At 52.4% G+C, this 564,238-nt stretch overlaps 11 protein-coding genes across 18 annotated transcripts; 6 read left to right on the top strand and 5 right to left on the bottom strand.

Moving 5' to 3' along the window:
* The first annotated feature begins 16,551 nt into the window (after positions 1-16,551).
* COL13A1 (collagen type XIII alpha 1 chain) lies at positions 16,552-68,895 on the top strand. 2 transcript variants are annotated; one of them, XM_067299733.1, is made up of 38 exons: positions 16,552-16,581; positions 16,765-16,791; positions 18,158-18,208; positions 21,065-21,100; positions 22,029-22,055; positions 22,467-22,493; positions 23,362-23,388; positions 23,493-23,519; positions 23,713-23,739; positions 26,816-26,881; positions 29,789-29,896; positions 30,137-30,178; positions 30,772-30,798; positions 31,519-31,554; positions 39,756-39,788; positions 40,567-40,593; positions 41,239-41,301; positions 43,488-43,541; positions 44,261-44,347; positions 45,042-45,095; positions 45,414-45,458; positions 46,092-46,160; positions 46,443-46,466; positions 47,131-47,184; positions 47,593-47,637; positions 47,997-48,149; positions 48,980-49,078; positions 49,728-49,781; positions 50,545-50,586; positions 51,097-51,123; positions 53,003-53,083; positions 55,544-55,579; positions 57,977-58,030; positions 58,312-58,365; positions 59,112-59,147; positions 62,716-62,802; positions 67,816-67,854; positions 68,601-68,895. In XM_067299733.1, the coding sequence occupies exons 3-38, from the start codon at positions 18,179-18,181 to the stop codon at positions 68,601-68,603; spliced, it is 1,800 nt and encodes a 599-aa protein (XP_067155834.1). In that variant the 5' UTR covers positions 16,552-16,581; positions 16,765-16,791; positions 18,158-18,178; the 3' UTR covers positions 68,604-68,895. The 2 variants fall into 2 exon arrangements, with proteins under 2 accessions (XP_067155834.1, XP_067155835.1); XM_067299734.1 differs by lacking the exons at positions 41,239-41,301; positions 55,544-55,579.
* A 16,619-nt stretch (positions 68,896-85,514) lies between these two features.
* On the top strand, positions 85,515-114,214 carry MACROH2A2 (macroH2A.2 histone). Of its 2 annotated transcripts, none has more exons than XM_067299731.1 (9): positions 85,515-85,617; positions 92,880-93,112; positions 101,598-101,704; positions 103,996-104,193; positions 105,800-105,910; positions 106,976-107,075; positions 108,304-108,393; positions 110,118-110,292; positions 113,497-114,214. In XM_067299731.1, the coding sequence occupies exons 2-9, from the start codon at positions 92,941-92,943 to the stop codon at positions 113,660-113,662; spliced, it is 1,119 nt and encodes a 372-aa protein (XP_067155832.1). In that variant the 5' UTR covers positions 85,515-85,617; positions 92,880-92,940; the 3' UTR covers positions 113,663-114,214. The 2 variants fall into 2 exon arrangements, with proteins under 2 accessions (XP_067155832.1, XP_067155833.1); XM_067299732.1 differs by lacking the exon at positions 85,515-85,617 and adding an exon at positions 86,605-86,622.
* A 223-nt stretch (positions 114,215-114,437) lies between these two features.
* On the bottom strand, positions 114,438-122,376 carry AIFM2 (apoptosis inducing factor mitochondria associated 2). Of its 3 annotated transcripts, none has more exons than XM_067299729.1 (9): positions 122,307-122,376; positions 121,268-121,479; positions 119,972-120,087; positions 118,210-118,329; positions 117,730-117,822; positions 117,307-117,415; positions 116,958-117,110; positions 116,041-116,241; positions 114,438-115,072 (listed from the first exon to the last, which is right to left on the bottom strand). In XM_067299729.1, the coding sequence occupies exons 2-9, from the start codon at positions 121,440-121,442 to the stop codon at positions 114,918-114,920; spliced, it is 1,122 nt and encodes a 373-aa protein (XP_067155830.1). In that variant the 5' UTR covers positions 121,443-121,479; positions 122,307-122,376; the 3' UTR covers positions 114,438-114,917. The 3 variants fall into 3 exon arrangements, with proteins under 3 accessions (XP_067155830.1, XP_067155829.1, XP_013797843.1); XM_067299728.1 differs by lacking the exon at positions 122,307-122,376 and adding an exon at positions 122,075-122,131; XM_013942389.2 differs by lacking the exon at positions 122,307-122,376 and adding an exon at positions 121,573-121,738.
* Positions 122,377-135,582: 13,206 nt separating this feature from the next.
* On the bottom strand, positions 135,583-150,635 carry CHST3 (carbohydrate sulfotransferase 3). Of its 2 annotated transcripts, none has more exons than XM_067299726.1 (3): positions 150,552-150,635; positions 140,739-141,022; positions 135,583-140,189 (listed from the first exon to the last, which is right to left on the bottom strand). In XM_067299726.1, exons 2-3 carry the CDS (start codon positions 140,906-140,908, stop codon positions 138,941-138,943), a joined length of 1,419 nt encoding a protein of 472 aa, XP_067155827.1. In that variant the 5' UTR covers positions 140,909-141,022; positions 150,552-150,635; the 3' UTR covers positions 135,583-138,940. The 2 variants fall into 2 exon arrangements, with proteins under 2 accessions (XP_067155827.1, XP_067155828.1); XM_067299727.1 differs by lacking the exon at positions 150,552-150,635 and adding an exon at positions 141,665-141,802.
* A 20,299-nt stretch (positions 150,636-170,934) lies between these two features.
* Positions 170,935-196,330, top strand: LOC106485380 (prosaposin). Of its 3 annotated transcripts, XM_067299725.1 has the most exons (16): positions 170,935-171,036; positions 181,810-181,943; positions 183,103-183,177; positions 183,860-183,985; positions 184,479-184,673; positions 185,607-185,750; positions 186,259-186,315; positions 187,465-187,473; positions 188,562-188,636; positions 189,112-189,225; positions 190,149-190,244; positions 190,462-190,645; positions 190,795-190,946; positions 192,500-192,580; positions 193,168-193,275; positions 193,863-196,330. In XM_067299725.1, exons 1-16 carry the CDS (start codon positions 170,994-170,996, stop codon positions 193,896-193,898), a joined length of 1,629 nt encoding a protein of 542 aa, XP_067155826.1. In that variant the 5' UTR covers positions 170,935-170,993; the 3' UTR covers positions 193,899-196,330. The 3 variants fall into 3 exon arrangements, with proteins under 3 accessions (XP_067155826.1, XP_067155825.1, XP_067155824.1); XM_067299723.1 differs by lacking the exons at positions 187,465-187,473; positions 188,562-188,636 and having other exon boundaries at positions 170,936-171,036; XM_067299724.1 differs by lacking the exons at positions 187,465-187,473; positions 188,562-188,636; positions 193,168-193,275; positions 193,863-196,330 and adding an exon at positions 193,070-193,161.
* A 920-nt stretch (positions 196,331-197,250) lies between these two features.
* LOC136992437 (prosaposin-like) lies at positions 197,251-206,830 on the top strand. The gene is made up of 13 exons (XM_067299588.1): positions 197,251-197,311; positions 203,135-203,268; positions 204,004-204,078; positions 204,167-204,292; positions 204,368-204,688; positions 204,858-204,911; positions 205,275-205,394; positions 205,680-205,757; positions 205,866-206,049; positions 206,129-206,292; positions 206,393-206,473; positions 206,563-206,682; positions 206,795-206,830. Exons 1-13 carry the CDS (start codon positions 197,251-197,253, stop codon positions 206,828-206,830), a joined length of 1,554 nt encoding a protein of 517 aa, XP_067155689.1.
* A 1,287-nt stretch (positions 206,831-208,117) lies between these two features.
* On the bottom strand, positions 208,118-432,767 carry CDH23 (cadherin related 23). The gene is made up of 68 exons (XM_067299722.1): positions 432,701-432,767; positions 424,693-424,770; positions 389,045-389,187; positions 386,063-386,110; positions 385,725-385,817; positions 345,709-345,903; positions 342,602-342,730; positions 333,991-334,069; positions 318,488-318,600; positions 316,249-316,437; positions 304,329-304,478; positions 303,076-303,234; positions 285,768-285,832; positions 284,983-285,220; positions 284,191-284,296; positions 283,075-283,202; positions 278,183-278,255; positions 277,238-277,354; positions 276,131-276,243; positions 273,496-273,603; positions 271,397-271,586; positions 270,389-270,534; positions 269,840-270,059; positions 268,346-268,498; positions 267,037-267,150; positions 265,666-265,814; positions 255,850-255,910; positions 255,147-255,295; positions 253,988-254,123; positions 253,448-253,836; positions 253,258-253,359; positions 252,381-252,383; positions 251,462-251,611; positions 250,375-250,503; positions 250,139-250,267; positions 248,346-248,573; positions 232,234-232,455; positions 232,032-232,151; positions 229,269-229,449; positions 227,220-227,353; positions 226,376-226,585; positions 225,957-226,064; positions 224,892-224,994; positions 224,045-224,170; positions 223,731-223,934; positions 222,614-223,072; positions 221,498-221,614; positions 220,654-220,878; positions 220,052-220,221; positions 219,695-219,832; positions 219,281-219,400; positions 218,538-218,715; positions 217,477-217,688; positions 216,156-216,350; positions 215,797-215,907; positions 215,507-215,636; positions 214,969-215,232; positions 214,551-214,712; positions 213,788-214,044; positions 212,908-213,005; positions 212,654-212,774; positions 212,179-212,258; positions 211,770-211,810; positions 211,428-211,488; positions 211,135-211,264; positions 210,651-210,773; positions 210,330-210,443; positions 208,118-209,255 (listed from the first exon to the last, which is right to left on the bottom strand). The coding sequence occupies exons 1-68, from the start codon at positions 432,765-432,767 to the stop codon at positions 208,932-208,934; spliced, it is 10,077 nt and encodes a 3,358-aa protein (XP_067155823.1). The 3' UTR covers positions 208,118-208,931.
* Positions 234,161-243,377, top strand: VSIR (V-set immunoregulatory receptor). The gene is made up of 7 exons (XM_067299720.1): positions 234,161-234,289; positions 238,555-239,010; positions 239,634-239,681; positions 240,070-240,177; positions 240,736-240,763; positions 241,074-241,261; positions 241,594-243,377. Exons 1-7 carry the CDS (start codon positions 234,214-234,216, stop codon positions 241,629-241,631), a joined length of 942 nt encoding a protein of 313 aa, XP_067155821.1. The 5' UTR covers positions 234,161-234,213; the 3' UTR covers positions 241,632-243,377.
* Positions 259,678-262,653, top strand: C7H10orf105 (chromosome 7 C10orf105 homolog). The gene is made up of 2 exons (XM_013943718.2): positions 259,678-259,700; positions 262,163-262,653. The coding sequence occupies exon 2, from the start codon at positions 262,168-262,170 to the stop codon at positions 262,582-262,584; it is 417 nt and encodes a 138-aa protein (XP_013799172.2). The 5' UTR covers positions 259,678-259,700; positions 262,163-262,167; the 3' UTR covers positions 262,585-262,653.
* A 24,231-nt stretch (positions 432,768-456,998) lies between the features above and the next one.
* Positions 456,999-470,319, bottom strand: SLC29A3 (solute carrier family 29 member 3). The gene is made up of 5 exons (XM_067299495.1): positions 470,025-470,319; positions 464,702-464,784; positions 462,656-462,882; positions 461,038-461,200; positions 456,999-460,092 (listed from the first exon to the last, which is right to left on the bottom strand). The coding sequence occupies exons 1-5, from the start codon at positions 470,271-470,273 to the stop codon at positions 459,420-459,422; spliced, it is 1,395 nt and encodes a 464-aa protein (XP_067155596.1). The 5' UTR covers positions 470,274-470,319; the 3' UTR covers positions 456,999-459,419.
* A 9,113-nt stretch (positions 470,320-479,432) lies between these two features.
* Positions 479,433-502,810, bottom strand: UNC5B (unc-5 netrin receptor B). Its single transcript, XM_067299587.1, has 17 exons — positions 502,801-502,810; positions 500,976-501,197; positions 495,871-496,014; positions 493,466-493,569; positions 491,872-492,052; positions 491,057-491,224; positions 490,550-490,714; positions 488,995-489,027; positions 487,329-487,523; positions 485,507-485,899; positions 484,879-484,966; positions 484,224-484,395; positions 483,717-483,950; positions 481,794-481,943; positions 481,166-481,330; positions 480,426-480,604; positions 479,433-479,884 (listed from the first exon to the last, which is right to left on the bottom strand). Exons 1-17 carry the CDS (start codon positions 502,808-502,810, stop codon positions 479,719-479,721), a joined length of 2,769 nt encoding a protein of 922 aa, XP_067155688.1. The 3' UTR covers positions 479,433-479,718.
* Between the last annotated feature and the right edge of the window lie 61,428 nt (positions 502,811-564,238).

Genomic DNA, 564,238 nt, shown 5'->3' with positions numbered 1-564,238 from the left:
CGGCTCGAGGAGTTGCTCTGGCTCGGCCCGAGGTTGGGACTGAAACGGAGTTTGTGGAGGCATATTCAAGCGATTTCACAGGTCGCTCTTTGCAGCCGGGCGTGCACAACTCGTGCCGGCAAAAGCGCCGCCTTGGCGGAGCTACGTGTTGCATCCCAAATGCTGTATCCCAGGGTGTCCTCTGCAGCCCTGGGCCTTCAGCACCGCGCGGTGTCACAGGCTCGGGTGCATGGGTCCGGGTGGCCGGGCAGTGCGCGGGTCCGGGTGGCCGGGCAGTGCGTGCCGCCAGGGACGCATGGCCAGGGCTGCTGCTGCACGCTTGCTGGCTTGCACACGGATGTTCGGTGGGTGCGTTCAGGCCCTTGCGTGCCTGCGCTTGCAACACGCGCGGTGCACGTGGGCGTCAATCGGAGCCCTGGCGCGGCACGGCCGGAGCATCGGGGCCGGGGGCGGCCGGCGGGAGCAGCGCGCCGCTACCCTGCGGCTCCGGCTCGGGCTTGCTGAGCCGGCATCGCCGGGAAGAGGCTTTTCCCCTGCGCGGGCTGCATGGAGGGGGAGCCCGAAACACCGGGACAGGGAGAGGTAGTGGCTTAAACAGGAAAGGTTGCATTGCTGGCACGGGCAGACGGCTCATCTGCTAAACACATCCCGCCCGCCCGCCCGGGCCTCCGCCGCCCCCCCCGCTTGCGCACATTCAATCCCCGCTTTGATGGACGGCCAAGGAAATACGTCTTCCACATCCTAAACTTGTTAGCACCAGTTAATCATCTTAACCTTCCCCCCCCCGCCCCGGCCCCGCAAAACGCCTTTCCCATCGCTGGCAGGCGTTAAAGACGCAGCGGCGCTTTTCGGGCCGGCCTCGGAGGGGAGCGGGCGGCGATTAATTACTAAGCTTCTCGGCTGTCTTTGGGGCAGCGCATCAGAAGGCGTTTCTCGCGCCGAAACTCCTGCAGCGGGGAGGGCAGCCCTGAGACCAGCAAACCCAGGAGACGGGGGGCACCAGCGTGCGCCGCTGCTTCGCTCCGGTTGCAGCCCCCCGCGGGGTCCCGCGCGTTCCTGCAGGCAGGCAGGTGGCTGGTCGGCAGCGCGCTTTGCACCTGCCCGCGTGGGCAGAAGGGTCACGCCGACGCCTCGCGTCCATCCCCGAGGACGTCTGGCCTGTGTGTTTTATTTTCCTTTCGAAGCAAGGATGGAGATGATATCAGCCTCGCTGGAATCTGGGCTTCGCGCGAGGGGCTTGTTGAGAGGGACTTGCCACCGCTTGGGGCGGCACGCGGGAGACCACCCGGCAGCGCCGCCGGCGCTTGGGGAGCGGGAGGACACGCGTCCCCGAGGCCGGGCCCCGCGGCTGCTCCGTGCTTTCCCTCCTCCCCCGCGGCCGTCCCTAACGGGACAACAGCGCTGGAGCAGCTTCGCTCCCTGGGAGCGACACGCTGGCCGTGGCGCCTTCCCTGCCGCTTCGCCCCCTCCCGCTTGCTCGCTCTTTCCTAGAGCCGCTCAGGAAATGAAAAACGCACCAAAGGGTTATTTGTCCCAGTGTTTTCCACGGATACGCGGGAGAAAATTGCCTTTTGCACGCCTCCCCCCAAAGCCTCTCTGAGCAAACTCAAGGAGGGAGCGTTTTGGCTGGTGGGAGATGCTGGGGAAAGCGTAGAGATCAGCGGGGACCCCAGCGTGTCGCGGGATGGGGAGCTGGAGGGGCGACCAGCTCCCCGAGGCTGCCCTGGCCCCACGCAGCCCCTGGCACCTTTGCTTTCTCACTGGGAGGCCTCGGGGCTCCGGAGCGTTTGCTCGCTGCCCGCCCCATTCCTTCGGTTGGAGAGGTTTCTCTCTAAAAATAATGCCCTTTCCCTCGCTTTGTGCCCTCGGGGCCTTTCCTTTCAGCTGGGAGGAAGAGCTGCAGAGTAACTACCTTCTAAATTTAGTTGGTTTTCCTCCAAGTTGTTTTTTCTCTGCTCCAGGAAAAAAATGTATGTTTCTTTTCCATCCTTATTGCTCTCTTTTTTTTTTTTCCTTGAGATCACCGAGGGATCTCTCGCTACCTTTAAAAATAGCAGTCTTTATGAAACATATGCAATAAGAAAACCTTTTGGCCTCAAACAAGGTTGAGGTCCTGGCAAGCATACCCAGCCTCCAGGCTATGGCAGGATGACAGTCCTAAAGCCTGCCGTAGAGTTTATCCAACCTTTTCATGGAGTCAAGTTTGCCAGGGTGAGAAGGCGATGGGAGAATACAGGTTCAAGGCAGAGTCCGCAGCTTCTGGGGGCAAAACTCAATGCTTGCGCCTTTCCAGTCCTATCGCTCTCTCTGACGTGCACTGTGTAAAGCGTCTGGTTTGGGCACTGGAGATGTTAGGGAGGGGATTTGCTTTCCAGGTGAGGAAAGCCGTGAACCCTTTCATCCCGCTTAGTTACCATGGGTTGTCCTCGTAAAAGCGTCTGCTACTCCAGCCTGGCTCCCTTGGGGCAGGGTCTCACGCAAGGGCGGCCAAGCTAAGCAAACCACCCCGAAGTTTGAGACGGGCTAACGAAGCCAGCTTTGGATGAATGAATTAATACCATCCTCTTCCTTTGTAATGAAACACGCTGTGCAAACCCTCCGATGCTAAGAAACTCCAACGCCTTCTTGCTTTGGAAAAGAATGGTTTCAGGCCTGCTCTTCTCCACATGTGCTCTTTGGAAACAAGGCAGCCCATCAGGAAAGAGCCTGAAGGAAGAATTTATGGTTGCTCTAATTAGTCAGTTTGTTCCATCCTCGAAGAAGAGGATAACGAGCAACCGGGATGCATCGTTGGCCTCTGGAGGGCCAGAGCTGTGGCTAGGCTTGTGTCCAACTGCTGATAGGGTAATTAGTGGTAACTGGGAGCTATCAATCATCTTGGGTGGAAAAACGTCTTGGTTAAAGGAAAGACCCTCCCAAACGCTTTCATAACTCAAAAGGGTGTGAGACAGGGACTGGAAGACAGCATTGGCAGTCCGTGAGGTATTTGAGGAAGGAGTCTATTAAAAGATAAATTGTACACAATGGTCTTTTGTTCCTCCTGAGTTAGGTGATAGAATATGCTGTTATAAAAGTTGTGAAGTATTTTGGGAGTAAGAAAAGAGCAGAGAAAAGAAAAAAGTAAGCAGATGAAAGAGAGGGAAGAAGTAATGAGAGTTAGGAAAGAAAGTAACGTTTAGTGCCCTAAGTATTAAAATCAACTGGCAATTTCAAAAATGACATAGGAGAACAAAATGAATCTATGCAATTTGGCAAGTGAGTAGAATGTATCGTCTGCATTTTAAGTGGGTGATCAGAGAATTTACTTAAATAATTATTAGCTGGAGTAAACTTCAACTTTCTGCTGTTCCCAGATAACCACATTATGAGAGAGATTGTAATTTTCAGCAGGAAGTAAAAGTGCATTGGATTTTATTTTTGCTTTACCCAGCCGTGATTTATTTTGGCCAGTTCTTCCCTGTGGTTCCTTCCTAATTCTGGAGCTCTTTGGGGAATTCGACTTGTGCAGGGCCTGGCCGAGAGCTGAGGAAGCATTCAGCTCCTCAGCGGAGGCATTTCAGACAACTTCTGAGTAACCGGTTGCAGTTTCCAAATGGTGTTTGGAACTTCAGAGTTTTCAGACGTTATCTTCCATACTCCTGGGGTGGCAGAGGATGTGTTAGAGGATGTGGAGTGTGGGCTGACGAGGGACTATCAAGGAGGTGCAGTCCCAAGAGTAGGGTTTTATTGGAGTGATGGCTCTTTTGCACCAGCATGCATGTCCTCAGAGTTGTGAGGTGTTTGTGGAGATGTCCAGGTCTTTTGAGGTGGGCTTCAAAAAAGCAAAAAGCTGGGGAAGGGGAACACTGCTGAAGGCACAAGCCAAAACTATCCTAATGCAGAGGGGGTATAGTAAGGGGTCAACTAAAGAAAATCATGAGCTCATTAATGAGCTGAAATTCAAGATATAAGAAAAGCAAAAGCTGAAAGGATATAAAATAGACAGGTGTACAGGAAGAAATCTGAAAGTCTAGGGTGGAGCTGGGCTATCAGGGGACACAGGGACACTAAGAAAACATTGTAGAAGTACATTAGAGTGAGAAGGAGACCTTCTTGCCACTCAGGGGAGCAGGAGAGCTGGTAACACCAAGCCTTGGGGAAGGCAGCCTCTTAGAGAAGTGCTGCAAGAAATCTTGGAGGGGGCTCCTGGAGGACAAGGGCAAATGACCCTGCAGAAGATAAGGGCAAGGCAGAGGTAACGGCAGGGAAAAACTCAGTTTCCTTTTGTGATTGAGACCCTGTAGTGAAGGTAAATAGATACCACGTCTTCTGGCTTTAACAAGGCTTCTGCCGTTGACTCATGTGGCAACCTAATAAGCAGGTGAGAGAAAAGTGCTGGGCAAGATTACTACAAGAGGAGTGCAAAACTGATAGGAAAGACGGCTTCTAAAAGGCAGTTTTCTGTGACTGGGGAAGAGTGGATCAAGTTGATGTCTAAGGCAGAACAGATTATTTGGTATTTTTACTGGTGGCATGCATAGTAGAGAAACACATACATTCAGGCTCAGAGAGGAAAACCAGAACCCAGAGCAAGTGTGGTTAATAGGAGAAAAAAAATCCAGAATGCCATCTAATAAGGAGAAATGCAGAGCAGTACAAGGTAGAAGAAATAACTGCCTGCAGGTACACTCGATGGTCCACTTCTGGAGAAACACAGTGCGTCTGGGACACAATGTGTAAGGTGAATTGACTCAACAAGACCAGCAGCGTAACACTTTTGGCTGCATTGGTAGTTCCCCTTTTGCTCCCCATGGAAAGGCCTGTAAAGGCCCATGGGTAGCCTGTAAAAAAGATAACAAATATAGTCTTACAAATAAGGGCAAGGGTATTCCTGGGACTAGACCTTTGGGGAAGAGTGTGGGGTCTCCATCCCCGGAGGAAAAGAACAGGTTAGAGAAATATTTGCCCAAACGGGCTAGATAGCGATTTTTTTTCTCTTGTTGCTTTGAAGATGTTGCCTCCTAGATTTCATGTCCCCCTCATTTCCCCGGGAATCCTTTCATCTCTGTTTGGTTTGCTCAGGGGAGGTAGGAGGGGAAGAGAAAGGGGACGGTCAAGAACAGTGGTTTTCGGCTTTGTGGTTTGCACATGTCCGAGGGTGCCAGCTCTTTGGCAGAAGGTGACTGAGCAAAGCGAGCCTGTAGTCATCCGGTTCCAATTTACTATCCAGGGGTCCACACCGCTACTGGAAACCCCCAAGGGGGCCTAAAACCCACTAAGCGCTAAAATCCACTGGGCTGGCTGACCCCTCGGGGCCCTTCCCAGACCTGTTTTCTCTGCTTTCTGTGATGCTAAGGGCTTCAGTGTGACTGGGACAAATGCGATGGTTCAGCATTTGGAAAGAACTTGATGACCCATGGAAAAGCCGGCTCCTAACGAGCATTGTTCTGCCGTGTATCAGCCGCCCAGTGGTTCCTCCTAAGAGCCATGCCGGGAGGTGCCGTGTTAATCCGGGGTGCCACAATGCAGCGCACTTCAGCCAAACACCATGTGGGCCATCTGGTCTTGGCCCTTTCAAGCCCTTTGTTTTCATAAGGGCTCTCCCAGATATTTGTCATAATATTTCTATTTGTCTATTGTTGAACCTCCTCTTCAACCACTTTAATCTGCCTAATGGTCTCGCTGCGGTTATGTGAATGGCCCAGATTTTCTTCACTGGGGCTCTTCTGGGTCTGGAAGCTCAAGCCGGTTTCTGTCGTCCTTCTAGACATTTCTTGAAACAAGCGAATGCTCAGAGGCACGTTTTGTGTCCGTGGCTTAACTCCGCTATCGGGGCTTTTATTTTATTTCTTGTGACTGCTGCTTAATGGTCTTAATTTCTCCATGACTGCTTTAACTGGTCTAGTTTCCACAAGGCTCCTCCTCGCTGTTCCCTTTGGAAATGACTTCCCATTGACTTCTCCTCTCTCTGCTCCTTCTGGGTGTTGTTTCAGGCCTCTCCCTCCTCTGGGGCTGCTGCTGCCAGTACGCAGGGATGATCAGAGTGCCTGGGCAGTGACTTTTATCCTCAACAGCTGCTGATATTAACTGCTGAGTCTCAGTGATGTCATGGGCTTGATTTCGGAGGCGAGCTCGAGTGACCGGTGTAACCTGGTGCCTCGGCTTAGCATTAGTCGCATTTTTTGGCAGTGAAATCTTGATAGCCTCTTTGCTGTCCAACATTTCTGTGATCCTTTGAAGGACCTCTTGCCATGCTGAGGATGTAGCCAAAAGAGTGCTGGTTTTGGGGTGGATGGGCCTGACCTCTGCCATGGGCTAGGTCTGCCTGGAGAGTGTTTCAGACCTGGATTATCTGCTGATGCAGACACCACCTGAAGCAAAATTTCTGGAGGGTGTACTCTAGGTGATGACTTCTTTCACGACTTTTTCTTCTTACTGTGAAGATTTCTGTTGCCTTTAATTTTCCCTACAACTTTTCACTAAGAACATTGAATTGTGGCAGGTATTTTCCAATGCCCCCTGGCAGGCACATGGCATTTTTCAGTTTCCATTGCCAGCTCTCAGGGTTAATGCTCCCTCCGTTTCCCCCTGTTTTGTTTCTCCCCCGACGGAGGCAGGGAAGGTGTCTCTGAAAGGATACGAGTAGTTGGACCACAGATCTGTAGCATGGCCTGACTTTAAGACAGGCCAAACCCACCATCTGGGCTCAACATGCCCAAATCACTCGGGATCATTTCAAATCCCGCTCTGGGTCTGTCTGCTTCGAAATGGGGGTAGTGCCAATCTAAACCTCTGCAGGGCCATAAGTGGGGGGCTCCCGCCACCCTGGGTAAGGTCATGCTTGGGCTGCTGACATTTTAATCAGCATTTCATAGCTAATTGCCTTGCCACAGCTATCTTGTTATCAATTAACATAGTCCTGAATGTCAGGAAGTAACTGTACCTCTCTAACTTGCTAAGGCTGCCTTCTGGGTCTGTGAAATGGCTGGATTTCCTCGCAGGGATGGATTACATGCTTACATCTCTCCTCCTGCTGCAGCGTGTAGTGAGGATGACCCAAGGAAGCAACAAAGACATCTTTACGTCCCCTCTCCACCCTCCTCGTCTCATGTATGCCACAGAGAAAACAGAAAAAAAAAATAAAATCCCTTGTTTGCAATCTCTTGCAACAACATTTGAGAGCCTTTTAAAAACGGCCACTTTTCCAGAGGTCGGGAAATGCCCTTAAATGGATGGGATCGTTTCAATGATCCCATCAGTGCGGAGAGCAGTTGTGCATCTGAAGCTAGGGGATATCTCTGCTGTCAGCAGGAGGTCTCAGGTCAAAGGGACCCACTTTAATAATGTCAAGCTTTTCAGATTTGGTATCCTGGGACATGGGGCTTTCCAGATTAGAAAAATATGACCCACTTACAAAACTAAGTATTCCCTCTTCTGGGCCCAAAAGGGCTACAGCTTGGAGGGTGGCCTTTTATCTCTGCGTGGGTGAGGGAAATGGAGTCATTGTAGTTTTATTTTAAATAGAGTCACTGTCTGAATGCGCCATCGGAGAGGATGAGTGAGCAGTGGGCTCTCCGACACGGCTGTGCAGTTCATCGCGTGCATCTTGCCTCTCTTTGTGCGATAAGATGGGCAAATCCAGCCCATGGAGCAAGGCTGATAGTTTCTCTGGCTGGGCTGCCAGAAAGAGCTTCTTTAAGGAAAGCTTCTTTCTGCATAAGAACCAGAGCAGCTGAGAAGGGACAGTGCAGATGGTGGTAGTTTACAGATGCCGTTTGTTTGGCGGGACCCCGGATACCCCCACAAGAATTCTTGGCTTTCTTAATGCTCATTTCCAAAGGTGCTCCAGAGGTCTCCTCTTTGCAGGAGATGGCTGCTTCCTCCCACTCCTCCACTCCCGACACATTTGCTCCATCCCTTCCTCTGTCCCCCGCTGCTCGACGAGTTCCGCAGCTGGATAAACAGCGATAGCAATCGCTTAGGGCACTCCAGCCTCTTTCAGTAGGAGGGAGCCGGCAAGGAGAGATGCTTCCTGAGCAGCCCGGTGCCGGGGCCAGGCATCAGCCTGCCTATGAGCACAAGCATCACCTCTGTCTCGGGTGAAGCAGGGCTGGGCTCAGAGCACGAAGGACACGGAGAGGTTAACGGCAAATGTATGTTCCTCAGTCTGCAGATGTGGCGCCTGAGGAATTTGGTGATTCAGGAGCTCTGGGTCTGTTGGCTGGTTGGGCTTTGGGGAATTGCTCGCCACAGCTTTCGTCCCTGCTCCATCGACCCTTTGCCCCATCTTTGCTGGCCCTTTATGGAAAGGGGATCTAGATCATCTCCTAAAAAGCACGGCTTCCATCTCACCCCCTAAAAAGACAACTGTAAAAACGGGAGATGGGGAACCTCTATAGGTGTGATTTGCACTTGTGGCTGTCAAGGTTTTTGTTTTGAACATGTACTGAGTTGTTTGTGGAGCTCTTTAGGGTCTGCCACCAGCTAGACCTGGCCCATCCTGGGGCAATTGGGTCTTTTTCTATGCTGCTGCCCCAGTTCCCCCTGGGAATGCTGGGGGAACCTACAGCAGCGTTACTGGGCCTCTGCCGCAGTTCACCTTGGTTTCTCAGAGGGTGTTTTCCAGGCCCCACGCAACCCGATTGCCTTGCAAGAACGCCGCCGTGCACCAGCGTGGCCAATCTGCGAAGAGCCGCAGAGCTTCGTCCAGATGGACAACCTGTTAAGAGACTCTTGCTTTGAACTTGTAGGTCGTGCCCTTCTCAGGAAGCGCTGCGAGGAGAGGCGCCGTCTGTTCCCTCGGTTTATGGGGCTGTCCGTGTCTCTTGCGGACGGGAATGGCTTTCCCAGACCCTTGCCCTGAGGCAGTAGACGGATGGGGGCAAGCTTGATGCACCGCGGACAGCCCGGTGCACTTCTCATCTAGCTGTAAGGGGCCACTGAGCTAACAGAACTGGCTGTGATGAGACCTTCACCGTACTGAAGGTTTTTCTTACTAATTTTTAGCTGGAAAGCCACACAGCGTCCCCAGTGAAGTCCTCACTGTCAGTACAGTAAGTGCCTCTCTGGGGGGCCCTGGCCAAAGCTGCCTGGGAGAGTCTGGTTCAACCTGCTTGCTGGTGGCCAGAGCGGATGAGAGGGAGATGCAAGGATCCCCTCCCTCCCGCGCTGCCTCTTTTCTCTAATGTGCGTTAAATTACTCGTTGTTATATTGAAGACTGAGCCTCTTTAGAAGCTCTGCTCAGCCTTCTCGTTAATCACCGTGACAGAACATGAAAAATCCACTTTGCTGAAGCATTATTTCACTTTGTAAAATCCCCAGAGCTTTGCAGCAGCTCATCCAGCGGCACCTCCTCCCGTCCCGCTGTCCTCGGGGACGTTTTCCTTCCTCCTTCTCCAGCCTGCGTGAGGTGACGTTTTTATTAAAAGTGACTCTGTCTGAGGACTTAGCTCTCCCCCAGGTCATACTAACAGCCCCGGCATTTGAAGCCCAGTCCCCAGACGGTCCCTACTGGGAGAGTTATTGCAGCCAAGATTGTGTCCCTGCAAGAACGTGCAGCTCCCTAATGTCTGTGTTTACATAGGACCGTGCAGCCCCCCCCCTTGCCTAACCATTAATTTTATAGGGGGCATATAACAAAGATGAGCCTCCGATACGGCTCCTGCCTTTGATCTGCTTGTGGTGCACAGCCTGATGGCCCCAGAGCTGCAGGCATCGCTGGATTTACTCAGTTCCTCTGGACGTGCTTTAGCTTCTGCGGCAGACACGGGCTTGTTTTGTTTCAGTGGTATCGCAATGCCATTCCAAGCTGCGCTGCTGTCTGGTCACATTTGGTGTGGAAAGGCAGGGATAGCTCAGGATTTGCTCGCCTTTAAATTTTTCTTTCAGCATTAGCTAAACGGTTTGGTTCGTGCGAGCCGTGAGCAACCCTGATACCTTGCAGACAGGTGGTGGATTATTAAGGGAAGTGCTGAGTGGGTCTGTAGCATTGCTAACGGGTGTTAAGTCAACGTATTGGAGAGCTCTAAGCATTGACCTTGTGACTGGGCACTCGTTTGGAAACAAAATCTCGCCAAAAACGGTTCTCTCGCAAAACCTCATTGTCATCCAAGCCAGACTGAAAAAATTATTTTCCCTCCTAAACTGGCATAAATTAGGATTCCTGAATCTGAGTATCTGTGTCTGACCTTGCCCTCTGGAATGAACTCTCTGAGCAGAAGCCCTTTTTGTGTTTTTTACCTTGGCACGCTGTCCAGGGGAGCAATCTCAGTGCCAATGCCGGTGATAGGGGGTTGTCCCACTGATTGCCCAGTTCCCACCAAACGCGTCTCGTAGATCTGGGTGGAGCTGTGTGTTTGAACTGCTGAGTCTCCCGGGGGTGAACGTTGACCTTGGCTCCATTGGTCACCATCAGGGTGCTCATCTTCTCCTTTTTTTCTGGATTTTACTTGAAAGGTACCCCTTTTTGAGCAACCATGTCGAAAATTGAGCAGAAGGGCAAGAATGGCATTTGATGGTGCAATTTTAGATCATCAAAGCTTGACGACCAAGCCATTTGCCTTAGCCCCTGTTACAAAGGAGTCATGCTGAGTGAGAGATTTCCAACGTGGAAAATCTTTGTTCATCCAGAGTCTCCAGTTTCTTTTATGGACTTTTGGCCAGGGATGTTTCTGAGGATGACGACATGTTCTCCAGGTGCTCACCTTGGTGTCTGCCTCCTGTGCGAAGAGGAGGTTGCTGCCTGTTATCTGTCAGCTTGCCTGTTATACTGCTTAGTGTTACTTCTTGGCACTTGCTATGAAAATAGTAATGAAAAGTGTCTAGAAAGTATGGAAAATGTAGAAACTCTTGACAGTTGTATTGTGTGTCTCACTTCTCCCACAGAGAGGAAACCACAAAATAGTGAGTCCAGGGGTTTCTTTCCACACACAGTATCTGTCAGGATTTTGAGGAAATTTTGGGGAACCGATGAAAGAAATGTGTTATTTAAGCCATGATATATACTGTACAGCATTTCTGTACAAAGAAGATGCAGTTCTCCGCACTGGCAACTTCCAGAAGATTTTCTAAAATAAAAAACCAAAAGGCTTTAAGGGAATCTCTTCCAAGAAGGCAAACTGGCAGAAGCAAAAGGAAAAATCAGCACATTCTAATGAGAAAAGGCACATAACGTATTTAATAGCTGCAATTTCCTCATTAACCTTTCCGTGCCTTTGCATTCCCTCCACGAGAGCGCTGATGCTCACGACAAATGCGTCGTTATTTCAGCAGTTAAGGGGCTCTCGCCTCCCCGAGTTCAGTCGACACTTTCTGGATCCTGGGGGTGGTGGGATGCGAGGTGGGGGGGTTACGCAGATGATGAGTCCCCCGTGCTCGGGGTGTCTTGCATGCAGGGATGTGACCCTGTGGGGTCTCCTGCAGGCGATCATGCTCTTCCTTCGCCTCCGGCTTTGCTTTCTGGGGGTGGTAGTATCCAGCTTTGCCTGCCCTGACGTGCTACGCTGCCGTCCTCCGGGAGGAAGGCTAAAAAGCACTGGGGAAGCTATTTTGGCTAAACAAGCTTGTGTTAGACTGTGTGTGAGGGGGAGGAGGGCAGAAATGGGGTCTGGAGGGATGTGGGAGCAGCAGACGAGGTTTTTTTGTCTCTTTTTCTCTCTTCCCTGCCTGAGTTATGGTTTTTGAGGTCAGCGGGTGCATTAGGTGAAACAGTCCCGTCCCCCAGGAGCCAAGGGGGAACTATTGCCTTTAACGTGCTCACACAGTGCAGCATCTGTCTCTGATTAGGTGGGTGGTTTTCTCCCACAAGTGTCTCTGTCCCAAACCGAGCAGCGCCTGCTGCCTCTACCCTATGGGTATCCCTCATCCCCATCCCATCCAGACTGACTGTTAGGTGGAAATGCCTTGGGATTCCCAGTTTGAGGGGTAAATGACAGGCTGCTTCCCTGACCCTCTGCCAGACTTTGTGGGACATCTTACTTCCCAGTGACCAAAATCCCTTTCTCCCAGTCTGGTGGTGTCTCCCATCGGGATCTCTGCTCTACAGAGACGCAACGTACAATGAGCATTTTCCGGAGATTTTCCCACCTCAGATGGGTAGGTTATGCCCCATGCAGTTAGCCTTTATAAGTAAAAATAGCCTTACTGAACATGATACGGCAGTTCTTTCTTGAATGTGGTCTTGCTCCTATCTGCCGGATGGCAAGGCAAGGGGCTGGCTTTCCGTATGGCTTCTGTGTGCTGAGAGAGAGCAAATCCCTGTCAAAAGTGTTTCGGGAGGAAAGGCGAAGGGCCAACCTGGGGCACCCCGGGCAGGTGCTCTGGGGGGGCATTTGCTGCCGTCTCGGATTTTAATGAACGCATTGAAGGTGCGGCATGTCCCAGCAGGGTCAGGGTGCTGCTCAGGAAGGCACAAAATTCACTACGAGAGGGTGTTGCTGGCAACTGGTACATGCTTTTAGGCTCTGAGCAGAAGGGACCTCTCCTAGAAGCAGCCCCACCTTCAAGAGCAATGGGGCCATCATGAGTAGCTTTGTGTAAGGGTCGAGACCGTGTCCAGATAAGCTGGAAGTCCCCCCTACACGTATGTGCCCCGAGCGTTTCCCATTTGCCTCAGCAGTCCCTCTGATTCTATTCGGATTCAATTCCTCTCCACTGAACAAGTGCACCGAGCGCAACGGCGGTACTTGGGGGGTGAATGGGAGCGAGAGCAAGGTCAGCCCGAAAAGATGGTACAGCGTGTGCGTGTAGCCCTTCTCGTTAGGATTCCCTGCATTCAAAACACTAACGATGGTTTATTTTTCTTCTTTCTTGCAGGCCCACCTGTAAGTACTAAAGCTCCACGGTGTTTCCAAACTCTGGTCCTGCTGTCGCAGATGTTGAGGGGCACGAGCTAGCAAAGCCTCCCACCCGCGGCAGCCGGTGTCGTAGCTGCCTTTGGGGCCCCCGTGCCCCGGGATCTCCCAAACAGCAAGTACTGCGGGTGCCCAGGACAGGAGTCTGGGGTGGGCTTGCTCTAGGCCGTGCTGCAGCTCCCTGGGGAGAGGCGGAGGGAGCCACGCGCTGCGTGGGAGAAAAGGAAAGCGGGGCTGCAAACGCGTGGTGCGAGCGGAGCCGCGGGGCTCGCTCCCTGCCACGCAGCCAGGCTTGCTGAGCTGTTGCGCCCTCACGTCTAGCGGTGCAGTTAGCCGTTTCAGAGAAAAACTGCCTCGGCAGCTTCCGTTTCAAACGCCAGCTAATGCAAAACCTCAGCGCAGACGATTCAGGCTTCAGGAAAATACCGAGGTCATTGCGGAAGTTTTCTTGCAGCTGCTCAGAGACCCGCCGTGAATCAGGAAAGGCAATGCGAGGAACGAGGCAATGCGTCGGTATCTCTCAGGATTATAAAGAAACGCTGCGTTGTCTCGAGCACGGTCCTTCCAGAGGAAACGGTTTATATTTGCGTTCAGTAGAGTAACTGTGCTGGCTTTCTGTGCAGGAACATGAGAAGTTAAACATACGGTAGTCATCTTTTGTCTGTTCACGCAAAAATGTCTTAAACAGTTTGCAGATGACGTTCTGAGGAGCGCTAGTTGCTACACAACCTATTTTTCCCTTTCATCAAGTTTAAAGGCTGCAGAAGGAGCTCGCGCAGACGTACGAGCACGGCCCAGCCTAACGGCAACAATCTTCCGAAAAGTTGCCCCTTCCAGCCCAAAGGGTTGGAAAGCGTTTACGGCACCAAGTCCTGATCCATGCAAACCTTCGGCGATAGTCTGTCTGTCAGGCCTGGCCCGTGAAGCGGATGTATTTCAAAATCCGCTCTGGCTTTGGGTAGCGGCGCTGGCATTCGTACGACGGCCGCGAGAAAGGAGGGAGCGAGGAAGAGGAACAGCTCCGTGCAAACGTCTCTGCGCGTCTTTGCGGGGCGAGGAAGACGCACGCCCGGGCTTCCCGTGCAGCAGGAGGGGTTGGAAACTTAATATTGTAACGAAAGATTGAAGTCTGGCAGAAAAGAGCGGGACCACCAGAGAAGTGCTGACAATATACGCTACCGCAACCCGGCTCGCCGCGACCCCCGGACCTGCCTCCGCGCGCGGGCTTTGAGGACGGGGCGTGAGGAATGCGACAGCCAATTGAAATAACAGGAGGAAATTGGGCAGACTGGATGTCGTTAAGCGAAGTGGAATTTGTCTCGAGCTAGCAGCACCCCGGTCTCGTTAAGGACCTGTGGGGTTTCCGAGCGACTGTCAAGTGATACCGGCTCAGTCATCACGAGCAAAAGTTCACCGCCAAAGAGTTGAGCAAAGTCCTTGCTGTCGCCGTAGGAAAGGTGTTTTCCCACATATTTCTTTTGATTAAAACCGGGTGAAAGCTCAAGTCTGTGAACAACAGACTCAGGTTCCTGCCCGGCTGCTTGTCGTACGTGTACGTCCTTCCAGCGAGCACCACCAAAGCGCTGACGGCTCCACGTCTCCGTCCCCGTTGTCCCTCGCAGCTTGCAGATGCGCAGGGCCGGGCTGCAGGACCCAGGTCCCGCTGTCCCACCGTTGTCCTTGATGTCGGTCGAGGCTTTGGTGAAGACAAGGGCAACCTGTGGCCACGTAAGAAGTTTGGCGTGTTTGGGATGAAAAGGGGCGAAGGAAGGAAGGAAGCGATGAAATCATGCAATAGGCCTGAGGTTCCCAAACTCTTTCGCTGTCTGGACCACATCCTAAGGAGAAGATCCTCTTGCAGACGTTTCCCCCCCCCCCCATTTCTGAACATGCAGCATTTCTGTGGCAACTGCAGTAATTCCATACGTAAAAAATCAATATTTAGCAGATGGATACTTGGGAAGAAAGTCAGAGCCCCACAATTAGCTCGTTCTCCATGGACTTCCCGATACCTACAGAGCCAGTGCAGAGAGCCATGGGATAGACCCGTGCCCAAAGGACAGAAAACTCCACAAGCAGGAGATTAGGAAACCGAAGCAATCAGCGCTGATGGTCAAGGAGCTGTGCAGCGATGTCTAACCACTCCGTTTCCTAATTGCTTACATGTGATTGCTTCTCTTTATGCAGCCTTCCCTTCAGATTTTTAAGCTAACTCCCACTTTTTCTGTGTATTCTGTTTCAGGGCCCTACGGGAAGACCAGGGCTCCCGGTAAATACTTCACTTTTTCTGTTTCGCTCCCCCTCGCGCTCCGTCTGGCAGTAGTTTAATGAACAGGCCTCCAGGGCACGTAAGCCGGGAGAAGGTAGCGGTCTCTCGTAGTGGAAGAATAACATATCGCAAGCAAGGCACGGCTTGTGGTGGGACGGGGACCCCAGGAGCTTTGTAGGACAAAGTTTAGCGGCGATATAATCCTCGCGGACCCTCCTGCGTTTGGGAAGCACGCTGCTTTTGAGGAGGACTTTTCCGGCGGGAAGGTCTGGCCGAGGCAGCGCGGAGCGTGCTGCGTTCTCGAAATCGAAGAGCCTTGCCCCAAAAGGACGAGTCCTCCTTATCGCGAGCCGACGTTGCGCGGCGTCAGGCAGAAGCCCTGGCCGCGTGGTTTTGCTCCGGAGGAGGCTGTGAGACGCGAGGACGTGTCTGTGCCGTGGTGCGGGGACACCCCGGGGCTGAAGGCATCGTCCGCGGCTGGCCACGGCCACCAGTGGGGCGACCCGTTGCCTCCCAAAGGCGCGAAGGTTTCGGGACAAGTCGTCCAGCGCCCCCAGGACACGCAGTTTGCTAAGCGAAAGAAACCCAAGGCTCCGATGAGCGTCTCGGCTGACGCGCGGGCCCTGCCCTGCCGAGAGGAGGGGGGCCTTCTGGCGGTTGCCTTTTTTTTAAAGTTGCACAGCTAGATTTAACTGTAAGGGGCGGAGGATGGGACTGCAGGCAAACGACTGAGGGAATCTTGTGCTGCTGCGCTTGCGAGGCTCTGTGCAGCGTCGCCCGGCCCCAGGGCGTCCGCCGAGCTGCCGCTGGGATCCTTCACACCCTGATGACGCGCTGGGAAGCATCTCCGAGGGGTAGAGGACACCGAGCGCAGCTGCTCGTATGTCTTCTCCCAGACGTGCTTTTTCCTGTGTCAGCCTCTTTTCCCACATTCTTCTCTTGCTTCTGGACAGCACCATATTTTCAAGTCGAAGAGGATCCTGTTTTAAAGTGATAACTCTATGAATAAATAGCTAACACCCAGATGACTTTGCGAAGAAAGAGAAAAATGCCACGGTTGGCTACTACAGGAAGCCGCTTCCCAGGACCTGGATTTTACAAAGCGTTGGAAATCGGGATTAGGTTTAGTTAGGCTGAAAGCTCTTGCCCTTCTTTCCCTGCCTAAATCGTGGTGCATCACTTCTGCCATGAGATGTGTTGGTTCCTCACGCGCTTGAGCGAACTGGTGGCTTGCACACCTCATGCACATGCGTGAAGCACCTGCAGACGTACTTTTACCTCCTCTCTCATGCTTTTTCCCGTCTCTCAAAATACCTGGGTGTGCTGGGGGGGGGGCGGGGGGCCGGCGTGCACAGCTACGTCGGTGGCGCGGTTGATTCGCGTTTATTTTGCAACCTTGCGCTCGGCCAGTTTCCAATTGCATCTGCTTTTGCATTGCTTGCCAGGGGGACAAAGGCGCCGTGGGGATCCCTGGCCGGCCGGTAAGCCGAAAGCTCCTGCGTGCATCTCGTCTGCCCCGTCGGCCTGGCACGGACAGCCCTCGGGGCTGACCCTTTCGGGGGCTTTCCCGGGGCTACCGCTGACGCCCGTGTTTGTGTCTCTCTCTCTCTCTCTCCCCCCCTGCACCCTCTTGCATGCGGCTTCGACGGGCGCCGCGGGCCCAGGGACTGAAAGGGCAACCTGGAGAGAAGGTGAGTCGGCTCCGCGGCCGCGTCCCGCCGCTGCGTTCCTTGTTGGGACGATTCGGCAGCGGCGTGGGAGCCGGCGGGCACGCTCGTAGCCGAGCAGCCCCTGGGGATGCGCCGGCTCCCCGGGAGCTGCAAGGTCCCCGGCCGGCCGCAAAGCGCGGGAGGAGGGAGGTAGCAGCGAGGCACTGCCTCCTCATCAGAGCCAGCCCAAACCCCGTCTGAATTTGGGGAAGAGGCGCGCACGAGCCAGGCTCTTGCCCCGCTCCAGCGGGACGTGGCCTGCCAGCCGTTCCCAGCGCCCGTCTCCACCCTGGAGCCCGTCGCATCCGTTCTCCTCCTCCTCCTCCTCCTCCTCCTCCAGCGGGACGCCTCCCTCGCGGGCTCCCGGGTTATGTGGGAAGGAGCGAGCTCCGTCCCTGCTCCCGCAGCCGGTCCTTGCTCGCTCTCTCTTTTCGGCTGCCTGTTAACGATTTAAGAGCTGGTTAATGCAGTTCACGCTTCGATAGAGAAACGGCCGTGGGCAAATGGTGCTTCTCAGGTGTCTGGATGGCATCAGGTCCATGCTGCTTTAAGCATCTGACCCAAACCGTCTAACTTCTGAACGTGAGACATCGTTAATCGTGCCTTGTCTTCACGGCAGACCCAGTTTCTTCCAGAAACCACATTTGAGTAACCCGTTTATTTTCTGGATTTTTTTTCCCCTCTTATACTGCACAATACGTCAAGCTGCTTCCACATGGAGTTATTTAATTTAGCCCTAAACTCTTGCTTTCCTGTCTGGTCATTAAATCTCGTCTGGCCTATTCACGGAATTGCTAGCTTTGCAGTAGGAAAACGCAGGCAGCCTGTGTAATCCCTTCCCATCTTTTCCCTACCCTGTAATAGGTACTATGGTCTCCAGTCTATATTCAGACTTGTGCTGTGCAGCCAGGGATTTAGTATCTCCTACAAAAGATGCCCTCGTAACCGGCTGCTGGAGACCTCAGGCTCTCCGTCCTTTTGCATCTCCTTTTTCACCAAGTATTTTGCCAGCTTCATAAAGAACATATGTGCACGATGGGTATAAAGAAGTCAGCAAAATGCAGGTGCACCTGGGGAGGGCTGTGAAAGGTGTTTAGAAAGTCTGCGGACAGGCCCAGGGAGCGAAGGTAACTAGTAGCGAGGGAAATTTTGGGGGAGCAAATGCAGAAAAACAAGACGGGGGACGCCAGAGCGGCGGCTGCCCCTGTGAGCCCGCAGGGTCTCGTACGCTAGGCAGAGCCCTGAGCACCCCCCGTTTCACCCTAGTCCCTGCAGGAAGGTGGGTTTGTTGGGATTTTCCCTCTCCTCCTTTTCTCACCCCTTTTCCACCTCTTCTCTCTCTCCGCAGGGCGCGCCGGGAGAAGCAGGCATGTCCATCATCGGGCCCCGCGGTCCACCCGTAAGTGGCTTTTTGCTCTATTTTTGCCTGATGCAGGGTGTGGGCAAGTTAGAGGGAAGGACTTAGGAGGGGCAGCAAGACACAGTATCAGCTGGAGAGAGACAAGCCCTGTACGATGCGGTTCCCCTGCTGAGCCAGGCTCGGTTTTATACCGCTATTATACACTATATATAATGAAATTACAGCTCATGCTGTAGGGAAGGCTCCCCTTGCAAGGAGACCGTATTTCTGTATTTAACAGGAAGAGGCACATTTCCTCCTGGCAGCAGGGCTGCTACTGGTTTGGGGGAGAATACGCCCTTTGCATGGCAAAGCTGTGCCTGGCTGATCCCAGCCTTAGGTCTCACTGGCAGCGGACAAAACTGCTGATTTTGCAGAGGGAGACGCACGGAGATGGGTGATTCGGAGTTGTTCGGAGGCCCTGATTTCTGGTCTGTACCCAAAATCCTGGAAGAAGCTCAACGGCGCGGTTACCGCTGCGCTGAAGGTCCCCCAGTTGGCTGGGGAGCGGAGGGGAGGCCGGGCGGGATTTAGACCCCCTTCCTGCGAGGGGGTCGCTGCAAGGTGCAAGGAGCCGGCCGGACAGAGCTTTTTGCAAGCGCAGGGCCAGGAAGAAAAGGCCAACGCAATGTTTGGGGCTGGAGCACTGACATGCCCCAAAGCCCGGATCGGATCAGCCGCCGAGCCTCCCCTTTTGTGCAAGCGCAGGCGTCTTCCCGCTCCACCCTGCGCCGCCTGTGCCTGTGCCGTCCATTTCCATGAGAAAAGAGCCCGAGGTTCAGTTCTCTCCCTCCCGCTGGGAACTTCCGATTTCGATTAGCCTGCGAAGAGCCCCATCCTTGACCTGCGGAGAGGATGGCACGCCGGCAACTTTTGTTTCCCGGCGGAGGTCAAGTGGGGGAGACCCAGGCGGCTCGAGCGGTTGGCTGCATCTGGCTTTCCAATTGGCTTTCCCGAAGCGCCGTGATGAGCGCTGCTAACGAGAAACAGCTTTGCCCGTTCCCAAGGCCCACCTGCCCGGAGCCCTGTGAACGGCAGGACCGAAAACGAGGGAGCAGGCGGGTCTCCTCAAGCGCCCGATGCCCGGCAGACGGTCCCCCGCCACGGGGCAAAGGCAAGGCGAGGAGGAGGAGGAGGGTCGGGGGGTCCCTTCCTGCCTGCGCCGGGCCAGGACCCTGCTCCGGGCTTGGCGAGTGGGAGGGCGAATGCCCCGGCCCCGCTGCCGTTCCTCGCGAGCCGGGGCTCTCAGCCCGGGACAACTTTTTAACGTCCCCTTCGGCGCTGCTGCTTTGCCTCGTTGGCTCTGCTGCTGTTGGAGAAGGGACGCAACGCGCCGCGTCCGTGAAATGGCAGAAACCCGAGCTGGCGAAAGGCGCTCAAAACGGATTTTTCCCTACCGCGGTCGAAGCCCCGAGATGGCACGGCTCCCCACTCCCACCCCCGAAGCCTCCCCTGAAGACGATCCCGTCTCCCGGGGAGCTGGTGATGGGTCAAAAGGATTGCCGAGCACCAGAGATAAACACGGAAACCCCGGCTTAGGGGCCGCTCGGAAAGACGTGGGATGACAAATAGTTTCCAGACTTTCGTTTGGAGGTTAAGTTTTCACTCTCCGAGCTGCTTAACTTCTGGCCAGAGAGGGACAGTGTGCCGATAGTGGCAGAAACAGACGGTCTCCATGATTTGGCAGCTCCCGGGATTGCATACTTCCTACGATCAACATTTTAAAAAGAAGACAAGGAAAAACAGCCACCCAACAAAAACAGTCTCTTGGAACCGTCCGCTGCTGAACTGTTGTTTTGGCCTGATACCGTGCAAACCGCTCTGCCGTCCTCCGAGGAGAGAGAGGCTGCAGTCTGTCGTCTGCGCAGGAAGCCAAACTGCACCGCTTCCAGGTTTTCTCCTTAATTCTTTTTTTAGCGCTTCTTGTCTGGGGAGGCGTCCAACAGGGACCCAAAATTAATGAATTGCGGCCTAGGATCTTCTTGATTCTCGCCTTTTTGGAAACCAGCCGTGGACAGATCCTTTAATTTACAGCCTATCTTCCCTCCTGGTCACGGGCCAGGAGGACCAGGTGGTTTTGTATGTGTCTTGCAAAGCAACGCTGACCAAGTTCAACTCAGCAAAACTTAAGCAAAAACAGTGCAAATGTGATTAGGTCCCGCTAGCATTGTATATAAAAACACAGTCACGATATGCTGAAGTACCTTGGAAGGCACTTTCTTCCCCAAAACAAAGCACGGAGAAGCATGGGAACGTGCAAGGAAGAGCCAGGCTTTTTGGCATGGCAGCACGGCTTTTAGGGAAGGCAAGATGCCGCGGCGCTCGCCCTCGCCGAGCGCGGTACGGGATTCACCTCGTCCCGCTGCGCGGGTTCGCTTCCAGATCTGCCGAAACCTGCTCCACCTCGTTTCCTGACCTGGCTCGCGCGTTTTTCGTGAAATTAGGATTTAAAAAAACCCCTCAAGTAATGAGGGCGTCTAGGGTGTCCGTGACCTGGGATGTGGCGAACTGAAAAGCCAACAGCCAGGACGCTTTTCTTGTAGGGTTTTTAAGTGGCAGCAAGAATGGCCATAAAATGAGCTCAGACGCTGGAATATCCTCCAAAAGCCTAGCATAGGGGCCAGGGACACCCATTTAATCAACGCAGGGGCTCGGTCCAAGCTGGAGCGGCTCCAGCCTCCTCCTGGCCGGCGCGGATGGGAGCGGGACCAGAGCTCTCCCAGCCTCCCCGCGTCGCCTCCTCCAGCTCTCCGGGGAGCCGCGGAGAAAGGGGCAGGGGTTGGAGGAAAGGCCATGGAGAGAACCTAGCATCCGCCAAAATCCTCTAAACCGCTGTCTCTGTTCCCCTCTTCCCAGGGACAGCCTGGAACAAGAGGTTTTCCTGGATTCCCGGTAAGTGTAGCTGTTAATTTATGGGGTACGTGTGTGCAGTATTACTAGTGAGCGTCATCAGGGCTAGCTGTCTGATCGTGTCTGTCTGAAACCGAGGGCCTGATCTGGTATCACTGCAAAGAGTAGTTTTTCCTTCGCTTGTTGCTTTTTTTTTTTTTTTTTTCCCCTTTTTAATGATACTTGGGGGAAAGGAAAAAACCCAGCTCTGAAAGGAAATTGATTTAAAAAAAACAAGTGTTAAAATAACATGGCCGAAGCCAGATCTGTTCGGTAGAAGAAAATCACTGTGAGAAAATACCCTAAAGCAAAGAACATAACCACCAGGTGGGTGAAGGTCTAACCTTAACTGAACCTTAATGCGATCCTGCAACAGCAGCAGGTGCCCGGGGTCCGAGCAGGGACCGGAGCAGTGCGGTGCTCCGAGGGACCACGCTAGGCTCAGCGCCCTGGGGGCTGCCAAAGGGAAAAATGCAAAAAGCACGGGGGGAATTTTTTTCCTCCGCCGCTGTAAGCTACAGATGGGCGAGGGAATGGAAAACAACCCAGAAAAGGATAAAGCACATTGCATTTCAGTCCCGCCGTTGCTGGCAATGCTGCCTGGAGCGCCGAGGCTGTTCCAAAACTCAGGCGGTTGCTATTTATTCCCGCGCATTTATTCGGGCCGCTCGGAAGCCGTGGGCCGTGCGGCCCCGCGCCAGCCCGTCCCGCTCCCGCGGCGCTGGGGAAGCCGGTGGGAGAGCCGAGGTCTCACGAAACCTGGGGCGCTTTCCCGGGGGCTTGCAGGAGGCTGCCGGAGAGGCAGTGCCGCGTTGCGCTGGCGGCCGCTGGCGGCCCTCGGCACGGCCCCTCTGCAACCTCCCCGCGATGCCCAGCGAAAGCTTTTCCCACCGTTTCCCCCTTTTTCTTTTTTTTTTCCCCCCCCTTGCAGGGCCCGATCGGCTTGGACGGCAAACCGGTAAGCGAAGGGCTTCTCCCTCCCCGGGCTTTCTGCTCCGCCGGAGCCTGCCTCCTGCTCGGTCCCATGCGCCCGGCTGCCGGAGGAGGTGGCTCCAGGAGGGTTATTCGGCGACGGCTGCGCACGCGAACGGCTCAAAGGACGAGCGGGAGGCTGGCCGGCAGGAGACCACCGCGGCCGCCAAGCCTCCGTCCCGGGCAGCCCGTAGCCCCATCCGAAGTGCCCCCTGCGGTCTCTCCCTCCTCTGCCCCCGTTTTGCACCTAGCGGCAGCGGGGCAGGAGAGGACCCTGCCGACCCGCACGCTGCCCAGAGCCTCCCAAGCCCCGCGCTGCGCTGCCCCACCGCCCCCGGCCCCTGCTCGCCCCCCGCTGCAAAAGCCGCGGCTGAGGCTTGTCTTCTTTCCTTTGCAGGGTCATCCTGGACAGAAGGGGGAGATGGTAAAAAAAAAAAAATATATATATATAAATATATATAAATGTTTTTCTGCAGCAACACGCCTGGGGTTGGGTTGCGACGGCGTTGCCTCCCAGCTGCAAGCGAGCTGGTGGGCAGCCCGCGCCCCGGCGGCGTGCCTCGCTCCGTAACTTCGGAATAGCCGGGCTGTTACGGGAGGCGCGCCTGTAATTTTTGCATTACGGCTATCAGAATTATGGTGTCGCGGCGGCGACCGCCTAGTTACGCATGGGATGTGTTTTCCTTGCAGTTTGCAATTAAGTTCTTTAAATATACTTTGGGAGCTGACGTTTTTCGTGGCTGGCCTCATAGCAGAAGTAAAAGTTGATGGAAAGTTTTCTGAAAGCCCATCTGGCAGCTTGCAACTTATCTAACTAAAAAAAGCATGCCTTTCGTATTGAATATCTTTCTTTCTCCTCTTGAAGCCTTGTTTCATTCGTGCACGGCACCGAAATGGCTTCACGGAGAAAGATAAGCTTGGGCTCGGTGGGCGCCACAGCGCGGCCCCGTTGCTCTGACGTCACTGGTGACCAAATCCCCGAGCGCGGGGATGCCACGCTGGCAGCTCGGTAGTCGCCCTCGTTCGCTGCACGGCTGGCCGTTTTCTCTGCTGGCCCTGGTTTTGGCGCCCCGAGCGCCGCGGTGGTCAGCACGTGCCGAGCCCCCTCGGCGCCGGCGGCACCGGATGCCCCCGGTTGTGCCGGCGCTGGCTGCACGCGGCTCGAGCCCAGCGCCTCCGCGCTTTGGGGACTTTGCTCCACAAGCGGCTGGAAACGCTGCGTTTCCACCCGCTCCTCGTGTCGCTGTGAACGGGAGCCCTTCTCGCGCTCACGACGATGTGTTTCTTTCAAGGGCGCAGCAGGTCCCAGGGGACAACCCGTAAGTACCGTCCCTCTCGCCGTTGCGCCTCCCCGCGCTCCCTTTTGCCTTGCGTGCGCTGAACTCTTTCCGTTACTGAGCGCTTATTTTTTTTCCTTTTACAGGGACCCCCCGGACAAAAAGGAGAAAAGGTAATTTTTTAAGGGGAGATGAGTTGCAAATGAAATGCAAAAAGCGAGCGGGGAGCGGACTCCCTGGCCCGGCTTTGTAGAGTCCGCCTGTAACTTGGGCTGCGAGTTAGGCTGTGTTATCTGCCTCGGTGTCTGTTTTGCTGCTCTCCGCACGGAGTTCAAACTCTTTCCCTTTCATCCCCGCCTTCCGCAGGGCCAGTGTGCAGAGTACCCGCACAGGGTAAGTCGCTAGCGCTGGGACCGCCTGCCCTACGCCTGCCTGCGCGCTAATCCTCCTCCGTCCGAGTGGCTTGTTGGTGGAGATACAGATGATTTCACTAACAAGATGAGTCACCCGGGCCCTGAGAGCAGCGCTCGGCTGGCGGATGCGTTTCGCAGAAAAGCGGTAGATTACGGTTTTCCAGGAGTTTCTGTCGTTTCTTCCCGGAGAGGCCCCATACCGGAGCGGGGGGGTTTGCCTGGTGGGGAGAAGGGCTGTGTCCTCTCCCCCAACCCGAGCAAGCCCCAGGGCGCCTGGAGGAGCGGAGGTCTCCCGCTCAGGGTCCCTGCGCCTCTACCCCTCTTCCGCGGGTCCGTGCCCCGGCCGGGTGGCTGGGAGCAGCGGGAAACCGTGTCCTCTTTGCTCCCTTTTGCTTTTCCCCCGTGCCGGCCCCCCCGTGCACTGCGGCCCGGGGAGCAGGGGGAGAAGAGCGTGGGATTGCAGGGGGACAACGGCACCGGCTCTAAAAGCGGCCGGAGCGCTGGAAATCCGCTGGAAATGCATTGGAAGGACATCACATGAAGCGGCTGGGATTTGCAGCCGGGGTGCACGGGGAGACAGGCTTAAGGGCTTTCTGTTTATTTTTGCCGAGCCTCGGGACTTAGCTGGGCTGGGCGCTGGCGGCCGGCTGGGGCAGCAGAGCCCGGCGGCGGGGAGGGAGCGTGGCTGCGGGCGGGCATGGCCGGGGCGCGTGCCAGCGCCGGGACAATAATAGCAGGTCAGCTGGGTTTATTTAGGCGAGGCGGGCTCACCGCATTGTCACGTCGAGAAGAAGCCGAGGACAATGTTGGCCGAGGCGGCGTCCCGGGCTCCCGTTACAGCCCCCGGCTCCCCGCTGTCCTCGGCGCTCAAGGTGAAACGCGGGGGCAGGAGGCTAGGCGCAGCTCGTGCACGACCCGGGCTGGCGCCGGGGGGCAGCGGGACGCCGGTCGGGTGGGCTGGGGCTGCAGGCACGAGCCGCTCCGAGGCAGCCATGGGCTCGCCCCAAACCCCAAGATACCATTTCGGTTTTGTTTGGTCTTTGCTTTCCCGGGAAAGAAACGTCAGGGTAGGATGTGTGCCTTGCCTCGCGCTGTCGTTTCCCCCGTGTCGCGCCGGGGACGGGGCTGGCCTCCGGGAGGAGGGGGGCCGGCCGCGCTCCCTCCGCTCCCGGTAATGCCGTGTGTCTTCCCTGTCCCCCAGGAATACCTAAGCACCACCCTCGCGGCCCTGCGCTCTAATCAGATCCTTACGCTGAAGGTTGGTGGGGGACGGCCCGACCGGGGCCAGTTCGGATGCAAAGGCACGAGGACGCAGACCCAATATTGCACGCTCCTCTCAGGAGAGGTCCTGCCACTGGGGATGGAGGGGACAGGCAGGAGCCGGGCGGAAGAGGCTTCAGAGACATTTCTCCCCTAAACGCTCCTTCTGCTTGCACCTCACGTTGTTGCTGGATCTTGCCTCTCCTCGGTGTTTTGGGGAAGGCTGAGCCTGGTGGCTCTTAATGCTTCCTTCTTTTTTCTTCCTCCTCTTTCTTTCCAGCATCCCCCCCTCTGCTTCCCTGTGAGCTCCCCCAGCATTGCAGATGCTTCTGCACCAAATTTCCCAGGCATTTAGCAAAGTCTGCTGCGCGCGGCAGAGCCCTCGCAGGTTAACAGCCTTGCGTGTGCTGCCTCCAAAATCCCTCTCCCCGCGTCGCACACGCACCCTCCCTTTTGCTCTCTGTCCTCAGGCTCTCTCCTTGCAAAAAATAGCTTTTGGGAAAGAGCAGGGCTTCCTTCAGGGAAAATCAGCCCGGCTGCTCTTCCAGCACTGCCTTTATTGCCATAGCTCGTGGCTGGGTCAGGGGGTCCGCACACAGCCGCCGGATCGCAGAGCGGCGGTGCTGCAATATTGGGTCGCCCCTTCCCTTTGCAACAGGACGGGCTCCTCGCTCTCGCCGCACACGCAGGGACGGACGCTGAAGGGGCCTCGCACGCGGGTGCGCGCGCGCGCTGCCGGGTTGCACGCGGCCGCTGTCGCGGGAGACCTGCGGGCACGCCTCGCGGTTCCGGGGCCGCAGCTCTTGCCGGGAAACGCCGCGCACGGGAGCACTTCCGTGCGCCTCTGCCCAGAAGGCCTCTTCCTCTTCTCCCCTGCACCCGTGTAAAGCAAGAGCAGCCTCAGTGGGAAACTGATAGGAGCAGGGAAGCGGATCAGGCCAAGGGAGCATTCCTGGGTCCGGGGCCGGCGCTGTGGTGCCAGGCCGACAGCAGCACGCATGCAAGTGGAAATCGGATACGGCAGGAGGATGAACAAATGCTCCCGAGCTTTAGTACATCTGCTTTCTGCGTGCCCAGGTCAGCTGGGTGCCCTAAGGGAGGATTCCTGGCTATAAGGGGCCAGAGCCCGGCGTTACTGTTAAACACAAAGCGCAGGCTCCCATGGGAGCATCCCGCGCAGGGGCACCAAGACCTAGTCCTTCCCCTCGGCCGCGACGGCTGTGTCTGCCCTGCAAAACAAACCGAGCCGGGGACCGTCTGCTGGCCCCGTCGCTGGTGCTTCTCTCCGCACCCTGCGGGAGGGTGATGCCCGGAGATGCACTGTATTTCTTGCAAGGGAAAGGGTAAAGAAATAGGAAACTGCTCTAGGAAAAGTAGGGGAAAATGACGGTTTTGACAGTCGCCCCAAATCTGACGATGAGAAATTAAGGGAAACGGTCCCAGCGGGGAGATGCCTTGCAGTACGTGCTGCCTGCAGGGAGCAGAGGGCCAAAAGCCCCCCGAGGAGGTTTGTTTCTGAGCAGAGGCGGCGGCTGTGCGCGGCGGCAAGGCAGGGCCCGGGCCGGGCCGGGCCGGGCGAGCGGCGGGAGCTCGGAGGTCTGCCCGCAGGTACCCGCGCCGAGCGCCCTCCGCGCCCCCCTCGCGGCTCTCGCGCCTCCGGGGCGGGGGGTGGGGGGGTCATTTTCACCGCAATCTCTCTGTTCCCCTCTTTTCTTTCTCTCCCCTGGCTGCTCTCTGCCTCTTGATGTCCTAACGGCCTCCTTTGCCCTGTGACCTTCCGGTTTGGTCTTCTTCAGCTGTTGCCTCTCCTCAATTCAGTGCGGCTGGCTCCACCTCCGGTCATAAAGCGACGCACTTTCCAGGTAGACCTCTCCTCCGCATTGCCTGTTTGTGCGCCTGCTCCGATGCTTGTGATTAATCAGCTTGCTACCTCTCCTCCTTCCCCGACGGAGGGGTTTCCAAAAGCCTCTGGCAGAGCTGAGGGGTTTTCTTTGAACTGGAGGAAATCTTTGATGTGGTGAATAGAAATGCAGTTCTTTAAACCAAAAGAAACGGGCCACGAAACTGCTCTCAGGACCACAGGCAGGCAGTGACTCCTACCTTAAGGAGTCAGTTCCTGTGTATTCAATCCCAAGACGAGGTTAGGAACCTCTTGCTGAGACGCGGCTAATGTCTGTGAAAAGTAGCTGAGACGAATGAGTAGGCACACGCTTCTGAGGGCTAGTACAGTTGGAGGCACTTGGGAAAATGTGTTTAAATAAACTCTTATAATGGATTCATTAAATTGCATTAGATCTTTGTGTAAACACATTTATTTGCGTTTACAAGGGCCATAACTCATGCTTAGTTTAATTTACTTTGGAAACAAATTCATAACTTGGATTATGAACGTGCGGCTAGCGAATGAGCATGTCCATAGTCAGGGTTCCTGGGGCCTTTAGCGAGCCCGCTCCGAGCTCCCTCATTTCATCAGTTGAAATCAGCTTGCCCGTGCGTGGACGAACCCCTGTAATTACCCCACAGCTGTGTCCCGGGCACCCTCGGGTAAGAGCTGGGCTATGTCCCGCTGCAAGCCTGCACGGATGCTAAAAGGGGTTGTACTCCGCAATACAGGCCTCTGCTGCAAGGTGCCTGCTCCATGCCTGGGACCATGTAAAATTCCCGATCCGATCGCTGGACCCGGAGCTCTCAATTCAGTTTCTATCGATGCCGTGTTTACGCCGCACGAAGCCCCGCAGCTTGCACCGGTTGCCCTTCAAAGCGCCAGCCTGGAGAGCCAGGCCAAGGCCTGACCCCTTGGGAAGGCTTTGAAAGCTGACGTTCGTATCCAGGATGAAGTGGGAAACTTGAATAGCTGCCCTGCGTCCTGTCGTCAGCCAGGGCTGCAAATCCCCTCCATCCGCAGAGGCTAACTTCACCTGAGGGCGTTTGCGGTAAAAGCACGTGACGCCTTTTGCCACTGCCATATTCGTTCCCTGCGCGGGAGAAAGTGCCATCCATCCCGACAGGTTGGCCAGCGCTGAACGACTCCAGGAGCCTGACATATGAGTACTAAAAAAAAGAGAAAAGCGAGGCTGCAAAATAAACGTCAGCACTAGCGCCTCGGAGAGCAGAGCGCTGCCGCTACCCGGCACGCTGGCAAGGGCGCTTCGCCCAAGGGCTCAGGAGGCGCGCGGGCCGCGCCGAGACCTGCGCTAGGAGGCAGAAAGAGCACCGCATGGCCGAGGAACGATCTGGGCGACTAGCTGGTGTCTAACGGACCTGAAAAGGAGCTCTAGTTAACGGCTAAAAATATAGAGTGACCCCTGATGAATATGCCGCCTGACCCCCGGCTTACTGCATCCGCTTGCAGCCCAGTTCAGTCTGAGGGGGGTCTTTCTCTGCCGACTGCGTTAACGACGTGGCGGTGACGCTTTGCGTGCTCGGGGATCTGCGCGGACGGGCTCTCGCTGAACCCGAGCGTCGCGGCCCGATGCAGCAAAGCAAAGGCAGCGCTCGCGGGGGTTGGGGTGAGCTCCTTCCAACCCCTCCACGCAGGGAACGGGCAGGCAGGCAGGGCAGGAGCTCCGCGTATTACCGAGCTTTCCGTGAGGCTTGCCCACATGCTGGAAGTTTTCCTTTAAACAGAGCTCACCGCAAAGGGATGAAATTTGCAGCTTATTATTATTATTTTCATCACTCATTCTAAATAAAGCAAAACTCCCCATATCTGCGTGTCTTACTGAGGCCGGCCAAGATCAACGACACACGTGTTAGGAACACGCGCAGGGGACAGATTTCGTGCAGCGGACACCCAACCGTTTCTCCTGCGGACCCGCTGGTTTGTTTCTGAGAAGCCACCAGGCTCGACTCCTAGCCTCCCGCGAACCCGCGGAGAGGAGCTTTCCAAATTTAACCCGGGCTGCTGGTGCTAGGAGGCCACGATGTCGTATCCGGGGAGAGGAAGGGGAAGGGAGCGGCGCGAGACCAGCCGCTTCGCACGGGTGCCGCGGCGCCTCGGGCGCCCGCTGCCTTCACCGGCTACAGATCAGCCGTCTGGTATTTAGCCGGGGCGCTTCCAACCCGCCGTCTCCTCGGCGCCGCGTGGTCGCGAGCCTTGGTCCTTGGGGCCAGACCGCATTGCTGAGGCATGAGGAGCCGCCGCCGCCGCCGAGCGGCTACCGAGGGGCCCGGGGAGGAACCGGCTGAAACGGCTTCGCTCCGAGGGCTCGGAGCGGCAGGTGGCTTCGCACGCGCTGGCTCGCCAGATCTCACAGCAACAGGCTCTCTCCGCTCCGCGCAGGCCTGTTTTGGGCGAGCTCCAGAAATGCCGTGACGATCGTGTTATTTTTTTCTTTCGTTTTTTTTTTTTTTTTGTGGCGTTTCTGCTTTTGGTCCTTGGCAAAATCAAGGGAGCGTTGTCCAACAGACGGAGCGTAGGGGGGGGAAAAGAAAACCAGGCTGAGGTGAGACGCCGTGGCTGTGCCGGGAAGCGCCAGCACGGTCACGGGAGGCTTCGCTCCCCCCCCCGCCCCGTGGCCGTCGAGCGCTTGGGAAGCACCAGGAAGCCCGTGAGGTGTTGGTGTCTGTCACGTAACTCGCCTCCGCGAAGCGCCCGGCGCTGGCTCCCGCCGCCCGGCCGCCCTCGCACGCGCGCGCTCTGCCTCGCTCTTGGAAACCTCTCCCGGCGCTCGCGCGCGACTCGCTTCTGCCTCCTCTGCTTGGGCCGGGCTGACCTGCCTGGGGCGCGCTCTGCCTGCGGATAACCCCCTTGTTTCGACCGCCCGCAGGGTGAGCAAGGACAGGCGGGGATACAAGGCCCTCCGGGGCCCCCCGGCCCACCGGGACCGGCTGGACCCGAGGGAGCCGCAGGACATCCGGGCCCGGCGGGGCCGCCCGTAAGTCCGACCAAAGAGAGCGCGCGGGAGTGCGACGCCGGCCGGGCCCCTTCCCTCCCAGCCGCCGCCGCCGCCACCGCCGCTGTGGGGAGGAAGCGGAAACCTGCCCCGGGAACGAAAGGCACCCCCGCCACCCCTGGGAAGTCCTGCCCGCGCCCGGCGGGACGTCCCCTCGGGCGGCGGGGGACGGGGCGAAGCTGCCTTAACGGGCCGCTCCTCTCTCTTTCTCTCTCGCAACAGGGCAGAGCGGGCGAACCTGGGAAGCCCGGCAGGGACGGAAAGGTGGGTACCGGCAACCGGCTCCGCTCCGGGCGGGAACGTGGCACGCCACCCCCCCCCCTCCCCCGGGACAGCCGCCGTCTCCCGGGGGTTTCAGTGCCCGTCTCAGGCCTGCTAGCAGCACCGCGTATACGGATACGCATAGCCGCTACGCTTCACGCTACGCCTGGCTAGTTCTTACTTAAAAACGCGAGCGGTTTGTCCGTTGGGTATATTTAGCTTGTCAGAGAAAGCTGCAACCCCCTGATTTACTCCAGAGCTGCACAGCGGGCTGGGAACAAGTTTCCCGAGAAAAAAGGGAGCAACAGAAAAGGCTCTGGAGCACAGTGCACGAGGCAAAGCAGCTCTTTGGTCTGCAGCTTCGCTGAGACGAGGCCCGGCGGGCTGCAGCGGTACGGGCCCGAGTTTATTTAGGAGCACGGGTTAAAATAATATTTATCCACGGGAGGAGCAGACTGCGGGTGCGTGAGCTCACCAGCGCAAATCCTCCCTGCCCAGTGGCATTTCAGACCAAAGCAAGTCAACATGTCCCGCCACCCCGCAGGTCACGCGGTGTTTTCTACATCTGCCAACTCCGGCATCTGTTTTATCTGCAGGGCTCGCCTGGGCCTCCTGGACCAAAGGTGAGACATCTGGCCTCCTGCGGGGGGGGAAGGCGAGGCTAAGCGGAGAGGTGGAAGCTCTGACGGATGAAACGTGACGGACCTGCCGGAGAAACGCGTACATTTGGAGGGGTGGAGGAAGGCGGGCTGGGGGGGGGGGAGGAGGTCACCTCGCCAAACACCTGACAAGGACGTCTAGCGCAGCCTGCGTGCTGACTCGGGGGGTTTGCCGGGGCGATGCGATGCGGCTGAGCCGCATCCCGACGGAGCACGGCGTGCCTCGCCAGCCCCTCTTGCAAAACGCCCTGCCGCACACACAGCTTCATTGGCTTCCCCCGCTCTCAAAGCATTTACCAGCGCTTCAGGAACCCGTTTTGCAATACTAATGTTAACGCCGCCGCAGTTTCCCATTTATTCACATGCCAAAAAGCCCCGGGGGGGGGTGGGGGGGGGTGGGTTGTCGCTGGTGCTGTTGCTCCTTGGCTGCAGCCGCCCACCGCCGTTTGTTGTCGCTTGCGGTGTTTAGCTGGGGCGAGGAGAGGAGCCGGCGTGAGCTACCTAGCGGCTGGGGTTCAGTCCACCGCAGGTCGCAGCCACCCGCGGGCTGAGTCTCTCCGAGCAAAAGGTTTCTTTTCCCCCTTGGGGCGCCCTCTTATCCTGGCATCTCCCCCCGGGGAAAGGGCAGATATTTGGCCTTCTCAGGCCGAGCCTCATTTTCACGTGCCTTTTTGCCCTTTGCAGGGAGACCCTGGCGTTCAGGGATACCCCGGCAGGAAGGTAAGGAGGGGAGCTCTAATGCTGTCGGATGAATTCGGGTGCGCTGGTGCCTTGCAGGACGATGGGCGCGGAGCTGCGGGCTCCTCCAGAGAGGGCCGAGCCCCCGGACGTGCATTGCCATCCGGAATAAAGCAGGAAACAGCTGGCCTGCGACAGGCTCAGCGCCAGGAGCTGGTGTTACCCCAGGGCTGTGGCAGCAGCTAATTCACGGTGGGGCCGAGCCAAGGCAGGGAGCGCAATGGGGTGGCAGAAGGAGGGACAGGGAAGGACGCAGAGGGAGATCAAAGCGGGAAGGAGGAGATGCTGCTAAGGAGATGTCAGAGAAGGGGGAGGCGCGCGTTCCCAGCAGGCGGGAGTCCTGCGTCCCGTGTTATCTCCACGTTGCTTTATGGGCGCTCTGCGGGAAAAGTGGCAGGACCTGAGAGCTTTTTAATTAGTTCTGTATAAACTGAGAAGCTTTTGTGATGTCAGGAAGCAGAAATTATAGCCCCCGTGGACAACAGCCCACTCCCGCAGACAGACGCAATTTATTGCCCCTTCCTCCAGCAAACGGTCGGTTTTCCTGTTGGGAGCCCATCCGGATCCGTGCACGCCGGGAGGGTGGCTCTCAGCGTGCAGGAGCGCCGAGGGGTCCCTGCGAGGGCCTCTTCTGGGGGCTCTTCTTACGTGAGACAACTTGTGCGGCTGATGTACCCGCCAAGCCAAGGGTCTGCACTGTTCTCGGAGGAGTGAGCCCGAGGCTGTGACCTTTCTCTGGGAAAGGTGGAGGAGATGGAGGAAAGAAGGGGAGGGAATCCTCCCTGCTGAGGGGGTCAGGAGAGGGAAAAGAGCTGAGCAAAGAGCCGAGCAAAGACATTAGCTCCGATATAATCGAGGCTTGTGGGACCTTTGATCCATGTGTTTCGCACTGTGGCTATCTTGCTTGATGCCGAGTGGTGCTGCTCTCCTTGCGAGGCGTGCAGGGTAGGCTGGTGCGTGGGGACAGCCCTCTCATGTCCTTGCCGACCTTGCAGGTATCCCGCTTTTCTTGCTGCTCCCTGTGTTTGCTTCTTCTTCCTCTGTTTCCGTTCTTCTCTTCCTCAGGGTGAGGCGGGCGAGTCGGGCCTGCCTGGTGCACATGGCCTCCCCGGAGCTGCCGGCCCCAAGGTAACCCTCAAAGCCGGAGTCAGTGTGGCCATCTCCCATGGGCAAATAAGTGGCACGCAGCCCTGCAGCCCCGCTACGGGGACACGGAGGGTTGGGGCCAGAGGCAGCTTCTCCAGACCCGGTATCAGCCACGTGAACAGAAAGATTTGCTCCTGTGTAAGGGGCCAGAGTTAAGGCTAGGAGACCGCGGATACTCTGGTCCACGGAGCGGTTTGATGGTTGGCTAGTCTACACTCCAAAACACGTAGGAAGCGTTAGCAACCTCCAGCATCCGCTCTGGCAATATAAACCGCCCTGCGTGCCCAGGAAGGGGCAGGTTACGGCCAGCGTCCAGGCTGTTTCCGTGTTGTCAAGAGCCGTCCTCTCCAGAGGCTGGGGGCTGCATTCATTGCACGCTCCCTCCTGCAATTGCTTTCTCTTTGCCCCTTGCTGTTAAGGTTGTTCTGCTCTTCTGGATTTCTCTTTATGTTCACTGTTCCTCTCTGTGTTTCCTCTCTCTCTGTTTTTCCCTGGGCAGGGTGAAAAAGGGGAGCCAGGCATGAAGGTAGGCATGATAAATACGGCTTTCTACCACGGTAGATCATCTGGGAGATACCGCTCTTTAGACTGATAGGTTGTAAGAGGAAGCTGGGTCTGAGGCAGCGCCGTGGGGTATTTAATGGAGTACACATCTGTGCTCTGATTAACCACAAACAGACCCTCCAAACTCGGGCAATAAAAGCAGCCTTTATCCGTTCGGGGGAATTTGATTCTTACCAAAGGCATTTCTCTGACTATGAAGCTTGCTAATGATTTGTAACATCTCTCCATTTGATGGGATGGATTGGGGTTTCCTCATAAAATCTGGTTAGCTGACGCATCAAATCCACTCAAACTCTGCAACTCAGGCTGAGGTTTGGCACCAGGCTCTTCTGTCTCTGTTTCTGGATCCTTTTTACAGGCTCATATGGTTTATGCCCAGATGTTATCTATTTGGTTGAAATTTACTGTACCCATATACTTAAAATATATTACTCAATGTAGACTGTGCTTAAAACATTACAACATTGGCAAGCGTTCATGATAGTCAGAGCATATTGTGTCATGCTGTACATTTTAAACATCATGAGAAAAGACTGGTTCTGTAATATTTTGAGAGGCATTAACAGTGACATATGTATTGCAAGTATTTAGTATGTGGCATGCATCTTATTTATTGTGCAGCATATACACTCTGTATTTTTTCCATCTGGGTGGATTACTATTTGAAGGGAGAAAAGGCTCCTTCAGAACTTAACAGGGATGGGTTACACCAAGTTTAAAGAAATGTTCTTGGGGGATGTAGGCTCTGGGTTAATAGCTGAATATCATGCAATTGACTTCCTACAAGAAAACAGTATTCCCTCAGAAATAGTACAGTGCATGCAAAGTCCAAATATTCCCCCGTGTTCATCTTCATGTCAGGGTAACTCCATTAAGTACAAAGGACTCGCTTCTGGTTTGTGCCAGTGTGAATAAAAGCAGAATTGCACCCAGAACCAATACGTTTGGGGAGCTACAAATTTACTGCTGTCTTAAGAGCTGGATACTCTCCCATTAAGCTGAACTGGAAAAATGAAGTTGGAATATGGACCTAGGTGAGTGAAAAGGCTGGAAGAAGCTTTGTTCCACCCCTGCTTATATTCCCATGTTTCGTGGCAAGCAGACATCTGCTCTGGTTGCACCCATGTACAAGGACTAATCGGACCTTGATTCATCTTCTGGAATTAAAACTGAAATTCCCACTTCGCAATCAAGATGAAAACAAACACTCTGCAAGAGATAATGGATCTGAGAAAGCCTCCCAAGCCTTCTAATCTCCTTAGCCAGCTCCAGCTGAGCTGTTCACATCCCTGTGTTTTGTGGAGATCCTAGAGGTTCTTCACAGACTCCACTTCCCATTTTCTGGGTGACTCTAGGAGGCTAACAGAAGCAGACACGGGGGAAGGGACTGGCATCTGCTATTGCAAGGCTGCCTGCGCTGAGCAGAGAGAACAAGGTAGTCCCTTCCTCTTGCAGCAAGTCTGCCTGCTCTTTGCACTGGGGCTATGGCAAAGGGGAAGTCTGCAAGCCTTCCGGTGATGTCTCGGGGTCATTTCTCCACGTGCTCATCCACAGACGTGAGCCTTCTCTGTTCTGTGTTAGAGAGCAGTGACTCAGTGTGACCCTGGAGACATGCTCAAGCCACCATTCGTCCCATTTCGTAAAAATTGGAGGTGAATCCTGCCACGCTTTTTGTGATAATAATCCAAGCTCCAAAGGACCACCACCTCCGGCCCCAAAGCAGCCTATTTCTCTGTACACAGACTTTCATTTGTTACTGTCAGCGTCACTGTTCTCTCTGCTGCCTTTCTTCTCTGCTCGGAGGAATTGAAATGAAAGTGCAGAGATATCCCTGAATCAGCAGCCAGTTGTCGGCTGGTAGCAGCTCCTGAACATTCACGTGGTTCAAGAGTTTGCTGTCCTTGGAGACTGCTTATTTCTAGCTGTCTTCCTTATTAGGATGGTCATTTGAGACTCCAGAAGGCTTTTAATGTTTTCACCTTTGGATCCGGTTATATGGGTTAGATTCTTCCCCCTCTTTATTTTGAGAAGCCCAGGTCAAATACTACAGCTGAATCACAGTTTGGCTGTTGTGATGGATTTTGCTTAGCATAGCACTGCTTTTGCTGGCAGCGAAGAGCATTTCAGCTCCTGCCTTGCTGAAGAGGCTTACTGGTGTCACACAAACCCTTTGTTCGTCTGACAGCCTCCTCCTCCTCCTCCTCTCCTCTCTCAGCCCAGTGACGGATACAGCACGTGGCAGAGCCCCTCTTGGCCCCTGTGGCCACCATTATACTTGGTCATATTGGCCTACACCTGTGTTTCATGAAAGTCATTAGACAACTTGTAAGCATCATCAGGTGGGTCTTTCACATCAGTATTTCACTCCCTGCCCCCCAAGACTAGCTATCACATTCAGTTGACCTGACATTTGCTTGCCTTTTTTTTTTTTTTTTCTGATGTCCTTAGGACATCTCCCTGGCTTTTCCTAGTGCTCAGAGGAAAGAGCAATACAGAAACTGGCCACAAACTTGCTCAGTAACCTCCTCATGGTCTCTCTTTCACAGCAAGGAGAAAAAAGGAGAGGGTCTCTGTTTTAATTGGCAGCCTGTAACTAGTCCTCACTGCTGCTAATGAGCTGATCAGCATGTGGCACCCTCTGCTGTGATTGGCACTGAGTGGATATAAAGCTGCTCACCCAAAGTGGGTGTTTTTGCTGTGAGCTGGAGGGAAGTGATGCTGTCCACCTCTTCTAGGGCTTCTGGGGCTAACACAGAGGTATTTCCCAAAGCAGTATGAAGCTCATGTTAGCTGGGAGGTGCTGCTGGCCACCTTTCTGGAGCTTAATGGGGACCTGAGCTGGGAGGTTTGCCTCTCATGCCTGCTTTTGGTGGAACTTCCTAACTCCTGGTCTGGCTGCACCATTCCAGTGCTGTCTTTGGCTAGTTGCTGCTGCCTGGCTATGACACCTGGTGTGATATTTCCTAAGCCCAAAGGGCACAGGGGGATCCTTAAGTAATTAGCATGGTGGGTACTTACTGTATCATGGCAGCTTTCAGATGTTTAGAGGTCCAAAGATGTTCTGGAGTGTTGTTCTTCCTGCTTACCCTCTGGCTTTGGCTCTGGGATTTCTTTCTGCTCTGGTAACTGTGCAGTAGCAGCCTTGCTACTCCTGCCCCCTAATTAGCTTGAACGCCTATGTGACCCTACTGGTGTCCATGGGGTCTGTGCCAGTGAGCTGAGGCCAGCACTGGAAGAGGAAGGGAAGCATGGTTGCTCTGGAACTTGCTTGACTTCAGTGAGAATTGCTCCTTCTTGCCAAGGTTTTTCAGGGCTGAAAAATTAAATAGGTCTTCAGGCAGGTCCTTCCAAACAAGTCTCTGGGATGGGGAATTATTCAGACAGAGCTGCTCTATGGAGCCAGACTCCCGCAGCATTGTGGGTGCCTCACAGCAGAAGGCATCAGTTTTACCTTCTTGGTCTGTTTTAAGAATAAAAACAGTGCCGTTGGGAAGGATGAAGGGAGACAGAGTGGTCCTTGCTTCTCTAGCTAAAAATATTCATAATTGTTAACTTTATTTTATTTTTTTTTGTGTCTGAAAGCACCACACACTGCATAGGGTGGGAGGCAGCTGCTCTGCCTAGGCCATATAGATTATAGCATTGGTCAGTATTTTACAAAATATAGTCAATAATCCAAATTGCAGCATGTCCTTTCCTGGAGCACATGTATTCCTGTTATGCATGCCTTCCAAGCAAAGACTAAACACGCAACTTGGAATAACAATGCTAAGCAGACTGGCCAAAGATAGCCTGGATTTTTTTTGTTGCTGGAAATGAAAAATATGGTAACAATACTCCACAAGGCAGGCCTTGGATTTTGCATTTTTCCAAAGATGTTTGTTCATCCTACAGTCCCTGGAGGCTGAGCAGCGCTGACCCCTATATCTTAGGGAATACTGTAGCACAGGATGTGGTTGCGGGGGGTAAAAACTGTTTTTCTGTTCCAGCTCCATTGCTTGTCTATTTTATGATCTCTCCTCTTTGCCAGCCTTTTCCCTGACTGGAACTTGTCGTCTTTGTAAAATTTGTTGAGCTCGGTGGCTAAAATGCACCATGTAGTTGCTATGTGTTGTTATTACAATGAACTTGTCAGAAAAGAGGCCTTTTCAATTCATCTTCTAAATATTGGATGTGATCCTGACACCCAGCTCAGTGTCGCTGTAAACTTGTGCACTTCTGCTTGGTCAGATGAACCAGCACGGTCCCATGAAGGATGTTTCTTGCTGTTAGGTCTAGAACATCCTGAATGTGTCCTGGTCTTTGCAGAGCTGCAACTTTGCAATTCCCTGGATTTTTAGATCTACCATGGAGTTTTCCACCACAGTTGAGCACCCACCTCCTGCAAAGGAAGATGAACTTTGCTCGGGTACTTGCTGCAGCTCTCCAACAGGGCCTGTCCTGCTGTAGGGGACAGACTCAAAATGTACCACTGATGGCGAACAGCCGAGGTTAGGGGGGGATCTGTGCTGCAAAAATGAGGTTGAAGCAGGGTCGTGCCCCATCTCACCCAGGAGGCTTTCTTAACCCTTGTGCCTTTGGCCCTCCGCACAGAGCCCTGGGAGGACTCACGTCATATCTGTTGCTTTTCTGTGTTTCTCGCTGCACTTCCAGGGGGAGAGAGGCATGCCAGGGCTGCCGGGAAGACATGGCACTAAGGTACCTTGCAAGCAGCAGAGTGACGTTTGTCTGCCTGATCTCACCCATACCACTCAACTCCCCCGATGCACAAGCATCACCTGGATTTATGTGTGTGTTTGTTCGTCAGTGACTCTCCTCAGCTGAATATTCTTTCTGCTTCTAAAATGCAAAATGTAGGGCCTAGTTTATCATGGAGATGGTGGGCAGAGAACTATTTATTTGCTAGTGCAAATGGCATGCCTCATCTGATGCTGCCTTGCGACATTGGGCTCTAATGCTTTATGCTAGTGAGAGCAGCCGATCACCAACGTTTCTAGGGAATTGGCATTTTGGCATTTTGTGAATTTGTGAATTGAGACTGCTGCGAACTTCAGCGCGATGTGTGTGAGAGTCCGTTGCAATCAGTAGGGTTATGCGAGTGTGAACCTGGACTAACGCGACAATGAGTCAGGGTCAGTGCGCGTGAGCCAACTCACATGCGTGTGCATTGCAGTTTTAGAATGAATACTAGAAAATAACATCGTCTGCATTCACTGCCATTTTAAAGCCAAAGAGTGAGGAACAGGGATCCCAGATGTACTGTGAAAGCCTAACCCAAGCCACCTTCTGCACATAATTCCTTTCATGACTCTAGCCCATATTCACTAAAATCTACTGACCTCTGAAATGTTCTGGAATGCTTTTTTCCCCTTTTATTGCATAGAATCCTTGATCTGCATCTTCTGTCCTTGTGTTTTTTAGCTTTGTCCCTGATTTCTGTTTCAGAAAGCTGAGAGGTATGATCCTGCTGCTCTCTAGCTCCCCACTCCTCCTTGTTTGAACTTTTCCAAGCTCTTTTCACTTTGAACTTGGCTCCCACTCCTCTCTGCCTCATGTGCTACAACCCAACCCCTCTCATTTCCCACCTTCTAACACTATTTCACCTCTTCCTCCCCTCTCCTTAGACCCTTGTTACCCCTCACATTTGCTTTTGTAACTGGACCCCTTCATCAGGACCTAACTAATACTAACACAGGGCGTACAGAGATTTCAGAGCAAAGGGTTGATGCCGAAGATCTGCTTTTTGCACCATTGCTATTGAGGGAAATGTGGCTGTCCCCACAGGAGCACCTGTCTCCTGGGGTCTCTAAGCACTCGTCTTGGATTGCAGGGGCAGGCTGGATTCCTTGGTCTCGTGGCGGTGGCTTGCTCTGCTGTGCAGAATTGGCTGCACCCGAATTGCACTGCTTGGAAGTTGTTGTTTTGTTTTGTGTGGGTTTTTTTTCCCCCCTTCTCCTGTGGCGGCTGGCTTCAGAGCTCTCCTGAAAACACTTGACTGCAAGATTTGTCTTCTGTGATTAAAAACAGAATGAGAGAAGTAGCAAGACCAAGGCCCTGGGGTTATGAGCTGGCATTCCTCGGGATGCTTGAACCAATGTGTCTGGGATCAAGCGCTCTCCTGGGTTTTTGGTCCTCAGTCTGCGTCCTTGCATTCTTCTGTTATTTGGTGCTGTTCCGTTTGTTGGGCTTGGCTTCACTGTAAGTGGCAGGACTAAATCTGGGGGGTGGAAATCTGGTTTTCCTGCCTGGGTTGAGCTTTCTGGAAAGCAGAGCCACTGCTGCAGGCGAACAACCTGCACAGGAAAGGAGGATGCGTGCTGTGTGGTGTTACAACGCTTCTTCTGAGTTTTGAACGGGAAAAAGATGCGCGTTTTACCTTTATAGCTCCGCCGGGCTGATAGTGTCTGGTAAAGCACGTGCCTGTGTCCGCTGCCTTTCCAACCGGGTGTTCTTGTCTTTCCCCTCTCTGCTAGGGCGCTCCCGGGACGGCGACTGCGGGGATGAAGGTCAGTTCTCCTCCTCCGCGGTGCCTTCAGCAGGGCGCGTTTCGGCGCGGGGAGGAAGGCGAGGGAGAGCACGGGGCGTGGGAAAGCGGTCAGACAGCTCCCACTAAAGGGCGGTATCAGGACTGCCGTTGCTTTTGGCAGAGGAGCCAGACCCCGTCTCCCTCCGCACCCCGCTGAGCAGAGCTCTGCCCTCGCCATGCTCCGTGGCAAGGGAGCGGAAGGGCAGCTGGATGGCCACTGAGGGGGCCGGAGATGCCCGATAAGATGGGCAACGACAGCAAAACCTGTTCTGATCCATCCCCTCTGGCTGCCAGGGGAAAGGACCGAAAGAAGAGTTAACTTCAGGGCTGGTGGGGAGGGTTTCCCTCCTTGGCACCACTGTCGTTGCACACTGACACGGCCCCTTACGTAGCTCTGCTCCTGTGCAAACCCAGCTGGGAGCAAGCAAATCCCTTAAAGCCAGCAGATGGGCCTTATCCTGTTATGCTCCCTGTTACCTGGTAAATCATCTCTTGAAACACTGCAAGGTGGTTACTTGGAGATTCATAAAAGCCTCTTGTTTGCGGCTTGCTGGGTTATTTTACAGCAGCCTAGGAGCTGGCTAATGAAGAAAAACAAGCTCCATGTGCAAGACCTACTATGTGCTTAAAGCATTCTCATGCCCTTATTTACAAGCCCAAGGCTTCCATAGAGGAAGGCTTTCCTCCTCTTTGATAGCTCTAGGAGGTTACCTACTTTCTTTTCCTGCTCTCATTTTTTCCCATCTTTTCCTCACCAGGGCGAGCCGGGGACTCCAGGAGAAAAGGTACTCTTGGCAAGCATTGGTGCTCTGAGTCTGCACTTCTGTTCCATTGGTGATCCTTTCCTCCCCGAGCGGCCGAGGGAGCCGAGGAATGGCCCTGTACTTCCCAGCACCTAAATCCGGGCCCTAACAAGTGCTGCAAGTACAAGGAAAATGGCCAATAGCGTTCAGAGATGCCAAGTGAGAGAAGGGCAATGCTGCAGAGTCCCTCGTTCCTTGTCTTGCTCTGGTATCTGTGCTAGCAGCAATACCCTCCAAAAGCCTTCCTCCTTTTCTCCCTGCAACACAAAATACGCACAAAACACTTGGCAGTATGTTCCCTCTCCCCCTTCCCTTGACCCCCTCTGCCTCCAAGTACTTCTGTGTCCACCGGAGTCCCATGTTACAGCAGGGACTGGGTGGGAGGTTGTTCTTCCATCATGCACCACATGGACTGTCCTGTGGTCGCCCCTGTCTCAGCATAGCGTGACCTGGTTTGAGTTCCTGTGGCAGGCACAGTACAAAAATACCCCGTCACTCTCCAGCGCTGGGCAGCCGGCTTGGTTTCTGGACAGCTGGCTCCTCTTGTCTGAGACTTTTTGGGTTATGTTACAGCATACCACAGCCATGTAACAGACGTCTTCTCTATCTCTTTTCTTCCTGACCAAGGGAGAGCCTGGAGTCCCAGGGAGGATGGGCCCCCCAGGTTTGCCAGGGAAAAGGGGGCAGCGGGTAGGACACTGCGTGTTTGGGCTTGGTTTCCTGGCACTGCTGTGCTGTGTTCCCTGAGAGCGGGAGCCCGCTTTGCGTTGCGTTGCATTGCGTTGCCATGCTTGCAGGGGATTATGTGTCCTTTTCTGGCTCTTGCCCTGTTGGAGTGTGTTTGTGTGCTCCCGCTTGCTGGAGATGGGTGGGCTGACAGCACACAGGGCACGGTGAGATGTTTGAACGAAGCGCTCAACGTAGTCTTGTCCTGGGGATGCCCGAGGACAGTTCTGTATCTTTTGACTCCAGATATAACACTCAAAACAGGGATCCAGTATTCTGACCTCCTTCCTCAAGAAAGCTGCTGCTTTCCACCATCAATCAGGCAGCACAGGATGTTTTCAGTAGTTTCTGCTGTTTCTCCACCCTAGGCCTGTGTAACCCTTACAGGCATTTGTACTGAACTAGTCCTTGGATGAAGAGCAGGTATACCAAAAGCAGAGCAGGGCCAAGTGCAGAATTCAGAGGCCTGGGACAGGATTAGAGATGATCAGGTTCAGATATCCTCACAAAAACTCTGAAGGCTAAACTTTGATTTTGAACACAAGGTCCTGCAAACTTTTTCCTTCTTTCCAGGGAGAGAGGTATTGGTTTTATGGTAGCAACGTGCATGCTCTGACAGGGGAGGAAAGTTGGGGGCAGGGGGGCCTTAGAGGTGGCTGGAGGCCAAATTGCCTCGGAAGAAGGGATCACTGCACTTCAGAATGGTCTAAAACAAAGATTGTTGCTTGTTGATTAACTTCCATGGAGCGACCAGTGCATGTCTGTTCTTAGAGCATCGATGCAAGTCCCCTGCATGTCAGACGCGTTCCTGTGAGCTCTGAGGTTGGTGTGCTCTTGAGAAACGAGAACAGCCCCATGCAGGCTGCATCGTGGCCCCAAGAGGAACTCCCTTTGCTAGCCATGCTGAGCTGGTGTGCTGTTGTTGGGGAGTGTAGGTACCTGCCGGGGGTGAGAAGTTTTGAACTGCTCTTTGCAGTTGGTACAAATTGTTAGTCTTGGGGACATGCGGATTGCAGGTAAGAGCGCACCTTTTCTCCAGTGGTGTGTTACTGCATTTGAAACATCTCTTCATGGTGACAAAGAAGCCTCTGGTATCACCTTCTACCCTGGCAAAATGCAGACTCAAAAGGGGGCCCTGCAGCTGGAAACCATGGGTTTAGCAGTTGTATGGAATGGGCTGAACAGAGCTTAATTTCCCAGAGGGGTCACTAAGTGAGCCCCAGCATTCAAGGAATGATCCAAATGTCACGGTGAACTAGGCAAAGTCACTTCACCAGGTGAACACTGGGTGCTGGATGCCCTGCACTGTTCCTTCCCCTGTGACCTTCTCCATACTCCAGCGTGCCTTGTGCAGCTTAGCTTGCAGGCCTTGCTCTCCAGGCATCGTACCAGGGATCTTGCGCCATCATCTGCAGTTGTCATTTTCCTTGCTCCTGTTTTTACTGCTTTTCATCACCGCTGTGTGTCACAGAGCTTGGCTGCTAACTGAGACACTGCGTATTGGGTTTTTTTTTTGGGGGGGGGGGGGGGAGGGAGGGAGCGGGGTTTGAGCATGATGAGCCTGGCATTTGGAGTTAGGTAACAGGAGCAGGAAACACCCTTTGATAGGTGTGGGAATGGTGGTTGTGAGACCTTTGCCAAAGCAATGCCATCATTCAGCATACTGAGCAGCTGTGAGAACTGGGGCTCAAGCAAGGGACCATTTTTGTGGAAAGAGCTGAACTCCATCATAATGTGGAGCAAGTCCTGCACTCCAAATAAAATAATCCACCCTGGGCAACAGTCTTCTCTCTGGATATGTGGAGGCAGGAGAGCTCATGACCAAGGGTTGGCAGAAGAAAAGGATTTAGCAGATCAGGGTGGTGAGGAAGATGCAATGGGGGGATTCTGGATCCCTTTCCCACCCAGCTTCTTTTGGAAAGAAATGGAAGTGATGTGTAGAGATATCCAAAGTGACAGAAAACATTGTCCTGCCTGTGCAGGTACTGCATGCAGGTGCCCATTTTGAAACCCTTGACTACTGCTAAAACTAAACTCCTCAGGGGGAGGGAAAGAAGTCTGAAAACAGGAGCAACTCTCTTCCTTTGGCTGCTCTTCCAGGACAGAGCCTGCAGAGTCAGCCCCTGACTGTGTCTGTGTTTTGCCAACAGGGTGAGAAGGGCCGAGCTGGCGACTCTGGGCTGCCTGGGCTCCCAGGCCCGAAGGTTTGTATCCTTCTCTGGTGTGCAGGCCACTCTTATCCCGTGTCCTTCTCTCCTATGCTAGCTGGGTGCAGCCCTGCAGCCGGGATGCAGGTGCACCTGCCAGCGCCCCCATGGATGGAGACATTCCCCATGCATTTATAGCTCGCTACCAGAGGGTACAGCAGCATGTTCTGCAGAGCTCGGCTGAACGCCGGTATGGGAAACCGCACGCAGAGATACGATGGGGGCCACGCAAAGTATGCCTTTTGTGAGGAGTCATGTGCCCTTGGACCTGCCTTCATGCAGTGAGAGAGGCTATGGCCCTGGGAATGTGACCAGGGAACGGCGTTCAGTAGTCCCACTTTGAAAGCACAGCCTCAGCTGTAATGTGGTATTTCAACCTCCTTCCTGCTCCGAGACCCACGTGTGAGGAGGCGAAAGGCTTTTCAGGAGCTGCACTGCTGGGCTCTGCAGCCAAATGATCAGTGATAGCTGTATGAACCCCAGGCAGGGCTGCTAGGTGGAGCCGCCGGACACAACTGTATTGGCCTGGCTCCTGGACACGCGGCTGGTGGCCCCTGAACAGAGATGTTTCTGGGCTATTAAGAGGCCAGTTGGTGGGAGGGGGGACTGATAAGCCTTGTTTTGGGCCCTGCTCTGTCTCTGTAAGCCAAGAGTTGGAGAAATTACAGAGATGGAGAGACTGAACTGATGCACGGTTTGTTCTTCCTTGCAAACAGGGAGAGAAGGGCGATACTGAGAATGCCTTGGAGGGAGGAAAAGGGGAACCTGGCCTGCCAGGCTTGCCTGGGCCCCCCGGACCAAAGGTGAGTGTTTTCCTTCTGGTGGGTTGTGAAGGACTGCGCCTGGCACAGGGTGTGTAGGGGCAAAGCTTGCATTCATCTGCACCTGTCTCTAAATACCTGCTGAAGGGATGTCTGGTACTGCATGGTGCTTTAGTTTGTTGTTTGAGATGCTGAAGGTGAGGAAATTTATGAACTGCACTTCTGGGAGGAAAATACGCTCCTTGGGTTCAAATAAGTCCCCTCTAGGCTCTGTGAGAAAACCATTCTCAGAATTAATGATGGCCTCTAGTCCCCTTGCAATACCTGAGGCTGGGTGGACACAGGGAGGCAGGACTCTGAAAGCTTTGGAGAGCTTCCTCTCCCCTTCTTCTACTTCCTCAAGAAGGAATAGCCCCAAAATCCTGCTCCTTGGCAAAGGACACCAAGAACACAAATCTGAGGTCCCATCTCAGATGTGCTCAGGGAAGAACCCCGTTTGGGCTGCACACTTACAATCAGATGCTTTCCTTCATGTTGAGTAAGCCCTCAGTGCTGGATAGCAGAGGACACCAGGTGTGAAGTCACACCAGGAGATTCCGGTTGCCCAAGGAGACAGGGGCACAGCAGGGACACTTGGGCTGGTGCAGTTCTTCCTTCTGGAAATACGGAGCCAGCACTGGAATTGCATCCTCTTTGTGTGATGATACAAACCCACCCCTTTCTCTCTTTCTCTCAGGGAGAAGCTGGTGATGTTGGCCTGCCTGGCACTGCAGGATCGCGGGGGGAAAAGGTACAGAGGGCTTCCACCCAACGCCGCGGGGGTCCTATCTCGTGGTTCAGTAGCTGCAAAATTGTTCCCACAGAAAACTTAGCTGAAATGGAGCATTTTAAAACTGAATAGTTTAGGATGCAAGCAGCAGGTGAAAAGCAGAAGGTTAAGCAGAGAAAGGGACTGGTTTTGAAGACTGGCTGTCCTTAGTAGCTGTACCTATGTTACTAAAAAGATGGAGGAACCAACCTAGCCACAGGCTGTTTCGGAGGAACAGCTCCTGAGGTTTAAGCTTGTGAAGTAATAGGCATTGCTAACAGCATGTTCTTACTCTTACAGGGGGAACCTGGTGCACCTGGAGAGCGGGGACCCATGGGCCCACGGGTAGGTGCCCCTTCACAAAGGCTTGAAGAGTCTTGGCCCTTCAAAGGGGATCCAAGGATAGTGGGACCACAATGATGGTCTTGTAGATTGGGCTTGAGCTGTCTTGGCAGATGTTTTCACCATCTTTAAAGTGTTTATAGCTGGATTGGGCAATGCCCAAGTTTGAGACAGGCTGCTTCTGCACTCCATAACCTCATCAGAAGGTGCTGTCTGTAGCTAGGTCTGCAGTGCAGCCACCTCAGGTGACTTCATAGGAGGAGGTTGGTTTGGACACTCCAGTCTGAATTCAGACCTTTGGCATATCAGTAAAGGGCAGCAGGCAGGTGTTTGGTTTGTGCCCAAATCCGGCAGTCAGCCGAGTTCCTGGATTCTGGCCTCGACTTCAGCATGTACTCACCAGACCTGCCGACTCTGAGTCATGGCATGGCGATGTGGGCTCTTTGGGCTACGTTTCCCTAGTGCTTCCTTTATAATACGTGTTTTGAAGAGTTTCGGTCAATGAATGAAAAATGGGAAACACGTGGAACTGGCGCCTCTCTCCAATGCCCCTTTTCTTTGGTAAATCACAGCTCTCGGATTACCCCATGGGAAGGGCAATCCCTCAACCCTGACTGGAGATTTGATATTTTACAGGGCCCCAAAGGAGAGCCTGGGAAGGATGAAATAATGGACTATGATGGCAACATCAGTGAAGCTCTGCAGGTGAGAAACTGCCCTCCTGCCCCATGCAGTGACTGCTGGGTGCTTTACCATTTCCCAGGGGATGCAGGAAACCTGGAGTGATGTAGTTCTGCTTCCTTGGCAATAACAGCAATGAAAAGTACTTGACTGTTCTACAGTTGTTCATTTTGTAGACTCCTTGTTCATTTTGACCAGTGTTATATTAATGGAAAACAAATACAATTACCATTTCTGGGGAAAAGCTTAGTTTTCAGATGGTTGTTTCATTTTTTTTCTTGATAATTTTTTTTTAACTCTTTTTAGGAAATACGAACTTTGGCCTTGATGGTAAGTCCTTAGCTGTGTGCTTTGTGTTTTGAACAAGTAGCCAGGTGTTCATCCTAGGCAGATGGCCTGACAATTTTGGTGCTACTAAAGCATTTGCCTTTTGCTGTTGTGAGCTAGTGCTGGGGCAATGCTGACAGCTGAAGGAATAACTCATCTTGCTTTCTGATCTTGGCATTTTAATAATAATCAGGCCCTTATATTACCTCTTAAAGCAGAGAAATTGTGCAGTTCAGACAGCAGGGAAGAGCAAGAGGGGGTGACCAAAGTGAAGAAAGAGGAGGCCTTGTATGCTTTGCAAAAAAGCTCATATTGGCAACCCTTGGTGGACACTTGCTGGGAAGGGAGGTGAGGGCACATTTTCACCATCGATAAGTATAAGCTTGACGTAACAGTCCTGTACAAAATAGATGAAGAGAAAGTGTATGGCAAAGTAGTTACCTGGAGACAAAAAAAGGGGAGCAGTGACCCTGCTTTTCATTTCTAAGAACAGTATGACACTTTGCTGGAAAAAAAAAGCTGGATCTCTAAAATGCAGGATGATGGGTCAGGACAAGGTGGTTATAAGCAGCACTGTTTGGTAGGCCGCACTGCTGTTTAGGTGAAAAAGAAAAGAAAATAATAGATGTCGTGGTCACATTCTGAAAATTAATTTTTCTTTTTTTAGGGACCCCCAGGACTCCCAGGTGTGGCTGGGCCTCCAGGGCCACCAGGACAGAAGGTATTTGCTCAGCCTAGCACTTGAATATACAAGGGGGAAGTAGGAGCAGTCCAGGCAGAGTCTGTGCACACACACAGAATTTCTCTACTCGCCTTCCCCTTTAAGAAGCTGCATATGGGAATTAATCTCGGTGCAGGATTGTGTTAGTTGGGGGTTATAACATAGACTCTAGCGCTGAGGCCCTGACTGCCCATCTGGATGAATAAGGCTGGTGAAGTTCTTATGAACTCACAACATGCACTGTTTCACCAGTGTTTTGCACGCTTGCTTTCTGAGACTATAAATTATGGAAGTCAGAGTCCTTGCTGACTATTTCTGTAATGCCCATCCCTCATCATCCCAACACCAAGCAGAGGCAGCCAGAACAGTTGCTTTCAAAGTGTCAAAATAATGATTTTTGTGCTTCAGGGTGAAATTGGTTTGCCGGGTCCTCCAGGCCATGATGGAGAGAAGGTAAGACAAGGTGTCTCTGTGGATTATTCTTTCCTTCTGTGATCTCGTCTGGAGTAAAGATATCTCTCTCTCTCTCTCTCTCTCTCTCTCTTTTTTTTTTTAAACTGACATTGTACAGTTGCTTTTCCCATAAGGGGAAAAAAATACTTTTGCTCTGCAAAAATGAGTATTAAAGGTTTAGCAAAGTCCTAACCTGTAAGGAGCAGCTCGGACAGCAGGACAAACCTACTGTCCTGCCCATGACTCCTCAAATGACATTACTGGGCAGTGAAGAAGGCTCTGGGCTAGGGAGTAACTGCAGGACTAACCTTATTCTTGCCTGTAAAAGCCTCACTTTCTGTCTTGTGGATCTCTCTTAGGGACCACGAGGCAAACCAGGAGAAATGGGCCCCCCTGGCCCTCACGGGCTGCCAGGAAAGGACGGACTGCCAGGAATGAAGGGAGAACCAGGACACATTGGTGCCTCAGGAGAAAAGGGGGAGAGAGGAGAGCCGGGACAAGCTGGCTTACCGGTGAGTAAATCAGAGTGCTCGGAGCAGTGCTCTGAGTATGTCCAGGGCGTGGGCAAGGTGCTTCGGAGCCCCTCCGAGGTGACTGCTGATGTGTATAATGTGTGCCAGTGTAGATGCGAGGTCTCGGGTCCCTGGCAGTTGAGCGTTGCCCCATCTTGCTGGGGTGACATTAGGAGTTCGTATCCCCAGCTGCCTGCCCTGCTCTCTGCTGGGCCCTGGGCCACTTCCCCAGCTGCCTCAGCTCCCTGCCTGGCCTTTTATTTAAAGGGAAGCAGCAGTGTAAGCGAGCAGGCCAGGCTGTGAGCAGGGTGCCCGAGATACAGGCACGCATGCCCTCCTGGGACGGCAACTGCACGTGGTAACTGCTTAAATCCCTGCCACTAACTGGGGCAGAGTGCCTGGTCTGCCAGCTTCAGCCTGTCACAGCTTCTGTATTGCCATGTATAGCACGAGCCGAGAGCGTTTCATGGAATGAATTTCTGCCTATCTCTGCACAGTTACTAGGATAAAACTCTGCTGTCACCATAGCTAGCTATCAGGGAGCGATTTCTGGCATGGACTCCAGCAAACTGCATAACCAGTTAGCAGTGGAATAGCAGTGGAATTAGAAGCAGGAAAGCAGTGCCCTTGCCTCCACTCTGGGGAATGGCACATCCCCAACGGCTGTCCAGGTGTTAGCATGTGCGACCATTTGGGCTCAAGAAGAGCGAAGCCCTGCATTTCCCTGGGTGTCAGAAGGCTGTTTGAACTTGTCCCAGCTCTGTTAGTGTCGTCTCTTACATCTGCCTGGTACAGTCCTGCAAGAAACACAAATCTCTCTTGATCCATAGGGTCTTGATGGCCCAACTGGAGAGAAAGGAGAACGAGGTGACCAAGGGATGCCAGGACCATCAGGATTGCCAGGTTCCACTGGACTTCCAGGACTGACAGTAAGAGTGAAAAAGACAGAATGAACTTTCACACCAGGCAAAGAGAAAACAGTGTAGGGCAAACACAAGGGGACATTTCCCAAAGTACTGAGTGTCTCAGGAGCCTCAGATCTCTATCCAGGAGTGCCTTAGTCAGGTGCTTAGGTGTCACTGAATATCTGTCAGCTCAGGTCTCCTGCAGCAGGCAAGGGTTCCTTCTGCAAGCTGCATGCAGCACGCAAGCTGGGCATCTGCTCCTGTTGCTCTGTGGAGGAGCTGGGCTCCTGCAGCGCCTGCATGGCTAAGCCAGCTGAGATGCCTAGTGCTCGCAGTGTCACGCTACCGCTTGCCATGTTCCCTCTGCTGAAGGCTGTAGCACAGCAGAGACAGGCCAGGCTACTGCTGGGGAGAGGCAGGCAGAGGTGGATGGCCCTTCCCTTACACAGCCACAAGACACCACTCCCAGAAGCCTGACTCTTTGTCAGGTGCCTCATCTCGAAGTAGAGGTGCAGGAGGGACACATTCAAGCTATGTTTGCAAAACACATGCTGGGTTGCCACTCCTCCTTTGGGGAATCGCTGCTCCACAACATATGGGTGGCTCACAGATGGGTCCTGATGGAGGGAGACTCTAGAGCACAGCTGGTGGTGACAAGGTCTGTTGTGTGCAGGGAGAAAAGGGAGAACGTGGGGAGCGTGGAGACAAAGGAAATCCAGGAGAATCGGTAGGTCACCTTTTGCATTTTCTTTCTGCAATCTCAGCAGCCAGAGGGGGAAGATTTGGCAGCAGTGCCACCTCCCACCCTTTTATGATACACATCCTGCACTGAGTACAGCGACAGAGTTGCCAACCATCTTTAGCTCCTGATGCCCTCATTTTTCCATTACACAAGAGTAATCTAGCTCATGGTGATCGATAAATGAATGCCTAGAGAAGAACAGAAGAACGTGGACAGCATAACAAATATTCCCCTGGGCATTTGTGGTGGAGGGATTTCCTGAACCATGCTTGCCTGGATCTAAATATACAGTAACTTTCAGTGGGTTTTACTTTCATGACTTTGTCCACTCTCTCCTCAAACTCTTAATTTTTATAACATCCTGCAGCAAGGAGTTGCACAGGTTAACAGTACACTCTCTTTTTGTGTGAAGCCACCCCCTTTCATATATTTTGAAACTACTGCCTGCTAGCTGTTGACCTTGTGCTTCCTTGTAGAAACAGCTATAGTAGTGGAAGTGGACCTTTTTCTGAACAAATTTCACTGCTTTCCCTACTCTCAAATCTCTGCAACTGCCACATAACCCTCCCTAGAGTCCTCCTGGTGCTTCTCAGCTACTCTGTCCTGGATTGCTGCCACCTGCTAATGCAGTTGAGGTTTCCAAGTGTGGCAGAACTCAACTCTACCCTGTGCCCTGCCTCCCCACTGAAAAGCTCACCTGCTGAGAGCGGCATGTTATGACAGTGACTTCTCTTACATTGCTTTTTAGATATCAGGCCCCCCTGGACCCCAAGGCCCACCAGGACCTCCAGTAAGTTTTGAGTGACTCATCTGAGGAGCAAGGCACTGGGATACAGTGGGAAGTGGCTGGGGAGGGTGCTAGCTGGAGGTAACCACTGGAAACCCTGTGGGGTTCAAGCAGGAATATGCTTGGTACCAGATTTCAAAACTGCCCCTCAGGGTAGGTCAGAGCTATGATGGGCTGCAGAGGTAAAGAGAGAAGGCTGTGTTAGCGTCTGAGATGAAAGAGAAGACTGTAGAGAGACGTGATAGATGGGATTAAAGGGATCAACTGCATAAATGGTCATAATAGCAATTCTGGCTCATTGCCAGGTTGTTCTTGGCGAGGGCTTTCTCATTACCAGGCTAGAACAGTACATGAAGTGCCCTTACGCAAATAAAAAGGCCTTTGGGCTAAGCATTTGTGCCCTCCGTGTGTCAGAAAATGAAAGCCCTGCATTGCACAGTGAACGGGGATACCTGGATTTTAAAGCAGACCCTTAAACATTACTTAATATCTTATTTCTCATCCCAAATACAGGGTCTTCAGGGCCTTCCAGGACCGAAGGTAAGGCTGTAAAACACTGAATAGTGATACTTTACTAGAGTTGTCCCAAATGCAACAGTTCCTTTCAACAACAACTTTCTAGCTCTCGAATGTTATTTTCTTTCCATATTGGTAAGAAGACAAAACCTTCTGAATACTTTCTTGAGAAGGAAATGGATTCGCAGCACTCATTTTAGGACCAAGAAAAGTGGTCATTCTCTCCTGTTTTTACCCAGAGACCTGGGAAACCACTGCCCCTTGGAAATCTTCCCATTGAAGTAGACTGCTTTGTTTGAAGGACAAAGATCTGTACAATGGGAGGGAAAGCCTGTCATACAATCCTTAAAAAAAAAAAAAAGAGCTCTGTCTTAAAACTGGCCAAATTTTTAAACCCTGTAAATGCTACTGCAAAACTGTTCACGAACTTCACCATTGCTGGTGACTAGAAGCTTTCTAATCTCCACCTACATGTGTTGCTTAGCCTGCACCACTGGTTTGTCTGCAGTAAAGAAGTACATCTAGATGAAAACAAAATTGAGTAGAAATTTTCAATAAGATCTGCATTTTTTTCCTCTTACATTCTCAGCAAAGATTGGAAAGCATTTGTGCAATGAGAAACATGGTAGTTCTTCTGGCTAGGCTTGGCATTTAGCTGCCAGCACTACCTAGGTGCTAAAGGGGATGAGATATTTATCTTGATGGATCTTTTCTCTAGGTGCTGATTACAGATACAATTATATGACTTGCTTGTCTGTAACTAACTAGCCTCTGGTGTCTGGGAAACTTGTGAAAGATGCGGTTGTCTTTGGGGCACATGCCAGATAAAGCAGGTGAAAGCCTCACATGGCTCAGACAGGATTATGGACAGAAGTACTGCACCAATTCCTCCTTGAATGGAGGATCTGTGTAGGCTTGCCTAACAGGTGCAATTAGACATCCAGAGTGTGGAAGGTTTTGTTCCATCCCTGTAACTTGCAATAAAAGTTTTTGTGATCATGAGGAAGAGAATTTTCTATCCTTTACACACATATTAGAAGTAGTTAAGACTCTTCTAGATACGTGCCCAAGCCAAATACAATACTGTAGGGTAGAATGGGCAGTGGCACATAGTTGTATAGAAACAAATTGGAGTGCTGGTAGTGTGTGCCAGCAATGTTGTGTTTTATACCTCTGCAAGAGTATAGCAACCAGACTTTTTGTTTCTGTGCAAATTTTGTACTTCTGAAATTTCCTCTGTTTAAAATGCAACAAAGATGATGTATTTGTAAATGCTTTGTGAACTGGAGTGGGGGAAAAAAACTTTGAAAACATTTTGGCTTTATTAGAATGGAATATTTTGTTTATATTGCCCTATAGTTTATACTATAGAATTAAAAAATATATATACAATTGGAAAAAGGGAAGATGAAATTATTTTTTCCCCAGATTTTAAAATGGATGGCTTTGCTCTGAAAGAAGTCTCTTTCTTTCCAGAAAAGATTTCAGTGTGACTTTTCTTTAAAACTTTTAGACATTTGTCATTCACTTCCAATGAATCCCCTTTGCAAAACCAACCCATCAGATAATTTCCAGTGACTTTACCACATATATTTAACTGATGTTCCCTGCATTAGCAGGGAGAACAATACAGCAGGCAGCTCAGTTCCCCTCGACCATCCTTAATCGTGCTCTGGGCCTGAGTCTCCCCTTATTGGCACTGATGCAAAACTGGTGCTCACAGGCGGGCTGTTTGCCTAGTTCAGGTTTTCTTCAGTTTGGGCTGAGAATCGGGCTGAAGCATTGCTCTTCCTTTGCTCCCTCTTGTCTTCTCTGCGCTGCGTCAGCGCGCTCAGAATGGAGGAATGTTTGTTATATAAGTGGTGTTATGGTGAGTTTATTTTCTGCTCCATCCTTCCTTTAGGGGGAAGCGGGGATTGATGGATTGAAAGGAGAGAAGGGTGTCCAGGGTGAAAAAGGAGACAGAGGGCCACTGGGATTACCCGTAAGTATCCAGGAAGCAAGCGGCGCTTTGCAAGCCAAACTTGCATCAGTTGTAAAAAGATCCCTCAATAAGAGGCATGCACAGGGATTTGATAGGCAAAGGGAAAGTCAAGAGAAAGAGATGGTCTATAAATAACCGTGCCTTTGCTTCTCAAACTGATAAAGTCTCAACTTCTGTACAGAACCGTCATCTTTTAGGGCTGTGAAATAGATCAGTGGTCATCTCAGTTCTTCCTGCTTCCGGCAGGCTTGGAAAAAGCAAACGGAGGCTTTCCTGTGGGCTCTCTGCAACTGCTCTTCTGGCCTTGCCCGTTGCCCTGACGTGCAAAGATGTGCGAAAGGGAAAAGGACACATCTTCCCGGCAGTTTGTCCCTGGTCCAGGCTTTGTACCAAGGCTTGGGGTGGTTCTGAATGTATGTAGCCTTTGCTATTCAACACTTTCCATTGCAGAAGTGACAGGAAGAAGTATGCAGTAGAAGCAGCCTGCCGTGTTCCCTACTGTATGCACATTCAGTGACGTTGACCTGGAGTCAGTGCATCTGCTCAGCTTAGCAAGGAAGAATTTTGGTAGAGTTAGCATGAAGTTATGGGAGCTTTAGATGCAAACATGAAGACTTTGCAAATAAAAGGTACCCAGCTTATATCTGCTAAAAGCCCCCATACCCAGGGTCTGAGACTCAGCTGGCAAATGGTAATGAGTGATTGGTAACTTAGTCCTGTTCAGTCGCTCTGCCAGCCCTCAAGTTTTCTCTCTCCATAGAAAGCACTGATGGCAAAGCACCCTCTCTCCTTTTGCTGAACACACTGCCTGGAGACAAGCACTGCAAAGAGCTCATCTTGTGCACTGTGTGCCCTTGTCGTTGCTGTTGGCCTTCGTTTGATCACCCAGATCCCTTGTCCCTGGTTTTGGCTGAAATGTGCATGTCTTTGTTTATAACAGTGTTTTCTTTTTTCAGTTGTGTTTATAGCAGTTATATACCAGGGCCCGGACATGTTTCATCTAACTCTAGGCACTCAGCTGAGCTGTTTCTATCTGGCAGAAAATGCAAATTAAAAGTTTTCCATGTAAACAGCTATTCCTTGAAGTCTCTGTGTTATGAGGACAGGCTAAGGAGGTCCTTGTGACCATCTGAGCAAAAGATGCCCTGGGAATTACCCAGACAAGCTCATCAGTGTGCAGGGAGTGCCCTGGCTGGTTCTCCGGCAGCGGTGGTTGCCATCAGAAGATGGGGTCTTGTGCCTGTGTTCCTGCAGTTGGTCTCTTGACCCCCACAGTCCAGATATTACAAAGTAATTTGGCTTTTCACAGCACAGTTCCTGAGCTGTGGAGGGGAGAAAGCTTGCTCAGAAGCATCCTCACGAAAGTATTGCTGGTTGGATCAACAAAGTCAGTGGGCCAACTAAGAACCACAGTTAGGGAGCTGTTAGTAAAATCATAGAGACACGGAGAACCTAAAATCTGCCTTTGGAGCTACCAGCTCTCTTGATTAGCTCTTCAGTGCCTGATCCAACAGGCTTTGTCTGTCAAACTGTAAATGCAGTTGGAATACTTCAGTACCTGTTTGGTGCTTCTTGTTATGAAGACAGACTTTGTCAAATCCGAGAGCTGAGTCCGCTGACTTTTCATGTGTGACTTGACACCGAGCCAGAATTTCAGCGGCTTTCGGCACTGATTGCCCGCAGTAGCCTTGAGCTTTTCTGCGTACGTGCCAGACAAGCTAAGGAACTGCCGTATTCAAGCGGAGGACAACTCAGTGTATTTACATCCTACCTAAGCTCCCTCTACTGGTCGCTGCCAGAGACGAGATGCTGGGCTAGCTGGACCTTGCTCAGAACCATCCTTAAGTTTTATGGATGTGGAAGTTCAGAGCGAGAGTTGAGCAGGCAGAAAGCTAACCATTTAATCGGCTGTAACCCCGCACCGGTGATGCTGAAGGATGAGCTGCCTGTTTTGTAACCCTCCAAAACTGGGCTCTCGCCTCCTCCTTTGGCTAGGAGATGTAGAGGGGAGAAAGTCTGCAGCTGACTAAGTGTGCCCTCAGGACCTCAGTTTCTTGGTAGGAAGCTGAAGAATTGAGGATGGCCCTTCACCACGAAGGCAATGCAGGCTGCAGCTCCGCTGTCACGTTGCCCCTTTCCTCACCCAACACCCGGCAGAGTGGCTTCTTCCTCGGGGCGGTTCTTGGTGGCACAGAAAAAGAGGGAAATTTGCATTTGCTAGGAGATGTGAAAGTTGCAGGTCAATATTCTGTGTATTCAGTGTTTCTGTGTTTTTGTCAGTTTGCTTGAAAGTATCACCACCTGTCCTGGAGATCTTGGTTGTTGTTTATTGCAAGCATATGTTTGTCTCAAGTCACTGCTTCACTCACCTCTCCCCTCCCCTCTCCTTCCCCCCTCACCCTCCTCCCCGTTCCTCCTTGTCTTTTTTTGTTTTTTGTTAACCCTGCCCCATCTGTTCAGGGTGCTTCAGGTTTAGACGGCAGGCCTGGACCACCGGTGAGTCCCATTTCTCCGTTACCCTATGGTCCTCCTCCCCAGTTCTGTGCTTTGTCTTGTCTTTCCCACCACAGTCTTGTTTACACCAGGAATATCCTTCTCGTCTCCAAAGCAGGCTCGTGGGGGGTGGGGTTTAAACTTGGAGAGGGCGAGAGGGGATAAGTCACACGCTTGTCATTTTTGGTAGTGTGAGTCTGTGTGATCCTGGGATCACAGCCTATTTGTTCCGCTCCGTTATCTCCATAACAAGATGAATGAAACTTCTGCATGATGCCATGATGCCCTGTTCTGCTCCCCTCTTTATTGCGAGCAGGCTCCGTCCTTGCTTGCAGCTGTTTTGCAATGGCAGCTTTTCAGATTCGTCTTGGGCATAATAATGCCTGTGTGTTTTGTCCTGTGAGCAAAAAGCTTTGCTGTGCATCATTTTCACACCCGGCTCTTGGGGCTGCGTTGCAGTGGGCTGCAGGTATGCTTGCAGGTGCCCCTGTGGCCTGGGAGGCATCTCTCCTCGAGAAGGAGCTGCATCCAAAATACGTTCTGCAAGCAGGACTAGGCATTCGTGTTGGCAGCAGAACGCCGCACAACTGCAGCAGCTCTGTACCTGCTCTCTTCAGTCCCACACACCTGGGTGGGTTTTCCAGTTGACTGCATACATTTGGGAGGCAGTGACGTCTAAGAGCTGAGCAGGAAGAAGCAAGCTTCCTACCTCTTGTTGCTAACTCAGCATGAGATGACAGGGAAATAAACTCCTTGCCACTAAGCTTGCCAGTTTGTCAGATCTGGAATGAGACTAGTAACACCAACCTGGTTCTACAAAGCTTTCTGCTCTTCTTGGGCTAAAGCTGTTAAATACAGGCCAAACACTTTTAACGCATCTTAGGAAATCATGTATTGCCCATGTAGAGTCTAACTGGTCACTTAAAAACAAACAAACAAAAAAAACCAAAAAACCAAACAACCCCCCCCCCCCAAAACACCACCACAACACCCAAAACCAGATTTCCCCTTCTCAGTAGAACTGGAAATAATTCAACTGCTCTGTAGCTTCTGAACAGATTCTAAACCGAATCTGAATGACAGCCAATCTGCTCCTTTGCTTTGGGAAGTTGTAGATTTATTTTTAGAAATGTACAAGCGAGATCTTGGTATATTGCATGGTCTTAAATGATCTGAAAATGATGCAAGTGTGCAGGCAATTAAAATTTCCATGACTTAAATTCTTGTGCATGAATCGAAGGAGAGCAGGGTTTTTCTCCCTTGCTCTGATGCATCAAAACTGTGTGTCCTCATGAACTACTTCTCCACCTATGTTCTGCAGATCTCTGCTTCGAAAAGTTCTCCCGATCCATAAGTCATTCCACTCAACTCAAAAGGGTTATGCTTGTGACCAAGGATTGCAGGCTAACAGTGCAAACTCGAGACCCTTTTCTTTAATGACAGAAATAAGGAACAGAAGGCAGTACTTGATCTAGGTTGCTGAATGTGAACAGGGAGAATGTGAGGCACCATCTAACGCACGGTGCTCCAGTTCAGGTTTCACAGGTGTCTATACAGGGTTGAATCTGCCTGAATCTGGCCTTGATGCTATGCGACCCTTTTCTGAGCCAGGAGGCCTATAGACTATTGTCTGTATTAAAGATGAGCTTTATCTGGGTTCACTTTTCAAAGCCAAAGCAAGTCTCAGCACTGCTAGGATGTTTGGTATGCTAGAAGGAGATGGCCCTTGTATCAAAGGGTGAGCAAAAAGACTGTTTTTTCATGTTAGCTTGGCTGAGAGCCTGGTGGAGTAGCATAAATGGCAAAAAGGGAACAGGACTTGGGAATGAATGATACCCTTCTTGATTTGCATCTGTGTATGTATGCATCTGTATTCATCTTTGCAGCATGGTGTCTTTCAACCCGCATGGCTGGCTGCCTACCACCAAGTAATGCAAATTCTTTCATTTTTGCTCAACTCAACTGACTCGAGGAGGGAGGGAGGGGAAGGAAACAAAGAAACAGAAAACTGCTTATCATATATCTAAATGGCCTTTATTCTGCTACAGCTTTCAGCTTTGTCTGTGATATAAACTGGAGAGAAAAAAATTCATACATGGGGTACTGGTAGAAATGCCAGCTGTGCCAATTGTCAAGGGATAGCTTCAAAATTAAAAATAAGGCTCTGTAAAATGGTGCTGGTGTGATCCAGTGCAGCCGTTCCCGCATTCCTCCAGTTGCATGTAGCAGCTTCTTCAAACCCATCACCAACCCTGAAAGCTGTAGTGGTACTAGACACCTTCTGCCATTGGACTGTCCTTCCCAGCTGTGCTTTTTCCTAAGGAGCTGCACTGTCTCATGGGCTTTAAGGAGGCCCCAGAATAAAAATGGCCTGATGTGTTTTTCTTCATACAATTGCAGGGTACTCCAGGACCAATTGGGGTTTCGGGACCAGCAGGACCAAAAGGGGAAAGGGTGAGTTAGCTTAAAAACTAACTGTACCTGCTCTGCAACTTCTTTGAAGGTAACACAGCCCCTTAGGGTACAGAAGCTCTAGGTCTTTCCAGGAGCTGGAATTTCTCCCTTCTTATGCATATAAGACCCTCAGCTGGGCCTCTGATTTTTAAGTATCTTGTTCTTGGGCTTTGAAAGGGATGTCTTTACATTTCTTCTACAATATTGCAGTAGCCATTGCTGTGCTGTCTGCCATACTGTATAGGATTGCAACTTTTTCTACTGTTTTTTCTCCATTTCAGGGCAGTAAAGGAGATCCTGGAGTTGTAGGACCAATGGGGCCAGCAGGGCTTCCTGTAAGTATGGGAGCACTTGGGATTTCTGTCACCTACAGTGCCTCCCTCCTTCCTGTGTTTGACAGCTTAAGGTGCTGCTGTAATACGGCATCTGCACTTGCAACTAGGTTAGGTAGTTCATACAACCAAAGTTATGAGCTTCAGTTTCCCAGAGGAGCAAAAGGAAGAGCTGAGTAATTTCAGAGCAGTGATTCAGAATGAGATGGATGAAGCTGACGTGAAACTGTTAATTCACCTTGGTCCTCACACTACCAAAAGAAGCTCTGTGGGGCTCACGGGATATTTATTTTAATCCAAAGTGCTGCTGCTGAGCACATCTGCTCCATTTACATTTCCACAGCTGCCTGCCTGCCCTCCAAATTGCTGAGAAGGCCCTGTCTTGTCGTCAGAGTGACACAAATTGCCTTTGGTTTGGGATTATTTTTGCAAAATGGGGCCATGGTCTTGGAACCTGAGCTTCAAGTGATCTTGGAGCTGCTTCATCATTAATAATGAAAGAAGGTTGCTGGTTCTTTCAGAGACTGTTTCTGCCTGAAGAAACCTTGCAGTAGTAATAATGGTGTTACAGCCTGGACGGTCTAATGGAGATAAGGAGATCTGCAGGGAAAGTTGTTTTTTGTTACCCTAAAGCAATTGATATAGATGGAAAAAATGGGCAAACTCTTGAGCAAATTTTTCTTTTTGACTGGGCATACAATAAGATCTATATGTTTTAAAATATTTCTTTTCTTACTGACGTGTTTCAGGGTTTACAAGGTCTACCTGGTGACAAAGGAATCCGGGTAAGTTACCAGGCAAACTCCTTGTATTTGATTATTAATGTCTTCACATAGCGGTAGAATGGTTGATTTCTGAGCAACCTGAAGATAGCTAACATGTAATTCTGTCTGCTAAACCTTCATATAAGTAACTTTACAAACTCGTAATTTATAAGGTGATACCTGCAGTTTATATCATCATCTAGGACATCATGGTACGCCTATCTGAAAGATACAGAGGGATTTGCTAGTGTGTTCATTGTTGCCGCAGCTCCGTTCTCACTGAAGCATGGGACTTACGGGGAAAATAGAATTAGGCCAACATGGCATGCTTTAGGAAATCCTGCTTACCCACTTACTGATGTGTGTAAGGATTCCCATGAGAATTGATTGAGGTGGAGGCAGCAGATCTTGTTACATTACTCTTAAATCCCCCCTAAAGTCTGAAAAAGAATGTTGGCCTCTAGCAAATGATCTTCCAGAGAATTTGGAAGATGGAAATTTGGACAAGATAAATTAAATTCATATACCTTAAAGAATCAGACATGGAGTCTCCTCAGGCTTTGCCCTGGATGGATGTGATTGATGAAGAGCTGGGTCCTGCATGGACAATCGATGACGTGAATGGCTGTGTTTGTCATCTGTGTTATAAAAAGATAAACATGACCAAAGCATGTATTTAAGCACCTTGCTTTTTCATCAGGCTTTCAACAACCTACAAGGAATTTCTTGTTTGTTAAAGCTCTGAATCTTTTTGATAACAACAGTTGAGACATATAGTTGAATATAATTTATATTTGCAAATATAAATGGCTTCTTCAGATTATAGTTGCTAAGACTATAATTGTATAAATATATGTCAAGCAGTTCAATATAGTGTACATGTATGTGCATGTACTCATATCACATACGCATGTATACTTTCTCTTCATAAGACTCTGGTATCACCTAAATTTATCTGAAAATATAAAGTTTTATGGTGCATGTGCACATGCAGTGATTTCACGATATGAATTTATTTGTTTTTTTATACATAGTGAATGTTCTCTGTCCTTATCACCTGCAATGTATTTCTGATCTTACTCTGCACAGATGGGCAGTTTTGAAAAGCAGTAGCCAATCGGCATCTTAAACTAGGGGAGAAAGGTCCAAATTTCATGGTAGTTCCAAAGTTCTCCCCTTTTTTAATCATTCCATTTCTGGCTTTGCTTCTTAACTTCCTCTTTGTTTCATTAAGATGCATTTTGCTTTGTTTTCTTTGTATGGCTTCTAAATAGAAAATAACCTTAACAGAATTTCTTGACTTTTTCAGTTGGTTTTTAAACTGGGTACTTTATTTAGAAGAAGGGTCTCTCGCTGGCTGCAGGTGGGCCAATGGGATTTCCCTGAGCGCTCTCATAAAAGCAAATGAAAACTGGGAGAAACAGCACCTCCTGGGAGAGGAGGAGTTGGAAGCAGGAGAGGGAGTTTCGTTAGCCCCTCGAAGCACGCATGCATCTTGCCTCATTGCAACCAGTACCTTGAAACGAAAAAGTGTGAGAAACCTGAGACTGCAATGGCCTCTTTTCCCACTGAATCTTTGTGCGAGGGCTTCCCCTCGCCCCTGCTCCTCCTCACAGGCTGCGAATAGGCCCCTTATTCTTACAGGAGTTTAAATAAATAATGCAGTTGTGGTGAGGCTCCTTTCAAAACTTTTTAAAGACAGCAGCAGGCTGCATGGCACTTCAGCATTCAGGTTTCCACTCTCTAGCACGCTGAAAATGAGGAGCCACTTCATTAAGCTCCCGACCGGTTTGCCAAAATCCTCTGCAGAGCCTCGTAGGCGCCCTAGGCAGAGCGGTGCTTTCGCCGTCCCGTACGCCCTCCCGCTCGGTGGGGGAACGGCGGCAGAGCAGCGCTGAGGCATGGGACCGTGGGAGCAGGCAGCCTTTTGGGCAACCCAGCTGAAAAAGTGTGAACGCTGAACGTGTGCTATCAAGCTGATGTCTTCACTCTTGTTTTAATATCTGTATTATTTTTTTTCTTGTGTCTCTGTGTGTCTTCCTTGCTCCTACAGGTCCACCTTTGTCCCCTTTATCCCTTCCTCCTCTTCTGCCTTTCTTCCCGGTTCCTTCCTCCTCCCTGCAGAGCAACCCACGCCGCCTTTTCCTGGATTATCCTTTCTGCTCCAGTGCTTGGTTCTGGGTGACTTCTCCTCATTGCCTCTCCTCTCCCATCCATTTCTCTTGCCAGCTTTGAGTTTAACATATTTTTTAAAGAGAAGAAACAGCAACCTGTGCTGCCTGAATCTATTCCTTAATTCCTTTAACCCTCCCCACAAGGACCCTAAATTCAATTCCTTGCACAGCAGCCCCTTTCCCTGTTTTACGCTCAGCAGCTTTAAGTTCCCCCGTGTTACGCAGCAAGCTTTGGGGTAGATGCAAGGCAGACACCCAACCGCAGCCCGCCCTGGCCCCGGCGGGCTGTTCTGCGTAGGCTGCATCGCCCCTCGGAGAGCGGGGGCGGCGGGAGGCCGGGGCGCTCCCTGCGGTAGCTCACCTCCGCCAGATGAGAGAGGGCCGGAGGCGAGTTGCTGGCCCGCGGCTGTGCCGTGGAGGACTAGCCCCCCATCGAAGGGGTCCTTCCGGGGAGCGCTGCTCGGAGCTGCCCGGAGTTACTGACGGCACGGCGCGGGCTGCCAGGGCTGTGAGCGCTTGCTTCGTCCGCTGGCCCTTTCCTACTTGGCGAGGCTGATGCACCCCAGGGCACCAGCCGGCAAGCACGCTTGTCTGAGCTAAAGCTGTGCTGCTCTGGCAGGTGGAAGCAGTTTTACACCCGGAAGAGCACAGCTTTTAAGGAAAACCTAGGAACCCCCAGCGGCAAAGACTTCCATGAAACGAGCAGTGTTATATTAAGCAGTTCAAGGGAAGGTTTTTAAAAACATTGCTGTGAATTCCTTTAGGAAAGATGATCCAGAGTAGTAAGAAAGAAAGGAAAGAAGCGAAATGGACGCAGGGAGCCCAGGCCAGCAGTGCCTTGGTGCTGCAGCAGGAGGCCTGGCTGGGGTCACCATCGCACCCCGGAGCTCCTGCGGCAGAGGAGGCAGGGACCCTCCCGAGCAGCCCCTCGGAGGGCGAGATGAGGTGTCGCTGCTGTCCGGAGCAGGGTTCCCCCTCATTTGAGCCTGGGGTGAACTGTTCTCAGCAGGTGCCTATCTCTGCCCACTGGGAGCTTATGGGGAGCTCAGAGAAGTAGTCCCCTGACAAGGGTGCTACCGCAGGAGTCGCCGCGTTAAGAACGCTGCTCCGTTGGCTGACCGTAGCCCCTCCATAAAGCTCAGAGGCGCTCGCAATCCCTTTGATGCGCAGGCCTTAGAGTCTATCAGCGCGAGACCTTAGCAAGGGCTAGTGTTTATACAGCTAAGTAAAGAAGGTCAGTAGCTCCATACATTGTTTTCTTTTAAGAGCATCTTGAATGAATGAAGATTTTTCTCCTTTTAAGATGTTTCCTAAATGTTTATCATTTTTTTTAAACTATCGCTGACGTGTTTGAAATGGATGATCCTAAAGCTTTTGTATGTTCTTTTTTTCTTGGACTAAACTATTATTTACAGGGGGAGAGGGGCAAGAAAGGCTCTAGAGGGTCTAAAGGGGATAAGGGAGACCAAGGAGCGCCTGGATTAGATGCACCCTGTCCGTTGGTATGTTCTGTTTTATCTAATATATTGCTTTAAGATTTGTTGATGGGGAAGAAAGAAGGAAATCATAACATAAATAATGGTCTCGCAAAAGTATAACACTTGGATAAGGCCCAGGCTGGTTCCCACTGCCGTCTGCGGCAAAGCTGCTTTCTGCAGTGGCAAACCACCGCTCCTTTGAGCAACCGGGCTGAGTGACCATGGTTATATTCCTTCCTCTTCAGAAGCTCACAAAGGTTTGGGGCACATGGCCGAGTGCCATGTGCCGGGAGCCCAGGGCTTTCTCCTTTGCGGATGGAGCCCTGGTTCTCCCTTGCTGCTACTTATGGCTCTTCTCTGGAAATGTTTAGTGTCATCATGTCTACATAATGCGGCGAAACCTGAATGCTGTTTTTGTTGCCTTGGACATAATGGCCAGCTGATGCGATCACCTGAGAGTGACACAGGGCACTCGAGCCACGGTACCCAGAAGGAAAACAAATCTCAGTTATTTAAAATGGGATATATTTCTGTCAAAATGTATTTTTTCTATAAATCTAGACAGATGAATAAACATGTTTATGAGCATGTAAACATTTTTGTCTAAACTCATAAGTGGCAGTGAGCATGCTGCAAAAAATCTGTAGTATGGCCATAAATCCCAGGAGCACTTGTACACCATGCATCCAGAAATTTAACTGCTGGGTTTCCTTGTGAGGATAGGGACAGCAGGTGATTTCAAAAGTGAGGAATCATCATTCCTATCCTCCCAGGTTTAACTCAGCTGGCAAAGGATCTCCTGGCTTGTAGATTACAGAAAAACAGGAAGGAAACTGCTACTGCTGGTTCTGCAGAGAAACCAAAACTGAAAACAGTGGCCGTCTGTATTCTGGGTATGCAGCCAGAGTGCCCGGTGACAGTCCCAGGACACGACCGAGCCTCTCCTCCCGTGACAGGGAAGTGGCTGGCATTAACTGAAATAACGATAGTGGTTGATTTCATAAACAGGGCCTCCGAGGCTTTAAAGGCGAGAAGGGTGAGCCGGGGTTACCTGGGCTGGACGGGCTGGATGCCCCATGCCCATTGGTATGGCGTACCTTCCCTTTCCTGCATGCTTCGGTTTGCTTTGGTCTTGGTGCCTCCCAATAGCTGCATGCCCTGCAAACATCTGGCCGTTCCTTCCTTACCTGCCTCCATCCTACTTTCCTCCTACTGCTTTTGTCAGAGGACGGTCCCTACCCGCATGCGGTGATTCACAGCCGCTCTCAGCATTGCTTTGGGGTGTGCAGAAAAACTTGCCTTCACCTTTATTTAGAGCTTTATTTAGACTAATGCGTGAACACCTGCCTCTGCAGTGCCTTGGCTTTCCAGCAGTGGGCTAAAATGCTTATGCTCTTCCTTCGCTCTATTTTCAAGTGCTTGTATGTGGCTAGCACAGTCTGGCACCTCTCTGTATTACCTCAGTCACCCGGTACCTTCTAAAGGAAACCGAGTAAAAGGACAGTTATACTGCTGGTGAACCCATGAGAAATGTTTCTTTGGACACTTCAGTCCCTCCATTCCCACTAGATAATTCCTATTTGTGGCTCTCCCCAGAAAGCAAAACAGTATTGAAAAAACTTGAATCTGGAATTGACTGTTTTCTGATATCTATCTTATTCAGGTTAGTGTCCCATCTAACCCAACCATGGCAGGACAAAGGTAGTCAGGAACAAATTGCCTCAGCTGATTTCTAAGTACCACATCACCAGTTTATTCATTACGCTGAAATATTCTGCAGAGATGCAGCATACGGTTGAGGCCCTCGCTGCCTGCAGCTGGCTTGACAGCTTCAGAATGCATTGGAACTTGTGCTGTCCTGCCCTCCCGAGCCCCATTTGACATTTGGCATGCCTAGGTCATTCCAGTCTTTATGCTCACTTAGATGTGTTTGATGCCATCTGCAAAGGATGTGATTTCAGCTGGTTCACTCAACTAGCTGTAAAAATATGTCCCAAGGAAAAAAACAATATTTCATCTGGAAGGGCTTGTTTGTTTGTTTCCTCAGGAAATTAGCCCTGAAATTGCCATTAGAAGTCTTCGTTATTTGACGGCCGTGACAAGCTAACGTTAGCGTTCCTTCCAGCATTCTCTCCTATATGTGCTTTCATTTTCTCTTGGGGATCAGTGACTGCCCATCCTGCAATGGTGACTGCTTGCAAAGTCGCTGTTGCTGCTCTGTAAATTCTGGGTAACATAAAGACACTCTCCTCCCGTTCCCACAGGTGAAATCATACTTGCCCAGCACAGTGTAAGAAGGAAAAGAACCACTGAGCCATGCATTTCACCTCCCATGAATAACAGTCAGGTTTCTATGGAACAGTTTTTGGCTATACAAATCACCTAATTTTACAGGTGCAAGGATTCTACCAGTGCCCCATATAAGCTGCCTATCTTTTTTTGGCCCTACTGTCTATTAGGATTTATTCTGCATGGCCACATTAGAATGCAAACCTATTTTCATACCTATTTTTGTTAAGGGAAGCTTGCCAGAAAATGTGGTGAAATAGAGATGCCCTTTTATATATATAGTGTTCTGGCATGCAAGCTAGCTCAGGAACTTGAATAAGCCTGGTTTTTGATCCAACTAGGTTAAAAGCTTAGCATCCCACTGACACATCCGTGTGCATAACTTATACGGAGTCCATGAACTAATGCTTTGTAAATCTGAGATATGTGGGTTGATACGTGGACTGACATAGTCGGTACTAACAAGCATGTCGCATTTCCGTTCGCTGCAAACTAGCCTGCAACAAACACTTCCCTGTGACCCTGGTCTTCCTTTGATCCCTGAACCATAACTCTCTGGCCCCCTGTTCCTTCGTACACCTAACTTTCCATTTCTTCCTGCGACGCACTACACCAGTCATTCCTACCACCACCGGTGTACCAATGGGAATGCCACAATTTACCCAGCAGTTAACCCATAACTGTGTTTCCGCACAGTGGAAGGTGAGGGGGGGGTCCTGGGAGGAAATATCACAAGGAGACCATACCCCAAGAAATGCTTTCAGAAAAGCAATATGGTTATAGTATCACGGCAATATTCGGTTCATCGGTCCCTTGAAAGTGTATCTCATGTAAATAGTTTCTCTCAATATACTGCGATGCCTTTGCTTCTCTGTTTTCTTTTTCCTTTCCCCTTCTCAAGTGAGATGATATGCTCTGCAGATTTCTCATGCAGTACTTGGGGAAGTAAGAACTGAGTCACTTGACCGAAGCAGCGGGTCTGCATCACGCTTTGTATAATTTCACTACCTGCAGTTGGGTTCCCTTGGGGAACAGCAACAGCCCAGCAGACACTTTTTAAAGCAGAAGGAAATCTGTTCTCCAGTATCAAAGTCCTTTGTCTGCATTTTAGTCATTGAAAGGAATAGGCACAATAATTTCTTCATCAGATTCTCTGTGCAGCCTTTTGGGTGGCAGTGACTCAGGGTTTTGCCAAAGCCTCTGAGAGCACCAAACCAAATGTCTCCAATCCTCACCATGGACACAAAACAGACTGCTTTGTTTTCAGCATGAATCACAGAATAGCACAGGCCTAGAGGGCCAGAATTACTTCCATCTGTGCCATCTTGTTGGGTTAGAAATGCCACGGGTGCTGTTAAGCACTGATATTAAGCACCAATACACTGGGGAGGGACTGACATCGAAAAGGCAGCAGACCCTGCTGCGGACGGGTGGCAAGCTAGAGCAGGACAGACACATGCCAACTACACGTCCAGCCACGGACTGCGGTTTACCAGGTCCTGACAAGGTCTGTGACATGTATGTGTCCCACGTGCCTGTGGCTGATCCCGGCTCCTTGCTGCCTTCCCGGTTTCTTGGGGAGCAGCAGCAGTGACTCGCCTCTGCGCTCCTCGGCCGACAAGGCGGGGGCGAGCACCTGCCCTGCCTTGCCTGGCCGAGTCCAAGCGGGTGCTGAGCGGGAACCCTGTGGACTGTAGTAAAAGGAACAGAGGAGCCCTGTCCTAGACTCTTGCATAACACGCGCTTTTCTAGTAAATGCCCATTTGACTGTGTTTTTCCCCTGCTATGGAAGAACACAACATCCCAGGGAAGCAATGCAGACATGACTCATGCCCTGGGAGATTTGACAGAGGGGATTTCTTAAGGGACACGTCTGTTCAGAAGTAAGGATGGCAATACAGCCGTGACGGCATAAGCAACACACCTGCCTTGAAATTCAGTTAGTCCAACTTGCATTTATTCCATCTTTAGGTAGGTAATTAACTGAGGTACCTAAGTGAGAATCATCATCTGCCTAAGCTGCTTCTGTAACCAGCAGAAGGGCAATTGGGCTCTTACGTAGCCTGAGTCACTGCATGGAGGTTTCTGCTGTTGTCAGTAACTACGGGAGGCCTAAGACCATCTCCTTAACTTAGATGCCTTGGAGAGCTGAGATAAATTCATTTTTTAATGATAAAGCGCAGGGCACTTTAGCACACAGGGCAGAAAGGAAATGCATGTTGTTTTTCAGACCCTCCTCAGGTCCCAAGGGCAGTGCTGCACCTGGGATTTGCTTGGCCGTCTTATGCCAGGCACGGCAGTTCGCCTCAGTGTTATGATTTGGAGTCAAGCATGACAGCATAAACCAGCCATCTCACGCCTCCCACTGCCAGCTTCCTGCAATATTTTTCTGGCTGAATGGGAGCTCTTATGCTCCCCCCTCTCCTTAAGGGAAGCCCGGCTGAGCACCTTCCTCAGAGCGGAAGGAGAACAGGATGTGCATAAACCTTTGGGCCGCGTGTGCTCCTCGCCTAGCCTACAGAAAAAAAAAACACCTCTTCAGCCCCAGCCTTTGATTCAAGCTGGACTAGTTACTTCAGCCAGAAGTTTGGGTCACTCCAAATGGGGGAGGAATATATCCCACACTGTTCCTCCCGCCCTGATTCAGATGGTTTGTTGCAACTGCAAGAGCTAACCCATTCCTTCTTTCCTGAGTCTCTGCACTAGTTCCCGTGTCCTAAAGTGCTGTTTCACCCATCTCTTTTGTAGGGAGAAGATGGCCTGCCGGTTCAAGGCTGCTGGAATAAGGTAAACTAACCCTGGAAATGTTGTGACTATGCTGAATTGGCTACAGGTCTGGCTGATGTTTTTCTATGAGTCTGGCTAAGAGCAAAATAGGTGTGGAGGCGTGCGGAAGTTTTCCAAGACCATACCTCTGAAAAGCAGCTAGCAAAACTCCATCTTGTTTGTACACTGCTGCTTAGTTTTATGGGCTAAAAAAGGGCAGAATAGTATTTGTGGCCTTTGAGCTTTCTGGCCTTGTGCATGAAAAATCTAACAAAAGTTAGATTTTTCACTGAATAGCACCGAGTCAGCTCTATCGCCAGAAGGCAGGGAGCTGGCATACCCCAGGTAGTCCGGGTACCCCAGGCTGCTCGTGGGAGCAAGGCAGAGACACCTGAAAGTATAAGTAGCTTTCAGGAGAGCTGAAATACAGCTTTCAGTACATCGCTTTCAGTGGAGCTGCTCAGCTGTGGCTGGATGCTCCTGACCTCCAAGCTCTCCACCTTTATTACCTGCAAAGTCCACAAGCCATAGTGGTAAGAAGGAAGGGGAGGTGAAGAGGCAGCCCAGATTGTCCCAGGAAAGCAAAAGGGTCATCTGCTGGGGTCCAGCACCATTTCTTTTCCTGTTGGAGACCCTGGAGCCAGCTCCCCTAACGCTGTCCTGCTGCCTTTCCACCCCATGAAAGGGTCCTTCCCCCGTGCTGAGTTGTCACTAACAAATTGTTAGTGAATTGCCACTAACACCCGTTTATGGTTTTTTTTTTGCAGTGATGGTTCTAACCCTGGACTGGCCTGTGTGTGTTACTGTACATAGAATATTTATTTTTATACAGTGTTCTTCTCTGAAATGCCAGAAGTTATGCATTTTTACAAATTATCAAAAGGCTGCATATTTTTTGTACAGAAAATGCTAACTCCCCCTTCCTCCTCATTTGTCAGTTCTCTGTACAATTCTATGTCTACATTATGCTTGTTTTGTCATGGAGTACAGCTGTAACATTTACATGATATTTGTGCACACATGATGAATATTGGACCTTAATAAATTATTGCATTAAAAGTGCCCAGAGGAACTGTCCTGTATACATTAAAGGTCATTTTTGTTTTTCAAGCTGGAATCATTCAAGAATATTTCAAAATATTATGCATTTTTATTAAACTGACCCATTAACAATTTTTGATGACTAAAGGTGTTGCTGGAGAAACTCACAATAGCCACTTTAAAAAAAAAATAGAGGTTCCATGATTAATAATTATCAAACAAGATCGGATTCAGATAGCCAAGTGCAACCTCCCAGCAGTTCCTCTAGAGGCTGCTCCTTGGCTGTGCAGGAAAGGCAACATCATTCCCGGAGAGCCGTGGGCTTAGCAAGCACACAAAGAGAATTTCTTAATCTCTTGACGCTGGCTAACGGTACCTCCCGTTATCAGTTATTTGGCTGGAATAACCCTCACGACAACTAGCCCAGGTCAGCAAGGAATTCAAACGTCTTTCTAAGCTCTACGCCTGCAAGTAGCTTCGTTAAAGCCTCGTTTAAAATTAAGCATATGGCAGAGTACCTGGATGAAATCCTGATGAATGCTTATTAGATAAACCAGTCCACGGGGCTCTTTTAATGCTAACCAAAGGTGCATGTAAATCTGCAAAGTGCATCATTGTAATTCGCATGTGTAGATCTTAATTACCCTCCTTGGCCTACCTTTGTTAATGTCTCAAGCCTAAATTACCTGTCAAGAAAAATTATATTAGCAGATAGATTGATGGGACTGTCACAATATATTTTTCTTAGAAAATTAACAGAAGAGCGGAAGTCTTTAAAAGACCAAAATCTGTTCCCTAAAGCATGCCCACTTTCCTTGCTTCTTCACTATGAATTTGCAGGGAGAAACACAAGCAGTAATTCATTAATTATCCTGATCCACTGAAATCATGTTCTTTGCATGAATGTTGCCCCTGTAAGAGGAGTTCAGCACCCTCTCTGGCAATGTGGGAGTCCCAGACCACGTTCCCACAGCTTTCCCTGGCTACCGCTGCGCCAGCTGAAGCAGGCATCACCTTGACCGTTTCTCATCACCTTCGATACTCAGCTATGCAACCCTCATCCTCAACTGCTCACCTGTTAACAAACTTTCTACTAGTTCATTTAGCCCGCTGACTCCATAAAGCCTTTTAGCACCATCAGAATAAGGCAACGGAGTAAAATACGTGTCAAATATTGCACGCAGATGAAAAGGCCCATAGGGATGGTCCAAGGAATTGAGCCCAGCCCCTGACTATTGCAAGCCATTTGTCACCTCACCCTTCCAGAAATTATTGAAATTCATCTAAAAAACAGTGCCGTTTCTACCGCCCTGTGACCCTTGGTCCCCGCTCCCAGAGGCTGTTCCTGAGCCGGATTGCTCTCAGTTAGGAAACTGCTTCTAACTTTCAACCTAAATTAATTCATGAGCACTTTACAACCATCTCTTCCTATGCCAACATTGTCCTTTGGATTAAACGTTTCCATTCATGATGTTTTTCATGAGATGCCTGGGGTACTGTAGCTGAAATGGCACAGTAAGAAAATTAACTGCAGAGCGGTGAGGCACTCTTGTTTGTTTTTTTCAATAATATCTATCTCATTAATATAAGATCCAGCTCCCTGTTACAAGGCTTTGCAGCTGTGAAGCTTAGCAAGTAGCAACAGCACTTATTTAAGCATGAATACCACACAGTTCTTGTGTTTTAAATAATTACCTGTTAAACACAAAACAGTCACTAAAAACTCCACCAGCTATACTGGTGGCAACATTGTTTTTGGAAGGTTATAATAGTAATGGCAGGGAATTTCTGCTCTGGTCTGGTAGCACTTTGCATGCAAGATAGGTTGTTTGAATGCCCCAGCCCCTTCTAAAAATGCTGGCTATTTGTAATCCTCAAAACCTGGTGGATCTATAGAAGAAAGCACCGTTGCCTCTTGTTCCCTTTGGTGTTGATGGCGTATTTTTGCTTTGTAGCTGTTATTTGTGATTGCACTGCATGGAATTGTCTTTGCTTGGATTTGCCTTCATCTAAATGCAAACAAAGCATACATCTGTTATGCTGTCCTAACACCGCGACTGAAAGTTAAAGGAGTCTCAAGATGATTCTGAATCTGTTTATTATTTCTTGGGCTGTTTTTCAACTGATAAATTTGTGAGAGAGAAGGCTTTTGTCTGAGGCACAGGGGACCTTGAAATGCAATTGCCAGAACTCTTGAAAGGACCTGACTTGTGTCAGCAAAACAAGCAGGGAGGAGAGCAACTGCGAGCAAAATAGGCTTGATTTTCTTTACTTCCAGCTTTGTCCCAACATAATTCCACTGTTATCAGTAGAGGCGTTCCTGATTTACACCAGTGCAAACGGCAAGAGACTTTGGTGCCATGACTTCCAATAGGACTCAGCTACTTTCCATCAGCAGTGTGCAGGTACACACACACACACACAGGGTCAGCAAATTCATCCTTATTACCTTGTTCTTCTTTATCTCAGATCATTCTGCTCACCGTGTTGGTTTGGCTTCAGAGCAGCTGTTGGACTCTAAAGAGCTTACTGGGGGCATCAGAATTTGTGACCTTCAGAGGCTTGTTTAATGTTTCCTTTTGGGTTCCCTTAAAAAGGCGAACTTAATTCAACAAAAAGGATCTTAAATCTCTTTTTCTGGAGGCTGATTTTTCAGAGGAGAGTCTACTGACTTGAAAATTAGTCTTGTTTCTGCTTTCAGTTGAAAAATAGCAACCCCTCTCACACCTGGGCAAAAGGGATTGCTAGACCTCAGCCGTGAAGGACACTCAGCTCTTAGACCAAATTCTCCAGGGCACTGAGGTAGATAATTTACCCTGATTTCTCCAGGAATCAGGCTTTTAATTTGGAGTGGCACACCTAAACGCCTTTGTGAGCCCAGCCTTTGGCACTATCCGCTGATGGGCAGCGCCTAACACCTGTAGGTATTTTGACAATCCCACAACGCCTCTCTACAGACTTTGTGTCTGCTGGGCATTGGGTCATGAGCGTCTCACACAGCTGACTGCTGAGAAACTGCAGCACCTCAGGTGGGATGCACAAAGAGAGGTAAGGAACCCAAGGCTGGTTGTAGCAGTTTCGGGAAAAGGAATACAGAAGATGAAAGACAACTGATTGAAAGCTCGGGGGGAAAAAAAGTACATGTAAGATAACCACTCGCCCACCGTAAAGGCAGCAGAATGGTGACAAATGTTCCCTGCGGTTGCTGCGGACCACAGCCTGGTGATTTGACTGCAGTAGATGTTCAGTCCAGGCTGTATCAATCTGATGGGCTGTGGGCGCAATCAATACGATTGCTGTGGGAACAGCAGTCTCGTCAGCCGCTATGGTTAAATCGGAGGTTGTGAATCAGAGTGGAATTTGACTGATTAGCTGACTGCTCCTCCCGAACGTAAGTGCCTTGCATTTCAAGAAAAACCCCTGTTGCTGAAGCTGGGTGGGTGCCACCCTGAAATTGGGCAGCTGAGTTTCGGGGTCTATCCCTACCAAACCTGTAACTGGGGTGTTGTCGTTGTTGATTACTGCTACTTTTGACTGGCCATTTTCATGTGGTACCATTTGTCTGCCACTTCAAGGGTCAAACTCCTTGGCTGATAGCCAAAAAGTGAGATAAGTGTGAGGGTGGAGAAGCTTGGGAAATGACAGCAGAATGAAAGGAGAAGAAGGACCTTGCTGAAGATTTGCTGGAGATGCTTTGCAAGTTCCCTCCCTGGAGCGTGGGAAGAGCTCTTCAACCGCGCGCCCCAGGAGTCTGTGCCCAGGTGATGCCTGGTGGGGCTGTAGGAGCTCAGCACACCAACGGCTTTTGCTTTGCTTTCTGCCTTCTCCCAGAGGCCAGGGGCAGAGTTTGAAAATGACACCATTTATATTTTCTTTCTTTGGTCATTTTCACTTCATTCTATTATTGTGGTCAGACTCTTCCGATGAAGAATTAGGCTCATTTTCCAGCAGCCGCTGTATAAATGAGTGCAGGACATCATAGACAATATTTCTGTGGGGGAATCCTTTGATCCAAGAAAGAAATTCTTCTTGAACAATTATCTTTAGAAAAATCAATCAGACCCTGCGTGTTCAGTTTAGAGTGCTGCTCTGAGAGGACAGGACAAAATCTTTTACTACCGTTTCTGGTTACCAGATGGCAGACTTCCATCTATACCTTTGATGATTCCATCTTTAACCCTTTCATCATTAACTTTCTTCTCCTGGTAAGTTATAAACGAATTTTTGTTGTTGTTGTTGTTTTTTTTGGTTTTTTTTGCAAAAAAGGGAAAAGTATACTGAATTTTAAAGTCGTAATCTATCTTGTGAGAGAGAGAGAAAACAAGGAGTATGGAGAAAATCTGGTTTCACTGAACAATTCTTCTAGCTTCCTGTACTTCTGCTTTGGTGTCCATCATGCAAACTGTATGTATTTTGTCTGGAGCCCTCCAGAACTATTCTGCTGTCCTATTAAGGCCCTTTTTTGTGGGCACCTTTCAACAGACATACCTCCAGATGGAAAATAAGGATCACGAGGGTTAAATTCCACTGCTACATGTTTTAATACATCCACTGAAAGGAAATAAAGATTTGGTAAGGTGCTGAGGGATGCAGAGGACATATTCCAGCTATCTGAGGGTCAGAACATACAACTCAAGATACTTCGTAGCAACTGCCACACAAATCTGACATCTCTGATTCAGTTCCCATTGCTGAAGATTAAATTCTATTCATATGTACTTTATAGTGTCTTTCCACATGAGTGTTTGCGATACATAAAAAATCTGCTAAAACTAATTATTAAGTACAAATATTACAAATATAACATTTCTACTTCATTGAGTGCATTGGGAATCCCGTTTGCCAAAGCACTAAAACACATCTAACACTGAGCGTGTGATTCCCATTGGCCTTAATGATACTATTTGCATACTCAAGCACTTTGGTGAATCAGGGCCATTGTTATTACAGTTAATGAATGGTATTATCTAAATCATTAGGCAGAACTAAATGATAAGCAACTCATGTTATGGTTCAGAGAGAAAGAGCTGATTTCAAGTTCAAAGTGATGTCTTTTAAATCTGAACAAGTCCCGGAAATGCAATAACTTTCATTCAAATACCCTTTGTCAATTCAGCTGGAATAATCCTGACCTGCTGATAAGGAGACCTGTACCCAGCACCCATCTCTCTTCACCATTGCTCTTCACCATTTCAGAGAAAGCCTACTTTTAAAATAATTCAAGGAGCAAAAAGAGCAGGGGGAAAAAAAGTTCTACTTTCAGTTTCCTCTAAAGAATGCATCCTGGAGTTTTTTGTTTTTTTGTTTTTTAAATCTAAAAGACTTATTCAATAAATACAGGAGCAGGGGAAGAAATTGTTTCAGTTAGGAACTAGGCTGATGAAAAGGTTAATTTATTTTATTTGTAATTCTTATGCTTATTTTTACTTTTTTGTGGGGGATGAGGGGAGAACCTGACCAGAACTGCAGGCGGTAGGTGTGCTTTTTTTCTTCTTTTTTTAATGAACTATATATATAGTTTGATAATGTTCCTTCTACTTTTCTTTTATTAATAATATTTTGGGGGCAATTTGTTTGCTCTTTTCTGTTTTCTTGTGTTTTCTTTTAGGAATATTTTTTTCTGGGCTTTTGGAATAAGTTTAAAAAAGCTCCTCACCCAAAATGTCCTAAGGACATTCCTATTGTCTTTTTCTCCCTAGTTCAATATTAAACCGGTGCTTTCCATGGACAAACCAGTTCTTCAGTGGGGATAAAAATATCCACACAGGCCACCCTTAGGGACCAGGTACCAGTGACCTCTCCCAGACAAAGCGGTCTCTCCAAAACTCTGCACGTACATTTACAAAACTCCAAAGGGCTATGTTGGGGACCAGCGGATTACAAATGGTCTCTTCCACTCTGAGGTGGTCTGTCAAAAAGCGATTAGTCTGGCAAGAGTCACTGCGTTCGCTTCAGCAGCATTCTACAGCCCGAAAGCTCAGACTTCTTAGAAGGCTCTGAACTAGCAATTGAAAAGAAACACATTTTCTTGAAAACAGCAAGCTCTTGGTAGTTACCTACTAAAGTATTGTTGTCTCTTGCTGTTGTTTTCCCTCATCCAAATCCAGCAATGCACTTACATGCAAGCTTGCCTTTAGGCATTTCGATAGCACCATTGCTTCACGCTGAGCACGCGTGCAAATGCTTTGCAGGATGAGGGCGTCTGCTCTTTTTCTATTTCTTTGTTTTTCTCCTTGCCCTGTTTACTTCCCTATTGCTTCCAGCTGTTTTCGTCTCGGACAAAATGGCTACTTTCTTTTCTGCATTTTCAGGAAATTTTTATTGGTCACATTTTGATCGTGTTTTTCCTCTCTCTTTTCTTTATCTATCCTTCCTGCTGTACATTTTGATCTGATGAACACATCAAGACAAAACATGAATTAGGATTGTAGATGTTTGTTAATAATTTTTGGAGCTGATTGTAAAGCTTCTAGTGTTTAAGTTGCTACACAGCAAGACCAGTTTAGCTTTATAGCTAGTTTATGATTTTGTTTGCTTGTTGAAGTTATTAAATAATTAAAGAAATTTGTTCTTTGTTAAACAGACTCAGAATCTGTCAAAACATTGTAGTTTGTTTTTTTTTTTTTAAGAAAAAACAATCTTTGCTGCAAAACATTACTTTGTTTAACTGTTGTTACACGAAGAGTTTAGAAGGTCAGACATATTAGTGGTAGGTATGAGAGGAGAGATCGTAGAACTTGTGGAGTGGATCTTGGATTCACGCTTTTTATTGCACACTGTGTTTGTCAACCCAGTGTCCCTGGCTGGGGTGTGCTGGGAGTGTGGAATTCCATTTTGTGATAATTCCGTTGTTTTCTCATAGTAACGTTTCAAAATATTACTTCAGTACATCTCTTCTCCTGCAAAGATTCGCTCTTACTCTGATGTTGCACGCAACCAGCAGAGCCACAAACCAAGCGGTTTCACCCTTTTGGTGAGACTTCAAAGGAAACGTGTTATCTCCTTAAAATTCAGAGCCCTTTCTGCTGCAGTTTTCTGCTGCTGGCCGATCTTGCGTAGGGGAAAGGGTTTGTTTCTGTGAGCCCAGGCCCAGACCAGAAGACAATGATGACCGTGCCGATGCCATACAATATTGGGTGAGATTCTGTGCTGTGTGTCTGAGCACCCACAGATTGGCCCTACGGTCTGTGGATGCTTTTGGGCCCTGTCAGTGTAATAACGCTAGAAACCTTCGCAACAGGTAAGCAGACGGGTTAAGTCAATGAAAAGGCGAACTAGACGTCTGACAGCAACACTGTGTAGACCACCATGAGCGCTGCCTCCTCCCTAGCCATTCATTGCCTTCTCCGTGCCATTCCCTTTCCTGGGCCAAGGCAGATGTGAGGTTACATGTTACTAACAGCTAACTGTGCAGTCACAGAATGACCTAGCTGAGAACCGACCTAACTTAAAAAACAGTCCCTCAGAACAGCAGAGCACAGTGGAGGGATGGGTGTGGGGGTGCAAAAAACCAGCTCCAAGTGGGAGGGAGCAAAAGGGGGAGCTCACACCGCCACTCCCAAAGAAACGCACGCGGAGCAATGGTCTGCGACCGCGATGAAAGGCAGAGATCCCCACGCAAGCTTGGAGAAGAGAGGCGGAGCAGAAGCCACAAACTAGGCACAGCAGCGGGAGTCCTGAGGGACCTAATTTAGCCTGCTTCTCAGCCGCAGTACGGACTTACTATCCATCAGTCTTTCCGCTTGCCTAACCAAACGGGATTAGTCTATTATACCTTCTTATCCCTCACCATTTTAAATTTAAAGATAGGATAAATTAAGGCAGCACATTCTCCCCCCCCCACCCCCACCAAAAATAAAAGGGATTTGGCATCCCTTTGATGTTGGGTGGAGTGGCTTGACTCCACAAAATTCTCATAGACTTTAATAATACAAAATTGACTCCAGATGTTGAGCAGCATAATAATGGGAGGGGAGGTTTCGAACTAGAGGCACGGGGAAAGCACCCGGACATCATGGGCTCTTCAGCGGCCATATACAACTCACAGTGACCGAGTTACGGCTATATCCACATCAGCAAATAGTGCAGTAGAATGGGAGTAGGTCTGAAGAGGAAAACGGGTTCTGCTGAGGAACTATCGTGTTTTATGAAGTTTCGTTTTTGACCGCTCTAGTTTGGCCTAGCGGCCTGGCTGCCATGAGTGGTTCAAACGCACTAGGTGTGCTCCTGGAGCTCTTCGTCTGGTCCAGTTTCATCTGAAGGGAGCTTCCTCTCGAGTGGGTCTACCTGGCATAAGGCAGTGCAGTGCGGAGGTACTGCTCTCGATGACATGCCTCGCAAGGGGCAGCACGAGAGGTTCGCTACTGCTCTTTCTCCATCCAGGTGAATTAGGTCTACCCAGAAGGCTGCAATGTGTCAGACAGATCTCTTAGTCTTTAGAGTCCAGTAGAAAACGATCTCCCTGATGTCCTTTTCCCATACGTGGACTGTTTGTGCCATTGGCACTGCCCGTTTCTCATTTTTATATAATTCGGACACCAAATTCTTTGACATGGGAACACTTTCTGTCAAAGATCTGCTCATCTGCCAACATCAGTCAAACATTAATGAACTAATCACTGCAGGAGAATGACTTCTGAAGCAATTTGTTGCTACATATCTGGTTTCTGTGAACCTTACAAGAGAGATTTTACTTTTTTTCTTCTTCTTTGGTGGCATAGAATGTACAATATTTAATATACCTGTACTAAAGTGTTGAGTTGTGGGTAAATGTTGATGGGGCATTGTTTCTGCATATCTCGTATAAATATTGATTGACTGATACATTTAAATCTGTATACACATTTTACATTTGTTACATTGAACTTTTCAGCCTGTATGTTAAATATTTCAATGTTGTTACCTGGCATTCACTAATGTAAATGCTCTAATATACTTTTGTATTAGCAGTAATTATTATTATCATTGTGCTGATTCTTAGGCGTTATTTCAACTCCTTTTGACCTAGTTCAACTACTTGGAATTTTTTGGCCTTCAAAAAAATTCTGCACTAAATTGCTGGATCTAAGAGAACAAAAGATTGTTCTTCTCCAAAATCTTTTCCAGCTCAGTAACAGCTTTTTTAGCCAAAAAGAGTATTTTTTTCTTGTTTTTCATTGATAAAATGAGAACACCAATTTGTGTTTTAATTACCTGGAATTCAGAATTCCAGGTAAAGCATTTCTAACAATATTTTAGAAAAGCAGAGATGCTATTCTGTTGGACTAGGCACTGAACTATGTCATAAGGAGTTACCGATCCTACCAGAATTTGATTTTTTTTTTGTTTTGTTTTTCTTAAGAAATATTTTTCTCTACTATTAAGTTTTTAAACAAATTGTTTCTCAGTGTGTTAAAAATGAAGACACTAAAGGATTAAACTTTTAACATGTATGAGGAAAGGGATTCAATTAATTGACTTGCATCAATATGAATGAAAATTAGCTTATGAATTTTGAATGTCAGGAGAACTAAAACCATAACTCAATTACTTATTTCATGTGTCCATGGACTAATTTATTAATTTCAATGAAGCCACTCCCATGGCTGAAACTAGGTTCCCAACTGAAATTGCTGAATCACTGCTCAATAGTAAACAAAGTTCAGTCTTGTAGAAGTAAGTTACTGCTTAATTATAATGCCTTTAAAGCTTTTCTAATATTTTTTGCAAAAAAAAAAAAACAACTGCCCCAGAAATTGCATATATTTAATCACCGAGTATCCATGAGTCAGATGTTAGGGAAAATAGTGCTGTTTCTTCTTTTGAGCTGTTGTTCACTTTTTGGTGGAAAGTGCTATGTAAGACCTTTGCACTTCTTTTAAATGGCTCAGCCTATTCGCTACGTCATTACGAGAAAAAACGTGAGAGATTCCAGGAGAGAGCTGGTTTTGGGAGTGGATTTTTGGAAAACCAAGTGAGGGCTGACAGAACTCGGCAGGAAGTAATAAAGATGCCTTGGGCCGGATGGCTGTCACTATGGTAAAGGTGGCACCATATTTAAGGTGCCATCGCATCATTTTCCAAGAGGAGTCTGATGAATTCCCTGTGCCTTATGTTGAAGCTTTACTCCTTTGTGTCAATGTTTTGGTGAGATTTCTGTTTTAACTTGCGTGCCCTACTTATTCCTGTTCAATCTGCATTTGTTATATATGATGTACATACTTTCTTTTCCCTTTTATATAAATACCTGTTTACTTATACATAGTTTCTGTCTTTTGGAAATGACAGTTGATGCAAATAATAAACCATCTATTCACTTACACATCTTCTTTCTGTTTGGAGATGGTTTTTAGATTAATATCCTAAGGAACTCCCACCATCTGCTGTTTGTCAGTCATCCCTAATAACTGTGGAACTAGTTTAGCAAATTTCAGCCAATTTGGCAGAGGGACTGAAGTCTCAAAAATGCCGTTATCACAAGCTTTATGAAAACAGACAGCTGGATAGAGGACAGAGTCCTACTTAGTGACTCTCCTAAGGGAAAGGAAGCAACATGAGCTCAACTGTATTACTGGACACCAGAGAATGTGGATGGGAAAAAGCTGCTCTGAATTCTCCCACTGCATGAAAAGCTCTAATGGAGCACTTAAATCATAAAATAAATCAACCATAAAACACAAAGCTACATGAATTGTGGATCTGAGTAGGAGAGAGCAAACAGGGGAACAGAGCCAAAACCAGAGGAAAGCAGAGACTGCCCCTCAGAAGGCTGATGTCTGTGCTGAGATTATCTTGATCATCAGCTTGGTGACTGTCTTACTTTCCTCGTGATTGAGAGAATCAATGGGAAGGCATACATCAATCTCAAAATCCAAGAGAGGCAGCAGCTATTTGCTAGGGGGCCCCATCTAAAGTAAAATATTTGATCAGTCTCTAAGAATCCCTGCTGATGAAAGAAAACCAGACGGCTGAGCCTTTGGCAAACCCTTTGCGGACAGCAGAATCTGGCCTGTTGACTCGGGCAAGGTATACTAATACCTGGGAAGGTGCCTTTGGCTTGTAATGCTGTGACAGCTATTAAGATGATTGTACTATACCCCGCAGTGAGGTATTCATCTCATCTAACTGTTGATATCTGGACATTAGTCATCCACCTCTGAGCAAGTTTCCCTTGGCTCCTTTGACAGCCAAAGGGGAGAAGCAGGCAGCTCCATGAATGTTCATCTCTCCCTCCCCATCCTGCTATGAGATTGATATTTTCTCCTCTTCTTCTCTACACCTGGGTTTGTTTCTGTGTTAATCCAAAAGGGACATACACAGCAACGCAGTGATTTTTCCTTGAAATGAAAGTGATGATTTGTTGAAAATCCTTTAGCCTTTGAGTTGCCAGACAACGAAAGTAAGTGCCTTGCTCCTGACCTCCTCTGGGGGTTAGATATAATGAGCCCTGGATCACGAGGAAAAATCCTCAAGGAGCTGGATGTTTAGCAGTGACTGATGCATTAAGTTACAAAGAAAAATGAACACATCCTGATGCTCCAAATTGGGAAGGAGAATATGTGTATGAAATGCATGATTTCTATGATTCCTTAAGGCTCTAAGGTTAGCTTTTTTTTAAAAAAAAAGAAAAAAAAAGATGACTCCTGGATGTATATTATGGTACCTTGTGAGTGTAGTAGAATTCTGCACTTGTGCAGTGGATAAATGTTTCGGAGGTTAGCTGCATACAGCCTCAGACACGCATAAGACCCAGAAGCAAGCTTATTTCAATTCATCTTCATTTACTTATAGATCACAGTTTTGTTTTGTTTTTTTCTCCCCTGAGGGCTCTGTGGTTAAGATGAAAAAATAGTCAGTTATTTTAATGATTTAAATGGAGTGTTTTAAATCAAATTGAGGAGGAATTATGAAAGCAGGCAAACAGAAGCAGTGCTATCCTGTCCTGCAAAGCTTCTCTGAAAAAAGCTCTGAGCTTAATGGTCCCATCCAGCAAGACAACATGCTTGCAAATGTCACCAGAGGAAAAAGGAAATACATATCATAGTTCATACATATACCAAACAGCTTAAATACAAAGGGGCAAACATCTTTACTAGCACTGGAAAAACTGACCAGAAATAACTGGAAAAAAAAAAAATCCCTTCGCAAAACAGTGAGAAGTGGGAAATAAAATCTAGTTTTACATGAGATATGGCAGTTTGCTGAGGACGTAACCTGAAGCACAGATTGGAAGTGATCTGAAGATCGGTACTTTGATAAACAGATAATGCAATGACAAAGTGCTACTTCTTTGCTCCTGCTACAAAGAGATGAAGTCCCACGAATGCCAAAACCGAAATACAGGTACACCAGAAGCCCCCAGAAGCCTGCTTGGATGTGTCACTGTCTGTATTTCTCTCTAGGCATCACTAACAAAAAGGTACTATGGTACGAACACAAGCATTTTGCTGCAAATAACTTGCTTCAGGAAATTCACGTGCATTACAGAGATGGAGACTTTTCTGCCTCTTTGATCAGCAGTGTTTGGTTATCATATTAATCTGTCATCAAATGCACCGCTCACAAATTTACCATTTTATCCATCCAGCTTTGCTTGAACTCAAAGATTCAAATAGGGTTTTTATTAATTAATATTACAATTACATTGCTTTAAAGGTACACAGCAACAAGCCAAAGGAATCTGCTCTGTCTTTTCTCATATTCCCCCCTCAGTTTTCTTAGCTAAACTTCTTAACCCATTTAGTTCTTCACAGAAAAGCCATTCCATACCCGTAATTGCCATGCCACTTTTCTTTCTTTTTCCTGCTCCACACTGTTGTTTTGAGCTATGAAGAATAGAACTGTACACAGTATTCACAAAGTGAACATGTTATTTTCCATTTTGTTTGCTATTCTTTTTTCCCTAATTCTGAAAGATATATTTGTAAATCTCCATTTGGCCAAAAATCATTTAATCTTCCAAATATTTCAGTTAAGTTAGTATTTTTGCTTACATGATTAACAGATAATCAAGTCAAGACTATGATCTCTGCAGTCTGCATTGCTGTGTTTAAGGATAAGTAACAGGGATTAAAACATCCTTTTTTTTAGTGTTTTAGCTAATAAGCAGCATTTAACTTTTAGAATCAGCTGGTGTTCAGGCAGGTGACAGTCATCTCTCCTTCCTTATCTGTTAGCTAGTCTGTTATTCTTTTAAAAGACATCCTAACTATGAGTCTACTTTAAATATCATTTCAGAACATGACACAGAGAAAAGCTTAATTCTGCAGTATTTGGGATGATCTGATTTAAAAACTACTACTGTAACAGAGTTCTCCAAAGAGTTAGGATATAGCTTTTATGGTTTCTTTAATGAAAAAAGCTCATTTTACACAACCTGCTAGAATAATAAGCCCGTAAACACTATGGGGGATGGAGGGAGAGGTTCAAAAATGGCTCAAGGAGAAGAAAAAAGTAATTGCAGACACATAAAATATTTGCAGAACTCAGTTATCACATCTGTTATCTATTGCCATAATATACACACACAGACCAACTTTGATGATATTAGGTAATCCTAATGACATGACAACATTTAGGCTGATTTGATAAAATTCCTGGATCACATATGTCCGTAAGATGAAGCTTTCAGAGTATTTGACAGAGGACACCGTTACTGTAGTGCCAGGACGATCCTGGATGCCTGCCAGCCTAAGCAATAGTAAAGCAGTATCTCTTGGTTCTGAAGTTATGAAATATTCATCACAATGTTTGAAATGTAACAGCTTCTGTCCAAAAGTGAGAGTGCCATCAACAGGCTGTTTTATTCCAATAGCTTGTGAGTTAGGCAGTCAGCACTCCATAAATTCTCCATCAATAGATATGTTGTTTATTTTGACAAAGTAACAGATTGTATTTGCACTTGGAAGTCAACTGGCAGATGGTCTTTGCACAACCTAGTAAGGGCAGACTCCACTCCTGCTAATGGGGGAAATATCGCTTTTAATCCAACACTGTAAATCTTCCTCTTGGAAGAATTCTAGTTAGTAATACAATTTTCCCTTGATCAACCAGATTTAAATGACAAGAAAAAATTTATTTCAGGGCAAAACCTTTGCCTTCCTCCATGTCCTATTGCTATTGTGGCAAAAAAACCTTGGACTTTTAGTCATCTTCTGCATTATAGAATTGTGAAGAAATCCACAACTGCCAGTTCCTCACCAAGTAGTTTAGATGAGCTACTGCTCGCTACCTTTCCTGCTGCTGCCTTAGCGTTTCACATTATTTAATGAAATGAAACCATATTGGACTTGAACACAGAGCTGGAAAGAAAAATACTTGTATCTTAGTATGGCACATCATCTATATTGTGCATGTAAAAAAAAGTCAAAGCTGAAAATATGTCTGAATGAAACCAGAACGTTATTTATAAACAGAAAAATGTTATTTGTAAACAGAATGAGTTGTCCTAATGTTTAAAATTTGTCTCACATAGAAGACATAGATGTGTTTTCTTCTTTAAAGACCTCCTACACATTTGTGTTATCACTCAGCAACTATTTGATGTTCTCTGTAACAAACTGGGAATGTTTTCAAAAATGTGATGCTTATTTTGTCTTGAATTATTTTTATTTACAAAGCTATATACCACATGCATGATAGCTAGTGTCATTGGGTGCAATTTGTGTCTTGAAATAGAAAAATGTAGACACACTTCCTCCTTCTTCATACAGATTTAAATTTTTTTCCTTTTTATGCTTAGTACTTTAAAATCTGCCCTCTATTCCCCCTGCCCTCCCCCAAATCCAGTGATAGTTCAATACATCTGCAATTCTATAGCTATCTCTTGCTTTGCTATGTTCAAAGTGAGAAGTATCAATGCAGAAGATCAAATAAGACTTCCCCTTACATTTAAAATAATTCAAACTCCTGTACATGGGGTTTCTCCTATGGTTTCAAAGCATTTTTGGCCTTGTTTTCAAAAAGAAATGAGCCCCTGCTATCTCATTACAGGTTGGTCTGTCCCTTGTAAATCTATCCAGTGAATCTGTGGCCAGTTTCATCTAAATCTGGCATAGAGGTTCATGTCTCAAATACTTTAAGTTCCTGAAAGTTTTGTAAAGACAAATGGCCAAGCAGAAGAAAGAGGAAACCCTTTGAGGTAAGGCTGTAATGAGAGCTCACCCCTCATAATATATCAAAAAATTTCCAGGATGAAAGAGGGGAAAGAGACCCCAAAGCATTAATCCACAGAAATATTAGCTCTCTTACTCACTGAATGACTTGTTTAGAAAAAGATATCTTTATTTCCATGTTAATGATAGTCAGAATAAATCCATTGTTAGTGCAGCACTTTACCCATGATCACAGAACCGTTTAGTAGAAAGGTGAAGAAAACCCGAGGTTCTTACAACTCACGCCCTCTTTCTTTGGGAGGTGGCGTGGTCCAGAATGAATATAATCTGAAGGAATATTTGGTCTGCTTTTTCCAGCAAATGCAATTCTGCAGACACAAAAGTTTCCTTTGGCAGAGACAAAAAAAACCCCACAACACTCCAGGAAGTAAGTGAATCTTTATAATTTTTATAGCAATAAAGGGAATGCTAAAAGCATGAATGCCTCTTCATCTTTCTGTTCTGTTGTTCCTAGCCACCCTCCTAAAGCAATGTTGCATGCGAGTTGGAGCGGCCTGGGTTAATGCTGAATCTTGCAGTGCATTACAGTAGCCGCCAAATATCTTTCAAATGAAATCAGTGCAACGATGCAAGGCATTTCTACAGGAATGACAATATAAGCACAATTTCGTGCAACACTTTCCCCGAGATCAGTGTTCAAGAGGGGTAGTCCTACGCTCTTGTGTTTGCATCAGCCCGTGATGACATATTTGGTGCTGCCAACAGACACGCGGCGAGACTTGTAATACAATCACTGATTGCGTATCTTAGAACTCAGGCTCTTGAATCCATGCAACTGTGTGTGTGGGGGGGGGAAAAATAAACGCAGCTTTCACGCAGAAAGCAAGTAAGTTTGCAGCCCTCGTGGCCGAGTTGGAAAGCCGGCGGATGCCCGAGACGCCCCGACGCAACAAGACACAAAGAGCAGCCAGCACTCTTTGTTAGGGCTGTTGGGAGCCACTTTGGCGACGCCGGCACAGCCGGGCGAGACGCGGCGTGCCGAGAGGCGCCAGGTCACCTTGCCGCGGGGCTACGGGGATGGGCGGCTCGCCGCCTAACAAAAAGCGGGCAGCGCAGGGCAGCGCAGGGCGGCAGCTCCAGCACCCTCGAGCTTCGGCCCCGGCCGGGACCCCCCCCCCCCCCCCCGCGGCCGGGCAGCGCTCCCGCCCGCGGCTTGCCGCTGGGGGCCGGGGGCGATGGAGGCGCCGGCGGGGGGGGGGGGGGGGGTTGGGGGCGCCTGCGGGAAGGCGCGGCGGCCCTGGGGCCCCGGCGAGGAGGAGCGGCGCGCTGGCTGCCGGGGAGGGCGGCAGCGATAGGGGGGTTGTTGCAGGCCCGGGCTGCAGTGACTCCTCCTAGAGGCGGTATGCGGAGCAGGAGGAAACCCCTTCCACCCCCCTCAAGAGGAGCCGCCGCCATCGCCATCGAAACATACAATACGGGAGGCGAGCCGGCGGCTGAGGCGGAGCAAGGGCGCGGGCGGGGGTGGGGGGGACAGGCAGCGGCAAGGGGGCGAGGAGAAGCGGAGGGGGGAAAAAAAAAAAAAAGAGGGGGAGAAAAGGAAAAAAAGAGGAAGGGACGAGAAGAAGGAGGCGGCGGCGGCCGGCAGCGGCAGGTGAGGGGAGCGGCGGGCGCGGCGGCCCGCTCCCGGCCTTCCCTCCCTTCCCCTCCTCGCGCCGCTGCTCCCTTTCTCTGGGGCCGCCCGCGCTGAGGGAAGGGGGAGGGGGGGGCGGCCGTTGCGGCGCGCGGCGGCGGCCGTTGCGGCGCGCGCGGGCGCCGGTCGCGGTGGGGGGGGGGGCGCGCGCCCAACCGCCCCCTCCCTGGGGGCTGCGCCGGGGCCCCCGCGTGCGTGTGTGCGTGCGTGCGGCTCCCCCCCCCCTCCGCCCCGGAGCGAGGCGAAGCCGAAGCACTTCCCGTTCCGGGGACGTGCCTCGCGGCGGGCATGGCCGCCTCCCCCCCCCGGAATCCCCCCGTGGCGGCGGGAGCGAGCCCGCTTGGGGGGGGGAGCGGTTGGGGGGGGGGGTTTGCGCGGGAAAGCCGGCGGCCACTCCCCCCCCGCCGCCGCGCCTCAGGGCGCCTGCGCGGCCCGCGGGTGAGCGCGCGCGCGCGGCGCCGGCACGCGCCCCTTCGCTCACAGGCTCCCAGCCAATCAGCTCGCTCCCCTTAGCCCGGGCTCCGCTGCGGCCGCCTCCTCCCGTGCCCCGCTCTCAGGTGTTTTGGCCCCTGCGGCCAATCAGCGAGCGCGGAGGAAGCGGCAGCGGGAGGGGGGGGGGCACTGCCGCCGCTGCCGAGCTCGCGCCGCGCTCCCGGCGCTGCGGGCGGCCAATGAGCGTGCGCGCGCCGCTGCCGCGAGCGGAGGGGGCGGGGCGCGTGCCGCCAGGCAACGGCGTGGGGCGCGCGAGCGCCGGGCGGGGCTGCTAACGGCCGGTGCGCGGCCCGGCTCCCCGCGGTGCAGCCCGCGCCGCAGCCGGCCCCGGCGTAACGGGAGCGGCCTCGGCGGCAGCAGCGACGCCCCGCGGGAGCCTGGAGGCCTTGGAGCTGGGGCCCGCTCCCACGCGAGCTGGGCTGCGCTCTGCTGTACGGGGAGCAGCGTCCAAGGAAGGACTTGTTTCGGAGCGAGGTTAATCCCTTCAGTCTCTGGATGTTCCCCGAGGCGGCGTTTGCCCTACCGTGGCACTCAGCGCCTTGGCTGTCCCTGTAATTTCTTCAATTTCCCTCTGCCAGGACGTGTTTTGTTGGCTTTGGTGTGCCTTTGATGCCTCTTTTAGCACGAGCGTGTTCTGTGTCGTTCTGGGGCAGGCTGAGCCTAGGGGACGTGCTCTTTGCCTGCTGAATGCTGAGTTGTGCCCTGTTCATTGGTTTTACCTTGCCAGTTGAGTCAGGAAATAAGTTTCCGCCTTAAATCTTCTGAATCATTTTAACAAAGTGGTGTTTGTATGTGAGCATGCGGTTTAGGATGACCCCTAGATATAGTGTCTTTGAGTCACTTGTGAACTTGTAACTATTCAAATAGATTTAAGCTTAAGATGAGGAAAATGCAGATATCTTGATATCTGCATTTCCTTGCGTGTCCTGGATTTCAGTCTTTTTTTCCTGAGTTCAAGTTTTCTCAGTATTGGGAAGCCAAGCACATGTGATTAGCATATGTGAACCATCCAGAAATGATGTTCAACACATCACTGAAGAATAATTTCAGTAGAAACGGTCCCAGTGCAAAGCCTTGCAAGGACTCTGGTGCTAGTTCTGTGACCGAGGCCACTCGAAAATACCTACTGTGAAGCATCAACATCTAGCCATTTCTGAACATTTCAGCCTGAGTAAAAATAGCCAGTGTGAGCTTCTGGTTTAGCTCACAATATAATGTCTGTATCTAAATGTCCAATTATAGCAGCTATTTGAAGGAGGGCACTTGACATGTTGTGTTGCAGATTAGTCTGCCAGGTGATGTTGTAGCCACCTGTGAAGTCCAGAAAGACAGATGCTCTTTTCTTCATGCACACAGTGAGTGGTAGCCTGCAATAACTGCTGGTTCAAACTGATGAGAAATTTGCCTAATCATTACTCAGATATTTACTGATAGCTAGTTGCTAATGTGCATTTCATATTGGTGCAGTTATCTTAGCTTTCCTGTATCTTATGTATGATCTGGGATGTAAAGAATAACAGCCGAGATTTACTTTGTTTTCCTCCAGTGTTGCAACAGTCTTGGTGATCCATTGTGCAAACTAAGACTGTTTTCTTTGGTTGATTTTGGTGTTTTTTCTTCCTGAGAGAGAAGTTTAGACTGTTTCTCTTGATCAGTCTGGGGAGCTTGCTTGAACTGATGCAAGTCTGTGGTGGCTCAGGAGAATTCAGAGTCGCAGTTTATGAGTTTTTGTTGTAACAGATAGCCTAGGATGTGTCTAAGAAGGGTCCTTGTGAATGTAAGAGTGCACTCTCATTTCTCCCCTCTGTTAGGCTGTTAACATCACTTAATAGAAACAGCTTCTGCTTCAGACTTGAATGAGCAGATATCCTTCTAGATACTGTTCTTTTTGATCAACTATTAAATCAAACCATCTTTGTTTTATTTAATAACTCTCTTCAGCAAATCTTATGCATTTTTCACTGCACTGAACTTTCTGGTATGCTCTCAAGCTTTCTTACCAGGTCTTGACATGTTAATCTCTAAAATTGTTTCCAGGCTAGCTTTTCAAGTACAATTCAGGCTCACTTGGAGGCTGAAGTCTCTTCCTGTGTCCCTAGGTTATTCTTGCTTTTCTAAAAATGTCTTCTTACCACCTAAAGATGATTGTGTAATTTTGTTCTTCTGAACAAAATTACTGTTCATCAGTGTAGGAAGGGCTGGAATGTGGTTTTAAGATTGTTTGGTAAACCTCGATCTGTCGGGATGTGGGTGTGGGATGCAAATTGCACAGTGGTCAGTGAGTTTAGCAGAAAGTTGCAGGGTAGTCTGTTGTTGCAGTGAACTTGTGGATTAGTCATCACTCTGTGCAGGTAAAAACAGTGGAAGAGAATGGGGTGTTAGGGTCTGTAGTGGAGGAGCCCTCCAAGTGGCCAAAGGAAAGCGCTTTCCTCCAAAGCGGATCCACTGGAGAGTGGGGAGGAGGCCTAGCTCTTTTTCCAGGGGTCAGAAGGAAAATGTTGCTGGTTGCTTTTGGCTCTAAGGAAGATATAATTCACTGAGGAAGGCTCAGCTTGCAAAAGTCTACCCTGTTTTCATCGCATTGTGGAGATCTGGTAGCTATTAAATCCCCCATAGCAACAAAGGGATGTTGGAGTCATGGCAGAGTGGGAGTGTGCCGTGACCAATTAGGAGATTGGCTACATTAATGGCTTTAAATTGCCCAATCCTCATGATGTCATGGTAGTCAGATATAGATGCAGTTCTTCCAACTCAGCTAAGATGGACTTCACATAAATGACATGGCCATATTTTTTAATGCAGAGTGTAGTTTATAAAGGCAAACCCAGAGATAATGAACCAGTTGGCAATAAGGGAATTAATACAGATGGACTCGAGTTCTTTCAGCTGATAAGCCCTTGACATTTAGCTGTATCTCCTGAAGAGAACAATTAGGACAGAAGTGCTCAACTTGTAGCTCTTCAGCTGTTTGCAGCTTTGGAGCAGTTCAGATGGGCGCATTGCGTAACTGGTTTCAGGTCTGACTTGATTTGCATCCTCCTAGGTAAACCAAATCCTTGCCTGTGGGAGAAATGAGCCAGCAGGGCCCCAAATCCTGGCCCCTGGGGCCTAGCTGCAGGCCGAACATAACCCTTTTGTGTGAGAGAGCAGTGAGATCACAAGTATCGAGAGTCACCTGTTGTGTAGCCCTTAGCATCCACTCTGAAGGACGCATGGCAGGGGGTAGTTGGCCATGCCAGTTTGTCACATTTCCTTTGTTCGCAGTCCACAGTAAGTATACTGTAATAGATTTGACTGTGTTGTAGCTTTGTTTTCCACCAAAAGTCATCTTCCATAGAGGAGAAGGCAATAATAGAGCTTCATGGTATTTCACATGTTTATTTATATGTCACTGCCCAGTATACCTGGTTCCCTATAAGTTGGAAAGAAGAGAGAGAGGGAACTTTAGTACAGTTTTGAAACCTTTTTTTATGTTTAGGCTCTCACAAAGTTCTGCAAATACACCTGATCTGTTACCTGCAGTGTATTTATAAAAATGCTTTGGGAATCTAAAGGTTGCCTTGATGGTAGGGAAAATATGGCTGTGAGACTTGCAGTGGCTGTGAGAGATTATGAAAAATAAAGGGGTAAAGAAGGAGGTGGAAATGTAGATAAGGCAAGAGAAGAATGAGCCAGAAGTGATTAATTATACACATAAATTTATATAATGTAATAGTATGCCCTAGAGTGCTGTGCTCAGTTATACAAGTATGTTTTGATATTCAATCACAAAGACCAAATACAACCACAGTATTTTCTATGGATGCAAACCTTGTGACGCTGCTTTTTTTACTGATTTGCAAGCAACTGGGATTTGGTACTATAGGAATAAATACATGAGAGATTAGCTTAATATGATTTTGATACATGGTTCTTCGCAGTGCATTCTTTCACTGTGGTTCTCTGTAGGGATTTCAGTGCGGGACAGAATTCTTGGGCCATGAAGCTGTACTGGTGGTATTGTAGGAATCAAATCATAACCTAGTGCATACATTTATGAAGTGCCATCTTAAAATGAGTTATTGTTGCTCATATTACTCATAACAGAAGGCTGTTCCAGAATTTCTTTCCTCTGATGGCTAGAAACCTAATTCCCAGCCTACATTTATTCATTAATTTGAATGTCAGTTGTCACACGAACTCAAAAGGACACTTTAAAAAGGTTAATCAGTAGCATAATATAAAACTGAACATTTATAAAGGATTTGTCACAAATTACAGATTTCAGCGAATAAGAGGACTGGAGAAAGGGACCTTGAGAGATTGTCTAGTCCATCCTCCTGTCCCAAGTCAGATCCAATGCTGCCTGTGTCTTTCCTAACATATATTTCTCTAACCTGTTTAAAGCTGTTCTGGTAGAAAGATTCTGTGGCCGTCCCAGGTGATCTGTTCTGGTGCTCTGCTCTTCTTCCGGTTATGAAGCTTTTGTAAGAGTTCCTCTCCAGCCTGCTTTTTCTTCCTATCTGACATGTATATATGGAACACTTATTCCCTGCATCTTTGAAGCAGTCTTTTAGGTCTTTGAAGACCATTATCGTGTCTTGCCACTTCTTTTAATTTTTCTGTTTAGTTTATGTGTCTGAGACTGCTGATTATTCTTATCACTGTCCTTTGGATTCTCTCTAATTGCTCCACGTATTTGAAGTGAGGTATCTGGAGTTGAACATAACTCCTCATCTAAGGCTTGGTGCTGGCTGCTGATGTTATTCTTTCTTTTTCCACTGTAACCTCTTGGCCCTGTCAGCAGAACTCCATCCTGGCAGTTGTTCCCTGTCTTATAAAATTGGTTACTCCTGAATAAATGCAATTAATACATTGCTTGGGAATTTTTGTTGGCTTGTATCTGTTTAAAGTGGCCATTGCCTTTTAATCTGTAGTTAGCAAAAAAAAAAAAGTGGCAGTTTATTAACCCTTTTACTGCCATTCTTGATTCCAAACTGGTAGTTCTCATGCAACTCAGAATGGGATGATGAGCAACATAAATTTTGATGAGTCCATGTCTAATAGGTTTACTGGTTTAATCTTTCCTAACTTTAGTTAATGTGTCTATATAATATACTGCACACAGAAAGAAAAGTTATCTGGCTTATAGACAGGCACACACCAGGGTTTTTTAGGTCCCCGCAGACCCTGTGGTGATTATATTTCCTCAGCATCTTAAGTGGAACCAGTGTTCAATTGAGATTATCATAGAAAACCACCCTTCAATTTGGCAGTTACAAATGAGCAGCTTTCTGTGACTGTCTGGCTTAGTATGGGACAGGTGACCCTCTTCATAGGTGCACTTAGTTTGTAATAAGCAGGGTAAGGACCAAATACAGATTTCTGTGCCCTCTTCAAATGAATGTTGAGTGTTCCCAAGGGTTTGCCATGGTGTCAAAGACTTTCTTTAGAAGGCTATTTAAAATGCAGATTGTAATCTCACTGGTCTGGTGCGATACAATTTCACAGTATCTTTTAATGTCATCAAAATATTATTCAAATTATTTTCCTTCTTTTGTTTCCTTGTTTTACTGAAGTGAATGAATACTGGGAATTATGTAGTTATGCATTCATTAACGGAAATGTCTTCTGCAGCAGTCACACTCTTCCTTTACTCCTGAGGAAGGAATCTGGATCTACTGTGTTGTAACTGGGATCATAATTAGGCCACTAGGGCAGCTATCAAAATGGAGTTAAAAACATTCTTTGGAAACAAAGTTAAAACTTCACCATTATTTGACTTGGAATGGGAACTGTGTGTGTAGTTCAGACCACTTGCACTCTAAAGTGGACTGGCTGACTCCAGGGTTTGTAGGGTTTGTCATCTGTTTACCTGGAACCTCATGGTTGCCAGAAAAGCAAGGAGAGAACTAGATTCGTTTTCTTTGCTCCTACGTATAGCCTAAGTTGGGTCTTCAGGGGGAAAAAACATCTTCAGAGAGCTAGATGAACAACAACAACAACAAAAATCAGTAGCCGGTCCTTTTAAGATGAGAGGTTAAAGAAGTCCCTTTACATCTGTGCAGGCAGGCTTGCACAGCTCTCAGTAGCTGCTGTGACGGTGATCCAGAGAGAATTATTAAAGCAGTGAAGTCTGTGAGCTGCCGCTTGGGGCTCTGTTCCTGAGGCCAGAGCAGTGCGAGAGGAGGTGCATGAAGTACAGCTGTTTCCTGGCTTCTCATCTTAAGGCATACATACCAAATTCAGTGAAGCTGTATTTTTAAAAGACCTGCGAAGCTCCCTTAGGTAGCTTTTATAATCTGTTGTGCAAGTGGTACAACTTCCTCTAGTTTTTGGTGAGGATGGTACCAGTGTCTGCTTTTCAGCTTGTTTTATGCTATCCATTACACCAGTTCTCCGTTGTTTATAACTTGCTAAACTTAACAATCGACATTGAAATTTTCCATGCTGCTGCTGTCTGCCTTGGTGTGATTTGTTTTTTTTTTTTTAAAAGATTCATTTTAATATATATTTGACTTTCTTTTTACTTTCCAAACCATTTTTTCTGTGGCATTGTTAAACTAATAGTGCAGTAGTCAAGGGAAAAGCTATAGCAAATGTTCCAGTTATCCATCCTTTAATGAATAATGCTTCTACTTTAATAGTTATTGAGATGGGATTTGGATTTTTCCTTCTGTAAGAACAAGGAGATCTGTAAAGATGTTTCTCGCATACTGAACACCAATCCAGTTTTTCTTTTTCTCTTGTAGCTTTTGGATTGGAGCAAGGAGATAAGAATTGCCAGCAAATTGAAAAGCACAAAGCTGCAAGATGTCGGGCCGAAGTGGGAAAAAGAAAATGTCCAAACTATCACGCTCAAGCAGGGCAGGCGTTATTTTCCCAGTGGGGAGGATGATGCGCTACTTGAAGAAAGGGACATACAAGTACCGGATAGGCGTTGGAGCACCAGTTTACATGGCAGCCGTCATAGAATACCTAGCAGGTAAACCAAGAACCTGATACTGGAAGTGCTGATCATGCACAGAAGTTAGGGATATCCATGGGACATGAATGTGATCAGCACCTCTGAAAATCAGGCTCTGAAAGCATAGAATATGTCGAAATTTGCTTAAAATGCTTGAGGGAATTAATTTGCTTCTTGGAAAGCTTGAGGATAGAAATTTTCTCCTTTAGAGGCACAATGCTTGATTACTAGTTGGAATGATTATTTTTCATTGCTCTGCAGAGCAAGGAGTCACATCCAGGCAGTTCTTGTTCAAGAGAAAACTGATATGAAGCAGAGGTTTGATAGCTTTGGAGATGAATAACACAAGAGGAAAAAACAAATTCACCTTGTACATCTATAGTGCTTCTTAAGTAAACAAGCTGTTTTCTTGGCCTCCTCTCTCCTCTCAGAACACTGTCAAAGTGTTATGGAACATAAATGTGGTTCACCTGTGTTTAAAAAAAATCCTTTTGGGTTTCTTCAATGTATAAAAAGCTATGACCATGTCAGGGTTTAAATCTTCCTGCATGCCAGAAGTTTTCCTTTCACTTATGAAACTGACCTCGCTTCAGAGGAAGGGGCAGATATCACACTGTGATACTATATACTGCGATATACTGTGATATATTGCAGTATTTCATACTGTCCTATGAAAATATCTGTGCTCAAATTCTTATTTAAGTGTGGAAAATAACACGTTAGCAAATCGTTATAACACTCAGTGGAGAGAAGAGTGTGGTTCAAGTTACTCTAGGTGTTACAGATCAAGACTGAGGTGCATTAGAGAATCTGTGAAGAATCACAAGCCTGGAATTAGTTGAGTTGATTGTGTTTCAGGCGTATAGTTTATCTCCAGAATGGCATGGAAGAAGCTTGCCTGGAGCCTGGTTGCCCACATAACAGCATACCAGTCTTTATGTAAATAACTGCTGTCTCCTTTACACATGAGAACCTGCTCTCTCAACCAGAAGGTAAAAACACTATTTCCTTTTAAAGGTGTGGAGACAAATTGAAATAGTGATAATAAACTTCGCACGTTAAATTTCTGATGATGCCTAATAGCATGTTACAGAAACTTATGCGTTTGTGCCAATTAATTGCAGGATCAGAATCCATCTTTTTTTTCTGAGGCTATTTTTGAAGCTGGAATGAAAAAGTATTGCTTATGTGGAAGAAATATAAACAAAATGTTTAAACTCACATTTATGCTCACCTCCATCTCCTCTAAGAGATAAGTCCAGAAAAAGAGCTGGCTTTAAAATAAAACAAAATGCCTCTGAAAAGCAGAATCAAAGTCCAAAATGATGAGCACACTTCCCCCTCTTTTGATGTTTTACTGTGTAAGAACCAACATGTTTGTTTTAAGATCATTTTGTAGTCATCATTCCTCTTAGGGAAAGATCAGTTCTGTAAATGATCTTGGAGAAGATCTTTCACTTTTTAGAGAACGTACATTTATTCATATTTGCACGATCCTGTTTTATACATTAAGAATGAAGTCTTGGAACTGCAGAAATCTCTCTCAGTGGAGCTGGTGCAGCTATCCTGTACAGGGGAGGTCTGTGACTTGCAGAGCTTGCTTAGCTGTCTGCAATATGAAGTGTCATGCGGCAAAGATGCTTCAGTGGCTGCTGGGAGTTAGATGAAAAGGTGGAGGTACAAGGTTCAGAGCTGTTGTAGCTTCCCTGCTCTACCACAGTGGTTTTCAAACTTGTTTTGGTTTGTGGGCTCCTGTATGTTTTCTAGTGGAGGTTCAGGTCTCTTTAGGAATGTCATAAATATGGATTTCTCTATATCAAAGTGTATTTGACTTTCTTTATCATCGATTGTGGATCCCCTAGAAGTCATCTACAGATTTCTGGATGGCTGGGTATCACAACTTGGAAACCATATTACATAGGTTTTGGAAACTGCAATAGATTTTATAACTGACTAACCTGCTACATAATGGTTCTGGTGACTTTCAGTCTGGGGAAGAATACTTCTTTTCATTTCCTGATCCATGAAAATCCGTAGCATTCTGATGAGTTTCCTTGGATAAGCATGTGGAGATAATCATTCTCTGAGCTGTGGCAGTTATTACAAGGTGTAGTAATAAATTGTCAATAACGCGTCTGGTTCATGCAGCCCTTCTCCTGTAGCGCAGACTGAGTTATGTTCAACTTTTATAACATACAGCTCAGCACTGTTTATCTATTGTCTGAACTAGGGCAGTGTATATGTTGGCTCTGCTCCTGTCTAGTAAGTGCAGTTTAATTTAAATCTTTAATTTGGAAAGGGCAGATTATATGTAGGTCTACACTGTGTTTTGGAAAAAAAGATTGTGTAGTCAACCAGGCAAGATAATTGCTAGATATGTAGGCCTTGGGCCTATATAAATTGTAAAGGAATGTTGTTTTAAGCAGCTTGGTTCAGCAAAGAGATTAAGAAGACTCCAACTCTGTATATATGTATCTGTAACAGAATGGAGTAATGTTTCTGAGCAAACACTTTTTTTTTTTTTAATATATAGTGATATTTCTAAACCAAAGTTTCTCTACCATGTCCAGAGTTGTTGTTGTGTTTTTCTTTTTTTTCTTTTTTTTTTTTTTTTTTTGGAAAAGATTTCAAAGAGGGATAGTTCAATTAAAAAGCAGTATGTCTAACCTTCCTGATGTGGATATTCCTATTATGTATGTGTGAATATAGTTTTCTTTCTGGGATGCCTTTGGAAACAAAATGTGTTTTCCTGAGGCTGTTGTCAAAGAAGGTGTTATATACCAAACTGGTAACACTTCTTAACTTAACATTATCTGATACTTCCTCTCAAATTCCAGTCTTCACTCACTCATTTGTGAAAGTGAAGTCATTCACTGTGAAATGGTGACTACTTGGGTTGGAAGTCTGCATACAGGGGAGCTGCTTCAGGCTAAATTTGGGGGACTGGGAGTAAAGGAGCAGGAGAATTTTGATCTGGTTCTTTGACCATATCAGAGAAGCAGGTTTAACAATGTTGTTTTGTTATGTTAAAGCATTCTTCGGAACTTTTCTTCTAAATGCATGGGTGCTCCTCTGCATTTGAGCAGAGACTGGATGTTTCAGGAAGGGGGAAGGGTGGTCTCTGTCATCTCAGAGTAATCCGCTCTGTTTGGCCAAGATGTAAGTTTAAAAAACCACAGATTGCTCTTGCTTCGGTAGAAACTTCTTTGATTTTAACAGCCGAAACCTCCGAAGACTTGGCCCTCACTGAGCATGCTGCAGCCTCTCTCAGCTCCTAGTGCTGCTAGACTGCCTGTGCACCATCCCCACAGAATGACGGAGCATGCCTCAACTTCTCTCAGCTCCGACGTGCGACTGGACTGCGCACGGCCCACTCCACGCAGTGACTGAGCAGGCTTCAGCCCATAGCTACAGGTGCTCAGAAGGACTTTCCCTCTCACTGCTGTTCCTGGCTGCTCCTGGTCACAGCACTGAGAGCCAGGGAGTGTGGTTTTGGTGGTCTCAGTGGTACCAGGCAGCACAGAAGAGAAAGCTCGCAGAGCCAATAAAAGCTGCAGGAGAGGGTGGGCTAGAGGTCTGAGGAGACTGGGACTGAAGTCAGGGTAGAGGGTCCTTGAATGGGAGTTGTAGGAGAGGCTGATCCTGCTTACTGACCATGAGGTGGAAGGGCAGGCTGGAATTAAGTGGGTAACGAGACTGAGAGTCGGGGGACAGGTTCCAGATTGGTCAGGCAAGGAGACTGGGAACAGACTGTAGGTTTTTGGAAGCAAATGGTTATGGGAGAAGAATACCAAGATTAGACACAGAGCTGGGGATATGGGATCTGGCTAGTGGGGAGAGCTGAACTAAGGACCACTGGCAAAGGAAACTGCAAGGGGAGTCCAAGTATCTGTCAGGAAGCTGGATAACAAGGTGGAAAATTAGAGTGGAGGCCAAGGATTGGATGGTGGGGAATGTTGATTTTAAAGAACCCGGAAAGGAAGATTGAGCCTGAGTATTAATACAGATGAGAATAGTGGACAGGAGGCAGAAACCGAGGCCACCTGGGAAAGGAAATGGGGATCTCGGATTTAGATTGCCTAGGAAAGGAGTTGGGCTATGGAGCTGGCAAAGCAAGACATAATTGGAATAGAGGCAGGATAGATGAGGCAGAGTCAAACCTGGATCAGAACCGTCTGTTAGCACTCATCCACGGCCTGGAGTGGACCAATGATTTGTCTGGGTGTGACTGGCCACCCGTGTGGTCTGTTTAAACCCTACGTTTGGGTTGCCCTGAAGCACAGAGCCTCCTGAGTAGCATCATCTGGATGGCACGTATACATCTTGAGCATCCTTGTTGCCAATCACCACGTAGTTTAGACTCCCTTTTGGCTTTGGTATGTGCTGTCTGTCACAAGCCACTAGATCCCTGTTTTTTCCTTTGTTTGCAGCATTACTTGTGGCTGCACCTCGCAGCCATTATCAGTGCTGAATCTGAGCTGTGGGTTGTCAGCCCCATTGTTAAAATGCCAGCAGGCACTGCAGCTTATCGCCAGAAAAGGTACTTTTTAACCTCAGTTGAGTAGCTAATGTGAGGAAGTTCTCGTCAGGGATCTAAAGCTCTTTTTTATATCCTCTCTATCCTCTTTCAGACCTTAGGCTTGAAAGTCATATAGCAAAACTGCAACTTAGTTCCTATCCAGGAGGCTGAGTTTACTGGAACAGTCTTGGACTCCACTGGCTTCGGAGTCAAAACCTCCAACCATGAAAAACTGGCCTCATTTTCATTGGTTTTATAGACTTTGCAAGATGCCAGACTACACTCTGAGTGTGTGCAGGGCTGACTACAGTCATCATCATCTAAATCAAGTATCATCTGAATGTGTCCCATAATGCACCTTCCCAAAGTGGGAGGCTAAAAATACCGATGCTTCTTGCTTAGGAAGCAGGAGATGGTCTGTTGGTTGACTGTTGGATTTGTCAATGGAAAGCCATCTTCTTTGATTCAGGGCAGGACACAACACCAGCAAATACTTGCTCCTTCAAAGGACGTCAACTGACATTCTCCTCTGTCTGGTATACTCACCTGCTTTCAAGAGACACACTGAGCAGATGCTTTTCCACTTGCAGATGGAGGACCAAGGACTCCATCATCTGATACATCTTTTCAGAGCAAAGGTATTCTTGGGCAGATTTGCACATGGCAGTGTAACAGGAACTGTCGAAGCTTATTCTCAAGGGGAAGTAAAAAACGAGATAACCTGTCTGAAATCTTTCTAATTCTGTGATCGGTAGTTCTCATATGTCTTACCTATCGGTCCCACTGAGCACTGCACAAAAGCAGACCAGACTCAGCTGAACAAATAGCTTTGGCCTGGCTATGATGCTTTTCGTTTCCAGACATCCAAATCTGTTGATCCATCAATACCTAAAGAAACCTCTTTTTTCTGTATGTGGTGTCACTGGATAAGAAAATCTAACCCAATTCAGTTTATAGCTTGGCTCCTGCTTATATTGGTTATAAGACAGTCCTGTTCTTCACTGGTCCAGAAAAGGCTGCATTAAAAAGACTTAAAATATCTTTTGGGGTCACTTTTATTTTTGCAAGTTGGAGATACAAACACTACTGCCCAATCTTCCTTTGTACTGTCCTGTAGCCAGAAGAGAGCCTGAGAAACACCCTAATTCTCTGCAAAGGTCCTCACAGAGGGTGAGATTTGACTCAGTATTAAATAATGACAATGTGATCACCTTACATATGAGCTTAGTTGTCTAGGTGTTGTGTAGAGTCAGTGGGCAGTGCTGGGCATGATACAGTTGACCTACATTAGATGTCTACTGAGGCCAAGATGAACGGTAGAATGTTTAGATGAGCTAGTTTGCTTTTAGCTGGCCGTGCTGAAAATGTCCGAATTAGAATAGATCATTGCCTCCTAGAGATTGATTTGAACAAGAAAATTCATTGAACTATGTTCTTTCCTTGAAGTGACGCTTCCAGCGTGGAGGCATCCGGTGTGGATTTTGAATCTTGAGGGAAGCAAGATTATTTCAAGATTTCACTGTAATTCTTAGTATCTGCTGCTGAGAGGATATAATGTAAAACCAACTTATGTCTGAGAATATCAAGCCACCTGATTGCAAAAAAGCTTGTTAGAGGATAAGACCTATATTCTCAGACTTCAGTCTACATAGAGTTTAGATGACCTCAGCTGTCAAGATGTTTCTACTTGAAATATAAAGTAGTCTCTTTAGGGATCTGTTCACATCAGCCGAGGATGTGATTACTGAAGCCTCCAGATGTGATGTTGCATTTTACAAGTGCCATTTTATATTCTTAAGATTGTGAGTCCCTACCTCCATCCTGAAGCGATCAATATGCTTCAAATATATCAAACATCATTATGTTTCAAAATAGAAAAATATGCATATAGACAATCATTAGAAGGAGGTAGGGCAATTATTTACCTATGCAAATAATTGGCATCCTTTGATACATTATTTATATGCATATTCCACAGTCTGTCCTACATAGTCTCTGCCTTGGATTCCCTGCTTCTGGTGTCCTGTGGTAGATGCAAAAAAAGTGGTTGGCGTTTGAGTGTTCTGCATTTTTTGCTCTTAACATTAGGCAGAGGACATTTGAGTGCATCATCTGGACGCTGGCCAGAGGACCCAGAACCTTGGGGCCTGGGGTGAGCACACAGTTAGCAGAATGTGCCTGTTGTTGGCACATCTGAAAGAACTGCAGTTACCATGCAGGTAAGTATGGTTTTTTCCTGATGCAAATTTGCTCTGCTGTCAGCGTATGTCTGCAAAACCCACTGGAGAAGTATGGGTCTCTTTTCTTGCTTTATGCTGGTCTGCGTAATGGATCACAATCTGTTACTGCTGTCTGCTACTGCATTAGCTCCAATGGCAGAGGTCAGGGAGGTAGGTCTGAAAGTTCCAGCCCTGCAGCCCAACATGGGCTAATATAACTGCATTATGTCGGATTTTTTTCAAATCTTCTCCTTTGTAGTCCAAGTCAGGTGTTCCAAGGTTAGGAAATGCCAGAGCTGAGGTTACTGATTTAACTTTTAATATAAGCCCAGTGTGTATTTGTATTGTGATAACATTTGATTGATCACACGCTGATTTTTCCTCTGTGGTTATGATAAACATAATTCTAATATTTCCTAAAATTTAAATGCTTGTCTTTGCAACTTTGGTAATATTTCTTGAAAGTTTTCATGCATAATTGTGAAAAATTTCAACAGATGCTGTTTTTAACATTATCTCTAACATTCAGTTAAATATGTACGTTATATAGTAGTGAAAGCTGGATGACAAGTATGCACCTTTGTTTTTCTAACTGAGTGAAATCGAAGGCTTGTATTTTGCCCGTGAACTGAGAGCTAAACTTCTTGTTGATCTCCCTTGGATTTTAGCTAGAGATCATTATGTAGGTTTCCACTAGATTGAAAGTTCTTCTGTTTGTAATACTTACAGTTCTTTTTTTAATCCATTAAAAGGGAATAAGATGTCACTAACAGAACACTGTTGGGCTATTACTTTCTTGCCTGTATTGTTGACAAATTTAAAAACAAAAATGAAAAACTGAGGAAGGGGACACTGGATACTTTTACAATGAAACAAGCTGCAAATATGTTTTTTATGATTATTCTGAGTGAAATACTCCCTTCTCCTCACTTTCTTACATGAGAAATAACTTAAGTAGGGCCAAACTGTTAGTTAATTATACTGATTGTTACAGTTTAAAGAAGATTAAACTCAAAAAGATTTCTCTGTTTCCTCTGTAAAGATCAGAAGAACCTCAGAGACTTTAGGTCACAACTGAAATGTTACTGCAGATTTAGAGAAACTGTTTTTGAAATGACCTTCTACTCCTGGAAGATATAGAAGGAGCTTTCTACCAGTAGTTTATGCATTGAAACTCTTAAGTTGTCTGCTTGCATCTGAGCCAAACCCTTCATATCTTATTCTAAAATGAAGCTTCTCACAGATTTCCAGTGCCCTTTAATGCAGTATCGTAGCATTGCCTGGCTAGTCTGTTGGCTTTCAGAGTATTTCTTTAAATGCACCTCAGTCTTCATCTTACCTGGTCCTAAGAATCCTTGCTGTTTTGTCAGAACTTTCTTTACTAGGTTTGGGGTTTCTCTGCATGCTTTCCTGTTTTGTTCCTACAGGGCTACTGCTAAATTTTGGTCTGTGTATTTGTATAGAGGGTGTTTTATTTTCTGAAAGAGAATCTGACTTGGGACTTGTAAAAGCAGCTATATGAACCAAGCTTAGCATATTTTCTGCTAGGTGTCCTTTAGGGAGGGACATATTATTTTACATAAATTTGCAAACGTATTGACTGTGGTTTGCTTTCTGCATTTCCTTAGCAAAGATCATTTAAAGCAGGAAACACCCTTGAAAAGGTAACTGGATATTAAAAAGGATTGTAAATGTATAGGAATGTATATGCAGATGTACATAAGTTACATTTTTGTTGCTTATTTTTATCTCAATGTATTTGCAGCTGAAATTCTAGAACTAGCAGGAAATGCAGCAAGAGACAACAAGAAAGGAAGAATTGCCCCCAGACATATCCTCCTGGCAGTTGCAAATGATGAGGAACTGAATCAGGTACCTGTTTACATTTCAGTGCAAGAGTTATGTCTGTAGCATGAGTGAAGCTGCTACTTCTGAAAGTTAGAAACAGTCTAGCCCGACATACGAATGAGGATGCAAATATTAGAGCAGAAGAAAATGAGATTATGCCCACCTATATAAAAGCAAAATATTTGTATGCATCTACTTCTGTTTGTATAAATACATGGAAAGGGACATGGAAAGGAGGATGTTAGGTGGGAGGTTCACTGCATCAAAAAGTTTGACAGTTCCTCGCTAGCTGTTGGGCTCCATGTATAAGCAGTACTGGAAAATAGTGACTCTGGAGAGCAATTCAGCACATGCCCAAACTGAAATCTCTCTCCACTGTCCATAAAGGGACCACAAAACACTAACATAAAAAAGAGGTGTGACTTTTATATGGCTAAAGTTAGATGTGATGAATCTTAAACCTACATGTTCTTGTGTTCTTTCTGTTTCGAGTAAGTATCATGCTACAACAAGTGGCACACATGGAATCTTTACAGTTTGCTGTTTGAGGTTTCGAAATACGTGAATTCCTCCTTGATTTTATGGGAGAAATTTTGCTAGTTGTCATCCAGGATCCCATTCTTTCAGTAGCCCTTTGGAAGAGGCTGGGTATGCCCTCATATTGGCTAATTAGTGTTTTTCTTTCCATGTTCATGCAGGTATCTGTTCCCCTCTGGATAGAAATGTGCCTTAGGTGCCTGAGACCAGTTCTTGAGCCACCAGTGTCCGTATAGGACCTGAGTGCCCTCCTTTTCCCGTACCTAGATCTTACAGGGCATGATATATACCCAGCAACCCGGTGTTCCTTTTCGTGGTTGTGCCTTTGAAGTGGAACTTCCCCTGGCTGCAACCCTAGGCTGTCTCCTTAGATTTAGTGATTTTGTTAATATGGCTTAAACTAATTAGCTAATTGCTTAATGGCAACTTTTTATATATTTTAGCTCTACACTGAGAAATACCAGTATCTTTTGGTCCCTTTATTTTTCCTTACTGGTATGTCTGCTTTTACTGGGACTCCAGGAGAACACATCTCTGAATTGAAATTTTGCTTCTTTTGCAAACTCTGAGTCCTGTTAAAGTGGGTAAAGCTTATGATTTATTTTTTGCTCAGGGACATCCAATTCTTACATAAAATGTGCCATATGGAAAACTTCTTTCCAAAAGCTGTAGAACTGTGTGTTTTCTATTATACTGTGTGTGAGGCCCATCTTGGATAGGGGTCTGGCTCACTTTCTGTGACTGCTGCATCCAGGACTGCCTCCCCCTCCATATGCCTGAGTCCCATTAGCACCCAGACTGTGGTTTTCAATGCTCTGACTTTGAGGATTGCTTGTGGAATTGCTTCTGCTAAACTTGTTGAGTGAAAAGAGAGATCATGGCACGGGCTGTGAATTGCAGCATTCAGAGATGCTGGAGAGGTTCAGTCAACACCAGAGGATCTCTTCTTGGAAAGCCCAGTGTGAAGATGGGTGACATCATTCACACTTTGAAAGATTCTTGTGCTACGTTTGACTCCTTTAAAAAATTAAAACCTGGTGCCTGTGAAGGCATCCAGCTCTTGCTTCTCTGTTACAGGGGACTGGAAAGTCAAAACAGAGGCCAGAAGAGGGCAAAGAATGATAATATTATCAGTCCATTCCCTGCTAAGTAGTACTGGTCACAGGCCTGTGAAGTGGGGACTAGATCTACTGCTGTCAGTTAGGAGTTAAGTAGATTTTGTCCTCCAGATAAGGTTGTGGCCCGCTCCAGGATAGTGAGAGAGGACCCACTGCTTCCCTAAGTCCCATTCCTATTGCTTACTTCTACAAGGCCGGTGCTTGGAGCTCATACTTCCACTAAATCCACTTCCCTACCAGAAGGGTCTATAACACATCCTTCTCTGAGCAGGGCTGTGGTGCCGTAAGTTTTATGTAGCCTGCTGGTGCTTATCTCCTCTTCAGTTACTTCATTTACTGCTTGTGAGTCACCAAGAGTAGGTATGCAGAAAGACCAGCACTGAAAGAAAGAGTGACTGGCCTGTAGAGTAACTGCGTTTGCTGGGGTGTGCTGACTGAATAAACACTGTGACCTGCCAGGTTTCTGTATCGTTATGGATTTCCTCCTAATTGGATTCTCCCATGATAAAGGAACAAGGTGCAGCGCTTTGGGACAGCGTGTGCTCTACCTGTATATGTGTAATGTGATCAGTGAAAACAGCTTGAGTGCATAGTAAGAGAATCTGTAAGAGAATCTGTAATGGGATATTTTCTGCTCCTTTACACTATTTCTCCTTGCAGTTGCTAAAAGGTGTGACTATTGCAAGTGGAGGTGTCCTGCCTAGAATTCAACCAGAGCTTCTAGCCAAGAAACGGGGTGCCAAAGGCAAATCTGAGACTATCCTTTCCCCTACTCCTGAGAAGAAAGGAAGGAAATCCATGGTGAGCAAAAAGAGTGGGAAGAAAGCAAAGTCTGCCAAGGCCAGGACACCCAAAAAGGTAAGCATGAGGCAGATATGGGATTCTGAAAGTGTAGGAGAGGGTTTGGATCAAAAAGCATCTAAGAATATTGGGATAAATAGATCAGTGCTTCTGCATCAGTTATTTGTTTGTTACAGCTTGAAATGGGAGGTAGGAGTTGAAAATAGATACACCAGGATTTTTTTCTCTAAACTTTAGAAAAAAGAATCGCAATAATTTTATAATGAATTTCTCTGACAGAAACCTTTAAAGCTTTGAGGGAAACTTTTCAGATTTACCATATCACCCTTTGCAGTACCTTCTCGAAAACTATGTGGAACCTGTTTATCCTCACACTAATCGTGCAGGAATGAGCTTTAGCATTTAAAATACAGGAAGCTGTATTTTAAGTCATTCTGTGGTTGACAGATACCACACCTTCAGCCTTCTCTGGTTACCAGATTGCTGTTAAAGGTTTTCACTGGGCAGAGAACTTGCCCTGACATGGTACAGTATATAAAAGTCATTTTGACAAGCTCTTTGTTTCACTCATTCTTAGCTGCGGTGCTATTAATGGTTTTTAGAAAGTTGAGAGAAGAATAAATGAATCTTAATTTGACCACTGCACCTTCCCTAACAGTGGCCCATCCTCTATCACCGTCCAAGATAGTTTAGTGTGATAAAGCAGCAACCTCGACCAATGCTCCTTGGTTTGTCATTCCAGAGCTTGGATGTTAAAATGTTACTAAAGTTTTGTTTGGATAGGATTAAATCCTTTTAAGCTGTAATCTAAACTTTTTAAACTTGTGATAGATCTGCATAGTTGGGAATATGCAGAAGTTACATTTAAGAAAGGAATAGAATTACTTAGTAATTAGAGTAGGATGCCTCTGTGTGTTTATCTTGGCTACCACCCTTGCTTTGAATTGCACACATGCGGAATTTGGGGCTTGTCAGGAAGAGTTAGCTTCTTGACATCCCTTGAACCAAATACAGAGAGATGTGAGCACATGCTCCCACAGCCCTGGTAGGAGCAGCTTTCCTGCTTCTGGAGCTAGGTTGCTTGAAGGAGTGTGTCCCATAAAGGGGATTTTGTACTCAGACTTCAGCTAGTGGTTAGCTGTTTCATTTTGTCCATCCAACTGCTTGTATTTAGGTGTGATGACTCGCTGTTGTTGGTATGGATTGAGATTTATGATTTGTTAGCTGAGACTTATGATATCGTTCAGATGTTTTTTCCTTCAAATTGGAGCATTTGACAGGGATACTAAGTTGGATTTAGAATGGGCTCTGCTCTGTTAGCAGCAAAAAAACCCCAACCCTAATGCAAACTCACCCAATAAAGACAACCTTAATCATGAGTAAAACCACAAATGGATGTGCATACCCCTGATTCTTATCATGACCACAAACTTATGTAATGCCTTAGATGAACCACTGATCTTTTAGAGTGTTACAGACAACGAAGAACTCTGTTACGTAATATTTCGGGAGTAAAAGGCTATGAATAATATATCGCCCTGAGAAGATGAGATTTGTAGTAGCTGATTAAATCTATTCATTGCTGAGTAATGGTAAATGCTGACTTTGTTTGGAGGGTTCTTGCTTTTCTTTCTTCTTCTTTTTTTTTTTTTTTTTCAAATAGAACAAACAAAAGGACAATGAAAAAGAAGGAGCTTCAAATTCAACATCTGAAGATGGACCTGGGGATGGTTTCACTATCTTGTCCTCCAAAAGCCTTGTGCCAGGACAAAAGGTAATGCAAAGTTATAACGGATGGGAATGACATCAGTGGAGCCTAGTATAAACGGAACAATCCTTTTTATCCAACACCAGTACGAAATCTTCTCTCCATTTTCTATCAGTGGTTCCAAATTTAAGACTTGATCTAAAACTCACTCAAGGCATTGGGGGGTGCTGTCTCCAAAAAAATGAGGGCTGCAAATAAAAGATTTCTAAGAATAAGGCTGGTCAACCTTTCTTCTTGGAGAGAGAGCCATACTGATTCATTTCACTGGTAAACCTGTACTAGGATTTTGTTCGGTTTGGACTCAGCTGTGTTGCTTATAGCATACTGCCGAACCAAATTTTACCTTCTAGGCTATGTTCAGGCAGGTGGACAGAAGCATTTCTGGGCTCTCATGCCCCAGCTACATCCTGACTCAGTTTTTGGCCAGGTCCCTAGGATCACCCAGCAGCTTCCACGTGTTGGTTTGTGCCAGAAGCCTGGGTGCCCCAGCGGAAAGCAGGCTGCGAGGCACTACTCTCTTCAAATTGAGGGCCTTACCAGACCTGCAGAGTGTGCCTGTCTCTGTCTCAGAACAGACTGTGACAGTCCAGAATTACAAAACTATCCCACCAAAATACCTGCATGTCCATATTGTCCAGCTGGACTGTCCAACCCATTCCTTTCTTTTTTGTTGTTTTTTTTTCCCACTCGCCAAGAGGATTTTTTTTGCTGTCCTTAGTTTTTGACCCATTGAATGAAGCTGCAGTTTTTCTTGCAGATTTAGCTATGGAGATGTAGTCAATTTTTTTTTATTACTTTTATTTCAAATAGTAGGATCATCTGGAAAAAATTTTCTAGCAATAATTTCCTTTGGAGCAAGCTTCCGAGCTATGGGAATATCATGAAATGGTCTAACTGGTGTAGAAATCAATTAAAGTTTAAAAATCAGAATTGCACATACTGAACACAATAAATTTAATGATCTCTGAAAGACAGAATCCACCCTTCTGGTTTAGTTATTTGGTATGAAAATTATTTTGCACTCAGATTACTAGTTCTAATTCTTTCTACTCTCTCATCATCATCTTACAGCTTTCTCTGACACAGAGTGACATCAGCCATATTGGCTCCATGAAAGTAGAAGGCATTGTTCACCCTACAACTGCTGAAATAGACCTCAAGGAGGAAATAGGTGAGGCTCTGCTGCACGCAGAAAAAGCAAATCTAAAGTTGGAACAGTATCTGGTCTACTAGCTGCCTGCTGAGATTCCATCCTGTTTCATCTGAATCTTCCTCAGGCCATAAAATATCACTTACAACACTTCTGAAAATCAGGCTGGAACTGACTAGGTATAACAGGCTAATCACTATTTTTTTTATTTTTTTTAATGACAGCTAACGACACTCAAAACACAGATAATTTCTTAAAGCACATGGGCAGCAAAGGTGTAAATAATTCTTATTAGTTTTTTCTTTATTGGATTTTTTTTATATTTGCCTTTTTGAAAATTCTGGAAGGAAAATTATATGTATTAATAGCACTTCTAATTATGCTTTTCACTATAGAATTCTGCATGCTTCAGAAAAACGTGTACAAAGTCTTTTACTGCTCATGTGAAATAAAGAAATGTTGTTATCATTTTTGTACAAATATGGAAATCAAAGCAATAGGGAGGTAAAACTACTTGCCTATGATAACAGTCAGTTGCATTGAGAGGCACAGAATCCAGCTGCAGGCTTTGGATCATTGTTTTACAATGACAGAGGCAGTCATCAGGAATTTCACTGGCATCCCAGCTGTGTTTATTTCGTACATTATTTCAGAAAAGTAATTGGGTTAGCATGTTGCATTGATTTTGGAGACTGAATGATATACATGCTGATGTATATTGCTCAGTCACAAGGGACATGAAGTTAAGTTATAGGATAGAGCTCATAAGCCCTGCATCATATCTTTTTCTAGATTACTGCTCCAACTTACAGGTTAAGAGTTCTGGAGTTTTGCTAGGATACTATTCCTGAAGGAAGGTAGCACACTTCATACTTTGATTTTGTTGATGGGTTATGAACACCTTGTTTGTGGTAGTTTTTAAGCTGATGAGGATGCTTTGTTTTTGTTGTTCTCTGGTCTATTTAGGAAACAAGTCCTGCAAGTTCCGCTATTCACATTTTTAATCTTAAGGCAGAAGAAGGTAGCATACTTGCAAATAATTATATTATATTATGGTACTTCCAGTAATAATATACAAGGTTTTTCAAAACCAATAAAAAGTGAACTTTATCTGTGGCTGACAGAGTGGTAACGTAAACATCAGCTGCTAAACATGATAATACATGTACAATGTTCTTTTAAATACTGTAGAGTTGTTTTTTCTTGTGGATGCTTTGGAGCCAAGGTCTTTTGCTTTGTGTCCTTGCAGGCAAGGCTTTGGAAAAGGCTGGAGGAAAAGAGTTTTTAGAAACGGTGAAAGAGCTTCGCAAATCTCAAGGACCTTTGGAAGTTGCTGAAGGTAAAAAGGATGCTATGTTTTTTTCTGGAAATACTACGTTCCATATGTTCTTTTCTCTTGACATTCTGGTCTGTTCTTGATTATATAGGTACCTTTGCTTCTGTGACGTAAAAGTTCCTGTTTCTTCTTCAAGGCTGTTGCTGATATGAACAGCCTGCTTAGGGGAGAAAAAAGGAGAGGAATAGGATACCTCTGTGCTGTGCCCATTCCATCTTTGGGTATCTAGCTGCCAACACAGATTAAAGCAAGCTGTTTAATTTTCCTTAGGCCATTTCTATCTGTGAAGTCCAAAAATTAAGGAAAATTTATGCTGTCACCTCTGTGCTGTCTTTCCTCTTCTATTTGCACCATGTTCCTTAGCAAGAGCCAGAAACAGCTCACAGTCTATCACATGAACTATGAGAACAGTGGTAGTTCATAAATTTTCTTGCTTTTACGTATTTGATGAACAATATAATCAAAGCAATTTCCTTACTTTGATCACAAATAATGATGTGATAGGATCTTTAGAATTTACATACCTTATTGCTTAAATTGCTGTTCTTCTCCCAGGTACTACAGCTACATTATAGAAATATAAATTATAAAAGAACTCTGTGTTCAACTTCACGTGTTTAGCATATCTATAGCAGCAAGTAGTTTTGGACTTGGGATTATGTCTTCCTTTGTGAACAAATTAAACCAATTCCTCGGGTTTGAAGGTGGGTAGAGGGCAGATGGAGAGAAATTACAATATATTTTCTAGTGCCTTATTTGGCTTAGTATCTCAATACCAAAGAGATTAAATGCTTAAATAGTCTAGTTTTTAAAATTCCCTAAATAAATAGCTTGGCTTTATAATCCCAAATGATAGGGAAAATTTTGTACAATATATTTCACTTTGCTTTTGCACTGAATCATAAATATATGCCATAACTTCAAAGTAAACCACTTTTCTCTGTTAAAGTCACTACATCACTAGCAAATAGACCCCTATTATGCTGTTAAACTAGTCCTAGGAATGAAGGTAATCTTGGTTTAATAGATGGAAAATGTACCCTCTGTTAGCCATTGCATTGTGTTGGTGTGTTTGAAATTGCCACTTCCACTGGGTTTGAGGCAAACAATACTAAACAGCTCTTAGTGGCTGGAGGTCTACTGCAAATACTTGAGCTCCAGCCCAACGGGCCCTGGGTTCAAGTGCTGCTCACAGGCTACGTGGATAATTGGACCTAACTGGTGGTTACTTTCAACAGACTTCTTTGATTTTTCATGTCTTTATGTCTGAAATTACCCAGCTGTGAAGTGGGAATAAATACTGCTCCCTAACACTCAAGCTGTAATGATGATGCAGGATATTGATGAAGCATTCTAATATGGCTGTGGCTGCCCTACAGAAATGTCTATTGAGGAATTAATGATACTGTTGGTGGTGCAGGGTTTTGATACTCTGCATGAAATAAATCCAGAGTCCATGCTGAATGAGAAAGCTATAAAATATTATTGAATAACTACATGTTAACGTACAAACCCTGGGTCCTTTGGTCTCCAAAGAAGTTGTGACTGATCACATAATTAATGACCAGACGATCAGATTATGATTGCAAGGGAATCGTTGTGGCATATGCTAATTCCTAATGTATTTCTTTGGAGAGGTAATGCAATTAACAGATTGCTTTGGATTGAGAGGTCATTGCAGAGTGATTTCTATTCAAAACTAAATGTTGTCTTTTCATTTGTTTTAGCTGCACTTACCCAGTCTAGTGGCCTAGCAGCGAAGTTTGTCATCCACTGTCACATCCCACAGTGGGGCTCAGACAAGTGTGAAGAGCAGCTTGAGGAGACTATAAAGAACTGCTTAACAGCTGCAGAAGACAAGAAGTTGAAGTCTGTGGCTTTTCCCCCTTTTCCCAGTGGCAGGTACGAATCTTTCTGCATAAGAGGATTCTGCATTATGTAACGATTGTATAATTAGCTATCAGAGAGCTGCTGCTGTGATAGAGAGATACCGTCTCATCTGTGACGTGACGGGGGCCAACCCTATCTCTTCTGAGGGCTGTGGCAGGTGCCAGGTCACACAGTGCTTCTCCAGAGTGAAGGAACTTAAAGTGCATTATTTGCATGGAGTGACCAGAAAGCCTTTATGTGAAGAAATCAGCTAAATTACAGGAGAGCTGTGCTTTCTATTGCTAGTGAGTAATTTTCATTCTGCTGCTATGGGCCTGCACCACCTTGGTTTTTATGTCCCCTCATTTTATTGTGGTGAATCTTATTAAAACTCCATTAGTATTATTAAGAATACACCAGCATAATACTGAAGACAAGTGAAGACAATTTGTGCCAGGTAAACATAGGGTATTTACTTAAGTCATCCTGAGAGTATATATTAAACAGACTAGTTAGACAAAATGTTTTCTTTCAGAGGAAAATCACTCTGTTTCTCAAATATAGTTATGCTCTAAAAGGCAAACTTCACATTTCTCTCTTAACAGCTAGCAAATAAAACATGCTTGACTAAGAAATCCAAAGCACTTTTTTTTTTTTAAGCTGTTTGCTAATCTTGATTGGTCCCTGATCATAAGAAGTCTTACACAAGCTCCACTGACTGTAGAAGTTGTTCTTTTATGTTAGAGTTTGTACACTTATGACTAATTTGAAATATAATGACTGATTTTGTTAGTAATGGCCTAAGAATAGAGTGCATAGCCCAGTCAAGTTGTGTTGGCCTTGTAGTGAAAAAATCAAAATAGAACCGCATTTTGGTCACTGAAATCACCACACATCATTGAATATGCAGAAGGAGCAAATGCCTTTTTCACACAGATGCTTTTCAAGACAGAATAACATTTTTATGGACCAGGATAAAAGAGTAAATAGAAAAGCAGTATGATTTTAGTGATTTTTATTTCCTTTATGCACAGATCTTTTTGCTTAGAGTGTTTGGTCAAAGCAAAGCATGGTAAATCATTTTACAACTTTTTTTTATTAAAGTGCAGCCTTTAAATGTGAACTGTAACTCTTACAGCAATAAAAATAGTCTCTATAGGCCTAGGGTCTCTTGCGAGCGTTGTCTAAGAATAATCCAGTCCTAGAGCATCAGCATTAGTGCAGATCCTTCTGCTGCTTAGTTCCCTTTCACACACTATTGCTCTTAGAATTGCTCCTGTTATAGAGAAGAAATAGGGTAGGTCTTAGCAGATGCTGCTCTTTTGCACTTTATTTATCAGAGGACCTCAGAGTTGTCTGAAAAAAGGCACAGAGTTTTTCAAAGACTTCTAACGCTTTTGCTGTCATTTTATGCCAACCTGCATCTCTACACAAGAAATGCTGTTTTTGTTGGGTAGATCAGGACTTATGCAGTATTAGTTCTGTAGATTTTCTTCAGAGTCCCAGCTTAGGAACTGTTTACAGTAACAGATGTAATGTAGGGGAAGTAGCAACAGAGAGGATATCTCAACTGTAGTAGGGCTTTGCACCTCCATGACCTTGTCATGAAAAGTAGAGAAATGCAGTCTAGATGAAATAGCTTGTGCTGGCAAGTAGGTATAATTTAGATGAAAAACATTTTCAAAAAGTTTTTACCGCTAGCTTCATGCCAAAAAGGCATATCAGCGGGGTTGCTGCAGAGAACTGTCGTGGAACTAAAGCTAGTAAATATTGTTTGTTAGTAATCATTTGGATGATAAAGAGTATACATACAGCAGTTGTGGATGACTAGTTCTCAACTGTTCTTTTTTGGACCCGATTTAGTATAAATGTGGTAAGTAGTCTGAAATCATTGACATGAAATTGAGTAAGAGGAATTGAGTAGTGACAAGTAGTCTAAAATCATGACATGAAATTGAATAAGAAGTAGTGAGTAGTACTAAATTTAGGAAGGAAAATAAAAACAAATGCACAGCATAATGCTATTGGGGGAGGAAGAAAAATACTGCAAGGGCGACTCTGGATGCTGTTAAAAGAGATGCCACAATTTTTCAACTATGATGATTGTTAGGCACTGAAATGGCGTATCAGTATATTCTGATGTAGCCCTGTCACATCTTTAAGGACAGGTTAGAGGAACTTTTTTCAGAAGCAGAAAAGTTATGTGTGATCCTGCTTTAGAACAAGGATGCGAGGTAGGTTGTATTGGCCAAATGTTTTGGCATGGATCTGACTTCTGTTGGAGCGTTACCCTGCAGTAGAATCTAAATAGGAGACATGAAACTGAAAAACAGCCAGAAGAGTTATACCCAAAGGCCTATCTGAAATCTCAGCCAGATCTTAACTCACCTTCAAGCAATTCAGTTTGCCCTAGTAAAGTCTCGTCCAGACTCTCCTAGGTATTTGGCTTCCTGCTTGCTCATGTAGCAGGCAAACTGCATCAACACTCCTCAGTGTTGTGCAGAATCAGCAGATCTCGTATAAGCATGCCTCTGCTGAACCTCCAAGGCAGTCTGTCATTGTCAGGCAGCAGAGAAACCCCAGCAAGGAATGCAAAAGAGTGTCCTTCCCTCCCAAATGTCAGTGATACTGGATATGTCACATTTGTGATGTGTTCTCAGCCAGTTCTCTTGTAACACTGAGATGAGGGTGAAGGAACTGAGTTGCAGCTGAATGCTTTTGTACCTCAAAACAGGAATACGAGAATGATTAAGATGGAACAAACACTGCAGTCAAGAAACTCCAGTCTCAGGCACATGGATCAGGTGCCCTAAGACATGTCAACATAGTTGAAAACGACACTTACTGCAAAGATTGGTAGCTTTTTAGTTCTTATGGTAGAGAATATTACCATCAACATGAACGAGGGAATGGGTCCTGGATTTAATTTAGCCTGCCCTACATGGGGTAGGAAAGCTTTATCCTACAGGAGAGTGTTAAAAAATGTTGTGTAATTATAAAAAGTAGAAGCAAATAAAAATAGTAATTATGTCAGCAAGAAAACTAATACAGTAGCAGGTGAATATTACTGTCAAAACCTTGGAGTTGGCTTCTGGGATTTACACATTATAAAACAGGCAGTATCTTAACATCAGTCTGTAGTTGGTATAGCTGTGATTCCTTTCAGCATCATGTGTGCATGATGCTTGCGCAGATGGCTGACACTCACTTGTTTTGTTTTCTTCCCCTACCACATAGAAACTGCTTCCCAAAACAGACGGCAGCCCAGGTGACTCTCAGAGCCATTTCCACCCATTTTGATGGCACCAGCTCTTCCTCCTTGAAGAACATTTATTTTCTGCTCTTCGACAGTGAAAGTATTGGCATCTACGTGCAAGAAATGGCCAAGCTAGACACTAAGTAGCAACAACAGCCAAATGAAACTTTATTTTTCAACATAAACTTGAGTAGCATTAAAAGCATTAGAGGTGGGTTTTATTTTTTCAATGTGGTGAGGAGGGGGAGTGGTAGTAGTGTGATGTGTTGTGACTTGATGAAGAGCTGTTACTAGAGATGAGAGGGGTTTAGTCTGATTCCTTCATGCTATCAGCATCCTCTGCCCGTTTATATCACCTTAAGCAATTTGAGTTACCATCTCTTTTCAGGAGTTTTAGTGTCCCTTGTTACTTTAGTTTAGAAGTTTTAAAGAGTAATCTCATTTTAGATTTGTAGCGATGGATTTTACACACACACCCGCGCATTAAAGAAAGCTCTTAAAAACGTTCTGCTCTCTTTTCCCTTCCCTTGAGGGTGGATGGCAAACTTCTGCCTCCAGTCCATGGTGGGGGAAAAGGATTTTAGAAGTGACGCATGAGGAGCTTCTGTTTTACTTTTAACTCATGATAATCTCTGTAATTACTGAGAATATTTCATGGTGATTTTTCTGTTTGTTTTATAAGAAAAAAGAAGAAAGAGATGTGTCAAGTGTGGTTATTGTTATAAACCCTACTTTTGCTCTGGAAACTTCTCACCTTATAAAAAAAAAAAAAAAAAAGCAGCTTTAAGTATTTGCTGTATCACACTTAACACACAAGTATCAGCTTTTGGCTGAAGTATAGTGCTGTGTAAGTGACAAATTAAAGCTGCTGAGGAGATGTAGCCACAAAGCTGCATTATACTCCGAATTCCAGGATTAGCCTTCTCAAGGCTTGAGACAGGCTTTCCAGAGGCAGTGTTGTGAGCCATTCTTCTTCTCCCTATAAGCTGCATCTGTACCAAAGTATTAAGTAGATACTGGTGATAAGTCACCTTTTAGAGGAGCAGGTGTGGAGAATGCTGGGGAAAAACACGCATAAGAACAAACAAACCACAGAGCTTTTGAAAATCAGTGTTTATTGTTACAAATCAAGGTAAACCAAACTTCTTGCTCAGAGCTGCCTCCACAGGGAAGTAAGGGAAACATTCCTCCCCTGCTTTTACCATGAGAGCTTCTGTGGCAATTCATTTGGAAAGTGCCTTCCTCCCCTTTACAGCAACACAGGGCATCCCTTTAATGCACCATGCTGAAGAGTGGCTTTAGGAGATGCTGTAGGAGACGGTATCAGTCTGTCCAGGCAATGAAAGTGCACCCTCACCATCTTCCAGTTTGTATAGCCCTTGCTGGTTTGTTATTGAGCTCCCTAGTAGGGCATTGTCTGCCCCATTGTCTTCCAGCTCTTGGAGACAAAAAGGTCCCGGCTCTTGGCAATAGTCACCAAGAGACGTCCCACATAGCAACCATTAATCTGGCCTATCCCATCATTCTTGCCCATTGAAAGCAGGAATGTTAGTGACCCTGGAAAGGAGATGCAGAGGAGTAAGTGCCAGTTAAAGTTAAGCAGTTTCCAAGCTAAGTATCAAACCCTACTACCTGTAGGTGTTGCGCTTCTCCCACCTCTCCCTCCCAACTTCTGAGCACAGTATGGCAAGCAAAAAAGCCAAAATTCTACAGATGCAGACCCAAGGAGAACTGCTTGCAACACTAGCCTTTCTACCATCTGCTCTACCACTTTCATTAATGAGATTGGTTTGTTCTTCCCCTCTTTTAGGGAAGGGTCAGCTTTTGGAAAACTGAAGACTAATTCTGATCTTCTAACTGAAGGAAGTCAGAGGAATTCATGTTGTTTTAGAGCTGTGCAACAGAAGGATTTGGCTGTCTGTGTTTGTGGCATAGAGTAACCCTCTCCTCTCAAGACCGAGTCCAAGAGATGCAAAAATACAAAGTTTAAAGTAGGCTGGGCAGCCATTCAAAAACTAAATGACTGTCCAGTTATCCTCCATCCATATGCAACAGCTTTCAAGGTTGAAGTTTAGTAAATATTTATGTCAGTTGCTAACTAATGAGATCCACCACCTGACTAGATTTTTCAGTTCGTGTTTGTGGTATAGTTTAAGGGGAAGAAGGGAGGAGAGAGTCAAGTCATTTCCTTGTTCCTAGGATTTAATTGGATTGTACGCAATTTAAAGAAAAGGAAACAAGTTTGACGAATAGAAGACACCCACCGGTAGATTTATCAGCAAGATGTTAGTGAAGAAAGGACATGTTGAGTACATAGACTGACACAGGTAATTAACTTCTACAGTGTCTTTGACAGAACTAAGATTACATCTAGGCTATATCGGTCAATAGTCAACCCCAATTGCAGGTCCCTTCATTTCCAGTTAGTGTCCCATGCAAGTTTCAATGTGTACGTGCTAAGCAGAGCTGTTCTCTGCAGAAGAGGAGCCCAACAGTTAAGGTAAGCTCTTACTGCCTGGCCTTACCTGGCTGGTAGGTTTTAAGAGACTTGTGTGTCAGGCTGTTGATGATATTTGTCACCACAATGTTGGCATGGAGCCCAGCATGGTAGGCCATCTTTGGTTCCTTCAGATCTGCACAGTCCCCAATGGCATAGATGTTCTCATAGCCTTCCAGTTGGAGGTGCTGGTTAACTTTCAAAGCACCGTTACTTGCCAGTTTATCCGCTGTTTTGCCAAACAGTAAATTTTCATAAGGATTTTTGAGTTGATTGCTAAGAGCCCAAAATACTGTTGACTGACATGTTTGGCAAGTCAGTATTTTTCCCCCTCTTTTCTACATGTCAGAGAAGAGATGTTTTCTGCTTCTCTGTAGTTAATTGTTGCACATTCTCAGGCAATCAGTTGTCCTGAAACATCAAAGTCATTAAGAGCTAATGTACACAGCCTGAGAAAAAACTGTATAATGGTCATACTGCTTCGTAGTTGTAGTGCTACAGCTGAAATTGGGCTATAAGAGGGCTCAAACTGAAGATGCCCTGTGACAATGATGGGGTCAGCACACTCAGCATTCCTGCTGTGCTATTTTTGCTCAGAACTCAGCAAACGTGTATTGAGGATGAAATCCTAGCCTTGGTGAAGGTAGGAGTTACCATCAGCTTCTGGGTTGAATCTGCCTCATGCTGAACTAGGACACTAGGGTTCCTTGGAAATAGTAGCAGAGGGAGCTGGAGAAGATTGTGGACCACGTGACATATGGTCTGCTCTGTAAGTTTCGAAAGATCACATTTCACAGTCAAGTATTTAATATCATGTTAGAGCATTTGCTGTATCATGGAATCACCATGCAGGATGTATAAGTTTGATTCCTAATGACACAGTAATCAAGTACAAGACATTAAAGAACTGTGTTGCTTCTCCCCTCACAGTGTTTTTTCACTTACCAAATGCACTGGCATACGCTGAAGAGTTAATCTTTATCCCTGTGCACAGGATCACCATGTCAGCAATAACCTCTGTGCCCTTTTCTGTCATTACTACCATATTCTTCTGGAACTGGTTTGGAGTGAAGTTCTCAAGGTTGCTGACCCTTTCACCTGTTGTAACAGAGAGCTCAGGGTCACAAACCTTCACTAGGCTGCCCTTTCCAGCTAGCCCAGTTGTAGCTAGAGAAACAGGAACTCAGGGCAACTGTGCTTAGTCAGAAGTCAGAAAGGGGTGCTTTGGCTAAGGAAAGAGCCGTTTGTAGAGCTTCGGAGTCTAACTCTTCAGAGGTAATTGTTAAGTACGTACTTAACAGGAGGCGCACTCCTTTCCTGAGGAGAATCTCTTTCACCTCCTGACGGACACTATGTAGCAGCTCCACTTCAGCTAGTGCAATTTTTGAGTGAATGAGGGTGACCTGTTGAGGACAAAACAGCAAAGTGGGGGGACACAGCAATGGGAGAGAATTCCCCACATGCAGGGCAGGAAGAGCAATAGCTAGCTTCCTTCCATCCCACTTAAGGCCTAAGGGGAGAGAGCTAATGAAAGGCCTCTGGGGCCAATCATTGCTGGTGGCAGGTTCTAGGAAGCTCTCAGAAGAGGAAGTCAGGTGAAGGCTGCCACTGTGGAAGCTCCTGATCTTCAGTGACCTGAGATACTTCCAGCAGGACCATCACAAAAGAACAGTCTCAGAAACATGGATGAAGTCAACTGCAACTAATATGCTACTACCTCTTTGGCTGGGTACTCTGTTTTGATCTCTGCAGCCATCTCGACTCCAGCAGAACCACCTCCCACAACCAGGATGCGCTGAGATTTTTCAATCTTGAAATAAACAAACTGATGTTACAAGAGAACTGTCAAATGCAGGAAGTCAGATACCGTCAGCCACTCAGTGAACAGACGTTTCTGCTATACAGCATTGGCTTAACAGCAGTAAGCCACCTAGTTTGTTAAGTGGAAACAAAGATGAGAACCAAGGCACTCTTCTTTTATATATCATAACATTGTTGAGCACTTCAGGTTTCCCCTTGTGCAGACATCTGATCGTCCACTGGGGCATGCAGAATGCTAGATGAGATAGCACATGATCCCTGTTCTGGCCTGGCCTCTTGTTCTCAAACACAGGTGGCTCCAGATATCCATAGTGGTATCTAGAACATGGAGGCTGAATTAAGGGAGGAAAGAAAAGGAAAGAAGTTGACTCCTCACCTCCTTGACCATGTCCTCATAGGTCTGGATGGCACTTTCCATGTCAATGACTTTGTTGAACTTCCCAGGGAATGGCCCATCACTGCCTGTTGCAAGAATGAGATGGGAGTAGTGAAGTTCCTGAGGAGGGCAGAGGGTAGAAGAGGATGTTAGACCTCTTAAAGAGAGCCTAAAACACAGTTGTTTCCTCCTGCATGCTATTCACTTATCTTCTCCAGCCCCCACTGACCCTCCTTTAATTAGGAAACCATTTGCCACTGTTAGAAAGTGACTTTAGGAAGAGACCTGATTCAGGTGAAGCCATGTAACTGCCTTTCTCAGGGTTTGAGAGAAGCAGTCCTCTTTGGATGAGCTGAGTGTTTTGAAAAGGCTACTGTAAGCTTACAGGAAACAACTCGAATTCCCCAGGGACAAGAAGAGCTCATGTTTAAGGGACATCAGTCTCTTTTCTAGGTCTAACAGCCTGAAAAGCTGTGAGCTGTGATGTTTATGTCCACCACTGAAGTTACCATCACAGTGGCTCCAGTGGTCAGCTGGAATACAGAGTTTAGAGTCTGGAGGGAGACACGTACACACAGCCTGACTGCTCTCCTTCACCCTCTTCTGAAGACTCTTGAGATGCTGGCTGAGAAGTTTCCAGAGCTGCTGCCCATGCTTTTTGCTGAGTTAGATAAGGATCTTTGAGCTCTAAGGTTACATGTTGAGCTCCAACCCCAGCCACAAAAGTAAAAGACCTGAGTGCTAGATGGGGTGCAATATTTACTGCACACTCATTCTAGTGCAGCTCTAGCCACTTAACTTGGATAGAGTGGATGCTGGTATTCAGTGCATACAGGCAAAGAGTCTCTCTGCCTGAGCTCTTCAGGATGACTAAATGCTATAATATTTCCAGAAATTGGTTTTAGAAGGGACAGTTGGGGGCCTGCTTCTCCCACGTTTCTGGGGCAGCCCTCTACAGAAGTAGGTCATTGGTTTCATTTCTCTCTACCTCCTGGAGCTGCAGGGCAAGTGTTAAGCAAGAGCATTTAGATACCTGCCCACAGATGGTAGAAGCCTAGGGGAAAACAATCAGTGCCTTTCGAAAGAGCTTGGCTTGTGACTTGTTTGGGGCCAAATGTTTCAGCCAACCTGAGGTTTAGATCAGAACAGGAACCCTGATGTGTGTGTGAACTCTGAGTCCAGTGGGTGTTTGATAGATCAGGGTTAGTGTGCTCATCTGAACTGCGCTTTAGGAGATTTTCAGGTTGTTTGCCACAATAGAACAGCATTCCCAGAGCTCATCCAACTCAAAGTGCAAAGTCCAGTTTGTGCCTTTCCCAGGATAGGATTCAATCCAAAACACACACGCTGTTGCGTTGCAGATGAAAGTTACACTGTTACTCCCATTCAGTAGGCGTTAAACTAGACCAACTTCTGTTAGAGCTGCCTCAGGCAAGACAGAGGCATATTTTGTGTGTCCAAATGCCCTGTGATCCTGCTCATCTTGCTGTGTTTCCCCAGAGGGACTCCAAGCACAGACAGCAGTTTGAAACCTTAATTTCAAGTCACTTCTCCAACCAGACATCCCCTGTTAAAGCCAAAATAGTCTAGATTTGGAGTACAGCATTCACATAGCCAATACATAGCTGAAGAACCCCCCCGAGGAGAGATTCACAACATGTTCTGTTTAAGACTGGCTTTCAGCATTAGCAAGTGATCCAGTAAATACAGTCAAGTTATTCATTACAAGTTACTACATCAGCTGTCACACCAGCACACCCACCTCACCGTCACTTAGCAAGACTTGTTGCTTCCCAGGGTCTATTCCAACAACTTTGCCTTGTCGAAAGCTGTCCCCAAAGGTGACAGAGAAGGAGATGAAAGTCTTCTTGGCAAATCCTGTAATAAGAGGAGACACCAGGGAGAAGATCTCCCTATGTAAAAGTTAGGAAGCCTCTATTCCTTTCTCTCCTCAAGTGATCCTTGCTCACATGAAGAACATTGAATGCAACTAGGACTACAGGCTGGGCCTCTCTCCTGATAACGTGTTATTACTGCCCAGCAATAAGCTTCAGGATCATTTCCTTCAGATTTGACAACACAAAATCAGCCCCTCGGAGGTCAGGTGACATTTCTTAATAGATTATTTAATGTAAATCTAGTTTGTCTTGCTCCCTGTATAGAATCTCTTTTACTGATTTGCCAGTTACAGCTTCACTGTGGTCCGGGGCTTTTCAGATAGGATGACAGAGGCCTTTCTTCATGGTATTTAGTTCTTGGACCAAACTTTTGCAATAATTTTGATGCTTGTTCCCAGCCTTGAGTGCTGGAGTTTTCCCCTAAATCCCCAGGTACTGGAGTACCCAAAACTCTTAAGTGTAATCCCAGCATGAACCCTGCGGTGCAGACAAGCTCATTGACAGAATGCTATAACCTGTGGCCTCGCAGTTACACTGCTCAGCATCTCAAGTACCAGATGGAGAGAATCGTGCCACTCAACTGCCCCTTCCAGCTACTGTTTGTTTTAACTTAGTCACCTTCTATCCTTTGAGGAAAAAAGGCTCTGAATAGTTAGCACTCTCAGTTTTCCTGTGGGCAATGGGTTGTTTGCAGTGTAATCCTACAGAAACAAAGCCAGCCTGATCACAAGGAGGTGGCCTACCCTTTTGCCTCAGGGAAGGGCGCTTATCTGCCTCCATGCCCTTCCACACTGTTTGCATGAAGGCAAGGACTTCCACGTCATCCTGCAGCAAGCTCCTTCAGAGAGCTGAAGGCTCTCAGAAGCCAACAGAGGCCTCTGGGTTTGCTGAGCTATGGTATTAGCTTAACACAGATGGTCTGTGGGTCCTCCCAGAACTAGGTATTTCTTTTCCAGACAGAAAATGTCAAATCTTCCAACTGGGGCAGGGAGGGCACTTTTTTTTAGCCTGTTCCTCATTCTTCCCTGAGCACTGGTGAGTGGCTGCAGTCAAGGCTGGATTATGGTTAGACAGATCTCTGGTAGGGTATAAGAGATTGCTGACCTACGAGGAACCAGGCAGGGGGAAAGCTTGTGGTGATGTGGCTGTTAAGACCTTACCGCTCTCCACTGAGGCCCGGAGGGCACCGACGTTGTGATGGAAAGCATCTCTCATATCCACCAGCACAAAGGGGATTGCCCAGGACTTCAGCTGGCTGGCAGCTGCGATGCCTCCAAAGCCGCCTCCAACAATCACAACGCGCACAGAGTCGTCCACAGACAGCTTGGAGCCCATCGTGGGCAGCACAGCTTGTTTTGGAGGAAGAGAAGAACTAGAGGGGGAGAGAGGAAGAAGCAGTTCAATGAGTGCCCCTTTCTGAGTACAAGGTGCTTCATCGTCGCTTGAGATGGACAAGATTACCGACACTTAACTCTGGCAGCAGCCCAGCTTCAGGGCAGCTCAGGAAAAGAGACGGGCCACTGCCACAACAGCCCGCTTCATGCTCCAGCTTGCCTTCTGGTTGTAGTGCCAGCTCTCCTGCAGCGACCTCGCTTCACAGCGCAGAGCAGTTGCAACACCCCACCGGGCAGGGCAGGGCAGGCCTCTACGAGGAGGGAGGAAGGGGAAGCCTGCAGCCCTGCCGTGCTCGCCGCCAGCCTGCCGGGGATGGCGACACGGCCTCCGGGTCCGCGAGCAAAGCGCCCGCAAAACCGCTCGCGTCAGGCCTCCGAATGCGGCGACCGCCTCGGCTGCGCGAGGGGGCGGCAGCCCTCCGCCCGCCCCGGGGAAGGGACAACAGCACCCCGGCCGCCCCAACGGGAGAGGAAGAGCAGGAGGGAGGGAGGGATGGAGGGAGGGAGGGAAACCCCCGGGGAGCCGCGGCACGGCGCTCCCGTCCCCGTCCCGTCCCGTCCCGTCGCACTTACCGGCGGCAGCAGCGGTGCCCGCAGCCCGGCCCGGCCACCTTTATCCGCCCCGCTGACTCAGCGCGGCACCCAGCGCGGGAGGCGGGCCGGGCCGAGCCGAGCCGCACCGCGCCGCCCCCGGCCAGCCCCGCCGGCCGCTCCCGCACGGCCCCGGCCAAACCTTCCTTTTGCTACGCCAGGCCGCGGGCCCGCCAGCCCTAACGGGCTGGTAGCGGCGGGAGGCGGCACGCACCGGGAAACACCGCCAAGCTGCTTCAGCGATAGGTCTCGGGGAGGAGAACGCAAACTCTGCCAACGCTGTCTTCCTGCTAAGGCGAATCAGTCACACAGACGCGCAGCAATCCCAGCCCCGTGACTGGGTGCAGTTGCCTGTCTGACCCACTGACAGAGGCAGGGCGTCCGCCGGGGCCGGGGCTGGGGCCGATGCTGAGCGCAGGGCTTTGGGGATGTCAGCTCTCTGCGGGGCCTCTTGGATGCCCCGTCACAGTGCAGAAGGGGTGACGGGTGCACATCCCCCCCTCTGCAGCAGCAGGTCCGGGGCTGGTTTTGTTACTGTTCGTATATCCATCTCCTGCTCTCCCTTTCCGCCTCTCCCTGTGCCGTGTTGTTGGCATGTTTGCAGAGCTGCCAGCTGGTACACTGTTATTTCGGTAATGCTCCAGGTGGGATTTCTTAGGTGTGAGCCCAGCCTGGGAACCTTTAGCTCTTTCAGGTGAGGAAAGGCAGCCAGGCAAGAAGGAGCACAGAGCCGTGCTTCCTGCCAGGGCATGGGGAAGGCAGCACGGTCTGGCCAAGCGAGCACCAGAGTCTGAAGTACTGCAGATTTCCCCTTTTACCTTTCTTGAGGCCCCCTGCATACTTCCCCAGGTAGAAGGGTGACTGTAACGATCGTTGCCCTGGCGGGGTGAGCCGGTCTGCTTCATTGGCTCTGTCTGATTTAGCTGGAGCCCTGTTCAGCAGCTGGTGTCTCAGGATGCTGGGGGACCAGAAGGCGGCATGGATCTGTTTGCCTTGGCACTGCTCCATCCTGCTAACACAGCGAAAGCACTGTCAGTATCCACCCTGGCTGATCCAGCGCTGGCTGAGGTTTTGCTCGTCAGCGGTGCCTGGTGCCACATAGATCTCTCTGCAGGGCTGCAGAGAGGCCTTGCGGCAGCTCTTTCCCTCCGTGGTTTTCCTAGGTTTGGTACTTTCCTAGAGCCTCTCAGGAAGAGCCATGTAGGCCAGACCTTGACTCCTAATGGGGAAAATGAAGTCAAAAACAGTGAAGTTTTTCAGGTCCTTGCTATGCCATAAAGAAGGTTTCTTTACAGAACAGCCTGACACCCATGACTGAAAGAGATTCAATCCCATGAGGCCGCTCCTATGAGAGCCCTAGTTGCCTGTACAAACCAAGGGCTGTGTTTTCAAACCAGCTGGCAAACACTGCCCAGCTGAGCCTGCCCACTTGGCGAGTGCAGTAGCTGCAGCCTGGCAGGAGCAGGCTGCTGACGCTGCGCGAGTGCTGCGAGTGAGGCCGCCGCTCTGCAATGCAAAGCCCTCTCTGGCTACGGCAGCACCAAGGCCACAGACTCTGCTAATGCGGAGGTTGGGCGGTCAGTTTTGCCAGCCCTGAGCATTAAAAGGTGATGAGCTCATCTTTAAAAAAAGAAAAAGTCAGGAGAGGGGTTTATTTTGTTTCTGAAATTTCATGACCTTTGGGCTCTCTTTATCCACCTTGGCTAGTCTTTTGGCAGGTATGAATGTTGTTTAAATGGATATTGATTCAATGTCCCCTTTTTTTTGGCAGTCGGTGGCTGGGTGGCGGAAGGGTGCCCTGCTCCTGCCCTGGCTGGGGGAAGGCCGATGAATTTACATTTTAGCTGCCCTTGGAGGCTGTGCTGCAGGGAAGCTGTGTCAGAGAGGAACGTGAAGCAGGGACTCCCCACCCTGCGCTGCTTTTAGCTGGAGGATCTTGTCAAGAAACCCACGAATGGGCCGAAACGGGAGGCTGGAGGAATAAAGCAATCAGTGGATGGATCAGCTTTTCACTGGGGCTGGATTCCTTCCCCATAGTTCAGTCTTTCATAGCTCCACCTTTCTTTTTGCTGTAGCCCACTCCCTTCACCAAGAGAAATGGTTCCACTGGAGAAAGAAATGAAACCATATCTGCTCCGAGTGGCAGCAAGAGAAGGAGCTCAGAGAGGGCTGTGGGAGAGGGACCAAGGTAAGATGAGCCCAGCATCACCATGGCACAGATACTGGGGTGTAAAGAAGAGTAGGGAAAGGCAAATCTTTATGAGGCTTGGAAGGTGGCTATGGCTCCTGGAGAAGGAGAGGAGAAAGCAGAAAAGGAGGTTTAGAGTAAAAAGGACATCCAGATCATGTGTTTTCACAGCACAGAAATTACCCCTAAGACATTCGGCTCTTGTGGCATTCCAGATAAATATAGCTGGCTGGCCATGTGGATAAATATAGCTCCTGTACACACTGCAGTGCTGTGAGCTGACAAAGCTGTCCCCACACTCTCTCGTGTGTGTTGATTTTGAAGGCCACTTTCCACTCCTCTTTCCACCTTTAGCAAATGCTGGCTCAGTGCTGAAGCCCACTTCCAGCAGAGTCAGGAGCAAAGCAAAGCTCCCCTGAGCCTCAAAGGTGTGAGATGTTCGAAGCTGGAGGTGGGAAGGAATTTGCATCTTTTTTGGGAAAGAGGTGCACTGCTGTAATGGGGCTTGGACTCAGGGTTGCAACCCCCCGAAGACTTTGACAGTCGCACAAGGAGAGCTGAGAGGGAGTCACCGTTGCAAGGCCCCTCTGTGGATATCAGCTCCGCTTGCAGAGAAATCCTCTTCGTGGCCCTTTGCCTGGAGATCAGTCGGTCATTGCTGCCACGGGAGATGAGCAAAGCTCTCTACTCTCCTTGAGAGCAGCCACCTTGCAGGGGAGAAGCGAGAGGTTTATCCCACAGCGTATTCAGCCTGTGGCCAGCGTGGTCCAGCGAAGCAGTCAGATGTGGTGTGCCTGAAGCTGAGCTTTCTCCCTTGGGTGTTGTAATCTGGCTTTTGGCTCCAGGTAACTTCCAGGACTGAGAGGTAGAAAATAATAACTTGTGCCAAAAGTCAGGAGTGAAGTAGCACCTTGAGGGCATATTGTTAGGATGCTGTCACGGTTCCCTGTGGTCTGGGCAGGAGTCTGTGCCACTGCTCTGTGCTGTCTGAAAAATAGCTGTGACTCCTAGCAAACGTGTAGCCTTGAACGTGGGCTTCTCTCCGCCAGAGGGTGCAGCTGGCTCAGCCGTGGGGCCACCACAGCGCGGGGACCTGGATGTGGTGGGTGTCTGAATCCGGTGTGTGGCGCCGCACACCCACCCCTCCGTCCTGGGAAGGGCACCGGGGAGCCAGAGGGAGCGCGGGGAAGGGCGGCAAAGGGGCTGAAAGCATGGGGGCTCTTCTGCACCACGCACTGGGGCTTTTCAGCCTGGCAAAGGAATGAGTGAGGAGGGATGTAACAGCAGACTGTAAAGCCAGGAGCGGAGAAGGATTGTTGGTAGGAAAGCACAAGGCCTTGGTGAAATAAGCCAGTGGCAGCTTTGTACTTTTTGTTACATAGGACTTGACTGGAGGACGCTAAAACCTTAAACAGGGCAAAATCATTCCGATTAATCCAGGGAAGATAAATCCTCTAGAGCTGCTAAACACAGAGACACCGACTCTGGCCAGGAAGTCCTGGAGCCACGAATGGCTGGAGGCTGGGACGTATCCCAGGGGAGATACGGCTCTGAGTCTCATCTTTGTACTCTCTCCTGGTACCTGCACTGGTCACCAAACTGTAAAGAGACTCCTGAATGGCCTTGGGATGGCCAGATTTTGGGAAGGAAGTTCAGTGCAGCAGCTGGAACTGTATCCATTGTAAAGGGATGAACTCAGCAATCTCTCACACTTGATTTAAGCTCTTCCCTCAAATTGCATGGACAGTTCTTTTTCCCACCCTGTGTTTATGAACCCATCCCCTTACTAGCAGGGTTGTTCTTACCTGCACAACTCCCCCTTGCATTTCATCTCGCTGAGCACAGCTGGAGCAAACCCAAAGGCGCAAGTCTAGAAGATGGAGAGGCTGAGGATGTAATTGCCTCTTCCCCTGTGCTACTCATTTCCCACTTCCTCCTGTACCTACGTGGCCAGCTCTTGCTTTTACAGTGGCAGTTCTTCCCCCATAATGTCAGGAATTGCATGCATTTTACAGCAGATACCCACTACCGGGAAAAATTGAGCACTGCAATGTCCCTATTTTTCCTAATCATGTATTTTTTCCCACCGCAGGGATGTTTCCACCAGACCTCTCACAAAGAAAAAGATACTGTCCCTTCCCTAACTTGGCCAGTCATAAGGCAAATGTCTTCAAACTGCCTCCAAGGCAAAGGCAAAGCATCTCCATGCACTGCCAGGGGCAGGTTTGGTTTTCATTTGCGTGCACGCAAATTGAGGCAAAGTCACTAGGAAGGACAAACCTTCAGAACCAGGTGATGTTTCTGCCACCAGGTAATGAAGACTATCAGGTGAATCTAGTTTTACATCAGAAGATCAGGGCTATCTTTCAGCCGAACGCTGCTGCTTCTGAAAAACCTCCAGGCCAGTGTGTTGGAGACACACCAACAAGAAAGGCAGCGCCAATAGCAAAAACAGTGCCCAAACCAAACAGCTGAGGTAAAAGAAGCCTTTATGAAAGACTCAGGAAATGTCACATCAAACTATTGGCGAATGGGAAAAAACTTTGAATGCTGAAACTGTGGTTGGGAGAGAGCGTTCTGTGCGCAGGTGCGTGTTCAGCATTGGCAAATATTGTTGCATACCTCCTTGTTTTGCTGTTATTTCTCTGGCTGTCTGCAAACAGATGCCTGCAGTAAGAGCCAGCCAGCTTCAGAAAGGGTTTTGTCTTCTGCCAGTGATCTATATGGCAGAGGCACCTGGGGAAACTGGGAGCTAGTGGAGGAAGGAGGGGGCAGCAATCTGCCTCCCCTTACTTCTTCCAGGCTCCCTGGTCCTCTTCATCGCACCTGCCCCGTGGATTATATGCTCACCATGGGATGTCGTGTGGGCAGCGGGAAAGAAGAGGCATAGGGAAGGGGCTCCGTGGGACGCTCTTGTCCCACCTCTGCATTTCCATGACAAGCCAGGAGTTAGCATCACGTCTCCTGGCAGGGGACTTCTTTCTGCCTTTCTGAGTTGCATTCAGGCTTTCTCGTGCTCTGCGTTTTTGTCCTCTGAAAGCGGATGCAGGGTTTTGCAAGACATGACGGAGGTATCGTTTTTAGCCAGGTTTTTTCACATGCAGGCAGTCTGTGTATACACCTGTCCCTGCATCCTCTCCAAATTGGCTTTTATCCAGCGTCAGCCAGATCTGATAGACATCCCTCTGAGTATGATAAATCGAAGGGTGGGTACAACGATGCCGCGCGGGAAGACCTAAGGCAAGCGTCCATGCTCTGCTGCTGCAGAGCAGCTGGTTGCGTTACACGGTTGCAGCAGGTATGGCTGGAGAGTTCAGAAGGGCAGATCAGCTCTAAACGCTCCTGGCAATTATTTCTCTAACCTGTTCCCAAAGCCCTTTGGCCACAGAGACCCCAGCACCCCCAGGCAACCTCTGAGCGCTTTGCTATCCTCATCCTCTGAAAGCTTTTCTCCCTTGAAATGCCGTGCAAGTGTGTGACTCCTTGTCCTGCCCACTGTGGGCATCAGGGGAGTTTATTCTCTTTATCTTGGCACTAGCCCTCACATGTTTGAAGGCTGTTAACATGCCTCGCTTTGTTCTTCTCTTCTCGAGAGCGTTGCTCTCCCCCCGAGGCCATCCGCCAAGGCCCCCGTCCCTCCCAGCCGAGTTCGGGCTGCCTGAAAGGTCTTGCTTGTATCCCTACCAACTTCTGTGCAGTAAAACCAAACAAAACTGCTCCTAGCTGCGTCGCTTCCTGCCTCGAGTGCAGAAGGGAAACGTCCCTTCATAGAACATAGAAAACATACAGATCATCTGAGACTTACAATAAATGTGTTATCGAACTCACTGTGGAGTAGTTACTCCCAAGGAGACTCTGTGACTGACGGCCTAGCTGCCTCTCTCTGCAAAACCTGAGGACGAGTGTGTTTGTGTGAAAATTTGGCTCTTTTCCAGCTATATCAGTCACCTAACGCAGTATACTCCTTCTGCCCGCAGGCTTTTCTGGATGTCACCCTTAGACGGTCACAGCTATGACAACATCTCAAGGTTGTGCTTCAAGGCAAGGGTATTTGTGCGTCCTCCAGAAATCAAAGTAAGGGATTGCTTTCTGCTTGACAAACTGCGTCCCCCAGTCTTGGTATCTCACCTGCGGCTCCCCATTTTGTCTGGGGGTGGACACGGTGACCTAATAACTCCTGTGCACCTCAGGGACCTTTGCAGCAGCCCAGGGTATAGAATCGGGTTAATCCAGGGCAATGAATTGCCTGGAAACACTAATTTGGACCAATTCCTGGCTTTTCTTCATCAACACTGGCTATTTTTTTTACTTTACAAATAAAATTTACTTTTAACAAAAATCAACAATGTTTTTTTTATTTATTCTTTCCCCAGCAAACCTCATTTTTCATTTCCGTTTTCCTGTGACATCAGCTAGCAAACACCAGCCCCTGGCAGGTTTCCATAAACCACAGCCCTCAGCACCAAAATCGCCTTATTTTTGTCAGCCTGGATAAACTAATCACGTGTATTTATAGACAGTGCCTGTGTATGTGCCAGCTCATAAATTGGTTGCAGATCCCGCTGGGAAGGGGATTCAGGAAAAACCCAAAGGTGAAACGCGTCAGTCTCTGCGATTGAACCAATCTTTGTATCTAGCAAGCGATGAAGAAACGGCCTCGGGTAGCTGCTACCAGGGGTCCGGTTTGTCCTCGGGCGTCACCACAAGACTATTCTCCTTGTTCCCTGGCTATGAAGCAGGCTTTGTGCAGGGACATGGCTTTAGGAGGGGGGTTGCTGCAGGCCGGCCCACCCGGCCGAGGCAGAAGGGCTCTCACGACGCCCCCGGGCTCTTCCTGCCGGCCCCGCAGCCCTGCCGAACCCGCGCCGCAGCCCCCGCGCTTCCCCTCTCTGCAGCGCCGAGGCTCCTCTTCCCCTGCGCACCACCGGAGAGCGGACGGAGCTGTTGTGAGAGCTCCCACTTTTCTCTTCCAGTAGAGTGAAACAGCTGAATTCCCACCTCACCTACTGCCACAAGTGTGATGAGTTTCCCAGGCTCGGAGAGCTCTGGCCGCAGGGTTTGTCTCACCTAGCATTGCCCATCTAGACGTTATGAATCTTGCCTAAGGCAGATGCCCAGGCCCACCGCAGACATGGGTGTTTCGGGGAACGCGGTGCAGCGTGGAGCGCCGCCAGCCCAGGCTCGGTGCGGTCTCAGGAGCCGGCAGCCCCCAGGCACAGGGCGAGCACGGGCAGAGCCAGGGCTCTCCTTCTCCTTGGGGGAAACCCCTGCTCAGAGTGCCTCAGCAGAGCAGCTCCGGCAACTACCTTTGGTTTTCTGAAAGGTGTAAATCTTCACTCCCCTCCAAAGCCAAACACGTGGTGGCTACTAGTAATTTTGTAGAGATGCTGTTTTGTAGGAATTAGTCACTTATTGTGCTGCGATCCAAGCAGGTGCAAAGAGGATCTTAATAAGCTTTATCGGGATTAGCCAGTTTGCTATAAGGATTGCAAAGACATCTCTGGTGATGCTCTGCTGCTCTGCAGCAGGAGGCACAGTGGTTAGGTGACACTTTTTTCTTATGGGCCAAAACTGACACAGTATAGGAATAAAGGTGGCATTAATTCTCATGGGGTGGTAGAGAAGCAGAAAAGATGCCACTAGTTGGGTTTTCCTGAGGAATAGTGATAGAGGAGGGGAGAGGGTCTGGGCAAGTCCTACTTTTCCCTTTGCTCGTGGGGCAGGTTCCAAGAAAGAACAGCTTTCACCCCCAAATTGTGGGAGCGCACTTACCCCCCAGTATTTCTTTACAGTGAAAGCACAGCATATAATAAGACTGTGTCCTTAAAAAAACAATCTCACAGACAGACAGCCTTTGTTTGAAAGGTGTAATTACAGGATAAATATGGGACGTGGACCAAAAAAATGTGGTCTGGTCAGGCATGCCATCTCTTAAAAAAAACAACAGAAAACAAGGCTGTCATTTAATTCTGAAATGTCTGTGTGTGCTGCAGCCTCTGGTCCCTCACTGGCCTGCAGGTCCAAACTCTGACCAAGGGGAAAGCTAGCGTCCAGGTGGTGCAGCCATATAAATGCACCAGCTCCATACAGGAACGGCACCGAACACGACGATCCTCACTGCCCTCCTGGTCCCCCGGAGGCCCCAACTGTGCTTGGGCTACAGGTTTCCTTCTCAGTCCCAGTGCAGAAATCCCACCTGATAGTGTAGTGAGGGGACACGGGGGATTAGCTCATCCAATCCCCTTAAACCGAGCTCGAGCAAGAGAAGGGGGTGGTGGGTGAGGACAGCCAGCAGAGCAGCAAGGATTCCCAGTGTTTGGGACAAGCCTCATTTATGCGGACTAGTCTGTTGGTTTGACTTCATGGCTCAGCAAACACCTGCTGGGCTGGTTACTGGTAACACTTTTTTTACTGAGCCTAAGTCCACGATGATCTAAGGTGATATTTCAGAGGCTTATCTGCCTAGACCACACTGTCTTACTTAACAGGTACTGGCATCTTCTGATGTTTTGCCCTCCATACTTGTGTAACTTCTAACATAGCTGCTCTTTCTAGCAAACATTAATTGCTCTCTGTGCTAACTTCCTCCAGAAGGCCTTTCCCGATGGGGCCTGCCTTACCCATCATTGCTTCGTTTTCCATTTTGACCCTGTTTCCTTTCACTTTGAAAGCATTCGACTCCCTCTGCACCCTGTTGCAGCCCCCTTCTCCGCACCCGGCTGTCCTGGGGCTGGCATCCACCCCACTAATGCCATCGTTCCCAGAGCCCCAGACGTCACCGCCAAAACACCCTGCTATTTAAAGACCAGAAGAAAACTAGAGTAGGGTATAATAATAAGAGAAAATGCTGATACCCCCAGTTTACAGGGTCACATTAATGTGCTTCATCAGCGGGAGAAGTTGAAATGGCTGCTGATATTTTTCCTACAGGTGAGTGATTTTTGGAGCCTCCTTCAGATGCCGGTAGTTGACTCCAACTCAAACAAGGATTGTCTCTCCACGGCAAACCCAGCCACGCCAGCACAGCTCCAAACAAGCCCCGAGTGTCTCCGAGGCAGAGGCAGAGAAACAGCAGGGTGTACCTGCTGGTCCAAAGTCAAGTCTGGATTAGACCGGCAGAGGAAAACATTAACTAGAGAGATCCCATTTAGACTGGGATCACTATATATGTAACTTATTAAAGCTATTGCTGATTCTACATCGTCTCCTGCCACCTAAGGTAACCCCAGTGAGAAGAAGCAGGCATCAGCTGATGCCAGCGTGTGCAGGCTGCCTGTGGGATGTGTGTCCCCCTGCTGCTCTAGGCTAACGTGCAGGAAATGTCTCTCTGGTGACAGCGACCATCTGCAGAACCCACCCTGATTTCCCCCAAAACATAGCCCTGGAAGGTAGGGCCTGTGCCAGGCGTTACAGCGTCTCTGGGCCAGTGACACCAGCGGGAGCACAGATGCAGGCACGGATGTGCTTGGGAGGGGTTATGAAAGGGGAGGGAGCACCCCCAGATTTGAGAAGTAAGGGACTGGAGTGTGTGTGTGTGTGGGGGGTGTTTTAGGGTAAGCTTGGCTCTTGGGAGATGTCTTGCTGCCACAAGTTAACATTTCTCGGGAGGAGGGGGTTTGCGGCATCGGTGCGTGGGGTGACCCTGCTGCTGCCTCTTTACCTGCAGTGAGATGTGTCTGAGTGGAGCGGTTCCCTCAGATGTGCTCGTTATCAGGTGTGCCCTCGTCTTCAGGTGTTGCCTGTTGCTGTGGTTTTCTCAAGTCACGGTTGTTTCCCCAAATTTGTGCTTTTTGTCCTCCAGAGCATGAGCCACAGAGGGGCCGGCAGTGGTCGGGGCAGGGTGGGCAGGAGGTGCCTTCACCCTGCTGCGTGAGCGCGTATCTGTGGGATCTGGACCAGAGATGGGTTTGGTGTGCTGTGGCCTTGTTGCCTTTCCTAGTGGTTTTATTGGCATGGTTTGGCTTTACCCAGCCTGCAGTTTTATTAACTTGTTGCAGCTTAATAACGAGGGTGATGGCAGGCATGATGCCAGCAGCCTGGGGGACCATTCCCAAGGGTTAGAGGGGGCTCCCCGGCTCTAAAAACACTGCTGGTACTGGCTGTACAACCCGGTGCCAAGCTGCAAGCAGGCGTAGTGCTGGGCTGGGGAAACGGGAGAGCCTCCAGGCTGGAAAGACGCATGGCTGCAGCCAGCGGGAGATGCCCAGAGGGAGCGTGAAACTTGTCTCTGGGGGCTGGAGAAGACTGTCTCTTCTTTTCACGACATCCAAAGAAAAGCACATGCCTGCTTAAACGTCTCCCTTTGTTCAGCCTGCTCGGAGGTCCTGCTTTCAATTAGAGGCGCCTTCGCTAGAAAGAAGTGTTTTCAAGGATATTGTGTGCTTTGCCTGAAATACTGGGATGTGCATCCTGCGTGTTTGCAGGAAACAGGGGACGCTTGATGGACCATCTGTGCCTGGGCAATGCTGGGACCTCGACTAACGGTGGAGATTCCCCCAGAAATGAAGGACTGGTGGTTAAATGGCTGTTTGGTCCTTTTGTGCAAGGTGTCTCAGCCAGCTGGAGATGCTGCCTTGCCGAGAGAAGACCTCAGTCGCATTTAGCACAGCTTTGGGATTACTCGCGCTTCCGGAGCGCGTTATGAGCCAGGATTTGGCCTAAGAGATTAGGCAGGTGATGTCTTAGTACAGGAGTTTCTCGCCTAGGAGGGGATCGGAGGGAGCTGCCTTGAAGAGCCCAGCGGCTGCCTTCGCATCCTGCTCCGTCTGCTCTAGACATGTCTTTCAGTCCGTGCCTGGCCCCGCATGGCCGTGGCTTGTTTTCCCTGGAGCACAAACGCGGCCCTGCTCTAGGAGAGGCTCCCAGAGGCAGCGCAGGCGGCTCCGCAGCCGGGCGGTTGCCTGCGGCCTGAAGACGGCGAGCAGCACTTAACTGGAGGAAATTGGGGGATAAGGGCAGCTGAGCGTCCCCCCGCACCCAGCAGCACGGTTCTGCGGAGGTGCCGGGCGCCACAGCAAACTCCGCCGGGAAATGCCCGCAGGGTGGTTCGGAAAGAGCAGATAAGGTCGGACAAGGACGGACGGACGGATGCCAGGGCGAGCCCTGAGCGGGCGGCGGGGCAGCCTCGCGGGCCTGCCTGGGACGAAGGGCTCGTGGCGGGGAGCATCCGATGTCCTGCCGCACGCGGTGTCTTGGTAAACGCTGTGGCTGCGGTCTCGAAAGGAGCCGTGGGCCCGTCACCGGGGTTCCTGGCCTTCCTGGGGACGGTCTGTCACCCGCGTGACTTAGCTCCCGCGCCGGAGTCCTGGCTCGCGATTTTCGGCCGGCGCTATCTCTCTGGGGGCTGCTGAGGCGTTTCTCGACGTGAGAATTAAATCCATGTTTGCTCGGTCAGTGTCCGGAGCAACCGTGCTGGAAGCCGTCTCGCCTCCCCGCTCCCTCTGCTGGGGCTCGTTCCCGGCTCTTATCAGCGGGGGTTGCGCTCCGCTCCGTGTCGTGTGGTTCCCGTAACTGCTGCTTGGGACTTGGCAGCCTTCCCTCTCGTGGCAGCCGCGGAGCTTTCCAGCGACATGCCTTGCAGATTTTTCCCAGCCCGGAGCGCATCTGCGGGATATCCAGCTGAACTCGGTGACCCTTCCACTTTCCCGGCAGGAAGCTTAAAAACAAAACCCGATTCACTCGGGAAGCCGAGGGCTGCTTGTTATTCCAGCGGGGCTGGAGAGCTGCGCGCGGGACGGGGAGGAGACGCCGCGCAAACAAAGTGGGAAGCGGGAGGCACCGGCGCCAAGCCCGAGGCGGCAGCTCTCCGTCCGCCCGGCGTTTCTGCTGCCGCGGGGGCCGGTCGCTGTTTCTGCAGGGCCCCAGGGACAGAAGCCTCCCTAGAGGTCTCGCCTCGGGCTTGCACACGTGCATAAGCATAAAGAAAAGCCCGTTTTCGTACCCCCTCCCGAGCCGGCCGGAGTCGAGGGTCTTGGACTCATCGGAGCCGCTCGCATATTGAGAGCAGATGCTCCGCAGCGAGCAAGGCGGCCGTGCTCGGGAGGCGAGGCGAGCGGGAACCCGGGAGCGGCGGGAGGACGGCCGCCGGAGCCGTCGGGAGAGCCGCTCCCTCCCCGCCGGCCGGCCAGCCGGCCCCGCGCTCCTCAATGCCGCCTCTGTTCTCCATGCTGCGCCGCGGCCGCCGGCGAGGGACGCGCTCTCGCCAAGGGCCGGCCTCGGCGGAGCCATCCGGGCAGCGCGCTCCCGTGTGCCGCTGCCGCCGCGCGGCGTTGGCTCGCCGGGGTCCCCCGGAAAGGGGGATGGTTTCCCTGCCTTTTTGTCTTATTTATTTATTTATTTATTTATTTACTTATTTCCTCCCCCGCCATCCCTCCTGGCTTGGGGCAGGCGTAGCCACGCGCAAGCTGAGCGTCCGGACCGGGGATTGTTGTTTGCGGCGGCTCCGTGTTAGGCAGCGTTTTCAAACCAGCTGCGTTTTCGAAACAGGCCCCCAAGAGGCTCGTTCTGCAAAACCTCCTGAGCGCCTGCCTGCCTGCCTGCCTGCCTGCGTGAGAGAGGCCGGGCTCGGAGGGACGAGCCGGCAAGCGGTATGCATCTGCCTTTCGTTCTGCCACCCCGCTACGAGCTCGAAAGCCTCTTCAAAGCGCCTTGTTCTCACGGTCGGGGCCCAGGACGTCCCCAAGAATTTGGATCGGCGCCGTTTTGGGGCGTCAGTACGCTGCGACCTGCACAGAAAGCCTCAGCATCTGCTCGTGGCCTAAAACCGGGGCTGCAAATTCCAAGTGCTCCCAAAGTTTTTTTATTTATTTTTTTATTTGTGTATATGCACACACTGCCGGGTTTTGCCTCTCTTGGCCCTACGGAGTGCGCAGATTATCCTTGTGGCAGGGAAAACGTGCGAGGACTGCTGATGCTGCGGTGTGGCTTGTCTGCAAGAAGGGAGAACCCCCTGCTCCTCCGAAGGCGCGAGGAGCTGCCCGGCTGCCTCCAAGCCCCCTTCCACCAACTCCCAGCGCAAAAGCTCTCCCTCCTCCTTCCTGAGCCACGCAACCCGTGCGGCCGGCTTGCTGCTCCTTCCCTTTGCCGGGTCCTGTCCCGTCCCCGGGGCTTCCTTTCCCCTTACGCCCACATGGGTTTTGTTCCCTGCTTTCAGCTTTGTAAGGAACATGGGCCCCTCTCCACTTGGAAACGCCATTGTTTTTCTCCTCCAAAGAAGCTGCTTTTGGCTGTCTTTGTGAAGACAATTGTTATATTTAATTGGCCTCAATGAGGCTTAAGCAAGGAAGAGTAATATTAAGGTGACTGTATTTGAAAAATTGGCTGGGTTTATTGTTTGTGCTTCTGGGACTGAGCAAAATAATGACAATTAGTTGTGCAATTAGGAATGAGGTCAGCGCTGATGGAAGATGCTGGATTGTCAGCCCGACGCAGGGCAATTCCTTGCTGAAGAGCGCTGAAACTTTCCCTCCTCTTCGCCAGTCATGTTCAGGTCAAAAATGAAAGGTCGGTCCCTTCTGCTGAGAGCAGTGATCCCTGGCAGGACACGATGGGCTTCCTAATCCTGGACTCTGTTAAAATGTGCCTCTGGCGTGAAGGTCTGTTAAATGACTCTGCTCCAAAAACCCATGAGACTTGTTGCATGGGTTCAGCAGCAGGGACAGCACAGACGCAGGTGTGTGGCTTGGCTCTCTGAGGGCCGCTGTAACCCAAAATACGCTGGCTTGGGAGTAAAGGCACACACTGCAACGTGCACTAAGAACAGAGTGATTTTAATTCACTGAATACTCGCTGCAGGGGACGGTTCAGCGGCAGGCTATTGCGCAGCGTGGCAAAGACCCAAACCGGCTCTGCTGCTCCAGCAGACCTCAGGTGTGCGTTGCACGCCGGCAGGGGCGGCAGGTGTTTCCGGGGCTGACTCTGCGCGCACCTCAGCTGCTCCGCTTTTAGAAGGCGGGACGGAGGGGCGCGCAGGGCGGCCTCGGCAGCGGGCTCTGCCTCTCGTTCCACATCCTGCCCTCGGGCTTTCCTCCCCGGACGGACGGACGTCACGCTGCTGCCGGGCTGCTGCGGAGACCTATTCACCGCGTACAAATCGCCGCCGCGGAGGCGGATGGGCGCCCGGCGGGGAGGGTCCGCGTTCACGTCTGCGTCTTCCTCGCCGCCGCAAACAGCAAGGGGGCGAATATCAAAGAGACAGGAGATGCTTTGGATTCTGCTCCGTTGTACTCTTTCTCTCTTTTTAATTAAATAAGTCAAGGAAACCGCCTTCCGGCAAGGCGCGCGAGGCCGCTGCGAGCCCGCGCCGGGGGGCGAACAGCAGGGAAACGTCCCCGGGAGAAGGGCGAAAGGCTGGGCGCTGCGTCGCGCGCCCCGAGCGAGCGCCCCGATGCTTTCTGCAGCGGCCCCCGTTGCGGCGAGCGAGGGCGTTGCGTGCGGCCGGGCCGGCAGCGGCCTCCGGGCAGAGCGGCGCGTTGGAGCCTAGGTCCGGCGTGAGCGGACAGACCCGGGGGGGCTGCGAGACCCGCCACAACCCGGCACTTAGTTTTGAAACCAAAATCCCGCCACCTCCGCTTGGAGTGTCTCTCTGCTTCTTTGCCGCTCTGATTTTTGGGTTTAGCTCTGACTCCTGACATGTTTCCCCTTTTTTTCGTAGAATAAATAAATAAATTTGCCTTGCAGTTGCCACTGTTAAAGCCTCCGTTCTCCAAGTGATTTTGCACAGGGCAGGCGTTGGCAGCATCTTCCTTGCAAGGAAAAAAAAAAAAAAACCAACCCCCCCAAACCAACTTTGAAAAGCACCAGAACCCCCCAAACCGCCTCATTTCTTTGTAGCCAGAGGGCTGGCTGGGCAAGGCGACCCCGGCGCGGTGCCAGGACAATTCCCAGCCCTGGGCTGGTGAAGGCGTTAAACCACCAAGGCCTTTTGGGTCCAGGTCCTTGTGTATTGGGGCCAGTTCAGGAAAGCTGCCCTTCTTGGGGCAGCGCGGACCTCAGCACCTGGACTTGGCTGTGCTCGCGTATAAAGCTGTATTTATTTCCCTGCTTTAAGACAGGCTTCCCTTTAGTGGCAGCTCTTTAGGGGAAAAGCCAGGGAAGGCAGAGCGCGAGAGGGACTCCTGTCGGACAGTATCTTGTGGACAGCTCGGGAGGGCTTCAACGCATGCTTCAAATATGTCCGTGCCAATAAAAGCCACTGGCATGGTTTTGGGGTCTGGAGGAAAAACGGTTTTCTGATTTTTTTTTCCCCCTCAGCCATCTCAAGGTTGCAGTATCTGCATTTATGGCCTGATTCGGGAAAGTACTTGAGCATGTGCTTAGGTTCTGTCCAAAAATTAAGTGTGCACTCAATTTCTTTTCTAAATAAGGAGGCTTTCCTGAATTGGGCGACCCAATCTCATAGAACTGGAATGCAAATGGGGACGGGTATAAGACAGTATTAAACACTAAAGAGATGAAAAATGACCGGGGGCTTCAGGAACCGTGGGAGGTGTCGTGAACTATATAGTAATTCCAAAATCCCAGAGGTTGCGGGGTGCGACATTTCAAAATTCGGAGGGTACAGCATGGTTTTCACAAGAGCTCCCCCTCCAGGCTGCAAAAACCTCCCCCCAAATGCCCTCTTTGGAGGATGGAGGTGCTTGGCTCTGCCTTTTGATCCTTCTGCACTTCTCTCAACAATAAACAGCTCGCTAAAAAAAGAAGGTGGTACCATTTAAACCGTTGCGTGGGCCCAGAGTTTAGGTCTTGGCAGGGGCAGGCTGGGTGGGGTTGCCGGCCTTGCCGTTAATAAACGCCCGCACGGCTATTTTAAGCCCTCCCGCGGGAGCGCGTCTGGTTTGGCTTTGGTGTTCCTGCAGCCTCGACAGCGCCGCAGCCCCGCGCAGCTGCCTCCCGCCGAACCGATCCCGGTGCGAAACCCGGCTGCGCAACCCCAAAGGCACAGACCGGCAGCGGCGGCCTTCGGCGGCGTTCCTGCTCCCCCGGGGCCGGCTCTGCTGGTGGCTCGGGGAAAGGGCCCCGGGGAGCCGCCGCGTTGGGGCTTTGGTTGGTTTTTATAGATTGGGGGGCGCTTGTCTCCTCTTCGCATCGTTCCCGACGGGGGCGCGAGGGGCAACGCGTGGAGGTGCTCAGCGCCATCGCCCTCCGTTCGCCTCCGTCCTCCTCTTCCTCGCTCAGGGGACCCGGACCGTCTGCAGCCGGACGCGAGCCGTGGCCGTGGCCCTGGCGAGAAGAAGCCGCCGTCGCCCCGCGGAGACGTTGCTCCAGGAGGCCCTGCGGGACCGCCGCGCCGCTGAGCAGGTCCCGCGTTCGGGCGCGGGAGCGCTTGGCTGAGCCAGGAGGCTCCGTCCGGCTCCGGTTCCCTGCTGCCGGCGATGTCCCCCCCCCCCCCCCCGGCAGACGAGGGGGGGTCTAAAGGGGGTGCTGGGCCCCAAGGTCAGTCTTTGGTGCAGACGTGCCGCCGCGCCGGGAGCTGGGGCACGGGAGCGGCGATGCCCCGGGCCAGCCGGGGAGCCCCGTTTCGGAGGGCGATCGGCCCAGGCGTCCCCTGGGGCCTCGGCACCTGGGGGCAGGGACACGCGCGGCGCGGCGCGGCGCGGCACGGCACGCTCGCGCGGCCCGCTTGCCGTCCCTCGGTGGGCTTCGGAGCGGGGCGCGGGCGCCTACGTGACCCAGGAGGCCCGCGTCTCCTCCAGCAGGCTGAGCGAGCGGTTCGTGAGCGCCTCGGGGCTGCCGGCCAGCTTGTAGCCGAAGAGGCGCATGGCCGGCGCGCAGGCGTTCTGCACCACCTGCGCCAGCTTGAAGGGGATGCTGAAGCGCCACTTCTCAAACTGCTCCGAGGAGTTCTTCTGCGTGGAGTAGATGCCGCTGCTGTCCTGCGGCGCCTGCGTGTTCTTGCCGATCCACTCCTCCACCTGCGGCGTGAGGCTGATGCCGGCGAAGCGGTACATCTCCTTGGCCTTCCGCAGGGGCGAGCGGGCGATGTCCTCGTAGCGCACCAGCATGTAGCGGCCCCGCAGCCAGGCCGGCCGCCGCAGCCCCAGCTCGGCCGACAGGCGGATGCTCTCGCAGTTGCCCCGCAGCCGCTGCACCTCGTCCTCGTCGAGCGGGGCCGCCCCCTCCGAGGCCCACTTCTTCCAGGTCTCGTACTTGCCCGAGAAGGCCACCATGCGGGAGGCCAGCACGGCCCGGGGGTCCCGCACCAGCTGGATGATGCGCATGTCCAGCCGGGGGTCCTCCACCAGCGGCTGCAGGAACTCCAGCTGCCGGATGCGCACCGTCTTCAGCGCCAGGTGCTCCTTGCGCCGGCAGGCCTCGGCCGCCAGCGTCACGTTCAGGGGGCCGCAGCGGCGGTTCTTGCAGTGGTACTTCTCGAAGACCTTCTTCACGTAGGGCGTGCAGACGGGCTCCTCGCAGAGCGAGCGGCTGGAGCCCCGCCGAAACATGAAGGGCGTCAGGTGGCCCTCGGGCACCGGGGAGATGAAGCTCTCCAGGATGTAGAGGTCGCAGAGGAAGAGCTGCTTGAGCACATCCCTGTAGACGAGGGCCGACCCCACGGCGTTGGCCCCCCCCGGCTCGAAGGTCACCGTCCTCTCGATGTGCCACAGCGGCTCGAAGAGGTAGAAGATGTTGCCCTGCTGGTTGAAGAACTCGCCGACGAAGGAGGAGCCCGTGCGGGTGGTGGCCATCAGCAGCACGTGCCGCCGGGGCCCGGGGCCGGGCGTCCCCGCCGGCTCCCGGCCCCCGCTCAGCTCCAGGGTGACGTTGCGCAGGCGGGTCCTGAGCCGCGAGAAGGCGGCGTCCAGCTCGCGGAGCGACTCGAGGGAGCCGTTCTCGGCCGGCGCCGGGCTGGCCTCCGTGCCGTTGGCCTCCGCCAGCGACTGCGGCGACTGCTTCAGCTTGTCCGACACCCTGCGGGCGACGAGCAGAGCGTGGGCAAGAGCCCCCGAAGGTGCAAGCCCGCCCGCCCGCCCGCCCGCTCCGTTACGCCTCCCTCCGCCTGGGGACACGGTGGGGGACCGGGGCTGGGGGCACGCGCTCTCGGCAGCTGCGGCAGCGAGGAGGAGGAAGAGCCCGCTGCTAAAGCGAAATCCTGCTCCGCGGAGGCGCCCGTGGGAAGGACGCGACACGGCAGGGCCACCGCGGCAGTGGGGCAGGGAGGCAAAGGTCCAAACGGACGGAAAAGAGGGAAGACGCGAGGCGCCCCGGAGGTACTCCCTGCAGAGGCTGCGGATCGCCTCTCCCCGCAGCGCCAAGGAAGCAACGCGGTGTTGAGCCCCAGCTGACCGCAGGCTTTGCGAGCCTCACTGGCAGCCTTCATGCACGGGGACAGGGGCCGAACCGCGTGCCGGCTGACAGCCGCGAGAGACCGGGGTAAAAGCAGGGGTGGCCTAGGGGTGCCCCGAGCGGCTGAGCGCTTCCCTCCCGGCGCAGCAAGGACCTGCTCTCCCCTCTTCCTACCTCGAGATGAAATTGTTCTCCTTCTCGATAATGACAAGCCCTACGACAAACACCAGGAGAACGGCGTACTTGCTCCTCATTCTCAGGCAGTGCAACACGTCCCGGAAATCCTGGGGCAAAGCGTATCTTCTTTCCATGGGGAGACGCTGAAGAAGCCGAGACGTCTGCATCCGTGGAAAGTCCCTGCGCTCCTCAGAGGAGCTCCTCTCCCAGCGCCCGGTGTCCTGGGCTATCTAGGAGGCATCTTCTGCTCCTCAGCATCGCTTCCCAGGGCTGCCCTTGGCCTGCAGGGAGAGGAGGAGGAGTTAGCGCCCGTGCACATCCCACGTTTAGATAGCTGTGTTGAAGGTGGCCCAGGGCAAAAAGGGCAAAAGGGCTGTTTGGCTTTTTTCCTAATAACCCTCGGTCTCCTGAGCAAGGGGGAGTGCATCTACCCTGCCTTCAGCTGGCACAAAGTCCGGGGTGCCGGCGAAGATAGTCACCTGGGGTCCCGCATGGCCAAGGGAGAGAGGAGGGCTCTGCAACAGGTCCGGCCATGGGTGTCTTCTCTCGCCTGACGGACGGCCTGCCTACGGGAAGGTGCAGGACCGGTGGATGGGGATCCGCGGGCTAAGCCCGCCCGCACGGCAGCACCCCGCGTGCCGCAAATACGCCGCTCTCCGACGCCCGAAGAGGGCGGCCCCAGCAACATCTGCCGCTCTCCACATCTGGAGAGCCGTAGCCTGCCTCGGGAGCCGGCAGGCAATTCCCGTTTGCTGTACGAACAAGGGCTCGAGCAATAAAAACGCAGGGCGGTGGGCGGGGGCTGCTCCTTACGGCTCCCAGCCCGCCGGCGCCGAGCAGCTGCCGGCAGCACCCGTCGGCCGCTCCCCCTCCCGCCTCCCCGGCCCCGAAACGAAGCCGCGAGACAAGACCCCTTCCCGCACCTCCTCGGGGCGGCCTGCGCCGAGCCGCCGCCGCCAGCTCTGAAACCCAATCCCCTCGGCTGTCGGAGCCCGGCTCGCCACCGGCAGCTGCTCGCTCGCAGCCCAGCGAGATGCGCGCGCCCCGCCGCCGCCGCCGCCGCTGCCGCCGCTGCCAAGCCTGGCCCCGGGCGGGCTGTTTTGCAAACGCTGGAATTCCTGCCCCACCGCATAGGCTTGCAGCCCGGCGCTGCCCGTCGAGCTGGAGGGCCCAGCGCGTTACTTCCGTTCTCTTTCCTGGAGGCGTTCGCAGAGTCGCAGCCGCCGAAGCGAAAGCAGGAAGGCTCCCGAGAGCGAAAGCGCGCAGGCGAGGGGCGCCTTCGGCAGCGGCCGCCCCGGCCGCCAGCGCGGGGCTCGGCTCCGCCACGGGGCTCGTGCCCGCGGAGGCGGGAGGGCTGGCGGGCAAAGCCGCCCGCGGCGACGTCTCCTCCGAGGGCTGGGAACTGCTCTCCTCCGCAGGAGGGATCGGCCGGCAGCCGGCCCTTTGGACCCCGGGCTAAGGCAGGCGACGGTCCTCCTCCACCCTGGTTTCTCCTCCTCCGCGCCGAGTGCTCCTCCTCCGCACCGGCTCCTCCGGCCACGTGGCTCTGCGGAGAAGCCGGAGGCGCGAGCCGCGTTCCCCTTGGAGCTCAAGGCACTCTGCTCCGTCCCCGCAGCACGGGGTCGGGGGGGGGGGATTTAAATAAAAGTCCCTGCGTTGAACAGGTTTCTCTTTTAGGGCTGGCTGCTCAGGGGCTTGTGGTGACTGCCTTGGATGGCTGGCGGAGAATGGGAATCGGATGCTGCTCTTTGGGAAGATTCCTTCCTGTTCCCACCCGCTTTGCGGTGATATAAATATTGAGACTGAGGATGGGGAAACAGATAAGGCAGGGCAAAGTTAGGCTTACGGCGGGGGAAGTTGCCCTCCAAACAACCCCAAAACGGCCCAGAAACTTCCTGCTGCTGTTTCCAGCCATTCTGAGCCATCACTTCTTGCGTAAGTGTTTCCCTAGGGAAAACAGGAGCTGTCTTTAGAGAGGGAAGCATCCTCCTGCAGGGACTCCTGGCTAGGGTTTAACATGCACTTACGTGCCTGCTGAACAGCTGGGAAGGACGGCTCGTAACCGGCTACGGGAAAGACGCCAGTCCCGGGTCGATCTCCTCCGCGCGAGCCCGTCTCGTTCGGTGGCACTTTGCGACAGGGTGACGGGCCGAGCCGCCCCGCGGCAGCGGTGGGTTGGGAAGCGGCACCCGGGCGCGACGGCGCTGGCCCTGCCGGGGCGGCGGAGGTGCCCACGCCGATGGCCTGGATCCGTTTTCAGATAAACGAAAATAAAACGAAGGGACTCCGCCGGGGACGCGCGTGCCGGAGGCTCCTCCCGGCAGCGCCCTGCGCAGCCGGAGCGGCGGCTGCGATTTGGCACCGTCGCCCGCGCGGCTTTGCTCCCCGCGGGGCAGAGGAGGGAAGGGCGAGAGCCCGGGCGCTCGCGGGAAACCCAGCCTCCCAGCCGCCGGTTGTTTCCCCGCTTCGTTTTTTCAGCTCCGCCATCAAGCCAGCCCGGATGACGACGCAATCAAAAGGACGAGGCTGGAAGAGGAGCGGAGCGGCGGTGGCTCGCCGAGGCAGGCTGGCCCCCCCCCCGGCTCCGGCCCCGCTCGCGGGCACCCATGCGGCGGGTTCCCGGGGCCAGGCCGGGGCGCTTGGGTGGCTCCAAATAACCAGGCCTGGGGAGCTCTTCCCGGGCGTGCGCTAAACGAGAAGCATCTGTTTCGCTCTTGCTGCCGCTATTTAATCCATCGTGGGCCTGCAACTCCCTGCTGGGTGGAAGGAGCCCTGTGCCCCCAGCACCTGTGCTGCGCTTGCAGCACGCCAGTGCCCTGCACCTTGCCCCTGGGTGACCGATGCCGAAATTACAGAAATTGCGTGTGCCACCTTGAAGCGATACAAGACAGCTTGCTCCGCAGAGATGAGGAGCGAGCCCAGCAAACAGGTATTGCGTGTGTCAGTCCGGTGGGCCTGTGCTCTCCTGTGTGCTTTCCAAGCTGCCTGGCGTGTCCTCTGCTCGGCTGGGAGCTGAACTGCAACACCCTCATGAGAGCAGGGGTCTGCTCCTCTGTGCCTCCTCCCTTGTCCCCCCTGCCCTTCCCAGAGGGGTTTATTTCTCCTGCTGTTGTTTGAGGTGCTTTTTCTCCACCTGATTTCTAGGTTGCGACCTCTGGTTCCAGGTTGCAACTTCATGCATCCAGGATTGTCCAGGGACAGCAGCAGTCGGAGACTCTAGTGGGCTGAGGCTGTGGATGCAGCAACGTCTGGGACCGGCTTGATGCACAACACTACGGAAAGGCTCTTTGTAGGAAAATGGTGTGAGATAAAATCATTACATTCTTTAGCGAAGCAGAGCCTCCCTCGAAGCACCCCACAGTTAAGGCTGCAGTCTGGTAGATGTCATGTTTCTCCAGCACATGCGATTTTATTTGCATTTAACACTTACTGGTACTTGTTACTTAGCTGGTTGTTTGCATGGCTTGTGTTATTGCCAAGTGAATGAGGCTGTTTGCTCTTCGTGGCTTCTTGGCCAGACTTTCTGTGACTCAGGGAAAGTCTGTTTAGCTTTGGTTTGGCTCAGGCAAACGGAGCGGACTCACGCAGGCTGTCCTGCTCCTGCTCTCGGTATCTACTTTGAAGGGCGAAGGAGGTGAGCCCTGGAGCGCCCTGTCCTCCGAGGAGCCGCCGGGTCCTGCTGGAGAGGAGATGCCCCCGGCTAAGCCGCAGTAGCCCTGGCCCTCGGCAGGGTGGGGACGGGCGGAACGCTGCCAGGCTTTGCGTCACGCAGAAAACTCTCGAGCACGATCGGTTGCCAAAATACACGGTTTTCATGCCGGCTATCAGCTGGCACTCGCTATATGTCCTTCCTGCTGGGATGGGGACACAACCTCTGGAGCGCAAAGGAGGAGACCGGCTGAGAGGGAAGGGGCTGGCACCGGTGGGGGGAAGGAACAGCAGAGGAAAAGGGAGAGGCGCAGAGATCGGGGATGCGTTCGGAGGTGCGAACGGAGGAGGAGGAGGAGGATTTCACGGCTCCGTCTGTCCTAGCACACCAGATTGCCAGGGAATGCCCCCGTGGGAGTTTGCTGCTTGCTGCTTAGAAGCAGCAGCTGTCCCCCATCCGCAGCGGTACCGAAACCCCGCTGCCGCACAAACCACGGGAGCGACGAGCACTCGCGGCCTTGGCAAAGCCTGCCGGGGAAGAGCCTTTCGCAACACGGGACGAAGCGATCACGCTCGGTCTCTACGTCGCCTGGGGGGGGGGGGGGAAGGCACATAGCAATGCGAGATGAGACGCGGGTGAGCCCGGGACCCGGCCCCTTCGGCCACGGCTGCGCCCCGGGCCGCCCGCAGCAGGATGCTCGGCGCCTGCCTCGCTTCGGAGCAGGCCGGTTGCGCGACTGCGGCTTTTGAGAGCCTATTTTCGAGGGTACTAACCAGACGAACCGTGTCGGGCTCGGGAATACCCCCCCCAGGCCAGGAATGGCTGGAGGAGCGCCCGCAGGCGGTGCGGGCCCTTTCCCCGCTCCGACGCTCGCCCCGCCGGGAAGGCGCCTGCCCCCGCCGGGATTTCCTTCCCGCGGTGACGGGGCGCCGGGGCGGCCGGAGCGCCGAGGAGCCCCGCGCGCACCCGTGTGTGTTTAAGGCCTCGCCGGTGCCGTTTGTCAGCACGCCGCTCGGGACGCGTGCCTTCCAGTGCTCCGACTCGGCGTTTCCCCGGCCGTAAAGCTTCCAGGGTCCCGCTCGGCGTCGGCGCGATGACAGAACTTGTCGGAGCATCTGAGCGGCCGAGAAAAGAAATAAAATATACAAAGCCCTCGGAGCAGTGCCACATCGCTCGGCGCTGCTGCGGCGCCTGCAAGCCCTTCGGAGCCTCCACCTTTTGCACTGTGAAAGACAGATATATTTGGGGCTGATGGCATCACCCGCTTGAAGTGTAGAGGCAGCGAGCTGGGAGCCCCGGAGTGCCGGGAAAAGGCAGCGGAGTAACCCGGCGCCATCCGTGCTCCCTGAAGGCTTGGGCAGCGGGCAAGGTGTCCCCAGGCGCCCGGAGCAAAGGCGCAGGCAGGGAAAAGGTGCACAAATGTTTGCTCAGATAAAATTCCCCCCTTCCGATCCCTTCTGGCTTTGCGTGGCTCTCGCGCTTGCTTCTGGCGCGCTGCTGCAGCGGAGAGGCGGCTGGCAGAGGACGCCGACGGCGCGGCCGGGCAGGAGCCAGGAGCCCCTCCAGGGGAAGGGACGGCGGAGAGAGGGATGGCCGGGCGGCGCGGCGGCCCTGCTCCCGGCCCGGCTGGAGCAGAGGGGGTGCTGAAGGCAGCGCGGCTGTGGCACGGCTCCAGCGAGCACAGCGGCTCCAAGCTTGCGTTTCCCAACCGCTTCCCGGACAAGAAAAATGACGGGGCTCTGCGCGTCGCAGGCTGCGGCTCCCAGCCCTCGTCCCCAGCGTGCGGCTGCGCCGAGGAGCAACGCCGGACTTGCCCGCGGCATCTCCTCCGGGCTCGGGGAGGAAGAGGAGGCAGTCCCTGGGCCGTCAGGCCTCACCGCGAATACGCTTGCACCCTGCCGGGGAGACGTGCGCCAGCCCGGCGCCGCCGCTCATCCGTGCCCAGGAGGGAGCCGCGGCGCCCGCTGAGGCTGCCGGGGCGGCTCGCCGCCCGAAAGGCCTCCCTCGCCGGGGAGCACGGCGCCGAAAGGAAGCCCGGTGCCGGCCGAGGCCGTGGCGGAGTCACAAGCGGCTCATTGTTCGCAGGAACAGAGGGGCTCTGTGCGCCCGTGAGCGCGGCCCGCCACCACCACCGTGCTCCTCCGAGCGGCGCTCCGGCCTCGGTGCCCGCGCGGGGGTCACCGGCCCCGCTGCGCGCTTCCTTGCTCGCGGCAGCGAGGAGACGTGTCGCTGCGGCGGCCGGGAGGAGAGCGTTTGCCGTCGTCCGCAGGCAGCAAACGGGCTGCGCTTCCCCCCCCCCCCCCCCCCGCACCCCGAGCTCGAGGGCCGCGCGGGCGGATCGCGCAGGGGACGGCGGCTGTGGGCGCCCGCGCTGCCTCTCCCGTCCCGCGCCGCACCCTTGCAGCTGACCTTGCTGCCGCCGAGACGGCGGGGAGGTTTCGAAAGCCCCAGGCAACGAACCAGCCTGTTTTCCGTGCAAGCGGATGTCGGGATGGCTCCCGTCCTGCGCACCCAACCCAATGGGCAGGGGCCTGTCGCGCGGCGGCAGCAAGCGCTGCCTTGGTCCAGCTCGCGCCGACTCGCTCCCTCGGCAGCAGGCGTCCGGCGGTCGCTGCCCTGCTACTCTGCGTGTCCGGGAGCAAACTGAGATAACCTCCAGCAGCACTAAAATTAGACGCCCCAGAGCAACGCGCACGTGGCCGGGGGATCGTCGCTGGGGCTGTTCCCGGCCTCTTCCCATAACGCAGGCCCAAAATGCTTTCTGTTTCGGCAAGGGCGGCTGCGATTCCCACTGCCGAGATGATAAAAGACCTCACAAATTTCCCAGCGGAGTCGGAGAGAGCCAGGGGCTTTTTCTGTTTGGTGGTTGTGGGGGTTTTTGTTCCCACGCAAAGCTGCTTGCGTGGACATCTGCTGCCGCTAGCGAGTTAGCTTAACCCTGCTGGAGCACGAAGGAGGGAGGGAGGCAGCAAGCCCTGAGCAAACCTGGAGGGCAAAACCCCCAAAACCGAGCTCCTGTACTCCTCCTGCTCCCGACCTCCCGGCCGGGCCGGCCTTGGGAGCCGCGCAGCAGGCGCGTCCCTCTTCCCGCCATCGCGGAGCGAGTTCGACGCCGCCCCGGGTTTCCCCCGAGCCGTTCCAGCGCGGCGGCGATCGGCGGCAGCTGTGCGGGACGCGGCCCCTCGCCAGCCGGCTGCGCCATGCGGGGAGGGACCCCGCGCTGCCGTCCCGTCCTGCTGCGCCGGGCCACTCTCGGGCGGCCCCAGCCGGAGAGGCTGCCTGAGCTTTTTTTCATTTTTGCCTTAAAAATAACATGTGTATGTGCAAGTTAAAAAAAGGAAGAGATGTCACCTCCTACGGTGTTTATAAAGTTGCCTGGAATAGCCCCAAGCCTCATCCAAATAAAAACCAGCGCTTCCTTGGAAACTGCCCGTCAGAGGAGAGAGCTGGGACTAAAAGTCCCTCTGTCCCTCGGGCAGGGACGCGGCGGCGGGGCCTGGATGCGGCCCCGGCTCAGGGCGCCGCTGCGTCGTGCCCGCTCTGCCCGCTGCCGCTTCCCCGGACGTCGTGTGTCCGCTCGCCCCCAGGCGCTTCGAGGGCCGCAGAAGCACGGTGCCCCGCTGCCCTCTTAAACTAAGCACGCGGGGAAAGGGAGATCCCTCGGGAAAAGTCCATCTTTCTGCCGGTGCCCTGGTGTTTCAGCTCTTCGTCCCTTCTGCTTTTCCCCCAGGAAACCCCACCGAAATCAGACGCCCAGTATTGTTTTCCCGCTGTAGTGACTTGCGCCCCGAGCCCAGCTGTGACGGTGGATGCTCTGCACCTTGCTAGAGATCGTCTGGTGCCGTCTGAGTCCCAGTGGGACTTTCACGGCCATCAGCCCTGGGGTTGGGATTAAAACGTGTACACTTGGAGCTGCAACGTGCTGCGCTGCACGCTGGGGACCTGCCCTCGGTGGCTTTAGGGGACGAGAAGCAAGTCGTGACCGGTGAAGTTAGCTAACAAATTTGTGCGCGACTTTCTGAAGGCTGCTGATATCAGTGGGGTTTTCCAGCACCACCCGAAGCGAAGGAGTGTGAGCAAACACACCGCCCGGCCGGCGTTCAGCCAACAAACCCAGCCCGGGATGACACGAGCCTGCACCACGGGCCGGCTCCTGCTGCGGGAACGAGGGGGCTCCCCAGCCAGGCGGGCTCCCGCTCGCGGGGCTCGGTGGCCTCCGCTCCGCAAGAGCCGAGGACGGGCTGCAAGGCGCAGCCCCTCTCCAGGGCTTGCCCAGGGGGAGACAGCATCCCCCAGGCCCGCGCGCGCCCCCAGCCCAGCGCCCCAACCGGCGCCCTGCGGACCACCGAGGCGGGCGAGGGGACCGCTGCCCTGCAGAAGGCAGCGCGGCCCCGCTTGGCGGCAGCCCAGGCGGCCCCGGGAGAGGGGCGCAGCGCTGTTTGCTCAGCGCCGGCCGGCCGGCACAACGCTGGCTGCTGTGCGCGCCTTCCTCCCCGCTTCGCCCCCCGGCCGCGCCGGGAACCGCGAATGCCTGTCTCCGCTTCAATGAGTCCTTTCTCTGGGGCGCGGACGCCGTGCGCGGCCTCGCCGTCCCTCCCGCAGCCCCGCGCTCCTTCTCCGTGCCGCTCCACGCTGCTCTGCAGCTTCCCGGTGGCTTGGAAACTCCTCCGCCAATCCCACCCCGACGAGCAGGGACACTGCTAACTCCGTGCCCTGCTCCGCGCCGGTGCTGCTCCGAGGCGCGAGCAGCGTGCAGCCCTCCAGGTACCTCCGGGAAGGGCTGGCAGTGAGTGGCAGTGCTTGAAAAACAGACAATTCCTGCTAGAAAAGAAACGTGTTACCCTGCCCTTGGGAAACCGCAGGGGGGACTGCAGAACATGCCTGGGTCCTCCCAGCACAGGAAAAGCGGTGCCTGAAAACTAGTCCTGAACCAAAGCAAGGCAGCAGATGTGGGAGTATCGCAGAGCTAAACCCCTGTTCTGTCAGCAGGGGCTCCGGAGCCACAAATCACTAAAAGTGAAAAACGACACGCAGCATCTCCCGGGGCCCCTCTCCTTGCCCGGGCGACTGAAGCGGCCAGGCTCACCTCCGGTGCTTTAAATGCACAGGGACCTGTCCTCCCGCTGGTGAATGAGGGGTTTATGTGGGCAGCTCCTCTGAACGCCGTCAGGAATCATATACTGAAATCCCCCCGGTTCTGAGCAGACGGTGCCCACAGGGCCCTTTCTCCACCTCCGTCTGGCTACAGTAACCGGCTAATTCAGCAGCAGCCAGCACTTTCCTCTCTGTGCCTGAAGTCCACGGGATGCAGGCGGGCAGAGATGCTCATGCTCCACCAGGAAACCCTGTGGCACCCGGCGCTTCCCTGCAGAGCGGGACCCGCCACGCGCCCGGCTGCCCGAGCGGCTCGCGGGCAGGACGGGAAGCGGCTGAGGAGAACTTTCCAATGCTCCCGAGCAGGGACCGACACGGCGGATGATGCAATTCCAGGATAGCTGCGAGCAAGTCTTTTTCTCAAACCAGCACACATTTCTCTCCGCTCAGTGTTAAAGCAGGAGAGCTTGTCCTTAATTTTTTTTCTCTCTCTCCCCCCCCCTTTTTTTTTTTTTGTTCTTTTCTAAAAAAAGCAGCCGGCAGAGCTCCCCGGACGGTCATGTGCTAGAAGGACTTTCTCCCCCGAGGACCGAGTTTGGATCCGACTGCACCCGCCGCCGGCGGGGAGGCATTTCCCGAGCCGCCCGCGGGCGCGGCGCGGCGCGGAGGGGAGAGGAGAGGAGGGAGCGGGCGGCGGCGGCGCCGGGGCCGGGGCCGGGGCCGGGGCGCCCCGCACGGAGACAAAGGAGCGGCCGAGGCCGGAGCGAGGGAGCGAGGGAGCGAGGGAGGGAGCGAGGGAGCGAGGGAGGGAGACACAAAGGAGCCGGCGCCTCTCGGCAGCCGCCTCGGCGGGGCGGCGGTGCAGCCGCACGGACCCGCCGCCCGCGGAGGCAGGGAGGGAGGGAGGGAGGGGGGGGGTGTCTGCCCGCCGGTGCCCCCCGCCGCCCGCCCAACTTCCCGCAACTCCGCGCCGCCGCGGGCAGGCCCGACCCCCGCCCCGGCCCTCCCGCCGTCCCGGCGGAGCCCGCGGCGCCCGGCTCCATCGCTCCCGGTGCCGCCGCACCTACCCGGCGGCGGCTGCTCGGCGGGGCGCGCTCGCCTGCTCCCGGCGCGCGGCAGGAGGGAGGCAGCGGGGTCCCCCTGCTTCTCTTCACGGCGCTGTCATCCTGCCTGCCTGCCTGCCTGCCTGCCTCCTTCCTTCCTTCCTTCCTCCCTCCCGGGGCGGCGGCGGGGGGAGCGGTCCCGGGGCGGAGCCGCGCCGCGCCCCCGGCCGCCCCCCGCCGCCGGGCTCGGGCCGGGGGCTGCGCAGAGCCGCCCGCCCCCAGCGGGCCGGGCCGGGCCGGGCCGCTCGGGGCTTTGTCCCGGCCGCCGCCGCGCCTGGGGCCACCCGGCCCCGCCGCTGGGCTGCCGCCGTCGGGAAACGGGCTCCCCGCGGCTGCGCCCACCCTGCCGCGGCCCCGCTCACGCCCGCTGCCTCCTGGCCGCCCACCGCGTGCAGGACCCGGCTGCGCCTCCTGGACGAGCCCCCCGCGGGCACGGCGAGCTCCTCTTCCTCAGCCCCCGCTAAAACCGCCCTGGGCGTCAAAGCGCTCGAGCCGGCCAGGGGTCCGAAACAGCAGCAGCAGCAGCAGCAGCAGTCGCCTTTCTCCCAGCATCGCTGAACTCGGTTTTCTCCCCGTCCAGTGGCTGCAGGGGGCTTGTCCCCCACCATGGCCGTGCTCTGCCCTGCGCGCGCTGGGCCGCGCGGACGTACGTGCGGGTGAGCATGTGTGTGCCCAAGGCACGGGCAGCCACGCGGGCCTTCGTGACGCACCTGCCGGCCGGGGTGGAAGCAGGGCCCGGCCTGCCCCCTCGCCCTCTCCCCGGGGCAGGTCAGACGCAGCGACCGTTTCCTGCCACACGCGTCCACCCGCGTGGCTGCTAAACACGCGCGGCACGCACCCCGGCGCGAGCAGCGATATCCGCGCGACGAGCAGCCCAGACAGGAAATTCGCTCGTCGCCACTGCTGTCACTGCATCGCCCGTTCTCAGTGCGCTCCTTCAGCTCCCACCTTTCATCTGGATTCGTGCGTGTGCGATTCAGTATCTCAGACACAGCCTCTGCCTGCCCCATCCGAATTTTTCCAACGCACAGCTCAGGACAGGCAAGATTTAAGGTCTGAAGCAGCACGAGCTTTTCTGAATGTAAACATGTCCCTGCCCAGCAGGGCAGGGAGCAAGAGTTTCTTATCGCAAGCGGCCCAGGAGCCTCCTGTTGAGGGACGCAGAGACTATTCCTATCCCTGCAGAGCCGACTTACGAGCCGTAACGTTCAATTGTATAGAAAGGGCTATTCTGGCCCATGTGCAAAAATTTGTACGGCTGCCTCAGAGCTCTGCAATATTACACTCAGAGGAGCTAAAAGGCATCTGGCTTTGCAGGCAGAAAGATCCAAAAAATATTCCCCATAAAACATTTCAGCCCTTTTTAACATTCCTAGAATAGTTTTTCAGCTACACATGTGGCACACGCAAAAAATGCAGGTTTTATTGGCACTCGTGTGATGACCTGCATAACTTGTTAGTGGCTTCCTCTTACTGAAGGTAATGTACATGGATTTACGCGTGCGATGCCAGCGTGCATGCTTTTAGGAAGAGTGGGTGCGTGTAAATGTAGATGTGTGTACATATGTGCAGACATATATAAATGCGGGGGTGTTGTGGATCTGCTGCTGTTGCTCGGAGGTATGTGGGGCTGGTGGAGCTGTTCATTTACAAACGTTAACGTAGGAGAGCCGCAGGACAATGTTTTATGGGATAGTCTCCGTCCAGCAATGAGTGGCTATTAGCTGAGCACTAACCTCATTTTCCAGGAAGCTGATCCCAAAATGGGAAGTACCTTATTTTTAAAAGGCTCCTTTTATTGGTGGAGAATGGCAGGATGTTTCCACATCTTTCGGCAAGCGGCTTCCCCAGGCTTCTCCGGCCCCCATTCCTCCACCACACCCACTGGCATCTGCTGCCGCTGCCGCTTTTCATTCATGGTCTGCCTGCCTTGCCGGAGCGGCTGAGCACATTCACTGCACACAGCCTTGCGCTTCTGGTGTTTTTAGCGGGTACGCTGGTGCCAATAACGCTGCTATCCCGCTGCACATGGATGTGGGAACTCAAATACGCTCCCGGTAGGGCCCTGGGGTGGCTGGTACGGCTGCAGAGAACGGATCGAGTAGGAGCTACAGGGACACTCTCCCCAACTACGTCTAACTGTAGCAAAAAAGTGCTCTCAGTGCAGTGGGCTTGCAGGATCAGGCCTGCGGAGGCTGTCAGATTAATCATGTCAGAAAGAGTGCATATGTCTGGGCTGGCTGCAGTCGACAGGAATTTCGTGGGGTTTCGAAATGCAGCAAAGCATTTTTAAACTCCTCGCTTGTTATTTCAACCAAAACAGGCGCTTATGGCTTGGATTTTGGGGTCACAGAAGATCTTGGTGAAAAAAACACACTTAAGATGTTTATAAATTTGAGACGAGCGCAGGGAGAGGCCAGTCAGCGGTGGGACACGTGAGCTAGCGGAGAGTCCCTGGCTTTGCAGGATGTTTTTGAGCCGTCCCCGTGGCGGGAGCAGCAGAGCAGGGGGCTTTCCCCGCTCAGGCGCTGCGCAGCTGTGACGGGCGCCCCCGGCGCAGTTCGGATTGACCCCCCCCCCCCCCCCCCCGCCTGAACCCGGGATTCATGCACAGCCCTCATTCCTCTGCCTGTCATTTTGCTTTATAAACACACATGAATCTCAAGATGGAGCTCACATTCCTGTTCCATCAATAAGTAAAACTCAAACACGGAGGAACAAAGAGCCTTTTGCGACCAGCACATTGCTGCGAGAGGTGAAAAGGCAGGCAGAGAGTTGTATTTCCTCCACCCTTTGCTAGCTGCAGGATCACATTCCCTTCCTCACCCACCCCGGTTGCGCCGAGTGATAACAGCTGCCAGCTCAGCAACAATTTTCCTCGCTCCTTTGGTCACGCACAGGCATGTGCATGCACACACACACGCATACACACTGGTGCGCGCGCACACACACACACACACACACACACATGCAGAGGGGACCACGCTGCTGTAGCAACCAGGATGCCCTGGGCTTGGGGAGGAAAAGCATCGGATGCTCGTTTTCAGTGCAGAGCTGTGTTTACCTGCTCCGGGGCCAAGCCCGCGATGGGTCAGTGACCACGCTCGGCTTTGCTTTCAGAAAGCCTTGCCTGGCCTTTGCTCTGCTAAAGCCGGGGCAGCATCTGCCTAGAAATTTGCCTGCGAGTTAGATGTAGCCAAATTCTGTCCCCACATCCCTTCAAAACTGGCCGGTAGCATCTGGCGGTACGACGCTGTTGCGTGGCGGCTGGAAGTAGTCGAGAAGTTGAAACGCCAGGCGGGCAGAGCTCACTTCTCTTCTGCTTTGCTGCTTACGAGAGGGAGAAGGGGAAATTCAACGCTTGAAATAAAAAATGAAGTGTGCTGTGAGGTTTGCGGCAGGGGAAGGACAGGAGAGGATGTTGCTTCTAGCGCGCTGCCCTAGTTTGCATGAACGACGGGCAGAGGCAGCAGCACGGGCCGGATGCGTGACCGCGGCCAAGCAGCCACGGCACGAGGGGCCGAGCCGCCAGATGCAGGATGAGAGGCAGTAAAAATAACACTGAGCACATTGCTCTGCGACAGCGCTTGCAGCCGGCCCGGCGGGCGCTCGGCAGATAAGGCAGCGCGGGGCAAACCCGCTCCGCAGCAGCAAATCACAGCCAAACAGCGAAGAGCAGGCCTGCTCGGCACTTGGACGGGACAGCTCGGCATGTCTCGCCGGAAACGTGGCCGGCAGCAAGCACAGTAACGGTGTGGCAGAGTTTAGGACGTACTGCTGACAGAAAAACAGCTGGGGACCAAAGCGGATGAAAACACACCGCTTGCCATTGCCATTAGGGCCTTTTGCAGTACAGTCTGGAAAACAACATTCACTAGCGGCCAGAGAGACCTCGATCCAATGGTTTCATGAGGCAGGACTGCAAACGGCAGGATTTTGGCTGCAGAGGCACCCTCGAGCGCTAAGGCTCTGTGTGCCCCTGAAGCACTGAGACCGCACCAGCTAATGCCTCAGCACAGCCCCGTTTTCCAGCCTGCCTATTCCTAATCCACCCCGACCTCCTCAGGAAAAGCGCTCCCAGGCGCTTTAATGACATCGTTAATGACTCACTGTCTGCGGGCTGATCTGACTAAGGCATAAATCTGAAAATAGCTTTTTCAAGGGCTGGATGCCATTTTCAATTCATTCGTCAAAAGAGAAACCCACATGTCCCGGGTCTATTTCTCTTGGAAGACTTTCCCACGTAACCGTACGAGGGTGTTTTACCCTCTCCACCAATGCTAGCCTGCTTACCAGAGACTACAAAAATATTAGTTGAAACTTTGACAGCCCTTTTATACGATCTTTCTGATAGCTTTTAAACATAAACCCAGCTATCCTGAGACATTTTCTCTTGCAATACTTTCCCGTGTAACCATACGAGGGTGTTTTACCCTCTCCCCTATTGATAGTCTTCTTGCCAAAGACTGAACAAAACATTAGCTAAGCTTTGACAGTCCTTCAGTGTGATCTTTCAGGTTACTATTATGCCATGGCTGCAGGGTTGCAAAGCGACTTTTACAGCCCGGCAGAGCCGAGCTCGGGGTCAAAAGCAGCCTTGTGTCCGTCATGCCGGTTCTGCTGGTGTTTCAAGGGACTGATCTCTGATGCGCAAGCTTACGGCAGCCTCCGGGCTGCTCCAGCGTCAGCAACAGCCGAACGCTAATGAGAAGCAACGCAGGTGAGTACGGGTGGATACGCTCACAGCCCTCAAAACGTTTCCCACGCTCGGTGGCAGGTGCTGGGGTGTAAAAAATTGTTAGCGAAAATGGCCCCTGGAGCGGCTCCGGGCTCCCGCCGGGCGCGCCGCTGCCGCCACCTCGCGGCCGCCCGAGCCCGAGCCCGAGCCCGAGCCCGAGGCCGAGGCCGAGCCCGGTTTCTTCTGCGTGCCCTTTCCCCCTGGCTCTGCGGGTCTGAAACTGCCTCCTGCCTGGTGTAATCCCCGGGGCCGCAGGGGTTTGCCGATGGCCTGAGCTTCATGGGCCGGTAACCACTGGCCAGGGAAGGAGCTAATTTCCCCAGCCACCCTTCTTCCCTCCTTCTGAAAGCACCAGCCTCTTCCCTGGCCTCTGTGTTCGGGGCACGGCCGTGCCTGCCTCGCAGTGCCATGCAAGCTCGAGGGGAAAAAGTGAATGTGGCTACAGCCCACATCTGCTTTTTCGCTTCCTCCTCTCACCTCCCCTTTCTGGACTCTGCAGCGAGCCTCCGGGCTCCTGCCCACGCTACCGCCAGCCCTTGCTTTCCTCCCCCAGTGCCCTTTCCTCTCGTTGCGTCTCTGTTGCCGCACGGAGCCTCTCGCTGGTTTTTAACACCCTCGCTTACTGTGCCCAGCGCAGGGGATGAAGCCCCCTCGTTGCCGGCAGAGCCGCCCCAGGAGGCTGTTTCAGACCCCCTCCCTCTCCAAGCCCTGTTGCTCCCTGCAGCCTTTGGTTGGGCTGCCACTGCCTGGTTTTCATGCTGTCGCAGCCGCGTGCACGAGGCTGCATCTGCCAGGCCTTAGGACGCCGAGCCCTTGTAGGCAAGCAGTTCGTTCTCCATGCTTGTCTCTGGCAGGGTGCGTCTCCGTTTTGCTGCCGCCCTCACCTGCGCCGGGCCACAGCAGCAGGGCTGGAGCAGCCAGGGCCTCCTCTCCGCAGCCCTGTCCCCGCTTAGACGTGCTCAGCCCATCAGCAGCAGGCAGCCCTCGGCGTCCCTGGCACGCGACACAGCATCTCCCGTAGTCCGGGGGTAGTGCTGCACACACTGGCCTTCTGGCTGCTCTAAGCTGGCCCCAGGCTGCGAATCTTTCATGCTTCCTCAGACTTCAGTGTTTGCTGGAGTCCGGCAGGGACCGCGGTACAAGTGCGTTTACATTTTAAAGGAACTCGGAATGTGAAGTATAGCATTTCTATTAAGGGGGTTGAAGCAGTGTTGCAAGAAAATGTTGTAATGCGCTCAGCCATCTACCCCCAGGGCCTGAGAAGCGGCCAGCACGGATAGACACGTGGGATGGAGAGATGAGTCCCAGAGGGAAAACCTAAGTGGCCTGTTCTGCTCAGGACTCCAAGAAGGAAGGGCAAGGGGGACATCGGTGTTGCGTGCCTATTTTGCTTGCCACTCTCATCACTTTGTGCACTGGCTGCCCGGGGATCACGGAGGAGCCCAGCGCAGCAGGAATAGCCAGCGGCAGCGCGCAGGCGAGGAGCCAGCCGGGCTCTCCAAGCCCTGGAGACTGAGCACAAGCTAGGGCAGGAGTTGTACCCTTCTCGAGCGGCAGTGAAATGATGGATGATGGTCAGCTGCACTTGGCTCTAAGTACTAATTCTTGACCAGTGCTGGCAGGCCTGTTTTACCTGGACTTTTCTGGAGCACGGTCCCTGCAATGACTGCTGTGCCTTCTCCCCTTGCACTCAGTGTGCAAAGTCAGGATCAGATTCTGTTAATCTCAGAGATAGATAAAACCAAAGTCCTGTTCCTCATCACCCTTGGGAAGGGTGGATTGTGTGAAGAGATCTTCCACAGAGACAACCTTTGTTTTTTTAATGGAAAAATCGAAACTGGTTCCTTGCACTAGTAGTCACATAAATCCTGCCAGTGCAACGAACAAAGCTCTGTGATGTACAGCCCTGAGCGTCTGGCTTTTAAGGGGAAGCTGCTGTCCACAAAACAGAAGTGGACAGAAAGAAAAACTCAGCTGAATAAAGGAAGCATTTACAGTGCTTATTGAAGCTACATATTAATTATTGTAATCGGTTCTCTAAGAGGTGCTGGCAAATGGGAAATCTTCAAGGGTAAGACACTAGGAGAACGCATGATAAGTGATTTAGGAAACCTAGTGAGAGGGAAAGGAGCGTAAAGGTGAGTGATGTCAGAAGAGCCAGGTGAGCCCATATCTACAGGTACCTCATGCCTTGATTTGTCTTGGTACCTAATAACAGTGTGTCATGTTGACCGATGCTGATTTTAATGAGGGAATTACTTGCAGTCAGCCCTTTTAGGGTCTTAAGCTATTTTTCCCCTCCTACATAAGATGGCTAATACCTGACCGTTGTGAAAAGGTCAGTGGGGAGTTTAGTGATACTCTGGGCAGAAGGTGAGATTTTAAGTTTGGCCAGGGTGACAAAAGTCCAACCTAGCCATTGTGACAGTCAGCAGAAGTTAGACATTAGGCTAGTCCAAACAGCAGGTCTGCTGACAGGGCCCAAGGACTGGGAGGAGATCACGTCTAGCAAACAGTGTGGAAACGGGAATCCATAAACCAGCAGTGTTTGTTGGGGACTAACCCTGATTCAGTAACAAAATCTGGGCCTGGGGCCAGGGAAACTACCAATTCTAATATACCAAACAGGTGGCTGCTGGCATGAATTCATCAGTTCTCTGCTAAGAGCAGGTGCTCGACCATTCCTTTTCCAGAAAGGAGGCTGTCCCCCCTTCCCCCCCCCCCAGTCCTGTTGATAGCAGCTGTGCTTTCTATTGCCATGATCTTTTCCTCCTCTTTTCAGTGAAATTCAGCCTACTGCTTAGAAGACAAAAGAAGAGCAAGAACAGCTCAGACCTGAACTACTTACCTTTACTCAAGAAAAGACAATAATATCACCCAAAGGATTTCCCTTAGGAAAACCCTGTATCTCTTTATTCTGTTTTCTTTGTTTTAAAACAAACAAACATCATTAGGGGCGGGAGATTGGTGGGAAACTCAATATTCACTGCCGATGTACTTCTGACTGAACTCTGCAAATCTTTCCCTCGCTGCCTCCTGCAGACCCACATGCACCATGTGCAAGATTTTGAAACAATTCTATTTTGAATTTTTTGTTCCTTTTTCAATTCTGCTTCTCCAAAACTGCTGAGGCTAAAATAAAGAAGTTACTGCACCTTTTTTTTAAAAAAAAGTCATTGTAAACACTCTTCAAACCTGCATTGCAAAATCCACTCTGGAATTACGACAGCAGCAGAGCCAAGGGGATGTCTGCTAAGAAAAGATAGGCTGACAAAGGTTAAAATAGAGATGTAGGTGGAGAAAGCCTCTCATGCCCCCCACGCTGGGGAACGCTAGCAAACCCAGGCTATTGCTCTCCATCCTCTGACAACATCTGTGTGATGCAGAGACGCTTCTGGAACCAGAGGCTCACAGCTCTGCCCTAATTCCTCTTCGCAATGGCCTTTCCCGTAAGAGAAGTGGGCTTGGGGTCCGAGCAGAGCCCTGCAGCGGGTTACCCCGACACGTGCCGTGTTGCTTGCAGAGGGTGCTCTGTCTCAACTGTCTTGGCTCCGTCTCGTGCTCTGTCTTGGCTACTGCCAAGAGAGGTGGTGTTTCTGCAGAGGCAACCAGCCATAAGATAATGAATAAGCATCTTTTTAGTCATTCACTTAGAGGAAGAGGGCAGTTCTCAAACCAAAATAAGAACTGAAAAAGGGGAAGATGGCAATTCTTCTGGTCATCAGCTGTCCAGAAACTGCTTGCAAGTTGGTTCAGGCAGGACCCGCTTTAAACCTTGTGCTTCCATTCTAGTGCTTCTTTAAGAGAATTGGGTTGGAAGTCGTGAGCTTTTCGTTTTGTCTTTTTAAGTCTGTGACACAGAAAAAAGCTGAGCAAGAGAGGGTGGATCACAGCACAGACTGCAAGCATGCTTCTACTGGTGCCACTGGCTTTGCAGCTGCACTGAACTGCAAAAATGCAATTAAGATGCCTGCCAATATCTTAGTAAGTTTGATAACATCGTCAGCTGGGTGAAATCTGCCTCCCCCTATTCTCAAGACAAACAGGAAGGCTGAATGCCAAATGCAGATAACTCCCTGTCTAAGCATCCCACTCTCACAACACACCAAGACAGAAAACTCTATTTAGGACCAACTAAATAGAATAATTCTTTCTTTTCTGTGCTTTGCCTGATGTTTATGGTTGAGAGATTGGCCCAAGCTAAGAGCAGGGTTTTCTTTCTAACTATTCTGCATATAAAGAGAAACTCCCACAAAAAGGACTCGTTTGTTTTAAAGAGCACCAGTTAACCAGCTATCCACTTTTAATTTCATTCCCTTAGCAGGGGAAGAAATGTTTGCAAAAACATGACTTAGCGGTACAGAAGTAATTCAAATTTCTCCCCTCCGAAAGAAGGAAGTCGGAACCACAGACGGCCAAACGAGGCCTTTTATGTAGGAGAATGCAGCAGCAAGAAAACCCCAGGGTGACCCCGCAGGCTAGGGCTTGGGGGCACTCAGCACCCAGTACGCGCTGAGCTATTCTGCAGTGTTGCCTGCTGGGCTTTGCTCAGGACGTTTCCATAGCAGTGCAGGGTCGTGTTTGTGACTGGATTTATAAGTAGCCTGAAGCTTTCCCTATGCTTCTCTGAAGCCTGCTCTGCGAAAATAAAAGCCTTAGTTTTGGTACATGGCAGGTTAACTACTAACTCCTCTTAAGACTCCCGGTGGTGCTGTGATGCTAGGGGCACAGGCACGTGCCACAGCATGTGCTGGGGATGCACTGCGTGTAGGGCATCCGCCTCTGCTGCTCTTCATAGACAATATCATCAGATGGTCTCATGAATATCAAAATAATTTCTGGCTACAATGACTTATTAACGTATTAGCCAAATCCTTGGTGTCAAGATATTTGTGAGACTGCGTGATTTTGTGTGATGTTATTTTGTGCGATGTACCTCCATTACACTAACCTACAAAATTGTCAGCCAGGTAGGCTCTTACTCTACTGACATTACAGACGTCTTTCTCTGGTCAAGAGTAGTCTCTGCCTCAAGGAGTTTATAACTGAAGTATATAATTGTTATTGGAAAGTCAACGTGAAATAGATATTTTGCCAATAGGGTCAGAAAGGACTTTGTTCTCTCCCCAAACTATCTTATATTGTTATTGATGACTTGGAAGAAAACATGAGATCATTGCTCAGAAAGTTTGCAGATGCTGAATGGATTGTAAGAGTGAAAATAAAGAAGATGACGGGTCCCTCAGACTTTCAATTTATAATTCCAGGGAGGAGCAACAAACTGATGAGCATTTCAGAAAAGCCAAATGGAAGGTGGTACATTTAGGAACTGAAAATATAGACCATGCTCACAGGATAGGAGAAGAAAAGAGACTGAAGGAAACTTGGAGGCTGTCATGACTAATAAACCAAACATGAATTCCTGGGGTAATACACAGTGACTGTGATCCTCAGATGCATAGACTAGCATTTATGATAGAAACCTTAGACTAGAAGAGGGTCATTAAGCTGAGTGCTCCCACCAATAAGGTTATTAATGTGGCTTATTTCCTTGCTCTAATATCTGCTGTTTGCTTCCCATCCTTTTCTCTTGCCCTGCAATAATTTCATGACTTGCTTAAGAAAACCTAAGGCAGGGTGACAGAAGAGACTGTACTGTCCTCTCTTCCTGCCCTTGGCACATGTTTCCTCTCCCTTCCTTTGTGTCACTTCCAGCAGTATGAGCCTGGAAACTTAACTTTTATTGTTTTTCCTTTGCAGAGCGAGTTTCTAGTTGGATCGGGGGCTGATCAGATTCTTTCAGGGCCACACTGTTACTAGACCTGATGTAAGGGAAATGGCGGGAGCACATGGCTAGGGAGCAAGAGACAGCAGGGTAGTCCCTTGCAGCATCAGTTCAGGCTTAGATCAGCTAAAACTAAGGGTAAAACCCCATCCTTGCTCTCACCAGTCCAGCCTGCTGGTGAAGCCTGGTGGTTCCTGGAAGGGGTCACAAACAGCAAAAAGTGAAGAGAATGGGAAACGTATTTTAGAATTCTGAACATCATCATAGACCCACAGAAGCCTAAATTAATCCTGTCCTGATGGATATCCTATTCATATTCATCCTATTCTGAAAAAACGTTAAGGTTTGAGATTCCCCAGCCACTGGCTGAAGGATCTGAACTCACCCTGTTTGCTCAGCCACTGTTTGCATATGGGCAGACAGTGGCTTTTGACAGTCTCCTAGTAGTCATGCTCTAGCCTTGTCGGTCTGCTTACAAAAGGAAGATAATGCCTCTGCCTGGAAACCTTGTCTGGCTTTGTGATAACCAAATCCTTGCTACTTAACACACAATAAGGGTACCAAGGCCTCTGAAGCTTTGCTCACAGTGGCAAAGGGTCTTTCAAATAAAGAAACTGAAATAAAGGCAGATAAAGAACAGAGAACCAGTATATGCCCAGAAGTCAAGGGACTTGACCAGGACATCCATAAGGTCATCCAAGCCCTGTAGCTGGACCTCTGGAAGATCTAGCTCCAGCAAACGGCACTGCTGCACCCTGACAGCCTGCAAGGAGGAAACATGGTTCCCCACCTTAGCAGCACTGAAGGTGGTGGGTCTCTCATTTGAAAGTTGTGTTGTGGAAGGAGAGATCAAGTGTGACGCCGGGCAGGACTCTTCCGGTGTAAAAGCCATAGGTCACCGGTCTCAAAGAGAGAAAAGGACCAGGTCCACCTTGGAGATCATTCCCAGTTTCGGATGCCTGTAGGAGGAAACAGCACTACCTTACAGTCCTTGAATGCATCAGGAGAACAATTCAACCTACTACTAGGGGAGGCTGTCATTGAGCTGGCTGTTCAGAGCAAGCTAGAAAAAGATTATGGGAAAATATAGATGCTTTTGCTAGAAGTCACTGAAACATCCCACATATCTTTGACTGCCCCAGGCAGTATCAGAAACACCAAACAAGAACAAAAACTGTTTGCTTTCTGAGCTCCCCTGTGAAACAGGAGCAGCTCAAATCTGATACTCCTCATTTTTACGGTAAAACAGTTTCCAAATCTCTCGGGGTTAATTAACTCTCATTTGCAGACCTGTTAGCAAGGGCAGAACATGTCTCTGAACCTTGTGCAATCAAATGAGCACAGAAAGAGATCAGCTGCAGCTGAACAACGAAATACAACCTGAGGGAAAGCAGCTGTTGGACAAGTTTTAAAGGGCAGCTGCAGTGTGGTCTGATGAAAAGAACTGGAAATGAGGGGACTCTTTTTCACTAGTCTGGGACCAGGATCCTGAGAAGTTCCTGGTCATTTGCTCTCTGTAGTTTCACAAGTGGTGTATTTGGCCTAGTATGTTAAGCCACGAATTATACCAACAGGTCTTTGCATAGCAGTTTCTTGCATTTTTCTCTTTCCCTTTAGCTAGGCCATGCTTTTGTTCTGCAGCTGGCTGGGTCACAGTGCCCAGGGTTGGGAACGTAACTCCTACGCCTCTCTGTCCTTGCCCAAGGAAGGATAAGAGGGGTTTTGTTTCTTCTCTGGCACTTGTTATAATGTTAAAACCCGGCAGAATGGTGAGTTTCGATCTAGCTATTTCCTGACTACAGCTGAGCTTGCGTCGGTCTACAGTGCTGACTTTTCTGAGGTCTGTGATTCACAAATTGAGAGTTAAAATAAGTCCTTATTGAATTGATTCACTTCTGGGAAGAAGCGAAGAGCGAGTCTCAAAGATACACATTATGTGATAATCATGAGAACTGTGATAACCATGGAAAAACAGGCCATGGATTAGCATTATTTCATTAGTCATAGGACTGCCCATGGAATCCATAAAACATCTCTATCACATTCTGCATTCGCTGTTACAGGGGGATGCTCAGACTTTTTCCAAGTCACTGTCAGATGAACTGTGGGAAGGACACAAAAGGAAAGGTTGCTAGCAGGCAAACCCACAACATACTGCTGAATTCTTGTGCCTTTTTCCTGTGAAATTCAAAGGTGCTGAATTATAGCTGTCTGCCTTACTTGTGCTGCAGTCCAGCTGTTTTTTCTTTCTAGGCTGGCAAACATTTTTGCCCTGCAGAACTGAAAGGTGAAGAAAAAGTAAAAAAAGACCAGGAACTTTGATCTGGGATCTATCCAGCAGACTTAGAACAAGCAAGTATGAACATTGCAGTGGGCAACTTGTTCTCAACCATTTTTCTAGAGACCCAAGACAACAGTGAGCAGAGCAGAGCAGTGTTTCTGTACTTCGAAAGAGAAAGAAAAACTGGCTGTAAAATCTGAGACAGAATTCTCTGGTTAGAAACCCGGATTTAGATGAGACGATAGAAGAGGGAGACTGAATGTCTGACAGATACTCTGTATTTTTAGCATATCTTACCAGAGTGCTGAGGTTAACTGTTCAGATGCATACGACTAGTGTGGGTTATGTGTCACTGGTGAATGCATGCAACATAAGATGATGAAAGACCTTTCAGGAGAAGCAACAGTAGCTGGACTCACCACTTCCCCCATTTTACCCTCGTGACTTTGATTAATCCAAACTTGGGCCAATTTTGGCCATCAGCAGTTCAGCCTCTGTCATAAGCCTCTGATTTCAATGCCTGGATTAAAGGTCCTTGACTGCGAGTGTGCAGATGACACAACAGCGTTATGTAAAGAGGGGCTGCTTGGCTCTGCTGATACCTCCTGAGTTTATGCCTCCTCTTCAGCCCTGATCTAAAGAAGTGCCTGCAGACTTTGTGACTGCATAAAAACTGGAAAGCAAGCAAGCAGAAATTCATGTATGCGATTCCTGCCTGCTTTCTGGGGCTTATTAAGATCTCAGACAATATGATTGCCCTGATCTATTCCCATTCCTTTTTCTATGCACCAGCAAACACTCTGTTTGCCTGTCTGAATTTCAGGATACAAGAGTACAGTGTATTAGGGCTTTTACTTCCCTTCCAAGCTCTTGTTTTGTGTCCTCTTCCCCAAACAACAGGTTTCCTTCTGTGTCTTCCCTTTCAGTTCAGATATTAAGGGAAGGGAAATAAAAAATTTCAACAGCATCAGTAGCAGAAGAAATTGTATGAATAAAATCAGAGGTGATTGTTGTGTTGTGAGTCCTGTTCCTTGCACAATCCACTGCAGTTTTTTGTCCTGTGCCAATTCTTTCAGTTTCCCTGCAAAGCCTATACAGTAATACTTTGTGCTTTTTCTTAAAGTCTTAGCTCCTGGAGTCATGTGATTATATAATCACTTCCGCTTGAGCTGAATTGTTTCAAAGCAGATTTTCACTGTGCTGTAAAAGGAGTGAATTTAAATAGCCTGCACTGCTGAAAAAGCCTTTACAACTTCAAAATATAATCCTTGAAAAACAGCAAAGCAGAAAGTAAATAAAAGGAACTCAGCCCCATATTTTGTAGAAGTATTTTAATTTTGGCAAGCAATTCTTGTCCATTTCTGGCTGGCAGTAACAACAGCATAAAAGTAGTGGCAGTGGAAGCTGTGGGCTCTTTGTTGAGAGCAGAGCCAAGCCCAAAGGCAGCGAACAGGTAAAGGAGAAGGTGGATGATGAGGGAAATATGCTGCATTTTACTTTAGAGAGAGGGGAAAATACAGAAGAGAGGAACTTTGGACTTTGCTCTGTCTCACCCAAGCAATGTTCAGTTTTGTTCCCTGAGGGCAGAGCTGTTACGGAGGTAATGCTCACTCTGCACAGGGGCTCTGTGAAGGGAAGGTGTTCTCCTCTCCTTGCACTCCACACAAAATGCAGTGAAAGAGATATCCTGCCCACACAGGGTCCCACCATGTGCTGTCGGAGCACTAGAAATCCTCATCTGAGTTAATGGCAAGGCCTGGGCATATTCTTTTGCATTTGCTGTGGGAAATGCATGCCCTACTTGGCAGAGTATTCTCTGGGGTATATGCAAAATACCCTGCAAATGCCTTCTTTGGGAAGCCGACAGATCAGCGGTTGCAGGTCATGTGCCTCAGCACCAGCCAGCGGCACGCACAGTGAGACTGCCAGCTTATGCCCAGTGAGGCTGCCCGCCTCGCGGGGCTGGGGCACGCAGAGCGCGGCAGCCATGGCTAGGTATTTCCTCTCAAAGGCTGGGCCGGCAGGTGGAAGCCGTGAACAGCATGGGTAATTTTCCCCCTTGAGCTTCGAAGACCCAGACTAGGAACTGACTTGATTTTTGCAGTGCTATCCTTCCCGAGAGGGGCTAGCTCTTAGAAATGGGCTGGGATAGTTTCTACAGGTGGGTTTTTTGTTTTTGTTTTTGTTTTTTGACAGAGCTGCCGAAAAGTGGCTGTTTTATGGGATGGATGAGCCTACAAAGACCTGGCTGCTCTAGAAAACCATGGTGAGCTTCAATGCAACAGCAGAATGTGACTGATGGAGGGAGAGTCAGAGATGGGCAGGAACAGATTAGTGCGCTCTTCTGTTCACCTGCCTCTTTCACTGCTCTTTGTCGAGCCTGCTCCTCTTGCTGGAGAGGGTCTTAGCTTCCGGTACACAGCCTGAGTTACTGAATTACCTGCTTTCAGTCTTAATGGACAAGCTAGGAAAGAACAGGGGTGCCGTTCCCTGGGCTTTCTTGGGGAGATGCATTTTCTCTGTTGCAGTGTGAATGGAACCAAAGGTATCCCAAAATCTCCCTCCTCTTTTGCTTGGTTAGTCAGATTTTATTTTCTTGGAATCTGTGATATATATTTTTAACTCCATTATTCATTTACCTGTATTTTCTTCCTGGGTAACCTAGATGTATATTTCTAAGGCTTTTAAGGGAAAAAAAGGAGGATTTACAAACCTACGACTTAATCCTCTTTTCCATCTATAAAAAGAAAGCTGTTTCTCCTTCAAAGATTGTTACATGCCAATAGAAGAGCTTTGTCCCTCTTCTTTCTTACAGCCACAACTCTGGCAAACAGATACAATGAGAGCAGAAATGGGAATCTGCATCTTTGTGTATGTCCTTTAATGCAAGGGCTTTACAAGTTGATGCTGAACTGTTGATTCTTCTGTATTTAAGGGGAACCATCTCCTTTCTTTTGACTCTCTTGTTCTTCGGGTCCTGCTAGCACTGATCAGAAATCCTAGTTCATGAGGGCAAAACATTTACAGCTGCTGCTCTTCCTGAGTCTCCTTGTGGTTGATCTCTTCGGTTGGAAAGCTAACAGTGCCTTGGATATATCCTGCCTTGGAATAGGGGATTAATCTGAGTAAATTGTACCTAAATGCTGAAGAAACCTTGTAACAGCTGACAAAGTAAATACTGAAATGAGAACAGCATTAGCTGCTGTGATTTGAGGCTGTATTCATGCTTTGTTTGGAAAATCCAGTGCACGTGATATGACCCCTTTGGTAATCCAGTTGCTGCAGAGCTGAAGGCGGGAAGCAAAATATCCTGGAAAGAGGACTCTGGGCTGGGGATCACACTGGCATTGACCAAGTGCTCTGCTGTGGCACAGTCACCAGAAGTGGATGGTTCTTGACTGCTTTCACCCTGTGCTGGCACAAGGTGTGGCAGGTGTGTGGCAAAGTGGATCCAGGTTAAAAACTGCCTGGGAAAGAACAAATCGCTCCTAAAGCCAGATCGTCACCCAGGCTGGGTAGACTGTGTAGCTGTTTCTGCCAATGCAAGGGGAGGTTAGGAGAAATGCAGGGTTGTTTCTCCCACAGCCCTGCTTGCTCATCGTGTGCTGCTCCGGTGCACCCTGTGCTCTGCTGCCCTGAGCTGATTCAGTTCGCTAATCCAGTAAAGAACCATCTGTTTCTCTGGGTCAGGGTTTTTCACTGTGTTAGGAAGCTGAATCAGCCCAGCACAGGGGCTGATGAGCACCAGGGCTAGTGCAAGGAGGGGGGGGCCTGCCGTTCCACCTGGCCTGTTCCCTTCTGGCGTCAGCAGCGAGCTCTCGGCCTGCAGCTTTGCCCTTGGATGTGGCTTCTGCTGCAGCGTCTGCTGCAGGCCAGATGAGCTGCTGCATCGCCTTCTTCGCGTTCCCGTTTGGAAAATGTTATAATGCTTCCCGCTTTGAGAAGTATGTCATAGCCGGAATTATTTCTCTGTGTTATGTTAATGGCAAGGAAGAGGGCAGAGAATTTGGCGTGCAGTGGGGAATCTCTATCTCATTCAGCCAGGACCCCCAAGTGAACTTTTGATGAGTCCCTGGGAGGTTGCTTCTGCTTGGGTTGGAATGAACTTCAAAAGTGTTCAAGGTTCTTCCCAAGGCTGCCAGGCTGTAATTTGTGGCTTTCTTTTACTTCCTCTCCGACAGCTTGGTGCAGTTAGAGTGGAAATGCGAAGTGTTCCAAAAGTCGTACCGTTGCAGAAAATGCCTCTTTTTGTGATGAGAGCACTTCTCCCGCAGAGCTGGCTCAGGCGGGCTGCAAAACCAGAGCCTGCAGGGGCCTCTGGCAGGTCTCCCGAGATTGCCAAATAAAGATGTCTCATGTGTGTTGCTTATGCAAAGCAGCGAATTTAGCACGTGGAGGGTGAGGCAGCCGTGGAAGGAATTTGTGTGCCTTAGGCATGACAAACCAAGCATCAAGCTTTCTGGAGCCAGCTGAGCTCAGATGCCAGCCCAGTCAGACTGGTTGGAAGTGGAGGCAGTGCTCCTGGACACCAGCCCCTGAAAAATGACTCATGTGTTGAGCTGCAGGATAGTCCCTCACTCAGCTGTCAGCTACCAGCAGCTTTCTGGACCTAGGAAGGGTGGGCTCTTCCTCTTCGCTGTCTTCATGCACGCAGTGCATGCCACGCAGATACTGGGGCTAAAAACAAGTTCTTGGATAACCAGCCCAATTCTGTATGCCAGAAGTTCCCTTGCTTCCAGGAAGGGAAGGCCTCTGGAAAGGCTTCCCTGTATACCTGTATTGTGACAAATTGTTGTCCTGGTTTAACAATTTCCACAGGCTTCTGGTATGAGACCTCAGAGCCTGTGAGAGGAAACATCTGCATCTTGCAGACAGTGTCCCATTATCTGCTAGTCTGGCTTCCAGTTAAAGTGAGCTGAAATAACTAAAGGAGGAGGTCCTGCCCTGTCTATCCTGTGTCGGCTGCGGCACTCAGCGCTACCACATTGCCAGTTAAACGAGGCAAGCGGAAAGCTGGCTCAAAGAGCCCTGTGTGTAGGTTAGTGAGTTGAAGCTGCTCAGTGAAGAGCCCAGTGTATGCCAGAACTGGTGCAAGGGATTGGGCAGGGAGACTCCCTTCTCTCCCCGCCGCTGCAAATTGACTCAGTTGTATGTGACTATGGACAAGCCGCAGTCATTCCTGAGAAGCTTCATCTGGCATCTTATCTGGAAGGTTTATCTTAACCCCCCCCCAATATAAACAAAAGCTCTGCAAAAGCAGAAGGTAGTAGGCAGTTAAGAGAACCGCTGTAGTTCACACTGTCCATTTGAGGTATCTTTTTATGCAGTTAGCTCTTCATATTTGTGAGCTGGGCCTGGTCTTACTAGGATGAGTTGCCCTTTGGAGTTTCCCCACTTGCAAATAGTCCATCAGTTATAGCACATGGTCAGTGCTTGATGTCTTGATGCCATTTTATTTTTTTGTAATCTCATTTTAAGTGAGAAAACAATTAGGCAGCATTGCAAAACCAAGAAAGCTGTGTCATAGAGACAATTAGCCAGGAAGCTGCCAGCTGGTTATTATATGCTCTGTACTTAAGAAAAAAATCCCTAATCAGCTGGAACTGGCAAAGGTCCAGGTAAACCCTCGCTAGTGCTGGCTGTAGTGGTGCCTGAAATGAAAACAGATTGGGAGTGGCAGCAGATAGCTTGATGCTAGTCCTTGTCTTTATCACTCAGTTTTCAGAAGGAAAACATCTTGCTTCCTGAAATATCTTTCTTTCTTCAGACAGTCTTATTTAAAACCCACTTTTAAATGTTCTTCTACATAAAGCTGTTTTTTGCTCCTAAGCTAGTAGCTGATTGTCGTCTAGAAGTAGAAAGTCAGGGTGCCTTGTCAACACTTTGTGTGCATTCACTAGATAAGATGGACACTTTGAGCCCTGCCTATGCAAGGTGGCTTTAGGGCCAGAGTAAAGGTTGCTTGTTTAGTCTGGCCAAAATTGCTTTCTGCAGTGACTTTCTGCTTAGTTGATTCAGTACAGGTGCATCTGACTTTAGTTTGGGAATTACCTAAGAGTCCTTGCTTGTAATGGTTGCAGCAATGGAACAGCAGAGTCTCGGGAAGTTGTGCTGCCCTGCATATCACTGAGCTCTCTTGCTATGTCTTGCAAAGAAGAGTAGGATAACCAACAGCCTCCTGCAGTGGCTTCTTACTTGGCTTTTAATTTTGATAGATCTTCCTAACAAGAGGAGAAATGTGTCTTATCCTGTGTGGATATAGACTGGGAAAGTGAAACAAAACAGATGCACTTCCTCTGCCTGCCTTCATGGCTCCTAACCTTTAAACTGCAAGTAAACCTTAAATGTTATCAACAAGCCTGATCCAGGAAAAAGCGACATGTGCATAGAGACCTAACACAGTAATACTGCTTATGCCCTTAGATGAGGGGCAATACCCTGAAGATCAACACATGTACTTGCACTGTATATTTAACAGAAAAAGATGTAGCTGTGACCGGCTAGTAAGATAAGAGTGGGGCTTGCAAAGAGTCTGTTTCTCTGGTTCACATCTGTGTCTAACTCTGGAGTGGTCCTTGTGTCTTCCAGAATTTTGGGTGAGACTCTTCTGAATTGTGATGGCCTTATGAGGTAAACGGAGAACGCCTCAGTTTTGGTGGAGCTGTGTAACACTGTACAACGCTCCCGCCCTCCGCATCTTCAAAAAGAAAGGAAGTAAAATAAATTCAACTGAACTGCGAAGCATAAGCCTTGCAGATCGTGAGCACTCCAGATGTGCAGCACTGGGTCTTTGCGAGCTGAAGCGAGACTGTGGGGAACGGCCAAGTGAAAGTCCCAAGGCTGTGAGAAGCACAGAGCTCCTCCGGACCTGCCATCAAGCCGCAGAGAGCCCCACGTATGGGTTTAACAGAATACGCGAGCTGGTGCCACAGCTCTGCGCGGTCCCAGCGGGTCTGCGAGGCACCAGTGCTGGCCCTCAGCTGAGCTTGTTTTGTTTGCCGATCCGGTACAAAACTATCGCGTTTCTTTTCTGAACTAGTTTGTTGTTCCAGCGGGCTGAATGAGCGCAGGGATGGGTCAGATAAGCGCAAGGGAGGTGGCAGGAGGAGGAGGAGGAGGTGGGGAGTTATCAGGGCAGGTGAGACCTTAATTGTACTCGTAGCTAGCCTTTCCTTGGGCCCCTTTGCAAGAGCCCCCAGGGACAGCTAGCCGGGAGCAGGAGGCTGCCTGGCCCCCGCCTCCCCACGCAGTAACAGAGGGCGCCGACCGTTACGGCGCGGCGACCGTTACGGCGCGAGGCTCTGCAGCGGCGGGCACCGTAACGGCCTCAGGCGGCGCGCGCGCGGCCCTGCCCGCCTGCGCCCCACCCCCTCCCACCCCCGCGGCGCCGCTGAATCAGTGTCAGGAGACGCGGAGGCCGAGGGAGCATGCGCGGAGCAAGCCGCGGCGGGGGCGGGGGAGCGCGCGCCCCTGTCCTGGCGCATGCGCATGCGCCGGAGGGAGGCGGCGAGGAGCCCGCGCCTGCGCAGTGCCTCCGGGCGCAGGCTTTATAGAGCGGGGGATCAGCTGACGCTCCGCATTGCAGACGGGGCGCGGGGGACAATGGCGCGGTGGCTGCTCTGCCTCCTCGGGCTCCTGGCGGCCGGTAAGCGACCGCCCTCCCCCTCCCCTTTCTCCTCCGCCGGGGCGGCTCCCTGCTGCTTCTCCCCTTCTCGGCACCCGTAGCCGCGCCCCCCTCCCCCGAGGGTCTGGCGGCGTTGCCTGGCAACGGCGGCCCGGTGGGGCCGGGGTCGGTGCGCGGCGGCCCGCGGTGGCGGCTCCACCGGGCCGCGGGGCCCGCCCGCCTCCTTGGAGCGGCCTCCGGCGGCCCTGCGGGGAGGGCGGTGGCGCAGCCGTCGCCCGGAATGGCCTTTCTCGTCTCGTAGCGCCCGGGGCCCGCCGGCGCGGTGCGCGCCGTGCTGTGTCACTCCGGGCCCGGCTGCCAAAAGCCCTTGGGAAGGAAGCCGAGATAAGGGGGGGGAGGGCTGGCGAGCCGCCTCCCCCGGGAGCGCCCGTCCGGCCCCGCGGCCGCAGCGCTGCCGCGCCGGGAGTGGCTGTGGTGCAACTGCATTTCACGCTTAACGGTTCCGCGGGGGCACCGTGTGCCGCTCTTGCGCAGCGGGTTGCTGTGCCTGGCTGCTGTACTGCGGCACAGGCGCTGTTGGGGCAGATGGAAAGAATGAACGAGACTCTTAAGGGCTTCTGCAGGGTGGTTGTGTGCTTCTGTAGGGCCGAAAGAGCTGACTTCAGGAAAAGTCGCCCAAGAACAACAGTCAAACACATCGAGTAGGAAGAAGTTCGTGGGAGAAACCTGCCTTTTCCACTACTTGTAGAAAAATGACTTATTAAGGATGGCACTGTGTCAGCAGGAACACTAGATTTTTTTAATATGCATTTCCGATTCATAAATGAATATGACCTCCTTTAGATCAAAGTAAGGACAATTGGTGGAAACCGTATTTTCTTCTTCCAGCAGCTGCTATAGAGCCTCTGGCTGATCTTTGCCATTTTGAGGATAGCAAGGTGTTAAGCTGCTTTCAGATGGTGGGAGATAGTCTTCTATTTTATGCTTTCAGCAGTCTCGCTTTCTGAGTCTCCTGCACCAAATGGATAACTATTCTGTTGCTGTTAGCTGCCTTGCTGGTTGTTGCTGAGGTGAAAATGCTAGGGGCAGGGAAGGGTAACTGCTACTCCTATCATCAGCTTTATGCCTAGAAGTTAGAAAAGACAATGTTTGTATTTTATACTCTGCAGTAACTAGATGGGGCTACAGAAATGGACATGGACTGACTAGAAGAGTGTCTTCCTTAACTTCATGGTATAGAGTTAATCACCAGAAACACCCAAGGTAAAGGTCTAATAGCAGGTGACAGGCTGATTTACCTGGCTTTCTGAGAATTTTCTTTTAAGGGGCTTGTAAGTGCACAGCTTGTTTGCTCAAGAGTTTAACACCCCCATGCTTCATGCAAGTCAACCAGAGAAGAACCAGACTAGGTGTTTAAAAAGCATAGGAATAACCACTTGGCAGAGAACAGTAAGTAATGCCTAAGATGGTGTGCAGTTGGTCAATACTGCAGTACTTAAGGAAGTACTGTTTTAATGTGCTTATATATTGATAATTCAACGAAGAATCTTGGCCTGGAAGCAAGAAAACGAATGTCATCTTTCACCCTGCTTATTTGCTTTAATAGTATGATTTCTGTTTCTTGTCCACACTGAAGTGCCATCAGTTATTTTTATTGATATTGTTTCTGAGTCACTAAAGTAGGTGTAGTGTTGTGCTTAAAAATAAAAAGGATTTGTCGTGAAGTGTTCCAAGTTTCACATTGGTGCATTTAAGGAAATTATAATGAGAAACCAGTTTAGCAATGAGAGTTAACTTGGTCTACTGGTTAAATGCATGTGTAGCAGCTGAGCATAGCAGAAGACTTGTTAGGCCTGTCTGTCTCTAGGAAGTCACTGTTTTAACACAAACATCTGTCTCTTTTTCCCCAAGTTCTGTTATGACAGCTATTTGACTTGCCTATGATAGCATCATGCAGTTCTTCCTTTAGGTTTTGCTGTGACACCCAGAATACTGATTTCTTCTACCAAGTTAACAAATTAGCTGCATCAAAATCTAGCAACTCCTGTTGTAGCTTAATAGTTACTTGGCTGACTAGGGTTGACCTACTTACAGTGCTCCTGTACATCTTTCCTTTAAAGGAGAAACTGTGGAAATAAAGCAGGGCATAGAGTTCTTGTTGGACCTCAGGACTACTGATATGCTCTGTGATTATTGCTGGTATTTGACACCAGGAGAAAAGAAAGGCTGGGTGCCTAGCTGTAACAGCAGTTACTCTGAGCTGGAAATATTTTTCTTATTTTACCAGGAGAAAATAAGTTAGCTTGAGTGGAGAAGTAGAAAGCTTGATGGCCTTTTTTGTTCCTCCTAAAATAGGCTTAATCTTCCTTCTTCCCTGAATTTTAGTCTAATGTATAATTCTTCTAGTAAACATAGGCAAGAACATCCAGCAAAAAAGGCAGAAACTGAAGGCCGAGTTAGTCTGTCTGGTTTTAAGTTATTGGAGGAGGAAGGTGTAAAAGGCAGATAACTGAGCTTGGGCTAAGATCAGAAGTTTACAGGCTTGTTCTGGTTAGGAATGTGGTTTCTAACAAAAGCTATGCCTGTGCAGCCGTTTACTGTAGATGAAGTGGGGGATGGGGGTGGGGGAGACTTTATCTTAAAAAAATTGTATCCTTGTTTTCTTAGAGGAATAACATAAGATGCTGTGGGTATGAGAGGTGTCTTAAAACCACCACAAGAAAATGGTGCTTTGATAAGTATGCTGTTAAAATGTGACTTGTGTGTAAACCTGTTCTTTGCAAAAGAGAAGTAGAATTCCTTTCCTTCTAAAGGAACTGAACAAACTGCTCCACATATTCATGGCTACTAAGTGAAATGTGTAATTCCTTCTGCAGAACTATTTAAATTCATGTAGCCTTTTTGCAGTTTCAGTTTGTGCTATTAACGATACCAAAACAAGTTATGAATAGCCCTGGGAATCTCTAAGAAAAGTCCTGGATGATGGAACAAAAGAGTGAATAGAAGCTTGTCAACAAAAACTAAACAGCATTCATCAGGTGACTCATGTTAGTGGGGGTTCTCCAGGAGGATGGACTCTGCTGTCTGAAGCAGGGGGATTTAATCTGACAGACTGAAAGCTTTTTACTTTGTATCAGTAGGGAAATAGAACCTGCTACTGCTGGCTGTCAGTAAATTTTTGTTTTGGTGTCTTATGGTTGATCTGATTCTTCAAAGCAGGTTTTGGGACAGTGCCTTAGAACCACATGACAAAAGCAAGAATTCTTTTTTCTCCTTTGTGTAGCAGTTTGTGGTAATTGATTTCTTGCCATTAAGATTTAAGACCCCTACTGTAAGTTAAGGGGCACTTTTGTAGTCCTTTGTGTGATGTGCATTCGTTTTAAGATAATGCTTGTCTATGTTTACTGGGCCACAGAGCAACATTTAATTTCAGATATTAATATTTCTCCTCTTGGAGTGAAGAGGAGACTCAAGTTTGTGCTTCTTACTCTGACTTTTTGTTTAAAAACTAGTCTACAGACTGGAAAAGTCTGTAGAGAGATTTTTCTTGGAGATGCTGAGTAAATCTTGCAAGATTTCAAGGTTTACTCTTTCTAAATGTAACAGTTTAAAATCCTTTGACCATGCTCACATTGGGATGCAAGCTATTAGTATTCACAGATTAAGCATTTTCATTCTCTTCTGCTGTCAACTGCTTCATCACTGCCTTCCTGGGTAGGTTAGTCTTTCACCTCTTGCACCATAGTTTGTCATTTCCAGGGTCTCACATAGGTAACTGCTATCCTCATGGAAGTTAGTCTTTGAAATGGTCCTTTTCATCCCTCTGGTGTACTTTGGCTCTGTTCGGCTGCAGTGGTTTAATGTACTTCCTTTTCCTAAAGGAACTTCCTGTCAAGGTATGTTCCATGTCTGGTGTCTTTCATTCTGCACTGAGGTGCTGCTCTGGTGGTGTGAAAAGTAGTGTTGCTCCTGAGGCTTTGTTGCTTCCTGGAGTGTCTTCAACTGCCATGCTGTTTTCTGGAGTCTTTGGATGTCATTGGACTTAACATGCTCTGTGCTTGGACTGTAGTGTAACCTGTGATCAATGATCAGAACTTTGTCTTGTAGATATGGCTCTCTGAATAAAACGAGCAGGCTTTTCAGTTCTTTGCGGTGTGAATGTACCTGGGGTAAAGGGAATGTTGAATACAGAATTTCTACAGACACTGGCATGAAATGCCTCCTTTCCCTAAGGAGGGGAAAAAGAAAAACCCAGAAGGAATGGGGATGGAAAGGATGCATGTTCAAAACACTTAGGCATATTTCTGCAGGCAAAAATGCTTCTCAATTCTAGGGAATAACTTAACATACTCTGTGGGACTTCTTTCTCCTTACAACTACCGGATGCCCTTGCAGAATGTCCAAATGTCTCTTCCAGACTGTCAGAAGAATCTCGGGCAGAGGTCACTGCCTGGCAACCTCTGGTCAATGGGGAAACTCTGGGTCTCTTGCATCCTTTATAGGGACTGTGACAACTTATGCCACTAGCCAGTAAATTAAGGCATGGCTGGTTAATATGCAGGCATGATTTGTCTTTATGTTGTTTCAGATTTTGATTCTTAACTGAACCTGTTGGAGCTCTTTCATTAAAAGTAGTTTGATTCTGTGACTTAATAATAGTGATCCCTGCTAACTAAAGTGGTATTCAAAGCCATTGGAACATTGATGCTTATTTTTGCTAGCTTTAGTAGTCCTACAGCAGTCAGCAAAGCATTTCCTTTTAAGCTTTGGAAAATGGCATTCTTGCAATGCTGCCTTCTCTTGTGCAAGTGTTAGGGAATAAAAATTTCCCGGAAGTTAGTAAAGGTAGTACTTCAGTAGTAAAGAGCTGATCTTACTGCTCTGCTATCATTAATTTTGTTGCGATTGCTTATATGTACACAAAACTGCTCCTCATACCATGCCTATCCTCTGGTGAGGGAAACAAGGAAGCATTTGAGGTATGAACAGAGTTCTACAGCAGAGGTAATGTACCAGAATGTGAGTGCACTTGCCACTTTGAGGAAAAGCCTAGTTATGGGCTTAACTCAAAAGTAGTCACTTGTGAATTGCACTAGTTACAAGTATTTTGAGTCTGATTATTTTATCAGTGGATGTTGGACAGGAAGACCCTGATTTTTAACTGGCATCTAGAATACCAATAACATCTAGCCAGATTTCATCTGTTCTTCCTTCCTCCTCTCCCCAAACTGCCTGCATTCTCACGGATACTGTGGTCATTTTACTGTCTCACTAATTCAAAAGCTTAATAGAATTTAGGGTGTTATTAGCATGTGATAGGGTTACAACTTGTAAAATGTCACTTAAACTCACTCCCTCTCCAGAGAGGCTGTGGAGTACCCAGCTCTTCAGATAACTTGAGGTTGCTCCTTGACTTGTTGACACTTTGTAAGATTTGGTGAAGAGAAGTAGATCCCACTCAACTTTTTAAATGTGAACACACTTTGCATTTGCAGCTCTTGAAGGAAATGGGAAAAGTCAGTAACTGACTGAGCCCAGAATGGAGTAGACTGATAGTCATGTGGCCTCTGGGTGTTCTTGGGAGATAATGTTTAACATTGTCAAGTGGAGACAAACCTGGGAAAAAAGCCTTTCTCCTGGTAAATGCTAGTATAATACTAGGAACAAATCAATTCTGTCATGAAGACTTAGGAGTTGATAGCATTCCAGGTAATCTCCCAGATTTGCCTTCAACTCACTGGAACAAATAGCCTGTTCCTTTTCTTGCCAGCTACAAGTTAATTTGTCCAGGACTATATTGATGGTGTTCTAACAGGGTTAGGCTACTGACCTGGGCCTCCAAGCAAAGGAGTCTCTTCCTATTCTGCTGTTAACCTTCAGCTTCTGGAGTATTTTGATTTTGTTGTCGGGCTTCAGGCTGTTTCTGAGGCAGTGCTTGACAGATGGGTAGTCATCTGCCAGAATAGACATAACCATCAGAGGTCATAGTAAGTATGACTCTCACTTTGGTTTCAAGAAACTAAGTGTCTGCCAGGACCTTAGGGTGGCTCTGGATCTTCAGCCTGGCTAGAAAACCAGAAAGGTTAGGAAATTAAGATCTGAAAGCCTTTTCATTTGGTATGTGGATGGTATTTCCATGTCTCATTCTCCTTCCTCCTCCATTGTCTTTCACTCCTTAATATATTAGGAAATGCTTGGTGGAGTAAAAGTTCCTTCTAAAATCAAATAAACCAGGTCTGAAGTAGGTCACGGAGGGGAAAACGCAATCAAAGGGAGTGCTGAAACACCCTAGCCTTCAGATAAACTTGTTTGGCACACTAAAAATAGCAGCTTTTAAGAACTTCGGGGAGGGGGGCAGGTTTGGGTGGACATGACATGTGACTGGAGAGCTGATCTACAGGGAAAGGAGAGATCTATTTTAAAATGGATGACCTCAAGTAGGTAAAGAACAATACATAAAATAAAGGGATGCCAGAGAAAACCCAGTGAGATTACTGTCTTAGTTATCCAGCAAGCATTAAGAGTTGTGAGGTGACCGACAGTGCTTTGTTTTCTCTTGGTGTCTTGCTGTGCAGGGGATGTGAAATACCATGCTGAGACTTCACCCCTCTTGCAGGAGAGATGATTTTAAGGGAACAGGCAAGATAACTATTCCAAACTACAAACCATTTGTTCTTCTGTGAACCAACAGTCTTAACATGCTTTGCTGACAACTTTCCTTCTGTTTTAACATGAGTTAAAACATGAAGGAAAATACTGTCTCCAAAATGAAATGGAAGAATAAGTTGAGGAAGAAGTAGTGTGAGCAGTAAAGGATTGAAGGCTGTTTTCTGAATCTGCAAAATCTGAATTAATGCAGAGCTTTTGCCTTTGTTTCCCTTCCTGGACATTCAGAAAGGGAGGGTGGATAATGTTGTAGTGAATATGCACCTTTTTATTTTAGAAGTTGTTATATAACACTTTTGGTGTGTTATAGAACAATGCAAACTTAACTAAAAGTTACTGTGGAGGATGGGAGGGGGAAAAAGCCATGCTTAGTACATGTAATCTTTGTTCTATAGCTGCTCATATATAGCTCAAATGTGAGTGATGTGTGCCCCTAAAGAATGAATTTACCTAGCTACCATTTGACCAGAAAGATCTGTATTGATGAAAGTATCAAATATAAAGTTATTTTCTCAGAAGGAAGAAACTTCCCCAATGTCCTTTAAAGCTGAAAGGATACTTCTGTTCATCAATATCCCATTTTCTGTGGATGAAGTACTCTTCTTTGCATAGGTCAGGTTTCCTGAATCTGTTGGCTGCTTTGACAGAAAAAGCATGTAGGTATACTAGCACTTCCTTTTGCTCTGCTGTTGTATTCAGGAGTGAGGACTTGAAATAATACTGGTAGGGAGGTGTTTGGGGGAGTTTTTGTGCATCTGAAAGCTGGTTTTCAATCTTCTCTGGCTTATAAACAAGTAATGTGCTTGAGGCTTCTTGTACTTCGTGGCTTCTGTTGGTTTCATGTTCTTTCCAAGCTTCTTGTGGCTGCACTCAGCTGTTGAGGATTGCAGATGCTGTTAGTGGCATTATCCTCAAATGTGAAGTTGGCTGTGTGGCCTGCAGCAGTGCTTTGAGCAGAATGTGGCTCTGTATGTCAATTCTAGTATCTGAGAACTTGCTCTTTTCTGTGATGGTGAGACTTCCGATGCTGGGAAAACAAGGGAATTAGAGGCATAAAGTAGTTAATGTACTAATAGAAATGAATCCTTCTAATATTAAGCCTTTTTTCTTTGTGCCTGGAACAGAATCATCTGCAACCTGTGCTCTCACTCTACACCTCAGAGGGTATCAGACTGCAGTATCAGACTGCTGCATCACTCTTCAGTTATCTTCTGCCGTAGTGTCATAACCTTAAACCCTGCTGTCCTGCCTGTATTGCTTGCTGTATCCTGGCAAAACAGAGCATTAGTGGCTACTCTGTTGCAGCACTCATGTTTGATACAGAAGCCAAACAGCATGGAACTTAATTTTAAAGATGTGCAGCAAAGAAAGCTGATAAACATGCATTTAAAGCATAGTATTTCTTCTGTCCTGTACCTGTAATGACCAGATCAGAAGCAATGTGGAAGAAGGAACAGGACTAGCTGTTAGACACTCTGCAGAAGCTGGAATGGAGCTTTCAGTTTAGGCAGTGACAGACTTGTATTAACAAAAGCCAACCAAGAGCAGAAAGCTATTGAAGAGTTAGATCAAACCAGTGTAAGTTGCTCTGAACTCCTTAGTTTGATTTCTTTTTAATGGCCTGTTATATCAAACAGTTAACCTATTGAGCTAACTTTTCAGGAGTCTTGTTCTGTGGTTTCAAACTGGAGAGGATGTGTAATTCTCTTGATTTCTGGAACTAAAACCATGGGTTACTACCTGTGCTTTTCAAACAGGGTTTCCAACTAGTTAAGTCAAGCCAAACCTGACTCTACCTTAAGGAACTTCTTACCAGTGTTCCAATACCAGAGTCTGAATAGGAGAAAACTTTTCTCCAACTTGGAGTGTATACTTGCTTATTGTCATCTTGCCAGAGCTGACCAGTTTAAGTCTGACTTTGAAATTTCATTTTTTTAATTCTTGCTACTTCCAGGACAATACTCTAACTTAGAGCAGGCTGTCTATAAATATTTTGTGACCATGCACTCTTACAGATTTTGAAGTTTGACTCATATGGTTTTTACAAGCAGTCCTAGTGTGATATCTTGCTAAAGAATAATCTAGTTTCCCTCTGGGGGAGGGCAAGTGGTAAACTTGCTTTTGTGTGGAAGATTAAGTTTGCAGAGCACATTTTCTTAAAACGAATGGGTCATTTCTTCATGAGATTCAGTAACAGGCCTTAAATCAGCTGAAAACTACAGAATCTACATCTATTATGCTGTGTTTATCTTGCTCTAACTGATGTATAGTTTATTTCTGCCTAAGAGATGCACTGGTAATTTGGCCATTAAATTGATTGTCTAATCGTTTAGAACCAAGAGGCAGGAAATAGAAAAGTGACTATTCCTCTGTCATAACCTCACTGGAACTTCATAAGAATCAAAAAGCTTAATTCCTGTTTCTAAATTTAGATAATATGCTTTTACAACATTGAGATGTGTAAACAGCATTGATATCAAAATAATGGTTCCTAAATGGCAGCTATATAACTAGCAAAATTTGAACAGGCAAAACTCTGACAGCGGTGCCTCATCAACTTAGACCACAGTGGAGTTCATTTGAGCCTGTCTGCTGTAGGATTTGAGAGGTGTCTCTGGTTACTGGGTTGGAAGTTGTTTCTTCATTGGTTAGTATAACCCTAAGAGAGAGACTGCTGAACAGACTCAGCCTGCTTGCTGACAAAATGGCTTTAGAAAATCGGGAAAGTTGGGTTTCTCTTCCAGGGGCCTTCGTGAACCGGCATGAAAAAAACATAGCTTGGACTTGTCCTATTACTAATAGTGCAGATTCCTCACAGTTTCTTAGGGCTGTCCATGAGTAGTAGCTTGTGTTTTACTTCTAAACTTCATTGGGTGCAAGACAATTTTTGGTGTGGGAGGTAATGTAGGTCTTGCATGTTAAATTCTCCTGTAGCCTGCTTCTCTGGAGGATATGGATGACTTGAATCTTTGTAATCACAGCTCTTGTAGGCACTTCAAGTAAACCCTCCTATTCTTGTGTTGGAGCAGAGGTGCCGGAAAAGAGGTTGAAAGCTGGAGAGTTTATAAAGGGAGACTAAGGCTTGGCAAGAACACACAAGTTTTGTGAATTTTGACATTACCTTAAGATCAATATTTAAGGTAATGCCAGCCTTGTCGTCTTGGAGCCTTTTGAAGGGAAAGGGGATATGAGCCAATAAAATGTTCTAGATATAGGCATCTGTTCATAAGTGGCTTTCAAAGGAAAGTGATCCTTCTGGTGTACTTGAATAACCTGTCTTTAAGATGTCTTGCATGAATGAATAGCATGTTCAAATAACACTAGGTAATTTTATATTAGTTAAGGATCTAACAGCAGGAGACTGCTGCTGTCAAAAACTAGAGCTTGTTCTCCAGTTGTGTCTCAAGCTTTCTGTACACAGCTGAAGAACTAACAAAGAGGAAACAGTCTAAATATGTTCAACTGCTTTAAAAATTATTTGGTTAAAATATCTCACTTTGCTTTCTGCCCCTCTTTTGCTTTGACTTTCTTGAAACTGTTTACAAACTGCTTCAATCTGTATATGGCTCTTATGTCCTTCATGCAATGTATTGGGGCTTGTAATCAAATCGTTTCCTTGCTCTCAGCTGATGTGTGAGGGGAAAAAGGTGGATCAGCTAGGAGAGGGTGTACAGATGACTCTGCCAAACTAGGTGTGACTGCTGGGTCAGTTGGTGACTGAGGACAGTAGGGTGAGAGCAGGGGTGTTGTATCTTCTGGAATCAGGTCTGAGGTGTGGACTTCTGCAAGGAGCAGTTTGTTTCATGACATCTGGTAACATGCGTTCTTCACCTTAAGCATACTGTTTTGCCAAAGGTGGATGGTAGGGGAATGCACTGCTAAGGTGGTGAGGCTCAGGTACTTCTGTAGCAAAGTTCAACTGCTTGTTTTTTCTGGAGTTCTTTGGTTATGTCTTCTTTGGACTCATGCTAACATTTCAGGGTAGAGATTGCTGGATGGAAATGTGCTTATGTTACTAAATCTAAGTGGCATAATGGAAAGGCAATAATTATACCATATTGCATTACCCTGTTTACTTTGGAATGGAAATCATTCAAATGTGCAGTTGAATTCTTTTTTCCTTGGCAGCTGTGGCAAGCCCCCTTCTGTGGCAGAAGGATTGTGTGAAGGGTCCTGAGGTATGGTGTCAGAGCCTTCGGACAGCATCACAATGTGGAGCTGTGAAACACTGTCAGCAGACTGTCTGGAGCAAGCCTACTGTAGTAAGTATCAACTACTGAAACTTCTTTCAGTCTGGTTTGGGTAGCTGGTTTCCATATGCTAATGAAGATTTCCAAGGCTCTGATCAGAGTTAAGTGCTACATCTGACTACGCCTTGGTTCCTGTGCCTTAATTTAGATGCTAAAGCTTGCTTTCCACTTCTCTTACCTTGCACAACTTGTCTGCTGACTGCTCCTATGACCTGTTTTGCAATTACTGAGCAGTACGTGGAATGGAGCTAGTGGTTTTTCAGATTCAGTCCTCTGAAAGACTCCTAACTCGGAACCTTTTCTTATTCTTACACTGAGCCACACCACACTGATATTACAATAAAAAGTTTTTTAAGTATTTTCAGTCTTTCCTATGAGTTAATATTCCACAAGATACAGTGTATGCTAAATCATGAATAAAAGGGCACAGTCATTGCATTTAACATGACTTTAAGTCATGTTTGTACTAAATGCAAGTGCTCCTTTACTAGATGTAGCTGTAGTTTGCTGTATGGTTTCACAGCTTCTAGGGAAAATGTGTTTAATAGATGCAATCAACTTTGCTGCATCTCTGCCTAGAGAAAAGCAGGGGAAGGAGCTTATGTTAGATTGGCAGAGCACAATTAAAATGTATGAGGCTGTTATCCAAGTTCACATATACTGGAAGCATAGGAACTTTTCAATTTCTGGTGCTTTTAGGGGGGGAAGTTGTGTTTAGTCCTCTTCTGGGCTGCAAGTTTGAATTCTGTACTCTGCTGCAAGTTCTGCTTTGCACAAAATACTTAGATTCATATGAATTGTTTCTTAATTTTGTCCCGGAATTTTGGAAATCTGGATGCTTCAAAGAGCAAGGTAAAGCAGGTTCAGGAGAAGGCTTCTCAGGGCAATGTACTTCAGGTTGCACGTGACAAGCTGTTAAACTTTGTAGGTGTGGGGTTAGGTGAAAGAAGCAAGTGGCAGCATGCCTGATTTCTCATTTTCTGTTGATTTACTGAAGAAATTGGAGGTGGACATGCTTGAAATAGCTTCCCCCCTCCCTCCTGCAGCTTCAGCCAATATTTCTTCTTTCGCTTTATTTCTTAGTGATCCTCATCCTCCCCATTCTTATTTGGACGCTACATTCAGATGTGCTTAATTCTGTCCGAGAGTAACCCTCTATTTCTCTCCCTAGAACAGTATCCCCTGTGACTTGTGTAAAGAACTTGTAACAGTGGCTGGCAAGGTTTTGAAGGACAATGGCACAGAGGTAAGCAGAGCTCCCCTTTCTTTGTTCAAAGGTGGTAGTTGGCTTCCTTGTCACAAGATCTCAAGCAGAGGGGGTAGAAGAGTAATCTCTGTTTACCAAATTTAAACAGTGAATGTTGAAAGGAGCCAAAATACATAGGATAAAGCTTTTAAACAGCCTAGTTCAGTCCAGACTGGCAAATTCTAGAGCTATCCATCTGTAACACATCTGTGATTAAATGTTTAGTTCAATTGTTCTTGTGCCAGTGGGCCATTGATCCTAAAAGGTAGGATACATCCATCTCTAGAAGTGGATGATTACATAAGGTAAAGTGGACTTTATTTTAGTTGAATGACTTTCTCCCCTTGTTCTTTTGTGAACCCAGAGCACTTGGTGTAAACAAATCTGTCCCACTAGCCCATAACTTCCACCTCTTCTTGCATTTAAATGGTACATGCTAATAGGACTGCATTGTCCAGGCCTTGCAAGAAGTATTTCTTGTTTTGATTTTGGCAGTGTCTTGCCAAAGGTCCAGGGACTAGAGAAAATAGACCTATAATGTGAAACCTCATTCTGGTTTTGCTTGCCAACTGTCTTGACCTACCTGAGTCCAGGGGCTTTTCTGGGCTTTGTGTCATGCCTTTTGAGAATGGAAAGAGCTCTTCTGATGTATATATTGTCTATGACCTACTTTCTCTTACAGGAAGAGATCAGCTCTTACTTGGAAAAGACATGTGAGTTTCTTCCTGACCAAGGCCTTGTCTCTGAGTGCAAAGAAATTGTGGACTCCTACCTACCAGTTATCATGGATATGATCAAAGAAGAGCTAGTAAGTAGATAACTTCAACACTTACAAATTGTTGGAAACTGTGCCCCTGTTGATGCCTGAGTTTCTCTTCAATAAGACTGCGTATGATCCTTTCATCCTGTATTGATAACTAGTATTACAAGAATTGACAAATTTAATTGCAAGCCACTAAACAAGACTTGCCTTTATTTTACAAGCAGAGGATCCATAGGCTGTCTTCTCTTTTCTTGGTTTACAGGGAAAGAACAATTGTTTAATGCTTCAGATAAACCTGTGGAATCACCAAAAAACTGCTTTAGATATCTGAAAGTTGCTGCAGTAAATATTTTAAAGTTCTGTTAATGGTTCATGAAGATGAACGCTGGGGATTCTGAGGAAACCAGTTAAAACATGAAGACTACTTCCTTGCTGTGAAACTCACTTCGTGTCAGTTTCTAAAGCTGAATGACTGTCTCTAAATGTCATACATAAAGTGCTAGATTGATGACACTTTTGTATCTCTTATCTTCCTTAGGATAAACCTGAAGTGGTATGCAGTGCCCTGTCATTGTGCCAGTCCCTTCAGAAGCACCTTGCAGCAATGAAACTTCAGAAACAGCTCCAGTCCAATAAGATACCAGAGCTGGACTTCTCTGAACTGGCATCTCCATTCATGGCTAATGTGCCTCTTCTCCTCTACCCTCAGGACAAACCCAAGGAAGAGTCGAAGGTGAGGGTGTTGTAGTGTTAGTGTGCAAGAGTGATATTTTCTGTTCCAGAGCTTTAGTGCTCCTTTGTGTAAAAGCTTATTGATGATTATTGGTAAGGGATTGTCTTACTGGACTCAGATTAAGCTGACACATTTCACTTTAGTGACTGTCCAATGGTGAATTTTGTGCTGCTGCGTATAGACTGCTACCTTTTTCCTAGCCTATGTGTTTAAAGCTAAATAAGACGATAGCTGCAGCCACTATAGACTGTAGACATAACCTTGAATTAACAACTGTGGTCTACTAAGACAAGTCTTGTTCTGGGCTGTTCCCATCCACAACTGGTAGTCAAGCAGGTCTTACTGGAAACAATTTCTTTCAAGAGCAACTTTGGCATCAGTACTCAAAGGATTCTCCTGCATCCTAATTAATGTCTTGGCTGTGTCCTTCAGAGGAAGCGCTTGTCTCTGAAGTCAGAGGTGACAAACTGGATGGGAAAAGAACTGAAAAGCTGGCAGAGGGGAATAGATGAGACAACCTGCAGGTGTAGGCTGAGTCTTGATGGTAAGCTTGGGTCTGAAGTGAAACAGTTGAGTGGGTAGAGAATACTGTTGTGCAGTATTCTCTATCTGCATGGAGCACATGGATCTGTCACAAATGTAGAAGCTTCCTTCTGTAATAAAACCAAGGGATTTTGAAGATTTGGTATCTTAACAGTTATCTTGGGTTTCAGAGCTGAGTAGGTACCTCATCCCCATCTAGTGGCTGGTGTGCATACCAACACATACCAATAGCTTGTTTCTTTTCCTATTAGCTTGGCTTTTTAAGCCTTCTACAAGTATTTATGAAAGTGTTTACTTAACTAAAATAGCTTTTAAAACTTAGTAGTAACTGTGCTTCCAAATGAGCTATGCAAAGATTTGTGAATTTGTTTCCTTTCACTCTTTGCCCAGGGGACTGGAGATGTATGCAAAGACTGCATTCAGCTAGTTACTGATCTTCAAGAAGCTGTGAGGACAAACTCATCTTTTGTGAAGTCGTTAGTGGCTCATGCCAAGGATGAGTGTGACCGCTTGGGACCTGGAATGTCTGATATGGTAAGCTATCTTTAATAAAAGATCTGTCCCTATGCAGGGATGTAAAATAGCTTGTGCCTTAGTCCTCTCAATGTAATTCTATTTAATAAAACAAAGGAGAACTATAACATGTAGGATATGTTGCACAGTGTAATGGTTCAACACTTTCTGGTCAAAAAGTAGCAGGGGGAGGTGAGAGAGAATGAGTGTTGGGGTGGAAGAAAGCTTTAAGTTGCTGCTAGCCCTTAAAGGCACCTGTCATTAAAAATGACCTGCCAAGGTAATGTGGTAGTATTGTTGAGGGGGAGTGCACTGAGAGGAAGAGAAGGACTCATGAGATAAGTAGCTTGTGTGCAATGCTTGAGTAACATGAAATGCCATGTTATGTTTGAGGCAAGTCCTAGAAGGCAACAGCATAGTTACTTAGCAGGACAGCTAAATTAATACTTTGAAAAGTATAAGGAAAACTTTAACTGTACAGCTGAAGTGACTTTATTTACAGCAATATTTTCTTTCCCCCTTCCTGCAGTGCAAGAATTATATCTCTGAATATTCTGACTTGGCTATCCAAATGATGATGCACATGGTAAGATCATCAGAATGCAAAAAAGTGAACTGACAGCAAATATTACTTTGTGTAGCTAACTTATTTGGAAACAAACACCTATTTTTTACAATAAAGCTCTGGGGAGTGCTCTTGGTCTATGTATTAATTCTATGAACTTGGCATTTAATCAGATAATAGATTTGGTCTCAGGATGTGTACTTTAGCACTTTTTTCTCACAACCACTTTAACAGTGCAAAAGACTCTAGTCCTTTAAGACACAGTAAAAGAATCATTATGTACATTCTTCTATACTCTATCTCAGTCTTGTACTTAATTCACTTTTATCCTCAAAATACTACCTAAGCATGTTAGAGTTGGACTCTGTCATAGTTGACAAACTTGGTCCAAGTAAGTGTTAGAGAGAATGTGGTAATTGGAAGTCAGCCTAAACCTCACTTCTCTGGAGTTGCTAACTCAAGTCTGCTGCTTTCTGGGCTTTTGATAGGAGCAGTGGAAAGTGAGTAGCATCAGTTTTGGTCTTGTGCAGCAATATAAGTATATTTTGCCTCTGACCACTGCTGTAGTGCTTTTTTTATCTGGAGATCTCAAAGCCATTTAAAAGGTAAACTTTTCCTTAAAGGATGCAGTTCTGAGTTTTTCCAAGTAATGTAGCAAGTTATTGGTGAATTAACGTATAGAGTGCATGGCTGACTTGAACACTTGCCTCCAAAATAGTACGTACAGGATTTGAATTACTTCCTGTATGATTTGGTTGCCTGAATTTGACCAGTGGCCTTTGTTTTCAGTTCCTAAAGGCTGCTTAAATCTGTTCATATGCAGTTGGGGAGGAAATGCGTATCTTTATTCCAACAAGAGTTGGTTTCCAGTTTTGAACATAGCAATGGAGTAAGACCATACCTTGCATTGTCTAAGTGTCCTTTGAACTCTTTGGAGGCAGACTTACGCAGGATGCTTTAGTAGCTTGAAATAAATCATGCTGGTTAGCACTGTGCAGTTAAATGTGATGAGTTGCTCTAGCACTGCCAAAGTTTAAGTAGTAGATCTTTGGGGTGGGGACCACATCATATTCCATCTTCATGAAAAGAGTATATGTGGTTCAAATGCTTTTTTCTTAACTTATCTTTAATTTCTCCTATCTTTCTGTCTCCAATCTCCTCTGTCAACAGAAGGATCAGGTAGGTGAGCAACTTGCCTGTGGTGATGCCTTGCTTTTCTGTTAAAGGGCTTGTAGTTAACTTGCTATTAGTTGTGTACATGGTGTGACTGTACTCAGTTTTGACAGATACAAGGGATATTTATGGGATTAAAACAGGGAAAGAACAAGAGACTTCCTTCAGTGGCTCAGTCCTATTTCCAGCTCCAGACACCAGTTTGTGTGATACTAAGATTTAAGCTTGATTATGACTTGGCCAGCGGAGCAGAAAATATGCTTACCTTCATATAAGAAAGGTGTAGAAAATGTATGCCAGTGGCTCCTGTCAGCTTCTGGTTTTAAGTTTGGGGTCAAAAGGGCTTGAGTGAAGCTGTCCCTGGCTCTCCTGTTGGGTGACCTTTAAAACTAGGTTGGTGGTATAGATGTTCAGAGTATATGAATTAAAGAGGATGGAGGAGGCCTTTAGACTCCTGCTTCCTAGAGCTATTCGGGCTTTTAATTAAAATGGTCTTGGGGGACCTTGTGTCTGTCATCTCTCTGTGAGAGAACGTGTGTATGTGGTGTTGCTGTAGCATTAATATCTGGAAATGCTTATTACAATGCATGAACCAAAGGGCTTGACTTAAAGGTACTGCCTGAAGTAGTCTGAAGCAGTGCTGTATCTTTGAGATACTGCTTTTGCCTGTGCATGAGGTTATGGCATGATACATAAACACATAAGCCTCTGCTGTATGCAGCTTGATGCCATAGTGACAGGGTGGAGTGTGATCTTTTGTCTGTAGGACTGAAATAACTCTTAGCTTAAACAGCCTTTCTAAGGGGAAACTCAAGTTTTATGCATTTGCTCTGTGCAGTCTTTCTCACTTCGTGCAGGTATAATGCAGCCTCTTGCAGTAGTTTGTCTGCCTTGTGTGTTCAGCACTTATTTTCTGTATTTAGTAATGTAATTTTCAAAAACATTTGAGAAGGATTCAAAGCCCTTTGAAAGGCTTTGTTTTGCTGCTTTTTCTCTTACATGTGAGAACACTCAAAATACTTCTGTAGACCCTTGTAGAGAAGGGGGTTCCTGTAGGGTTATTTTTTTATATGGTTAACTTCTCTTTCTTATAGGCTGTGATCAGTAATTATGCAGGGATGTGTGTTACTGATTGCATAAAAGTAACCTTATTGCGTGCTTTAGAGAAGGTAGTTTGTGGATGAGAATTCTCTTCTAGGCATTTCTTTTACATCCTGGGTGACCTCTGAAGTCAGGATAATTAGCATCTTCTGTATGGTAACTTAAGGCTTTGTGGCAGGGGGGGAGTCACTTCACAGATGCAGGTGTGATGTGATGGTGGTGGCCTGTCTGGTGGTTTTTAAGTCAACTCCTTTGTGAAGGGCTTTCATACTGTGCTAGCTCATGGTAGGTGGATTTTTAATGGATGTGTCCTAACCTCTTCCTAAAGTTGCTTAACAAAACTGGAAATTTCACCTGGTAGCTGTCTTACCTATAACAATATCAAATGCTTTCACAATACTTGAAATAGAAGTAGTCTTGAAACATAGGTTGTGATGGAACCTTTTAAAGCTATGGTCTCTATTCTCTTTGCCCTCACACAGGCTCCATAGAAAGGGCAAAGAGTCATCTAGACACTTTAACTGATTATGCGTTTCTTTCCAGCAACCAAAGGACATTTGTGCCATGGTTGGGTTCTGTCCTTCCTTGAAATCTGTTCCTCTTCAGACACTAGTGCCGGCTCAAGTGGTTCATGAAGTAAAAATGGAAACTGTGGAGGTAAGATGGCCTTCTTAGTACTCTCAACAGCTTTGTGGTCCTTACTGCTTTGCTGTAATAAACTAGATGAAGCAGAAAAATACTTGTGTGTAGAATAATCCAAACCACACAATCTTGGTCTCTTTCTGTTCCTGAGGCTCTTCTGTGAGGTAGAAGAGCTGACTAATTTGCTAGAATAGCAGAGCTTATGTCAAACCAAAGCTATAAGGTATCACTTCAGGATTAAAATAGAACTCTTGTTTTAGCATTGAAGTATAGCAGCCCTTTTAACTTGGAGGGCAAAACTCTTGCTGAATTTGGGTTTTGCTTGATATTTGGAGTTATCATTCAATCCCTTTAAATAGGACAGCAGTGCATGTACATGAGTGTGGTCAGAGTCCACAAAGCACCTTAGCTTCCCATGGCCTTTGGGTTGAGAATTGTGCCAAGTTTTTTTCAAAAAAAGCCTTTTTTGAGGACAGTTTTAACTTCTGATTAACAGACTCTGAATGGAATCTCCTTCAAGTCCCTCTACTTCTAGGCTTTTTGTGCAAGCAGTGAAGCTCTCAACTCATTTAGTCTTCAACTAGTGAAAAACAAACAAAACCCCCAAGAAACAAAACACTTCCTATTTCGCTTCACTTTAGCCGCTGTGGGGATGCTTACTTCTCCATGTCTACAGGATTCGGCTCCCTTCCTTAAATGACCAAGGGGTCTTAACTGTACAAAATACTGCTCATTCACAAAGGTATTTTACTGAGATCTTTGAGGCTTTTGGCTTCTGTGATCTTTTGAATTCAGCTCAAACTGACTAGCTAGGTAAAGGAGATATCATGCTGCATCTGAACTTAAATGCTGTTAGAAACTTAGTTGTCCATGTCAGATGTGGTCAAGTGTTGACTTACTGTTTTGTATAAATACTATCTTTATTCTGTAATACTTAGAAAACATCGGTTCAAGAGAAAACATTTTCTGTGTGTGAAATATGTGAGACCATGGTGAAGGAAGTGACTGGCCTTTTGGAGAGCAACAAGACAGAGGTGTGTAAAGGGTGAAAACAGTAACTCTTTCAAAGCTTTGGCTAGAATGATGCTGTGTTATTGCTGCTTTGGAGGTGGAAGGTAGTTCATTTACTAGTTTTTCATGCAAGTGAGATTCCTGCCCTCCTTGGGCAGGACAAATAAGTAAGCAAACGTACCTAAAATTGAGTTGGATTTCTGCTTCCTCATTTGCCATGCATCCTTCATTATGCTCCAGGAGGAGATTGTACACGAAATGGAGATGATCTGTTACCTGTTCCCAGCAAGCGTCAAAGACCAGTGCAAAGACTTCATAGATGTCTATGGCCAGGCTGTGATTGATATGCTTCTGGAAGCAACAAATCCTGAAACTGTGTGTGTTATGCTGAAGTGCTGTGTAACCAGCAAGCCTCCTCAGCCAGGTTGGTAATGTGGAATCAGTGGTGTTGCCAAATGAGCTAGTTCACCTGTGATTATATCTTCTGTCAAGGACCCATGCCTTAGTCTGTTTAGCTTGATGTTGCCTCCTTTCTTTCACTTGGGGGAACTACACAAGCGTGTTTCTTTTCAGTTTTAGTGAAACCTGCAGATGGCTTCTGTGATGTTTGCAAGATGGTAGTAGCTTATGCAGACAAAGAACTAGAGAAGAATGCCACAACAGCTGAAATTGAGGCTCTATTGGAAAAAGTCTGCCACTTCCTACCAGAATCTGTCAGTGACCAGGTAAAGCACCTGTGCAGAGGGCAGACTAAAAAGCAATGTTAACTTGTGATCATCTGGAGCTATCCCTGTTTTGTTTGATTTATATAGATCCCACAATGACGGTTATGGCTACCTCACTCTGTTTCACCTGATAATCTGTGTACATAGTACTTCTAGGTCATTCTCTCTAAAGTGTCTTTAATTCTGCTATAAATGTCCAGATATTCATAAGAGATCTTTATTTGGTTGTCTCCAGCCAGAGCTGTTTCATCCTGCAAAGCAGAATTTGGTAGAGACCAAGGCAGTCAAATTGGCCACAGGTGCAGCTGAGGCTGACCTCTGTTCAGCAACCTGATCCTTCCTAGGGTTTCTCTCTTCCTAGTTAGGAGCAAAGGGTAGGAGCTTCATGTGTAGTAGAACAGAAGGCAGGGGCAGGCTTGATTGGAGGCCAGTCAAATGACCACATGGGCCTGCCTTCTGGCCAAAAATGGGTGGGCTACTAACAGATGACATGTTGCAGAGTATTGGAAAAGCTAGCGAGCACTACCTCATGCTGCTTAGTATAAAAATAGTCAGCATAATGCAGACCAGAGCTGAAGGAATCTCTCCTGCTAGAGGCTGGCAGGAGTTTGGAGTGCAGGGGGTTAGGTTTTCACATTCCCCATCGTTTAAGGGTTGGCACTCCTTTGAATAGATAGACTTTCAAGGACCTGACTCAGCTGACTGAATTGTGCTAATTTGCAGTCAGTAATGGTTTGCCTGGAAATCCTCTGAGAACAGTGTGTGGGAACTGCTGAAGGGTTTTTTCTTAGCACTGATCCTGTTCAGGGGATTAACAAAGTAATTGGAAGTATGCTGGCATAATTCCAGGGAGATAGCAAAAGGTAACACCTGCTAGGCTGTTGCTATCAAGATTTACCTGGAAGTCTTATTAGATGGCTGCTGAGTACCAGCAAGAGGCAACTACTTGAGTTTAGTAGGCATACAATATACAGGCTTATAAGTGGCAATGAAACAGTTATTCCTGCTGACTGCTGTGAGGTGGTTTGTAGCTGTGGTTCATTTATTAATCAGTGCCATTAGCCTCTGCTGAGAATGCTGACATCTTTCTGCACTTCGGAGCTCCTCTCCACTAGAGGGCCGATGGTTGCTGATGGGTGGAGTTAACACTGCTGCTGCCTGTTCTGAAGTTAACAGTAATTGTGCTAAAGCTGAAGAGGTATTACCACTTTGCTGCTGTCTTGTTCAGGATGTTTGTCTCCAGCTTGCGTGCTTTTCTCTGAGGTGGCAGTGGTCTTCAAACATCCAAGACAAAGCTTTGTAAATTAAAACCTGTCCTACTTGGTTCTTTTGCCCCTCCTGAACATAGTCATAAACACTACTATGTCTGTAGACAGAAACAGCTAGGTGATCTAGTCATGGTTAGTGCAGTACTGAGTCCTTGATCTGCAGAGCTCAAGCCTGTTTGGAGTGTTTTCAAGGATAGTGTACAGGCCTGATGGCACAAGGCTGTATCCTCCTCTAATCTTTTCTGCCTTTAACAGAAGAATCTCTCAACCTGTGTTTTGTTGCAGTGTGTTCAGTTTGTGGAGCAGTATGAACCAGTGGTTGTGCAACTCCTGGCACAGATGATGGATCCCACTTTTGTCTGCACTGTGAGTATCATGCTTGGTTTCATTCGGTATGGGCTCTGATACGGTCCTGCCTCTTTTTCTGTATGCCTTATGCAGACTCTGCTAGAATAAAAATTAGCATGCTGTCTGAATGCTTGGAGCAAATTCAGTTGTGCAAGGTCTCAGGCATAATGAATGGGCAGCTCTCTGCCAGCTGGCCTTGTGCAAGCAAGGACAGAGGACAAGAGCTGCCAGTGGCTATCCACTGTTAAAGGTCAGTGTCAAGGTACAGCATGCCCTGAACCTGATGAAGTTAAAATTACACTCACTGGAAAGGCTCCCCTTCCAGAAGCTGTCCATTTCTCAAAACTTAATATGAAAAAGCAGTTGTGGTAACTTAACTTTTCATCCTGTCTTCCTGTTTCAAATCTGCTTGTTCAGTTGCAAGTATGACTGTAGTGAGCAGCTGAACACACTATTGTGGGAGCTCCTGAGAATACTGTGGTGTTGTCTTTGTGTTCCCATGCTCAGGAAGTAGCTGATCAGGTGCAAGCTCAGATAAAAGGCTGGAATTGAGTTCTCTTGGTGCAAATAAAAAGATGCTGACTTTGCTGCTGTTCTTCTCACAGAAACTAGGAGTCTGTGCATCAGCTAAACAGCCTCTCCTAGGGGATGATGCTTGTGTCTGGGGTCCAGGTTACTGGTGTAAGAACATGGAGACTGCTGCTCAGTGCAATGTAAGTAAAGCAGGATTTTCCTTCAGATCCCTTTGATACCACTTCAGACTCTTCTGCTTCTACAGCACACTCCTAAAGTGGATGAATATCCACTTTTTTGAAAGGGGAACTAGCTAGAGATGATTACTTGAGTTTGACTAGAGGCTTTTCCTAGCCCTTAGCTTTCTTAGAGCAGACTGCTTCCTCTCACCTTTACTCCTATTCCCTACCCCTCTGCCAGCATTTCAGAATCCCTAGTGAGGTACAAAATGAGCTGTATATTTAGTCTTCTGTTCAGCAACTGACAGAACATGCCATGGCCTCTGATCAGGCTCTTAATTTGCTTTTGATAGTGCTGTTGGCTGTGTTCTTTGCCAAGGTGCAGTCCTTAATGGTTAAGGGTCATCAACATTCTTCCCTGAAACTTCTGGGAAGAAATAAGTTATTCATTAGTCTTCTCTTGAATCCTTTATTTTAAGGGAGAAAAAACAGACTTGCTTCCAAAAACCTTGGCTCAGAATAAGGTGTTGAATGGTGTAGACAGGTGCACTCCTGTTTGCAAATGAGCTTTTTTCCCCCCATCATGTATCCTATTTCTCTCCCTTTAGGCTGTGGATCACTGCAAACGTCATGTGTGGAACTAGAAGAAGTATTTCCAGTTCTGAAAGTTTGCTGTGACGCCTGAAAACGTGGGCTGAGGCTGGTGGAGAGCTGTATCTCCAGTGTCCCTCCTCTGCCTCATTAACAATTTGACCTTCAAGTTCCTTTATTGTAACTTTTCTGTAGCAGTGCTGCTGTTGAAGGATCAGATCTTCATTGTTCACTTAAAGATATTTCTGATTGTACAGTTTAACTCATTATGCTCCTAAAAATAGTCAGTGTTGTAGATTTTAATTGGTAGACTGAAGTGTTTTTAGGTGCTGAGAATGGCAGAGAAGATAAAATGAGATAAGGCTATTTTTTAATTAAAGAAAAGAACAAGACAGTGACTAAACTTTCAAGTGTCTTTCTGTAGTCAGCATTTGGAAGATTACATGCTTTGCATTTTTAACATCTGCCTGGAATATTAATTTTCTGTGTAACTGTAGGGGAACTCTAAGGGGTAATGTGAGTCCCTGACTCCCTTCGGCTGGAATTCTCAAAGCTTTACAAATGCAGGAGGGGACTTTGTGCCCAGCAACTTTCAAAGTAACTGGTACGTAAAGTACACTTGCATTTGAGTGACCACACTTAGGACTTGTGGTGTTATTGTAGCTAAGGAAACCCTCAGTCCACATTTGGATTGTGTCTTTTTCTTTCCTTGGACTGCTTGGTCTAAACACAGGTGTTCCACTGTCGGGCCCTGTAGAGACTTCTGAGGCATGTTGACATAGTTAGGGAATGGCTCCCTTTTGTCTTGTCTCAGCTCAATTCTGCTTAGTCTTGCAGCTTCCTACATGCAGCCAGCCTGGTGATAGGGAGGTAGAAAGGGCTGATTTGTAAAACATGAGTTGGGGAAGACACTAGGGTCTGTGCGTATGTCAAAGTGAGTTCAGTATAAAAGGCAGCATGCATGGAAAATGGCTGTATTGTAAACTGCCATTTCTTTCCTTGCTTTGTTTTCTGTCAGCATATTTCAGTCCTAAAACTTCAGAGGAGCTGAGGTTTGCTAGCAGCTTCCACTACTGCCATCCATTCAAACTGACACTCATCCTTTTGAATAGTTTCAAGTGTAACTTTTTCCAGAGTTTCCAAACAGTAATGGGAATGCATCTAAGTCACCATCAGTCTCTGCTTGCTAATGTACTGTAGTAGGTGCCTGACAGCTTTATTGCATACCTGACAACCCACCTTTACACATGTGCAGTAGAAAGCATCCCACTAAAATGGCCCTAACTTCTATTTTGTGTTGCACAGACTGTCTATCTTAGAGTTGTGACTCTTCCTATACTAGAACCTCTTACTGTACAAACTTGGCTATTAAAGTAGTGGAAAGATGCCCGGGAACTCAAGGCTTACATAAGCCTAGCAAAATGAGGTCTTGAATTGTTGGCAGTGCCTGAGCATGTCTTCACGCCTGTGCATTGCTGAGCGTAGAACAAGAAGCCCAATTACAGAAGACTGTCATGGCAGGCTGCTACCCAGAGAACAAGTCAGGCCCTTGAGGTAGGGGAGGGCAGTAAGAATCATGCTTCTGTGGCTTCCTGTGGACTGTGTAGCCCTTACCCGTGGGAAGTGTGTAATTCTGAACAAGTTAACCCCCAAAATACAGCCCCCGAAGTAGCTCTGAAAAGACCTTTGGAAAGGACACAGTGGGCAGAGGTGGAGCTTTGAAAATTCCAGTCCCATTCAGAAAGGTGCCGGTGATCGCTTCTAACTGTGTGGTGTCTTGGGTGAGGCGGGAGCTCTAGTAATGCTTTAGGAACAAGCAAACTAATTTTCATGGCGTTTAACTGAAAACCACTCAATTGCAGCTTTGTTACTTGTACATACTAAATGCCTGGGCAGTGTTGACAGATATCAACACTGATTTGTCTTTTCTGTTTGTATTTGTACAGAACTCTAAAGTGCTCATTGCTTTTAAAGTTCCCTAAAGATGTAAAACCTGAAACTTTCTGTCTTGGCAGGTTTGTGCAGTGGTTCCAGCGGTATGTCCTAATCAGGGTAGATATGCTAGATAGGCAATGGGCTCTCTTTAGCATTGTTGCCCTAGAGGTACAGGTAGTGTTACACCACACCGTGTAGTATGGTCTTCAATATCTTAAACAGGATAGTGTTCTTTAGCATGGGTTTGCGGGGTGGGGGGGGGTGGAACTGACCCTTGCTCTTACAGGTTCACAAAGTTTCAATTTTCCTGGGTTTTAGTATCGAACAACTCATGTTAGCAACCTTTGGGGCAAGATGAATTGGGGAAGCCCTATGCTGATGCAGGGAATCTCTTTAGTTTTCTCACTTCCTGTGGAATGTTGCACCTGACCTGCTTGAGTAATGTGTGTTGGGAAATATGTGGTTGCTTTATAAAAGAACATTGTCTTGATTTTTTTTTTTTTTTTTGCACAAAGGCTTCTTTAATGAACAATAAACTTCTGTAAACCAATGAGTCTGTGTGTTTTATTGCCTTGGTATGTGCTAGCTGCTGAAAGATCTTGTTAGCTTATCTCTGCTGCGGAGCCAGAAGGTGGCATGTTCCTCTATTGATACCTTTTGCAGTAAAGGCAGAGCAAGATGAGGAATCTGCAGTTGAAGGGCAGGGTTCAGGTTCCTATTTAGCTGCTATTGCATTGCGTCATGCCTGTCCCATCAAGCCTCTTAGAGCAGAGCACTGCTGCAAGTTAAAGGCTTGCCAAGGACTGCTACCATCAGTCTCTTTGCTGGATGAACGCAATGCCTGTGATGCAACATCAAGGTGTTGTAACTTCTCTGCACTGGTTGGAGGGAGTTCTTGCTGGAGCTGTTTGATATCAGGCCTCAGTGCTGACTTGCATTTTCACATAGCTTTCCCTTGTCTTCTGTCCTTTTGATTTGCTCTGGGATACACTTTCAAATGCTTTTAAGCAAAGGACCTGGCTGCCTCTGAATAAAACATTAGAGCGTGTGCTCTAAATCTACCTGGTTTGTAACATCTGTGCACCTAAAACTCTTAAGGGGATGATACCTGCTGTGGGATCTGTTCAGTGTGCATGAAGGAGCTTGGATTTAGGCTTTGCCCAGGGGTTCCCCAGCTTTGCCCCCTCTTAACTGCGAGGAAAGGTGTACCTGCTTTGAGCAGCAGGTACAGGGCTGAAGCACTGTGCAGCAAAGTCTGGCTGTTTTTGACCTGCTGGGAATACTTGCTCAGGTCTGGTCCCTCCCTCCACTTACTAGTGATGACTTAAAATCAAGGCATAAGGAGAGGGGTGTGGTAATTGTTGTGTGTAGGTGTCAGGTCTCACTACTTCACCTGACAGTTCCAGGATTCCTCAGTCTGGGAGAAGCACGGGAGCGTAACCAGCCACTGAGGACTATCTTAGGAACAGCATGGAGAACAAATGGAGTGGCTGGGTGTTGATCCTTTCTGTTTGCTTGGGGTCCTATCAAGGTAAGGTCAGGCTTGGGGGTAGGACTCTTTCCTCAGAGGAGAGCTCAAAAAAACCCTTCAAACCCCCAAAGCTATTACAAATTCTTCTTGGATGTATCTGTTGCCTCTTAAAAGGTCAGAAATGCTTAAACTGAGTAGCATACCTTCTTATTCCTCCATGATTTTGCAAATTATGCCAGAGGAAAGCTAGGATACACCTTGTGCTTCAACTCTTGTCCACCTGGAAGTGAGTATTGCAGTTTTTGCCCTTAAAGGTAATCTTAAGGGTAGATAATGTTTTGCGTCCTTCTGTCTCTGGACAGTGAGGACTTGGACCAGCCAGCTTTCTGTAGGGGATGGGAGGGGTGTTTAGGAAGGGGGAGGAAGGAAGACAAGTTTATGGGGCATCGCAGTAGTGGCGGGAGAAGAGGGCTGACTTGTCTGCTGCCCTCTGCGTAGGGACCTGGCTGCATACAGAGGATCTGGGAGAAATCACTTTATTGTACTCCTTCCACAACGGAGGAAACAAAATGCTGGCTAAAGCTGCCTGTCTGCTCCTCCTGCGAGTGCAGGAGTGTAGGGAGAGGAGGCAGGAAGCTTCCTCTGCGGTTCAGGCTCTTTGCACTCCGTAGCATTTGTGTCTGAGCTCTTGTTAGGATTATCTGATTATTGCCACGTACCCAAGTGCCTGCGGAGAACTCTCGTCGCTGGGGCTTTGGGTATTTATGAGCAAACCCTGCCTGCAGACTGCTTATGCCTCGCCATCCCCCAGATATCTCTTCCGATAAGCATAACAAAGCTAAAACCTGGTTCATCCTCTTCCACTCCATAGGAAACAGCTTGGGAGGAGCCTATTTCTGACCCGTGGTCCTTGCTCCAGGGAAAGAAATTGGTGATTCTCTAGCAAATTCCCTTGGGGGGAATCTATGTAGCCCCCTTGTTGTAGGCATCCCCCCCTCCCCCCAAAAAACCAAACCCACCTTTTAAAGGGAAGAATGCCTTTTGCATTCCGATTACCCCGGCCCTGCCTGTCAGACGCCTTGGATGTGAACCACCAAAATGCTGGGTTTGTGGTGGAAGAGTCGTGACCGAGAGCACGTTCCCTGATGAGGGGGAAGAAGGCAGAAGCGCTCAAGCCAGCAGCAGGAAGATCAGGAAAGGTCACCAGCACTTGGCATGTCAGTCCTCTAGGCAAACCTGCCCCTGCAGCTCATGGCTGTTCTTATTTCCACGGCTCTGCTGTGGAGCGCAGTTTGGCAACTTGCGTAACGTCTCCATGCAGGAAACTGGTGTTCTGGCTGTGGAACTGGTGGGCTGGTTACGAGCAAAGATGGTTTTGTCACTGAGAAATGCTTTCATGCTTTCAGGTTCAGGCAGTAGCACCGAGATCCTGCTCTGGCTTTTGTGATATTATGCTGCATGCGTTTCTGCACATCCAGTTTTAGCTGAATCCTAATTCTCTTAAAATGCACTGCAAAAATACTTCATGGAATAAGAAAGTGTTGGTAAAGAGAGAATAGGTGTTGTACTTCAGATGTACAACCTATCAACCCAGTGAAGAGCAAAGCTTGGACGGAAGGGGGAGCAACCAAGCAGTTAGTGATAGAGATGCCCAGAAGAGAGCTGAAGCCTGCAGGAAAAGTTGATTTGCCCTTAGAGGTTTTTTTGGGATCCCAGCACAAATCCCTCATATGACAGCAGGGCCTTCTATCCATTTGTGATACTAGCTAAATTATTATTTTTTACTTGCTAGAGCTTTTCTCGGCAGATAGTGGAGCCTCCGACTCCTCCCTGCGCTGCCGCCCTCCCCGCGGGGCATGCATCCGTACTGTTTAAGGGAAAAGCAGTGTTTTGTGCATCGCTTCCTTGCACGGCTTGGGGAAGGTGGGTCGCCGAGAGCAAGCTTTCCCGCAGCCAGGCCGAGGGCGTGCGCTGATTAGCCGGGAACCGGAGCGGCCGGGCCCACGCCGCCACCCCCGGTGCCTTACGTCATAACCTGTTTGCCAGGCTTTGCAGGCTGGGCCGACGCGGGCCCTCTCCTTCTCGCCCGGCGACTTTGTATAAATCAGTCAGGCGCTGTTGCAGCCGCACGAGATCAAAAGCAGCTCAGCGCCCAGCTCCCGGAGCAAAGCTCCTCCAGCGTCCTCGTAACTCAGGGGATGGGGCAACGCGGGCTTGCTCAAGGCAGCGGCGGCGTGGGGCAGCGCCTGAGCATCCCTGCCTAGCTGGGTGCTCCCGGGTCCTCCCAGGGGCTGGCTGCAGCCCGAAGCACTCACGCTCTGTCCTAGGGGCTGGAGGAAAACAGCCGCGGTTCTTCCACCTTCCTGCGTTAGTGCTTCCTCTTGGATCCCCCAGCGTTCGTCCGCGCGGGCTGCATCAGGTTTTGCTTTTAAGTGAGACTTCGCGGTGCGCTGGTTGCTCCGGTTGCCTGCCCTGTGGCGACGGTTTCCACCTGTGGCAAGTTCACCCTGCTCTGAGCAGAGCCGAGTCGCTTTGGCTCAGGACTCTGCCTGGATGCAGCCCTTTGCACGTGTTGCCAAAGTTTCAGCTTAAGCCCCGGTGCTGCTTTCGCAGCAAACTGGGCGCAGAGCTGGACGCGGGGCTGGAGCAGAAGCCGAGCAGGGAGTCGCCCAGAGCCAGAAATGTGCAGGCCAAGGGCTTTGGTGGGAATTCAGACCATGTGAAACTCTTCTTCAAATGCTCTCCCCGCGGCATTGCTGGTGGCACCTCTTCCTTGTCCTTGACAGCGCTCGCTAAGCGCGGCCTTTAGTCTCACAGCTGTTCTGATTGATAGGCGTCTCCTGACCTGGATTTCATAACTTCCTCCCTCTTCAGCGCTCCGCGAGGGCCGTTTCCGCGTCTCGCGGCCGGGGACTCCCCAGCCGGCGCCGTGCGCTTGGTCTCTGCCGCAGCGGTGCTGCAGAGGAGCCCTCCTCATGCGTGCCTTTGGGTCGGGCAGCACGTGGGGCTGGGGCGACACGCGTGGTTGCGCGCAGTTGCACGCGTGCCGAAGGGCTTTGCACTTCCCAGCTCTTCCTCGTAAAGGAAGGCGAGGAATTACGCCGGGAGAAGGCACCTGCAATCGCAGCACGCTGTTTGTAACCCCTTCGCTCGTTAACCGCTATCTCGAAGGATAAAGCGGTGGCCTAATCCAAATTAAAGTGGCGATGCTTTCAAGCACTGATCGTATCTCAGAGGACACCAGAGTTTTTGTCGCGGGGAGGTGGGAATAAAGTCACGGGTTGAGCCAAGGGCGCGCTTGGCCGCTTGGGAAGCGCCGAGCCCGCGTGCCGCTCGCCGGAGCCGGGCCGCTCCTGCCGAGGCTGCTGTAATTACCGGCGACGATGCGAGGGGCTGATCCGAGGCGTTTCCCAACCGGGGTGCGGGCTGCTGGCTTTCCTCCTGCGCCGCGGCGGGAGGCTTCTCCTGCAAACTCCCCCGCTGCGCCCCACGTCCGCGCAGCAGACACCCGGGCCTCGACGGACGGGCGGGCGGGAGAAGGGCGGGAGAGGGAAGGTGGTGCCGGCGCGGGAGTCCGGCGTGCCCGGGTAGCGGGAGGGTCACACGGCGCCTTTGAACCGGGGACGGGAATTTCTGCAGGGCCTCCTGCTTCCCTCCGGCTCCGGTTCGCCATCAGCCCCCAGGCGGTGGGAGTTTTCCTATTCTTTTAACTTCCTTGAAGCTTGGGAAGAGCCCAGATCCTCCACGGTAGCCGGGCTCCGCAGGGTGCCCGGCGCAGTTCGGGGTCTCGGTTTGCCGTGCCCCACCAGCCCAGGCAGGCTTGGTGCCGGCTGTGGCCCACGGCACGTCTGTCTGGTGCTCTTACATGCTGCTTATCGAACACTTTTATGATTTTTTTTTCTATCCTAGATGCCGCTTTCAGGGGGAGAGCTCATAAAAAAGTATTTTCATTAAAACACTAAAAATTGCGTATTTTTCTGTGCCACCCGGTTTTCCTAAATGAAAGCCATCCCGCGAGAAAGAGTTGCAAACCCTGGCAAATGGGAACTTGGAAACAGGCCCCACGTCACAAAAGAGATTTCCCTGTTTTGGACTGGCTTAAACGTTAACCAGGCTTGACAGGTCTGGCACCGCTCTCCAGCCCGCACCTCCGCAACCCTGAAACGAGGGCAGCGGTGCTGGCCGGGCTGGGACGGTCCCCCCCCAGGACAGCTTCGGGTTGCGACACCAGGCGCTGTTTTATCCCGGCTCCTCATCCAGGCAGGGATTCCCCTCCACCTGCCCTGACAACAAGCCGATCGCTGCTGCGGGAACTAATTTGACCGCAGGAGCGTGGGAAAACGGAGCCTCTGCCCTGGCGACCCGCGCGGGGTTGCGCCCACCTCGCCGGTGCGAGGTCCCGCGGGAGCCGGCGCCGCGGCCGGGAGCCCCGCGAAACGCCCTTCCCTTCCTCCGGTTTTTTCCCTCCCTGGATGCTGCCCCTCGCCTCTTCGGCTGCCTTGCCAGTCCTGTTTGTCCTGATGCTGGTGCCACGGCAAAAAAAAAAGAAAAAAGCAAAAAAACCACCTATCAGCTGATGAGGAGAGTCAGGAATCTCGCTGATGGATAGGTGTGTGGGACGCTTTTCCATGGGAAACCGGCGTGAGTCACTCTGCCCCGGGGGCGCTGCGCCTGCCCCGGTGCTGCAGCAAGAGCGATGGTGTAATTCGGGTTAAAACGCACCAGAGGGTGAGGTGCTGGGCCAGCACTTTTGGTAGCGGGCGGGGGCCGTTTGGGTCACCTGGGAACCCTATTCCCTGGAAATGTGGCTTCGCTCCGAGCTGCGGCTGCCCGGGGTGGTTTATAAGTCAAGCCACCGACCCGAGTTGCTAATTGCCCCCCCCCCCCCGGTGCCACCGTCCCGGCTGGGGTTTGCAGCCGCTGGGCTGCGATCGCTAACACGCTCGGGTCCGGCCGCCCAGCGCGCAGGGAGAACACGCCGTCTGCGCGGCGCGGGAAGCGGCGCTGCTCAAGCCCGACCGGCCGGGAGCCGCCGAGCGACTACCAGGGCTGGCGCGCGGGGCCGAGCCTTTGCACCCGCAGCCCGTGCGCGCGTGTCGCAAGAGCAGCGCGCTGTTTATTCAGGGTTTTTTTTTTTTTCCCGTAAGCAGGCAGCTCCCCAGGGCTGCCACCCTCGTGGCCGGAGGGCGCTGTGAAGCCCCGCGCGATGCCCCCACATGCATGTGGTTAGCGCGGAGAAGGAGTCGCTGTTGCACGTGTGCGCTGGGCTTCAGCAGCGTTAACAGCAACCGCTGCAAGCGGGGCTTTGGGGAGAGAGCAATCCCCCCCCCCCCCCCCTTCAGGGGATTCCCTTAGGAACGTGGTAGCTGGCGGTCTGCTTTGATTTGCTGGGCACGAGGGGGGTCGGGGAGGGAAGGGGCTCAGGATGGGGCTTCCTCCAGGCTTTGCAAGTCAGCACCAGCTCCCGGGGCAGCAAACCAGGCCTTCGCTGGAATTAAAAAAAAAAAAATTAACCAAAACAACAGCCACCCTATTGCAAAACCGGAGCGTGACTCACAGCGGGAGGGGTGGCAGGCAGCCTGCCGGGCAGGGCTCCGGCGCCGACGGATCCGGGACCAACCCGAAGGCCGTGGGGAGGCCAGGGTGCCGCGGGAGCAGAGCCGCATGGCCGCCGCTTTCCTGTGGTCGGGGAGCCCAAATTGCCCCAGTGCAAATGCCCAAAGCAGCCGGGGAGGTTGGGGGGGGGGGGTGACCTTTTTTTTTTTTTAAGTTATCCCTCCACTGATAAAAGTTGCCCGGAAGACGAGCAGCCGGCGGGGCCGGGGCGCGCGGGGGCCGTGGTGGGGGGGGGCCGTGGCTGACGCCGGTGTGCTCTGCCCGCAGCCGGAGCCAGCCCCCTCGGCGGGAAGCCCGCGTGCGGCGAGCGGCCCCAGGACTGGTGCCGGGACGCGCGGACGGCGGCGCGGTGCGGGGCGCTGGAGCACTGCCGCCTCGCCGCCGGGGACCTGCCGCTGGGGGTAAACGGCGGGGCGGCCGCGGGGCGGCGGGCGGGCAGGCGGCTCGGACCGGGGGGGGGCAGCTGGGGCTGCTAAAAGCAAAAAAAAAAAAAAAAAAAAAACCACAATTTTTGTCCAAGGCCTAACCATGCTGTTGTTCAGTTTTGCTCAAATGCCAACAAAAACGTTCTTCTGGTTCTTCAGCCCAACGCCTTTCCACTTATGAAATGTCCAAACATTTCAGTGCCATCCTTCTAAAAGCTTCCCCCCCCCCCCCAACCATTTTTGGGAGCTCCTTGGAGCCAAACCGTGCTTCAGGAATGGTTTTGGAGCCACAGGGCACTTTGCAAGAAAATAAATATTATATTTAAAAAAAAAGCTCTCTCGGCAAGTGCTACACGGTTTCGCTGTGCCTGTGGCTCGTCCTCATCCAAAGTCCCCAAGCTAAGGGACGCCTGACGGTCACAGCAGCAACAGGCAACCCGAGTCCCTGCCAAAAAGGCGCGTTACTGTGGCGGTCGCTGTTGCCAGGAGCGAGCCCAGAACGAAAGGGACACCCGAGGGCATTCCCGCGGCGCGGATGGTTGTGGGGCCACCCTCTTTGGCAGCGGAGCAACGTCCACCGGCGGCAACCCGGGCCCACGGCGGGCACCACGTCGTTGCCTGTCCCCCAAAAGCCCTGGGCGGGTGGGAGGAGGCAGCCGGGGCTTTTTTGGGGCCAGGGGTGTCGCCGACGTGCGCCTTCTCTCTCCGCAGAAGGGCATCCCGTGCCACCTGTGCCAGGTGGTGGTCTCCGTGGTGGGGAAGATCCTGCAGGACAACTGCACTGAGGTGGGTGCCGGCCCCTCCGCCCCACGGCTCCGGCCGTGGGGGGTGCCCAGCCCTAAGCCTCCCCCCTCCCCCTCGCCTTCCCTCCTAGGACAAGCTCCGGGGCTTTCTGGAGAAGAAGTGCCAGTACCTGCCCTTCCAGGACTGGTCGGTCAAGTGCAAGAAGATGGTGGACACGGGCATCCTGGTGCTCACCCAGCTGGGCAAGCAAGTGCTGGTGAGCGGCGGGGGCCTCGGCGGGGCGGGTGCCGCGTGGGACGCCCGCGCCCTGACGGCCCCGCTCGCCCCGCAGTCGGACCCCAAGGTGGTGTGCGGGACCATCAAGCTGTGCCAGCCCCGGCAGCGCCCCGCCAGCGCCCTCGAGTTTCGGAAGCCGCCGGCGTCGCCCGGGGACGACTTTGCCCAGCCAGCCGCCCCCTTCGCGGCCAACATGCTGCCGCCGCCGCTGCTGCGGCCCCAGGACCCGCGGGAGCGGGGGGATCTGTGCGGGGACTGCGCCCGGCTGGTGGCGGCCGTGCAGGGCCAGATGGACACCAGCGCCTTCGGCGTCCAGACCTTCGCCGCCCGCCTCCGCAGCGAGTGCGAGAGCCTGGGGCCCCTCCTGGCACCGAGCGTAAGCGCGGCCGCCGCGGCGAAGCGCCTCCCCCCCCGGCACTCACTTTGGGGGGGGGGGGGGTTTTTTTGCAGCGCGGGTGTCTCTTTGGGGACACCAGCACTGCGGGGGGGGGGGGGGGGGGGGACGACGCACGGGCTGATGCCACGCGCCTCTCTTGCCTGCACAGTGCCAGCGCTACCTGGCAGCGTACTCGGACATGGCTGCGCGGCTGCTCCGGCACATGGTAAGCGGCAGCGCCCGGCGTGCCCAGCCCTTCTCCGGGGGGGGCTGCAGCAGGGCAAGCCACGGCCCCCCCCCCCCCCCCACCAGGCCTTTTACCCAAACCCGCTATGCACCAAGCAGCCCGGCTCGGGGAGGGAGGGGGCCCTGCATTGCAGCGGTTTGCATCACCGGGGTTGGACCCTTTTTTATTAAAAAAAAAAGGGGGGGGGAAAAATGGATGGTAACTGCTCTCGTTCTTGTCTTTTCTCCTTCCGCCTCCCGGCTCCCCCCCCACCAGCAGACGGAGGTAAGCGGGGGTCAGGGCGGCCCCGCGGGAGCCTCCGTGGGCTCTCGCCGGGCGGCCTCATCCCCCCACGTGCACCTCTTCCCGCAGGACCCCCAGGAGCTGTGCGGGCTGGTGGGCGCCTGCGCCTCGCCGGCGCCGCTGGCCCCGCTCGCCGAGAAGGTGCTGCACGCCCTGGGCGCGCTGGACCGCGCCGCGGTAAGACGGGCCTGGCCCCCTCCTCGTCGCCGTCCCGCCGGCTGCGCCGAGAGGCAGCCGGCAACACCGCGGGCTAAAAAAGAAAAGAAAAAAAAAAAAGGATTTTTTAACTTTTTCCTTTTTTCCCCTCCCTCCAACAACATCCCAATTTTTTCACGGCTGCAAATCTCTTGTCGCAAGAAAGCGGTGAGGGTTTGTGGCCGCGGCTCACGCACGGCCGAGCCTTCACTTGCGACGGCTTTCGCCCCGCAGGAGGAGGAGGAGGAGGAGGAGGAGGAGGAGGAGGGGGCGACGCCGCTGTGCGAGGTGTGCGAGTTCGCCGTGAAGGCAGCCGAGGGCCTCCTGGAGAACAACGTGACCGAGGTGCGCGGGGCGGGTGGGTGGTGGGCGGCTGGGGACCGCGGTGCACCCCGCGGCAGGGCTCCCCGTGCGGGGCCGCGCCGTGCCAGCCGCCCGCCGTCGCCCCGCCAGGAGCAGCTGGTCAACGACATGGAGAAGGTGTGCTACATGCTGCCCCACGGCGTCATCGGCCAGTGCAAGGACTTCGTGGACTCCTACGGCAAAGCCGTGGTCATCATGCTGCTGGAGGCCACCGACCCGCGGGCCGTCTGCACCATGCTGCGGTGCTGCCCCAAGGCGCCGGCGGCCCGCGCAGGTACGTCCGGATGGGGGGGGGGGGTTTGGGGGGGTCCGCGCGCCCCCGAACCGCCGCCGACGGCCCGTCCGCGCCGCAGGGGCCGGGGCGCTGGAGCGGCCGGCGGCGGGCGCCTTCTGCAACGTGTGCCAGATCGTCATCACCTACTTCGACAACGAGCTGCTCAAGAACGAGACGCTGTCGGAGCTGGGCGACATGCTGGAGAAGGGCTGCGAGCTGCTGCCCTCGCCGTTCACGGGGCAGGTGAGCAGGGGGACACCCCCCCCACCCCCCCACCCCGCTCCGGGAGCCCCCCAAAAAGCGCTGCTCCCCCCGGCTCGCCTCACCCCGCTGTGCTCCGCAGTGCGAGGCGCTCGTCACGCAGTACGAGCCGGCTGCCGTGCGGCTCCTCGTCCAGATGATGGACCCCACCTTCGTCTGCACCGTAAGTGCCCCCCGCCCCGGGGTGTGCTTCGGGGTTTCTTTTTTTTTTTCTTTATTTTAATTTTCCCCCCCGTCGCTGCCGCGATGCAGAAGCTCAGAGCGTGTGACTCGCCCGAGGAGGAGGAGGAGGAGGAGCGCCTGGGCGCCGAGCCCTGCGCCCGGGGCCCCCGCTACTGGTGCCGGAGCGCGGCCACCGCCGCCGCCTGCGACGTAAGTGCCCGGGGCGGAGGGGGGGGCGAGTGCCCGTGCCCATGCCCGGCCAGGCGCCCCGCTCACGCCGCCTCTCCCCCTCCTCTTCCCTTCCCTTGCCTTCCTCCCGCAGGCCGTCGAGCACTGCAAGCAGCACGTGTGGGGCTAGGAGCCGCGCCGGGCGGCCGGGCTCGCCGCTTCCCCCCCCCCCCCACACCCGAAACCTGCCAAACCAGGTTAAGGGAGTTTGGGGTTGGTTTTTTTTTTTTTTTTTTTTTAAGCCTGGGAATTCAGCTTGTTTTTCAAAATCCCCCCCCCCCTCCCCCAAAAAAACCCTCTCCAAACCCTCCTCGCCCTCCGGCTATGTGCGGGGCGAATGCCCGCTGCGCTGCATCCCTGCGCGCCGCAGAGCAGCCAGCTCGGGCATCCCATCCCCATCCCCCCTGTCCCCCCGGCCCCCCGGCCGCAACCCGCGCTGCAGCAGCCCCGGACGAACGCCGAAGCCCAGCGCCCACCGCGGCGCGACCCGCAGCAGCTCCTCGGCCGCCGCGACGCCGCTCCCGCGCTCCCGCGCGACGGCAAGCTCCACGCGCCCGCGCGGCCTCGGCGAGCCCGGCCCTTTGCCGGCGCTGCCCGCGGCCCTCTCCCAATTTGGGGGGGGGGGTGTACAGGGCGGGGGGCAGGGGGGGCTTTTTATTTTTTTTCCAATCGCCATTTAAAGAAACCAAGTGGATTAAATTTATCTGCAATGCCTGGCTTTGCATGACTTTCGCAGTACACTGATTTTTTTTTTTTTTTTGGGGGGGGGGAGGAGGGAAACGGACGGAAGAGATATAGGTTGAGTAAGAGTTAAAAACATATATATATGTGTGTGTATGTATATAAATATATATATATATTAAAAAAAAAAAAAAAAAAAAAGAGGCACCAGTGCCTTAATTCTGCTATTGCGTCGGGACTGCTACGGCGCGGGGTGCGGGCAGCCTGCAGGGAGGACCAAAACGTGCTGCAACAGGCCTGCCGGGGGGGGGGGGGGGGGAGGGTTGGGGGTTTGGGGGTGCCCTTGCTTCCATGCAGTGCGAGGTCGTGTCCTGACCCCTGCAGCGGGGTCCCGCTCGACGCCTGGGGCTTTCTTAGGGGTGGGTCGCTGGAGACTGGAGATATATCTATATCTATATCTATATCTATATCTATATATATATCTCAATCTATCTATCTATATCTATCTATCTATCTATAGATATAGATATATTGATAGACTGATATAGAGATATGGGGAGGGGGTTAATATAAATAAAATGAGGTGGTTTTTTTATTTTTTTTTTGCATTTGAAAAGGCGGTTTGGCCCCGGGCCGTTGGATCGCGTGCGGAGAGCGAGCAGCGGCCGCCCTGCCGCGGGCGAGGGGCACGCGCGGGGCCCGGCAAGGATGACAGACAGGTTAACCAAAGCCATAGATAGTGTATTTCGGATTCCCGTAACAGACCGGTCCCCCAAACTCTCCGCAAGGTATTGTCGGAAACAAACCAACGCAGACGCCAGGAGGAAAGAGAAAGGAAAAAAGGAAAAGATACACACGAACACTCTACAGTCAGAAACCCCAGTTACTGTCAGTCTCTCGCTTTTTTTTTGACGTCGCGCTATGTTTTGGTAAAGCCAGCAAAATGGAGAAATGTCTTCGGGGTTTTTGTTTGTTTGTTTTTGTTTTTTGTTTTTGGGCTTTCCTTTCCGGAAAGGTGACGACACACATTAATGCCAAGCGGACCCGGCCCTCCCCGTGCCCTCGGCCCCGGCGGGACGGTTCGTCCCCGGCATGCATCTCGGGAGGGGACAGCAGTGCCACCGGCTCGGGGCAGCCTCCAAGTCTGCCGGCCTCGAGGCTGCGTTGCCTTCGGGTACACCATGCCTTGGCCCCTGCCCGGCCTCCTAACAAACACTTGCATTCACTTAGCTTTTTTCCTTTTTTTTTTTTGCTTTTTTTAAAAAAAAAAAACTTTTTTTTTTAAGAAAAATAAAAAAAATTTAATGATTCCATGATTAAATGACACGCGAGTAAAAGCAACCCGGTCCTGAGAGCCCTTTCCTGGAGCCGAGCTCTCCGAGGCGGCCGGGTGGAGACGGAGCGGCTGGCTCGCGCCGGCCGGCCGGCCTCGTGCCGGCGGGGCGGGGAGGGGGCCGCGCGCGCGGGCAGCTCTCGGCGCTGCCTCCTGCCCCCCTGCTGCCGCCGCGGCCTCCCCCCGCACGGGGAGCCCGGGCGCGCGCCGCCGCTGGTCATAGCTCCGTGATCTCCAGCGGGCTCTCCATGATCACCTCCCGCATCTTGTGCAGGGGGGTGGACTTGGCCGACTCGGTGCGGGCGTTGTGGTCGCTGTAGCCCCCGCAGTCCGCGGCCAGCGTCTCCAGGGAGCGGCCCAGCCCCTTCTGGTCGTCTTCGGGCAGGCTGTTGAGGTCGGAGGTGAGCAGCGTGCCCGTGCTGCCGTGCACCACGTGGATGCCATCGGGCCCTTTCAGCTCCACGGGCTGCTTGTGCCGGAAGCGGAGGCTCCCCTGGCCGGGGCTGTGCTCCTCTTCCTCATCCAGGTCCTTCTGGATCAGCTGCAAAAGGCCCACGCAGAGATCACCACCACCGCCAGGGCCACGGGGGATCCTCATTTCCCCGTGCAACGCCCAGCGAGAGGGACGGAGCCTCCTCTTTTTAAGCAGCCTCAAAGCATCACGATGGGCTCAACAGCTACGAACGTCTCTAGCCGAATGGCTCGTTCGCTTGGAGCATGCACGGGGTCAGCCCTTCCCCAGCGCAGGCATGCTCCAGATGCCTGCACCGAGCCGCTTCACGCCTCCAGCAACCTCGTGCAAAGGCCGAGGGGGTATTTTGGACCCTGGCTGAGATTTGGTGATATGTGTGCAAACAAGGATTCTGGGCAGCAGGTGGAGAAGAAAAGGAGCGAGGGAAGCCTGGCCTCGGCTGGAGGGCAGAGAGGCTGAGCGATGCCACCCATCACACCGCTCTCCTCCGCACTGCATGCCCCATTTCCCACTCGGCAGAGGGGGAAGGTAGCGGGGAGGGGTTTCCCCTCTCCACATCAGCCCTCCTGCACCAAAACCCTCTGCCAGGGCTGCATCCCAGCCTTTCTGCTTCGAAGGCCTGGTGCACTGACAAGCTCAGAGGGGCAGAGGAGGACAGATGGCCTCATGTGCACGCAGGGACCTGCAGCTTCTCGGCCAGCCTCAGCAGAGCAACTGGCGCTTTGTGGCAATGGACACCCCACAGAGCAAACTCCACCAAGAGAGGGGTCCTCCATCGCGGGGTGGGAAACGCCGAGAGCAAGGGTGATGCATGGAGAGACTGGGAGGAAACGCTCGGGGTCGTGAGAGGTGGGGGGACGTGGGGAACCGGGGGAGGAAAAGAAGTGCCAGCGTGAGCAGCTTCAGTGAAAAACCAGTCTCCTTGAATTTGGGGGGGCGTTTTCCTTCAGAGCACCCCCGCGTGCCCATGGCGCTGAGAGGCGTCAGGAGAGCTGCCTGCCTACACGCGGCTGAAGGGCATCAGTGGGGCCGGCACACCGCGGCTGCCGGCGAGCGGTTCCCAGCCTGCAAAGGCCAGGAGGAGCCACTGCATCCCAGAGGGCACGGCACACATTTCCCCATGCCCACGCACACCCCGTCTACCTCCGTGACCGAGGACCGGTCCCCCAGACTGGCGGTGGCCTTATGCACCATCCGCTGGGCAAAGAGTTTTTTCAAGCGCATGTAATCATCCAGGACCACCTTCAAGAGAGAGCCCTGAGCGGAGCAGGGAAAGAGGATGGTTATCCAAGGGAGCACCTTTCGTCCCCCACAGAAGAAGTTGGCCCCATCCCGGCATTTCTTGGAGTAAAATCACTCTCCAGTGACGCTGCCGCTCCCCTGGAAGCAGGAGCTGTAGGAAACAACCCTGCTTCCCTTCGTGAAGGATGTCCGTGGCAGAGAGAGGGCGCCCACCCTACTCACCTTGATGGGCCCCTCGCGCATGATCTGCCCCAGTTTGGCAATGTTGTCGTACTCCTGGATGGCAGCCCGGAGGTAGCGGTCGTCTTCAGGCTTGGCCGCAGAAGGCTCTCTGCCGAAGGTCCCCTGAGAGAGGAGAGGGCACCTGAAAACACAGCGCGGGGAGGAGGAGCCTTCCTCTGTCTTAGGATGAAGGCAACATCAAGGTCCCCATCACCTTCCCGTCAATCCTTGCCCCCCGTGGCTAGCCCTGTGTAACTTCATTTCTCATTGCCACCCCTTGCACCAGAAGCTGAGTCCCCCCACGACAGGCTAAGCGACAGTCATCCCTGCAATCCTGAACCATCGTGACAGAGGACAATTTCCACTGCCCTGCCCCACTTCAGTCTCCAACAGCTGACCAGGAGCTACGCAGGGAGTTGAGGAGCAGGCCAGCGTGAACGCCTGTCCCACCCAGCTGGTGGGCCAGCCCGGGGCTGTGTCTCACATGGGTCCTGGCCGGGCTGTTCCACAGGTCGGTGATTTCGCTCAGGTTCTCCGGCAGGTCGTCCTCGTGCTCCGCCTGTGCTGCCAGCTCCATGTTCCTGCAGAAGGGGTCCAGCCACACGGGGTTGGCCCTGCCCAAGGAGGAGACACAGCCGTTAATGCAAGGCAAGAGCCGTGGGAGGCTGACGGTCCCTGGCCGAAAAAAGCCAGCATCCCTCGCACACGAGCAGCCTTCGAGCCCACGATATGACCCAATGTGCCACATAGCAAACCCTGGGAAGGGGGAGAACTCACCCATCAAAGGAATATTTGTTGGTGTTTGGCATATCCATGATGTCCATGAAGCCCCTGTTCCCTGCAAAAAGGCAGAGCTGGAGGTTGCATTTCTGCACGGCGGGGGGCACGGGTCAGTACTTCTGCACACCCACCCATCACCTCTAGCTGTGCAAGTTCACTCTGATTTACAGCCCGCTCTCACTCCCCGTGTCTCTCCATGCCCTGCAGCACTGGGTTTTCTCCCCAGGACCAGTGCTCACACTCTCTGGTGTGCAGGACACCCCTCGGATGTAACTCCTCCAGGTTGTTAGATACACTGCACTTTTTGTTTTTCATTTGGAGAACCCCAACATAGCTCACCTGTGGAGCCAGCCACTATAGCTTTTAATTTTCTTTTGTGCCTGCAAAATAAAGACACAGAGGAAGTTAGAGAAGCAATCAAGGTAGATGCTTTAAAGGAGAGAGGCATACAGATCTGCAATAATCCTGCAAACCAACCCCTATACACATAGCAAGCATGGCAGGGAGAGGTAATATTGCTAAAGCAACAATATACTGAGGGAAGAGGGACAATTTCTGAATCCACTAGCCCTTCCTTAGGCATTGCTTTAGGCTCTTTTAGAATATCAAGATCTCTGGAAAGGCTTTCCTGTGCTGTAACCAGAGGTCAGCTCGATGCAGTTTCACAGCTAGGATGCTGCCTGTTTTGCTCCCCGGCTGGGTCAGAGCAAGAGGGCAGCTGGCGGGGAAGAGCCCGGGCGATACTCACACTGTTCGGTAGTACCAGTTCATGAGGATGAAGAGCATGGCAGCCAGGAAGAGGAGAACGGCCAGCACAATAATCGCCATCTGGGAGAGACAGAGGGGTATCGGCAACATCTGGGACTGATCCAGCACCCGACTCTGGGCACCCGTGTGACATTAACTGGGGAAAAAGCTTCTCCAGACCATCAGGAAGCCATGGAGAATGGGAAGGGACACCACATCAACTGCTAGCCAGTGCAGAGTGCAACTGTGACCCTCTCTAGCTATGCCCAGAAGGCAGCAGGTCCCTGGAGAAATGCCCCATCCTGCTACACACCAGCACCTTGGAAATCTTCCTCTTTCCAGGGCTGCTTGGAGGTGTGTCATGGCAGGAGGTACATTTCCCTTTGACAGCAAGCCTGTGCGAGTGCGGCCAAGCAGCCATAGCATGAGGGACCACAAGGGCAGCTGGGGACACAGAATGGGGATGAGGCCGTTACCTGCAGAGCTGAGAGGTCGTCCGGCGGCCGGGCGGTGATGGCGGGCTGCACATCCAGCACATTGTAGTTCCTGAAGAGGTTCCTCAGCTGCTCCTTGTTCTCATCGATCATCTGAATTACCCTGGGAAGAGAAAGGATACAGGGGCTGATGGGAGGCTCCTCACATTGCTCAGGCATGTCAAAATTAATGACATTTCCTGAGGACTATACAAGCCCAAAGAGTGGCAGGCCAGGCGAGGGGCTGGGCAATGTACCGCTCCACATCCAGAATCCGGTTGGTCTCCCTGTTCACCACGTGGATCAGCAGTTCTGTCTGCGCAAAGTTCACCCGGCCTTTCTTGTCGACATGGAACTGGGGAGAGACAGCAAGGTCTGCAACACCAGACAGGTGTCTGCTTCCAGAGCATCTCCTGAGCATGCCCCAAGGTGTGCTTGCATGGCAAGAGACCCTCAGGCCCGGCATGGGGCTGGTTTGGGCCCCTTCCACTAAAGACCTCCAGCCCAGGCGTCTTCTAGCAGGCTATCACGTTTCTGACAAGCCCTTCTGCAACCCACTTTCCCACTGCTCTGGCTGCTCACATCAAGGCAGCAGATGCCATTAACCAGCAAACAGGTGTTGCTTCACTGTAAAACAAACCTCCAAAGCCCTCCTTGATGTCTTTGTCCCCTCCCTGCAAAAGGCAAAGAAGTGCTCTCCAGCACGCCTGGCTACCATTGCCCGTGCATGTGTGGGGACAACCCAGTCCCTAGAATTGGGCTCTGGGGAGCCTCTGGTTTATACAGACAGTGCACCAGCAAAAGAGACCTTCCCAGGCAGCAGGTAGAAGGTTACCCTCCCCTCAAAGAAACCTCCTCTTTCCAGAACAAGGACATGATTTTGGCTCAGTTGGCCAACAATGACCCAAATGTTCCCTATAACTACCCTTAAACACAGCCAGGCTGTCCCAGGCAGCTCTGATCCCCATCCATGGCCAGAGAGAGAAGCTTCCTGCACAGACCCATAAAATATAAAGTGAAGGAAAGGAGGACGGCTCTCTTGGAAGTGGTCATGGTGGAAACCTTCTGGCTGGGTTTCTGTGTCAGGGTATCTCCTCAGGACAGAGCCCCAGTGAAGCAGTGGGTGAAGGTGGTTACCTGCACGTCATCCGTGTTGACGATGGCACCTGTGATGTTGGAAAGCAGGCTGATGAACTCCTCCTCGAACTGCCTAACCTTGTCAGGAATCTCATTGATGATGATTTTGACTCGCTGGTCATCTCGCAGAATATAAATCCCCACAATGGCTGTGTCATTGTGGCCCGCAAGGTCAGAAGCCATGATGTCCACGACAAAGTACCCAGGGTTGTAGGCTGTGAACAGGTCGAAGGTTCGCAGGATCCCATCAAGGGTACCTGGGGGGAAGGATGATAACAAGCCCAGGATTAACCCAGCCACTTTAAACCACTCACCTGAGGACAGGTAGGGTCTTGGCTGTCTTTGTGACTGGGCCAGGCAAAGGGGTGAGGGGCACTGCAGGTGCCTGGACCATGAGCCTGACGCTGCACTCTTTTTGCTCTTTCTCCTTGTGCCTTGACAGGGGGACCCTGATCTCTTTTAAACACCATTCACTCTCCCAGTAAAGGGCCCTGAAGCAAAACTTAAAGAGTAAAGGAAAAGGACATGGCGGACAGCTCTACATGTCCTTTGCAAAATCGAGTGAGGCCTGTGAAGGGACCTGAAAAACAAGACCTGGTGGACAACCTACTGCAACCCCTACAAATTTCCTCATGTAAAGCCAGCACCTGTCTTGTGGGCGAGTGAAAGAGGAGCGAAGGAAGGGTGGTTGGCTGTGCTGCCTGGTTACCCCGGCCATGAGGACACCTCTGGCCATAGCTCCTCCGGCACACAGGCTATGTACCGATGCTGAAGATATTGGCCACCTCCTCAGAGTCGTTGGAGTGCTGCTTGATGTAGCGGATCCCCAGGATGTTGTACATGACCAGGCTGTTATTCCCCACGTCGGCGTCCACGGCTACAACTCTGATGAGCTCTGAACCCACTTTGGCATCTGTGGCAACCCCTTTGAGAGAGAAAAGGAAAGGAGAGTTGGAGCCAGGCAGGGAGACTGCTGAAGGAGCCTCTCGTCCTCAGAGCCGCCACTGCCACACTGACTGTGGGCTTGGCTCTTCTGTCCTCCCTTCAGACCCTTTCCTGACCCCTTTCTGCACCTTCCCCAAAGCCTCCTTGGAGAAAACTATTTTTCCCCTGGAGCATCACCTGCTCTGGGTGCTCAAGACCAGAGCATGTGCCCCCAGGCGCAGTCTGGCACCCCTTACCTGCTGTGTACTCCGACTTGGTGAACTGTGGTGCCTGGTCGTTGATGTCGTCCAGGAAGATCCGCACCTCCTGAAGCGTCAGGTCTGTGCTGAGGTCCCAGGCCTGGGCCCTGCCTGCCCGGTGGCCCCTGGGTGGTGTCCAGTTCCTCTGGCTGGATGCTTTGACAATGATGGAGTAGTATGGCTCCTTCTCCCGGTCCAGGTCTCGCAAGACTTGCAGTGTCCCCTCCCGGCTCAGCTGGAAATTGCTCTCCTGGTTCCCAGCTGGGATGCAGAAAGGGGAGCCAAGTTAGCTGCCTTTTGGATTGGGATTTCTGAAGTGTCACTTCTCTTGCTTACCACAGCAGAAACCCAGCCCACAGCAACACAAAACGTTGGTGAGGGATGTGCAGGAGGAGGCTCAGGGCTGGGGAGGGCAAGGATCGACGGGCAGAAGCAGAGATACCCAAGGGACAGTGGCTGAGGGCAGCAGTCTCAGCCCTCCTCAAACTCACTAAGCTCCCTCCATTGCAAAGCAGAACCACGCACCCCATCTTACCTGCTATGAAGTAGTAGACGATGGCGTTGGAGCCCTCATCCGCGTCCACCGCGCCGGTGACGTTTCCCACCACGGTGCCGGGCCGCGAGTGCTCAGGGACAGAGAGTGCCTGGTACTGGGGGCTGTCCCTCTGCCAGGAGGTCCCAGGATAAGGAAAGGGAGCATTATCGCAGGGCAAGCAAACCACGGCACGTGCAAACCACTGTCCAGCGCACCCTCCCGCCTGATGCCTCTCTCGCCACCTTGGGCACCCCCAGCCCTCTGCCCCCTGCAGTGGCCCGGGGCCTTACGGGCGGCCGGAGGAAGAGGGGCTCATTGTCATCGATGTCGTCGAGCGCGATCTGGAGGGGCTGCATGGTCTCGTAGGCCGGCTGGCCCTGGTCGCAGGCCACGATGATCAGCTGCAGAGAGAGGCGAAAGAGCTGCCTTGGGCAAGGCCACGTGGCCAAACGGGGTGTGGAGACAGTGCTGAGACAGGGACGGAGGTGGTGGCTGGGCAGAATAGTATTTTGGGGGAATTTAGCAGGGAATTGGTAGGGGGCCCACCATCTCCTCCAGAAAACAGTTGACCTGAGGCACTTTGACTGGTTCTTGCTAAGTGGCTGGTGTGAAGTTTTCACTACTGCGGGCTTGCTCCCACCGTGCTTACATTGTATACTGCCTGCTTCTCCCGGTCCAGCCTCATTGCCGTCTGGATGAGCCCACTGACAGAGTCGATGCTGAAATACTCCCAGTCTTTGTTTCCTGCGCCAGTTTTTAGGAGATTGTACAGGACTGCGCCGTTGAGGCCCTCGTCTTTGTCCGTGGCGTAGACCTCGTACACGTTGGACCCCAGTGGGATTTCCTGTTGGCACACGAGCAGTCCGGACTGAGGGATGGCATTGCACCCAGGCTGGATGCTCCCTGTGCCTCTCCAAACCCCATCACACTGGGGTCGGTAGTGCCTACACACCACCCAGGGCTTGCATGTGTTAGCAGCGCGCAGCCTCGCAACACACTGCCCACGTGTCCCCGCCGGCAGTGCACCTGGCTCTGGGGCCTCGCTGCTCAGCTGCCATCTGGCTGCCACGGCTGCTCCCCAGCTCTGGGGTGGGAGCTACGCAGCCCAGACATGCAGTCCCAGACGGGAAATGCAGAGTTTTGCTTTCCTTCGGTTGGGCACGTGCATCGCGTGCACATCTGGGATTGGCCTGAGCTAAGCATGGCTTCTCAGAAAGGAGAAACTGTCTTAAATGTCAGCATTTCAGCCCTCATTTATAAATACACTCAGCACGCGCTGACCAACGGTTTCCCTATTTTGCGTGCTGCTGGAGTTTCTGTTCCCCAAAGCTGCCCTGTGAATCCCTATTCACTATCCGGGCTCAGGTGCACACGGAGAAGGGTTTTGTCAACCTTCCTGCCCCAAGGCAGGATTAACTCTACTCACATCACTCCTGAGAAGTGCTAGTCTAACTTCTAGAGACATTCACTGACAGAGATGCTATCCCCTCTCCAGATCCTCCCATAGCAAGTGTGACCAAAATCCTCTTGTCACATCTTAAATCTAAGCTTTCTTGTTTTATCTCTGATGGACACAGAGAACAGATTATTCCACTGACGGCTGCTTCTTAGGGGCCTAAAGATGGTTATCACCTCTTCCCCTCAGCTGTTTTCTTCTGGCTAAGCAATCCCCACACACAATCTCTTCAGTTGTGTTTCCCTGCTTTCGTTCCCACTTTTCTGCCCTAGACTCTCACCAGTGGCTCCACATCTTTCTTGATCTTGCTTTCTTTTAACCCTTCACAAAACCAAGTTTGGTCCCTGGCAGTGGAAGATGCCTGGACTATTCCTCCCTTCTGTAGTGAAAGGAAGCTGAACACCAAGAGTTGAAGCGGGGGCAGTGGATACTTCCAGGCAAAGTTTCGGCGTGCCATCATGCACACCCCTGCTGCTCCCACCTGGTGAGCAGACACCCCTGCCTCAGGGTTTACCTCCTTGATGTGCAGGATGGTGCCGTTGGGTGGGCGGACAAACACGGGACGGTTGTCATTAATGTCAATGACTTCAATGTGGAGCATGGTTGTCCCCCAGAGAGGGGGTCGCCCTTTGTCCGTGGCCACCACAGTCAGGTTGAACCTCTCGTAGGACTGCAAACGCCGCCGGGACGTGATGAGCCCAGAGTCTTTATTGATCTTGAAGGCCTCTAGGGACAAAATAAACACACCTCTGGCTCAGGACACTTGACAGCCAGATAAATTATGAGGTGGTATAAATCAGGAACCAGTCTGCCCAGAAGAAGAACACCCCTCAGCCATCCTTTGCTGGTGGGAAATCCCTGGCCTGCACTGTACCAGCCCTGTGACAACGGTGATGGAGCAGAGCAGCCTGCCTAAGGCCATTTCAGATCTTAGGGCATCATTTCAGAGCATCCCTGCTTGCTGCTGAGTCCCTCCCTCGGGGCAGCTCCAAAGGCCTCCAACCCCAGGCCATCTCCTGCTGCATTTCACTCCTGCCTAGGGCAACTACACCGGCTGGGACAAGGCAGTGGATCAGAGGGAGGTTGGAGGAGCTCATGGATCTCAGTAAAATTAATCTTCTGCCATTCCCCTGGGCCTTCCCCTCCACACTTATGCTGGCTTTTGCCTGGTTCCCACGCCCTCTCAGTGTGCAGGGCTATACTGGACTTCAGGTCCTGTCATTATGCATCCCTAGCCCTTTCTGGCTTTCCTCTAGGGCGTGCAGTGAGTTTGCTCCAGGACACAAGCTACATTTCTGTATGTAGAAAAGCCAGGAAGAGGCGGCTGGGGCGGAGGAGATCAGGGCAGAAGTCAATGCCTGGCTGCAGTATAAAGGTAGGCAAGGCTGTAACATGTCATGCCACGAGGAACTGGAAACTGCAGAACAATACTGAAAGCGGCTGCTCCCGGGAGCATCTAACCACAGAAGGACACGGGAAATGTGGCTTGGCCCACACATCCCCTCCAATTCCTCCTCTTCCTAACCTTGCATTTTCCCCCGTTCCCACGGAGGACGCCCCACTGCCAGTGCCTACCTGCTCCGGGGCCCTCGATGCTGTAGGTCACCACCCCATTGTCTCCCTCGTCCAGGTCTGTTGCGCTCATGGTGATCACAGATGTCCCTGCTGGCTCGTTCTCATAGACGCTGGTGCTGAACTGGCTCTTGCTGAACTGGGGCCTGAAGTCATTGATGTCCAGGACTGTGATCAGCACCTTAAATGTTTAAGACACAGCTTGGTGGGTTATTTGAGGCTGGAGATGGTTGTGCAGGGACCAGGCAACCGTACCCCTGCCGTGACCCGGACAGCACAGCATGCCTCTGCTGTAGGCCCGCGGTGCCCTTCCTGCTATTCGTTTCTCTCTGTTGAATGAATTCCTGTCTCCGACAATGGGAACAGCAGTGGCCCAGGGTGGAGGCCCATTCACTCCGCAGCTGGCCGGAGCACAATAGCATCCCCATCCCCCTGCCCCTCCATCCCTCTCCCTGGAGGGCTCAGTCTCCGCTGTGCAAAGCTGGCCATCTGAGCTGAACTGGGAGGTGCTGGGCGGCTTTGCACTGGAGCAGATCAGGGAGTGCCCATATGGTCCCCTTCCTTCAGGCCTTCTCTCTGCAGCATTCACCCAACAGCCCCTGTTTCTTGGGGCCTTCTGGTTTTCCTTCTTGCTAATTCCCCCCTAGAGCAAACCCGCTGGGGAGGAAAGCCAGAGGTTTGACATCTTCTTGTAGACAGGGCTGGACACCACTGCACGAGAGGCGGTGGGAGGAGGAGAGCCCTACCTGCACAGAGTTCTCCCGACGGTTACTAGAGACGTCCCCGGGGTTGTCCCTGGCCACAGTGGTCAGCGTGTAGTGATCCTTCTTCTCCCGGTCCAGGGCGGATAGGATGTAGATATCACCCTGTAGCACACGGAAACCTTCAGGTGGTTCTCGCCTGGCAGATCTGCTACTTGAGAGGGGACAGCAGGCGAGGCGTGGGGGCAAGGCTGTCTCACCTCCTTGCTCAGGCAAACAGCCTCATCCTGAGCCCCAGCACCCACAACAAGGCTGCGTGCAGCCAAACAGCCTGGGTTAGCACTGAATTCAGGGCCAGCCCAATGCTCCCCTTGACCGTGGCCACTGGGGGAGACAGGAGACCACCCCAGTCTCCTGTCCCTGATTTCCCCTCTGTTCCAGCCTCAGTTGGCTTCTTACCGTGTTGGGATTTATCCCAAACTTGCCCTCTCCATCCCCTAGACTGTACTGGATCAGAGCAAAACGCCCAGAATCTGCATCCGTGGCCTTGACCCTCAGGATGACCGTACCCAACGGGACGTCCTCAAAGACAGCTTTCTGCAAGCAAGAGGAGGAGACAGGACTGGTTGTTTCATCACTTGCTGTTTTAGTAGAGAAAAGGAGTTAATACTCAGCTAACGCAGACCTTCAGTGAAAGCATGAGCTTCAGTGGGCTGACCATCTTTTTCAGAGGGTTCAAGCACATACAGAGGGAAGAAGCTGATCCTCTGAGAGCACCCAGATCTGGGTCCATTTTGTCCTGTCAGCCCAGCTCACCTGGTAGGACGGCTGGCTGAAAATGGGATTGTTGTCGTTGACATCCACTATCTGAAGGTACACGGGGATCTCGGCAGATCTGCGGGGAGAGCCGTTGTCTGAAGCTCGAATGGTGAAGTTCAGCCACTGCACCTCCTCGTAGTCCACTGTCCTGTTGGCTATGACCTTCCCTAGAGGGTAGCAGACACCTGCTTTGAGAAACCTGCCCCAGATCCCCTCCTGACAGCATTATCACTGCACAAGACGAGGCTTCATAGCTGTGATGGCCTCGCTGGAATAAAGGAGTCTCTTCTGCCAGGACACAGGAGAGAAATGAATTAGAGAAATCTCTCTATAGGGTAAGTCCCATGGACACTTACTGAGCTGGAAATCAGACACAGCACCTTCACGGAGGTGCACATCTACCCAATGCTGTGGTTAGACAGTTTTTGACATCAATATTATGCCCTCAAATGCCAAATCCTGGCCAGCTTTCTTACAGAAGGAATACAGCTTGACCCTTTTAGGATTGGGCTGTGTCAAGGGGCCGTAGTCAAACTCACCCCTTTCCCCTGTCTTTCTGACAGGGCTTAGGGGACTTACACCTCTCCCTGCCCACCAACCTGCCGACTGGTCTTCGAGGCAGGCGTAGCCTTCCGGGGAGAGATTCAGCAGCTCGTAGGTGATCTGCCCGTTGGCTCCTTTGTCTGGGTCCACTGCCGAGATGGAGATCAGCGTGGTGCCCTGTGTGGCTCCCTCCAGGATCTTCTCAGTGAAATAGGTGGCCCCAAAGGGGCGGAAACGGGGCGTATTGTCATTGACGTCCAAGACATTGATGGTCAGCTTGGCTGTGCGAGGTGGACACCAGGGGGAAGAGGAGAGGAAGAAGACAAAGGAGAAAGAGAAGGGAGGGAAAGAAGGGAGAAGAGAGGGTTGTGAAGATGGAAGCATGAAACTCCCAGAAAGCCAATAGAACTGAGCTGGTTCACCACAAAACCAGCAAAAAACCAGCAAAAATTCAGCAAAGCCCCTGGGCCCTGAGCTGGCTGTGTGACAGTCTCACCTACTCCAGACCTACCCCTGTCCTGCAAGTGCCTTAGCGTGCACACCGGCTGTCCCCTGGCACCTGGCAAACCCTGTGCTCACACTACATGCCTAGGCACACTGCCTTACTGTCGGCAAACGCCCCGTCTAATGCACCCCACCTCCTGAGAGCTAGAACAGGCCAGGTCACAGACATGCATTTACCAGGAGCAGGGTTGGCAAGACGTCATGGGGGCAGATATCGCTGGCATATCTGGGCCAGCCAGTAAAGGAGGGCCAAAGAGGAGAAGCAGAACTGGCTGGGAGCCGGCTAAATGATCTGGAGCTGTAACTCTGCCTGGGAAAGGCTGCGTGTACCCCAGGCGGCTGCCAGCCCCGATTCCTCACTCGCTGGCCTGCTCTGAAGCGCAAGACCACACTTACCATTGGGCATGCTGACCGAGTGGTCAAGGACCTCGCTGGCGTTGTCATGCACGGAGATGGTGACCTCGTAGGTGGCCACTAGCTCCCGGTTGAGGGGGGTTTTGACTTTCACAGCTCCTGGGAATCCCAAAAAGATTTGGTTACACGTTGTACCTGTGCGTCCTGCCAGGGACCCAAGGCAGAGAGGTCTGCACCAGCTGGTTACTGCGCTTGCTCTCCTGCCTCTCCCCAAAAGCTCAATGGGAAAAACAACTGGCAGCTAAGGGGGGGAGGAATTTCTTTGCCTCCTGTCTCCTGCCTTCCTGCCTGCTCCTCTTTGCCCAGCTAATTGGGTCTTATGCTGCCTCAGCCAGGGTAGGGGCTGGGTTGTGCAGAGGGAGAGGAATACCGGGGTTGGGAGCAATTTCTGGTGCTTCCCGGAGTGATCCCCATCCACATTAGCTCAGGTTCTCGATGTCTTTCTTTTAAGAGTCTTGTCCATGCAGACAAGGGAGTTTTTCTTTCCCAAATCAGCTCTATGCTTCCAAAACACGTGGGCTTCAGAGCAGGTGCTTCCTAGGGCCGAGGCGCTCCCTCGGCCCTGCAGAGCAGCGTGGGACGCAGAGAAACACCACGTCCTCCTCTCCCCGTGGCAGAGACCGCCCCGCACCACTTACCCCTGCAGGCCACCCCCAGCGAGGCACGCCGGGGGTGCCTGCACTCAGTCTGCGAAGGCTGCAGAGCCACCGCGCGCCCAGCGGGCGCCGAGGGGGGCGGCCGGGAGCGGAGGCGATGGGATGGGCATGAGTGAGATGGGGGCAGACCACGGATGGCGCGGACAAGAGACACGGGCAGGACTTGCACAGACACAGAGACAAACCTGGCAGGCCGAGAGCCGGAAAGAAAAGAAAAGGGTTAGTTAAGTCAGTCAGCCAACGGCACTGCCAGAGCACAGCAGAGAGAGAGAACAAGGCAGCGTGAGAGACGGACACTGGCAGAGAGAAGAGCGCGGAGGCAGGAGGGGAGCGTCACCTCCCCTCCATGTGTCTTGGACACCTACCTCGAGGCAGAGAAGAAGAGGAGCAGAAGAGAGGAGAGGAAGCCGCGCCGCCCACACCGCCCCTCCTGCTCTCCTACCTGTCTTAAAATCCACCGCAAACACTCCTTGCTGGTCCGGCACCAGCGCGTCTGTGTCGTCGCGGGCCACGATCTCCAGGAGGTAGTACTCTAGGCGAGGGTTGAGGTCTCTGTCGACAGCGGTCATCTCGGCCACCACAGTGCCGGGGGCGGCTGACTCGGGTACGCTGACCGTCTGGATGGGGTTGATGAACTCGGGCCGGCAGTCGTTCACGTCGTCGATGAAGAGGCTGACGGTGGCCGTGCCCGAGAGCGCTGGCGTGCCTTGGTCCACAGCCACCACCGTCAGCCGGTAGGCATCCCGCTCCTCCCGGTCGATGGTGATGTTGGCCACGCGGATCACCCCCGAGGCGGTGTCAATCATGAACCTGTCCTGGCCCCCGCCCTCAATACGGTAATCCAGCTGCTTGTTGAGGCCACTGTCGGCGTCAGTTGCCGTCACCCGGAGGACAGAAAAGCCTGGAAGAGGGGACACAGCCCTCTAAAGGGAGGGTAGCTGGAGCCAACCTGAGTCCCAGAGCACTGGCTAAGCAATCTGAGATTTCTTTTGGCAAAGCCCAGCTCTGCCTGGCTCTGAACATGTTGCAAACAGGGTGAGCAGGCTTGGAGAGACTCCAGTAGCTGCAGGCTTTATTCCTGTGCTCAGTGCAGAGAGCAGCAGGCAGACAGGAAGACACCTGGCACTCTCACTTGGGTGGAAAAGGGGTAATTCCTGCACCACGCTGAGGCCTTTGCTTGGGCGCATGCTGGGAGCCACACGGATGCTCAGGCTTTGCATGTCAAACTGTGTCGGGATGTGCTGGGTACCGCTGCCAGGCTGCGGTGGCACGTTTTAAGGGGTGTACATTGAGTGGTCTACAGCGATGGCCAGGGCTCCCCTGGGATCTTTCAGAGAGCCTGCTCTATCAACGAATGAAGTACTTGACTGCCCTGTCTTTACCTGGGATTTCCCAGATACTGTTAAGCCCAGGGCAACTTGAGCAGCCCCAATTCCCAGATTTTCCCTTCAACCACATTCTGGCCAGGTCTGAAGGATCTTCCTCGCCCTGGTGCATGTAGGGTTGCCCAGCGCCCATGGTGGGACCCAGCTGCCCTGCGCGGTCGGACCTGTCCTGACCTGGGGGGCTGTTCTCCCGCAGCCGCGCTGTCACGGACGCTGGGTGGAAGATGGGGCGGTTGTCGTTTTCATCCAGGATGGTCACCCTGAGACTCGCCGTGCTGTTCAGCCCTCCCACATCACTAGCCACCAGGGTAAACTCCAGGTGAGGGTTCGGTAAGGCCTCGCGGTCTATCACCCTGCCGGACTTGACTGAAACAGCACCTAGAGGAGATCGAGAAGCTGGGTGACAGACCCCACCACGTGCACTGTGGCATTGGCACGGTAGCCCTGCAGCTCTGGGTTGGGGTGGGAGGCCCACAGAGCCACGTCACCTGTCCTGTTGTTGATAACAAAGAGGTCTGGGGATGCTTCCAGGAGCTGGTATGTCACCACAGCGTTGCTTCCCTGGTCGCCGTCCAGAGCCAGGATGGGCCCGTTGAGCACCGTGATGGGAGTCCCTGAATGGGATGACAAGGCTTAGCAAGGGGCGGCCGCCCCTGTGGAGCCCCCCACGCCCCCCCTCTCGCCCCGGTGACGCATGAGGGACAGCAATGGATGGATGGAGGAGGCAAACAGAGCGAGGCCTCGCGGGTGCGAGGCAGCGCAGGGCGGCTGCTGCAGCCTTGGCAGACTGACTCGCGAGGCCCAGGCGGAGGAGGCGTAGCGTCCGGCTAAAAACAAACAGACACATCTGTCAGACAAGCTGCCCCCAGTGCCGTGGCATGCAAGGGCTTCACGGGTGGTGGGGTTTGCTGCTAGACTCCCCCATACACATGCACGTGTGCATGGAGACCTTGCTGAGAAACCTCTGCGTGTTTGAGATCCAACCTGGTCTTTTCAAAATGCCCAAAGCCTTTGCCTGTGAGTAGTTACCAGCCTCTGAAGCTGGGTATGAAGATATCTGAGGTCTGAGAGCAGGGAGCAATTTAAGTGGCAGGAGGGAAAAAAAAGGAGGAATATTCCTAGCTCTTTGGCTGAGCCGCCCTGGCAGTTGGCAGGACCCCCTCCTAGGCAGCACCCCTTCCCACTGGCCTGCAGCGTTTCACTGCTCAAAGGCACCGTCAGAGCTCAGCCGATGGCGGCTCCTCCAGCACAGCCTGGGAGACACCTCCCCTCGTCTGGCCCCAAAGAGAGTCTCTAGGAGGCCAGAGACACATAAGGAAGTGAGGAGAGACCTACCTGGGGGCGAGTTCTCCATCACCTCGGCCTGGTAGGAGCTCTGAGTGAAGAGGGGGTGGTTATCGTTCTCGTCCGCTATTGAAATGACCAGCAGGTCAAAATCCTGAAGGTGTGTGAAGGAAAACAAGGACAAGAGGGCAATGACTGCAACGTCCTTTCCCCAGCTCACGTCCCACCTCTACCGCGTCCAGTTCAGCACCGGGCATACCTGGAGCCCCGTGCAACCACAATACTCTGCTCCCAAGAGAACCTTGGAGGATCAGTAAGGCTCCTAACCCTATGGCTGGGCTTCCCTTCCCAGTCCACACCCCAAAGGGTGACGCATGGGAGATCCTGGCAGGGCCAAAGGATGCTACAATATCAATGTAGTCATCCAGCTCTCCGGGCTCAATTCTGGCCTACCTTCCATGATGCCATGGCTACTGCTGTCTCCTGGAGTCCTGCCTCCAAGTCTGACTTGTGTTACTGACACCATGCAGAGTACTAGACATGAGCTGACAGTGCCAGGGCAGGCAGCAGATCAGTTAGAGATGCACTCCTGAATTTTCTCTGTAGGGAGCTGCAGGACATAACTGCTAGCTGCCAGTCCCCAGGGAGTTTTGCCTGCTACAGAAGAACCTAGTCAGGGAGGACATGGGAGCTGCCTGAGAACCATGGCATGGGCACCTTGCTGCCTGCCTGCTGCTCCCTGCTTGGATCCAGGAGAGTAGTCCTGGTCTCGCAGCTAGAAGGTGGTCCAACTCCACCCCACCAATCACCCTGTGCCACTCAGCAGTGAATCCGCTGAGCCTGGGGCCTGAGCCAGAGCATGGCCACACAGTACAGCATGAAACATTGAATTTGCCCTGAAGTCTAGTGGTGCAGTTCTCTGGATTTAGTCCTGGTGGCTGGGTTTGCAGCCCTTTCCTTGTGACCCCTAGATGCTTTCAGGGCATGAGGCTGCTATTAGAAATGCTGTACGTAAATACACCATCTGTTTTCTGGCCGTGGCAGGAGCCTCTTCTCCCGCCCGCCCTGCCTCCAGACTCCTGCTCCACTGGGAAGTCCCAGCACGTCCATAATTACCCGCCTGGCATTGCGAATGTTCTCGGGGTTGTCCTTCACTGTGATGGTGAGCCTGTACTCGGCCACCCGCTCCCTGTCCAAGGGGCGGTTTACATAGATGATGCCAGTCTGCCAAGAGAAAAGGGAGGAGATGCATTAAATGGAAGTGAGGTGCACTTCCTCCTGGGTGTCCTACTGGTGCCGTGCCTTCCTCCTTTTCCCACTATCCTACCCCCATTTCCACCCAGGTTAGGCAAAGCCGCACTAGGCCAGCATTTGCAAACTCCACGTATGCAAGGCAGCATGCAAAACACGTGCATGTGTGGGTCGGTGCCTGCGGGTGAAGATGGGTGCTGAGCCCACATGCAGCGACTGTCCTCCACCTCCCAGCTTCCCTAGACTCCGGCACGCAGGAGAGCCCCGAGCCGCAGCTGACGTACAGTGCTGTTGATGTAAAAGGCTTTCTCCGAGTTGCCAGAGGTGATGTCGAAGGTCAGGAGAGCGTTCGGCCCCTTGTCCGCATCCCGGGCTAGGATGCGGGTGACGAAGCTGGAGACAGGGGCATTCTCGCTGAGGGTGAGATTCATCGGGAGGTTGAGGAGCACGGGGTCGTTATCGTTAATATCCAGCACACGCACGCCCACCAGGATCTGGCAGGGAGAGAAACAATCTGGGATCTGGCGGGCAACATGTATTTCCATCCCTCCCACTCTTTTCCTGTGCAAGAGCTGGACTTCTTCCCGCAAGCCGGCTTAGCCAGAGCCCCACAGACCCGTACTTCTGCCGTGCAGCTCCCCACCTCCTGCCAGCCTCTTCCCCCACAACGAGAGGAAAACCCAATGCTGATACATGTGAAATGGTAAAAAAAAACCGGACTGTCCGGCGGGCGGGCTAATCTGCCCTCACCCTCTTGTTTCATGTTGCAGCCCACCACCTTCTGCCAGGCTCTCTGGGCTGGGACCTCCCCGGTGCTGCTGCCTGCTTATGCTCACTGCCCTGGCGTGTTTTACACCAGTACAAACACGGTCGGCACTGCTTCTCCCCCATTTTAATGGTCCCTCCTGAAAAGCCCTGCTGAAAGCTCTGCTCTTCTCCCCACACCCCTCTCCTGCTCCTGGTTGCTGCCTGAGGAGGGGAGGGGAAGAGAAGGAAGACGAGGAGAGGAGAGCTGAGGCAGAGGAGACCCAGAGGCAAGGGAAGGAGGCTGAGAACAGGGATGGTGGCCTCCTCCCGCCAGTGGTCATCCGCTCTCCCTGAGCCCCCGTGCTGCCCTGCGGGCCTCACCGTGGAGCTGAGCGGAGGCACCCCCCTGTCGCGGGCAGCGATGGTGAGGTTGTAGAAGGGGATGTTCTCGCGGTCCAGCTCGGCGTCCTTCCGCACGCGCAGCTCCCCTTCCACGGGCGAGATCACAAACTCCCCTGCCGGAGCGGAGAGAGCGGGCCGATCGCTGGCACCGTGCTGTGCCATGGGACGCCTGCCCTCCCTCTTCCCAAGGGGATGCAGCGTTTCAGAGCGAGAGGCAACAGCCGCCGCGGCGCTGAGTTTGGTGGCCTTGGGGACTACAGCCCCCAAAGCCTCTTATTGCACCCAGGGTCTTTCCCAAGGGCTGATTTTCCCATGGGTACCAGTGGGAGTAGGGTTGGTTGGTTGAACGGCCAAAGAAGAGGTGTCTGGACTCCTTGGTCTGGCCTTTCTGAAGCGCGGCTGACGCCAGCCTTGCCAGCACTCCCCAGGCCCTGGGAACTGCCCAGGTTGCATGGCACCAGCTCCTCATGCAGCCAAGGGACTGTGTCCAGGTTGTTCGGGAAACGCTTTGCAACTCGGGTCAGCTGGTAGACGGGACGGGGCTTTGCCTTCCAGAAACCCTTGGCTGAAGTCACCGTGGCTGTGGAGGCCACCCGTCCGCTGAAGGACAGCTGCACGCAACGTCCCAGCAGCTGCAGCACGCTGGGGACGCCCGGGGCTGCTTTGCCATCTGCTCTGGGGCACCGAGGGGCGTTTGTGGGGCTGCTTTCCCTCGGGGGTGCAGCGAGAGCTTTGCCATGAGTTACAGAGAAACTCAGCCCCTAAACTGCAGGGAGGGGGGAAAACTCCCTTGTCCCTCAGTGGCTCTTAGAGGCTGAGAGAGGCTGAGCCTGCGGGCCGGCAAAACATCTGCCTGCGGCGCCTGCACAGGGATTCATCTGCCTGGGGAACTGAGAGGCAGTGATTTCTGGAGGCGATCAGCGAAACAGAGCCTGCCGGGCTATCTCCTGGGGGAGCCAAGCCCTGCCAGTCCTTGGGGCAGCGAGGGGACGGGGCTGAGCATTTGCATTTCTCAGTTTCTCTTTCGGCTTTATTTTTTTGCCTTTATTTTTAAACAGATTCCTCCACCCCACCCCTGCAGGCCTCTCCTTTGTACTCGTGGTTTAACTTGTGCAAGTCCCAGGCCCCCCTTGCCGGCCACTAACAGGTTAAAGTTTCCTGTTGCTCAAAACAGGATTTCCTGGTGTCGAAACCTTGAATTTGCAGAAGCAAACATTTGGGAGGATGGCTTTTCTGAAACGCTTCCTCCAGGGCTCCTAAGCCATTGCAGGCTTTTCCACCCACCCCCTCCCCTGCCTAATGGCAAATTCGTGCTTGGGGGAAAACAAACAAACAAACAAACAAAAAATTGAAGGCGAGCACGTCTTCTGCCCGAGAGTGGGCAGGGACCCAGGCTCCTTTAAGGGGCAGAGAGGTGGGAATGGAGATGTGACACCGACTCTGGTGAGAAATACGGGGAACGCAACCCACGCCTGCTCTGCTCTGCGGCGGGGCTGTGCGCTGCCGGCGCGCAGGTCTCGCCGTCCCCCCGTCCCCCGCGCAGCCGCCAGCGGAGCGGAGACGGTGCGTGGGTGTGCGTCGCTGCACCCAGCGGCGTGGGGCACGCAGGCGTGCGGAGATGAAACCGCGTGGGCACGCGTCAGGTATTTATGGGCATCTCTGCGCCCTCAAGGAGAGGCTGGGGCAGCATCACAACAGCCCGGTCCTGTCTCTGCAGAGCCAGGCTAACCTACTTTGGGACCGATGGGGCCAGGGCGTCCAAAAAGCAGCACTGCCAGGGCTAGAGCTGTACTGGAGCTGTACATGGGCAGGGCAGCCCTTGAAGAGTGGTTCATATGGCCAAGAAAAGGTGGCTGCAACCACCTGGATCCTCAAAGCAAGCAGTAGAAACAGCGGGCAGCAGGGCATGGCCTATCTGACAACTCTTTTGCTCCCTAAATCACTCTGTGGACAAGAAAGATGCGAGGGCATGCATGCATCTGTGCAACCCCGGGGAGACCCAGCCACCAATGGTGAGTCTCAGCTCACCGAGAGGGTCCCCATCGATGATGCTGTACTCCACTTGCCCGTTGGGCCCCGAGTCCCCGTCGTGGGCCAGGAAGGTCCACACGCGTGGGCCTGGCTGCCCTTCCGTGATGTCGAAGGGTCCCTCGTAGGGCCGCGGAAAGGTGGGCTGGTTGTCGTTGATGTCATTGAGGTTTACCAACACCTGCAGGCAAGGCCCAGAGAGTAGGGAAAAAATGAACGGAGAAGGCTGGAAACAGTGACCAGCCTTGTGTTGATCTCAGGCCATGAGCACGGAAAGACAAGGACAGCAGTGAGGCAGAGCCCGCAGGGAGAGTTACCTTTTGTTAGACCAACCCATGCTTTTAGGATAAAGAGATAAGCCTTTGAATCATATTCCTGATCACACTTGTCCTATGGTGACTGTCCCTGAAACTGTGAAAATTCAACCACACATAGGTGTAGCCCTTTTAAAGCAGATACCTCTGGGCCACTCACCATGATGAAGAAGTCAAAGCAAAAGCCAAATGTTCCCCACATTCACAGACTGATGTCAAATTTCGCAAACTGTCATGCAATTTGCAGAAAGTCCCCAAATCTTCTCCAAAACTGGAGGAGAAGGTGAGCAGAGAAGAATCCCAAATTGCTTGGATAGCTCAAATTGCAGAAAAGCACTGGGCCACCAAAGACATGAGTTCAGAGAGACCAGTTCTCTGCAGTAAGCTGCAGAGAGCTGCTTTGCAACGCTTGCTTGCTCTTATTGCTCATGGATGCATCCAGGGCTTCATTTCTAATGCTGAGCAATCTTTAAAACATTTGCAGCTTGCGTGCTTATTGAAACACAAAATACCACCAAAACAGCTGGAACTTCTCCCCTCTTAGCATGTTTAGCATGACTAGAAATGATAGCTAGGAGTCAGCTATCCTACAGATCTCGAAATGGGAAAGCATCAACAAAGACCCTCCACTTCAAGTGGACAAGGGGCATCAGGACAACCCGCCTGAACAATTTTACGACAACGTAGACAACGGTACGACAAGGGGAGCACAGCCGCCGGGGCTGTGAGCGAAGCTGGAGTTCCAACGAACTCAGGTCTGCGAGTGTCTGACCTTATAACTGAGTCACAGTAAATAGGAGATACACTCACTAGACTGTGCTGCAAAGCGAGTTAACCCCTCACTAGACTTCATAGTGCGCTGCAGAGTGTCCCTGCCTGAGGAGGAGACTCTCTGGTGGCTAATAATAGGTTGAGCTTATGGAGCACTGACAGACTCTCTTTCCTCCACCTAGCACCTCTCTCTTCTACCTGGCCACAGAGGTGGCACGGACAGTTACGGGAAAGATACTGAAAATGAGGAGTTTTCCAACCTCCGGGATAAAAGCATAGCAAAAGCCATCAGATGGACATCTGACATTGGCTTAATCCAATCTTTAAAGAAAAGTATATCTGAGTTTCTGCTCAGTTTCTTAGCAGTGGAGAAAACAAACCCTGGCAGGCCTTATCAGGGTGATGGATCACTTGGAATCTTAAATAATTATTAAGTCTTCTCCTAAAAGTTATGTTTTCATATTGTGTTGGCAGAAACTCCATGGCCTGTGTAGGGATGGTGTTTTTTATCCCTTCTTCTACCTTTAGTGCTTGTTACTGAAGGGGTTTCCATGTTCCTTGTCTTCCTCCTGGCCAAAAGAAGAGAAAGGTCTGCCTTTGCCTGCAGCAGGCTAACAGCTGCCCCTTTCCATGAAGACAGTTAAACCCCAGGTTTTGGGGTTTCCGCTGTAGTTTGCCTGGGTCAGGAAGGAATCTGCAGCGATATCAGATTTACACGTTTGAGGGCTTCTCATCTACCCAAGCAGCATGGAGCACAGGGCTGTGAGTCTCCCAGGCATAGATTTTATCCACAGAAGTCTCTCACACTGATATCGCTTTTCTCTGCACACAAGAACTTATCTTCTTTTGGAGGACTAGAAAATGCTTGACTCAGTATCTGGGTGAAACACAATGGCCCATGATAAGAAGCCAGAGGAAAAGATCTAACTGGTCCCTTCCACCTGCAAACTCTGAAATCATCCTTGACATGGGCAACATCTGTTATATGACTTACTGATTTTTGGTTTAGGTCCCCAAAATAATTAGTGCATTCAAATCCCATAAAACATTGGCTTTGGAGCTGCTACTACACTGCCCACCACACTTTGAACAGAGCACTTAGTTCAGGTCACTACAGTGCAGCGGAGATGGAAGTGCTGTAGAGAAAAGTAAAGAATGACTGGAGGTTTTAAATAGCCTCCATACACCCTTGTATGGAAGATGGACAAAAAAGACATTTAAAAAGCAGACAAATAATCTGTGAATTTTAAAAAAAAGGATTAGGCAGAAATTAATGCTATAGAAATGCTGTATTATTTACTGTCCCTTCAGGCAAGAAGAACTGAGAAGACAAGGAGAAGCTGTAAGGCAACTTAAATGAAATTCAGGGACGTTCTTCTGTTTGCAGCACCAAGTAATTGGGCTAACTAACCATCAGGTTAATCAGGTGAAATGATATAAAAACAGATTTTTGCATAGCAGCCAGTCAATGCCAACCAATGCTTCTGTGTTTTGCAACCCTGCCCCGGGTGACGGAGAAGGGCTGTAGCAACCAGGCAACACGGCTGCAGCTGGGAAAAGCAGCCGGTGACCCCTGGGAAAGAGATGTGAAACTGTTCTCCAGAGGCGGAACTCCAAGACCCCAGAGACGTCACCGTGTCGCAACCCCTCCAGCCAGGCACTGCCGGCAGCTCCCTACCGTGGCGGTGGACGTCAGCCGGCGCGAGAGGATGGGGCACTGGTCCGTGGCGGTGACGATCAAAGTGTATCGCCCGTGGCTGATCTCGTAGTCCAGCTCCTTCACAGTGCGAATCTGCCCCTGAAATGGGAGGGCAGCACGGAGGGGGTGAGGGGGACACGTGGTGGGGCCAGGCAGGACCGGCGCCGGCGTCCTTACTGACCGTGGCGCTGTCGATGTGGAAGGTGCCCAAGATGTTGCCTTCGGTGATGGCGTAGGCGACGGTGCCGTTGGGCCCCTCGTCCTGGTCGCGGGCCTGCACGGTGACGAGGGTGGCGTTGAGCGTGGCGGGACCCTCGTCCAGCGTGACCTCGTAGAGCGGCTGCTGGAAGGCGGGAGCGTTGTCGTTCTCGTCCAGGACCGTGACGTGCACCGTGGTCGTCGCCTGCAGGAAAAGGAGACGCCGCGCATTGGGAACAGGCCAAGGGACACAAGCAGGACACACAAAATGTTGCCGTGACATGAAGTGAGCCGTGGCTCTGGGCACGTTTCCAATGCAAGGCACCTCCTGTTAGCACTTGGGTACAGCAACGGGCTTACAGAGGTTATTGATGTTCCCAAGCAAACCATGGCTCCACGGGGTCGATCTCCTTTTTGCCCTGTTTTTACCATTGCAGGTAATATCAGCGAGAACTCTATGGCACACAGAAAACCAGTGATTTAACCACATTGTGTCTTACTCCCTTAGGAAGAGGCCTTTGCGAGTCCTTACCTTAACATCGGAGATGCCTTGGCCATCATTACTGAGGGCAGCAATGTGGTAGGACAGAAAATAAATGGAGATACTGCCACGGTGGCTCAGAGGAAGACTAAAAATGGGCATCTTGGGCAACTGACCCACCCTCTCCTGGGTCTCATGATCCAGCTGCTAAACCACATGTTGCCACTTTTCAGGCACAGCCTGTATCCCTCCTTTTCCAGCTTTAAATAGCCACGTTCATGTACTTGGATGTGCTTAGTGAATGGTGCCTTCTGGTCACATCACCATGGGGAAGACCAGGAGACAGGGACGTGGCAGGACCATGCTGTCGTGACCGTGTCGCTCAGGCAGTGTCCAGGGATATTCTTGGAGGAGGGACGCAGCAGGATGGCTGAGGTCTCTGCCCTGCAGACACCGGCCCTTCCCACGCATCCCAGCAGGGTGGAGCTGGGGTATCACTCTGCTTTGATGCCAGCTACAGAAAAGCAAAAATCCCTCTGGACATCACGTCTAAATTTTCCCCAGTCAGAAGTTTCTTCCTGCCTGACAAGGGTTATATTTTTCACGAGAGCTTCACAGAAATGTTTGCAGTAAAATACCGCAAGCCACACACTAATTAGCTACTTTTCTGTATCACTACATGCTCACGAATTCAGAGCAGGTTAGCAGCAGAGTTTCATGTGGTTTGCAAACCTTCACATGACTTGGGGCTCTACTTTCCAGGGAACACGAGTTTATGTGCACATTTTGAAACATGGGGGCCCTCCGCTGCACCTGCCACGCTCTGAGCTTCTAGCTCTCTTTCTGAGCCTGCCGAACTCAAAATGAAAGTCTGGGAGAAAAGTGGTCACCTCGCAAAATTGCATGAGTCAGAGCCAGATATTTTCTTGGCTTTTCCGGGGCTGTGAACCCGAAGCCTAAAGCCTGAGCGATGGTCGGGAACTTGGCAGAAAACCAGGTTCACCTGTAACGGTGTGCGAGCCGGGCGAGGGAGCATCAGAGCATTTGGTGGCCCTGCAGACAGACAGCCCTCCTCATCGAAGGGCTGAGCAGCAGGACGCGCTGCCCGCAGCCGCAAACGCGACGCGCACGGGCGGCGCTGGAAGAGGAGGCAGCGCACCGGCAGCCCCGTCTCCGCTGCACCCTTGCCGTGCGGAGCCCTGGGGGCATGCCGGACCGCGGCCCCCACTCGCCCGCTGCCTGCAGAACAGCTGCTCCAGATTGGAGAACAGCTGCTCCAGATGTGCAAGGCCCTGCCGGCCAGGGCAGCCCCCGGCTCCTTCCTCCCTCTCACCTCCTGGGGGTGCTCGCAGGTCTCTCGGCGGCTCGCAGCATCTCAATGAAATTTCCTGTGTGCGCCGGGCTGACGGCGGCTGCGGGGCTGCTCAGAGCGAGCGGGAGGCTCGGCGGAGGCGAAATCGCCGGCGAGGGCGAGCGCCGGGGATGGAGGGGGCCCGTGGGCCCGGCCGGCGCCCGGCCCCGCGGCTGCTCGCCGCGCTCTGCCTGCTCGCTGCCCACGGTAAGCGCCAGCTTTATTCCCCCTCCTTCCCGCGGCTCACGCGCTGCCCTCGCCCCGCGGCGGCTGCACGAGGCGCCCGGGGGGGACTCGCTCGCTCACCTCCCCGCCGGCGCTGGGGTTTCGGACGGGGGGAACCGAGGCGGCGGCGGCGGCGGCAGCGTTCGCAGCACTTCACGCACTGTCCACGGAGCAAAGGGGCCGCGGGGGAGCTGCTGCGGCTGAAAACTCTCTTGTCCTGTGATTAGATTTTCCCTCCTGCTCCCTCGGCTTTGAGCTCGTTTGCGCGGCAGGAAAGCGACCCCCCGCTCGCCCGCCGCTCGGCGCCCCGCGACGCAGCCGGGAGAGGAGAGCTACCGCGTTCCCAGCTGACATCTCCCCCCCAGCCCTGCGGGGAAAGGAGCCTTTCATCGGCGAGGGGGCTCGTCCCCCCGCGGAAAGGGCCCGTTCTGGGGGCTCCGAGGATGCTCAGCTCGGCTGCCTTCCCCGAGGGAGCTGGGAGCCGGCCGGGCGGCTGCTCCGTGCGCGGGTCTGCGCCGGGCAAGCAGAGTTTCTCTAACACGGGCTCTGGGGCCGGCTGGTGAAAGAGGGTCAGCGGCAACTGAAAGCGCCGCTTGCCCATGGGTGACGGGTGAGAAGATGAGGCTGGGAAGGAGCGTGGGGAGAGGACACGCATCCCATCGGGCTTAGCTACCCCCGGCTGCTGGCGTTAGCACCTCCAGGATTTCTGCCAGCGGGAAAAGCCCCAGCCCAGGTGCAACGCCGGCTGCCCGCTTCACCCCCACGCATCTGCCCCGCCGTGCTTAGAAACAGGAGAAAAGGCACATTTGTTTTTCGCACTCGACCGCGGCTTTCCTGCCGGCCGGCGCTCGGGGTGGGGGACGGCCAGATCTGGCAGCTGCCGGCCGTGCCGGGAAGGCAGAGCGGGGCTGAGCCTGGGCTTGGGGGGGGGGAGAAGAAATGCTTGCAGGGCTGCACGCTCCGACGCTCCGCCAAGCTTCCCGCGGTGCCGTCGCCCTGCCCCGGCTCCCTGCCCGGGAGCGCAGCCCACGGCCGTGCGGGCTGGGGGACAGCAGGTCCCTGGGCGGGCCGGGGTACGGGTCTGCCGACCTTTCCGGGACCGCCCGCCCTCCCCAGCATCGCCGGAGCTTGGATTGGAGCAGGCACCATGGCCAAAAGGTCGCTAAAAAGCGGCACAGTCAGGAGAAAAGCATTTAGCGAATCCAGCCTAACTTCCCCCAAATGATTCCAATTAAAAAACAAAAACAAGCCCCTAACTAAGCCCATCCCATTAAATTGCAACCCGCTACGCTCACTTCTGTCAAATTCCAAGTGGCCTTTTGCTCCCATAGGTATTTTAATCTCCTTAGGAAACTTCCAAAAGCCAAAGCCATCTGCAAACAAAATGTTTCCGAAACTCCCTTTGGGCAGCCCGAAGCAGGAGCAGATGCGGCAAGTGCCTGAGCTCAGGCACCGGCGCGCTGCCTCGCACCGGCGACCGTGCCGGGGGAGCAGCATCTCGCCCCATACTGCTCCTGCAGTTCGACTGCTGCGTCCGGCATTTAGCTCCGCTGACCGAAAGACGTCGTTTACGGGTTTGGCCGGAGCCGGGTGAATTCCTGGTGGGGCCGAGGGGGCGTTCAGGGGGTCTAAAATCCCCTTCCGGCTTTCGCCCCGGCCCGCAGAGAAGACCAGGCGCTCCAAACGGGACGTTGCAGCGCTGACGCAAGCCCCCGCGGGGGGATGAGCTTGGAGGGCACAGGCTTTCACTTTGGATTTTCCTTGGAAAGCCAAGCCAGGCTGGTGAAGCGGCTGAAGAAACAGGCAGCGCTCAGCAGCAGCTACCCGGAGCAGCTCCCGAGCCTCCCGGCATGTCTGGAAAACTCAGCATGGGGGACCTTAACACAGGCCCGGGAGAGGCTTTTGTTCACCCACCCAGAATTCAGCATGAAATCCAGCTTTATTTAAGCAGTTGGCCAGCAAAACCCACGATCGCTATCAGCTCCTGGGCTTTATCCCTTCTCTTGTTTTCTCTTCATTTTGTCTTGAAAGAAATCTCCCAAGTTTCAAGCTCAGCAGCGGCACCGTCGCCAGAGATGTGCCGGCGCTCCCCTGGCGGCTGAGCCGGAGGAGCTGCGGCTCCCGGGCCGAGGCGCCAGAGAGGACGGCCGGCACTTTGGGCACCCGCTGGACACCTCCCTGCCCCTCCCAGACGGCGATGACGGCTGCCCTCGCCCTCAGCCAGGCGGCGAAGAAGGGCAGCCGAGCGGAGGCGCGCATCTGGCCGGCACGGCTGCTCCGGCGCTTGCCAACTGCGCCGACTTCGAAGCGGGAGGTCTGACGGGGACGGGACCGAGCCAAAGCCACTGGCCAGGCATCAAAGGTGCCCGCAGCCTCTGGGGATCGCAGCAGGGCCGAGCTGCGGCCGTGCGTCAAGACGGGGCGATCCGGCTCCTGCAGGCACACCTTCGCCTTGCTGATTTTCCTGCTTGCAGGGTCAAAAGGAGAAGAAACCTGGTCCTTCATAGGGGCCGGGCAAAGGATGCTCGCCGGGATGCGGGGTGACGGGAACCACTGCACTGCTGTACGCTCCCTGCCTGTACGCCTTCATCTAAGAGAGAGCCCGAGGACCGGGACTGAATATCCATGCGCTTTAGCACGGATTGCAAAGAAGCGAAGGGAAGACACTTGCTCCGGGCAGCATCTGGCAACGAGCGCAGCTATAAAGGTGGCTCTGTAACGCTTGGGGGAGAGAGCGCTTCGCCACGCGCCGTCTCCCCCAGCGGCCTTTCTCCCGGGTGATTTGCTCCTCCGCTTGATGGCTGTTGGAAGCATTCCCTGCAGCTTGGAAAAAAAAGAAGGGAACCCTCCCGTCTCCGCAAGGGACCCCCGTCTCCACGGGACCTGACGGCGCTGCGAGGTGGGGCCGTGCCGGGCGGGCGGCGATGGCCACGACTGCGCCTGTCCCCATGGGTGGGCGCAGCACAAAGCCTCCCAGAGACGCGCTTGCAAGGTGCTGGAAGCGCCGTTTCCTCCAATAGAGCCCTGGCTTCCCTTCGCCGGGCTCCCGGGGGACCCCCCGGCGATGGGGCACTTCCCCTTGCGGCAGGTAGCCATAAACACGTCCCAGATGCCTTTTGTGCTTGGCTCGCCGCAAATGAGGGCGGAGAAGCAACCGGGCCGGGGCAGGTGCCCCCACCAGCATCCCCCCACCCGGGGTGACGGCGGCGGCTCTGCACGGCCAAGGATGCTCCGGGGGAGCACGGCGCGGGCGCAGGGTCCCGGCTCGGCCGGCGGGCTGCTCCCCTCCCCGCCCTTGATCGACACCTACTAGATATAGCAAGTGAAAAACCTCAAAGCAAAGCCGCAGTGGAGCTGATGGAACAACAGGATGTTACCAAAATAAGAGAACATCTTGTCCTAATAATACCATCTTCTCTGTAGCAAACCAAGCCCGGGAACCTCCTTTTCTCAACACCATCAGCAAAGCAGCGCCGGGTTTCCTTCTTTTTCAGCCTTCGGCGGTGATGCAAGGAGGAGCAGAGGAGCTAGAGCACTTCTGCAAACGCGAGGCAACGGTGGGGCCAAAGGACCGGGGAGCAGGACGCGCCGGGCTTTGCCCTTTCCTCTCGCCGGGCCCCGCTCCCCTTCCACGCCAGCACCTCCGGCACGCACGGGGCCGGTGGCAGCGGCGGCGCCCCTTGCCTTTGCTCCGTGCCCCTGCGCCTCGGCGCCGCGGGCGCATCGCAGCGAGGGTGCGCTTTCCGAAACCGCCCGCGGCCCGGCCCCGAGCAGCTGCTCGCAAACAGGCCGCGGCAGCCAGTTCCCCCTTTGCCTGCCGGGCGGCTGCAAAACAAGCCGCCGCCGCCACCACCGCCGCGTGCCGGCAGGGTGGGACCCGCTCCCCACCTCGTCTCGCGGGGCGCCCGCTCCTCCTCTCGGCTCGGCTCGCTTTGCTTTTTTTTTCTAATTTATTTATTATCTTTCTTTCCTTTCTGCAAGCAGCGCTCGAGGTGAGTCGCGGGGAAGGAGGAGCTGGTGCAGCGGCGCGGCGAAAGTTCTGCAGCCGGCTCGGAGGCGCCTGCGTTTCCTCCTCCGCGAGCCGCGTCCCCCCCCTCGTCGCGGGGCCGCGGCTCCGCTCTCGCCTCTCCCTTCGCACGCCGGGCAGCGGGACGGTGCCGGCCCGCTCCGCCCGCCGGGCTCTCCGGCTTCCTCGAGCCGGCTCGGCGTGCCCTCTGACCCGCCTCGGTTTCCCTCTGTCCCGGCAGGGAAGGCGGCGGCGTTCCTGGTCATCGCGCCGTACTCGCTCTGCGTCTGCCCGGAGGGGCAGAACGTCACGCTGACCTGCCGGATCACCGGGCCGCTCGCCGACCACCACGACCTGGTCTTCAAGACCTGGTACTTCAGCAGCAGCGGTGACCAGAGCTGCTCCGACAAGAGGCACATCCGCAACGTCACCGAGAAGGAGCTGCACCACGAGCCGGCGAAGCATCACGGGCCGCCGGCCAACGCCACCGGCAGATCCCCCCACGGCTGGCCGGCGAGCCACCGCGGCGTGGAGTTTCTCCCCGACCACCACGGCGCCTTCCACCTCGTGGTGACGAACCTGACGCTGGGGGACAGCGGGAACTACTGCTGCTACGCGGTGGAGGCCCGCCGCGAGCACGGCAAGCCGCACACGCTGCAGGTGGCCCACGGCGTCGTGGAGCTGCAGATCCGGCAGGGTGAGCCGAGGGCCCTTTGCAGGGGACAGGGCGCGCCGAAGCTCGAAGGCCCCGTGGTCTCCAAGAGGCAGGGAGCAGCAGATGCCGGAGGCCACAGTTGAGGCCAACGGGAAATAAATAAATAGATAAATACGCCGGAAAATTGCTTCGCTCCATGTGCACATAATAAAACCGGCGTTACATAGTTTCGCTGATCTTCTCCAACCTCTTTCTGGAGAAGAGGAAAACAAAACCCCCGGCGTTAACAAAAAAAAAGCCCGCACTGGGGCCAAGAAGGAGCGTGAGGCATTGCAGGCCTTGCTTCGGGTGCAAAGGTTGCAGTTAGTCAGGGAGCGGGGACAGCTCGCGGGCGCGGGGAGCCGGGCAGGGGCGCCAGGGCTGCTGCGGGTGCACGGGCCCGGGGAGCTGCCGCGAGAGCCTCCCCTCCCTTCCCCTCCGCGGAGCAAGGCCGCGCTCGCGAGCCCCGTCGGGAGCACAACCACCCCCCTGCCCCGGGGAGACTAAAGGAGCGTCAAGGCAGAAACCACAGCCTAATAGTCCCGCGGTTAAACGCTTGCTTTTGGGGCCCTCTGGGCTGGTGCAGCCCCACGACAGCTCACCAGCTCTTCCCTTCACCTCCGCAGGCAGAGGAGCGCTTCAGAACTGCACCTTTCACACCGCCACCAGCAAAGGTAAGGAAAGGGGGGAAAGCCTCCCGCTCATGCACCGCTCGCCATCCCGGTCCGTACGCTTTCCCAGGGACGGGCGTGCGCTGCAAATGTGCAGTTTTCCAATTGCAACGACTGCACCCGGGATGCTCGGGAGGTGCTGGGAGGCATGCGGCCGCCCCGCGGGGTGCTCGCCACCGGCAGTGGGGCGCCCGGGCCGTCGCCTCCGGCGGGCTGCACGGCTTTGCAAAGCGAGGGTCGCAGAGCCGCCGAGCCCAGCGCAGCCGCGGGAAGCTTCCCGCAAACACCGCTTTCCCGCGCAAGGAAACCCTCCTGCCCCGAGAGCGCCGACGGGCCGCGGGTCTCCGCACGCGGCCCGCTCCAGCCCTGCCTTCTCCCCCCCCCCTTGCAGATATCACGGCCGCCGCGCTGGCGACGGGGGCCTGCATCGTGGGCATCCTCTGCCTGCCCCTCATCCTGCTCCTCATCTACAAGCAGAGACAAGCGGTCAGCAACCGGCGTACGTACCCCCCCCCCCCCCCCCCCCCCGCTGCGGCATCTCGTGCTCGTGCAGAACCAGGCGGGGACGAACCCCCAAAGTGAAGTGCATTGGCTTTCCAGCGAAGACACCACTGCGCAGTCCGGTGGCTGCCCACGGCCCAGGCACCGTGCCGGGGCTCTCCCTGCCTCCCGCCTTTCCTCGGAGGGAAGCAAACGGGGCCTGGCAAGCAGCCGGCGCTCCAGATCCTATCTTTTTCCTTTCCCCCCCCCCCCCCCACATGAATTGGCAGTTTCCATTCATCTCATCCAAACTGCCTGAATCATGGCCTTAAGAGAGCAAAAAAAACAACAAAAAAAACAAAAGGAACTAGTTGCTTAGGAAAACAAAAACAAACGAATCCACTTGCAGGGAAAAGGAAAGGGCCGCTCGGACTTAACCCCTTGCATGCCGGCACCGCTCGGGGGCCGCCGGGTTCGGAGGGGACACGGCGGGAAGGTCGTTCCCGAGCTCGGTGCAGACCCAATGGGCGCGCTGAGCACTGAGCACCCTAACGTGGCCTTTTCGCTCTCTTTGCAGGCGCGCACGAGCTCGTACGGATGGAGAGGTGAGGAAATTCCCACGCCCTGCCACCCTCCCCGCTCCCGCAGCCGCGGCCCCCAGGCCCCCGCCAGGGCTGTCGCCCCCATCCCCTCCCTCCGGAGCCGCCGCGCTCTCAGCGAAACCCCTGCCACAAAGAGGCTCCCGAAATAAAAAATGCAAACGAGCGGCGGCCGGGAGGTTACTGGTGCGCGGTAACCTCAACCGGCAGCTGGTGCCTCCGACCTTAAAAAAAAAGCATCTTTCAGAGCGGGGCAGGGACCAGAAAGGAGCATCCCAGCCTCACCCCCCCCCCCAACCTCTCCTCTCTCCCACAGCAGCGCCCAAGGCATCGAAAACCCCGTCTTCGAGGCTGTGCCCACCGCCAGCGCCGAGACGTGGCCCCGGGCGCCGCTCGCCTACGTGGCCACCCGGCAGGCGTCCGAGTCCGGCCGGCACCTGCTCTCCGAACCCAGCACCCCGCTGTCGCCGCCGGGCCCCGGCGACTGCTTCTTCCCCACGCTGGGTGAGTGCCCGCGGGAGGCAGAGCCGAGGGGGGAAAAAGGGAAAGAGGCAAAAATAAAATAAAAAAGGGTCAGCTGGGAAGGGTGGGTAAATATTCCCTGGAAACCTTGCATTAGGTGCAACCTCACAGTCCGGGACTTTGGAGGCGGGAAGGGCTCAAGGCTCCGCTCGCTGCAGCCAACAAAAGCCCAGCTTGGCTCTTTCCCCGCCGGCACTGGGGGGGGACGTCGCAGACGGGCTGGCGGTTTGCAAGATGTTTCCTCTCCAGCCCACGAGGCCCCACCGTTTTCCAGGCGCCCGTCCGCTTAACCGCTGCCATCTGCCCTTTTCCAGATCCCGTTCCCGACTCCCCAAACGCCCTGAAGGCCTAGGGCCACCGGGGCCGAATGCCGCCGCCGCAGGGCCGCCGCGCCACATCACCAAGAAAGGCCTTAGAAAGGCACCCGAAGCGCAGGATCCCTGCTAGCGGCCCTGCCCCGAGGACGCAAGCGAACCTCTCTCGCTTGGGTTTCGACGCCTGCCGCCTGTCTCTGCGGACACGAGCACGCGTGAGTGTGCACGCACAGGCGCACGCACGCACAGGCGCACGCCTACGGCTGCGTGCACGGACGTCGGCTCCGCACTTTTCCACGGACTGTGCCCTCAACGACGCGTGCGGTGTTTCCAGCCTGTGCCTAAATCCCGGAGGACGTACAACAGCCAGCAGCCCCTGGCCCCAGCGCCCGAGGAGCTGCTGCCGCCAACGGGAAGACGGGCCTAATTCAGGAGGTTTGGGGGCTCGGCCGTGACCGCGAGCTGCCGCCGGTCCTGCCGGAGGCGTCTCTCGCCGGCGCGCATTAACTATTGGCACCAGCAAACCTTTCCAAGGATTTAACTTATTATTTGGGTTTAACCTGTGCAACATTAACCTGCTTCTACGTCTTTGACTGGCCGGCTGCATGCTCCTTTCCGGAGCGTGTGGCGACGTACTTTTTTATCCACCTCTGACTGCGGGACAAAGCAGGCTTTCTGGCCAGCGTTCTGCTAACTTCTTTTCTTTCTGCAAAACAGGAAGGGGAAAGGTCCCCTCCCACCGAAGGATTCCTCCTCCCCTACCAGGGCTTGGATGCTGCCAAGGACTTCGGAGGCTGCCGCGTTTTCGGCTGGTCCCAGCAGCGCACGTGCGGGGAGGAGAGTTATTCCCGCTGCTCAGCTTGAGATCAGGCATTTCGTCTCCAGCAGAATTTATTTGGCTGTTGGTTTGATTATCAGTGCTGATTAAAAAAGAGGCTTACGGGTTTCTTTAATGTGTACAAATTAGAAACTTTACCTAAAGGATGTCAGAAGACTTTTCTGCACCCTCCCGGTGCATTTGCACAGTTGTCGCTACTGAGCCACTCACTGCACCAGTTTCCGATGCCGGTCCTGCGCCTCGGAGGCCGCGGGCTCGCTCGCCTCCCCGGGGATCCAGCTGCTGGGCCAGCTGTGGCTGAACTCCCCGGCTATCGCCCCATCTGGAGATAAGCACCGCGCCGCCCCGCTCCTCCAAACACACAACGAGATAAAACTTTGTGGTAGAAATAGTTACTCAAAGGGGATTTTTTGTTCTTGCTCTAAAGAGAAAAAAAAAAACAAACCCCGCTGCCAATAGACTTTAACATCAACGTTAGTCATAGCAGAATAACGTCGGAGCCAAGCAAAAGCCGTAGCCGGCAGCCTGCTGGCATCCCAGGTTGCACCGTGCTTTTCGACGGCATGCGGCTTGAGGAAACGCGGAGCTCGGAGCCGAGCCGGGAGATCAGAAAAGCAGACCGGAAGGGCCAGCATGCAGCCCTTTTCCCATCAGGAAGAACAGATCTCGGCCACTCTTTTCAGTTTTTATGCAAGGAGAAAATCCCTCTTAACTGCACCCTAAAGGCTCCTCCGGGGCGTTTCTTGGAGACGCGCTTCTCGCCGGCGGGCTGGAGAGGCCGGGACGAAGCGACCCAACGTAGCATTTACAGCGCCTTCTCGCCCGGCATTGCTCTGGGCTCTCTGTGCACTCCCAGCCGCTTTGAACTCCTCTCCAAATTGTCGTGCCTTTGTCTGTTTATAACCGCATTGTTTGACGACGGAATAAAGTTTTATTGGGAATAGGATCCGCTTGGTGCTGCGAGCGAGAAGGGGCTCGTAGACGCGTGCCAGCAAAAGGGGCCGCGGCGCGCAAGCTCCGGGGCAGCATCGGCAGGGCTGGGCCGGGGGGCGCCGGGGACCGGGAGCGGAGCAGCCACGGCCCCCACAGTGGGAGGTTTCCCAGGAATGGCTTTCCGTAGGCAAAATCCCTCCTTGCCCTGGCGGCACCTGGGCCGCAGAGGCCCCGCAGCCCTGCCACTTGGTCCCGCGGGGAAGAGGCAGCTTCCGCTCTGCCGTTTCCTCTTGCATTTTTTTGTTGCTGTGGTGTTTCTCCCCTACCCTCGCGCACGGCTTTTTCTTTTCTTTTTTTTTGCATATTGCCTTTCCTGTTTGCAGGCTCCCGTTGTTACATAACGCCCCACCTGAGCCGCTGCCGCCGCTGCCCTCGGCGTGCCGCCACTGCCCGCGGGAAAGGGGCCCAGCGGGACGCCCCCGTGCGCCTCCCTCGGCAGGGCGTCCTTTGCGCCCTCCTCTTCTCCCTCACCCCTGCTCCCATGGCCCTCCGTCCCCTCTCCCGGCCCGGCGTGCGCCTGCCCCAGTGCCGGCCGGACGCATGCCGGCAAACGAACCGCCCCGGGAAGCAGAGGCAAAGCTACACGTATTGATGCGGTGACCTGGAAAAACCAGGATGGGGCCATTTTCAGCTGCTTTTGGCACGTGCTGTGCTTGGACCGAGCAGCGGCGGCACTTGTCGGCCAAGGAAATTGTGCAACAGCGCGGGCGCGCTTCGGCGGAGAGGCACGAAAAGAGAAAAAGGGAGCAAGCGGATTTTCGCGAGCACGCACCCAAGGGGCCACCCCGAGCGCGTGGACGTAGCCGCACCACACCAGAGGCTGCTCTTCAGGGCCACCAACCAGCTTTGCTCGGCCAGCGGCGAAGGGGAGCGCGCTGGGGAGGGACGGGGGTCTGCTGCGCTCGGCTACGCGCCAGAGAGCAAACCCTGGAACGGGCGCCGGAAGGAAAACCGGAGACTTTCAGGCAAAAGATGCAATTGCCACTTTGACCCATGGCCTGGACTAGGAGCAGCGGCACTCCGGGTGCCAGCTCGCTCCGGGAGAGGCCGCGGCCGTAGGGAGAGGGCAGCCTGCGGCGAGGACGGTGTGCTGATGCCGCCTGCTTCCCTGCAGGCAGGATGTTCACGGCAGAGAGGACCTAGCGAGGCGCCCGTGCCTTCGTGACCTTGCCTGGTCCCACCGGTTCTTGCAAGCGCACACCAGCTGTTGCACGCACGCCTCCAACTCGGGCCCGGCTGTTTGATGTTTTCCACTGAATCAGCATGTGGGGATGCGCTCACGGGAGACGGCAAAGAGGCGGCGGCGCTTCATCTAACTTTCGGTTCAGAACGGGCGGCCAGGAAGAGAAACTGCAGCGGAGGAGCACCACTGCGGAGCAGCGGCGAGATAGGCATCTTCGGCACGCCGAGCAGCGCTCGCTGGCCACGCCGCCGCGCCGTAACCTCCGGCACCTCTGCTCAGCCGGGCTCTGTCCTGGTCCCAAACGCCCCAGCAGAGCCTTTGGAAAGAGCACTTAATTGAAATGATCCCTCTGGGCCTCCAGGGTCACGCTGTAGCGTTCCCACAGAGGGAGCAGCGAGACCTTCCAGTTGCAGTTCACCAGCTCCCGAAGGTTTTCTTTCCCACGATGCTTTTTGGGTAAATGTCTCTTTTATCATCAACATTTTTCCCTTTTGTAATTGTCTTTGGCCCCTGACTGCTCCTTTCTGAGAAGATGGCCACTCTTACATACACTCTTACTGTCCCAGGTATTATGGATCACCCCTGGACTTCCTAGTCCTCTCCCAGCTCAGTTTCTTCTGCCTCTCCCATATTCACAAAGCCAAATATTGATACGTTTGGAGGGATCTATGAGTTACAACCAACCAATTAATCCCTTTTTCTGCATTTGCACCACTGCACTAGTCCAGACTTACCAAAGTTTCTGGTAGGTGACAAACTCTTGACAGACATCATTTCTGAGTCCACCATGCAGGCATGACGCCTGTCGCCACCGCGCGATACTCGGGACATGCTTCCACGGAAGCTAAAACGTCCTCAAGCTCCAGAAAGGGCCAGGCTTTGATGACACTCTCCTCTCTGCCCGGGGATCGGAGCACTGGGTGCTCTGTTTTGCTCCAGCGCAGCAGGATTTTGACTGTCACCACTGGGATAACTGGCACTGGTGATGCCGGGGGGGATGCTGCGACTGGGAGCGTCTCGCCCAGAGCTGAGGTGACTCAGGGGGACCCTGTGTCCAGGGCTGGAAGGACACGGCCTGACAGTCCTCCTTCCTCTGCTGCAAAGCTGAAATTCCCCCGCTCCCGATTTGATCTGCTGCCCCCAGCCCTGTGATGCTCTGTCAATACACGTGGGCTGTTTTGGGGGGGGGGGGGATAACAGTGACTGGAGGGTGGAAATAAATGAAATAGAAAGTGAAAGGGGCATGACTCGTGGTCCTTTTCAGCTCTGCCTCCCCAGGAGATCATTACTCGAGGCAGATATGAAATCTCTATTTCTCAAGAACTCGCAGAGGTTCAGTAAAGGCCTTTTCCACCTCATGAGCAAAGGTCATATCTCAAAAACCCAGTCCGAGCTGAACTATGTGCACGGCTGCCAGGACACTGCTTGTGCAGCGTGAAATGATAAGCTCTGTCACTTGTCCTTTCCAGCAACGGGCAGGAATAGGACATTCCCATGGCAACACCACTTGCTGGCTCCGTGCACAGCATTCCTCGCCGGAGCAGCTCGGAGCAGCATCCTCCCACCAAGCGATGCTCCCAGGGAGCCGGGGCAATGGGGACACATCCACGAAGAGCTGCCTCCTCTCACTTTGGGGAAAGAGACCTACTCATTTAGATGTAACCCACTGCAACTGCGTGCAGCCTTTAAGAAAAGGATGGTGATGAATAAACGGGCATGTGAACTACCCAGGAGGGAGGAGAAGTCTGAGAGCACAAAGGCTGAAGACAGAGTTGCAAGCCCACATTCTGCACCTTCTGGTTGCAACACGTTTCCTCAAAATGTAGAGCAAGGCTTTACACCCAGAGGCCTGCAGGGAGATCAGAGAGATGGTGCGAGATAGGAGGTCGAGGTGGAGGAGAGGAAGGATGGCAGCGCATCACGTGCTAGGTGTTGTGCCTGCGTGTTAGAGAGTCATTGAAAAGCCCTCGCTCTTTGCTTGGTGTAGTCGCCTTGGAGGGACTAGCCAGAGAGAGGCAACAAAAACTCTTGTCAGTAAAAGAAAAAAACGCACATAGTTTGTTCCCTATCAAAAAACACTCATTTCTTGGGACGTAACCCGGCGTTGTTGGTGCAGCCACGTAACGACCCCCACACAAACAGACACTGACTCACACCCCTGGAGAGGCTCGTGAGCCGTAGGGGTTAGGAGGGACTCTGCACTCAAAAACCTGCCAAATGTGATTGCTCTTTTGACTCTCGCGTGCCAGAGTCCTCCTCTTCCAGGCAGCTGATGAGCTCGATCATTATAACGCCACAAACAACAGCTCCCGCGCGGGGCTGCGGAGAGGGGAAGGCGCGAGGAAGACGAGCCGGGCTGGCAGACTGCAAGGCACGCGGTTACCCTGCCTGGCGCACCCGTACGCCGGCAGCTAGCGAGCAGGACGTCACCAGCTAATAGGCATCCCCGTACCAAAGGCTTATCTGCTCAACGCCCAGCGCGCACCCATGCTCGCCCAGACCCCCACCTTGGGAGGGGCACTCGGCTTGCCAGCAAACCCCAAATCTAGCAATGCAACGATCACAACGGTTTTAGTGATAATTCCCCTATCGTATCTCACTGGCAGTCACCGGCGGCAGAGACACGCGCCAGTCCACGCTGAGCAGAACAGAAGAACCGTCCGTAACACCTCTCTGAAGTTTATTCCCAAGCTGCTACGCAAACCGAGGGTGCCCGGCTGGTCTTGCGGGACCTGCTTTGACTCACCGAGCGCAGAGGGGCAGCAAGGCAGCCTGGACTGCAAACCTGTGCCCTCCCGCATTTTCCTCTGCGGCCGTGAGGTTTAGCTCCCATGTCAGGGGAGAGACAGGCCAGAGCGAACGTCCCCAGACCTTTATGTATTTTCTTATGTCTGATCCAGAGCGCTAGGAGGCAGCAGGCAGGACAACTCCTGCAGCTGCTGGCAGCCTCTCCTGGTGGGGCTCTCTTGATATTGTCAGTATTTACAGAAGGGAGAGAAACAGTTCGAGGCTGCTGCTGAAACCACTTCAGAGCAGACACAGCGAGATGAAAAGCGGCGATACCAGAGCAGGCTGGGAGCTGAGCAAAGGCACCGCTGCTGCGTGCAGGCAGCTCTTGCGGGGTCACTTTTTGAGAGCCCGGCACACAGGAGGGCTGGGAAGGTGCAAAGGGAAGCCAGCGCTTGGCCACAGGACAGCGGCACCTCCCCAAATGTCCCAAAGCGACAGCTCTGGCTGCAAGAGAGGGTCCTGCCTGGCTCCTCCAGGACAAGGCATCCAAGGAGCCCTTGGGAAGCTCTGAGTCATACGTGCACTTGGCAAACTGGGAATCTGAGTCACAACTTGCATTCTCCCCCGCCTCCTCCTCCAAAAGCCAAGGCTTGGGCTGGCGCGGGAGGAAGACCTCGCTTTCGTTCCAGGCCTGAGACTTAACGCAACTCACCGAGGCAGATCTGAAGTGGCCGCTCACACCCTGGCACAAGGAGCACAGCTTTGCATGGCAATACCAAGTATAAACACAGCAGGGATGTGCAGCCGAGCATGGGGCACAGTGGAGCGAACAACACAACGGCATGAGGCCACCAGCCAAGCATTTGTCATCAAATAAGCTCCTAGTTTCCAGGTCAATCTCATCCCCCTTCCACACTCGATGTCTCAATGGCAAAGGTGCTTAAAGCAGCACTTCCCAGCTCCCTTCCCCCTGAAAAGCGTGAGACCTTCCCCCTTTTGGCTACTTACGGACAGGGAGGGGTTGCCCTCGTCCTCCACGGTGACCACCAGGTGGTAGGAGCTCTGGCGCTCGCGGTCCGGCGGCGAAGGGCGGGTGGCGATCTCCCCCGTGACGCGGTCCATGCGGAAGGTCAGGTCCTCGTTGCCTTGGGTGATGTAGTATGAGAGGACGCTGTTGAGGCCGATGTCCCGGTCGGTGGCGCGCACCTGGGCCACCGCGGTGCCTCCGCCGACGTTCTGCAGAAGAAGCAGTACTGAGAGGGATGCTTGGAGAGAGACACCCACGAAAGCGTACGTGTAAAAGTGTGTAGCTCCCTCGTCATAAACCCCCAGCTAACCTAGCGTTATAGCACAGGTTACAGCTCGGTTAATCGACTTGCAGCAAAACCTGAGGTGACTCCCTTGCTAAGCAAGTTTCCAGTCCAGGGAATATAATAGAGTGAAATAGATACACCTCAGAATATATTCCAATATATTGCAACATAAAATATACAAACTCAATGCAATTAATAACATAATTCTAATGCAGAATAGCGTTTTCCAGGCATTGTGGTGTTTTGGGCTCCAGGAGAACAAGGTGTGCCGCCACCGGGCAGAGGCAGGAGCAGGTCCTCACTGTGACACCCAGCAGGCCTCCAGCACCACAGCTTTCAGGGCAGAAGGCTGGTTTTCTCTGCCAAATCCAGCCGTGCCACCCGGATGCCATTTTCACATTGCAAAAGAGATTTTTCTTAATAGATGCACCTTCCTGCAAAAAATTAACCAGGCTTATGCTTTGCAGCAAGCCTCTGTCAGAAGCAAATGATGCTCTGCCGCTGACGGCTCAGCTGAGGATTAACCACAGACTTCGTAATGAAAGGCTCTGTCCCGTGCTTAAATGCCCTGGCTTTTCGTGAACTGTGTTTTCAACATTATCTTTTAAAAAGAAGTTTCCCAAGGCGACACTGTGAAAGCTCTGTGTCAGGCAGAGTCGGAGGCAGACGCAGCAGCCCAGGGGGGTCAGGCCTGCTGCGCACCCGCTGTTTCGGGGCCTGGCTTGCAGCGCGTTTTGTTCTTCTGGCGCTTGCCGTCGCAAACGCAGCTCAATATGTGCCCAAACGCGCTGACGGCGATGGGTTGCTTTCCTAGCGCAGCTCAGGCTTTACCAAAGGCAATCCGAGAGGGCTCCCCAGAGCCCGCAGCGCCTCGGACTCAAACATTTTTCTTCTGAATGTGCCTTTCTGTCAGGGAGGTTGAGCTGAAACGGGCACGTTTCGGTAAGGAGTCGAGTCTGACGCAAATTCCCCCAAGAGAAAAACAGCGCGAAGTGGCATGACTTTGTGGAATCATCCAAAGCAAGCATTGCTTTCTCAATGTCCGAACGCCATCCTTTATTTTGGTGCTGACCATTTTCCCGCTACCGCGTGACACGCACCAACCCCTGCGGCGTGTCAAAATGGCAAAACAGCAAATGTCATCAGTCCCTTCTAAGCCACAACAGACAACTGCTGCTTCACGCTGAAACTGGGCCTCTTTTTCTTACGCTACAGCATCTCCTGCTTGTTGCAATGGGGCAGCTTGAGTCCCTGCCCCACGAGGCTGAACACGAGGTGCGATCTAGACTAGCACGAGCTCAAAGAGGGTAAAAACAGTGTATGTGTGCAACGGATTCAAAGCTCGGCTAATGTATTTTGGAAGTCCCACTGCAGGGGGAAATCAAAATAGAAACTCTGCTCTTCAACCAGCTTTGTAGATGACTCAAATACGTATTAGATAAGAGGAAAATCCCAACGCGGCGACAGGTTTAGCGGCGGCTGGCTCACCTCGCTGACGCTGACGTTGTAGCCCCGCGGGCTGTCGATGACGGGCGGGTTGTCGTTGACGTCCAGGACGCTCACGCGCAGGGTGTGCTCCTTCCGGCGGGGCGGCGCACCGCCGTCCGCGGCTTGGATCTGCAGGGCAGCGCAGCTAGCGGCCGCGGCGTGGGGAGACGCCGCGCGGGCGGCCAGAAAGCCCCGGTGCCCACGAGGCCGCCGAGCGGGGAAGGCGGCTGCCTTACCCGTAAGGTGTAGTGGTCCAGCAGCTCACGGTCCAGCGGCCGCGCCACCAGCACCTCGCCGTACGTGCCGTTGGTGGTGCGGATCTCGAAGGCCCCGCCGACGTTGCCCGACGTCAGGGAGAAGGTCACCTGCAGCAGTCGCGGGGCCGGGTGGGGGGAAAGCGGAAAAGGGGCAGGTGCCGCGGCGCAGTGAGGGGGGGATGCACCCGTTTCGTGCACCGGCCAAAGCCAGCCCGCCCCACCGCCAGCCCCCCACGTGCCCATCGCTGGGTCCCACCAGCCTCCCGCTGCCCCTCGGCCTCAGCACAGAAATGATGCCGCAGGGTGGAGGAGATGTCTCCAACCAAGGCCAAGCAGGGCTGAACCCAGCGGCCTGACCCCAAGGGCTCTGGGGCACAAGCTCCCGTCATGACCCTGGTCTGGCTTCGCTCTGACACCATTGGAGCCAGGTCTAGGATTTTGAGGTCCGCTACTGAGCTGTCACCTTGCTTGGGTGTCTGGGAGGGACCTACCATGTGCTCGGTGCTACCCTTATCAAAAAAACCCAAGGGCCCAGATTGCCCTTGGAAGGGGCCTTGGAGAAGCCCGGATTTGGCCCACGGGTGCTTGCTCTGGGGCAGCCCCGAGTCACCAGGTTCCCCTGACGCCCCCCCGTGCTGGGTCTTGCAGAAGAAGAAGTTCTTGCAAGGCGGCTCAGGCTTCTCCAAAGCCCCAACGGCCTCAGAGCAAAGTTGCTCCTGATTTGCAGCCCCGTCAAGTGAAGGCAGAAACGCGTCCGCGGGCCGAAACTGCACCAGGAGCGGGCAGGAGCTAATTAACGCCCGCCGGCGCATTAACGGAAATAACAAAAGGCAGCGAGCTTCCCGTGCGGGCTGCCAAGGACGTCCCTGCCATCCCCCGCGGCGGGAGAGGCCACAGCTGGTTTTCCGATTGCCGGGCTCCTTTCCACACGTGTCCCCGAGAGGCCTTGGATGATGGTTTCTCCCCTCTTTCAGGGCCAACGGGAAAAGGCCGCGTGCCAAAGGCGAGCGGGGAGCAAGCGCACCGAGGCGTAAGCCAGAGCCCCCCCCCGCCCCGACCTTCCCACCTGCCCGTTGCTGCCCGCGTCGGGGTCCCGGGCCAGGACCACGGCGATCCGCTTGCCCACGGCGCAGTCCTCGGCGACGCTCACGGACGAGTCGGAGGTGATGTCGAACTGGGGGCTGTTGTCGTTCTCGTCCAGCACCGTGATGGTCACCTGCGGGCGTGACGGGGGGCTGAGGGAGGGTGCGGGCAGGAGCCGGAGAGTGGCAAAATTTGGTTTAAAACCAAACGGATGCAAAAAGGTTCGAGTGCCTTCCTCTGGGCTGCACATACTTAGTAAAACCGGGGCAAATTCGAGTATAAACAAGGCCAGAGCTCCCTCCTGGGAAACGGGACACAGTCCAACCTATGCAGGGCTCCAAGAGGGCCAGAAGTTGGGCTGAAATCCTGCAATGCAGGTAAAGGAGCGGGACGAGGCGCGCGCAGGTAGAAAGCTGCACCGTGCACACGGGCCGGTGCTGCAACTTCCCCGGCCGAGCGGGCGACGGACCCGCACGGAGAGTGGTCGCGGGGCCAAGGAGCTCCTCAGCTGCGGCCCCAAGACGTGGCCAGGGCCCGAGCCACCTCGGCCGCAATCAGCCAGAGGAAATGCTCTCATCGCGCCTGCAATTGAAGAGCTGCAACGGCACGCACAAACGAGAGAGGAAGAGCGTTTCTGTTCCCGGGGCTCTATTCACGGGCGCCCGCAGCCCCCAGGTGCGGCGACGCCGAACGTGACAACATCCCGGAGGAAGCCCGGCAGCGCGAGCCGGGGCGACTCGGTTATTGTTGCCGTCGAAAGAAAGAAACCGAGCCAGGAGCGGGGAGAGCCTGGGGGGAGGCCGGAAAAGATGCTGCAGCTGCTGCCGCGGGGCATCCCGGCCCCGACCTTCCCGGCGCGAGCCGCGGCGGTGGAGCCAGCGCCAGGCGCCAGGCACACTTACCTTCTGCCAGAGGGGAGCAGAACGGGGAAGAAGAGAAAAACAAACAAACAAGCAAGAGTTAGCGAGTGCCCGACGGCAGGGCCAGGCGCTCCGGGCGCACGCGAGGGGTGGCGAGGGCGGCTGGAGCGGGGCAGAGCTCGTGGGAAGCTGGCATCCCCGCACGGTGACCCTAGGCAATCCTGGGGGATTTGCTCCTCGCCTGGGGAGCACGAGCACGGCAGTGCAGGGAGCGCAAAGCCGCTGGCACCCATCGGGGGGGACGGGCAACCATTGCAACCTCCCTGCCTTTTCCATTCAACGTCATTTTTAGAGGCAACAGATGGGCCAAAACTGTGAGAGCTCCTGAAATGCAGAACGCTGCCCGGCCCCACGGGCTGGCCCCCGGTTTCAAAGCCCACCCGGGGGCCAGGTACGCCCCGGCTGGCCCAAATCAGCACGGTGTCGTTAGTGCTGGCAGGGCTCTCGGCGCCCGGGTCAAGGTGCTCTCTGCACCCTGCGTGCCCTGCGCTGCAGCGGGTAAATGCAAATCACCCCCTGCTCGGGCGCCTCTGAAACTGCCAAATATAATGCTTTCAAATATAAACCGCTGTGAGGTATTTCAAGGCCTCAAAATTTACCTACCTCAAAACTGGTTTAGTCTGCTAAGCAATCAGCAAATTCTACAGGTTGGGCTTTTTTTGTTGTTGTTCTGAGAAATCTGGCCCCATGACATGCAGAAACTAAAGCACAACGATTTGTGCTTACACAAATACAGGGGTCCCCCCAAATCCCCCTAATGCTTGCCTTCACGGGTTGGAAAAGTGCAAGGCAGAGGAACAGGACCTGCTGGAAGATGTGGCAGAACGTGCTTGGGTGAGGAGCACGAAGAGCTACTCACCACTGTAGAGTCAATCTTCGGCCCTCCATCATCGGCCACCACTGTCAAGGTGTAGAAGTCTCCCTTCTCTCGATCCACCTGGCCTTTGACCGTGATCACACCCTGCCAAGGACCAACAGCCATGCTGACCACCAACACCTAATCCACACTAGGGAACCACGCCGGGGGGCCCAATGCTGTGGCTACTCACAGTGATCCCGTTGATTTTGAACAAGGAGAGCGCCTGGGCGTTGGTGTTGGGGTCAAACTTATAGGTGATCTGGTTGAGGTTGTCGATGGAGCGGGCCTGGACCCTCAGCACCTCGGAGCCCAGGGGGATGTTCTCCATGATGATGGCCTCGTAGCTGACGTTGGAGAACTGCACAGCCTCGTCCAGCTCGTTCAGGAGGCTCACGTAAACGCTGCAGAAGCCCTGGTTGTTGGGGGGAGCCTGGTCTGTGGCGGAGACGTTCATCAGGTAGCTGGTTTTGGTCTCGTAGTCCAGGTACTCGATGGTCGTGATGAGGCCCGTGCTCTCGTCGATCTCAAACTTCCCTTCAGCACCTGACAGGATTTTGTAGCTCACCAGACCACCATTCCCTGGGGCAGGAGAAGGAAACAACCATTTAAACTGGGCTTCCCAAAGAGGCCGGCAATATTAACACCCTATCTCCCCTGCGCCGGAGCCCCAGCACCATGGAGGGATGGGGATGCTGGAGGAGATGCTCGTCACTCGCCCCCGGCTCCCTACCCGTGTCTCGGTCTGTTGCTCGGACCACAGCGACCGACGTCCCTATCCCAGCCGTCTCCCGCAGCCCCAGGCGGTTGTACTGCCGCTGGGTAAACACGGGCACCTCGTCGTTGACATCTTCTACATAGACGATCACCTGCAAAACCCCCCGGAGAAACCACGCGTGAGCTGGGCATGTGCTCGCAGCCCGCTCTGCTCAGAAAAGGCTCAGCAAGAGAGCTAAATCCGGTCAATCCTTTCCTGACCAGAGGTAGGTATAGGTTAAATATTAATTACTGAATGCTTTGGGATCCCCTACTCAAAAGTTTGCAGTCAGAGATCCTGCAACATAGAAACACTGATGACTCAATGGGAAAATTTGTCAAAAGTTCTCGGTCTGCTCTCATGTGCGGGTCAAGCTGCATTTTCTCCCCTTCCCTAGGGAACACCCCTTCTCCTCCTGGCTTTCTACTTGACATTGGTGCCATGGGCACGTGGCACTTGGCCAGAGTCCCCGATGAACTCAGTGGGTCTAAAAATAGATGCAGAGACTGTGGCGATGCTGCTAGAGGGATGGGATGCTAGGTGAAGGTTCATGGGAATCCTTCCTCAAGGAAGGAAGTGGTTGTATCACTGCTAATTACTGTCACCAGGTCCCCTTTTATTTAAATATATGGCTGGCCGCACGACACAGTTTCCAGCAGGCTGAGGTGTCGACGCCTTCCCCAGCTGCCCTACAGGGGCGGCAAAGAGACACTGAGCTTTTCGACTGCAGAATTCACAAGGAAAAGGGAAAATCTGCCGGGGCCAGCTCCACACGCCTGCTTTCGGGCAGAGCCACGGCTCTTCCTCCCAGCGCCCGGCAGCCGAGCCGCTTCCAGCCAGCTGAGCAGGGCTCCTGCCAGCAGCCGCTGCCGTTCCACTTAGCAGCCTAATTACACTACAAAATGTCACAGGAAAAAAGAAAAAAACAAAACAAAACAAAACCCCAAACTATTCTCCACCCACAGGCAGCCCCCGGAGAATTTCCGTCAGTATTTCCATGCCAGGTCTCTCAAACTTCCTGCACGCCTGCCTCTGCTCAGCACGGGCTGGAAATTACTGCCTTTTGATGAAACATCCCTAATATTATGCACTAACAGCTCCCCCAGTCGCCCGCCGGTGCCCGGGGTGGCCGTACCCTCACGGAGCTCCTCATCGGTCCCTGCTCGGTGTTGTAGGCCTCCACCTCCAGGACGTGAGAGGAGTTTTGCTCTCGGTCCAAGGGCCGCAGGCCTCGCATCACCAGCCCGGTGCTGGGATTGATCCGAAAGTTGTTGTGCTCGTTTCCTGCCGGGGCGAAAACAGAAAGAAACGGTGCCCACTGCTGCTCCATCCAGGCTTCCCTACAGGCACGGGGCTTCCCCGGGGACTGCGGTCAGGTTATGCAGCAGAACCTGATCCTGCATGGCTTCAGGCTGCCTTAACAGGTAAAAAAAAGACCCAAATACAACAATGCAGACAGGGCGGCAAGAGGCTGAGGCTGAACCTGCAAACCGCCCTCGCTCCCAGCTGTGGGGCCGGGCTCGGGGGAATTTGTCAAGCTGGTACCTGCCGGAGGCATCGGAGAGGAGAGCAAGTGGGAGCTACAGCATCCCATCATCTAAGTGCAGGTACGGCAGGGGCGGCCGGACCGCCGAGGACAGACCATCCCCTGGCAGTTACCCTTAGGCTGAATGGCCAGTTTTGTCTGGGGGCGAGGGGAAAGGTTTCTGTTGGCTGCAAGGTGCAACACGAAGGAAGGAGCAACCTCGCCGAGGGTGGTTTGCGCGTGATTGTGGCCAGAAGCTGCCAGAAACGCCCTGATGCATGAACGTACGTGGCAAAGGGGCTGCTGCACTCACCCTTGACAATCCTGTACCACACTCTCCCGTTAATACCTTCATCCGCATCCGTGGCTTTCACCTTTGTAAGGAAAGAAAAGCAAGCAGTGAAGGGCAGAGATTTGGAGACAGTGACAAATCCTCCTAGCCTGGGCAGGCCCAAGGATGGGCCTCCTCTTCCTCGGTGCACTGTGGCACTCTTCCACCCAAGGCAGGGAGCTTATGAACAACAAACCAGAGAGTAACCCTCCCCTCATCACTTGTGGACTCCCAGATAAAACGTCTGCTGCTCCAAGAGCGAGCTGGAGAGTGCCCAATGGAGCCAGGCACCTCCAGCAGCCAAGTGAAAAGCAGCTGGAGAAAAAAGCAGCAAACCCAGCCTTGTGCACGCATTCCTTCCCCTCTCCAACGCCCGGGCTGAGGGCTATTTTGCAACAGCCAGTGTTGTTTTTTTCCATCTGACTCACGAGAAATCAGTACAGCTTGGCTAACAGCAGCTGAAAGGCAGGAGACCGGTCACAGGCAGCAGGGCCAACGGGCTCAGGAGCCCTCGACTTCCAGGTTACCTGCTCAAACTGGCCCAGGGTTGGAGCTGGGCTTGAGGACCATGCCATGAAGTCTGTGGGCGAGTGCCCTGGAGGAGAGGTAACTCTACCAGTCCTGCCCCATGCACTAATGCTTGCACCAGCATACAACGCCAACAGATATCCCACCAGCTGAGCCACCCAAAGCCAGGCTCCTTCCCCCGGGCAGGTGGATGGAGACCTACAGCTTCCAGGTTTACCATACACAACGCCAGAGGAAGAGGATGACCCACCTCCAGTCTGGTGCAAGAGCAGACACCTGGGTCTATTCTCTTTGACACCTGAGAACCAGACTGCGTGCATTTACCCTTTCTTACAACGCCTCTGCAAGGCACTGGAAAGTCAACCCGAGAAGCAACGCATGTAAAAAATACTGAGGGAAACATAAATGCAATGTGCTTAGTGAACTCTGGTGTTCTGGACACTCATCTGAGTACTGCAGGAGCCCCAGCAGAGGAGGAGAGCACCCCTCAGCTGTGATGCACTGCACGGTCTGTGCACGCATAAAAAGAGCCATGCACAATACATATCAAAGCACACAACTGACAGCTACATATTGAAAGTGCGATACTGAGGAACTGCTGCCTAGTTTCCAAGGAAACTTAACACAACGGTCCCCTCTGGTGTCTCTGCACAACATTGCAGGACTTGTCTCTGCAAAACCTCCCCAGCAGCCGCCGGCCCCAGCAGCTGGGGAGCGGGACGGCACAAGCGGCAGGAACAAGCACAGGGCCTGTGCTTCCTTCCCAGCTGGACCCGAGCCCCTGCTCATCTCCTCGTTTCCCGCTGCCCATAAAAAAGCCGGGTGACAAACACAGCAGTTGCTGTTTGCAAATCATCTGGGCGAGATCTCAGGGAATGGCTTAAACTTTATTGTTGAGTTAGTTCCCCTTGGGGAAGTGGGCGCTCAACTGCATCGTTTGGCTGCAAATATTACTCAGTGGTTTCCTTTCACCAGGTGTGGGTTCACACCTGGCCTTATCAGTATGGCAACAGCCATAGGCGCAGCAGGAACGAGGTGGCCATTTATAGGGGCTCAGCCCAAACACCCTGGGCTGGCTCTCACCCACAACTTAGAGCAATGTTTGTGGGAGCCCAGAGCTTCTGAAGAGCAGCTTTGGGATGCTGCTGTCTGCTCCCCTGGTGTGGCCTAATGCTCCAGACTGATGGACCAATCTCCAGCAGGTGATGTCCAAGAGGACCAGCTGCCTTGGCCTGGGGACACCAGCCTGCAGTGTGCACTGGCTCCCTCCTTAGCAAAGCTATCAAGTTGGGCAAACGATGTGCCAGGGCACCGGTGGTACAAGGGAAACCTGAAGGAAGACAATTTTTTTGCAGCTTTTTGTGCTGTTTCCTGCCCTATTGTGCACTGAAAAATGCATTTTGAGGACAGCAAAGGGGAGGCTTTTTGTGGCCCCCTTGATCTTGGTGAGTGAAGCACAGACTGAACTCTGCCTTAGTCACCTGATGAAGGCAAAGCTTTCCTATACTCTCAAAAGCTTGAAAACTCTCCAGAAAGGTCTGCAGGACTCCCTCCCTGCTCTTCTGACGGTTGCCAGCTTTGGAAAGCCAGATCTCCTTGGTTTCCGTCGGCCCCAGCGAGAGTCCCTGGCTGGTGGGAGAGGCGGTAAGGTTGTGACACTTGCAGTTGGGCACACTGAAATCTGATGTGAGGTTTTGACAGACTTAAAATGATTTAACTCAAAGGCAACTGCTGGCTCCTCAATGCACCTTTCTTGTGCAGCTGAGCTCTGGGTGCCGCCAGCCCCCTTCAGCCCTCCGGTGCCAGCTGGAAAGGTGAGACAGGCTATTCGTGACGTCTCTGCGCAGGAGATAGTATCTGGCAGAGCTACTTTATCCTCTGGCTGATAAAAGAGGGGTCTGGGCAGAATGAGCTTTTTGCAGGCCACCTTTAAAGCAGTGACGGACAGTCCTGGAGATGGGTTGGAAAAGGATTGGGATGGGGGGGACGGAGGAGGAAGGAAGCCGGGAGCTTGGAGCAGGAGGGTGCAGAAGAAGGGGGGCACAGCACGTGGCAGGGAAGGCGGCACGGTGGCTCCCGACCCCGTGCCGGGGACCAGCGGCTGGCCACAGACCATACCGCTTGTGCTTCCCACAGGGGCAGCAGCAGCAGGTGCTGGCCTGGGGGTGAAGCCCCCCCCCCCGGGACCCCCCCCACTGTCAGGGCACGGCGTTGCCCAGGGACCCGCCGGGCTCTGTGCCCGCGGGCTGCCCCCACCGGGACTGCTGTCTTGCTCCCGTCATCCCTTACCCTCCGAAAAGGAGGAGGGGGCTGGCAGAGAGTGGTGGGAGAGGCGGCTGGGCAGGAGGAGAGAGGCCAGCGCGCTGCCGTCCCTGGCTGGAGAGCTCTGCCCTCATCCCCGCAGCCACCTCGAGGAAAGGCTCTCAAGTAAGTGGAAAGATTTAGTGTGTTGGGAAAAGCCGGGGAGCTCCAGAACAGCAAGACGGGGAGGGGGAAGAGAGCTCCTTTTCATCCAGTGTTATGCATGCAGAAGTGCCCGAAAGCAACCATTTCTTTGCAGAGTTTTGCAAAAAGGGAGTGCTGCTGCTTTCTCCTCGCTTTTCAGCAGCATTTTGCAAAGTAAAACCCACTCGCTTGTCTCTCCCTCCGATGCTGCCTTGTGTGCAGTGCAGCCAGGCCCCAGTCCCGATGCTACGCGTCAGCCACGTCGTGTTAGATCCCGTCAAACAGGGACAGCCTTTCTGGGGGGGCTCCGCTGGGTTGGGCGCTCCTCGGTGAGCCTTTTCTGACCCCAGCAGGATTGCACAACGGCTTGCTCTTGCCTCCTTGCGACACCGATGCTGGGAAGGAGCTCTGCTGCAAACGGAGATGCAGCCAGCAGCTTGGCCAGCGGTTATGAAATAGTTCGTTGCCGTAAGTGGTAAAACATACTTGATTCACTTGATAGTCAATTAACTTGAATGGAGTTTTAGTAAGGGATTATCAACATTTCACCAGCCAGCTTGCCACATCTGGCTGGTTGCAGATGTGTTGAACGGAGTCTGCTCTGTGGGCAGCTCCTCTCCCAGCCAGACTCGGGGACGTGAAGCTCCCCGACCCGGGCCCTGGGCACAGAGCGGTGGATAACCTCCTTGCATCGGGCGCCTCCGGGCTGGGCAGGCAGGAAGGGCAGCGACAAAAGCCAGCAGAGAGATTACAGACCCGCAGAGCTGAGCTGGGGCATGGGGCGGCTCTGCCGTGGAGCTGAACCGATGGGGGCATAAACGGTTCTGCAGGGTGACCTGGGAGAGCTGCGAACCCAGGAGGTGAGCCTCAGGCAGCATATATGAAGCCTGTGTTTTGTGGGGGGGGGGAATAACAAACCCTCCATTCCCCACCCAAAATGACAGCCGGGAGCTTTGCAGGCAGTTGTAACCATGCCAAACCAGGAGAGGCGCGAGGTACCCATCCCATGTCTGTCTCAGAAGGAAGCCCTCGTCCTGCTGGACATAGAACAGGCAGCACTGCTGCTCCCTGTCCCTGACGTTTCCTGCCGTAAGGCCCTAATTTCAGGTGCTTTTATTTCTGCAGAAATGTCTATAGCACAGTGCGTCAGGCAGGGGGTGAAGGGAAACCCATTTTGTCCATGTTGTTGTGCTAAAGGCTGTACTTTGGAGGAAACATCCCAAACCTGGGTGGGGAGAAAGTGTTGTTGCAGTGTTGCGTCTTTTGCCTGCAGCAGCGAGGTTATTGGCCTTGGAAAACACCACTGTTCACGTGTGCTCTGCAAAGGTTTCCCAGGCTTCTAGCAGACCCGTTTCCAAAAGGGGCTCAACCAGGTGAGGGTCAGGCCAGAGCTTCCCTGAAATCATAGCTTTTGCCAAGGGAGCTGTGTATGAGGAAGGGATGGAGCGGAAGCAACAAAGGGAGAGGGCATGTCTGGAAAAGCCTGTCCTTTCCTGCTGGCAAAGGGACCCAAATTTCCCCCTCTCACCAGCCTCTGCTGCCAGCAGAAGCCTGGGACACCCACTGGCAAAGCTGCCTTTGCCCCTTGAGTGCTGGCCCATGGCTGGAGGGGCAGAGCCCTGGGAGACGGACCAAAAAGGTCCGTGTTCCCTGATGGGTTTCCAGGGGACGTTGTCAGTTTGCTCTAAAATAATAATAAACTGCACAGCCACCACCAACAGAGCAAACAACCCAAAGCAGCTCCCCTCTCAACGAGCTCTGTAAGGTCACTGAGCCAAGCCGGGGCGGTTAGCCAAGGCCAGAATTAAGGTAGCCTTGGAAACCTCGATCCAGCCTGCCCGTGGTGTGTGTGTTAGCAAGCGGCCTTTGCCTGCGGCTCTGCGCGGGAAGGGCCCGCTCGGGGGGCGAGCGCAGCCGGGGCCACCGCCTGCTCTGCGTCTTGGCTCCTTGTCTGCAAGAGGGGAGCAACAACAGCACACGAGCTCACCGCAGCGTCCTAAAAATGCTTGTCCTGTAAATATGCTTATTAACATCTGCGAGCACTTGGGTCGGCGGTGATGAGAGCTACAGGGAATATCCTTAAGCAGTTAATCATTCTGTGTCACAGCAGGCTCTGAGTCCTGGGCACGAGGGCTGCACGCCACGATGGCAAAGTCCTGCTGGAGTGGTCTGTCTGCTACAGGATGAGGCCGGGTGCTGGGAAAAGGCAGTCAGGCGGTCACCTAAATAAGCATTATTTGCACAAAGAGGATGTGCAAGTGGCACGGGCCATCTTAGGTCAAGATGTCCCTAACTCCAGAGCACTTGGCTTGGGCTACGCAGCATCTGGCTTTCCACGGGGCTAATCGCTGTCGGGGCATCTCATAGCTTGCAGCTAGTGATGAAAGACATGTAGCTGTTAGCTTTTCCATCCTTCTTTGAATGTTTAAACAGCATGTGTCTAACTGCTCTGCCTCCAGCACGCAGGCTAGGGCTCGGCTGTTCCCTGTGAACACCAAGGGTTGGGACAGGCTGAGCTGCCGAGGGTTTGGAGCAGTATTTCCAGAGTTCTTGTCTTGGAGCTGGGGAACAGCTGGCCTCTAGCAGGCAAAGCAGAGGGCAGTCGCCATCACAGGGGTTCGGTAAGCACTTTTAGCAGTAACAGGCAGCAGGAGCCTGGTCCGCATCACTGATCTCGGGTGATCTGGCTGAGAAAGCGGTGATGTGTTTGAACCCCAAAACAGCTCAGCAAAACCCATAACCCAAATGGATTTTTGTCATGAGCAAGACCAAGCCATTATACTTTGTCCCTGCAAAAAAAATAGCAATGCTAGTGAAATATCACAGCTCGCTTGGGCAGAGGATCAACAAACCACCCATTTTCTTTGGGGGAGTGGGAATTATTGGAAAAAAGTCACACTTGGTGAAAGTATGCTTCTGATGACCAGAGAAACCTCTTCCCATTGGGGGGAGTAGAACCAAAACCCAATAGCTTGGGGGGAGGATTTTGAACCTTCTCTGGTATTCAATTATTTATTGCTCCCCAAGAAGCTTCATACAGTGCACATGTAGCCTATGGATGCCAGCACTGGAGCCTTGCCACTACGTGTGCTAGATTTCTTCTTCAGAGGGTTTTGCACATGAGTTTGGGGCAGACATAAATCCTGCCTTGGTGCTTTACCTGGTGGCCAAGCAGATGGACACCTTCTGCCAGCCTGTGCCACAGAAAACATGGCTGGGAGGGTCTTGGACTAAGCCAAAAGCCCTTGGGTTGGACAGGGAGTGGGTGTCTGCCTGGCTTCTAAACAGTGATCATCTGTGTCGCTTCCTCTGTGTGCTGCAGGAAAGATGAGCACGGAGGACGCTGCCAATGGGACCTCTCCTGCTCCCACCCTCCTTGGCTTTCTGGTTTCAACCACCACGCTGGAGCTGCCGAGCACTGTATCGCCGGAGAAGGCAGACCCGCTGCCCATCATCATCGCACTCATCTGCATCTTCCTCCTCCTGGCCAGCTGCCTCGTCTTCGTTGCCCTCTGCAAGCCGGCAGCCCTGGACGGCTCCCGCTACGGGCCGCGTGAGTGCATGCCCTACCATGTGGAGGACGCCAGCGAGCCCCAGCTGCGGCTCTGGAAGCGGCTGGGCTCCCTGCGCTGCTCCATTGGCAGCTTCCGCAGGAGCCGGCCCGTCTCCCAGAGCCAGCACTCCTGCCCCAGGAGACCCCCTGCCCACCGCGACTGGGACTTCATGGAGTCCACCAAAATGTGACCTTGCGGCTCAGCACTGGGGTGATCTCCCCCAGACTCACTGCTGCTATATGCCAGTACGAGAAAGGAGCAGAAGTAGCACAAGCGATTGCATTAGTTTGGGAGGTGCCAACTGCAAGGGGGAAAGAGCCTTGTATGTGATGAGTTCAGACTCAGCTCCCTCCTCAGGCAGTCCCTGGTGACTGCTGGGCTGAAATGAGAGCTGCCACCTTTCAAAAATGAGCTTGCTGTCACTGTCCAGGAGCGAGGGAGTCACCACATGACATTGCAAACCACCTGGGGAAACAACGTGGCATGAGGATGCTGCGTTGGTCTGGACCATGCAGAGGAAATGTTGCTTGCAACTCCTGCAGGGCTTATTAAAATTGGAGATATCCCTGTACGTGCTGCTGGGCTCCAACAGAGTCTGGTGCTCTTGCTTGGGGGCAGGTCAGCTGGGTTTGTGAGAAGGGGAAACACCGAAGGCCTGACTCCAGGTCCGGAGCACGCAGAGCCCTTGTATCTGCCAGGTGCAGCTAGTGAAATATTCTCCAAAGCTCTCTAACTTGCACTCCCTGTAAAAAAGCACTAGTCTTTAACTAAAGCAGAGACAAATAAATGACATTTCTAACCATGCTTTGAGTTTCTAACGCTGGCATCCTGCTCCTTTAAGCCATCGAGCTGCTCATTTGCAGGCTGTGGCTCTGGGGTGGCTGGGAGGGAATGCGACATCTCATTACTGCAGATTCCCTAATGCTTTTCAGGTTCTGGTTTTCCAGCATGAAACACAGAGGCATCCAAACTACACCCACCCACAGCTGACACGGGCAGTCCAAAAAACGCTGCTGCATTTCTTCTGGAAAGTTGGGAGGCACCTGAACAAAATGATCCACAAAAGGAAATCTTCACCCGGAGTGGTGCGTGTTCCCTCTCAGCAGATGTGCTCCTTAAAAGTTTTCTCTTGTTTTCCCTTTTTAGTGCATTTATGCATTTATTTTTTTAGCTGCCTTAGCCCTGAGCTGAGACTTCATTGGAAGAATAGCCCCCAGGCTATTCTGCCAGAATAATTTGCAGTGCTGCACCCTGAAAATGTATTCCTTGGGCTGGGCTGATGGGTATGCAGGTGTATGAGCGCTCCTGCCCGCTGCGTGCGGCCGGCGCCATGCAATATCCGTCCCCCATTGCAATGCAATAGCCATAGGTTGCTGTGCTTTATGTTTGTAGTGATGAATTTTACAGATGTCTGCTGAAAGATGGCTTCAATAAACGAGCAGCAGGCACAGGTAAACACGCTTGCAAATGCAATGAAGAGGCCTTTTGAGGCTCGCAGCCACTGCCAAGTTGGAAAGCCACCACGCGACACAGAGCTGCTCGCTGCTGCTGGGAAAGGACACGACAGCCAGCAGGTGATCCGCTGCGCTTTTAAAAAGAGAGATGCTTAAAGAAATCAGGAGGAAAAAGGAAAAAGAACAGCTTGATTCTTTAGGGCCTGCTTCTCGCACCCGGTTCAGCCATCGAGATCACGCTGCTCGGCATTTCATCGCAGCGCGCGTGCCTGGCCGAGTCCCCACGCCTGGCGGGACACCTGCTAAATAATCCAGGCTAAAATGAGGAACAAACCACCTCCGAGCCCCCGGCTTTTTAAAACGCACATCAATTCGCTGCTGGGGGCTGGAGCGCAGGACGCAGACAGCTGAGCCAGTGCTAAGGAGGGCGGCAGGCTGCGAGGGGAAGCGGATGGGGCCTGGGAACCCTCCAAAACTCTTCTGTTGCCATAGAGATGCGGGGGATATATTCAACGGAGGACACGTTTAGTGCAAATTGATCACTTGTAGAAAGGTTTAAATTAAACTAAACGCCCCATAATCACCCATTTCCATTTCCCTCTCTGTTCATGGAAAACAGACTTCCCCTGAATAATGCCTCTCCTCTGCCCCAGGCTTTCAGGGCACTTCCCTCTTTGGGAAGCATGCTCTCAAAAAGGGACTTGGATATCAGGCTCAGGTTTTCTTCACTCCTCCTGCTGCTTTGCTCCTCAACATCAGCAGCGAGAGAAAGGAAATGCATCATGAACAACAAGCAAAGAACAGAGGAAAAAATAGTCCCGCACGAAAAAGGCTCAGATCCAAGCATTTGTATCATCTTCTCCATCCAGAGCTGTACAGCTTGCAAAGCAGCTCACTTTCAGGAGTCCCGCGGCTCCTGAAAGGCCGGCACGCAAAGCACGCTCCCATTTGGGAAGCAGCCTAATGGGAGCCAGCGCGCGTTTGGAGGTGGCCGGCAGCGAGTGCCCTGCCGTGGGGCGCACCGCTTGGCGTTCCGGCCCCGGGGACCGCCGTCCGGCCTGGGGCGACTCCGTGCGCACGCTCCGGGACGAGGCGCCTCGGAGCCCGCACCCCGGCACCGGCCGCCCCGGGACGCAAGGCGCACACGGCTCCTACCGAAGCGGCCAAACCTTTGTGGCGGCAGGTGAAAGGCTCCTTTCTTCTCGCTGCGATGACTCACTGCGCCGGCGGGAGCGCGGGACAAAGCCGCCGCTCTCCCCGTGCCAGGAGAGGCATTCAAGGCGCCGGGCGCCTTCCCAGCGCGCTCGGCAAAGGGCCTTTGGTGCGCGCTCCAGCCAGGCTGCCGGTGCGAAGCGAAGCTGGAAGCCCTGGGCGGCGGAGTGAATGCCGGCATTCATGCAGCGCTCACTGAGCCATTCAGCCCTGCTGATGGCTCGCTCAAAGGGGAACAAGAATGAGAACAAGAGCCCAAGCTCTTTTTCTCACTCCGTTTTCCCCCTCTCAGAGCTCCTTTGCATGTGCCCTCGCGCTCCCCCTTGAAAACCGCGCTCTGTCCTCTCCCGGCCCCATCCCCCCTGGGGAGAGAGGAGCGGCAGGACGGCTGCCAGCATCCCCGGCGGAGCGGCTCTGCTCGGGGGCCTCCTTCCTCCCCGCGGAAAGCGCGGCTTTACACCCGGCTGCAGAGGAAACCCCGGCTGCTGCTGCACTGGGCCTAGCTGGCACCACGGTGCAGCGGCAGCGCACCGAGACCGCGGGAGGCGACCTCCCGCCCCGCTTCGCCCGCCGAAGGGACCCCGGCGAAAGAGAGCGCCACGTGCCTGCACGATGCTGCTGGCCGCCGGGATGTCCTCCGGCACGCTGACTTCGTAGCTGCTCTGAAGGAAGATGGGCCGATTGTCATTGACATCCAGGACGGTGATGTACACGGTGGCAGTCCCGGTCCGCCTGTTCCCGGTGGGGCCGTTGTCTGCACGGGAGAGAAAGCAGAGGGGAGGTTGTGTTTAGTCACCTCCATCTCCTGTGGGCACAGCCGGGGCAAATGGTGCCCCTCCATCTAACCTCTCCTTGGATAAAAGCTGCCTGTTTCACCACAAGAGAGCCGCAGGCAAGGTGTTCCCAGCCCTAATTTAGGCCATTGCCCCAAGGACAGCCAACAGACTCTTAAAAAAAATGTGGTCCCTCACGTGATGCAACCAAGACATCACCAAGCAGAGAGCAACCACTAAAAATAATAGGATTAAAATTTCCGAAGTAATGACCTCAGGCCCTGCAGAGAGGCAGTGAGGGGCTCTGCTCAGCTGCGGCCTGCTGCTGGCAAACAGCCAAAGCCCCAACCAGCTCTCTGCAGGCCAACTCAGCGCATGGCCACTCGCCCCAGAGCACAGCACGAGTGGTTGATGTTCAGTGTAAGGACGTGGCAGCGCAGCTCTTGCTTTTGCCACAAAGACGGAGAAACAGGAAGCACATATTATTGGTTTTGCTTTTTCAAACATGCCCTGATGCAAATTAAGATGAAACCCCTCAAACTGGAGCCTATGGGGTCTGGCGGCTGGGAAAGCACCGGCATGCTGATTCCCATCTGATGGGCAGGACAGGCCCATCGCCACTTCAGATCTGGTCCTGAAGATGCAGCTGGCACAGTGCCCACCGCTTTCCCTGGTGGGGTCAGCTCCCTCCGGGCACCTCTGTGCCCCCAGGGAGCCTGACCCAGCCACTTATTTCTCCTTTCAAAATGAACCTCCAAGTCTTCTGCAAACAAGCGCATCATTATAAGGCTCTAGGGATGATGGCCAAGATGCGTTGGCATGTCAACCCGTTGCCCATGCCAGGTGGCTCTGGATTAACTGGCAGTCACTGGCATGGCATTAGGGGAATGATCCTGCTGCACCAGTGGTGCACAGAGGAGGCTCCCGTGGGACAGGGCAGACCCTCTCGGGGAAAGGGCTGTCCTTCTCGCCTCCTCCAAGGCAACGGGAAGGCACAGGGCTGAACCAGCCCGTGGGGAGAATTTATTGTCTGCAACAGTCATGGTGGAACCGAGACATATTAAGGCATGTGGGTTGTGAAATGCTAACACTAAACGCAGGCTCTGGTTTATAGTGTGCTTCAAAAGTCACCGCTTCTCTGCTGTGCCTCGCAGGCAGCTCAGCGTGGCAGCAGTCCCCCAAAGAGCGCAGGAGAATCCTCACCGATGGCCTCCAGGATCAGCGTGTAGGACGCCGTTGTCTCCCTGTCGAGACTCACGACTGTCCTGACCACCCCGTCTCGGAAGCCGACGCTGAATTTGCCATCCTGGTTCCCACCTGCAGAGAAGGACAAGGACAAGTCTACCCATCGCCAGCATGTACTGTCTCCACGGCAAAGCAAGCCGGCCTCCAAGCTCAAGGGCGACCAGCTCATCCCATGAGCGTGAAGAAGCACCACTGCATCTCCCCATCCCACGTGTCCAGATGCAGGGGCAAAGCCCCCGCGCTGCAGGGGATGCTGTAATTGGGTGCTGCTTGTGGCCCCGGCAGGTAAATCACAGGCGCTCAGCCCAGCGGCGCTCCCTGGCAGAAACGAGGCATTTTGCACATTTCTAAGCCCGACAAGTTTCGCAGGGAGCGGCCGTATCTCCTCTCAGGCGAAGCCTCCCTGGCACAAAAGCAGACAGACCACCTTCTCTGCGCCTCGCCAAATACCGCGTCGGCCTCACCGCGCAGGCAAGGAGAGCCGATTATGGGAAAAGCTGAATCACATGAAAGACACATCATTTCCTGGATGCTTTGGCAGAAAACGGGGGTAATTTCTTCTTGCGGCCTGCGGCGTCCGTGGGCGAACACGCACCTTTTCTCTGGCGGGGGAGGCCGGAGGGGCCATGAGCTCAAACACGGGGCTGCTGTCATGAGAAGGGCGGCTCGCCCGTGACACTGCTGCTCTTCCTGAGGGCTAAATGCCACACGGGCACTTTGCAAGTCAAAGCGCGACGAGGGGGATCCCCTGCCCTCCCGCCGCAGGTGTGCAGCGCTGCGGCACGAGCCGGCCGCTCGGCCCAGGGGGGATTTCTGCCTGCCTGCTGCTCACCCCGGGCAAACACCCGCCCTCGGCACCAGTGAACCCATTGCCACACGCTTTTTTCTGCAGGAGGCGCCAGGACATTTGCATCTCTGCACTTGGGGAGCTCAGAGTCCTTTCCACGGCCAGGTTCCCTCCTGCTGAGGACCCACATGCTCGTGTTAGGGAGGCATGAACTGCCAACGCCTCCGTCAACCAGGTGAAGCATAGGCGATGCTCAGCCCCAAACAGTTTTGTAAGGCGTCATAGGAAAACACATGCAAATCAGCCTGGCGAAACACCGGCAGAGTGAAAAGGCCTGCTGGCAGGCTGATCTGCATGAGCTTTACCCATGCTGCTTTACAGCGGGAGTTTGGAGACGCACCGGCACGGAGCGGCGCTGCCCGCTGCGCCTGCTCTAACAGCCCCGCTGTGCAAAACCGGGGGTTCGGAGGGACTTTGTACCCGTGATGAAGTAGCTGAGCTCAGCGTTCAGTCCAATGTCAGCATCCGTGCAGTTGAGCCGGACCACCTTGAAATCCCGGGCCACGTCTTCGGGCAGTGACACGTTGTAGACGGCTGGGAAGAAGGTGGGGTTCTCATCGTTCACGTCCAGAACTGAAACAGAGAGCAGATGTGAGTGTCCCCCCAGGGTTGCCTGTCCTTCCAAAAATGCCTGGCTGACACCACGGGGCTCTCGGAAACATCCTCCTGCTGCTCTGAGCTTCCCAGCGAATCCTCTGCTCGCTGTTACCTGCTATCCATGTGGGCGTCATGCCTGGAGACCAACCATAAGGACTGGTCCCCAAGGCTGTAGATGGCATTTGGTTGCCTCTGATGCATACAGCTCACACACAACATCCAAAAAAACCCCCACCGCACTGTCACAAGTAAAACCTATAGAGCTCTCATTTACATGGGGCTTAAATATGAGATCAGTAATTCCTGGTGTATGGCAGATGGTGCTGGCGTTACAGGACAAGGTACTTCTTTTTTCAGGCACAGGCCTGAGGAAGATTCAGGGTCATTTCACTTCCAGTGTTTATCCCAGATGCTAGGCTCATGCAAAGCCAGTAAACAGAATTACATCCAATTAAAAATAGGCCACATAATAAGGGTCCAGCTCTGAAATTAGGATCGCACAAGCTGCCCAGATGCAAATTACATGCTGAAGGAAAAGTCTGGGTAAAAAGGCAGGCCAAGAAGAGCAGAAATACTGGAGAGGCGGCAATGGAGGAAACCAGGCACAGAATTCATGGTCCCTACCAAGACCACGGTGCTTTCCCCATCTCTGTGCTACGCTCGCACTCTTAGCAAGCTGACCCCCATCTTGCCAAGACATGAAGCGCGTGAGCACGGCAGTGCAACGGGCTGCCCTTCCTACTCTCCGTGGCACACAAGAACAGACGTGATGGGTCACACCATACATCCATCTGACTTGTCTCCTATATTAACTAGGAACTCAGAATGTGTAGGAAGGGACAGGACAACTCGTGGAGAAGTTGTCCATGAAACAGCACCATAGAGAGACAGTCTCCAGCTGATAAAGACCGGACAACCCTGCTTCCAGCAGCTGGGGCTTTCAGACTTGCTTGGCCAGAGCTGCAGGTGGACTGCTGACTTTAACAGCCACTTTCCCCATGTGCATTTTCCTAATCCCTCCACCTTGTCCTGGAGCAATGAGTTAAAAACACATGGTGTGAAAAAGTAGCTCCTTTGGTTTCATCCCTCTCCTTGGTACTTTTGAAGTCCTTCTTTCTTGGGTACTGAGAGCTCAGTAATCATTCCGTCTTCATCATCTCCACCTCGCCCATGGTACCACATCTCCCTCCCAGCCACCCTCTCCAAACAGATGGGTTCCTATCACCCATTCCTCTTCCTGGAGTGAAGCAGCCACCCCTTGGGACTGCAGAGGGCTCTGTGGGCTGGCAGGGCTTTGTGGAGAGCTTGCACACCCACCTTTGACAGTTAGGGTGCTGGTGGAGCTTTTCGAGGGCACGCCGGCATCGCTGGCCACCACGCGGAGGTAGTACTCGGAGATCCTCTCCCTGTCCAGCACGGTGGTAGAGCTGATGAGCCCGCTGCTGCTGTTGATGAGGAAGTCCATGCGGGGCATGCCCACCTGCATGCGGTAGGTCACCTGCCCATTTGGACCCTCGTCCAGGTCAATGGCTACTACCTGGTGGAGAAAGCAGAGGGAAGGGATGAGCTCAGGGCAGGCAGACTTCACCGGCAGCCAAGCCCAGGTCTCATCTCCTTGCTACCAAAAATTGTACAGTATGAGCACTTCTTTGTCCCCAAAGATACTGGGTTGAGCAAAGCTGCCTCCAGGTGTCCCTCTGGCCAGCAACATGCATGACGCAAGGACAGGGGCTGAAGCAGGCTAGGAGGAATGGTTTCTCAGGCAAAGGGGCTCCTTTTCCAGAAGGGCATCAGCCCTGGGCAGCGACCACGGCAACACCAGCACCACGTCCACCGCAGGGACATGCTGGTGGGGGCCACGCTCACCTGGAAGACGGAAGAGCCCACAGGAAGGCCCTCGGCGATCTCGGCGACGAAGGGCAGGTTCTGGAAAGTGGGGTCATTGTCGTTCAGGTCCAGCAGGTTGACGAAGACCGTGGCGCTGCTGGTAGCTCGTAAGGGTGGCCTCCCGCCTGCAGAGTCCAGGAACACGGCAGGGTTTTGACGTTAATGCCCTGCGCCGTTTCCAGCCCCAGGGAGCAGGGCAGCATGGGGCTGGCCCCATCGAGGTGTCAACCCGGCTGCGCTGCCCTGGCTAGCTTTAATCTCTCTCTCTCTCTTATTTTTTTAAGATTTCCTAAGACAATATATTTAGAGAAAAACATATTTTTTCACTGTGTCCCAAGGACTAGTTTGTCCTATGTCCTGTGTTAAACATTCCCGTCTCCATGCTGCAAACCCTGCGACCTACACACAGCCCGAGCGAGAGTCTCTATCAAAACATGCTGCTCACACACAAAGGCCACTTGGTTTGTTTTCGAACTGCAAAACGCAAAGAATTGTCTCCTTAGCGAAGACAATTTTGAGGGTGAGTTTCCACCTTCTAATCTCATTTGTCTGGGCTGGTAAAGAAACCCTCAAGCTCTTATTTTGAGTCTCTCTGTTTTGTTTTAGCAGAAGGTTTCAACCTTCTCTCATTTTTTCCTCAAAAACATCTTTAGAAATGATGCTCAAAACAGGAAAAAGAAACATTTCACCTTGTCTTAAGAAAGAAATCAAACTGGGAAGAAATTACGCTTAATATGTAAAAAGCCACCAGCAAGGGAAAGCAGAGGGTGAGAAGGGAAACACTTGCATAACCTGAACCACAAGGTTTTCTAGACCAGCCCAGATATGTCAGAGCAGCGACGGCACACGCTAACACGTGAGAAACGCTAACACCCCAGCCCAGCAGGCGAGAAGTCAGAGGAACGAGCCACCGACACGGGCACAGCTCGCGCATCCGGGGAGGAAAGGAACCGCGGGCAAGCGGAGCAGGCCCGGAGGGGCGCTTACAGTCTGTGACCGACACCACGATCTTGCGCATGAGCTCCGCTTCCTGGGGGTTGGGGTTCTCGCGGTCCAGCACGACGCCGGTGGTGCGAATCTTCCCCGTGGTGCTGTTGAGGCTGTAGAACTTGTTGGGGGGCCGGATGCTGTAGACCACGGTGCCGTTCTCCGCCAGGTCCGGGTCCACGGCCACCACCTGTGCGGACACAACACAAAGGTCAATGGGACTGGGACAACAACCAGCAAAAATTAAAGCCAAGCTACAGGAAGGAAAACTGGAAGCCTGTGAGCAATGCCACAGAAGGACCTGAGGCTCCCATGGTGCACAGCCATGTAGATTCACTGGTGTCTAATAACAGAGTTGAGCTCATGTGATGGGCTTTCCCACCGCGGGGCAGGAAGAAGTTCTCTTTCCTCCATCCAGCTGCCTAGTTTCATGAGACTTGCACACATTTTGTTTTTCACCGAAACTGGCCAGCAAACCCAGAAGGTGTCGGCATGGAAAGAGATGCAAACACGCAGCAGTCCCACAAGGCTTGCTTTCTCTTTTTACATAAAGCCAGCTAGAAAATAAGCACTCTAAAGAAAAATAACATAAATGAAGCAAAGAGGCATGCTAAGAAACTTGTGCTGCCGCTTAGAAAATGTCGAAAATAATTCATTTTAGGAATTCTTCTTCATACCAGGCATTTAGTGTTTTATTTTTCTCCCTATGACATTTTTAATTGCAGGAGACATCTACATTAAAAAAAAAAAAAGGAATTTATTACACTTGCAACTTCTATGGCTCCTGCTGCTTGTCCCTCAGCTGAATTTCTATGGCACTGATGACATAATAATTATTTTCCCAGCAACTAATTGCGATGTCAAAGACAAGATGACTTCAAGTGGGCAATAAGCAGCAGGACTGGTGACATGTGGAAGAGAGAAAAACCGTGTCGCATGCAAAACAGATGTCCCCATTTGGGGAGAAAACGGAGGAGGAAGAGGGACCGGCTGGCCTGAGCTGTTCTTGCAGGGGCTTCCTCCATCTCCTGCTCCCTGCCCAGGGGCCAAGGCTTTGCTACGAGACCTTCCTTTGCCTCTCCACTTCTCTTATTTTTTAGTCTTCCCCATTCAATGATTTTTGTGGATTCTCTTTGCTTTTCGCCTCATTTATCTTCTGTTCCAGGCCCCTCCGGGCCACTGGACCATTTTGCAAGTCCAAAACAAGAGCCCAGCTCTTGCTGTCCAAAACCTCTTCATAATAAAGCAGGTCCCAGCAGGCCCGCAGTCCTGGATGGTCTGTGGCCAGCTGCGCTCTGCCTGACGGGCCAAGCCTTTTCCCGGGATGGCCCTGGGAACCTCCCTGAGTGGAGGGTCAGGCAAAGGCAGTGGTAGCCAGCACGTGACCGAATGCGACCGCCAGCATTTTGGTGTGGAAAAAAAGCATCTGTGAGGGCGGAGGAGTTTGCATGTAGAAACACACGCTATTGCTAACGAACACCAAAATCCCTTAATGGAGCAGGGAATTTACGGCAGAGCAGCCGTGGAGCTGCCAGCCCCGCTCAGACATCCACCCACTTCGCTGCCCGCTCGCCCAGCAGACGGGCAGGACGGTGCCTGGCCGCAGCTAATAACCATTTAACATCGGGGCGACTGACGCGCGAGACAAGCAAACAGTGGGATCACTGCGCTCGGGGCAGCAGTGTTTAATTGATTCGTGGTCCTTTCGACAAAAGGGCTGTTTAACTCCGTGACTTACAGCCCAAAGATTTCCTGCTTTTGGGCACGGCAGTGTCGCCGGATTAAAGGAAGAGACTTCTAGAGTAACTGCTGCCCATGCCAGGCCAAACGCAGCAAAAGCCATGGAAATGAGCCTGGCAGGAGCCTGCCCGTCCTGGGAGAGCGCTGGGGTGCCTGCTGGCAGGGAAACGCGGTCACCCTGGCCGGAGGCTCAGCAGCGGGCCCACGTGGAGGCAACTGGCGGTACAACAGTGTCCCAAAACCCAGCAGGCTCCTCCAAGCGACAGCAAGCCTTCGTTTAACAGCCCCGAAAACAAACCCTGCGTTAAACTGGTTTCTTTGCCTTTCCCAGTTTGCAGACTGTGTCCCTGTGCACGTACCGTGGTGACATCCGAGTTGGGGGGAGTCATTTCCACCAGGTTAATGAAGTACGGCTCATCTTTCCATGTGGGATAATTATCATTGATGTCCAGCAGCGTGATGTTCACCTACAAGGAAGAAAACAAGGAAAACCACCGCTGTGAACATCAACTCAGCTGCCTGCAAGGCGGCGAGAGTGCTCCGATCATCAGAGCCGGAGGGCTACGGGCTGACGGACGCCAGCAGCGGTGCCTCTGCCTTTCCTCTGAAGCCACATCACCAACAGGGTGCCGGGATCATGTGAAGCATCTACTGCTCGATGCCCAAGATCTCCACAAAGGGATACAGGGGTTGCAGGGTGGGTCACCTTGTCGAGGCCAATGTAACCAACAGGCTGCTCACTGTAAAAGCTTTAAGGCTGCTAACCACGTTTCCAAACACTGCCTGAGGAGCACAAGTGTGCATGGCTCTTTGGAGACGTAGCATGGGACGTGGAACTTATCACAGACATTAACGCCTCCCACTTATCCCTGTATTTGCAGAGGGAAAGGAGCTGCGCTCGGGCTCCCTTTGCTCCGGGGATGCTGCGCAGCTCTTCGCGGTCCTTCAGACAAACCAGGCTGAAATGCTGGTGCCACCCTGTGGCAGAAGAGGTGAATTTGGAGACTGCAGTCCCCAGGGATGTGCACGGTGCTGATTCTCAAGCCCAGCTACCAGGGTGGCCTCCAGGCAAGGTCAGCGACCCACCTGTACCCCGAGCACCCCAGGGGCTTATCCACCACGTGAGGACATAAAGCATGGGTTATCATGAACCACGGCTGCAGCGCTGCCTTGTGGCACTGGAGATGGGAAAGACCTCAGGAGGACTATTGCCTGGAGCAGGTTTGCTCTTTTTCATGCTCTCAGTCCCAGTTTAACACCCAAGCTTATACCATAGGCCCTGTCTTATCTCAGACAACTGCGGAGTAGGTTGGCTTTTTTCAGAGCATGCCTTCACCCTGGGGACCCCATGGAGGGACACCTTTGCTCTCCCACAATGCCGCCCATGGACAGAAGGGTCCCTTGCACCCCAAGCAAGTGATTTGACCACTGGCTTCTGGCTCCCTCTCTCTGTCCTGGCGTGATCAGAAGTCTACCTGGTACCCAAGCAAAAGTTAGAACTGTGAAGGAAAGGCTTTTTCCAATAGCAATTCATTTCACTGAAAGCATTCCTTGTCTGCTCTCCTAGACATGCAAATGCCAGTACCTCTGCTCTCCAAAGCAATCATAAGTATCCTATTTACAGGACACAAAACACGGTTAGTTGAAGCCCAGGTATATACATGTCCTACAGGGACCTTGCAAAGCCCCCGAGACCTGGACCCTTACTCCCGGTTCAAAAGTTAATATAGGGAATGGCTCTGAGTCCCAAGTATATATTCCTGCTAGTGACAGCAGGCAAACTTTTAATCAGCCACCAACTTCCCATCAGGTTTTAAGGTTCTTTAACTACAGATACTTTCTAGGAAGCATTATGTAGGCTTCCTCCCCCAGCTGCAATCTCTGTTGCAGGGAACTTTTTTCCTCCTTTTAACAAAGGTTTTAGGAGAACATCCTCTCATCTGGAGCCCCAAAGGGAACCCAGCATCTTCCAGACTGTACCGCTTTGCCAGCCAGGGCTGTAATGTGTCTCTGGGAGATTCAATAGGAAGCTTCTAGTTTCCTGCTAGGATATATACACCTCCCTATGGCCCTCGGCACTGGTGACAATTATTTCAGTGAACTCTTCAGCACAACCGCAGTATTTCTCTGCATTGCTCTGTTGTCTGGGACATCTCTTCTGCAATCAAACCAAAGATCCCAGGAGAAAGAGAACCCAAATGCTATGATATGTTCAAACTGTCACGGTGCCATGAGCAGCGAGAGATTGATCCTTGGCTTCTGACTTACTTTTATTTCCAAAGACTCTGACAAACCCTTTGCAAAGCTCTTTCAAACGTCAGGTGGAATGTAAGATCTGTAAAAGACAGGTACCTCTTTCCCGAGGTCTGTGAAGGGCAAGGCAAACGTATTGCCAGAAGGTTTAAATCTGCTGTACAATGGCCTCCGCCTCCACTGGAACTTTCTGAGGAGCCCAGGAATCAAAAGTAGGTTGGAAACCCTTGATCCAGGCAATATTTGAATAGCAGTTATCAGGAATAACTAAGCTCTCCTGCAGGTCTCCAACTAAGCACTTTCTCAAGAGGCATTAACAAAGGGAACCTTGCAGTGGGTGGAATAGGTACATGTTCCCATGTGTGCACACCGAGACGGACACAGAAGGCACTGGAAGATCAAGTGGCTCCGGGGTGAATGGGTTGTCAGGAGAGGCAGCCTGATTTCCAGTTTTAAGCACCCTACTCGTGTCTGGACAGTCATTCTGCAAGGGGCGTGAACAGAGGTGGAGACAGCCCCAAGGGCAGATACCACCATATAGTCTTTACTTGCACTCACAACCAAAACTAAACGCTGTTAGTAAATGCAGCTGAATTCTTTGGTAGCTGAGTGCCTCAGATGAAAACCAGCTGAAGGCTGAAGCAGGCTGACACCAGAGCTCACACTACCAGTACCAGTCCCAGAATCGCTCTCCTTGCCAACCACCACCACGAGGAAACCCTATGGTGAGCATACACTCACCATAGCAATGCCGGTCTTCTGGTGATGGCCCACGCCTCCATCCACTGCCCGGACAATGAGGATATATTCAGATTTGGCCTCTCGGTCCAGCAAAGAAGTTGTTGTGATTTCCCCTGCAGCCCCAGGAAAACGAGAGGGAACAGAGATGTCATAGGGCGACTTCCCATCCAAGGCATAGGGAACAGGAACATGTGTGAAAAAAGGGACACTCGAAAAGGGAGAGTGGATCCTTCACAAATGGACCCCTTCTTCCAATTCAGTTGCAAACAGATGGCTGGGATTTCCTGGCACATCCCTGAACTGAATACCTCTGCACTACTCTCTTCCTAAGGGCAAATCGACACACCCGGGGTTTGCAGGGAGCCGCTTCCAGAAAACCTGTTAGACCACCGCGATGATGATGTCAAGCTCAGTGGAGGGAACAAACTGGTCCCATCCTTGGTGCTGACAGTGCCACAAGACCACGGACCCCACCGCACTTCATTAGGGATTGTCCTTCCCATCGCCTCCAGTGTCGGCTGCACTTGGCTAATGAAACTGTCCCATCTTCCTCCCCTGGCCCTTTGCTCCCTCCTCTCCTTCTCCTGCCACTGAAAGGTGATGAACGTGGACCGTGCCTCACTACAGAGGGACTTGGATGGGATGTGAAGAGCTCACCCACAAAGTGATCGGAGGGGCAAAATTAATCTCGGTAAAAGAAATTTGTAAGGTTAAAGGTCTTCTTAAAATATATTTGCTCCCAAACTTTTGTGGCACCGATTAATTCACAGGCTGAAAGAATTAATCATAGGAAAAATTTTTAAGTGTGCATGTGTCGTAATGATGGATCTGTCCTGTCCACAAAATTGCATCCAATTAAGCACACCTTTACAGGGCAGGTTCAGCTGCCCTGGATCGGCAACGCGCACAGATAGCACTGAACTTCTCAAAGGCCCTGGGACACACAGATGCCTCCTTCCTTCCTTTCCAAGGCATCAGCGCGTAGCTTAACCTGGGGATGCCAGGTGGGCAAAAGGAGTTCTTTGCTTTCAAGCAAAGACCGGAAGACCGGAGAGGGACCGAGAGAGCAACTGAAAGGGGAACAGCCAGACTGAGCGCGGTGGCTACCGGAGCGAGCGTTGATCCGAAAATGAGAGGACCCTTCCAGCGAGTAGATAATTGACTCCTGCCCGTATTCCCTGGAGCGGTCCATATCGGTGGCATTCAGAAACAGCACCGTAGCTCCTGGTGGGGAGACGGAAACGCGGGGTGGGCAGAGGCAGGAGCACGTGGCCCCAGGCCGCCCCGGGAGCCCACTTGCAGGAGCAGGACCCGTGCTGCCTCTCCCCACCGAGCCGCTCCTGCTGCAGCTCTGCGCCCAGCCCCAACGCGCCATGGGGCCTAGGACCCCAGGCTGGGGCACCGAATCCCACCGGCATTTGAAGCCTGGCGTGCTACTCGCATTTTGACGCTAAGTTTGGGAAAATCAGGAGCAGCAAGCCAGGCTGGGTGTGTAAGCGTTATAGCTACCAGCTCGTTTGTGACCGGAGAGCTTTTCGCGACAGCTTTGTGCCGCTCCGCATCGGCAGCCACGGAGCTGGCAGGGTGCAACAGCCGCTGCTTGGCAGAGAGCCGGCCGGCACGGCCAAGCACCCCAGAGGGAGCTGCGAGCTGCACTAGCCTCTTTCCCTCCGACGTGACCCTTGAGGTCAGGTGTTACTGCTCAAGCTGAGCACCCCTTCGACACCTTACCCCAATTCCCATCCACATACTCCGATACAGCCAGGCTCCCTGGGTTATTTGCGCTGTTACAGCAGCACGCGCAGAGAAGGGCTCGAGCGTTACGCACATGCACTATATCTACGTGCAAATTATCTATGCGCTGAAACCAGGGCGCATAGGAAAAAGGCACTTGCTCTTTCTCTTGCCATTCTCAGCCTTGTTTCCTAGGAGGTTATGAACTCTGCCAGGTCTTTGGGCTTTCCTCCTCATTTCCCCAAAAAGCTGTCAGCTAAACCACTATGGCTGTAAGATCCCCAACCTGGAGAAACAGCAAGGGCGCATTTCCCATACCTGCCATAATGTCCTCCACGACGGTTATGACGTAGGATGGCTTGCTGAACGTGGGTGGGTTGTCATTTTCATCCTGAAGCAAAGAAAAGTTCAAGACGTTGGTTTGGAAAAGACAAAATGATTGAACAGCTGCCAAACACTGCTATGGGCTGGGGACACTCCTGGCCCTCTGTGCCTCAAGACAGCAGCGAGGGGGAAGGTGGCCTGAGCGTTAAGGCACAGGGGAGGAGGAACCAGAGGTCTGAGCACAGACTATCACCATCCAAGAAAGCCAGAAAACAACCCCTCCATCTCCTGCCTCCAGGTCCTGCTCAGCACAAGCCCGTGGCAGAAAGCACAGGCACGCCAACCGCACATCCCTTGGGCTGAGCTGGTTCGGCTCCTCGCACCACACGGATACCAGGCACCGGCAAAGCCCAGCACAGCCGCCCCACGTCCGTGTCTCCCCACCATGGCCAGCAACGAGGAGCAGGCATTTTGCAAAGTGGCCAGCTCTGCCAGCATCAGTGCTAGCAGGGAGCCTGCCTCCAGCAAGGAGACTTCTTGGTCTACCACTTTTGACCTGAATGTTGGCCACTCCGAGCTGCTCGAACGGTGCAAAGCGACTGAAGCAGAAAGGACAGTCTGGTCACAAATGCCTTTGCCGGCTGCACCCTTCAGCTGCAGAGAGACAACAGCAGGGCCTCTCCTCCTGGTCACCCCTCTGGGCTTGTGCCTGCCCCAGCAAAGAGGTTAGCAGGGGGTCTCCAGGGCTCTGCTGAGCACTGCAGCTCTGGGAAAGCAGCAGCTTTTCTCTCTTGTTTTTTCTCTGACTTCTTTTAGGAACAGGTACAGGGGACTGGGTGAGGGACTGAGGCACAGAGTGGCCTCCTGCGATTTAACCATGTTCAATTCAAGTAGAGCTGAGGAAACCCTGCTGCTTCCTCCCTACTATTTGCTAGGAAGCACGTTATGGGCTGTTCCCTCCACCGCAGAGCTCCAGAAAGACACAAACACTGCCATAAGCAAAGCAGTGTCCAGGATAAACCTGCTCCTTCCTCTTAGAGCTGCACATGGATGGCGTATTCCTATGGGTCACACCAGCCTAACAGACTGGTGTGAGTTATGCCCCCTGCGGTCAAAGCATCAGGCAGAGCAAAGGTGGCTTTTCCCTACCTGAGGCTCTGTTCTTCTCCTCCCTTGCGGATGAAAAGATGTTTCATTTCTTTTAAATACAAGTGGAGCCAGCTAGCTGGCACTGCAGGAGAAGCAGTGGAAATTGCATTGCCCCCAAGTGCTAGAGCACATGCCGACTAAGTAAACCATTACAAAGACAGGCTTTTTTCACCCACTTGTGTTTAGCTGTAGGAATTTTATGGGTATTTGCAGGGGGCGCAGGTACAGCATTTTCCGAGGGGAAGCTGGTTTGCATATCAGTCCCCCCCAAGCTTGTCTCTGCCACAGACTATGGCAGTCCTGGTGAAACCAGTCAGGAGCAATTGCTTGGAACATTCCTCAAAACGGATTTAGGGACCAGTTTAAAGCTCACCCAGATGGGCTTTAAACGCTGTTTAAATAATGTTAAGAATCAGCCTTAAATGAACCAAACTCAATAGCCTTCAGAGGGAAGGATGGAGCTGCCAGAACATTAAAACAGTGTTATGGACTTTGCCATTTTCTTGGGGCTGCTCCAGAGATGTCTTCTACCTAGAGACTGCTGATGGACTCGCAGGCTCAGCTGCTCCTGCTGCCACTGAACTCGATATCTGAGGCAATTTCACGTGCCAACGATGCCCATCGTACTGTAATTAAATTGCCATCCTCTGCTGTCTTTGCCGGAAGCAGGTGGTCTTTAATCAGCCTTTGCATCACTCGGCTTTCCACCGCGGCTTCCTCGGATGGTAATGAGGAAATTGCCCGCTGCCCGTGCGCCGTCCATCTTCACAGAGCGCGGCTGTTAGCTGGGTCAGGGTGATCGCCCGAGGGCCGGTGGTCCAGGCTGGATGGACGCAAGCCAGAACAGAAGCTGTGCTGCTACATTAGCGGCCTGAGTTAATAAGCCGGTGCCAGCACCTCCACGGCCCGGTAAGCCGGCTTTTGGGGAGGCACGGCCTAGACGTCTGGCCAGCTCCCCATCTGGACAGAGCTGGACCACACCTGCCTACAGGGCGTTCTTCGAGAAATAAATCCCCCCTTCAAGGAAAGCGAACTCCAAAGCTTTCCACCACACCCCAGCTGCTGTCAGCAGTGGGATCCAACGCACATTCTATTGATGAGGGCATCCAGCTAGCAGCATCAGCCTCCAAGTTCATCACCTCTGGCTTGCTGGCTTCTGCAAGAACAGCTTAGCGTGGTCTCCAGCTCCATAACCCTCCTCCCCAAAGGTTGGACCTATGCCCTCAGGCTAAGAGAGCATCCTGCTATCCTCAGAGGTATTGGGGGGCTGGTAGTCACTGACACGCACCCTAACTGCGCCCACCCCTTTACTCCACCCTTGCATACACCAAAAGTTGCTGGCTCATCGCAGCAAACAGCATCAGCAACAAGGCACGAGGCAGAAACGTATTAGTGGAGATATTTCCTTGGATCCTAGCGTCACGCTCACTATTAGTTCTAATTCAGCGGCTCCCTCTACAAAAGCTTATTGTCCCCTAATGGGAAATCTACAAGGCGAGTTTGGCTTTATTAAAAACCAACAACCAAAGGAGGAAAAAAAATTACTGCCCTCCAATGCTTGCTCTTGTGCTGCCTCTCCACATCTTTTTCCTGAAGCGCCATTGCGAAACACTTCCTCCTCCTCATTTTCTTCCTCTCAGTTTTTTTATTTTTTTTGTTCTTTTCCAGTTGAGAGAAAATCTCTTTGGTTGAGAGTGGAGAATGTGACAGCTACTTAAGAACCACCAGCATACAAAACCAACCACCAGGAGATGACCTTTTCAAGAGTGGTCTTTAGACAGATATGATTATACTGTCTGAATAACAGCGTGGAAGGGACCTATTTAGTCATTGCTAAACCCCTCTTGTCTTGCCTTATTCCCCACTCTCCCGAGCATTTCGAGGACTGCCTGGTCCTGGAGCTGGAGGAGAGGTGGGCGTGTGGGATGTGGTTCCCATCCTACAGCAGCGCTCACTTCATCTTCTGGCTCGCAGACTGACACGACTGCCAGCCCGGCTTAGATCAGATCACAGCGAGACTGACGGGTTATCAAGCAAACTGTCTCCATCACTGATACCTCCCTCCAGCCTTGCTCCAGCCACAGTGTTCCTCAAAGCGACGATCTGATCTAATCTTCCTGAGCGACAGAGAGATGCTTTACCTCTCCCAGCAGCAACCCCCTTCTCGAGGGGGTTCGCACCTGCGCCAGCGTGTGAAACGTGCAGCGAAGCACGCGGCCCGGCCGGCGCAGCCTGCGATTGATCCGGGGACTGATAATTTCTGACACCGAAAGTGCTAATGTGCATTTGATATTCATGTCAGCCTCAGCGCTGTTTGCTTTCAGGCACCTGCAGGTCTTGGAGGGGGCGATGGGGAGGGAGGAAGAGGAGAAGATCCTCCACTAATCCTCTCCAACTCCGCAGCGCTGGAAACAAATAAAGTCGTTCTCCTGTCAGGTAGCTGCTTCCTTCGCCAGCCACTTTGATCCCCACGTGCTGCAAGTCGCTGACGGGGTCTCCCGGGGCTGGCTGTCACGTTGGAGAGCAGAAGAAGGACGACACCGCTCTTTGTGGAGAGCACCTGGAGCGTCCACCAATGCCAGAGCCGCATCAGTGGAAATCAGTCTTCGCTGCGCTCTGCCAGACCTCTCCCTTCTGCGCCCGAGCTGCACGCAGCGCCGCTGGCTACGGGCGTCGGGAGCCTCGCAGCCGGCTCGCAGGCACGGGGATGACAGCTAAAGAGCTTCCTGCGAGCCGAGAGAGGGGTTCACCAGGCGCTGAATAAACCTCCCCAGTCGAAAGCAAGGGTGGAGGGAGCCCCAAGAGGGAAAGCGCACACCGCGGACGGCAATGCGGTCCGACTCCGAGCAATCTCAGCAACCCTCTGCTTCGGCCCCTCCTCCAGGGAAATGCCGAGCAGAGTTTGAAGGGGGAATCTAAGTGGCCGGACTTGCTTCTCCAAACAAATGGCTCTTTTGCCAGGGGTCGCTCCGCCTGTCCCGCAGCTCCCACCGAGAACGGCTTGCAGGCTGCATCTCCTCAGCCGCAGGGGGCGGCTGGCTGCCAGCCCTTTGCTCCCAGGCTCCCGAGAGCCTGCTACCATCCCACACCAGGCTGAGGTCCAGCAAGGTGCCACCTCCCTTTGGCGCAGCCGGGGAGGGCTGAGGACATTTGATGAATAGCAAAAAAAAAAAAAAAAAAAAAAAAAATCACGTCTGACAGGGAAAGGAAAGTTATTTTGAAGCTGCTTCTAGGAGGGAATTCCAAATGCAGCACAGAGAAAAGCACATCCACGAGACTGTCACGCGCATACCCATGCATCCATATGAATAGACGCGTATGTAATTACAGTCTGCAGGTACACGTCCACGTGGTGGGGTAGTCCTGCTGGATTACCGAGGCATTAATCACACTACCACAGAGGAACAGACTAAAGGAGGAATATCCCAACAGGATCGCAGAGGGCCAGCTGAGGTTGTGCCCCAGGTTCAGGGCACAGCTGCAGGCAAGTCCTTTGGACTCAGCTGTGCCTCATGTTACACACATGCAAAGCAGGGGCAGGACAACCATCACCGGGCCCCAGACCCACTCCAGGACATGCTGGAGGAGAGGCGCTATGGAAGTGCAAAGGGCGATGCTGACTGCCTACGGAGGACCAGCACCAAGTACGCAGGCTCAAGCTGAGCAAAACCAGCTGGCACTCGCCCTGGGCCGACCGCCGGTGGTGCCACATGGGCACGGACGGGTGCCATACTTACAAAGACCTCGATGGTGACGGGGACGGTGCTGTTGAGCGGTGGGTTGCCGGCATCCTTGGCCATCACAGTCAGGTAAATGACGCCATTGGAGATCTGCTCGTAGTCAAGGGGGTGATTCACGCTGATCACTGAAAGGGCATAAAGAGCTGTGGTCAGTGGTACTGGCAAGAGGTCCCCGGCCTGCCAATTCACACGCCACGTTGGGTATCCACACACCAAGTAGGCCAGTGGGCAGGCTCAGGGGACAGCCTGCTCGCACAGCCCATACATCTCCTGCTAACACAGTGGGGCTCCACGTTGCTCTGAGCTCCTTGCACACGCAGGCATAAGCTGGAGTGAGCCGTATCCGTGTTTTCTGTGGGCCTGAGTCACCCGAGCTCCCAGCACTTCTGTTAGCATGGGATGCCTGGGGAAGCATGCTGGCTCTCAGCCTGTCTCATTAAAAGCTGCATTTCTCAGCAGAAGGGCATCATGTCCCACCAAGAGTTCTCAAAGCCAGGGGAATCGGGAAGAGCCGCGGGACTCGGATACCGGCCCTCATGCACATAGGGGGGCAGACCTGCAGAGGGTGAGCTGCTCGGCTCTACGGGGAAACGAGGCTCTTGGAAATAAACCTGAGCGGGTGGCTAAAAGCTCCCTAAATCCGTAACCATTCTGGAAACCTCATCTTCTGCCCTGGATAGCAAGCAACAGGATAGCAGCACAGAAAAGTACAGTCCAGCCTCCTCCTCCTGTATGCTGACTGCCTGCAAAGTCCCCTTCTCTTCCCAAGCACACACCCTTCCTTTTAGCTACAGCTGTTGTCACGCAAGGTAAGGGACTGAGGTAATGTGTCTGCAGAAATTACCATCTCCTAGCTGAAAGTGCAAGTTGCCACATCTCACAGCCCCGCAGCGGCTCAGGTTGAGCCATTTTACGCGGTGTTGCAAAGGACCTGAAGGACCACATCCCCAGTAAGGTCACTCCAAGTGGAGGAGCTGCAATAGCCGTTTCTTAAAACCTGCCGCCGTGATTGCTTGCAATTGCGTGAGCGGAGCCTGAGTGACTGCTACTCTCCCAGGGCTGTGCTGCTTTCAAGGCACGGGCACCAGGCCCCCGGCAGCCGGCATTCCTTACCTCCGTACCCCTCTGACACGGTGATGTCGAAATAGTCCCGGAAAGCAGACGCCTGCACGATGCTGTAAGTGATCTGGTTATTTGGAGGGGAGTCTTCATCAGATGCCTAGAGTGAAAGCGGAAGGAAGAAAAGAGCTGCACATAAACACAGAAGCTGTGCCTGGGAAATGCCATGGGAGAGAGCCAAGGGAAGGGAAGGTGCACGCTGGTCCAAGGAAAGAGGAAGAGCACAGGAGGAACATGCATTCAGTCATCAGTGGACGTTTCTAACCCTTCTCTCCACTCTGCAAGGCTTTGGTCAGGTGCACCCCAAAATCAGCTGTAACAAACCCAGTGTGTCCCCAAAACAGCTGTAACAAGCCCAGCTGGGGCCTCCGGTGAGCAGCCTGCAGCAGAAAGGCAGCGATGGGGCCCTGGGCATTACCTGAGGGTTTACGACAAATTTTTCCCCTTCCTTCCCTTGCAGTTGCCTCAGGTAAGGTTTCCTTTCCCACTCCGAACTGCCCTGGTGGAGCCACAGGCAGCAGGACCCCAAGGGCTTGCAAACCAGCCTCTCCTCCCACCCCACACTGAGAAAGGACTCTGTCAGTGACACCCAAAGCACCACCCCTTGGGACCTGCCCGCTTCATTAAGCAGAGCACAGCGATAACGAGGCAGTGCCCGTGCCCTGGAAGAAGCATCAGACCTAGAGACACCTCATAGGCATGGCTGGAGATGGAGGAGGAGGAGGAGACACCCATCTCCCAAAGGGCCCTGATGGAGGGAGCCGGGGAGCTGCTCTGGTCCCTCACCCGGAGCCGGAGCACCTGGGCGACGGAGGGCTCGTTCTCCCGCAGCGCCCCCAGGTAGGCCTCCTTCTGGAAGGTGGGCACGTTGTCGTTGACGTCAAGGACATTGATCCGCACGCGCCCCGCCGTCTCCTCCCCGCCGCCGTCCCGGGCGATGACAGTCAGGGTGTAGCGCTGCGTGGCCTCGAAGTCCAGCCGCGCAATCAGTACGATCACGCCGGTGTCTTTGTCCAGCGAGAAGCTGAGGGATTGAAGAGAAGGAAACCCCCACCAAAGATCACAAGCTGGTCAGATCACAAGATCCGACTTCTGTAGAAATCTCAGCTCTGATGGCTGTGATGGAGCTATGATGGAGACTTGTTAACATCACTTTTGAAATCAACACTTGCTTTTGGCCTGATTTTGTCTTTGGCCACACGCTGAAGTCACCAGCTCTCATTCATCCCTTGGGCAGAGAGCATCACCGCCAGCCTGGCATATTGAAGCCTGTCCCCATGCAACTTGGGGGGTGAGATAGACACAGCCACCTCCCTCTGCCCAGCTGGCTGAAGCTGGCAGCACCCAAGCCACAGGAAAAAAAAAAGAATATAACGAGGGATTAAAAAAAAAAAAAGGCACCAAAGGAAAAACAGAATCAAAGATTTTAATAAGGGGTTAGCTTTCCCATGAGGTATCTCAAAGGTAGGACATAACAAATACCCCTAATTTTCCATGTGAGTGACTCCTTGGTAAGCTTAGAAGGGGATTTTGAAGAATCAAAGTTATCTTGGTGGTTCTGCCACACTTACCGGTCAGGATCATCGCTGAAGAAATAACTGACTTTTCCATACGTGCCCACATCGTTGTCAGTTGCCTAAAAAACAAAAACCAAAACCACCAAACAAATCAATAAACAAAAATACTTACGGAAACCTTGCAGTATACACACTACTGAATCCTTCGCAGTTGACACAAATCTTAATTTACCTTCTTGCCTAGATGGGGTTCGTGCCTTTAGCCGACAGCATCTTTGCATCATGCTGCACGAGACCCGGCCGGGCTGCCGCCAGCGCAACCTGCCTGCAAAGCCCGGTCCGAGGGTGCAAACCCCTCGCCTCTCCTGCCCTCCCTCTCAGCCTCTCTGCAAGCTCATTAGCAGGCTTAGCACTGGTGCAGACGTCGCTAGCTGCTATTTGTCACCGGAGCTACCCAGAGCAGCATCTCACTTCCCCCTACTTTGGTGGTAGGACCCCACACGCCTGCTGATGTTCACCGACACGCCGAGCTCATCTGGGAAGCACCCGGGCAATAAAGCAACACGCACAACATCCCTCGGGAGCCTGGGCACTGGGCTGGCTCTCGGCGGAGGTGCCTCCTGCGGCGGGAGCCGATGCACGGACGCGGCTCCAGGCCGCTGTGGATGCGGCAGGCTGGTCATGGCTGGGCAACGGTCCTCTTCTGCACACGGTGCACGAAAGGCATCTCGTGTCAGCGCTGGATGAGCAAGCCAAGATTTATGTGTGTTTTAAAGTCTTTCCTCTAATGAATATATAAAATATGCATGAGCGGCGGCAGGGAAAAGGACCAGAAAATTTTATTTTTTAGATGAGGAAAGTGGAATAAAAGCCCCCAAATATCCTTTTTTCCCCCAGTATATTTTCTAAATTGAGTCCTGTCCAGATTACTTAGACACTAACAGGACCCTGGAAAGGCAGGGTCAAAGACACATTTTATGTCCAGATACCATCAAAAGGCTGTATTTTAGGCCTGGCACAGACCACAACCCCGCTCCCGAAACCTGCCTGATTTATCTTCGGCCTTGATTACCCTTGAGAGCAGAACAGGAGCTTGAGCACGTCACCGCGGGCCAAACCCGCTCTGCCCCGCGCCCAGCTCACCTGCCGCACCGCGGGCTGCAAGGGGGGCGGACGGAGAGGGGAGCAGGGGCGAAAACTAGCCGGGGAGAATTAATTTCCTCCTCAAACGCCTCCCCAGCCTGGGTGGCGAATTCTTCATGCTTTATACCAGCCGCGCGGTGCCCTGCCAGAGCCGACCTTTCTGGCCTGCCATACATTTTGCTGATTTTCCTCTCAACTACCTGATTTACTTTTTCGGTGCGCTGTGATTGCATCCCATAAAAACGAATAAAGCTGCCAAAAGAGACCCTGCCGGTCTCTGCGAGCACCTCCGAGGAAACCAGCAACACGCGCTGCTCCGGAGAAGCAGCCCTGCTCCTTTCCCTGTGCAACCTGAAGCTGGAGTCACTGCAGAAAGCAAAGGGCTGGAAATCGAGATCGTAAAGAGGCCTTTCCCCAGGCAAAGCTGAACTCCCCAGCGTGCACCCGCAGCTGTTCGTTTCCACCACGTCCCTGTTTTCCAGCAGCCAGGAGCGCAGGTGAGCTGCCTGCTCGCTGTTGTTTTCACCCTCTCTGTCTCTGGGGACTAGCTGCTCACGGTGTTTCCAAACTTTTATATTGGACTAGCATTTCCCCTGCTTGGCCGCTGCCCAATTCCTTGCTCGTTCTGCTGCAAAGTTGGAACGCAAATGAAATATCTGTTATTTAAGAGCTAACAGAGCGCAAAACGTGCTTTCCCCTTCCAAATCTCCCCCTACACAAAACACTTGGCCCACGGAAAAAAAAAATCTTACAACCTCTCTGAATAACTGCAGCCCGACCGGCTGAGCGCTACGCCTGGGAAATAAAGAGTGATCATGGCAAGGCGCTGCTTGCAGAGCTCTTCAGCTGAAGATGGGAGCACGGGCCTGTGCAGGACGGATAGGTGTCCTTAACTTGCTGAGCAGGCACGGCTTTACGGTGCGTTGCAAGGCGGCAGGTCGAGGTCAGTGCGGTCAGGCAGCAGCCCAAGTGGGCTCCCAGAAGAAGGGCTGGTGGAGCAATGGGGGAGAAGCACCACGGGGCTTTTGCCGACCATGGCATGGGGTCCAGAGCCTCTCAGAGCCAGGGCTGGTCCTGCAGGTCCACCTCGCAGCCCACGAGCTGGGTGCCAGCCCACGTGGGGTTGGGAAGCCCAGCCAGTTCCAACTTGCAACACGCAACTCCGCACCGTTTTCAGCAGGCCTTCCCTGAGCCAAGGGGCATCTCTCCGTCTGCCGTACCCAGGCTTTTCGTCTCGCCTGAGCCGTTCGCTGCATGTGCGCTGCCTCTTCCGGCTATTTTCTCCACCGCCGGCAATGCCTGGCATGTTCCCCTGCTCCTGTCATGATCTTTAGACATATTATATTAATTAATGCCTTGCCTTGCGGGCGACTCCTATCAGAAGCACACATCAGCTGGCAGCTGCTTAGGTGAGAAAGCAGCGGAGCCAGGCGCAAAGCTTCTGCCATCCAACCTGCCAGTCAAGTCGCAGCATCGGCTGGCACGAGCGGGGCCTCAGCTTCCTAACTAGGAGTTTTCCCAGGCGTCCTCGCTGCCGTACGCAGCCTTTCCAAACGAGCAGCACTGACCGTGGCCTGCCATGGAAGAGCCCGCCGGCACTGATGGATGAATGGGACGTATTTGGGACGTCACCCGTGCCCACTGCCACTGTTAACCCCTAGGGCCCTCCGAGTCTTAAACATTTGGTGCAACAGCACAGAGACCAGAACGGCATTTTCCGTACACCCGGACCGGCTGGCGACGAGACAGTGATTTACAAGAGACCTGGCAGTGCCACGGAGCGCGGGCAGAACTAATTCCCTTCATTGGGCCCGTACGACTGCGCTTGTAAGTGCTTATTGCAGTGACGGACAACGCTGGGGAAGTGCAATTTCCTTCTGCCGAGAAAAAAAATGCAGGGGAGAAGGAAGGTTAAAGGAAGGTTAGCGCGGAGCCGCACTGCACGGAAGGCAGAGGAGCTCGGAAGCACAGCCCGGACACGGCCCGATCCCACCGCAGCCCAGCGCAACCGACCAGCCGGCACCCGCGCTGCCGAGAAAGCACCATCGGCAACGTGCATGGCTGGCTGCCTCCCTTCTGAAGAAACATCTGCTTCCTTCCCCAGCATCTCCACACCCTTCAGCAGCCAAAGCCGGAGGGCCGGCAGATCGCCTGCAGCTCTCAGCGGTGACGCGGGACCAGCCGAGGCTTCGGGGCCCAGCAGGACGGCTGGACCGCTCTCCAGGAGCCACGACACCAGGCAGCCTAACGCTGCCCCTCACACCAGCTCGCCGGCGGGCTCCCTGGAACCGATTTACACCCGGCAGGTGGGCTTTCCTGCTAACCAAGGGACCGCACCGCCACGAACATCGTGGACGCAGCACACGGCAGCGATGCAGGTCGCTTCTGCGGCAGGGAGCACGAGAAAAGCAAAACCACACACGCTCAGCATATTTGATTCCGGTCCCATACTCATTTAATTCTAAGGGTAAAAAAAGATACCCAGCGCCACCAGAGCCCCTCCGAGCGCTTTGCAAAGCCATCCTGAGGACTGACAAGGGCAAGGCACAAGCCGCGGGCAGGATATCCGGAGGCAGTCAGTTTGCACAGCCTTCCCCAGTCCTGGGTGTCAGCTGCTTGCAGCGGCTCTGCCCCTCTCCGAGCGGCCCCGTTCGGCGCGTCGCCGCCGGGCGGACACCCGTGGCAGGGGAAGGGAAGCAGCTGGGCGGAAGATACCAGGGGCTCCATGGCAAGAAGCAATCACACGGTTTTACGGCTGTGCATCTCCTGTCCGGAATATTAAAATGGGATTTGCCCACTGGAGCCTGCAAAGGTCAGCACGAAAACACGGGTCCCCATCTGTACTTTTATGAGCTGTCACCAGCGCAGCCCGTTTCTACAAAACACATTCGCATAGCTAAACTCTGGAAGAGGCCCAGGAAGAGAAAGCCTGGATAACCCCAAGGATTAATTTACTGAGCTACAGCGCAGCGAGCAAGCGCGCTCGCACGCCGCCACGCCACTGCGCCGCGCGTCCCATGAATCACGCGGGAGGACTGGCACGAAGGCGGCGAGCCCGACTGCCCCGGTGGCACCCGCACACCCTGCGCCCTGCACGCAATTTTATGCCGATGCGCGAGCACCGCTCACGCGTTCCCACCAAACCTGCCCAGGCACCTGCAGCTCCCGTCCCTGCACGCACGCAGGCGGCGCAGCCCCCCCCGTCCCTCCCGCAAGCGCAAGCATTTTGCAAGGCTGCCTTTATTTTTTATCTTTGGGGCTATGAACGCCCTTCGCGCCCGTGCTTCCCCAGCGGCCGGCTGCCCCTCCACGGCAGCGCGAGGCTTGCAACCCGGCGCGGGCGCGAGCGCGGCCGGCTGCTCTCGCCCTGCTCCGAGCCGCGAGCGGGAGCCGGCGAGCAGTTCTGCTCGCGTGCGCAAATCTGCAGAAAAGGGCATGTCGCACAATTTGTTCAGGAAACAATAGCAATGTTTGACATGTCATAAGGATTGATGGAGCAGAAATCTACATGGGAGAATTCATTTTTAAACAGCTCCACGGAGCCCCGGCGCTTCGCCGGTAATGGTTTCGACATTCATCATCCGCCGAGCCCCACTGAACGACTCCTTAAACTACACGAGATTAACTCTACTCACAGCAGCTTCAGGGAGGCTCCGGAGGATGAGCAGGGAAGTGTTTAAAGAGACACGAGCCTTTTACGCAAACCGCGGAGAAGGCAGCGACATCCCTTTCCGAGACCAGCCCAGTCCCGGCAGCTCTGCCGAACACCCGCAGCACTGGCACACATCGCTCATCCCTCCCAGCCTCCTCCCCGTGGCCAAGGGCCTCCAGCTTCTCTGTTATGGCCTTCATCCCTTTTTGCACTTAAATTTCAGCGGTGGCTGGGAGGCAACGCTTTGCCGCGCTGGCCGTTTCTGAGGGCGCGATGGGATCTCTCCCCCCACCCCTCCGCGGGGCCGGTGGCTCCCATAGCGGCTGGATCTGCCCCGCGAGCCGTTAAGCAGAGACGTGCGGCAGGGAGGCCCCAGCTGCGTGGTGGAGCTGCAGGAGACTGATGGAGGTCCAAGAAATGCAGTGCGCCCTCCAGATCTGCTGGACAGGGGGAGAGGAAATCACTGCCTGGGGACCTCGCCTGGAGAAGGAAAAGCCCGCGCCAAGGTACGTCTCTCCTCCGGTAATGGGCTCAGGCTCAGCGAGGAGCAGCTGGATCTTGGCGTTCAACAGCTACACACAGGTGTCCAGAGGTGACCAGACAGCAGAAGCGCAGTGGAAGGGCAGCTCGTCTCTGGATGGGGAGAACAGGCTGAGACAGGCCACGGTGGGGCTCCCGCGTCCTGCCTGCCTAAGGATGGTCTTGCAGTAAAAAAAGAACCCCCCCCAAATAGGGTCTGAAGGGAAAACGCCCCAAGCGACCCTCTCTATCCCCCAGGAAGACACTCTTTTTGCTATTCCTGTCGAACCCCCATCGGCACCGAGGAGCCTGATGCGGCGCGGGCCGAGGCTCCCACTGCCGTGTGGCTCTGCCCATCGGCGTTCCCGGCCGCCGCAGCTCCGCTGCTGCTGATCAGTAATAAATAACCCACCGTGAGCATCCTAACGACAGGGCTGGGGCCGCGAGCACACCCCCGGCTGCTCTCGGGAACGCTCGACACTGGAAGCACCTAGCTCCGACGAGCCTTTTAGCAGGGCGCCGGGCCCCGTTTAACGGACGCGACCGTGCACGTGGTTTTCTGGCACAGCAGGGAGCTGCCCGGGCCAGAGGAAAGCCCGAGAGCAGTGCTGCAGCCGAGGGGGTCCCGGCGTGGCTTGCTATCGTTGTTCTCCTGTCGCTTCCCTCCCCGACCCCTGGTATTCAGAAACCGGGAAATAAAAGCTGATGGGGGACAAATTGCTTTGGCCACACGCTCTCTGCTTAAAAGAGTCATAGCAGGAAAGCAATTACCGAACGTCAAAAGCCTGTCGAGGTGCTGGAGCGGCCGGTTGTGATTCGCACCCCGCGTGCCACCTGCCTGCCAGCTCCTCTGGTAGCGCTGCCGGGGGGCGGCGGGACGCTGGCACCGCGGACCGGCACCGGCTCCCCACAGCGTGCCCCTCTGCTTCTGGGGCACGGCCCGCAGGAGAAAGCAAACGGAGAGAAGTTTCCCTTCTTTCCAGCTTTCTAGCCTGGTTTTCCAGGGAAAGGAGGCAGACGTGGTCACCCAGTCCGCAGCTCCCTCTGTGGAGCATCCACAGGCTGCTCAGAAAGCGGCAGGAACACAAGCGACCCACGTCTGATGGTTCCCTATCCCCGTATCCGTTTTTTTTTTTAAGCCACCCAAACCCGCTCGCTCTTTGTGGGAAGTAATCGCGGGGACTCAGAACCAGATCAAGACCCCGTAGAAATTCCACCTTAACTTCATCACGCCTTTCCCGGGCGAAGCGCGGCTCTTTCCCCGGCTCCGGCTTTGCAGAGCGCGCGGCGGCGGCGGCGTAGCGGGTCACTGCAATCAGGAGCCAGCAGGGCCGGGCTGCCTGTGGGCACTGCCGAGCCGGAGGCGCACGGAGGCGGTTGGCGCCGGCGGAGGGAGGGCGAGAGGCGGGAAGCCGGGAGCGGAGGGGGGCCGGAGGGGCGCGAGGGCTCGGGCACGCCGCAGCCCCCGGAGCGCTTCTCGAGCAGCCCGAGACCACGGGGTCGCGGCAGAGCCGGGAGTTAAACCACGGCTAACAGCCCGAGAGCGCGCCGCTGAGACTGGCAGGGGGAAAAAGAGCCAATCAACCCCCCTGGGAATTACCGAGCTTTTTCCACCTCTTTTCCCGGCCCCGGGATAAAACAACAGCCTCCTCGATGGTGTTTTATAACAGCAGTGCCTTCAACATCAGCTCGCTGTAGGCGAGGTTAACACTTGCCTGGGCAGCAGCCACCGCGATTTAGCGGTAATTTACTGCAGCCAGGCTGCTATAAACGCTGCAGACTGTGCTTTAAAACGCTCGCCGCCGCTCGCGTTGCACCGAAGGCAGCCCTTGAGCAAGGGAAGCAGACGTCTGCAGCACCGGTTTCAAATGCACTCGCGCTCGCCTCCTGCCACCCCCGGTTTCTCCCCCTGCAAGGTGACACCGCGACGATTTAGCCTTCTGCCTCGCCGGGTTTTACTGGAGCTCCGCGACGGAGCCAGGCGCGAGTACTCCGCTAACGAACCGTATTGATTTCATATTCTCTTGTTGTCCACCTAAATGGCAAGCAGCACATCTGATAGATTAAATAACCACACAATTGCCTGGCTGACATCTCCATCGCTTCCCTGTTAGGTCTCTAATGAATTTTACAGCCCAGCAAAACGGAAGAAATTAAGGTCAAAGTCTGATGCAGGAAACATAAATCCCCAATGATTGCTGAAATATTCACAAGAGCCAGTCATGCTTTCCACCACCTGCAACCCCATTTTGTCCAGGCAAGGAGGCCAACAGGCATCAGGGGCCTCGGTGGGAGAGGGGGGACAAAGGCAAAGACGGAGGGGAGAGAGATGGTCACCTGGATGGATGCCTGGAAACGGACGTGACCGCGTTGGACCCTGGCCTAGAGAAAGGCAACGGCAAAGCCCAGCCTGTGTCCAGCAGGCATGAAGATAATTCACCTTCCAACTTGATACCGCCAGTGGTTCCCCCAAGTGTGAAGCCAGTACAGCTGGAGAGAGGTCTTTTTTCCTAAATGCCCAATTTGGACTAATTGGCCTCCCCTTAACCCCTCAGCAGAGGCTCATCATCTGCATGGGAGACCACATGAGGACATCTGTCCCGGGGGTGACACGGCCGCCGTCACGGGGTCACCCCAGCTGATGGCACCCGCTGGGAGCAGACTCTTGTGGGAGGTCTTGGCTGGAGGACGACAGAGCCCTGGCTGCTCTGGGGGAGATGTGGGCACTGGGGGACACGGGGGAGCCCAGCAGGGAGTTTAGAAATGGATGGATGGGATGAAAACCCAGGGGAGGAGAGGAGGGGTCTGCATGGGGCTTTCTGCCTGGCACCGCTCCCTGGCTCGGAAGTGCTGTGTCTGGAAGGGGAAATATCGGTGCGGAGACAGTTATTGCCCAAAAGGATTGCTAACGAGGATGTGCGAAGCTGTGGTTCTCACAGCAGCGAGCGGCCAGACCAGAGCAGCACCTCACCTTGGAAAACATCTCCCTTCACCTCGCAGCCACCTCCCAAAGCACCAGCGCAGCAAAATAGCGATGAGGTAAAGACAGCAAAACCCATCTCCTAACACCACCACCGGGAAAGGGTGGGGGAATCCTACCGACTGCCTTGGGCTTTGCAGCATATAATTTGGACAAGCTCAGGTCTGCATTTGTTCCTCCCCCCCCCCCCACCCGTCTCATGGGTTGGGTTGATTTTTTTGGGCTGTGATTTTTTTTTTTTGTCATGTTTTTACTACCTCTGCACTTTGAAGCTGCGTATTTATCCTGACAGCTCCATCAGGACACAGAGTGGCTGCAAAAGCTTCAATAAGGGTCTCTCTCCTTAGCGCTCGGGCTGTCATGATTCCTATTCCACCCCATTTCGGTCTCACGGATTGATATTTAGATTAAAGAGATAAACACAGCCGAAGAGCACTGGGCCCTGACAGAAGGACGAGGACTTCAGATCCGTCAGTGATGCTGCTACCTGCTAATTCCCTCCTCCCTTTCCCTTTATTTACAGAGATGATTTGATAAGAATATTTAAAAGGAGTGTGGAGTGCAAGCGTATTTCAAAAAAAAGAGAAACATGCACGGAGAAGAAAAGCCGCTCATGTTTAACTTGCCAGGCAATCTGAAAGCTCCACTTTGATTATTTAACTATTTACTGTTTCACATGTCTGCAGTTTTCCTCTCTTCCTACAGATAAAGGATTCAATTTTCTTTTAAGCAGTGGGGAAATTGGGAGAGATTTTGTTCTGTCTAAGCACAGCTGGGGCAGGGGGGACTCCGGGGGATTGAGAGCAACAAGATCAATTAAGATGCCAGTGGGGACGGTGAGCTGCAGACGAGGGCAGGGGCCGCGCGAGGGGAGCAGGGCGGGAAGGAGGGAAAATGCCCACGCTTGGAGGACATCTCAAATGAGCCCACCTTCTGCCGCCTCCTTGCCCCAGCTCTCGCCCAGGCTGGAAAAAAACTGGTTATTGCCATGCCTAGGCCAAAGCCTTCACAGCGAGGATGCACGCTGCCCCAAGCGGCTCCGTGTCCTGCCCTGCTTCCAGCCTGCAATCGCCAGCCCCCCTTCTTGTCCAGCCTCCACGAGCTGCTCATAAGCCATGGTTTTACATCCCCACCAGCGGCCTGCGAACTCCCTCCTGCTTTCCCAAACCATCCTCTCCCAGTGCCTTGGCCCGTCCTCTAAAACCCACCGCTCTCCCTGGCTGTTCAGCTGACGGTCTCCAATTACCACATCCCTTACATTCACCCTGTCCGACAGCGGCTTTCGGCTGTAACTACATTTCCAATCCACTTCAAGCAGAAAGAAAAGATCAAGGCTTTGATATCCTTTTCCCCAGTGCTTGACCATCCTGTGGTCCCCAAACCCATGGGGCTTCCCATGGGGGGTGTGCAAGCTACTCCTAACACACACGCAGAAGGTAACTTTCAAAAGAGCAAGGCACAGACAAGCTAGCTACACAGGGGCCTTTGCCCCCCCGGGTGAAAATTTGGAGGGTCAGTCGATTGGAAAAGTGCTGAGCTAACGCCATCACAGCATCAGGGAACGCTGTCCTCTGACAACCCATGAGCAAGAGCGATCATCCCACTTCAGTCCTAACATTCAAAAGCTTCCCAGATGTCACGAACACAGCAATGAGTGGGTTATCTTCCCGCCTGATTCTTATTCCACGCGTACGCTGAAAGCATGCTCATCCCTGAAAGCTTTTTCATCCATCCATTGATTTGCAAGGTATTTTTCCACCTCACTCCCAACTCTCTCTCTCATTTCTGTATTTTCCAGAATCGAGCGCTTGTAAGCCGGGGGAAAGGGAAGCCAAACTTCATTCTTACAGAGCGTCAGTCGCTCCCCGAGCACTCTGGGATTTAAGGAGAACGATGCAGGGTGCACCAACGAGTCAGAGCGCCTGGACATACAGGTAAAAATACAAAGAAGGATGGTGGAAGGCAGCACATAAGTCTAAGCAGTACATCCGGGGGCAAAGCAGTTCCCCAAACTCCTTGGTGAGACTGCTTCCCAGGCATCTGCAATGCATACCCTTTCCCCCCACCCTGCCTCAGAAGAGCAAACCAAACCCTGGAAAAATCCTCCTTGCAGAAGACAGTCAGGGCTCCCACAACCTCGGGTGGAGGAGGAGCACAAGGAGGTCTCCAAGGGGAGAGCTGAGCTCTCCTGCCCTGCTCCAACCTCCTTCCCGGGGAGAAGCAGGACCCTGGCGTTTCTCGCCAAGGTCTGGCTGGCTGCGTGTCTTGCTCTATGCAACTTTTCAAAAACCGGAGTGACGTAGGCTTTCCTTCCAGGGCAATCCCCAGAGTCACCATCACCACACAAGAGAAACACAGCTCAGGGTGGACCACGCAGAGCGATGGCAGCAAACACAGTGAACGCCAGCAATACCCCAACTACCGGCAGCTCCGAAGCTACAGCCAGCTCATCTGCTCCGACTTTCCCAGCTACTGCTTTCCATCCCAGACTATTTCTATCTGCTACGTTCACTTTCTCCTCAAGACTGAAGCGGCCGTTTCAGCAACGTGGGTCCCCCTCGCTTTGGAAATCATTGAGAGCAAGAAAAGGCAGCAGCATCAAACATGTTATGGGACAACGGGTGCTGTTCTCCTCTCGCAGAGGGACGTAACCCCCCCAGGCTCACCAAAACCACCCGCGGGACGGCTGGGGCCAGGACGTAGGTGCCCACGCGCTGTCGCATCCCCGTGCCAACAGCAGGGCACCTCCAGGGAAGGAAGGAGGCCGCGGCTGGCTCCCACGAAACTCGGGGAGAGGGGTCCGCCGCAGAGTGACAGCTGCCGGAGAAAGCCCTTTGAATTTTAAATAGGTCTTTTATTGACGCCTGCAGCTCTTCTTCCCAGGGTGGGGAGACCACGCTATTACTTTGTTGACTGGCATTTACAGCTGGCTGGAAAGAAGGGGAAAGGAAATCAGGCCAGGATCGATTTTCCCATCCCCGATGAGGGGCCAAAAGGAGATCGAAGAAGCAGAAGAAAACTGACGGCTGGGTGGTAAAAGAGAGAAACTTTACCAGCCAAATTAAAGGTTGCCTTAATGAAAAGAGTAATGAAAGGTTAATTAGTGCATTTGCTGCATTAGGATCTTACTAACAAGGCTGCTGCTGAGGAAGCATGGTGGTGAAGAGGGGAACAGGAGAATCCAGGTGAACGAATGCACTAGGGCCAGCGGCGAGGACCTCTGGAGATGGGACAACACGTGGAGAGTAACCAAAAGGGACTACTCAGGAACGCGAACGTGAGCAGGTAAGAATACACCAGCTAATGCACTCTGCAAAAAGGATGGACCTTCTCTTTCCCCCTCTTCAGAAACCCCCCAGATTATAATCTGAGGATGAAACATGGGCTCAGTGGCGGACGCATGGCAGAGTCCCCAACTTGCTCTTTTTTGCCAGCTGACTCACGAAGCCCGGAGCGACTGATCTGAACCTATGCAGTCAAGCCAGACAGGGGCAAATAAAGCAGGCGGAAGGGAGCGCGGAGCTGGGATTACTTTGCACACTTCCCTGGAGAACCATTTTTCTTGAGGCCCTTCGAGGCAAATCAAATGCATTGCTGTGTTAAAAACAAGCTACTCTTGGTTTGTTCGGGATTTAACGACTTTGGTTATCGGAGCTTTTCAGGAGGACTTTGCTGCGCAGATCGGTAGGATACGAGAAGCTTAAGGAGACCACCCTCCCCTTAATTCTTACCTCCTGCTGGGTCATCTTAGGCCCCTTCCCCACTCCTCCAGGCCTAGCAAATGTATCGCGTGTGACTAATTACTCTCTGCCCAAAGACCAGTGCTGGGATTGTATCAGCTCTTCTGCTTCCCTTTTCACACCAGCACAGCGCTGCCAGCACCACGCGCGTCCCATCAGGCTGTCAAGGCCACCGCGTGGCAGTCCAAGCAGCCGGCTGGCGTGCCACAGGGTCCATCTGACAGGTGCAAACACGCGCTCACACCTTTCCTGCTCTCCCAGCACAGCTCTCGCCTGCACGGGAGGGGAAGCAAAGGGGCCCCGGCTGCTGTTAAAGCACCAGCGCATGGCCAAAAGGACGGCACAGGATGGCAGAAGGATCTCCCCCTTGCTCCTCTCCCTGCTGAGGGGAGCTCTCTTGAAGCTGGGCTGGCTCTTGATGACCTCAGCAGCACAGTCTCGTTTTCATAGCTTCTTCCACCCAAAAAAGTGTTTTGGAAAACTCCGTCAAGTGCCAATGCCTCTTCTCCTCCCTCAAGTCACAGATGGTCCCAAAGGGCCCCATATGGGTTATTTCCAGCCCCACCACACCATAGCTAATTGGATGCAAATCCAGGGGACCACATTTAAGTCCTGCACGCCAGGGAAAGAAAGAGAAGCAAAGACTTGAGCAGCAAGATCTGATCCCTGACCTGTATCAATTCCCTTCCCTGCACTCAGCACCCTTGAGACTTTTCTTTCTGCTCTTGTCCAGGCTGTGCTACATCAGGGCTTCTGAAATAGCAGCACCCCCTGCTCCACTGCTAGTAGCAATGAGGCAGCTTGGATGAGGCCAGAGAGTAAGAGCAGCATGTGGGCATATCCTGAGGGCCTCTGCTGCTTCTGGACTCAAGCAGGACTACACAGGCTGGACTGGCCACTTCAGGTTCTCCCTAGCCTAGGACCTGATCCTCCACACTGTCTCCATCCCAAAGCAGAGGGTGTTCCTTCTGGGCCTTCCCCCATCTCACTCCCTTCTTCCACACACTCGCTTGGGGGATTCGCCCTGGGAATTTCACCGCTTGTGCTGGAACTTGCTTCCTGCAGGGCTGGTACTGATATTGTTAGATTGTGGTGTGGACGTTTGACCATGGTGTTTTATCTGCCCCTCCTTAATCTGCCTATTGATTCATTTCTCTCTGCAATGAGGGAATCTCATTGTCCGAGATCTGTGGATGTGCCCGTTCAGTCCAGCAACTCATCTTCCCCTCCATCAACCGGGCTCCTCAAGTTGGGAGAGACAGGGCTGGAGATGCTCTCCTCTCTCCTACCTCTCACCCCAAGAGAAAACCAGTTTGTTGGGACCTATTTTGTGAGATGGATACTAACTCCATCCAAGGCACTAATCGTGGCTATGGCTGAAGAAGTGGTTTTGGAGAGAGTTCTCTTTTGGTGCCAGGACTCCCAATAAAACCCAGACTGCGGGTGGAGGTGTGCACCCACCGCTTGTTTTTTATTTCAGTTGCCTGTCCTACAACGTGCATGCAACATTGCAGGACACTAGGTAGAGGCCGGGGTACGTGCTGTCTGCACTGCCTCTATCGGGCTGCTTTCGTCCATGGTGGTGCTATCCTTTCCCAGGGTCTCTGTCGCTCACCGCACCTTTCCAGGCCTCTCGCACACTGCCAGCCACCACAGGGTGGCCTGTCTGCTCTCTCCTACTAAGCCAGCTAGCAAAAGCACCACTCTCTCTGCATGCAGACGTCTCTCTTCCCCTGCCTGCCCCAAGCCCCACCACTCTGCTGGGGAAAGCCAGGCCAGAGAGGCTGCGAGATCCCACCAAGCAGCACGCTCCTACCGGCGAGGCAGGGGTAAATCGAGGCAGCGTACGCACAGAAGCGGCTGACCAGGGCTCAGGCTGAAGATATTGGCAAGTTCTGCCCCAGCTACCAACAGATATTGAAATATTTTTTTTTCCTGAAACAACTGCCATGAAGCCTTCAGAAAAGGTCAGAGAAAGAATTTCACACTTCTTGAGCAGGCTGGCAGCCAGTATAACTTCATGCCCTCCAGGAACACGAGGCACCAAGAATATACACTGCGCCCTAAATTAACTGAGATCTTCGACACCCTTGACCAAGTGCTGCTTGGGCAGCTGGTGCCTTCTGATGGCTACTGGTTCAGCAGCTGGGTTTTCCGAAGGTGGCACAGCAGGAATCGACAGAGCCAGCAAAGAGTGAACAACATAGTGCTCGCCACTTCTGCACCACGGGTAGCTCCTCTGCTTGCTTCCCCGCAGAGGCAGGACTCCTCGCACAGGACCCAGCAGAGGAGGCACATGTGCAGGCAGAACATGCACAAGGACACATGTGCACACAGGTGTACAGCGCAAGACAGTGGTTGGAGGGGGGAAAAAGGGGGAAAAAGGGAAAAAAAGAAAGGTTTCCATTGCTTTCGCAAGAACCATTCTCCTACCCTGTGGGGCTGCCTTCAGGCATATTCCAGGCTCCCCTGCACATGACAGGAGCCATTTCCGTGAAGCCTGGACTCTCCAGATGTTCTCATGCAAGCAAATGACTACCTGAATCTATATGATAAATGCGTTGCAGGGACAGAATTAAACAGATGGATGGATGGATGAATGGACAGACAGAAATGGAGAGAATGCAAAACAGAGAATGAAGAGCAGACAAACAAAACCACTGCAGAGTGCCAGGGGAGTAACTGAGATTTGCCCCAAGAACCCACAGGGACGCTTATTGAGCAAAGGGAAAGAGGCAGGGAGCGGAGAGGAGGCAACAGCTCTGGGTCCTTGCTGCCTGCCTGCACTTTGCATTGCTTTACAGCTGATTTATAAGTGTAACGGGCAATGTTTCTCTGCTGTCAGTGACATTAGGAAGTGAAATGCTGCAGAAACGAACGGCCATTTGTCATTGCAAATGAAGTCTCTTTTCTCGCTTGCTTTCTTTCCATTTCCCGTTGGTCAAGCAGAGGGCAGCGGGGAAGGGGCGGTGGCGAGGAGCGTGCACCTGTGCAGCAGGGCAGGCTCGTTTCTCCTCCCAGGTCACGAAGGATGCCTCCTCCCCCTCGCCTGCACCTGACCCACTAAGCACAGAGAAGGGAAAACTCTTTCTGGAAGATGGGCAAAGAGCCCAGGATCTTCTGGGCTGCCGGGAGTAGCCTCCTCCCTTCCCTGGGAAGTCGGGAGCAGCTTTCAGGCACCATCAGGCCAGGCAGAAGATCAGAGATTTTCCGTTCCCTTGACCTCCCGCTGTTTTAAGCCGCTTGCATCCCCGCCTGGAAGGAGCCGCAGGTGCCGCGCTGCCAGCTGTGCCCGGTCGTCCCCGGGAACGGCTGCCACGCACAGCTCCGGGCCCCGCAGCCTCCGCGTCCCGAGGGACCCCCGCCGCAGCGCAGAGCCGTTCGAGCCGCAGGACCGCCAGCGTGGGCAGTGCCCGTACCCCTCCGGAAATCCAGCCCTCCCTCAAAGCACACAACCCCCAGCTCAGGGGCAGTCCGACATCCTTACAACCGTTCCCACCCTGACTTTACTTGCCCAAAGGAGCATTTTTCAGCACAGGACTGAGAAAAGTCGCCAAAAGCGCCTTTTCGCGTGGAGCCCGTCAGCAGCGACCAAAGGAGTGGGCACTCAGGCTGGCTGGCTAGATGTTTTGAATCCAGTCCCTAACCACCTACCCACAAAGAGCTTCCAGGCAAGAGAAAAGAAGGAAAAAAAGACAAGGAGGAATTCAACAGCAAGAAAAGCAGACTTCCAAAAGCAGTGTCCTTGCAGGGTCCACTTCACTTGTGGCACATGGGACAAGTCGGAGAAGAACGAGGCAAGCGGGCAGCACTTTGAGAGCGGGCAGAGTGCTGCGTCTCAAACGCAAAAAGCAGCAGCAGCAGCAGGAGTTGGTACGTTATGAGGGTTGTTAAAAAGTTTGGGATCAGCTGGGAGGGCAATCTGGATTTCAGCGCTAATTGCAGCCATTCTGATTTATCACAGAAGATTCAACTCCTGGCATTTTGCGTGTGCTCCAAAATGCTGGCATAGCTGGAAGTTGGGGAAAGAGGAGACGCAGTAACAATCTCATTGTTTAGTGTCTGACGGCCTGACTAGCGAAACATCTGCTTGAAATATTAATAACTGTCAGATGGGAACGGCTCAGGGGCTCTATACAGTTTCGTACCATCTGTTTGTAGAGTAAACACACTTACGCACACGCGCGTACACCGCACCGTTTTGTCGGAGCTTTTATTCTCCGGATCAACGTGTGGGTGCATGACGAAGAGGAGGGGCCGCTTCCCGGGAGAGCAGGGCTGCGGAGAGCACCGCGCCACGGGGCTGGCGGCGCGCGAGCGGGGAGCCGCAGCCATGGAAATTAATCTGTGGCTATTTAACGACAACAGTCCTCACGCACTTGAAGCCCAGCAGAGGTTTTGATGCTCCCCTCCCATGATATTTCCCTTCCCAGAGGATGTTTGCTTTCTCCTTTGATGGCTTCTCAGAGCAGGGTTTTGTCCTGGTTCCTGCTCTGTCCCACACCGGCACTAACATTGCTCTCACCCACCACGAAACTATCTTCTCCTCAGGACAGTGCAGCCCCTGGGCTTTTGGATGGCTGGGTGCTCACTCCAGCCCCGCTCTGGATGCAGGAGCCCTGCCAGCCCTGCCGCAACATCGCCAGGGCGTACAGAAGCACCCCAGTACCCATCACCTCTCTACCCCTTGTTTTGGAGTTCTGCTGCCAACCATTTCAGACCATGCCCTGCTAAATATAACCATTTCCCTCTTCTGCCATCCTTTGCCCTTAACTGACTCAATTAACCTCAATTTGTTTGAGGAAAATGATGACAACGACAACAACGTAGCCCTTCACAGAGAGGCAGCCAGAGCACTCACGCTAAAAGACCAATGTCGGGTGTTCACGCTCATCAGCAAAGCAGCCAAGTTCAACAGATACCAGAGCAGTTTTCCCCGTGAGAATTAACACAAGAGAGGCAGCAAATGTCCATAGGGACATAAGCCATGTACGCAGCTGAAATACTCAGGGCGAGGGTACCTGGTGAGGAGGAGGCAGAGGCAGGAACAAGACCATTGCATCGGTACCTGGAGGAAAAGCCGGCTTTTGCAGCTGAGACCGTTCAAGACAGGACCTATCCAAAAGCCAGCCTCTCCTCAAGTTCCCATGGTGGTAGGAACCACACACACAGTCTCCCAGAGATGAGGAAAGGTCATCAATGCATCTGCTGCAAAAGCCTCCAGGAGTGCTACACCCCACCTCATCAGGGCAAGCGAGTTGTACCTCCCAGAGGGAGCCACGTGCATGTGAAAGGAATTGCAAGGAGATACAGGACGCTCCTACTCACATGGACCCTGAGGACAGTGGTTCCCACAGTGGCGTTCTCAAACAGGCTGACGTTGTACAGGCTCTTGCTGAAAATGGGGCGGTTGTCGTTCTCGTTGATGAGGTTGATCTTCACTCGTGCAAAGCCGACGTGGTCTGGGACGCTCTCATTTGCAAAGAGCTGGGCAGAGAGGGGAAGCAAACAGCAGAGCTGGAGCCTTCGTGAAGCATTTGGGGATAACTTGACTATTTTATATTTTAAATGGGAAAGGCACCAACTCTGTCCTGTTCACAACATTGGAGACAGCTAAGTGCTATCTACCAAAACACGGATGCTCAAGAAAAGAACCCCTGCCCTCTCCTCCAGGAGCAGGGCAGTGCTAGCAAACCCCAGCTGGAAAAGTGCTCTCCTGCCTTCCTACGTCTGCAGCGTGCCACGGGAGAGCATTCACACATGCGCAGAAAGCATGGCCAGGCCCCCACATGTCTCGCCTACACGTGCTCCTGCACCCTGCCTGCCGCTTGCCCGCACAGCGGACACCCGCTGCCTGCTAATTTGGGGTCGCAGGCTCTGTTGCGCCACCCAAGCAGCCAGCTGAGCAGGGATTTAACCCCAGGGCTGGAACTCGTTTTACACCTGGTGGTGCTCAGAGAAGGCAGGCTTTTATTTATGTTTCTTCATGAGGGTGTAAAAACCTCTCTGCCAGGACTAATAGCAACGGGAGCCGCTGGTGTGATTCGAAGCTGCGTTGCCTCCCAGAATTTACAGCTCTGGCAGACAGCAGGACAAAGCTCAAGCAGGAGCTCGGAAAGAGCTTTGATGCCTGATAGGTGCACTGAAAACAAAGTTTTATGCTCTATAAAGTTTTTACGGCCCCGTGACGCAGGTGGGGGGAACATGCTCTATTTAAACTCTTGAGGCTGAAGCTTTGAATGCCTGCATGGGGAAGCGACCAGCTTCTGCTTCTGCCCTCCTCTTCTAGGGACACGGAGGCACCCTGAGAAATGGGGTAGGGACCCACCGGCTAGCGGTGAGAAGCGGGAGAAGGGAAGGAGAAGGGAGAACAGGATAGCCCCCAAAGGGGCGCACAGCATGGCATGGACACCTCCACCCTCAGTACAAAGAGGTCTTCTGTAGGCATCTGCGGGTGCTCCAGCCCCACTAAAATCCCTGGGAATTGTCTAGGTCACTCTTAAAAACATGGATCTTGCATACAGCACGGGGGTCACTGTCCTATTCCTCCCACCCCGCACACAGCCCCGCAGCAGTTGTACCGAAAATTCGTAGCGAGGAATGGTCTCGAAGTCCAGCGGCACCGCCACGCGAACGCGGATGTCTGCCTTCCCCTGGATGGAGGTCGGCGAGATGATGAAGTGGTTGGAGTTGTTGCCCACCAGGTAAACCTCAAAAACACTGTTGGGGCCCTGGAAAGGGAGAGGAAATTTGGCAATGACAAACGAGAAAGCATCCGTCACGGCTGCTGGATGGAGCCAGAGGTGACCAGGGCAAAGGCAGGAAGGAGCGAAGGGTAACCCAACCGTAGCCAGCCCAACACCACCGGCCACAGAGAGGGGCGGAAAATGGGACTGAGCAGAAGAGACACAGACTTAAATGCACAAACAGAGAGAAATCAGCCATATAAGACAGAAACAAGCAGGCTAATTACTAAAAGGAGAAGCACTTGCTCTAGACAGGAATATTTCATGGGAAAAACAAAGGAATCCCATTTCTTCTCCAGGCCCCAGGTGGTTTTGCTCTGTGCCCTGTCAGGGCCTCCTGCATTGGTGCTTAGCCCACGACTGCCTTTCCTGCCCCTTCCGGCGAGCCCTCGCGATCCACCACCCATCGGCTCGGCCACCGGTCCTCCCGCGGCCCCGCGGAGGCTGTGAGCCCGCACAGGCACTCTTCACGCCCCCCATTAACTCCCTGCGCAGACAGAGGCACTTCGGCAGGATTCAACCCCAAAATCAGCACAACAGCTTTAACGCATGTGCATCAGACACAAATCTTCCCTTGACAGCAACTCGGGCAGGAGCGGCTTGCGATATCGAGGGCGCAGCCCTTTGCCTTCAGACACGCAGAAACGGATACTGTGCAATTACTGGAGACGCCGGGGAGCTTTGCTGTGCTTGTGTTTGGTTAACTGAGTCATACAGTTCAGCACTGCTCTTAAGCACTCTTCGTTGCGGTTTATCAAACTTGCCAGGCATCCAATGCAGATGATGATTTTTATGTATCTTTTGTTACATGCTCACGTTCTATATAAAATACGTGTGCACATTAAAAAAAATGCATCCCGGAGATAAACCTGCATAGCACACGGATGAAGAAAAAATCCCTCCTGCTGTTTCAAGACCCACATGCCGCACATGATCTCTCGCCCTGGGATTTTATCGCCTCATGCTGGGGAAGCACAGCGTGGGTGCTTCTCCCGAGCACACCCCCACTGCCCAAGGTGCACTACCATCTCCCGCCATCGCAGCTCCGGGTGACTGTCCCAGCCCACCGCTTCTCCGGATGGCTCTCCATGACCACCCTTGCTGCCAGGCTGGCAGAAATATCAGGAAAGCCAGACACGAGGGCAAGAGGTGAGTGTGGGCCTAACACATCCAGCTGGCACCTCTCCCGCATCCTAACTGCATGCTGAAACAGCACACATCATGCCTTCCCCTGACCAGGCTGCTGGTTCAAGCTGCTTGCATCCCGCATGCAGCTTGCTCCGTTGCAGGCATAGCCCCTGTGCATTCAGAAACGTAGATGTCACGCAATTTTGGGTGATAAAAGGGCTCTTCCCCGTAAGACCGCTCACGCTGGCAACTGGAAAACTCCTCCTCTCCCCAAGACCTCCCTGGCAAAGCAACAGGACCAAGAAGACTGACAGCGAGATTTCAGGGCCCTCACTCCAGGCGTGACACCTCTTCCCAAAACACGGCCCAGCAGAGCACGTTAAAAGCAAGCTCAGAAGCTGCCAGAGCCGAATTTCCAATTTTCCCCGAATGACCTCCCTCCTCTCAGGAAAAGGGACCAATTAAATGCACGAAGGGGCACTAATAGCAAAAGCTGGCTGAGCGTGACAGCCGGGAGCAGGCGACACAGGCAGAATATCCCCGCTGCCCTCCTGCCCGCACCGCACCCCAGTAACCCACCAGGACCCCACGAAGCCGAGGAGAAGACGCAAGCTGAGCAGCTCCCACCGAAGCACACACATCACAGCACGAACACACCTGCAGTCGAAGGAGTCAAGAAATGCTCAGCGGACAGATGATGGGGAATGAGCATCCCTGCAGAGGAAACAAGAGGGGCCCGTGCAAACTCTCGCTTGGCATCATGGTATTACGTTGGAAAAATTTCATGTTGCTGCACTCTGCGGGATTGAGGGACAGGCAGGGGGAGGGAAGGTCTCCTACACCTGTGGTTTGGAAAAAAATGAGGAAAGAAAGGAGAGTTCATCTACAACCTATGGAAGAAAACAGGGTCATCCCCTGCCATATCAGCCAGGTAGACATAGCAGAAAAGGGGAGAAGAGAGACAGAAAGGCTGGGAGATGGTTCACAGCCCTCACAGCAGCCTCCAGCGCATTTCTGGGGGAGAAAGGTGTGTCTCTCCTTCCCCGTCAGGGCATTGCGCGGGAGGCGAGGAGAGGCAGGAATGAGGCACGCAGCGCATGCTCAGTGTCGGCAAGCACAACTCCTCTGAAAAAACTGTTTTTACAGCAAGCCAGGGAAGTGCCACCCCAGGCAGAAGTGAGGGCCCTCGCACGTGTTATGCTGCCCCACGCCAGATAAACAGCCCAGGTTCACTGGCCATCCTGGAAGCAGGGAGCAGAGGATGAGCAAGGGCAGGGAAAGCATCTCTTCCCAGCCTCTTATTTCCTACTACCTCCTTAAGACGCCAATTTGTAACAAATGACCATTTTCCAACAGCAACAACAAGCCATTTCATTGAAGAGTGCCCGACCAGCTCTGCTGTCGTGCTCTCAGCGAAGCACGGACCAGGCTGATCCCATCAGATGGGCTTATTGACACCGTTGAGCCCCATGGAGGAGCCCTACAAGGCGTCCGCTAACCAACAGCTTTACACGTGCTCCCTCTTATCAAGGTGCAACAAAAAGGGACACCTAATCAGAAACTAATGACAGCGTAAAACGAGATTTGCCCGGCTTCTGCTTTGTTCACGCAGCTCACAAATAATTTAGAGAAATAGCTGCTCCTTCCTTAGAGCCCTCTGTATACAGCACAAAGCATCAAAGAGGGGCACAAACCCAATTTTCAGAAACAATTCCTTCACAGGTCACCTTTAAACAGGAGCACTTGTCCTATTTCTACAGCCTCCTGGCCCAGCGCCAGCGGGGCTTTCTTCCATCTCTCCGTTACATTTCCAATCCAATTTTCATGTAGAAATGTAATTCTCCGTCCCCTCCGCTCGTCCGCCTGCAAGTCCTTCAGCAGCCCAAGGAGCAGGAGCCCTCAAGCAGCTCCATGACGCTTCCCCCGTACCTATGACCCCAATACTTGCTCTATCCCCCCAAATACTTGCTCTTTCCCAGTAGCTCCACTGCAACGGGCCCAGGACTCATGCATGCACCAGCGGTGGTGGAAATGCAAGGATGCCCAGCTGTGGAAGGACACTGGCTTCAGGATGGCTGGAGGTGGGCACGGCCAGGGTCACCGCCGAAGCGCCCTGCTCCGGGGGTCACCCAACAGCTGGGGTGCTGCGCTGGGTGTCGTGTACCCTCCGCGCGGTGCACAAAAGCACCTTTCAGGGCGGTGAGATGTGAGGGATTTGCCTTGAATCCTCAAAGGAGCGAGTGTGTTGGAGGCACGAGATAAAGTGGAGACATCAAAAGAAATCCAAGTATTTGTGGGAAGAGAACGGGGTGGATTAATTCCCCTCCAGCTGGGAAAGCAGATCAGTCTACAGATACCTGCCATCCCTAATTACGAGCCAGTCGAGTGCCTCAGTCTCCCCAGGTGAGGTCTCAAGAAGGGGAATACATCTGCCTGTAGGGAGAGCCGCTGCGAGTCGTCACTTATATATTTATTTTGTTGTTTATTTTTTGTTTCGGCCCCCATGCTGGTTTTTTTGCTTCCAGTTACTGGAGCCTTTGAGCCCCCCATGGATGGCTGAAAGCAAATCTGAATATTCAAGTTGTTATCAGCTGCCCAGCAGAAGGGGCAGGCTTAGCCCGGATCACAGCTAGCACCTCTGCTCCGGAGGAAACGACTCAAAGATTTGTTTCTGTAGAGTCTTAAATTCCTCACCCCTTCCTACCTGCTCCCATCACCCAGAGCAAACAACGGATCGCAAACACGTGCGAGGAACAAAAACAGGCACCGGCTCCCGGGGCGCGCAGAGATCATCGCAAATAGCCGCCGGTTCACACGTGCGCCGACTCCGGCAGCCTCAGCTCCTCGCAGCGCCGGCCATCAGCACAAGCTACCGGTGCCCTGGTGCGGGAGTGGTGTGTGACCTGCACTCAACACGGATCAGCCCATGTCTTCTGGTCCTACCACTTTATCCGCCGTTTCCCCCATCCTAGCCCTTGTCCCTCGCCAGACAGCAAAGCTCCTCTACTGCACGAGATCCTTCTAAGTGGCCCACCACGAGGTGCTCACTGCTCGCAAGTAAGAAGCCGCCCTGCCTAGGTTGAGGGGGACCACGGGCAAACGAGGCAGGAGCTGGAGGCTAATTTTGTGCCATTTCATCACATAAGCAGTTTTTTCTATCAACAGCTTTTATGTATTTTGTTTGGTTTTCACTGCTAGCAAAGCAGTTCTCATCAGCTCATTGCCCCTAAGAGAGGGAGAGGAAGGATTTCAGGTCACAAATTGGGCCGCGAGATGCTACGAGAGGGGTGTCTCCTTACCCAAGAGGAGCACGAAGTGCTTCAGCTCTCCATCACACAAAGCAAGTATTTAACAGCACTTAACAATGGCTACAAAACAATTTAGAGTAAAAAAAACCCAACCAGTCCAACCCAGACCCTGAACACCAGAAGCCCCATACAAGCAAGCAAGCAAGCCAGCCTTCCTCAACCGTACAGCTGTCTGAAACCGCCGAGGAGCGCAAGGGCGTTGGTGGGCCCTCACCACTTTCAGCAGAAAGCGAGCGAGATGCTCCAGGTGTGGGGAAAGCAGCCCGGGATGCTCAGCAGCAGGTTTCCACCTCTCCCTGCAGATTCAGTGCAGTGCTCCCCTCCGTTCCCGCTCTCCTGGCGGAGCTGCGGCTCTCTTGTCCCAAAGGCCCTTGTTTCTGAAGCCCCAAACCCAGCGTGACTCCAGCTCTCCTCGCAGCCACGCTGGTGCATGCCTTTCAGGCACGGCCTATGACCTGCGAGAGGCTGAGGAGTGCTTCATATCCCCCTTGCTGCCAAGTTTGCAAAGAAATCAAGAGTTCACGAGTGGTGGAGGAGGAAGGAAAAAAAAAAAAAAAGGAGAGTTTTTTAAAAGCAATTAGTACCTCTTTGTACAGTTTGGATGCCTCACGCCTGGTTCCAGCTAGCAGGTGACAAATAACGCTTAATCCTGCCTTTGAAAACACAAGGGTTATTCTCGCCACCTACCTGGAGGCATTTAACGCAAGAGCCCACCTCTCTCCTACGGGCTCTCCAGCCCGCTCGGGCTCCGACGCCTTTTGCGCACAGGGTGCCGGAGCACGCCGGCTCCAAAACCAAGGCAAGCCCTTGCTTATTGCCAAGCTCCCCGGCCCATCCGAGCGAGATGCGTGCGGTGCCGAGCCCCCGCCGCTTCTCCCGCGCAAGCCGGCACCCCTTTCCCGCGGCTGCCGACCCTGCGCGCGCCCTCCCGGAGCGGCTGGCTCCTTCCCCGCCTCCCCCAGGTTATCTACTGAATTCCACACACGCGGGCCCAGACGGGATCAATCCAAGGCTGCCTCGCCTTCAGCTTATCTCTGCTCCAAATGATTGATTTTCCCTCTTTAAGGGTAATTTGCTGGTGAATTCCATGTATTGCAAAACCCCCTGTGAAATCTAATTCAGGCCGACTGGCAGCTGGCACTTTGGGGAGCGCGTACTCAAGCGCCGTCAATTTCCCTTTACAATTCCGCCCTGCGTAGATCATATTTATGGCGCGCGTGCCTGTCATATGCATATATACGCCACGGGTGATTCATACAGCGCACCTGCACACGCATGGGCACATGCCATATCCATATGCAAGTCGCTCGCGCAGGTTTATGCAACAAACACTGTATATTTGCAGAGCCCGGATTTTTTAAAAAAATCCTAATTTATCTTCCTCAGCATGTGTATTTTTAAGAATTCTGTAAGAATGCTTTAAAAATTATTTTAAAATGTCAGATCAATGTACTTGTGCTACATACAGTCTCTGTCCTTTTTTCCTTTTTTTTTTCCCCTTCTCCAGTCAACCATATCAAGAAAAATCAAATGAAAGGCAGGGTGGAAGAGCTGGTTTCTCTGGCGTGCCCTGGGAAAGCACGCTGCCATTTAATACACCTCTGCACATCTCACAGCGATGCCGGCAGTGTTAAACCGGAGCAGAGCAGCCCCGGCGGAGGGCAAGGAAGCTAAGATGAGGGATACCCCAGACGACAGGCGCCTGCACAAGTCATTACTGCAGCTGGACTTCTGTCAGCAGCTTCCGAAAACCCCACCCCACGCGTTCAGCACAAATCTCAGCTGCTCCATCAGCGGCTCCCCTAGCGCCCCGAGTTACTCTTTCATCAGAAAAACAGTGTGAGAAATATGAAGTTCAAATGAATGTTGCACAAAGGATGCAGGGGGATGAATTGCAGGGAAAGTCGATGTGTCTGAGCAATTGTTGTCCCCCTCGGAGAGCAAACATGCCTTTCCTCCTGCTCTCGCTCTTGCCTCAAGACGGGCTACGGCTAAATCGCACCTTCCTGCATGCCCCAAACACCTTGCCACCTCCTTTCCCCAGCTCTGCCTCCGGCCAGCATTGCCCCCTCCCATCCCCACAGCCTCGTTAGCCCGCAGTGATTGCACCCACATCTTTCTTCAGCCTCGCAGCTGCCAAATCCTTGCCTTCTCCCTGAAACGCCACGTAAAGCCATGTCGCTATATAGGAACAGCATATCCTAAAAGGTGTCCGACACCTCAGCCAGCCTTGGAGCAGGTAGGTGTTAGCTGAACCGCCCTATGAATTAACTCAAACCTATGCACAACTAGGGGCTCTTGCTCTCAACATGGAGACAAACCTTGCTGCAAAGCTGGGTAATTCAAGGCTTTAATCTTCCGTCTCACGCACCGGATTTATTCGTCCCTGCTGATCTATCACGACGTGAATGAGAGGGGAATCCAACCCCACTTCTGCGAGCGCATATGAATATATACAGAAGTCTCCTGCAAAGGGTCTGTTTGAATGTAGGCTCACACTTCCACAGTCTTTCACAAACAGCTTTCAAACAGCTTTAGAAAGGTACTCAAGTGGTTTGCTCCCTATCTAGCAAAGGGAGAAACTCAGCCGCACAGAGGTTAATGCTTTTTTCTTGGTTCACAGAAGGCTGGGCCCCAAACCAAGCAAACCCTGTGCAGCCATTTCCCCTGAATTCAAGTGCTTTGGATGAGGCCTCAGGGAATGCAAAAAGCAGGGGTGAAAATAAAACCCCCCTCTTCCCTCTGCTCCCCCAACTATGACAGTACGCTGGCAGCTACAGGAGTTCAACGCTGAATCTGGACTCGCAGTGGAAAAGCAACGGAGACCACCTCAACAGGATAGCATGGGAAGGTGCAAATCCCCTGCTAATTGCTCTTCAAGACAGAAAATCACTCATATGGGGCAGGTACTGGGGCCATGCATCTACTGGAATTCATCAGAGGCCAATTTCTTTCCAGCCTTTCTTTCCTGCAGAGAAAATAGGCAAACGCAGCTCAACACCGCCTGGCCATGCCCAGAATCCACCCCGGGGTCAACCACAGCTCTTGGGATGCTTTCCCCTCGCCACGCTCCCTTTCCTGGCTCGCGCGTCCAGCGGCAAGCTCCCACTCCTGCCTCTGCGCAATCCGTGCGGCAGAGAGCCACCTTATTCCCCCCGCACAAACCCTTCTGCCCAGCCTGGGCAGCACTTTGAGCTAACGTCCCCTTTTTTTGGTGCTTTTCTGCACAACCACCACCAAAAGCGCTCCAAGTGCATGCACCAACCCAGGGTGCCAGACACACAAAGAGGTCATAAAATTTGCTATTGCCTTAATCGCTTTTACCTTATCTTCCTGGCCAAGATGGACATCTCTCTGTGTACACAGAAGTGCTCTGAGCGCTTTGTTCAGAGCAAGTCTTCTCTTCGAGCTAAATTGTGACCATGCTACAGCGATGGCAACTGGGAATTTCCAGTGGACAGTCTCAGTGTAACTGGTTTTGTCTTGACAGCAGCCAAATTACATACCTTGCCTGAGATCTTAATGTCAACCTAGCTCCAGTGAAGCACTGAAACACAGCGGCAAAATTAAGCATATGCTTCAAACACAGACTTCTGAGCAATGTAAATACGTTTTTAAGTGCTCTGCTGAATCATTTCATCTAACTCCTTCAAAAAGCAATCATTTAACCTGGTGCAAAACACAGCAGAAGAAAAAAAGACCAAAGCCCCACCACTTTAAAATGCCATGAGGTCCAGCAGCCACACGGCCCCAGGGACCCCACTGGAGAGCAGGGTTTGGACTGGGGTTGCTCCACCTAAGTAGGACCTCAACAAGCCAAAAGAAAGTTTAAGACCCGAAACAGCAGCAACAAAGTTTGGCTTAAGAAACCAAACTGCAAAGGGGCTCTGACACAGGTTGGGAGACAGGAGACAAAATATATACGAGCAAGATGTTTTTTGTAAGAATATAGCTGATTTCACATGTCTCTATCCATCTGCTCTCATTTATTTGTTTAGCTTTCCCCCCGAGACACATATAATTCTCCTCGTGTTTTCCTCTGCCCCCTTTACAAATGAATCATGTCATCTCCAGCATGAAGGCTGCGGTGGCAAAATCGCTTCTGTCAGGCACACCCTCACTTGCCTCTCTGCCCGAGGACCTTCCTCCTCGCTGCTGATGCCACGCGCTCCTCTTCCCCAGCCCTCCATCAGCAGCAGTCGCGAGAGCCCGGCGCCGCCTCGGCCAAAGCTCTTAGCCAGCCCCAATCTAGCTGCTTTACAAAAACCTGGCAACTTTGACGAGGTTCTCCAGCACCTGGCCTTCAGCAGCAGGCAACTCTCTTCTGTGTCCATATCTGTTTGTTGAAAGGTTGAGGGCCTTGGGACTTTTAGAAATGCATTGCCCACGAGGAGTGCTAGAGCAAGCCTTGCTGTCCCAGGGACCACTGCAGACGGGCAACCTTGGGGGCAGGACAGAGCTTCATGCAGCTTTATGGATGTGAATGTCCACCTATCCCTGGGAGAAAGGGCGGATTTGTGCCCTGATTGCTGTATTATTCGCACCTGCATTTAGTATACGGCCTTTTCACTACCTGGATTTGCCCCCCATACATTTTTTTTTTTCCACAGTGGATGGTTAATCCAGTTGCTACACGCAGACAGGGTAAGAGGCAAGTGTCCACGGGGGGAAATAAGAAAGATCCACAACAGCACAGTGCATAAAAAAACCCACTGCTTTTAACTTTCCTCCCTCCAGACATTCCAAGACATCAGCTCTACTGTGCTCCTTATCAGTGAAAATAATACTCTGGTTCAGAAGCAATCAGTGCTAATACGACCATTTCCATACACACGTACAGTAAAACTCCCTCAGATTTTCATAATACAAGAGGCCCTCTCTCAGCAGTTTTAAAAATCCCAACCAATTCACCTGGGGAAATTGCACGAGGTTAAAGAAATATTTCAGAAGCCAAAAGAATGAGTCTATTTTTGCTCATACTATCAGGAACGTGAGACTACTTTTTTTCTCCCATTTTAAAATTAGAAAGCCTGAAAGGCTGAAGTGAATTTCTGAATGGGAATCACTTCAGTAAAATGAGCTTTTAACCAGAAACAATGACAGATCCTTCATTCTTTTGGCATAAACAGAAGTGCTACAACGTCCTTCAAGCTCTGATCTGCTGACATCTCTCAGAAAGCATGACAATGATTGTATTCAGAAACCATCCTAAGTATCTGTCATATCCATATCTTCCTTATTAGTAATTGACATTTTCAAGAAAAAACAGTCTTTTTTATCTGCTTAATAGCTCATCTGCACCTCTCCAGGCTGAACTCATAACTCTCTGATGGTGACATCATGTCACAAGTAGATTATTAGTTCTGTGTCATAATCACTTCACTTGAAAAACAGGGATTTCGGTGAGGTTTTACAAGACTCAGTGCGTTGCATCCTGGCCTGGGGGAAAGGCAAATCTGTCATTTCAAACTAGCAAAAGCAACCTCTGTCTTTCAACCACAAATGATAATTCACCACTTTTTAGAAGATGCACAGTTTAATCAACCCATTGGGTCTTGGCGGGGCAGGGGGGGGAAGATGTTTTGTTTTGCATTCCTCAGCATTAGCACTTAGTTTACCTAAGTGTCAGGAAAAGAAAAACATCATAACGATGCCGTTTATTCTGCCGAGCATCCTTCCCTTGTCTCTTGCCACAGCCTGAAGAGGAACAGGAGTAGCAGGAGCCTGTGGGCAGAGAAGCCAGAGCCTTTCAAAGAGATCTGAGACGGCTCGCCATGAGGTGTCAGCACTTCTTTAAAGCAGACACCATGCAGCGTGGCATGGTTGCAGGGTACCAGCACCGAAGAAGCAAGACATGAACTGCACAAGTCAAATAGTAAGAATAATTGAAGACTGTAACCCTAGGGCTGGAAAACATAATGGAATTCCTAAGTGGACCAGGCCAGCGTGTAATAAATAGGAGCTGCATTAACACGGCGAAAGAACAAGCCTGTAATGCTACCGGCCAATGTTACGGGGGTGACTGCAAACAGCAAGCAGTTCATTTTTAGGAAGAAAGCCGGTATCCCAATCCCTCACCCCAGCAGGCCTCTAGGAACCACGCGCTGAGTTTGCTACTCGCAGCATAAGGTTATATAGGGCACGGCACAGGGCACATGGACACCCTGCTGCCAACCTCCGGATCATCACCATACCGCGAGGAGAGGGCAAGATGCCGCCAAATGGGACACAAGTCGCGAGGGGCTGCAGTGATTTCCTCCCATGTGGGTCTGTCAAAAGTCCCTGGCTGCCAGCGAGCTTGCTGTGCCCCGCATTCATTTCTGCTCCGCTCTCTTTACCAGGGGGACCGAGAGGACTTGGATTAGTGGATCAAAGGGCTGCCTCAGCCACAGCAGCTTCCCAGGGAGGGTCTGTGAGCCACGTGAGATCCCCTTCTTCTCAACTCTAATCGATACCTTGAGAATCACTACATTCATCCATCCCCAGGCTTCCTACAACTCCACACTCGCGGGACGCTCTTAACACCATCCTCCGACAGCAACAGCACCCATTGGTGTTGGGGCAGAGAGGATGCGGTCATTTCTTCCCCCTCCCCAGCTGCAGGAGTACTGCTCTGTATTAAGAGGCACAGCCTCTATCCCTATCCTGAAACAGGGTTAGTGCTTCACTCCAGCATTTAAAATAGAAAAAGGAAATAAAAGAAACCAGAAAGACTGACAGAAGCTGAGTATGGGCTGTAGGAGCGACATCAAGGAATTAACTGCCCCGGGCTTTCTGCCTCACGCTGACAAAGCCCTGTTGGCACACTGCTTTTGGCCCTGAAGCACCACGGATGGGTGCTGAGCCCATGGCGGCACTCTGCTCCCCAGGGCTGGCAGGCCTGTGGGGAGCCCACCGGAAAATCTCCTCCCTTTCTCAAATGGACTGGCAGAAGGAAGTGTTGTGATTGCCCACAGGGCACTCTAAAAAGCAGGGAAGAATTGGTATCTCACACAATCCTATGTTCTGGCTCTCACGGAGCCCACAATCCTCCCTGTATTAAAGCACACCCCGTATTTGTGCTCGGGGGACTGAGCAAGCGCAGCAATGGCAGCAATAAGAGCTGAAAAAAAAATGGTATCATGATATAACCGTGCACCCCATGGCAGATTAATCAGTGGCACATGTTCCCCTGCACTCCCCAAACACACCAGTGGTACCTTACAAGGGATGCACAGCAAGCACCGGGGCAGGGGATGGAGGACACAGGAAACCAAGCACAGGGACATGAAGGGTGACTAAGCAGACAGCAGACTTAGGCATTCCTGGTGGTGTCTCACCTCGTCTTTGTCCTGCACCTGGATGAAGAGAGGGAGGGCAAAGCCCACCTGGGCTAGCTCGGGGATGGCCACGCTGTACTCGGAGCTGTTGAACTCAGGCGCGTTGTCATTGATGTCAATGACTAGGATGTTGAAGGTGGTGGTGACAGTGGCGTTGGAGGGTGTGCGGTCATCGTTCAGCTCTGTCCCCTGCAAGGACAGAAAGCACCAGGACAGCCTTTATTTTTCAAAGAACAAATGTTTAAAAAAAAAAACGCAAAAAGACCAGCAGCCACTGGGTAGAGACACTACAGAAAAGCACAGTTGATCACTGCTGCTGAGACAAAGTCAATGGAAATAAGAGTCTTTCCTTGTGCTTCATGTTGTGTGTGCTGCGGGACCCGACCAAGACGTAAGCAGGAATGTGTGTGTCACCGTGATGCCATTAGAGGCTGCAATGGCTTTTGTTTCCTCTGCTTTGCCAAGGAAGGATGTTCATTTGGTTCTGTCCCATCCCTTAATCTTAGGCACCTTCCCACACAGGTGATGCCATTAATATTCACAGGGACTTTGACCTTCCTGCCCAATTCTTCCATTGCCCATGCTTCAGACACACATCACTCCTGCAAAATCGGCTCCCTTGCCAGGAGTTTAGCATCCTCCTTGCGAGGGCTGGCTGAGTTCTCACTTGTCCCTGTCACGCAACAGGTCATCATGATACAGCCTCCCACTGGAGGATGTTAGAGAGCAGGTGCTTTCTCTGCAGCAAGCATTTAAAAACATTTTTCAACATGCAAAAAGTTGCCTTGCTAGATGCAGGGGACACTGCAATGGGGCAACCAGCACTCCGACTTTCTCCTCTGTCCTCTCCTGAGGAGAGCCCAGGCACTGAGCTAACTGCAGCAGTACTATTAGGGGGACAGAAAACTAGGACAATACAGGAAAACAAGATTTGTAACTTAAAATAGGCTTGGCAACACGTGTCTAAATACACAGAGCTGAGTCATGACTCCGTATCACACCTCTGTCTCAAGAAGGACTTTGGTTTTTCTTTCCCAAACGGAAAGAGTGCAGATTTTATTGCCAGAGAAGCAAAACTTGTGAACGATATTTTCAAGCAGAGTCCCTCCTCTTGTCCTTTGGATAATCTCGTTTCGCTGTGGGTATAGAAAAGCGCACTAACACGACCCACATGGCTCATTGCTATTCACCACTTCTGCACACAACAGCAGAACACACTGATCTGAACAAGGAGAAACCCAGCTGTATTTTCACTGAGTGCTCCAGGGTGAGAACAGCAGAGAACATTTTGGGTTCAGGGTGTGGGCCACAGCAAGCTGGCATTTGCAGGAGTGATGCAAGGTTTGTGGGGAGAGGAAATATAATCTGTTAGACCAAGCCACATAACATAGTCGGAACTATATTATAATGCAGTTGGGAAAACGGGCAAGTTGTCAAGTTCACAAACCTTTCCAAGATTACACAGATATTTTTGGCCCTATTAAAAACAGACAACATACTTATGTTCCCTTTCTCCCTCCCTCAATTTCTACTGAATATAAAACAGAAAACCCAAACCCAAGAGGTTCCAAGGACGGATCCATGCATAAAGCCCCACACTAAGACCTGTGCCTGGGACCATGAAGGGTAAATTCCTGTCCCTTTGCCTGACAAAGCACTGCTCTTTCCATAACACGGAGGTGATCTGCACTCACGCAGCACTGGCTGCTGCCCTCCCAATCAATGACCCTTCCTACGGCACTGATTTTCCCCCACCCCAGCCCAGCAGAATCTATACTTCTAAATGCGTTTCCAACTAGCTGCCCAGCTTGGTATTGATTTTAATTAAGGGGCCGTGATTGGAGATGGGGAGCCGTTCTCAGGTGGGCCCCGTGGTGCTAAAACGCCACGCTCCAGCGCACTTTCTTTAACGAGGCAACTTTTGGTTTCCCCCCTCCCTGTGCATACCTGGGCACGGCAGATGCACACGCTGCCCTGCCCTACCGGCGCCCACTGAAGTGGCAAAATGCTCCCTGGTTTTTTGATAGCAACCTTGGACACAATTCAGTGGCCTGAATGTAGACATTTCAGGCAATCTGAGACTGAGGACTGAAGGGAGGTCTATGGGGTAACAGCTGGAGGCCAGGTAGGGCACCCTCGAGCACCGAAAATGACCCTGCCACCTTCCCAAAGGGGGCTCGGCTGGGTGCCCTCCCTGACCGGCTGGGCCAGTGCGTCTCCTGGGCGGAGGAGCTCTCACCTTCACTGTGAGGATGAATCCAGAGCTGTACAAGGGGTTTTCTCGGTCCAGCGGCCCATTCAGGGTTAAGGCTCCACTGATGTAGTCCAGTGCAAAGATGCTGTTGGTGTTACCTGACAAAAATAAGAGTCAGTGTGAAAACGTTCACCCACCTAGAGGTAACGTGAGAAGGAAGCAGGAGGACACAAGCCTCTTTCCCCTGCCCGTCTCCATAGATGACCAGACACAACGCTGAAAAGAGGCGTTTTAAGAAAGCGGACCTGTTGCAAGGCGAGCAGCCCCAAGTGGGCCACAGATTGCTGTGGACGCTCCATACCTTCCACCTGATCTCAATGTGCTTTGAAATTTAATGGCTGTAATGGTTTTCTCCTCCTCTCACCTGCCCCAGCTCAGGGCTTAAAGTAATGCTTTCCTTCCGAGAGCCGATAACGTCGCAAACGCTGCAGGCAGTGGAAGAATTTCAAAGGGTTTTGGTTAAAATGTAAATGTATTCTTCCCTTTTGTCTGCACATCCGCTCCTCTGCCGATTGAGATGTCAGCACATATAGGCAGGCACGCGCCTGTGCTTGGCCCCTCAGCAGTCAGCAGACGCTGCACGGAGGGAGAGCAACTGTGTTCGCATGGCTGCTGTGCCCGGTTCGTGGTGCGGGATGATGGCCAGGACCTAAAGGACGAGCAGAGCTAGCCCCATCCCAAACTCACCTGCCGGCAGCACTGAGGTAGCCCAAGAGGGCAGTAACGCAATGCCAAAGCGCAGTGGCACACTCTGGCCTGGGCTCATCCCGCACAGCTTCAGGGTCTAGATGAGGAACGTGGTCACCCTTGGGATCCATCCCTCTGTAGCACGGCAGGGAGAGAGGAGGCTCCAGAGGGCGGTTTGGGTGCCCCTAGGAGGAGCTCTCACTCCCCAGAGACCTCTCCTTGCTCTAGGTAAAGAGAAAGCTGAGGCCACATGGCTCCCAAAATGGCATCTCAGGTACCTGAGGAGAACTGAGGCCTCCCTGCTGCCTCTTGGTGCAGCGTGTTATCTCCACGGTCTAGCTCCACAGCTGACACCAGGGCTGAACCCAGGTGCTCACCTCCAAACAACTCCTCCTTGCAAGCCGATACCCAGACCCCGCTGCCCTGACACGTTCCCCTGACCTCGGCTTCCCTCTCCCTTGCGGAGCAGGACCTCCTCATTGCTCCATCAACCCTGCAGCCTCTTTGTCTCCCTTGCCGGGGAGACCTTTCCGCAAGAGATCCAGCTCACAGATCCGGCCTCTGTGCTGGTCCTTGTTTGGGAGCGACCTTGCAGAGGGCTGTGTTGCACCCAGAGAGCATCCCCTTCTCGCTTCCCCCCCCCCGGAACGAGACACCGAGCGACGGCTCAGACGGCGCTTGCGTCTCACGGCCAGCAGACGCCGAAGAGATGAATGTCGCGCGCGGGGGATGCCCTTGCGGCGGCCTCAGGTGCTCTCTCTTTTTGTCAGCCAGACAAAAGCCGGCAGTTGTTCTGCGGAGCCGGGGATATCCGATGCCGGCCTGCCACATCCCCAGCGGCTGCTAAATTAGTGATGAACAAGGCGATTAGCCCCAGGCAGATGGGCGCCCGCACCGCTGCCCTGCCCGTCTCGCGCCGTGCGGGAGCTCCTCACGCCAGCCCCGAACAAGAGCGAGGCGGCACCGCCAGCATGTTACATTCATCCCAGCTGCAAATAAAAAAAAAGCCCATCTTCTCAGTATATCTGCGCACGAAAGAAACACACACAGCATTTGTCATTTCCCTGGAAGCGAACCGCAAGACAAATCTGCTGTCACCAAAGCTGTTTTCCGTCGCTCAGCATCCCCCTCACTCCCTTCTGATCCCCCGTTTAATCTCCTCGATGCTCAGGCCTCCCGCGGGACTCCTGCGCCTCCCTCCGGATGGCCGGAACCCCCGGACGCGGCGCTGCCCTGTCCAACGCCCTCCCTGCTGGCCAAACCCCAGCTGCAACACCGCCTTTCTCCCCCGTTTCTGAGCCCTTACGTCTTCCCCTCAGGCGGGCCATCACCGAGAGCCGCCCGTTTCCGCCCTCGGCCCTCTCCCCTCTCCACCCGAAACGGCCCGCTGACCGCTATCCGGCTTAACGAACTGGCGCGGCTCTACCGCAGACATTAGCGGCGGGTCGTCGGGAGACGCCGACGGCTTCGCTCCCTGCGGGGCGGCGCCTCTCCGAGGGGGACGCCCAGCGCCGCAGCCTCCTCGCGAGCCGCTCGGCCTCGGGCCTCCCGCCTCACGGCTGCTTCGCCGCCCCCGCTCCGCCTGCTCCGCCTGCGGCCCCGCGGAGAAAGGCAGCGCGTAGGAAGTAAACAAGCGAACACGGAGAGGCAGCTCCACCGCGTGCCACTGACCCGCCTGGCCCAGGCGCCCCCACCTCGAGCCCCACTGCGAGGAGGCCAGCTCCTCCAGCCGAGCGTGCGGAAGGAAACAGAGAGCCGAAAACGCAAGGAATCTAGTTCCACGAACGGAGCGTCCCCCAACCGACCCTGTCAAAAATGTCCTCGCTACGTGTTACCTCGCTCCTTGACGAGGAAAACCAAAACCGCAGGCTTCATTTTCTCCCGTAGGCCCTGGCACTCGAGGCGAGTGGAGAGCCTTGGGCCTCCGCAAGACCGTCCCACCAAGGAGAGCAAAGCCCCGCGGCAGGCGCCCTGCCGCTCGCGGCCACGTCGGTACCGCGGCTGGTTTCCCACCTCTGAACTCAGCACGGCATTTCCTCCCTGCCCTCCCGGGTCCTCGTCACCTGCTCCCACCCCGGGCCTCTGCACCACGCTATGGGGTTTGCTCGCCCCGAGCGGGGCAGGGAAAACACCCCCTTTACCTTTCTTTTGCCCAACTTCTGCTGCCGCGCAGGAAGACCTCTAGGCTCCTCCTTCAGCCAATTCCCCTCCTTTAGCCTCGGCTTCCCACCTTTTCTCTTTAATTTACGGCCGACTCTCGAGGAGACTTCTTCTGATACCGTGTTTGAAGGACGCTCTACAAGATATATCGAACTGTGCTGCAAAGCGTTTAAATGCTCCAGGATGCCAGGTTGCCACCGTAAATTTTATGTAGCAGGGTGATCTTGATACACTCCCCTTAATATAAACCGTAATAAAATATGTTTTTAATCCCCAAACACTCTTCTGCTAATAGGGATCTGCTAACCAATAGACCAAACCATTCTAGTGGAAATAGGTCAATAGGGCATGGTCCAAATATTCGACATAAAGGACAAAACACGGCACTGAACTCCTATCCTAAAAATTGTTACTTGTCTCATATTTGACCACCATCATTTTTGAAGGATAGAGAAATGAATTAGGGACCCAAATACACTCACAGGCTGCACATCAGAGATTTTTCTTCAACTCAGCTTCCCAAACACTGTTCATATGAAAGATATGCATCTGATGCCCTCTGGGGCACCTTTCTGCTAGCAAAGAATTGCCAGGCTTTGCAAATTAGCCTCAGAATGGAAAGAGGTGTTTCCAAACTCGTCAGTCAGAGTCCTTTCATAATTTCCTCTACAATGCCTCTTCAGCCGTCAATTCGTTCTTCCTCTGACCAAGGATCCCCGGTGAAGTACTCTCACTACAGAACAATGCAAATTCCCAGGAGACGCTTTCTTTGGAAAAATCTCTCTAATTATCTTCACATTTCTTCACCTTTCTCATAGCAAGGAAATAAAAAGGGGGAAAAAAAAGCCAATCTTCCTTTTCACTCCCCAAGCCACTCAGTCTCTCACTCTGTCCGCCCCTCCATCTCTATATAATTCCTCCTTCACCCCTTGCTCTCTGCTTATGTCTCCATCAGCCTCCTGACCCAGCAAAAAATCCCAGCCCGGGTTAAGTGCAGCTTAGTCCGCGGCTGACTGTGCAGACAGCAACACCGGCTGATGGCTTTCAAGCGGTTTGTCTGCTCCACTGCGTTAACACTGCTTGCTCCATCGTTCCCGGCCCCTCCGTGTCCTGGAAGGGAAGGAGACCCATTGCCACTACCGAGGCCCTCCCGGTCCAGGCATCCCAGGGATCCAGAGGAGCAGGGGGCGACGGACCCAGAGGAGACTGAGTGCGAATAGGAGATGGGGCAGAAATTAAAAGGATGGGGACTCATGGAAGGAAGAAGGGAAGGGAAAGAACAAGTGGTAAAAGAGAACAGAGTGAGAAGAAAAGCAGAGTACACAATGCTTTTAAATACTCAAAGAGCTGGAGGAAAAATGAGAATAAAAAAAAGGACAAACCTTAGGACAAAAATTTGAATAAATAGAAGAGTGCCACTGAAAATCACTGACAATAAGGGCAAACCGACAAGGCATAAGGAAAAACATTCACCAAGTCCACAAGAAGCCTAGGAGTGCCCCAAAAAAGAAACCCAGTTACCCCTTGCAAGCAAAACCGCACCACATGCCCACAACGCCGTCCTCAGGAAGCAGCACATCAGACCTGGTGCCCAGTCCCTCCCTGGAAGGCCCGTTCTGCCTGCTTTCCCAAACACCCAATAATTGGGATAAATTATAGTAATTCCATAACTTGTGCATTTTGGCAGACTCATTTCTCTTATCTGGCAGGGAACAGAGTTGCTCAGGAAACACGAGTCCACTCTCTTGGTGTGATAGAGGTTTCTCAGGCAAAAGGAGGAGGGAAAGCGGGGGCTCCCCCTCTGGGGTACGGGGACAAGAGCAAAGGAAAGGGAAGGACCTACATGGATGGCCCTGGATTAGAAGCAATGGGACAGATCACAACAGCCCATTCAGAGTGTTTTTCCAGGCTCATTGAAGAACGGATGGTAACATAGGCATCATTCTGGAGAAACACTGCTATAACGAGGGGTTTTATAGATGAGGACCATAATGTTTAATTGCCCTCAGCCAACTCTCTCTGTTTAAAAAGACCATTAAAAATACTGGCTCAAACCCAGAAGAAAAAAAAAAAAAGAATGATGTTTCCTCCTTCCTCCCTACTCCTTTGGCCTTTGAGCATCGTTCAAAACCAGAGGAGGGAGAGATGTAGCTATTCTCCATCTCTAGCAAAGCGACCCGTCAGCCAGGGGAGCCCGCTTCCCCTGTACAGGCCAATTTTCCCGCACACCCCCTGTGAAGGGCCATTTTTCCCGGAGCACTGCACCCTCGAAAGGACTTGGACTTGCTGAGCCACTGAACTCAGAGCGAATGACTTTCACGAGATGTGAAAGGGGAACCCATCACACACCTTGTGCTGGATAATTTATTAATCAAAATGTGCTCCGTCAGGGCTCCTCGGCACTGAAATAGATGCCGTTGGATGTGGTTCATAGAGTCGGCAACAGACACAGTTATCATCATATAAATAGTCCATCAGCCGCTGTGACCACCTCACTGCTCTTCACCTTGAGTTTTTGCCCCCATGCAATACGCAGAGAAGGGCTTCAGGGCAGCTACCCTGCTCTCCCCCTAGCTCACCCCTGCCCTCCAACAAATCATCTCCTCAGACCAGGCCCCCCACTTATTTTCAAAGGGAAGAAGTTATTTCCAAAGGAAAAGTGGTTACATCTTGGTCTTTACATCCTTGCGTGAAATCGAGATACTGCAATGTTGTGCTCTAGAAAAGAGCATCCACCCTTCCCGTTATGGACCTGGGTTTCCTCTTGCTCCTGGGGACAGGGCTCTCTCTGGGGCCACTAATTCAAGATCCAAGATGTACGTCAGCCCTCCTACACACGCAACCACCCTGTGAACAGACGCTTTTTCAGCATCTTGCCCAAAATATTTAATTGCCTATTCTAGCACAACAGGCAAAACTTCTAATCTTACGAATTCACAAAAAAGCTTGTATGAAATGCTAGTGCAGTTCCCTTTTTTAGAACCAAACATACAGTGTGAGAAAATAAACTGAGAGATTTATCACCTGATATACAAAACCCCTACCGAAGCCAACAGGAGCTACGGTTAGGTATCAGAGGGAAGAACAAAACCTGCAGAGTTTAAAGGTTCCTGATCCGAGCGTAATTCATCACATTAAAGGACGCTGAATCTTGGACCACAACGTCTCCCCTATGTATTCTCAAACGTGCTCAGCAGTTTGAACAGACGGCAAATAACCAGCACTGCTTGGCTTGGTGCGTCGGCGCGACAGCGAACCTTAACGCTTTCATACTCACTAAAACTAGGATTTTCCTTCCCAGCAGCTAAACATCAGGTGGCAAATCTTGGAACTGGGAACAGCTACACTCTGCATTAGTATTCATATTACAGGTGCTGCTTCCTTGCTATTTTGTCCTTTCTGTACAGTCACTTCGACATTACCTAGAGATGAGTGTGTGAAGGAAGCGAAAACCCCTGCACCTCCCTAAGAGCACAAATAACCAACTGCATGGTGAGATGGGAAGCGCCCCGGAGGTCTCTAACGCAACCTCCCGCTCAAAGTGGGACACGTCTCAAGGGTTAACTATCAAATATAAAAAACTCCTCTTCCTCACAGCCTTCCTTCATTCCATAATCATGGACATTACCTTAAAACAATCTATGGGGAAACCAGCCAACATCTGGGTCGTGAGTCAAGACAGCAGAGTAACTCAGGAAAAACTACCGTAATTGTTTCTGCTGTGAGCAAACTTGCAGAGTTTGTACAGAAATGAAAAATCCTCTTTCTCAGGCAGCACTTGGCAACTTCTCCTAGTGGCAATGACAAAGATCCTCACAATATTACAGCCAGGGACCGGGGAGGAATACGCAAGTGTGATACAGGAGACTACAATTCACATGAGCATGATGCACAGGGATATCAAAGGAAAAAGAAAATGAAAGAAAACAAAAGAGCGTTGTTCATTCCCACCAGGTCCTCTTCTGGGTCCACCTTTTTGCCCATGCTCCAAGAATGAGATAATGCTTGTAGATGTGTACTTCACTCATTTCTGTAAATGCAACAGTTTAACCCTACTGAACTTGCAGAGGATTTCATCTGCGTAAAGAGGGAGCAGAAGGCAGTATATATTCCCAAATAGAACATGCTCTTGGCACCTTTGGATTTCCATCTTAGAGCGGCATTTGCAGAACACGCTTTCAGCCTGCATATGAAGTAAGCACAGGCAGGAAATGTGCACTTTCTTAATGGACACTGTGTCTGTGCTGGCTTTAGAGACCCACAAAATACACCTCTTGCCTCTCCCACCACAGTAAGCGAACTCATCAGGGGAGTATGAAAGAGGGACGCTCGAATATTTCTCATAACAACCCAATCAGCTTTTAACATAACAACTACATCTTCAGGCTCAACGTCTTTCAGAAATTCTTCCATCCAGACCTATATTAAAAAAATCTCGGAACTCTTAATTTTTTCTAACCCAGACACAAAGAGAGACAGTCCAGGCTCGTCCTGAGCCAGTGGTTGCCAACATCTCAAATACATTAAATGCCAGGAAGTTAAATAGAAAACCCCAGAAATTAAACAGAAAATATTTTTGTTTTTGTTTCATATTTACATATAAATAGGAAGGTAAAATTTTAATCACCAAAGGACATTTGTCAGGGGACCGCTTGCAGTGCAAGCAAGCCGTTATCCCAACTGTATCTGTGTTCAGTTGCTCCCAGATGGACAGGGAGCCAAAGCAAGATGCTGACGTGACGACGAAGCATAGTTAGCACTGGGGAGGAAGATGGGAACCGATGGAGGTGAGAAGCCAAGGGCTACAGAAGCAGCCGCCATCCCTTCTTTGCGCTGCCTCATCCCCTTGCATTGGCAGTGTGGAAAAACAGCCTTTGATGAATAACTCGGCGCAAGGCACTTTTCCACCCATCAGCATGTCCTCCTACAAAAATGTTCTGCTATGATGACTGCCTTTAAATCACACTGGAAGGCCTCCTCGTGGACGTAATTTATGAGGACTTTAACACCCTAGTAGTTCACCAAGTGATCCGAATGTGGGAAAAAGTCAGCACAATGTAGGCCAAGCAGCAACGGGGATATTAAAATTAGCAGGCTGTATTTCCAAGGTTTGCCCTCCATTCTGATGTCCAGTTTAAGGGATTCAGAGAAACCGTATGTTTTGTCCTGCCTTCTTTATTAATTTGGGTCAAGTGCATGGAGGGAGGGGTCAGCAACTGAGGGATGGGAGATCTCTTTGGCCACTTCACCTTACCTCCAAAGTTCATGCTGCCTTTTGGAAGGGAAGGCAGCAGGGGACACCCCATCTATTAGGCCCATATGAAACATGATCTGAGAGCTACTGCTTTTATTTTTTAAATAATATTTAATTCCTTAGCAGGAAAAAACAGAAGAAGGCAAGAGAACTATTATTTCCAGACATGCCTCCTGGTTGCTTTTGTAATTCACACTTCTACTACACTGTGCAAATAATAATTTTTAATTCATGTTTCCCTTGGGATGCACCAGCTTTAGGAAGAGAGCACTTTACCACAAACTGAATCTCCTAGAGGAATCAATTTGGAAAAATAAATGCTCTAAGGGTTTCTGAAGAGCCCTAAGCGCCAGCTACCCGACTGAAAACCCCAGACCTCCCTTCCCCTCTCCCCTCCAGGACTTTCCAGCACCACGAAGGACATATGGATTGCCCTTGTGCAGGCTCCCTGCTGCCCATCCATCACCGGACCTGAAATTTGTCAGTCAGGCAGAGTTCGACGTTTTGGCATCGCCGGCAGCCGCTGCTCTTGCAGAGCCTGTGAGCCCTCTCAGCTGGTTTAACCCTTCGACGCCTGCCCGAGCAGCACAAGTCACCTTCCCGTCTCCACAGCAGGAACCCCCCTTTTAACGACGCTGGGGAGAGAAGCAGAGGATTGCAGTCCTCTTCAGGAGGGTCTGGCCATTCCAGAGCTTTGCCGAAATACAAACCCTGACTGTCCAAGCCAGTCCCTGCTGGAAATCAATCAAAGCCCCGCTCCTGTTGACCTGTCATTTTTCCCTGCATTCACAAATAAATGAGAAATACAGCACATGCCGGCAAAGGGGAGCACTGCTCCAGGTCGGATGTGTAACATTCAACATCCATGGACGCCTAGGCTTCAGTTCCTTGGAGTTCATCATCCCCTGCGGTTTCAGTGTGGCCAAACAGGGCTGCTTTGCAAAAACGCCCAACAAGTCTGGAGACACAGCAAGACACCCAGAGCGAAACGGATGCTTTACTGCTAGCGAGTGAAGCACTGGACTGTAATTGCACCGTACATTTTCCTAACAAGAGCTTGCGGGCCAAAGTCCCTTCCTGCCTATTAATTAAATTGCCATGTAATTCATGATAAAAATCCTGCTCTTAAAGAGCCAAAGGATTCCCCGTTCTCCAGGGGATAGTCAGTAGCAGCAACCGTGAAACTGCACGGCTCTCTCCAGGCCTGATTCTGCTGCATGCTCCCGGGGTGCTCCAATTTTGGCAGTACCACCGGCCAGCTCAGCGCCAGGCTGGCGCAGATCGCACTGGATGAGCGGGAAGGTGATGGGGGGCATTGGGAAACACAGCTCTGCCCTCTTGCAGAATCGGTTCCCACTGCTCTGACCAAGCGTGTGCAGCCAGAGCGGTGTGAAATTAATTTCTTCCAGATAAATCTTGCTCTTTCCATAGCAAAGGTGCTTCCTTTTCTAAAGAGCAGCCAGCATCAAACACGGGGAAGGGAAGGACCGCTTCCCGTCTGGCAAAACGCGGGCACCTCCCTGCATATTTGCGGTCCTGCTTGCCCCATGTGTCCCCAGCATCAACCGGGACACAAAAGGCTGGAAAGATGCTCACCCGCTGACATCCAGCCAACTCGAATTTCCTCTCTCGGGAAGCTAATGATGTCCCGCATATCCAGCACGCCTGCCATCACCTTCCCATCACCTGTTGCAGCCGGCGTGCCTCTAGGAAAATCAATCTCTGTTAGACCAGAGAGTTCCCCTAAATGAAAAGTCTTATCTAGACCAGGTCATGTTATATAACAAGTCACTTGCTTTGCCTGGGAAATGAAAGATGATGAGGCAGAGTCCCCGGCACAGAGGCTATCTCCATAAATCTGCCAAAAAGGCACCGTGGATTACTTCGCGGGATTAATTATCTGTCCTTCAAACAGAGCCCTGACCTCAATGGCTGAACATCTCCAACCTGTCAAAGCAGCCCGGGAACTTCAGAGCGAGGGGATGATTTCATACAGTGGAGCAAGGGCAAGCTACTAGCTGGCGGCGCTCTCCTTTTTGGACAGCCGTTCCTCGGGAACGAGCAAGGACCTCCATACCCAGCATCATCGCTTTCCCTGCTAGAGCCTCCCTGACTCGTCTGGGCTCAGGCATCGCTACTTTTCTCTGTGGCTTTTATTCCTGTTGACCCAATTCCTGGCTTTCCTAGTTGAGTCCTGTCCCAGTGTGCCCAGGAACAGGGCTACAAACCGGAAAAGTGTTGGAGGAGACCCCAGTGGAAGAGACAGCTCAGAGCCCTGCTCCACCTAGGCCGGCACGAGAAGAGCTCCTTTCTAGGAAAAGCAACACAAAAATTCCCACCGGAGCCATCGTGGTTCAGCCGTAGCAATGTGAACCCTGGTGCAGACAAGCCTCTCTGGTGGCTTTTGGCATTAGAGGGTTTTTCAGTTTGGTTTTCTTTTTAAATGACATTTTGCACTGTGGTCATCCTACTCCTTTTAAAGTGTAGGGAAAGTAGCATGTGTTTTCATGGAGTTAAACACTCCTTTGACTGGGAGGAAAGGAGAGAAACAATTTAATGGATTTTCCATATAAGGGATGGAAATAAATCCACAAGCTGGGCCCTGGCAGGCAGGCTTTTCTGCCACAACAGGACAACTCAACCAGGTCTAGCCAAAGACGTGACACAGCTAGATCAGGGCTTCTATATGACTTCAGGCTTAATAGCTTTGTAAGCTGACTGCATAAAGTTAGATCTTAAGTCTTATTTTATGTGGTTATGGTTAATCTTTTAGTTTTATTGTTTTCCTGTCATAGGAGAACCTTGTGCTTGGAGATAGCTATATAAATAAGAGCTTCTGCAGTATATCCTGAGGTGTGTACTAGCACACAGCCAGGAGAGGGCTGGAACTGAAAAGGACAACGGCAATTTCAAATTAATCTTTATATCCTACCTCCAAATCATACTAATGTTCTAGATATTAATACCCAAGGAATGATAAACATCGAGGTTGCTTTTCAGCATTCTCACTGTCATTTATTCAACACGGGCACTAAAATCAGAGGGCACTACACTACACTACACGGCACTACCCGGGCAGCAGGACTCCTCAGAGACCCGGGGAAAGGGCCTCATCCTTCCTTCCCCCAGTCTCCCCATCTGGAAATGGGAATAATGCTGCCGTCATCTTCCCTTCTGAATGTGAGCTGAAGAGCCAGGTATAATTATTACTTCTGCTTGCCATTTTCACTTTTGTTTACGGTCGGTTTCTAATTTAATTTGCTTCCCGATTCCCATACGCTAGACAGTTTTTTCAAAACTGCCGTAAAAATTTACCAGCTCAGGCACAAAATCTGCTTACTGACCTTTACCATCATGATTGAGGATAATGACAAATTAATTAGCCTTTATCTGGCTGCCAAAAAAACCGCTTGCCTTGCGCGAACCAGATTTTGGAGAAGATGCTTCGGTGCGGCACCTTTCCCCTCGCGCGGCGGGCCGGGAGCCCTGCACGCACACCACGCAGCCATTCCTCGGTCTGTCCGCAGGGCTGTTCCCTCCCAGCATCCCGACTGCACTGGCTCGCTGCAAGATGATGGTGTTGATAGCAGAATGACTGCTGGTCAGTTTGGAAAATACTCTGCAATTCTTATGTTCTCGGCTTGGGAAAAAAAACGCAGAGCAGTTTAATCACTCGTGGCTTTGATGTGTTCTGCACGATTCCCTAATGCGATAGCTGCCCCCCCACCAGGCTAGACCTGGGGCGGGGATTAAGCTATTGGCATACGCAAGCAAATGCAAGCATGTTTGCACGTATCTGACTGCCTGTCAATCCACACATCGCCGCCACCAAAAGGCTCTCAAAGCGTGGCTGGCTCGCTTGCACAGTCCCTCTGCTGGGTGCAACAGCCAGGCTGGCAGGTATTGTGGCACTGAGCAGTGCTCAGGGGACACTTGCAAAGTGGCATCATGGCTATTTTACAGGAAACCCAAAGATAAACATAAAAATAAAGCCATGCGTGAACACTCTAGGTAAAAATCCAGGACTCAAGGTCTTGCTTGCTTGATTCTATACATCAGCCTTGACCTTCTGATTGAGCCCGTATAATCATGATCTGATCTGTGCATTTAGCCAGTTAGCCCTCTATAGACTGCATTATTGTTTCTGCAGATTTTAACCATCATATACAGACTATCTGAAACCCAGGAACTGTTTATATTGCTTTGGTGCTGACAAGGAAAATTAAGATACCTAAAACGTAAGAGCAAATTAAGGGAAAAACCATAACATGAAACTAGAACTTCACATCTGGTTCTGCAAAACCATCAGATCTTTATATACCACAGAGCTCGGGGAGGCTCCAGTCCCAGCAATGCGAAAGGCTGGGAAGAGCTCATTTCTGCCAGGGGCCTGGTAACCAGCAGCGAAAGCTCATGCCTCTCTGACGAAAGCTATTAAACTCCCCAGATAGCAGCAGCAGGGTAAAGGCCCTGCTCGCATGTCAGAACGGTCTGCAACCTTCACAGGTCTTTCTGCAGCTCTGTTACCGCCAGTGCTGGTTCAACGCCAGTGGAAGAGCTAAACAGGCAAAGTCCCAGTGATTTTACTGCCACAGAGCCCTTAACTGCTTCCGATAAAGCCTGCTCCAGGAAAGGAGCAATAGACATCTGAGAAGCCCAAGGAAACAAGAAAAATCAAATACATAACCCCAGACGCTCCAAATCTCAGCCTGGCCACACAAGAAAGAAGAGAGGGAGAGCAGTCTTTTGGCAACAAGGGGCAGGAAACCCGTTCTACATGGTGAATCCAAAAGGCTCACTGATAGCAGGACTACGTCTCTATTCCGAACTCAAGCACCAAACCAGCAAAGGAGATTGAAGGTGAAAACCAAACTCAGAGCAACACTTTGAAGCAACATTCTATGTGGACAGTCTGCAGAACAGTCACAAAAATATCCAACTGGGCATCCATCCAGTCCAAGACGCTGTCTGTAATCATGGCCATAAGCAGCTGCCTGAAAAAGGACATAAGAAGAGGACGAGTGCACTCTCCTGGATGCTGACCATCCTCAGACTTTGAGAAGAACCCCCTCTGTTGTGAACTATACTCCTATGAACTTTCATTTGAAACCACCTTTTAACCATCATATACAGACTATCTGAAACCCAGGAACTGTTTATATTGCTTTGTTCTTGTGTCAAAAAGAGGGTTTACAGCCAGCCCTGTAGTTAATCAACCCACTCTTCCTGCACCACCCATGGTTTCACAAAACCCTGTGATGTCCCCCTCGGTTACTCCGGGAACGAGACATCTCCTTCTTCTCGGTCAGTGGCTCCAACCACGCTCTGGTGAGGGACTGCTGAAGGCTTTTACAATCCTTGGGGGCATTCAGTGGCCTCTGTAAAATCAGTTTGTGGTTTCAGTCCAGCCTCCAGTGAACAAAGGCTCACATCAGAACAAAGTCCCTGCTGCATTTTGCATGGTTTGATACTGAAAGTCTCGGGGAATCTCTCAATTAATTCATGTCAGGGGTACATTAGAATAAATTGCAAAGAGATTTAGAGGAATAAATAATCCTTGCATCTTCAAAGGCAGACTGACCTGGATACTTCCAGCCAGGATCAAGGGACTTGGATCAAAGTTGGGATCAAGTCACCTTGACCCCAGAGGTTGATTAAAAGAGCATTTGAAATGCGAGGCTTTGAGAAGGGGACACGACTTCTCCACATGTAACCTGAAGGAGCTCCCAGCTCCTCAAACACATGGCAGAGTGGGGAGAAAAGGGGCTGCTGCCATTTCTTGCTGTGAAGATTTCCCTGAAAGCAACACCAGAAAGGGGGTCATAACTCAGATTGCCCAAGCTAGTCCCTCACTCCTGGGTTACCTGGACTAGTCCATCTGCCCCAGCGCCAAAGCCCCACCAGCTCTGTCCATCTACAGCCCAGCGAGCCCGTGGTCTATCGCGGGTACGGCAGAGGCTCAAGGCACCTGAAATGAAACCGCTCCAGCTCCAAAAACTGGACTTTCTGAAAAGCAGCCGTGTTTCACCTGGAAATGCCTACCTGGACTGCTTTGCACCTGCCTCTTTTACCATCAGGAGGGGTCACAGTGAGCAAGGGAGCAAGATGTTGTGCAGGAGGGCATTGACATGGGAGGTTAGCAAAGGTGCTTCGGGCTTGTGGGGTGGCAGGGAGACTCTCCCCAAAACAAATCACAAAAAATGAGCGTAGGGTTTGGGGTCAGGCATCTCTGACAGACCTTTCTTTGAATTTTCATTCTCTCGTTACCTGAACTAGGATGCCCCAGGGAGGACCCGTGTGCCACAGGTAGCAGCAATTTCGGTAAGCTATCTGCACACATTGTGACGGGTTCCCTGGGCTTTAGCGGCAATGCACGGAGGCAGGATTAAGGAACACGGATGTCAGGAGGAGGAAAGCCTCCACCATTTTAATTAAGCTCCATTCTCTAGCCTCATAGCCTTTCAGATCCAGCCCCCGACCTTCCAGCTTGTGCTGCGACCCTGCTGAGTTGGACGAGGTCCTTGCAATGCTTTGCCAGGCCAGTCCTTGGTGCAGAGACTTTTGGGAAACACTGCAGAAATTGCTACAAGCTGTTCAGCCCATAATCAGTCATATTCTCTTTCTAACAATAACAACTGCACCGACAACAAAAGTTTTATGCCTTGCTCTTTGCAGGTCTCCTCGGTGGCATTTTGTGAAGTGGAGCCGTTTGTTGGCATAGCTTCAACTACCTCTGGGGCTCTGCTTTCCCCCATCCCCTGCACAGTACACTGTGATCTCTTACTCATAAACACAGACGTGTGCCACGGTGCCCACCGCGACCCAGGCTCCCTCTGAAAGCACCACGGCAGTGCCGAAATGCCTAACGGCTCTGCTAATCCCGTGCTGCAGGTCTCCGGCGCAGAGCATTCTGCCTTGAGCTAGCAAAAGCGCTTGCAGAAAGGTGATCGGCATTCGGTATTAGCCGGTGACGCATCCAAAGAAATACAGCCAGTGTTGACAAATGCATTTAGCAGACGTGCAAAATGTGCCTGGCTTGTCATTAAGACCAAAAGGTTTCACTATAAGATACTCCCGAACTTGTATGAAATAATGGTCTCTGCTCAAGGAAAGAGAGATGTCATGAACAATGTGCTCTGACAACACTGAAGGCAAAAAAAAAAACACTTTTCAGGCAGGTAAAAGCTTTCACTCACAGCAGTAGGCTACATTAATTAGCAACGGTGAATCAAAAGAGCTGAGACAGGCAAACAGAAGTACAGTCGAGGAGAAACTTAGTCAAATATAATTTCTCTGGCATGGGGAGCACAGACAAAGACTTATCGCAGAGCCAGGTCTTCTGCCCCCTCCAACACAGGCTGCTGCCGGGCTCCCCGCCGCGACTCACCTGAGACGATGGTGTAGCCGATTCCCCGGGGACGGCCCTTGTCCTGGTCAACCGCAGTTATCATCCGCACGGTGGTACCCTGGGGAGGGACAGAAGAGACGCATGTTGCAGGCACTCAGCCGCTTCCGCGCCTTGCCCCGCTGCAGGACACTTCCCACCTCCGTCCTCCCCTAGCCATCGCGTGGGAGCAACGGGATGGATCAGAGCGCTTCTGGGGCTCCGAGGATGCACAGCCACAAGAGCCGAGCTGTCCCAGCACATCACCAATGCATTTTTACTTCTTACTGTGGGCCACATGCTTATGAAAATCACCTCGTAGACAGGACAAGGCATCACATAGGAAAGTCCCACCCCAACTTCCCCAGGGCAGTTCTGAGCCGCAACTCATCACCATCCAGCTTCTGCGCAAGCTGCGAAACGCTGACAATCCACCCCAGCGTTTAGCTTGCGATGCTGAGGACAGGACCGGCACAACACGTTCGCTAACACAAGGCCACTGAACAGGTCGAGGCTGACTGTACAGTATGTTTGTACCAGGGCACGAGTCCACAGGGACTGAAGATAGCATCGCCAGGCTCATTTCCCTTGCTGCTTGGCCCCTGCCTAGAGGATTTGAAGCGAGGTCAGCGAGGTGAGCCCAGCCAGCAGTGCTCAATCAAGACAGGGTCACTTAACCCCCAGGGCTCAAAGGCAGAAAACAAAGGAAAGAAGAAATGGAAGTACAGCACCGGCAAAGTCGAGACATGCTGACTTGCAGCACCGCAACTGCATGGGCTGAGGCTCAGGTCGGCGGGTGGAAGCATATGCTCCTCAGTCACAGAGGAGAGATTTTCATTTCGTAGCCCCTTGAGAACCACAGGCAACAACTCTTCCTCACCACTACCTTCAGCAACAGTCAATAGACCAGTTTTCTCTACCTCCTGGATTGCCAGGTTCAAAGGGTCCTCTTCTCCCCCTGCATTCTTCAAACCTGGCACCCTGGGCGACAAGGGGTGCTCGTGCTGGCCAAGGGTGTCCAGCTGCACAACCGGCTGGGAGAACTGCAAAGCTTTTAATAGAAGCCTGTAGGCAGAAGGAGGTTCAGACCGATGCCAAGAAGGGGATTGCCCATGGACAGGAGCTTCGGCACCTGTTGGCTCCCCCACCTCATCCTCCGCCCTGCGGGACAGGCCTCTTATAGCCCTGCAGAAAGGTTCATAAGGCCAAGAGCCCTCTCAAAATATATAGGAGCGGGCCAAGATTCTTCTTCAGTTCTTTTAATAAAAATATTATGCACTTATGTCAGCTCTGTAGCTGTACTTCCCCCGCTGCACTGCAGTGAGCCCATGTGAATACAAACACACACACACGCAATTAATGTAGTGTGAAAAAATTTACAACTCAGCTGTTCTTGTTTTCATTGGTTGATTAACAGTGGGAAGAGAAGCAATTTTTTTTTGCCCTCAAAGAAAATGTCAACAGAGGCATTTGCATATCTAATGAGGGAGCAGAGCAGGACAGCGGTGTTGCACTTGCCCTGCAATCCATCAGCTAGAGGCCAAATGCTGGTGCTATGCTGTCTCCATTTTTTTATTTGGACAGTCTCAAAGGTTCTGCTATTTATAATGACAGCTTTGCAAAAGCAGGTAGGTGCATAGCAGCAACCGAAAAAGAGCTGAACCTCCGCAACAGCAGGATGGACCCAGCCACTGAAACATCTCCATCACAGCTTACGCTGGGAACCTTGGGAAAGCTGCTGCAGAAACGTCACCAGCGGGAACTGGAGACTTGCTGCCCACCCTGTTTTCAGGGCCGTGCGCGGACACCGTGAAGCTCCGTGGGCAGGACGGAGACGCTCTGTGACTGCTGCCATAAAGGCGGCTTTTCGGGCCAGGCAGATATGCCCCATCCCTGATATCCAAGGCTACTTCAATAGACTCCTTAAGTAAATCCACACTATTAACTGAGAACATTAGCCATAAATCCCAGGTCACTGACCTTTGAACGGCGTTCGGCTGGTGAGGCTCAGCAGCTGCTAGAGAGCCTCTAAATCACTGACAGCAGCGCTTTCCAAACTAGTATGGCTAAAAAGCACAAGAAAAGGGGGAAACAAGAACAACAGATCCGGAGAGGAGGGCAAGACACAGCAGAAAAGAGGGGCAGGGAAAAAAAGAACAAAGAACCGAAACTTCCAGGGATGCAGTTCAGCTGGCACTTCCCCAACATATTCTGCTTTAATTTACCACTCCCGCGGGGCAGGCGCGCGCCCCTGTTTCCTCATTGGCAAAGCGAGAGCTTTTCCATTCCAGGGGCAGTGGGTGAAGGCACTTGGCCTATCTGACAGCTCACTCATCGCCTGTCAAAAGAGAGGGAGCCGCGCAGAATGATAAGTGTCACCTGCCGTGCGGCACATTTCAAAGGGAAGGCAGCTGCGGGAGGAGGCAGGGCCTCCGCGATGGCCCAGGAATAGCAATTGGCCTGCTGATGCCGGGGCCACTTTATCTGAAGGAAAGGTCCCTTTTGTAGGTGCCAAGGGGAATGACTGTCACCAGAGATAAAAGGAAGAGCGCGGATGCTGCAGTAGCAAAGTTTGGGAGGAGAGAAGAGGGGATCTTGTTTGGATATCTCCCCAGCGCGTGCCATAGAGCCGTCCATAGGAAAGAAACCATCCAGACACCTGTTCATGAGAACAAGAAGCTAAGGTTTGTCTGGTCCTTGGCAAGCTGAAGATGATGGCTTCCACACTGCTGTTTTTGGAGACTGTCGGTCTCCCTCTGTCTCCTTCCAACCTCTATGTCTCCTCCTTCTCCACAGACCCCTAAGTCAGGCCTTGGGATGAGCCACACTTCACCTGTGGCAGAGAAGCACGTGTCAGAGCAGGGCTGAGCTCCCTGTACTTACTGGACGCTGTCTCCTGGAGTCACGGCAGGGGCAGGAACCTGAGCACCTTTTTGCAGCCCACCTAGTTTCCATCCTTGCTTCTTTGTAAGAGGCTTCCAATATCCACAAAACTATCAGAACCCAGCTCCCTGGGACGGAAGGTCACCCTCTGAGCATCCACACTATTTTAGGATCAATCTTGGTGTCTCCCTTCTCCCTCAGAAGGCTTCTGCGGAAGAGGCTGAACAAATGTCAGAGAACAGGCTTAAGGGTTTATCCATGTAGTTGGTGGCAATTTTTGGTTTTATGGTCAGTGGTAACAACTGATGCAGAGAGCCTCAGAGCATGACCATCATCACAATCAACAGGAGTATTCCCATTCAGCATGCTTTGGAGTGAGATGGGAATAAGATATGATGTGAAACAGGACACTACACTCAAGGAAGCCGTACTCATCTCCAAGTACCTGTGATGATGCCCACCATCCCAGCAGACCTAACTAACCTGAGGCCAGAACCGGGGAAACACCCCAAACCAAACTAAACCCTTGATCAATGCAGTCCCAAGACAGAAAAGGTTGGCCTCTCACCAACCACATCTCAACAGCCTCCATCTTTTCTTCCAAAATCCTACTGAGCCACGACACCATTCCTTTCACTATATAGGTCTTGGCATGGCGAGGGCACGAGAGGCTGTGCCTGGGCTCCCTTAGGCAGCCAGCAGTTGCACGCCTAAATTGGAGGGGATGCTCCCACTATCTCCAGCGAGATCCAGCTGACAAGGTTTCCAATCACTCCTGGGAATCCCAAGCTGACTTGCCATGCCAACTGCTCTGCCTGTGGCTCTCCCCAGGTAGCCATGGGCTGAACCGTGGCTCTTGAAAACTCCCAAAATTCCTTGACATTTCTTATAGCAAGTAACAGCTCACCTGCCCACCACAGACAACAGTGATTGTAAGGTAAGGATTCGGGTGGTGGGTATAAATTGAAGCACCAGAACAGAATAACTCTCTCCCTCTAGGGAAAGAGGGAAAAGATTTAGAAAAGCAATAATCTGGAACAGTCTATGCTTAAAAAAAGGCAAAGAAAATAAAGAATGGCACATTATCCAAACAAAGTTTGAGGCTTTTTTGAAGAGGGGCAGGGGTAAATCAATCCTTTTTTAATAAAACCCTGAGCTTTTAATAAAGTGTTCACACTGATGGGCTGGAAATATTGTAAGAAAGAATTAACTTGGAGCTATTGAGACTCTAGGGCAAAAATAGCACTGATTCTACATTATTTCTTTAACCCAAGGAGTTTGGGCAGGGGAGGGGGATGGTGCTGAAGAATTAAAAGTATTTTAATGATAATTTAAGTGGATCTGTACCATGCTATAGCAAGGGAACACACCTGCTCCTCCTGGAACCAAAGACAAACGGGTTTTGCCCCCTCCTGTCCTTGCATGGCTCCCCGTGGGATAAAACACACTTCACGCATCGCAGCCTGTCTCCGAGCGAGTGGACTGCTCCCCTTTCAGCCCCCAAAGCGAAGCTGTGATGGTGCTTGAACCACACACCGATGGTGGGCTAAGGACAGGGGCTCATCGGACCATCAGTGTCTCCAAGGGCAAGGAGGAATGAGTCCTCTTCTCTCCAGGTCCCATTCACTTATCTGGAAAACATCAGAGACGCTATCCAGTCTGCAGATGTTGGGAGGACAGACTCCTGAAAGGGCGCTGAGGATGAAGAGTACTATGTGTCATCATGCTTTGCCACTGCTGCAGACAGCTTGGGTACACTCAGGTACCCTGGGAGAGGTATCCCAGGCGTGCTGGGCCAACAAGCGGCATCAAGAAAGAGGATACACCACCACTAGGGAAGGCAAAGCTTTCCCTGCTGCGTCCTCTTCCCTTTGCCCGATAACGAATTTCTTTCTTCTCGATGTCTGAATAAGTACGTGCCCAAAATGCTTCTGAATTGTGTTACCAGATCCTGGTCTGAGAAAAATAAGAGCTACGACCGCACTTCTCTCCCCTCCCTTCTCGCACCCCTCCACCCTTTTTCTTCTTCTTCTATCAGAGGATTAGGGACTTGAAAGGCAAACCGCAGCCCAGCATTACGGCAGGAGGAGCCAGTGGGAGGAGGAGGGGGAGCGCTTCAGAAAGCTGCCACGGCAGATTCGGAGGCAAAAATCCTATTTCTCACTTCTTAATTCCAGTCAATTCCAGTCAAAGGGCTGATAGAGATCTGTTTGCAGTAATTTGCTGCAGTTTATCCACTCTTTTCACCTTCTACCGGCTCTTCACTGACGGGCTGGCTGACATGCTGCTACTCGAGTGAGGAAATTAAAATTTGATGCAATAATCCCAAATAAGAAGGATTTTATTAGGTAATGTATACACTTTAGATTAGGTATTCTTGCCCGATACATAGATAGAGGAACACAGACATGCTGTGCACCGCAGATAAAAAGAGAGGAAGAGAGGAAGAGAGAGAGGCGCGTGGAGCAGAGGGGCCCCGCAAGCCTCAGAAACCTGCTCTCTAGATTTAAAGCTGGGATGAGATCCCTCGAGGGTATCCTAGCCTGCCGTGCCCCAGCAGCGGGGGCAAGCGTCGCTCACAAACGCACTGCACGCTCTCGGCTCGACCTGGGCGCACGGGAGCCCGTTTTATCACAAAAACTGACTGAGCCTAGATGCCTCGTTCCCATCTGCAGAGCGATCCTGTCCCTAGCAAAGCCATTCTGCAGGGCCACAGTCGCTACTCCGCACGCGTGACTGGCTCCCTCGGGTGGCAAGGCAGAGCTGACGAGGAAGTTCTCGCTGGAGAGACTCGCCGTCAGAAAACGTGCAGGAGAAACCCAAGCTTTTCACAGCAAACCATGTGCTCGCGTCAGCAGCAGAGTTCTCCCGTGAAGGATGGGCCTCTGGGTCTGAGGCTGAGTGGTCCAGTTTGCCCCCTCCCACAGCAGCACATCTTCAGTTGTTACCACCCGTAGTACTGGCCACGGTTAGCAGTTTTCCTCTTCGCTGTGACTCAGGTGGCACCTCTGTGTCTGGCAGGCTTAGCATCCACAATGTCAGAGAGGGCAACGGTGTCCACAAGTCCTTCAACGGCTTAAGAATGGTCAAAACGTCCTCAATGAATCAAGTGGAACTGGGATGTGAAGCTGTGCATCTCCCATCCCAACTGGGTACCTCACCCAGAGGGCCAGCAGCTGTTGTAGGGGGAGAGTGGCTATACATTTTTTGCCAAATCTCATGAAAGCTTAGAAAGATCTTGGGTTCACACCCACGCGGTATGGGACGGTGCAGGGAACCATGCAATTTAGTGCAAGACACCAAACCGTGTGCTGCCCAACCCGAGGAGCAAGGCAGGGTAGATAAGGGTTGAACAACAGAGATGCTCAGGAAGCACACACAGCATGATGCACTGGAGACAGCCTAAGGACTGCTGCATTTCCTGGTGTCCAAAACTGACCAAGGAGTAGCAAGTCGCAAGCCGTCACCTCAGTATTCCTCCTTTTTGAGCAATTTCTCTTTGCTAGTCTCATCATTCTTGCTAAAGGAGCTCCTAGCAGGACCTCTCGGTACAGTATCTATTCATTACCGCATCAGAATTTGTTTCGCACTCACCCACAGATCTCATAAGCATTGAGGACCGAAGCTACAAGATCTCCAAACCACAGCTAGCAGTAAAACAGTTTGGAAAGCGGAAAGAAAAGCATTCAGGAATACCGAGGTGGTACACTGAGGAGTCACCTCTGTCTGGCAGGAGCGACATAGTCAAGCTCCAACAGGAACGTGAAGATTCATGCCCTCATGGTCCTCACAGACTCCCCACGTTGTTGCACTCACATGGCGCCCATCGCTTGCCCACTGGACCTCTCTGAACTCCCGTCTATCTCGCATCCCCAGTGATGGTGGAGAAAGCGATGGGGAAAAAAATCAGAGTGAGCTGTACTCAGTCACACAATTCCTAGGGGTATAAAGGCAGTCTGATGGATCTGAATGCTGCCTCTCGCTTTTTTTTTTTTCCCTCCTGGTTTTGTTCCTTTATTCTAGCACAATACCTTTGGAGATGATACAGAGGGCCAAGAGAAATAAAAATCTCTAAATCTGTCAGAAAACCGTTAAGAATGTGGCTAGCACGCCTTCATTCATTTCGTATTTCAGGTTACGCAGCGATTAGTTGCTTCTTTGCCCACTGAACAGCGTACTTCCTGGGAATAATTGTTATGCATGCCGGTGTATCAACACGAAGGGACCTTTTAGCTCCAACCTTATTATATATTATTAATTTGAGAGAGATCCCCTTTCCTGGATATAAGGTCACTCCATGAAGGTGACACAGTCTATAATTTTCTATACTCATGGGGACTTCCATTTCTATAATTTCATCTTTTTTTTTTCCTTCCTTATTCACAATGATCTAAAAGCACTTTTTCTTCCTCGTGACTCATACAGCCCACTATAGGAATACTCCTTAAACTCAAGAGCACTGGAATTCACGGAAGTAATTCATGCAGCCATTTGTTGGCCACCTTTGGGCCAGCAGACAGATAATGTGCTTTCTGATTTGCAACAGTAGGACTCAGTCCTATTGATCTGGTATACTCAATGCCTGAAGAGCCAGACCCTTAACTCCAAAGAGAATAAAAAGAGACCTAGACTGAGCTGAGCCGGAGTAAACCCTGCCACTGCATGAAGTGAACCATCAGGTGTTTTGGATCCAATATACCAGAGACGTTGCAGCTTGCACGTGCAGTATGGAAGCCTACCACACAATGATTTTAGGACAGAAGGTTTCCCATCCGTAAACAAAAATATTTATTCTATGGACAAACCTATCCAATGCACAGCTGTGCTTCGGGAAGGGTCGGGATCGCTCACGAGGACGAGCAGTTGGGCTGAAGGGCTCGGGAAAGTGCTGCCTCGTGTTAAATTAGCTTCCCGAGGCAACAGGCACCTTGCTGGGAGCAGAACTAAGGGCCCCCTACCCTGCAGCTGCCCACCACGCACCCTACCTTCCTCTGGGGGAAAAAGGCACTGTTGTATTTAGAGATAGGGAGACCTTTCTGCAAACAGCAAGTTCGCTGAAAAACCGAGTTTCAGAAAGACTCAAAATGATTTGATCAATTTGGCAAAACCTGGGGGAAAACACTCAAAGGGCTGAAATAGCCGATCATTCTGGCATTTTCAAAACTGCCTCGTTTCAGAAGCGTTTAAAATTTTCTCCAACTTTTCTGTTTGAAAAGGCATGCATATGTGTTTTGTGGGGAAAAGGGGAGTGAGTGTTTGCTGAAAACAACATAAATGCCTTTTAAAATTTAAGAAGAATGCCCTGGAAAAGATTTCAGTTTGGTTTCAGGTTGTTTAGCTCTTCCTGAAGTTTCATGCCTAGCTCCCTTTTTTTTAAAGAAAGAGGGCAAAACATTTTGGAGTTGTTTTGAAACACCTTTTGTTTTAGAAGAAAAAAGAGTTTGTGTCTCTCTAGATGCCATTTGGACCTAGCCCTTCTCATGATTTTTCTCCCCAACCTCCTTACATCTGCACTCCAGTAGTATGGAAACAGGGCTCCTCTTTGCATACAAATGTCGGGGGAGAGCAACACAAACTGTGGATGGAAGGAAGGCTGAATATCTCTGCAAAGAGGTACCCCACCCCACCTCTGGGTACCTAGTGCTTTTTGTCCCATACCCAGCCCTTGTCCTCCCTTGGTCCCCCAGCGCAACACCACGGAGGCGCGCGAGGATGAGGCAGCAGCCCTTACCGGGGGCGAGTTCTCGTAGATGTTCGTGCTGTAGGGCAGGTTGATGAAAATGGGGTCCATGTCTTGCACATCGGTTATGATGATTGCCAGGTTGGCCAGAGTGGACAGCGGCTTGTTTTTGTCTTGGTCCTTGAAAAACAAAGAGCAGGCAGAAAGGATTTCTATCAGAAAATCAGAAGCATTCAACTGCTCTAAGTCCCTCTCGTTTGTAGCTGGGTCAAAATCTGGGAACAGCCCAGGTAGTCACCTCTTTTTCAAGCTACCTGCTGGAGTTACTGTCCACCGTACCTCCCTCTAAGCAGAAACAAGCCATGCATTTCTCTCCATCCTTTGCCCTTTAAAATACAGTGAGCGCCGATTTACTTTTCAGCATGCTTTGGGTGGCAGAGAGGCAGCACCTTGTTCAACAAATACATCAAAATATAACCTGCCTCCTTACGCGGATATACCCTAGGGTGCCACGAGATCCAGGGGTGACTGCCAGCAGACGCTGGTACCTGCGCTCACTTTGGGGGAAGAGGAGCAGCAAGCGCACGTCGCAGCGCAGCGTTTCCTACCCGCCGGCGCCGATGCCGCCGGGCTGCTCGTGCTCCAACGGCTGGCGTGTGACAGCCGGACGCGTTGCCTGGGCAGCGATGCTTTGGGAAAGGCTGTGAGCTTCCCCTGGCAGTGCCCTGCTACGCTACCATCAACTCTCTCGCTGGAGTCTCGTCCCGTGGGTGCTTAGCAGTGGCCCTAGCGCTTGCAGCCCTTTGCTAGAGGAAGCCCCAGCTCGCTACGAGCCCGGCACAGAGCAGATAAGGCTCCAAGGGAAGGAAATAAATCTCTCTCTACCCCCTCATCAAGCACTGTGGTAAAAGGAGACCATTAGAGGTTACCGCACACTTCTGCAAAATGGTTCTGAACAGCGGCGAGGACTGATTGCCAGAAGATTAATGTTAATTTAAACTGTATTCAACAACACAGCTTGTACATTATCCTCTTAACCTGCAGGCCTCAGCATTTATGGCCTGGATGGATGCTTATTTCTGACTCGTACTCTGCTGTTATTGTTAGCAGGTTGAAGTCTTTCGTTTCTTCAGATAATGTTTTTTCCCTCCCCTTCGTCTTTTAAATTTTGGTTAAAGTAGTTACAGATAGCAGTGAAAGGCAAGCGCATTTCACGTTTCCTCATCTAGCATTTCCCATGCTGCCCTTTCCAGCGTTTTTCCATCCTCACTGCCTGCATCCCCAGGAACAAACATCTCTTGCTGCGAGCAAATTCTCCACTGCTCTTCTCCCTGCTGCAGCCCTTGCAGCCACCCAAATTCACCATCCCCTTGTTCTCCTGCTGGACTGTGCAAGCTCCCACCAGCCCATCCAGCAGGCAAGCGGGAGGCCCCATTTGCATGCTCCCACCCCGCTCCTGCAAGGCTGGCATGACTCCCGTGGTCCTCCTCGGCTGGGATTTCCCCCGGGGTTTGTCACTGCCAGGAATCGCTACTGCCCTGCAGCCGAGCAGAGAGAGATTCCCAGAGCAGTTTCCCAGCTTGCTGCAATCAAGCCCAGCTCACGGAGACTTAACACTTAGGTCTTTGAACTCCCTGAGCTGAAAAGAGCTAGAAGCTGTGAACACATTAGGTGGCAAGTATCAGCTCTGCCCCCTTTTTAATCTTCGCTAGCATCCGCACCTGGGACAGAGGGCTAGAGGGATCAGTGGTCCAACCAAGACGGCCTTCTTATGCCCTTAAGGTAACTAAAATCAGACACAGGCACAAACGTCCAACGCTTTTTGGACCAAGACTGGAAACTGCAGTGAGATAAAGTTAACTTCAAAAGAAGTTACTGTTTCTTAGCAGTGACTGCAAGTAAGCATTGCAATGCTTACCAGGGAGGGGAGATGGTGAACTCACCACTGGAGCATTTAAAATAAAATGAGATGTCTTTCAGAAAAGATTAGCTTCTGGGAAAAACTTCACAGCCCTGCATACGTAAGGGCTGGGCAGGACGGCGGAGGCGTTTGCCTCTGGCCTGGCAGCCTGCGAATGCCCAGGCTCCGCGGCCGCGGAGAGCGAGAGAAGCACTGCCCAGCACTCCACGTCCTTATGACATTTGTGGCTCTGCGTCAAGGCAGCGACTGTGATTAAATCACACGCTTCAGGAGCTCTAGCCAGCTGCCTGGGGGGTCCAGGAAGGATTTTTTTCCCCCCCTTCTGAATGCACAGTTGGTTGGATGTATCGCAGGGCTGAATCTCACCTTCCTCTGTTGCACCTGAGATAGGAAGGAGCTTGCATGGTGCACGTCATTCACACACTTCACGTCAAGCTGTCACTGGCTCTGACACCAGGAAAGAAGTGTCCCCTCCAGAGCGGGGCACGAATCTGCCGTCACGGTCCCCTGGGCACACCCGTCCCAGTGGTCCCCTCCCAGCACAGTGGTACTGACTGTAACGAGGGTCTCGGTGTCTCCTCCTCTCTGCTCATGATCCATCCAGTTTTTAACGCTTGAGGTCTGAACTGCTTTTGTCCAGCTAGACTCAGGGGGTTCAACACAGGTGAATCCACCCGCAACGAGCCATGATACACAGGGGATGAGACCAGAGGATTTAATGGTCTCTCCTGGCCTTAGGTGCCATGGCAAATCCATGCTTTTCAGTGAAATTAGCTGACAGGCACCCCAGGGCCCGTAAGCAAAGCCTCTCCTCTACTGGCTTTTTTGGATAAGGGAGCTGCTTGCCCGCACGTATGAGATGCTGTTGGAGAAGCACTGTTGTGCTCCATACGGTGATCTGAAATTGTGCAGGCACCCTATTGCAATAATACCTTTCTGAGCAAAAAATGCTCAAAGCAGCTCTGGGTGCTGGCGGCAGTTACCATCGATGCTCTGCACCGTGAGCCGTGATACCGCAACTACTCCCGACCGCCTACATCAGCGCCCGTTCCCACTGCCCCTTTGGCAGCAGCAACAAAACCCACTCCGAAACGGGATGCTATTTTGCAATTTGCAGGAAAGCTGATTGTCCCCGAAAAGACAAAAGTGGAACAACAAAACAAGTAAACAGCACCTCCTTCCTCCCTGCGCTCCTCCAAGAAAACGCCTCTGCTGCAGCAGACAGGGTAAGACTCACCGTTGCGTTCACCTGGAGCTGATAAGCCTGCGTCACTTCGTAGTCCAGTTCCCGTATCACCGACACGATGCCACGGCCGCTGTCTATGGCAAAGAAACTGGAAGGAGGCTGGAAGGAGTAAAGCACGCTGCCTCCGGCCCCCTGGTCTGGGTCCGTGGCGTTCACTATGAAAATCGGAGTGCCCACTGGTGTGTTCTGGAAATAAAAAAATATATATATATCAGTAACATTTTGCACCAGCCTATTTTCCCATCAAAAGCACAGCAGCAATTTCCTTTGCCACCAAAGCCAATATATAGAGACCCAAGAACTTCAGTCCTGTATTTTTAGGATGTTTATAAGTTATACAGTTGTTTTCTTTATTACAGTATTGCAGCAGCTATAATAGCTTTTACACACTTATAATAATAGTCATACAGTCGTGGTCAAGATGGCACGCTATCACAAACCCTTATTTTCCCAGACACTCACAACTTTCCAGAAAAATTACTCTTCGCAGAAACTTGTTTTCTGCCCAAAGGCACTTTTATTTTCAACGCTGATTCACTCTCCTTTTCCACCATATGGCATTAAATATAAAAGAGCATCCCAAAAAATGCATTAAATGCAACATTAAAAGTAGAACTTTACAGAAAATTCAAAGTTATAGTTTCCACAGCAACTGTAACCTGGCCCAATTAACGCAGGCATTAACAGTTAAATTGTCATAAATCTGTAACTAATCTACATGCATAAAATATGCAGCTGAGAGCACAAAATCAGCAATGGCAAATGCAGTTTGGCACTTCTTATTGTTTAACTTCACAGCGGGGAGAACAATTATCCATTTTTGGTGGAACAGCTGCATGTTCCTATGCAAATCTTAACTGCATATTCTTGTCTCTGTAAAGGCAGAGGCAAAAGCACAGACCACAAGCGAAAAGGCTTTGCGGGGGGCCCGAGCTGCAGGTACACGCAGATCACGACAGCCAGCTCAGCTGGACCAGCACACACGTCTATAATACCTTCGTAGGTGTAGTAAGGGTCGACGTAGGGCGAAAACTTGGAAGTGAGACAGCAAATGTCAGAGGCTGGTTATGACCAGCTGGGATAATACGGATTATTTCTGCCAACTCCTTCCAAAGCCTCTCCCTTTCATTGTTGCTTCGTTCCTATTAAATTATTGCTCCTCGGCCCAAGGGGAAGGATCACGAGCTGCTGATTTAAGCGAGCCTCAACGATACGCGGTGTTGCACGTGAGCAGCAGCCTGCATTCACCACGGGTGACGGGATTTGCTAGGAGCGTGGCCGGACACCAGAGGGAACTCGGGACGCTCCCATCTGCGAGCACGGGCCCGTCCCAAACGAGCAGTGCGCGCTCACGGTGCGTTTGTCCACTCGCCCCTGCATCCCTGACGCCTCCTCCCCCGCATCAGATGTGCCGCTGCAGTGCGGGACCTTCTGCCGTGCAAGCTAGCCTCAGGCTGCAACAAAACTCTGCTTTTCTTTCCTCTGTGTTATTTTGAGGTGTAAGAGGTTGCAGTTCCCATCCAGATTTTTCACTTGCCCTCTTTTTCCCCCCTCTAAATCAGGATACTAAAGAAAGCCTTGCAGGGCATGGCCGGAGGAGGATTATTTGTTAAAGCACCTTCAGATTTTTTTTTTGCATCCTGCAATCACAAAAGCTTGAAAGGTACGGCTAGCGTCCCTTCTGGGCTTCCCATGTCCCCGGGGCCACCCCCCCGGGTGCAGCCGGCCTCGGGGCTTCCCCGCGCCCTGCCTGCACCTCCCAGCGTCCCGGGCTGCCCTTCGCGACGCTGCCGCCACGCTTCGCGCCCCCGGCTCGCCGGGGCATCGCCCCTCCGCCAGCTCCCTGCCTTCCCTCCTCCCGCCGAGCCGAGCCGTGCCGGTACCAGCGCGGGGACACGGGGCACTACAAATTAACTGTTAATAGGGGGGGAAAGGAGAGGCGGCGGCAGCGCAGACACGGGGTTGCACTGCTGAGGCCTGGGCGATATCATCCCTGGGAGGAATAATATTCATAAGGATCAACGAACGATGAATACGTTTCCTCTTCTTTTTTAAGTGCCCCAGCCACTCCTTTTAACATGCAAATCCGCTCCGGGCAGCGGCGATCACGGGGCCGGGCGGCTGGCTGGCTGGGGAAGAGCAGAGTTTGATTTCCCGGGCATTGCATTTCACACAATAGCCCAAAAGCAGGCTTTGAAGGGAGCCCACTTCCCAGGCCAAGGCAGCGGTGCCCTTCCAGAGGAGAGCCGCGCGCAGGGACACGGAGGTCGCGAGTCGCGGTCCCGCCAGCGCCCACGCTCCGGCTTGCCTTGAGGGAGCAGGGCGCTGGCGGAGGTCGGATGGGAGCTCGAGGCCTCGAAGGCGATAGGAGGCGCGTACCAGGAGCCTGGAGCAGACCCGCACCGTGGTTCTTCCACCTCCTTGCTCGAAGCTGGGCTGACGCACGGCACCAGGCTGCTACGTGACCACGCGGGGTCAAGACTTGCCGTTAGGTGAAGTCTCAACCATCCCATGATCTTGTATGCTGACTGCCAGGACCTTACTCCCCGTGGGAGCAAACTATGCCAGCGGGCTTCGCTTTGCAATCAGGGCCGCGGGAAGCGCCTGGGAAGGGCAAGGAAAAGGGCCGATGGGAAGCACCCTCACTGATTCACATCCGTGGTTTGGCAGAACCAGCAGGAATAGGCGAACGGATACGGGAACAGCTACCAAAGACACGGCCATGAAGTGATCTTGGCTGCCCTGATGCTTCCACACAAAAAATTCCAGTGAGGCAAAACTGGCTGTGGGACACACACACACACACACACACACACTGCATCGACGGTCCTCTACAAAAGGTGGTCTCCTTCGCAGCCCTCATGCCCAAGCTCGGACACAGTCAGCACTTGAAAGAATTTAAGATCATCTGTCTTAAAAAGCATGTCTTTAAAATCCCTTTGCCATTTTTGGGTCAAACAGGCTCGAGATATTCCACAGCAGGAGGCCGACGACGTCTTATCCCTCCAAAGACGCGGCCCATCATTTAAACAAAGGAGCCAAACAGCTGTGCAAACCCATCCGGCCAGCTTTTGCGTTTGATCATAAGTAACAGGCAGCGGGCACAGCCCAGGGAGGGCGCAACTGGCCAGCAGTGCCCCAGGGCTGCTCGGGAAGGAGATCCTTGCTGCATTTTGAGCGTTTTGGCCCATTTATAGGGCTCTCCTGCCCCTCCCCAGCAGAGTTAACCCCGGCTTAGCTCACCAAAATGCAAAAATGTCAAATTTCACCCGTCCCATTGGGAAGATATGAAATGCAGACGGCAAACGGATGCTTGTTGCAAACACAGGTAAGTTTTCTACCCGAGTTTGATTTTATTTTTTTCATTTTTAAAGCTTTTGACTTTCTCCAGCAGCCAGTGACGAAGTTCAACTCCCTACAGAAAAAGAACGGGTGACAAAATTGTGCCGTATCATTAAATCTTTGTTATGATGCCAGCAGATGTGAGATAAAAATAAACACGCAGACAGATGCCTCCCGCAGAGTAGGAGGAGGGCGCGTGGGAGCGGGACCCGCTGCCGACCCACCTCCAGCCCCCGTCCTTCATCTGACGGCCCCCAGGAACAGCTCCAGCACCCAAGCTCCCCCCGAGGAGGCTGGCACCTAAGGGGCTCCGCCGCGCTGGTGACCCCGCCGCGCTGTCACCGCCAGCCACCGCTAAATAAATACACCGCACGCAACTATGCAAGGCACCACAAAGACCGAATCAAAAGCAGCAAGGCGCACGAGCCCGACTCCCGAGCCATCAGGAGACTACGCCGTTGCAACGAACCACCAATAGCAAAGGCAGACTTGGGTCAAAATAAGGAATGAACAAACCCAGAATCACTGTCCGTGCCCTAGCCAGGTCAAACCCTAAAGGATGTCTCTGCACCAGGAGGCAGCAAAGGAGAGACCGAGACCCTACCTCTCCTACGCCAGCGATGACCAGAGACAAGGGAATAAATGTCTTCAGGTGACCAGGAATGAGTTGTGTTTCCATCAGAGAAGCTCTGGAGGAGAGGAGGAGAAGCTGGCCAAACGCAGGTACAGGGTGAGCATGGCCCATCACGGCAATGTCTCCACAGAAGGCCGTGCTGTACAGAGCACTCGTACGTTAGCACCTCGGACACAAAAGCCTGCACAGAAGGGCGGCCAGTGCTGAAGGAAGGTGCTACCGGAAAAGGGCCCTTTTAAAATATTTATGCCACAGTATCTAGACACAGCAATGGCCTTTAATATCTTATTTTGAAGCCTGTTACAAAATGCATTAGTAAAAAAATTCCTGACAGGCGCTACTCTGACAAGACACAGCAACATAAGGCAGATGACCACAGGTACGAGACACCTTTAAACACACGCTGCGATGCCAGCTGAATTACAGGGCTGCGACCGAACAGATTACACGTGCAGAGACGTATTGCACAGGGCACCCTACAAACGTCAGCACCCGAATCTCTCTCATCTGGGACCAAACGTTCCCTGGGGGCTGCAGAAATGCCCGTGGCCAGCTTGACCGCGGTTAACGTTCGCTTTCTGAAGCATCGCTTATGCTGAGCCTGCAGACAAATGGGTGCAGCAGCGCCGGGACAGACCTAGCTTAGGTGACCCGTCCCGGATGCAGGCGACAGCATGCAATACTCTCTTTTCCATAAAGGAAAGCAAATAAAAAGATCTTCACGGGAAAACGTTCTAAGTGTAGCTCAGCTATTGCCATCAAGATCAACAGTCCAAGACAACGGGATAGTCTAAACACAGCATGGTAATAAGCCAGCAACTGTCCATGGGAAGCACTCCCAAATAAAGGTCAACTCAGCGGGTCAGGTTTTTTTTTAAGACCTATACAAACCCATGTGAACCAACTCTTCTTTCACACAGGGCTAAAATTAAGAGACTCTTCCACAGTAAAGCTGGTGTCGGCGCAGCTTCCCCAGGCCTATGGCACCTGCTGCAGCAAAGCTCCAAGAGCGCATGAAAACCTGAGGTTGCCAGACAGCAGCTAACCCCGCTAACGGAGCGGATTCGCACGGCACAAAGCCATTTCACGGGCCACAAGCTGCCAACACCCAGAACAGGACTCGATCCGTCAGTCTTGGCCAACTGCCCCGACACCGGGTGTCCTCCGGGCAAAGGGCAGAGAGAGGGAATATGTGCTGCTGGCTTTTTACGGCAGGATAGGAGGTTGATAGAAGGTGAGAGATGAAGTGGAAGAGATTTGGGAGGCAGTTTCTCCACCATTCCCTCCCTTACACAGATCCACTTTTTCAACCTGGGGACAGACTGTCACAAATTTTGGTGGGACACTACAAGTCCAGGGTGCTGAAAGCATGCTGAGATCCTGAGCAGACCCCCCTGCCCTCGCTCCCTTTCCTTGCATATGCAGACACACACTCCATGAACCCTTTAATTAAACAAGCAGAAAGCTACGAGAAAGAAACGGGGACCATCAGCCTGAGACAGGCACATTGCACCAACTGCAATTTTGCAAGCTTACCCCCATTTCCGCACGCACCGCAACCCTCATCTTAAAGCTGTCCTTCAGCCTGGCAGCTCACCTAACCCCCACTACACCGACAGCAGCAGGCTGCATCCTTATTCTGCAGCCACCAAAGACCAGACGGAAACCCCAAAAGGAGAGACCGTGTCCCAGACCACGGCAGTCTCTGGGAACAGCCTGGGTTTATTCGAGGTAGGTCTCTCCGGACCCCTGAGCCTGCTCTCCGTCTCTGGCCTGTGCAGGACCTCCATACGACCTCCCGGGGCAAAGTCACCCAGCAGGGGCCCAGCAGAAGCTGGTAGCAGTGATTAGGATGCGAACGCACACATGCTGTACCCATGCAAATAATGTGTGGAAGCGGCAGGCAATCTGGCCAAACAGCTGTCTGAAGGTCGAGGGAATGAGAGGAGGTGATACAAGCGGCCTGGTGGGCACACAGCGACGAGCGCGAGGGTTAGAGCGGCAGGCAGCTTACCAAGCAGCCCGCGCTCTGATCTCCCCCCAGACGGCCTCCTAACAGCCTCAAAACCGTCTCGCCAGCCATATATAGGGTCTACGCTTTCCTCCGTGCTGCCCCTGCATCAAGACGGGAGCTGACCACTGCCATTAGGAGATGCTTCACTGGCTCGCTCTCATCTTATGCCTCAGGTCAACATATTACTCTTAAATCATTCCCTGCCACTGTTTCTAGCTGCTCTTTTTCATCTCCCCTTGTCTCACCACGGGGCAGATTAAAGGCGCTTGGAGCTCTGCTCCCCCCAGCTCCCTCCTGGAAGCCAGACTAGGGCTCTGGCGCGTGCGCCAGCTCTGAAGGCTCATGCAGATGCGTGTGGACTTCCAATCCCTTTATTCTTTATTACACTTTTAATCACGCTTATTAATTGCATTAGAGCCAAGCAATTTCCAATTTCAAAATTTGATTTTAAAAACTGATCATTTTCTTTTTTTTTTGTTCGGTGGAAATTCACCCCACCTTTCAATCAGCTCTAGTTAATATGTACCGCTTGTTGCTATCTCGGTTAAGTGACCTCCCTCATTATCGGGTGACACTGGCAAACGGCCACCACAGAGCTATAATTCAATTGAGGGGCTTTTGAGAACGTTATAAACACAGCTGGAATGGATGCAGTACCAGAACCCGTGCCTGAATTACGGGCTGGATACCAGCGCGCGGAGCTGAGAGCGGTTGCGCAAAGCAGATACGGCCCCGCTCGACGCATGATGTTAGCAAGACGGGCACCAGGAACGAGCAAGCCTCCAGGGCAGTTCGACACGCTGGAGGATGGACTGCTTGTGCCCATCCGCCGGTGGGGACCACCACTTGTGACATCCCAGTCGGAGCGACCACCAGGCTGGCTGGCTGCAAGATCTCTCTTAGTTACGGATTAACCCACTGCCCCAGGCGTGGGAGAGTGGTTAAAGCCAGCTCCTCCACACTTGCATCTCCATTTCTTTTCTGGATGTCTTGGGCGGCAAGCTAAGGAGACAAGAGAGGGCAGAGGAAGGAGGTGATAATAATGAAACACAGAAGCCCACAACACTTCTCTTGTTTATAACTTCCTAGTTGGCTCTGGCCGCTGTCCCTTCCAGGCAGCAATGTGATAAGCGGGACCCGTCACATCGCTGCTCTCCACTCCAGGGAGCAACCAAGTTGCTGCAAGGCTCAGCACTCATCCCGAATGGATTTAAACTTTAACGAGAAAACGAGGAGAGGGAAGAGCACTGTTTGGCAGAGCCTTAATTTGCAGCTTCCGAGGAGAAGGGGGCGCCTGACCCAGACTGCAGCAAGCGCTTGCTCCATCCGGCACAGCCCGGGAAAGCCGGGAAACGGCAGCGCTCCTCCCAGGGACACGCAGAGATGGGAGCGTGTCAGCTGTGCAACAGCATGGGCAAGGCCTGACATCCAACAAACCGACAAAAAGCCACCAGCATTGGTGAAGCACCACGAGAAACAGAGGAAACACAACCGCACGTGGCCAAATAGGAAACAACAAGCTACGCGCCGGCTTTCCAAAGGCCAACCCTGCCCCCGCTGCTACCGGTTATTTAAGCAGGCAATCAGCTCTGCCTGTCAAAATGCCTTTCCCTCGACAGCCCCAATTTCGGAGGAACTTGAGATATTATATCACACACCGGGTTTCAGCCTGCTGCCCCCAGATCTCAGGAGACCACGAGCTACTTCTAACGGCTCCGCAAGAAGTAATGAAGAGGAGCAAATCTAACACCAGCGGGCTTCAATTCGCTATTCAGGGGAAGCTCTTGGGAGCACTTCCACCAGCCAAAAAAGCCACCGGCACAGACTGTTATCAACATACATCTACGGGACCGCAAACCTGTAAGTGCAGAGGTACAAGCCAACAGGTCAGAGAAACCCACGTGGAGCAGCTTTGCATTTTGTCTCAAAAACAGAGGTGGGGCGAGCGCTGGTGGAGAGAAAGCAGGCCACCTCTGCATTTGCAGCCAAACTGTATCAAAAATAAGCTTTCAAAAAGGTTTTGACCCGTTCTTTTAAGATGCTTATGGTGTGTATATGTACATCCGCACAGGGATGTAACAAATTCAAAAGTATTTCAGGCTTGTCAAAACACGGCATTGCAGTCGCATTCAATTTTTTCTTCCTTTTTCCTTAGGGATATATTTAAAAGGAAAATATATCTTCCAGAAATTATATCAAATGGGCAATGGTGGAAGGGAGGGTTCTTCTGCAAAAGGCGCAGCTCTGCACCAGCCCTTCCAGCCTGGCACCACCACGAGTGCTCCTCACTGGTGACAATCCCCAGGAAGCTCTGCCTGACAGCCCAGGGCACGTCCAGCCTGGAAACGCTCCTCGCCCAGCCCTAGAAGCCTCCTTTTGGCCAGCTGCAAGCAAGCAGAGCGTCAGCAGCGACATTTGCTGCCCAGCAACACCCGCCTGGAATTTCTTTGCCCATAAGTAACCAGGAGTGACTCCAAATTACCACCACGCAGAGACGCAAACCAGGAGGAGATTCCCAATCAAATTAAGTCGCTTGGGGTGAAAGTTAGAGTAAACTGTGCATTAAAAAAATGTAAAAAAGGGAAAGTATATCAACCTCAACAAAAGGCAATAAAAGGGTGCAAGGACAAACTCACAGCCAGGAGGACAATACGGAGGAGCTTTAAAGCTTCCCCAGGGGGAAATAGCAGAATTGTCAATAACATCGCAAGAAAGGTAAAAATGTTTAGTCAGTATTTCTGTTCCGTATTTGGGGAAAAAAAAGGACAGATGACACAGGAAACCCCATTTAGACCAACAGTGGTATCCTGCAGAACTGAGCAGCCCTTTCAGCGAGATGTTTTGATAAGCAGGTCTGTAAGCTCCTGCGCAAGAGTTTTAAAGGAGAAGTCCAAGGAACTCGCTGGACCATTTCTGACGATTTTCAGTAACCCTTCAAACACCAAGGAGTGGCAGTGGACCGGACAGAGCAACTAACATGGCCTCGGTATTTCTTCAAAGTGAGCAACATTTGACCTGTCAACCTGCCACCAGTTCCAGGCAAAATAATGAAATTCTAAGCGCAGCTCTTGGCTAATGGGGAACTAAAGGAAAGAAGCACCATCAACGCCTACTAGCAGGACTGATAGAAAAACAGGTGCTGCTGAATTCCCTCTCTTGTCTTTCTAGCAGTGAACCGTACTGGTTGATAAGGGTGGCAGAGTCAAAGTAACGTGGGTGCTCGGGACGAGGATGGCCAAGGGCTGGAACAGCCCAGTAACCAACAGACCCTACACTCAGCACCGGCGACAAATCTCGCGGAAATCCGCGGGCGGCCCAGGCGCCTGCCGTTCACGACGGATGGTGCCGAGTCGGAGCAGAGCCAAGAGGACAGCTGAGGTTCGGGGAGGTTTGCCTTCTGGCGGATAACGCCAGGCTCGTCTGCTCATCTTCTCAAAGCCAAGGGCAGGGAGGAAGGAGGTGATGGCGCCCTGTAAAAAGCTCTGCAGGGAAAACAACGGTTCTCCTTTCTACCCGGAAAAGCGCAACAAGACCTAAAGGCTGAGGCTAGAAGAACCCAGTTTAGCAACGAGATGTTTTTACCAGTGGGGACAATCAAAGCTGAAGCAACGTACTAGGGGCTGTGGTGGATTTCCCACCGCTGATAACTCTTTGCAGCAAGACCGGGTGCCCTTGTAAAGCTGCTGCTCTGTTTCAAACAGGAACAAATTCAGGGAAGTCCTAGGACCAGGACTTCGCAGGAGGTCAGAACATGATGGGACAGACCCATCAGCTTTCAAATGCGTTAACATGGCCGAGCAAACGCAACTTGGCTAACTCGCTGGCTCCTAAGCTGAAGCCTGCTGGAGAAGCCGTGGTTTTCCCCCTTCCCTGCCCCTTAACCAGCTCCAGCCTTCGAGGACCCGGGCAGGGATGGGGCAAGGGCTGGGAAGCAGCCCGTGCTCCCCTTCTGGGCTGCTAGTACATTGGTCCCAATTCAGGACGCGGCAGATGGGAACCCAGGACGGCCTAATGAGACATCGCAAAGTCGGAGGCAAATGCCGCGAATGTGAAAAGCTGTCACTCAGAAAGCTCCCGGCTTCCCGCCACCGATCCGCTCCCCCTTGCCCTGCGAGCGCGGCGGGGAGCCGCCGGCTTGGGGAGGCTCTGGCCGCGATCTCACCGCGGGAGCGCCCCGACATGCACACCGCTCACATGGGCACGGGGAGCCGCTCTTTTCCTCTGCTTCTGCCTCCGGGTTTTGCTTTCCAGTCACGTCACAACAGCTTTAGCTCACTCGGGCATCCATGTGCACGCGACCCCCTCCCCGCGGTGGGACGCACGGCTCGGGCAAAGACAGAGCCACCAAAGCCGGGCTCTGCTTCAGCGGCCGACCGCCGAGACAACCGGCTCGCCGAGGGGTGGGTGTCCGGCCACGCCGTGCCTGGCGGGGCCGGGGGCATCCCGTCTGGGGTCAGGCTCCGCGCAGGTCTAAAAGGTGAAAAAACGAACCATGTCTTCCAGTTTGGAAGAGGGCTTCGGGAGCCGTCCCGAGGGCATGCCCAGCACACGGCCCCCGAGCGCCTCCCAGTTCAATCCTGCCAGCGACGGAGCGAAGGGACCAGGCGGGTCCAGGTGGACCGTTTCCAGCCCATTTGTGCTTTCAGAAAGAATATCCGCATCCTCCACCGACCTTTGGGACCCCTGAGAGAGGGTGCTGGGAGCCACGGGCACACGCCTGCCCCGAGCTGGCACCGGGACCCAGCGCTTGACCCGCTGGGATCACCGGGAGAGGCAGCTCCCGCACGGGGACACGGGGCAGCCCCGACCCACAGCGCCGGGGCAGATTCCCTACGGTCCCTCCCTGGCCACCAGAGCCCACAAGCCACCTCGAGCCGCTGGCACGCTTTCCTGCTACCAGCCAACGTACGCCGTGGGGCGAGAGAAGAAATCCCTCTTCCGATTTCTGCTCTAAAGTGCTGCCGTAAGCTGGACAGATCCTGCCTTTTTTACGTCCCATTTTATTTGCCATTGCCGCTAACACCGGCGAAAACTTTCACTTTATAAAAACGGGGCAGGGAAAAGGTCATTAAAAATAAAGCAGGTTAAGTTAATGCCCAAGCCTTCAAGCTCTGGCCTGGCCATAAGGGAGGACTCGAGGGTCGCAGGCGAGACGACTGCGTGTTATAACCAACAGCTCCGTTTTGCCTCCTTCCTGCTCCCCTCCGCCCGGGCTGTCAGAGCCTGTTCTCACGCAAAACAGCAACGGGGCTCGCCTCCATCCCGAGGGAGCACCCCACAAAATTGCAAGCGCGTGGCACCGCCGGCCTCGACCAGCAGAAAGGCCCCAGCTGGCACCGAAGCACCCTCGCAGGCAGCAGAAGGGGCCTTCGGTGGCGCCCGAGACCCCCGGCGCGGCGCCCGCCCTGCCCTGCCTCCGGGTGAGGCGGTAACTGGCGGCGCTCTCGACGCCGTCACCGGTTCACCTGGGCAGCCCTCGCTGCGACACGCCGGGTAGCGCGCGCGCGCGTGTGTGCACGCAAAGCCGGCATCCCCACGGAAGCCTGTAGGGCGACGCTCCTGCTTGCAAATGGCTTTCATTAGGCAGAGCGTTAATACAATGAATTACAAATGAAAGCCTAATGATAGGACACTGGCAGTGTTACTTCTCCCCGATATTAATTGGGTGACACTTTATTTTAATGGTACATTAATTAATGCAGAATATCAACGGAAGTCCACGACACCCGCATTAATACAAATGAATTCATTACCATCGGTGTTATTACAAGAAATGACAAATAAATCTGTAACAGTGGGGCCCTTCAAATAATAGCCACGAATCATTAGGTATCGCGTTCATTTGTACGGCGTACTGCAAACACACGCACGCACTCTGCGGATGCTTATCGAGTGCCGGCTTGCTCTCCGGAGCAGCCGGGTGCCGTTGCCCTTGTCCGGAGCCACCTGCCCTTTCTCCCTCGCACACCTTTGAGGAGGAGCCAGTTGCCAGCCCAGCCGGCTACGGAGAACCCGGGATTTATTTTACTGTTTGCTTATCCCCTGTTAGGTGGGTAGAAAAGCCAAAACCGCCTTTCGTGCCAGCAAAGAACAGCACAGCGCGGCTCACTTCTGACCATAGGTGGAGCAAGTCATTTGTCCTCAGCACAGTAGGAAAAAAAAATATATATATATATATCCCTTTGAGGTCTGGGATTTGTAAGTCCCAAAGACGCATCAAAAAAACTCCCGCGCGAGCCTCTGCAGCAGCCGGGGAGCAGGTATCATTCACGACGCGAGCGCAAGCAAAATCCATACAACTGTGCTGATTCAAAAAACTATCTCCCCGTCTTCCTCTGGACAGCTTTATTACCAAAGGAAGGATCGATAACGGTTCAGCTCGGGTCTCCTCAGCGGGCATCGCTGTGGCTGAAACGCTCGTGTTAGAAACGGCAAACCGCAGCCCGAAGCGTTTCCTGCAAGCCGCGACCCGGCTCCCCGCAGAGCCTCCAACGGCGGGTGTAACCCCCGCCTGGGACCCAGCACCCCTGTTTGCCAGCTTGCTGCATCCCACAATCTCTGTGCCGCGGGCACAGACAGAACGAGCAGTTACCAACCTGCGACAAAAATCACATGCATGGAATATTTTCTAAAATGCAATACATGAGGATTTACTGACTTGCCCTCGACTGTTAGAGCAGGAGAAAGCAGCCCAAGAGCCGCAACTTGCTAGCTGAGATATACAATAAACACGGCGAGCGTCGCGACCCAAAGGAGGAAGAGGAGGGAATGAAAGCGCTGAGCCTCCCAGTTTACCAGGCGCTCTCCCAGTGCCCCAGCGTAAGCGGTGGGAGTCTCGCAAGAGCAGAACGGCGCAACGGAGGATCGCACAAAAAGCAACCCCCCCTGAAGAAGTGGAGCAGGAAAGGAAAGCCCCCAAGGCTGCAGCTTCAGGGAGGAGCAAAAGTAAGAGGACCTAAGGCTAGTTCCTCCCGTCAGCCAAATTTGAACTCTGCCTTGCCTGAAGGCAAGTGACCCCAATTTTTTTTTTCTTCTTCTTCTATTTGCCCTGGGCAGCAATGTGCCCTTCAGGCTGCGATTAAAATTGAGTGGCGATAAAGCCCTTCGAATCATTCAAACCTCGGGGTAGCTTGTGTGGCTTGTTGTGTTTTTGTTTAATCCAGGCTGGGATCTTGCACGCCAGCTTGGATAACCGTGTTCACGCCGCTTTATTTCCCTGTCTAGCAGGATTCCTACTGCAAAAGGATTTCCCCGAGGACTCGCATCGCTGACTTGCACACCTCGGGCAAGCAGGGGAGCAATGTTTTGGAATTCCCTTCATTTGCTCCAGCCCCAAAAAACTTCAGCTCAGGGCAGCATCTGTGGTGGGAAACAGGCACAAATCCAGCTTACTCCTCCCGGACCCTGCCTGAGCAGCAAGGTTAATCCCGTTCCTTTCACAGGGGTCCCTTTGGCTCACCTCTTCCCCCGGCTTCGCCCCCGTTCGCAGCTGCAAGAAGGTAGCTAAAGCCGAGGCTACAGCAAGGCAGCAGATACAGCATGAGAAATGCAGGGTACGTGCAGGGCTGGTGACCCGTTCTGATAACAAACTGCCACAAACATCCCATTTCTAAAGACTGTTTTCGAAACCTCTGCTTATCCGGCGGGCCCATGAGAGGACTTGTGATGGAGGCAGCTCAGATATGTTCCCACGCTCAAAATACCAACCTCCTCTTCGAGCCCCGGCCCTCCTTGTTTTCCCCCCTCTTCTTCCTTAAACCTCACACCCCAACAAGCAAAGCAAAAACGCCTAGAAATGCCAGGAAGGGCTGAGGCCCCCGCGCACACTTGCAAAGACCACGCAGGCAAATAGGCTCAGGTTCGGGCAAGCCACAGCAGAGGCCGGAAGGAGCCACTGCAGACGCTTCCCCCCGAGCACCTCCCGCGCCTCTGCCCCGCTCTCTGCACGTCGGGACGTAGTGGGACGTGCCTCTAACGCCAGCGGCGAGCAGCGAGACAGGGCCGTGCCAGCCCAGCCACCGACTTCTAGCTCATCCTATCCCTTCCCAGACCCGGGCTGGGGGCAGAAACTCCCGCCCAGACCCCTCAGCCACCTCTGCATCTCTTCCAACGCTACCGTAAAAGACCACGAAAGACCTTTCTGGGCAGACACCCCCCTGCCAGGGGAAGGGCCGAGGCATGGGGCCGCGAGCTCGTCACCCCTCGCCAGTCGCTCTCCGGAGGAGCACGAGGCAGTCGCTGCGCGAGGCTTTTTGCCTCCATGCCAAACGAGGGGGGAAACCAAGGGCTGCTGCCCCCAGACACCAAGCCCTGGGCACGCTCGGGTAAGCTGCCGCATCTTCCCCGCTGCTGCCCGCCGGCTTTTATCCTCCGACGTCCCAAGACCCAGCCTTATTCCCCCGCTTCGCCTTCTCCCCGCTTGCAGCTCTCTCTGCAGGAGCTCGGACCGGCCGTCCCAGCCCGATGACTGCTCTGCAGTCAGGCCCGGGCGAGGAAGCAGGGCACTCGACTTCTCAGAAGAATTTGGGTTTCGAACGGTGGCAGAAGCCTTCATCCCCGCCGCAGAGTCGCCAAAGGACCCATTTTTGCAACACAGACAGCAACCAACCCGCCTTATTTTGGAGCTGTTTTGAAAAGGGGACAAAGCAATCAAGTGATGACGCCAATTGTGTCAAGTGCTTTTTTTAAAAAAAATACCAAGCGTTTTCTTTAATAGCGCTCAAGGGTTTTGCATTCTTTTTTTTTGTTGTTGTTGCTGTTTGCCTGTTTTGTTTTGTTTTAAAAGGGTCCCAACCGCTGACACCCCTGAAGATGGGAATATCACGAGAACGGCGGCAATTCAATCTTAGAGCCTTGCCACAGCACCTCCTGCGGGGATAATACGCCAGTAAAAGGCCTGCAAAACACTGCCTTGGAAAGGGTGTTTCAGGAAGAGATCTTTACGCTAAAGAGCAAGAAAAAGGGGAAATGGAAGAGGAGAACAAGGACGAAGGGAAACCTGCATTTTGGCCCTTTTCTAAAAATACAGCGACAGCTCTCTCCTGCCCTTTCTCACGTCATTACATCTTTTTTTCAACCCCCCGCGAAGCTCCCAGTTCTGCCAGGGTCCTGGCCACGTCTAAGGCAATCGCGCAGCTTAAACCTTTGGCATTACTTTAAAAAAATAAAATAAAACGCTCCCGCAAAGTTTAACTAACTGCCGCTGGCGGCAGCTAACGACCGTTTCCCCGAGCGCCGGCGTCCCGCCGGGAGAATCGGACCGAAGCCTCGTCGTGTCGACCGGGGCTGCGGCCGAGGGCCAGGCTCATTTGCCGAGGCCGGGAAAAACCGGCGGCACGGCAGGCAATCGCTGATTGCGGCAGCTCTCCCTCCCTCTGATTAGAGCTGATGGGTCTGCTTTTACTCCGGCCCCTCCAGACCAGACCCTCTTGTTATTACGGGTCTGGTTTTCTTGAAAGGTTTGTTTTTTTGACTGCTTTTTCAGTTCAGCTAGCGAGCTTATTTTTCGCTTGGGCTCTTTCCTACCCTGTCTGGATGCGCTGATGGATTTCGGCGCTTGCCAGAATTCAGCAAAACCAGGCTCGCCGGGTAGTATTAACTTCTAACCCCCGTGTAAAAATAGCTGCAATAAAGCAGAGTGAATAATATAAGCTTCACCTAATGTAACTTTGATTAAAAAGTGCTGCCCTCTTCATCATTCCTCAGCGGTAACTCCGGAGAAACAACAGGAGTTCGTCCTTGCGGAGATCCAAAAAGCCCGGCGGGTTCGGGGAGAAAAGAGCCCGGCACGACACAGGCAGGCGCCCCGCTGCCACCGTCCAAAATAAGAGCGCTGCAGAGAGGGCAGGAGCAGGGGTATTTTGCAAAACGAGCAGGAGCTTGGGCCCAGGGCAGAGAAGGATCGGCATTTCCCTCGGAAGACCTTCCTTCAGCAGCGAGATCTCCATGTATTTAATTATTCTGCCCTTCACTCCCGGTGCCGGCAGAGTGTGGAAGGAGCTGTTTTGTTAGAGTATGCAGGAGGAGGCAGAAAAGGTTTTAATTTCACGCCTTGCACCAGGCGCCGCAATTTTGGACACTGTTTGTTATCTGACTTCTGGCCCTATCTCTGGTCCCCGCGCTCCCGAGGCAGCCTCGGCCAGTTGCCTTTTTAATTTATTCTCTGCTAGGATGGGGATTCTGCTCAAGTGAGAGACCTCAGCGGCCAGGCGTGCCGGTTTAATAACAAAATGCCCCCGGGTCTGGAAGCGGGACTTTGTGCCAGGTTAAGTACAGCTCCTGGTCCTCCCGGGGGCTGCGATTGCCAGGTCACAGCACGCAGGGCTGAAGGCAGCCCCACTGCCCTAACTCACCGCCGCCTCCCGCCTTCCTCCCCCCGGAAGGAAAAGGCAGCAGGCCCTAACCGAGCCGCTTCCCAAATTCTCCCTTTCTCCCCCAAACTCATGAATTGTTACCCTCAATCCAAAGAGCCGTCTTCTCCCGCGGACAAGAGGAGGGACAGCTCGCAACCACTGCCTCGATACCCTCACCACCATCAAAGCTACCGCTCAAAGGCCTGAGGCTGAACCTTTTTTGGTCTGTGTTTTGGGGTTACCTCCTCAGGCACACCGGCTCTGGCACAAAAGCCCTCTGAAGCCTACGTCTGCAGGCTTTTGCTCTCCTGGGTGACTCCGGGGACCTAGAAATGTCAGCACAAACATGCTTTTCATTTTTAAAAGGCATTTTCAGCCCTTTTCCTTGTAGTTCCGAGTGGAAACATAAACCCATCATGCAGACTGAAAGGGAGTCTGTCATTTTTTCCCACAACACCGCCGGGCTGCGATTGTCCCAGCTCCACCACTCCCGAAAAGACATGCAAAGGTGACAAGGTGGGGTGACCCCCTGGCACGGGAGGCACCAGCTTAACCGCCTCATGTAGACACATCTGAAGACCTGCACGGATTTTGGTCTGCGTTATGGTGCACTCTGAGCTTTCTCCCACCAGGACCACAGCTTGCTTGGACGACTGTGCCTGGCTTTGCTTGAGACCTATCTATGAGAGGTCAGGGCAGACCCAGGTGGGCGCCATTCAGTCATCCCCCCGCAGAGGACCAGCGATGACCAGCAAGTTCCCTCCATTTAGAGGGCAGGTTTGAGGAAACTGCCAATCCTTTGCACAGCATCATGGCTAAAAATCTCCTACATTTTCAGCATGAGTCGGGGGTAAGGCACAAAGTCTCATTCAGGTTGGAGAGCCGTTACCTTGTGTTAGACAAGCACCTTCCACACCACGGCAAAGAGAAGAAAAACCATGACACTGACCCCAGATGATTGCCCCAAGTGAAGCTCTCCCCAGAGTTTTTCTTCTGTAAAACTTCTTCCCAAACCCCAAGCCTCTCTCTCTCTCTTTTTTTTTTCCCCTCCCCACTGCGGTTTGTCAATACGGAGTTTAGATCTCCGGCAAAGGACTTGGGATGAAAGAAATCAGAGTAGGTAATTGCTGCGTGAAAATGACAGCGCAGCGATTTAGACAGACAAAAATGGACCGCAGAATGCCAAGAGGCAGCCAACAGTGGAGAATCAATACCTCCCCAGAGGGGGGATTATTAGGGAGAGAAAGGGGCTTGAAAGATCCATAAGTGCCTGATGACTGACTATTTCCAAACAACTGTCCGCTGAATGAGAATTGCCTCCAGAGCCGTGCCCAAGCCCTCCCCGTGTTGCTTGCAGCCCGAGTGAAAACTCTAGCCCCAGGATGCTGGCACGTCCCTGCAAGGAGCTGCAAAGCTGGGCAGCGAAACCCAGCCGGCCTCATCCCTACCACATGCTCCGCATCCTCCCAGCAGAGTCTGGGGAGGAGAGGCAGCAGCACCTCAGCTGGAAAGCACCCTGGGAAACCCTTCCCCAAGCCCGTGAGAAAGCAAGAGGGATTATGGTGTGGGCCGACAGAAAAATACCCCCAAGTGGCAGTTCCACCTCCAGCTGATCCAACCAGACCCGGTGCCCTCTCTACCCTCTCTTCTTGGATCTCCACCACAAAACAGTACTGGTTGTGAAAGCCCTGGCAGCAGGGATATGCGTACAATTTTGAAGGCACTCAAATCAAAATCATCCTCATAATCTATGTTGGGCAAATCCAGAATCTGAAAACACTCTTTTCAGCCCATGGAAAAACAAATGCACATGTACAAAAAACCTCTCAAGACTTTGAGCAAAGACTCAAGACACCACTATGAAAAGGGAGCTCTTCTCATGCTGGGGGTGCACCAAGCTCGAGCTGTGGAAGGTACCAGCAAAGGACTTCAGGGACAGGCAGAAGTCCAATCCTTTGGCAATGCATCACTTGCTCCAAGGTATGACACTTCTCCAAGGTGAGATCCCCTACTTGTTCCATCTAAATCAGGCTCTTGCATTTTGGCCTGCATGCTGGCATTTGTCTCAGAATTGCATCACGAAGAGGCAACAAGGGAAAATGTTGTTTGACAATTCTTTTGTTTGTGTCAGCATACCCAAAGCATCCCTAACAAGTCACTAACAAGTCTGACCTGTCAATTCTGCTTGTTTCAAAAGATGCAGTCATATTCCACCAGCCCCTTTTAAATGGCAATTTGCACGTCCTGCTCAAATTCTCCAAGCCATAGCCACACACAAGGAACATCCTACAGAGCCTTCTACATCCCCAGAAAACCACAAATACCTGTTTTTCACCTCCTCCCATAAAGCCACATGGAGCCACCAGGATCTTTTCCAACACCATCAAGAGAGGACCAGTTCTGCTTTCAGCCCCAGCAGAGTCCCTGTGCCCCACTCAAGGCATTTCCCTCCTGCTCCCCAGGGACAGGAGGGCCTTTGCTGGGCTGCCACACACTGCAAAGACACACACACGCAATTCACGCCTCGCCAAAGTACCCCCGTTACCACACCACGGTTCTGCTCCCTTGCACCTCACGTATCCCAGTGAAGAGTACCAAAGAGAAAAAAACACACAGCCTTCGCAACTGCCACGGACAGCATTAAAACAATAGCATCAAAACACACCTTTACAACAAATACTAAAATGCATTGACATATCCTAGCAACTAAGACGACAACATAGGACAAGAACCTTGCCTTGCTTTTCGCAGCACGGCCGGTGCACACCTTCAAAGACATCTGCAGGATCGGTCTTCGGGAAGATGCAAACCGATGCAGCTCCATCTGCAGATCAGCCCTCCGAACACTACGGGACCTAATTTTTGAAAAGCCGAAATGCCCAGAGCCATGCTTTCTGTTGAGCGCAGATTTTGTGCATCCGGCAGTCCTATGCCAAAAGCGCACTTCCGAAAACACGAGCCGTGAGTTGCTTGCAGTCGCCTAAGGGAAACTAATGCTCAGCTTAGCACTAAGTATGTTCAAAATACAGAAGTCCCCCCCCCGGATGAAAGAGGCTAGGAGACCCAGGAGCCTCATTTGCTCAGGGAATATTCTCCTCACTCAGCTGATTTAGCCAGAGAGTCTCACAGCCAATTGCTCAGTACACATCTGGATAAGAAAAAAAAAGAGTTAAAGCCAGTACAGCTATCTTCTCTATGACCATACAGCAGCTCCAGTGCATGTGCATCTTTCCCCCCCCCCCCAAAAAAAAATCATTTTTCAAAGGTGAAAACACAAATAAACTCTTCTTTTAGGAGGGGAGAGGAGGGAGATTATCACAGTGGAAGCAAGAGAGGGGTGGAAGGATGCTAAAAGAGCAACCTTTGAAGTGCCAAGGGCCAAAAAAGCAAGGGTTTCTCTAGGGACAGTCTGGACAAATTGTTTCTTTCAAAGGAAAGTAAAAAGACCTGTTATAACCCTGGTTTTACATCATTTGGCTCATCAGCCTAGACAAGAGTCTTACTGCAGGAAAATAGCAACGCATGAGACAGGATGCTCTCCAAAACTAGGAGACACACGGCTTCCTGCCAGCAGAGTTGTCTTGTATTACTGTTTATTTTCTATTAAATGTGTAAAGGAAGAACAAAAAATGAGCTTTGTTTTATTGAAAGTGCTGTTTGCACCACTTTAGTCAGGCAAGGGAAGGAGGGCTGGTTGTGCTTTTAAGACAGACCCTACGACGTGAGAACACAGGCACTGTAGCTAAATAGAAAGAGGAGATGTAGTGGCCACAGTTGGAGCGATCATGTTTTCTGTAGGACCTAACTGTCCTCTCTGCTCCTGCCTAGTCTGCAGATACAGGAAAGGACCTGATTGTACATAGAAGAGCAGCTCACATTGCTTTATTTAAAATGATAACTTAGACAACAAGAAAAATAGGCCTATCCTGAGTCCACATACCTTCACCATGATTTTGAAAGCATGCACACATATGCGCCTTCAAATAAAAAAAACAACCAATGAGTAGGAACGGTAAAGAAGCCCAGCAAACTGGAAGAGCTCAGCTACTCCCAAGGTCCCATCCTTCCCCCCAAAGCCTGGATAATATGCAGTGAATGAATCCTCAGCATCAACAGATGTGGGCTATTCGGGACCAAAAAGAACGAATGCCAGAGCTGGAACGGCATAACAGCAGCAGCCAAATCACTGCAGCAACGTCAGTTCTGGAAACACTGTGCTTGAGGCAGAACTTCAAATCACACCGCGTGGCATCAGCCCAACACCACAGCCAGCTGCTGCCACAGTCCCAGAACAGGCAATGAGGACAAACGCGCCAATGGAAGAACACCGAATTCACTGCTGCGGGATCCCCCCCACCCAGAGGGCCTCTTGGTACTCCTGTGAACTTGGTCTCCGGCGTTAAGAGCCACTACAGGAGAATATGCAAAACGAAACGGTGCTTCACCCAGCGCTGGTCGACCTGGGGGACTCCTTGCTCCAGCATGGTGTGGGCGCAGAGTTAGTTTGTCTGGGTCTGTGGATCTCTAGAGAAGACCGGAGAAGCATTTGGAAGAGATCCACTGAAAGCTACTAGGTAGGCAGCAACCACATCCGGCTCAAGAAATCCCCTCAGCTGAAAATAGTTGGACAGAAGGGGAATGCCTGGAAGAAATATCATTTTGTGTGCCTTGTCGTTACAACACGAGAAGGGATACTGGGCGAGAGGGACCTTTGATCTGACCCAGGATGGCTGTTCTTATGTTCTTTAGAGCAACATTTTCCTTCTGCTCTCCTTTCTTTCACCTCCAATACCATGCAGCACCCAGTACACCAATGGGACTTGCGACAAAAAAAGGAAATACCAGGTCCCCGCACCTCAGGATACTGTGAGCTGGGAAAATGGATTGTCTGGAAGGTGATTTTGGGGGGTTTTATTTAATCATGTGCATGACAGCCCTCTGCCCCCCTCTGCTTCGTTCTCCCCAGCACAGCAAGCCAGAGAAGATACCAACCGGCCGTCTCGCACTGAGCTGAAACAACTTCACAGCAGGGAGAACGATGTAAAGTTACTTAGTAAAAGAATAACAGAACCTGGCCAGGCAGCATGATGTGAAACTAAGTGGAGAGAGATTTAGCTACAATAAATGCTATTAATGGTAAAAGGCTATTAAAGCTTTGCCTTAGGCAAAACACCCATTGGAGTCAAAGGAAAATTTGCCTGTATAAGGGTAATGTAGAAGCAAAAGATTCAGAGTTGCACCCCAAAGTGCACATACAGATATAAATAAGCAGGGGGACGAGAGGAGTTTTGGCACCTTGAAACTGCCTTGATGTAGTTCTCGTCCTCTGTGCATTCAGCACACACTTGATTCCAGTCTTAACCAGGCAAGAAAGAAAGCACGTTGCAAGTCATGAAAAGCAGCAGGATTTGGAGCAATGAATGACACCCATTTATTATCAGTTGCAGCCAACCCACAAGAAAGCAAAAGAAGCAACGCTGGCTTGGCAATGGTGCAATATTTAACCAAGCCACAAACCTGCTCACGAGGATGAGGTTACAACTGGTGTCCATGTGCTGTGGCACCAACACCCCCTTTAAAACACAGCGAGCAAAATAATGTTTCAAGAACGCGTTTACTTAAAAAGAGCTGCACCCGGCAACCATTATGTGGACTAACTAAGACTCAAACGCTCCTCTTCTTCTTCCCATCAGTCAGGCTCAGTGAAGGATTTGCTGTGTGGGTTTTGTTTTGTTTATTACTTCTAATGACTTTCTCATTATCATTTCGCTGTGAAACATAAACGATGGTTATGGGAGAAATCATATTATTTGGATGACTTTATTAAATTAGAGAGCAAATCTGTGTATATTTCTGGCTCAGAATAAATGTTTGAACTTCGAGAGGCCAACATTCATTTTCAGACAAAGCCATTTTAAGAAGCTCTGGAATCGGTGGTTAAATTTGCCCTCAGCTGCAAGGGAGATGTATGGGGGCATATCTCAATTTAAACCCTTCTAGCGATTTAACCAAATCACCAAACCAAGACTCTGCTTATCGTTGCATTTATGAGAGACTTGAGGCACATAATGGAGAAATAAAGGCAAAATAGCACTGAAAAAATAGTTCCGTCTCCCCAGTCCCGTTCCCCTGATCCTCTTATAGTGGCTTCATTCAATTCACTCACACACACTTCACATCATCTTGATTTAACCCCCTCTCACGTAAATCCCCGGCAGCAATAACTAACTTGGCTCTTCCCCTATTTCAGTACGCGTGGGTAAAAGTGGGCGCCAAGGAAGAGGGCAGCTCAGCTTTCCCTCTCTCGTTTCCCACATCGATCCCTAATTTTGCTGAGAGCAAGATCAACCACCTTCATTTTCCTGGGAGATATCCCAAATCCAAGAAACCAGCTTTGTTTGCAGAAATCCTCCCGCATCTCTGCCGGGAAGCGGACACCTCTCGGGGAAAGAGCCCGGCTGCAATGGGGAAACGCGGTGCAGGTCCGACCGCCGGACCAGACCTGCCGTGGCACCGGGCGGCCGGATCACGCCAGCGGATACCGGCACAGGAGCACCCCAACAGCCCTGCCAGGACTTCTCCGCAGGGCACGCGCTCCCAACGGCGGGAATTCAATTACCGGAGAAACCATCTTTTAGGTAGGGAAGCAAGCGCAGCGTCGCCCTCTCTGATAGTTAACAGGGCTTTTAGGGAAAGGGGGCGAGCGGAAGCATTTTCTATTAACGAAATCTTTCTCTTCACACCTTCAAAACAAGAGCCGAGAAAGGGCTGATTGCTACAGATAACGCTGCGGTTGATAACACCAGTGCAGCTCCACCAGAAATAGCAACGGCAGCCAGATGCAAACGGCTAACCACCGTGTCGCAGGCTCGGTGCGAGAACGAGAGGTGCCCCGCTTAAAATACACGCAGATGTCTGGCACCTTCTCCGCACTCGGGTCGGGGCTGTAGGACCACCCGCAGAACCCGGCTCGTGGCAGGAGCGAAAAATACCCAACTGTGAAACAAACGCAGGACCAGAAAGCTGTTGCTACAGCGGCAGAAGAGATGAAGCCCCGGTTACAAAATTCCTACTTTCACATATTTGTGAAAGCACCGGTTTCACAGGCTGAAGTGAATAAAAGACATGAAACAAGCTCATTTTTCCACTCTTGCAAGAAGCCTGCAGAAGAATGAGCTTTCCAGTTCCCATCGCTGCTTGACAAAGGTTGGAGTGTACAAACCGGTTAATTTATTTAAAAAAAAAACTTCCTAAAAATTACACAGCATCCCTCTAAAGTCTTTTCTCTTACTGCTACTCGTATTTATGGGTGACATTACACACCGCATGAAGAACGGACAGGGCCTCCCAGCGTGGTGGCTGCTCTCAGACCCCAATGCCATCCCTGCCCGAGACGCACAGACGACTTCCCGGCAGCTCCCGGGGGAGACCGCGCTCTCCTCCTCCCCTCCAGCCCCTCCGCCGCTGTCCCAGGAGGGAACCGGAGCCAGGATACGTTTTCCAGGCATCAAACCAAAGGGCCTCCAGCCCTTTAAAACCAGTACCTGACACTGGAATAAGCCCGTTAAAAAGAATAAATTCCCCCCAAGCACGCCCAAAGGAAAAAAGCAATAGAAAAATCGACCCTGATAAAAGATGTGTTAAATGAAAGCGCTTCCGCACGTCAGCCCAAAACATACAGCCTGACACAACCGAGCCTTGCGCAAGAAATCCGTGCTGGAAAAGGGCCGCGAGCGAGAGGGGGGGAAGCGTTTGGGGCGGGAAGGCTACGCGCTCGGGGGGGCTCCGTGGCAGCGGCGCCAGCCCCGGGTGCAACCTCGCCGGCGGGAGCTGCAAGCGGCATAATTTACGCAGCGCCTCTTCCCCCGCCGCGAGGGCAATAAAACACCTCGCGCCCTCCCCTCGCCGCCCTTCTCCCGCCTCATAAACCCAGGGACTCGCGCCGTAAAACCTGCGCCGAGCCGCCCAGGTGGGGCGGCATGCAGCGGGATGCTGGGGGAGCCGCTTGCCCCTCGCTCCCCGCAAACAAGATTTAAAAAAATAATAATAATAATAAAATAAGAGGCCAGCGGGGCTCTGGCCCAGCCTGTGCTGCTGCCCCCCAATATACCTCGGCCGGGGCATGCAGCAAGCCCATTATCCCCGTCCTGCTCGATGCCCCAGCGCGACTCCGTCCTGCCGTGCTCCATCGGGAATGGGGATGCAAACTGCTGTTGTTTCACCCGGTCCGACCCCTTTTCGGCTGGCTGCTGTCGCTCTCCCGCCGGCCCAGGGGTCGGTCCCACGGGTCTGGAGGATGCCGTCACCTGCTGCGTGCGGCCCGAGCTATTTTACGCCCTGGTGTCTGCCAGAACGCAGCGCAGCTGCGAGAGGCCACGTGTCGGTGGGGAATTCGTGGCCGTGGAAATACCTCTCCCATCGACATCAGACACGTGGCACACCGCGGCTCTTCCGAACTGAACGAGAGGTTGGGGCTCCGCGGACAGCAGCGAGCAATAACCCTCTTCATTTCTGGCCGCACCGCTTTCAAGAAGCAAGAGCACCCGAGCGGATCCACACGCCAAACCAAAAGGCCCCGATACCGGGGAGACAGAAGGGAAAGGGAAGAGCAACTCTGGCCAAGCCTATTCTTCCAAACTTGTAGCAAGGGAGAAAGAGAAGAACCAATTCACCCCAGGAGGCAAAGTCTTCAGGTTAAATCTATCACGAAAACTAAAACTTCTGTCACTGCTTAAAAAGGTTTTTGACAGGTCTTCATTTGTAACCCACAAACAAATGCAGCTTTTCATGCTCCGTGGACTCCAATATCACTTCATAGCAGACTTGAACCCAGCTTGGCATTGAACAGCCAGAGAAGCAACCATATTAAAGCAGCTTTCTTCACTGCTTCTGGGCACCCCAGAAGCCTTTGATTTCGGGAGCCACACCTGAAGCGCCTGGGAGCACAACTGGAACAGACAGAAATGACTGCTCAAAATCATTTTGATAGCTCTGGGTGGACCAGTTGCAGTTAATTCAAGCCTAACAAACAAGGCATTATTATTACAGAAGACACAAATAACGCTTTGCCCTACGCAAGCTGCAGCCAAGTTTTGAGAGGCGTGCGACTTAGCTGACAAGCGAGACGTGCCGTAACCCAACGGTTCACGCTGACAGGGCCATCTAGAGTCCCTCGCCGCCTGGGAGAAGGGGCGCCGTGCATGCACCACACAGTAGGGCTAGGAACAGACGAGGGAAACACGGACCCGCTCCAGACCCTAGGACATCAGACAGCACCCGACGCGGCAGAGGGGCGACCTCCTTCATGCCTCCCCCCCGAGAAGAGGCTCTTGTTCAGAGAGGCAAACCGAGCATCTGCGGCAAGAGCCTTTGCGGGCAGATTCCCAACGCACGCAGTGATGGCAGGCTGCCTCGAAAGCCACATCTGACACAAACAGGCGTGACGCCAGGATGCCACCACCACAGCAAGACGCTGAAGCGCAGGCGCTTGTCAAAAACAATAAACGAGAGATGGCAAACAGTCACAGAAAAACGCAAAGCGGGCCTCAGCTTTGGGAGAACAGAGAGACGGATGGAAACAAAGGGAAGGCCAACTTCTAGGCGATGGAGAAGCTGAAGGACCAACGTCACCACAACAGCCCAGAAGACAGGGACAGCACCTCCACTTGCTACAGCCTTGGTGCCCAGCTTGAACACCTCGAAACCAGCTACAAAAGCACCAGCTGAGAATCAGTCCTCAGCTACCTCCTCCACGCCTCATGCAATTCATCCTTGCACATACATTTAAAAGTTTACCAGCATGAACCATGTGCCCAGACAGTCCTTCCGAGAGATTTACAAAGCTAGCTGAGCCTGAAAGTCAATATTAACTGCATAACCTGAGCAGAGCATTTTATTTTTTTCTTAATTTTGCGTTAATGCTAGTTTCTCCTTTTCAGTCTAAAGAGTTCCCAGATTTCATGGCAGCTAGTAACTCATCCCTCCTCCTGAAAGCTGGGTGAGCAGCCTGGCTGCTGCAAAGACCAGGTTTGTCACCAGCCAGAGGAATCCTCTAGAAAGAAAACCTGCAAGAGAGAGATAAGCAGCATCTCCTCCGCTCATCAGAATTCAGGGAAAAGACCAAAACAAATATTAATGAGAGGCACTTAACTGCTCCTGTTCGGCAATCAATAATACACGACGAGGTACACAATCAGACCGCACATTTCACACCACCCGGGCGCTCGAGGTCCAAAAGTGAGGGGTCTTCTGCTAATCCCCTCCTCCGAGGTAGCGGCGGCAGCTCTCCGAGCTGTCCCTTTCCGCACGCTCCCGCCGCTAGAGAGGCACGGGAACGAAGCTGTGACTAACGCGGGCCCTCTCGAGCACTTGCACATGATGACTGCGTCCATCCTGACTAGCTAGACTCCTCTGTTTTTATCCGGCCCTACTGATTTTTTAAAAATATTGCCCAATTTGCTGGGCTGGTGAACGCTCTGGAGCCTTTCACGGTGAGCGTGTGGTCTTTGCGGATCGGGTGTCCTGGGGACTGAGGCTCAGGAACCGATTTACCTTGCTGCGCTTTTGATGCGCTAAACCTTCATCCGTCACTAGTCCGGCTTCTCCTACAAGTCGTCCCTCCAGGGAGCATCTCCTGCGCCCACCCGCGAGCGGGGAAAGCGGTGGGGGGCCCCGGGGCAGTGTGTGCGGGCTCCACCGCCTCCCGCTCTCCCAGCCCGGTTCCCGGGCAGGCGCTTGAGGGCGCTTCAGCAGGTCCCGCGGCGCTGACTGCGGGAAGAGAATGGCTTTCAGCTCAATTACCCTTCACATTCCAATTCCATAACGCTCCAATGAGGCTTTTTAACCACAACCAAAAAAAGCATGTCTGCTGCAGCCTGGCCTCAAGCGCAAATGTGCAGAACGGACGTGACTCACGGCCCCGGCCACGCGCGATGCCAGGCTTCGCTCTCCTCCTGCCTGCCCACCTTCACCCAGCTTTCCTAAAGGCATCCTCTAGGGTCCCTCCTCCTCCTCTCCTCACCTCCTGTTGGGGAACAAGCCCCATCTCACCCATCTTAGAGTCTCCAGTTGAGCCCCCACCGCCCTACAGAAAGCACCAGATTCCCAGAGACCCAACTCCCTACAGATGCCGGTTCAGTGCAAGCAGGGAGCACCACCGCTTTGGAGACACGCAGGCTCACCAAAACCCCACAGAGGCAGCTCAGCACAGCAGGGCCACTCACGCTTTTCTTTTCAGAGGCGTTTGCAGAAAAGAAAAAAAATGCAGTGAAGGATTTACTGCTTCATACAACTAAAAGCAAAAAACAGGCCTGCCATCTTCGAGAAAATAGCTGACCTCCTACTAACACCTTCTGAGTCCTCCCGAGCAGATCAAAGACAACACGCTTACACATTGCAAAACACCGGTCTGAGATGATGATAAGGCACTGATGATGAAACACAAGCTTTGGAGGCACAACCTTGCTGAAAAGGTACCGTCGGCACGGCAGCTAGGGGTCAGGCATGCTTCCAGGGCTCTCCAAATTGAGGTCATCAAGGCAGAGCCCCGAGACCTCCCAGAGGCATTTCCCTTGGGAGGCACAAAGGTGATGTACCTGGCTCTAAAGGTGCAGGTCAAGGTGAGCAGGAGCTCAGCATCCCGCTGCACAGCTGTGCCGGGCTGGCAGACCAGGCTGGCCCATCCGCTTGAGAGGCTCAGCATGTACTCTGCCTGCACCGGGGAGGATGCAAGCATCGGCTTTCTCCCAGCTCATCCCCTGAAGCTCACGTAGCTCTGGGGCCCGAGCAGGAGTTTATATGCAACGTAGACGTGCTCAGAGGCAATGCCGTAGCCATGCCCTGCAGGGTGGAGACAACCCCACTCGTGTGACACCCGGCCTTTAGCACCCACACCTTCCTCCCGGCTAACTGCAATGCCCGAGAGGAACTGCAGCGCTGCAGTGCTTGGGAGCTCGTACCTGAGGCAACAGCCTCTTCACAAAATCTCCTTCCCCAAATGCACAAAATATACATAAGAAAAAAAAAATAGCCACCTGTCCTACTGTCACACCAACTGGCTGCAAAACCCTGTGATGCTTCACGGGCCATCAGCGAACCACTGCGGTGGAACAGCTCTATGCTTTAACCATCTCAGCCTACCCTCCAAGGTACGACCCAGAGAGGGGAGCGTTTTCTCCTGGGAGGCACAGGGCAAATGTAAATCTGCAAACACACATCTGGCCGTGTGTTTTCAGCATGTTTAGCAGAGTCATTTTCAAGTGCTGGCTCAGTGGTTCCTGATCCATGTAGGTTTGGGGTCCTCCAAATTACACACACAGCAGAAATCACTGGCCATACAGTGTGTTCATCAAGTCCCAGTTATCGTATGGAGCAGAGGTAGGTCCCTGCTGCAGCCGGTGTTTCCTCGGAGCTCAGACGGGGCTGAGGACATGGATGGGGTCCGGACTTATTTCCGGAAGAAAAACTTGCTAATTAGCATAAGTTATTTTACATCTTCCGCTCTCGGTAATGAAGCTGGAAGTGCTGGAAACCGTGCCTCAGATAAGCACACCAGTGTGCCGGTTACAAACTCCTTCTCCCCCTCTCCAAACACCTGAATGAATTCAGTCCCTGGGGTAATCCTTGCATAAAGCCTCAAGGCTTCCCAAGGGGAGGCACCTCCAAGCACGCGTGAACTCCCGAGACGCTTCGTACGCGGGCCGGGCAGAAGGTGGCCAACTTAATTAATACCTCTGCTTCTCCCGTCTCTCTTCCCGCGTTCCCATTACCCTTTCAGTTTGATTTACAATTGCTGGCCAAGCCTAGCTTGAAGTGACACATCAACATGATGAAAACCACGGCAGGTTGAAAAACAGGGAGACTGGCGGCTTGGCGATCGTGTGAGCGCAGGACGCTGCGGCTTAGCGGCACCGTTACGGCCGGGTAAGGACCAGGGTATGGCGCGGGTGTGATTAAGTCGCGCTGCCGGTCACAGACTGGGTGACGGACCTGGGATGGAGGAGCCAGGCAACGCGGCACAACGCGCCACGGAGCACGCGCCAGCGGCTATGCGGAGTGCTGGCCTGGGCCGCCGGGCGGACTTAACTGCATCGAGAAATCGAGCCGGCTTTTTTCCGCACTCTCTCGCACGGCCGTTTGTCCAGACTTCTTGCATGTGTGTGCCTGCATGCACATGCGCGCAACTGCCTCGCGAGCTACTCGTGCTGAAAAATGAGCCGAGACGCTGACATTTGGAGAGCAAGGCAGAGCGGCAGAAATGCAGCAGGGGCTGGAAGGGGCGGAGGGAGGCAGGCAAGGCGAGCAAGCCCATTTACAAAGCTCGTTTACAGCGCATTTGCCCAAATCTGCCACTCGGAAGGGAGCCGGGCTGATGTGGGTACTGCGGCATGGGAGCTGACGGGAGCAGGTCCCAGCTGCTCGGCATCCCGCCTCCTCCCGGCGGCATGGCCCGGGGGCAAGCCTGCCCCGATAAAATCAAGCATTTCAACCCAGGTCCAGCCCAACTGCTTGGACCTGGCAGTTCAGTGCAAACCCATCTAGGGGACCCATCCACGAGCTTATCTGACCTTCACGTGTTGGTCCAGATCGGCCTTGAGGTCCTCATACCGCATATTGCACACCAAGGGACAGGCAGTAAATGATTTAACCAAGCACAACCAGGACCGAAGCAAGCCATAAACTGATGCCGCTTATTTGCACTTACTCTGACAAAATAAAAAAAATGTATTTTAAGTTTCTACAACAATTAATGGTTACTGTTGCCTAATATTGAGTGAAACACGTCTTTCCTAGATCAAATTTCTCCCATTTGTAATGCAAATAGTTTGAAACTGATACAAACAGTTCAGTTAGCACATAAATATTTTAAAAATAAAATAGACTATATCAGTTTATATTATCAAAATGTACAACCAGCAGTAGAAAGCTTCCGTATGACCTATCGTGCCTTGATTTAGGCTGCACAATTGAAAAACCAGCCCCAGAGCAGCAGTCACTTTGAATAACAAACTGCGTTGTTATGCAGGTGAAAAAATATATGCTTTTACTGAATGCTCTTTTGCTGCCTTACACTGAACTTCTTTTACCTGCAAGCTCCCTTTGCAGCCCGCACACATTAATAAACTTATTTCTACGGCCAGGCACGCTCCCACTGTCGACCTCAAAGATGATGTACGGAGAGGCAAGTAAACCAGAACCAAAGGGGCTCCGTTGCAAACCGGGGATGTGACATTCGCCGACTGCCACGAGATAATAAGCTGCTTCTCAGGCTTTTGGGACAATATCGTAAACTGAGGAGAATAAAAAAGATCACGCAAACCTGATCGCTAACAGGTTACACGTTCATTAGCGACTCACTCCTCTGCCCGTTTGCGGCAACGGAGAGTCCTTCCTCCTGCCGGGGACAAGGGAGAGACCTTGAAGCCATCTGCTGCCCAGATGTGTAAGTGTAATTATACTGAAAGGGCCAGACTGCAACTCCCCGTGCGGACGCTGCTATTTCTCCGGAAGAAAAGCAGCCTTCGGGCCCAGCCTAAACTGCTCCTGCAGCAAGAGGAGCAGCAGCAGCTCTGCCCGGCGGAAGCGGCCCCAGCTCCGAGCAGCTCAGTCGCTGGGGCTCACGGGACCGAGGGCTTCCCAAAGCCTTCCTCGCTTGCCGCCCGGCATCCCGAGCTCAGACATCGCCCTGGCCTCGCGGATGGCTCTCCGAGACGGACGCTGCCGCTTTTCTGCTCTTGTTCCCTGCAGCTCTGCAAAAGCCCCACGCAGCATCCGGAGGCTGGGGGGGGCACGCGACCACGTACGGACGGCGAGAAAATGGGAGCTCTGGAAGTCAGCAAGGGGCTTTGGGCCTCAGTACTCACATGAATCTCACAAAATCATACGGCGTGCGTGAGAGCGTGCACGTGTCCCAGGGCTGCTCAGGACACCGGTATTTTTTCCTTGTTCCCCTTTCTTCTAAGAATGATTACTTATTTGTCTAAGTTAGCTCTCATCTTTCCCCTCTCTGTCTGAGGTGTTCATTGCTTGGAGAATTCTTCTCTATATAGCTTTTCTTATTCTGCCCTAAAATTGTTTCTTTGGCGCCGGGAGCCTTATTTTCCCAGCACGACAGCTCCTTCGCAGAGGCGCAGGATTGCTTGCTGCCCCCGCTGCCTTGGCTTCCCAATCTACATCTGCCGCTTGCTCCCCTTTCCCCCCATCCTCTACCCCAGCATTGCACCGGCCAGAGCAGCATGACTATTTTTAATTTCCAGCCCGCTCCCCCGCCCCGTTGCTGCAGCATCCTTCCAGAAGCAGCCCAAGTTTTGCCTCGTGGAAATGACTGTTATCTCCAGTACACTTTACACATTACTTCCACGCCATTTGGAGTTTTCCGCCCCAGTAGTTTCTGTTGTGTCTCTCATTTCACTCCTCGGGCACGTGTTTTTAAAGAACCAGGCTCTCCTATTTACCTGTGAAGCCAGACCAGTGACAGGACTCCCAGAGGTGGAGATTTTTTTTCTCCCTAGGGAGCCTGACTTAAGGACATCACTCAAGAGCCTTTGACGTTCTCCATCCGACATCACCAAACATGCGTCAGCGGTAATGACGATGAAATTTGTGTGCCAACGACCTTCAGAGGGACCTTTCCAGGCCTAAGCAGCTGCAAGACCCCCTTGCACCCAAGCCACGTCACTTCAAATCCTCCACTCGCTCTTTCGTCCCACTGCACAAACACGGCACGACTTTTCAAGAAATGACTCACGCTTCAAAAGAAAAAGTTTCCGCATAAATCCCGTGCACGTGTCTGCTGCGAGCTGTGCAAAAACCTTTAGCCCAGGCGCTGTGTTTTATTCAACGCACTGCTTCCTTTAACCACCTCTCCCTGGCGCTCGCAGAAAACAGCAAGTAAAAGATGGCAGCTGACGCCTGGTGTGCTTCCAGCGCCGGCTCTTGCCTTAAGGAGCCGCCAGCATCCTGAAGCCAGGATGAGTGCCCAAGACAGCCCGTGAACTTCCCTGTTCTTAACAACCTGTTTACATTTTGTTTGCATGGGAAAGTGGATATCTTTATGAATATTTACAAACTCGCTCCGGAGCCAAACGCAACCATCGTGCCAACACACATGGCATCCCACTCCAGCGATATCCAGAGGCACGTCAGAGGAAACTCAGCGTAATGACTTCTGCATTATTCAGATCCTTCACTCCTGATCTGTTTGCTGGATCCTGTTTGCCACTTTCTCGGGGTCTTTCTGCTCTTCCGTGCAAGCGCAAGACAGGAGATGGTCACTAGCAGAGCCTCTCGAGTCCTGATGAAAAGGGACACCCCGCTGCAACGCTAGCAAAATCTTGACTTGGCAATTTTCTCCATGTAAAGATACGTTTTAACATTCAATCTCGCAGCGCGATATAGAAATAGCCCCATCTTTGCAGATCATACAGGCTGGGGCTGGAAGGGGTGGGGAGAAGCCATGATTTCTTTGAGGGTTATTACTTTCTACCTAGTGATTACAGATCAAATGAAACCCTCTCGAAGAGATTATCTCATCCCGCTAAGAGGTGGCTTTTAATAGATGGACAGTATGCCTGCATTTAAGACTATCAAAGGGATGGCACATCCTTCACAACGTACGCCTCTCTGCTTCCACGAGTTTGGTGTACAAAGTTGGAAAGTAATTAAAGGCTTCCCAGAAACCAAAAAAAATCTCATTCCACCAAGCTAGAAAGAAGAGCAGCATCCTACCCAAAGAACACATCAAAACAAGCACAGAGCAACGAGCCCCAGGAAGCCAGAGAGACAGCATGCAAATCTAACCTGTTCTTTTGCCAGCAAACTATCCCCTTGGAACTAACTGCGGCTGGCTTTGAAACCCAGTAGCAATAAACACAATTAAAAATTAGGACACTCAGGGTGTTTGGTGAATGTTTCACCTGCTGCAGATTATTGCTATGTGCCCATGCAACGGGGGCCCTCATGCTGCACTGCTCCTGTGAGCACGAGTCAAAGCCTTCACCCTCCCACTTGTCCAACGTGCCGGGAACAGAGGTGGGATATTGCCCTGGGTCCCCAGCACGATGCTGCTTTCAGGAGGACTCCAGCAGCAAAACAAGACCCAAAAGCCTGTACAAGCCAGGACACCACAAAGAAGAGGCTGGAATAAAATACCTCGCTTCGGCAAGAGAAAGCCAGGCCAGTCCTTCCAACACAAGCTTCAGGTCACTGAAAGCACAGCAAAAAGGTTGGCATTACACCAGCACATCCCTGGCACCAACACCTTGCTACATGTCCCTGAAAATTTCCCCTTTCCACCCCCGCAAGTCTTTATTTTACCCCTGGGCTTCTCAGCATCGATGACTGAGGAGCGCTTAGGGCCACCACCATGGCTATTGCATGCTGAGTGTCTTCCGGGTGGGCGACTCCTGCAGGGATATTTTTCCTCACTGAACATTCCTTCAAAATCTTTAAACTTATCTTCTTGGGTTGCACGCGTCTCCATCTTTAGTCCTGCACACATGAACATTCACGCAACCAAGCGTGCAACCACACGGCACGGTTGCAGAGCCCAGGTCACAACGTCATGTGCACAAGTAATCGAATAAACCAAAGTTAGCATTCCTACAAAGGCTCGCGTATGCCAGGGTGGAGGGGGGACGGAGATGCTCGGCTACCCACAGCAGAACCAACTTGCTCCTGGCCAACAACGCCTAACGAACACAGCTTGAATAATTAGCAAATTTGTTTGCCGTCTCTCTAGGAAGTTAAAAATAAATAAATAAATTTGCATATGAAGTGCTGCTGAGGAGTTTGATACGCTGGCAAACTTTGCGTGCGCAAAGGCGGCGGAGGGAGGGTAGGCTAGATTTGGTGGATAAATTATGCATCCTAAATTATTTGTGCAGTTCTAAAGTCCACACAGAAGCATAAGGGTAAAGCAAGAAGGAAAACAGTCCCCAGGGACGATGGGGGGGGGGGGGAGGTGGAAATGAGAAAGGAAAAGAGCCAGCAGTGATTACAGGCCGCTCTACAACGTAGCGGGAACATCTTTCCTATCAGTTCTGTTATCATCGCCTTCAATTTAAAGGCTCTTTATTTAAAGGGAGGGAAAAAAACCCGAAAGGTGTCCGGGCGCGTGTAAGAGCATCGCTAATGCGGCTGGAGCGGGAGCTCGCGCTCGTCGCAGCTGCTTCGTATTCACGGCGGCAGGCCCCGCAGCCATCGCAACAGAATTATATGAGCCCCCGAAGACTCCCAGGCAGGATGGCAGGGAAACTGATGTAATTACCAACATTATTACCATTAAAGCAAAATAATAATTTTAATTACAGCTAGGGCTTTGGGGGGCTTTCTCCGCTCCTCCTGGCCCCTGCTCACCACCTAGCATGGTCCAGTTCCAGGCCGTGTAATGGGACAGGGCAGTGATGGTCCCCTCCTTTCCCTCTCCCCCTCCAACAGCTTTCTGCACAATTGAAAAACCAACCATAAAAGCATTGCTTCAACCACACCAACATATTGAGGACGAAAACAGTGACCAGCGGCTTGTGAAGGCTCAATCCCAAAGGCTACTCCCCAAGCAGAAGGGACTGCTGTTGATGGTAAGTGCTTGCATGCCTCCCAATTAAAATAAATTGGTAAATCAAGGCTGAGTTCAGGAGATGTGACACCTGCAAGCTGGACAGCAGTTGCCTAGCCAGTGCTGTGCTGCCCAGAAACTTTTCTTTCCATTTTTAAGCTCCTTTTCCACAGCCCTGTCTCTTACCGGCATTTGCTTAAACTCTCGTGCTCCAGATGAGATGAGCACAGGAGATAGCTCAGTTCTCCACGGACGTCTGCCAAAGCGGACGTGCGAACATGTGAGCGGAGGGGAAAAGCTTGCTTTTGCAGGGCAGGTACAGATTTTAGCAGAAGACGAGCACATGCCAACAGGTTCACAACAACCACACCTCAGCTCTCTTAAATGCCTTTAACACCCCGTGGGACCACAGGCAACAATTTGGCTGGGCTACAGCTGAGAACACTTTCTTGAAAGGTCTGTTCCAACAGTCAGCAGCACGCTTTTCCAGACCTTTATCAGAGGAAGGGGAAGTCAAAGACCTTCAGCCTGGAAAATATCTACCAGTGGTGCCTTGCTACCTCTCGGGCTCACGCCAGCAAAGCTTCGAGATGATGTCCGGGCCTCTGCTTGCTCCTCTCGCGCAGATCGACGGCGGGTGGTTACAGACGCAGTGGGTGCCTCCTGACAATAGGGCCCTATTATTATTATTAACACGCCCTGTCAAGTTACAGGTGCTTCTTCTGGTGCAAGCGTCACCTCATGAATGGCTGGTGCACTAAATGGCAGCTGGTGGCCTAAAGCATGCCCGAGGACAGCTTTTCGCTGGAAGATGTAACCCAATAATACGTATTACTTTATAAATCACTCAGTGTGTTAAACGTAATGGGAGGAGGAAGGTGGGGAGAACACCGAAGAAGAGAAAACCTCTGCTGGAAGCCACCTGAGGGAACATCTGGTCAAGAAACGAACAGTCAAGGGACCTCTCTGCTAGCGTGCGAAGACCGCTGATGCTCCAGGGCTGAGGCGGCCATGGCAGTCTACTTTTTCTGATTTAAAAGCCAGACTCCGAGATCCCCAGAAACGCGGCATTTGGGGGCAGAGGGGCAGAGCCGAGCACCCGCAGGAGGGCAAGCGCCAGGGGTGCATCCAAGAGCAGAGCAAACCCTGAAGGTCAGAGTAGCAGGCACAAGAGCGGCTAACTAATGTGCTACAGCAGCCCCACGGGGCACACGCGCAGGCAGACACGTCCTAGCAAACTGGAAAGCCATAAAAGTCTATTACAGCAAATCAAACAGCAGTCAGCATGACAGCCATTAGCCTGAAATGAATACACGAGAACTTAATGAGCTCTGTCGGGGCCAGCTTGGTGAATTAAGTTGCCAAGTCTAGCAGGATTCCCCTTTCTTTACAGACTCGAGCGCGTCCGTGCTGCCTCGTTACAATCTCGACAAGCGAATCGCGGGCCCCCTCGCCCAGACACCACGGACGATTACACCGGAGCGGCGGCCAGCGCCCGACACACGCACCACCCCGCTCGGCTTTCCGAGAGGGTGCCGGGATGCGATTAAGACCTGACAAGGCAGAGACGAGCGCTGGGTGCTCAGGGCCGCTGCGACGCTGAGGACCCAACGGGTAAACGGGATGTCCTCTTGCTCGGACAGGCTGCCCTCTCCCCCCATCCTCATGCCAGCAGAGAAACCGCAACCCACGGCCCCTGCCCAAATAATTCACATTCTCAAACCAAGCGGACTGCATAAAACACCAGGACGGGTATTTCGGAGCAGTATTGTTTTTAAAGGTCAGTTTACTTTGTGTTCCATTTATTTATGCGCCCTCTTCTTTGACTTTCCTCATGCCACACAATAGCAGTGAGGTTTAAATAGCCTTTCTGTTGCTGCTCCATTAGCCAGGACAACTGCAAATCGATACATCCATTTATCTCAAAATTAAAAAGAGAAAAACTCTCATTAGCTGCCAATTCTGCACAGAGCTAGTCTATGCAAAACTGCGCTAGCACTTCTGGCTAGCCTCTTTTCCACCCCCGAGCTCCAATCTCTATTTATTCATCAGGTGTAGGCTCTTCGGCTCGGGGGGGGGGGTGGTCTCTGAGACACGTTTCACTACTCTCACCCTCGCTGCTCACCAGGAGCAAACCTCCCTGTGTTGCATCCCGTTACAGTAGTGCGTGTTTTCCAAAAGTATTATGATAGGTGCTGTCACCTTGAGACCCAGCCAACAGCCAAGCAATTTGGACAGAGCTCCCAAGCTCAGGTCTGAGCTGTCTGGGCACGGGGGAGGCCTGGGGACACTGTCATCTCCTACTGTGAACAGCACTCTGCTGAGCTGTTAGCTGCATCTAACCTGGTGTACCCCAGCTCACAGGGGCCACGGTTTCTGAAGGATGCACACCTCCATCCCACATCACCTTCAGCTTTGAGTACTTGCTGTCAAGAAACAGGGGGAACCCGTGGCCTAGCAAAGTTGTCAAAACGAGATGGCATCTCCTTCTTGATGCCTTCCAGATCAAAAAAAAAAAAAAAATTTAATGACAAAATTAAGACACCTTCCAAGAGACACGCATGTTCCTAGAGGTGAAGCCTGCCTGCGTGCCCTGGCCAGCCGGAGCACAAACCAGCAGAGAGATGCTGGCAGGTGGCGGAGCAAACACTACTGCTCCCTCCTCTCGTAGGCTGCAGCCCTCGGAGGGTGCTCTTTGGGCAGAGAGGCTCCGTCCCCTCCTCTCAGGGTGCCTGACACGGAAACGTTAGCTCCCTGGTAGAAGAACAGAAGTGCCTCCAGGACGCTGGCTGCACAATGAGTTTGTGCCTCATTACCTCTGCTCTGTGCCCTTGGTTAAAGATCATGGGCAGAGACTGCAAACTGGCACACGACAGCTTATAATTAGATTAGGCCAACCTCCAAAAAAGCACAACTCCGAAGGCCAAGCAGCAAAGCTGGTGCATTGTGGGAAGCAGCATATTAACTACACCCCAAACTATTAAATGTTCCTGGAAACTCCTCACGGCCGAACTGTGGCTCACGTGGAAAGGAGCGTGACATGCGAGAGGGAGGCTTTGGGGCTCAGCTTCTTTTTCCTTTATTTTTGGCCATCTCACCTGTCCACAATTCCCTTTGCCCAGCCAGCCTTAATTTTCAAAACCATTACCAGACCTTTGCCCTCCCTGCTCCCCAGGCTTGACACATTCAGGTTAAAACCTGACATACAGCAGGGCTTAAGATTTACAATATTAGCTCTCGAGGCAGAAGCGACAAGTCAGAGGAGACACAGCATGGCCGCTCCAGCTGTATAAATACCAGGGCTTAACTCAGCACCCGTTCCCGGGTGGGCACAGAAACCCAGTTTCCATTTATCTCCTTATGGAGGAGGGAGTCCTCTCTGAACCAGACACCGTAAATAGCAAAACTATAGGTAAATTTGAGGGCAGGGGAGAGGGGAATATTCTCCTTTGGTCCTGCTTGCATTCTAGGTGAAACCAGATGGAAAAAAACATCTGGAAAACAGGAGAGGACTGTGTCTTTGTGCTCAAGGGATCATGCCAGGTCACCTAAAAGACACTTCTTGCCTTCCTACGCACCCCACGCGGCCCCAAGGAGATAAGCCATGCATTTTCACAGCTCACAGCTTTGTGGACCCCCAGCAGACAGCCTGTCGTGGGCAGGAGCTGCGGGAAGGAAAGACAGCCACCCTTCAGCTTTGAAGGGATCCAGGTAGAAAAGCCAGAGCAAGGAGCAGTTTGTACTGCTTTTGCCAAGCCATTTCTTTACCGTTCATATTGTAAAGAGGAGAAGAAATGACTCTGACCCAGTGTCATCCTCAAAGGGAGGTTTCAGATGACTTTGCGCAGAAGCAGGTGGCGCAAAGATGAGACTAAAACTCCCGGCCGATACATCACAGGCAACCTAATGAAGAAACCTCATCCTCACGCAGAGGCACAGGGAAAGATCAAAGCCCAGCATGGCAGGGCATCAGCAGCCAGCATATTAAATAAACCATTGCAACGCAATAATTTGTACTTCTCAGTTACTGCAGACTGCTTGATCTCACACACGCAGACACACACTTGACCTCATCTACACCCCGAGGCACAGTCTGGGAAGAATGGGCTGCCCTGGCGTCAGACGGAGACGTTTCCTCCACCCTGTTTTAAATGCAACACCCAGAGCTCGTCGGTCTGGAGACACAAGCAATCATATTCTACTCCACATACCTGAAGTCTAAATTCACGTCAGACCTAAAAGTTTCTGAGGTACTTGCGCCAAACTGAGCTTTCAGCGCAGACGCTTTCCTTGGTGGTACAATTAGGTGCCAACTCCTTTGCAATGACCAGTGTGGAAAGAGAATGGCAGAAGGTTGTGAAATCTCCGTCCTTGAAGATAGTCAACACTTGACTGGATAAAGCCCTGAGCAACCTGATCTAACACGAAAATTACCCCTGCTTTAGTGGGAGACTGGACCAGATGACCTCCTGAGGTCCCTTCTGACCTAGGTTACTCTAAGTCATCTTGGGGCAACTCCGGCTAGAGAGCTGTTTAAGGAAACTATCAGCAAGGGCAGCATCCTTCAGGCAGGCCTCTGCTGGAAATCAGTTCCTAGCCTAAAAGGGTTTGGAGGAACTTTTATTTCCAGCTCAGGTTACCTCTGCAGCAAGAGCTGTACTTCTCCCCTCTGCTCAAAGGAAGGAGAAAAAGAAACAGCCTCCCATTATGGCTATTTTCCAGCTTCACTCCTGACCCACGTTTGTCCTGGGAACGAGATTACCTGGGCTGCAAAGGCTTCGAGCTCTGCACGTCTTCTTCCACCTGCCTTTCCCCAACACCCAAAATGCCATCATTTTGCTTCTGCCTGTTTTCAGTCAGCAATAACTTTCAGAGATTTAACCCTCCACCTAAACCCAGTGATGGGTCAGGGCAGGATGACAGGCCCATACTTTGAGAGACCACAAAAGAGTTTCTCAGGGCCAGGTATGCTGGAAGAAAAGTCACCATCCTCACGTAGCTGGACAGACAGCCCTGCTTCTGCCACCGGTCGGTGACAACCATGGGGCAAACTTGGCCATCGAGAAAAAGAACAGCAGAGAGCCTGCACGGAGACGCGGTGTGGATGCCTACCTCCGGGATGCGGACGCTGTAGGGCTGGTTGTGAAACCTCGGGGCATTGTCGTTCACGTCTCCCACTTGAATGTTGACTGTCCCTTTGATCACCTGCGGCCACAAGGATAACAACAGGGAGCGAGCGTCAGCTTTACGCAAAAATTGAAAATCTAGAGCAAGCTCGTGGCTCTATGGCCTGACTTTGGCTTACAGTGAGCGACCACCAGGGGTGGTCCTGCATCTACCCCGCCATCCCCAGTCCCTTCCCTGGACCCCCAGGAGAAGCCAAAAGCCCCCCAGCAACCACACGCCGCTCTCCCTGTGTCACAGGCCATGAAACGAGAAGTCACACTTACCCCCTGGCTGTCACTGACAGAAAATTCAACCGTGAATTCTGACTTGGTCTGAAACGGAAGAAGAAAAACATGTAATTAAAGATACCATGGTGTTTATCTGCAGATGGCAGGCTTGGGACTTTTAGCCAATATTATTGCATGCAAAATACTTTCAGGACCTTCAAGAAGAAAAGGGGAGCTCGAGTGCCATTGCTATGTGGAGAACAGATGCTCGGAAACAGCAACGCCAGTGGGGCTCCGGCGCATTTCAAAGGCACGGAGAGCGGCTCTGCCCGGATCAGCAGGACGCCGGGGCTAAGGAACCAACTCCCCAGCTGGCACCGAGCACTTTAGACAGAGAACTACACACAAGTAGATGAGAGCAGCCCGCTTTTTAACCTTCTTCAAAGCGCTAGCGAGCACCAGCGCTCTCTGTGCACCCGCTCGGTGCCTCACGCCGCTGCGGTAGCAGTGGGAAGGAGCAAGTGCAAGGCAGGGAAAAGCACTTTTCCGCCCACAGCCTGATAGCCTACTGCAACCTGACACTGGCTGCAAGACACACAAACCACGCAAAAAGAACAGAAACAGCGGCATAATTAACTTTTGTCCAAGAGGACACTACAACGATCTCACAGAGGGCATCTACATCTTGCTGCTACTTTCCCAGCTTTACCTGCCACACAGCAATTCCTGGGATATTCCACAACTGGGAACACTGGGATAGGCTCACGGTCTGTAGTATGAACAGGATGACATCCCACAAGGCAGAAAGATTTAAAAAATCCCTGTGCAGCCCCCAGCATCCCTTAATATTTTAGCTACCTTAACAGCTTGATCTGAAACTGAGCTCTACTAACACCACTGGTGCTGGAGGGGAGGGAAAGGCGGGTATTTCAGTGCTAGGAGCCTGGGGACGTTGCGGGTGGAGAAAAGGTCAGGGAGAGAAGTTCTACCTCACCAGCAATCAATTCCCTTGCGTTTTACTAAGGAATTGCACAGGGCCGGGGAGCACCATGCCTATCTGCCACCTGGGCAGCACCCGGTGTTGCAGGGCCCAAAGTCTCAGCCAGGCACCCTGCGTCTGAGCAGTGACGGGCACTTGAGAAACACAGTGCAGGAAGGACCAGAAAGCAAGCTCCAAGTGATCCTCTGCTCCGTGGACGTGGCTGATTTTTTCCTAATAGGAACGGCTTAGGGACAGGCAGCCTCTGGCCTGCAGGACGGGAGCTCGCCTTGCACCAGGGTTGCTGTGCATCTCGGGGAACGGTTCACGAGCACATGCACCCTCCTGCCCTCGCGTCCACTGCCCGGAGAGCTGCGTGCTGCAAGCTGAAACAGCCTGTTTGAGCTCCTGCCTCGGGGCAATGCCCGCAGGCAGAACGAGCAACCCAAACACCACCCCCTCGGCCCACCAGTGCCACCACGAGGGACAGAGCAGTAGGGAGAGAAAGGAAAAACAGGAGAGAAGAAATAGCCTGCTGAGCATGTAATCAAAAAAAAAAAAAAAAATTGGTAAAAGAGCCAGAGAAAGCTGCCACATGCTAATTGCTGTTCCCACCCTTCATTTTATCACATACTTTTGGGGGACTTTTTTTTTTTTTTTTTTTTTACTTTTTTTTTACTTTTTTTCTTCTAATCTTAGTGGGAGCAAGAACCTTTAGAAAATTACTTTGCCTCTGTTCTTTTGCTCTTTCCTCTCTTACTCTATTTTCCCTCTTCCTGCATTGCTTATCCTGCTATGACTCCCTCTATCTTTTCGAGCCTCTTTTTCTCTCTTTACTGTTGCTTTTTTACACTGTACAGGAATTGATCTCTTGCTTTTCTTTCCTCACCTCTTTGCTTGCATGGTTTTCTCTTCCCCCGACTTTTTGATCGCTTGCAGCCAGAGTTTTCTCTCTCGTTCCCTGCTCCCAGCGTGCTGTCCACCGCCGTCCTCTCCCTCACACACCCTCCTCCTTCTCCACCGTGAATTCTCATTTACACCTTATCCGTGCAAAGAAACGCTCTTCTGCATAACGCAGGCTCCCCACGGGCACCAGAACTGGCCCCCTCCCCAGGGGGCACCCGAACCTGCCCATCGCCCTCCTCAGCTGAAGGCTGCAGCCACAAGTATTGGGAAGTGTAGGCATTTGAATAAGCGATTTATGACTCACGCCAGCAGCTGTTGGCGGGGGGGAGAGGGGTGAGGAAAGCGCTTGACGTTCAGAGTCTCGCTCTTAGGCTGCGAAACCGCGATCGCCCTCCCCGAGCCCAAGCGGCAGCTCCCGCGCCAGCACATCTGGCTCGCTCGGGAAGGGTCCCCATCCCCGCACTGCTCGGCACACACACGTTTTTCCAAACGGACTTTTCCGCGGTGCCTACTCCCACACAGGCTGCCAGCGCCGGGGGCGCGTTAACGGGTTTTACCTTCGCGACATTGCTGCTGGCAAGGGAAGCAGCAAACATAGGCAACAGGAGCGCAGGGGAAATTAAGCATGCTGCCCAAGTCGCGTAGTATTTTCCCAGTCCTACCGAGCTCCTGCCCAAGTGCCTTCGCTACCTGTGCCATCCCTTCCTCCTCGCTCCAGGAAGGCAGCAAGGGCCAGGGCTTTTTCCAAATAGGCACCTGTACAGGATACCCTGTATCTGTGCATCAAAAACCACTATTTAGTGTAGGAGCGTAAAACTGCACCGAGGCAAAAATCTTGCCAAATTTAGCATCTGAATCCACGAGCTGCTGAAAAGTCACGATGGGAGTGACTAAGCGAGGGGTGCTTTGCATCTCTTCACGCGCAGTTTTGAATGATAAAGGACCTCTTGGAATATGGGTTTAAAGGGGGAGCCTGGAAGCTTCCCTGAACTTCTGAGCGCCCTGCTCTTTGGTAGCTCGTTTTCATTTATTATTTTCTTTACTGCTAGACTCACACATGTTATCCTGGTTCCCAGTTCAGCGCTTAGCTGAGACTTTTTTCCATCCCCCAGATTCCTCTGGCAGAGGATGTTTCCTGCAGAAAGTGGCATTACCTCTCTGTCCAAGGGCTGCCTCAGCCAGACAACACCAGTGACGCTCTCCACCGCAAAGAACCTGCTGGCCTCCTCCCCGACCACGCCAAACACGAGGGGGTCGTTGTCCAGGTCCCGAGCCAGAAGCTGAGTCACTGATGAGCCTGGGAGAAAGAGAGAAAGGAAAGATCAGCCCTAAGAAGATTGAGGTACATGTGCCAACACGTGTCCCAGCTCTCGGTTTCATCTCTGGGCCACGAGTAGAGATGACGCCCTGATGCTGAACTCCATCAAGTTGCGAGAGGCTTCGTTTGTGATATGGTTATAAACCTGCTAAGGACAGCAGGGAAGAGGCACCACATATGCCGTGGTTGAGGTGGGAACAGACTCAAGGAACAGGAGGGACAGCGGAGAGGCCCAAGAGCAAAGGCAGCTTCCGGGAATCCTCGTCCCTTCGATTTGGGTAAGAGGAAGCGACACGGGTACAAGTTACAGCAGGTATGAGGTTACAGCAGGCTTCACAGCCCCGCAGCGCTAACTGTTATATAGCATCTCCTCCCCACCCCTCCATCACACCCTCCTCTGCCGAGGGACAACACCAGCAAATGCAACAACGCTTCCATGTGAAAAGCGGTATCCCGAGGCCAGGAGCATGGACACAACACTCAGGGATGCCTCCCTGGTGACTAGAGGCTTGTGGGTTCAGTTAGGCGAGGAGACAGACACGGATTTTTACTTAGTTATTTTTTCACGAGGCAACTGCAGCAAACGCAGGCATTTCTGTTGTACATGGAGCCCACATACCCAGAGAACATGAGAGGAGCTGGGACAAATCCATCACCTGCTTTGCCAAATCTTGTATGAAACCACCTCCTGCAGCATCAAGAAAGCCTAGCCTAGCTGACAAAGTCCTTGCTCACCCCCTCCTAATGGTGGTGCCATTGTAAATGTCTCTTCTTGCCTTCCTTTGAGGAGCTTTATTGGGATGCTCCCCCATCAGAGGGGATCTGAACCCTCTGAAGCTGCTGCATGAAGCCATGCTTGTCCTGTCCATGGACTCCACACAGGTCCCACAGCTTGGTCACCCCCACGCTGGGGTGGTATGACATCTATTGCTCTGAAAGCAAGGGGGAATTGTCACGTTTGGAGTCACATTTTAGCCCCATAAAAACCTCCTCAAATCCTTTCAGTCCTGTCCACGACACTTCTGAGCACAAAGTCTATAACTCCCTCTGGGACAAAATGAGGGCATCCTGCACCTCCCTCTGCCGCGCCATCCTCACCCCTCCTGCTTCCCTGCTCCGGCACATCTAGACCCTTTTCTTCTCAACAGGGTCAGCAACACTCCCTGCAGCTGGAGACCTGCCCACGATACACTGGAGAGAGGCAAATGCAGGGACATGAGACCCTGTGACAGAATATCCATCCAACCATCAAAATAACATTACTGGTAACAAGGCAGAAGAGGCGAGAGAGTTAAAAGTACAAAGACGAAGGAAAAAATTACCAAAGTACAAGAAGTACAAAAAAAAAGTAAAGATGAACGTGAAAAGGATGTGATGTTCTTGGGGAAGAACATCACACGAGGAGGACAGTTCCACGAGTCCCCAGATTCATGACAGACAGTAACTCCTGTGGGATGAGCTTTAAGGTAAGCAGGCCCCCCACAACCCCGAAAGAGCTGACTGAGAAGGATGGTGGTCAACTGATGTATTAATATTTAATCAGTCTTGGAATATCGGGGAAGTTCCACCAGACTAAAGTGCTAATATTGTGGCAGTACTCAGAAGGCAAGCAGAATGACCTGGGCAATTATAGCCTGGTTAGCCTGACATCAGTCATGAGAAAAATAATGGAAAAGCTGATACAAGATTCCATTAATAAAGAATTAAATGATAGGAATATAATTAATGCCAGTCAACATGATTTTATGGAAAATAGGCCTTGTCAAACAAACCTGATTTCATTCTCTGATGAGATTACAATTTTGGCAGATAAAGGTAACGGCAAAGAAGTAATAGACTTTTGTAGGGCATTTGACTTAGCACTGCATGACTTTCTGATTAAAAATTTAGCACGGTACAATATCAACAAAGCGCACTCGAATTAAGACCTGGCAGAACTCAAAGCCACCAACCACTGATGGAAGGAGCCCCTAGCACGACCGTGTGGGGCTCGGCACACAGAAACAGGCAAGTGCTGCCAACACAGCTCCAGGTGACACCAAGATCAACAGCACGGCAAACAAGGGGGACAACCAAACAGGCAAAATTTCTGTCAGAAAAAGGAATACCAGTTGCTTTAAAAAGAGCAACTACAATTAAACTGCAGGGGCGGGAAGGGGGGAACAGAAATCTAGCACAGAATTTATGGATTCCCCTTCTCTTGACATCTCCAAGTCGAAGCAGATGCTCTTCTGGAAAGCACATTTCAGTCAAACTCAAGTTATCAGTCTACTCAAATTTCGGTGCTTGCAATAGAGAAGAAAACAGATTTACTGAGGCCCTGACATTCATGAATGAACAAGAAAGGGAGGTGGACCTGGGCCCATACACATCTCACAAGATAAAAATCACTGTGCAGTCCTCAGGGAGCATAGATGGAGGTAGTTTTTGCTCTCCAATGAAATGACATGTCCGCATCCCCAAAAAATCCCAAAACAATTGGCTGATAATCACCAAGCAATAATTAGCTCAGGATTCTACCTAAGGTGCCTGGGAAGTTTCTGACCAAACACCGATTTGAGCGATTTTGTGCAAAAGTATCAGACTGCAGGAAATCTGAAACCACCCTTAGCAGAGCTTTGTACCTTCCAGAAAAATCAGTAAGACTGCGACCCTCCCCACCACTGTCAGCCCTATAACTAGGACAAGACAAATCCAGGGTCCTAACTCTATTCTGCCGAATTCAACGGGAGGAACTGACTTTCCCCTTGATCAACAGGGTGTTTGTGATCCTGCAGGGAGCTGCGTACGCGTCCCTCCCTCACTTCAAACCCCAAAAGGTCTCAGTTGCATCTCACAATGGAATGGAAACATCTTAGAAATTCTGCTGAATAGGAAAAACGTGTCCCACCCAGTTCTAATCATAGTTGCATTCATGTTTTGTGTGCTGCAAACCCACTCGCATAAAAAATTAGCCGGGAAACGAACGTTTAACTCTTTTCTGTCCCTTTGCAGCACACTTACCTCCCACCGGCAGGCAGTTTAGTTCCTAAGATTACCCGGAGCACAACGCAAGGCAGTCCTGGCCTGACGGGCGCTGAGCACATCACCCCACCTGTATTTCCTACGCCCGCCAGCCTGCAAATGTGCAAAGCTAGATGAGCACATCGGGCATGACTGCTCTCAGGTCCGAGTGTATTAGGAGCCCGAAGACCAAGGATAGATTCAGTGGGTGAAAGGAGAGGAAAAGCAAACACATGAGGAACATCCAGAGCCTACACGCTCCTCATTTTGTCTTTTTTTTAACTGTTATTAGAAACAACAAACCTCAGTAGGACATAACTAGGGGAACTTTGAATATTAAAAGCATCTGCTGTTTTGTTTTTTTGCTGTATCGGAATAGAACCCTATCTTAAAAAAATCTCCAAAGTGAGTCTCTGAAAGTTAACAGCTCTTTCACTCATTCCCTTACCTGCCCTTCAGTCAGCAATCACCATCCAAGCTTAGGAGCACCTTCCAACTCATTACAGAAAGAAACTTATGCACGTATAGATCAAAATAACAAATTAAGCTGAGGATAATGAGAAACAGATTTCTCAAACAAGGAGTGGGACTTCACAGTCGCTTTGTCCTTTGTCATTCTGCTCTTGGCACGTTTTTGCAGACTTTACCCCGAGCGGGTGCTAAGGTCAGGCGCGCGGTGCAAGGCAGGCGCGCGGGCAGCAGTGACGAAGGACTGCAGCAGAGCACGCGGCAGCACTTCACCGTCTGCGGTCAGACACCACCTCTTGGGTCCAACGCAAACGTTAGTGCAAGCTACCTTCCAAGGAGATTCATGTTTTTAACTCCCAGGTTTTTGATCCTACTTTTCCCCCCCCATCTTTATGTTTCTCCCACATTTACTCTGCCAAGGGAGGAGCAGCAACCAGTTGGCTGGCACAAGGTGAGCACCTGCACAGCTGGAGCACATGAGTTGGGCCATGGCCACCTGCCACGAGATCATGTAAAATCCAGGGCGATCACAGGGAAGGTGCAGTTGTCCCATCCACAGGTGGGAGCTAGACCGCATGCAAGCTCCTAGCCCAGCAACGTCAGCTCTGCAGCTAGACTCCAGGCTCTCAAAGAACACACAAAATGCAGATGACCCCTCTCAGAGAGGGCGTGCAGATGCCAGGCAGCCCCGCGGCCATCAGAAACCCCGTTTCGGGGTGGTCGCAAAGCAAGCCGACGTGCGGCGGCTCTCGCCAGGGCTGAGCCCGGGGACGGATGGAGCAGCCTCCCCGAGCCCAAGTGCCACGCGACTCGGGCGAGGGCTGAGGAAACAGGGACAAATTATCCTTTTGCAGTGCAAAGTTATAGGCTCCATTTGTTTCCCCTCAGGAATCAGACAGGGCAGTTAAGTGTCTTGATTCCACCGGATAATCACAATTTATCTTGTCTCCTTTTGCTTCCTTTCTCTCAATCACGGCTACTTCTCTCTCTTTCTCAGATATACGTGGATTTTCTTCTTTCTCCGAGTCCTGAACTTTGATTGACCTCCGGCTTTCTTTTTTTTTTTTCTTTTTCTTTCCCCCTCTTGCTTTCTTCCTGCTGGGAATTTCTTTTAGGCTTGGCTGCTTTGTGGGGTGTACTTTACCCCCCTAAACTTGAGCTCCTGTCTCAGTGCCTTGCTTTCAGCTGTAAACCTAGCTATTTCTAGCACAGAAACGAGGCAATTTCTTCCAAGAAACCTCACACGCTGCCTTTCATCCTGCCACAAATGAAGGCAGGTGAAGGGGCTGAGACCTCCCAATGGGTTTCGTTTTCAAGCGCGGGATGAGAAAGAACAGAAAGGGCCCCAAGAAAGTCCCGCTGCTACATCAAGACGCGGACAACCTGGGATAGGGTGGGATGGGACGGGGCAGGGAGCTTTGGACCTGCCGGTGCAGTCGCCAAGCTGTCGCTTACACCAAGAGCGGTGCCAACGGTCCTCGACTGAGGCCACCGGCCGACGCGCCGGGTTCGCTTTTCCCGTGCCGTCGGTGATGTTGGATGGTAGGCAGCCACCGGCCTTCCTGCCCCCCGGCAGCCCGCCTGAGGTGGCTCCAGTTAGCCCAGTTCATCACAGCAGGCTGGCCTCCGACGCGCTCCGTGTCAGGACTTGACAGATCTGATCTTGAAATTCAAACCCTGTTCTTCTCATCCATCACCTGCTCCCTTTTCTTTGCCTGAAATTCATTTTCTCTTTCACCTTTCAGAAAAAATATAAACCTACAAAAAAAAAAAAGCCCTTCCATGATGTTTTCCCAAAGATTTTTTTTTTTTTTTTTTTAAAGAAAAGATGAAATGCCAATATTTCCGTGCTGCTGAGCAATCCGACAGCATGCCACCCCCAAGCACCACGAGGGACAGCAGGGACAGCAACTCGCTAGCGAGGAAAAAGCGAGTAAAACCTCGTGGCAAGCAGGGGACCGCAGCAAGCGTGAGATGCTCCCGCAGCTCGGGAAGGGGCTTCATCGCCCCAAAGCAGGCACAGGTGCGGGGCGCCCCGCTTCGCTCCTTCTCACGTGGCCGCCCCGGTCTCCATGCCACAGCCAAGGTCCCTGATTCAGGTCTGCGACAGGGTGAACCGTTCGCTGTCCTTTCCCCACCCCGACCTCTGCTTTCTCCTCCCGAGTCCTTGGGCATCTCGTGCTGATCCCGGGCAGCCAGCCCCGGCCTCACCCCTACGAGACACCACCTACCCCAGGCTCCTCGCGCGGTCATCTCCTGTCCAGCTCCTTGTCCCCTGATTTATCATCCAGGCCGGTTTCCTTCACGCCTGGCTTCAAAGTATCCGTCCCCTTACCCTAAAACCTCAAACACGGCTTCCCTCTGGGCTCCTCCTCAGCCCGGTGTCCTTGGCCAGCCAGCTCCAGGCCAGGTCTCCTCCTCGCTCAAAATCATCGTCCCTGCTCTCCACCCGGTCGGTCCCAGCCTCCTGGAGCAGTTGCCTTGTCCACATCACGGACGGCCACGGAGCAGGCTGGAGACTTGGGTTCCCAGATCCTAACCACCGTGGGGCTCCAGGCTGCTGCTGCTGCAGGGAGGATCTTGCTCCCCGCAGCTGGAGCACGGCCTGGGGAGGGGGGCAACATCAGCTAAAGCACAAGCACGCTGCGATTCAGGGGTTTGTACCCGGGCCAACACCACAGAGGTTTGCTCCAGGAGACCTAAAAGCGCACCCAGGTACCAGGGCGACCCGCTCGCCCCCCTCCGAGCCGTTCCTCCAAGGCCCGCGGCTGCCCGCTCGCTTCAGAAACAAAATCCCAACAAACAGCCTCCGGCCTCCTTCTCAGGAAGGGCCCAACCACTTGAGCCAAAATTTTCCAGGAAGACTCAAAGTTTCCACCGCAACCACCCAAGTCCATCTAAGTGTTACACATCTCTTTCCAGGTGCGTAACAGGACGCATCAGGTTACCTTATCACCGAGGCTGCCTCCGTGCCACGGGCACGGGCGAAAGAGGTCAGGGAGACGCAAGCAGCCTTTTAAAACCTCATAATGAGGACGCTGCTCTTTTCTTTTGCTTGTTTGTACCATCAGAAAAAGCAGGCGGTCTTCACCTGAGCGCCACAGGGAAAAACCCAGGCTGCACCCATTCACAACGAGCCGACGCCACCCATCACGTAGGGAAGAGAAGGGAGCCAAAGACAGAAGTGACAGGGAAGAGACGGGAAAACAAATCTGCGCAGTCAAAACCATTTTGGAGGGAGTTTTTCAAGCTGGGGGAGTGAAAGGTGCAGGCGAGTTTCTCCTAGTTCCTCTGATGCTCCCAGCCAGAGCAGGAGACAGCGCCCATGATTTCTCCGTTGCAATTAGTTATTTTAATGGGAGAGTCAGTGTCAATATGGAATCCGTAAGCAGATCTGACAGCCAGCGGTAAACCTCAGAAAGTCCATTGCTTGTCTTCACTCCCCCCTAGCTCTCACAGGGACGTTTAAAAGGATGCTTCAAAGCGTTTAAAAGGAAGAGCACAGCCGTGATTAAAGCTCAGAGCATGCCTGCAACAACCACACATTCGCTCCGCGTTTTACGTCGCTATTTACTGAACACTTCAGTTAACTTTACAAGGGAAATGGGAGGAAAAAAAAAAAGCAAGGGTAAATTGAACTTTGACATCATCATTAAAGTAAACAGAACGCCTCTCCCTATGGATGCTGCATGCGCAGCCACTCGGCAGCTCGCCCGCACCGCTCCACCTGCCCAGGCAAAGAAATGGCACCCTTCTAATTAAAACCAACACCCACATCAACACGGCTGAGACAGAGCAACTTCCCTCCATCAGCCCTCAAATAGGTTTTAAAGCAGCACAGATAATCAAGCGAGTTCTCCTAAACTAGTTTAAAAGATGCCTCAACGCCAGCGCTGTGTCTCAGCACCGGCTGGAAGTTACAGCCTTTGCTCGCTTGCCGGCATCTCCGTGACTTGGAGGCAGCGCTTCGTTAACAAACTCTCCCACCAGGCTGGGGCACTGCTGCCGAGATCACCCAGCGGGGTCCACCTTAGTGCAACTGCGGCACCTCCAAATCTGCCTGCTTTTGCTGGGCAAAAAACGGGCAAACGAGTCAGTTCAGTGGATGCCACTCTCTCCTTCCTCCTTCCTTGCTGTTCCTGCCCCTCAGCAAGCGCCCAGCTACGCTAAAAACATACAAGGCACCCCTGGGACAAGGGAGAATATGAATAGTTTGCAAAAGCTGAAAGGAGTTTTGCTGCTTTTTCTCTGTAAAGTGGCTAGGAAAAGACTGCATTAGCATGAAAGAGGGAAGTAAACACAACTGCATCCCCAAACTGTGAAGGATAAAACAACAAAAGAAACCCTGTAAAAGAAGGGGCCCAAGTCTGCTCAGATATTCCCAGTGTGAAAAGGGGCACTAAAAAACACCTCTTAAAAAAAATAATTTCCTCTCCACACTGCCTGGGAGCCTCATAATTACTAACAATGATCACAGACCCATTCATTTTATCCTAAAATTAATACATCACATTTGGAATGATATCACCTTAATTTATCACAAGATTTATGAAACCGGTACTTTTTCTAATGAGATTTATGCAAATTCCGCTCCATCCATTGTTTGCACCATAAAAAAGTTCCATTGCAGAAGCAGCTATGTCAAACGGTCTCATTCACTTTTATTGATATCTGTCCTTTACCTCTTCATCCCCGCAACAGGGGGAGGAGAAGAGCCCCTTGCAACCAGGGTCCGATCCTATCGTTCGCAAATTAGCTCGGTGCACAAGGGAAGCAGCCTTTCTCAGTGGGTGAGAATAAGGTCTGCAGGTGAGGCAACAATTCAAGGCACTTCAGGGGGACATGTTAAACTAATTTTAAAGGAAATTAGCTGGTGCTTCACTTGCACCTTGTTTGAGAAGGGTCAGAGAACAAGAGGAGCACCAGGGAATTGTGAAATTAAAGTTTTTAGGCTTTCCAGAGTACAAAGTCTGTGCTTTGTAAACTTGCAGAATAAATACAGAAGGGGAAGCTGGGCAGCGGAGGGGGGAATAATCACCAAGAGAGCATAAGCAATGGGTATCATGGGGTTATAAGGGAGGAAACTGCGTGAGATGAACTCGATATTTCACAGCAGAACTGTAAACTGCACTAAAGAAAGGAATGCACAAGACGCCTTGTCAGGTGACGAAAGCATTTGATGCAGTGTCTTACAAAGTCTTACAGAATTAATTCAAGTTGGTTTAGTCACAAGAGCTGTGGCGGACAACGAGAACTCGCTAAAGGACAACGCATGCAGGTGATATTCCCTCTCCCGTCCAGCCAACGTAGGCTCACAGCCAGACTTAAGCCCTCCCTGGGGTTGACTTCACCAGGGACCAGTAATAGGGCAGTCTATAAACCACCGCCTCTGAGCACAGTGAAGCATAAGGTTTCTTGAAGACCAGGGCTGAGTCTCAGGGGTATAGTCAAGGCAGTATACAGCAGGCCAGATGATTTCCAGCTCAAAACATTTCTGAGCACTGTCAACTGGAAATCACACAGAGATCTCCACTGGTACATGCACAGCTTAGCCTGGGAGGCAGGGGAAAGGGATCCTGGAAAAACCTAAATATTACATACAGCCTTGCTTCTTGGAGCTGCCCTCTTGAACTAACGGCACTGCTCTTCACAAGACACATGTACAGGGGTGGGAGGAGACAGGATGAGCTAAAAAGCAAAGGAAAACATAAATCTGAGGCCACCAGGAACTTCCCAGCAATAAAAGCTACTGACGTATCAAATAATGGCAAGAAGCCCCAACACGGCCTGAGGCTTTTAAAACTGGCCTAGAAAAGATGCTACAGAAACAATCTCATAACAGCCCAGAGGCGCTGGCTAGAGGAGCCAGCGTAGATCTGAAACCCAGTTTCGGCAGCTCTGGGGACGGGGAGGAAGGCACACCAATCCAGCAATAAAACTAGCAGGGAGACCCAAATCCCTCTGGTAGGGGAGCAGGGCTTCTCTCCATTCAGAAAGGAGCCGCCCAGGCCAAGGGCCTCTTTGTGGGAACTACTAACCAAGAAGCAATTACTCCAGACCAACCCAACAGCCTCCGGGCCCCAGCCGGTGCAATATCTCCTCATCAGAAAGCAGAGCGACACGGAGATGGAGAGCTCAGGATAAAATTATGACTCGGGATGGAAAGCTCTCTGAAGGGTTGGAAACACCACGTCAGAAACGCTCAGCCCTGCGGACACCCGTCAGATAAGAGGAGGGAATAGCCCGAGCCCACGGCTGCTCCGCCGTGGGAAAGTTCAATCCGCCAAGGGGCTCGTTCGAATGACTTGAAGGTGCTTTGGCCAACTGCCCCGGCAAAAGGCACCCATCAGGGAACAAGTTCCACATCTGTAAATGCACAGTCCCGCTCCCTCCGCACACACGTGCTTTCTGGTATCTCCGTTAGCACGGCTCCGTACAGCCTCCTGCCTGCCGCCGAAACACCGCAACCCTCTGTGCACACGTCCGCTAACTCCTCCAGGAAAATCTAGCTAATGCAGTCTTGATTAACATTTCTGACACAAAGTTTAAACCCTAAATCCATAGAATATCCTTTTCTAATTAATTTTTGAAATAAGAGAGAAACAGCCTAGAAAGAATAAGGAATATTTCCTTTGTTCCTTCCTGTCTTTTCCCAATCTCCCCACCTTCCTTCAAAAAGAAAAGATTTCAGTTTCTAACTAATTAAACAATCATAAGATCAGAGAAAACTCTGTCACAGGTACCAGCATGGAGGAAAAATGCCATCCAGTTCTCCTTCACATGAATATCGTGGCCCATTAAGGGCAAAAAAAAAAAAAATTGTCAGTGATGGCGGCCCCTGGTCTAATTCCCACTGACTTCAGTCCTTTGGACAATCCCAACGTGAAAAGCCTTTCCTTAGCCTGATACTTCAGGACAGCTTTGCCAGCCTGGCCCATCCATTCATCCTCTCCCCAGCAGCTTACAAGCCTATTTGGCAAGTTACAGCCAAACACAGGAGAAGGATTCACACCATGTAAGTAAAAAGTTCCTACACGTTTCATGAAAATAATAGCCGAACCGAGGAAAGTCGGGTTGCCTCTCCCAAGGATCACAATCCCATCTGGCCCACCAGCACGAATAAACCAACTAGCCAGCACAGCCAGCAAACGGGTCACCCCACTCCTCTCAGGACAACCAAGGGTCCCGATGGACATAGCGAGACCTTCCTACCAGGATTTTTATCAACCACACGTGGAGTCCATGTGCCTTGTTCAGACTAGACCCCTGCCATTGAGTTCAGCAAACTGAACCTCAGCCCTGGGAGACAGGTTTTGGGGAAAACTCTCAAGCAATCATACCAAAATGATTGTTCCTTGCGGCAAACTCTAAAATAATATGGATTTGAGGGTCAGAACCACATGGTTGGGGGCTTTCTCTAGTGACTGATGTTAGCGTAGAATCACTGTGCTTCCAGAAATGAGAGCGAATTGCAGAAGTGATGCAAATCGACCACAGGAGTTGTACGCACAAGCGGAGACGCGGAAGCAGCAACACCACAGTGCTGGAGTCAGTCCCATTTGGGGAACAGAAGGGCAGAGGACTAGTTTTCCAAACAGAGCTAGGAAAGCTTGCGTTTAGACTGCCAACTGGCAAGAACAGGGACAACAAGAGACTCCTGACCCTGCATGGTGTCTCGGTTCCTCTGGCAAAGAGCTTCGCAGGGTAGAAGAGACAGTTTGAGCGGGCCATCTGTTGCAGCCCCACTTCTGACTGCCGGGAGGTGTCTCGGGAGCGAGCAGCCACAGGACGTCAGCGGGGCTGCTGAGCACCCACGCTTTCAGAGACGCAGAGACGCGGCAGCCCACCGAGGCGAGGTACGCGCTAGAAAGCTTGTGAGGCGCTCTCGCTAGGCGAGACTACGGAATATTTGCCTAGGAGATAATTGAGCCGATGCGTGCCAACGAGACAGCCAAGATGTTGTCACCCCTCCCAGAAAGGGAGGCCCAGAGCAGGTGGAAGACCGAGATTTGCCATATGTCAGCAGAGCACCTAGCCAGCGCCGCTGAAGTTACAACAAGCCCGGAACGGCAGTGGGGACTGAAACCGAGTCCTAACTCCAGCAGCCGCTTTCTACCTATTAGCAAACGTACGACATTATGAACTAGCAGGAGCTGCGTTGGGATCGCTCAGATGGCGGTCGCTTCTCCTCCCTGCAACCTCCATTCAGTGCAACAGCAGGAGGGCAAAGGAGACCAGAAAACAGAGCAGCTGACCCAGCCTCCTTCCCCTTCTTCGCTTCTGTTTGACCATACTAAGCTTTCTAGAAACACAGGGCAAATAAAAGAAAAGCAGGTCCCAAAACTCTAGTTAATTAGGTGCGTTGCTACCTGATGAAAATAAATGATTTATGAGTAAGATGACACATACGCATCCTACCCAGACAAGGTAACGTAGCTTTGTGTTAATTAGAGAATAGGGGCTGCTCTCCAATTAATACGAGGTCAGACATAAAGCTTGTTAGATTGCAATACCTACAGTCCCAGGACTGTTCTGGCATTGAGCAGGATCGTAAGACACCTGCAGGATCAGGCCAGAACAGTAATGCAATAATGCCAGCAACGCTAATGGCGAGGTCACGTAAACATCAGCACCAAAGTGCTCCATCAACAGAGCATCAGTACGACACCAACTGCGCTCAAGTAACGAGGATGGTGTGAAATGCCATCTCTTAAGCAGCGCTGCATGAGAGCCGCTTTCCCCACAAGGATTCTTGCAACGGCTCCTCCTCCACGTGATAGGATTGATCAATATATGTATGGGGGGGGAGGAATCCGTCAGCAAATTTTACTTGCACAAGTGAAGTTCAAGCAGGATTCATTCATGCCTTGTTTGAAATCTCATCTTTGCCCTATGGAAGATGAGGCATCCCTGAGGCTCTCAGTGTCTCACAGGGGATACAAGACCCTTAGTGCTGCATCTTACCTACAGCCCTGCTGCTCTGACAGTTCAGGGGAACAGTAAGTGCATATAGATATCCTGATCCCAAGCACTAGAGGGTATTTTACTACAGCACAAGCATGCTTTGGTTTGTGTGTCAGCCTGACTTGGCCCCCAAGCAGCTCCTCGATCGCATGCAAGCTGCTTTGAGCCAGGCCGTGCTCACATGGTGGCAGCAGTCTTCTGAGAAGGGAAACAGCCACCACCTCCAAAACTCCCCCGACATTTTCTGAACCAAAACCCAGGGGACTCATCAGGACTGCAATCTCCAGGCAGCATTTGCCGTAGCTCAGTAATACAACAAGGGACTGTATCAACAAGCAAGGAAGGAAAAAGCACCTGAGAGAAATCAGAAATGCCGCTGGCCAGCTGGAGCCGGAAGGAAATGGTACCAGCGGTCAAATTTCTGTCTGCGGAGTTTAGATCCATAAGCAGATTGGCCTTAGACTGTCACCGTAACTCTCTGGGGTTTCAAAACATGTGCTGGGTGATTGATTGCACCCCATTATAATGGAGATGCAATGGACTCCCTTCCTGATTTATCTCTCTGGACTTGAGTTAGCCCTGCTCAGTCTCCAAGATATGGCTGCAGTAAAAGCAGGACTCAAAAAACGGGCCAGAAATTGGCAGAATATAGATGCTCAAAAAGGCTGAGTTTGGTTAGGTTTCATTCCCAGCTCCTTTCATCCCCCTCAAAAACAAATAAAAACCTAAAGAAAACAAAGTGGAACCACCAGGTGTTTGGAAGAGCCTCCAGAAAGCTGAGAGTCTGGGTAAATACAAAGCTCATCAACCCCTTCGTCCGTCAGTCCGGGCCTCGAAGGCGCCTTCCTCTGAGCATGACCCACCTCCGAGGCTGGTGCCGCCTGCCACCTCGCAGATGGAGCACGGTCCAGCATGCCTCTCTCCCTCTCTCTTTCTCAAGTGCCAAAGAGAAGATGGGGAGAGACTTGGCAGGTGGTGCCTGGGTATCTCAGGCACAAGCTTATCTGTGTCCCTGCCACAGCTCTGCAGTAAATTGCTTCTTGATAAATGAGGCTATTTAGGAGCAAGTGATGCCAGCATTACAGTTATTAATGACACCAACGTGGAAAGACGTTTAAGAGCGGCCTCGCGGTCTATTGTCCTCTCACGTGTGAGTAATGGGGCAGTTCAGTTACAGGAACTTCAAACCCAGCTCGGGCTGTTTAACAACGGGAGCAAAATAAGTCTGAGGGAAACGGATGGACTGACGACTCTCTAATGAACTGATAAAGCCAAGCTCCTTCGGTAGAAGCTGGGCAGAGCTCCAGGTTCTGGGTGACATTAAATCTGGAGCACTCCCCCTCTTCCAACCACCTCAACTCTTCCACTCGCCACTGCAAACTCCTAGCAGTCATAATGCAACACGCAGCATCTCGTTCTTCCAAACTACAATCCCGTCTAGCACGCCCACCCAAATAAAATGGAAAAGTCAAGCCAGAACAGCCTAAGCTGGAAGACGAAGTGGTTCAGCTGTACTTGCAACACATGGTACACCACAGAGCACAGCAAGGGTGATATTTGTTGAAGCATGGGAGGCCTACACAGGGCCGTTACCTCACTTTGCACGTCACAGCTGTCTAAACATGGCCAGGAGAACAGTGAGTAAGAAATAAAGAGGCTGTTTATCGGCACAGGAACCCTTGGAGCAGAGGTCTGCAGTCGCTGGTGGGAGTGCAAGGCAGAGTGCGCAAACACACAGCTGTAAATTTGCTTCTGAGTTAATATACCCACGAGTGGTTTTCTTCTCCTATGAAAGCATACTCCTTTGCAAACAAACATCTGGAGATCTCTATTACAGCTGGACAATTATCCCTAGTGACTAAAGCATTCAATTAATTTAGCCTTTCTCACTTGTGAGTTGTCTGCAAATAGACTTCAGTTTGCAGGAATTTGTTATTTGAATATATTTCAGTGAATGGTTTATTAAAAACGTATTTCAGAAAGGATTTCTTGCTAAATGCTCCTATGACTGCTGTTGTGAGGGCTGGCAACTGATTGTTCGCACCATGTAGATGGTCACTACAGTCACGTGGGACCACCTTTGCATCCTGATGAAATGCTGCATGTATCCACAAAGAGCTTTCTAAGGGTCTGTGGAAACACCTGCACAGAAACACATCCTCACGCAAATGCAGAGCACGTGGCCTGTCTGAATTTCCCTAAAAATACAAAACAACTTGCCTAGAGGTTGTTACAAAAAGAATGAGAACAGAGGGAAACACCGGAATTAATTGACTTTATTCAAAGCACTGGTAAGGACATCTCTTGGTAGCTTCCACAACACCTTGCAAGCATCCACACGGTTCCTTGTTCAGAACCCTGCCTATCTAGGTACGTTTTTTCTCATAACTCCAGAGGACGCTTGTTACAGGAATTTTGTCACGGCAGCAAGAGAAAATGGGGTCAGAAAGCAAGTACCAAAGGGCAATTCCCAAGCCTGATGTAATCCCTTGGGCACGCCACAAGCCCAGGCTCCTCCTTGCCTGCGTACCACTAGAACTGTAGCTTATACAGTACATGTGACACGTCTGAAACCACAATTCCTACTACAAGAAGTTTTAATCTTTTACACCATGGTGCTCCAAGACAGTCATCCATTTGCTCTCCCCAAGCTTCACTCCAGAGACAGCTGCATTTTGGCAGAGGGTGAGGGGCAGACGACACCCTAGATAAATCTTTAATGTTCAAGAGCAAATCAATTTCTATTTTTAGGACAGGTGAAACTGTCAGCTTTTTCATTATCTTTGTCACCATGGCAAGAAGGTAGAGAAGCAGATGTTGTGCGGGAAGCAGCAACGCTTGAGATACCCTCATGTCACAGCTGCAAAGCTACCTGGGCTGCTCGGGATGAGGCAGATGAACAGCCACAGGCAGATCCCTGTCCCATGGATGTCAGCAGGCTCAGCTTTCACCCACAGCTTGCTTTTACAAACACACTGGAATTTGCACTGCCGTTTCTCTAAAACAACACGTCTACTTGGGACAGGGAGAAACGGAGACCTGATGCCAAGTGGAAGACCTTGCATTCCCCTTCTTTTATCCCAGTGCGTTACTGTATTTAACACTGGCATATACAACAACGGCCAGATCAGCCCACGCTTAAAGAACTCTGCTAGTCACATGTAAAAACACATAAATAACATTTAAAAACTCAAACTGAAAACAAAGCCCCATGCTAAATCCCAGCTGCCTGGTTGTCTGAAAGCAAAAAGAAAGCAATCACAGAGGTTTCATAGACTGTTCTAAAAGTGGAAATCTATGAAGAGAAAAGTGATCCAATAAGTCACAGTTTCAGGCTTTTTCTTTCAATTGCTCAGACTAAAGACTTTCAGAGCTTCTCTTTCCCCCAAAGCCCTAATTGAGGGAGAAATGGGTATTGACCACTGAATTCAGCATCTACTTGCCAACAGCTACTTGTACACATCAGAGAGAAGAATGGCAGGTCCCAGTCACCTCTGCCCAGACAGATGTGTCTTGTAGGTTGAGCATTTTCCCAGCCCCTTTGACAGCACCAACCTCTATTAATGCCACTGGCTCACATGCAAAACCATGAAAACCCATTCAGGGCTGAACCGTCCTGTGTTATTTCACCATTTTTCTTGTACAAAGAAAGTCCAACCTGCTCTCCCCATCTGAAACAACTATGATTTGCAGGCAGTGAAGCCCTGGCCAGCCATTTGACCCCTCAGTCCTATGAAATGCCTTTGCGGGGAAGCAAAAGTTAAACCTGCCAGCCTTCGGAAAGGGTCAGCAACCCTGCAGCACCTGGGACACTGCTCCAGTAGTCAGCAGATGCCGGCATTCTCCACAGCTACAAGCCTCAAAGAAAAACCCAAACTAGCCATGGTTTTCTGCCCAGAGACTAAAAATATGAGCCTGTGAGGAGGATTCAAAGAACCCCCACAGGCTAAAACCAGCACCCTGCAGCCATCCCAGGACGGAAGACCTGGGGCCACGGCACTGCCCTGGGACCAAGCCTCCTGCACATGGCTCAGCCTCTGCTTTTCCAGCTCACTCGGCTGTGACTCTCGAGCTGGAACCACGCAACCTCTTACCGTCACACCAAGGAACAGCCACACTGGCTCAGATGGGCACTCTCCTCCCGGGATGCAGGGAGAGAGGAAGGCTCAGTGATTTTCTGTTATCCCCACCATTTCATCCCTGCTGCGCCTCAATGACAAATTTAGTTTAGGGGAATATGGTGGGGACGGCAGCAGGACATTTGATGGGATCAAGCAGAGTCAAAGAGACACCTTTGCCTAGCAGACCTGGGCACCGGCTCACAATCAACAATTACAAGCTAAAAAAAAACTTGGGGAGGAAGAAGAGTCTCCATCTGTTGAACTTCAAACCTCCCATTCGAGCCACTGCCTCGAGGGGCATCACGCTCACACCACCGAGCCAACCGTGCTACGCGCCCATACAGCAGTGCGCTGCAGGCGGGGAGCGTTTTCCTACCATTGGCAAGGAATACGCCTCTTTTCCTCCTTCGCATTAGGAGAAAGTCATTCTTCTTCTCCCTCTTTTGCTTGTGCGCACCCACACGTGTGCACATACACACACAGTGCTATTTTTCTCTGTTCCAGCCCTTGTCCTTGGGAGAAGGCAGAGAGCAACCCTTCCCTAGGAATCTCCCCAAATTTTCCTCAAATTTGGGCTGAGATTATATGTCATTATTAAAGAGTGCTAATAAGCCTTATAGCCAACAGCAAATGAGAATGGAATAAGGGAAGGATTTTCCAGGGACCCAAACTGCAAGAGATTCATAACTTTCTTAATACCTGTACCAATAAAGAGAGATACACAGAGTCTATTTTAAAAATCAGCCTGGCTCTTTCCATTACAGGAAGAAAAAAAAAGAAAAAAGGAAAAAAGGCATTCCCGTGCACTTTCAGAAGAATTATTCATGAAGATGGTCACAAAAAATAAACTTAAACAACATAATTTCACCATTTAGAATAGAATTGTCCTTCTGCAGCTGGTGGGAGCAGGCTATTTGCCACTAATGCAGCACTGAACTGGCAGCGACCCTTGTAAAAGGAAGCCCAGCTGAGATGTTTGCAACCACACACCTCAGAAAAACACATGCAGTCGAGCAGCACCTGTATCCTGCTCCCCAAGGGTGCTGAGCAAATCCGGGTGCAATGGAGAGACTGGCACGGGTACTGAGAAAGGGGCAGAGAGCAAAGAGGCAGCTATGGGTATGGGTCATGGGGCTGCTCTGCAGCTGCCTTGGCCCCGGTGGCCTAATAGCCATCCAACAGCAATGAGATTTCCAGTGCTCCAGACCCATGCCTCTTCACCACCAGACTTCTGAAGAAAAGCAAGTAAAGACCTCATGCAAACCACTTCCTTCTCTTTTCACCTGACTTCTTGTACATGACATAGTTGAAGTCCTTGGTTTTGGGATGCCCACGCGTGCTCCCAGCTCAGGGCATTCTCCAACCTCGCATATGCGCCCTCGCACAAGCACACCTTGCAGCCCTCCTTTGACCTCCCTGTTTGCAGCAACAGCTTTCTGACATGCCTCCAAAGTGACTGATGAGTCAGTGCGTTGTTTTTGAGCAACTCACGTGCCTCGCCGGCACACAGGATGACAGACCTTGGGAACCCGGGCATTAATACTGGAGATTTATAGTCAAATCTGTCACGGATGGGGAAGCTTTTTCCCAAGAACTATTCCGCCTGAAGGTCGCTTTTCCTGGGCAATAAGTGCAAAGAAACTTTCTCACCCGCCATGGCCCCAAATAAAGGGCACAGCAGCAAGCAGGGGAGGGGGATGCTGTCAGCAATTGTGCTCAGCCTGCCGGCACCTTTACTGATACTGTCTGCAACAGGGATGGGGAGAGGCCTTCCAGTTAGCAAGGGCTGGCAAAGCCTCATGATGAGAACATGCAAGTCAGGCACTTGCCCCTCCACAACCCCAGTGACAGTACTGCAAATGTTCACAGCACAGCCCTGCAGCTTCCTTCCTACCTCTCGCATCCCACTGATGTTCCAAAGCCAGCCAGCAGTCCCTGGCAAGGCCAGCACTGCCCAGGTGCTCTGCAGGATGGCGTGTTGCTTTAGGCTCACTGCAGCCTCACACCAGTGAGCAGATGCATGCCTTAGCTTTAATCCCCCACCCCATCCCTAACAGGCTACAGAGCCCATCATCTGATCCACCACCACGAGTGTCACCTGCTAGCATTCAGCTCAGATGAGATGTTTGCAAACAGTCTTCACTCCCTCCAACCCTTCCTTTTCAAGGATCAGGAATCCATTTCCACAGGACATTTGATGCATGAGGCTACATTTTCCTATACGCTAATACCATCAAGGAGTTCACGGATGCTGGTGTTTGCTTCTATTTCACTGTCAACACCATACTATTATTTCTGTCGAGTGACTGGTACTGTGATTCCAACAACCAACAGGTGCGTAGAAATTGGGGTACACCTTGAAAATACAACTTCATCCAACACATTAACAAAACCCCACACATCTGTCATCCAAAGGCACCACAGCTACACTGCAGAAACTCTCTACAATGGGATTTCACCCTAAAATTTCCCAGACATTCCTCTGGTACTGGCAACACTAACTAGCAAGCTGTGTCTTTTGCTCAAAGCAGGGTCAGTCAGCAGAGCAACTAATCCACGTTCATTATCTACAGGACACCGTTTTGTCACTCTTGCTACCATCTCTGCAATTGGCTGGGTTGATACTGGTGGGAAGTTTCAAGAGGAGAAAAAGTCCTAGCATTAATGGAACAGAAGAATACATTGCTTCTTGTCCCTCCTCTCTCTGTTCATTCTTCAGAGTTTTGAGCTGATCACCTGCAGGAGTCGCCAAATCTGGCTAAGAAAACGCTAGCAGTCAGTTTTCTCTGCTCTTCAAAGATTTTTGTGTTGCCTACTTTCCAAGCAGAAGTCAGATCTGACAAACCACTAGAATCTCTCTGGCCAAAGGAAATACTAAGCTCTTGGACTGCACGTGCTTCTCAAGGTGTAGGTTGTATGCATATAGCGAAGGCTGTAGAAAGGATCCGCACAGAGGACCCTTTTGCCCTTTTTTTTGCACCGATAGCTGGCTGTGAAGTTTAGGCCCTGCCTGTCGCGCAGCTCAGCCACCAGAGCCATGCCACTGAGGAAGGAGCTGTCTCCCCGCTCTCAGCTTCCTATTCTTCCCTTTTTAACTGGCATGTTTTGATCACCAGAAGAGGTGGTGTCAAAACCTTCTTGAAGAAGGTAAAGACAGCTGCAGAAAAGCCTAAAGGCTTACAGTTTGTGTCTTAAGGTGTAAAGGCTACGTGGTTTGGGACTTGCTTATCCACAAGTTGCCCTTGCCCCCTTTGGAGTCCAAAGCATTTGGGACAAGCAGGGGAGCACCAACCCTATCGCTTCCAAGCATGTCAAGGACACTTGATGCAGGGGCATGAAATCCATTCACAGTCTTTCTGCTGCTACGCTCTTCCCCCTGCCAAAGCTGATTACAGATGGGGGAAGAGCTGGTGAGGAGCAAGTCAAGGAGTTCAGCCATTTGCAGGGGCAGCAAGCCTTAAAGCAGGCAGAGGCAAAATGCTTACTGGGACCAACCATGGGCTGAGTGGCAATTTCACAGACCAACAGTTTGAACAAATCAAATACACCAGCCCAAGACAGGATTAGTCGGGGAATTGGATGGGGACCAGCAGCAAAAACCACTTGAGCATCACGGGCTTGACCATCATGCCTGCCGGCCGCAAGGGCACCTCGCACACGAGCCAGCGCCAGCCCTGGGTCCAGCTCCCACCAAGGCTCACCAGATGCTCCAAGAAGATGCTCTTGGAGATACGGTTTCCAGAAAAAACTAACAGGAGGACATCACTTAGGAAAGCCGCCTCCGACAAGGCAACATACAGCACTCTGTCCTTTCCAACACGATGACAGCACGCGCTTTGCTCGTCCCTTTGCCTGCAGAAGGGATCAACGCAAACAAAGACGACTTCCAAGCTTTAGTCTGGGCAACGTGAATAAAACTAATGAATCATTTGTTCAGTTGTCGCCAGCGATGAACTGTCTGAAGGCAGACTGCAATTTTCTCTAATGTAGTCTTACTTAAAACAATAATCTCTGTGGATAATTCTTAGTCTCCAGCTTGTTTGGAAAGCAGCAGATTATAAGATGTGAGCCATTTCGGAAGGGTGAGATTGACAGTGTACAGTTTCTTCCCCTGCTGGAGTCTTCAGATTGAGTTTACAGGACTAACAGCAATAACCCCAAATTACAGATTTGCTTTGTGCTAGCACTACTTGGCAACGTTCCTGGAACATCCCTGCTTGTGACCTTTGCGGGAAGCGGGCCGCGTACAGCACACAAACTACCTAGCAAAAGCTCCCGGCTCTCCAAACTTGCCTCTCCTTTGCCACGCTCGCTCAGCTTGAAACAAAACCAAAGATCGGCAACAATATCATTGCAAAAGAGACTCTCTTTAGGGAGCGAGCAGACTGTAGGAATTGAGACAGGCGACTTGTTTCATCAGGGCCTGCTTGGAGCGCGTTCCAGGCCGGCTTGGCCACCCCGGCACACGGCAGCAATTTGGATAAAAGGTATACAAGAGAAAGGGGACTAAAGATGTACGGTAAAGCGTTTCAAAATAATTTTAAGGGTTTCCAGCCAGGGGAAGAACAAACATGCTTTGGCACAAGTTCTCCTTTGGGGCCACCGGCACCCTTTTCTTCCCCGAGATTTCCCTTGCAAACCCTTCCAGCTCTGCTTCCAGAGCAGCTCCAAGCACCGTGCACAAGCGCTCACCAGAGCCGCTAGCAGCCTTACCTGCCCCCAGCACCGCGGTCCTTGGCAGGGCTGCACGGCCCCTCTCGCAGGAGGCACCCCCAGCCCGGGCACCCGCACGCGCGGGGAAGCCGTCCCCGCGGCTCCGAGGGCCGGCAAGCCACGCAGGGGGCAAGCGGGCAAAGCGGAGACGAGGCGGATTTGCAGCCGCCGATCCCGGGCGCGTGACCCCCGCCTCTCGCTGGTTATGGATGAGGTAAATTAGCTGTGACACTCATTAGCTGCAGCTCCTAATTAGGGAAAATTAATATTGGTTTTGATAGAAGCGTTGGCTGCAGCTCTCCAAGGCGAAGGCACTATTGACCTTGTTATCCTGTTTAATAGCTGCTTGCACCACGGAAACGGCTTTTGGCGGAGCCGACAGACTGCAGCAGCCCGCTGCACCCCGGCCCTCCGCAGCTCCCACCGGCGGGTGCCGGGGCCCCATCCGCACCGCAGGGCCTGTCCCAGCCTTCGCCGACGTCTCAGGTGGCTTCCCCGACGCTCCCGCGTCCCACTGGGGCGAGCCCCACGGTGCTGCGGGCGGCCCTTGCCCGCACTGCTGCCCGCTGAGCGCATGCGGGCAGCCCGTCTCCCCGGCTGCAACACAACAGCAAGGAAAATTTCAACGGAAAGAAGAGCTGCATCCCCCAACCTCAGCCCCATCCTTGGCAATGAGCAATCCGAAGGTGGCTGACTAGCAAAATAACAGATACAGCTAAACAAAAGGGAAACATTTGCTGCCATTACATTTATACGAAAAAAGCCACTGTATTATTCGCACATTAATAACAATAAAAGTGTCAGACTGTCAGATAAGAAGCTAATCTCATTCAGAGCACAATTAAAGATGCTATTATCCAGCCACCTGGGGCCACTTCTGCTTCTACAACACAGTGGGTTTAATAGATAAAAGGGGGGAGAACACGACTGGAGGAGCCGCTTGCCCAGCCGATCCCCTTGCAACCACCACACGCAATCATAACTACAATGTCCAGCCAGCTCAACCAAATATTTGTTTTGTTATTTGCTCAAAAGAGGTTGCGTGTGGATCTGTGCTAGTAAAGCCTTTGGTGGGGGGCATTCGCATACAGCGGAAAGGGAAACTCTTTCCCCAAAAACGCCGTCGAAGCAGCCCAGGACCTCAAACCATCCCTCTGCCTGCCGGCCAACACCGTGGCATTGAATGAAGGATGCATGACATACAACGGGCAAACCAGAACCAAACCATCTGCGATACTCCTGCAGCATGCCCAACACAGCTTCCAGTTGATTTTACAGCAAGACACCCAAGTACAGCAGCTTTCGATACAAAATAATGAGCTGCGTGAATAGGAAGCAGACCCTGAGCCTTCTTCCCCAAACTGCTGCTGTTATTTTGGAAGCCTAGACCAGAAAAGCTGGGCATCCACTGCAAGAGAGCACAAAACTACAGGCATCAGATTCCGAGTGTATGAAAGAGGCACTGAAAGAAGTGAAAGTTTCTTCAGGGCCACCTGAAGGAGAACGACAACCCTCTCTTGATCATTCCAGGACAGTGTCATTGGTCCTAAATCGGTGAGGCTGATGGAGACGGTGATTTATGTTCCTGACTGAATAGCAACCTTCAGCCTCTTCTTTCCCACTGGAGATTGAGTTGGTAACCTGCCAGCCCACCTCAGCATGGCCAGCAGAATGCACTGCTCCCACGCAGCATGACCAGGTAGACCAGCTCTCTGCAACGTTTAGCACTGCACATTTTCCAAGATTTTCCTGAAAATGAGCGTTACCACCATGCCAGCCTTTTCCGTCTTGGAGAAGGAGTTAGTATTTTAGAGATAGCCATAAAGGACAAGGCGGGGAGGGAAATCAAGTGCTGTCCTGAAACTACAAAATTATTTTCAAGCTATGTTAATGGCATCCAGGAGTGTGCTGCATGCTCTCCCTTACAAGCCCCTCGGGGGGTTTCCTTTTCATCTGGGTAATTGGAAGAATCGGGATTTTTTCTGACTAAAAAGCAAACGCTGGATTTCCGCATCGCAAAAGCATTACAAAACCCAGCACCGTTTGGATGGGTGAACAGCAATCTTGGATAAACTGTCCACAGCCCAATGCTTGCAGCAGCACTGATCAGATCCACCCAGAACAGTCGGAGCGGTCTAATGCATCAGGCGAAGAAACGCAAAACAGCCCAGCGTATTCAAAACACTCCCCTCCGCCCCCTGCAAGCTCGCTCCGCAACAAGACCGGAATACGCTGCCTCTTCTCCCTCAGGTGTGAAACAAGCGGTATGTGACATGAAAGAAAAAACACCCCAAACTTATACCCCTGAATGCAAAGCCAAACTCCTGCTTTAAAATCCAGCGGCACCCCTGCGAGGGGACTCCTTTTATACCTGCCATCTGCCAGAAGACTGCCGTGAAGCGTCCCAGTGCCTGCAGGGTTCATGAGGCCTCTTCTGTCCCCTGCCGCCAGGATCGCCTAAACTCGGAGGGCTCTGCAAACGTCGATGGTTTTTGCAAGAGTGCCTTTTCCTACAGCATGAGGATGCCCACTTGGGAACCTTGTTTTTCTTGCCCTCTTCGGGATGGAGCACTAAGTGATGACCGTTTCCCCAGCGCCGCTGAAGCACGAGGGTAATAGCTTCTGGTTGAGGTGCTTTCTGCAACCTGTCACTCCCAGCTCTGCGCCCGATGGGAAAACAGGCAACGTGACCGGCACAATTCCTCCAAGACAAACAACAACTTGTAGAAGTCACGGCGATTTTGCATGCCTTCCTTTGTGCCAGTCAGGGAAACAGCTGGAAAAATGCACACGCGGAAGGCCTGTGCTTTCTGCATGGGGAATCCTTGGACAACCCATGGGCTGAGACAGTCCAGCCATTGCCGAAATACATGCTCAGCACTGAGCACAAAGTGGAGTCCTTGCCTGAAACTACGATACAGGGCGCTTTATTCTCACTAAGTGCTTATACTTGCTCCTTTCAATTACTTATCTCACCACCCCACTGCACCAAGTTCTCTATTAGTGCTCTTTTATACAGAAATATTGTTTTATTTGGTAGGATGTGTTCAACTGGCTGCTGCTGTCACACAGGAAAAGGCACATTTCAGGAGTCAGCCTGGCTTTCTGCAATACCGTTACTTATTTTATATCCTTCTGCTGCACCTATTTCTTCTTTACTTCCCAAAATCATTAGTGACAAACATTAATTTCAGCCTGCAAGAACGCTCCTCACTTCTCCCCTTAATCTGAATTGTTTGCTATTCTCTTTAGGACCTTTTCCATTTTTAATCAAGTCTTTCCCACCCCCTGCCCCTATTCTTAAATTAGCTGATCAAAACTGAACAATGAGAAATGAATCCACATCACTGTTCGTAAGCAGGCATTATGTTCCATAACAGGATCTCTCTCCTCCAATCTATTATTCACTTAAAAAGAGAAGTTCTTCCACATTCAGGTAGTAAACAAAAGAAATATAGGACTGAATTACCCTCCTAATTGCACACATGCAGAAAGACAACCTACCCGATACAATAGAGGAGACTCAGAGCAAAAATTTGACAAACCAATGCAGATGAATGGAATAAAATTGAGTTACTAACCATTAAATGTCAAGTGTTTGAAATCTTTCCCCCTTGCGTAAAAGGCAATATTAATAAATCTTTAAGAGAGGGAACACAGAGCTTATTCACTCTTTTGACCACTGCCGCAAATTGAACAGATGTTTTCATTGAGTTGTCCAAGAATGCTGCCTCGATCTTCTTCCCCCGAGTGGTTACAGTTAATTCAAAAGCCATCAATGTACGTGAGTAGCTTGACAGGAGGAACCAATTTATTAACTTCTGCTGCCAATCAAATATATTAATCCATCCAATGCAAAAAGGTGCATTAGCACACGGCTGCGATGATCCAGGCTAAAAGCCAGGAGACGGGGTGGGGAAGACCGTGCGTGCCAAGGTCAAGGTGACCACCCTGCCCGTCCCACAGCCCCAAATCTCAGAAGCTCCCCGAGAGACAACCTTCCTGTCCATGCAATCAATGAAGCCCAATTATCCATTCCAGGAAGCTTTAATTGTGCACATATTAATATCTGAGTAACACCCTCAGCTTCTTTACAGAAATAAGGGAATTTTACAGAGAAAAAGGCTAAACATTCATAAATCAGTTATACCTACTTGGAGCAGCCAGCGCTTGCAACAGCTGAACGGTGCAACACCTACCAACACCCAGAACCAAACCGAGAGAGGTTCACTATACCAGCATCTTTTTTTCTTTTTTCAATAGATACTTCCCAACAGTGGTATTTTTATTAAGCAGTCTCAGCACACAGCACATATATATACATATGTTTCCAGAAGAGTTCTCTCCTGCCCGCTTATTTCCATACACCAATGTGGTTGTTCCTTAATGAGGATTAGCTAGGTGAATTTTCACATTTGCATTGCTCAGCTGATTTTGAGGCAGCTGAAGAGAAGTAGGACCTTTTTGTGATTTCTTTTGCAAAACTGAACACCAAGATACAAGGACAGCAGAGGTGGGAAAAACAGCTTGACTTTTGGGGTTTTTTTCCCCTCTTTTTTTTTCCTTAAAGCTGAAGTAACACTTCCATGGTGACCATTTAAGGAAAGTTTAATTAAAGGTTAACTTCTAGAAGACTACAAGTCTGAAAATTGTGTAAAAAGAGTAGCTGAAACTATTGCTGAATAGCTTTCTCAGCAGCAGAAGCATCACAGGAAAATGCCTCGAGCTGCTTCCCACCTCACCAGGCTTGCTTAGTAGCTGGATACCTGCCTTTGTATTATTTCACTGATAAACTTATAATCGTGCAAATTGCTGGCTTTCAGCCCATCTTGAAACTCTCTGCTCCTCGCACCCTTTACTGCGACAGCAGCTCCAGGCTGAGAATTATCCTGCCGCTTCTCGCGTGTTCTTGCTTTGCTCCTCACACTCACAGCTAGCCACAGCGTGGTGGAGCAGATTCAGAGTTTGGTACTCGCAGATGAAACTTATGTGTGAATGTAAAAGTAGGGGGATGGTGGGGTGTACTTTTTTTTTCTTTTTTAAAAACTCACACAACCCAAGTATACCAAGTTCCTATTCTGGCAAAATGCACAAGCATGTTCACTACTCCTTACAATCAATAGCGTTTTTCTAAAAAGGTCCCACTGCTCAACTTGGAGTCAAAAAGCAGCTCACCTTCCCTCACCCCCAAAATTATTATTGGTATATATGCATACGTGCATATACGTATTTCCCAAGGGTACAGGGCTAAGCTTGGCAGCAGGACATTAGTACATCCAAAAGACTCAATTGGAAGGCAATATTCATTTTTCGTGTTTTGTGCTTTACCAAGCTTGACTCCCATTTTCATCCCCTCCCTATATTTAGGTTTGTCAAGAATGGATCTGCTGCCCAGGCTAAATACTCCAACCAGCTGGAGAAAAGGACTGATTTGGGATACGACAAGTCACTGCTACCCAGGCCCAGGCGCTGCGACTTATCTGCCCTCCAAGCTAACCAGAAGCCCTCTGTTTAGCACAGCCTGATGCCCAAACTAACAAGCCGGGCAACGCTTAAGCCTTATACTACATAGTCAAGACAAACTCATATCTGCCCGCAAAAAAAAGATGCGGGCGTTCGCATAACCAGCGGCAGCCAGCTCATTAGTTTCCTTCAGGCTCTCGGGTGCTGCAACGCTCGTGGCCGCCTCGGCGGGCTGGGACCCGGGAGCTCAGCGTAGCAGCAGATAAACCGGCGCACACGAGAGCAAAGCGCTCGCGAGACCAAGAAAGGCAGCTGCCCCCTCCCTCTGCCACCGCTCTGAAAGACTGGCGGACAAACAGCCAGCTCCTAACAGCCCAGCTATGTCTACCAAGAAAAGCTGACAGTATTTATCGTTATCTGCACTTTTCCAATGGCCACCGAGTCCCAAGGTGACCGTATCTGCACGCTGTTCCCCTGCACTGTCCCGTTTGCCCATGTCCTCTGTCACATCACTTATTCTCACCTTCCAGGCTCAGCGGGGCAGAAGCAACCCATCTTCTCCCCCTCCAGCTTTACATAGCTTCTTGCCCAGCAAGAAGCCAAGCCCCCGATGAAGCTCCTACAGACAGCGCTATACACATAATTAAGATCAGTGCTACTGAAGTCATCTCGGACCACATCATCATAAACACACTCGTTTCTCTCTTTCTTTTAAAAGGGCTTAGGCAGAACCCAAAAGCTCACAGTCGAGCACGAAAGGTGGGGGGATCAAGCCTTCCCACGGTTTGATGAGGAAATTACCAAAACCGAGGTTACTCCGGTATGTTAATTAGTCCACGCTGAAATACACTTTCTTCCCTCCATCTTCCCCTTCTTAAATATGAGCATTAATGTTATTGCTTATTAGCAAAGCAGATATGAAAATTTAAGCGACTGATGAAGTGATTAATTTAATGATGCAGGGTTGAGGGTTTTTTTTTTTTTTTTTTTCCTTTTTTTGAGGGGAGGAAGGTTTCCCCCCCGCCAAGTTTCCCAATGTTGGGAATAAATATTTTTCTAGCCTGAAGATTTCACTAATGATGCTTTATTGTCTAAAGCTACCTAAATCTCAACAAATAGTTTCATCAATGGGCTTTCTAATGACAAACTACAGAAACAGAGCTTGTGTTATGAGAACTGAAATCCCCCTTCATCAGGCTGCATAAAATTTTCCTCAAATATCCTTGGTCATTAGAGTTATTGCTGCACTTAGAAACAAGCCTGGTCTTTTGCAAAACACTAATCAGCTCTCTGCCCCAAGAAGCCTCCAAATCCCATTTTAGACAGTAGATGGTCATTAGAAGGTGATATTGCTTTCGGTTAATACTGAAGATCAGGGTGAAGTCCCTACAGCCCCCCTTTCTAAAGGAGAGGATTCGCATTCGCTCTCAGCCAGGCCCATAATGAAGCTTGCAAAACGCGTTTCATATTCAAAAATATCTCAATCTGTCTCACAGTCAGAGGCTAGCATATTCATCCTGAATTATCCTTTGTGAAAGGCCAAATCAACCCAGCTAACTGCATGCGCGCCCGCACCCCGCGGGGCAGGCGGCCACGCGCTTGCTCGCGCCGCCGGCACCGCCGCAGCCTTCCCAGGGGAAACGGCCCGCGCGCACCAGCCCCAGCCCCGAAGCGCCGCGGTAGCCACGGAAGACAGCTCTGGCGCCTGCCGGCGACACGCACCCCTTCTGCGAGCCCCCAGGGGCAGCCCCACGCTCTCCCGCTCGGTGGGTGCCTTCCCAGGTGGGGATCGTCTGCATTCGGCACGCAGCAGCGCGCTTTCACCACCGGCCCCAGCTCATCCCGTTTTCTTTCTTCAGAGCCTCGCCGAGCTGTTTCTGCACATTAGATCAGCAACAAACTAATGCAACAAAAATACAGGGCTAGCTTCTGCGCTAGCTCGGCACAATCTCGGACACAGAGCGCGGCGGCAACCCGTGGCCAGGGCCAGCAAAGCTGGGCGCAGGCAGAACCGCTGCAGAACTACGGCTTTGGGTGATGCATGTTTAAAGGGAAGACAGGAATATCTTTAATTAGACCAAGCATTTAATTAGGCCCCCTCCCCATAAACTCATAGTCACAGGTACATAGTCATGGGAAGGAAGCTCCCAGCAGTACCTATGGAAAGGGCACAGCCATTGCTTTAATAGGCATTTCTCACAGAAGAGTCGACTTTTTGCTAAAAGCATGCTTTTTGCAGAGAGGAAGGACCTACCTGGGTTCATTCACAAATGCTCTTGCTCTGCCCCGGCACCTGCATGGCCTTCCTCTTCTCAGAGTTAAGCCAAGGCTTTACAGCCATCCTCTGTGCTCTGCTGAAGTCCCACCTCCTTAGTACCCAATTAGCATTATCACTCATTATCGCCTCATTATCACTATGCCCACAATGCTTTTTTTCCCTTGCCAGGGTGACTTTTAACCCCTTGGTGCACCCACATTAAATAAGTCTCTTTAAAACTACACTTTGAGCAAGGGGTACACAACAGCAGAAATGCTGGGATGGCATCAGTGCCAAGACAGCACCCTGTCTCAGACAACAGCCAGATGTTTGTGGCAAAAAGTGCAGCACTACAGCACACACGCAGAGCTTTCCCATCACAGGATCTTGCAGCTTGCAGGATCAGCAGCTGAGGGATGCCAGATAGAGGAGAACATCAACAGCCAGGTTCACGGACCTGCTTGGTGCTCTGATTTGGACTGTTTCTCTCCAGGCAGTGCCAGAGTCTCCTTCTCAGTAGTCTCTCTGACCTTTAGGGTCTTGGTTAGTTCCCACTTTGATTCACTGGGGAATGCAGAAACCCTATTCCCCATCAAGTGTGGGGTGGGAGCAGCTGGGCAGCCACCCACACGCTGTTTTGCCCTTCCAAGTGAGAAGCGAAGCCAAGAGAGACCAAACAAGGTCCCATGGCTGCACTGAGCTCTGGCTTCCAGGCTCCCCGTCCAAAGCCACCCAGATTGCCCACAGGCCTTGTGCACAACTCTCTGACCCAGACTGCCCTGAAAAAAGTTAATCAGTCAGGAAGCATCCAGAGACCAAAAAAAACTAGCTCTTTTTTTCTTACCGTTTCACATTAAGCAAGTGCCACCGTGGAGGAGACACCACAACTGCCAGCAGATGCCTACAGCTGTGGGATCAAACAAGCAGGCAGGGTTTAACCAAGACGGCCCCCTGCTCAGTCACACCAAGATAGATAACCATATCTTCAGCAGCAGCTTGAATGGTCCAGTGCCCCAGGGACCTTACCCGGGTGCCAAAGCATCTGGCTGCTCAGGCCCGGAGCGCTGCGCAGAAAGGCTAGCGCACGAGACGACTGCCTTGGAAATTACACATGCAGCGCATGGAGCACGTCAGCCCTCCTGCCTAAGAAAAGCCCCCTGGCCTAGCCCTTCCTAGAAAGGAGGATCAAGTCAAGTCATCCATAAATATGAGAGGGACACATTGCCTCAAATCCACATGCAGAGTTACCGGCAAGCACCCTGCCAGCACCTGCTAAATATCACGTTCCTCTTTTATTCTTCCTGTTAAATTATTCTCAGGCCCAAAAGGCTCTGAAAGGTGAGAGGTGGCACACACAGACCTCTCTAATCACATTAATCCCCACCAGACAGCCAAGTGCACCCACACTGCAGCGATGCTCAGGTGCACCCAGCCCCTTTTAGGCTCCTGTCTGGCTGTGACATCTTCTGCTGCACAGTAAGAGCCCCAAAACCAAAGGAAATGCTCATATGGCCACTCTGGCCTGTTTTGGTCGGGCTTAGTAAAGCGGGCCTAGTAGAGAGCAAGGTCAAGCTCTGCCACTCCAAACGTGGTGGAGAAACATCTGAATGTTTTGGGGTCCCTCAGCCGGTCTGGATTAGCCAGGAAAATCAGCTTTCCTCTCAAATTCCACCAGCCGTCTTCCCCGAGAACAAGAAGTGGTCTGTTCAGCATAGCCTGCCCTGGAAGGGCTCCAGCTTGCCCTGGGAAAGCATTATCTGAGCTTTCCACTGCAGAAAGTCAAACCACGCTATCTGAAATTTGTCAGACAACACTCTCCTCCTCAGTGCCAAGAGCCGGACTGCGATCCTCGAACATCCAGCGACAAGGCCAACAAGCATCCAAGTGTCTGAGCAAGACTGCTTCCGCATGTGCATTCCCAGGCAGAATTTGCGACTCGGTCAACACTGCCAAAAGATTTGGTTGTCTCAAGTAATCACTCAGTTCTGCTGTATTTAATTGAAATCTGCTCCTACAACAGCATTTAGAAGTTGCCAGCTGCAAGTTCCCAAACTAACAGGAATTTTTTTTTTTTTTTAAGCTAGCGAAACATACCTACTCTGCTCCTGAAGCGCAAGCTATTTACGGGGCATTTACCAGCTCAGCAAAAGTTCCACACTGCAAAGAGCGACAGGAGCAAACTAATATTTCCCGTCAGTCATCCGCCTTGCCCTTGCTTCCCGAGCGCACGGCGGTCTCCTCGGGGAGAAGCACGGGGCAGCAACGGGTCAGGGCACGGAGAGAAGAGTCCTGCGTCTCCCGAGAGAGACACGCGGTCAAAGGAAAGCAACGACGGGGCTTTGAGCCCCGTACGACGGTCCCAAACTTTGCACGCTCCTTCCTCCCCAGTCTGCCTCCTCTCGGGTGCTGCGCTCAGCATCGCCCGGGCGCCTGTGCCTCAGCATCACGGCAGCACCCAAAGCCTCCACCCAAAGCCCCCCACCCGGCGAGCCTCCGAGTGCTGAGCTAGCACCACTCGGGGCTTGCTGGTGGCCCAGCCTGCGCGAGCTGCTGAGTTAGAGCTTCGCCTTGGCCCCGGCTTTCACGGGCTACCAGGCAGGAGATGCTGAGGCAATCGATTCAGGAGACGCAGGACCGCTCATCAGCTCGGTTTTTCCTCCGTCCGGTGGCGGGGAGGGAGCCCAAATGAGAGAAACCGAGGCCACGCTGCCAGGCTGCAGCCAGGCACCTTCGGGCACTTGCGCAGACCCAGGCGCTTCCCTGCTGAGCCCAGAGGAAGCACCAGGAGTGGTGCTGCTGCAGTCAGCTCTGCTGCACCGAGCAGGGGAACCTGCCTCCCTCTCCCCTTCCCAAATCCCAGGCCCAGTGCAAACGCCAGCTCTCTCCGCCAGCTGGAGCGAGTCACTTAGAACCAGCTTGAAAAGACTACAAAGATGCTTAAGTACCCAAATATACCAAAAGCACCCCCAGAACGCTTGCATGCTTTTGTGCACCTTCAGGCACACAAGTGCCATTTGAAGTCTGGCCATCAACCTCTCCATCTCAATCCCCAAAGCTGCAAAGAGGGGCTAACATGCACAGCCACCTCCCGTCAGGGAGAGCAGTAAATGGCTCTCCAGGGGCTGTGCAAAAGCCCCGGAGAAGTTTGTCACTCTTGCCTGCAGATGCCCCTATTCTGATAAACCCCTCCTCGCAGAGGGCCGAGCTCCCGAAACCTCTCCCCGCCGTACCCACCTTCCTCTCCGCGCTCCCTCTCCCCCAACCGGCCACGCACGTGCCGCAACAGCCCGACCGCTCATTATTCCCTCCTCTCCTCCAGCCGTTTCCCCATTCTCCTGCAATTTCTTCTCGGCTGCCCAACAAATTCAATCGCTTTTGTATTCCTCCTGCTCACGTTTCATATTCCCCATGCTCACGTTCGCCGTCCCCCCTCCGTCGGCGCAGCGCGCGCGTGTGTGTGTTTCATTACTTCTGGGTGAAATAACTGACTAGAGGGTCAGTCCACCTGAAAATTGCTCTCCCCGGACCTAAATGAAACAGATGGGCATTGATGATGTTTTCAGAGAAATTAATCAGCCCGGACTGGCGGCAGCGCCAGCAGCTCCATGGGCCCCATCTAGCCTAATGAATTCCGAGAGCTCCGTCTTAATAGCTCCTGACAAGACTAATTTACTCGTGTAAGTGATTAGAGGGGGAATGATCTCTTAATTGTTGCTTAAGATTTCTTTAGGCATCACACACGGCAAGCAGAGGCTGCTCGCTCGGCGCTAGGTACGGCAGCATCCCGGGCTGCCGGAGGGAGCCAAGGAGAGGGGCTGGAGGAGGTGGCAGAAACCACTTGAGCGTGGAAGGGATTCACTCTGCATACGGATGACTGAATGCAGCATTGGGCCTGGGGATGCAGAGAACAAGTAAACCCGAGCGCTACCTTCCAAAGCGGCACATGCTGCCGAGGAAATCGGGGCCTCCCACCCCAGCCCCACACCCTAGTTGGTGTCCCCCAATGACACTCCAAATCAACGTGAACAGATGCTTTGCCCAAACTGTCAGGCTATGTGCAAACTTCCCCAGCACAAAGGCACTCCGACACCCAAGCGGGAGTTTCTAGTCTTGCTAAACATATTGCAATCGCTTTATTCATCAAGTCCCAGCATATTCACTCAAGGCCACAGTGATGGGCCCTTAGAGCAGATCTCAAGAAGGAGCCATGCTTTTTCTGGAGAAGAGGTGACACACAGTTCTGCTACTTATACCCCCCTTGGGATACGAGAAAGGGGTAGGCGTTTCAAGTGACACTAAATTAATAAGCCTAACAGAAAACATCTATCAATAACAAAGAATGGAAATACTGTTTGTCAACAGTTTCAAGGCTGACATTTCCCTTTGGTGCATCTGGAAACAAAATCCCAGGGTGCCAATATTCTTAAAAAGAGTGAATTTCATTTCCGCATAGTGTAATACAAAGTTAAAAAAAGTAACTCCAAGAACAGTTTTATTCTCACAATATCTCACTGGAAAGTAGACTGTCAGAAATCTTCCCCCATTTCCTACCAAAATGGAAATTCAGTCAAATTCCCATAAGGTATTTCAAGCTCAAGTATTTCAAGAGCTGTGCGCTTGGTCAGGAAGCGTTTCCACTAAGCTGTTTCCAACCAGCTCTCACTCCTGCATTTGCACAGCTGCTTTCTGCCCTGGAACTTCCTCGTGGCAAATTTAACACTAATTATATTTGCAGAGGACACCAACAACGGATGGGCAGAGAGCATACAGAGAGGGAAGCAAAGAAGCCACGTGTGAAATGACCTGTATGGGACAGGCTCACAAAAGAAGGGTATGAAAAATGACATGAACGCAAAGGGGCAGGGGGGGATTTTTCTCCTCCTTTTCTTGAGGATGCTACCCCGCACAGGACTTCAGCTGCTACCAAGGAGCAGCGGGCTTTATTTCAGACAAGATCTTCAAAAACTAGCCAGCAAGATTTGGAACATCTTCTGTTGCCCATTTATTTGAACATCACCCCAACGTGACATTGTAGGCTGCAGCAGATTCAACTGTGAGGACACCCAAGAAGAGAACATGAGACAGAAGCCTCTTTGCCATTGCTGGAAAACCTGGTTTTGCTGAATGGTCACTAGAGGAGCCTCTTCCAGACTCCTCCATCCATTTTGAGAGTCCTGGTGACAGTTTTGGTGCAGCAAGAGCACTTTTTTTGAGGAAGCTGTTGCTCAAGTTGCATGGTTGAAAGAGGCAGTACATGGAGGTGAAAGAAGCTGGTGAAAAGGGGTCTCCATAGGATCCCAGCTACTAGACTGCTGGGAAAGGCACAACGGACCTCCACTCCTGCTCACAAGGGCTCACAATCAATTCCTTCAGCATTAAAAGCCAGTCACGAGCCCTGATTGAAGAGCACAGGTTTAATGGACTGAGAGCCTGGAAAGAGGCCGAGAACAACCTGGTCGATTTCTGCATTTACTAAAAACTGATCACTAGCTAAATAAAGCAATAAAAATAAGCTACACCTGTCAATCAAAAGCAAAATCAAGACTTCTTCCAGGCGCTCTAATATATCCACACGCACGTTCATCACAACCCTGTCCTAACTTGCAGCACTCTGGCAGCCCGCTTGAGTGGCTCCATGCTCCAGTACCCATACAAGGAAAGGGGGAGCAGAGGAGGACACAGCAACGCAGTGAAAAAGGCTCTCGCCAAATTTAAACCCACCCATGTAACCTTCCTAGCTTGATCAGTCTCCTTTCCCCATCACCTTGTCTCAGTTTGTGGTATCAGTCTTTAAAGGCTTTTAGGACACACCAAGCCTGGTGGTCACAGGGTGTTGAGCGTCACCTGCCCCAAATGGGCCTTATGTGCAAACACACCAGGACTGCCTTCCTTCCTCCTCCTCCAAATGCTCTCATAGCACTTTTATCCATGACCTGTACCTGGAGAGTCCATTTGCTCCTGTATGCCCTGAATGCATTTAGAAAGTTCAGTAGCCCCAAAGACCTAACCATCTATTTACAGCAGGTATGTCCCTTGGCATTAAGGCCAAACACCCCAGTTGGCTGGGAAGAGACCTTACCCCACAATACACGGAGAAATTAATCAAGCAAGTAACAACCATGGAAGCAAGCAACAGGCTGAACCTTCCCATGTGCTGAGCTAGTCCAAGATGTTGCCCCCGAGAGTGGACAACACTCCAAAAAAACTGCTCCTGGGAGCATAAGGCAGACAAGGTCCCTTGTACCACCCAACCTGCACACCAAGCTAGCCAGAAAGGAGGCACATGAGACCTGGCTGGGTAAGAACCTCAGTCCCCGTTGGCAGCCTGAATCCACAGGTCAAAAAAATAAATAAATCAATCAATAAGATGTCTACCACTTTGTCAAGAAAGCTGTGGTGGGAAAGCATGCGTGTATACATTTTTTTTATCTTTTCCCAACACAGAGTTGACAGTACCAGACCCTCCACCTGCTAGTGCAGACACACAGTACTTACCCACAGGAGTGTCCTCGTTGATCAGCAGGTAGGTGTCAAAGAAGTAGTTTATGAAGTACGGCAGCCGGTTGCCCCAACCTGCAAGGAGGACAAGAGTAGTGTTTTATTTCACTGGCGTTTTGCTTGCAGCCCAGGGAGCCGCAGGGATCAGCGGCCAGCCCAGGCAGCCAGGAGAGCCCTGGTTCACGCACATCCCTCCCCAGCACTGGGTTGATGCATCCCAACAGCTTTCGCTGGTCCCTTCCCTCACCTGCATGGGGGGGGCTGCGTGACCCCTCCCGGGGGGAGATGGCCAGTGACACCATCTCAGCCCCTCACTCTGGAGCACAGGAGAGGCCCGCGGCACCAGACTAGACCAGCACAAAGCTGGCCATAGATAGGGGGATCCAGCCTAGTATCATGTTAGCGAGGGTACCATAGCAGCCCAGGCTGATGGAAGAGGACAGCCCCTTTGGGCAAAAGGGCTCTCTCTACCCACACCCCAGAAACTGCATCCTCAGCAGTGACAGCTTCCTGCAGCGACTCCTACACACGCTCCCACCCAGCGTCTCTCCAGTTTACACAAGGCATTTCCCAACCCCCCATCAAAAGGTGCTTTCCCAAGGGAACTTCCCAAACCCTCCACCCCTCCCGCAATCGTCGCGGCAGCCTTGGCGCAGCAGACGGGCAAAGGAGCATGCTCACAGGCCAAGCCTCTGTCCCTGCACCATCGCTGCGGGCTCGGACACGCCTGATTTAAGAGGAGCAGAGATGGCTCTTCAGCTTGTATGGCAACCGTGGCCTTTCCTTTTTTAGTATCTTCTTTTGCAGGGTGGAGGCCGAGGGGAGGGGGGAAGCCAACATCTCGGGGACCAGGCACATCAATTATTGCTTCAGTGCATGATTAATACCTCGCTTTGTTCCCACGGTTGAGAGCCTTCCGCCTCGTCAGCCAGCCCAGCAAAACCTTGTGCTTCTCCCCTCCCCTCTTCCTCCCATCGCACGATCGCATTTCCCTCTAATTGCCTCCTTTCACCTTTAATAGCCAGGCTCACTTATTTCTACTCCCTTTTTTATGCAGTTGGAAGCTCGCAAGCCTGTCCCCCACCTGCCACCCCACCGCCAGAGCCTCATTAGGTGACACAAAGTTGAGCGCAGAGCGCGTAGAAGATCCACCGCAGCCTGAACTGTGGGAAAAGTTACCTAGAAAAGATTTATCAGCGGAAGGACGCGGGACATGAGGCGGCAGGAGAGAGGAACTACAGGTTTCCAAGAAAGCTCGGAGCTGACTGGACTGCATCTGACAGATGGGTTTTCCTTGACGCCCTGCCAGAGCCGAACGAGCCAGCAGACTTTAAGAAATGCAGTTAAGCTGCCAGGCCACAAACGTGGCTGCACGAGGGAAAGCGGAGATGTTAACCGGCCTAGCAAAAACTGTTCTCATCCAGCCACCGGCAGCCCCAGGTTCGGCTTCCCACGGAAGTGGGAACGCGCTGCAGGAAAGGGGTCCCAAGCAGACCTGTTGGGCATTTGCCAACAGAGCAAAGCTTCTCCAAGAGGGGAAAAGCAGTCATTTAAAACTCGCCAATTCATAGAGACCCTCTGGCCTCAGACGGAGTGCAGGAGTTCAACGACGTTTGCTGAGGCCAGCACAGGGTCCCAGCTGTCCTGCCTCAGCCAACTGACTTGTTGGCGTGAAGGTCCTGCTGGTTTGACAACACTCATGAGACAACCAGACACACAGAGGAGGGGTGAGGCGAGGGGGACATCACTTCCCCGTCATGACTCTGAGCCCTAATAACTAGCTTGGCTTTGATTTGGGCCAAAACCCAAGATTTTGAAAGCTTTCCAGCAAAATGCTTTTGGGCCAGCTGTACCAGCCACCTCCACCCGATCCTCTCGGAACTCGTGGCAGCGTGACATCACCCTGCAAGCCTCCACCAGACCAGATGCAAAACGAACCAGGCCCCTTGCAGCACGCTTCAGCACAGCTGTTCCAGACCATCGCCTCCATCATTATCCAACCCTGCTGGAATAGCCAAGACATTACCACAGGTGCTACCCAACACAAGGGGCAAAGCCCTGGATGAGATCAGAGATGTCCAGGTTTCCTTCCTATGCTACACATTGCCACCACCCTCATACCAGTCATTTGCTCTCCCTGTGCTTCAGCATCCCCCCTTCAGAGACAAAAACTAGATCCCTTTTCAGCCCCTGCTTCGCCTATCCAAGCTGCAAGCTGACTGATGGAGCAAGACCTTTCTAAGGCCTCTGGAGGGCAGGTCCCAGCTCTGCTCAAGCCCAGACCCGCTTAGCGGAGGGGGCTGCCGCATCAGGAGTGGCCACTCATTCTTGCTTAAGTCACATACTGACAGGGAGGAAGAGAAAGCCAGTTTGATCCCAGCTTCAGGGTGGCCTATCGATTTCAGCATGGGGATGTTTAATAGCAAGAAAACGGCAAAGCACTAGCGTCCAAGGGAAAGGGCAGAGGGGCAAGTGTAATGGGAAAGCCTCGGGATCACAAGTCTACAGGCAAGTGATGTATTGCTGAGTTGCCAGACACTGCAAGCGGAGAACAGCAGCAGGGAACAAGAAAACTCAACACCCTCAAGGCGATAAACTTACAAAGACAGAGAGGAGGGGGGGAAACGGGCAAGGAGACGGATTACGCTTTCTTAGGTTAAGGAAACAGAGCAGGGAAGAGCCTTTTCAAAGCCCAGATTACCGTAGGCACAATCCTGGAGCACGTTTGGTGTGCTTGGGGACACCTGGCATTGCTCAGCAGTGGAGCACCCCGGGAAACCTGCCCCAGGAGGCCTCGGGGCTGCACGCAGGCAGCAAGGAGGGACACCCAGCACCCTGCGGACCTGGCACTCAGGGGTGCAAGGCACCCCAAGTCCCCTGCAGGCTGTGGGGACAGCAGGGACAGCAGCAACCTTTGCTTCCACCAGGGCTCTCCATGAAATGCCCCCCCCCATAACAGTACAGGGAGTTCCTACACTGCCCTCTTTCCCATGGCACTAGGCTTGCTCCGTGCTTTGAGAGGAGCGAGCTGGGAAAGTGCTAGTGACACTACTCCTGCAAAGGCACATTTAAAGCTAGGCCTCTGGAGTCAAGTACCTGGAAAGAAAACGAAAAGGATGTAGACAAAACAGGTTACTTAGAGCTAATGGCATCTGCGGAGGCTTTGATGCTCACACGAGCCTGACTGGTGTTCCAGCACCAGCAGGTTTTGGAGGGGGCAGGCAAGAACAAAACCCACCAAGCAGCGCTCTCCACTGACATGCGGGATCTTTCTCTGGGAGAGGGGCTTGCTTGTTCTGCGGTTTACTTTTAGCTTAAAGGGCCTGCCAATAATAAATAAATATAGGAACTGCCAGAGTCTGCACACGCTGAGGGGAAGAAGCTTTCTCAAGTCAGTGCTTCATACAGAACAGCTTCAGAGGCAACAGCAGCTCCATCGCAAAGCTGCTGCAGGAAAGCACATCTCCTCCCTCCTCCTTTGAGGGTATATGGCCTTACTCTTGCAGGGGAGTCATTTCTGCAAACTGCTGTATTTCAAAAGTAATTTTCTTAATATTAACAGTGTACTAAAAATAGGTTGCATCTTCCAAAAGCAGCTGCACCAGGTGCCAGGATTCATCCAGACCATCAGTCTCCCAGCACACAGGATCTAATGTTAAGACAGGAGGGCAACTGGCACCTTAGACCTGGGACAGGATGCAAGCAGTAGGGTGCTGGGGCAGGGCTTAGCTTTCCTGCTGCGAATCCCAGGATAAGGAGCAAGGCCCATCTGTGACAGGGGCTGTCACCGCTTTGGTGGACTGTCAGCATTCAGAAGGGAAGTGTGGGATGGAGAGAAAGTGTCCAAATTGTACAAAAATCTAGGTCAAAAGATGCACAGTATGATGAATGGAGGCCATCCAAAAAAAACCATTGGAAGCAAGTTAGAAAATGGAAGCCAGCAGGTTTCTCAGCTGCCTTGTGCTCACACTTGGCACAGCTCACAGAGGCATCAAAATCTGGCTTTTCCCTCCCCTTTCTCTCTCCTGGAAAACTCATGCCAGCTGGAAAGAAAGCCTGCAAGAACAGGGAGGCCAGGAGACCACTGCCTCCTCCCTCTTTCCTCAAACTGTCCCATGGATGGTGCCTCCAAGTCAACAAACACTGCCTCAAACCAAGGCCACCCAGGGTGGCTAGATCGACCCACGGAGCCACATGGCCCCACAACACCCCTCTGGGGTGACACCCCGCCGTGGAGCTGTATGTCTGTCACTTGCTCAGGGCCAGCTTCTCCCTCTGGTCACCCCTTGGGGCACCCTCAGAGACCTTCTCCCATCTCAGAAGAGCCAAGCTCTCTCCTCTTATCTAGCTGCCACCAGAAGGTGCCAAGCCAGGCTGCACGACACAGCTCTCCAACACCTCGTTGAGGATGGCCAAAAGTTTTCCTATTACATTTAGTCTTGGACTGTTGATGTTTCGCTGGCTCAGCACGCTGGCAGTTTTGCACTCTTTCAGACTCGTTCAGGAATCACAGCTACACCACCACATATTCTGAAGCCTTTTTCCACGCTTTCCCAAAGACATGACATCACTGTGAACCAGACATGCTTTTACATCACCTGTGGATCTAATGGATCATCAACGGGATTTTCTTTCTGGAAGACTGCCACTACTACACAGCTACGATGACGGGACATCTCACCAGTCTATCATAACACATTTCTTACATGGGGCCTCCCAGCAGGGCAATAGCCCTTTCTGCAAGGTACGTGACACACCTGGCAGAAAAAAAAATTATATATTTTTATATATATATATATATATATATATCACTTCCAGCACGCTCTTGTGACCCTTTATTCCTGCCCTTGCATTAGCACCCCCTCCTTCAGGTGGCACTAACAGGTCAACAGGCTTCAACAGATCAAGGTCAGTGTTGTTTTGACATTTAGGGAGATTTTCTTCCCTGTTCATCTTCTACTCCTGCTCCAAATTATTCCCCCCAAAACGCTGCTGCTTTGCCCTTCAGAGTCACATCCTTGGCCATTGCCGATGAAAGAGCATAGCACTCACAGAGTGGTTCCTCTAGTTCACATCCTCCATCCCCACACAACCCAAAGATGAGAAGCTCACTATTTATCTCTGACGACTGCAGCCATAGCTTTGGTATGACCAGGCAGATTTTGCTGCTGTGCTTCTCTGCCTTGCAGAAACAAAGCCATCCTCTTCAAAACACACCAAATCAACTGGTGCTGCAGTATGGCAAGCTATAACTCCAGCGTTCCCTGTTTTGGATTGCTTCATCAGATCTGCAAGTCTTCTGGAAAGAGCAGTGCCCTTGACTGCAGTCCCCATAGCATATGGCAGGGTATTCATGCACTTCACTCCTCCTGCTCCAAAGGATGAGCGCTGTGCCACAGCCTGCTCATCTAGGGCAGGCACTCCTCGGGGAGATGACAACCAAGCCATGGACAGAGCAGGATTTGGAAGAGAGCAGGGTCTGATATACTATTTTTTTTCCCCACACACACACACACACACCTCCAAATTCCCATTTCCCTCTGCTGCCTCCCTGGGGCTTTGCTGCTTCTGCTGCCACCTATCAGCTGGGGCCAGCAAGGGGCCTGGAGCAGGTGCAAGGGCTGTGGGGCACCGCGCCAGGCTGCAAACACCAGCGATGCCGTGATGGACAGCGCAAGGAAGGGTTGGATGAGCAAGTCTCCAACCAAGCAAGCAAAGACGACAGTCCCACTCAGTGGGAATTTGGGCCACTCATGGCAAGAGATCTCTCCACTTGCTAGCTTGGGGCAAGCTTTTAGAGGCTCAGGCTGGGGTAGAGGGCTAGCTGGGCTGGTTTTCTTTTGCTTCCCCCCCACCCCCCAAGAGGGGCGGCAGGGCAGTTCACTACTGAGGCTACACTGGATCCAAGACGACACCGCAGGGAGACTGACTGCGTTTGTCAGTCGCAGCTAGTGTCGTATGCCAACTGCTTAATCAGGCTGCCAATCTGGGCAAGCCATCTCGAGGCTTTAGTGGGGGGGGGGGAAAAGCATTTATTCAAAGGGCACAGTGCTGTCAAATGGACACACGCACGATGTTGTTCATCAGCAAGTACCGTACAGGCAAATACCCCTCTGGTCCCGCTCTCCCCCACCAGCGGCCATGGGATTTAGCCCATTCATGCAACAACCCCAATTTCCATGGGGCTTTGCTAAATATACTTTTCCCCCCTCCTCCTCCAGTACCCTGCAATACACTGAAATCTGGCCCAAGAGCCTCATTTGCAACCAGCTGGTGAAACCAAAGTGCAGCCACCCCAGCAAGCGTGCACCCAGGCCAGACTCCCCTCGTGCCAGGGAAGACTGAGAGCATCGCCTCCCTGCTCTCCAAGCGCAGAGGCCCAGTGGCCAGCGGGAAAGCCGACCGCAGGAGGCTCCATGGCCGAGCACAAGAGCCTTGCCTTCCTGCAAGAGCTTCATGCAAGCTGGCAAATACTCCAGTTGGAATTAAAGGGGAGATTTTTGCAGCTCAGAGGAGTTACTTCTTGCACAGCATATATTAAAGCGTGGTTCAGGTAATAATTTTGCTGCTGAAAGCACAGAGAGAGTCCTGCTACATGATATGGTAATGCTTCTGCGGTTAAATAGCTTCTGTTTTGCATCCGCACCTTGTCTGCTCCCTCTCATTTCCTTTAGGTTTTATTTACATCCTTTAAACTTCTCTGCAGACAGACTTCATAGGGGAACACCATCCTCTCCCTCTCTGCCCACACTCCCTTGGCAGCGGCTCTTGCTACCAGGAGCTGCCAAGGGACAAGGAGGGACAATTGATGCCTCCTTCATGGTCTACCCACCTAAGAAAAGTGATGCATTACTAAAAACTGCTGTCACTAGCCAGCCTTAGGGAGGGTATGAAGAAAAGCAGGGATTAATGAGCATCCAGGCAGGAAGGAATGAAGAAATCAACATGTTCTCCAAAGTCTCCTGTTTCCGGGCAGGTCTGATGGTTAGCAATGTATCATGCCCTGTGTCTCATCCACACAAGACTGGACACTGCAAGTGACCCAACTTCAGTGCCCAGCCTCTCTCCCCAGGCTGTAGAGGCTTCCAGCCACAACTGAGGTGAAGATGACCATGCTAAGGGAGGTTGGGAACATCACTGATTTGAAGCTGATCTTCCTAAAGCATCCTGCAGCGCCCTACCACTGTGTTCATCATCTGGTCCACCACCAGATTTGACTTTACTAACCCTGGTCCAGAAGTTGCTGTGGCCTTCCTACTCAGATACAGCAAAAACATCTACTACTGCTGGGTTCACCAGCACATCATCTCCCTCCCTTCAGCCTCCTTCTAACCCTATCTACCCTCCTCCAAGAAGGGACATCTGGCCCCATGTGCACCCTTTTATTCACAAGCACTGCAAGAAAACCCATCGTATGGGAGCACAATGCACAGGTCCTCAAGACCATGTGTCAGTGATAGACAGTCTGCTTCTCCATACCATCCAAATGTCCTCATCACCACAGCAATACTGCTGTGCCTTTAGATATTCACTAGGAGACCACAAACACAGCAAATATTAGCCTGGTATCTCACAAAAATGAGACTAACCCCACAGGCAAGCAATAACAGTTCAACTGCATCTGACTGATGTTAATACAGAGATCCCAGTCCCCCCTTCTGCCTTAATTACTGGGCCTGCGTGCATCTCCCACTGCCCTCTACTGGGGACAGGGCCAGCTGCTGGGTCCTTGGCCACGTCACCGCAATGAAGATAGATGCTTTCTTCTCTTCTGGCATCCTTCACTCCACCAGCCTTCAGCTTCCCACTGGCTTTGCTCCCCCTGCTCAGAGCACCGCCAGAGCTGGGACCACGGCTATCCACCAGCCAAGAGCCTCTCGCTTGAGCTAGGAAGGAGCATTAACGCTTTTGGATTTGGGGGTTTTTTTGCTTTTATGTTGTTGGGGCCCAAGCAAAGAAAAAAAGAGGGAGGAAGGGATGCTGAACAGATCAAAACTTTACTTACCCAAAGAGACCAAATCCAAGACCAAGAGAGAAAGCAGAAAGTTGCTGGCAGCAGCGTGACACTTCATGGTTCCTGTCAAAGAAGAAATTCAACATCAAGGCCAGCACTTCATTAATATTATCTCTTGCCTCCCCAAAACAAACTCAGGGATATAGTCCTGCCCCAGCTTGCATATTACTGCCCTGACACTGCAGATACAGGCAGCCAGGGGAAATCCCGGAGGGCATTTTTGTTAATGCTTAAGTCTTATACAGGGCATTTCATCAGTGAACTTCAGAAGCCCAGAAGAACTCTTAGTATCATGTCGCACAGCAAAATAAAAGGAAATGCAGCTCTCAAGGCCCTGAAACCTAGTATTTTTCCTCAGACCACTGTTCCCAGTTACAGCTGGCCACTGCCCAAGAGACTGGTTAGAGCTGGCAGCACCAGGGTCCCACAGGCCTTAAAGCAGTGTTGCTTGAGTCACTAGTGCTAAATTATGTAGTCTCATAGCAATTATAGGCACAAAAAGTCTTAAAGGGATTATGGTGCCCTTGACACTGGCTGAGCAAGACCCTCTCCTCCAGAGGAGCATCCCAGTAAGTGCAAGTCTATTTGTACCAAGCACTGAGGCTTTTCCCAGCTCCTCAGGGAAACTGTCCCCGCAGCCTTTTAGATCTCATCTCCACTAGCAACACCCAGCTTTTTGCTCCATTTACATTTTGTCACTTCTATTTAGAGCCTTTCTGAGTTATTATAAGCAATTCTTTCCCCTTGTTGGCTTTCAGGGCACCACATCTCCTTTAATCCTCCTTTGCCTAGCTCCCATAAAGGGAAGTTAAGGAGCCAAGTAGTTACACCTCCATAGTTCATTCGCTTTCTTTAAACTCCCTCCACACTCAGCTTTCTATTTACTGAGCTGATCACAGTCCATGCACACAACTTTGGAGACTGGCTAGCTAATGCCATGTATAGTCAGTACTGCTTTCATGTCTTGTGGTCCAAAACGCCCTTTCAGCGAGTGCCGAATTGAAAGCAGGGATATCCTTACAGCTCTGTGCTACGCATGATGGCGCGTAATAGGAAGCCTCATCCTTCCCTCCCCATCCCCTCCTTCCCCCACGCAACCCAGCCAGCAAAGGGTTACGGGATAGACACAACCCTGGCGCAACCCCACCGAAGCCAAGTGAGATATTCTAGAGTCATTTGTCCCATTCCAGGACAGGAGCTGGGTGCATTTGCTTCTCACTCCTGGGGAAAGATGACCCAGATTCTGCTCTCAGCCACACACAAGAGGTGTTTTATTTTCACTTTCCAAAGCATGTTTGCTCATCTTGTGAGAGGGGACAAGTTGCAGTGAACTCTCATCAGCTCTGGAGCCGCAGAAGTCCTGCAGTTCCCAGCTGAGATGAGCTGCTTGAGCAAAAGTTGAGGGTAAGGAAGAGCTATTGCAGCAGCCCAGCTTGGGAACCCGGGAGTGACACAGCAGTGAGTGATCAGCATCAGGATTTAAGATGTTTTGTCAGAGCTGCGTGGGAGGCTTGACCTGGAATCACTGAAGACACATCAGGATTTCAGAGTACAAAGCAGAACCCAAAAAAGCCTCATACATGCACATCCAGGCCTCTCAAAATGCCAGGGCTGCTGAGAAACAGGCATTGCAAGGGCACTTGGAGTAGATCAGCATGCAAACAAACATGCCTGCATCCCACTTCACTTCTAGAATTTCCCAGGCTTAGCATTTAATACAGCATGAGACCTCTCATGACAAAGCAGAAGAATAAAAATGTAAAAGGGAGCTCTTTAGTATGGTCACATACTTGCATGGTTTTCAGATGATTAAATATAAAGATGTTATGGAACCAACCCAAGAACCCCACAAAAACCACAGGAAAGTTCTGCTTTACATGGAAATTCATACACGTAATAGTTTAAGCATCCCATCCAGTAGGCAAGTATAAATTATACAGATATCACGCAGCATATAGGCCCAAGAGAAAAAAACCCAAGCAGCTTACATAGAGTAAGTAATATGTGTGCATAACCCTTGTCATATCTGTGCAACACTCCCATTCCTCTCTTTGCAGCAATCGGTTGCATTAGCTTGACTTTGCAGGAGCAGAATCTAAGTTATTGGCAAACATAAATCTAAGTGCAGCAGAAGTCCCAGTGGGAATCCAAAGATCCCTCTCTGAAGCAGGCAGTATGTTTTGGTGATCCATCTCCAAAGCTTTCAGCATTTTTCCAGGTGCTATGAAAGTTGTGAGCAGGGGGAACATTTTGGCATAGCTGAGCTGGTAACCAGCACATCTGCTGAACAGTTGACTTAGTCCCTGGAGGACGGGGCTGAGTGACAAAGGCAAAAAGAACTTGGGACAACCAGCCTTTTGGTCAGCAAACAGGGCTCCCAGAGTTAAATGCACAAGCAGCTCCCACCTGAAATAAAGTACTGACCCAACCTGCGAGGGCTGAAACAAGTGATAAGTTGCATCTTCCATTTACCAGCCCAAGTAGGGACCTGCAACACGTGCTAGTGGTCATCCGCACAGCAAGCTTCGTTGCACTCGGTACTTGCAGTACTTGGAAAATGGATCACTACAACAGACCTGAATAAAATGCTGCAATGTGTGTGATTGCCAGTGGGGTAGTGTCCACTACCACCTAGCAGACAGCTTCTCCAAAAGCCCAGTGGATCACCCTTGCACACCAGCTTGCTCCTCAGCTCATCCCAAAAGTAGCAGCTCAGCCTTTCCTTCCCAGGGCCTTGCTGCACAAACACTAACACAGAATTGAAAGATAGCACCCAGAGTTACCTAAAGGAGCCTTTGCGGTGCCAAGACTGCAACTCTGACCACAGTTATGGACTCGGTGCGTCTGCATCCTGCCGTCACCCTAAAAAGCACCCTACACCAGTGAGGCACAGCATACTGCAGGGTGGCTCACCAGGTCCTTACTTCTGGGGGCAAGCCTTATCTCTGCAGAAATGGGCAGCCACTTCAAAGGGAGCTTCAAAGTAATAGCTGCTCGTATTTTATTTTTACTGATGGATTTGTCAGAGAAGATAGTTCATAACAACTCTGTCACCTTCTCAGCAGAAAAGGCCTTAAATTCTAATTTCTTGAGCTATTTTACCATTGAAGCTCCTCTAGGAGGAAAAGATGTGTGCATAGGTAAGAGTAAGTGCTGTGGTCTTTTTTGTGCATCTTTCAGGAAATTCATCAAAAGTCTGAGAAGACATTTGGGATCGGCACTGTTTAACTTTATACACACTACATCAATCTCCCTGTTTTCCACGAAAAACTTGCCACAGGTCTGAGAGGCAGACTGCGATCTTCTGCTCAGAGCAGGAGAGTTCAGTCTTCTGCCACCACCTTTTCTGCCCTGATGAATTTTGGAATTCCAAGCGCTAAATATTAATGGAACACCCCAAAACCAATTTCTAAAGAAAAAAAAAGCCTCTTCCACAGGGACTAGGTATCTTCACTTCCTATCAGGTTCTTGGCTGAATCCGAAGGATTGAAGAAAAGCAAAATAGACTCTCCTAAGAAAGAAAAAGCCCAAACACTATCCCTGCCAACAAAAAAATCAAAACCTGTTTCCTCCCTTCCTTTATGGATTTCGGAAAGGAGCAATCTCAGACATCTCCCAGCCCATTCCTCCAGTCCCCGTGTCCCTGGGCAGCCAACCTGCCTGCATCGAAGCCCAGCACAGAGCCAAGCACTTTCTGCTGCTGTCAGAAAGGACGCGGTAGACTAAGGCACTACAACCCTGCGTTCCCTGCATCTTCTGCTGTGCGAGAAGGCCATGGAGGAAAACAGTAGCTTTCTTTTAAAACAGCTCCGCTATAAGCCCAAGTGAGCGGAAACATTATTTTCCAGCTTCACAGACCATGTTTAAAAAGCAACAGGGCAGTGGAAAAAACAATTTGCATGATGTAGAAATAAAGCCAGTTGACAGCATCCCTTTTGAGCGTCATGATAAATCTAAATATTGTATATTCCAAGTCAGTCACTTCATTATGTAAGTAATTGCCTGAAATGTCATTTTGATTTTGTCTGTCTTCATTAATATTGCAGCTCTTCACTGGTTCTCAGAGATGGTTCACTCAAATATTGCAGATTTCGGAACAGGATTGAAAAAATCTCAGGGGAGAACTTTAAAATTGTGACTAAGAGCATATTAAATTGTACCTTATGCCTGAAAGAGGCTCTTCATAGGAAGTTTTCAGTGCAGTATCCAGCATAATAATGTCCCTGGGCAAGTCATCTCTGGGAACTTAACTGGTATCTCCTGGCTGCAAAAGCACTAATATTAAACCAGAGACTCCCCTGTCCGCCGGCAACAGGTCCCCAAGGCCGGGGAAGCAGCCAGAGGAAGCCCATTAAATAGGGACAGACGTGTGAATTGGAGGCTTGTGCACAGCTAAAGCAATGGTCTGCAAGGGAGTCGAAGTCCTGTGGCAGAGCCACAGCTTCTCCCCATGCCCGGCCATGGACAGGTTGAGCAGCTGGGGTGGTAGGTGACATCTTTTAGCATCTCATGCAACTTGGACTCTCTATTGATTATTAAGGACCGCACCCTCCTTGGTTTCAAAGGCTCAGGGACAGATCCCTGCAGAAAGTCACTGTAAAAATAGCAGCAACGCATCTTTTAGAAGGATCCCGCTTGGTTAAAAGCGACGGCCGCTACTGCAGAGGGAGCTCAGCAGGCGCACGCTCCGCCTCGCCGCACACTCGGCACAAATTCATCACGGGGAAGCTGGCAACGAGACCCAGAGCATCCGCCAACATCTCACCTATAAGGATTACGGGCACCGGCAGAGACGCGGCTGCTTCCGCCGAGCCCAGGCTGCCTATCGGTCTTGGGGCACTTGAGCTTCAGCACTAGGCTGTGCACCTGTATTGGTTATTTTTAAATGTCCTGTTGGGGCACTTGTATACGAGAGCAGCTAGCAGACGCACAAAACACCCTTAATCGCTTCCCCCAGAAGAGCGGCAGCTTCTGTGCCCTGCTGGCAGAGGTGCTCTCACATTTGAGCTGCTATCAGCATTTTTAATCATCCTGAACCCCCAGCCCCTCTTCCCCCCCCCAAACCCAGTCTTCTCATGCCCAAACATCACCACAAGATTTGTGCCTCAAATTTATGGTGTCAGTCTCTGTTTGCTCTGCGCTGTTCCAGGAGCATAAAGAAGAAATGAAAGCGTAAATCAAAGCGTCTCCCAAACGGCTTTCATGCAAGGCACCGCTTGCCACAAAAAGGGGGTGGGGGGGAGTACCTGCCTTCTCAGCCCTTCCCAAAAAGCCTCTCCTCCAGAGATAACAGCTCTGCCCCACGACCATCCCCACAACCTCCAGTCCGGCAGCTGGAGATGCCACCAACCACCTTTGCTCCTTCATGAGCAGAGACAAAGTCCCTGAGACACTAGGTGGGATCCCATCAGGCACGTGGCATTCACCCCCCCTCCCCTTCCCAGGAGGTGCCTTCGCCCAGCACCCTGATGGCACACGGGTCCCAGGGCGCTCGGCCCCAACCAGCGCTCTCCCCACCAATCCCTGCCAAAGTCGTCTTCTTCTATCCCTTGGCTGCCCTCTGCAACGCACGCAACCCAGCTCCTCTTCCGCTCCGCTCCCTGAACCAGAAGGGCTGCTAGAAATCCACCTTTTTTTTGTTGGTTCTTAGCTAAATCTTTAGAATAAGTAGGGTTTCAAAACGGGGGGGAAAAAAAATAAAAGTTAATTCTCCTCCTCCCCACCACACATTGGCATGAGCAATACACAAATCATAATTCCTAAAAATAACAAATTGCAGAACAGGGTAATCAGAAGTAAATTGATATTGATAAATAAGCTTTTCTTCCGCGCAGTAGGTGGTTTATTTTAATCTAATGAGTTTTATATTTTCTGAGCTTTCAGATTCCATGATGAAGAGCCGTCCGCGCTAGAATTACGAAGCACTTTGAAATATTGTAATTTTATGGCTCATTTTGTCAGGACTCTTGAAAATGAGATTTGTTCCCAGTGAAAAAATTTGCCCTTTTTTTCTTCTATTCCCTGTGGTGAAGGGAAAAATTCCCTTGTTAAATAAATACAGGCCAGCACGTTTGCATGCATTTCGGGGGGAAGGATGGAGAACACTAAGCATAGCCACCGGGTTTGGGGAGGGAGTCAGTGCCATTTTTCCCCCCTTTTTCAGCACGCACAGAAAAGCGCTCGCCTCTCGGGTCCAAGGGCCACCGCTCCTCGCCCCCTCGAGAGCCAGCGACCCCTTTCCGCCTCGCAGCACCTTTGATGCAGGACAAGAAGTCAAGCCGAGGTTGGAGAAAGGGGCATTTTCACCCCGGCTGGCAGCAAAGCGCACAGACACATTGAGTCCAAGGTGCTCTGCAGGCAACACCCAGCACCAACTTGTGTTATTTAACATTTTCTTTCAGTGGAAAAAGCAGTGCTGTTATTAACTAACAACTATTAATGCTGTATTTGCAGCGGTTTACTCTTACTGCAAAACAAGGAAAGGAGTTGAAATATTTTGTTCTGAGCTGGGAGACGGTATTTGCTGTTCCAATAAGAAGCAACTGTTAGTCGCAAGATGACGTTACTGCGGTGTCTAACAAAAAGCTCAAAACCAGAGAAACACATTGCGTTTGAGCAGAAACTTTTTCACCCACTCGGGAAAACTTCGTCAGGGTTGGAAGCGACACGAATTTTCCAAGTAGGCGGAACTGCCTTAAAATCCCCCCCAAAGCGCACAGCTCTGCGTGCACAACAGGCAAACTCTCCGCCACGGCACGCGCCAACCGCGGCACCTCTGCAGAAAGTCACTCGGTAATACAGCATCACAGACGGCACCAGATCCACCTCTTGGCTCACGCGACACTGGGAATAGCGCTCTGGGGAGGGGGAGGAAGAGGGGACCTCCTTCCTCGCTGCAGCAGGCACGGCCACGGGGCCTCGTGCTGTGCAGGCAGCACCCCGCTGGGGCAGAGGGACGAGGCGATGCCCATTCTCGCGAGCGGGGCAGCAACGGCCCTGCAGAGCCTCCCCAACCAGTTGCCACGATGCCTATGGCGATTAGCAACCATCTGCCGTCACGAACGCTCGCTCGCTCACTCCGGAGCGGCAGGGCTCGACCGGGACGCACGCTGGGATGAGGCATGGAGACCCAGGCAGCCAGCCCACCGCCTCCTCGCCACCCCGGCGCACGGGCACGAGGCAACGCAGGAACAGCAGAGCCGCGCAGCACGCGACGGCAACGCAGCACGAAGAGGTGGAAGAGCTGCCAACAGCAACAGAGCCGAGCTAAAGGAGGAAACGAAAAGGCAGGGGGAGGACGGCTGGGAATTATCGCTTTAGGAGATGTTTGCCTTAAAGTTAGGAAGATAAACCTCAATGAAGTGGCATGTGTAGTCTGGTTTCACGGGACAGGAACCTCTCTCCAGGCTCTTAAACGCACAGCAAGGGACAAAGCAGCAAGTATAAAGGTCCTTAAGGCCAGACCCAAAGCGTGCTGCTTAGCTGGAGACCAGGCACCTTCCTGCTGTGCCCTGATCCAAAGAAAGCAGGTCTGCCTGCTGAGGGAGGCTTGGCAGCAGCCCGACCCAACTTCCAAGCTCCGTCATCAAAACCACGCAGGAGAAGCGTCCTGCGCCCTCAGGCTCGGACATCGGGTTTTTGAGCGAGTCCGTAACACTCCCACGTAGCCTGCGCTTACGTACCATAGGGCACTGCTGCCTACGCGGCTTCGAATGCAGCCACACAACTTCTGGTTTTGTGGTTTTTTTTTTTTTTTTTTTTTTAAAAGAAAGGACATCTCTGAAGTGGAATTAAAAAAGCCTTCATCTAAGTACTGCCCACTCCATTTACAGAATAATGCACACACTTATAGACACGCACTAGATCACTATTACTCAAGCCCTCTGGCTCAGGCTGGCTCCTGCAGCTCAGGAGCAAAGCCAGGGGCTCAGCGGGGAGCTGCAAGGCAGGATGGCCAGATGCTCATGGGGACGGACTGACACAGCACCTCCGCGTGGGTCACTATTGGGCTGCAGCTTCAGGTGTGAGTCTCACCTCTGCCACAGGAGAGATGAAAAAAGTACAGCTGCAACAGCGTGAGCAATGCAAAAACTCAACACCAGCTTCTAGAGCAAGCCACCAGCTGCAGAAGCAGGAACTCCTGGCAGCTGGTAGTCACTCTACATTTCAAAGCCCTGCCCAAAAAAGGTGCTTTAGTTCTTCCACTCCATCTTCCTTAGAGGACCCAAGATGCTAGTTAAAGCCCCCATCGGCCTAAGACCCAGGTATATGCACACCCAGGGTCGCAGCCCTTCTCCCTACCTCCAGCTCGGATATGGGCACTGCTAAATAAACCAAGCAACACAGCTATTTGTTCAGTCCTTTGGTAGCTTCAGCTTCACAGAGAGAGGAAGAAGCAGGGGCACTCTGAAGGAGCAGAAATCACACCAAGCAACACGAGCTGCAAAAGCCCTCGGCCCATTTCTTGCCTCACCCAAATCAAGCCCCGAGTGTCCTCGCTGCTTTTGCACAAAGCTCACTTAACTTTCAGCGAGAGGCACTTTGCTGCAACAGACCTTTTCAAGGCCCACTAGCTGTTCAAGCTAATAAAAGGGACGCTTTGCCTGATGGAGTAACACCATGGGCACGCTGTGGCCAATCACTCACTGGCTGAAGTTTTAGGGAGGAAAAAAAGAAAAGTGGTGGAGAGCGCACACAGAATGAAAGATGGGGCTATTCGGGGAGGAAGGGGAAAAAAAAGAGAGAGAATCTACCAGTCCCAACCACTGCCACACCAGTCCCCAAAAGCAGGAGGAACAAAATGGAAAAACAAGGCATTCAGCAGACATGAAGCTGTTTTGGTTAGTGAGGAGACCACCACCTGTGACAGGCTTATTTGTGTAAGCTCTCCTAACACCCCAGCCATGGCTGAGGACCCATTACCTCGTCCAGCCCCTTCCCACATGCCCTTCTCAAAGCTTCAGCAGCCCCAGCACCAACACATCCCCCCCATTACCACCGAAACACCTGCTCCCCAGTTATTTTGCCCCCCGCACACTCCAAGACAGACATCCTTTGCCTCTGGGAAGCAGCTGTTACCTCAAATGCAAGGACTGCAGCAAAGCAATTTAGCTCCCAGACCCCACGAGCCATGCACTAACATGTTAACGGACTAAAAACCATGAGATTCAAGGGTGCAGGGAGCTCCAAGAGCAGCTCGCAGTGGGGAGAATGTGCTAGATCCTTTCTCCACAACCAAAGGTTTCCTGCCCACATTCACCAAAGCATCGAGCTTTGGATCTTGCACATGCAAAAATGCTCTTCCAGCCCCTGATGCTTACTGACGCACAGGCAAGATCCCGGATATTTGCAAAATTCGGGCAAGTCCTGTGGAAACCACCGGGATTCCCCATTGCAGCTGCAGAATCTACAAGTCCTCATAGGATCCAACAGCAACGCAATCATCAAGTAAAGCATGAAAACTTTAATGTTTGTAGGTCTTAGGCCATAAAACCCCCAAACTAACTCTCATCCTCCTCTAACTTAATTGAAAATCTTACTGCAGCAAGCAGGACTCGGGGGGGAGGCAGAAGTTCTGGGACATGCTTTGCACTCTTTTGGCTCAAAAAGCATAAGTGAGCATTTAGTCCGAGAGCAAACCTGCAGCTAAATTAGCCAGGCGGTGATTGCACCACAGATCCATGGCTGAGCACGTGCTCCTGCAGAACAGGACTGGGAACAGCCGGGGCGCTTTACACCCTAAGGAGAGCCAACAGGCCAGCCCCTCACCAAGCCAATGCTGTATCCCAACGCTTTTTAAACTTAAAAATCTATGCTCAAGACCATCTGTGCAGAACACCAACTAAGAAACTTAACACATTAAGTCCTTTTTAATACATCCTCCCCAGCTGCTTCTGGGGAATACTCCAAAGGGGATCACCATGCCCTTATTCTTTGGATATCTCCATCAGGTTAGCAAAGAAGCCACTGTGCCTCAGACTGTAGGTTAGTCTGGAGATTATTACGGATGGGCAGCAGGAAACATTTCTTGTGCAACCTCCCTGCTATTTTCAGGCAAAGCCCCTGGGGAGACACGGAGCCTCTTGGAGCACCTGCTTGGTGCCCTTCTCACGCCCGGCCCTGGGGTGCATGGGCAACTACAGCAACTAGCTGAGCTTCGCAGCTCCTGCCTCCTCCAAGCATCATCTCTCCCACTTAACACAAGAAAAAAAAAAAAGAAAAAAAAAAGAAAAAAAGTAGAGCATCAATTTTTACAGTTTCCCATAAAATGAGGTGTTTTACAACTTGCTCTTAAAACAAGACATTGTACTTTCACAACACAGTCTTGATTTTGTGCTACGTGACATACGATTTGCATTCTGAAACGAGAGGCAGCTCTGCACTGGGGAGGGAGGTGGGGTGGAAAAGAAAGAAATTTTATTGCAAAGGGATTTCCCTCTCTCCCTTCCCCAGGGCAGGGGAGAAGGAAAGACAACATTAACCCCCCCACACACACACACTCCATAATATCCCCTTCAACCTTGACAAATCTGGATTTCCCACCAGGATCTCTCGCCCCACAAGAAAAACTGTGCACCAGCTGTCACTGGTAGCGCTCGCACCGATGTCACCCGTGCGAGGCGTCCCAGGCTGCTGGCCGGCACGACATGCTGGGAAGGCTCCAGCAAGGAGCTGGAGACACAGCGTGCAGCCTTTGCCACGGCGGGCAGTCGGCACAGACGCTCTGGCAGCCCTCCCCGAGCCCCCTGGCATCTGCCGTGCCCAGGGGACCTGCCACAGAGCAGGGTCTGGTGCCCTCGCAGCCAAGCGCCAGCGCAGGCAAATTCCCGCTCCAGGTAACACCAGCAGAGAGGAGAGGCAGCCTAGGGAAATGATACGGGCTGGCAAGTTGGGTGCTGCGAGCACAACCCGGCCGGCACGAGCCCACACACCCACCCGCACAGGAGTTACTCCATTTTCTGCTCTTCCCATGCAGGCTACCTGCAATGGGGAGTCCGAGTTTGCACCCCCTCCATCCCAAACAGTTCAGCTATTAACCTAAATACAAACAGCAAATCATTCCCTTCCTCTACATCCTTGCATTCAGTCCAACAAGCTACCTCAACTCTTTCTCCCCCCACTTCTTTCAAAAAGAAAAAGCAGCACTGCCTTTGCACTCAATATCCTTATTGGCTTTCATTTTTTTTGGCAGGTCTTTACTACTAAGAACAAAGATTTAGATTTGCCTAACTAAATGCTGGCAATGAAGCCACTGCCACACACCTATATGTCTAATTGCAGTTTGGCATGGACTATTATTTATGTTACTGTAGCATCCAAAAATCTTTAGTTGCAGCTCAGAACAAAGCAGCTGATACTGTGTAGATCAGACCACAGAGCAGCACAAGGGAAAATGTTAACCCCGCCACAAAAAGCCTACAATTTCGATATACCTAAATCAGTCCCAAACTCTGCATGTTAACAGGAAGGCTAGTGTAATTTAGCTGACCATTTTTAATAGGGACCAGACTGCGCTCTTGAAGTTTGACTATTTTCTTTAAATAAAAGCTCTAGTGATGACTCCAGCCAGTTCAAAGCCAAATATGTTTGACCAACATGAAGTGGGATGTGTGCAGGGGGGTCAGTATTCCAGGTGGCCAGAAAAAGGCATTCAAATAAAAGGATTTTTGGTTTTTGTCAAAAACTAATGAAGAGATGAGCAAGCAAAGAGGAGGAAAAAAATCTAAAACGAGGAGTTTTCTTAAGAAACAATGCAAAACGATTTGGGGCAAGTTTGTGATTTTGCAAAGCTCTTTTTGCATTTAGTATATTTTGAGGGGATTAAGGAAAAAAAGCCACCTCTGTCTTCGCAATTCAGTTCCGCTCGGCTGTAGCCAAGCCGGAGCACACCCCGCAGCCGGGCGTGCGGCTCCGGCTCGCGCTCCAGGCTGCCCGCACGCTCGCATTCCTGCGCTGCGCGCTGCCTGCAAGTTCAGCCCCAGCTCGCCCAAGAAAGTTTACAGCCTTTCATCGCCTCCTCCTTTGAATCCAACCTGAAAATCATAACCGAGAGGAGAGAAAGGGCTTGGGGGGGGGGGGGTCGCTTCCTGCTTCGGGGGTCAGAGGAGCAGACGTGAACACAATTTTTTTTTTTTTTTTGGACAAAAGGGGGGAAAATTGGACCTCCTGCCCGCTTCCGTTGGAAGCGCCCCGCTGGATCCTTTAAAGCTGGTCTCTCTGAACACCCCCCTCCGCCGCCCCCAGTAGAGAAAGGCGGTAACCGTACGCGTCCCAAACAAGTTTCTCCCCACCTCCCCCCCCCCCCGGTGGAAGCAAATAATTTTTAAATAAATAAATAAAGGTTTCGGGTGGCCAAGCAGCGCGGCACCCCGCGGCCGCCCCGCGCCGCCTCCCCCGCGGCCCCCCCGGGGCGCCCCCTCTCCCGGCCCCGCAACTTTCGGCGACGTTACCTGGCGGCTCCCCCGGCGCGGCTCCCGCGGCCCCCCGGCGCTGGCCCCGGCCCCGCCGTCAGCGCCCGGCGCCCGGCCCCATGGCCCGGCGCGGCAGCCCCGTCCCGTCGCGGGCGGCGGCGGCTGGCGGAGCCCGCGCCCGGCCCCCTCCCGGCGGCGCCGGCAACGGGGGGAAAAGTGAGCCTGGAGAAAGCCACCGCGAGCAGCGGCAGGAGGAGGAGGAGGAGGAGGAGGAGGAGGAAGGGGGTGGGGGAAGGAGCCCGCGCAGCGCGGCGGCAGCCGGCGACGGCCGCTGTGCAGCGCCGCTCCGCCAGGTAATGAATATTTCAGCGCCGCCGCCGGCCGCGCAGCGCCGCCACCAACCTCCCCCCCCCCCCCCGGCTCCCCGCTGCCGCCCCCCCGGGACAGCCCTGCAAGGGGGCTGCCCCCCCCCCCAAACCCCCGACGGCTCCCAAATCCCGGCCCCGCCGCGCCCGGGGCGGCAGCTCTGGGAAACGAACCGCGGGCCAGCGAGACAACAGCTGTCCCTTGACATCAGAGCCGCCACGGCCCCGAAACGCTCATCGGGCTCGTGAACTTTGACGCCGCTCCCCGCTAGCGGGGCGCTCTCGGAGCCGCGCCGGTGGGAGCGGGGAGCACGCGGGCCGGCCATGAATCATGCACGAGCGTGCAAGAGACACGGGCAGTGTGCTGGCATCGGCGGGCGCTCGCAGGCACGCCAGGAGAGTTGCACAGCAATTATTTCGCACTCGCTCCTTCCGCTCCCTCGGGCACCGGAGCCTCGGTTTCTAGGGAGGCAGCTTTATTTTCGCAGTGCTGCAGGCTCCTGTTTCCACCTGACCCTTCACGCTCTTGCCACCCAGCTTCCGCAGAAGCCTCCTCCAGCCCCGGCGGCTCGGCAATGCTCAGCCTCTCCGGCAAGGCAACCCCAGTGAGGACACGCGTGCCCATGGAGCGCAGCCCGCTCGCGGGTCTCCCCAGCTTGAGAGCAGAGCAACAAGTAGCTGGATGGGGACGCGCAGCAAGCCACGCTCCCACATGCAATTAGCACCGCACCAGCCTCCTTCGGTTCCCATGGAGAGGTCATTAGTCACCTCGGCGCATTTACATCTAAAACACCTCCTGCTTGCTGACCAGGCCTCTCCCCACCCACCACCACCGCAAGCGCGGCACCATTCGAGCAAGACGCTCATCTCATCGCTTCAGCCCGAAGCGAGGTGAGCAGCCTCCCCTACGCGTAACTCTGCCAGGGCACCTCCATCTTGAGCAACATCCCTGCTTTTCGAGCCTAGCAGTATATCACCGCTGCTCTGCCAGCAACAAATTCCTACCTCCCCTCTCCAGGCACACGCTCTAGTCCAGCCCCGCCACAAGCTGCTTTGGCAAAGGCAGCTAAACCCAACCCTTTTGCCCCATTTTTTGCTTTCTCAGAAGCAACACCAGCTCCCTCACCAACCAGCACCCCTTTCCCCAAGCCCCTCCACCGAGGGCACCCCTTAAATAAAGGGCAAACCAACACAGGCTGCATTGCCAAAGCAGCTGCAGGAGCCCCCCGCTCACTCACTCACCTTTGCTGCCCTCCTCCTGGAGCAGCACTGCACAAGGGTCTCTCCTGGCCTGCAGGAGGTGATAATTATACCTTGCCTCTCTGGAGCAGCTTCTGCTAATTAACTAATTACCACAGCTTGCGGTGCTGATTGATTGATCTGAATTGGCTAAGGGTCTGCCCTGAGCCAAGAGGGGGGTGGCTGGCCCCCCACCTCGACCCCTGGAGAAGGGGGAGAGCCTTTCCCTGGTGCGGTGCAGCTGCACCGAGCTTCCCCCACCTTTCCCAGTACAGATTGCACCAGGAAGTGTTTCTAATGGTCTCAGGTTATTCTGTGGCTCTGCTACCAGGTGCCTGCTGGCCCGGCAGGTTCTCCAAGGCTCGGGCACCATGATCAGTGGCAATGCCTGTGGTGAGCTGACATGCAGCCTCCCACCTTAGGGCTGCTGCCTGCAGCTGCCGAGGGGGGAAGTCCTGCAAGAACAGCTGAGTGCAGCGAGCCACCTCTCGTTGCAGCCACTCTGTGGGGAGCTCAGGGTAGGGAGAAACAGGAGCTGTTGTAGGAATGTGGTGCTGTGCTCCCCGCTTTTGGCCCTGTGCTTCAGGATGGCACGGGGCACCCTCTGTGCTGCACGAGCCACCTCCTCTAGCTCCCTTGTTACTGCAGTAAGCTGCGGGCAGAGCAAGGCCCAGATCTATCTCACTCCAGGCACACAAGAGAGATGCTGAGGTAGGAGTGTGGTTGCTCAGCGAGAGACTGAGCGCAGAGACGGCATTGCCTTTCCAACGTCCAGCAAGCAGAAGAGCCTCTCTTCAGCAATGACCCCTCCTAACTCAGACCTTGAGCAATGCAGATGCCATTTGTTCAAAAATCAAGGAACTAATTAGAGGTGGAAGCAACAAGAAGGGGGAAAAATGAGGCAAAACTGTATGCTAAGCTATTTGAAGACACATTTCAGGCCTGGTTGTTTGCAGCTCCTCTCGCTTTGCGCAATTGATGTCTCGCTTAATGACGCTCATGATAAATTCAGGTCATTGTTTCTATTTAAATAAAGGTGCAAGGTTTCTTAGACTTAATCATTGCCCTCTTCCTGCAGTTCATATTCCTTAGCTGTGCGCTGCAGCTTTCGGCATGTGAGGTAGTCAGATGGTGAGGCCTTCACAAACCAAGGAGCTCCACAAGTTATGTGGCTACTGAAGCCGTGTTTCTCCTGGTTTGCGTGTCAGGCTTGGATTCTCTGCTGTCCGCTATCAGGTTGAGCCCGCGCTGCAGCCTGTCCCTTCACTAGTGGGATTTCTCTGTGGAGGTTCACAGAAATGACAGGAATTCATTACCTTGTGTCCTACATCTCTCTGTCAAGCTTGGTTTAAATCAGCCAGTGAGTCCAGAAGTTGTTCTGGGGGCACAAATATTTACTGTGAACATCCTTATTTCTTCAGGAGACCAGGGTTTAAAACCACTGCAGTCACAGTGCAGATGTGAGAAGGGAAGGAGCTGAGGCCCTAGCAGATGACCTGCACCCGGCTGCATTAAGAGGTGGTCTCTGCCTCCCTAGCTTCCCCAGAAAATCCTCCAGTGCAAGTCCAGTGCTCTGAATTAACCCAGCTCGACACACCATAGCAGCTTGGGCAGTGACAGCAATAGCTGTGTGCGGGTTGGACCCTGTCAGGAAACCCTAGAAGTTTAGGTGGCAAAAGGGATGGAGGAGAGACGTTTTGGTAGTGCATTTACAACTCAGACTATCCTTATCCTTCTGTGCTGATGTTGCCAGGCTCCCGTTTGGAGGAAGCAATGTTGATCTAAGGCACAGCCCGCAGGGTAGGGGATAGGCCATTGCAGTTGTGTTTTAAGAACTCAATCATCAGTGGAACAAAAAGGGGCTAAAATGAAGGGATACCTTGCAAATAGAGAGATGCTCTCACTTGTCATTCAATCAGCGGCCATAACAAGTAGCGACTGTCCTAAAGGCAGCGAGCACAGCAGCGAGCAGGAGGCGTGAGATAACCTTCCTGCTATTCCTGCCTTTCTCCACGGGCTCATTACCGGGAAACCTTTTTCTGAACTAGGTCCCGTGACATCTCCTCTCCGCCCTGCCAGAGAGCGCGGAGCACCTAGCCAGAGCCTTCCCAGCCTCCCGGCACCACTCACTCAACCTTGAAATTGTACTGCAGGGCTTCTCCCCCTCTCATTTTCTATCTAACTATATAACATTTTTCTATCTAACTATCCCCACTTCATATCATCCCTCTTCCTGCCACCTCAGCTGCTCAGCTTTGTCTTTAAATCTTTAAACAGACGAAATGTCACCCAGAAAGCAGTTAAAACACAGGCACATGCAGAATCCCCCCCCAGCCAGGGAACCAGCTTGTCTCTGTGCTCGCCGTGGACCGGAGCGCTCGCTTTCAGCTGTCTGAAAACCAACACACGTGGCTCTGCACCATCAGTTGCGTCTTCACGCCCCTTTTTCCCTGGGAGTCTCCCATCCGCAATCCTGGATTGCGATCCAAGGACTGACATCCTTGTTCAGCGAATAAAAACTTTGCAAAAGGGCGGGAGGACGTTTTGCTCAGGGAGACGTGACCCGTGTCCCCAGCTTTCACTTGCCGCGAGCCCCTGGGGGGACGGTATCCTCCATCCCCCGTGGTCTTCCAGCACCCCGCGGCCACTTAGGGGTGTCCGCTGTGACCACAGCACAGCCAACAGCTGCATCACGAGTTAGCTTTTACAGGGAGGAGACATGCTTGCCCGGAGGCCTGGAACCAAAATTGAGGGTGGGAGGGAATAAATAGAACTGATTCTACCACTTAACCTTTCGCTAGAGGAAATCCCAGCATCTGCTGTCAAAATTATCTCGGCTTTCGAGAGAGCCTAGCCCTCTAATACTATCAAACCAATGACTGCCTCTTGTTTCTACAGAGGGTCAGTTTATACCACCAGATCCAAGACAAGGAGGAGGAGGAGGAGGAGAAGGAAGAGGAGGACTCCTGCCCCGGCCGTGCCGCTGTACCCCGTGGCAGCCAGCGGTTAAGGACTTTCCCTGGGCAGATGCATTAAATGCAGCCGTGATGGGCTTCCCGCTGCCTCGCCTTCACCTGCGAGACAGCTCCCTTTTGCTACGGTTGCACTAAAGTTCAGCAAATTTGCAGAATTAATTTGTACAGAACTCACTCTTTTTTTTTTTTTTTTTTGACCACCTATGCAATGCTGCTGCGTGTCATGGTTGACAGTGATCCATTTTTCCGGTGTGAAATTAATTTCTAGGTCCATTTCACACAGAATTTTAAGGCTAATTTTAGGATCATGCTGTTTGTTTAGGAATTTATGAGTGAAGGAGGCCGAAGAGGCATCCGAGCAAAGTTAAGGGTAGTCCATGCTTTCTGTCTCTGCGGAGGAAGAGCGCTGAAAGAACAGCTGATTTCTTTTTGTCACGTAGAAATACAGAACGACTGCACTTCAATTCGCGTATTTATAAGGCAATAGTCTGTCTTTAGGGTAAAGCAAATGTGTTTAAAGATGATGGAAAGAGCAGGAGCTGGGCACAGAGCTCTTCCGGGCCGGGCTGCACCTCCAGCACGTGCCCATTTACTGCGGCTTTCGTGCCCCGTGGTCTGCTGCTCGCGGTTGCAGCTGGGCCCAGCCGCGCCGGCCCTGGAGCGAGCAGCCGGGGCCGCTGAAACGCTTCCCCCCGCGGACCCAGTGCTGCGGACACGCAGAGCACCCAGCAGCAACTGGCGGACCTGGTTAGGCCCCTAACACCTCGCGCTTAGACGGGGCTAGCAAGGGGAACCAACCATCCAAACAGCTGGAGATGTTCCTCACTAGCCTTTGAAACAACCACCGGCATAATTTCCTATTAACGGGGAATGTTAGCAAAATCACAGAGCAGCAACCGTTCGGTGACTATTGCGACAGGCAACCCGAAGCGCGATCAGCTTTGGCGAGAAGGAGGCAGATCTGGAAAGCGTGCCCTTTATTGCCCTGAGGGTGACTCCCCCGAGCCACTTCTTTTGCACCAGCAGCATCTTTCTCTCAGCTTTGAGCCCTGCCTTCAGAGCTAGTTTTTCCCTCGGCTTTTCTTTCCGTCCTCACCGCAGGCACAGTAAAAGGTGCCATCTACAGGCACAGCGTCTGCACGACAGCCCTCCGGTTTTGCGCCTTCCCCGGCCGTGCTGGATGTACCCTCCTGGCATGTGCTCGTCGCCTCTCCAGGAGCTCGGTGGCCCAAGGCTGGCGCTAGCTGGGACCCTGGAGGAGCTGCACCAAGTCCAGTGCGGAGATTGCGGCTGCATTTCGCTGGGCGAGGCAGCGACGGGCTTCATCTCAGGGAGCTCACAGCTTCGGCACAAGCCCGTGTTGCACACCCACACAGCTCCTCTGGATGTTTTTGAGATGGTTTCTCCTTTCCCCCCTCTTACCATCATGGGGTACAAAGGCTGCTCGAGGTCCTTCGCTGCCGTCTCAGCTCTTCCTTGGTGTTGCTGCCCAGCCCTCCAGCGCCGACCTGCCGTTGGCCATTTCTTTACAAAGAAACTGTGGCTCTGCAACACCTGCCCACTGTCACGCTGATGCGACCGGCACCTTTGCAAGAGAAATGCTGCGTCTTGGATCCGGAGAGGCGCCAGTTGCTCCAAGGAGATCTCCACCTCTGCCAGCGCCAGGCAGAGAGCTGCTCACCCGTACGGAGCAGCCTGTTCTTCCCCTCCAGCTCTTCCTGCTGGTGCCAGCTTGCCGTGGCTCTTTGCCGGGCTTTGCTGGAGCTGGGAGCTCTGCATGTCCCCAGTGGAGTTCCCAGCGGAGAACCCACCAGTGGGTGGGTTCACACGCCTATAATTTAAGGAGGTAACCCAGGAAAATAAGAAACGAGAAAGAAGTACAAATAACACCTCATAATTCTCCTCTGTGTGGCTACAGGATACCAAGAGGTGAGTCCTGACCCGCTGAAATCAGAGCACATGCAAAGAAACGTGGGCTCGGCTTGGAGGTACTCACACTTCTGCTGTGAAGAACCGTCGCTGCTACTTAAGGATGAAAATTACTCTTGTATGTCCCCAAGGTGATTCATTTAAAGCAGGAGTCAGTTCCCAGAGACAACGATCCAACAGGTCAGGCACCCGTGCAACGTGTCCCTCAGAGCTACGTTTACCAGCTAGAAGAGAAATTCTTTGATCCGGTTTTTCTCTTTAGCAGGGGCTGCACGTTGTGGCTGAAGTTCCCAAAGTTGCCCCGGGTCGAGGCTTGGCAGAGCTTTACCCAACCTCGCCAAGCCGAGGGCCAGGAAGGCTGGAAGAGACAAGGCGATGCCGAAGAGCAGAGCTGATGCCAGACGCGCGCTCGTTCCTCACGTGCAAGCACGAGCCTCGAGTTTGCTCCTGTTCCAAAGGCCCTTTTGAAACCAAACTCTTCCGTTTCATATTAAAAGCATTCGTCAAAGCAGACATTGCATCTTGCGCCACTGAGCACCAGAAGCTGTGCAGCACTGAACAAGGCAGGCTGCAGTTCCTGGGCATCGCTCGCGCTTACAAAACCTGGAACCCAGGCTGGGTTGGTGGTGGGGGGGGGGGGGAGGATGAAAACTGCGCTCGTCAAAAAGTGCTGATGGCACAGGGAGCAGAGCCGCCAGCTAGCTCCGCTTTGCCTAGCCTGACATATGCACGCCGCGATTCCTCCTTAGCCAGCCCCAGGTACTCAACCCTCCCCGTGATGGGGTGATAAATTAGCAGAAAAACTTTCTTCGCTCAGTTTGTTCTCCCAGTGCAGTCCAACAGAGCACAAGCCTGGCTCATCAGGAGCTACAGTCCTTCACCATCTGTTTAGAACCTAATTACAAATGCAAAAAAATAACGTGCTTCACAATTGCACCAGTAAATGCTGTAAATGATTTAAATGCATGCATATGTTCCCTGCAGAATTCAGCATGCATCTGTGACTTCTTCTTCTCACATTAGGCACACAAATCAAGGGAAAAAATACCCCAAATCTGATGAACAGAACGTCCCTAGGACGGTGATTTTTATCCCTTTTTTCCCCCCCCTGCTGGAATGCCAACAGGGCTTTTTTGTAACTATTCGTTCAACTGCGTTTTCTTTGGTTCCCTTTTAAAAACTGTTTATCACTGTCGTGTAAATATAGTACAAATTACTCCATAAAACATGTAAAAGGAGAACAGCAGCCGGGCAAGCCTGCAGCTGGCTGGTGCCGTTTCAAAGCGGCGTTTTTTTCCCGGGGGCGGCGCGGGGGAAGAGCTCGCCTCTGGAGGTACGGGAGCACTTCAGCTCATCCGCTAGGGAACGTAGCCGCCCCGAAGCGCCCGAGTCGGCGCCCACCAAAGGCAGCGGGAAGGTTTCTGGCGTCTCCTCGAAGCTCTGGCGCAGGCCCTGCTCTTACCCTAGTGCCGAGCTGGCTCCAACCCTTGGCGTCGTGTTGCTGGTGGTGGAGACCACTGCGTTTCAAACCCTTGGCTCACGCTCCTGTTTTCAGGTGGGGCAAAGTCGATGAGGTTTGCTGAGGCAGAGCAAGCTTCGACCGAGCTCCTGCAAGCATGCAAACAAGGGGGAAAAAAGGCCAATATCTAAAATACTGGGAAAGCAACCCGTTCCTGAGCCGTGGTGCATGCTGCCCATCACCACGCAGGCAGCAGGAGCACGCACGCGGAGGTGCACCCTCCTCACCCTCAGCCTGCTGGCACCCAGCTGCGCGGTGCCGCAGCCCTGCCATCCTTGCAGCCCCAGAGTCGGGTGATTAAATGCAATTCCACTTCGGATGTCTGTCTGTACCCTTCTAGTGCTTTTGACCCTTATTATGTCCTGGCCAAATGCAAAAAGGCTGAGTCCTGCCCCAAAACACGTACGATGGAGCAGCCACCAGAGCTTCTCTTGGTAACAAGGGTCCGCGCACCAACGGGACACGTAGAACCACGAAGACAACACTGAAGAAGGCCACTGACGGTGTTTCGAAGGTGCTGACCTCTCTCACACATCAGTAGCACAAAGGCCTCTATCTTTCTTTTTTTTTTCTAAAAAGTCTAAGCTGCTGGTGACGGAGGTCGGTATTACAGATTGAGAGGAGGCAGGGGGCAGCATTTCTATCCAGGAGGACACGAGGTACCAGGGGAACGGACTACCCAAGGCCTTGGAGATCAGAGGGAACGAGTAGCTTATGACTGATGTGAGATAAGAGTATCACAGCAAAAGTTTCCTTTCCGCCTAGAGCGCAGTTCTTTGCTTTAAAGCCCCTAATTTTTAGAGGCTCCAGCTTTGGAAGCGGGGAGAAATAGCTGGCACTGCTAAACTGAGAAAGAGAAAAGAAGGGAAAAAACCGGCCGGGTGCAAGCTTGGTTATTCTCGTTGGGCGCAGCAGGTGCCCAGCCACCTCTGCTCTGCTTTCTGCCCTTTCATTCCTCCACCTCACCCTCCCTGCCCCTTCCTGGCTTTCTGGTTTTGCTTTTCCAGTTCACAGGTTTCATCTTTGCTTGGCCAGTCAAACTTAAACCCAAAGGCTATTTGAGAAGCCAGCGTGGGGTATTTGCAGCATCCCACCTACTCTGGGCAACCAGGCCACGGCAGAGAGCTGGAACAGCCGCAGGTGTCGCCCTGTGCCGGTTGCTTTGCCCAGTCTTGCTGGCCCGGGCGCCGTGCAAACAGTGGCTCCTTCATTTGGCAGTTTGCAGGGATTCACGCAAATCTTTGATTTAGTTTCACCGCATGGGTTTGTCCTCATGAATTTTGCAAGAGGCGGCGTTGCTAATTTTATGGCCACTGGTGAAACAAATCACCGCCCTGCAGCGAGCATGCCCATCTCTTCCCCTGCCAACCAGACGACAACCGGCTTTCCTCGGCTCCCCTGCAATGCCACAGGCAAGCACAGCAGCACGAGCTGGACCCGGACCAGAAATCTACACTGATGGTGGCGAGGACACGACAAAAACGGGCTTGCATCACCTGGCTTCAGACAGACGGTCAAAGTGGTGAAAAGATCATCTGATGGGAGAAAAAGTTGGTCATCAATATGTGGGAAGTCAGTAAGGTTTGCAGCTGGGCTTATTTCCAAAACTGCAGCAAAGTTTGCACCTCTCCATCCTAAGTCAGTCAACAGCAGAAGACAGTGAAAGCGCTTACAGCTCTGCTAGGCTTTCTTAAGCAGCTGAGGAGATGGTGTTTGTCAGATAGACAAAATCTGACCATGCCTTTTTGGAAAGGCAAGGACCACCGTGGGTCCTGCTCTGCTCCCAGCCCCTTGCCAGTATCTGCACGCACCCCAGATCTTCCTCTGGATCTCAGCTTCCCACCTTCAAAACGAAGACCAGAAGAGCAACTCTCCTCTGTAAAGCGCTTGGAGACTATGAAGGGAGAAGTGTTATCTCATAGCTATACACCATTAAGTAGGTTTTGCCCTGCAACGTTTCTGCTTGCTTCTTCACGCCGATGCACAGCGAGGAGAACGCATCACTCTCGAATTTGAAATTGGGGTCGATGGCTGAATTTCGTATCAAATCTACAGTATACACAGAGAGAGATAGCCTGCAAGTTCGCAAACAATTAAACCTTCTTGTTAAAAACATCAAGAAATGAACAGTGGCTGCATTTCCACTCAAGCACCTGAAAAACGGCTCCATGTGGCAGGCCGAGCATCCTTCATTCCGTCTGCAACCATCAAGGCACCATGCGATATAGCCATCCGGGAAACAGGCAATGACCGTGGCCCTCATTTACAGGTGGGCACCTGAGGACCGACGACGATGGAGTGGGAAGGGGAAGGTTTTGAGCTGCCCTGTGCACGCCAGGCCTGTAGGCAGGCAAAGCCCCCGGCTGACCACCGCAGCCACTTTTCTGCCTTAGTTCTTCCAAACGGGAAATCTCTCTCTCCAGCCTGCCCAGAGAAACAGCAGATCCCATTTTTAAAGGGAACGGGCTTTGGTTTGTGCAACCAACCTGAGGTCTCTAGCTCTGTGTTAAAACCCCTTTTGCCTTGGCAAGATTTTCAGCCCCACAGGTGCAACAGGCTCAGCAAAAGCAGCCGTATGAACACCCTTGCGAGACTTCTGCCTTCCCCTGGAAGCCCGTCTTTCCATGCAGCCTGCATTTTGCAGCTCGCTCGGTGTTTCTGTTGTCATTCTGCATTTGCTTCAGTTAGAGCTCTTTGATATGGTCTGCACAGAGCATCAGATGCGACTTTACCCAGGCAGTACACAGGAGTAATTACTTCCCTGCTGTTATATGCAATACCCTATAAATTCCCTGTCCTTTTCTGCAGCAGGATCACCCGCACGCTCCCGTTGAGGCTGACCGTCAGCACGGAGCTCCTGTAATGCTGCACTCTAATCAGCACTCTCCTGTTTTATACTTGGACCTGATGCTCTTGCCCAATTTGAACCTGTATCGATTTTTCCCCTCATTTCTCCAGCTTCCTCAGATGAATACCATCAAAGACAAAGGATAAATTCCTTCTTGCCTGCTTCCCTGCAAACTCAGTATGTACGCTCTCCACACCTACCTCCAGGTCATCTGGAGCTATTAAATTATAATAACTGGGCTTACAAAGCAGTTCTCTTGGAGCTCTTTCGCCCGGCCCTTGTCAATGATTTCTCCAAGTTTATAACCCTGTTTCATCCAAGCTGTGGCCCGGTCTAACGAGCAGAAATTCTGGATTCCTTTGCATCCTTCACTCTGCCAGACACCGCTTTCAAATTTAGCAGGGGCAGTTTTGCCTGCAGCTGCCAGGCTGCTCATCAGGCAGTCAAGCCGCTCAATCACACGGGTTGTTAGTTACCACCACAAAAGCAGACACCAGCCCAGCGCTGCTTTTTCTTTTTTTTTTTAAATATATATTTTTCTTCATCTCTGGCAGTATCTCTGGAACAAGACTGCACTGCGGGCCAACTTCTGGAAGCAGAGGACAGAACACGATTGGGATCCTTCAGAAGGGAAGCATCACTAAAAGGCAAAACACAAGTTAAAGCTGCATGCAGACAGGAGGAAAATATACAGGTCAGGACCACGTGAGCTATCAGAGGGCGAAGAGAGCCTCAATACAGTACATAAACATTTCCCTTTCATAACTTTTCTTGGAAGAGGAAAATTCAGGGGTTCAGAGAATAGTAGCTATTTTGGCTCTGGCTAATGTAGCCCGAACACATAGCACTTACTGGGGACCAGCTAGAGCATCACTAAACGTGGTCAGTAATGGTAGAAGCCAAGCATAAGATGTGGGCAAAGAAGCACTGATGTCCCATCAGTCTCAGCAACAGAAACCACGTGTGCGTTTCCGAGAGAAATCACTTCACGCTAGACACCAGCATTTACACAGGATCAAGAATTATCTTTATTAGCAGTGGTATCAGACGATCAGGTTGTGTCTCAAGAGGTAATCAGACATTTCCCTTTGTAACATCACGGAGCGGATCAGCCCAAGTGCAAAGCAGGCAGCAAATGAGCAGAATCTCATCAGACCTGGTACCTCGGGAAAATTTATGAGTTCAGGAAAACAAACACGGAGCAGAAGGTTTCTCCCTTTAAAAGCCCACGGAGGCCACTTGAAGCTGAAGATGTAAGTATGGGAAACGGCACCTGCGCGTGCCTGTTGGCACTAGGAGAAGTGTCCCGTCACGCTCAGCCCTGGGTATTTCCATCTCGGAAAGTTTCACATTTGCAGGCAAGAAGCGACTGCCTTTGCATGCACAGCAAGTCAGCATCTAAACGCTGAGAAATATTAATGCCGTTACTAGTGCCTGTGCCGCTGACTGCAGATACAGGGTGGGGGGCAAGTTTTCAGCCTTTTACAGGAGAGACTGATGCAGCCCAGAGCGCAGCGACGGCTGTGTGGGTCCTTACACAGCTATACGCCGGGCTCAAGCCTCCCCGGCAGCACACGTGAGAACCGGCCATGCCGGGTCCTGCATACAAGGCACCGGCTGACTTGTTAGGCTGAGAGCCTAACAAAACGGCGGTATTAATTTTGGCTCTGCAGAGCCTGTGCCGTGCAAAGTCCCACGCCGTGAAGCTATTCCTCTTTATCCCATGCCCCATAAATTTCCCGCTCGCGTCCGGACTTTATGTTTTAAAAATCACCCATAAAGCAAAAGTGTGTGTGTTTTGCCAATGAGCCCAAACTAAACACTGGGGGGGGGGGGGGGGATGAACCACTGAGCCTGCGTTTCATTCAGTCTCAGTAACGGCCATCAGTCACCTTAAATGCCAGCTCGGCGCTATTCTCTAAAGGAAGCAACGGAAGCCAGCCGCGGGCTGGTGCTCCGTGAAAGCCCCAGCTCCTCGCTCCTTACCTCTTGCTAATGAGCACACCACCGAGGAGGAGATCGGGAAATCGGGGATCAGCGGCAAGTCCAGCCACTTCCTTGCAAATACACCACCAAGGGGGAGATGCTGGGGGGTCTTTAAAGTCAACGTCTCGCCGGCAGCACCAAAAGGGCCCCCCCATCTCTTTGCAAAACCAGCACGGAAACGGCTCTCCTCCATCGGCAAACGCATTTGGCTCTTTGCGGATGCACCCCTTGCTACTGGCCTTGGAGGCCTCACGGCCAAACAGCACCCGCTTCCCCCGTGCTGGCGGCCGTTCGCCCACGGGGAAGGGCTGGGCATTTTGTGCGTTTGGTTTTATGCTGCTGCGTGAACGTGGCATGCCATGAAGCGGAGGCAGAGAACCACGTTCCTTCTCTACTAGCTGCTGGCCTGCGATTAAAAACAGTGACCCACTAGAAAAAAAAAGTTCAATATTCTTCTAATAACTCTGAGTCACCAAGTCAAGTTAAAGGAAACATCTTCCGCAGATAGTTTCCCCCTGAGGCGTTGACTGTAATGCCAAGTTATACAATTATGTCCTTCCTTATTAGTTCACCTCTCCTAAACCATAAATCCATAAATCCATGTAATTTGAGAAGATAAATATAATAACTGCATTTAGTCTAGGCTGCATTTGCATGTGCAAGTTTAAAGCGACTTTGAAAGCCAGTTCCCCCTTGGGGGTGGGCATCTTCTTGGGTGTTACAGTAGCTCATCCATCTGAAAGCATCTGGGTACCATATGCCATCTGCCTACTTGAATTAACAATTTTCTACTGTGAACTTAGAAAGCATAACATCAGAGCCTTTCTAATAACCCGCCCCGACTTTTATAGACCTTCCTCATCATAGACAAAAGGCACCTTAAAAACACAGCAGGCTACTTAGCATTTCAGTTTCCTTCGAAAAATAAGTTAGTGTCCAGAAACGGCTCAGGGTTCCACCAGGGCTGGCGAGAGCCTTGACGCCACGTGCAGGTAGTCCAGGTAGCCTATCGCTTCCCTGAGCACCAGGGAAGGAGCCGGTCTCTCCCCGTCTCCTTTGCGCTCTCAATTCTTCCAGCACAGCTTTGCAAGTGCAATTATTACGCTGATCCTTCAGTGATGCTCTAAAGTAACAATTTTTTTTAAATTCCCACATGGGTGAAAGAACATAAAGGAATGGGCAGGACCTCCCTGAGTGACAAAGGTCCAAGGGACCTTTTGAATGCAGGGACACAAACAGACCAGAGAGCACCCGTTCGCTGAAGGCAGACCTCCTCCCGGACGCCAAACCTACGCACTAGGCAGGCTGCTGGCCACGCTGTAAAGGCCGCACCGTTTGGGGTCTGTCCTAAACACGCGGCATGCCTCGCCTTTTGGAAACGTGAAGAAAGAATACCTGAAAGTAGTAACGCACAGCAGGCGGGGCCCTCCACCGCTCCTCTATATGAGGTGGACAAGGAGAACGGAGCAGGCGGACCCCAGCGCCAGCCCCAGCATGAGATAAAACGTCATCACCACCCCCGCTGCCTCGGCCAACTCTTTGGGCATGATCTTGGGGCCGTAGACGATGGCTAGCGTTCCCAAGTAGCCGTTGCTGAGTCCTAGGAGCGCGGTGAAGACCACCGGGTACACGTCTCGGTTGAAGACCACGGTTTTGATTCGAGTCCGAGGCTGGTAGTTGCTCAATATGAAGAGCGGGAGCAAGACTGTCCTCAGGAGAACGAGAGCGGGCAGCAGCTTGCTCTTTGGGCCCGGGGCCTGGATCCAGGCAGTGATTTGCCTCCCACACCAGTCCGCAAAATTGTACAGGAGGAAACTCGTGAGCGGCACAAAGTACTTGTTGGTCCACAGGCTGCCAGAGGACTTGTTGACAGACTCTATGTTGGAGGAGAGAGAAGGGAAAATGATGATAGAGATGAAGAAGACGTAGAAGAGGCAGAAGCCTAGGACAGCAGTCTTCCTCAGGATGGGACGGAGCGGGGGGATATCTGGAGTGCTGGTCCCTTTTGCTAAAAACGAGTCGTTCACACTGCCCTGTGACCCTTCCTCTAAAGAGCTGCTGGGCGATTCTGCTGCCAGATACGGGCTCTCTTTGTGGCTTCTCATGTAATACCTGAAAGAAGAGGAGGAGGGAAATCATTAGCCAACAGCTGGGCAAAAACCCGGGACTTGAAGAGGAAGGTGAAAATTAGAGAGAAGCCAGTGGTGCAGGGACATCTGCCAGACCCAGCAGAAGAGGACGTTGCAGCAGGCTGGGCGGCTCGTGCTTCACACCCAGCCAGAAAGGGGATCCTCTTCCTATGCAGGGGGGAGACGCTGCCACCAGCCCTTCACTCTGGCTGTCTGAGTCTATGTGCACCCTCGTATGAAGAGGCGATTCCCAGGGACTCACCTTCTCCCAGCCTCAGGACACAGCTTTACCCAAGAAACACCCTCGGTGATTCATGGGGGGACCAGGCATTTTTGAGGGCCGCCAACACCGATATGACCTATATGGGTCATATGCTAATTTAGACAGATGTGTCATCAGGACCCATTTGGCTGGCTATTTCCAGATTTTAGTTCTCTGAAGACCTAGTTCTGGAAATTTGGAGGAAGGCACTTTAGAAGCTGCTTGAGCAGTTTCTGTCATCCCCCTCCATGGTGGCTTTTCAGAAACTCAGCGCACGCTGTGGCAAGCACCGCAGTTTCTGTCTGTGGTTTCTGTCGAATCGGGAAGTTCAGAAGTCAGCAGTGCAGCAAGGACACTGCTCCCGGCAGCTGGAGATGGAGCACGAGGGTGCCGAGCTCGGCTCTCCGACAAGACACCCAGGAGGGGGCCACACCATGGGCAGGAGGGCTGATGGGACAGGAACCGGCGGAGCACGCGAGTCCGCCTGGCCACCCCCTTTGGCAGTGCCGTGTTTGGTGCTGTGCTCTTACCCATTCCCAAAAGACATCTGCTCTGCACGCTGCAGAGCTTTCAAGGCAGAAAAAAGGGTTATCCCTTCCCGCCTGCGTTTGTGGTGCATCTGCAGAAGCTGGTGGGAAGCCAACCCCGGTTATCCTGGGGCCGTACCTGGAGTACTCCAGCTTGGGAAGAAGGAGGTAGACCATGATGCAGACGACGATGAAGATGTCTGCCGTCAGGAAGTAGGCCAGGGCGCTGTCGGTAACGTCGGCTGCCGCTGCCAGGTCTATCACGGAGGCGACGGCGCTGACCGTGCCGCCCATGGCCTGGCCTGTGGAGAGGAGGAGAGAGCCAGAGCTCAGCGTTGGGGGGCCAAGCTGGTGGCGTGGAACCAGGCCCAAGCCGCTGCACAGCCGAGGTCTCAGGAGAGACACCAACGTGGCAGACAGCAACTCGCAGCGGTCGCACCTCCAGCAAGGCAGGTTTAGATGGGGATGTTGCAGGGGAGGCAACCCAAAACAGGGGCATCCTCTTACTGAACATCTCCCGGCCTGCCTAACCCGCACCTGGGTGCAGCGGCTCACCCTCCTACCGCCTCTCCTCTACCTCTCCCAGAGGCTGCTCTCCAGATCCAGCAAACCACCTCTCCCTGTGAGCCCTCAAAAGGCCACCGGCACAGGAAAGCCCAGCCGCATGCACCGAGCCACCTCCGTCTCCACGCCCGGCTGTGTCGTGGCTATTTGTGGGGTTACAGCAGAGCCAGAACCCCACTGCTCTGCACCCCCTTCCAACACAGCCACGGCACGCTGCGCGTGGACGTGCCGAGCCCTGCAGAGGAGAGGGTCCGAACCTGCCCGAAACCCACACCTGGCTCTCCACCACCGGGCATCCTGCTGCCTCTCTTCTGTGCTTCCCTAGACGGGCGCTCAAGCCACCAGGAACAGGTTTATCCTTCTGCAAAGCGAGCAGCCATCTCAGGGATGTAGCGAGTTCCCCCGCTGGGTTAAACTCATTAAAACAGTCCTGTCTTGGCCTGGGGAAAAAATTTCTCTCTCTCTGTCTTGTTTTTTTTTCCCCTTTCCCTCTCGGTTTCTCAGCCGTTCTACAGCACATTTATAATGTTATCAACAACAGCCAAACCTCCGGGGAGCTCATCACTCATAGCTCCAAATGTGTCCCCCATCACTTATGGAAATGAATGTAAAACAGAAAAGAGGAGACAATGCAAAGTTTGAGATTTCTCAAGGTGCAAACAAAGGAACTATGGGACAGTGTCTCCTCCCCGCTTCCCTCGCATGAAAAAAATATATATATATATATCACACCCATTCCCTGGGCTCCAGGTGCCCTGAGGGATATTCGGCCCCAGGATAGGGAAGGTGAAGGTCTGCTCCTCTCCTTGTCTCTGCCAAGAGACCTAAGCACTTCATTATATGGAGTATGGCAGTTTATGGGATATTTACAGAAACAGCTCATGTGACTGAGCATGTTTCTTATGCAGCAACTTCCCTTTGTCCTAGCCTGCAAGGTTTTTTTTTTTTTTTTAAAGGCAAAGTCAAGTTTCTAAAATAAACATCATATGACAAAATACCAGATGCAAGAAAAAAAACAAAAAACCCAACCAAGCAAAGAAAACCCCACAACTTAATCCCACCAGGCTGCAGCACAAAATGCAGGACACAAAGCAGGGCCCCGTCTGCCTAAACAGGCCCACACAGGGATCAAGCGGGCAAGAAGGTTTCCATCTCCTCCTCACCACTGCTCGGCATAGCAGAAGAAAACAAACCTGAGATCAAGGCCTGCGAATTCTTCATCGGGAAGTAGCTCGTCAGGCCGAAGATGCTGCTGGTGAAGATGGTGGAGGCGCTGCTGACGACCACCACGCAGACGATGGTGATGGCAAAGAAGTGGGTGGTCCAGGTGGAAGTGTCTACCTTCACCAGCACCGTGATCACCAGGAAGACGGCCAGCATCACGAAGAGGGAGGAGAGGATGCGGACGCTGGCAGGCACCCTAGGAGAGAACGTAACGGGTGCCTTTGCCATCCTGCAGCTGCTTCCCCCTCTCTTTAGGTATTTTGAAAGCAGGCAATCTGGCACGACCCTGGTTAAAAGATGCCACAGCCCAGAAAGAGCCCCAGCAGGGCCCAAGAGCCAGATGGCGAGGACAACGCAGAGGACACCATGAACTAACTCCTTTGCCACAAGAAAGGCCAAAGAAAATAAAAGGCGGGGAAGGGAGCAAAAGCAGTTTTTCTTAAAAGCGGTTGGATATCCAACTCCACGATTTCCACATTGTCTATCAGGGCTTAGCTGACTCCGTCTAGCAATTCCATAAACCCAGCCAAGCTGTATGTCTCTATCTGCACCAGGAATGGGGAGATGTTCCCACCACAGGAGCAGCACGCAGCGGCGGCGATAAAGCCTCCCCGGGGAATACGGCCAGCCGGGCGAAAGCAATCCCGCGCGCGTCGCTACAAGGTCATCAGCTGCTTGAGCCAGGAGGTTACTTATTACAGAGACACAAGGCTATCGGCTCACCTTCGGGGCAGAAAGGGGCGGGTAAAGGAAAGAGGAAGAAAGTCAAACTAGCAGTTAAGATTAGAGATTAAGCACACACACGGCTGTAACCGCTTCGGCCAGCTCCAGCGAGCCAGGAGGACCAGGTGGACGACGGACCAGCCCTGCTCCGGGGACCCGCGCGATGCGGTTCGTCTGCCGCACAGCCCTCCCTGGGGACAGTAACACTCCCCGACCGGCCCGTTTTTGGGAGGAATGATCATGTAGCTGCGTATACACGGATGACTTTCCTTGTCAAGCAACTAAGCGATGAATTTATTAAACGCTGAGAACAAAGGAGCAATTAAAACAGCGCAACCAAACCGAATCACGACCAACTCCACGCACGGATGCTCTCGGCAGGGGAGAGGGCGTATCGCTTCAGTTAATCTCAGTCTGCCGTGATTAAGGCAGCGACAGAAGAGGGCGTTTTTAATCGCCCAGCGAGCCTGCACTCACGCGCCTCGCGTGCACACGCACGACGCGGTTTCCCCCCTCCCTCCCAAAGGACGGGCACAAGAGGTGCCCACGCGTACGTGCGGTCGGGGCACGCCAGGGAGCGCCTGGCACTCAGGGTGCCCGGCACCAAAGGGACCTTTGGACAGGGCCTTAGCTAGCCTGCAGCTCTCCCTGCCTACATCTGCCACAGGGAGCACCTATGACCACGAAAAGGGAACCTAACGAGATGCTCCTCAGTGATGGGCGGGCCAACCTGGAGAACACTCCGGGGTGAGCGCTGCCCTTAGGTCCAGCGCGTTTGCCAACCCAAGGAAAATCAGAAAGTGCTCTCGGAAACACCACCTTTGCCGTCCGCTCCTTTCCTTTCCTTTCCAGAGGCACCACGAAGAGGCAGGCTAGGATTCGCCAACCCCTTTTAGGGACGCTCCTGAGCACCGACGGCGGCAGCATCAGCAAGCGGCTCCACGCGTTGTGCATGGAACACGCTACACGGACTGAATGCAGACTAACCGCTAGTGCATTTGACTGCTGACTGCAGCAGTCTCCGCAAAATGACTGCTAAGCCACAAGAAAGCACCTGGGATGCTCCCCAGTCTCTCGGGATGTTCCTCGAGGGGGCTAGAGGAAAGGGCAGCTTCCAAAGGTTAGCTTTCCCCTCTTTCTAAAGGGTTTTTTTTTCTTATCAGGAGTTTCAGGCTGACTTCAGAGCCACTGCTGCGATGACGGAGGAGGGACGGAAGCAACAGGGCCGGCAGCGTAAGCCGGGGAACGGCCGCGGTTAGCGCGGTGCGGGCTGGCAGCGCAGCAGCACTTACTTGTTGACGAGCAGGAAGTTCCCAATCAGGCAGAGCACCGAGGGCACGGTCGAAGCAATGGAGATGTAACTCTCAAAGAAGTCCTGCAAAAAAAGAAAAGAAAAGAAAAAGAGAAAATTAAAAGGCGTGTGACAGGAGAGAACGCATGGATTTCAGGTCCTACACACTGCACGGCTGCAGATTTTGAGCTGTGCTTTTCCCAACGTGTTCCCGGTGCGCACAGCTTGCCCCGCGACGGCGGCCGACTTGCAGGCCATCACCGATATTTACTGCTTCGGCACGGTGTTTGTCCAGAAATACGGCCCGAGGAAGCAAAACGGCGTGGCCGGCATGGAGAACCTTGCCGCGTATTTCTTCCGTTTGGCAAGAGTTTCCCCCGCGGCCGCGACGAGCACTCGCAGCCCAGAGGCTGCTGGCTCAGGTGCCTGGGCAAACCCCTGAACCACGTCGTCTTACTCGAGCTCTGTCAGGGCTGTTTTTTTTATCAGTCAGGGCATGAAAGCATTAGGATTATTAGCTATCCACCTCGAAAGCCCACAGTGATTAGCAAATTTGTCCTTCTGCACGTGGAGTAATTTGGACGCTACGGGCGAGAACACGCTCCAGCAAAATCAGCGCGGGTCTTGAAACAGCGACAGCTATTTTCTCCCCCGGTCTCCCTCTGTGCACGTGAAACTGAGCCCGAGACGCAGCGCACATTTGCTCCGCGCGCTCATACATCCTCCGAGAAACTCGCCTGCAGCACCAGGCGACAGTCACCAGCCGGCCTCGCGCGGAGCCGGGCAAGGCCGTCGCGAGGGCGGGCGCACAGAGCAACAACTACAGCAAAGACGGAGACTCCCACGCCCAGATTGCAGCCAAAACACATCTTCAACCCATTTTATGCATCATGCTGTTAAACCAGGCCTGCTCTATTTTCCCCGCTTCGAGGTGCGGAAGGCCTGCCTAATTCTCTTTTTTTCCCTGGGGAATTTGCAAAATGCAAAGCTGACTACAAAAAGTAAGCCTTATTTAGCGACCTACCTAAATCAAACAAACCCCAAACCAAGCCAGGGATACTTGACACATTTCCAAAATTTTTTTTTGAAAGAAAAAAAGTTTATAAAGCTTTACACCAAATAGAAGTACATCCGTATGTCTACTAATTCAATAACGACACTGCATTCCCAGCACCACCAGGGAACGTTCACTTGCTCTAAGCAAACGTGCACACACAACCAGTGCCAAAAGTATTTTCAAAGTATTTAAGAAACTTAGGTGCCTGCGTTGCACTCAGTGGCTCTGGGAAATTTTGCTCTGCCTTATTCACAGGCAAATCCTTCAGGAAAAGCGGTGGACAAGAAGAAGTATTGCAATTACAATTGTTCAAAAAAAAAAAAAAAAAAAAAAAAGAAAAGGCCAGGAGAACATAAATACCAAACAAGACTATGAACTGGATTCTTCAATTTCTGAAAAAAGCATAATAATATAAGCATGCTGCTTCAAACAGAACTGTATCCCATCCAGAAAGTGTTAGCGCAATGTTTTGGGCTGCTTTTTGGGGGTGCACTGCTAAAACCTTTCCAGTGCAGAAGCAGAACCTGGATGGCAGATTTAACCCCTGCCTTAGCCAAAGGAAAACATCAGGCTCCGTACCAATTTCTTCTCTTCGTTTCTGCTTGATAGACCTCAACCCATCCCAAAGAGCGACTCTTCTCCCTGCCCAAACCCACCTTCCGCCCCTCTCCTGCCACCAGCATCCCCCAGCTCCCGCCAGGCTAAAAAATAAAAAAATAATAAAAAAAAAAGCAATTTGGGCCCACGGCGGCGGCTCGAGGCACTAGAGCGTTACCTGGATCGCGGGGCATGAAATTAGCAGCGGCGAGCCAAGAGGAGCCTGCCGGGTGCGAGAGCATCTTCCGAGAGCTGAGCTCCGCTCCTGACGAGCTTGCAGGCGACGCTCGCCCCGGCCCGAAAACCGGCAGCACCGGGAGCAGCTCCGAAAGGGCCCAGGCTGAAAAGAGCCCTAAGTCGCAAAGGCGCCTGCCCCAGCCCATCCCCTCGGCTTCGCGGCTGCCAACAGCCAAAGACTAGCACCGTTTTAGCAGGACACGACTCCTATAACTCAACCCCCCCAAACTGCGGAGAGGTGTCGCAAGCGTCCTCGCCAAACCCTCCTCCGGCGTTTCGGCAGACTCCCGTGCCGCGCTCCGGGAAGCACGGCAGCCACCTCGGACTGAGCCAGCGGGCTTTGGGAAGGAGCCTACGAAATCCCAGGAGTGAGCGAGCCGACACTAACGGATCTACTCTTGCTTGTAACCCTGCAACGTCAAGCACCGCGGGCCAGCAGGAGGCTGCACAAACTCATCACACGTCTCGGAGGCCGGGTCCACCAGGAGCGCAGAACGGCCGCCGCAGAAGCGGCGAGACGTTGCGGGCTTTAACCCCATTAAATACCCGCGGGTTTTAAGCCCAGTTTGGAAGAGTCTCTGCTGTGGCCAAGGTGCTTTGGCCACAGGGCTGTGGCTTCATCAGACTCGACTACCACCGCACCGCAGCGCGGTGTTACAACACTGGGACAGCAAACCCTCCAAAACTGATTTTTCTTTTCCCACTTGAAAAAAAGAGGAAGAAAAAAAAAAAAAAAGATATTTTAATGGGCTTTTACAAGAACATGAAGGACCCAGGTGCTTCTGCACTGAGCTAACTAAAAAAAAAAATCGTACCCAGCAGCGTGCACCATAAGTTCACATACTGGCTTATCATCAAGGAAGTAAACAAGCTCGGCGAAAGGAAGGCCGGGAAGCAAAACACGTATCGAGTCAGGAGAGGGCGGCAGGATCCTCTGCCAACCTGCAGCCTGCTCCTCGCGCGCGCGCGGGGGCGGCCCGTGTCGCAGCCCCGCCGCTCGGCCCCCCAGCAGCTCGCTCTGCGCCCGCACGTGGCGCCTGCAGCGACTCCGCCATCCCGGCGCGAGCAGCTTCGCAGCAGCGCTGTCCTCCCCCCCTCCCAAAAAAGCAGCAGGCTTGAGGCCTGTTCAAGTTATGACAGCTGTGAGCGCAGCACTGGAGAAAAGGCCAGCCTTACACCTGGCTCTGCGATTGCATTAAAAAAAAAAAAGCGCCCAAACCACTCGAACCAGCTTGGCAAGTGGAGGAGGAGAGGAAGGCTCCAGAGCAGGACGCGGCCTCGCGCCACCGACGCGTTTCCCGGCCACGAAGAAATGCCACTGCTTTGTCAGGGAAGCGCGGGGAAACCGTCCCGCGGCAGCCCAAAGCCGAGGCAGGAACGGCGGCGGCGAGGCGCCAGGCCCCCCGGCAAGCGCAGCCGCAGGGTCCCAGCTGCACGAGGGCTCCCGCGCTGAACGCGCCGGGCGGCCCCAGCCCAAAGAGGACGTCGAACAACTCGAGCACCAAAACTCGTCAGCGCAACGAGCCCCAAGCGTATCTTGATTAATAGGCATCTCAGTTTTGAATTTGCTTTGGTTCCGCGTTGAGCTTCCAACCTGTCACAGGTTTTTTTTTGTTGTTGTTGCTTTTTTAAGTGTGAGCAAGAGGTTACAAAGCACAACAACAGCCGCCAGGGGATCAGCCGGGGTGATTCAGCCCAGCGTCAGGCTCACGTCACGCTCTGCCCCACCGCAGCTCTCCCCGCTGCTCCCGGTTCTTCTAAACGGCACGGCGTGCTTCCCTCCAGCAGCTGGCCTCCGGTTTCCAGCTTCACTTCTTTAACAGCTCGCACCTGCGGGCTGCTCCGTCTCAGCGGTTAGCGTGACCGTCCCGGGACAGGGTTCGGAAACCCGTTGGTTCAGTTTGCGCTTTGGGCCCGTCCGGGACGGGAGGCAGCTAACCCGCCACGGCTAGGAGACGGGCAGGCAACGTGCTTCTGCTTGAAGGGAAGCACCGAGGCCCTAACGGCTACAAATCGTTGCAGGGACGTGAGCCCAGAGGGCTCCCCGACCCGCTTCCAGGCAGTTTTGGCTCAGGGATACTTCTCCCCCCAGTCACCAGCTTTGGGAAAGAGCAGGAAAAGAAATGATCTTATCATGAATGCTTGCAGGAACACGGGCTTTTCCGTGCACCAAAGGAGCCTGCAGCCCCAAAGCGACAACCCCTTGCAAAGACAAGACAGACCCAAAAGAGGGCTTTTTCAGAAGAAAACAGGAGCATACCTTCCTCTCCCCCCCCTCCAGCAACTTGCGTTCCCCTTCCCTAGCGAGCCGCTTCCCCAAGGTTGGGCCTTCGCTCGAGGAGCGACAACCTCCTCGGCCCATATGCCACGAGCCAGATGTTTATCACCGTGGTAGATGCTCCTGTCACAGCTGCCAAATCTCAAAGGAAAAGCCGTAAAGCATCCTAGTGGGTCGAGGCTATTGCCAGCCACGTGCTCTGGGGCAGGCTACACCCTGCCACCGGCAGCCTTGCAAAATCCCCCTGCCCTGACTCCTTTTGCCTCCAAAGGACACGCTTCATCCTTGGATGCGAGGAAGAAGATGCTCAAAGGGTGCTTGACGCCTCTCCTCGCCCGCAGCGAGGCGGATAGATGCTGCTCAGTTCTCTCCCCTGCGCGTGGTAAAACACGCTAATATAGCTACGCTGACAATAAAACAGCTCTCCCAAGTACGGCCAGAAGCTCAGAGCTACCTATCGCCCGGCTGAACCCCCAGCCCGTACGTTAGCCGTGGCCGAGTTTAGCTGAGGGACACGCAGGGCCTAGCAGGGCTTGAGGGCTCTCCGAGTACAAAAAGCCTAACAAAGAGACGTTTTACCTCACACAGTAGAAATCATCCTAAAAAAAGGCAGGTTTCCTTATGGGAGAGGTTAAGCCACCTTTTATTTTTTTTAAAAAACACATGGCTTTTCCCACCTTAAAGCTGTAAGTGCTGCCGACTTCCTGACACCATTTTAATTAGAAGCGAGCCAGCACGAACAAATGAGTTCACACTCATTTTGGAGGACTGACCCCGCTGCTCCACTCCACCTCTTCTCATAGCTCAGGTTCACTCGTAGTTTTACTTGTTTCAGACCTCTGAGGAGCAAGACCTCCCGGGAGGCTCCACACTTTCCCCTTCTTGGATGCTGTTTGAGTTTTCCCTGTAATATTCTCCACTCAAGCAGGCTCCTTGGCCAGCTTTTCCCTTAGAACAGGCTAGTCCTTGGGGGAAAAAAACAGCATTTTGGGCAGAAGCAGAGAAATGAGTCATTCTTTCATTGCCTCCTGTTCTCCTGTGCACCTTATATCTATACCTTACCACGTCAGCTAGCCTACTCCTTTCACAGGCATTGCAATTAAAACACAAGCCGGTCCCGCCAGACGACGTGGATTACGGCAGCAGCACACTCACTCGGAGGTCCGAGGCTCCCTGTCCCGTCGCGCCGGGCTGGCCGGAGCAGTTCTGCAGTTTATACATCCAGTATTGCTTTGCCGTGATGAAAAAATTCCAGGGCAGCAGCGAACCGATGCCCAGGAGGAAAAATATAGTGTAGGCCCCATTTAAGCGGTCGTTCGGCTTTTGCCGGCGGTACGTGTTTAGCGATGGCTCCTCGATCAGGGGCTCCTCTTCCAGGAGGGAGCTGGTGGCCGGCTGGTACATGGAGCTCGCGGGCGGCAGGCAGCCGTGTCCCCCGCCTTCCAACTCAGCAGCCACTGCCAGGGCGAAAGCAGAAGGAGCTGTTACGAGGTGAGGGTCGGAAACGGTTGCAAGGTGCCCGCGAGCCAGCTGGATTATCCCAGGGCTGGGCAAGAAGGGCGCTGACCCGACACGAAAGCGGCGCCTTCCACGGGCCACGTCCCAGCCCCTCGACGCCCGGACCGCCCCATCTGCCCCGGACGCCTGGTCCCCTTCCAGCGCACCTAACGATTAACCCGGCCGCTCGGCCTGGCTCGAGCTCCCGGGCTCCGCGCTCGCTTTGCCTCTTGCAAAAGCAGGGAGCCTCGGGTCCTGCCAAACACCGGGCCAACTCGCTATTTTTACCGTCGGGCGTTGCAAAGCGGCTCCCGAACTAGCGTAGCCCCGTTGGGCTTTGCAAAGCCACCCGCGGACTCACCTAACGCCGCCGCGCCCGCAGAGCGGTTCGTAAGGCCCCGACGGCCTCGCAGGAAGGGGCGGACAGCGGCGGGGCGGACAGCGGCGGGGCGGGAGGGAGGAGGCCGGCCGGAAAGCAGGGATTTCGCAGGGAAACGCGATTTAATGCATCCCGCCTCCCCCGGCGCTTACTGGGCGCCGCACGGGCCCTGCGCGCCGCGCCGTCCGCTCCGCCCCGTCGGGGGCGGCCCCAGCCCGGGCCTCCCCCCTTGCCCCGTCGGGGGCGGCCCTAACCCGGCCCCCGCCCCCGCCGCCGCTCCGGCCCCGCGGGAGGCGCCGGCCCGGGGAAGCGGCGCGGCGCGGCCCGCCCCGTCGGGGGGAGGGGGCTGCCCGCGCTCCCTGCGGTTTGTCTGGCTCCCGCAACCCGCCCGGAGCTCTCGCTGCAGCATCCCGCTACTTCCCCCAGGAGGAGGAGGAGGAGGAAGGGGGGAAAAGTCACCCCGAAGCTAACCCCGGCCCTGCGCAGCAAGGGGGTCCCGGGCCGGGCCGAGCCGCGCCGGCGGCAGGCTTTACCTGGCGGATCGGCTCTCCGTCGCTCTGACCTCTTGCAGACGCGCTGCGAGCGAGCACAGGCGCGACTGCTCACGGCTGCGGGGCCCGCCACCTAAAACCGGAGCGGCTTTTTTATTTAAAAAATAAAAAATAAATACTTTAATCGTGCCCCGCGTTGCTAACGCGGAAATAGCAGGAGCAAACCTAGCGTGCCTTGCGGCGCAGCTTGCCGTGGGCTGCAGACCCCGGAGCGCCAACGCAGCCTCCCCTCCCGAGCATCCGAGCGCTGGGAGCCGAGGGCAGCCTCGGGGTGAAGCGGTGGCCCACTCCCCAGAGGGGGGCGGATTAACCCCCCCCCCCCCCCCCGTTACTCACTCCACTTCCTGGAACGCCCCATTAAGCTGAACTTCGCTGTAACTCGTAGGAAATCAGAGACTTTACCTTTTAACAGTCACCCTGGAGGCAACAAAATTATTACGCAAAGTATCAAGCCCTCTTCCTCTCCCCCATCCTTCCTTTCCTTTTTGCCTTTTCTTGCCTGATTTTCCCAAAGATGGACTGGGCTCCCTGCTGCTTGGACAACCCCATGGAAAAATTACAGATTGATAGGACACAGCTTTTCTTAATCCCACTGCAAGCAGCAGGGCAGGGCCTAGGAGACACTGCACCAGTACAGGTGTTTGCACTTGTGCTTGGAATTAGGTGGGGGTACAGCTCCTGGTTTCTGTTTCCAGCCATTTGCCTTTATCCTTCCTCATCTCTATCATGTGTGTTGTGAGATTCTTCTTCCAAAACGTGTTAGGTTTGTGTGTGAACAACCCCCAAGGAACTGTTATATTAAGCCAGGTCTGGCTAGTCCTTATAGCCCAGGGACCTTTCCTCTTTCCATTGAGACTTTATGTCTCTACATCCAAGTATGTCCTGCTGCGGCGTGCCATTCTGCAGATCTGATGTCTCTGTCCGCAGTTGTTTGGCCAAGATCCAGCAGGGCCCTGCGCTGGGGATGCATCAGCTCAGCAGAACTGGAGACGGTCCGGCCTCTATTTTTTGCAGAAGGACCGGAGACAATCTGGTCTCTCTTTTTTGCAGAAACCCATGCACAGGGCTGTGGGACAAACACCCAGCACACCGGCCCATGTACCTCCGCTCCTGACAGCCCCACTTGCATGCAGATATGGCAGCCAGCAGCCAGCTGGGACCTAGAGCTGAGCACCACACATCTGTCCCACCCTCTTCTGAGGCCTGAGAACAACAAATCACATGGGCTTGGCCACCCAGATGGAAGAATAACCCAAGACCCGTGCACGCTCTCATTTTTTTTCTTCCTTCACGAGCAAACAAAAAGCAGCACGTGACCAAGCCACACCACCCACGGGGTATGTGCTGAAATGGAAAGGCTTTAGAGGAGAACAGAGGTTTCTCTCCAGAGGTTTCTTCTCGGGATTTTCATCCGCATTGACATGCCAGATTGGAAAAGCACCTGAGGAGATTGCACAGCCTATCCGAGTCGGTAACCCATCGGCTCAGAGGGATTTGCCTGGTATTTCTGACCTGCTGTGGTCTATCATGTCAAAAAATCCACTGTTCAGGAAAAGCCTCGGATCGCATCAAAACAAGAGACTGTGACAACCAACCAGGATAAACAACACAAGTCTGCAGTTAACCAGAGCTGCCAGAGTCCCTCAAGGAAACATTACTCATGCTTGAGAGACATCCCGCATTGCAGATTTACACGCCGGGTCACGCCACATTTGGGGACATATTCACATGTTCCAAGCGTGGGTTCTTTTCTGTGGTTTCTTTTCCACTTTCAACTGTCATGGGGATTGAATTCAATATATTGACTGCACAGCAGATTTGGGCCAGCATAATTTTAAGGGGAAGGAAAGAGCAAAGTCTTTCAATGGCATAACATCAGATGAAATCAGTCACCAGCAGGTCAAAGCTAGCCACAGATTTGGGCTATTAGCACATGGAAAGCCAGAGCAGTGCAAAAGGAACCAAATGAAAGCAACCTGGGAGGCTAAGGTTAGAAGAATTAATGTGAAAAAAAAAGAAAAAAAAAGATCATCACTTCCAGAGGGAAAAAAGTGGGATTTGGAGGAGGAGCAGGATGAAGGGAATGGGGAGGCCTGGGCCCCAGCCTGCAGCGAAGCAGAATTCATGACCAGGGCTGCAAAAGAAGTAAACGAAGCAAAGCGGGAGCAGATGTTGGAAACAGATGCACTTCCTTGCTCTGAACAGCTCTGCAAGCCGGGCTTTGCAGTTTGAAATACTCATCGGACAGCCCAAGGGCAGAGCCCCCCTCCCTCTGCCCCACGCTGCTCGGGGCGTTTCCTGGGAAAGAAATCCGTGCGGAGGAGGACAGGGAAGGGAGCAGGGCGCCCGCGCTAAGCCAAACCAAGCCGTAACTCGATCTCCGTAACTTCCCTCCATCAGGGACCCCGACAGCGCTGGCGCAAGCGACCTTCTCCCGCTGCCGCTGCGGGGGCTGCCTGTGCCCGGGGCACCTGGTCCGACCGCAGGGCCGAGGGGCTCCCGCTAGAGATGCCCTGGCTGCTGCCGCCGCCGCCGGAGCTGAACCTGGGCAAAAGTCCCACCAGCCCCAGGGCCGCAGTCGCACCGCGCGCAGCAGCGCCTGGCTGTCGAGGTGCCACCTACCTCGGCGGTTAACGTGGTTCCTCCGGGCTGAGGGCTGCTCTAGAGGAAGAGCCCTGGAGCAAGGGCATGCTCGGTCTCCAGCCCGACGGACGCTGGGAGCATTCGCCCAGGAGCCCCTGGCAGCCTGGAGCACAACGGCAGCGTCGAAGGACAGAGGCAGCACACGGAGTCGGGCTCCAGACCCCAGTGCCTACATCCACGTGCAGAAACGCGCAGGGACGGCAGATGCCACGTCAGGCAGCAGCCGCCTCCTGCCCTGCCTGCAAACTCTCCGCAAGAGGAGATGAGGGGCCAGCGCCTAAGAGGCCACAACAGCGGAGAAGCCCTAGGGCTCCCTGTGGGCACACAAGTTGCACACGTACCTCAGCACAAGGAAAGTGGAAAGGCTGAATGCCAACAGAGGGAAGAGCGAGCTTTATGAAAAAGCTCTGGAGAATTGCTCCGTCTGGGAACAAATACAAGGCCTTACCTGCTGGCTCCAGGCAATACTCCCCGTCTCCATAAAATCCTTTTGCCTGGGGATGAGATGAGAGGAGATGACGGGCAATGGCAGAGTGGTACCTAAATTCAACCTGCTTGCTCAGTTCGAGGCCTCAAGAAGAAGCAGGCACATCACCGTGGAAAGGAGCCCAGCTAGACACCACCTCTGAGATGTGGAAAATGCAGGAAGAACTGCAAAGATGTCCATGGTGGTCAGGATTATGGTGAGAGACCTCCAGAGCTGAGCTGAGAGAAGCCAACTCACCGGTGCGTGGGCAAAAGAGGCTGCTGGAAAGGTTGGCCATGGTGAATGAGGACTGCAGGTGCAGTATTAGAGCAGCAGGATCTCCAGCTCCTGGTAGACAGCCATGTGGATGTTCCTTCCCAGCACAGCTAGGACATGGCTCAAGTCTTCTCCAAACAGCCCCAAAGGTGTCAGACAGGAGGAGTCCTGGAAAGACGAGTCTCCACCAGCAACAGGCAGGCAACAGGCAGCAGCAACGCAGGGAGCGAAGGCCAAGCAGCGAGACCAAAAAGACTGTAAGAAATTTCGTCTGGAGCTAAACCCAGCAGGAACTGGCAAAGTGATTAACACAATAGGAGAGGGCAGATTTTGGTTTTTTTTTTATTAGACTAGGAAATATAATTTATTGCATAAAAATTAATTTGTTACAATAGGAATGCTAAACTTTATTTACAGTTCTTTAGTTTACAGAATAAACAGATGCGTTTTTAGAGGATGCCCCCAGGCCCATCCCCCGGACATATAAATATGGAAACAGACTGCAGAGCAAGAGGACGGACACTGTCAGCGAGACACCGACGGCGGCTTTGCCTTCCCGGAGACGGCGAGACGCCCGCTCTGCATCGCAAAGCTCCTCGCCACCTCCGCGGCCCCTTCCCGAGACCCGGAGACATGCACACGGGCAGCCGCGGGAGGCACGCGCGGCTCCTGAGCATCCCGGCCGGGATCTGAGCGCCGGGTCCGAGCGGGATGAACACGCACGCGCCTGGGGGCAGCAGGAGAGGCTGGCGCCATGGCGCCCTTCCCGGCTCCCGCCGCCGTTTCCCTGATCCGAGAGACACGGAGAACAACACACACGCACGTATCGGCGCCTCCGCGGACCTTCGGGTCCTGCGCGCCGAGGGGAAGGGGATGATGACGACAAGCGTGCGCAGCGGTGGGACCCGCGGCGGTCCGAGGGGGACGGACGGACAGACAGACAGACGGGCACACCACCACGGGGGCCCGTGAAGCAGACACGGCGAGAATGAGAGCGAGAGAGATTCAGACACAGCCCAGAGCAGAGCGTTTCCCCTCCCGGCGAGCACCCCGGCGCTCCGGGAGCAAGCCCACGCGCATCGCTTGCTGCAGCCCCCTAGCACGCCAGAAGCCGGTTAGGTAGCTCCATCCTTCCTGACTTCCCAAATTTACTTCCCTCAGATCAGAGACAGGGTTTCAGAAATCAAGATGCTCAAATGCAACCGAAAAGATAGGCAAAACCCTTCCTGCGTTACAGAGGAATTCACCCAGCAGAAGTCTTCCCACCTCAGGCTTCCAGCCTAGACAAAACAGCAAAGTGAAAAACAAATTCATAAAACAAAATAGGGAAACACTAGAGGAGCTTCTCACTGTGGTGAAAGGTATTTGGTGGAGAAAGGCTGTATTTGTCAAACTTGCCGAATCCCCCGTGCTTTAAGGAGTTCCATTTCGGCTTGATTTGTTTTAAAGCTGCCCAGAAATACATCTGAGGATTTGATCCATCTGTGGTTTAAAATGCGATGGGCATTTGCATTACCAAAGGTCTAAGTATTTGGCCAAATCTGCATGGGAATTCCAGACTTTAAAAAGTTTGAGCAACACATAAACACAAAAAAAGTCCCCTTCCTCCCACGTGCCTTAGAAACCCAACCGGAAATGGACCCGGAGAACCCGAAACACAAGAGAGTGATACTACGTGTCAAATCACTGTACACAGAGTTGCCAAGATTAATCAAATCTGAGTCCTTCACACGCTGATTTCAGGGTTTGCCAACAAGAAACACCACAGGTGGGCACCAAGCACACTTTGGTAGAGCCTGCAACCGTCTCCGCGCTCGGGAGACGTTCGGACTCCTAACTATGTTCTTGCCTAGTAAATCATGGGAGAAGGGAGCAAACCAGGCACAAAGCAACGCTTGGGAATGTCCACCGTTGTGAACTCAGCAAGGGGGGAGCCGAATTGGCACAGACCCTCTCACGTTGCCAAAGACAACCTGGTAAAAGTGAGTGTGACACCTGCAATACTGAAAACACGCACACGCACACCAACACAAAGCACAACTGATTTGCTTCTATCAGCTTCTTCTCCATTGAGGTCACCTTCTATGGACGCCCTTTGCAATTGAAGCGCCAGGAGCGGGACCACCCGCTCTGCGCCCAGACCGTGCCATCTCTAAAGGCATCCACACGTTCTTAGCAACCACTGGAGGGGAACGAACACTGCTTGAATGGGCAATCTTCTCTACCGGTCCCCTGAATACTTCACCTTAACCGTCCTCCAAAGCCGATGCTCTCTCGCGCCACGTGCCAGCTCCCTGAGTTTGCTCTCGCTTTCCCTGAGGCTGCCCCGGGAAAGATGCTGGCACCTTTCTCAAACATGCTACACGGCTGGCTATGGAGATCTCGCGGGTATGACCCAGGGCTTCAGCATCTGATGCAGCACCAAGCGCCGCATCCCCAAGCAGGACCTGCTCCACGACACTGCTGACAGACCTTGGTCAAAACTTGCTTTTAATACTTCCATTGATGGAGAATCCACAGTCTTGCTGTGCTATCTAGTCAAATCCTGAGCTTTGCAGCCCCTTTCCCTTTTTTTTTCCCCCTTAAATACAAATTTCTAAGATATAACAATTAGTGAGTAAATATTCCTGTTTGCAAGTAATCTACGTGTTTACCCTTCATTGAGACACTGTATCTTTGTGCTGAACCTTCTTACTGACTACCCCTTGATTGCTTTCCATTCATCACCCAAATTTCCGCTGCTATAAAGGTCAATTACAGAAAAAAGGGAGAAAAAAGGAACTGCAGGGAGAAGAGGGAAACCCTATCACTGCTTACAATGCTGTCTCGTGTGCTAAAACGATTAGCCCAGCTTGCGACTTGGAGATCCTTCCTTACCAACAGGTACCAGAGGTAGAGCTCAGACAGCCCAGGACAAAGAGAAAACCCAACAAAAAAAGCAAACTAATGACACAATTGGCATTTCTTTCAACCCCACTGAGAAATGGACTGTTTAAAATGTCACGCTGTACGGGACAAATCCATCATTTTAATGGACCAGGCGCTGAGACATAATGACCTCGATTTCTGCGGCACACAGAACGTTAATCTACCAGGTTTCCTTTCCTCAAGCGATCACAGAACCAGAAGAGCCCCAATAAGGTCATCCACAGAAGCCAGCTGCGGGATTCCTCTTCCCAATACCTACGCTGATAGCCAGCCCGGCTAATTCGAAACAGTCCACAAAAAATGAGAGCTCCCGGTTTGAATCCTCACCGCCCACTGAAATACTGACTCAAAAACTGGGGGTGAGCGCAAGGAGGATGCGGCTTTGCAAACACACCGCTGCATGCCCGGTCCTTGCTCCATGACGCGGCTCTTCTCCAAACCTGCTCATTTACGGACCCCCAAAACCACGGCTTGGGGTGCGAACTGCAAACTCCTGCTTTTTTTGAAAACTTTGGCCTGTGCATCAGTATAGGAGTGTAGGACTGAATTCTTTGGTTTGTGTTTAAGTTATCTACATGAAGGCGTATCCATTCTGAAAGGCTCCCCCCACACTAGGTCACAAAAGTATCCCCATTAAAAATATAGATCCGGAAGCACTCCGGATGCCAGAGTGACTCCCCTTCACTCCCTGAACTGCAATTTTCCACGTTTTCACTTCATTCACTGCAGTGTTGAAGGAATCCCCTTCATGCCCCAACCTCAACCACAGACTGGTTTAATCCAGCGCAAGTCTCATCTCCTCATCTCCAGAATTACTCCATCTAGGCTGGTCCTGAGCCAGGTCCCCAAAAGGCCTTGGCTACCCTCAGGCATTGCGAATACACTCGCCCCCAATATTCAGCCTAACTTTTCCACTGCTCATTTTGGACCGAGAGCAATCGTATCGCAGGTTCGTGGGGAGCAGCCAACGGCAGCAGAGCCACCTTCTCCTTTCTGCTTCAGGGACCTGGGCTGGGCAAAGGCAAAAACTAGCAATGGAGGAGGAGGAGGAGGACTGGGAAAGCATCTGGCACAGTGCTGGGAATGGTGGTGGCAAGTCATGTTGGTCCTTAAAGAAAACCATAAAAAACGCATGGCAACATCCCTCCAGCCTCGTTTCTGGAAAGAGACCTATTCTTCTGCAGCGTGGTTGCTTGTGGGGCGCTCTGCAAGCACCAGAAAGGGGCCTTTGCAACGAAAATCATGGAGACGGTCTTAGCTTGCCCTTCCTGAACCACAGGGGCCTAGAGGCACTTATCCCTATGGACTTCCCCGGGGGTCCCAGGACTTGTAAACAAGTTTTTCTTGACTTGATCACACATGTCCACTAAAAAGAGTGTTCATTTAAATCTCTCTCTCTGCCACTCTGACCATAACAATGCTCTTGCTCTCACACAAAAAAGATTTATAAATCTTTCTTTTTTTCTGTTTGTTTTTTTTTAAAAAGGACTCATCCAAAGATCTGGATAATAAATTATTTGCGTTTCCTAAGAAACTGTTTTTTTTTTCCTTTTTCTTTCTTTCTTTCTTATTTGCCTTTTTAAGCTGTCCGAAGCTTTTGACAGAAGTAAGCGGTTTGTCTAGATTGTACTCATCTCTTCAACGCGTGAATGCTATTAAAGAAGGAGGAGAACCGAAGGGAAGGGGAACCCAACCAAACGAAAGGAGAAGGAAAGCCCCCACCCCAACTCGAGAAGCCCTAATCCCTCCCCACGCTGCAAACATGAGCAGCAGCTGCCCCTGCACCGACGCTGCTGTCCTGGGGACAGCCGGGAAGAGGAGGAGGAGGAGGAGGAGGAGGAGGAATGCTGTGTAACACTTGAATTGCTTGTAAACGCTGAGGCTCGGTCTCTAAGGCTGACAGTGATGTGGGGAGGGAGGAACGGGAGAAGCGGCCGGCCTCGGCCCTCCCTCGTTCGGCCGCGGCGTGGGAATGGCCGTGCCTTCCCTCCACGCGGCCCTTCCCCGGCAGTTCGGGAAGGGGCTGGTCCCGGTTTTGTCCTCCCGCTCTTCCCTCCGTGCCGTTCTCCTCGACCGCGGGCCGAGGGCTGCCAGCCGCGGGGAGCATCATCAGCAGTCGCCCTCCGTGGCCATGACTACCAGCATTTCGCTCTTGCCCATCTCTTCTAAGGCACTGGCCAGGGTGTTGAGATCGCCGTCGTCTTGGTGCTCGGCTTCCCACAAGTCCAGGATCACCCCGGTGGGGCTGGCTTTGGTGGCAAAGTAGTTGAGATACCTGTGAAGGAGGAAGAGAGAGAAGGTCCTGGTTGGCGTGGGTTTCCATGAACCGTGAAGGAAATGCCGTAACACAAACGCCAAGGCCCTTGAGACACCGCTTTCATTTGTTATACGGAGCCGGCATTCGTGCAAAAGCAACGCAGAGAGGTCACACATGGCCAGGCCAGTGGATGGATATGGGTAGGTGCAGATGGATATAATCTAACTGGAAGCACTCTGTCAAGGCTGAATCCGAGGGAAAAGCCCCCTTTGGCCTGCCAGGGGCTTTTCCCTTCCCCGTCCTCCAAGCCTCAAGCGGCCTGGATACGGCAGAAGGAATGCAAGTATATGCCTCCGCTCTAATTACTCCACTGCCAACTCTGCGCATCGTGTCAGGCCCCCAGCTGCAACAGAGGGACAAGACTTCTCCCCAGGGCTGGGAGAGCATCTCCCCAGTGGCAGAGCGGATATGCAGGTCTGCTCTCCTGCAGCCAGGGTGCAGAGCAAAACCTCTTTACCCCGGGCACAGGCAGGCAACAGAAAAGCATGCGAGAACCCACCGGTCCATGGAAAGCTTCTGAGCGAGAAGTCTCCAGTCATTTCCCCTGGAGTTGGGAGCATCCAGGCTGTTGCAGATTTTCTGCCGGATGGAGAGGGGGATTTTGAAGGCATAGGGTCCCAGCTGGGTCGTCACGGCACTGCTGTGGTGCGAATGGAGGCCATCGAAGTCGCTGGCATTCTGCGAGGGGAAAGACGAGATGACACATTTCAGTGTGGAGGAGCATTAAGGGAGAGGCCGTTTCTTCGCTCTCCCAAGCGCGCTTGAGAAACACAAGGCCAACATCCAAGCTAGCAGAGGTGGTGTCCTGGGCAGTAAAATACTGAGGGATACCTACAGCTCCCCCAGCATCAGGAGGAGGGTGATCTCTACGTTAGATGAAATTCAAACCCGCACCTCTACCACTGGGGATGCATTCCCAGATGCCTGCTCGTTCTTAGTGACTAGTGGCTGCCGGCATGTGGCAACAGTCATCTACAGGAACACCAGCCTATTTGATTCGATCACCAGATGTGATCCAAGGGAGCCAAAACTCTGGGGTAACAGAATCAGTTTTTCCTGGGAAAGAGGCAAGAAACATCTCTAAACAGCTCTGGTGTTCACAAATAGACCCTGGGAGTGAAACCAGTACCCTCAGAAGAGGTATCATCTGATTCTCCTTCATGGACCATGCTCCTCTGTCTAAATCTGGAACAAAGCACGGCTGCGCAGCCATACCTTCCTCCTTTCCCCTCTGCTCACCTCTCCAAGTGTGACATGGAGCTGGAAAATCTGCCCTTCCCCTTCCACTTGCCGGACGCAGATCTTGCAGGTGAGCTCGGTGGAGGCCTGGCTGTACCTCTCCAGGGTGAAGGTGCAGTGCAGGGCTCGCTGGTTGCCACTCCAGATGTGATAGAAGGGGATTTCCTGCAGATCAAACCATGACCTCAGTGAAGCCTTGCAAATGCAGCAGTGGCTTTCCAGAGAAATCCCATCTCCTCCCAGTCACCCCAAATTAATAACAGGAATGGAGCCCTGGTCTCCAGTTGCCTGCCTCCCCTGCAGGAGAAGGGCCTTGTTTGGAGATGGTAGCTGACAAGGCGGGGTAGATGGACCTGACAGACAGGATCCCATCAAGAAAGAGCAAATCAAAAACTGTCCCCCTTCCTCCTCCTTCCCTTTGGGAGACAGACTGAAAGGGCCTGAAACGTGGTCACTCAACCAGTGACCCACGGGGCAGGACCCTGGGGTACAGCTTCCCACCACTACGGACACAATCCTAGGCATAAGAAAATCCCCAAATCTGCCAGGATGTGGGCAACGCTGGTGTCCATCAGTCTGGGAAGGGGAGCCCGGACAGGCCTGGCTGCCCAGGCCCTCAGCTCCTCACCTGGTACTTGGCCAGCAGCTTACTCCTCCACAGCGAGTGGGGGATGTCGTGGATGGAGAGACGCAGGTTGTGGTAGCTGTCCTTGAACGGCAAGGGCTTGGGTTCCTCCAGCAGATAGCCACCCAGCGTCCTCTCCAGCTCCAGCACCTCCTGCAGGGCAGAGGGGACAGGGAACCGTGAAATCCAAGATCGGTGTCACTGCATGAGAAACACGGGCTGTTTTTCTCCCTTCTCCTGTTGCTTTGGACTGTGCTATTCCCCAAAGCCAGGTCTATTCCTGCCTTGCCCAGCACCAGGGACAACAAGTGACAACAAGTCCTACAAGCCCTATGAAGGTCTCCATCTACCCAAATAAGAGCTTCCACACAGATTTAAACACAAATCAGTAAAATGACTCCAGGCCCCTTCTGGTTTCCACATGTCTGCAAGGAGTCCTAATCAGGAGAGCACGCTTTGTCATTTGGGTAGCTGTTCTCCGAGAACCTAGCAACTCGTTTCACAGAGTTTGCCAGTTTTCAGTCAACACCAGCCTGAGCTGTAGCTTGTATTTTGTAACTTAACACGTCCGTATATGCCTCTGTATTTCTCAGATGATGTGAAGGTCTCTCATTTCAGCGACACAGAAAGGTCAGGCACTTTAAGGGGTCTGTTTCAGGATACGCCCACAGAGCCCCACCGTATCTGGTTTTAACACTGTCACGCTTTACTACACCAGCAAAATACAGTCCAGCAGCCAGAGCGCTGCCTACTACTCCACCTAGAGGCACTACAGCAATCCTAACGCAAGACAAGCAGCAGGGAATTAAATGGCCACGGCACCGGTGGTCCGGGTAGCCACAGGGGCAGCATCAAAACTCAAGTTCCTCATGTTCCACTTGATCTTATCCATGCCACAAACCCTCCCCGGGAGGGGAGAGAAGGGTCTCCAAGGGGGAATAGTAGGCCCTGTAGAAAACGGAGTCAAATCACGGCAGAAATCTCTGCGCAGGAGAGAAAAACTTGCAGCAGCAGCAGCAGCAGCAGCAGCAGCAGCAGCAGCAGCAGCTCTTGCGTAGTCTCTGCAGAAAGGGGGTGCAGAGCACGCGCTAGGCGGCACCCTCGCTATTTCCTTCGGAGAGCGTGAAAAAGGATACAGGCGACCTCAGGGGAAGGCAGTAAGCATGCTTACTACTTAACGCTGGTCATTTTTCACGGCGTTGCATCAGGTTGTCTGCTCCCTGGAGCCAGGCCTTCCTGAGAGGCCCCAGGCAGCCTCTCGCTGCCAGCACAAACAGGTCCGGGAGGCAGGGGCAGGAGCAGCCCGCACCAGCGGTTGGCTGGCAGCAGCGCCGGAGGACTAGCATCGAGCCCGGCGGCATCCACAGAGGCCTCGGTGTTCACCGGAGGCTCTGAGCCACGTTCGCAGCAGCTACAGCTCCTCACCGCTCTGCTGATTTATGCTAGGCGTGAACAACGTCCAGGCTGGTGACCTACCCGAGCATCACACTCCTGTGACTACCGGAGCGAGAGGTCTCAAATGCATTGGGGGAAACAAAAACACGCACAAGAAAACCCCAAACCAGACCTGCAAAATGTCTGGGCCGCATCCAGGGTGACAAAATTAGCATCGGGCTAATGAAAACTGGTAGATATCTATGGCTTATTAGGTCTGCTGGGCTCCAAGATAGCTTGCACTCCCTTTGTCAGATCACATCTTGATTTAGGCAGGGCCTTCTCCCTGCGGACTTCAGATCCGAACGAGAGACAGCGTGACAGACAGTCTGTTGCGGCTTTGTAATTACTCCTCCCTGGGCCTTGAAACCTATGGGCCCTTGTTGTTATCTGCCTCAGGGTGAAATGACCAACATGCATCCATGGGAACTCAGAAAGGCGACCTAAAGATGGGCCCACCAACTCCTACGCCCCGTTCACAGGTGACATTACCTTCAGTGCATCTGGCGTGTCCTCCAAGCAGTAGACTTTGAGGCTGTACTCCAGTGAGGTGCAAATGGTGGGGGCAAAGATAGCCAGCTGGAGTCTCTTGATGGCTGACCTGGAGTAGGGCTCTCCCACGAAGACGTAGGTACCAAGCTGGTCTAACAAAACGTGGCAAGATTTTGCTTCCAACTGGCAGTAACAGGGAGTGTTGAGGGTCTCCTCATCCAGGGTCACAACTTCCTGCAGGGATAGACGGCAAGTTAAGGCTCCAGGTCAGCCCTTTGCCCAGGGTGATCTGTTAGAGGACGTGCACCAAAATGCTCATGGTCCTCCCTGGCTGCAGTGCTGGTAGCAGGGGCTGAGGGAGGCTACCAGGGCATCCTTTATGGACCTCTGTCCCCTGGCAGCCCTGAGCCCACCACCCACAGGAAGAGCCCATCCTGGAGCCCGCATCCGTGCTGCACGTCCTGGGATGGCCTTTAGTTCCCGCTCCGAGCTCGGATCACGCATTACCTCCCAGTTTCCCTGGTGGGACTGTGTTTTCAGCTGGAACATCCAGTCTGAGGAGCTGACGTCTGCGCAGTGGGGAATGGTCAGGACGACGGGGCGACACAGGAGCAAGCCCGTGGGTCCGCAGGTCACCGTGGGGCTCAGCACCGTGGTCTGCCTGCCTTCGGAGGGCAAGCTGGGGAGGGGAAACGGGACACCCGTTGAAAACAGCGACTAGCAGCAGATGACAAGGAGTGCAGGCAAGCTTGCGCAGCAGTGGGATTTGGGGGACCCCATCCCCACCCTGCGGGATCGGCAAAGCTTCAGCACTGTGAAACCAGCTCGCGGTGTGGAGATTTCAGCCTGCTACACGGGTAAGGACCAGGGGGATCCCTGAAGAGGCCCACAACCAGGAAGGCAAGTCAAAACGATTCAGACCCACAACTCATCCCCTGGCATGCAATGCAAGGCAGCACAGCTTCTGCCCTCCTCTAGGAGTTAGGCAAGAGATGCTTGCGTGCACGAACGGTGGAATAACTGCTTTGGGGACAGATAGGCCTGAAGGCAAGGGAGAATGGGAAAGCAAGCAAAGAAGCAGGCCAGCTCAGCGGGACTGGAAGAGGCTGCTGCAGCTCGACGCGATCGCCAAGGGGCCCGGCGCGCGGCACGCGGGACTTACAGGGTGCTCTCCGCCCTGTTGATGATCAGGTACATCTCGTAGAACTTCCCCTGAGGAATGGCCCCGTGCGGCACCAGCAGGCTCACCCCTAGCACGGCACACAAACAGACCGGGGGGTGCGTTAGTCGGGATAAACCAAACCTCCTTCTCCGCACCGCTCGGTCTGGCTTCAGGTGGAGAGCAGCGGACAACGAGCTCAAGGGAAGGAGCAAGCTAGGACAGCCTGAAGGACGAATGTCCCCAGACACGACCCAGCTGCACTGCTTGCACCAGCAACAGGCGCTGCTCGAGAGCCAGGCCTCCGCGTTAGGAACAAGAGAGGGTAGCAAAACCGCTGGCTGGATCCTTTTCTTATTAGTTTGCCACTCTGCAAGGTATTGGCCCTGGACTTATGAAACGGCCTGGTGTTTCTGGCTGGCCGTGAACGTTGCAGGAGGCTGTAACCTGCTGCACGAGAAGCCTGGCTCGGGAACGGTTTGCTCCCTTCCTTTGCTTTGGGGTAGCAAAGGGGTGCTCGCGGCGGGCACCTCTGCTGGGTGAGAGCGAGTCGTTTCTTATGCAGCACCCGGGAGCAGAGGGGTTTCCACCCAGCCACCACGTCTGCCCTCCTCCCGGCTCTGCGGCTTACCCGTGCCCGGGATGGTGAGCCTTCCTCCCAGGTAGCCGAACGTGCCGCTGGCGCTGTTGCCGTGCTCCCGGGGCAGGCTGAGGAGATGCTGGGAGCCCAGGGCCTTGCTCCGCACGTTCCCAAAGTGGCTGTCCCCGGCGGCCTCGCCCGGGTATGTGCCCGTGGCGGGGACCCCTCCGAGCAGGTCCGTGCCGTCGTGGAGCCCCGGCGAGGAGGACGCCGTGGAGGAGCTGTACACTTTGATCTTGAGGCTGGGCAGCGGGTCGAGCAGGGGGGAGTTGGTCATGGGGATCTTGTCGGAGGAGTCCTGCAGGGCGTACATGGGGCCGCGGTAGACGCCCGCGCTGGCGGTCAGGTCCGGCTGCACCGAGGGGTGCAGCAGCTGCGGGTTGTCTGCGGGGAGGCGGAAACAAAGATCAGACGACGGCGCGAGCGGCGACGAGGGGAGGTCAAGCCACTCCGTTTAACTGCAAGGGATGCCTGCGAAAATTCCTCACCGCCTGCCACCGGGCGGAGGACACACACGAGGCACAAGGGCCCTTGAGGAAGCGCGCTCCAGCCCCTTGCTTCAGGCACAGCGTTTGACTACGCCTGCCTGCCTTTCGTCACTCACTTGAAAGGAAACGGCTCAGACCGAGAGCCGGCACCGCGAATAAATGAGAGGCAGTACCACACGGTAAACACTGACAGCAACAGGCAGCTAAAAGCCACCGACTCCTGCAGCTCGCAGAGGAGCAGGTAATTTGCTCTGGACCGAAGGGAGCAGCCGAAGAGAGCGGGGGTGGCTATCCGTTCGGTCTGGCCCTGTTGTTTGCATTTCCAGTCGTGCCCAAACTGGAGCCCCTCAGGCTAAACACTGCACGGATGCAGGCTCTGAGCACGCGGCCGAGCAGCTCATTGCAGAGTTGGTACAAAAACAAAAGGAGCCAGGGGCCGAGTTGTGCAGAGGAAAGCAGTTTGGTTTTGCAGGTGCTTTTGTGTCTGACCACACGTGGAACAAAAAGCAAAAGATCTCCACGCCGTGAGCCGTCCCAACAGACATCAGACGGGGAAGCCCCCAAGTCCCTGCTCCGCTGCAATGCGTGTGCTGGGCTGCATGGAGTCGCACACTGGGATTAACTGGGATCTGCGACTCTGGAGCAGTTTCCCAGGTGCTGGTGGCAGAAAGAGGGCTGCCCCTCGTCACGGGGTGGCGAGCTTGGCAGGAAGGTGGGCATGTTTTGAGAGCTGCTTTGTGGACAGTTTGCAGGAACTCTGCCCTGATTTCCATAGCATCACCATCAAAACCTAACCACCTCCATGGGCCCCTTGGTTTTGATAAACCAGAAGATTCACCTCAAAAACTGGGGCTGGGGTTTCATCAGAAAGCCATCCTCTATTTATTTCTGTGATTTCCAGTCCTTCCAGCCTCTCTCTTGATTTTTTCTCTGCCTGCATGAGAGCTAGTGAGCAGGAGCCACATGGGGTATCATCGCACTGGTCACCTCCAGGACAGGCAGGCCCAAGCTCACTTCTGATAGAAATCCCAACCACATGTTTTATTCAGGAGAAACTTTAGGGTTAGTCCCATTCCTCTTTTATTTACATATAAAATACCCTCCTCTTTCACAGATGAAAAAGCCCGGAGCTTGTGGCTCCTTCAGCAGATGGAAATGAAGAGGAGAGCAGAAGGTGAACCGAACACACTCAGAACAGCTCGTGGGGTGCTAAAAGCTGCTTGTCCGTCGCCTGTGCCTGATTCCCTGTCTGTTCGTTACACCTTATCCCCCATCCCTCTGGATGATCAGACAACCCTTGAGGGACACGTGGGCTCTCTTCTTACCGTGCCGGGAGGTCTTGAAGTTGACCGGGTGAAAGCCTCCGGTCAGAGCAGCTGATGAGTCTGTGATGTCTGTGTCGAAATCCCGGCACCTCCTCCGGTACACCACCACCCCAACAGCCATGAGGATCACGATGAAGACGAAAATGGCCACCACCAGACCAGCATACAGGGCCACGTCGCCCGTGGCCTCCAGCACTGGGAGAGAAGAGAGAGACAAAAAGAGCATCAGAAACGCGTGCCCAGATCCATTGGTGCACACCAACACCCTCACTGACTCCGGACACTGGCCCCAAGGGGAGTATTCGTACCAGGCCTGTTGGAAATGCTGTGGTGGGATGATAGAGGATGCTTTCTAATGTGGTCCAGAAGTTGGAGCAATGCTAGATAATGAGATGGGGGTGAATCCCCCAAATTCTTGGAGGACACCTTGCCACACTTCGTGCAAGCGTTACGAGCATTCCGATTTTACAGCAAGAATCCCCAAACCACTAGGTTTATGCAGCTCAAATTCCCAAAGTGCTGGAGTGATCAGCCCTCATATCCTAATAGAGATAACCCTGAAGAGTAAATGTAATGCATATACACGCATCTCATACATATGTACATGAGCCATACATCCATCTGGAAAGATCAAGTGCCTCTGTATCTATACAGACACCTCTCAGCTTCCCCATCTTCCCTTTCCCTGCCACAAGGCTCTTAATCTTTAAATGCTTGGTGCATCTTGGACAAAGGGTAGGGGGGAGAGAGGGATGAAGAAGGAAGGGAGAACAACCCAGCAGCAGCAGCGTCTTGCCCTGAGCGAACCCATAGATCGGAAGTAATGATTCACCCCCTTCATTCCACTGGTGTCAAGCGTGGGGGTGGGTCCATGTCGAAAGATCAGATGCTGCCATCTCCAAGAGGCAGACACAGGGCGCACTGCACATTGCCATCGGGTAAATCGCTCCAGATGTGGCAAGCAGCAGGGTCTGAACGTGCTCACATACACTGCTCAGCCCATCCCTTTCTTTTTTTCTCCCTTCATGCTTTCCAGTATCTCTTTGTTTCTATGGTTTCACGCTTGAATTCAACCCTGTCCTAAGCCTAGTGATCACAACCAAGTTAGGACTATTTCATTTCCAGGATGTATTTATCGTAAGGGGGAATTTGCACCAGCTTTGTCAAGCATCTCACAGGCTATTCCAAGGCAGGCCCCTCTCTCTCCTGACTGAGCAGTGGACTCACCTCACCCTCTGAATCACCCCGTTTGGAGGCCAGAAACACCAGAAACAGGTCAGGAGAACAGGTCCCTGATGCATCCAGGGATGCCCAACTTGAGGAACGTGCAACTAACTTAGTAGGGCATTTTGGAGGAGCAATGGGCAGACGCCCACAACTGGGGGAGTGGTGAGCAGGTTTCCCAGCTGTCATTCCTTGGAGGCAGCAAGGCCATACAGCAGCCCTGGAGGGACTCCCAGGGACAGCCTGGAAGTGGTCCCCAGCCACATTTGCGACCTCTCAAGCACAATGTATGGTTATATGTACAGAAAAGCTTAGGGGCAGGTTTCAGCTGCCCCCTCTCCTTCCCCCAGGACCCAAGGGTGAACCCTACCATGGATGAAACAGAACAAAACCAAAGCAATGCATCACAATGAAAGAAAATGGCCATGAAATGAGGACTTACGGTGACTTTTGGGTTCGCTTAGAACTCTTTTATCTGTTAGGAAAAACAAAGTTAGAAAACAAAAGGTGAAAATGGTGATGGTGGGATGGAAACGAAATGAAATGAAACAAAACAAGCAGCGCCCAAGCCAGCCCCGGCAATGCTGGGGTCAGGGCACGGAGAAGCTGCGGAGGGAGAGAAGCCTCGCTCCCCAAGCCGTGCACCAAGGTGGGCAGAAGTGTGGCAGTGCTGAGGCCGTCCCTGTGTCCTCCCAGCCCACTGGCATGTGCCAACATCCCAGCCGTCCCCAGGTGTGGACCCTCCTCTCATCCTTTGCTCCCCATTCCTGCACATGCGTGCAACCGGCCCCGGGGGCAGGAACTTGTGGGGCGGCTCCAAGGCGAAGGGTTCTGTCCCCTCTCCTCCTTCCCAAACGCTTTTCTGCTCCTCTGCTCCACTCCCTCTGTGCGGGATGTGCGTGTCCCCCTTTCTCCCGGGGAGATCAGCCTTTCCGGCCTCGGCAGCGTTAACAGCCAGCAGCAGCTTGGCACGCGGCGGGGCTCAACGGTGCCTCCAAGCCGGGCCTGACCTCTGCTGTCACGATGCCTTCGTTTTCCCCAACGCTGAGCTTTCGGCAGCCCGGAGGCAACCGGCTGGCGAGGCGCATCTCGGAAATCGCTTCTCTCTGCAGCACGTGCCATGCTCCCTCTCCCGCTCCCCTAGCTGGGCGCCAGCAGGACCCGGCTGCTGGGCTGGTGCTGGAGGACAGGGGAGCAGAGCAGAACCAGAACCGGCACGGCCCAAATCCCCTCTCTAAAGCAGATGCTTTGGGGGCTAAGGAAGGGGAAAGCGGTGTCATGCAGCAGCAGGTGGCAGCACTGGTGTGCTCAGCTGAAGCAAATGCCTTCACTGGGCTCGCTTTGAGTACAGCAAACATCCTTACTTTTCTTTTTTCCCCCCTAAAAAACTGGACCCTAGCTGCTGCTCCAGGGCTCCCAGTGAGCAATGAGACAGGCCAGGTATCTACAACGCAGGGAGAAGCAGAGCTTCTCACCCCCAGCCCTGGAAAACTGAGAACAACGAACCACCACTGCAGAGACACACCTGGAAGTCCCTGGCCCTCTGCCCCCTCCTTTGCACCAGGCTCCTCTCCTTCTGTCAATACACATCGATTCTCCCCCCTCCCCTTGCAAGACCGTTCATGATTTCTGAAGGTTAATGGACTAGCCATAATGAAAACTGATGTCTTCTTTTCACGTGCGTGGGCTGAGAAGCTGCAGAGCGCCCTGTCCCTTTGCCAGGCAGCAGGCTTGCCTTCCAAGAGCAGCAAGGCATCTCCTGGCTAGATCCCTCCACAGAAGAGACAGCAGGTGGCCCTCTGATCGACAGCACGCGCCACGAGCAAAGAGAAAACCATGCCCACGTTGCTATCACCCAAAGAGATCAGCCTTAGTGCATCTTTCCTCCAAGTCGGCTGGGCATATAGCAATGCGACCAGCACCTGCGTGCGCAAGGCGCATTCGCCCAACGGTGCCTCCCCTCCCCAGCCCGCGGCCCCGCTTGCTCACGCACTCACTCTGCATGCACAGCCCGTCAGTGCAGTTTTTGGAGTCCAGCAGCACGCCGCTGCAGTCCTTGCCGCCGTTGCGGGGGGACGGGGCAGCACATTCCCGGCTCCGCCAGTGGGTGCACTCCGTGCTGCAGGCTGACCACTTGCTCCACTCCGTCCATGCTCCATCTACTGCGGGCCACCAAACGGGAGAGAGAATGCTTCGTTAAAGGCTTCATTAAAGCCTTGGGACAGCCCAAACCGTCAGCTAGGAAGTGCCAGTATTAACAACAGCTGGGAAACAAGGGTGTCTAGAAGCAGAAAGGTGGCTGCACCCATCTCAGGACCTCCAGAGACCTTCGTGGAGCACCCTCCTGGCAAGCCAAGCCTGGTCTGGGGAGACCGGGTTGCATCTCTGCAGACAACTCTAGCTCATCCCCTTGGGGAGCACGAGGAGCGCAGTTAGACTGTGCAGTCACGGCAGCAGCAGGGAGGACATCAGTGTTGCCACGCAGCTTTATGAATCCCACTTACCTGGGCAGAGGGTGGTGCAGGTTATTTTCTGGAAAGGTTGCCCATCGCAGAAGGACCCACCATTCAACGGTGCTGGGTTGGTGCAAGTCCGGGTGCGCTTCTGCCAGCCCCGGCCACAGCGATTGTTGCAAGCAGACCATTCGGACCAGGTGGACCAGCCACCATTCACTAAAAGAGAAGATGGACAGGGTCAACACATGTGTCACTTAAAGCCTGAGCAACACAGACAAGGGAGCCCATTTTGGCAAGGAAGGCTGTGGATGGAGCCGTGTCTATGATTCCCCTGTCCTTATGTCTTCTCCGACACCCTGGATTGGTCCGCCCCATCACAAGCAAATCATGAGGCTCCTCCACATCTCACGCACCCCATGCACAAGACATTCAAGCCTGCTTAGGACTTTTTTCCATTCTGCAAATATTTTGGGGTTCTCAAAAACTTCTGGCAGCATCAAAGTTGGGAATGATTCTGCCCTCTCTGACTTGGGTTGCCTTGCAGCTGTCCTCAGCTGATCTTTGGTTTCAGAACAAAATTCAGCCTGGGCTGCTTTCTGTGCCAAACTGATCCAGGTGGGTCCAGTCTCTACCCAGCTTTGTACCCAACTGAGAAAGCTGGCAAACATCTATACCTAATAACCTCTTACCCCTGTGCAAGCCGGTAGAGGTACCTGTTCTGCAGTCAATGGATATTATCTAATTTAATGAAACGCCCTGGCGGGGATGACCCTAACTGCTCCCAGTAACTGCCTGTAGTCCCCCTTAGCTTAGGGCCACAGCCGACAGCGGAAGCCCCCTCCCTGCGCGCGGAGGGCCCGTACCGTAGACAATGACAGCGGCTGTGGTGCTCCGACGCTTGGCCACAATGTTCTTGGCCATGCAGGTGTAATTAGCAGTGTCCAAGAGCCGGGCCTGCTTGATGATGAGGTTGTGATCAATGGTGATCAGGAAGTTGGTGTCCTGGGTGGGATCGATGACATCCTCATTCCTCAGCCACTCCACCTGGCAACGGAAAGGAGGAGATGGGGTAAGGTTATGGGGGAGGATGGCAATTAAGCTGTGCAAGAACTGAACACTCAGCCAGGAAAAAACACATTACAGGTTTCGGTGGAAATCTCCATCCCACATGGTCCCCATCATGATGGTTTCCAAGTGGCCCCAAGTTAAGCTAGGACACAGCTGCTTTAATGCTTGCTGAAATCTCTCTGTGCCAGCGGGACACGGCAGCAAAGCGAGGGATCTGAGGAGGCATGAAGAGTATGCCGGTCCCAGCCCTTTGCTTGCTTTGCACAGCCGCCTCCAGGGCCTCGCACCTGCGCACGATGGCTGGGACCGTGCTGGGGACTTCCCAGTGCTGGCCAAACCCAGGACAACAGCTGCCTCGCTGATGGGCGGCGACATGGGGTGCAGCACTAAATTACAGAGCTGTCCCTCAGTTTCTGGGCTGTGCTTAACTAGGCTGCTTTGGGAAGGGTGTGTGTTGATACCGCCACTGAGCGTGGGCGAGAGCATGAAGAAGGACAAACATGAGATTGGAGGGTTTGAATTCACAGGCACTGATGGAGAGCACCCCCCCCGAGCCCAGAGCAGCACGGACCAGCCTGTGACCTGCCACCAAAGAGCTCCTCATTTTCATCATCGAGACCGCCAGCTTGTTGAGCACCACAAACAGGCTTCCCAGCGCCGAGGAAGCTGGAAATGCAACAGTTTTGCCTACCCACAAGAAAACTGCTCCTTTCTGCTTTTGAAAGCTGGGCCAGGCCAAGCATGATTTGGGACCGTTACTACAGTTTCTTCCAAGGATGGGACACTGTGGGGTATCATCAACAGAGAGCTCCTGGGGAGGCTAATGGAGCTGGGGGGAGTTACTGGGTCTGGGGCAGGGACGAGCTCACTACTGTGCTATGGAAACCCATCAACACTGACTTTCCCAGCCCTCAGTCTCTTGCTCCTCCTCAGACAAGTCATCTGGTGTCTTCTCCTCTCCCAGACCTGGCCTCTAACAGGTTAATAGCAGATGAGGAGGAGAGGGAGAGGTGGGCTGAACAGGTGTTGAGGTTAAGTGTGTTATTAGAGGCGAGAATAACAGATCCGCTGCCCAAAATAAACAGTTTTGCTGCGTAATGAAAGCTGACGGTCTCAATGCGAGGCCATCCATCACGGGTGCAATCCATCTGCACGGACGTGCCTAATCTATCTCATGTGCTCCCCCTCTCGCTGCCAGTGTGGCTGCAAACCGCTTGGATCCCGGCAACCCGGCCGCAACAGAAAATGCTTTTTTCCTAACCCTGCACCCACAAGGATGGGAGGCATTTCTTACGGAAAGTTTTAGGCTGGGAGGTACCGGAGGCCCGGCTCAGCTCCACCTTCCTCGGAGGATGCCGTGACCGGACGGCGTGGCCCTGCCCCACTCACCTCCGCCTGCGGCACCCCCTCGGGCGGACGGCACTGCAGCAGGACCTCTTGCTCCAGGGGGACCTCTTTGCCTAGCGGCTCCTGGTCGAAGTTCTTCCTCAGGTCTGGGGAGGAAAAACCCAATGGTCAGCAGCCCGCCACAGAAACAGGGCAATCTGCGAAACCTTGGTAAGATGGAGAGTGCCACCTGGGCACCAGGAGCCCACGGGTAGGGATATCCCTCTGGAATAACATAGCTGGAGCTTTGCAACTCCTTTCCCTCCCCAGCTGTCCAGCCCAGTGCTTTGCTCTCCTGCCCATGGAAAGCCTTCCTGGAGAGCAAACCTGGCCCTCCTTGCTGCAGCTTGCACCCACAGCGCCTTGTCCTCTCCTCCCTGACACACAGAGCAGAACGTTCCTTTCCTCCTTTATGTGCTTGCAGACTTACACCCTCTCTGTCTTCTTCTTTTTAGGCTAAATCTCAACTTCATCAATGTTTCTTCAGCACTCCCATTTCTGTCTCTCTGCTCCCCCATGCAGCCTCCTCTGGACTCTGCAACAGGACCCATCTTCTCTGAAGGCAAGATTTTCACAAGAGCTTGGCTCCCATGAAGGCACCTAAGCAAACTCCCAGATTTCAAGACTACGGAGGCTTTCCACTTGGTTCTGCCCTAGTGGGTCCCACCTGAGCCACGCGCCCAGACCTGCTGGGAACACAGGCATCGCACTCGAGTGCTGAAAGGGAGGACGATCGCTGCTGAAAGCCCGGCCCGAGAGGCACTCGGCTCTCCTCTGCGAACGCACGTGCGAGATCACACATAACGCACAGCACAGCGGTGCATTTTGAAGGCACGAGGCTGCAAACCCGTGCCTCCCCGTATCACTAGATGGTGCTGCAATCCTCCGCAACGGCTTCCAGCCTCCTCCGCGCCAGCCCTGCTTGGCCTGGGCTCCCACTTTTGCAGGGCGCAGCGCCGCGAGTATGGGAACTACCCACCCACGCGTCCCCCAGGGGTGAAGCATCCCCTCGGTGCATCCCACTGCTCCCCTTTCCCCAGGCTCTGCAGGCATCTCCCTGGCTGAGCCAACCCTACACGGCACGAGGAGGAGCTCCTGCTGGTGGCCCCAGCTCAGCAGGACGGGGAAGGTGCCCATCCCCACCCATGGTTTTCCCAGTGCCCTGCAGGGATGCTCCCCCCACCAGCTGCTCCCGACGCAGCCACACCAAATTTCTTAGGGCAGGATCCCCCGCAGCCTCCTGCCAAGCGCCTTAGGGGTAGGTCAACAACACACGTGATGCGATCTTCATTTTAAGTGCATTTGTAACATTTTGTGTGTTACGGAGCTGTACGTAGCCTCCAGCCGGCGCCTTACGCAATGCCGCGCAGCCCCGTGCAACAGCTTTCAGCAGAACCACCAGAAGCCTTTGCTGCTGCGAAGGCACTGCAATCTCATGAAGTCTTAAAAACCTGTTAGCACGAATTGAGCGGACAGCGCTAGCCAGAGAAAGCCGCTGATTTACGGGATGGCAGGCACGCCACCGAACCTAGGGAGCTCCGGTTACCACGCAGACGGGTATACTGGAGATAAGCGAGGCGGCATCCGAAACCAGTTAATCTCATCTGATTGACCCTTTTGGAGAAACACCAGACGCTTGGTTGGGGCCGGCTCCAGAACAAAAGGGCTTCTGCGGTGGCCACCCCTTTGCCTAGCAACATTTTCCCAATACGAACTAAATCCTCCAGGGACGCCGGCGACGTAGCAGCTAATTCGCCAGCCACCGAGGGTTGTCGTCCTCCAAAGGAGGGCAGAGAGGCAAGGCAGCAAGAACTTCACCTTCTTTTTACTGCACTCCTCCGTTCCTGATACCGGGCTGAATTATTAGCCCTCTAATAGCAAAATCTGCTTACGACGAGGGCTGCCTGGCCATTCTGCTATGGCTTTGCCATCCCATTCGAGAAGAGAGCACACTCAGCTGGGCAACCGTCCGACTAACTCGCCCTTAATCAGACTGACGCCCACAAACACCGGCTCGGAGAAGTGACATATGACAGGAGGAGCGCCAGGGACGCCGAGTCGCTGACGCAGGGAAACCGCTCAAGGTGCTAACTGCTGGCTTATTAACGATAATAAAGCACCGCAGAAGAGCTAGGCGCACGGACGGGCAGCGCAGGCATTCACCCAGCTCGTGCCACCACCTTCCCGCAGATGGGTAAGGATGATCCCCCGCTCCAGGCGCAAAGAGGCTGGAAACTCTTTAGGGTCCCCAAGGTGGGAATACAGGTGGGAGAGCCATTAGTTTAAACTAAAAAGTAGACCGCGAATTGAAGCAGTGTAGGTAGGTGCAGGTAGCTCTTGCGGAGGGGTAGGCAGCACTGCTGGAGCTGGTCACGTCTGACCAAGCACTGCGGATATCGGACACTTACATGCTATCCGGACGTACGCCCTCCGGCTTTTCGTGGTCCCCGCAGAGCTCCAGGCCACGCACTGACACCAGTAATCCTCTAAGCCGAAGAGCTCCTCCACCTGCTGCCGGGAGACCTCGATCTGCACCTCCCGCACAAGCATCCCTGCAGGGGACAAAGCGGCACAGGGTCAGCGGGACGAGGCGCAGGGGCACCCCGAGTGCCGGCTCCGCGGGAGCTTTTGGCATGTCCTTGTAACGAACAAATCCACTGGCTGAAGAGGAAGGAAAACAAGGAGTTAGATGATAAAACAGAGAGAGATACCTGCCTAGAGAGCCAACATCCCCGGCCGGGGAGTCCTCAGCCCCTCCTGGTCCCAGTCCCCACTGACAAAATCCCTCTTTCCCATCAAGTCCCATCAAGTCAACCTACAAGCATTTCTACTGATCTTGCTGCAGATCCTGGCTAAGCCTTGCTTTTGCCCAGATTGAACATGCCTAAATCCACCTATCAACATCCCCATAAAAGCTGACAAGGAGCCTTGGACATATTAGAGGTCTGACGACAAACACGATGCCACCATGCCCAGCGAAAAGGTCCTGAAGGCCTGGACCGTGCTGGAAATCATGACGGGACGCCGAGGTTTAACTGCAGCGCCTGCCCCTCGTGACACGGCCATCACGGGGAGCAGGTAGGGCGAAGAGAGAGGAGAGGCGTGCGGTCCTTTACGCCAGATACCTGCACTGGACATGCACACCCCTGTGCACCGAAGGTGCTCTGCAGTGGGGAGCAGACTATCTCCACTCCTACGGACTTGCCTTGGGCAGGCGGGCTGCGTTAAGCTATCCAAAGAGATGGTAGCTCACCCAAGAGGCCATTGCCAGGAGTCACCGTTTCAAGGTACAGACTACTATTTATCAGGTGTATTGTCCTGCTAACACCTATAGGCAATGGGTGGTCCCTGCCAAAGGAGACAAGGCAAAGATCATTTGCGATTTTCCCAGCGTATATTAAGAAAGACGCACACGGCATGAGCAGAGAAACACACGCCGTTTCTTCTTGGGGATTACTTCTACTTTTTTAAACAATATCTGCCTTTTCCCTTATCGGCTATTTCTGTTGTGCTGCCCGCACAGGATGGAAACCCGAAGTTTTGCAAAGATGCTCCCCCAGCCTTGTGTACAGCCACGGATGGGCTTCTATTTTTAAAAATGCCTCGAGTTCACAGCTCTATGGAGCTGCACGCTCTGGAGCTGTAATTTTGTTAGCTCACTTCCAGTGCTGCGCAGAGCAATTACTGTCTTTCCGCCACCTTGCTACAGAACAACTGACAAACATGCACCAAGGAAATATAATTTATTCAACCACTATTGAAAAAAAAAAAGAGGCATTTGGGCCAAGCACTTTTGGAAAAATCACGGCCCTCAGAAGGACTCGGAAATGAGATGACCCCAAGCTGCTTGTCTCTTTGGAAAGCCCTGGCTGGGAAGCTTGGCCAGCCATGGAAAGACGGCGTGTGTCCTTCAACCGCTCTGCTCCCTCGCTAAGCAGCGAAGGCGAAGACGCTCTAGCCAGAATCGTGGGATGAACTTATGAATCACAGGAGCGACTATTTAAACAGCTCGCATCCAAACATGGCTGCTTTTACAAACCTTCCCCGCTCAGCCGGCTGAATTATTCTCTCTGACTTGGCCTATTTTTGCTTTCTTCCACATGAAATGTTTTGGATCGGATGCAGTCAGAGCATTATAAAGCGTGTTTTATTCAAGACACGTCATCGAAAAAGTCATTTTTTAAAGGCCCCTTTTCCCCAGCTTTTAACTGAGGACACTTAAAAGACGCAAACGCCTAACTATGTTAATCCGTCACTCTGTGGCCATCTCTCCTCTGTGCCCCATAGTAGCTCCTATGAACAGCAGACACTGCAAATGCAGATTTTTAGCACAGCAAACCGTTTTGGTTCCAGCTTTCCTTCTCGGGGTAGCTGCTGGGCAGATATGCCCAAGTCTGCATATTTTTACATGCACGGTATCACCTCCGCACTGAAGTTATTGTCGGTTTTTCACTGATAGCAGCAGCGTAATCTTTTAAGTCCGGATGAAGCGTACAGACACGGTTTCCTCACCTAATTGCTGGCACACGGCCTGCGAGTGAGGACCACAGCCTGCAGGGAGACACGCCGGCCCGGAGCAACATCTACAGCAAACGGGTCCACCTCGAATTGCCCTCTGAGGACGGGGCAAGTGCTGGGCGAGCTAGAACGGCCGAGAGACCTCCTGCTCCCTTCAAGAGATGTTTCGCCTGGCCCGTCTGGTTCATCCCGGGGTACAAATGAGCCCTAACGGCAGTCGGATTAATTAACGGAAGGGCAATCCATCAGAGGCTGTCCTACGCTACTAGGATACTGCCTGCGGATCAAGCCGTCCCTGAATCACGGATTGCAGAAAGCCAGGAGGGTGCTAAAGGGGGGATATCACTATCTTAGTCCTGTTTTAATGCTCTTCCTCTAAGCAACGCTACTGCTGGACACCGGCTACGCGAGCCTTTGGCTTGACCCAGCACAGCCCTACGTTATAAAGAAATAACCCCTCGGAGAAGGCTGCTCCGTCGCTAATTGGCACCGGCTTTGCCCTAGAGCAATGGTTTTCGAGTCCGGGCTTGGTGAGAGGTCGCTCAGAAAAGCAAACGTGTCGCCCGTGGGTTTCAGCTCACCCGGAGACGGCAGCGTGCCTCGCCGGCGATGCTTTTAGGGGGCCGGCACACCGAGGGAGCCCGGAATGGAGAGGACTGCAGGGCTGAAATCGGATCAATGACTCGCAGCAAGCTCGGGGGGCCCCGGGAACAGCAGCCCAAGGCTTCACCGACGGGGAAAGGGAAGCTACCTGCTGCTCCGCTTCGGGGGGCTCCGGGGCGTTAGCAAGCACCACGATTGCATTGCCCAATGAAGAGATGGACCGCGAGAATAAACCTGCTTTTCCTCCCCTGCATTGCAGGCAGCCGGGCACCGGCGTGACCTGGCAGCACCCGCTGGCCGTGACTCCGGTCGAGCGGACGGAGACCCTAGCAATCGGGCTGGGTCTGTGACCCATCCGCACCGAAAGAAGATTAAATTCAGCTGCAATTTTAATTGCATTAAAATAGCGATGCAATTACCCCTGGCGCAGGCAGGGCACCGGGAGCATCGCCTCGATCCCGAGCGGCTGCGCCCGCGTCGCTGCCAGCTCCGCCGAGTCAGGCACATGCTCCCCTCTCGCGCTTGCCAGCCGCCTCGCTGTGCCATTGAAGACTCATCCTGCCTGCCGCCTCCGACTCCCGTTTCCCCTTAATCACCGCCTAAGCGCGTGCCAAACTGCGGCGGCCGTGGGCGCCCAGCGCGGACGGCGCCAGGGCGGCGCAACACCCCCTTCCCTCCGCCCGCGCATGCCGGTGGAAGCCCAGCCTCACCCTCCGGATGCCACGCAGCTACCGAAAAGCCCCGTGCTTGCTGCTCACAGGCTTCAGCGGCGGCCGGGGCTGTCCCGGCCCTGCGGGCGGACAGACCGCCTAGCCCGGCCACGGAGAACACCCTCGAATTTCTGCATTCAGCCCATCCGCCCTTTGGGGGCGGATTTGCAACGAGCAAGTTTGCAACGAGCAGGTCCCAGATCTAAACGCTCCGATTTCAGTAAATCCACTCGATTACATGGCATCGGGGACCCGCGCAAACCCCTGCAACGCTGCGTCTCGGGCCAGGACGCTTCAAAGTAAGGGGCAAGCAACTCCGTGGTGGCCCGTCCCCTGCAATAAGGCCCCCCCAAAACGCCGCCTTGCTCAGGAGGCAGGGGCTGACTTGCACTCCGAAGCACGAGCGCTTCCATCCCTTCACAGGCATTACAAATCCTATCTGCAAATGTGCTCATTATCCATTAAATATCTAATCCCTCTGCGAATCCGACTAAGCTGTTGGCCTTTACAATACCCCGTGGCAATGAGTCCTACATGTTGATTAGGCATTTTGTAGGAAAGCATTTCCTTTTATCAGTTTTATACGCGCTGTCTTTCAAACTCCATTTAATGATCCTGAACTCTGAGGAAGGGTAAATGTGCGAGCACGCAGCCTGCCTTCCCCGGATCCGTCATTATTTTGCATCACCTCTCATTCGCCTGCTCTCCAAACGAAACCGCTCCAATCTCTTCAATCTCTCCGCCTGTATAAGCCCTTTCCTGCCCGTAATCACTCGCACTGCCAGCTCCCGAAACCCACCTCCACTTCTGCTTCATCTTTCTGGAGATAGGGTTAATAAACTAGCCCAGGTAAGGAAGCGCCGCAGATTTATCACGCGGCACTAGAAAAAGTCGCAGGATTGTTTCCTCTCCCAATACGCTGCTGTTTTTTTTGCGGCCCCCCCTGCGCCCCGCTGGGAGGGTCTCGGGCCGCTTCTCCGTGCGAACGCAGAGCCGCGGATATCCACGCACGCGCGCCGCGTCTCGGCTAGCGGCGATCGCACCGGCGCGGGGTATCGCGTTTTGGATACCTTCGGCAATGATCCTGAAAGGGGCACGTTAAAATTCACAGCCGATACGGAAACAGAGACGAGCTGCGCGCCGGCTGAGGCCAGGGAAAACACACAGAAGTGACCTCGTGAGATCAGAAGCGCGGCCAGGAAATGCTAAAAATAAATAGCAAAGAGCCCCATTTCTCCGCCTGGCGGAAAACAATCTCCAACGCAGACGCGCGATGGAAGAAATCAGCCTAGAAGGGAGCAAACGCTGAGAGGGGCTCGCGGGGGACGGAGGACAACAAATTAGCCTGGAGGACGGACACGGGCTGCGATGAGCTGAAGGGTGGCCGAGCGAGCTGATGGCTGCAGAGGACGGCCGGTGGGAAACGCTGCCGGAGGCACCGCTTCCCACATCCTGCCTCTTTCTCGGAAGGACGGGAAACCCTTCCTCGAAAGCCCGCGGCGGTCGTGCACCCGCTTGCGAGGGGACCCGTCCCAGCAGGCGGGCTCTGATCTGAGGTGCTACCTACGGCACGTGCTGCTGCCCCCGTTCCAAACACGCCTCCCCCCTTAAAAAGGGAGGAAAAGGGGAAAGCCCCGGGAAGGAGGAGCGGGGAAGGGCGGGCGCCGGGGGGGTTTGCTCACCTGTGACCTCGTCCAGGCTCTCCTTGGTGACGTGGTCGTTCTGGTTGACCCACTCGCCGTTGCACTTGAAGTAGATCTGCGTGGCGGGGTTGGCACGGCAGACGAGCTCCACGGGCTTGTTCTTCACGATGTAGGCGTCCTGCGGCTCCAGCAGAAAGTGCGGGAGGGTCTCCGCCGGCGCCGAGGGGAAGGAGTCGGGGAGCACGTCGCTGTACTCCAGCCCTGTGGGAAAGGAGAGAAGCGGGACGTGCCGTCAGCCCCTGCCACCACGTCCCACCGCTCACTTCTTTCTATGCCGGTTTGTCCCTCCCTCGCTTTTCGCTCCGATACCACGAGCTCGAGGAATGCATGGGCAGCATCCAAGCAAAATGCCGGCGAGGCCGGTGCTGGGAAAGCTGACCACGACTGCAGCGTAAATCACACGCATCTCCCTTTTGGACCGAGCTGCTTTTTGGATCCCCCCCGTTGCAACCCCAGCCAGCGCTCATCTTGCGCTCAGATCACAGCACCACGTGAGGGTTCGGGAAGGGGGTTCGGCAGCCCATGGGGGGCTGCTGATCTTCCCATCACGCACAAACTATTGCTCCCATCCCAGCCATGCTGTTTGCTTCCCAAAACAGACACATCCCGAGACAGTGCCTGCATCATCCAAAAATGAAATCAGGATTCACCCTATCCTGCCCCAGAAATCCGAGGGGGTCGCTGCTCAGGTAACCTTGATCTTACTGAACGTGCATTCTCAAAAACATGCTAAATGCAGCAACAACCATAAAAGCAGGTCACATCTGTTTGGACAAGGCCGAGCAATGTCTTGAGAGGGGCAAGTCCCTTAGGACTCGCCCCTGGACATAACCCACGGGACCCCTCAGGGGATGAGGGGCTCCAGGGGGCTGGTGCCCAGGACCAGCTTCAGAAGGTGCTGCCACCCAACGCCAAGGGGCAGCTCCAGCGTCAAACCCTGCCTGACTCCAGCCTGCACATTTCTGGGGGTCCTACAACAACCCCCAGCAGTGCGCAAAAACCTTGAAGAACCAACCAAATGTCACAAGACTAATAAAAACCACATGCGCACATTGGGATGCACACACACAAACAGGCCGTTTCTGCTTGACCCGCTGCTCTTGGGCGCCTAGCTAGTAGTCGAGTCACATTTTGCGGCTTTGCACCCAGAAGAGTTACGAGCCTCTTCTCCTCTGCTCTCCCCCAGCGAAAGCTGTGCTTCTCAGCTCCAGGCGCTGCAGCACCACGGAGAACAGTAAATATCACCAGCCCAGCGACAAAACCTCCAGAACTGGCAAGGAAGAAATGAGCCCACTCCCTTCGTCACCCTCGGCAAAAAAGCAGCGCCGCACACAGGGGATCAGAGAATTTGGAAAGCCGCATGGGATGTAAGGATGAAAAAAAAAGAGAAAAACCCAAACGCGCCAAGAAAACAAGATGACCAAGCTGCCTTCTGAGCAAAAATCAGCGAGTGAAAAAACACACGAGGTCAGTCGTTTAAAATCCATTTAGAAAAATTGACTTTCCATTTCCATTTAACACAGCACTAAGGGAGAGCAGTAGGACATTTGTCATAATCCATTAACTGCTCTTTTGGAAACAATGAATTAAACTCCCGGCTAATTTCTCTCTCTCTTTCTGGCTCTTTCCCACCTTGCCGCCGCTGCTGCCGGCCATTTCCTCCCTGATTTCATTTGCAGGCCTGTAATTTTCTCAGCACCCTACCAATTGCACTGGGACACAGGGCAATTAGGAGGTACAATACCCTCCCGGCGAGCGGTTTTAAGCTTCTGCCCAGCTCCGGCGCCAGGCGGATGGCTGGTACCCGAAACCATCGCCGGGCAGGAGGGGAGGACGCAAGCAAGGTGCTGCAGCGCGCCGCAGTCTCTGCAAATAAACGGCAAATAAACGCCCTTTCCTGCTACTTCCTACAACAAACAGAACAGCGCGACAGCTGCAGGCTAGGCACTCGCGCAGCTTTACCTTTCGGCCTTTAAAGAGCAACCTGTGCACCGAGGAGCAACAAGGTCCCGAGGCGGAAAGCGGCACTCCAGCGTGGGAAAAGCCAGGCGTCCCGTCAGCCGGGCAGGACAAAATGCACCGAGAAAGGCGCTCCTGGGAGCCGGGACACACGCGACAGGGAAGGGACGCCACTCCCGGGCTCCGGCACCATCTCTGCTTCGCTCATGGGAGAGCCGTGCACACGGCAATGCCCGTTTTCCTTCTTTATTCCAACCCAGATCCCCCTTTCTATCCGTCTCCACCATGGAGGACGTTTCCTCTCCCGTTCGTCCTTCCCTCTGCTCCGGAGCTGCGGTGGTTTCACCTCACAGCCTCCTACCTATATCAGAACGGTGAATACCAGCTTTCTTTTTCTTAATTTGCTACTCAATTTTGCGTCCACCAATTTGTTGTTGTTTGTTTGTTTTTTCTTCTTCTTTTTTTTTTTTTTTTTTTTTTTAAAAACGCTTTGATGCCACAACCCCAAACTTCCTGGCAAAGGCGACTGACTGCAGATAATCAGACTGGCTGGCAAGGGAGGCAGCCAGCAAAACTTAACTCTAGGGCTTGGGTGAAAACCCCTCCTAAATTATATTCTGCATTCCCGCAGTGCGTTTCCTTCCAAGCGGGATGCCGAACTCCCCAAGAGCTAGCGCCGGCTCTGCAACGTTACGGCACCGCTTTCTGCCACGGATGCAGGAAATGCCGAGCGGCGAAACGCTCCCAGAGCAGGTAGCTGCAGGGAGCAGGTAGTTCACAGCGCAGCGGGCACATCTGGCTCATCGCTTTGCCCAAATGAGGCAGAATTCGCCCCGGAAGAGAAGCGGCCCTGCTGCCTGCGAGTGCCCAGCCGCCCTCCTCTTCCTCCCTGCAGAGGCGCGCAAAAATGTCGTCGGGGCCGCGCCGGGGTGAGGGCCATTCCCGCGGGCTGCTTTCACGGCTCTGTTTTACAACTCTCATGCCGGGATCATTTATAAAGCAGGTTTGTATATAAGGAATGTAAACATTAGAAATGCATTAGTGCCTTAAAGCGCGCCTGGCAGCGCTCCCCCCTCCAGCCGCTGCCCACCCCGGCCCGGCCCGGGGAATCTCCAGCTCCTCCCAGGCACGGCCGCGGGGAATTGCAAAGATTATGAGTACTCAAAGATGCGTTATCCCTGGCCAGAGCCGTAATGCCGGCCCAAAGCTACCGATTAAGTTTCTCTCTTCCATTACGTGCCAGTTGCTTTTTTCTTTGCTTTTTTTCTTTTCCCTTTTGGCTCTTAAGTCAGACGTAAAAGCCGAGGACGCGAGCGGGGAGCCCTGCCGCTTCCCCGACGCCGTAAGGATGGATGATGGGTTAAGACCCGGCGTGTCTGAAGACGACAACTTGAGGAAGGAAAGAGGGGCTCCCCTTCCAGCGTAGGGGCGCTGGGACACGGGAGCACCTCTGCAGGACGCGGCCCTGTCCCGGCAGCCCGTGTCGAGGCGACAGCCCGAATCCTTGGGGCTGATGGCGATAGACGGGGCAGACCCGTTTCCACCCAAAGCTGCGGCAAAACAGCCTGGCGGGGGCAAGGGGAGGCTCTTCCTTCGCCAGGACCAGACCTTTTCCCCAGCCCGCCAACGCTTTGCTGATGATAAGCGAGGCTTTAGGTCATCGGGGAGGATCTGGAAGGGGGGGGGGGTGAGTCACGGCCCGCCGTGGGTAAAAATCGCAGATTTGTGACTCATCCGCGCTCATCCGCCGGGCGATCCGCGCCGCTCGTGTCGCCGATGCGTCTGCCCGCGCCGGCTCCATTTGAGCTTTGAATCAAGAGGGACCAAAAAAGCCCATTGAAAACTGGAAGCATCCTGATTGCCGGGAAAGTTTAAACCCTGCGAACTCATGGCAGGGAGTTGCGACGGCTGGAGGATTTTTGTTTTCAGCCGAGCAGCACCACGAGAGAGCCGGGCCCCAAAAAGGCAGCCCTAATACGAGACGGGGGGAAAAATTCATCACAAGCAATCAAACCGGCCTTTCACACCCCGTTGCTGGCACCCGCTAATTCCCGCGGGAGGAGAATCCGGCCTGCTTGAGCCAGGGAGCGAGCGGCTCCAGCGGCTGCGCGGGCAAGACGCGCGCCTTCGCGCACGAAGCTGGGGAAAAGCTCACGCACACGCCGTGAATCTACAGTGCTGCAATCAGACAAGCAATAAAACTAGAAGCGACAAACTAATAAATATTGCAGAGCGCGCGGCACTGACTGTAATCACAAAATCGTCTACGGGGGGTTCCCATCTGCCGTCTTCCGACGTTTCCATGGGAGGTGGATGCCTGTTTCCTGTGTTCCTTTTTTTGGAAGTCCCAGATTGTTCCCGTCCCCGAGTCTTGCAATACTCAGCTTTAGGGTACGCCGGCTGCTGTGCCAGTCAGCCCACGGACGTCGCTGGAAATCACAGCCTTACAGACTGCACATCCCACACGTATCTCCCGTCCCATAAGAGGTCCACCAAGTGCCGTGGCCGGCGGCGTGGCTCTTCCGCTCTCCTGGCTGGAATTCGGACGGGTCAGCCTGCAGAAACCCGCTCAGCCGGGCAAACGCGGCACCGTTCCCAAGCGGCGCGCCCGGACGCAGTTAGGATCACAGGCAGTGTTTTCCCGGCGGGCAAAGCGCCCTTCCTTCCTCTCATCTCCTAATTGCCGAGGAGAGGGAAACGCCGCGTGGGTATCGCAGCTGACTGAGGTACCACCTGGGGACCAGCGTGAAGCAAAACGACCTTTAAGCCCAAACCTCTTCCGCCGAGGGATCGAGGGCACGCACGCCGGGACCTCCTGGGCGAGACGTGCCGCCGACGTGTCAGCGATCCCTGCGAATCAGGCGGATTCAGAGGACGTAAATAGCCTGCTTTTTGACATATACGCTTTTTGCTACCAGATCGAGTGGTTTTACCGGGTGAAAAGAGCTGTGATGGATGCTTTTACAGTGATCTCAGGCAATTCCAGAAATTGGGACTGACTGGCAGGTACAAACATTTTCTGTCCTCATTTGAGCGAGGATTTCCTGCTCAATTTCTGCTGCAAGCTGTTTCCCAGCAAAAAATCAGCTTCAGGGAGAAAACCGACTGCCCCTCCAACCAAAGCAGAACCGCAACCAAAAGTCTGCGCCAAGTCCAACAAGAGGGGTTTTACCTATGTCTACGTCAAAAGATGGTGCCCACCGTGCGTCAGGCCTAATAATCCTAACAGGCAGATTAACAAAGTCTTAAACCAAGCCAAAAGGAAAATCTTCTCACTTCTGCAATTCTTATTCCGCAAGGAGTTTACAAACAAAAAAAAGACAGCAGGAGCAGGAGATGCTTCATTGCATCCCTCTGCTCCAGGACAAGCCTGGGGACAACTCCCTGTATGGCCTCGCTCTCCTCAGGGTCCTTAATTCCAGCACTCCTCCATCTGCCACCCAAAGGTGCGAAGAGAAAGGAGAAGCACGGCCGTTCCCACCAAGAAAGCCACGTGCAAACCGTCCCCAGGCTGGAGGCAAGCCTAGCGGGCAAGGAGTCTGCAAGTGCAACACCACGCACCAGCAACCGGTGGGAAAAAACAAATCTGCTAGAAAATAAAAGTCGCAAAGGGCCATCCAACGCGCTCTCGAAAGAACCCGAAGCGACGTCAAGCCTGCGAGAGCAACCTCGCCCAGAAAGGCGCATGGAACTCCTCATCCGATTCGGGATGCGGCACGCTGCTCTCATCTCCTCTGAGGGAGGACACCCCAACAAAAGCACCGGCAGCAGAAGTCCCCAGCGGCTGGACGAAGAATAGGATTGAGGGGAGGGTGCCCAGAAGGGAGGGTCGGCGAAGAAGCGCAAAGCCAACGCAAAAAGCCTTCCCACTATTTGGCTGGGGCCGCTGCCGGGAAGCCCACGGGAAGAGCCCCTCAGCTGGCCCTTACGTCGACAAGGCCACTACTTATCACTTGCCATTAAATATCTGCTTTTTGTTACCTGGCCACGTGCAAAACCTTATTTAAGGCACGTTTTGCTGCCGGTATGTCACCCCAGGGAGCAGACGCGGATTTGGGGGAGGAGAGGCAGGAGAGTGGGTAGCGCTGTGCTGCGTGCACGGGGCTGAACCCCACCAGGAGCGGCGGGATGGAAAAGGGAGGAGGGCAAGGGCCACCGACTTCTTCTTTCTTCTCCAGACAACTCTTCCCCTCTCCATCCCCTTGTCGCACGTTTTAATCCGGTGGGTTTGAGCGGGATTATCTGCGGCATCTGCTCCCCGGCGAGGTATCTGCAGATGTTTGCAGCCAGCGCTTTCCACTTGCGCGGAGATCGACGGCCCCAAACACCACCACCGTCTCGCACGAGGAGGGGCGTTTGGGGAGGCATCAGGACGGAGCATTAAAAAAACACCCCCCCTTTCCACTGCCCAGAAGGCAGGACACGAGGGACGGCGAGGCGAGCAAGCGATTCCCGTGGCCGCTTGCTCGTTGTTGCACCACCCGCAGCAAGGGCCTCGCCGCGCCGGGCGGACCTCCGCGGGAAAGCGTTGAAATCCTCTCCCCTGCCGCCGTTATCCCTCCAAATATTTGCAGGATTACAGGAGCATTAGCGGCCAAGCAACCTGGTGCCCGTCGCCACGTGTCCCCCCCCCACCGCGCCGGGGCCGCAGGGAAGCGGCAGCACGATGCGAGGATTAAGCGCCGCCGGCATTTCTCCGGCTAAATCACCTCGGTGGCTTAACCCTTCGTGCTCACGCGTGTTCAGGGGAGCGCGCTGCCTCTCGCAAGGCCCCGGGGAGGAAAGGGTTAGGGTAAGGGTTAGGGTTAGGGATGCGGCTCGGACGGGGGTTTTGCTTCGGTCCGTCTCCAAGCTCGTCTCCGAGCTCGGGGGCCGCAAACAGCGGCTGACGCAAACGGCAAGGAGCCGGCGAAACAGAGACGCGGAGGAGACGGCGGGGCGGCCGTCCCGAGGGGCGGCTACCCTCCGCCGGCGGTGGCAGGCGGCTGACGCAACCCCCGGGCCTCGTTAGCGCGGCGCCGAGCGCGTTAACCTCTTCCTCCGCGGCAGCGGCGAGGGGGGCTGAAGGCCTCTGGGGGATGCGGCCGCGCGGGGCGGTGGGCGCACGCCGGCGGGGAGACGCCGGACCGGCTGTGCACCAGGGCAAGAGCGGGGCTCGGAGAAGGTGGGGCGAGGAGAAAGCCCGTTCCTTGAAGGCAGAGAGAAGAACATCTGGGAGGTACCTGACAGCCCATCTGTGGGCTCAAGCAAGGTCATTTCTTGAGGTCTAAAAGCCTGCGTACACCCGACCACTGATACGTTCATACGATGCCCATCCCCATGGTGTCTGACACCTCCCAGGAGCGCATGCAACGGTGATGTCCACCCAGCTTGAGCAGACCTGCTCTGCACAACGGCTGGACCACAAAAGCACAACCCGCTGGAGGTGGACCTCGAATTGGCAGCGATCACAGCAGGCTTTGCTGGGAGGTCCAGCAAGGGAAAGGGAGAGGAGGCGAGAGCATCTCCTGCGAGAAATCAAAGATTGCAACAGGTACCGGGCAACTGGAAGGAAAAGCATTCAGTCCCCCCCCCAAAGTTATATTAAACACGCTCAAACCCTCGCCGCCACAGGGGGAAACACGAGCCAAACGCACCGGAAGGCCAACGAGGAAAACGCCCAGCACGTTGCAAGTTCGGCCCTCGTTGTGGCCAGGTTCATGACGGAGCCAGGGCGCTTGGGCCTGCAGAAGGCGTCGCTCTGCCTGCGGGAGCGACGCTCACCGGTCCCTGCAAACAGGCGCTCGGGGTCGCGCGTTCAGCATAGCTGCCGTTATCAGGTCTTCCCCGCCAGGCAAAAAGCGGAGCCAAACCCCGCAGCGCATGGCGGGGCCCTTGGGTCCTCGGCCCCGAGCGCCTACGCTGGGAGCAAAGCTCTGCCAGGCAGGTCCGGTCGCGCTGCCGAGCTCGCGCGCGCCCCACGCCCGGGAAGGAGAGCCCCCGCACGCGGCACGACGGGCTCCAAAACGCTGCTCGTCCCTGTCCGCAAGGAGGGCTCCCGGGAGCCGATGGAGAACCTGTTCTCACCCATCTTTTATGAATAACGAACTCTAGAAGGAAACACTTAACCTTTTCCCCAAAGTACTTCTGCCTGGCAGACAGGCTCATTTTCCTCCTCTAATAGCCCTTTTCCTGCAGTTTTATGGTCCCTTTGTGTCCCTTCCTGTCAAACTCGGACTCGTGCGCCGGGGTAGATCCCATCCCAGCGGATCCAGCCACGAGCCTCCGCTCCCTTGGAAGGAGGTGGCAGCGACGCGGTGGCACTCGCGGCACCTCTCCTTCACCCAGCCCGCCCCAGCCCAACGCCACCACCTCATCCCCCCGGCAAAAAAAAAAAATGCATTGCCCAAAACAAAAAGTTTCCAGCAAATCCCCTGCTTTGGGAGCGCGGCCGGCATCGCTCCCCGCGCCGGCACCGCTGCCGGGTCCGCGGCCCCCTGCCTGGAGTGCGCAAATCATCGGCACTGTTACCCGTGGAGGACAAAACCGGGGCTCTGCCAGAAACTTCCCTTGCGCGCGGGGAGGAGGAGACAGATTTATACCGTTTATTACGTGTTACGCTTTAGTATTTATGGAGCCACTACTCTTTTGTTTATCTTTATGATTATGATAATCAAAGGCGAAACCTACTGAGAAGTGTAAACAGATGAGACTCCTTATGGTACGAACCTGTTCATTTTTCATTATATGGATTTATAACACATCGCCCGCAGATTGGAGTAAATTGTTCCTTATTTCTGGTTTTAACAGAGCGTATCTGTGAGCCTTGTGAATCTACGTGCGAAACTTGTGAATCTCCATAAACACCCAGGGAAAAGGGAATAAACACAAAAAAGAGAAAGGAGGAGGAATTAGGTAGCAAATCCTTGTTACACTCTATTGTGCTAGATTCTTTTGTGCTATTTTATACATTTCCTTCAGGGAAACAGTTATGTTTGAAAACTATCTCAAAATTTCATCTAGAGCTGCTTCTTATTATGGGCACAGACACTTTTCTTTGTGCTATTTTAATTCCATTGTTGTGCTACTCTTGTATAGTTTGTTCTGTTTACTGAGCACCAACATTATTTTTAATGGATATAATAATTATACGGACTTTATTTATTTGCTTTGGCTCATAAAAGAAAAAAATCGAGCAGTAGATAATGTGGTAATGTGCTGTTTATTCACATGTATGGAGCGTGCTGGGTTTCCGTTGTGAAAAGAATAATAATTTCAACAAGAGAGAAGAAAACCGGTGAACAAACAGGGACTTGTTGCCCCAGTTAATGCCAGAAAGTCCAAAGAATTATTAATAATCATTCAAAATGCAGTAAGCCAAGTGCGAGATGAAATCTCTCCTCGGCACGCACGATTCGCACACGCAGCAACGGGTCTCCTTTTCCAAGGAGCGACGCGTTTTTCAAATGCTATCTCCGGGAGGAAGAAAGTTGCCGTTTCGCACACAGAAAGGGATTTCCAGCTCGCGCAAATTACATACATATTTAAAAATGTAAATTCTCCAAGCATCCCATTGGAGGTTGGAATTTTGCAACGGCTTTTTTTTTTTTTTTTTTTTTTGCAATGGATTTGCTCAACATGCAAATCCGTGCACGCGTTTGCTGCAGGCCTGAAAAGCGACTCGGGGGGGGGGAAAGGAAAAGCACGGAGCGGCGCTTTGCAAGGGGCTGGGACAGGGGTGCTCCCCGCGCGCGAGGGGGCCGCTCCGCCGCACGGCGCCCTATTTCGGGAGGGGGCCCGCGGGCAACGCCAGCCGCTGCCGGCAGCTTCGCCGCGCGCCGGCCTCCTCGGGGAAACGCTTTTCTCGCGCCCTTCTGCCGCAGCTCCTTTGCCCGCTGAGCGAAGAACCACCCAAAAATTCGGGAGTGGGAAGGTGGTTGGCGCAACACTGTCACGTTCGTTAAAATAAATAAATAAATAAATAAAGCGCCAGAAAAAAAAAGCTCATTCGATGCCCCAAACTGCCCATTCCCCAGAAGTTCAGCTGGGGGAGGACCATCACGAGAACCGCTGATTAAGACCCCGTTATTAAACAATCTTTAAAGCCGCCCTTAATCTTCCAGATTTGTTGCTACGATCAGAAAAAAACAAAACAAACAAACAAAAAATAAACAAACACAAGGTCTGAAAATATTTTTTCCGCTGTCCTTTCTCTGCCCTTTTCTTCCCTTCTCATTTTACAGTGACAACGGGGGACAAACAGGGAGAAAATAAGGGGGAGGGGGAAGAGGGATAGAAAGAGGTTTAAGGAGAAAAAAAAAAAAAGAAAAAGAAATAATCCCTGCTGATTTTGAATACCAAATATTAAGATTCCCCCCGGCCCCTTCAGCACTTTATCCCTGCCCTGCCCCTTACTAAAGGAGAAAATAATCAGAAGGACACCGGCTTAGAGAAAAAGGCTTCCTCGCCCCCTTCCCTTCCGAGTATTTTAATCCCTGCGCTGCGGCGGAGCGCAGGTCGGAGGCGCAGGTACGGAGGCCGCCGCGCCGCGACCCGAGCGGCTCAGTCCTCAGCCCAGCTGTGCTCATCTGGGCACCCAGCGAAGCAAAGCGGGCGCTCGCACGGCCTCTCTCCGTCCCGAAGGTTAACGCCAGCTATGTAGCACAAGCGGCCTTAAGCAACGGAGAGAGGAGAAAAGGGGAAGGGAAATAAAAAAAAAAACCACCACTATTGATATTCGGAACAAAACCAGGATTCAGGCTAAACGGCGACATCCTCCGCGTGGGACCGTTCTGCGCCCGGCTTGTTCCTTATTGTGGGAAGGCACAAAAGCATCACGGAGCCAGCCAAGGGGCCGGGCGGAGACGGAGCGAGCGCTCCCCGGCACGTGCCCGCTCCCGCCAGCCCCCCCCTCCGTCCCTGTCCCCGTCCCAGTATTTGCACAGCAATGAGAGGGGTCTTTGGACCATTTGCAAACAACCTGGATTATTTTTATTCCCTCTTCCCCTCTAAACCCTGAGCAGCTGGGCTTCCAGCATTTTTCACCTGGTTTTACAGGCAGATAGGGAAAAACTGAGATTGCATTAAATCTTGGGGGGAAAAAATATATGTATAAATAATAATATATAATATATTTTTTATATATATATATTTATATTCCAAATGCTTCCCTCCGCTCCCGGCTCTGAAGGACACACGCAACCTGCCAGTGATGGAGCGAGGTTTAAAAGCTCTCACACCCAAAGCGCCGGCAGCCAGTTTCTTCCTGTCTCACCATTGAGAATTTCCACCTTTTGACAGCTCCTTTCTTTTATGATTTGTTTGCGGAGCCTTTCTTTAGAAAGGGAGCCCTTCCAATCCTTCCACCTTTTCTTCTGCCCGCGCGGCCCCGGTTCCTACGGCGCTGAGTTTCTTCTTCCTCCCTTTGTTCCCAGGCACGCCGGCCTCCACAAAACGCACCGGCCTCCATGGAAAACCTGGCGGCAGGTTTTGCCCGGCGAGCGATACCGCTGAGCGCACCTGCCCGAGCTGGGAAACAACCACAGCACCCCCGCACCCGAGGTTACGGGGGCGGATGCAAGAGCAGAGGGACACGTGGGAGGTGAGGACCTTCCCACCTGTTGACACCCCAGGGGCAGGAGAAGAGCAGTGGGCTCCGGGATGTCTGCCGTGCAAACCTCAGCCAACCAAATAAAATAGTCCAAGTCTCCCGCAGTGCTGCCCAGCCTGGATCAGTGCCGAGGAGGCACGGCATCGCTCCCTGGGCGTGAAAGCGCAGAGGCCATTCGCCTGCCTGGAGCTCTGTGGTAGGACGTACAACTTTTGGCACGTGAGGCTGGTGGTGCCTCTGACCACTTCTGCCGGCTCCATCATTGCAGATGGCACTCTTGAGAAGCCGAACACAAGCTCCGGCTCTCGTCCACACCAACACCAAGGATAAAACCTCAAGCACCAAGGTTACCTTGCCTCCCCGAGAACATCGTCCATCTCACGATGCCTAACAGCATGCAGGGCACCGGAGATGTGAGGACGAGGAAATGCGCGTAAACTGCCCCGTCCCCAAAGCCATGACGCAGAACAGGGGGTGCTCTCAGAGACCAGCCAGCGGTTAAGGGAGAGCCCCAGCTACAGCAGGACCACCCAGGAGGCTGTGCTGCTCCGGCACGGTCCCATGTGGTGCCGTGCAACTCAGACTCAGAATGCAGGAACTGTACAGCGGCAAATACAGAGCGCCTGCTGAGTCCTCTTCGGCAGGCTGAGGGCAGAGGAAGCCCCCCCACACCCCACCCTGATGCCCTGACCACCTGCAGTAAGTACAGAAATTGATTCAGCTGGAGGGAGAATGGAAAGCAGGCAGCGGAGGTGGCTCCTCACATGGCATGCACTTAAGTGGTCAACTCCTCACCACGGGAGGAACATTTTACATGGCTCAAGGGTGGACTGGGCAATTTCAAGGAAGAGAAATCCATTGATGGTTACCACATACACAGAAGCCACATCTGGCTCAGCAAGTCCCCGAGCTGCAAACGGGTGGAGACTGGGAGAGCACTTGGAGAAATTCCCATAAATGCCTGTTCTTCTGCTCTTCAACATTAGCCTGAAGCAGATGCCTAGAAGGGACAGGACACTGGGCTAACTGGACCTTGCATCAGATCCTACACAGGTGTTCTTATATCCCTGTGGAAATCACACACTCCCAGTCCTGAGGCCCTGTGGACACAGATGCAACCTTTGGCATCAGCCAGCTCCGGCTCCAGGCTGTGAAACTGCCACCCTCCACCTCCTGTCCGTGCCAGAAAGGAGACAGGCTGCTCCTAGCTCACTGGAGGCAGCTAATTTCAACACTGAAATCCCGTAGTCAGAAAGCCACCATAAAATAAGCAACCTTCGTTTACATAGACTCATCCCTCCCTCTGTCTGGACACGGCTTCAGGCTAAAAAGGTGGAGACTGGGAAAAGAAGTGCACGTAAGGGTACAAACCAAGCCCCGACGTACAGCAAAGCAATCATTGCAATAAGGCATCAGCTCTCCGAGGATCAGGACGCTGTTCCCTGACTTTGAAGGGCTATTATAACCTTAGGTAGAGGAACCTAGGGACGCAAGATGTTTCTCATCTCCTCTCCTTCAGCATTACCATATGTTGCATCACTGTCAAAACCTCCCAGCGGAGGTTTCTCTGCTGCCCAAGCCTCCCTGCTCCCAGCAGAGGGATTTTCTAAGCATCTCTGAACTTAAAATTTCAGCATAGGTAGGACAAGGCTGGAAGGATGCAAGACACCCAAGAGGTATCCTTAGCCGGACTAGCAGTGAAATGGCTCTTGCAGGGCTTACCTGCTCAGAGACACCACCAGCAGCACACGCGGCAAGAGAAACGAATACCTCCATTACTGTCTCTCCTTGAGCATCCACCAGGCTTCATCCAAAAAGGTCTCAAGAGAGAAAGGGCAAAGGATCACGCATACTGAGCAGCAAAACCTTGGTGCACGGAAAAAGGAGAAAGCAAGCACCGTGGCCCCTCAGTCTTGTCCTTCTCTGCTCTCAGTCCCAGAGTGGCTGCATTTCCATAAGTGATTTGCGCTAATTGCTTTAAGTAAGGCCATGCTGCAGATAATCAGAGTCATTACGCGACCTCTGATCCGGAGGGATACTTAGGGCGGCTGGAGAGACCTCCTCGCGCCGTGCGGAGAGCAACCTGGGACGTCCTCTCCCAGAGCAAGGGTGAGCTCCTGCCCTCTCCGCACCCACCTTCCCTGCGGAAGGGAGGCCAGCTACGTCCTAGCTACGTCCTCCAGCAGCTGGGCCCCTGCTCCTCTGCGTTTAGCTGGCCGTGGAGGCAGTAACGAGCTGGTTCCTCTTGCCTCATGGCTTCAATGCCCTTCGTACATAGTTAATTAATAGAGACAAGACTGAAGGAAGGGCAATCTGTTCACCTTCAGCCAGGCCAGCAAGCGCAGCCCAGATGTGCAGGGACAAACCCAAGGACGCTCTCCTCCCTGCTCCTCTGCACCAACCGTCCCCCCTGCGGGAGCGACCTCGACCTCCCAGGCAGGACGCTGCCACATCAGCCAAACAGCCGGAAAGCAGCTCGCCAAGGAACACCCACCCGCCTGGCCATAACGCTCATGTGTCCTCTACCTCCTTCCCTGGTGCTGCTGGCAAAAAGCAGAGTAGCTCTGCTGGTCGGAGCCCGCGGAGAGATGTCTTCACCATTTAATACGCTGGGAGTTACTTCAGAACTACCCACTCAGTGAAATTTGGCTCGAACTTGGGCTCACTTGAAGTGCAATCAGTAAATCGCCCCCCTTTCATCCTACCTGCACCACAGAGTCAAAACGATAACAGATAACCACACCGCCACAAGAAAGGAACCTAATGACAAACCCATCCTGACACGTGGCCGTGATTTCTGCTCCCACCCTGATGGTTCCTGCTGTGCCCTTCCCAGCAGCTCTTAATTACGATTCACTAAGCAAAACCGGAGGAGTCAGGCCGGCTGGCAGGGAAGGAAGGGGAGATGCTGCATTTTCCATAGTGCATCATGAGAGGTCTTGGCGAGACCAAAGTGTGGAGAGAGGCAATTAAAAACATTCACACTGAAGCGACCCTCCACGGGAAGGGCGACTACCCACCACTTCCCCCAAATATCACAGCTAAAGCAGCTTCACCTCCTTTATCAGCAGCAACATCTAACATCCAGCTTCCACCTCAAAACGCTCACAACTGCTTTTCTTCTCCCCACCCCGTAGGGCTAGCAGTACAGGCTGCTCCACCACATCACTACCCGTCAGCAGTCACTAGACCTTTCCCTAACGCCAGAGGCCACTCTCTGGCTCTGGGCGGCGAGGATGCCCGGGCGTTCCCAGCACCGGCTCCCCGCGCTCTCACCAAACAGGCTGACTCAACTCCTCCGCTTCCGCGGAGATCCAGAGGGGCTGGTTGTGCACCCTCGGCAAGAGCCACGGAGGTGCTGCGGGCCCGACAGAGTGAATCAGCCGCCACAGCTGCTCATTAGAAGATGGTGTCCAAGACTTTTGGAAAGACGTCTCAAAGCAGGTGGCAACCATCCTGCTTACCAGGCTCCTGAAAGTCCTGAAAGGCCTCCAGCCGGTCCTTCTGAATTTAGCCAGGCATGCAGGTAGCTCGTGCGGCGCCGGGTATTGCTCATCCCGGCCGAGGAAGCATCGCCCCCACCATGGCCTGGCTCCCGGCAGCCACGGCCCCAGGCGTGCCGACACAAGAACTTCTGTTCCGCGTCCGCTTTCCCCATCCACAACCCGTAAAGGGACTTCCCCTGTTTCCCAATCCCTGACGGGTTCCCTCCGCCGTATGCGGGAGGAGACCTAAAAGCCTGCCCAGAAGGGGAGGAAGACAAGGCGTGTGTCACCCAGATGCAGTCCAAAAGTTTGCTGGAAAGCGCCCAGGTGAAAAAGCAAAGAGGCCGCGCTACAAGTGCCAAGGACACCTTGCCCGGTTATCTCCTCGCCTGCTACAGCCGGCACCTGCGCCGGGGTTTCGTGAGCCGCTGGGAAATTAACCCTTTGCTTGCTACAGGACGGCAGCCCCAAGCACTGCACAGGGCTCTCTGCTGCCTGCCACGCTTTGAGCCTGCCTCAAGGCCTTTTCCATGCGCCCTGCAGAACAGCAACGTGGAATCCTACTTCTGGATGAGAAAAATGATCTTCCAGCAGTCGATACAGAGGGTCCCACTGAACCAGAGCTTCTGCCGTGATGGATGTGCAATGGGACGCCTCCCCTTCTTTCCCACCCCCAGTGCGTCCCCTAAGAGCACAGAGCCAAATTGTGAGCATCTGGGTTTTGCTGAAACATTTTCCTATACGTCTGTTCCTTTCTCCCAGAGAGCCCATTAAAAACATTTAAGCCCTGCATACATCGGGGCACAGAGATACTGTTTGCTCCTGGAGGAAGCACGTCTTTCCTCCCAGTTCCCAGTGCAGAGAGCCAAGTCGATGCAGCAGTACCGGGATGGAGAAGCTCTCTGAGACAGCCCCTCCTGCCTGCCAGGGCTGCCGAGGAGCTCTCACCAGCCTCGCGAGAGCTACCAGATGTGCTAACGCAGTACTGTGAGCCAGATCGGCTCTTCAGCAAGCAGCTGCAAGATCCCTCCTCTTCAGATCCCAGCAGAAACCCAGGATGCCAAAACATCTGGAGAGGAACGGAGGAAATGCCCATTCCTACATGCTGGCACTCCTATGACGCAATCCAAAGCCCTTGACTACTCAAAGTTTAAGGACTTTTACCAGACATTAGCCTCTCAAGGGCTGATAATCCTCCAACACCTTCCCACAGCTCTCTGATTACTCCTAGATAGACAAGCTTTCCCCCAAGCTTTTCCCGAGCTCTTTCTGTTGGGCTATCTTGTTGCCCTGTGTCTACAGAGGTCTTGAACCAGGATTCCTCAGTACCATCGCAATGCAATTATCCATAACAAAATGCAGAACCAACCAGGGATACAACCTCTCTGGCGGAATTTAAAGCCAGGGTTTACTCTCAAGTCTAGTGCTAAGTGCAAGCTAGAAGCTACCAAAGACGGTGCTGCAGCTGCAGCTGGGTCAGAAGGGGATATTTAAGCGTGCTCCGTGCAGTGCACAAATTGCACCGGGCAGTCCCATGCTCTTGTAACCACAGCAGCAAAAAGAGAAAAACACGCCGTATCAAAAACAAGCAAACTGCTCCCAAGGAGGTTCATACTTGCGCTGTGATTCAATATTCACCAGACTATAAATATTCTTCCTGGGGCTCCCCTACCGCCCAGAGAGCGATCGGGAACCTGCAAAGTGCCGAGCAGGGGGGACTCGGAAACCCGCCGGCGCAAAGCGCTCGGCGCGGGGAAGCAACGGCGCGGGCGTTTGCAGCGGCTGCCTTCACACCTGTAGGCGCGCGCGGGGCTCCGCAGCCGCCCGGCGCGCTGAGCGCCCAGGCATGCAGACAGCCTGCTCCCGTGCGTTTAAAACACGGGCCGGGAGGTGTAAAGAAATGGCTCGGATTCCAGGAAAATGCACTGCAGCATGGCTTCTGCCCGTCCGCGGGGACCCATTACACTAACAGCGTGTCCATTCAGCCCGATATATAAATTACTAATGTAAATTAATGGATAATTGAAGCCCTTTAGTCCTAAATATTTAAATTATTTAACAGGCAATTAAGAGAGAGAGAGAGAGAGAGAGAGAGAAAGAGGAAAAGGGGCCTTAACCCCGTAGGCAGAGAAAAACAAAGTGAGATCAGACCAGAAACAGCCGAACATACACATTTTAAAGGCATACCGTCAGCTCAATTTTGCTCTCCTCCCAGCCTTAGCCAGGCATCTTTTAAACTCAAAGCCCTGAAATACAAGAAAAATTGCAGGCAAGTATCTAAACAAGCCAGCCAAGGAGGGCAAGCAGCAAGCCTCGTTCTGCTCCAGTTTCTGGGAGAGAAAGACATTATATCTATGGTTTTTTTTTTTCTACTTTTGGTTACAGGGATCTCAGGGACTTCCCGTCATGCCAGAACACACAATATTTTTAGACAGTTTTTCTTTTTTTTTTTCCTCCCCCTACTCGCAAGCCAACAGCATTCCCTTACATAATGCCATTTCGGATCCGTTTGGCTCCTCATTTTTTAACTCCTGCATTCACCTGACCGAATGCAAATGCCTCAAAACGCTTGGGTCAGAAATCCTTCTGAGCCACTGTCCTGCTCTCCCCTGCTCTGCATTGCCCCATCCCTCTCTAAACACGCTCGGAAAAGCGAAGCGCGTGCCCACAAGCTGCAGCTTGCAGGATGCCGATTCAGTGCAACGAGTTTCCCGTCCTCAGACGTACGGGAAAGCCCTGCCGCCCCGCAGTCGCCCTCCCCATCGGGCGGCGAGGAGCTGGACAGGAGAGGTGCACTGCGACGCAGAGACTTCCTCCTCCTGCTTCCACCCCGACCCAGCCGGGGATATTCCCACCACGTCCCTGAGCGCTGGCAGAGGTCATTAAGGAAAATGCCTGGTGGCCTGTTGAGAAAAGACGTCATGTGGGAAAAAAACATTTTAACAAAAGCCGCGTGTGAGCTTGTGCGTGCCCGGGGAGGACGCCGAGGGCAGGGAGACGTACCAAGACAATAGTGAATAGATTTCAGATTGTATCCTGAACTCGCAGCCTCATGGGAACAGGGTTAGAAAAACCTTTTTTATTTTGTTTGTCGTCCAAAACAAACAAGTACATAAAGAGCTAAATGCGGAGGAGCCAGACAGGAAGTGAGAAACATCTGGGAAACATCTGGCCTTTGCTGTCCTGCAAGCTGAGAGCCCAGGCAGGACGCTCGGGGTACCTGCTCCCAGCTTTCCAAAAGAGCAGGAGAGATGCCTCATCCGACCCCATCCCTGTGCCAGCCCCCGGAAAAGCACGGCGAAGGGACACGGGGGGCTTCTTAATCCGTCAGCATGATTTCAGCCCTACTTTTCCCGCTCGACACGTTTACACCATGGGAATATAAACGCAGCTCTGCAGCGCGTTCAGAGCAAATCCTGCTTCTCCTGTCCGTCTCCTCCGTGCTCGCCATGCTGGGAGAGAGGTACTTTCCATTCGCTCGCTGGAAAGGCCTGGGATTAGCGGCTCGCATCTTCTGACAGGGAGGATTAAAGGCGACTCGCCCTCCCTGCCAAAGCCGCCTCGGACCAAACAGGTGTCAAACCGAGAGTCCCGCTTGCGGGCTGCCGCACATCTGGCGCCCTGCTGCTCCCTTCTTAATGGCATGCACATGCGTGCTGCGCCGGCAGCGGCGAGCACCGGTGGCTTTGAACGCTGCTGCCGCTGAGCCCGGCGCTGCTCCGTGCGCGGGGTCGCTTCGCTCCCGGGGTGGCCAGTGGCTGCTCGGGGAAAAACTGCAGCGGTGCCTCCCTCCGATGGAGGCATCAACCCCGGCCAGGCTCTGCTTCAGCGAATGCACGAGCAAGTCCATCTCCTACGGCACGGGAAGGCACTCTTGGCATTGCAACTCACACCCCGGTCCCAGCAAGAGCCAAATTCCCAGTGCGGCCAGAAACTGGCACCAATACAGACAGGTTTCCCACAGATTTCACTACCCCAGTGATGGCAAGCACCAGATGAGGGTTTTTCTACAGCCAAGGCCTTTATAAGCCAACAATTTCCATGTGGATTCTCAGCTCCCTACTAAACTTGGGACAGCCCCACTGAAGAACATAGAGACCTAGTTAAAAAGCCTCACCCGCAACAAAATGGGAGCAGTGAGCATCCAATATACCAGGAATGGAGAAACGGGATGCTGCGTACCCAGCCCTGCACAGCTGCACACCCTGTTGCAAAGGCCACAATTTCCAAAAACGAAGCACTGGGCACAAAAAGCCAGGGCGCCTTTGCTTGCACACGCAAAGGCCACAGCGCTTTCCAGTCTTGTTTTGTTGCTTGATTTTCGGTCGTATCTGCACCAGGCGGTGCCCTCCTTTCACGGGCCTGTAACCTTTTTGTGCTATTCCCTGTCATCTTTAAAAATAGCTAAATTAAAAGGCTCTGGCAGTAAACAGCTGCCCAGCCAAGTTTGGCCCCGCTCTTGGAGGCGGCGAGAGCACCGAAGCAGTCCCCTGTGCGTGACACCGCAGCTAAATTTGGCCCGGCGAGCAGGCAGACTGGCTCCTGAAGATGTTTGAACACATCCAGCAGGAGGGGAAAAAAGACACCGTTTCAATTAAGAAAAATAGCAGGTGCTGAGTTCTGGCAGCCTGTTTGGAGACTGCTCCATTTCAGCAGTAAATAATTGAAAAACTCTTCATTTCCCTTAGCCCGGCTGCCACGTGCTCACCCCCAGTGCACAAGCAGTGTCCTCTCCTCCTCTCCCCCTATCACACAGGCCCTGGAGCCAGCGAATCCTCCCGGATCGGGGACCAGGAGGGGAGAATAAGACCCATCGGGTGTGTAATTCGCCGCCCCAACGCACCCTGCACAGTGGTCCTTCACATGCTGACAAGGGTGACCTCGAAAGCCCCGGCTCTCCGGCTGGGCAATGCCAGAACATCGCCCCAATGCCAAGAAAGAAGGCGTTGAGGAAGAAAAAGACATTTTCTCCCCTCTTTTGACCCATATCTCAACTTCCACATGGGCTGCAAGAGCTCCGGTTCCAGTGCTGGGTGAGAGGGGCATTTCTTGCCAGCAACGTAACTCAGCTGAAGCATCGCTTATAGCAGCCGGGAATCTAAAAGTGCTTCACAGCACCGCGTCCCAAGCTGTGATCTAGGTGGCCAGAAGTAAGCGCATGACGCTACTCTGAAACCCACCAAAAACCTTGCACTACCTCAAATTCAGCCCCTGCAGAGCCACGGTGTTGCTGCTGCTGAGAACCAAAGCTCCCAGCAGTGGCACAGCATCCAGTGTCGACCCTTGAGCTATCAGCCAACGCTGCCTTTCTGCGGGAAGCCCCGTTGGCAGCGAAGGATGAGACTACTCCACCAAGCAAACAACCACGGAAAGCCACTCCACAAGCCCCGTGGGACCCGTGCAACGTTTCTACACCGTAAGCCCAGGAGAACAGACACAGCCCAGGAGCAGGGCTCCACAGCAGCAACAACATCTTTTCTCATCTCCAATTTGCAGTGCCAGCAGGCATTTTCTCATCTCGCCCTCCTCTGCATCCAAGACCCCTGGCCGCCCCACTGGGGTCCACGGGCTTGCACGGCACACACTGATCGGGACGCTGCATTCGGCTGTCCTCAGCAGCTTACAGGAGCTGGGTCCCCGGTTCCCACCAAATTTCAATAGCCCTCGCACGTGTGGTTTCCCCAGGTCCCCGAAAATCCCAGCCTAAATGGGCTTTGGGGAGGAGGGCAGGAGGAAATTAATGAAAAGCAAAGCTGATTACAAAGAACAATACAATGACTCAATCTGTTTCTTTTACCTCAATTGTATAAAGCTTTTACATTTATAAAGGTTTTGTGCCTCTTTCAATGCACAATGAAATCATCTCCAAGGGAAGTGGTAATGGCCCTGGAGACTTTTAAGCAAGACTGGACAAAGCGCTACAGAAACAATCCCTAAGGAAAGGCCAGATGATCTAACAGGTCTTTTCCATCTTTAATTTCTCATCCCCTTCTTTCGGCTCCTGTTACAGGCACGTTTTTTTGCTGCTGCTAATTAGATGTTAATGTGAGAGCAGTTTCATTTTCAGCATATGGTGTAACCAAGGGAGAAAAAATATCAGGGGCCTAAATGACAAACAGATTACTGAGAAGGGCGTTCTTCTTCTGCATGCAGAACATATCTTGTTGGAAGAAAATGGTTTCTCGAATATAGATATCCTTTCCGCAACAGGACGGACTACTTCGCTATCGCACCCACTGCTAGGTGTCCAACATCCAAGGTAACAATGGCACTGGCTTTATAAGTGCTTTCCCAGGCTTTTTATATGATGTATTGGGAATGCTTTTCCTTGTGGTTTGGGTCTGTTTTGACACTGTCTGCGTGTCCATCCTACCTGTCTTCGTCCTGCCCGCACACCTCTGCTGCCAGGCCCTGCAGGCAACTAGCAAGGCAGCCGACCCTCCTCCGTCATCGCAGCCCCCTCAGTGCCATCAAATCCAGGCAGTTGAGGACAGCGTCCCATTTCTGGAGGATGATCCCACTCGCCGACACACAGCAAGCCACATCCAGTGGTCATGAGGATGTGGACTTTGCAAAGTGACCTATACTTAGGACAACAGCCAGCCACAAGACTCATCTCTACTGGAAGGGATGGCCAACGGCCAACTCTGGCTCCTCCCGGGTCTGTAGACCACAGTCATCTCCCCCTCACCTCCTTTCCAAGACAAAAGCATTCCCATCACAGTCCGAGTGGGGACCTCAAATACTGGCCCAGCTTTTATCTCGCTGGCACCGGCAAAACCCAGCAGAACGCTCTTTGCCATGACCGCTTCCTTTCGACTGCTTCTCCAGCTCTTTATTTGAATTGTCTCTAACTCCCGCCTCAGCAAGTTACAAGCAGCTGAGCTATCTGTAATAAAACTAATGAGGTGGTGCCGCGGCAGGAATCTGCGCCCTTGCCTTCGGTGCCTGCCCTCCTCGCCGCGCAGGACAGCAGACGAAGGTTGCCTCTCGGGATTACCGGCACGGCTGCAACCCAAACGTGCTCAGAGATGCCTTCACACCGATGCTCCATCTGCCCTCCACTCCCCAACAGGCCAACTCACCATTAATTGGAAGAACTAATCTAATTTCAAATTTTTATTATTCAGAGGCATTAAAACTTTATTCGGAAAGCCATCGCTATGCAGCCCACAGCTGGCAGGGATCACCCCGGCCCTGCACTGAGAACAGTGACAGTGGACAGAGGGGACGTGGCATGGCCTCATCTCCACGTTCAGGGGGAGCGAGAGCCCTGAAAGCCCCAAGCTGTTGCACTGCAACACGATATAGCTTGTGTGGACTTTGTGCTTCATTTCGGCTTCACCAGAGCCCACTGTGCACAGAGGTGATGCACCAAGGTCCACATAGAAGACCTGTCTCGAGGGTCAAGAACAGATGGGTAACACCAAATTGGAGGCAAGACGGTGCTATTGTCCCCATTACTGGAGTCAGGGGGTGCTCCGCTCTCCCCCACCAGCGCCTGGAAGGGCTCTGGCTTTCCCCAAACCTCCACACACCGCTCCACGGTGGTAACCGCCCCAAGCCCCCTTAGGGGACACGAGCACCTCACCCCCTAGCCAAGCCAGGAGCGAAAGCTGCTACTAAGAGGAACATTTACGACCTTCCAAGAGGGAGCCCGCTGACAGCTTAACGAGCTTTTTGTTTCTCAAGCAGTGGTTTCATATTTACGACCTGAAAGGGAAAGACGCAAGCAGGCAGATGATCACGGGGCGCTCCGCTCCTTCTGCTCCTGACCTACTGCTGCCCAAGCCACAACCAAGCCATTCCAGGAAGCCATAAAAAACGATTTTGTTTCAGCTTGTCCCCCCCCTTCTCGTTCTCTCTCCCCACAAGAAAAAAAAAATTTTCTCATGGTGGTGGTCATTTCTTTTTAATGTTCACCCCAAGGAAAGCCATCAAATATTAATGCAGGAAACTTCAGAGAAATCACACCAGAAACTAAAGGCTCCATATGTTCCCGAGCATCCCAGTGGAAGAGAGATCCCACTCGTTTATCTCAAAGCCATTGGCTTTTAATGCCTGGTCAGTGAAGGAGGAGGCTTGAGGCCGGCTTTCCAAAGGCAAGAGCGCACATCGCTGGGCTAGCGGCCGGTGGCACTCTCCAAAACGAGATGGCCTCTTCCAAAAGCCAGAAGAAACCCCAGCCCCGCTGCAGCGCGCAGGAGGATCGATAGGAGCTATTTTGGCTACGGACACACTAGGGAACCGCACGTGGCTTCTCACAGTCGCTGCCCGCCCCTGCCAAGCCCGAGGCCAGCGCATCCCCCAGGATCCTGGTGACCGTGGGGGCAGGTTTGGGGGGGGACGAGGGCTCTGGAAAGCTGCTTGCAGCTCCCAGCACCCTGCAGCAGCCCCGGCGCCTCTTCCAGCTGGGACAACCTGCTGCCCACTTCTCCAGCGGGGAGGATGCAGGAGGCCCTCTCTGTTCTCCTCCTTGGGCCAACGCAGCACTCGGCGCGCACACACGTGCGTTTTCCACAAACACATCTGCTGACATCATATCGGCGCTCTGGAAGTCCCTGGAAAAGCTGCCGAATGAAGCAGCGCCGAGGAATGCGGGAGGGCACGGAGGCATTCCCCCCCCCCCCAACCTACTAAATATTTATTGCAGGGCAAGAAAACCAAGCGACTTCCCAGAAGGGTCTGGACGGCTGCACCGAGAGGAAGGGAAACCAGTGCTCCGCTCCGTTAGTTATGAGCTTAGCACGGAAAGGGAGCGGGCAAAGCCCCCTCCGGTCCCCCCCCCCCCGAGCTTGATGTTAAAGCCGCAGAGGAACGCTGCCGAGCGTCGCGGCCCACGGGGCCGGACTGCCGCCGGCGGGGAGCCACTGCCGCCCCCTCCCTCCTCCAAATCCCACGCTCCCTTTTAATTTTCGGTTTCCCTCCTGTCCAAATAAATAAATAAAAATCCGGCAACGGGGGTTAACAATTTCCGCAGGCCAGCGGTGGCACTCCGCGGGCTCCCCGCCCCCCCCGGCGGCAGCGGGGCCGGAGGAGGAGGAGGAGGAGGAGGAGGAGGAGGAGGAGGATGAATGCCGCCTCTTCTCTCCTTATCTGCTGCCTGGGGCTCTAGCAGGGCGGCTGCTGATAACCAGGGAGCGCAGTGGAAGCCCCGGCGCCAGACGGGATCCTTATCTCCTCCTGAAGAGGAATGCTGGGCCGGGGCAGCCCCCGTGCAGCGCAGCGCAGCGCAGCGAAAGACCCCCCCCAACACCACCACCACCACCGCCGCCACCCCCCCTGCAGACAAGGAACAAAAGAGGGGAAGGGGAGGGAGGCGAGCCGGGCTTTTCGGCGACCCGCCGAGCCATATTTCCAGTTTGGCCATCAGCGCTCGCCCCCAAGGCGGCCGGAGGAGGAAGGGGGGGGGGAAGCACCCACCGCGGGGAGTTATGCAAGAGCGGCGTAATTATACGGGATAATTTTCCCATAAAGTCAAGCCCTCGGCAGCCAGGCTCCAGCAGAGCGGAGCCGGGGCCCCGGCGGTGCTGGCTGCGGTGCTCCAGGCGCCGCGGCTGAAGAGGTCCCACCAGCCGGGAAGCCAAGAGCCACCACCGCGGGGCACGTGGTGACAAGCCGCATCTCCCCACCTCCGCTTTTGGGTAGATTCTGCTCCGTTCCCGCCCCGGCGGGGAGCCCAGCGGAAGCGCGTGGGGGAGAAGCGAGGAGTAAAGAACCCGCAAAAGCCTTCGGCCCCAGCGATGAAAGCGCCGGTCCCCAGCGCTCCCCGCGCTTGGGCAGACGCTAGGGCCGCCCGGAGGCTGCTCTCCATTACCAACAGGACCGACGGGAGCTGCAGGCAGCGTGGCAACGCCGGGGGGGAGAGGGGGCGGCGAAAGGCAGGCGGCTGCTTTGCTTCCTGCCTTGCCCCATTCCTGCGGGGAGCCCGGCCGGCCGGGAGCCTCCGTGGCACCCACGGCTCGCCGCAGGGGGCTCAGGGCCACCCTCGCCCCGGTGCCTCGGCCCCGCTCCTCTCCTTCCCCCCTCGGAGAGGGGGGCGCCCCGGGACTTCAGGTCAACTCCTGCAAACCTCCGCGTTTCAGGCATACCCGAAGCCCGGGGCAGGAGCAATCAGACCCTAAGGAATTTGTATCCAATTAAAGTTTTTTTGTTTTGTTTTGTTTTAAGGGGGGGGGGGCTGATGCAGTTTGGAAGCTGCCGACACCAGCCATATGCCTCAAATATGCGCCATACAGTTGGTGCCTAGGTAATGCAACGGCAGGTAGCAGCTCGCCTAATTAACTACCAGAAGAAAGAGCCTAATTTAAAACAAAGCTCTTATTTTATTTATTTGCTGACAGTAGCAGCGCAATTCCCTCCAGCACGACGTGAAAGCAAACACGCTGTCCTCACGATAAACCGCCACGGGCTTTTTAATTTTATCCTTCAACAAGTGTTCCCTGGTTTGTCTTTGGGAAGGGAAAGGGGGGGGGGGAGCAGGGGGAGTGCAAGCCTGCAGCTTCCATTAGCATTACAGAGGGTCTTGCAAAGACAGCTTCCCACTTCCCCATACTTGTCACCTCCATGCCACAGGAAAAAAAAAAAAAAAAGAAAAAAAAAGAAAAAAGGCAAGCACACTATCTAAGCTGCTCTATCGCACTGGGGAAGGCAGGGGAACTGCCTTTAATAAACGGTCCTTAAGAAAACGTCCCCCCGCTGTCATCATTTGGGCTGATTAAAGGAGCTCGGCGCTTTGCCTCCCCCCGTCCAGATGCCGGCGAGACAGGGCTGCTTCTCATTAGAGGCCCAGGTAGCGGCAGAAGTTGGTGCTGGCCTCTGAACAGCAGAGCCGGGCTGCGGCAGGTTGTATTTCACTTACTCGGACTAGGAGATTCCTGACAATTACCATCCCTTCCCCTGCTTTGCTTTAAGATGCCTCAACAGGCAAATGGGGGGGGAAAAAATCCCTAGAAGCCGGAAGGGAGCACGGGGCCACAGCGATTTTATTTCGTATCTTTATTTATTGAAGTGCTTTAAATAGATATGGATTGACTCTCTCAGCTCGGGTTATTACAGCTTGAAAGGGGAGCTGCAGGCACCTTGATAAATGAATACGAGGCTGCTTCCGCAGATGCTCGGCGCCCAGGGCTACGCAGTACCTTCTCCTACCCAAAAAACTGCAACCAGTACCCCCAGAGCCCCCTCCCGGTAAGGGCAGGCACCAGACAAGATCTCTGCCACGCTTATGTGAGCTCGCCCCAGCTCCCGAATACGATGGTTTTGGGCAGGGGTTGCTCAAGAAGTGCCGCATCCATGCTTTGTTGGGCAAAGATGCCCCAACTCCCAAGTTTGACACTGATTTACGCCCCTCCAAACATAAAATAAATCACTGGAGGCATTGAGGTGCACCCCGACATGTGGTCAAGGCATTCATTTATCACAGACCGAACGACCTTCATCACGCCTGAACCGCGGCAGCTCCTCTGCGGTCCGAGCACTGCACTTGGCCTCTCTTGACAAGGATGCACCGGCCCAGGGCATCACTCTCAGAGGACCTTCTCCACCGCAAGCCACACCACCGTCACACCTCTCTGCCACCACCCTTGGCCATCTCCACATCTCACACTGTCACCTGCCCATCAGGACACCAGCACACCGCAGGAGCGAACCCTACTGCCTTCCCCTGCCACTTTTTTCATGTGGCCCAAGCTCATACAAGCGATCGCAGATGTATTCCTTCCTAACGGCGCACGGTCACTTGCCACCGATTTACGAACAAACACCTAAAACGGGGAGAGATGTCACCAGCCTTTATGGACAAGGCTCTCTAGGAAGCGCAGTTTTCTTTCTAGTGAGGAAAGCGATTCCTTTTTGCTTAAGGAGCAAGCAAAAACCACACTATTAGCTGAAAAAAGAGGAAGAAAACCTATTACAGCAACCCCGAGCAGGAGCTTCCCCAGGGCTTAAGAGAGAGAACTTATCAGGAACCACACTGATAACGTATTTGGGCTGACCCATGAGTCTTCAGTGTGTAAGAGGTATTCCCAACTCCAAACTGAACTAGTGGGAAAAAAGGTTAAAAACAACAACAACACAGAGGCCAAAGGCTGGGGTGATTCAGGCAGCATCTGGACTTTATCTGTGGGACAGGGAGCTTTGCTAACACCCGTCAAATATCTGCTGGGGATTAAACAGGAGATGTAGCGCTCCCATCTCCTACCAGCAAGACACTTGGGAAAAAACTTTCCTTCTGTGTGTTTTAAGCAGCAAAGGGGAAAAGCAGAGAAATGGGAAGCGGCAGCCATGCCCCATCACCGCTTCCCTCCGATTTCGTCCGCCCTGGCCCAGAGGACTCTTCTCCTGGATATTACGCAGGCGGCTAGCTTACCCTGCAGCTCACTCCTTTGCTCTTGCTAAGCAGCAGTGCCATAAAGATCTAAGATCCTGGTCAGATGGAAGATAGCAGGACAGTTGGGAAAGGCTTTTTGGCGGAGGGACATGATTTCCGTTGTCTTAGAAAGGAAAAGAGGAGATGGGAACAAAGGGGACAGACAGGACTTTCCACTACAAAACAAGGTGCAAGTTGATGGCAACTCTAGTGTAATTGGCAAATATCCAGAATTTCCACCCAACTTCTGCCCTTGCAAGGACAGCAAAGCAGCTCTTCTTCCCTGAGCAATGCCAGCATGGGGTCGCCCACCTGCGCAACCACAGCCCGGACCGACCCACGGCAAACCTCTCTGTGGCTCCCACACTCAGGCGCCTCCATCCAGCCACGCATTTAGCTGCGAGGGCTTCTGACGGGACCAAACTAACTCCAAAATGAGTCACTAAGCCCAGCCAGAGGGCTCCCCGCTGGCCCACAGCGGCTCCCTCAGCCGCTCTGCGGTTTCCTCTCCAGCCGGGCTAGCTGCAACCTCCTCCAGCCACCTCCAAACCCACAGCTCAGCGCCGCTGCCCAGGCTGCTTTCATATGGTAATTTTTGGCCCAGAGGCAGCTCGTCAGCCAGCACTTGTTCCCACGAGTCCTCACAAACTGTTCTGGATTTGTTTTCTACAACAACATTTCCCTTTTTAGATATTTTTGGTAAATATCAGCATCTGTACCATCATCAAGCTGGGGAAAGAGGAGCGAACTTTTTTCTGGGTAATTCCCAGGCCAGCATCCATTTTCTGAACCATCCCCAACCTCCACCAGATACGTCACAGCCCCAATACCTTTCTTACAACACCTTTCCCCCACGCCCCCACTTCTTTTCCTCTGTGCAACTTCAAACCAAGGCTCTTTGTCCTGGGCATAAAAATCTGCAAGGCTTCTGTTGCGGGTTTCTCGCTCGGTGCTGTTTTCCATCTTTTTTGGAAACGTCTGGTCAAAGCAAATTGAATCTGATTTGTAACTGATGTTTAAGAAATAACTCTGCTGGAGTTTTCGGCACAACTCCGCACCGCTGGCTTACGCAAGGAGAGAGCTTGCGGCACAACCGTGGAGGGGTCCCACCTTCTTTTTGCTCTGCTGCCTCTTCATTAAGCGCCTGCTTTCCGTTAACCCGTGGCCTGCTGGAGGCTGAGCAGGCAGGGCTAGTGCAATCCACCCACAGCCCCTCAAGGGAAGGCTGAAATGCTCCTAAAAATCAAACTGAGCCAACTCGCCATCCGAAGCTATTTCTTCAGACAAATCACATGGCTGGCTGGAACAAATCAGGGCATCCCCACAAGCTCAGGAAGCCAAGTGATTGTCACGTTAAAAAAAAAGCCTAAGCTGGGAACAAAACCATTCCCTATTTCCAAAACACCTTAGAAATGCATGAAACAGCACATCAGGCAGCCAGAGGGTAACCTGATCTGGAGGAACCACCCTCAAAACCGAGGTTGAGGTTGGCGTTGTTTGTGCTGCTACCGGCCACCCTGCACGTCCTGTACCCACCGAGGGCGTCACCGTCCCCGCAAGCCGTCGCAGGTGGCACCTCGGCCCGGGGCACCATCCCTGCGCGCGGGGCACCCAATCCTCACCCGTCCCACGCCAGCTCTCGCCCGACGACTCCCTTTTCCCATGCAGAGCGAGGAAGCAAGCTACTAATCCAGCATGTGATTTGACCACCAGAAAGAGCGTCTTGCATTATTTGAGCTAAAACTGGATCCTGGTTTCTATTGTTTATTCTTTTGTAGTGATGGGAAGAAAGAGCTGCTGCTCTGTAATCATTCTTCTTCTGGCCGCCTCTCTGCTTTTAGAAACAACCGGGGCAATGCCGCCCTGCTTTCATGTGGCAACAGAAGCTTACACACAATACCATTACACTGATACACCGCTGAAATTAAAGCCCTTGCTCCAAGGCTCGGTTGCTCCCAGGGGCAGCCTACTCGCCGCAGCCTTAATATCTTTTTCCAAAAGTCTGTAATACAGTGAACTGAGTCAATTCCTTTCTAAATAAGCATTCATGAAATTTAATTACTCCAAAAAAATAAAAAAAAAAAAGAAGAGGAAAAAAAAAGCCTAATACCTCTTTTGGAATGCAGAGCAATTCTCCCCAGCTTTTGCTAATGTTCTTCTAGCAAACGCTCTGGATTTCTTGCTTTGCTTCTACACGCGGGTGAAACTACAGTTCCTCCCCGAACCCAGGAGAGGCTGCGTGCTACTGAGCAGAGCAGCTCCGCAGCGAGACTCACCCAAAACACCAAAAGGGTTTTCTTCACAGGTGCTGCCTAATGGTTTTATTTTTTTGGTCCAAAATTTTGGCGATTCCCCCTCCCGGTAAAAAGGAGGACTCTGAGCTCACCAATACAGATTCAGACTAAAGCCTCCAGAGCAGATTAATGTAGCCAGAAATGATCTCAGCTGTGAAACATTGCAAGGGGCAGTCACATTCTCAGCAGCTTCAAAATAGATTCCCCCCCCCCCTTTTAATTAAATGGATGCCATCTCTTTGCATCTGTGTTTTATCCTAAATAAATATCCTTGTTGTGGAAGAAAACACACTGTGTTTTCCTAACTCTGGCGTGCCATTTTCACAACCTTTCTTAGAGCCACTTCATGGTTTCTCAAGCGCTCTTCTGTACTGCTGGCATTAAAAGGTCATCTATGTAAATAACGTGCTCTAAAAACTGGGGAATTTGGGGCAAAGGTTCTAATTTCACCGCAGAAGTGGCCTGATCTCAGAGCATCCCTTCTCCAGGCACAAGTCCTCTGCACTTGGAGCATCTGCCCCCGCAGCACCTCTGCGCAGGCAGGACAAGCCCTGTGGCCACCCACCAGCTTATCATCATGCCGTGCCTGGGAACGAAGGCCAGCCAGATCCCCTGCACTCACACCAACGACGTCCATCCCGGGTCAGACCACAGCTGTGAAGATGCTCTTTGCCCCCACGTTCCCCCCCTGATGCTCCCACCCGCTTTCAGCGAGGTCCAGGGCTGCTGCCCCCAAGAAGGTAAAAAGGCAGAAAAGCAAAATATCTTTAGCCTAAAGGGCTACAATAATCCAAAGTCTTTGGACCATACAGGTAATTTAGATGCCTAATTGCTTTATTCTTTACTTGTGCACACAGGATGAGCCCTAAGAAGCTCTGTCATGTTCAACACGCTATGGGATTTCGCTGTGGCGTCTCTTCAAAAAAAAAATAATCCATGCTTAGGCCACAAGAAAATCCCTCTCTTACTTTTAAATTCTTCCCCAGCTGAACCGGATGTACAGAGGCTCCCCTCATGGTTCCCATTAAGCCACATAACATTAATTAGCGAAGGACCATTTCCCTCCGTAATAGTTGAAGTTATCAGCAAACATCTTTTGCCGTGACCTGAAGGCATCCTTCCCGCTTCTCTCACCTTGGATGCGGCTTTTCAGTATTTTGGTCAGCGCTCGCAGCTTAGCGGAGCAGCACAGACAACCCCTTACAAGCTAGCGCAGCACCTGTATTAACAGCAGCTCTCATATTTACGTTATTTATACTTACATTAACCTAATACGGAGCATTAGAGTCCCATTGATCCCGTACCACAGAACGGTCCTCCAAAGTGGCATAAATCACAGCTCATCCCATTAGGCTCACCCGGGGCTTTCGCCTCCCAGCCCGTAACTGCTGCGACATTTGATTCACACGCATACGCACCGGGGATTTACTCCTTCCCCGAACGAGCCGCGCTGCCCTCGAGTACCGCCAGGGACATATTTTGAGGTGCCCCACCTCGGCTCAAACTAAGCAGTCCCATAAGCGGCAGAATGAAGCCTGCTTTCCTACAGCTCCGCTGCTCAAAATAATCACGCCCACGTGCTGTTGGTGTTCCCTAATAGTAGGTGGCAAGCGTGCGATACAGCTTTTTTTTCCCCTCCTCCCCAGTAGGATATTAATAGGCCCCATTGCTTTCACTGGCCAGCTAGCTCGCCTCGATAGGAACTTTACCACTTTATCAATTTCTTAGTGATTAGCGCTTAAAAATTGCAAAACATCGACTTCGGTGTCAAGGGGGGGGCGGGGGAGACAGACGGTGCAATTGCAAAAAAACAAAAAAACCCCAACCAAACAAAAAAAAAAAAAACAGCCCAAAGATAAATCTTTCTGGTTTGCTTGATATCTCAGGCACAGGAGCTCCCCTTGGTGCACGGGCAAAGCGGCGCCTTGCCTCGCGGTCCCCTCCTCTCGCGTCCCATGTACAGCGCAGTCCCCACGGGCTGCGAGCAGATGGTCGCCGCGCTGACAGGTTGCAAACAGCTCTTTGGAGCTAGCCAGGGAAGCAGAGATCGTCTCCGTTCCTTCAGTAGCTTAAATGAAAGGTCTCTCCCAGCTGCCAAGTTCGCTCTGGGACCCTACCACCCCCACTTTTGGATTTCTTTCTAAAAGCACTTCACTCAAGTTTGCATCACTCAGGACTGATGCCTATAAAACTTCCAGGACTGGGGGAAAGAAACAGAAACACCCCAAAAATCCAAACATCCAACCCCCCCTGCGAACATACAGAAGCATCCAGGGTGTAAAACACTCTGGGCTCCCCGAGGTGACTAAGACATGCCGAGCGCATGTGTTCATTGCAACGCTGCTCAGGTCACGAGGCTCCGGCCCTAACCACAGCCCAAAAAAGCATCAGGAGCCGCCAGATGTTCTCCAGGGAGCTACTCGGCAGCCCCCAATTTCCCACCCTTTCTCTCCTCTCGCGGCCACGGGAAGCAAAGAAGCTCCATCACACACTCGCGTGCGTGTCTTTTCCCCTCTTGCAGAGGAAATACTGTTCTGGCAGCTAGGCGTGGTAGAAGAAGTTAAAGTGGTTTGGTCAAAAACGTGGCATTTTCAGCAGATCAGAAGGTTTTGGTTGCAATTTCCCGTAAGACTGAAGCTTCCATCAAAGGACAAAACTTCTTCCCACTGCCAGTGCCATTTATAGGGACCCCAAGGGCTCGGAAACAACACGTGCTACTGGACACGGGCCCTGAGCACGCGGGGCAGCAGTAACCGTGCAGAGCGTGCGCTCGGCAGGGACTCAAGGATCAGGGCTCGCTCCCAAACTCACCTGCCGGGTGACAAGCCACCTCCCCATCTCTGCGCCCTGCCTTCCCCACCTGCAAGATGAGGGTCACAGACCCGATCCTTTTTGGAAAGCACGTTGCGCTAGGAGTGCTAGAGCAAGCTAAGCTTGGGGGAAATCAGTGTTTCACGCTCTTTTCTCAAATTTAACATCACCAGCCGTCACGGCCATTGCCATCAGGCCACACTGAATATGCACATACACCTAAAAGGATGCAAAACGTAGCCACACTGCAGGACCCTGCCTTCTTTGGTTTCCCCGGTGTTTTTAACCGTGCAACTTGACCCTCGCAGAAACATGTGTTTTGCATTCTCCCTCCTGTACTTTCCACAAACGCGCACACGCGCTCTCCTTCCCCTTCCCCGCAGGGGCACAAATACAACCCCCTTCTCTCTCTGTAAGTGAGAAGTCACATACGCATACCTCTACATCCCTGTGTAAAGGAACGAGAGCGCCGGGCAGGAGGAGATGGAGAGGCTGGCCGTAAAACTCCTCGGCTGCAACTGCTAAGTGGTCTTTGCTATTTCATGCAGGGGTCATTAACAGCCAAGCTGGATCTGCTGTGCTCCCTCGTAGCTAGTACATAAATACTAATGAAAACAGATCCAATACGTCATTTGTATATGGAGACGGAAAGAGGGAGGCAGTAGGAGCGTGCAGAATAAAAAGAAACGCTCCGCACATGGAAATCCAGCGTGCTCCACCTGCCCCAAGCGGCCGGGGACTACCAAAAAGCCGCGGCACGAAGGACCCCGGCTTGGTTTTCCTCTCCTTGCAGGAGGGGACACCCACATGGCTGGTGGAACAGAGGCGGCAGGCAACACAGAGCGATTCTGAAGGGGCAAAATTCTCCTTACAGACAAGTAAGGGATCGCGTTCCCACAGCCCGCATCATGGGATGAAGTTAAAAATTCACGAGGTCCATTGTACCTGCTCCTTTTTACAGTGTCCTTAAAGCACCGTGCTAAAGAGAAGCATTCTGAAGCCGGCGAGGGCTGGAGAATAGATGCCCCCGGCCCAAACAGTTGAAGGCTGTGATATAAACCAGAAGCTTTGCGGTCTCCGAGCCCGAGTGCCTTTGGAAAGCATACCGAGCATTGCTAGCGCGCTTGAGCGTGCCACGCCACCGCTGCACTGCCATCCAATAAACACCGCCACGAGAAACGAGATCCTCAGCATTTATACTTTCTGTTTTAAGCACGTGACCAGCAAGCCTGACAGATTCTTGGAGCAGAGCGCAGAATGAATTCCTCTTCGCAGGTATTACAAAACCAGACTTCAAAAAGAAGAAGAAGAAAAACAAAAATCTATTTTTGACCCGTCATGTTTTTAGGCTCATCGACATTACTCAACATTTTAGCTTGACAGACGAGGCCCCGCGGTAGCCTTTGGCTTTCCCTGCCGCTTACCACGTGCGAGCCTTCAGAATTGACAAGGACCCTGTCTCCGCAGCCGGCACACGGGTTTTTTCCATCCCTCGCGGGGCGAGCCCCAGCACGCCGCAGACTCCTTGGTTTTGTTGCAAACTACAAAGGAGCCTGCCCAATTCGCCCCAGTTTGCATAACCAGTTCAGCCCAGCATTTGTTTTAAAAACTAAACTCTCGTTAGTCATTGTTCAGGCCAAACCAAACCCAACCCTCGCGCTGGCTTTTGGATCTTGCTTTTCCAGATTTGGGCAGAGCCAGCATTTTTTATGTTGTTGTATAAATTTTAGGGTTTGAAAGATGTACCTCAATACTTTTATATACACCCATTCTAACCGCTGTCCTGGTTATTTTTAAAGTTTCTCTTTACAGGTTTCAACATGGTAGCTGAAGTACTGGATATCCAGGCAAGGGATTAAACGCATGGCTGTAACTCCTTAAATGCAAAACTGGGAGCCCTAGATTATCACAGCGTGGTATTTTTAACATTCAAAACCTACACAGCTATATCTACCAGCCTTTCTTCCTCTACCATAACAGAAACAGAAGCACAAAATATTCACTCTCAAGTAGTAATTTATTTAGCACAGGCACACACACCAAAAAAGGAGGAATTGCAAAAAAAGGGCAGAAAGAGTTTTACAGTCTCTGGTGCAAGGTAATCCTTCTGCACCCTGCGCCTATGTTTAACCTCACTTTTTGGTCACACGTAACAAAATAGAAGGCTCTCAAGCTTTTCTTTCTTTGCTTAAGAGCAGCATGTTTTGGAGTCAAGCACGCTGCTTGCATGTACGACTCATGCATGGCAACAACATTCACTGCACTATAAAACCATAGTTTGAACAGACGCCTGGCGGTTTTCTTTCAAAGCTCTAAGGAACCCGTACAAAAACATCACCCGACAGCTTGGGCTCTGGAAAGAGGGTACCACAGTTATCTGTGCTAGGACGAGTTTTGCTCCTTAAAACAAACAAGGAGTTTTCCTTGCTACCTACGGGGAGACCATTCCTCTGGACTGAGCAAGAATTAGCTCACAGCCTTCTGCCCTACGTGGGAAAAAGTCATTGCTGTGTCCATACAGCCCATACCGTGAAGCCTTCATCCAACTGTACACAGTCCAAAAGAGTCACCCCAAGTTGTCCCGGGTGCAGGACATGTCCTGCGAAACGCCCAGCAAGCCCCAGGACCCCCTGCGGCATCTCAGCGCTGCCCCGGCCCATTGCCACGGCTGGCCCGGAGGCCTTCGGAAATGCGCGCCGCTCGGTAATTAGGGATGCTGGTCCCAGCGGGCTCGTCTCAGCCGCGCTCTTGGCGACCGGGGGTAGGAAATCCCCGGAGAGACAGCGACGCTGGAAGGCAGCCGGGCCGGGCGCTCAGCTGAAACACAGAGGGATCAGTCCGGCCACACGCGAGACGGTCACCAGAGCAGCTCTGTGCCGCAACAGCCGTCCGGCCAAATCCCCTCACCTGAAACAAATCCCTTTACTGCCATTCTCCGTATGCGCCGGCGGATGAAAGGAGGAATTTCCTTGGCTAGGAAAGGCTCCGATGCCCCAGTATCGCCTACAACTGTAACAACAACACACGTACGAGTGCTTTAGGATCACAGGCCAAGGAGGAAAGCAGAAGTCTTGCCTAGACCAGAGCCAAGGACTGGATCGCTACGGTCACTTGCTAGCTGCAACTGAGACCATCCACTAAGATGAACCCAGGTGGCACCTGTCAGGCTTACACCACCCTGGTGGATGGCAGCAAGCAGGTAGGTGCTGCTCCCAAACCGGGTGGACTGTCACCCTCCACCCCATCAAGGCCACCGTGGGCTACTGGCTATGTCTCCCACGCCTGACGCAGGGATGGCAGAGCTGAGTGGAAAGAAATAAAATACCTCCAAGAGATCCACTGGAAAAAAAAGTGGTCAAGGTGGGCTCTCCTTCATGTATCCTGCTGGAAAACTCGCCTCCAAAGCCAAATTAGGCATCTCCTAAAGTCTGGGGGACAATGAGAGGAACCACACACCCAGGCGGAAATGCAACACCAAATTGCCCTTGCCACCACCACCCACGCTGACGGACCCCAGGAGGACACCAAGCAGCAACACCACATCACTAAGCACTCGCCTCCAAAGCTAATAAACGAGTACACAGCTCAGATGGCCAGGGGGGGACACTGCATGGACACGTATGGATGCAACAACCCCAAGGGACAGCCGGGAGCGTCAGAGCCCAAAGGGCCACACATGGCCACCACGGCCAGGGAAACACAGCTTTGGTGACAGCTGGCAGATCCTGAACTTCCCAACTTCAGGTCCAGCTTGCCTGACTGCTCATCAGAGGTGATGGCATTGGGGTGGTTTGGCTTTGTCTGCAAAAGGCTTGGAGAAGTGGCTTTCCCAGGCAGGTCATGGGGGTGCTGGTGGCGCGGGAAAGGTGGCAGCACACGGGCAGGAGCCACAAGGTCTGCTCACTTGCAGGAGGGACCTCACAGCCCTCTTTCGTCAAATTGTTATTCCACACTATCTGCCTCCAAGGGTTTTTTTCCATCCCGAGGAGAGCGCTGGGGCAGGATGAAGCACAGGGCTCCTGATGCAACATTGCAGATTCAAATTGCTACGGTCAGGGGACACAGCCCAGCAGCATCAGCTCACGTGGATTTTTTTTTTTTTTTTTTTTTAGCAGCATTTGCCTGGCGACGGGAAGGCGTCCTCTGCTGAGATCCCAGAAAGGAGAGGACACGGAGGCGAGCTCCCGCAAGGCAGCCTGGAGGAGAAAACCCTCCGAGGGAGGGCAGGCTCCGACCGGGCCTCGTCTCCAGCGCGGCGCCCCAGACCGCCGATTATTTTTAATCGCTGCGTAATTGTAGTCGGGAGCCACGCTTCCACCGAAGCACGCCTCCACGCTGCGCGGCCAAAAAAGGGGGAGGCGGGAGGGCAGGGGCAGGCTTGCGAAAATAATATTCCGGTGTAAAAAAAAAAAATAAAAAAAAATACTGCAGCGCCATCCAGCAACTGTTTAAAAATAGCCGGGGACGCGAGTGTTTTTGCTGTATACGCAGCATCGGCGGCGTGTTTAGGATAAACAGGGGCGGAGGGAGGCTGGCTGGTACCTCGCGCCTGGGCGGTGGCGGGGCCCGGGGCCAGACCTCAGCGCGTCCACGTTGCCGGATCCGCCCTCGCGACCAGCGCTAATCACCAGCCGCGCTCGCGGGCCCCCGCGAAGCCCTCGGAGATGCCCCTCCGGGCGCGGGCGGGGAGGCTCGCGCGGCTCCTCCGCGGATGAAAGGGCGAGCTGCAGACGGCGTTTTGGCAGCGGCCGCTCTCCGGCTGCCCGGAAAGCGCCCTCCTCCCGCTCTTTAAGCCAACGCAAACAGATCCGAGGCAGGGCGACGGCTGCGCGCCGCCTGGCCAGCGCGGTCTCCGCGGGGGACAGCCGGCAGACAGCGGAGGGACAGACGAAAGCCCGGGATCGGCGCCTCCGGCTCGGACAATGGACGGCATTGTGGCTTCGCCTCGGCGCTCGGGTTCGATTCATTCTATCCCAAAGTCGCTACGGATGCGGTGTGCAACTAACTCGCCAGGAAGGGAGGGGAGGAAAAAAAAAAGCCCCAAATTCCTTCAGCCCATCTGGAAGAGTTGCTCTCTGGCTTCTTAGCTGGGATACAGTAGGTGACGTTTTAGAAAGTGTCTGTTATTGCACTACAGGCTAATGAAAAGGGGGGAGCAGAGTCATGTTTTTCAGCCCCCGTGCCCAGAGCATGCAAGGCAGGAGCCTACAGAAGAGATGCAACCGGACAGGACGGGCCCAGGGAGGCGAGACCCCCCCCCCCCCCCCCAAAGGGGGGCAGGAAGGCCGAGCTGATCGAGCCCAGTACAAGGAAGCTCTTTTCATCCTTCTCCACAAAATCCTCCAAAAGCCAGAAAACAGGATGGTCGGTGAAGCAAGGACTTCTGCCGAGACCTGAGCCTCTTGCCCTCCTAGTCCCTTCCCCAGCGCTGGGGCCATGCATGCCACATCGCCCATCAGGGAGAAGCCCCAACCTTCACAGCCCGGAAAGCCCTGCTGCAGCAGGACACCCACTGCCAGCAGCTTGGGACACAAGGAGACAGCAGTACCCCAAGCACATCACACGCATCTTTCTTCTCCTTTCTAAAACTGTCCTGAGGCTCTTCCGGTCTCCCTAACCTCCCACCTGAGGAAAAGCCCCACGCTATCCAAGGCATGGCAACCCACTTAACAGCTTCCCACATCCACCCCCACGGGCCATGCAGCCTGGCTCTTGTTTTAGGACGTGTCGTCCTTCCACCCTAGCCTCCCACCGCTCCAGGAGACGTGGGCACGGCGAGGAACCCTTCCCCTGCCCAGAGGTGGACAGCAAATAAGGCTCCCAGCTTAAGACACGGAGGAGGAGGACAAGTACAGGCATCTAAATGCTGTCGCTGCCAAGCGGTGAGGGAGCCTGGCTGGAAGGGGGTAATCAGGGATAATTTTCAGGCTGGCAGCTCCCAGGGAGGAGAGTCTCTCTGCAAAAGGGAGGACTCGCAAAGCAAGAGCGGAACAAAGTCAGGGTGGAGGAAAGCTTACTCTAATCTCAGCAGCTCTCTAATCTCCCTGCCCGGTACGATCCTCCCCCTCGCCGGGATCTTATTGTTCAACAGGCACCACGCAAGTTTTGATAAAACTTTAACGGGGAGGGACGCACCGCGAGGAGAAACGTCGTGTCCCGCACGAGCGAGCACGCCCCCACACATCGCTCTGCGCTCAGCCGACGCTCGCGTGCCTTCTACCTGCGCCCGGGTTTACGATTCGGTTCGCTACACGGAGACGTGTTGAATGCATCCCCCCGGCAAGGGGAAGCATCCAAAGCGGTCCTGCACCTGCGCTCGGTGACAGCGGTAACAAAAGCATCTCGCCACCTTTATCTTCCGCGCTTTCCAAAAAGCCATGTGCTCACCCCGGCTCCCGCAGGGAAACAAAGCCCGCGGCAGCGGCGCCGGGCATCATCCGCTCCTCGCCCTCCTCCTTCGGCGGCCCCCGCTCCAGAGAAAGGCAGCTCACCCCAGAGGCAGATGGATCTAATACGCATTAAACGTCTCCAAATGAGATTTTCCACGCTCTTTGAAAGGAAAACAATCCCTCAGCTTTAGCACTCCGTGCAGGCTTGCGGGGAAGGGGAGCTGGGGGTAGGAAAGGTTACTCGCAGGACCTTCATAGGAATCACGCTAGCGGGACCCCCTGGAAGCGTAAGAGATGCTGGAATCTGACTTTTGTTTCTGGATCGATGAAGATTTTGTCATGATTAGCAGGACAAGCCATCCCTCTTGCAGCCCCACACATTCAGGCGGGGAAGAGATCACTCACAGTGCAAACAAGCCCCCGTCCCTCCTCCTTTCTCTGGCAGGACTAAGCGGGGAACAGGAGCGAGGGCAGCCGAACCCCTGGCGAGACCCCAGATGGGAGCAAAGGGAGGCTATCCCAGCTGCAGAGGACGGGGGCAATGTCCCTTTTATTGCATTTTTAACAAAAGCTTAATTGGAAGGCAAATAGAAACATTTCCGCGCTTCCTAATTATACAGTTCTGCTTTTGCGTTTGCCCTTACAGGCCGCTGCAAATCCCACCTGTGGGGTGAAGGGACGGAGGGGAAGGGAGAGCAGAGCCCTCAAAAGCAGCTTTGCAAAGCCCTAGAGCTGATCTTCCCTAACAAAAGGGACAGCCCAGACTCCAAATGCAAGAGAGAAAAGTTTCAGGGGTAGAGGCTAGAGCTCTTCTGCATTCGCTTCCTGTATGGCCGGGTATGTCATCCTTTAATAAGTGCCTCCACATCCACTGTCCTCCATCTGCCAGGGTAAATCACAGTCTTTCACCTAAAGGAACCAACAAAGCTAAAGGGAGGAAATTGGCTCAAAACATTTGCTTTCCTGATACGAGAGGGACTCCAGCCCCATCCAACTGAGCCCTGCTTTTCAGGCACATGAACCGCCTTTCCACCAGCTCCTGGTAAATATTTTGTCTGCAAAAATCAAGTTCGAGGAAGAAGCCTCATCTCATGGTCACGACCCTGTTTTGGGACTCAGGGTCTAGCTCTGCTTCAGATTTCGGTGCGACTTCAAGGAAGACTTTTGGCTGTAAAATGGGAATGAGACCATTCAAATGCAGCACTGGGAGCCTTGCAGAAGGAGCCTGGAGATGCCGCACCTGATACTGAGCCAGCCATACATATGCACACGTACGCATGCACACGAACACGCACCTCGAGCAGTTTCACAGCCTTCCCAAGGGGCCTTTGAGAACTGGTAATTCCTCCTCCACCTCCTTTCCATAGCAAAGGGCAAGGTCAGCAACAACTTAGCTGAAAAGAGGATATTTTCCAGCACCTGGAAGAGCAAGTGGTCGGCTATCAAAGGCCCTTCAGAACGGATCCGTGGGCTGATGCCGGATGAAGGAAGACCTGGAAGCAGAGAGCACCACAGGTGCCGCTGGGGCCGGATGTCCAGCAAACCGAGGACATGGCAGAGGCGAGTGACCCGGCATGAGCGCAGGCCCTATGGGCTGAGAAAAGACGGGAAGCCAAGGCCACCCCAAGCACAGAAACACTTTCTTCCTCCATGCCTCTTCAAGCAACCCTAAAGCATCCTGCCTGCTCCACAGCATCGTGGTGGCCTGCAGCTCTTCCCACACACATCACTATGGGGGGCTTCCAGAGCAGCCACTTCTTCCCCTGCTCCCCAGGAATTTCTGTTGAGCCCAATGTGGAGAAACACAGGCACCCAAACTCCTTGTCGCAACCCATTTACCACATTTACCCCATACACTCCTGGCCACCTGACAATTTTGGGTTACAGCTTGCGGGTTCAGAGTCCCTCAAGCTATGCAGAGGTGAGCAACATCTGTCCACACAGCTCGGGCAACAAGGGCGAGGACCAGCAGCCCAGGACCTTTCACTACAAAGGCTAACCTGGCCATAACACAGATGACCACAGTCTGGACCAGCTCGTTGCAGTGGGGAGCAAACCACCCAGAAAGCTCAACCGATCCCCAGGGAAGACCCAAACCGCCCCCGGGAGCACTGGAGACCTTGCATTTGGGCTGTGTGCGACAGGCTGGAGCGGGGAGGGACTCGCACGAGATGAAAGCGAGCTGTGCAGGACACGCTGGAGCAGGCCCCATATTAAATAATTCCTGCTTCCCTTCCCTCATATTCAAGCGTTGCTTCATTCGGCCTTTCCCAGCCTCATTTGCGTTTGATCTCCGGGGTTCGTTCTGCGCCTTTCCCTCGCCTCAAACCAGCCGACTCGAGGAGAGAGGATGGGGCACGGGCCTGGGAAGAAGAGACGGCAGCTTTCTCCCTCTCCGCGCAAGGAGCAGGTTAGGGGCTGCCAACCCAGCACATTCCTGGGCTGTGAGTCAGGCCTCCCAAAAACCAGGAGACTTCAGAAATAACACTAACGCAGTCGGGATGCTTTGCTTGCCTTCTGGCTCCCAAGTCTCCAGCGCGCACACAGCCCGTGTTCCTCGCTCTGTTCTGCGATCAAAAGGACCGAAGCTTACTTAAACAAAGACCCAGCTGAGACCCTACAGAGCAACATCACCCTTTGCGCTGGGATTTAGCCAAAACAACAAATCCACACTCCAAAACTACGCTGACAGAAAATTTCAGGAGCACAGACTAGTAAGGACAGCTAGAGGAAGGTTTCAGGGAGTGTTTAGGAGGTCACCTCATTCAGTCAAGGGCCTCAAGGCTCCCACCACAAGAAGTCCCTTAGAGGGTGGGCATGAAACCAGATGTCACAGCAACTTTATGATGCTCTTCCTCTCTCTAGAGAAAGCTTTGTTTTTCCCAGCCCTAGTGCAACCCCACTGCAGGTCATACAATACTTCTTCCAGTGCCCCAGCCTGATTTGAGGGACCTGGGAGCCGCATCTCCCAAAAGCTACCACTTAGACACTCCCACAGCACCACAAAGACAAAAACTTCTGGTTGCTGGGGGAAAGCCTCTCTCACATCTCTCTGAGGTCCCGAGCTCTGCCATAGCCACGCAAGGACCATCTGCTCTTCGGTCATACCGCGATAAACAGACAGGGCCACGAGACCTGCCGGCACAGAGCGCTGGAGCTCTGCTGAGGAATTCACCTTGCTGGGAAAAATGAATAAAAATCACAGACCAGCATTAGAGCAGGGCCTAGCGAGGCCACTCCGAACACCCTCCTGCACATGCGACAAACACCTTCTGCACCTTATTTCACAGGCAAAGAGCCATTAAAAGTAGCCGGGATGTTTCTAAAACACAGGCATATTGGGAAAGTAAATGGGTTTTATTCCGGGCAGGAGCAAATAAGGCATCACATCCAACGCGCGGCTGTTATTTGCTCCTTGCATCCCCTCGCACAGCGACCTCTGCAACGAAGCAGGAGCTCTGAGGAGCCTTGTGTGCGTGATTTCTTTGCTTTCCATGCAGGTGTGCACCCCCTCCCCCGGGATGGGTCCCTCACCACATCGCTTGGGCTAGCGCTGCACGACACTTGCGCTTGCACTCCCCACGCTGCAGCAAAGCTGTAAACTCCACCTTAACCAAAAAAAAACAAAACGGCACTTGTCTTATCGATGTTTTTCTCGGCGAACCCGAAGACGCTCCTGCTTGGGTCACAGGGTGCAAACCCCCCGACACCCAAGGTGCCAGGGCAGCGTCAGCTCGGTCCCAGCGCTCTGACTCACGAGCCGGGGTGGTTTGCACAGCACAACTGATTGCAGCAAATTACAGCTCCGCGTGCGAAGGAAAGCCAAACTCGGAGGCAACGAGCCTAGGAAAGGCCGCGTCGTCACCGGTGGCACTTTGTGAGCGGCTCAGACGTCCCCGCGGCGGAGGCAGATACCTCCTCCGACATCCCGCGAGCGAGGACGCGACCCGGGCCGCTGCGACACCGCAGGCTGGGAGATCAACACCGGGTTCGAGCCAAACACGAGGAAACGACCAACTGCAGCAAACAACCTACTCCTTGGGCACACACGGAGCAAACCCAAGCACGCACGCTGCGGGTCGGTGCCTCCTCCAAAGCCGCCGGCAGGAGGGAATCCGCGCTGCTGCCGAGGACCCACCGACAGCTCCTCGGGGTGCCGGGGCACGCACAGGGTGCCAAGGGCCTCGGGTTTCCAAAAAAAACGAACAAGACCGCTTCAGCAGCGACACGCTGCGCTGCTGCTTCTTGCGGGAGCACGACCACCACCCACAAAACCACCCCGCCGCGCGGCAGAAGCGCACTTCTCCAGCGCAGCCGGGGGAAAAGAGGGCGACGCAGCCAGACCAAGAAGCTAAAATCACTACCAGGCCTCGCGCCGGCATCGATCTCTCCGCTTCCCGGCGCGCTCGCTCCCTGCAGGAGGCGAGGGAAGGTGCCGGGACGGGAGGCAGGGAAGGAGCGGGCGCCTCCGCGGGCGCTCGGAGCTGGTAACGCAGCGGTGCCGAATTAAACCCGCGCTGCTGCAGGGATGCTGAGGAGCGCGCGGCGCTGCGGGGGCGGAAAGGAGAGGAAGCGCCCAGCTCCCTGCTCCCGCGCTCCGTGCGGGGAAGCGAAGGAGGAGGCAAAACAAAACAGGCGAGCAAGGCGAGACCCGCGGGTGGGAGCAGAGGGATGAGGCCACCAGGATTTTGGCGGACCTTTTTGCTCGCGTGAGCGTTGCTAAAGCCGGGAGGACGCAAGCGAGCAAGAAGCAGCGGGGACCTGTGGCTTCACGGCACCGACATCTGCTGCAACGAGCTCCTCGCGGCCCCAGCTCCGCACCAGCCTGGCTCTTGCCAAAAAGCCGGCCCAGAGCACGGGGTTTCCCATTAACCTACGGCGCTGGTATGCTGAGCCCGACCAGCCCGAAACATGCCAAGAATGAGAACGCCGCAGAGTTCAAGACTTTAAAGTGCCGTTGCTACTAGAAATGGAATGAAAGCCGAGCGGCTTTCCTATTTATCTGCTCCTTACATCACGCTAGCTCGCTCAACTGACTCGAAATACAGATTTTTATTCCTGGTACCGCCAGCACGGGGATGGCAAAGGGAGCTAGCTTGCGTGATGCCGAGAGCACTGCCTTCAGGTTTCACCCGCAGGGCCTTTCCCACCAGTGACAGGAGAGGGGACGCAAAGGACACAGCTTGACTTTTCGAGCCACGTTTACTGGGACAGCAGTTGCGCACTTTTCACTTCCAAGCAGGAAAAAAAAAAAAAGCACTCTGGAATCCTCCCCCAAATACCACTTCCAAGGGATTCTGTCTTCTTAAAAGCAGTATTTTCCCATTTCTCTCCTTTTTTAAAGTTATTTCTTTCTGCCATCATCATGCAAAGACAGAAGAGAAACCTGTGTCTAAGGAAGACTCCATAACTAAGAGGCTAAAGGACAAAGAGGGGAAAAAAGAAAGATCCTTTCACACCCCACTGTTCTCGGCCAAGCAAATCCCCATCTCATGCAAGGTCAGGAATTGCTGACAAGCAACAGGTCTTCCAAGCATCTCCCTCTGCCATCTGCTTGCTGTAACGCCACTGGGCGGGAATCCTCCGGTGATTTGCAAGGACAATATGCAGGAATACATCCTCCACAAGAAGCTGTGACCCACATAGGTCTTGGACAGCACTGCCAGCACCTCCAGATGACCTAATTTCCCAGTCCTCCCAGATGTTTTCCTGGTGATGGTACAAAAGAGCCAAGGTAGGACACAGGTACCCTCAACCAGGACAACTTTCTAGCTCCAAGGGTCCAAAGGATGCCCCATCCATCCGTTCCCATGTTGGACCATCTGCCAGCTAAGCACCTGCAATAGCCAACCAGAGGCTGAGGGAGCCTCTTTTCCCGGGACACTTTTCAGCAGCTTTGGTGGATGATAGGAGTGGGTAAAAACGCCTGGTTGTGCAGAAGAAAAATCAGTGCAGCAGAGACAGGGCTTTTTTTCCTGTCATGCAAGATCCTAGTATTCCCCAGCTTTGCCCTGCAGCACCCAGTGCCCTGGCTATTTTTGTCCTAGAAATCTCCAGGGTCCTCCCGCTGTCAGGTAGCACAAGAACCAGGAGCTCTGGGAGGAGTTAGTTTGTTTGGGGTGGTTTTTCCCTCTCCCCCTTTTTGTGTGCAGGCCTGTACATTGCTACCTTGCAACAAGCAATCGCGGGTTCACGCCGTTGAGGCCAGCCCGAATTTCCCAGCATCACCCTCCCGATTTTCCCTGCCACTCTGCAACTAAGCGCAGCTGGCACGGAAGGGAGGAGGCGAGGGAAAGGCACCCGAGAGAGCTCGCAAGCCTTGTACCAAGTTGTTTTCTTATTAAGAGTGGCATGTGCAAACACAACAAATCCACTGCCAGGTCAGGGAATGGCGAGGAGCCCAGCACACCAAACCCGAAGCTCAGGAGGGAAGGTACTCATTTCGGAGCACAAATTCCCACACTAAAAGAGGAAGGAAAACATCAATTATGGGGATGAGTGTGCCTACTGCTCCTATATTTCAAACGCTCAGAAGAGAAACCCAATCCCAAGCATCACTTCTCTCCCTATTGCGAAATGCAACACAAGAAATAATATACATGTTCTCTGTCATTAAAGAAAATTATTTCTCTCTCTGCAACGTCTCTCCCTCCCTCCTTAAAACCAGGCAGGGATGCGGAGGGGGATGACTGTGGATTGCCACCGAGGCTGGGCACCTCTGGTCTCGGCCCACTCCCCACGTCATCCCGTCTGGTCTCTACACAACACTCCCGGAGAGGGACTAGTTATGGATCGACAGCTAAAAACTTTTTACGTTGTATCGCGAGAAACGCCAGCCCGCCTTGAGGAAGCCGCCGCACGCCTTCCTCCCCGCTCAGCTCGGTCAGGCTTGATGTGTTTCTTCCCCCTCTTCGGGATTCCCTTCCTCCTGCCCACTTTACTCCAATCCCTGCGGGAACTTGGTGCCTGCAGGAATAAAGAGCTGGTGGCCACGTAGGGCAGCGCCAGGCAGGGGGACACGGCAGCTGGGCAGGGATCCCGCACGCACAAGCCTAGCCGCCGTCCCATCCTTCGCCTGCGCTTCCCGTCCCGGGGCGCCAGGCTGCTTGGCTAACGCGGCTAAATCCCGACCCGCCGCACCCCAGCTAATCTAATTTCCCCAGCCTCTTTTCTGCTCTGCCAGCGCACCGAAATCCTGACCCCGGCAGCCTCGCTCCATTCCGGTCCGTCGGCCTCCCCCGGGTTCGTCTGCTGCCGTGCGGGCTGCCACCCCCGCACGCGTGCGACTCGCCTTGCCACGGACCCAGCTCATCGCGCTCCTCCCGACGGCGCGGCAAGCCTGACACCGGTTGCCAGCTCCCAAACCTCTCCCTCTTTGAACCCCTTCCTGTGCAAATAAGAAGTTGTTTTTTCCACCCCCCCCACCCCCAGTTGGAATATGCTGTTGCAACAACGTCCATTCCACTAAATAAGTAAATAATGCCATTGCTGTTTTCCATTTGTTGGAACACACTAGATCTTTGTATTGTGAAGGCGGAAAAAATATTAATCCAATTAAAAAACTCCCTCCCCCAAATTCCTCGTTGCCTTAATTACACTTCAGAAACAAGGGCTTGGCTCATTTTCCTAGAAAATCAGCTTGTCAGGAGATGCCCTTAACTAATAATACAACAAAATCCGTGCTATGTGCAGCTTGGTGATGTGCTTTCATAGCCCCGTCACATGCTGCCTTCCTCTATAAGGCGGGAAGGGAGTAATCAGCCGTATTCATATATCATGCTTCAAAGTTGCAACAAGGATTACAGCCTGCCTGCCTGCCCATCACAGCGTGACGAGCAGCTCCGGAGAGCTGACATTTATAGTTATGGTCTCTTCCAAAATCTGGAGCCATCAAACTTTATAGGTCTCCGCTTCCGAGATCTACAGTTGAGGACATCTTTTTATCTCTGTGCTTAAAGGAAAGCCGCCGCCGCCCTCACCTCCCCGCAGCCGGAGGATGGCGAAGGGTGAAGCGGTGCAGAGTCCCGAGGCACGGAGGGAGGAGGTGTTAATGAGTTGCAGAGGAAAATACAGCGGAAGGCTGAATTTGATCGCGGGAGCCTTAACGAGAGAGGGCAGCAGGATGGATGCTCCTCTGTTTATTGTCTGTGGCAGCGATTACAGACGGAAGGGCCGCGTTTAAGCGCGTCTCAATCATGAGATCTGTTTGTGCACAGGAAACTTTGAAAAGCCATAGGAAAAGATCGTTTAGCTGCCTAAGCCGTCAATAGGCCGGTTTATAAAAATTCAGCTAAAACCCAGGATGAATAATTGCTTATTTGAGCCACTGGGAAATTAGAGTCAACGATACTATAAACAGGGACGGTTTTGTTTGGCTTTTCCCAGCCGGCAAAACAGAGCATCGGTGGCAGGCAGGAGCGAAGGGGGAGAGCGGAGCGGGAGCAGCTTGCGAGCCTCCTGCTCGCTGGGCCGAGCTGCGCCGGCTGCCGTCTCCTCTGCGAAGCGAGGCAGCGCTCCTGCGAGACAGGCCCGCTCCCCGCGCCCGGCCTTGGGCCCAGGGCCCTGCCCCGCCGCTCGCCTGGATGGAGGGATGCTGCCCAGCCGGGACGGGGCTGCAGCAGCGCCAGGGCCCCCCGCGGGGGACCCGGGTCCCCCCCCCCCGCCCTCGTCGCCTTCTGCCCCAGCCGCAGCGCGCTTTCCAGCCGCAGGCTGGGCACGCTCTTGAGCCGGCACTCCCGTTTCACATTCCTCAATCTTTATAAAAACAAATGTTCGCCGTTCAGCGCCCGGCCTCCCCCTGTCATCGAGCCGCAACTTCAAAGCGCATCTTTAAGCAGCGGGCTCCTCGCGCGCGGCACAACAGCGAGCGCTGCAACTTTCCGGGGCTGCGCCGCGACGCCGCCCGGCCGGGCGAAGCACCAGCGGCGGCACCGACCGGCAGCCGCTGTCAAGGCTGCAACGCGCCCCGGCCGCGCAGCCACCGAGAGCCGCGCGCGCGCCTGCCACGGCGCCCCGAGACGCGGCCGCGCACCGCGGGAGCGGCGTCCGCCGCGCCGGAGCGCTGCCGGGGCGAACAGCGAAGGAACAAGCGCGGCCGGTCACCGGCGCGGAGGGCAGGGCGCAGCCGGGCCGGGGCGCGGGCTCCAGGCGGAGAGCGGCCCCCGACGGCATCCGCCGCCCCCTCGGGGACGCGGCTCCCCCCGGCGCTTACCTGCGGCGGAGCGGCGGCGGAGCAGCAGCAGGAGGAAGAGGAGGAGGAGGAGGGGGGCGGCGGCGGGGCGGCGGGGCGCCGGCATGGCGGGAGCGGGGCGCGGAGCGGCGCGGAGCGGAGCGGGGCGCGGAGCGGAGCAGCACGGCGCTGCCTGCCCGCCCGCCTCGCCACACTGCCGCGCTGCCCGGCGCGGCCGCGGCGGGGCGGGGCGCGGCCGGGGGCGGAGCGGAGCAGAGCGGCGCCCCGCCGGGGAGCGGCCGCCCCCCGCGCCTGCGATGAGCTGCTCCCGGCCTCAGCCCGCCCCCCCCCCCCCCGCCACACACACACACACACTCCCGGGTTGGGGGGGGGGGGGAAGGAGAGGCGGCTGGGCTGCTCCTAGCCGTGCCCCGCTCGTCCCCGAGCCGCAGCTGGGCAGCCCGCTGCTTCCCCTGCGAGCTGCGGGGGCGTCCCGGCGCTCCGCTCCCCTTTTCCTGCCCCGCGGGCGCTGCTCCTCGCGAGCGGGCCGGGATGCTCCGCGCGGAACCCCCCCCCCCCCGCGGGGCTGGCAGCCCCGAAACGCGCCGCCGCATTTTGGGGAGGGGGAAGGGGGAAACGGAGGGGTTGCGCGGAGGCCAGGCGATAGCAACAACCCGAAAAAACAACAACAAGCGGCGCCCGGCGAGGCGCTGTGCAGTGGGGATGAGCCGGCGCAAGGGGGAGCTCGGCGCCGGCACGGAGCGCACAGGAGCGGAGCGGAGCAGCGCGGCCCCCCCCCGCGCCCGACCTTCCCCGGCACCGGGGATTTACTGCGCCCCGCCGCCTCCGTGCCGACCGGAGACACCGGCCGAAACAATATTTTAACACATCGAGCAGCGCGTCCCTTTACCGCTGATGGTGTTGGTGCCAGAGGATTAGATAATGGACTATTAATTCTCCCTCAAGAACCAGGACAGAAATCCAGGCCGTAAAGTATAACCATAGAAGCAAAAAAACAAACCAAAAAAAAAACCCAAACACCAAAAGAGTCAAAACAAGAACTCAGACAAAAATCACACGCAGTGGGGGAGGAGGAGGAGAAGGGCACACTGCTCCTGCAACCTACTATTTAAAGTTATATATATCTCCCCTGTCACAAACAGTTGACAAGACTTACACGTTTGCAAACTTTGAGGAGTCGGGCTGCAGTTTTCCATGTGATGAGAGTCTCTGCTCAGGCTGCTTTTGAAACTCTGCCTCCTTGCTCACTGAGGCTGGGCAAAACAGTTCAGCGGTGCCCAGGAGAGAGGACATTATGAGTTCAGCAAAGATCTTAAAGCCTTTTTCATTAAAGCATACTAGCACCACTTCCCAAGCAGAAAAGGCTGCACCAGGAGGATTGCAAAGTTGCTGGGCAGCAGCAAGAGCTGCTCCCTTCCACTCAGGTTAAGTAAGAACAAGCTGTGACTGCTGCCTGTAAATGGTTAAAATAGCATGGGAACTGCTAACTACTTTTAATTGCTGGCAGCTGCTCAGTTCCTCCAGGGTAGGGCAGTGGGGGCGAAGAAACCCTCGCAGGCCATAATTACAGCCTGTTCTTCGTCTCCAGCCCTGCTGGGACTGGGGCTGTGGTTTTGGCAGAGGCTGTCTCCAGGCCTAAGGTGCTGCTGGTCCTCTGCCGTCTGCTCCCTCCGCGGTTGCGTTCCTCGGCCCAAGCTCAGTTCCTGCCCTCAGAGGGGCCCGTACGGGTGGGAACGAAGAGCCGGGGGAGGAAGACGCTGGTATTCTCACCCAAAGCACAGTACTGCCGCGGCCCGACCTGCTGCGGTGGAATCAGGGGGTGCCACACAGACCCGGGGACCCCAGGAGACCCTGGGATGCAGAAGCGCCAGAGCTGCTCTTTGGTGCTGGCAGCCTTCAGCATCGCCCCGAAAATCCACCCAGCTCCAGCCAAATCCGAGCAACCTGCGAACCCAGGAGGGCTTTCCCCACTCCCGAACCTGTTCCCCTCTCCAGTGCGGACACCCCCGGCAGACCGCCTCTCGTCCCGGCCTGGCTGTGCCGCGGCCGTTCCCGCGGGGGGCCCCAAAACGCGGGGCGCTCAGGCCGCCGCCGTGCTGAGGGCAATACCCAGCTGCCTGAGCATTTAGTGCTACCTAGAGCATCCCACGCTCCGCTGCGCGCTGTATTTACAGAGCAGCGGAACGTGCCGGATAAAGCTTCGGAGCAAAAATCTAATTTCCACTCGCTATTGATGGGGGGGAAGCCACAAAGCGAGAAGAGCAGAGCCCGTTTCTCCTGCGTCCTCCGGCAGCCGGGAGGAAGAGGAGGGATGCGCCCGCTTCGCAGCTGGCACGCGCCCGGGCGAAGGAGGGCCGGCGCGGGGAAAGCGCGGCTATGGGGCTGCGCCGGGGCCCAACGTGGCTCCGACTCCACGTGCAGCCCCGAGTCCGGGGGGGCCCTGCTCCCCGGCGCTTGCCACGGGCGCTCAGCGCTGCGCGCCTCAGAGAGGGCCGGGGGACTGCGTGGGCATCCGGTCTTTTATCAAATAACGGCGATAACACTTAGGCCTGCGTGTAAAGCACTTTGCATGTCTCTGAAGAAAGGCTTGGTACAAGCGCGGGTATTGTCATTAGCGAGTGAATGAGGTGACACGTGTTCAAAGCGCCTGCTTTTGGAAGCAACGTGCATGTTTTGTACGGAGTCTTTTTAGAAATCAGTGAGAATGTGTGGGTTAAATTTGGTGGCATTTAAGTCATTGTCTGGTATTCAAAATATGAATTAAAGCGATGCAAATTGATGGTTAGTCTACCACAATTTTGCAATTTGAGAAACATATTGCATGACAAACTATCATTAAGTCAAAGGGCTGTTTTTCTCCCCAGGTGTTTACATATTACCCATAGTTTTCCTCTAATGACCTGGTGAATAGTGAGGCTCATGTCTGCACAGGTCAATGAAATCCGCCGCGCAGCGGGACCACCCACAGCAACCGATCGCAACGTGCGGCGAGTTGCACAGGCCTCAGCCTCCTAGTGACGGCAGGAAGGGAAGGGCCAGGCCCTTACTGCCAGACCTAAAGGGCGGGCGGTCGACGGTGCCACATGAAGACGAGGGGAACCAGATGGCACGTGGGAAGGTGTCCGCGTTGTTCAGTTTGGACAGCAGCTCAGGCCAGCCAGGAGGAGAGGCAGCACCTGGGAGCAAGCCTGATTTCTGGTATTCGGCACTGTGCAATAACTGCTCCCACCCAGGTAAATTGATATTGCTGAGGGTGTGCGAGCCCCCCCTAACACCCAAGGCAGCTTCTCATGGCAAGTTCCGCTCCCTATATGCAAAGCCCAGATCTCTGTTGCCCTCGGTCCAAAGAACAAACTATTTTCTGGTATGAGAGGAAAAGAAAGAGAAATGACTCCAGCCCTTTTGCAACAGCCTTGCCAGGGGAAGGAGAGGGGCATTACCCCATAACTGATTTCTGCAAGTGCTCTCTGTGACCGGCCAGCCTCTCATCCCTTTTGGATCCTGCTGAAGCCCTCCTTGCCCACCGTGGAGCTCGTTGAACGGAGGGTTTTCACAGCAGCCCAAAAACCACCATGTTGTAGCAGAAGCCATTCCGGAGCACGGGAGGGATAAGCTCTTTCCTTAAGGGGCTGCTTTAATGGGTGATGCAAGCGGCAACTTGCTGCCCAGGGCTTTCTGAAATCCCTCACCTTCTCAGGAAAAGTGTTGCTTTTACCTCCTCGGGTCTGAGCTTACGCGTACGCAGGCAGAGCAGGGGGGAGACCCGAATTACACGAGGACCACTAGTCCGCACCCCCGGTACCTCCCGCACGTGGCGCCTGACCAAGGACCCTCTTCGCTCCCCGATGCAGGCTTGACTTCCGCATGCATTACTGGGAGATACGAGCTTCTGCTGGGAAGAAAACAGATCCTGAGGCGTGCTCTGCCACCGCTGCTAATACGCTTGCTTCGGAGGATCACCAACCATTCCATGGCAGTTCAGTTTCACCGGAAAGGAGCCAGACCGCAGGCTCTGTGCGCCAGGCGTTTGCTCCGTAGCACAGCCAAGAGGGGTGACATTGAAGTATTAAGAGAGATTCATTCTAATCAAATGAATAACAAACAGAGGAAACTCCCAAAGCATAATCAGCAGGTGAGACAAAGGCTCGCTTGTTCGGCCTCTGACGTCAGGTCTCCCTGCAGCCGCGATCACGCTCTCGCGGGAGGCTTGGCTCTCTTTTCCCACCCGAACTTCAGAGGCGGGTTGGATCTTAGGGGGACCGAGCTGCCCTCTTGAAGCACCTTTTCCTTTCTGCTGGCTGCAGACGGCAACCACGCTCCCAACTAGCATCTCAGCTATCCGAGATAAGGCTGGGCCCAGGCGCCCTGAATTCACATGACAGGTCCTTTTTGGAGTAGATAATTTTCTACCGGGCAGACAGGGTGAATTTTTTTCAAAGACCATTTCCTTTAAAACCTCTGCTTTTTCTGACAGTTCCCTTGCCTTCCTGGAGCCGGTCAAGCCGGGCTGCAGCCGACGGTGCTCCGTCAGACTCGCACAGGTCCATGCGTGCTATTCGCAGCCTCGGTCGACTCGAAGGGTTGCAAGCAGCTAAGTACTGGGGTAGCTGGAGGCTCTTATCTGTTCTGTGTGTTTTGGGGGGGTCCTCAGGTCTTCAAGGCAATTTGCACGGCATTACCCATAACTATGGTATCAGGCCAAGCAGTCACTCCAGCCTAATTAGGCATTAGTTAAGAGAGAGCATCTGAAGAGACACACACACACACACACACACACACACACACACACCAGAAGAGGTGGTACAAGGCAATGCTCTTGATACCGTAGGGTCGAGAAGACGGGAAGGACTTCCCCGTCAAATGAGACCTATAGCTATATAGCACTCTGTCCTCCCGGCCCGTGGTATCCCTTGGAGGAAAATAAGCAGCTTGTTTCTCCCCTTGCTTTTTTCTGAAGGCTGCAGGGGAGCACAGGGGAAAAGCTGGCAAACCCGAAGCATCATGTGGTCACCAGGAAAGGCCCTCTTACCCCTTCTGCCAGGTACCCGGGCACCCGTGAAAGGAGCAGCAGCAGCAGCCATCAGGCACGGCCAAGTGCAAATTCAAAGCGGGACGGGAGCGTTGCAGCAGCGGGGAAGGGCCGAGCGCGAGGGGACAGGCATTTTTTAATAGAGATTAACCTGAACATTTTCTCCAATGCTGAGGGATGCCTCGCAGGGCTGAGGGGGAAGGGGTGGCCAAAAATTTATTGTATTCCCTTGCGACAAGCTGGCAGGAAGCAGCCAGAAATATTTTCCTCCCTTTTGGCAACTTTTGTCCTTTTTTGTGCGAGAGAACGATTCTTCACAAAAGCCGTATTAGGATTTTGCTCTTCCCCTGCTCTGCCTCCGCCAGCGGCGGTGGCAGCCAAACAGCTGCGTGTCTCGGCAGTGGTTTTAGGAGCCCGTCACATAAAACGACTTGGTAGCCTTTCCCCAGCTTGGCTCCCATGCCGGGGCCTCCCTGCTGTCCGCTCTCAGCTGCCTCACCAGAAGGGACAGAGCCTGAAGTCGAAACGCTGCCCATCTCCAGCTCGGACAAAGCAACCCCACCAGAAAGCCCCCGGCTCGGCCGCTGCGGGAGGCTCACCCGGCCCCTGCCGCGTCTCGCTGTGATCCACAAATAGCCGCCTCGCTTCTCCGGGAATCCAGAAGAGCTGAAATCACTCTTCTTTTTTTAAAGGGTGAGCTTATAGGGAGCTCGTCACTGAGAAAGCCCGACACAAGCTAAATGCCAAGTTTGGCAGCGGTTTGTTTTTCCCCTGCTACGCTGCTACTGACAATTTTCTCGGCTGCCTGCTCTCGGCGCACCTCAGGAGGCTGCTGGCGAGGGAGGGGGTGCCCGGTGGGATGGGTGCTGGAGGCGCAGGGAACGGGTGCTTCTGGCACGACCTGGGAAGGGAGCAGGTAAAAAAGCAAGCTGGGACGCATGCCAGGCCAGTTGGTGGTTTTGGGCCTCTCCGTCGCTGCCGTGCACACAGATGCACGCCTCCGTGCAGCGTCCCGCTCTAGACCATGCACCTGACCCTGTCGCCAGCACTGGGATGGCGCTGCAGGAGCGATCCGATTGCCCTGCTAAACGGATCAATGTGCCGATGCCCTGAGGGCTTGATCGTGCTCCGGCAGAGCTGACATCCCTGCCCTGAACTCCACCGGGCTGCACTGACTCACATCCTGGGAAAACTTGCTTCACCGGCAGTGCTAGACAAGGAGTGTTCTGCTAGGTAGTTTGCTGCCGGTGGGCATCCGGACCGACCCAGCCTGTCCTATCCGCTTGGCATTACTCCTGTTCCCTTGCTGCTAATTTTGCTCCATGAGCAGCTACTTGGGGATGCTTGGAGGCAGCAATGTACTTGAGGCTTGATGTACTGTCAAAAACTTAACAGAGGACTTCCTCAGAAATGCCCACCTCCGTCGGTAACTCCCGTGTCCTCTGACCACCACAGGGTGCTGAGGAAGCAGAGAGAGGGGACGCTGCAGCCCAACGGGAGGGCTGAGCCACTGCTCCGGCTTCCTCACGGAGCTCGGTCCTGGATGAGAGCGAGAAAGGAAGGCACGCTCTGTGCAGCGGGGATGGGGGGAGGCAGCGTTCATGGTTCACTGGCTCCCAAGCTTGTTCTGCTTTGCAGGACTTCACATGTGATGCTAGCGTGTGATTCGATTAGGGAAAGGGCTTCACTTTCTAAAGCCTCCAGAGGCTCCTCGGCATTAGAGATGATGACGGAAATCCAGTCCAACAGCCAGCAGCAGTGGCGGGAGCAGCCACCACAGCCCCCTGCTCTCCCCATCTTCTCCTGTACCCTCTTTCTGCTTCTCAGCACCTTTTGGCTGTCTCCAGGGAGGGAAGACAGGGGCAGGGGAGCACGTGAGCTTTGAACACAGGCCAGCTTGCTCCAAGGTAGTGCTCCTGGGGCAGCTGGTCTCTGCTCAAAGCACCCCATCCTTTCTTGGCACCATGGGGCATGCGGGGGGATGCAAGTGAGAACCAGTTACCTGGGGCTGAGAGGCCTCATTAGGAAGGCATGAGAAGCCTACCTTCTTCAGATGATCCTTAGTTCAGTTTTGTCCTCTTGTAGCCCAGGCCTGCCAGTGCACTGCAGTCCCATATTTTGGTAACTCCTTGGGTTCCTCCTTGCAATCACTTCAGATGTTCCTCAGGTTCTTACTTTTTCACCATTTCTCCACTACTCCTCCATCAGCACTGGTGATTTGGAGACACTGCAGTGGCAAGCTGGTATACCTGTCAGACCCATGCAGCTGGAGCATAGTGATGCTTTCTTATCAAATAATTACCAAGAAGTCATCTTGAAGCTTGTGTTATAAACTCTGCCTGTTGCAAGGGGTTGGGCTGGTGCTGGGCTGTGGGAAGGAACATGGGACTCTGAACCCAGGGTGATCAAAAAGGATCAGTCTGTGTGTGCATACAGACTGAGCGAGTGCCCCAGCCTAAAAATAGTAGTGGAGGTGGGTCAGGTTTGGGGTGTTTTTGTCAAGGGCATGGTTAGTACCTGAGGGGGTCTGTTGGCATCTGCACCACCAATGTCTGCAGAGCATCTCCCCTGTGCATAAAAGAAGAGAGCGTGAGAGAGGTGGAGATAAACACAACAGCGAGGCAAGTCAGAGCCCCTTCTGGTTCAGGCCCTCGTGCGATACCAGGTCAGGCTGGCCGAGGAACGGGAAAGTGCCGGAAGGTATGAATGTGCATGAGGAGAAAGAAAAGATGCAGGGGCCAGGACAAAACCACCAGTGATGTGGAGCAGGTGCACAGGCAGCGATAATTCCCTATTTCTTCCAACACAGGAACTAGGAGTGTCCAAATCTAGTTATCCGGCAGCAGATTTAAGGCCAAACAAAAGGCAGCGCTTTTTCCCCGCCACACATGATCAAATTATGGAACTCATTGCCACAGGATGCTATGGAGACCTAGCGCCTAAATGGGCCCCTGAAAGCATTTAGCCAAACTCCGGGGCACAGGTCTGACAAGGGCTGTTAGACCCGATGGAGCATTCCCCTCGGGGAGCCCCTAAGCTGCAGGCTGTACGTCAGACAAGGGTCTCAGCAGACGTGCCGTCCGCCTCCGCCACTGCCAGGGTGGCAGGGAGAGACGGCCTGGCTGAGCTGGTGCATTTTTCTCTGAGACTAATAGATCCCATCATGTCTCATCACCTGGATAAGCCATTCCCCAGATCCTCTGGAGGGTTTATGGAGGCTCTCTGGCCTCAGATGGGACCCAAAGGATGCTGCAGGCCCATGTGGACAGGCAGAGAGGGGCATGGAGCATGCCAGGCTTGATGTCCCGGTGCAGGGCAAGCTCTGTAACACATGCACAGAGAGGCACCACGGCACAGGCGTTTTAGTAGCAGGCTTGGAGCAGCACCAGCGGCCGCACACCGAGCAGAGCAGCAGTGACATGAGCTCTCTTCATCCGACTGGCTGGTTGTCCCAGCCCTGCCATGCCACCCCTCCTTTCCCAGGCTGTCCCACAGCCCCTCTTTACAGCCTGAACATAGACTCAAAGCAAAAGGTGGCTGCTCCTGCCATCCCACGTCATCCACAGCGGACACCAGAGGTGATTAATCACCACCTCAGAGAGGTGCCAAATCCCCGTCCCTGCCAAGCCGCTCAGCCAGCTGCTCTGGGAAGATAGGGCAGGAGCATGGGAAAGCTCCTGGCCGCACCAACCGAGCATGGCTCACCTCTGCGCTCCCGTCCCCAGCCAGCCCAGGAGCAGTCACCATAGCAAGCGCTTGGGACCAGCAACATCATGCACGGCAGGAGCATCAATGAGATGGCACTGCAGTCCCATTCACAGCCAGGATGGGCACCAGGTTCCCCGGGAACCCTCCTCTCCTTTTGCCTAAGGCCTGGATGAAGAGTGGTGCCCCTTTTCTCAGCCCGGAGCTGCTGAAGCCCAGTCACATTCCCCATCAAATCCTTCCTGCTAACATTTTGGCCGGCTGCTTTCCTGCATCTGTGTACACACCGGTGTTTAAAAGGCACCCTCACATTTACAGAATTGGTTAGCTCGCATTATCTTCAGCCTCCAGCACAAACATTGCGTAGCCGGATGTATACCAAAAAGACTAAGCAAAGCTTTCCCTCTTCTGCAAGCAAAGGCAACCTCCAACGCTCTCGAGAAGGGAAGAGGCCCTGCTCCCACCCTGGGGACAGCTTCACTGGGCTTCCTTCTGCTTTAGCTTAGTCGCATCGAGCTCAGGAAGGTCAGATGGGGGCTGTCACGGGCAAGGAGCTAAGTGTCATATAGTACCGCTTAGACTCTCACCCATGGTTTTCCTGCAGGAAGATGTGGCGGCACCTCAGTCCAAAGCCAACTCCATCGTGTCACGGTCAGCAGGACCCCCCAACATGGGTGATATGTCACAGTAGGGCTGGAGAGCTCCTCCACGGTATTAAGGCACTGTGAGATTCCCGAGTTGAAAGCCAGGAAGACTTGGGAATCTCACTCAAGAGTCTGCCTCACAAGCAGAGGAGAGGGAAAACTCCCCTGGGATGCTGTTTCCTGATGCTGTGCTTGCAGCTGCCCTCGCGAGTGACTCAGTGGCTGGCAGTGGGCAGAGACCTGCTGTTCACGCCACGCCAGGCAGATCTTGCTCAGAACAGAGAAAAACAACCTCCCCCCCCCCACACACCCCCTGCAAAGGCACCGCGCGCCAGATCTGCCTGCTGTAACCAGAGCACCGGCTTCTCGTTCTCCATCCAGCATGTCAGCTCAATAATTTATTGTCCACAAGGTGCAATAACTATCCATAATTCAGAAGCAATAATGTTCTACAAGTTCAAACTGGCAATTTACCTCCCTGGGCTGCACATGATCTTCACAGGCCTGTCTTGCATCATGTCCAGGATCTCATTTCTTCCTGCCAAAAGACACGAAGGAAGCAACGAGGCTCGGGGCAGTCAAGGGGTGTTCCCTCTGCTCGGCCCCTCAACGAGGCATCGCCCTAGACCAGGCAGTGACCTTCCCCTCGTCACCTCTGTTCCTCGGAGAACAGGAACTGCCCAAAAAATGACACCTAAAAGCATGCTTGGAGTTAGGAAGCAAAGTAGGGGCAGAGAGAAAGGGCCAGGAGAAGAGCGAGTGATAGGTTAGCATCTGGGAGATAGCACAGAAGCATTACAATATTCAGAGCTCCAAGCCACAGAGAAGTGAAGCACCACTTCAGCGGTGAAAGTCTGAAATGTGAGACATTGAGTTTTCAGCTAAGAAAAAAGCCTCTTGCTCTGCAAACTCTTGTTAGTCAGACATGAAACACAGCAAAGCTGAGCATGCTGGAGCTCCTTAACTCCCAAGGGAGATGTTTATTAACTCGTCAAAATATAATGTCTGGTATTGCCAGCAAGAAGCTAGAACAGCAAAAAAAAAAGAGAGAAGAGAGAAAATAGAAAGAGAGCATTGTTTGCTTCCCTGTACTTTGCTGGAGGCTGGAAAGGCTTCATCCCAGGAGTGCGTCCGCTCCTGGACCTGCAGCATGCACTTCTCCATGCCAGGGGCCCAAACGCTCCTGTCGGCGCCAGGAGGAGCTCCCGGGGAAGAGGCTGGCGCGGCGTTCAGCGCGGATTTGCATGCTGTTTGCAGGAGGTGCTCCCTAACCTCTGCATAATTGGGACAGTTGGCATACCTGGCCTGACATAAATTAAAAGTTCCAGAATAAATAAGGTGATAGCTGGAAATGAGATACCAAATTAATGTTGAAATAGCACAGGGCCGTGCTGCCGCAGTCATTACATCCTGGTGACACTCCATAACAAGAGATGGGAGAGCAGCCACCCGTCTACAGCAATTATTTTAATCTTATTTGTTTAAGCACTACAGATCACAGATTAACTTTCTTCACCGGGTATTTGCTGTTGCTTCATTCACCTTGAAACGGACCCAGCGAGGCTTGGGGGATTCGCTGGGGGCTTGTACAGTTACCCCGGTTTTGGCCAAGCGCATCCGTTATTTCCTCCGAAACGCTGCCTCGTAGCTGCCGACGAGCACGCTCCTCCATAAATTACACATGTCGCGGGCAGCTTTACCAGCTTGTTATTACAGGCCCAAGTGGCTTTGGCAGCGCAATTCTGGCCTTGATTCATCAAAGCGATTAGGGATTTTTTTCTTTTCAGCATGTATTTCAGCCCCATTAAACAGGACTTTGAGTTAAGCACCCAGCTAGGGCCTCCGTTGCTGGTTGTCTCTGGGGATGCAGGAGTCTAACAGCGAGAGCTCGTCTTCCTGGTGGCAAGGTAAGAAACGATGCACCCACGCTGCTGGGAGCGGGATGGCCATTAGAGAGCAAGGCGGTGGCAATTTCTGCATTTGCTGCAGGATTTTCCCAAGCGTTTCAGGCTCTGGCACTGTCAATACTGACTTTAAAGAGCAATTTACACTTAAAAATGACCCCCCGCTGCGAAAGGGCCACCACACAAAACAGCAGATGGTGTTTGAACACTGCAAAATGAAAAATATATCTTAAAAAAAATTTGAGACACCATGGTGCTATGTGAATGCCTCAGGGTCTCGCTTTGCAGCTCTCCACGCGGGTGGAAGTAAGAAAACCCTTCTGCAGCTGCCAGCATCTCACAGGAGGGATCCCCACCACATCCCCAAAAGGCCAGCAGCACCACAGGGACACGGGCTCAGCGCCACGAGCTCTCCAAGGAGAAAAGCATCTTCTCCAAGAAGATGTGAAGTACTGCAAGGTCCTATTGGTGGGCAAGAAAACACATTTCCTCCTGGGGACCAGAAATCCCAGCACGGGCACAACCCAAAAACCCAGTGGAAGAGGCAAAGCAGGCACCTCACATGGTGCTTTTCCCACCTCCTCTTTTTCCCCTGCAGGGCTTATCTTTTTTTTTTTTTTAGGGTCATAAACTGATTGTTTATGGCAAGGCAGGGTGGGGTGGGAGAAGCATAAATCGTCCAGCTCCGCTTCCACCCGGGGCTTGCGGCATGGGAATGAGCCGGGCGAGAGGCACCGTCCTTTTTCCGAAGGCAACCCTTTGCAGGCACCGAGAGCTAACACCGCAGGAGGTCCTGCTCCCGGAAACAGGCTCCCAGCTATTACAATAACACAGGTTTTGCTCATGAAACATCAAAGCCACTCTTAAAAAGTCCTTCTTGCATCACAAGCCTTTCCTCTCTCCCCACCCTGGAAGCAAAACGAACAAGAAAACCCAAACACACCGCCTTCCTCAGCCACGTGGAAAAAACTTTTCTTAGAGGTTTTATTAAAAAAAAAAAAAGCTCAGGCGCTGCTAATTTTCAAAATAAACAAGCAAATCTTTGGAGCAGCAAATGTGGAGAGCCCCCGAGGCATCTGCTAAACGTCACCGAAAAGCGTTAGGCCCAACACCCGCCTGGCCGCCGTCCGCGCACCGGCAGGGCTGAGCTCCTGCCGCCTTCCCAGTCCAAGGAGTCCGCTTGCATCCGAAACAAACTTGCCAAAACACCCCCAAATTCGGGCCCCCCCCCCTCACCTCGGCTTCGAAGCTAACGGGAGCTCCCACTCTGGCGGTGGAAAAACATCAGATTCGCCACTATACTCAACTGCGACTTCACTCCTAGCAACGACATTTTGACAGCTTCTATTTCGGGACCGGCTTTATTGTTTTCCCTGTGGTCCTCAGTTAATGCCTCACCTCAAAATAGCTCCCAGCCAGCAGGGCTTTTCCACTTGCCAGTCCCCGCAAGCCGCTTAGAGCTCCCACCCCTTATTTTTCACATCTCCAGCTCGCTTTTTCCAGTGCCGGGACCCTTTAGAAAGTTCCCAAAACACCAATTTTTCCTCCCTTTCTTCCTAACCTGCTGAAGGCAGGTGCCTTTTCCTCCTGTCTTTCTCCGAGTCACCTCCGTCCTGCCGGAGCGGCTGGCATGCTCCAGGGCAGCCGTGGGAAAGGAGGGCAGTGAAGCCGGCTGGACCTTTGCCAAGGTCTGGCACGCGTCAGCCTCGAGGACTTTTACCCTGCATGCGGCATTGCCCGCAGGGCTTCCCCGGGGGGCGGCGGACCCTAAATCACCTCAGGCTCCCCGCCCCAGAACAAACTTATAAACACCTCTCTCAAGGTTATCCAACCCTGCTTAAAGATTTAAGAAGAGTGCTGTACAATGTATACGGCTCCTCCTGAAATATTCATCCCCCGGCATCAATGTTTTATCAATTTTCCATCATATATCACCCTTGACACCAGCTTCAATCATTTTGGTGCTGATTGTGAAAAATAGATATGTTTACAGAACCGCCCAGCTCCGGTTTCCCCCTTTCCACAGAATTTAGTATCAATTATCCTATTCAAATACCACCTTCCCCTCTGCTGCCCTCCTCGCTGACCCCGATGGCGACTCCAGCACGTGGGTTCTGCTGGGAGGCGACCGGCCACCTCCCGGCTTCCCGCGGAAACTGCTTGGAGCAGTTGGACAAAAGGCACCGACTTGTAATTTATGTGCTTCGACCTACCTGCTGCCATTGGAGGGGCCGCGAGGAAGGCTGGTCCTGCAGCCTGACCCATCAATCCATCCGGCAGGTCACCCTCTCTCCCGCCCCGGGGCTCCTGGAGGCCCCGTTTCTCATGGGGAGGACGTGCTCCCAGGCTCGAGCCAGAAATGGGGTCTCGGGGCAGAGAAGGGTCCTGGCATCCCGTTCCCTGGGGTGTCCCGGAGGGGCTGAAGGTTGGGGCGTGAAGGCTGCAAGGTGCCTGGTCTCCTGCTGGGGTACGTGAGCCTGGCACGGTGCTGCACTAGCACGGCTTGCGCCCTGCCTGGCCAAAACGGGCTCTAAGCAGCCAGCTCGGAGCACACGCAGGGGAATCAGCCCGCACCGGTTTGCGCTCAGGACTGGTGGGTACCTCATCCTTGTTCTCCTGTTTGCAGAAGCCCAAAGGAAAAGCCTGCTCCTCCCCACGCTGCCGGCCAAGCGAGCCCAAGTGCGTCCCGCATGCAAGCGTAGGGCGCATCAGTGATTCACGCTGCTCACCCCGAAATCCCAGGCTGGGCCTTTGATCTTCCGGAGGAACAGAATTCAGATTTGACCCCATCGCTGGCACAGGCAGAAAGGCCTTCCAGCCTTCCCCCCCTCTTTTCTTTAAATCTCTGTAAATTGTTTAACCCGTGTTAAGTGCCTGCCTGTGCCTCTCCTGGCCCCACTAAAGGAGGAACAGGCTCCTTCAACCTGCCCTTCGGAGTCCTCCACCTGTCTCAAGGCTGAACAGGGAAGAGCAGCTCTCTTCCCACAGACGTCTCTGAACTGCAGCGCTGCGGCAAGAAGTAAAACTAAGGAAGTTGAAGGAGACCTTTCCTTCCCCTTCCCCCTGCTGAACGGGAGAAGCCAGAACATTTCATGCTCTATCTGATCTGATGTGCAAAAAGAAAAGGAAAGAAAAACCCCACCACTGGCTCCTTTTTGCCTGTAATTGCAGTGTGCAAATGCCAGTCTTGTTTTGGCTTTCTCTGAAATTCCCTCTGTCAGTACAGGGCTCCCTCTTGTTCAGGACAAAAATTGACTTTGTGTCATGAATGAAGTAATTATTTCCCTCTATAAATGAATATGGCAATTATTTTCTTCCTTGGGAAAGTGAGACGCATGCATTTTAAGGTGGCCAGCAGAACTGCTCTCTCCAGCAGGAGCAGGGCTGCTTTCAAGCTTTACTGCTGGGAGAAGCTGGAAAGACCCCTGCATCCACCTGGATGAGCCCCACCAGCAAGCCAGGCTCTCCGGGGGATCAGCAGGATGCAGTGCCGGCACCTCCTTCTCACCATCCTCCACTCCTCACTTGAGGCAAAGCTGAGGTTCCCCGCAAGGCATAACCAGGCCACTTTCCTGCAGAAAGGAAGACACAGAGGTCTGCCATTAGGAGGACAACTTCTCTTCCTCTTTGCTCCGCTGCTAGCCCGAGGCAATCCGCTCGAGCCCAAAGCGGCTTCCCCCTCGGTGCTACTTCACTGAGCTCGGGAACAAAGGGCATTTCATAGCATGCCCATCCTGCGTTCTTTCACTGGAGAAGCAGACAAAAAAATGTTACCTCAGATACATACGCAGGAAGAATATCAGAGAGCTATAGCTTCCCTCCGCCCCGGTTACTGTGACCGGGGAAAAGCTGTACTTTTTTTGCCTGCTCGTT

This window comes from Apteryx mantelli, chromosome 7 (genome assembly GCF_036417845.1).
Source record: "Apteryx mantelli isolate bAptMan1 chromosome 7, bAptMan1.hap1, whole genome shotgun sequence".
In the NCBI taxonomy this organism is placed as follows: domain Eukaryota; kingdom Metazoa; phylum Chordata; class Aves; order Apterygiformes; family Apterygidae; genus Apteryx; species Apteryx mantelli.
The sequence above is the reverse complement of the archived record's forward strand: the minus strand, read 5'-3'. Positions and strand labels throughout refer to the sequence as shown.

Coding starts and splice junctions, on each gene's coding strand:
- COL13A1 (XM_067299733.1), top strand. CDS start 18,179: ATGTCCATCATCGGGCCCCGCGGTCCACCC. Junction 45,096..45,413: donor CAGGATCGCGGGGGGAAAAG/GTACAGAGGGCT, acceptor TTACTCTTACAG/GGGGAACCTGGTGCACCTGG. Junction 46,467..47,130: donor TACGAACTTTGGCCTTGATG/GTAAGTCCTTAG, acceptor TTCTTTTTTTAG/GGACCCCCAGGACTCCCAGG.
- MACROH2A2 (XM_067299731.1), top strand. CDS start 92,941: ATGTCGGGCCGAAGTGGGAAAAAGAAAATGTCCAAACTATCACGCTCA. Junction 93,113..101,597: donor CGTCATAGAATACCTAGCAG/GTAAACCAAGAA, acceptor ATGTATTTGCAG/CTGAAATTCTAGAACTAGCA. Junction 110,293..113,496: donor CCCCCTTTTCCCAGTGGCAG/GTACGAATCTTT, acceptor CCTACCACATAG/AAACTGCTTCCCAAAACAGA.
- AIFM2 (XM_067299729.1), bottom strand. CDS start 121,442: ATGGGCTCCAAGCTGTCTGTGGACGACTCTGTGCGCGTTGTGATTGTT. Junction 120,088..121,267: donor CCGGGCCTCAGTGGAGAGCG/GTAAGGTCTTAA, acceptor CTCTTATTACAG/GATTTGCCAAGAAGACTTTC. Junction 116,242..116,957: donor AGCGTATGCCAGTGCATTTG/GTAAGTGAAAAA, acceptor TTGGCAAAACAG/CGGATAAACTGGCAAGTAAC.
- CHST3 (XM_067299726.1), bottom strand. CDS start 140,908: ATGCAGACGTCTCGGCTTCTTCAGCGTCTCCCCATGGAAAGAAGATAC. Junction 140,190..140,738: donor GAGAACAATTTCATCTCGAG/GTAGGAAGAGGG, acceptor CGTCGCCCGCAG/GGTGTCGGACAAGCTGAAGC.
- LOC106485380 (XM_067299725.1), top strand. CDS start 170,994: ATGGCGCGGTGGCTGCTCTGCCTCCTCGGGCTCCTGGCGGCCG. Junction 171,037..181,809: donor CCTCGGGCTCCTGGCGGCCG/GTAAGCGACCGC, acceptor TTTCCTTGGCAG/CTGTGGCAAGCCCCCTTCTG. Junction 184,674..185,606: donor AACCCAAGGAAGAGTCGAAG/GTGAGGGTGTTG, acceptor CTCTTTGCCCAG/GGGACTGGAGATGTATGCAA.
- LOC136992437 (XM_067299588.1), top strand. CDS start 197,251: ATGGAGAACAAATGGAGTGGCTGGGTGTTGATCCTTTCTGTTTGCTTG. Junction 203,269..204,003: donor CCGGGGACCTGCCGCTGGGG/GTAAACGGCGGG, acceptor CTCTCTCCGCAG/AAGGGCATCCCGTGCCACCT. Junction 206,293..206,392: donor CCTCGCCGTTCACGGGGCAG/GTGAGCAGGGGG, acceptor TGTGCTCCGCAG/TGCGAGGCGCTCGTCACGCA.
- VSIR (XM_067299720.1), top strand. CDS start 234,214: ATGGAGGGGGCCCGTGGGCCCGGCCGGCGCCCGGCCCCGCGGCTGCTC. Junction 234,290..238,554: donor CTGCCTGCTCGCTGCCCACG/GTAAGCGCCAGC, acceptor CTGTCCCGGCAG/GGAAGGCGGCGGCGTTCCTG. Junction 239,682..240,069: donor TCACACCGCCACCAGCAAAG/GTAAGGAAAGGG, acceptor CCCCCCTTGCAG/ATATCACGGCCGCCGCGCTG.
- C7H10orf105 (XM_013943718.2), top strand. CDS start 262,168: ATGAGCACGGAGGACGCTGCCAATGGGACCTCTCCTGCTCCCACCCTC.
- CDH23 (XM_067299722.1), bottom strand. CDS start 432,767: ATGAAGTGTCACGCTGCTGCCAGCAACTTTCTGCTTTCTCTCTTGGTC. Junction 250,268..250,374: donor TGGACCACTACACCTTACGG/GTAAGGCAGCCG, acceptor GCTGCCCTGCAG/ATCCAAGCCGCGGACGGCGG. Junction 221,615..222,613: donor TGCGGTGGATTTTAAGACAG/GTAGGAGAGCAG, acceptor TGGGATTCCCAG/GAGCTGTGAAAGTCAAAACC.
- SLC29A3 (XM_067299495.1), bottom strand. CDS start 470,273: ATGTACCAGCCGGCCACCAGCTCCCTCCTGGAAGAGGAGCCCCTGATC. Junction 461,201..462,655: donor TTCGCAGGCCTTGATCTCAG/GTTTGTTTTCTT, acceptor TCCTCTCCACAG/GCCAGGCCATGGGCGGCACG. Junction 460,093..461,037: donor CCCAAGCTGGAGTACTCCAG/GTACGGCCCCAG, acceptor CTCTTCTTTCAG/GTATTACATGAGAAGCCACA.
- UNC5B (XM_067299587.1), bottom strand. Junction 492,053..493,465: donor AGGGGGTGCCGCAGGCGGAG/GTGAGTGGGGCA, acceptor TTCCGTTGCCAG/GTGGAGTGGCTGAGGAATGA. Junction 490,715..491,056: donor CTGCACCACCCTCTGCCCAG/GTAAGTGGGATT, acceptor GGTGGCCCGCAG/TAGATGGAGCATGGACGGAG.